Source organism: Plecotus auritus, assembly GCF_963455305.1.
Source record: "Plecotus auritus genome assembly, chromosome: 6".
NCBI lineage: Eukaryota > Metazoa > Chordata > Mammalia > Chiroptera > Vespertilionidae > Plecotus > Plecotus auritus.
The window spans coordinates 6,805,034-7,377,689 of NC_137773.1; the positions used below are offsets into that span (position 1 = coordinate 6,805,034).

The following is a 572,656-nucleotide window of genomic DNA, read 5'->3' on the forward strand; positions in this document are numbered from 1 at the left end:
ACAAACACTCCATCCATGCTTTTGTTCCGGCCCTCCGGTCCAGTTTAAGAACCCATTGTGGCCCTCGAGTCAAAAAGTTTGCCCACCCCTGGGCTGGTGGGTGGGAGATGAGGGCTGATGGAGGTAACGCACAGGGACGGGATCTGCACGCCGCTCTTGGAAACCACAGGGCTGTGGGAACCTCACCTCTGCCTCTCACCAGCCATGTGAGCTGGGTAAGCCACTTTCCCTCTGTGGACCCCCGTTTCCTCGTCCTGAAATGAGGTCATGATAGTTCCTACCTTTTAGGTTGTTGTGAGGATTGAAGGAGCTTACATAAGAAGCTTTTACCACAGGGTTTGGCAGAGCATAATAAGAGTTATGTCAGTCTTGGCTGCTATGATTATAATGTGTTTTTAAATTTTAAATGAAGGAGGCACAATTGGCCCCCTTGACTCTGATCTCTACTCCCTTTCCTCCAGCTTCTATGCTGCTCCTGGTCACTCTCTAAAACCTAAATCATGCCCAGCCAGCATGGCTCAGTGGATGAGTGTCGACCTATGAACCAGGCGGCCAGGGTTCGATTCCCGGTCAGGGCTCATGCCCGGGTTGCAGGCTCCATCCCCAGTGTGGGGTGTGCAGGAGGCAGCCAATCAATGGTTCTTTCTCATCATTGATGTTTCTCTCTCTCTCTCCCTCTCCCTTCCTTTCTGAAATAAAAATATATATATATATTTTAAAAATAAAATAAATAAATAAAACCGATATCATGTTACTTTCCTACTTAAAAACCTTCAGGCTTGAAAAAAGAATCTTGACTTGAGCTTAGCTTGTCACACGTGTCGTGGGTGACTGTCACGGTCCAGGCCCTGGAACAGAAGATGTGCAAAGATAAACCACGGAAGGGCATTCTACTGATGTGCTCACATGGTTTCCCAAAGTGTGGTCCACAGACCGCCCGCAGTATTTCTGGTGCCGAACGGAACTGCGCTAAACCGGATGCATCAGTGCTCCGAGGAGAGTGAGGGCAAGAAGTCTAGGGCTTGACGCTGTCACCAGGGCATGGCAGAAGTTGTGGAAAAGGGCAGATAGGAAGTGAGCCGCCGGGAGCTCCAGTGTTCTTCCTAAAGAATAGATCCCATCTTTTCTACCACCCAGGAGAGAGCTGCTGAGCCTGCAGGAGGCCTAAGCTCTTGGCCAAAGGAAATGGGTGAAGAAATCAGACCCCACCAAGCCTCCCTACTTGGACCATCCTCCACCAAGCCAACGTGGCATCTGAGAATTGGCCTGCAGAGCAAAAGCCCGTTTAACGTGTGAGCTCTGGACACAGCGTCACTCTGTGGCAGCTCTGATACTGGCAGAAGGAGCTGTAGCTCTGTCCTGTTTATAGAACAGCAGCTGATAGATAGTGACTTCATAGTTGGATATTTATGAGAGGTTTCATTTCAAATAATATAGTTTTGGCCTGTGGCAATGTGAAGGCTCTTCCCCATTATTACCGATAAGTTAAATCTTTGGGATATTGTAGCTGTAACTGCAGGGTCTGTGTGATGTACCCGGAAGGACTGGCGAAGTTAATATTTCTCAAAGCAATGAAAGCTTTATTATAAAGTCTCATTAGGAAGTTATCTGTCCCTAAAACATATAGGCTATCGGAAGGTCAGGCATAAAAAATAGCAACTTCCCATACTTTTCTTTCCCCTGATGACTTCGATCACATGACAAGGTAGTTAGAAAGGGAAAAAGTCTCCTGCTTTCCATCTCAGAAACCAAACACTGCCATGCCTTCCAGCCAGGTCCCAGCTTGAGGTGACTGAGTCTGGAAGGCATAGCCATTCTTCTTTCGGTGTTTGAGGACAATGGCCTTAGCTGTGCCAGGTAATGAGGCCTCTGCTAACTTAGTGCGGCTTGCAGATCTGTGAACTGTCACCAGATCCTGAGTGTCCTGTGTCCCAGTGGTAAAGGAAGACTACGCCCCTTTAACACCACCTGGGCGTATCTTTGAGGTTTTAAATCCCTGTAATGTTCTGGGAGACCCCTGGCAGCTAAGGAAGTTACTGGGTATAGAGGTGGGTGGGAAAGGAGGTACAAAGACCCTTAAAGGGTGGGTGCAGGGAATCAGCAGGGAAACACCATGTCACTGCGGCTCTTCTTAAAGGGATGCTGGATGGCACCTGAGTCACAGAGGCTCTCTGGGTTTGGGGAAGACAGCATCAAAGCTAAAGTGTTTGGAAAAAAACTGGGCAAGAAGCAAGCGTGAGCCCTGGCTGGTTTGGTTCAGTGGATAGAGCATTGGCCTGCGGACCAAAGGGTCCCCGGTTCGATTCCGGTCAAGGGCACATGCCCAGGGTTGTGGGCTCGATCCCCAGTGGGGGCCATGCAGGAGGCAGCCAATCAATGATTCTCTCTCATTATTGATGTTTCTATCTCTCTCTTCCTCTCTGAAATCAATAAAAATATATTTTTTTTTTAAAAAAAGAAGCGTGATAGATAACTTAGCAGAGGGCTTCAGTGTGTGTGTGTGTGTGTGTGTGTGTGTGTGTGTGTGTGTGATGCAGAAAATTGAGCAGGACCCATGGTAACTTCTCACATTTTTCAGGAGGCCAGTGAGAAGTTATACCTGGTGATACAGGATGAATTGAGTCATCCCTTATCTCTGCCTAAAATGCGTATGTTGAAGTCCTAACCCCCAGAACCTCAGAGTGGGAGTGTATTTGGAGATAGGGTCTTTAGATAGAGGTGATTAAGTTAAAATGAGGTCATTGGGATGGGTTCTAATGCAGTGACTGGTGTCCTTACATGAAGAGGAGATGAGGACACAGACAGGTCCAGAGGGAAGTCTGTGTGAGGACAGTGAAGACAGCTATCTCTCAGCCAAGGACAGAGAACTCAAGAAACTAATCCTGCGGTCCCCTTCCTCTTGAGCATCCAGCCTCCACAATTATAGAAAAAGAAGTTTCTGTTGTTTCAGCCACTCCGCCTGTGACACTCTGAAGGGCAGACTCTAATGCATAACTGCACATCACCATACACAACGTATTTCTTTTCAAAGCCTGAACCCTGGCGTGGGGAGCACGACCTTGACCTGGGCCTGGACTCTCCTACAAGCTGCATCAGCTGTCGGGCAGGGTCTGCTCTCAGATGCTCCAGGTCTCTCTGACCTTGGCCCAGGTAAAATGCTGGGCTCTAAAAGCTTAAGGCTCCATCTTTTCCCCATGCATTTCATCTCAATAATTAGATCTTTAAAAAGTTACTTTCTTATTATAGTCCGTATTTCTTCAATACCTATATTTATGGGAAATATTTAGTCTCAAATTCTGTTTCTTGCCAAAACCGGTTTGGCTCAGTGGATAGAGCGTCAGCCTGCGGACTGAAGGGTCCCAGGTTCGATTCCGGTCAAGGGCACGTAACTTGGTTGCGGGCACATCCCCAGTAGGAGGTGTGCAGGAGGCAGCTGATCGATGTTTCTCTCTCATCGATGTTTCTAACTCTCTATCCTTCTCCCTTCCTCTCTGTAAAAAATCAATAAAATATATTAAAAAAAAAATTCTGTTTCTTACTATTTTTCTACTAGAGAATCTGATATAGTATTTCCCAAAGTGTGTTCCAGAGAATATCCATGAGATACTCTAATATATTTTACTCACAAAAAAGATTTCTATCATCAAATACATTTTTTAAAAAATATATTTATTTTATTGATATTTTACAGAGAGGAAGGGAGAGGGATAGAGAGCTAGAAACATCGATGGGAGAGAAACATCGATCAGCTGCCTCCTGCACACCTCCCACTGGGGATGTGCACGCAACCAAGGTACATGCCCTTGACCGGAATCAAACCCGGGACCCTTCAGTCCGCAGGCCGACGCTCTATCCACTGAGACAAACCGGTTTCGGCTATCATCAAATACATTTGAGAAACACTGTATATCAGGCTTCCCTCTTAGACCTTTGTAACATACATCAGTATTTTAAAAGCTCTGAGAAGTCCTGCATCAAAAAAGCCCTTCAACTTTATTTAATCCAGTATCTTACAAAGTTATTTGATCAAAATGCCTTTTTTAAAAATTCCCAAGTCTTCTAGCCAAAGTGGTGTTTCAAGAACTATAATGCCAGTAGGTTATATCTCGCTAGGCATTATGTGCAGGGTACTATAGATATTTTAATTCATTTCGTCTTGATAACAAGATAAGGGGACGTCTACATTTTCTCTCGGATTAAGCCATAAGTGGCAAGACTGAATGAAAGTCTGGTAGAGAGGGTTTCTTGGGCAGGAGACCTATTGGGAGATGGTCCCCATTTCAGCTCTGCGTGGGGCCAGGCTGCTGCTTTATTTTCAGTAACCCTATAAAGCACATTTTTTTAAAAAAAAGAGTTTGGGAATGGTGGAAATGAGAGCTATACTTTTATTATGTAAAAATAAGAAAAGATGGGATGTGAGGTTTGGGGACTGACATCAATTAGAAATTCTAGACACTCTAACCTCACACTCTCAGCAGCACTGGCCTACTTAATCAGGCAGGAGAAATCCAGTGGGTTCTACATGGGACCATCTGATTAGACTTCAGTGTTAGCTAAGCCCCAACAGGAACACCTGTTCTGGAAAGTAGAAACCCAGTGCTTGATAGCCACTCTATGTTTTTAAGGTCCTCTTACATCAAGAGGTGTAGAGCCATTAGGTGCCAATAAAAACCAGTTAAACCACAAACTGTGATTTTTTTTTCTTTTTACCGATAGTGTCCTTTATTTTCATACAGCAACCTAACAGCAAACGTTCCAATAAAAATAGCTCTTGTTGAACATGCGGCAATATGCCAGGTGTTACATAGACTGCACACTTTGTATTATTCGAGCCTATAAGGATGTTTTCCTATTTGTCCGTGAAGGATATAAAGGCTTAAAGAGGTTAAGTGGGGTCACACAACTAACTAGTAACAGGTAGAGACAGGGCTCCAACCCAAGGTGACTGAGGTCAGAGCCATAGCTCTTAACCTCTCCAGGGTACAGCTTGGATTTCTCACAGGGTCTCTTTGCTTCTTCTCATCTCCTTGTGAGTTAGTGGCTTTGGAGATGGAAAGTTCAGTGGATATTTCCAAGGTAGAAAGGTGACATGGTCTTATTACTGTTTGCATTTGCTTCACTCCTATTATTGACTAACTCACATCCAGGTTCTGGAGACTTCTAACTGCTTGTTATAAGAGGGAGGCAGATGGAAGGAAATTTGTCTTTAGGTGGTGACACACTACAATATACAGATGATGTATTATAGAATCGTGCACCTGAAACCTATATAATTGTATTGATCAATGTCACCCCCATTAATTCATTTTAAGAAATAGAATAAGAAGAGGGAATCAGAATGGGTGTTGAGACCAAATAGATCTGGGTTCAAACCTCAGCTTTGCCACTTACTAACTGTATAACCTGAGCCAGGCAATCTCCCTGTATCATTGTTATCTTAACTGCAAAATGGGTTAACAGCATCTACCTTATTGTTGTCAGATGAAAGGCGGGGTAGGCTAGAGGCTTGGCACATAATTGGCACTTAATAAACTGTGGCTATAGATTAGCATTTAAACACCGTGAACTAATGTCCTTTTATGTGACTCATAACATCAAGTCTACATAAAATAGCTGGGAAGAAGCAAAATGAGAAAACCACTGATGGACTGCAATGTGGTGATTATCCTATCCTATATAATAAAACCCTAATATGCAAATCGACCAAACGGCAGAACCACCAGTCGCTATGACGCGCACTGACCACCAGGGGGCAGACGCTCAATGCAGGAGCTGCCCCCTGGTGGTCAGAGCACTCCCACAGGGAGAGTGCTGCTCAGCCAGAAGCTGGGCTCATGGCTGGCCAGCATAGCAGTGGTGGCGGGAGCCTCTACTGCCTCTGTGGCAGCGCTAAGGACCCTTCGAGTGGTCCCGGACTGCAAGAGGGTGCGGGCTGGGCTGAGGGGAACTGCCCCTCCCCCCGCCAGTGCACGAATGTCATGCACTGGGCCTCTAGTTTTTAATATTTCAGAAGACTGAATACGGGTTATTTTATGCCTGTTCTATTTGGCAAACATTGTAAGACTCCGAGCAGACAACAGTGCCACGACAGCAGTGCTTATGAAAGCACTATATGCTTCTCTGATAAAGACATGACTTGATTGCCCTGAATGCACTCTCTTGGTTAATACACCAAGCAACTGGGAGATCATCTGAAATACCTTGCCTATCATTTATAGTGTCAGAACATACAACTCACCTTTAAAAAATGCAAAAGATTCATTGCAAGGGAAGGCTGTGCTTATACATACAAATGCATTTTTTTTTTAAAGCAACTCACCTGTGTAGTGCTGTGAAGATTCATGATCTGAGATCCTTCACCTTTGCAGAAATGAAGTAGGATTTTCTTGCTTGCTGTGTTCCAGGAGCAGCTGGCGAGGTCAGAGGTCGTTCTGGCGGCAGGATGCCAGCGTTGGTGAACTCTGCAAGGGCTGTTAGAAGGAACTGCTGCAAGGCTGGGCCCTGTATGCTTATCGATGACTCCAAAAAGTCCTTTCTGGGGAAGAGTGATCTGCGTTGGTAGCAAGGAAGCCAGCGATACCTCTGCCTTGAACTTCTGGGGTTATTAGAGTCCTGGAGGATTGAGAGGGATCTTCAAGCCAGAGGCCACAGATAATGCCATTACGTCTTGATGGGGCTGTGGCTTGTGTCAACCTGTAGGTGCTGTCATCTTGCAGGGCTGCTGTTGCACAGGCGGAGCAGGGTCGTTTGAGGAGGTAACGGAATCAGCAAAAAGAATGCTGGCTTAGGCCCTAACCGGTTTGGGTCAGTGGATAGAGTGTTGGCCTGTGGACTAAAGGGTCACAGGTTCGATTCTGGTCAAGGGCACGTACCTTGGTTGCGGGCACATCCCCAGTAGGGGATGTGCAGGAGGCAGCTGATCGATGTTTCTCTCTCATTGATGTTTCTAACTCTCTATCCCTCTCCCTTCCTCTCTGTAAAAAAAATCAATAAAATATATTTTAAAAAAGGAAAAAAAGAATGCTGGCTTAGGAGACATGGCTTCCAGTCTTGGTCATGTCCTGTGTTTGATCTCGGATGCACCCGGCAATGCTCTGATCCTTCAATGAGACAAAGATGTCCCTAGGCTGGTGGGACTTCCTGATACCCTAGCAACATCCACATTCTCATTGTCTAGGCCAGTGGTCGGCAAACTCATTAGTCGACAGAGCCAAATATCAACAGTACAACGATTGAAATTTCTTTTGAGAGCCAAATTTTTTAAACTTAAACTTCTAACGCCACTTCTTCAAAATAGACTCGCCCAGGCCATGGTATTTTGTGGAAGAGCCACACTCAAAAAGCCGCATGTGGCTCGCGAGCCGCAGTTTGCCGACCACGGGTCTAGGGGATGTAATATGTGCATCATCATGTATCAAATGAATTAGGTCCTGCTCCTATCACACATTTCCAAACTACTTTCACATTTACCATCTCTCTTTGAACCCTGTCACAAACCGGCGAGATAGGAAGGGCAAATATTTTTGTTTCGTTTAACTTATTAATAACAGGCACATGGAGATGAAGTGAATGGCAGAGCGCAGATCTCTGGACTCCCATTCCTGAGCTTGCACACCAAATTAACCCAGAGTAGCCTTGTGGGATATGTGTGAAAGGATATGCAATTGGATTCTTTGTGGGAAACGAAACTAGGTAAGTTACATTAAATTACAACAAAAGTATGTAAAATACAGTTCTACTTCCCTCACTGAGAGTTTACATTTGAATCCCCCTGTGAGATGGATTAGAATGTTTTGTTAGGATTTAAGATATATACAGACCCAGAAAAGGTACACCTCATATTCTTTTTACTAGTAATGGATAATTTCTCCTGGGACTTCTTTACATTTGGAAAATTCACTTTCTTATTACGTTCTAAGGTTTGTGGCTTTAAATGCTACGGCATCTTGAGTCTAACTTTTATTGGTAATATTTGTGGTTATCATTTTCCACTGTCATCTTCTCCCTTTTCCTTTGTTTTGACCTATAGATACAATTTGATTTATGAATGAAGGCTTTTTGACCCTTCAAGATGCATTTTGGTGAATTGGTTCAATAACGTACTATTGAAAAGCAAAATCCATCAGGGACATACTTTCCTACTTCCCCTAAAAAAGAAATCTCATCAAAATCAACTTTATTCATTATCAAGCCATGTTTCTGAATGTAATGAGGATGACATAGCCACATTTTTTGTTTGTTAAATATGTCCATATAAGTATTCAATCTAAAAAGTCAGCTTCATGACTGCTTCTAAAATTTGGAAATTAAATGAGTATTCTAATCCATCCTATATAATAAAAGGCTAATAAGCAAATTGACTAAATGGCAGAACCACTGGTCGCTATGACGTGCACTGTCCACCAGGGGGCAGATACTCAATGCAGGAGCTGCCCCCTGGTGGTCAGTGCACTCCCACAGGGGGAGCACCGCTCAGCCAGAAGCCGGGCTCATAGCTGGTGAGCGCAGCGGTGGTGGCGGGAGCCTCTCCCACCTCTGTGGCAGCGCTAAGGATGTCCAACTGACGGCAGTCAGACATCTCCTGAGGGCTCCTGGACTGCGAAAGGGTGCAGGCCAGGCTGAGGGATCCGCTGAGTGCACAAATTTTGTGCACCGGGCCTCTAGTAGATAATAAACATGATGTAATTCACATTGTGGCTAAACCTTCCAGGCTTCATTGGGGGACTTTTTGTTATGCTGTGGCCATATCGGAAACAGGACCTGTCCTATTCCTTCTCGGCCCTAACATGAAAGGTTCAGTGAGACAAAGGAAAAGCTTTGCTTTCTGTCTGCTGTCTGCATTATTCAGACCTAATAGTCATATCACATTGATTTGGACTATTTCCTTCCATGTGGCAGACATACTCTATTATTTTCTTTCTAGAAAATATAGCTTTCTTGCACCTGTTGTCTTTCACTAAGGCATTTGCCATCTGGCTTCCCATCTGATTTCATATCACAAACATCTGGAGAGCTTTGAAAAACACAGATCTTGAGTCCATAGGTCTGGGGCGAGACTCTCGAATCTGTTGTTTGTAAAGCTCCCCCAGTGAATCTTGTGCTCAGCCAGGTTGAGGAATCCCTGGTCCAAAGATGTGTGTCAGAAGTCCTCAAGACCATCCACGGGTTCAGTGCGTCTCTAGGAGGACTCAGAACTCAGCATACAGAGGCGGCCATGGCTGTGATACATTACAGCAAATATACAACATATAGTCAGCACGTGGAGTCAAGTCCAGAGGAAACCAGGCATCAGCTTCCAAGAGTCTTCTCCTCACCTAGTCACCAGGATGTGCTTAATTTCTCTCCCATACCGAATTGTGACAACATGTGTCAGTGTTAACTACCAGTAAGTTCATCAGAGACTCAGTTTCCGAGATTCATATAGGCTCCCTCTGCTTAGCATGAGCCAGAATTCCAGACTCCCAGAAGAGAAGCAGGTGCTCAGCATAACCCACATGTTTTGTACAAACAGTTGAGGCTCAGGGCGCCACGCTTACAAATTAGGGAATAATGAGAACTCTCCCCAAATTCTAATTCTCAGATGCCAGCAACAGTCATCTTGCAAACAGAATTTTTAAGGATAGTAGACTCAGGCCTATTATGTTAACCTTTTTCTACATAGTATGTTAACCACGTTTCTGAATTGGTTGAAAATTGGTTGAATCCCCAGATGAAAATGGAGCTCCAGGTGATGAAGTCTGAGATCCTCTCCCGTGAGGACTGTAATACAATTCATGCCTTGTCCTAAATAGGAAGCAGGCCAGGAATGTGGGGTATGGACCACCCGCCCCTCCAAGACCATTTAGGTCCTGGCTCTAGTCGGGGCTTCGAGAAGAGATAAGTGGCTTGTAGATGCAGATGTCCTCAAAGATCACAGCTAACTCACTTTTTACATCCTGTTCCCCTCTCCAGTTTTCCAGATGGGGGTGTGTCTTCTCTGATTTCTGGAAAGGCACAATTGTAAGTGATGAGATGGCATGCTCAAAGCCTATTTCACACCCAAGTCACTGAAAGCGGTGAGTCACGTGACTCCCCTTCAAATCCCCCCAAAAGGCATAATTATGGAACGCCACCCTGTGGGCCACCAGGAATATCAGTAGGCATCCATTTCTCTGTTAGCAGTACTTGGAATGACACTTTCATTTTCTGCAGCCAGAGGGGTCTCCCTGCATCTACGCCTCCCAAGGTTGCCTGGCAGAATAGAGCCATCTGCTTTCAGGCATGTGGATGGCGAAATCAAGGGGAGACTCGATTGTGTATCCTTGTGGGGAATTTCCAGATGGAGACTCGAAGTTTATCTGAGCAGTTCATTATTCAACTGCATTTCGTTATTCAACTTGCACATTTTCTTCCTTCTAAACAACGAGACTTGCACTGAGTTCATTTGTCTGTTTCCTTTTATTCAGTTCACTTATTCAAGTGAAGAGAAGAACAGCATGTCCCTTGTACAGAACCCTTCTGCAACCTTTTAATGGTAGTCATTATCATTTAGCCTTGCTTTTCAGGGGACAAAATCTTCTTATTGGACCTGTTTTCCATTATTTTAATCGCTTCTGTAATTTTTCTTGGACTCTTTTCCCATTTTTGCACATCCTTCTTAAAAGTATGATGGTCAAAATTGGACACAAGGTTTTTCAATCCAAATAAACTGCAATATGACATATATGTATAAATTTTCTACAAAAGCTGCTAAAAATGATGTGCATTATATATATATGTATATATATATATATATATATATATATATATATATATGTATATATATATTTTTTAATTATTCAGAAACCTGAGACATGTATTCAAATGTTCTTTTGTTCTTTAAGGTCATTGGTATAACACATACATTACACTGACTATATATCTATAATAATAAGAGTGTAATATGCTAATTAGACCAGACATCCTTCCGGACCTCCTTCTGGACGACCTTCCAGACGAAGCCAGGGCTGCAGCCGCCCTGGCTGCAAGGGAGGGATCCAGGCAGCCGCTGCGGCTGCGAAGGCCTATACTTGCATGAATTTCATGCATCGGGCCTCTAGTTGAAGTATAATTCCCTGTCTGTTAAGACTCAATTTTATTTTTTTAAGTTTATTTATTCTTTAAGACTCAATTTTAAAAATGTATATTAAGAAGCAAAGATATTTGGCAGTAAATGTATTATGGACTGATCAAAATGGACTATGGGCCAGCAGCCGAGAAGAACTGCTCTTTATGTATAAGAGTATGCACACCATTGAAGAAGGAACATGTCTCAATCCTGGTTGTTACACTCGCCCTGACTACGATTGTCTGGCACTGAAGGCCCACACTGTACTTTTTCTCCTAGTGGTACTCCCCTGTGTCACCTACTCATTTTCAGCTGGTGGTCTACTGTAATTGCTAGCTCTTTTCTGATCTGCCCATTTCTCCATTTCCCCTGCCTTTCACTTAAAATTTACTTGTCACTTGCTTGTTATTGAATGTCTTCCTACTTATATACAACTTTCTATATTGAGAATATTGACATTTTCAATATCAAGGTAATTAAAAATGATAGTTCCATGCCTTAGAATATCTCCAACCCTTCCTGGTTTCATGATTTTGGGAAGTCCCATTGTATCAAGAGGTTAGCTTAATATTTTTTACCCTAGAAATAAGTATTTTGAATAAAGCGAGTCCTGGGACTGACTGTGTAGGTAGGATACATGGGACAGATGTAGAATATTAGGAATTTTTACTGGGAACTCCAATATCACAGCCCACATCAAGTTCAGAGAGATGCAAAATCCAATAATATCCCCCCCCCCCACCAAAGTATATTCTCAAACTATAAAAATCTCATTTAACAAAAATAGAAGATAATTTCAAAACAATAAAGAAGGCTTGGGAGGAAATCTGTGAAATTTCTGAGAATTTGATCTTTCAATATCACGGGGCCCAGTTGCCTAATTGCAAGGCAAGTGATACAGTGCAGGGAGGTCGAGAAGGGCATTGACTGTCTGTCGCCAGTGGTTATTTTCCTTGGCAGAAGATAGTGTGTGTGTGTGTGTGTGTGTGTGTGTGTGTGTGTGTGTGTACTGTCTGGGGTGGGGAACATGAGGATAGAAGAGTATGAGCCACTGAGTTTGTACTACAATTTATACCTTTTCCAAATAGGATCTTACAATAAATGAAGATCAATCTATAGATGACCACTTGCTTTGGTGGGTAGCTAATGTGCTATATTTATTTCACAGTTTCACATATTTATAGTTTTCTTCATATAATGTTTAAATGGGGTTTCAAAGAAGATATTTCCTTTTAAACCTTTTTTAAAAAAATCACAAATATAATTGAACCATACCACTACATTCCATCCATGTCAGTGACCCCATTCCTTTTAGAAACATTTTGTTAAAAGTTCAGGCGATCAAGCCCATAGGAACGAAATTGTGAGAAAAGCATCATAGTGGGGAAAAGGATGAGAGCCTGTGGTATAGGGGCTTAGAGAGGCAAGATGAGCTTCCAAAGCTATGGTTTATTTCCGAAAGGAGGGGCAAAGGCACCCATTCGTTAGAAAAGGGAGCTAAAGAACTAAAGATGGCAAGATTCTTTAACACGACTGAGACTGAACGGGAAGCCTTTATCACGGCACACTTGCACATTGCCACTTACACTGTTGGCTGAACTTGGCCATGGACAGGAAGAGACGCACGCTGTGCTTCTCATTTTAGGGTGAGAGTGGCTGGACTTGGAAAAGACGGCTCACCTGCAGCCTGAACACAGGTTCTGTAAGAAGGTCCACTGTTCCTCAGAAAGTTCAGGACCCAGGGCCAACATTCTCCTGCTCTTGCAGTTCAGCTAGAAGGCTCAGGGAAATGAGCATGGCCACGCTGGCTAGTGCTAACTCACGTGTTTCTGGGAAATGCAGTTCAGTATTGAGTAAGCATCATTCCTGGTCATTAGAACCTGGGGATGCAAGCTTCTCCTGGAAGGACGCAGGGGTCTGCTGCTGGGAATGAGTAGCAGATAGAAATGGACTCAACAACGCAAGTCTTCACGGCAACAGTCCACACTAAGACTCCCAGAATAACTAAAAAAACACAACAAAACCGAACAACCTCCATTTCCATCCCTGATGTGGGGAAAGAGCTCCAGCAATATTGAGGGTTGGCGTGTGTATAATGATAAAGGGATAAGACGTGTCAAATGGGGAATAAAGCCCCAGAGCCCTTCTAGTTTGGGGAAGCCACTGTATCTTAGAAATAAGGGGTTTATGTGTGAGATTATTGATCCACTAAATTTTTCTTCTCTTACATCTGACTTTTCAGTGGTAGGACTTATTGGAATTTGGGGACAATTCTGTTGTGGTATTAAATACAGTATTAAAAACTCATCTTGGTGTTGAGTTAATACAGTGACTTTCTGTAAATTGACTTAGGCCCACATTGCCTTTGAATCAAAAACAAAAAACTAGAAAAATGTTGCTCCCTAAATAGGCAACAATGCGTTTTATAAGCACTACGTAGATTTAATAAATGGCATGTATGATTAATTCAGAAATAACCCCTGCCACTTGCGGGTTACTCAGTACATGGAATGGCCTCCCTCTCATATTTTTTATGTGAGGTAAATGCAGACAGGGAGCCACTGAGCAGGCAGCCAACCCTGAGTACTGTTTGTAATCCTGGCTCCATGGGGATGTCTTTGGTAAAGATAAAAAAGGAATGGATTGATGTTCCTGTTACAAGACTTTGTAATGCTGGGACGTCTACAAGCTTAAATAATGGTTGTGGGGGAGGGGGTCCATTCTTTGATAATAAATGCTAAATTGTTACTTTAGTTATTTGTAGCACCATTGGGTTAGGGTGCACACTTGGCTTAGAATACCATTTACGTCATTATTTCCTTCTATTGAAGTCCTATGGCATGCAAATTTTTAATGTCCACTTAAAAATACATATAATATGCCCAGTAAAATACATTGGCCAGCATAAAAACCAAAGGAAACAGTAGTTTGGAATATCGATCAACATTACTGGGGTTTTGAATTGTGAAATAGTCAACAATCCTTCCCATCTTATCTCGGAAGACAAACTTGAACTTGTCACTGGTTTTCATAGTCAAGTTGCTGTAGTCAACGTTATCACCAGAAATTTCAATGGTGGCAAAGCTGATCTTCCGTTTAAAGCTGGAGATGGAGCTGTTGATGATGTTAGTAATATTGACTTCTTCCACCTCCTTCGGCATCCCCTAGTTCATAGACAATGCAGTTAGCTGGAAGGCTTGAGTCAGCAAAATAAAGAAGTGGGTATTTATATACTTGGAGGCCTAAGTATTGCATAATTAGGTTTAATAGAGCGTGACATTGAGTGCATCGGAAATTGGCTGGTAAACCAGGCTTAGCAGTCATCTTATCCTGCTTGTAGGCACTGATCCCTTCTCTTTAGCTTGTGTGATGGGAAGAATGACCATTGTTCACTCTAGCTATGCAGAGCTGTGTACTAAATGCTAAATTCACAGCTTTGACGTTAGCTGGCCTGGGTTCAAATTCCATCCTGTCTCTCACTCTTGTGAAATTTTAGTCACCACAATCCCTTTGACATTTTATTTCCTTGCCTGCAAAAATGGTGATGATATTAATACCTACCTCATGAGTCTGATGGGAAGATTAAGTGGTATAAATTATGTAAAACATTTAGTAGGTGTTCGAGGGATTTCATTCTGTTTCAGGGAGGGGGGAGTAATTGATTATGAGAAATAATAGAAATCAGCAGTGTCTTGAGGTCTCGTCACAAACAGAAATAGTGGTGCTCCTTGACATTCCAGGGAATTGCCATTCGCCAACAGGTTGGGGTGACATAGGATGTGAGGAGCGTAGTGACGTCAGAGAGAACCGAGTATGGATCCTTGGCCAGGCCACTTACTAGATGTGGAGTCTTAGATGAGTTATCTCATTTCTCTGAGTGGTAGGTTCCTAAACAGTAAAATCGGGATAATGATGGTACCCATCTGATGGGTTGTTGGGTGGACTATGCGAGGTTGATAAGTTGACTGGCACACAGCAAGTACTCTGGAGTGAAGTTACTATTACACACATGGCAAAATAAGGGCTTTCTGGGTCTTCAGTGATGGATCTCAGTCTTTCTCTAATTCCCTTTTTGGCAATCTACCAAATTCAGATTTTTTTGGTAATTAACCACTGTCTCCTTAAGGAAGAAAACAAGGGAAATCCATGTCTACCTTGGCTGGCACACATGATCATATTTGCCTTTGTCGCTTGGCTAGCATGACTGTGTGAAACACTGTTCACAATAGGCGAACACCAGGGAAAAGACACCTGGTTCTTCGGGCTCCTCCAATTCTTCATTCCCTCATCATTAGACCCTGTGTAGTCCTGGCACTCTGCTAAAGGTGGCACTTCTTCTGTACTGGATCTCTATCCCTTAAATTTTTTTTTTTTTTTTTTGCTTTTTAGCATGAGCTTTCATATGCCAATGTCTATCAACTTGGGCTTCCAAAGAACCCCAGGGTTCCATGGGCCTGGAGAGCATGGTTATTAAGAGCATGGCCTGTTGCCCACTGCAAGTGGGAATAACAGGTAAGTATCAGCCTTGGGAGCCAAGGAGAATTGGGTTCACATCCACGCTCTATATCTTCCTATCTGTGTCCCCTGGGAAAAGCCCCTTCCCCGTCCCCTACCTCAGACTCCACAGGTATAAACATGAAAAGGGCCTTACTGGGTTGCTATGAGCATTTTAAAGGATATAATATTTGCAAAGGGCTTGGTGCTGTGCCTGGCACATGTAAGTGCTCCATAGATAACAGCCATCATTGTTCTGAGAGCTGGGCCACATTTCCAATTAGCAGAAAAATATGCTAATCAAGAAATTTACCACAATTTGATTTTTTCATACTTTTTTTTCCCAGTAAACCATTATTTGTATAATTTAAGAAAAGAAGAATGCACCAAAAAATTAAATAGTAAATACAGATTAATCTGAAACTTGTAAGTAGCTGATCACATTTGGTTTAATATTGGTTTTTTGTTGTGTTTTTTTTTTTGTGGATGCTTGTCCTTGTAGGTGTGATTTTATGTTGCATACAGATAACAGTTATTTTCTGCTGGAAAATGAAACGTATTACTATCTCACTGCATTTGGTGAAAAGAACAATCATTTTCAAAAGGCATCATGCCTTCCAGAAGCTCCTACCTGAACAAGATGAGAGTCACTGGAGCAAAGTGAGTTATGGGGGATAGGTGAGGGGTGGGGTGGCGAGGAGGGTATGGAGGGAGTAACCAGGTCCAGGCCATCTCTACCGACCAGCACATGGCACAAGCGGTGAATCATATATAGGGCCCTCAAAATTCTTACCCTATCTTTGGCCGCCATCTGCTGTAAGGAGCTGTAGTGGGCGACTGCGTATTCCAGGAGGGCCCCAAACACGAAGCTAAAGCAGATCCCCAGGTACACGTCGATGGCCTTTATGAAGCAGTTGGTATTGGGAAGAGAAGTGCGGGACCCGATCATCAGTGTGGTCATTGACAATACGGTGGTCACTCCTGGGAAAACAGGCAGGCAATGTTCCCCCGCCAGTGGCCAGGGAACCTTCCACCGTTACCTGGGAGACCGTCTCCATTCAGGACGTGGCAAGGTGGGGACAGGACTCAGAAATGGAACAGCGCTCATTTTGGAGAATCTGTGGCCTTCTGGAACGGGACTGAATTGTCCGTTTTGTACAGATATGAGCCATAGGGTTTTTAAAATGTTTCACCTCTGACTTCTCATTAGAGGGGGTTGGTCAGTATGCAAAATAATTGGCAACAGACCATCTAATCACAACAGTCCCTTACCTGTCACTATAAAATGAAGTTTAAAAATGTACTACTAGAGTAGTGTCTCTCTTTTTTTTCCTCTCTTATTTCGCTCAAAAACCAGCCCCTGGCACTGCCCTGTGACTATCCATGAAAACAGTGGCAGGAGAAAGGAGGAGGGGTCGGACCTGGTAACCCAGCTCTTAGAAACCTCAGGTTGGAGCTGCTCACCGATGCAGGTTCTTGCAGGAACGGAATCGAGGGAGATCCAAAACGAAACCCAGGACAACACCACGAGGAAAGTGGAAGGAACATAGGTCTCCAAGATGAAGTACAGGACATTCCTCCGGAGCTCAAACTGCAGGACCAATCGCGTGTAATTTCCTGAGCGGGGAAGTAAGGGGTAGGAGCTCATGTCTGCTCTCAGGGCGGTGGCTTCCCCGCGGGATGTTTAACTTCGCTGCTTGTACAGTAAGCCCTCTGTTACCCACCCCGCCTAGGAGTCAGGCATGAAAGGAAATGCTGTTGTGCCAGTGGGATTTATAGCGGTGCTGATTACCACCCCACCCCATGATCCTCTTCCTGTGCCTTTCTCTGTCATATCATCCCCGCAGCACATAACTGCTGGTGACTTCTCACCTACCTTGCCAGACTGTGAGCCCCTTGGGGGCCGTTTCAGTTCTGGGTGTGGCGCAGGTAAAAGTATCCATTCTAAGCCCCGCGGCCCCGCCACACTACAGAGGGGCTCCTAGGCCCCGAAAGGACAAAGCGGAGAAGAGATCCTAGTTCGGACTCAGTTATTTTGCTTTCGTGCAATTTATCCCAGGAGTTTACCCGTCTCCTGCTGCGACCTGGTGACCAGGGTGAAGTACCGCTGGATGGTGTACTGCGCCAGCCGCAGGTTCTCCAGGCCCCGCACCGAGTCGTTCCCGCGCAGCCAGCTGAACTCCACGTCGCTGCCATCGTAGCCCCCTGGCAAGGAGCAGAGGCCTGGTCAGTGCCGGGAGGTGGCAACTGAACTGGTCCCGGCAACGCTACGCTACGGAGACCGCAGGAGCTCGTCGGGATGGTGCCAAGTCCAAGGATGAGTCCGGGTGACACGTGGCACCGTTTCTCACCTGTCACGGCAGCGTCTACTCGGGATGGGATGACCTGCGAGCACCCTGTGCCTGCCCTTGAGCGCCAGGTCAGTGCTAAGTACGGACCCAGCAGACGTGATCTCTCTCATTATTTAAATATTTATTGGACACGTGTGAACACACGAGGTCTGTGCGGGTAGTGCCTTCCAGGACAGTCTGACACCCCCACAGTGTTCCTGGGGACCTGGAAATCAGGCTGTTCCTATTTCCGTGTGGGCAAACAATGCAGCACACTAAAACTCTGCTGCGGGCCACTTTATTGATGTCAATAAACACAGGCATTTGAGAAATCTCCAAGCAGTTTGACTAATTGAGTTGATAATAGTAATAGCTGCCTTTTGTTAAACATGTATGTTCTGACAAACTTGCATGGTAGATATTTCTATTTTTCTTCATTTTTTTCAGATTAATTAAAAAAAATTTCAATTACAGTTGACATTCAGTGGCATATTAGTTTCTGGTGTATGGCATAGTGGTTAGCTATTTCTATAACTTACAAAGTGATCCCCCCAATAAGTTTAGTACCTGCTCGGCACTATATGTAGTTTTTACAATATTATTGACTATTCCCTATGCTATACTTTTTACATTTTCTGAGATTGGGATGGATCGTATAGTTGAGATATATATATTATACTAGAGGCCCGATGCACGAAATCTATGCAAGGGCCTTGGTCCTCGCAGCCCCAGCTGCCTCAGCCCTTGCAGCCCCAGCTTCGTCCGGAAGGTCGTCCGGCCGGACGTTCTGCTGTTCGGTCTAATTAGCATATTAACTCTTTATTACATAGGATAGGATTACATGGATTTTGCCATTTGACCTAGTATTCACTCCTAAGTATCTGCCAAGAGAAGCCAAGTCATGTCCACAAAACAACTGTCCACAGCAGCATTACTCATCACAGCTAGCGGGTGGGAACAGGCCAGAGGGCCTCCCACGGCTTGTATGCGTTTGTATGGAATGTCGAGGAATAACGCAGTGGAAGGGATGCAGTACTGATTCACACGCTGACACCTCAGAAACATTATGCTAAGTGAAAGGAGCCAGATGCAAAAGACCACATAGTGTGGTGATCCAATTTATGTGAAATATCCCTAACAGGCAAATTCAGAGACAGAAAGGAGGTTAGTGGTAGCCTGGGGGCTGGTGGTGGCAATGAAAGTGATGGTACATGGGCACAAGAGGTCTCTGTAGGTGACAGAAATGTTCTCACAACAAAACGTTGCAGTGGTCGCACAACTTGGCCAACTTACCACACATCTTCGAATTGCACACTTAAAATGAGTGCATCGTATGGTCTGTAAATCTACCCCAATTAAGCTGTTAACAAATAGCTCTTGGAGTCAGATACTATTATGTTTCCCAGTTCACTCATGAGGAAACCGAGGTCCAGAGATGTCGTTCTACTTACCCAAAGGCACACAGCGAGTGATGGGAAAAGCCCAGAGATTCTGGTCTTTCCCCCAGGCCTCCGTTTTCCCAGGCTACTGGGAAGGGGATGCCAGGGCTGGAGCTAGCATTCTGGGGACTCTTAGCTACGGCATCCACTGTTTAGAACAGCCGTGGGCAAACTACGGCCTGCGGGCCGGATCCGGCCCGTTCGGCTGTTCTATCCGGCCCGCAGAGCCGAAAGAGCGGAGGGTTCTCTTGCTCTCCCCTCCGCTCCTTTACTTTGAATTTATATTAGTTCACACAAACACTCCATCCATCCTTCTGTTCCGGCCCTCCGGTCCAGTTTAAGAACCCATTGTGGCCCTCGAGTCAAAAAGTTTGTCCACCCCTAGGTTAGAAGCAACTGGCTCCCCTCCAAGGGCAAGGAAGAAGTCATGAGCTCTTAGAGGGTTTCCAGATAGAAACTATCTGTGGACTTTCCTTTAGAAACATCTCCACATTTACTGAAGGGAGCTGACCAAATAGGCCTAGGATCCCAAAGAAATAAAAAGAAAATGAACTAAAAAAGTGAGTCCTACCAACTTGGACAGTTTGCTTTGTGGGATGGTATCAATTCTTTTTTAGGGATGGCCCTAAACAAGGACAAAACCCTGGGAGAGGTTTCTGTACCCGAATAACTGCTAATAAACACTCAACGAAAGCTCCCTCTGCTCATGGGGACGCAGAGAGCTGGGCAAGCGGAGGGCTGAAGTTTCCCGGAGACTCTCACTGCTGGGATGTGAGACAAGAACAGCCACACACGGAGGGCCATTACTTTTGCCATGGAGGGCGGCAAAGGGGTTCTTGGCTTGATAACCTCACGTTGTAGTCTGCCCCCCAAACAGCTGTTTGTTCCAAGAAGGCTATGCACACCTTTAATCAATACGGTAATGGATCTGCCGGTCTGAGTCTTGGATTAAATGCCTGCCTCTGAAAAATGACTGTTGCCTTCCAATGGCTGTGTTCTTAGATGTTGGCCACTTGTGCCCTCATGTAGGAAGTGCCTGCTGGTCTCCAGCGTGACCAGGGTTTTTCCTCCTCAGACAAGCCACGCCTTGAGGCCTTAATGAGTCCTTAGCTGTGGCACTGTTTTCCCAGGACACCTATCACAGGTAGCACTCCCCAGGGTTGGTGGGCATTTCAGAGAAGTCCACTAGGGAACAATGGCGATTACCCATCAACACCATTTGAGGCACATCCGCGCCGAGTAGCTGCTCGTTCTTCATCATGAGCAGGTCCCTGGCCTGCAGTTTAGATAGATGCTCACCTACCGGCATCACTGCATTAAGCTTTATGTATGTCAAACAATTGCTTTTGGAAGTTGAAAGAAGTTGTATGATAAATGTCCAGGGTTGCTTTGTGTACTTGTCATTTCTAATCTCTGCTGTGCCCTTTCCGGCGTCCATGCCTTCGCTGATTCTGAGTCCCCTTCCTAGTCCTAGACAGTTGTGGACAGTTGTTTTGTGGACCCCCATTTCCTTGGCTGTCTTGTCCACTCTTAGGGGGAACTATTCTATTTCAATGCACAGTGGTCCTCCCCAAAATATGTAATTTTGGGAAGTTTGGCTTTGAGCAGTCTCCAAGTCTCTCTGGACGTACAGTCAGAAGGGTCAAATCTGGTGTAATCAACATCAAGAAAAGAAAGGCCACTGTGTACAGCACACTCGTGGTGAACACACAGATCTGAGTCACTGAGGAAAACCAGCTCCGGGGCCTGCGGGACATGTACTCACAGCTTTCCAGTTGCAACTGGCATGTCTGTGTGTCCATGGGGTATTTAGACAGGTCCATGTTACATGCCACAGTCGTTGTAATTCTAGAAAAGGAAGAACAGGTTCAAAACAGTGTTATGAGGATGCTATAGAACGTATGCATTCCTTCTAAGGGCGCGCCCTGAAGACTTTCGCGTTGAGTCTACAGTGAGTGTGTGACTTGGAACCCGCATTCGAAGCAGTTCTCTGTGCTAAGCAACACCTGTGAGGCGCGGTGAACGCCGGGGTCCAGAAGGAAGGAAGAAGTTGGAATGTTGGCAATCCAAAAGCAAACTTGCAACAACGTTGCAGAACAGAATCACGCATTGGCTGGTTTGAGATGCTTTTGCATCCAGTTATTAAATTTCACCTTCATGACAAAGCGGGAGAAGCTAGACCAGAGATCACTGTCACTGCCGTCACCATTGGACAACAGACTCAGGGGCTCGCTCAGGCGCACACAGCTCTTGGAGGCAGAGCTGGGGCTGGAGCCCGCTCAGGAGGCTGTACGGTGCTCGAGGTCCCTCCCTCCTGGAGGGATCAGCATGCAGAGGAAGTGAAGGCTTGGAAGGGCACCAGGCACTGTGGCTCTTAAGGACCGACAAACAGAAACGTGCGACGAAACATCGCTAAGCCCTCCCAGTGGAGAGTGCATGGGCAGACCTTTCCCTTCCTTTTTCTTCAGTGTCACACGATTTTATTAAGCACCTTTATTTATTAAGCGCTGTGCTGGGTGCTGGGGAAAGTGGAAATGATTACCGCATGGTGCCCGCTCCATTAAGGGAGAGAGACTCGCAACAGCTGCAATTTACCGACCACGAGTCAGTCCCTGGGCTCCCTGCTTTGTGAGCGTCATCTCTTTGCATTTCTACAGCGGCTTTATGAAGCTGGAGCGATGATAATTTCTCTCCTGCTGCTGAGAAAACTGAGGCTCAAAGAGTCACCTTAAGGTTCCAGGGCAGGACAGATTTCCCCCAAATCTGTCTGACTCTACAGCAGCCGTGGGCAAACTACGGCCCGCGGGCCGGATTTGGCCCGTTCGGCTGTTCTATCCGGCCCGCGGAGCCGAAAGAGTGGAGGGTTCTCTTGCTCTCCCCTCCGCTCCTTTACTTTGAATTTATATTAGTTCAGACAAACACTCCATCCATGCTTTTGTTCCGGCCCTCCGGTCCAGTTTAAGAACCCATTGTGGCCCTCGAGTCAAAAAGTTTGCCCACCCCTGCTCTACAGCCAGGCTATTAACCATCACCCATTATTTGTAATCCTGTACATGACAGATGTGTTATGTGCTATGATACAGACACATGTACACACTTGCACGTGCACACACATCTATGGGAACACAGGGATGGGGGACATCAATAGGCATTAATGTTGATTAAGTTGGTTGGAGTTGGGGGTCAAAGGTGAGGTCTCATTAGGTTTCTTTTTTAAAATTTTCTTATTGATTTAAAAAATATATATTTTTATTAATTTCAGAGAGGAAGGGAGAGGGAGAGAGAGATAGAAACATCAATGTGAGAGAGAATCATTGATTGGCTGCCTCCTGCACACCCCACACTGGGATTGAGCCTGCAATCTGGGCATGTGCCCTGACTGGGAATTGAACGGTAACTTCCTGGTTCATAAGTCTAGAGTCAACCACTGAGCTATGCCAGCCTGGCTTTCTTGTTGATTTTTAGAGAGACAGAGGAAGGGGGAGAGAGAGAAACATCGATTCGCTGTTCTTAATTATGCATTCATTGGTTGATGGGGATTGAACCCACAACCGTGGCATATTGGGGATGATGCTCTAACCAACTGAGCCACCTGGCCAGGGCTCATTAGGGTTCTTGAAAGAGGAGTTGGGGTTTTGGCTGGGTTTTTGGCAAAAGTCAGTGCAGCCGAGGAGGATCAGATGAATAATGCAGAAATTCATTTTGTTGGTTAGCTCAGTCTTTGTTTTACAGCTCCGGCCTCTTATTTGGGAGTGTTTGGTTCCTGGCCTTCTCCCCAAGGCCTCTGGGAGTATTCAGTTTGCATGAGCAGTGATGAGTCACCACCCTTCACCCCCGCTGCCCCCATTGATTACCTCGTGTAGCACCACAGAGCACCTTTGTGGTTTAGCCAACTAGTGTCTTCATGAGCAATTGGTGGGGAGAATCTTTTGGCCTCAGGGATTGGGGAAGGGCCAAAGGGAAGCCCGTGGCCACCGTGGCAGAGGCCTCGGGGCCCCGCACCTGGACTCTCTGTACAAAGACGACTGGGACACGTGGAGACACATTCTGGAGCTACCCCATCCCCAGGGCCCCGTGAAAGGAAAGGCCTTGGTATGGCCGTCCCGCGACCTCCTTCCCTTGCTAACTTCCTTCTGCTCTTTAGGACTCGGCTCAGAGTACTGTGAACGCATCCTCTCACATCACCCCAAACCACGCACCTACTCCCAGCCTGGGCCCCCGCACCCTGGACTCGCTCTGCTCCTGTGTCGGTGTGGGGACAATGCCTGCCTCCCCCTGTCTCTTCAGAGTCCAGCCTGGGGCCTGGCACAGAGCAGCCGGTCAGCAGATGCTGTGGAACCACACTGAATGGTGGGAGGCCCTTCTGGCTTCGGGGCAAGGATGGACGAGGGCAGGAGCGTGGGAAGGGGCCTCGGAAGGGGCCTCGGCATGGCTGTTTGAGGGCCGGTCCCAGCTACTCAAGATGAACCTGTGCCCTTTCTTGCACCAGTCCCCCCTCCCAGCCCAAGGTCGCAGGTGGCCACTCACCTGAGGGCATACAGGACTGTGCCATTGGAGAAGAGGCGGATGAGCCTGTTTCCCACGGTGACCTCATGGAGGAAAGACTTCTTGGACTCCACAATGTAAGTGTCTGGCACCCAGAGGAACTCCACGAGGCGTGCGTCCAGAGTGACGCTCTTGTTGCCTTCGAACACCAGCCGCTGGTCCGTCCAGCGCTGTCTGAGGTAGATGGTGGCCGTGTAGTCCTGGGGGCGGGGGGTGGGGTGGGGTGGGGGGCAGTGGTGGTAGAAATGGGTGACGAGAGAAAGATTCCGAAATCGGAAGGGGTCAAGTCTTACTCCCCTCCCCACTTCCCTGGGGTCAAGTACACAGGTCTACTGTGGTAGACACTGGTGAGTAGTTTGCTTGGGGCCGTGGCCTGTAGCCGTAAGAGAATGAAGCACCTTATTCTAGATGGTAACTCTAGAATGGGAACCCCGATTCTTATCCCGCACTACATGTACCCACTCCACTCCCTCGATTCTCCCCTCCTGGCCTTTGAGTCCACTTTCCTCCAGGTACTCGGTAGATCTGTTTCACAAGAATCTTCCAGAGTCTGAGTTTCGGGGTCGGCCCCCACCTATGTAAGTCTGTTCTGTTTTCACATCCCCCCTTAAACACAAGGAGGGGGACCCTTCGGTGGCAGACGGCGGGGCTTCACTTACCATGTTACTCTCTGAAATACTGTAAATACTAGCGATGTCCAGAGTCAGGGCTATCTGAACGGGCTCTCCTAAGATTGAAGAGAAAGCCAGAAAGACTTACATAGGAACACTGACAGAAGGCTTCTAACACTACATCAGCATATGTGTATATATTTTGTTAATCCTCCCCCAAGCATGTTTTCCACCAATCTTTAGGGAGAGTGGAAGGGAGAGGGGGAGACAGAAAGAAACATGGGTGTGAGAGAGACACATTGGTTGCCTGCCACACTCACCCCGACCAGTAACCGAGGTATATGCCCTTGACTGGAATTGAGCCTGTAACTGAGGAATTGAGCCTGTAACCGACGTATGCGCCCTTGACTGGAACTGAATCCGGGACCCTTGTAGTCCACAGGCCGACGCTTTCTCCACTACGCCAAACTGGCCAGGACTATTTTTTAAATTAGAAAGTTCCAAAAGTAACACTTGACTGTTGGGAAATCTGAAATGCTTTAGAACAGTGATTTTCGACTGGTGTGCCGCAACAAGTTTTAAAACATGTAATACCTGACTATTCAGTTAGGGGCACTGACCTCTTTTCCCTTAGATTGTCAAAAAAAAAAAAATCCAAAACAAAACAATAGCCAACACAACAATAGTCATCTGGTGTGAACATATCAAAATTATACCTATTTTTTTTGTTGTTATTTTGGAAAAAAATACATTTTTGGTGTGCCACAGAATTTTATTATTAGTTTATAGGTGCCATGAGAGGAAAAAGGTTGCAAGTCGCTGCTCTAGAAGTAGATAAAATACAAGTTAATTTCTACGCTCCCCCCTCAGGAGAAAACTTCCGTAGACTGTGCCTCCCTCTGTATGAGAGAAATGCACAAATATATAGTTCGCTTAATGTAAGGGAGACCACACTGTATCAGTGCGTATTTTAAAGGCGACAGTGGTGCTTGCTGTTTTGTATGTGGAGGACTTTTCCTGTGGTGCTTGCAAAGGACTAATTACTTAGAAAAGTAATTGAGATTTGGTGCACAGATATCTTCCCCCCCTTCAACTAAGTAAATCTACCACAAGATGGCATTCAAGACTGCTCATGCGTGAGCTCTCAAGCACCTATGGTACTTTCCCCCCTCTGCCCCCTTCCTTTTCTCCTCAGGAACCCTAAACTAGTCAGAATCCCAGAACCTTCCCCACTTGGGCCAAACCCCCGAGAGGGCCAGGCCCAGCTCCGGAGCCCGAGGCCAGGCCAGGCCAGGCCGGGGGGGTTTCCTCCTCAGCTTGGGGTGTGCGAGGAAGGCCCAGGAGTCAGAAAGAGGTGAGTTTGGCCTCAGCTTGGTGACCTGGGAAAAGTTACCAAATCTGTCAGAACTGTACTTTTCTCACCTGTAAGCGGGGGTAACACCAAGAGCACCATAGGGTCATGAAAAGGGCTGACTGAGATGAAGCCTGTGATGGCTTCTTTGCAAGGTGGGGATAAGAGGGACTATACCTCAAACGCATGCCCAGCTGGGCGTGCCGATGGGGCTCAAAGATAGTTATCTGCTCAGGCTCCCAGCATAGTGTCTGTCACGTAATAACAGGCGCCCAGTCAATGGCACCCCTCCCCCCATAATCCCAGCTAATTCTGGAAAAGGAACAAGTGTACTGACCAGGTTAATAGGTGCACTAATATTTCCTTGCAATAAATGATGGGGGTGAGTCCGGGGACTGGGACAATGCAGTGACCAGGAGAAGGAGAGGCAGAATTCCAGGGACACTTTAAAAACAACTGATCAGTGGGAATCCCACAAAGCGACCAAATTATTCATCAAAGGAACCCGAGCCATAGAATGCAGGTAGGAATTTGGAAATGGAGTTTTAGAGCCGATGCAATTAAAAATAATGTAGTAATACTTGTTCTTAATACTTGCTAGAAAAGGGGAGATCTTTGGGGACAGACCCTGGAAGGGGCTGAAGGAGTGTGACACTAGGTGGCTTTCTACCCAAGGCAAAATGGTGCAGCGCCAGGAAGAGAAACTCGGAGTCAGAGTGTTTGGATCCCATGCCGGCCACTTCATAGCTGTGTGACCTTGAGCAAATTGCTAAACCTCTCTGTGCTACATACAGTTTCTCACCTATAAAATAGAGCTACTCATGCCCACCAGCAAGGGTTGGGCTGGGAAGGTTACGGATCTATTTGAAGTGCCTGGAACCCAGTGGCCGGTTGGGTCAGTGTGAGTTGCCTTCCCCGAGGCACGTGGAAAACGGGAAAACACACAAGAGCTCCAGCCCCACTGCGGTTTTTATTTAGTTTGTTTCCAGATGGTCTCGTCCAGGCCCGGCCTCAGCTGGTGCTCCCGTGGGCCAGCGCTTGCTCTTCCTTTCCCTTGTCTTACAAAGCAAGCTGTGCCACCAGAGGGCAGCTTTCTCCTAGGAAAGAGGTCAGAGCCAATTCCTGGGCAGTGCTCACGAGGGCCTGCTTGCAAACCGGTGCTCTGTCCAGCTCAGTCCCGGAAAAATCCTCTGCAGGTCTGTGTCATAAAGACCTGGGGATTTTAGAACCTGGATGGACAGACATTACAGAGAACAACGACCCCTCCCGGGGCCTCCAGGCTGCCATGGGAATGTAGGTTCCTTAAGGAGCCAAAGTGCCACAGGCACAGAAAAGGGGCCGGGGGTGTGCTTTTTGGCTGAGCATTTTCACCCGAGGAGGACCTGGGCCTCATGTGCCCTGGGTCAAGGTTCAGAATGGGCACCTTACCCAAGGACCCGACATCTTTCTGGCCGGTGAGCGGACAACAGGAAGAGCAGTGGCCTGGCCGGATGGATCCGGGAGGCAGAGACATGGAGGGGAGGATGTCAGATTCACCTGCTTATTGTTAGGGTTCAGCTGGGCCTGGAAAACCCAGAGGAGGTTGGAGCCCCCTGGGTCCCTTAACATAAGGACCTCAGGTCCTGACTGTGTGGCCATGAACATGGGTCTCAGATCTCTTACCGACGGGGTGTAATTCACCCAGGGCCAGCTGCTGTGCTCTGAAGTCTGTGATGGCATTTGCTCCGAGGCCACCCTTCCCTTGACGCACCAGGGACTGAGTGCATCAAGGGGACTAAGGCGGACCTCTCCTGGAAGGCACAGGGATGGGAGACTCCTCTGATGGGAACTTCGGCTCATGGACTTGCTGGTGGCCTTTCCAAGCACATTGGGAAGTCCGCTGCTAAGATACCTCCTCCTCCCTGCTTCTCTTCCCTCCCTCCGTCCCCCAGAGTCAGACCTGTATTGCAATCTGATGACGCTCCAGCTTCCCCCTTTTCCCACCCTATAGTCCTTCATAGGTATTGCCCAAATAGTGTCTTATACAGCTGGCCGCCTCTCAGTCTCTGCTTCAGAGAGGACCCGGACTAACCCACTCATCCTAGACCTGCCCAGAGAATGTTATCGGCTGACGGGAGGAGCAGGAAGCAACGGGGATTAAAATAGACGGCGCCCCGATGACTGGCAGGTACCGTGCTTCGTGTGTATACCCTTCCCTTCATTCAATCCTCCCTGACAGGTGCATGGCATGTCCCCAGGTTGCAGAAAGGAAAACGGAGGCTCAGGAAGCGAAGGTGCTTGCCACACAGTAGAGCCAGGAGCCAGCCCCAGGCTTGTTCAAACCCAAGGCTCTCTCTACTACTTTCCGCTCTGTGTGGCGTGGCAAGAGGCCACCTTAGTTCAGTGTCCCATTTTATAAATAGAGACTGAGACCTGCGCAGAGCTGTATAGTGGGTCTCGTTACCCCCCTGCCACCGCATTCTTTCAGCAAATATTAACAGCGTCCTCTATGTCAAGTCCTGAGCTGCTGCTGGGGTTAGTGAGGTTAAATAAAGCAAGACACTCCCAGGGGCTGCAGCCCAGAGCTGAGACAGGCATAAAATCAGCGACAGTGACAGCATCACCAGGTGATGGCTATGATTTGGAGTTATGTTCAAAATAAAGTGTGAAGAATGGCGCCTGGCGGAATCCAGGAAGGCTTCTCAGAGGAGGAGGCCTTTGATCTGAGACTTGAAAGAAAATTGCCATTTTACCAGGGAGTTGGGTTGGAGGAAGCCGCTCTTGGCAGATAAATGGCTTCAGCAAAGGCATGGAGTCCAGGGAGGCCTCGGAGGTCAGGGAGCATTTGGGGCACACCTGTGCGGAGGGCACAGGGGGTGGAATTGGAGGTGCTAAGACCGGCAGACAGATCGAGGCTGGGCTGGCAAGGGCCTGTTGTGCCATGCCAAGGGTTTTGGGCTTAATGGTGACGAGCGGAGGGTGGCCCTGAGGGGCAGGCGGAAGGCGGGAAGACCAGGTAGACTAGTCCTGGTGAGACGTGGCCGATGCCTTGAATAATGACACCGGAAGTGGGGGCAGAAGGCAGACAGGGAGAGGTTGTCTATAACCTCCCTAGCGAAGAGGAATATTTCTTTAAGCTGCAGGTGGGGAGACCAAGTGCGTTCTCCACGGTCGCGGGAAAACTCATTGCGGCTGCGCTCATCCATCACTGCCAACCTCCCCGGCTGCAGGTCGGCACACAGAGTCAGCCACCCCTCCTGAACCTCCTCGGCTCCTGTCCTTCGAATTGATGTCCTAGACAAAAAGGATGACTTACCGCCAAAATTGGGCCTGAGAAACTTGTTATAGCCAACAGTGAGGTTCTCAAAGCCGGGCAGGGAGAGCTTGTCGCTTCTGCTGACCTCCCTGGGGAGCCGGCTCCCCTGCACACGCATCCTGGAAAAGAAAGCAGGGTTCGTGCACACGCCTGTTTACAGGTGGATACTGTGTATGCAAACCTGAGCTGTGTCTGCGTGTACATGTCTGGACCCGTGTACCAGCTGTGACTTTCCCGAGGAGAAATCTCTACCTTTCAGCTGCCGACTGGACATGGCCCTACCCCACTCCATTTGATTGCCCACTTGCCCTGCTGTGGTGATTTGGGGACCCTCCAAGGGTCTTCCCAATAATCACCAGGGCGCTGTCCATGTAGGACCACTTTGGAAGCCCGCGTTCTCCAGGGAGAATAAAGGGCAGGCAGGCCTGTGGGCCAGGGAGCCGCCGCCTCTCCCACCGCGGGCACAGACAGAGCAGTTCAGGCCAAGGCCACTGTGGGGAAGCAGAGCTCACCTTCCGGCCAAGAGACTCAGGCACAGCAAGGCCAAGCAGAGACTCTGTCTCATGTTGGGGAGCCGCTGGTGCAGAGAGGAGCCCAAGGAGGAATCACCTAGGGAAAGAGGGGGGCAGGTGGGAGGCAGACAGTGCAAAAGGCTCACCCCCTCTCAGTGCAGCCTCTCACCCCGTCTCAGCCCAGCCTCCCACCCCCTCTCAGCCCGGCCTCTCACCCCGTCTCAGCCCAGCCTCCCACCCCCTCTCAGCCCGGCCTCCCACCCCCCCTCAGCCCGGCCTCCCACCCCCCCTCAGCCCGGCCTCCCACCCCCTCTCAGCCCGGCCTCCCACCCCCCCCCTCAGCCCGGCCTCCCACCCCCCCTCAGCCCGGCCTCCCACCCCCCTCAGCCCGGCCTCCCACCCCCCCTCAGCCCGGCCTCCCACCCCCCTCAGCCCGGCCTCCCACCCCCCCTCAGCCCAGCCTCCCACCCCCTCTCAGCCCGGCCTCCCACCCCCCCTCAGCCCGGCCTCTCACCCCCTCTCAGCCCGGCCTCCCACTCCCCCTCAGCCCGGCCTCCCACCCCCTCTCAGCCCGGCCTCTCACCCCCTCTCAGCCCGGCCTCCCACCCCCTCTCAGCCCGGCCTCTCACCCCTCTCAACCCAGCCTCTCACCCCCCTCAGCCCAGCTTCTCTGCCTGGGCATCGCCAGTGACAGCATTTCCCACCAGGTGTGGGGAGCAGCCTCGCTCACACCTTTGGTTACATTTCCTGCTTCCCTCGTGCCCCTGAATGACTTCCTGTAGGAGGATCGCAGTTTAAATCCCACCCAACGAACGGCCGAGCCCTTGCTCAGAGGGTGGCTCACGGCACCAGAAAGGCAGCCGGCCCAGCCTGTCCTGAGCCCGAGACCGTCCTACCCCGGCCTTGTCCTGACTCTGCCGGGAAGGATACCCCAACTATGCACAACCGATCATGCCAGGTGCCCCCTTATTTACCTGAGGGTCTAGGCCTGTTAGGCAGGTCACGGACACAGGAAATGAAACCTCCCGAGGGCCCCCCATGTGCCAGAGAATGAGTGGGGTGCTTCCCACAGACTGTCTCCCCCGGTCCTCACACGGCCTGGTGAGCTGGGCGGATCCCCCCTGTACAGACCCCCTCATGTGGTTGTGCTTCATAGAAGTTCCACCAGGAAAACACTTCTGACTCACTTTACTGCAATCCTAGCACTAATGAGCAGTCTGAACCCCAACTCTTAGTATCTCCGAGGCGTGCCTGCCCTGCCGTGAGCAAAGTGCTGGGGGGACGGTCACCCACTAGTGAATGTCGGGGGGAGCTCTGAGGCCAGGGCTGGCTGCCTCCTTTGTGGAGCCAGGACGCTGGCTGCCCCTGGACCTGCTCCTGGGCTGCCCTGAGGCCACTGGGGGGAGGGGGGCCGAGCACCGTGCATGGCCGAGCACCGTGCATGGCCGAGCACCGTGCATGGCCGGGACTGACCGGTAGGCCTGGCCCCGGCCTGGCCTCCTTTGGAAGCTGCTGTCAGATTCCCGGTGAGAGAGCAGCAGGCAGCCTGCCGGTCGCCAGCCGGTGGTGAGGCAGCAGCGAGGGGTTTGAGGCGGGGCTCAGGCCCGGTCCCCACAGGCCCAGGGTAGACCCGCCCTCCTCGGCGGTGACCTCTGTGAACCCAACCACTTCCTACAATCGGCCGTTCTAGGGCTTATAGGGGTGGGCAAACTTTTTGACTCGAGGGCCACAATGGGTTCTTAAACTGGACCGGAGGGCCGGAACAAAAGCATGGATGGAGTGTTTGTGTGAACTAATATAAATTCAAAGTAAAGGAGCGGAGGGGAGAGCAAGAGAACCGGATAGAACAGCCGGATCCGGCCCGCGGGCCGTAGTTTGCCCACAGCTGATAGGGTGTGACTCAGCCACTAACTAAGGAATATTATTTTACTTCCAGAACAATGCATGATCATTGCAGAAATGAAACCCAGAGATGATGAAGTTAACAGTATAAGTCTCCGTGCGTCCATGTGCGTTCATGGATTTAACAAATGACAGTGAGGAAGGCTGGGCCATGGAGGCTCAATATCGCTGTGAACCTACAACTTCTCTAAAAGTTAAAGTCTGTTAAACACCGTTAAGTCCTTCCCTCACTTCTCTCTAGTCTCACTCCTCCAGGAGAACCAGGTAGCGGGTATTTATTTCATCTATGCATCCCCATGGGTATTTATATACACGTATATTTTTGCATAAAGAAAAAATTAAAAAGTAAAAGAGAGGTGATAGCATGCATTTTTTGCTATTTACTTTTTTCACTTAATAATAACAGCAAACATTAAAAAATACTTTAACGCGTGCTTGCCCTGTGCTAAGAACCTCTCGCATCCTCACAACAAATCTTTTGAGCAGTTACTGCCACTCTCTTCATTTTCAAGTGAAAAGACTGAGGCTGCAAGAGGGTTACACACAGTCCCCGGGGTGCACAGGAGGTGAGAGGCCACTGAGTCCCAGCAAGCTGACCCCAGCACTTTAACCCCTGAACCACAACACATGCCCCCCCCCCCCAATGCCAGCCACATGGTCCCATGTCGTACCTAGAGGTCTGCCTCTCTTTGTCATAGATGGCTGCAAGGTATTTCAGGAGATCAGTATCCCAACATTTATACAGCACATGTCCTAGTTACGAATATTTTCAAATATTTTTATTGTTACAAAACCCCATATGTCAGCTCCGATAACTCTGCACTCCGTCATATTTCTCTCCCTCAGCCCTCTCCTTCTCGCTCATCAAAAATACCAGCTCCGGACAAAACATGATCAACCCATCAATGGTCATATTCCAACCTTCTCCCTTCGGCCCATGGCCCACTCCCTGGCTATCCTGTCCCAGCACTGCGTTAAAGAGCGAGTGACTCCCGTGCCTTCCTCCGTCCCTTCATTCCATTGACCAGAGGCTTAAGGAGCTCCTCCTGGGAATGAGACGTCACCGGAACGGCTTTGGATTTCACAGGCTCCCAGGGGGCTGACGGCACCTTTCTCTGGACTGGCTCTGAGAAGCAGAGGTCACTCCAGTGTGTGGGGCTCCACTCCCGTTCCCAGAATCTCCCTCCCATGAATGCTGCGAACCCCAAACGTCTCCCTACTCAGGCACTGTTCCCATCATCCGTCAGCACGGACAGAAGCTGTCGGGAAGCAGGAGGGACGCCCACGTGAGGCTGGGGTGAGGGAGGCATGTCACCACAGGTCCTCCTTGAGAAAATCACACGGTCACCTTGTGCGGTGCGGGCCCCGGTGGGCAGCACGGGCAGGAACGCACCTGCGGCTCAAGTGCCAGAGCAGGAGCTGGGACCTAGGCTCTGCCGTCTGCTCGGAGACCGTGTCACTTCTCCCTGAGGGTTAATTGTCCCCAGTGTAAAATGGGGTAATAATCAGTAGTTCTTGAGACAACGGGGAGACCTGATATTGGGTGGGTGCTCTGCAAATTCCAGGCCCTGTGCCCTCCCCTCAGCCGCAGCAGGGCTTGTATTTGGATCTCCTCCCCCCTCCTCCCTCCAAGCACCAAGAGGGCCCAGCCCTTACCAGACAGCTGCTGAGGCTGTGTTAGGGCAGGTCCTTCGGGCCTTCAGGCCGGGCTTTCAGGCAGGGCATGGTCTTCTGGGTCCCCGAGGTGCTCCCCATCCTCAGCCCTGACCTCTTGGATGCCCACACACAGACGCTCTCTGATGGAGTGGCTCTCTGTGGGAAATGGAGCTGCAGGACCAGCTAGGGCTAGGGTTAGGCAGATAGGTGGGCGGGGCCTCCCACAGCCCCTCCCCTGGGTGGGGCTTTGAGCCAGTCCTAGGTGTCTGTGGGAATTGCCCAGCTCCTGTTATGACTGCTGGCTGCCAGGGGGTTGTGTCTCAGCTATGTTCCCAGGCCATAGAAGAAATTCTTGAGATCAAAGACCCATGAAAGTCAAATAAAGTGCGTGATCCCACCCGCCACGCCTGGAAGATGAGTCGCAGGTTGTCTGAATTTGGAGGACACCCCTCTATCCTGATACAATGGAATGGGCGTTAGCAGTATACATATATGATCTTGGGCAAGCCTAGTCACCTTTCTGGTCCCCAGCTTCCCGTCTCTGAGACAGAACTTGACCATTTCTAGAGTTCTGATTCCCGGTTGTGCATTGTAAGAGCATGTTGGGGATGCACAGAAAGCAATGTCTATATGAAAGGCGGCTTGCAGATCCCTGGAGTACGTGCTTTCCAGGCTGGAAGTTTCAACAAGAGCCATAGGGGCCAAGAGAATGGAGGAGAGAGGCTGAGCAGCCAACCAGGACCAGGGGGGAGAGCCTTTGGGAGCAATTTGGTAGATTTCTGCATCTCCTCTTCCTCATCCCTATCCCTCCCACAGAGGACTCTTGAATTCCCTGGAAAGTCCTTTAGAGCATCCTTCCTCCACAGCCAGTCAAACCTCCTAACAGTCCTGCTTCAACAGTGCCCGTCAGCAGTGCCTGCTGAGCCCTAGTCCTCCTGTCACCACAGCCAACCCCACCCCTCCCCAAACTTCAAACTCACTTTTGGCTCCAGCCCCATGGGAAGGCACAGGGATTCCCCGGAGGCCAGAGCTGGGAGCTGGGGAGGGAGTCCAGAGGCGGGGCCCAGGAGAGAGCTGAGGCCGTGGCAAGATGTCCCCAGGCGTCTCCTACCGGCCTGACATCACATCCAAGCTCCTGCCCAGACCCCCGTCCTCACAGGTCTTGGAGGTGCCAAAGTGGAAAGACAGGGAGAGAAGTGGAGGGAGAGAATGGAGCTGCAGAAAGTAAAAGGAGGGAGGAGGAGGGCTGGGCCTCCTGCACAACACTCCAGAGACGCCTTTGGCCCAAACCAGTTTCTGCAGTGTGCCCTGGAGCCGGGCCAGCCTCGCAAGCATTTCTGTGCGGGCTGGTGGGGAGCTGGCTCTGCAGAGAAAGCTCTTTGATGCCTCCGGAGAGCCTCACCGTCACCCGGGCACCAGGAAGGCAAGGCGGCTGGAACGGGCCGGCTAAGGAGCCGTTTCAGGTTCTCAGTGAATGGAAAGCGGTTTGGGGTTTTCCTCAGAATTTCCAAGATGTTCTGACATGAAACAAAGGCTCAAAAGAAACAAATACAGTTCAGAGCTGGGAGGTAGGAGTGGGAGGAGCTGGGGGGGCTCCTTCTGACTCAGGAACAGTGAGACTTAGAAGAAAGAACAAGGGCCAGCCAGCTGGATGGCTTTGGGCAAGTTACTTAACCTCTCTGGACCCCGGGTTCCTTATCTGACAAATGGGGCGAAGGCAAGGATTCAGGAATGACAGGTGCGATAGCATATCTGAAACTACCATGGCACATTGCACATGCTCAATAGATTGGTCTTTTTATCCTCATGTTAGTATCTTCTCATGTTTGTACTTATCTATCCAAGTATCTATCATCTATCATTAATCTCTAGCTCCACCACTAATCTATGTAGCTATGCATCTATGTATCTATGCATTTATCTATCAATCTATTATCTATCATCTATCTATCTATCTATCTATCTATCTATCTATCTATCTTGTCTATCCATCTATCATGCATTCACCCTGTATTTAATCTTCCCAGTCTGATTGTTAGTACTTTAATTGTTCGGGTTTGTATTGATTCTATGTCGACATTCAGTAAATATATTAATAGACTGATTATACCTGGGGGTCAGGGCAAGCCAGAACTCAAGTTCATAAACTAGGTATAATAGAGGGTCTTATCTCTCATTTTCAAACAAAGCTTCAATTTAGTGCCAGCTTCTTAGATTTCTTCCAGACCAACTGAAGAAAGAGCTGGAGTGGGGAGTTTCCAGGGGGAGCCAGGGTCTTCTCCTGTGGTCTCCGGCTGCCTGAGGTCAGTGGCATTTCAGGATGCCCAGCTCTGCAGACATGCTGCCCACGGGCTCCCCATTTCGGTGTCCACCTCTTAAGGCACATGGCCACACCCCTTCCTAGAGTGTCCCAGAAAAACAAAGGCCAGAGTGGTCACCATGCACACAGGATACTAATAAGTCATCCCAACGCTGCCCATGGATGCAGTGCGTTGAAGTTTTCAGAGCCTTTTACATGACTGGAAGTTATTGTATCTGAGCCACATTGTTCCTTTATTCTCATTTTTGTAGATGAGGAAGCTGTGGCCAGAGCCACACATTACTAAATGATATGGCCAGTGCGAACTGGAACCCAGGGTCTTGGGATTCTCAGTCAGCTGCCTGCCTCACATGTCCATTCATTTGGGGGGTGGGGGGTATATGAAGGCACAGAGCTCAAGGGCACCAGGGGAGAGACAGCCTTGGGATCTGCCCTGGCCGGGAGGCTATGGGGCGGGGGTGGGGGTGGGGGTGGGGGGGGTGGGGGGGGGGAAGGCTGCCCAGTGCCTGCTCTCTCCAGGGAATCCTCCCTGCAGACTAGATACCCCATGGACCTGCCTTCCTAGCTGGAAATGAAATAATTTGTCCTGGTTATTTCTGAACTGCAAGAGAATAAGACAAACTAGAAGGGACAAAGAAAGTTGTAAAAAGCTTATGAAATGAAATTTTATGTGGGATCAAGCTAAGAGAGGAATGAATTTAATTCAGTGAATCTAAATATCAAAAGCTGATGCCAGATGAATGTTCGATTGTCTCTCTGTTGAAAAGACACAGTTTTCTTGCACTGCTGGTCAGCTCCTGATAAGATATTGTGCAACGTGGTCTTCTTAGAAAGCAAAGATTTTGGTGTCGTATCAAAACAATTTTACGTGTTTTTTAGGGTGTCTAAACCAGGTTTCTGATTACTTAAGAAAATGGAATCTTCTCAGTAGGAAGAGCTAATCTGTGTTTGAAATGCCCTCGCCAACTTCCATGCAAAGGCAGCAGAAATAACAAAGTCTGTAAAGATTATGGCCCATGTGGGCCCGACTCAAGAGTCCACCCAGCAACGTCTCTGAGCTCCCTTCAGTTGCAATGTGTAGTCAGCTATGAGGCTTATAACCAATCCAGGCTTTGTTTTACTTCTGCAAATACTCCTGTATTTCTCTTGCACCTTTTTGTCTTACTGTATGAATTCTTATAGGTGGACACAACTCTCTTTTGGTGTGAAGGGAGATATAACAAGCAAATACATCATTTGACTATTAGGCATGTGATGGTGCAACATATCCAGTTAAACAGAGACATAGAAGAATCGAACACATTGTCAAGCCACAGAGGGAAGGTGGGGAGAGGGGGGAGGTGAGAGTGAGGTAAGAGATCAACCAAAGGACTTGCATGCATGCATATAAGCATAACCAATGGACACAGACAGTAGCGGGGTGAGGGCATGAGCTGGGGGGTAAGAGTGGCTAGGGAGAGGTCCATGGGGGGAAAAGGAGACATATGTAATACTTTAAACAATAAAGAATTTAAATAAAAAAAAAACTCACAATAAAAAAAGACTAGTTTTCCCCAGGTGAAATGAGGTGAGGGAGGAACGATGCAATATAGGATAGAATGTGCCATGACTGAAGATTCTGGGACCCCCTGAGTTGCAGAGTTAGCTCTTCAGTTGGCTCATGAATGTCCCTTTCTCTCAGCCGTGTTAAAAATGGGCCCCAAAGCCTTTCCATTAAGTAGCTGTTCACTGCCAGCTCCCCTTGGCAAGAGGCCAACCAGCTAAGCTTTCTGCACAGAAGGGGAGTGGTAGTTTGCAATTGCAAGTGCAAATGGAGCAGGTACACTCTTGTTTTCACCTTATACGTGGTGTGTAGTGTGTGGTGAGGCTGTCCACAGGGGTTCTTGTGTTGGCTGACGGTCACCACTCTCCATTCTGAAGACTGTGTTTGCCATGTGGACACTGAGCCAAAGGCATGCCCAGAGTGGCATTTCAGGTCCTTCTCTTTTTGGTTATATTTTTGAATCCTGGTGCTCAAGTGGCTGACTTAAACTGATTTAATTTCAAGAGTGGCTCATTCATTCATTAAGTAAATATTAACAGAGCACCTGCTCTGTGTCCCCTTTCAGCCCAACAGGAACGAATCTGAGAAACAAACACCCCGTGTGTTGGTTCTGAGGTGACCAGCAATGTGTGGCTTGGTGGCCTGGACCTATGTCTTGTGTGCAGTAGGCCTACGGGTCATCATTGGTCATGAAGATGGGAATGGAGCTGAGGATTAGACAAAGCTGGGAGGGCAGGCAGGGCTGATCTTAGGATGTCCAGACCTGGGCAAGGATCCAGGATCCCCCAACATTCAAACCCACAGCCCAAAGATGGAGTATTCATATCTCACTGTCTGCGTCAGATGGTTTTAGCCAGGCAAGTAGCTGGCAAGGTAAGTGGGTGAAATATTGGATATGGTGTCAGGAGCTGGGAAAGTCATAGGAATTGGGGGGCCGGGGGGGCGGGGAGGGGAGCAGGGTCGAGTAGGGCTACCAGGATGACAGGTAAGAAACACCCCTTCATCCCTCCACTTATTCATTCACTCATCCATTCATTCAGCAAACATTTATTCATACCTAATCTGTGAAATACAAAGATAAAACATGCTGACTACTATTAAGAATCTTTGCCAAAACCGGTTTGGCTCAGTGGATAGAGTGCTGGCCTGCGGACTGAAGGGTCCCGGGTTCGATTCCGGTCAAGGGCATGTGCCTTGGTTGTGGGCACGTCCCCGGTGGGGGGTGTGCAGGAGGCAACTGATCGATGTTTCTCTCTCATCGATGTTTCTAACTCTCTATCCCTCTTCCTTCCTCTCTGTAAAAAAATAAATAAAATATATTAAAAAAAAAAAGAATCTTAGAGCCTTGTGGGAAAGGAAAGTAATAATGATTAGAAATACTAACTGAGCCTTGCTATGTGCTATACCTTTTGTGCCCACCTCTAATTTCCTCAGAGGGCCAGCTGTGGATTGCATTACAGGAGAGGAAACCTGAGTTTAGGGAACCCGAATCTTTTGTAGTGGACAGTAAGCCTACCTGCCTTCTGCTTTGGAGGGAGACGAGATCTATCCATCTCCTGAGGCCAACTGCTATCCAGGCATTCTTGGAAAGATAGTCTATAACCAAGGCATTGCCCCTGCTTGCACAAGGTAAAGAAACATGCGAGACTCTTGGAAAAATGCTTCCCCAAAATGATCAGTTTCAGTTTTACAGAATGACAGCTTTTATGGAAACAGTGAGAAGGCAACACTGAGGGAAGTCCTCAGCCTCACTATCAAAGCTGACTGACCTTGACCCTCCCTGCCGGCAGGATTCAATCCTGGGGTACAGCCAGGCTAGTGAAACAGGTAAACAAAGTCACCAGCAGGAGTGGGAAGAATCTGACATTCTCTCTGACTAGCATTGGCCAACGGTGAAGGCTTTGCTTTATGAAAAACATGTGGCTTCATCCTATCAGCATCTCAGAGCAGAGCTCTGGACAGAAAGGCAATCCGCCTGGGTAGGCACGGGACAGTGTGTTGTGTACAGTTCAATGTGATGTCCTGAAGGAAGGGAGGGAATGAGAGTCTGCTGATACCCTGCAGTATACCAGGATCTGTGGTCAACATTTCTACAAGTTTCATTTCACTTCATCTCATTAGAATCTCTTTTTCTTTTTATTATGGTAAAATACACCTAATATACAATTTACCATTGCAACAGCTGCTTAAAAGTGTGCAATTCAGTGGCTTTACGTTCATTCGTAAGGTTGTGCAACCAACACCACTATCTAGTTCCAGAACACTTTCATCACCCACACAGAAACCCAGACCCACAAAGCAGCCACGCCCCATTCCTCCCTCCCCAAGCTCTGGCAACCCCTAATCTGCTCTCTGTCTCCATGGTGTTGCCTTTTCTGTATACCTGTAACAAGCTCCCGACCTAAGTAGTGTTATTCCCATTTCACAGGTGAGGAAACTGTAGCTCAGAGAAGCTTGTATCTTGTCCAAGGTCACAGAGCTGGTAGGGGACGGATGTGATGGGTTCTGTACTGAGCTCCCAGGTAGAGGACGAAGCCCAGTGACTCATGTGGCCCTTGGACTTGGCTTAGAAAGGCCTCTAAGGAGCATGTGTGTGTCCAGGGTGTAGAACAGGGCAGAGAGGGCGAGGAGGGATCCTGGTGAATGAGAAGGAAGGAAGGAAGGAAGGAAGGAAGGAAGGAAGGAAGGAAGGAAGGAAGGAAGGAAGGAGAGGCGTTCCAGGTGGAGGGAAGGTCCAGGTGTGGACATGGGGCGGAGGGGCAGCCAGCCAGAAACACCAGGACCCCTGTGGGCAGTTCTCTCTTGCTAAGAGGCTGAGGCAGCACCCAGCCCAGCGCTGGGCACGTCACACCTAACAGCTCTGTTCATTCTGCTGAGACCGCCAGGAAGCCAGCTCACTCAGGTTTCTTTTTCTCCAGGGAAACACAGGCCCGTCTTTGGGTGAAAGTCTCCCTTGTCAGCTGCCAGCACCCCAGGCTGTCTCGGGGGGCAGAGTGACTTTGTGAATGGCCTCGGTCAGAGGCAGCTGTGTGAGCCTTTGTTGGTCTCCTGGGAACCCCACCCACTGCTGTCTGCACCTCCTCTTTCAGCCTTAGGGGGTCACTTTCTGGGCCTTCACCCAAGCCACTGGGACTCAGGAGCCCCTTTGCTTGCTTGGGGGTGTATGGTGGGTGTCTGAGTGTGTTTCTTTGTTCCTTCCAAAACTCAAGAGGTTCATGGCCTCTCCCTCTGGGGAATGTTGACCTTCCACCTCCCCAGCGCTTGTCACTTGTCACCCTGGGCACAGAAGCAGGTTCCTCTTGGAGCCTGACTTATCCTCTCTGGGTGTCTCTCTCACGGTGTGTGGCATCCCTCCGCCCGGAGGTCCTCAGAGGGGTTAAGCATTCAGCAGAGCGAGCGCTCCAGGCGGGCTGCCTGCAGCAGGTGGCATGAGGGCTGCCTCCGCCCGTCCCCTGGGGCCTCTGGGACACAGTCCTGACTGCATCTGGCTGTGTCTCACTCCAATCCGATGAGCTGGGAGGCGAGGCATGTGGCTTTCTCCTGGCAATGAGCTGTCTGTCTGTGAACGTGACCCCGCAGCTGTCCACCTATCTGCCTCCCTCACACTGCGCCTTGCGCCTCGCTCTCAGGAATTTCCGACTGTAACCTGAGCCCATGGGCCAGCCTGCTCCTTGGGGTCCGGATGGTGAGCCTGCAGGGCCTGGTTGGGGAGAGTGGGAATGAAGGGGGAGGGTGGGTGCAGGAGACGTCTGGTTGCCCGAGAGAATGGATTTGGGGCAAGCGCCCTCTTCTTTCTCGGCATTGCAGGCATGAAGGCAGAACCCACCTGGCCCACCGGCTCTGGCCAGGTGAACGGGGCCAATTGCTTGCCTCAGCGAGTTTCCACCTGGTCGAGTTGCTGTGAGGCCGACATGAGAAAATGCATGCGCAGGACCCAGCAGGTGGCAACAAATGCGCGTCTCTCACAGTAGTTGTTTTAGTCTCTGACCCTTCCATTGAGCATGAATGTCCCCTAAAAGAATGAGTGGATCTGCTCAGGGAGAGCCCTGGGCCTGTCCCCGCCTTTATGGGGACCTTTGTCTGGCCAGCTCACCGCGCGAGGGAGTTTCAGGGAGAGAATGCCACAGAAGTCTCTCTGCCTGATGCAAATCAGGGAGCGGACGGCTGTGGTGGTGGCAACGGTGATGGTGAGAGCTAGCACGCAATAAGCCGCTTACGCGGGGTCACGCGTCAGCCCCTCACAACACCCTGGGAAGCAGGTGCTGCTGCTGTGCCAGGTGGGGTCCTTCAAGACGCAGAGGCCTACACGGGCCTTCACCCAAGCCACGGGGACTCGGGAAGCTCTGTTTGCTTGGGGGTGTACGGTAGGTGTTTGAGTGGCAGAGATTTCCAGGGCGAGTGTCTGTGAAGGATGAAGGGGGGCCGCTGTAGGTCTAACAGCCGGAAAAAGGAGAGAGGCAGGACAGATTGGGTGGGAAGAGCCTCAGACAGCAGGCTGTGCAGGTCTGAGGACCCTCGGCCAGGCTGACGGAGGCTCTGGCTAAAGGCTCTCCATAGAAGGATCAGGTGTCCTGCAGGAATGGGCTGGACTGATATGCCCTCCAGCTCAGTCACTGCTGGGCACAGCCTGGCGGAACACGTGGCCCTGGCCAGCCTGCCACCAGGCTTCGGTCACGCACATGGGCGCAGGAGGAAGCAGGTCTTTGAAAAAACACCGATGTGGGAGAGACACATGGGTTGGTTGCCTCCTGCATGCGCCCCGACCGGGCCCAGGATCCAGCATACAACTGAGGTCTGTGCCCTTGACCAGGAATTGAACCCATAGCCCTTTAGTACATGGGCCATTGCTCTAACCACTGAGCCAAACTGGCAGGGCTACATGGGGTCCTGAAGGTTGGAGTGAGGTTTGCCCATGGACTCGGTGGAAGAACATTCTAGGAGAAGGGACAGCGTGTGCCATACCATGAATGCAGGAAACACCACAAGGGAGCTGGGAGAGACTCCTGGGAAGAAGTGCCAGGAGGTGGAGGGGCAGAGGTGGAGGGGCAGGAAGTGGAGGGGCAGGAGGCGGAGGGGCAGGAGGTGGGGAACGGGCCACGAGGCCTTGCAGGCCTGGCCAAACAGGTGAGATTTTATTACATCGATCGCACCGGAGCCTTTTCATGGAGCGCACACAATAGCATCAACAGCACGGTAGTAATGACTATGCTATAGAGACATTAAGTGTTATAATCATGACTCAGCTTTTTCTAGCCAAGTGCAGGCACTTTTTCTGGGCCTTCAACCAACCCAGCACTTCACACTGTGACAGGGGTTCCTTTACCGGTGAGGCCACTCAGGCCCAGGAACCCAGCAAGGGGCTGCGAACCCCGCTGCCTGGCCCCAGGGAACCTGTTTGTCACTGAGAAGGAAAGTGACCGCTCATCTCAGCAACTCATACGTCCTGTCCCTTGCCTCTGAGGTTGGTGTTCACTCAGCGCGTTGGTGTCAGGCTGAGCGTTTCAAAGGTTCTGAGATCCAGCAATGGAAGGGGTCCGCCTCTGTGATCCCCATTTGGAACAGTTCAGAGTCTTTTCATTGTCCATGTTGCCTGGTTAACGTCTCTGAGTGTCACTCTCTCTTACCCTGAGAGGCGGGGCCGCCGCAGGAATGCGGCAGGAATGCTCTGAGCCAGTTCCCCGGGGCTCAGGCAGGTGGCTGCTGGGCTGGGGCAGGCACCGGGTGCTGGGGTGGCCTCTGAGTGACATGCAGCCGACACCCTCCCCCCCATCCTGCCTCCTTCTCTCCTGGGGAGATGAACATGATTGATGCCATAGCTATTATCTCAATCTGTACAACAATTTAGGCAGGAGGTCTTAACAGCCCACTTTTCAGATGAGAAAACGGAGGCGAAAAGCTGGAATCTGGACCCAGTCCACCCAACTGCAAACCTCACTCACCTTCCCCCACTCTATTCCAATCTTGTCAGTATTATCATCCCTGCGTTATCAATGAGGAAACAGGCTCATAGAGGTGGTGCCACTTACCTGAGGTCACACAGCAGGTGCGTGGCAGCAGTGGGTTGCATCCCAGGCCTGCCTGACTTCAGAGGCTCTGGGACAACCTTTCCTCCTGGCTCAGCCTGGACTTGGAAGAGGGCACAGGATCTGGAACCAGAGGAATCTTTGTTTTCCGTCTCCCAGGCCCCAACCCCACCGCCCACTCCTAGTTTTGTGGGTGTGGCAGATGGAGAAACAAGGAAGGTTGTTCTGTTTTTTCTGCTCTCCCTCCCATGGGATCCCTGACTCTGCAGTACTGGGGAGAGACCTGCATCAAAAATTAGAAGACTGGGTCAAGTCCTTGTGTCACCCTCTTGACCTTGGACACGTCACTCATGTGTAAGTTGGGACAACGGGTTGATTCCCTGCTGGCTTCTCAAGGGAGCTGGGAGGAGGGTCAAGCAATGAGAAGGCCCAGAAAAGGCTCTGAACCAGCCCTGGGTTGGAGGACCACAAGGGGGCAGTCTGAGTATTATCATTCTCTTGTTTCCCCCATTGCCCGTGGCCTAGCCCCTCCCCCCAGCTTTCCCGCCGCCTCTATGCTGTGCAGGCCCCTCTCCAGACCCACAGGCCCTGGCTCCCTGGGTGGCTGGTCTGGCCTGTTGGACCACATTTCTCACAGGTTTCCTCTCTTGGGGACCTCCCTCCCACCCCCGTTCCCTAAGGGGCAGATACCAGAGAGGATAACCCAGCTGTCTTTGTGACAAAAACCAAAAGTAAACAAAGGCATATTTACCCAGTACCTGTGACTCGCCTGGCACTTGAAGTATTTAAGCAACCCTGAGAATTTCCCCCTTTAGTTCTGATGAAAGCGAGGCTCCGGGGGCCCCTCCGCTGAGAGACGTGTAGCTGGAAAGGGCGTGGTGGTGGTGGGGGGGAAGGGGGGCAGGATTCCAGCTCTGGGCTGTCTCACTCCCTGGGAAGCCAGACCCTTTGCTCCCTCCCATTCTGCACACCCCACTGACCTGCACGTCGTTCCGGTGACCCAAGTCCGCTGCTGGCTGGCTGTCCAGGAAGAAGCCGGGTTTAACAACGTGGGCTGGGCTGGCTGCCTCTTCCCCCAGGCTCCATAGGACTTTTCAACCCCCATAAGAAATGGAGCCTGGGAACAGCTCTGGCCCTGGGGCCCTTTATCCCAGCCCCACCCCAGGCCTGAAGGAGCTGCCTGCTGGGGGGGAGTGGGGGGGGGGGCAGAGGCCTTCATCTGGGCCTGTGCAGGGCCGGGGCTGCGTGGACAGCCTCTGGTGTGGGTGGGAAGGGATCCTGCACTTGGCGTCATAGATGCCACGTCCAGAGGGCTCCATCAGCAACCAGCGTGTGATCTTGGACAGGTCTCAACACCTCTCGGAGCCTCGGTTTCTTGGTCTATAAAATGGGACCATATCCTCACCTCATTGGGATGAATGAGTCACGGCGAGCAAGTCTTTAAACGGAAAATGTAGGTTCCCTGTTCACAGGTTATTAAGAATTTCAAGGCAGTGGTACCAGAGCAGACACTAGACACCGGGCCTTTGGAAGTGCGGGACTTGGGCGTGCACAGGTGGCCGGAAGCCAGCCCCCGTGGTTAGGAGCAGCGAGGCGAGTCCCTCCCAGACAGCTCACCCCCTGGGCTCGCGCGCAGTCTGGAGTCCCCAGATGCAGGGCCCACGCCTTATTCGGCGGGGCGCCTGCGCCATCTAGCGGCTCATTGGCGAGCAGCAGCCACCGCTCACACCCAGCTGGTGTAGCCTTGGTGGGCGTTGGGATGCTTAAGAGGCACACCTGCCGCATCGTTTTAACCCTTCGCCCCCCCTCAGTCACCACAATAGCCTGTCTTTCTCCACGTCTCTCCAAGCAGTCACCTGTTCTGTGTCAGCATGCTCAGTGAGGGGCTTTGACCCCTTGGACCGGGCAGGCAGTGGGGGGCGCAGTGGTGGGAGGATTGGTGACTCTTCCAACCCCTTGCCACAAAAATCCTTGCCCCGTTCCAGCTGTTCCCATGAATGTGATTCAGTGGAGGGAGAGGTGGAGCAGGACTGGGGGGTTTCTATTGCTAGCTCCCACTAGACCGGATGAGGGAGCCTTGACTGGGCTTTGAGACAAAGCGGGGGGGGGGGGGGGGGGGGGAAGGGGCGGGAGGGGAAGAGGAGGGGGAGGCGGGGAGAGGAGGGCCGGAGGTGGCAGGCTTCCTGGTGGGAGTAGAGTGATGTGATGTAGCTGGAGAAACTTGGCGGGGAATGAACGGGCCTGGGGCGGTTAGATGATGAGGCTTGTTGATGTGAAGTGCTTCTGGAGGGGCGGGTGTGGGGGTAGGCCCCAGAGCAGCAGGCAGTGCACCAAGGCTATTGGTGTTGTGCCTTGGGATCCAGACCCAATTTTTTAACAGCAGGGGTTAGGGGAAGGGCTCCTACTACGCGTGGCATTCTCAGCACTGGGTTTGGTCACTTCCTCATCTTACCTCTGGATGCACCTTACAATCAGCTCTTAGCTCTTAAAGCAGCCTGCTGCCTGGCCCCACCCTCAGAGAGTCTACGTCAATTGGCCTGGGGGAGCGGGCGAGGCAGGTGTTAGCACTTTTCACGCCCCAGGCGATGGTGATGTGCAGCCAGGGCAGAGAGCCACAGCCTAGACCAGCCGTGGGCAAACTACAGCCCTCGGGCCAGATCCGGCCCGTTCGGCTGTTCTATCCAGCCTGCGGAGCCGAAAGAGCGGAGGGTTCTCTTGCTCTCCCCTCCGCTCCTTTACTTTGAATTTATATTAGTTCACACAAACACTCCATCCATGCTATTGTTCCGGCCCTCCGGTCCAGTTTAAGAACCCATTGTGGCCCTCGAGTCAAAAAGTTTGCCCACCCCTGGCCTAGACCAGTGGTCGGCAAACTGTGGCTCGCCAGCCACATGCGGCTTGGGAGCCGCGGTTTGCCGCTCTGTTGACTAATGAGTTTGCCCACCACTGGCCTAGACCTTCCTGATGCAGGTCCAGAGCCCACGTGGGAAGGGCCCAAGGACAGACCCTCTGCTTGGGCCTATGTGTGCGCCTTGCTGGAGGCAGCCACGTGTCCAGCAGCCTTAGATGACCACATGGCAGCACGTGGGAAGTGCAAAGAGGGAAGCAGAGCTGCAGCCCCTCCATGTTCCAACCAGGAGAGGCCGCGGGGCACAGCAATCAGATTGGAATACCTCCCGCCCGCTGAGATGGGGTGGCCTTCTCTTGCACCTGAGCCTCTCCCCTGCTCCGCATGTTTCCTCCTCTGCTATTTGGAGTCAGAGAATCCCTGTGCCCCTGAACTGACCACAGGTGCATGAGATTTGTTTGAGGTATGTATGCTCAGTTCCCCTCATAGGAAGGAAGACCGGGAGAGTTGACTCTCTCTATAGAGCTGTGTGCTACCTTAGGCCGTCTCCTTATCTCTCTGAGCTTCAGTGTCTTCACCGGTAATAACCAGGACTCTGCCTTCCAGAAGGTTCCACAGTGAGCACGACATAAGTTAATGTCTATGAAGCTCCTGGGGCAACAACCCCTGGCACATAAGAGAGGCTCTGTAAATTGCTTTCCCTACAAGAATGCCACTCTCAGATCCTCGTCTGTTAAATGTGATGTCAAACGGGGAGACCAAAACCCAAGGTGTTCACCCATAGTCATCATTTGCTGCTTAGAGGCTGAAGTCCTTTGCTCAGCCTCTGGACTCCAGGCGCCTCAGCAGGAGGTGCTGGCCGCCTCTTTATCTCTCTGTCCTCAGCCACACCCGCGAGGTTCCCGACCTTCCACAGGAGATGGTCTTGGGAGTGGGGGTGAGCTTGTTGGAAGGGGGGTGTTGAGAAGAGTTTCCTCTTCAGGATGCGTTTGCATGTGGCCCCGGTATTTGCATCTGAATTGGATGTTTGCTTGGGACCTAGTAAGTACTAATAATTAGGTGCCAATGAATGGACTGGCCTTGCTTTTCACAACTCACCTCTCCTGCCCAAAGGACTCAGGGAAGACGTGACGATTAAGAGTGTAAGAAATAATTCTGTTTATTGGTTAGAAGATGGTATAAAATTACAGCAATTTGCAGGCTTTCTGGAAGGGACATGCAGTGCTGGGCTCTAGCAGGAGATGGAGTGGAGACATGGACCACTGGGCGTCGGCTCCCTTCTGGGCTGTTAAGGGATTGGTCCTACCAGCACAGGTGCTAGTGAGAGAGAATTACTGGTCCTTGCCTCCAGGAACAAAAGGAATGGGCAGTTTGGGTCGTCAGACAATGCCATGCTCAACAACTCAGTCCTGTCCTATGTCGGTCAGGTGCTGGCTCTCCCACGCTAGTCATGGTAGATTCACATGGTTCCGAAGAACGCTCGTTCTTCCCACCGAAGGAAGGGAAACAGGCACATTGGTTTGGGAGGCCATCAGAGGATGGAGTGCATTTGGCTCAGGTCATCTTGCTTCCAGACACACCGAGGTCTGCTGCACTGTAAGCAGAGGGCTGGGGCGCGCAAGCAGACACGTGTGTGCACTACTGTCTAAGCTCAGGCAGAGGGACCTTCCCTGGGGCTGCAGTGTGACGAGATGAGCATGCTTCCAATTTCATCTTGTCTCTCTCAGGAAGAGGGAGGAGGAAGAGCTGGCAATCAGAGACCGGGCCACGGGATGCTGGGCTCCTTAGAAAGTCTTCGGCAGAGAATTCTTCCCAAGCACAGCAGGTGTTTCTGTCCCAGAGTCAGTGTGAAGTCAGGAGGGCAGATCAAGGTGTTAGGTTGGTGGTTTGGTACAATGTCTCTGAGAGCCGGATGGCTGTGTCCGTAGTTACATGACGTTTTGGAACAGCTGGAGGGACCTCATGATGTTGTCATCCTGGGGAGGGGTGAGGGGAGAGAATGGTTAGAATTCCTGAGAAGCTCTGTACCTGGGGATCCAACCTCCAGCATGGGTTTCCTGGGCAGAAAGACTCCTGCAAGTGTTAAGGCAGAAATAGAATATCGGGGACTAGCTATAGTTATAAGAAATATTAACCATGATCTATTAACCATGATGGCCTCGTTCTGATTAAAGGAAGGACATTCTAACCTGGCTGGGAGTTGTACAGCCTCAGGACCTGGGAGTCAACCTTGGACTGGGGAGTCAACTTTGGAATGAGATCCATTTTCATTCAAGAACTGCCTAATATAATGAAAAGATGAACAACCTTGTTGCCCAATGGAGTCCCACCCCAGCCCTCACTGACTACTTCCCCACGCCTGTTATTCCTAAACTCAGGCTTAGGAATTACATGTAATCTTTGTCCTATCCAATATCAGCAGCTGGCTTATGGGTGTTTGCAGAGCAGATTTTTGTGGATGACCTGCTGCTCTCCCGTACTGCTGGAATTATTGGAATAAATGCTCATATACAATTCAACCCTGTCTTTACTTGATTGGCTCAGGTAGTGATAGATAGCCCAGACCCATTGGTTGTGTGGTTTCAAAAGGGCGTGAGAAACGAGGAGTGAGGGCTGGGACCCAGAAAACAGGCCACTCAAGGCAAGGAGTGCCTTCTCTGGCCTTAAGAAATTTGGAAGGAACCAGTTATCCAGTGAACTAGAGAGTATTGCTTCTTTTAAGAAGCTCTGGGCAATTGCATTTTATCAAATGACTAGAGGCCTGGTGCATGAAAATTCATGCACTGGAGGGAGGGTCCCTCAGCCTGGCCTGCCCCCCTCACAGTCCGGGAACCCTCAGGGGCAGGAGGCGACCTGGTGATCAGGGGAAGGCAACGCCTCCATCATACCTCTGCTGCTGCCACTGCTGGCAGCGCAAGCCTCGGCTGGCCCTGGTTACCTGAGCCTTGGGCAGCCACCATCCGAGGCTTGCCTGTGCCTCAGGCCAGCCCTAGGCAGCTGGGCAGCTGATATCCAAGGCTTGCCTGCGCCTTGGGCCAGCCCTGGGCGGCTGGGGGGCTGAGGGCAGATCCGGCTGTACCACGCGCCTGCCACCTACCCCGGTGGGGCTGAAAGGAATGGAGAACTCCTGAGGGGACTGGGCACCGCCATCTTGTGGCTATGGGTGCCGCCATCTTGTGATGGTGTGATGGTCAATTTGCATATTCCTTCTTTATTAGATAGGATTTTTCTACATTTACTGAGATGATCGCATGTTTTTTTTTCTTTTTTATTCTATGATGTTATTAATTACACCGATTAATTCTTGAACGCTAAACCAACCTAACATTTCTGTAACAAATCCCATTTGTTCATTATGCATTATGCTCTTTACATATTACTGGACTTGATATTTTGCATCTAAGCCCAGAAGGAATATATTAGCTTGAATGTTTTTTATTTTTTTATTTTGTAATGGCCTTGTCAAATTTTGATATTTATTAGGGTCATGAGAGCCTCATCAATCAAGTTGAGAAGTTTTTCCTATTTCTCTATTCTTTGAGTTTGTTTAAAATTGGTATCATTTCTTCCTTAAATGTTTGAAAAAAAATTTACCAGTGGAGGCATTTGAGCCTGCCACTTTCTCTGTGGAAAACTTTTAAATTACAGACTCAATTTATTTAACAGGCATAGGGTTACTCACATTTTCAATTTTTTTCTTGTTAGTTTTGATGTTGTATTTCACGGGTCAGAGAAGAAAATATTTTGAATTAAAATATAATAAAAATATGGCAATGAAACTTGGGGGATCTGGCCCTGGCCGGTGTGGCTCAGTTGGTTGGGCATTATCCCGTGTACAGAAAGGTTGCCGGTTCGATTCCCGGTCAGGGCACATGTCTGGGTTCCAGGCTTGATAGGAGGTGTGCAGGAGGCAGCAATCAATGTTTCACTCTCACATTGATGTTTCTCTCTCTCCCTTCCTTTTTCTCCCTCCAAAAATCAATAAAAATATTTTTCAAAAAAACCTGGTGGTGGGGGGGGCAGGCGGGTGGGGCGGGGCAGTGATCTGAAGCAGTACTCAGCTAAAGCAGTACTCAAAGGAAAACTTCTCTCTCTGTAAATGCATATAATAGAAGACAAGGGATGAAAATTAGTGATCCAAACCTCCACCTCAATAGCTAGAAGAAAACCTCGAAAATCGAATTAAAATAAAAAAGCAGAGGGAAGGAAATAATTTAGGGCCCAAAGTAGTGAAATAAAAAGCAGACCTATAAAGCTAGAAGAAAACCTCGAAAATCGAATTAAAATAAAAAAGCAGAGGGAAGGAAATAATTTAGGGCCCAAAGTAGTGAAATAAAAAGCAGACCTATAACAGAGAAAATCAACAAAGACAAAAGTTGATTCTGGGTAGGTGAGATCTTTCGAAAATTTCTGGAGCGGGCAGGTATTATTGCCTGCAGTGGTCGGCAAACTCATTCGTCAGCAGAGCCCAATATCAACCGTACGATTGAAATTTCTTTGGAGAGCCACATTTTTTAAACTTAAACTTCTTCTAACGCCAATTCTTCAAAATAGACTCGCCCAGGCCGTGGTATTTTGTGGAAGAGCCACACTCAAGGGGCCAAAGAGCCGCATGTGGCTCGCGAGCCGCCGTTTGCCGACCACTGGCCTAGTGGTTAGGGATGGGTTCTCGAGTCAAGCTGCCTGACTCTGCCAATTACTATCTGTGACCTCAGGCAAGCTGCTTAATCTTTCCATGCCTCAATTTCTTCACCTGTAAAGTGGTACCAATCATAATATCTATTTATACAATAGGCCATTAAGCCAATGAGTTCATTCATGAATAGCTACAGAAGTTGCTAATGTGAGAAACTACAGTAGGGCCTGGCATTTAAAGTTAGAATGATGGAGTTCAACTTCCATCTCTGACTTATTGTGCCCTGGCCACACCTCTTAACCCTGCAATGCCTCTGTTTTCTCTTCTTTAAAGTGGGTATGATAAATACAGCTGTGTAGCCATTTCATCATGATTAAAATGTTGACATTCACCTGTTGGTGAGTAGCTGCTGACCTGAGCCTCCCCCTACCCCAACATCTTCCCCTCTGGCTACCTGGTAACTGGCTCAGGACCCTTGGCCCACCCAAAGATCCATCAACTAGCAGGCTAATGCCGAATTTAGCCAGGGTCCTCTAGGGCACTGCTCCAGGGCGGTGGGCCAAGGTCGGTGAAGAGTGGTCAGTCCCCGCCCATCCTAGTTATGAAAGCGTTAGCATGTCACCCAGATAGAGCGCCTCTCCCTCTCAGGGTTGCTGTGAGGTTCATGCAATACACTGTGGCAGGTGCTCAGCGTGTGTTAATAACTCCCCCCCAGCTTTCTGGTCTTTGCAGTTCTTATGAGTGGAGCTAAGAGTGACTGTGCACCTTTCTGAAATAAGGTGGGGGTATGAATGCATCTTCCTAAAGTAGATGAAAGCCATCACTTCCAGGTCCGAGTCCTGCAGACTCCAGGGGTGAGTCTATCCTAGAGTTTAACAATGAAAATGTGGTCCAAGCCCCAGCGGGAGCAGCGCCACCTGGGGGAGTGTTCGCAAAGTAGCAGCAAGAGCCGCAGTCCGACAGATTGCATGAGGATCTGTGTGAACAAGCCCTTCAGTGAGGCTGGTTTGCACATTATGGTTTTGGAAGCATTGAGCCAGGGCATTTGTGTTAAAAATGAAGATTTCTAGCCCTAGCTGGTTTGGTTCCGTGGATAGAGTGTCGGCCTGTGGACTGGGGGGTTCCGGGTTCAATTCTGGTCAAGGGCACATGCCCGGGTTGCGGGCTCCATCTCCAGTTGGGCGTGTGCAGGAGGCAGCCAATCAATGATTCTCTCTCATCATTGATGTTTTTCTCTCTCTCTCCCTCTCCCTTCCTCTTTGAAGTCAATAAAAATGTATTAAAAATAAATGAAGATTTCTAGACCTCCCAACCCTACATATGGAGTCTCTGGGGTGGAACCTGGAGATGCACATTTTTTAGAATCATCCTGGCCAGCTCTCAGGCACACTGTGGCTTGAGAATCTCAGCTTTAGTTATTTTTCCAGCGATTCCCCTGTGGTCTGGGTAGTGGGTCATCACGCCAGAGGCAGGTAAAAAAATGATGGTGTTGCGCACGTGGCAAGCCTGTCATCTCACAGAGACCCCTCTGGGCTTTCCCATACCCCCCTGCCCTTCTCAGGCTGCCTGGCTCAGCCCGCTTGGCCGAGACCAACCGCAGATCATTCCGGGGAGTGGCGATGGTTGGAATTCTGACTTGCTGCCGCTGGTATCAGTGTCTCTGACTTGAGGGGTCACAGTTTGTCATTCTCTTCCTCCCGCAGGTCGCCAAACCCCGGCTTTCCTTCCCCGATTTAGAGACGTGGCCTGAGATCTCTCCTCACCTCCTGACAGGATTCGAGAAATTCATCTAACGTCACGATCCCGTCTTTATTTTTGTCCATTTTCTGAAAGACACGAGAGGAAGCGCTTTAGAGAACCTGGCATTCTGCATTCCAAAAGCTGCCCTTTATTAACCAACGTTGCCCCGAGAAGGAGGGTGGTTTTTCACTGGCCAGGGAACTCCACCGGGCCCTGGTGACAGCACCTGACCCCATGAGCATCCTTAAAACGAAAAGACACGCTCCGGACTCTCATCATTTCATCACTGGACCCGCCTGCTGACAGCCTCCCGTGTCTCCTGAGATGCTTCCAGCCTGGACATGAGAGCTTCTACTCCTGTCGCTGTCACTGTCACTGATGGCCCTGAGTGAGTCTCTAAGCCTCTGTGAGCCTGATTTTCCCATGTGCAAAGTGAGAGGATTCGACTACCGTGAGCCCTGGTGTTCTTTGACCCTCCATCACTAGGTGCATTTTTTACTAAAATGCCACTGGGACCTGGCCACCCTTCTACTCACGGATTCACAAGGACGAAGTCTCCCACCTAAAGACCTCACAATCCATCCACCACAGTTCCCACGCCCATTTCCCTCACTCTCTAGACACCAGGGCTTACCACCTGCACACCTGTGCTTAATGACGTCTTCCCTGTGGACTCGGATCCCCCAAGAATCTTACGGAACTTAGAGGGTGCACTGTACCACGTATACGCCCCTGTGTTCTTCTGTAGTGTCTACCCGCCTGCTTCAGAGATCACTCATTCCGGGAGCGCAGTCCCTTTTCATTCTTTCTGTCCCCGACACGGTGCGGGACAGGGGTGGACACCAGCCACTGCTCCGATGCTGTGGGCTGACTGGCCTCCGTGGAGCTCGAGCTCCCGCCCAGGTGTGTACACTCACCTGGAAGAAGACGTCCACGTGCTGCCTGGGGGTGTCCTCCTTGAGCACAGGATACGTGTACTTGCCCATCATGTCGTAGATGGCCTTGACGATGTCCATCATCTCCTGCACAGGGACATGGAAGCACAGTGCGAAACCGTGAGGTCAAGCTCTTCTAGGTGATGGCTGGGGGCTCCTCATCCCCCTTAGGAATGAAAGCGATGACAAGGACCTTCTTTAGCTGGTGAGAGGGCGTCAGGAAGCAGACTAGCGGGGCGCCTTCTCCCAAAGAGGACCGTGGGGAATTCTCTTTGCCTCCGGAAGCTCTTGGGTAGTTACCTTTTCTTGAGCATTCCCCTCTGTGAGGGTTCATGTTGGGATTGGGGTGGACCTGTTTATGTACCGGTCAGCCCACACTCCCTTTCTGGAAGACCCTCTCCCCACTCTTTAATTCCTGGGCGGCTGGATTCGTACCCGGTGACCTGTGTCTGTGGCCACAAGTGCCACTGACCACAGCTGACTGCAGCAAAGGTGGACAGCTGCCTGAAATTGAGCTACTCTGGATAGGGTTCTATACAGGCTGCTTTATAAAGCGACTTTTCCAATGCAACGCAGCATACACGCTTTCTTTCTTGTTACTCTTGCGTGATGTTAGCTGGCCACCTGGATTTCCATTGTATGTATTCGCTGGAATTCGGGTAACACATTTGCTCTAGGGGATATTAGGGTTTTCATATTGTTGGGGTTGTTTACCAATTTATCTTCAGCATCTGGAACACCTAAGAAGCCCTCAGATGTGTGTTGGGCAAATACATGACCGAATGAATGAGGAATAAAACACTGGAGAGAACCTTGCAGGGCTGAGGTGAGGATTGGCGCTCAGGAAGCGGATGTTATGGAGGCTACATCCAAGCTTCAACCAAGATGCTGGACACAGTAGGTACCCAAGTGCGTTTTGAGGTGGACCTGGGGGCCTTTCACTGACTAGACACCACATGGACTCCGAGGCTCCAAACGTGTCAAGCAGTGAAGGTTCAGACCATTTCTTTAGAAATGGCTGCACCCACCCTCACCCCTTTCTGCGGGTTTATTGCAAAATAGGTTGTGGCCCATATGATCCAAATGTGGTCTCCTCTTCGCCCCAAATCTCCCTTTTCTCTTCAAGGAGATAACTGCAAAACGATTCCAACTTTTGGCTCTCACTGTGGCTGTTAGCCTGTTAAAATGCAAGTTCCCCCGGGAAGAGGAACTCTACGCTGACATAAACCACTTATACCCACCGAGAAATCCGCATTGAATGTGTGTGAGCCAGTGAGGATGAATGGATCTGTTTGACCCTTTCTTAGTGCCTGGGAAAGGGGCGGCATAGGGCAATGGGGAGGGCAAAGGTGAACTTCTTCATTTTGCCGGACACCAGCTCTGTTCGCCCCAAAGCAGATCCCTCCTCCCTGGGACAACTTCCTCATCACGACTGAGCTGTTTCCTATTTCATGAGCTGCCTTCCTGTGGCCCCTCATGCCCTTGGCCTCAGCCCACTCACCTCTTTGTTTATGTAGCCATCCTTATTGATGTCATACAAGTTAAATGTCCACCTTAGTTTCTCATGGACGGTTCCTCTCAGTAGAATCGACAGAGCGGTTACAAAGTCCTGAGAAGTGGAAGAGGCATGAATGACAGTAACTCCAAGCCGTCGGCTGGGGTGAAGCTCTGTCTGTGGGTCCGACGCTGTGACTGATTTGACACAATCGTGTCTCCCATGGCCTCTGTCCCAGGAAGGATATGGCCAAGCTCAGTGAAGAGCAGCGCCCCCCCTTTATTTCCCGCCCTGCCCCACTTTTGGGGAAGGAGCCCCCCTGAGGAGGAATGGAGCTCTGTGTGTGCGGATACCTCCAGACACAGGTAACAGCCTCCCTGGTACTGCCTGGTCCCACGGCTGCAGTTATTGTGTGGGTGGTGGCAGAGTCTAGTGGCTAAGAGCGTGGACTCAGGGAACATCCCACTTGCGTTCAAATGACCTTGGGGAAGGCACGCGACCTCTCTTTGCTTCCCTCTTCTGCAACTGGTAATACCTGATAGCTCCCTACTCTAGGGTTATCGTGAGGGTTCAGGGAACTGGTACACGTGAAGCACGTAGCACAGGGCTTGCGTGTGCTCACTGTGTGCACGGGGGCTGCCAGGCTGTCACCATTGGTCCCTGGAGGCCCCGAGCTCCGGAGGCAGGGCGGGTGCAGCTTCTCTCTCTATCCAGGAAATGCTTGTTAAACGGATGAAGGTTTTTTTGTCTTCACGGAGGGCATCTGATGATCCAACCCTTTCCCCAACAGCCCATGATTTAGAGGCAGAGGAGCCGGGGACCTGGGGAGTCCCAGAGACACACGCACCTCGAACTTCACGGAGCCGGTCTGGGTGGTGTCGAAGGCGTGGAAGAGGTAATGGGCATATGTGCTGGCATCTGCAAGGCAGAGAAGGAGAGGCAGGTGAAGGGGGCAGGGCGCTGAGAGCGGGCTGAGAGCACTTAGGACAGCAAGGAAGAGAAGAGGGTGATGCTGGGGGATGCAAAGGAGCCACTGTGGAGTGGCAAACCCACGGGGATGAACCCGGATCCCTCTGGCTCTCCTGGGGCGCAGGTGGGAAGTTCCTGTGAGAGCTGAGACAGGGCCTTGCCCTGCTCCTAGGCACCCCCAGAGAAAGGCCCCCTGCCTGGCTGTGTGGTTCTGGGTGGACGAATGACAGTGACTGGATGGAGACGCTCTTCTGCGGGGCGGCGCTCACTGGCTGTGTGGTCCCGAGCGAGGCGTAGCCTCCCTGGGCCGCATCCTGCATCGGGAGGAGCACCTGCTTTCTAGAGCTGTGCCGGGCCCTCATGAGGTGGCTCTGTCGCCCCCTCCTCGCCCGCAGAGGGACCCTTTTCAGGGCTCTTTCCTGCTAACGCTTTCGTGAGCTCCACATCATGTAAGCAGGGGTCCTCAAACTTTATAAACAGGGGGCCAGTTCACTGCCCCTCAGACCGTTGGAGGGCCGGACTATAGTTTTAAAAAAAAACTATGAACAAATTCCTATGCGCACTGCGGGCCCGGGACGAGTCGGCTGCTAAGCAGGACAGGCAGCGGCACCCGGCGGGCCGGATAAATGTCCTCGGTGGGCCCCATGTGGCCCGCGGGCTGTAGTTTGAGGACCCCTGGAAGGGAAGCATCTTGCTCTGAGTTCTCCCTGGTGCTGAGGAGGCAGGTCCAAGGGGCATGAACTTGGAGAAAGGAAGGCTGCTTCTCAAAAAGGGAGCTGAGCCCGGCCGGCGTGGCTCAGTGGTAGAGCATCGACCTATGAACCAGGAGGTCACGGTTGAATTCCTGGTCCAGGCATATGCCCGGGTTGCAGGCTTGATCCCCAGTGGGGGGCGTGCAGGAAGCAGCAGATCAATGATATTCTCTCTCATCATTGATGTTGCTGTCTCTCTCTCCCTCTCTGAAATCAATAAAAATATATTAAAAAGAAAAGAAAAGGGAGCTGGGCAGGGTCTTTGCCAAGGTCGGACTCACCTCCGTGAGGGAAGAACTGTGCGTAGATCTGCTTGAATGTTTCTTCATTGACCACACCACTCGGGCACTCCTGCCGGAAGGAGACAGTCAGCGGGGGTGTCTGAGGGCTGCCCCCAGAGCAGTATACTGGGCCCAGCCTTGAGGTCTAGGCTTCCTTATCTCTAGATCACAAGGGGCAGGGAGGGGCTGGGGTGGGGGCAGCCCCACCTTAGGACCAAAGCCGCTCTGCAAAATGATGAGACTTCCTCAGAGAACGGGGCTGGGAGGAGGACGAGTTTGGACTCGGATGAGAAGGACGGTTCCTGGCTCAGCCCCTTCTAAGCTTTGTGACTTTGAGTCAGTCTCTGAGCCTCAGTGTCCTGAGCTGTAAAATGGGTCTAACAGGATCTTCCCAACAAGGCTATCATGAGGTTCAATGCCGGAAACCAATCATTGTCTCACTAATAGAAAGAGGCTGGTCAACCTTGAAGCTCTGAAAGGTCAGAGCCAACCATTCCCTATCTAATTGAGACAATGGTAACTGAGGCAACTTCTCCATCTTGTAACCATGTAAATCCTTACTGATATGGTAATCCGCTTATTACCTGCTTAAGGGCTATGGGTGTTTCCCAAAGCTGCTTGGGGGTAATGGGTGTATCCCACAGCCTCAATAAAAGGGATAGCAAGGCCAGAGCCTGGCGGTAGTTTTCCCACTAGAGGTTGACTCCCGCCTGGCCCCCCATTTTCCCAAATTAACTCTTTTCTAGTCTCTCTCTTCATTTTAGTGTGTGGCCTCCTCCAGAAACCGGACCCTGAGTGGGCCCTGAACCACGCAGGTCGTGTTAAGGGATCCCACAGTTCAATACATGAAATGAGTGGTAAATGAACACGCCGGCTTTCAGGCTTCGGTACCAGTGTCCGTCAGCTTGGTTAGCAGCTGTCTAAACCCCCTTGTTTCTGAGGCTCCAACCATACAGAGTGTGAACGGGTTATGCTCAGGCTGGAACCCATCTGGCCTGGAGTCCTCCTTTCTAGCCAGGCAGCCTTGCCTCATGTCCCCTTTATAGAACCGACCTTCCTCCTTGTATAGGGACTCCGCCGGGAGAGCTCCGGACAGGCCCCCGGGCGTCTGGGAGAGCTCAGCCCCAGGGGAGCCCGGCGGGGCCTCCAGGGGCCGAGGGTCTTACGTTTTTGAAGCCTCGATAAAGGACTTGCAGCTCCCTCTTGGTGAAGTTCGTCTGGGCCTCCAGCTGCTCCAGGCCCTCAGGCCGGTGGCAAACCATGGTCATCTCCAGCTCGTCTTCAATCTTATCTGGAACCAGAGGAGATGGCATTGGGATGCTGACTGGGAGTCACTGTCAGACCAGTCAGGGCTGTCTCAAGGGTCGTGATCTGGGACACAGGGTTGCGGGTCGGGACCACCCTGCAGAGGACCTTCCTGCCTGGAGCCATGCCCGGTCCCTGTCTGTCTCGCCACCAGTCCACCTTCTCTAGGTCAGACACCAGGTGAGGAGCTCGGTGCTGGAGAGAAACACGGTCCCAGTGAGGCTGAGAGCGGGGGTGTTAAAAATAAGCCCGCATGAAAACATTTCCCTTTCTTTTGAAATAATTTCTTTGCATATTCAATGTGCTGCTCACTGAACGTCTGAATATTCTAGACACAGGTAAGGGAGCAGATTGAGCCACACCCTCCAAATAGCAAAGGGAAACTAGGCTATCAAAAAGGCATAGATTAGCCCGGCTGGCGTGGCTCAGGGGTTGAGCATCGACCTATGAACCAGGATTCAATTCCCGGTCAGGGCACAGGCCCAGGTTGTGGGCTGGATCCCCAGTGTGGGGCGTGCAGGAGGCGGCCGATCAATGATTCTCTCTCATCATTGATGTTCCTATCTCTCTCCTTCTTCCTTCCTCTACGAAATCAATTAAAAATATATATATAAAGGCATGGAGTAAACTCTCACCATTTGGGTCAACTAGAGAAAGGCTAGCACAATCTACCAACAAATTCAAATTATAGCATGAATATAAATTTAAAAATAGGAATGTGTTTTACAGTATCGTTTTGTAATATTGACTAGCTAGACTGACATGATGGGAACAGGACTGAAATGGGAGCTACTTTATATAAATGAAAGCTTCTAACACATCGAAGGGCTCTCAAAATCGCTGTTTTAAGTGGCAGTTTAACCACAATGCAATCTCACTTTGCGCGCGTGATGTAGAAGGTGTCCGTCAGTTAAAGCGAGAACTCTGCCCGCCTCCTATTGAAGGATCACAAAACCCCAACAGGCGGAACTTTCATCGTCCTACCATCCCAGACGGGTGAGGGAGTGTTTTCCGCCGGGCCCTGCCACAATGCTTTCTGTGAATTTTCTCCAATCAAGAATCAATTACCATCTAACCTCTCCTGCCCATTGTTGTCAGCAGACGTTACCAAATCCATAAATCGAACGGCTGCACATCTGGGCTGGCGAGAATAGTGACGAGGTGGGCAGGCTGCAGGGAACGGACACCGACCCCTGTCACACCCCGCGGCCGTGGAGGGTGAGGAGGGCGGGGCTTCCACCTGAGGAACCGGTGAGCGGCGTGTTCCTCTGCAGGCATCGCTCTAGTCAGTGTCTGCCTCTTTGCACCACTTTTCCTTTTGATGCTTGGATTTCAAGAGGGAAGGCAGCCATCAAAGTGAGTTTGAATCTTGCACCATCCCCCAAAGGAATGGGCGTTTGGCTGGGGTTTCAAGGGAGAGGCCGAGGAATTGGGTAACAATTCCTTGTCATCATCTTTCTTAGGTGCTGGGCAATACAGATCAGCTTATCCTGCTTGGGAGCAGGACAGATTAATCAACATAAATAAGATCCTCTGTGTAGACAACATAGCCGCAGTGGCCAATTTCCTTGTAACTCTTACAGGGCCTTTAATTGTTATTATGTTTGTAGCTAACAAGTAGCAATTACAAACAAACACCAACCCCCCCATAAATCTAATTAGAATGCTCATATTTTCTTTACCTCATTTTAAAATACAAATCAAATTGTTGGTTTAAATCACCTGGCATTAGATTCAATTGCAATTTTATTTAAAAACGTACAGAGAACCCTGGACGGTGTGGCTCAGTTTTTGGAGCGTCCTCCTGAAAGCTTTGATTCCTGGTCAGGGCTCATGCCCGGGTTGCAGGCTTGATCCCCAGGAGGGGGATGCAGGAGGCAGCCAATCGATGTTTGGATCTCACCTCTCTCTCTTTCTCTCTCCATTCCCCTGTCTCTAAAAATCAATGATAAAATGCCCAGATATTTAGCATTGAAAAGAGGTAAAAGTTACGTTAAAATGTAAGTAAGGAAGATACAAATGTATTTTTTGGAAGAAATGGTGTATTTTTGAAGGTGTCTAGGACACCTTTCCCCGTTTATCTTACCTAGAAGCTTAAAAGATATTTTTCACAAGACTGCCTTCTTTCTATTGAGCTCCTGACGGAATTCCTCCCGAGTCAGAGAACTCCCTTTGCGGGAGTCTGAGAGAGTCTGATTCAGAAACTGCACTTGCTTGCCATCTCTTTGATTAAAAATGCACCAAGTAATTATTGAAATATCAAATATGAAACCCATTAAGGTAGAACTGGACTTTGTTAACAAACGATTAGTCGGCTGCCTGGGCAGCGGGATTGACGTCCATATCAAACGGGTTCTGTAACACCTTAATGTTTGGGAAGTGGCTGCCTGCCCAGCTTCTGTTTTGTTTTCCGTCCCCCCCCCCCCCCACCCTCTGCTGGTCAGGCTGTGTGACAGCTGCCATGGACGGAAATCCGTGTCTCTGGACTCGAGATGCTGGGAAGCAGCCTGCACATGGGCATGCGGGGCTTAAACCCGCGGCTCTCAGGTTTCTTATTGTTAATTAGTAAGAACTCGAGTCTACACAGCAATCCAGTCAGCATACACACACACAGAAGTCTGTGCCATGACATGCAAATGGAAACGACTAATTTGCCTGCACTTGAGGCAACCTTGGAGCGGGGGAGGCATTCCCGTGTCTCATCCAGCTCTCTCCTCCCTTTCCGTGGATGCCTCCTTATGGATCCTCTGCAGAAACTTGGGAAGGGGCCTCAGAGGTTTTTGCACCCCTCCTGTTGGCCCCCGGAGAGTCCCTGGGTGGAGGAAGAGGAAACGGCATTAATAGGTGGGGAGCCTGCTTGATGGTTTCTTCGGAGGTTTGTTAAGAGTCTCCGAGGCCAAACTTTGCTTGTTGTTATTATTTTTGTCATTAAAAATAATGATGAGCCAGTTCCCAAGTCAGATTGAGCTTGGATGGTAGAAAATTAACCCAGAGACTTCATACTTATGATTGCTACATAACAACAATGAATTAGAAAACCTTCTGTTTGTCAAGTACTGTTAATTTGTAAAATGTTTTCATGCCCGTTAGTCACTAAACCCTGTGTGTGGTGGGGACCATTACCCTCTCCATGGGAATATTAGGGAGACGGCTGTCCTAACACATAAAGAGTTCTCTAAGTAGGAGCACCTTCTGAAGCGATGCACCATCTCTCACTGGGGGTAGTGGAAACGAGATCGAATAACCAACTGCAGAAGATGCAGAAGGAGAGGCTGGAGAGGATGATGCAGAATAAGTGGTCCTTCAATTTTGGGGGTCACAGCTCTTCTGAGTGTGGGATGAAAGCTTCGGACCCTCAGAAAAGAGAATGCACTGCCTCAGTGAGTCCCGGTATCTATCATCCACACGGAGCCCAGGTGAAGGGCGGGCACAGGTGACCTCTGCCAGGCTCTGCCATGAAATGGCTTCTCCTGAGTCCCAGGTCTGCTGTCATAGACAGCTGGTGACAGACCTGGACCGAGTCCCGCCGGCCAGGCCTCTTGTATAGATCTCGCTTCCACGTGCCCCTGCAACGGCTTCTGCTTCCCTTGAGCACAAGTTGCAAATGGGCTTGTAGCCGGCCTTACAGTGGCTCTGCCCCCAGCAAGCTCTGGCCTGCATACAAGTCAGACCCTTAGACTATGAGGAGCAGGAGGACCCACGCCTTTGGTCTTCTCCCTGGTGAGGCGCCTCCTCTGTCAGGCCCATGACCATGGCCATGACCATCTCCTCTCTGGACTGAAAAATAGTTTCTCTATCCTGCGATCTCCGGGCCGGACTTCATACCCACCCATGCAGTTTTGAGGTTACAAAATGGTGTCCCTTGGCATGAACACAGCCCAAAGAGAGGTCTTGTTTGGCCTATAACATGTGCTTTAATTTTTTGGGGAGAACAAATTGCCAAGATTTAAAGATGAGGGATTCATGTACACATTTGGGTTTCTGATTTTCCTTGGGAAGTGGGATTATCTGAAGATTCGGTCTTGAGTTGTCACAAGGCAATCGTTTACTGGAGCTGAGCAGCGGCTGTCCCCTCCAGGGCTCCCTCCGTCCCTTCTGGTTCACTTACGTCAGCTATGCCGCCTTCCTGGTCCCAGAGGCATTTCAGCTTTTGGCTCCTGATCTGTGGTACATACCCTCACCCCTGCCTACCTTTCTCCTACCTCACCCCACTCCGTCTACCGAACCTTCTCTCTCCCTCACTATTTGCTTAACACATTCCGCTTTGTTTCACAAAGGGATTGAAGCAATTATATGAAATACATATAATACAATAAGAAGAGGTAAAGTAATAAGGAAAACAGCCTCAGAAAATGTGGATTCGATTAGGAGGTCAAGACCACAGGGACAAAGAGAACACAGAAATTCAGGTCATTTGTTCTACGCAGTTACTACACTGGAGCCACAAATTGGCGCTGAGCTCTTATATATATTTTATTGCCCAGGAGAGGAAAACATATCCGATGCTTCGGGAGTACAGCTTCCCTCATAACTTGTCTCTAAAAGGACGCTTCCAACGGGGTCCGTGCAGGTGGGGTGCGTGAACACGGGGCGCAGAGTCAGTGAGCGAGAAGACTCACGACAAAATCTGAATACTCGGTTACAGAGCTCTTCCTTTGAAAGTAATGTGACCAAGGAGTCAAGTGAGTTTAAACTTTTTTTTACCTCTCTGATACTGGTAATACCACCAGGCGATGTCTAGGAAAAAGTAAGAAAACATTTTACCAAATCCATTCATCACAAAAACAAAACACACTCTTATTTTCCAGGGAGAGTCCGCTCTGAGGGAGTCCAGGTCACGGCCCCGCTCGACCTGGGTGAAGAGGTGATGCAGCGGAGCTGGGCTGACCTCTCCCTGACCTTTCCCCACCGTGAGAACAGGCAAGAGCGATGGGCCAGCTTGCAGTGCCCACGGCTCCCAGCAGGGGGCTCACTGAGCATGCCCGCAGCCATGCAGCCATGCAGCCAGAAGAGAGATGGGATGGCATGGGGCAGAGGATGCACGGATGTGGATGGGCCTCGGAAATACCTGCGCGTTTGCTTGAAGAGTGTCTCAGAGATGCCCTCCGCTGTGGAGGCCCCATTGCCCCTCTCCGCTACTTGGTGATTTGAAGCCGATTCTTTAACCACCATCAATGAAGTATCTACTCTACATACAGGGTGGGGCAAAAGTAGGTTTACAGTTGCCCCACCCTATATATCAGTGAACGAAATAACTCTGTCTTCTGCTTTCATGGAGCGTACCGTCTACAGATCTCGCCCCTTCTCAGGCTGATAAGTAACAAAGATACAGAAAAGGAAAAGGGCCCTTTAAAAACCCAATTAGCACATTAGGACACGTGAGCAGAGTGGAGGCGGGTTCCCCGTGATGCCGAGTATAAAACAAGACAAAACATCAGCCCTAGAAAATCCTCATGGCAGCGTGGAGTGGGGGGGCCCAGATCCCAGAGAGTGGGACACAAGGGCTCTATTCGCTGCTCCCCCACTGGGAGCCTATTTGGGAATCAGCCTGGTTTCCCTCTGTAGGCAATTACTTGAACTTCCTCTCGTCCTTCCAGTACCCTGAACAAGAGTCACCACCTTAAGTGTGTTTTAAGCACTCCCACCTACCACCCCACCCCAACAGGAGGGGCTTCGTTTCCTGCTGCCTCACCAAATGGTGCTGTAGGTGGGCATCCAGGCGTAAGTGTGTCTGCTCTTGTCTGCCGACCTGAATTTCATAGGAGAGACTTATTTTGCTGGATTTAGTCGCCCTCTTTTCTCACTCTGAATAAGTAGCACTTGTATTTATTTATTGTTTTCGAATAGACTTTCTTTTGAGAGCAGTTTTAGGTTTACAGAAAATGGGGAGAGTTCCCACACGCCCAGCCTCACAGTGTGCCCTATTATTAACATCTTGCTTTGGTCAGACATATTTGTTACAACTGACGAAACAAGATGAGTAGATGGTTTTTACCTGAGGTCCATAGTTTACATTAGCTTTCACGCTTCCCACGGTACAGTTCTATGGGTTTTGACGAAAGTACAATGCCCTGTACCCTGCAGAACAGAGTCACTGCCCTAAAAACGTGTCAGTAGCGTTTTCATTTGGGTTGGCCTTCTCTGGCAGGCCAGGGAGAGAGGAAGGACGTCCTGTCTGTTCATATGGCGTTCTCACAGACTGGTACGCACGTAGACCAGGGATTACCAACTCAGACGTAAGGATGTGAGCACGACCTGCAGCAGTCTGGGAAAATAAAAATTGGGCAGTGCTACTGAGACATTCAGGAACTGAGGGGCCACGCCTGGAGGGGCCACGGCTGCTTCTTCCCTAGGCATTTGCTAATTCTTAACGGACAGGCCAAGAGAAACTAGGCCAAGGCCATAAGGTTGCAGAGCCAAGCAGAGTTTTCCACAGGCTCGCCAAGGCAAATGGAAAACCTTCCATACAAGACAGCAACCTCCCAGTAAAAGCCAAACCCTAACTAGGTGCTACTGGCAAGCATAAGGGCACAGGAAAGGTCAAAGTGAAAGGATGGAAAAGGATACAGGATGCAAACCCAAATCCCCAAAAGCCTGCGTGGCTACTGTAACACCGGACATCAGAGACTTTCAGGCAAGACGCTTTGCTAGAGAGGAAGAGAGCGCTTTCGGAAGATGAAACGATTCTAAATTAGTGTGCACTAGTAATACAGCTTCAAAATACGCATAAGGGCTGACAAAACTAAACTGAGAAATAGCAAATTCACAACCAGAAGTGGAGATTTAAAAGCACCTCTCCAATAACTAAAAAAACAAACAAATTCAGTAAGGGACAGGAGATATGAGCAACGCAGTGAACAAACTTGGCCTCATTGACACACATAGGGCTCAGCACAGGATGCCACACGTCCTTTTCAAGGGCACATAGAACATTTACCGAAACTGACCCTTCCCGGGGCATAAAGCCAACCTCGACAAAGTGCCAAGAATTGCTCAGGGTGCTTTCTGTCCAGAGCGGAATTAAGCAAGAAATCACGAGAAGAAGAGTCCTGGCTGGCATGGCTCAGTTGGTTGAGCATCCACCCACGCACCAAAAGGTCGAGGTGCGCTTCCCAGACACCCCACATCCCAGGGTGTGTGTTTGAATCCCCGGTTTGGGTGTGTGCAGGAGGCAACCAATCCATGTTTCCCTCTCACATCGATGCTTCTCTCTCCCTCTCCCTTCTCCTCTCCCTAAAATCAATAAAAATATATTGAAAAAAGAGAGTACAACAGCAAAATGAGGAAATCTCAGAATGTTTGGAAATCAAGCAGCATGGTTCGAACTCCTCAGTTACCCATGTATCCAAAAAGAAAGTTCATGGAAATTAGAATGTGTTTTGAACGAAATGATAATGAAAATAGGGCCCGTCGAAACGGTGGGGTGCTACGGAAACTCTACCTGGAAGGGAGTTTAAAAGCTCATGTTATACTTGAGCTACCAATAACTTAGGTGAGCGTGTGCATGCAACTGAATGCTGTGCTTCCTGGTGACACCACGTTTCTTGTAGAGCGCCGTCTGGGAAGGCACATGGATACTTTTTTAATTCTTATCAGCTGAGCCCAAGGGCACTGGCAGAATCCTGTTATCAGTACCCATGTACTTGGAATGAGGAACAGAAAGGACCTTGACCCACCCAAAATAAGGAGCTTACTCAGATCCTGATGAATAGGATTTGGGCACACCCGAAACTCCTTTTGATCATAAAATCCCTTTTGGAAACCAATAAATATGCTGTGTTGGACAGGAAGCCACCCGGCACCCAGCTTGAATCTATTTCTGTCTCTTGTCTCTTTCTTTTTCTAATTTCTTAACCCCCAGCTCCTCCCCTCAGGAACCTGTCTTTCTCCCTTTCCGTGCGGGACGCGGAAAAGGAAGAAATACCACACCACAGTTTCTAGTGTCTCCAGTGGTTCTTTTCAGTGTTGCCCAAGCTATGTTGCTTACATTGGAGACGACATCAGTGATGGCAAGCTGGCATCTGAAATGTCACCTTTGCTCTCCCCTTAAAGATGGTTGATTGGCCCTAACAGGTTTGGCTCTGTGGATAGAGCATTGGCCTGCGGACTGAAGGGTCCCAGGTTCGATTCCGGTCAAGGGCATGTACCTTGGTTGCGAGCACATCCCCAGTGGGGGGTGTGCAGGAGGCGGCTGATGGATGTTTCTCTCTCATCGATGTTTCTAACTCTCTATCCCTCTCCCTTCCTCTCTGTAAAAAATCAATAAAATATATTTTTTTAAAAAGGTGGTTGATTGGTTTGTTCTGGAAGTGTTTAGCACCATCTTTCGGATACCCTAATATAACTGGGGGCGAAGATCTTTGTTGGTGCCTATGTGGAGCAGAGACGGAAAGGAATTCTGTTTGGTCCGGAAGGGTAACCTGGAGGCGGTGGCTCCGACGGCCCACACAGCACACACGGTTCCTCAGCGCTGAATGTTATAAACTAACAACAGGTCCCCGGAGTGCTGAGCCGAGCCTTGATAAAGATTTTCTCAGTGTTCCAGACATTTTTTTTTTTTTTTTTAGTCTTCTTGGTTCAATAAAACGCAACTCATTTTTGCTCCAAGCATTTGTTCTCTTTATCTTGAAACCCTCCTGCCTCTTCTAAGCAAAATTAAATTTATACATTCCTCATTCATTCACACCTTGGTCCTCAAAATGCTCTAATAAAATAAAGTCCTACCAAAAAAAAAAAAAATCTGTGAGTACTGCTACTTCCATCAGATGGGAGGTTTTCAAGGTCAAATGACTTGAAAATTTTCCATACACAGTGCATTTCAGTCCTTTGACCGTTCTCCATACATGAGGGTGTGTGGAAAGGGATGTTGGATGCACCTTGCCACTTCTTGGGAGGGTAGTGATGGAAATGTAATGAAATTATTAAAAGCCCACAAAGTCACTACCCAGATTGTGACAGCAATCACAATTCTGCTGGCTGTGCGACAGTGTAACAGTCACACATTTTCCACCAAGACTGAGAACACAGAGACACTCCTGGTAAAGAAGGGAGGCAATCAAACGCCAGGGCCGGCAGAGAGCAGCCCCACGTGTTGTTGCAGGAGGAAGAGGAGGAGGAGGAAGGCCACTACATGAGGGACCCTCACCTCCAACGCAATGCTTTAGGCCAGCTAAGACCCTGGCCAGACTGCAAAACAGAAATGTCAGGTTCACGGTGGCATCTCCCACGGGCAGAAATCTCTAGGCAACGTTTCAAGTGATGGGCCTCTTTGTCTGGATGACACTTCTGAAGATTTACTGAGGCAGCTCTGGCCGGGACCCCAGCTCCAGGGGGCAATTAGTCAAATGAGGCCCAAATCCCGCCACCACAGCATTCAGGCCGCACTGGGGACACCTCCTGCCGTTTCTCCTTTGGTCTCAGCTGGACACTGCCCTGAAGTTCCAGCACATGCTGCTGGCCAGTTAATGAGCGCGGTCGCTGTGTGGGGACAGAGGGCGTGTGGGTCTGGAAGACTTCGGCAGGAAATAAGAGGATTACATGGGTGGGATTTTGTTGCTCCTTTTGAATGGGAAGCAAAACATGACAATTCATCGCAAATGGGGGTGGGAGGAGTAGTGTCCAGGGACAAGGGCACTGGTCGTGTTAAGATGGAAACATGAAGATGCAGAGAGAGCTCGAAGGAATTTCTCAAAGGAAAAGTAAAATTGCCACGTGACTAGGACTTATCTCAGGTTGGCTTAGAGTTTTCTCATCCGTGGAAACTCACAAGATCAAGGTCAGGCTAAGGTGTGCACGCCTGTCTTTCAGCCCAGCTAGCTTCATGACTTGCCAGGTGGTGGTACCTCTACAGAGGGCTCGTGTTGGTGGGCTGTGAAGGGCCTGAACACTGGCTCCTGGGACTGGGGAGAGCGGGGGTAGGAGAGCCTGATTGACAGCATTTTCTGATCCCCTGATATGAATAATCTCACCAGGGCCTAGTTCAGGATCAGCATGAAGTACTGGATACGGATTTGGGAGGGGAGTGCATGACCCGCAGCCTGACCCAGCTCCCTCACACACTCCTGCTGTCTTAGGAGAGTGGGAACATGTTCAACACTCCCAAATCCTTGTGCTCAGGGTCCTCAAACCAACTTCATAGAGTAGGTTCAGCCCCTGAAACCCAACCAAATAAACCTTTTCTTCGTTGTTAGTGTGAAAAGAAACTTCTGTACACTATCTATACTAGAATATATAAAAGCCTAAGTGACTGTGGTCCCTGGCCCCCCCCCCTCCCCCCCCCCCCCGCCGGCCAGACCCAATGGCCCCAATCACCAGCCAGGCTGAGGGACCCCACCTGTGCATGAATTTGTGCACCGGGCCTCTAGTACATAATAATCACAGGCGGGGAAATACTGGAGATTGGCTAGGTGAGCGTTGGCCGGAATTCAGTACTAATGTACCCTTGGATTGAGTGCCTATGTTGGGGAGTGCAGAGAGCACGGTAATAATTTCACAATTGATCTTATCATCTCACTGTCCCTAGGAGAGATATGGTGATTAGACTAATCATGCCCTCCTTCAATCTAAATGAGGTATGTCAAGTGCTCTAGGCCAGTGGTCGGCAAACTCATTAGTCAACAGAGCCAAATATCAACAGTACAACGATGGAAATTTCTTTTGAGAGCCACATTTTTTAAACTTAAACTTCTTCTAACGCCACTTCTTCAAAATAGACTCGCCCAGGCCATGGTATTTTGTGGAAGAGCCACACTCAAGGGGCCAAAGAGCCGCATGTGGCTCGCGAGCCGCAGTTTGCCGACCACTGCTCTAGGCCAATGGTCGGCAAACCACGGCTCGTGAGCCACATGCGGCTCTTTGGCCCCTTGAGTGTTCTAAGCCACTTCTCCAAAATAGACTCGCCCAGGCTGAAAACCGACTTCTGCGCATGGGCCACGAAGTTTCAATCGCGCTGTACATGTGTGCCCGCACGTGGTATTTTGTGGAAGAGCCACACTCAGGGACCAAAGAGCCGCATGTGGCTCGCCAGTCGCCGTTTGCCGACCACTGCTCTAGGCACATAGTAGGTACTCCAAAAAATGTTAGGACACATACTATGACTATGATTTTCAAGGGTCATTCTCCACCGTAGAATCCAATATTCACATCTGTTATCTAGTTTCTAGGTCAAGATTATGCCTTTTCTGATGGATCTAGGTAATGAAACGTGCTTCTCTTTAATACAGGAAGATTTTCTCGTTCTGGAATTCACTCTGTCAGAGTCACCCAATTGCCAGTTCAGTTGGACATGAAGTGACTTACGTGAGCATTGCCAATTTCTATCAACTGCAGCAGACGCGAGCAAACACAAGACTCCGGATGAAAGAGCACCGAGCACCTCGGTCCGCAGGTGCTGTGGACCAGTGCAGAGCACTGTGGGTGGGGGACACTAGAAACACGGCCTGGAGCATGAGCACGTGGGCGTAACCACAGACGGTCACCACGGACGGTCCTTGAGAAAGTGCCCTGCCTCTTCTCCCCGAGTTACTACATGGCTCCAGTCGTCTGCCCTTAATAATCCAGGCAGTCAGTGGGTGATTGCTTTGGTCCATTTCTTAGCTGGAGAAGGAAGCGGGACCTCACCCCCAACTGGCGCCTAACAGCCCAGTTCCAGGCCTGCAGCCAGTTGGTGGGAGAGCGGATGTCTCAGAGGCAGGGAGGAGATGGCGAGGTGTCATCTCCAGGACTCGCTCGGCAGCCTCTTAACTGTGCGCTGAATAAATGAAGCCTGGGCAGACACACCTTGAATTATTAATGAGGTTATTCAGCCCTGATTGCTTCCTTCTTTTGGGGAAAGGTTACTCACTCCAATGCCTTTGATGAGACTACCCAATACATCACAATTGGGCCTATTTTATGTGCAACTTTATGGTGATAATAGTTCTGTCTCATTTAGAAGCAAATCAGACATTATGAACTTCGTGATTTATTAATGTATTGATTTCTATAAATGTCAGCGCAGCTCACAGCCAGTCAGAGAGCCCGGGAGCAATCAGTGAAGGGCCAATAAAAATGGAAAATGAAACCATCATTAAAAAAAAAAAAAAAAAAAAAAAGGAAATACTGCCTACTTAAAAGGCCTGCCGCCTCTTGGAATTGTTTCAAGGCCCAGATCATTACATGAAGGCACCCTCCACGCCGAGGCGGCAGCCTGCGCCGGCTGTCTGGGGAAGCTCTGTCTGCGGCTGGCTGTTCTGTTTGGTCGGAAATAAACAAGAGGTGGGAGTCAGACCCGGAGGAAGCCTGGGGCCCAAGCCCAGACACCTCACCCTGGAGCAAGTAGGAGGACAGGGGTGCCCTTCCATCAATTTGCCCCTCTACAAACCACCACCTCCCTGCTGAGACATCTTCAGGATAAAGGCCCGGACTCCCCAGCGGGCATGGAAGGGACCACTCTGGGGCCCAGGTTACCTTTCTCGCACAGTTCCCCACAATTGCCCCGCGTGGGTTTTCTGCGCAGCCACGGTCTGCTGGCATCTGGACCCCCGTCTCTGCCAGAGCGTGGGATCAGCTGACCCCAACCCCAGCCGCTCTCTAAACCTGGCTTGAGAGCCATCTCCTCTGGCACTCTCACAGAATGCCACGCAGAAAGCTCTCTTTCTGTCAAAGTCCAGAAGCACTTAGCATCTTCAATAATCACCGGCTGATACCAGATCTACCTTTGGGGGTTTGGAGCTTTCATTTGCCGGAGTGGGGTGGGGTGGGCTGGGGAGATGGTGCCTTGTTCCTGCTTGGTTGGTTTTTATTTTTGGTATGTCGCCCCCCACCCCCACGTGATGTCCAGTGTCCGCTTTGTGCTTAGTAGGTGCTTAGTAAGTGCTTATTGTTTGCTAAGAGCGTGTAGAGCTACAAGGAGCTAATTAGGACATACATGAAGAGCCTCGAGACAGCAGCCAAGAGGATATCTGGAAAGGATTTGGCTAATCAGCGGCTAATTCCGTCGTTGGACAGCTTAGCTCGGAAATCCTAGTCTGGCAGCCCTCAGGGAACAGCTGTTGTCTCCCTTCTTTTAACTGTGGATGTTGCCAACATTTATTTCACATAAAAGATGATCTGTAGCTTCTCTGTAGAATCTGCAGCGATAGCTGTGCAGGCCTGCATTGTCGCACGGCAGCAGCTGGCTGGAGCTGAGGAGCAGTGGCTCGCTTTAGACAGGCACGTGCTTCCTGGTAAACCGCAGTCCCCACTCCTCCCTATTACCTCTCCACACGAAGACCAACGGACAGTTGTTATCCATCATCACTAACCTATATGACCTGCCTGAGTCTGCAACCCCTGTTTAACAGCCCTCTCTCCTACTCCTTACCACGTTTTTCCAGGTGACGCTCGTGTGTGTCCTGTGACTATCTGACAGTGTGACAGAATTTCATGTTTTGGATCCTGGGCAACATGGAGAAAAAAGGGCGTCCTGTGATCAGAGAGGGCCTCTACCGATTCGGGCTGTGCCAGGTGTTTGTTTCTGTGCTGCTAACATCACACGTTAAGAATGGGATAGACCAGTGGTCGGCAAACTCAACAGAGCCCGATATCAGCAGGACAACGATGGAAATTTCTTTTGAGAGCCAAAAACCGACTTCTGCGCATGGGCCACGAAGTTTCAATCGCACTGTACGTGTGCACCTGCACGTGGTATTTTGTGGAAGAGCCACACTCAAGGGGCCAAAGAGCCGCATGTGGCTCACGAGCCGCAGTTTGCCGACCACTGGGATAGACTGTTTTATTAAGAGAGATGGAATCAGAGATCTTATGAGGTATCCCTGAGGTCACAAATTCAGCGAACAGAAGAGCAAAGACTAACCTCGTCCTCTGATTGACAGTCAGATGCTTTCTGACATCAGGGACCCGCTCATGTGTCTTTGTGGTTCTCTGTCCCAGCAAGTCGGGGACCAGCTTCCTCTATCCACGCTTTTCACATTTTCAGCGCCTGAGAATTTGCAGGCCCAGTCTTAGGTGGCAGAAAGGGAGACGCCCAATAGTTTTAGGGGTCCCTGCCTCCCCTGCCTCAAGCTGCCTATCTATCTATCTCCCTCTAGAATATCATATCTATCTATCTATCTATCTCCCTCCCTCTAGAATATCATACATAAAAATCTTAGCAGTGATTATCTATGAGAGTTCGGATTTTGAATGGATGTTACATTCTTCTTCTTCTTCTTCTTTTTTTTTTAATGTGGAACGCTTCACGAATTTGCGTGTCATCCTTGTGCAGGGGCCATGCTAGCCTTCTCTGCATCGTTCCAATTTTAGTATATGTGCTGCCGAAGTGAGCACACATTCTTTTGAGACTGAAGTGAGCTAACGAGTGCAGGTGTAACTGGCATGCAGTATACGCTGAATAGATGCTAACAGCCCCCACCTAACTTGTCCCGAACCTGGAAAGAAGAGGAAAAAAGAAAAACACAGCTGGTGAGAGGCAGTAGGTTGATGCTCTCCATTCTGGAAGAGGCATTTCTGAGACACTGGGGGCGGGTGTGTGTGTGTATGAGTGTGTGTGTGTGTGTGTGTGTGTGTGCCTTCCATTGACCAGAACAGCAGCTGACATTTCAGAAGCGTTTCCTAGGTACCAAGCCTGCATCTAGAGCAGCCTTGGGCAAACTACGGCCCGCGGGCCGGATCCGGCTGTTCTATCCAGTTCTCTTGCTCTCCCCTCCGCTCCTTTACTTTGAATTTATATTAGTTCACACAAACACTCCATCCGTGCTTTTGTTCCGGCCCTCCGGTCCAGTTTAAGAACCCATTGTGAAAAAAAAAAAAAAAAAAAAAAAAAAAGAACCCATTGTGGCCCTCGAGTCAGAAAGTTTGCCCCCCCCCCCCCCCCCCGATAGAGTCTCATGTGCATTATCTCCTGTAACCTCTCCGTAACCTGTGAGCTCCACACCGCTACCCTCTTAAAGACAGAGGACCTGAGACTTTCAGGGGTAAGGTGACCTGCCCAAGTCCGCACAGTTTGACACGGCGGACCTGGGACTCGAATCCAGGTCTGCGTGACGACACAACCGGTGTTCTTAACGTCACACCACGTGTGTGCGCTTTATAACCACATCGCACTGGGTGAAAATTCCAACGTTGCCGCTTGGATGCGATCCTACCCACGTTCCCCGGTCCTGTGAGGACCAAGTGTGACAAGGCACGCGAGACCTGTGCCTGGCACCCCGCAGTGCTGGCGCGTGCTGTCCCATGCTCCCTCATTGGGGTCCCCAGGGGACACGTCCATGGCACCTGGGTCTTCTGAGGAAGTGTCCCAGAGCTCCGCTGCTGAAAAAGCATTTTTTTTTTGGTTGCTGTAGCTGTGCAGCCAGATCTTTAATATTTAATTAGGGAGACCTTCCGCTTGGAGAGAGGGCAGGACTTGTTATTAAATCCCCGCTGCTTGGGCTCCCTCCCTTGCCCGTGGGATTATTCATTCATTTCCAGTCACACAATTTAATATTGCAACAGCTAATGGGGAGATGTTGATAATTTGTAAAGCTGGTTGGTCCCGAGGCCATTGCAGGAAGCTCTGTGCCTGGGCCTGACGCGGGGCTCAGGCAGATTCCCGGGAGGAGAGGGCTCCCCAGCGCCTCCTTCTCATTATCGGCAAACATCCCCGATGCTCCCGAGATGCCAGTGCGGAGCCAGGGCAAACACCCCCGATGCCCCTGAGATGCCAGTGGGGAGCCAGGAGGATCGGAAGGACATTCAGTGCACAGTCACAGCCTCTAGGAGTCAGGACTCTGGGACACCTGGGTACATTAAAGGGTTCGAGTGTTAAACCTTGCGCCCAGGGTTTGTGGTGTTCAGGTGCAGTAAGGCATGGGAATGACCGTCATGGATAAAGAAGTTTACACTCACAGGTCCCTAACAACAGGCAGCACGCACGCCATGCAGAGCCACACAGGGAAGCACCAGGGCTGGTCGGGAGGGAACACGGCCCACAGCTGTTATTGGGGATTTCCTGGGAAGGAACTGGTGAGGCGGCTCAGGTATGCCGAGTAAGTTTAGGATGAGAAAGTTTGAAGAATTTTGGCAGCCTCTGAGCTGGGGGAGGGCTGCCTATTTGTACCTGGCCCTGGGTGACTTAGGGCAGAGGGAACGTTGGCCTGGTGGGTGCGAGATAGGTAAAGGAGGTAGCTGGGGGAGGGGCCGGATGGCTGGTTTGCCTATCGAAGGCACACTTGCAGGGGAGTGAGTCACTGGCTAGTCCCAGGAATAGCGGCTCTGGGAGGGGCCGTCTCTCCAGGATCAAGGCCCCAAATGCAGGAGCATCAAGAATACAGAAAATAAGAAAATACAGTCACTGGACTTTGGTTCTGCAGTCAGACAGATGTGGGGCCAAAATGCCTCCTTTGGCATGTCCTTGCTGGGGTGTTGGGGGTGACCATCCCTGAGATCAATTTGATGTACTCAGCACCTCCCCCGCCCCCCCCAACCAACACTACACCGTCTACAGCAAAGCTCTGGCCTGTAGGCTCAGCCCTCGCAGCGGGTTCTCTGCAGGAACTGGCAGAAGGGCCTTTGTCAAACAGCCATCCAGAGGGCACAGCACCATGGAGTGCCTAGTACGTGCCAGGCACGGGGGCGGCAGTGGGACTGCGATGGTGAGCAAGGACAGGTGTGGTTCTTGTCCCCAGTGAAGTCACAGTTTGGTGCGAGAGGGACTTCACCTAAGAACCACACACACACACACACACACACACACACACTCACACGTATAAATTGTCACTGTGAGACGCGCTGCAAGGGGGCGCTATTGGGTGCTACGGGAGGGAGTGGCAGGGGGCTCGGGGGTAGTGTGGGCCGTCAGGGAAGGCTTCCCCGAGGGAGTGATGGCGGCCTGAGATCTGAAGGGGTGGGAGCTTACTAGACGGGAAGGAAGTGTGTGTGTGTGTGTGTGTGTGTGTGTGTGTGACATTCTAAGTGGGAGGGAAGATGAGATGGAGCTTCGCAGGACCCTCCTGTGTAGAGGCTCTGGGGGAGGAGAAAACAAGGTTCAAAGGAAGTACATCTGAATGTGCCCCTTGCTTTAAAGCCTTCTGCGGCTCCCCACTGCCTGCGGGAGAAAGGCCACGCTCCGTAATGAGGCAGGCCAGGCCTTTCATGATCTGCGCCCTGCTTAGCTTTCAGGTTTAGATAAACATGGTCTCTCACCGACCCGCTGTCCCCCTGCTGCCCACGCTTACTCTCTCCGGGCCTTGCTGTTCCGCCAACATGACTTCCTGGATGATGCTTCCATGATGCTTCCATGCCTTTGCACGTGCTCTTGCGTCTACCCGCTGCCTGATTTCCTTCCCTGTCTGCTGGGTTCCTTCCCGGCCTCCTTCAGATCGATCCCCTTGCACGGCACACCTCCAGGGGGCACTGTTTAGACGACAGTGTGAGTGGATTCTGCTGGGCTTGTGCAGCCCCCATAAAACGTCACCTCGAGGGCCACTTCCTCAGACACGGACGCTCTCCTGTCCGCCCCAGGCAGCATCGGCACAGGGTATGGTTGACAGAGAGAGGCTTTTCTGTCCCCCTGACCAGGGGCTCCTCGAAGCTGTGGCAGGTTAAGTCACTCATTTAACCAATAGGTGCTGAGCTCCTATTCGGTGCCAGGTACTATTCTAAGTGCCAGCAACGTGGTCACAGAGAAGTCAGGCAGGTGCTCAGTTCAGCAGGACTGGCACGTTAAACACATAATCACATACATGAATATGCAATTATGATGGTCTTAAGTGCTGTGAGGGAAGAGTGGGAGTGGTGTGGGAAAGAAAACCCAGCAAGAATCTGATTTGAGTTAGAAGGAAGGAGAGTCTTCCCTGCTCAGTGGTTGAGTGTTGACCTATGCCCCAAGAGGTCACTGGTTTGATTCCCGGTCAGGGCACATGCCCAGGTTGCAGGCTCAATCTCTGGAGGGGACTGTGCAGGAGGTAGCCGATGTTTCTCTCTCATCGATGTTTCTATCTCTCTCTCTCCCTCTCCCTTCCTGTCTCTCTAAAAATCAATAAAAACACATTAAAAAAGAATAAAGAAGGAAGAATAGTCTGCAGACATACGACCTGAAGTGTGAGGGTGAGAGAGTGGTAGGAAAAGAGTCTCCGAGAAAGGGATCAGCATGTGCAAGGGTGATGAGTTGAGGAGGAGCACGTCCTTTTGAGGAACTAACTGGAGGCCAAGTGGTGGAGCAGAATGACCGAGGGATGAAGTGGGGTCTGGTAACTGGTCAGATCCATCAACTTTAGGGTTTCACCTTTAAAGCAATGGGAAGCAGAAATATCACATTTATAATTGCCTCAAACTGGAAATACACCTAAGTGTCCATCAACAGTAAAATAAACACACATTCTTAGCATATTCACACAATGAAATGCTACGCAGTGATGTGAATGAATTAACTGCAGCAGCATCCAATAATATGGATGACCATGGAGAGTGCAAGTAAAATAAATGGATCTGTGCTGTTAGAAGTCAGGATAGTGGTTATCCTTGGAAGTAGCGATTGGAAGGGAGCAAATAGAGAGCCTCTAGGATGGTGGTCACCTGTCCCCTCCTCCTCCGTTTTAAATCTGGGTATCCGTTACATGGGTTTTGGTACACATTATCTATATATATAAAAGGTTAATATGCTAAGTGTCTGACCATCCAGGTAATGACATCACGTAGCAACGCCTGGCTTCCTCTCCTTAGCGACTAGCCTCCTTGCAGTTTCTTCAGCCCAGGAACACGACCTGCTTTACAGCCAGGTGGAAACATTTCACACTTTAACCAAATGTCTGTGAAACGTTTTCCCGTGCCTCATCTCATTTGATCCTCTCAGAAGTCCTGGAGTAGGTAGATAGGAGACTGGGTGGAATCCTATTTTCTTTTCATTAGAAACTTGATCCGAATGAAAAGAAGTAAGAAACTGTAGACTTTGAAAATGACTTCAGGTTTTTCTCACTGTGCAGAATATAGTCAAACACTGCTGCAGTTAAATATTTTACCCTTTGTTCTCCCTGCGTGATCTACAATAATCATCTGCTTTGTGTTGATATTTACTGCTGTGCTGCTGACAATTACCTGAAAGAGAAGTTGGGGTGCTTCACTGGGCTGGAAAAAGTTTAGCTACATCAGAAAGCAGGCCTAATTAAGCAAGTTTATCTATCTATCTATCTATCTATCTATCTATATATATATATATATAAAAGGCTAAGTTGACTCACACATGCACGATACATATAAAGCTCTCACTGGTGCCAATCACACGCGTGTGTTTTGATCTGTCATTGGCCATCATGAATTTGGTTGACACTTCTATTATAAAGGGTGAATAGCGATTTTAAAGTATTTCTTCTAATTAATTTCCTTTCAATGTGCATGAATCTGTGCACTGGCCACTAGTATTTCAATAAGATGCAGAAAGGCCTGCTAGGAGAGTGTTGCACCTGCCTGAGAGATGACGTGAACTCTGAAGGAGACCAGTAAGAGGTAGATTTTGCATCTCTCTGGCAGAGAGAGTCCACCAGGCTTGGGGTTGTATGGGGGAAGGGCGGTGTGAGGGGAAGGGACCAAGAGGTGACAAGGATGACTTTCCAGTCTTGAGCAATTGGGTGGAGGGTGGAAGTGTGTTGTGCAGCGGGGAAGGCTGGGAGAGAGCTGTGTCACCTCTCTGTACCGCGGGCCCTAGCAGTGGGGCTGGTACAGAGAATGGGTGTGGTTAATGCTGACTTATCTTTGGCTATTTTAAGTCAATAACCTGGAAATCAGTGCTGGGAGAACAGCTAGTTACCACCCTGTGTTCTACACATTTCATCTTCTTAGGATAGTTCAGAATCATTTGTTCTCCAAACAGCAGCTTCTTGTAGGAGGGTTCATGGATGCCTGTCAAGTGGACAGAACACACGTGTTCCCCTTGCAGGTATAATGCCAGGTTGTGTGCACGGGCGCCAGTGGGAACAGCTGCGGATGCTCCTCATGGTCCTAGGTGTGGAGAGGAGAGGGAGGGACATCTCGGGAGAGCCTCTCGGTGAAGCTGTTGTGTCCAATGCACGTCACAGCCTGCGTTACATTCTCCTTCAGTAACCGCACGAGGGTTACTTATAAGCACCTATTTCTAGGTCATTAGGGCTTGGTTACTAGTCATCAAGGGGCAAAGTTGCAATCTAAACTGCCTTTTTCTTTGCCACACTGCCCCTGTCTGGGCGGGATGAAGGTCTGAGAGGGTGGAGGAGGAGGTCACCTCATCTCAGTCTCCACCTCGGTCCCCACGATGACAGGACGAAGCCCTGATGCTCAGAAAGTGCTTGGAGATCGCCCAAAAAAGAGCATCTCTAAGGTTCTGTTTTGCCATAAAAAAACAACAACATTTACCCATAATGTCTCTTTATAGGATAATAAAAATGAACCATCTGTGGTTCATTGGGAACCATCCCAGGCTTATTAAAAATATATGAATTTTTACTTTAAGAATGAGATGGCCGTATTATTCAAAATTGCAAGCTAAAATGTATTATCCATTATTAATTTATACTTAATAGACATCTTTCTTATAGATTAGCATTCTAATTACTTCTGAAAAAGTGGGCAGCAGCGAGGCGAGGTTTCCAATTAAAATTGTCCCGAAGATAAATTGAGGTCTTTGGCTGAGAGCACTTCAGCCATTCCCCCATCTGGGATTGATGGCATTTGTCATCCTGGAGGGGCCAGGCCAGGATTCTCATTTGTGCTAGATCTGCCCCCAGAGTTTGAGGTTCTCTGGGGTGCTTCCCACCACGGTTCCTGCAAAGGCGCCGCCTGAGAGCCACACCGGTGAGCGAGCCGGCTGGGTGAAGCTGCCTCCAGCCTGCCTCTTGCTGCCTTCCCTCCTGTCGGCTGCCTGGCCGTCCTAAGGGCCCTACCCTTCTGCTTGCTAATCCTCCCCCGAGCTCAGCCAAAAAGTCCCTATATGACAGGAGAATTCACAAACACTTTATACAATTGAAAAGCCTCAGCATTTATTGTTTGATCGGGCCTCATTCATGTCAATTCAAATCAGGCCATGTTGACGGAGAGCCTTCGGCAGTCAGAGGCTTGCATCTGTGAAGTTGGAGAAGTGGAAGGAGTTGGACGCGGTACCCAGAGAGTTTGGCTTGAATTCCATACAATTCTGTCGCCTGCTCAATTGAGTTGTCTCGTATTGGATGACACTTTCTTGTCAGGGTCTTCCCGAGGGTTAGGTTACCCAGGAGCCAGCACATAGTAGGTGTGCAGCAGATGGGGCTCCTTCCCCTCCTCTTCCTGTCTACTCTTGTGTGAGGAGGGTGGTGGTGAACTGAGTTCTGGGTTACCTTGCTTGGGTGTCAATCTGGCACCGTCTTTTTAAAAAAGTATTTTTACTGATTTCAGAGAGGAAGAGAGAGGGAGAGAGAGACAGAAACGTCAATGATGAGAGAGAATCACTGATTGGCTGCCTCCTGCATGCACCACACTGGGGCCCGAACCTGGGCATATGCTCTGACCAGGAATGGAGCCATGACCTCCTGGTTTGTAGGTAAATGCTCAACCACTGAGCAATACCAGCTGGGCATTCCGGTGCCATCTTTAAGTGACAATGTGTGGGAGGCTGGCCTGCCCCCAGAGAGGCCAGCACAAGGCAAAGAACACAGAACCATATCCTGAAACCCCTGGTTTCCATTCTCTGAGCTTTGATTCCTTCTGCAGTAAAAAGGTGGTGGTGGTGGTGGTGGGTCGGGGGGTGGAGGATAAGGCACTGGATTTCTACTTTCCTAGCCTTGGGACGTTCTCAAGAGAACTTTAGTTTATTAATCAATTATGAACCGAGTCTCCAGAAACTTCTCTAAAGTCACCTTGAACCTAGGCTATTTTCAACTTATATTAATCCCTTCTTGAGATACCAAGTTTCATTAAGTTTATTAGTTTTGGGTAAGTCAAACTTCTTTTAATCGGTCCTAGTGTACCTCTTTTAATTTAATTTTAGTATGTTTAGGATCTGCTCAACACTCATTTATTTGTTTAACAAGCATAGAAGCACGTCCACGCTCTCCGTATTAAGATTTTAGGAAAGAGGGGATTTGTGTAAAAGAAGTTTAATGAATTCCTGTGTCAAGACATGCCAAGTGCTCTCACAGCTGTTCATTTTTTTATCTTCCCAGCAATCCTGGGAGGTGAATTAGTGTCCCCAGTTTGCCACCTGACAAGCTAAGGCTCAGACAGCTTAAGGGACTCCCCCCGGGTCCCATGGAGTAAGTGTCTGTCCTGGGATCTCTCTGTAGAGCAACGCTGCTCCTACAATGTCGCAAGAGTGTTGCCATGTGATAACCTGCGCCCAGCTTCTTCCCGCCGCCTCCTCCTCCTCTTTCCACACCAAGATGGAATCGATTATTCCTGGAGGTACGCCACGTTGGTTCTTTGCTTCTCCTGACCTGGAGGATTTTTAAAATTTATTCATTTTTTATTTTTTTAATTTATTAAATCTTTATTGTTGAAAGTATTACATATGCCCTCTTTTTCCTCCCACTGACCCCTTCTAGCCCGCTGCTGCCCCCTGCCCCAGGCCTCCACCACCCTATTGTCTGTGTGCATGGGTTATGCACAAGTTCTTTGGTTGATGTCTTCTCAGCCACCCCTGCCTTCCCTCTGAGATTCCACAGTCTGTTTCATGCTTCTTTGTCTCTCGCTTGCCTTGTCCAACATGGCTTGGAGCAGAGACCCGAGAGGAGGGGTCCTTTGGGGCTCCCATCTAGCAGCCTGCTTCTTCCCCGTTGCACTTGGCCATGGTGGGATCTGAGGATAAAGTGCAGGGACAGCTGCAGCGTAATGCAGACCTGGCTGCGCCGGAGCCCATCCATTTCACACCGCGCATGTTTCATTGCATCTGGCCAGTGCGTGTGCGGCATGCTTGGGGATCTTTGCTGGGGTGGTTCTTGGGGAAATTGAGGGCATGTATATCAAGCAGTTTTTGAATTATGTCTCTATTAGCCTCTGTGAATGTCTCTCTGAGGAGGCCAGGAGAGCTCTATTAGTGGAGCAGTTTAAAACAGGATTGGAGGAAGCAGTGGGGGATATCCCGCAGGGAACAATCATTATAAACAGCACTTCCATGTAAACAGGCCTTAATGTGTTTTCTATATTGAATTCCTGAGAGTGAGACTCTCGGGTGTCTCAGCGCCTGCTCCAGGGCCGTACCCCTGAAGTGTGGGGACCTGAGGCAGAGGCTCAGTGGGCCCTGCTGCCTCCCTGGGCACCACGAGCCTCTTAGACCATGGCATTGCTGAGCTTTGGGCAACATGATGATAATGGTATTGTTGTGTGACCTTGGGCAAATCACTTCCTCCCTTGGGCCCCTCGTAGAATATTTATTGTGTTAGCACTGAGCCAAATGTTCTCACACAATCCTCCCAGCATCCTGCAAGTTGAGGTATACTACTGCATTTCACAGATTAGGAAACTAAGTTTCATGGAAATTAAGTACTGTGCCCAAAGTTATAAGTCAACACATGGCAGAGCTGGGGTTTAAATTCTTGCCTCTGACTCCAATTCCAGGGTTATTTCCATGACTCCCGATCACTTCCATGCTCTTCAGGGTCTGGTCCAGCTAAATTCTATGACACATTCCTTTTCGTGGCCAGAAGCTTGGTGCTCTCATCTTTCCTTTTGCAACACTCCCTCAACTTATTTCAACTCTAGCAGCCATGGGAATGGAAACATCGCCCATTAGTTCTGTTTTATGGCTGCTGATAGTTCAAGCCCAGTGCACACATAAGGCGTCCTAACGGATGGGTGGTTGTCATGGTGAAGGTGCTGTAGGAATGCTGTGGCCCTGCATTCCTACAAGATCTCTTTTGTCTTCCATGGAGGCAAGTATATCATGGGTCTTCTTACATGGCGTGGAATCATGGGACTATGAAAACTTCAAGGTTAGACAGACCTTAGCTGGTATTCAGTGGTTTTCAAACACCTATAAAGGCAAGGAATTCTTTAACCAAAGGAAATTTTGCATGGAGGCTAACTGAGTAGGTAAAATGGGTGAAAGCTGTCAGATGCTGGGTTAGAGTGGGAGATCAATGTTGCTGTCCTTCCCAAAATCCCATAAGGTGATTTTGCAGATCACCATTTGGAAATCACTAATCTAATTCACATTGATCATTTCACAGGTGACAGTGTGAGCGCAGAGAGGGACATTCGTGTTGCCTGAGGGATAGGATTGAGTGTGGAGCCGAGGTCTACTGATGCCACCCTGGGCTCTATTCTGAATCATGTAGAAATGGCATTGAGGGTGTCCCAGGGCTTGAAAGGGTTCTCAGGTCCTTTGCTATGAACAGGATGGTCACTAATTTGTGCATGAATGAATCCATTTATTCACTGGCTTTTACTGAGAATCCATTTAACAAGTAGGAAAACTTCTCTATTCTTGGACTTATTCTCTGCAATATCAGGCGATTACCCCAGGGCAGGCCAGAGGGGAATATTTAGCATGTGCATGAAGAAGGGAAAAGAGAGGGCTGGAGAAGGAGTCTGGCTCTGGAGGAAAACAGAAGCCCACCGGAGAGGAGCAAGAAGTAACTCTGCGTATGGTGTGCGATGTGGAGTCTTTGCTGGGAGGTTGGAAGCCTTTGTCTTGGGCTCCAGTGCATTTCATGGTGTGAGAAAAAAAATCCCGCGCCCGTCATCCGGTAGTTATCTGTTCATTCATTCAACACTTCCTGAACATCTACTATGAGTTGGGCACTGTGCTGGGCAGAAGGAATATGTGGTGAGCAGGGCAGTCATAATCATTGTCTTCATGAGTTAGCCCCTCCCCAAGTCTCCCCTTTGTCTGCAGGATAAAGACATTGATTCATCCATTCAACAAATGTTTGTTCTTGGTGCCAGAACCAACTTTCCTCTTCAAGTCAATTCCCCCAGGAGGCACTGTTTAGGTAACTCCTGAAGAGACAGGTCACCTCAACCATCTCCCCTCTAGCTTTTAAATTAAGCAAACATGAAAACAGCTGACAGTCTGAAGCCAGAACACTACGTCAGCACCATCATTAAAGAACAATGTTTTACTCAGGCTCTTCAGAGACAAATTCACTGGCAAAATGATTGCCTGTGCAGGGATCTGCTTTTCAAGAGGATTTCTGCATCAGTGAGCGTGCAGGAGGAATGGGACACAGACTGGGTGGGTTTTGATGGAAATGGACAAAAGCAGGGAAGTCGGGCAGAGAATGAATGGAAAGACCAGCCCCACTGGGCATCACAGTAGGAGGCTCTGAGGAGCATGAGAGAGGTTTGGGGCCTTGGGGCTGGATAGAGAGAAGACAAGGGGACACAGAGAGGGCAGGTGAAGGCAGAGAGGAGCAATCTGTGGGTGGCTTTGACATTTTAATCTTTGGGTACTGCCTTGAAGGAAATAAAGGAACAATACTGCAGCGCTTACTCATTTCAAGGGCATTGGATCAATGGAGTGCTGCACTGAATATAATAAACAAATGACTGTGTGCAACACTGATGTCTATTTCAGAAAACCTCCAATGCCCAGTCCAAGAGATGGCAGGAGAAGTAACTAGACAGACTATTTTGTACAGCCAAGTTTGTGGAAACCAGAGACAAAGGCAGGGTTTCTCCCTGGGGCTGGCTTTGTCTGGGGTGTGGTGTTCTGGCCATAGCTCAAGTGCAAGGTGGGCTGCTGTGACTTTTTCTGCAGTGTAGTCTTTAGAGATTGAAGCCCAAAGAGCAGCTGATAAACCGTTAATTAGCCAGAAGACTCTAAAGGCCAGTGGTGATAGGATGTAACCTACTGGACACCCCAGTGAACCACAGAGGATGGAGGGCTTGCCTCAGACCTGGCTAAAACTCCATCCTGTTATTGCCTCCCCATGCCCGTCCCTTCCTCTCTCCCTATTCTTTACCTCTTTCTTCCCTGCCATTCTGACCACTTCTCTCTTCTCTCCTCTCTTTTCCTCTACCTTTCACTTTCCTCTCCTATTTCTCCTCGACTCCTTTCTCTTTGGTTTTGTCTGTAGTTGAAAATATTATGGACTGTCCAAGCAAGTTTATTTTATTCCTTAAATAGATTTTATATTCCTTATAAGGTGACATCTACAGATCCCAGGGATTAGGACCTAAAGTCTCTGGGTGGCCATGATTCAGCTCACCATAACCCAACTGAATTAGGTGATGAGTATTTTACCAAGTAGAAGCTAGAGAAGAAAAGGGACTCGCCCAAGGTCACACAACTAATAAATGGCACATTCAGGATAGGAACCCAGCTCTTTTGACTTTGGGCCCAATATCTATACAACTTCAACGTTACTACTGAAAAATAAAGTAAGATTAAGATCAAGAGCCTAAGAAAGACAACTGAAGGGTTTTCAAAGATGTTCCACAACTCTCTGTAGTATGACTGCATTGTGTTGGTACCAGTGTATTTAGTAGGAGGTGGTCTTCTCCTCTTAGTATGCAAATGAGTGAACAGAGTTTCCCACATCACCATATGGTGAAGGCTCTGGCATAAAAGCCTCTGTGTGTAGACATGAGGACACACCACATCTGGAACTGGCTTACTTGTTGAGGTACTTGGTGTCCAGGAAGGAGGGTAAAACGTTAGAGACAATACTTCCTTATTGCTATCCCTGTATCTTTGGAAATTTTTTTGTAGCTTCTCTAAACCTTTCTTCTTCCCTATATAAAAGGAACAATGCTATCTACTTTGCAGTGTTTTTAATTTTTTTCCTTAGTGTTATTTTGAGGATTATGTTAGCTTATTCTATCTAATAAAAGAGAAACATGCAAATTGACCATACCTCTGCTACGCCCACAAGCCATGCCCACCAGCCAATCAGGAGCGAGTATGCAAATTAACCCAACCAAGATGGCAGCAGCCATGGAGCTGGAGCAAGCAGGAGGCTTGGGTTGCCACCGGTGATGGAGGAAGCCAAGCTTCCCGCTCGCCCTGGCCTGCCTTGGCTTCTGCTCAAGGCTACAAAGTTTCAATTATAGAAGATAAATAAATCCCAACAAAGATGGCCACGGCCATGGAGCTGGAGCCAGCTGGAGGCTTGGGTTGCCCCCAGCAATGGAGGAAGCCTAGCTTCCCGCTGCTCTGGCCTGCCCTGGCCTCCGCTCAAGGCTACAAAGTTTCAATTATAGAAGATAAATAAATCCCAGATACCAGGGCCTCCGCTTGGGTTGCCGGGGGGCGTGACCGGCCTGCAAACCACCACAGGCCCCTCGCCCAGGCCACCCCACACCCCAAGGGAACCCCCACCCTGATCTGGGACACCCTTCAGGGCAGCCCCCACCCGTGCACCTATCCTATATAATAAAAGAGTAATATGCAAATTGACTGTCACTCCAACACACAAGATGGCTGCCCCCATGTGGACACATGATGGCTGCCACAAGATGGCCAGCAGGGGAGGGCAGTTGGGAGGGACCAGGCCTGCAAAGGAGGGCAGTTGTGGGTGATCAGGCTAGCAGGGGAGGGCAGTTGGGGGGACCAGGCCTGCAGGGTAGGGCAGTTGGGGGCGACCAGGCCAGCAGGGGAGGGCAGTTAGGGGTGACCAGGCTGGCAAGGGAGGGCAGTTAGGGGTAACCAGGCCTGCAGGGAAGGGCAGTTAGAGGTGACCAGGCCAGCAGGGGAGGGCAGTTAGGGGCAATTGGGCTGGCAGGGGAGCACTTAGGCATCAATCAGGCTGGCAGGGGAGTGGTTAGGGGTTGATCAGCCTGGCAGGCAGAATCGGTTAGAGGCAATCAGGAAGGCAGGCAGGTGAGCAGTTGGGAGCCAGCAGTCCTGGACTGTGAGAGGGCAGTCAGACATTCCTCGAGGGGTCCCAGATTGGAGAGGGTGCAGGCTGGGCTGAAGGACACAACTCCTCATACACAAATTTTGTGCACTGGGCCTCTAGTGTATATATAAAAGTACCTGGCTCTATACCTGGGCCATTATAGGTGCTGAATAAATGTTAACCCCTTTGATCATCTAGGGTGCCAGGGGGCAGTCTTACATACACATTCTCTACATTTCACCCCAATCCCCTCATTACTAATAACATTAAATGAATAACTGATATCTTCTGTGGTAATAAAACAAAAAAAATGTAATTTTGAGATGCTAAAGTAAGGGAAGGGGGATGGATACCTCTGAATAGGGAAAGGAAGAGCAGGGTAATAGTTCCATTGCACCTTCAGCCTTATAAAGAAGTAAGAAGCTCTTGCATCAATTTGTAATCTCAGTGGGTATCTGCTCTGAAGGTCTTTACAGGGTGGAACAACATGTTCTCTTGGGATCTGGTGGGGAACAGCGACTTTGCTCAATTGTTGTGGACTGGCAAGCTGAGTTTGGAGTTTTACAAGGTCCAGAAAGAGTCTCTCTGTGCACACAGAACTATTCTTACAGATTCTTAGATTTCAGGTGGGTTTTAAGAAAGATTTATGAATGTGCTTCAGCTTTCAAAATCTCAGGAAAACACAACCATAGACTCATAGAATCATGGACTCACAAAATTTCAGCTAAAGCTTAAAGAGCTCTTACCTACAGGGCTAACATATAGAACAGGTAAAGTGGAGCTGGTCTTGAAGCAGAGATGAAGGGCTCAGAGCCTGGCTGACCAAACCAAATACAATGAAACCTCTGGGTCACTCCAGAATGTCATGAAGCAGAGATCAGAAATCATCAATATTCTCATGAGGAAACTGAGATCCAGATGACTTGACGAAGGTTAACCAGAGACAAATTATTGGTAGAAAGCTCGTCTGACTCCTAGTCCAGAGCTCAACCCACTGCAAACCCCTGCACTTCAGTTTCTGGAATACCTCAGCTTTGATTGGTACTTTAGCTAGTCCTTTGTCTACAAAGATATTTCATTATTATGTGTAGTTATGGCAGGTGATACCTCTTTGAAGAGAAATTCATGCTATGCTATGCTGTAACGTAAGAATATATATGGAATACACATTGTTTGTACATTGGATATACTTTGTTAGAGGCTGGTCTTGTTTAAAGCTTTGCTCACCAAAACTGGGATCTTTCCAGGAGCTTAATTTTATGTGATAAGAATCATATAGAAAAACCATGTTCTCATGAGGAGGAGGAAAACATTCTTCATTTTCCTCTACCTTTGGAAACCCAACCACTAACTTTCTAGTCATAAACTAGAACTTTTGAGTACATTCTCATTAAGGAAGAGAAGCTAAAGTCACAGCTGACGAGGTAGTTTTAGAATAAGGGTTCTTTTGAGGGTGAAGGTTAAGGCTGGAGAAAGAAACGAACATTTGTTAAATGTCTTCTAATTGTGAGGCACTGTGATTAGCATTTTACAAAAGTTTTACCATCATCACCTTCCCAGCTACTTCTTAAAGTCAATCAATATAATGACTTTTACAATTCATCAGTTTCTATGAACATAATAAATCGTTAACAGATACCTTGAGAGAGGATTGTGATGTTTTGTGCTAGTCTCTCACAGCCAGTACTCCACCAGGGCTCACATACACATAGGTCAGAAGAAAAGATGCTAACCCCACTTCAACTCCCTATCTGACTAGACAGGCGCGACATTTCAGCACCACGGACAGCGCATAAGTGGGGGCCCTACGAAGAAGGCGGGGATCAGTACCGTTCTGACTTAACCTGGCTGTTTTCAAATCTCTAGGGTCTCCTCGCTTCTTTCCGTGCATTTTCTAAACTACTCTCACGACAACCTAATCCAAAAACCACATCTATATAAAACGGGGAAGCTTGAAGGTTCGCTTACCATCTGACAAGTCAATCAGCCCGAGGTAGTGCAAAAGTTTCAGGGAGGAGCACACGACCACCACTATTCCCAATGTTTGCAGCCCCTCGGACTCGCCCTCCATCCACATCCTCTCAGAACACGGGCGCACCCGCCAGGCGCCAGGCAGGCATTAAAAGTCAGAAAACCAGGCTCCCAAGCCTCCCTTCCCGCTGTTCTCCTTAGTGCTTGGTTTATTTTCACCAGCCTTCTTCCTTGCACTCCCTCCTTCCCCCCTCCTTTCCACGCCTCCCAGTTCCCTCCACCTTTCCCCTCCCCCTAGCCGGCAATCTCTGAGTTGTTTTATAGTAATCTTTACTTTTATTTCCTCTTCTCCCAAGGCAATTTCCCCAACGGTTAAACCAAGCCCTAAACATCTACTCCCTGGGTGTAACAATAATTGGCAACGTCTCCTGACATATTCTCTTTGTGACTCATAGGGAATTGGCCTGAGTGTAGACTATTTGAGCCATAAAGGAAGCGGCTTCCTGCTTCCAATCTGAGATAGACTCAGAGGTGAAGGCTGTTTCTGAAACGGACAGTAATTTGTACTTCTCTGTGAAAAGCTAATCAAACTTATTCTGGAATATAGGTGGCCCCTGTTTGACATCACGAAGTGTCCCCGGAAACTGTGTCACCAAGGAAGTCATTTTAAACTGGGCTGAGTACACAGCTATACGTGTGTTTGGGCAGCTTTGCTATCAATAGTACAAATCACTGAAAGCAAATCTGAATGAGAAACACGGAAATAAAGCAAAAGCAAAAACAAGCAAAACAAAAACTCCAAAAGCAGAAGTGATGTTATTGGTGTGTCCCGAGCTTTTGGACTCCTCCTACACTGAATTGTCAGCAGTGCGCCTAGTAGGAAGGGTGGCTAGCATGGTGAAGAGGAAAGACTGAAGACTTAGACTCATAGAGACCCGTCCTACGGAAAGTTCCTTAATGTCCATGAGGCCCAGTTTCCTCTTCTGTGAATTACCCACCTCAACTAAGAGGACCTACACCAAATGTGAGAACAGCCCATGCACTTAAATACTGCTCTCAGATTCAGAGGATACACTCTGTTGGCAACAACGTGGGGAAAAGACACTCATGAATTGTGGGTGGGATGTAAATTAATATAACCTCTTGGGAGGAAAAAATGTATATATGCACCATTTGATCCTGAAATTTCATTTGTGGGAATGCTTACTCACGTGCATAAATATATATGTACTAGGATATTCATCACATCGTTTATTTATAATAGCAAAAGGATGAAAAAAACTTACATGCTCATCAGTGAGAAAACTATAGTGCATGCATGAAAGAAATACTATACAGCCATTAAAATTATACAACACACTATGTATCTTTCCCTGAAAGAATACTGAAAATATATTATTAAATGAAAAAGGTAAGTTGTTTAGTACATTAATATTTAATTTTGAAAAGGGACATACACTCACACACACACACACACACACACACACACACGATGGAATATACATAATATATTTCCAGAAGGATACAGTGATGATTGAGAATTTTAGTTTTCTCTGGAGAGGAACTGAGGGCCTGGGGTCAGAGGGAGACCATTGTTGAAATATTCTCCCATGTAAGTGTAATCAATTTTAAACAACTAAATGTGAATGCTGGTCTCTTCTTCCTTTCCTTCCTTGTGATAGAGGGAGACATATTCTACATATCTGAGGGAGACTTGGGAAACTTTGTCTTCTCTGCCTGCACCCCCAGGTTGGTTCTAAATATCAACCTCCAATCTCATTGGTGCCTGTGCAGTGGTGTCCTGGAGTCAGGCCATTCCAGCTTGTGAAAGCTGATTGTTACATTTTTACCAAATCAGCAAGGCAGTAACTAAACGTTTGGTGGCTTGCAATAAGACACAATAGGAGCATTTACACCATGGAGATTGGCAAACACCATACCTGAGTACTTCCTCTCCCTCCAAGGACACCACTCTGCCATTCCAGATCCCACCTGCCCAGGAGGACACCTGACACATTCACCTGCCCAGAGGTTTTCCTGACTTACTGGTTTCCTTTCCTCTGGGGCCCCAGCAAGGGTAATACATAACCCAATGGGCTTAGTGAGATTTTAGGCTTTAGCATCTCCAGACATGAAGTAAATTAGAGTGAATTAGAGAGCCTTCCAAGTTTCTGATAAGTCAATACTTTGTTCTCTTGGCTTCTCTAGTCTGCACCTCTCCTGGTTTCACCTGCTACTTCCTCTTTCTCTACTGCTTCCTTTCCAACAACTCTCTGCATTTTAAGACGTGGGCTGTCCCCAACTATTTCCTGCCTCCGTATTCTCCCCCTTTGCAAGCTTACACTGCTCCAGATGTCAGCTCTGGGAAGATGGCTCTGGTCTCAGCCACTTTTCTGTCCTACATTTCCATCTATTGCCCTGTTTTACCTCAACACAACAGTGAAGCTCCACCAACAGGGATCAGATGCAAGACCGGGTGTCAGGAACTAAACTGAGTCCCTTGCCACTTTCTGGAATTTCTAGGAATGAAGGGCACGAGAAGGAGGAGTCGTGGGCCCCCCTTCCTGCCTGTTGTCACCATGTAAAGATTTAAATTATCCCAAGAATTCTGGCCTCAAAGACAAGTCCCCTCCTGATTGTCTCCTAACCCTGAGCTTTAGGAACACCTGCCTCTCAGGTGAGTTACCTAAATGACAGACGTAACTATTATTTTTCTAGAAAGTGTAGGGTTCTTTACGCAGGCTCTTTCTCTGTATCCTCACAACATATCTTTGGGGGTATCGCCACTTTTCATCCCGAGGAGACCAGAGGCAAATTCAGGTCTCACAGGGCGTGGGTGTCTGAGTGTCAAACCCAGGTCTACCTGGCTCCAAAGTCCACGCTCTTCCTGCACAGCCAGGTGCATCTGTGGTTTGGTATTTGTGAGAAACACATAAACCGTTTATTAGAGAAACTGCCTTTTTCTCACATCACATTTCCATCCAGTGCCACGTGGTATCTGCACAAATCTTCCCTCTACATGTAACCTCCTTTTAAGTTTGTATTGAAATTCCATCTTTCACTTGATGAGAAAATTTTGCCCTAACTGGAGCACTTGTGGGGTCCACTTCACAAATTGCTTTTTCTTATTTCCATATAGATTGTAAGGTGAATTCGTCTGTGTCGTAGATATGACCCTGCACAGAACTGGACACCTCTCTCATGAATTTGTCCCAAATTACTATTTATTTGTTTGTTTTTGGCCAAGAATCATTACTTTGTTGGCTCTCTTCAATTCTTTACCAGCACTAGCAGGCATTTCCCATCCAGTCTGTTTGCCACAGAGAAACAAAGGTTTGGTCATTAATGAGACGTTCTCTCTAGGGGAGAATAGAGGAGGGTGGTGGTGGGGGGGGTGGGATGGGGATGGAGAAGGGAAGGTGAGTGGGTAGTGAACTGACCTCATGCACCAGATACCTGACTTTGGTTCTGACCCAGACATCACAAAAGACTGGATTCCAATTCATACCTTCACGTCCTGACAAATGAATACCAGCCGTGGTCTTCAAGGTCCCTTAGGAAACTTGGGAACCAAGATGGTCACACTCACAAATGTCACTAGTGCCATAGACTGGGTGGTTTAAACAGCAGACATTTATTTCTCACAGTTCTGGAATCTGGGAAGTCTGGAATCAGGGATCCAGCATGGTCAGGTTCTGGCGTGCAGATGGTTGGCTTCCTACTGTATCCTCGCATGGCGGAGAGAGAACTCTAGTCTTCGCCTCTCCTTATGAAAACACTGACCTCATCAAAAGGCTTCTACCCTCAGGACCTCAGCTAAACCTAACCACCTCCCCAAGGTCCCACCTCCAAATACCATCACCTCTGGAATTAGGGCTTCAACATATGAATCTGGGGGGGCGGGCATAGACCATGATAAAAATAGTGCATAGGACCTAGTTTCTGCCAAATAATCAAAGGTTCGCAGAATCTCTGGGTTTCAATTTTAGCTCTGCCACCTACTAGCTGTGTGACCTGGGACAAGTCATTTAAACTTTTGGAGTCAGTTTCTGCATCTGTAAAATGGGAATAATATTGGTACCCGTATCATAGGATTGTTTCAATAATTAAGTGAGATAATGCCATAAGCTCCTTAGCAGGGTCTCTGACACCCGAAGAATGGCAGCATGCAGGGGTCCTCAAACTTTTTAAACAGGGGGCCAGTTCACTGTCCCTCAGACCATTGGAGGGCTGGACTATAGTTTAAAAAAAACCCACTATGAACAAATTCCTATGCGCACTGCGGGCCCGGGACGAGTCGGCTGCTGAGCAGGACAGGCAGCGGCACCCAGCGGGCCGGATAAATGTCTTCGGCGGGCCGCATGTGGCCCGCGGGCCGTAGTTGAGGACCCCTGGTAGAGGTTCAGAGTGCAGCCCCTGGGGCCAGGCTGCCTGCACTGACTCTTAACTCTGCCTCCCACTTAGCTCTGTGACTACCGGTGAGTTATTTAACCTTTCTGTCCTGAGTTTCACACCTGTAAAACAGATATTCATAGTACCTGTTTCCGATAGTGATTGTGAAGACTGAAATAAATTAGTCATTATCCATGGAAAGAACTATGCTACTGTCATTATAATTATCATGACCATATGCTCGAGGAGTTAATCAGCTGGGCCTCATGGAGAAGGTATAGGTTGAATATAATAGTTCCATGAATATGTACAGTTTGAAGGTTTGCATCTCGGGAGAGGAAGGAATACTATCTCAGGTGGGGGAATCAAATCTCCTCTGGAAATTTCTGGGTGCTTGAAATTCAGTTCTTTAGTCATAAATCTTCCTCCTGAACAAATGGTTTCCTCTGAATACGACTTGTTGCTGCTTAAACTTGCTTGAGTGTCTGCCTCCAGCAGCAAGAAAATAAGATTCTGTTTTAGCCACGTCTGCTGCTCTCAGCTGCTCACTTCTGTGCAACCTGAAGTGAGCAGAGGTGGCCCGTGGTACAGTGTCCCCAGGATTGAGGAGCGCGTCACTTCGTTAACTGAAATCTACAATGCTATGTCCACCTGCGGCATATGGGTTTCTGAGTGGCCTTCCGGTAAAGTACTAAATCTCATTTGGATAAACTAATTTGGTCCCTCCCAACAGGGACCTGACTCTCTCTAGTCATTATTGACCATAATAGGATTTTTTTCTTTTCTTTATTGACTAAGGTATTACATATGTGTCCTTATCCCCCCTTTGCCCCCCCTCCCCCGCCGCTCATGCCCTCACCCCCCTGGTGTCTGTATCCATTGGTTAGGCTTATATGCATGCATACAAGTCCTTTGGTTGATCTCTCCCCCTTACCCCCACCCTCCCCTACCTTCCCTCTGAGGTTTGACAGTCTGATCAATGTTTTCTCTGTCTCTGGATCTGTTTTTGTTCATCAGTTTATGTTGTTCATTATATTCCACAAATGAGTGAGATCATGTGATATTTATCTTCTCTGACTGGCTTATTTCGCTTAGCATAATGCTCCTTAGCTCTATCCATGCTGTTGCAAATGGTAGGAGATCCTCCTTTTTACAGCAGCGTAGTATTCCATTGTGTAGATGTACCACAGTTTTTTAATCCACTCATCTGCTGATGGGCAGTTACCAGCACAATTTACAATAGCTAAGATTTGGAAACAGCCTGATAGGGTATTTACGGGATGGGGCAGACAAAGGCAAAACACTGCTATGCAAACGATACGGCTGTGATCATTCCTGAGCGTGTTCCCAAGAGTTCCGCTAGGGCAGTGGTTCAGCGGAGATTTTGCCCCCAGGGGACACTGGGCAATCTCTGGAGGCATCTTTGGTTGTCACAGTTGGGGGATGCTGCTGGCACCTAGTAGACAAAGGCCAGGGGATGCTGCTAAGTATCTTACACTGCACAGAACCTCCCAACCACAGCAAAGAAATCTCTGTCCCAAGTGCCAATAGTGTGGAGGAAGACAACCCTGCTGTAGGGTAGGAGCAGAATGGCTGAACCCCAGGATCTGGGCAGCTTCTGTATGTTGTTTTCCAAATCAGTTGCACCAATTCACACCCAAACCAACGGTCTGTGTCAGAGCGCCCACCCACTCCAATTTTAAAGATTAAAAATCTGAGGCCTGGGCGGGGTGTGGAGTGACAAGGACATTAAAACTATGACAAAGACAGAGATGTGATAGCTTCCCAGAAAGGACACAGAAAAGGAAGAAAACCCTAGTCCTTTCATCCAAGAGACATTTCTAGAGTGTCCATCATGAATCAGGAACTATACTTGACACAGGTTGTCGCCAATCTCCCAAACTGTCCAAGTCAGTATTGGAGCAAGCACAACAGGTTCTACAGCATGGGCCTTGAAGTCAGATAGACCTGGTGGTGGGTCCCAGAATGTTATTTACCAGCCCTGTGCTTTGGGGAAGTTACTCAATGGTTCTAAGCTTCAGTTTCCTCATCTGTAAGATGGGAATCATAACAGTACCTATATCATAGTGTTGTTGTGACAGAGATAATTCAACAGGTGACTCATAAATATTAGCTGTCATCATCACCATCATTATCATCATCATAAGTCTTATTTGATAGATCAGGGGTAGAGCCTCGGAGTTTCAGTAAGTTGCAAGAGGTGGAACAGCTAGTAAGTGGCAGAACTAGAATTTGAACTCAGGTCTGTCTGACTCCAAAGCCACCTCATTTACTAGGTGCACCGTTTAATAATGGAGGATTTTGTAATAAAAAAACACATGATAATTTCAAGAGAAACATTGAAAGTGCTTTATTCAAAGTAATGTCCATTGCTACTACACATTTCCCCATCTTTCAGGTAATTTGTGGATACCATTCCAATAGAACTTTTCTTGTTTTGAGGCAAACCATTCAGAGACCCAATTTTCCACTTCTTCGTAATGTTTTGAAGTGCTGCTCAGAAAGTGCGTGTGCCATCGATCAGACCAAGTGGTCATCTGAAGGAGCAAGGTCTGGTGAATATGGCAGGTGGGTTAATACTTCCCAGACAAGATATTTTAACGTGTCTTTAATTGTTTTTAAAGTGTGTGATGGTGTGTCATCATGAAGCAAACTTTCTTTCCATGTCTTCTGGCACATTCTGGTCGTTTCACGATCAAAGCATGGTTCAAATTGATTATTTGTTGTCGGTAGCAATCAGTATTAATGGTTTCACCTGGTTTTAGAAGCTCATAATACAATACCACACCTTCCTGATCCCACCAAACACAGAGCATTGTCTTCTTTCTGAAGTGATTTGGCCTTGCAGTTGATGTTGATGGTTGACCTGGATCAACCCATGATTTTGTGCGTTTGGGATTCTCAAAATAAATCCACTTTTCATCACCAGTCACAATATGATGCAAAAAAGACTTTCTTTCATGCCTTTGAAGCAACATTTTACTGATGACTTTTCGTTTTTCCATTTGTCTTTCGTTCAGTTGATGTGGCACCCATTTTCCTTCCTTTAAAATATTTCCCATTGCTTGTAAACTATCAGAAATTGTTTGCTGAGCAACATTTAATCTTTCTGCAAGTTGTTTTTGAGTTTGACATGCATCTTCATCCAATAATGCTTGTAATTGTTGGTCTTCCAACTTTTTTGGTTGACCTGGACATTCTTTGTCTTTCACATTGAAATCATCACTTTTAAAGCGTTTAAACCAGTGTTCACAATTATCTTAAGATGGAGCATGTTCACTATAAGCTTCCCGAAGTATACAATAACTTTTTCTTCAAAATAAAGTAATGAATTAAAACTTCCTGCAAATGCTGTGTTTTTTTTTGGCATGAAATTCGACATTTTTAAGCATAAATATATCTATGATGTTAACACCTTCAGCAAATTTGACATACGAAGTTTTGAAGCTTGTTGTCAATACAACAAAATAGCATACACATCAAATCGCATATATATCAACATATGTGTAACTCTATCTAGTGAAAAAAATCCGCATTATTAACCGGTACACCTAGTAAACTGTATGGTGATGCCTCTCAAAGAATGGAGGACACCTAACTCTATCTGGCAAATTTGGACTTTTTTTTTGGGGGGGGGGTGTTGGGGTGAGTGCAGTGCATAGGAATGGCTAAAAGTCATACTTCATCAAGTACTTTTAAATAACAAATGCTGTGAAGACACCAGTCTTTGGGGACCTCCTGTAATAGACGGGGATGATCTGTTACTAGAATATGGACTGCATGCAAATGGTGGTTCTACAGAGTATGAAAGCAACTTACTCTCTTACAGATTATGAATTCCTCCCTTAGCATGGGACCTGCCCCATCCCCGAAGACAAGCCAACTGAAACCCATCACCTCTGCAACGGGTCGCGGATTTCGAATTAGTGTTGTCAGGATGAGCGATGCGTGTCTTCCACCACCCTGTCGGCAATCCTGTCCTCCAATTTCTCCTCCGTGTCCCACCCCCTTCCCTCCTGGGAAGACATTTGTCTTCAGAGGCTGGCAATGAGACATTTGCCGTTACATACATCATGGCATGTTTTACATATGCTCCATGAAGCCGGGGCTAAATTATACTGGTGAGTTATTAAAAACAGCCCTCAATGCTATTATTATTTATTGCATTTCCAACTCTCTGCAGCAGCTGATTACACGGCTTAATCTTGTATTTTTTTAATTCCCCACCCTGAAATTAATTCTCTGAGCAATGAATAAGCAACGTCAGCCACACTGAGCACCTTTTGGAAAAGCAAGTTTGGATTCTGGAAAGGAGTTTGATGGACAGCCCTGGGACTGAGGCTCTGTTTCCCCGGAGGAGGAAGTCTCTCCCTTGAAATATGAGCGCCTCTTCTCAAAGCCCGTCCAGAGGGAGTTCCCCAAACCCCGGGTCTCACCACACCAGCCCCTTCCACTCAGGCTCTGCTGCCATCTCTGGCTACCATTGAAGGTCCTCAGTGATCTGGCCCCTTCCTGCCCCCAGCCTCACCTCTCACAGCCCTGCCTCTCCATCCAGGGCACAGTCATCACAGGGACCTGCCTTCCGAGCCTCCCTTTCACTGCAAACTCTGCCTCCACCCGATTTCCTTGGCCAACACCTTTTCCTTTCAGACTCAGCTTGGGAACTAGCTCCTCTGGGAAGCCTCTCCTTTGGGGAACAGGAGCACCTCTCCCCTGATCCCATGAAATGCCAGACGGACATGTACTGTAGCACCTGACCCACGGCATTGTCATTGTGCACTCTGATCTGCTCCTTGTTATATGGCGGACTGCTTGAGAGCAAGGGCAGACCTCAGCTGTTTAAGTGCCCAGTGTCAGGCCCAGCACAGGAGTGTTGGAAATGAAGAAATAAAAAAATAGACCATCACCCATCATCCATCTATCATCTGTCCATCCTTCCATCCATCCATCCACCCACCCATCCATCCATCATCTATCTATTCACCCTCTATCCAACAAATACTCACTGAAAAAATACTGGAGGAGGATCTGGATTGAACCTGGCCTCTTGATCCCCAAGACAGTATTTGTTCAGCCTGGCCCACATGGTCATTATGAGTGAGGGACTTTCAGCTATAGCCAAGGGGGTAGAGTGGGGCTCAGACACCATCACAGAATTTTGTTCTCTCAGTTCTTTGATTACTGAATTGGAGCCCCAGGCAAATCTTGTATTCTTCTCTCCTGATTTAATTGGCCCATTATTTCAAACTTTTGTAGATAAGGGAATAAAAAAGTCAGTGGAATATTGTATTCATCACATTCAAATTAATATGCTTCATTACCACAAAGACAAGGAGCATAGTTGCAATATTTTCTCAAAACTTTTAATTGAACAGAGCATGGGAGGTGGGGGGAGCGAAAATGGAAACCACCACGCTCAGATGTTGTTTTTCACTCTCTCCGAATGTGTGCTGCTTGTGATCCACTCATCTCATTAGTGTTAATTATGAACTAAAATAAAATGGCATTTAACACTGTGCTGAGACTTTAATTAAGGCCAAACTTCCATACCCAGATACTCTCTGAAGTCTAAAATGGCATGAACTTCTGCCGAGCCAGCGGTACCCCCACACCCACTCCATCCTCTGCTGGTGAGAGGCTCCTACTTCTGTAAACCACCTGTCCATCCGTCCATCCCTTCAACAAATAAACTTTAACTTCAATGTTTAAACTTCAGTGTTGTTCTGGGGGAAGAAAACGAGTATTTGTTGAGTACCACTATATTTATCACTTTAAATACATGATCCGAAGCATAATACAGCACCAGGAACAGAGGGAACATGTACGTAAGGGTACTTAGTAGTACGATATATATTCTCATGTAATCATCAAAACAGTCCCGGGAGGTGGGGGAAAATTATTATGATATCTATTTTACTAAGGATGTAAAACTGAAGTCCAGAGAGATTACGTGACTTGTCCAAAGTCATACTGACTCCATAGTTTTTGGCTGTACAATGCTGAGCTAGAAAGAGCATTCTGGATGATCTAAATTCATTCATTCATTCAACAAACATAGATCACCTACTGTGTGCCAGGATCTGTGCTGGGGACTGGTTCATTAGCAGACAGTGGACGGTGATGACAAGTCAGTGGGCTGAGTACTGAGAGACAGAAACAGAAGAACTGTGGGAGCATGATGCAGGGGCACCAAGCCCAGCCCAGAAGTGCAAGAAGAGTTCTCCACGGAAGTAAGACTAGTGGAACAATTCCATCCTAGAGACGCACTCAGTCAGGATGGCCTAATGACTCCTTCCAGAGCCCTGGCAACCCCAGGCCCAGCAGCAAATATGGCGCAGTGCCCATCCAGCCAGACTGCAAGTTGGCCTTTCCAAACCACCTGGAAACCACCCCACACAGCATGACAGTGACCGGCCAGAGACATCCGGGCTGCTGGCATTAGGCTCCATGGATGATGTTGAAACGTCAGTGCCTGGCACAGACTGGGCACTAATCAGTATTTGCATTCCCTTCCTCCCTCCCCTGCCATGATTCCACAACTCTGTCTGGTCCCCGTCCCAATGCCTTCACTGGCTCCTCCCCTCCATGCCCACAGTCTCTCTATCTGGAGGAACATCAACCCGAGAGAGCAATCACTGATAAGGTCAGGGATTCAGGGATTTCCAGGGCTGACCTGGTGTTAGGATGACCAACCTGCTCACTTCAAGGGAGGAGGTGGTGAAAGGCACCTGCTCTGTGTCATACAGCAGAACCAGGACTTGGACCCAGGACTCCTGACTTCAGTTGAGTGACATTTCTTAGCTCTAGAGCTCATGTTCTCGGCAACAATGCAATACTGCCCCCTCCAATGTATTCTTTTCAGTTAGACCCCAAGGACCCTCTTTTCCATTTTCTGGTCCTGTAGAGAGACAGTTCCTCACCCAGGCTTCCCAAATTCTTGGGACGACCCAGATCAATTTCATGAGGTCCCCATAGAGGTGGCAGTTTGCTTGTGCAAATACCTCTCTCCCAGAGGCCTGCCCACCATACTAAGCCTGCACTTTTATCATGAGAGGGTATGTTTTTTAATTATTAATAAGAACTGTAATTATAATAATAACAGCTTTTACTGGTTTAATGCTTGCTATGTGCCAGGCCCTCTGTTGAGCACTTCATACACATCATCTCATTTAATCCTCAGAAAAGAGGGAAGAGGGTAGGGGGTTGGGCAAAAGAAGAAGGGGAATAAGAAGTACAAACCTCCAGTTATAAATAAGTCATGGGAACAGAGTCAATAATAGCATACGAGCTCTTACAGTGACAGGTGGTCACCTGAATGACCGTGGTGATCACTTTCTAAGGTCTATAAATACTGAATTACTAGGTTGCACACCTGAAACTAACATTATCTTGTATATTGCATGTCAACTATAATGAACAATAACATTTAAAAAAGAAAGATAAGAAAGAAGAAGAAAGTCGAGTCAACTCTCCTGTCCAAGGTCACAGGACTAGGAAGTGTCCTCATCCTGAGAGTCTGCAGGAGGACTCACCTGCCTCCTGGCCCCTGGACTGTGCTCACCCAGAGGGCAGAGCGGGCAGGGGCCAGGGAGCAGACAGCCCAGGAAGGTCACAGTGACTCCTCTGCTCCAACCACAGCTGTGGGCAGGGAGGCAAACCAGTGCCTCCTCCTCCCCACCCCGTGATCCCCTTGGTCTGATGGAGGACATCAAGCGGGAACGTATAGAAAGGACTTCTCAAGAGCCAGCCAGCTGCAAAAAGGCCAGGCGGAGCCACCCCCAAAGGTTCACTGTGCTTTTCTCTGCTGTTGGGTGATTACAGGTACTTATCTTCATCCCTATTCCTTCATATAGGTGCTGAATTTTCCATAAGGAGCATGACTTACTTTTCAGCTCATAAAGAAAATGGAACAAAACGACGATCCATTATGAAAATGAACATAGGATTCTCTAATAAAAGGAGTCAGGGCTCTTGGAGAGCTGGCTGATTCTAGAGCTGGGACAAGAAATACACAAGATGGGCCTGGAGTTTCTTGTAGTCCCAGAAAGTAGGGGAGTGCTCAGAAAGCAAAGCCCCTACAGTGACAGGGGCGTGTCAGAGACCTAGGCGCCCACTCAAAGAGCTCCCAATGGCCAAGGCAGAACAATCGGAGCAACACAAAAAGTAAAATAATATAGGGTTATAGCCCAAAGCATAAACATACATATCCGCGAGTCGATCCCTCTGCAAGCAAATCTCTCATGCAGCATTCCTAATAATTGATGTAGACGCTCTGCCCACAAGGAGGGGGAGCATCACTTTCCCTCTGGGAGTGGCCTGTCCCACAGGGACTTCCTTCCCAAGAGGAAAAGGGGGTGGAGAGAAGCTTCGGAGAAGCTGAAACCTGGCAAACATGACCTCAGCCCGGTGGTCAAGGTCAATGTCACAGTGATAAGCCATGCTGATGACATGCCTCCTTGACGTGGATGGCACCTCACCTCTGTGGCCTTCCTCCCAGAACCTCAGTCTAATGATGAGAAAAACTTCAGCTAAAACCCAACTGAGGGACATTCTACAAAACACCTTCACGGTACCTCCTCCAAGCCATCGAGGTCATCGCCAGGACGGACAGCCTGAGAAACTGTCACACTGACAGCCGTCAGGGGGGACATGATGACTGAACATACGTGGCTTCCTAGATGGGGTCCTGAACAGAAAAGGGACATTAAGCTAAAGCTAAGGGAACATAAATTAAGTATGGACTTTAGTTAATAATGTAGCAATATGTGTCTATTAACTGTGACAATGCTAAGGCGAGATGTTAATAATAGGGGAAGCTGGGTGTGAGGTATATGGACACTGGACTATGTTTGCCATTTTTCTCTAAATCTAAAATTATTCTGAAATGAAAAGTTACTTTTAAAAAGTTTATTCCTTAGAATAATCTAGAAATCTGTAAAAAAAAAAAAAAAAATCTGTTTGCTGGCCTGGAAGCGAACAAGGTTATCGTATCAAACTGGCCTTCCACAAGTCCCAAAGGAGTCTCATGGCAGATTCATTAACTTGGTATTTTCTAATGATTAACACTGATCAATAATCCTCTGGGTCTGCTCCTTCAATCAATCGCCCCATTAATGAGGATGAAAGTAGCATTTTATTATCAAGCCCGGAACCTTTTGTAGAAAAGGCTTCTGGGATTGGGGCTTTGGTTCCCTCTGCTGCATTCTGGGTTAATTAAAACTCCCACCCAGGCCCTCCAAGCTTTATGCTCCTGACCCGGAACGAAATTAGCCGGCGGGAAAGGCTTCCAGGAAAATGGGTTAGAGGTGTTGGCTCGGTGAGACACTCAGCCGGTCAGGGAGTCAACTCCATTTGACGGAGGACGTACCAAGGGCTCCGGTCTCTGTTCCAATCCCCTCCTGAGAGAGACCGCCCCCTCCCACCTTTACCGCTGAATTTACAGCATCAGTGCCCACGTGCTCTCTGGCCTGCCGAGGGCGCTGACCTCCGGGGATGGCATTGCCCAGGTTCCTGTGACCCCTGGCTGCTAACTGGGTTCAGCTGGTGGGAAGCCTGGGCAGAGCTGAGAGGGTGAGGAGAGGTGAGGGGGGCTGTTGTATTCTTCTACTACAGCGTCCGGCTCTGGGGGCACCCTCTCCAACAGCCTGAGTTCTCTCTGGGGACTGGGCATCCTCCTTCAGGCCCAGGGACGGCAGTGGCTCGGCTGTTGTTACTCTGGGGGCACTTCAGCCTCCCTCAGAGCGTCTCTTACCCCTTCCTCACCTCGACAATCAGTGCCTTCCTAAAATTCCCTTCGATGGCCTTCTCCATCGCTTTCCTCGGGGGCCCTGCCAGCTGCGGCAACCATCATTTTTTCTACCTGCATTTTCCATCTCCACCTGCCCCACCTCAAACAGCTCTCCCGGTGGGCGTGTCAGGGCAGAGGGCACCGACCCCAGCAAGGTGGCCTGTGTGGGTACTCAGAGGCCCCGCAGCCCCAGACCTGGAGAAGGAAGGAGCAGGGCATCTCGGGCAGAGGCAGGGAGCAGCCAGGGTCTTGTCCCCCGTCCCTGACCAGGAGGGATCCCTGGGCTTAAGGCCGGGGAGAAGGAGAGAGAGGCTCCGTGGGCTCCCTGGACCCTTCAAGACAGTGGTTCTCAACCTTCCTAACGCCACGACCCTTTACTACAGCTCCTCATGTGGTGGGGACCCCCAACCACAACATTATTTTTGTTGCTACTTCATCACTGTGATTTTGCTGCTGTTATGAATCGTCATGTAAATGTCACCAGGACTCCACAGGGAAGTTGATTCTAGTCTATTTCTTGCGCTGCGGAGACTCATTCCTGCAAAACTCGGAGGAAGCTTTTCCCACGGCCTGGCCCACGCGTTCCAGAAATGAAAGCTGCTGCCCATTCCTAGGACGCGGTTCCCAGGCCCTGGAGAGGCGCAGAGGCCGCGCCCCCGGGCCACGCCCCTCGGAGCCGTGCCCTCTGGCTGCTCCGTGAGGCGGATGGTCAGAGGCCAGAGCTCGGAGCCCTGGGTGTGATGAAAGGGCGCACAGGCTCAGGGCCGGGCCTGCTCTGCACCCGTCCCCTCACCCAGCCCTTTGGCCCCAGGGCCTTTCCAGGGCCCTGTTCCACCCTCCCAGCAGCTTTCTCCCCATGCTCATGTTCTCTCATGTCCTGCCTGTGGCAGAGCCATCGCTCAAGGAGCAGGGTGACCATCGGACAGGGTGTCCCCCACAGCCGGAGCACCGTAATGAAACTTGCCTAAGGTCGAGAGAACCACGTTTCCCCAAGCAGAACGTCAATCCTCAGAGCACAGTGCAAATCAGAAGTGGAGTGGAAACAGGGCCGATGTCCCAGCCATGGCGTGTGCCTGGGCTGGTCACAGTGAAAGCCGCGTTTACCCCTCCTCTGGCTCACCAAGGCGGGGCAAGAGCAGCCTGGCCACCTGACACCGGGGAGAGGCAGCTCTGTAGGTCTGTGTTGCACCTTCAGCACATCCCAGACCTGGCTCGGAAGGTGGGCGTAGAGATTGTGGACGGTGTGTCTGGGTAGAGTCAACTCCCACCCTTTGGTTTTGGGGAGATGTATGAAACCTTAACTGGGTGGAGAGAAAATTTTTTTTTTTTAATGAGAGAAAGAAAGAGAGAAGAGGAGAGGGGAGGGGAAGAGAGGGGAGGAGGAGGGAAGGGAAGGGTAATGGGAGAGGTGAGGAGAGAAGAGGAGAGGAGAGGAGAGGTGAGGAGAGGAGAGGAGAGGAGAAAGATAGTGAAATGGGAATGGAGGAGAAACTCGGTCCTGCCATTTAAAGCAACACTCCACAGTGAGCTATGACCTGTGACCTCTCCTGGCCCTGGCTTCCCAGGGGTGCCTGTCCTAGAGAACGTCTCATTGGGTCGAGTGTGACCTACATGTTAACATGTGTAGTTTTCACACCGCGTGGCCCCCAGGACATGCCAGATTCTTCATCTAAGTCACAACTAAAGGGAGAGGAATCTCTTCTAATGATGGAGAAAAAAGGGGGTTTGTTGGATGTATTTTGAGTTGTTACAGTTTCATATATTATATTTTAAGGATGACTTGGGGAATTTCGAGGGTAATTCTGACTACATCCAATTGTTATATTTTTTGTTGACTCCAAAGCTAGAGAAGTAATTATTTCACAGTCTTCCACATGCAGTTAGTTCACCAGTCCTTGTTTTTATAAGTGGCATGCTCCGAAGTAATGGCTTTATGATACACATTAGAGAGAGTTCAGAACCAGGTAGTGTTAACAGCAGCTTACTGTATTTCAAAAAGCCATAAAGAAAATTGCTATTCGCACCATTAACCAGATAATGTTAATGCAAATCATGCACCTCAATGTGAAATTCCTGGCTCTGAGAATGCTCTGGAAATGAGTTAACATTGTAATTTTGGCCAACCAATGGCTGACCTAATTTAGCCACAGGTGGACGGAGCTGCACCCAGAGGCGTGACATCCAGGTAAATCAAGGGTAATATCCACGCTGGAAAGAGAGCTGAGCAGGCCCAACAACAGCCGGAATGCACACTTTGTTTTAAATGTTTTACCCTCATTAGATGCATTAATATTCATGAGTAAATGATTATCTATATGAATTTCCTATGGTAATGACCCAGATTCAGCAATCCTCCCCCTTTCTAAATGGAGACCCACATCAAAGTACAGCACGATTTTATTGTGACCAGGGTAGTATATCAATTTTAGGAATTTATTCCCCATTTGTGGGCATGACCGGAATGGGAGTTCACTTAAGGCTTCAGTGGCAATTTACCCTTTGGGGGGAGGGGTGTCCCCACAGCACATGGCACAGAGCCTGGCATGCGGGGGGCGCTCAGCAACATCTGATCAGTGGAAAAGCAGGTACCGGGCGAATGGCCTGGCTACTCCAGGGCAGGAGAGCACAGGACAAGGCAGGGACGGAGCTGAGCCCCCGAGGAGGGGAAGGCTGGAGTGGACGAAAGCGGTGCAGAGGGCATTGAGGAGTGAGAGGAAGGAGAAGCGGACAGAGGCGATGGCCTAGGAAAGTGATGAAGACGGAGGCGGACAGAGGCGATGGCCTAGGAAAGTGATGAAGACAGTGTGACTTTGTAGAAGGTGAATTGCTGGGTAAAGGGGTCACCTGTGGGCCTGTCACACCAGCACCCTCTTTCCTAGGAAATGTCCTCTCCCAACCACATGTTTGTAGTGACAATGGCGATATCCCTACTGTGTGAGCTGGCTCCCTGCCAGCGGCTGCATGATAGGTGGGATCCATCAGCCTTCTCCATGGAGGCTGGCCATGTGCACTGGAAATGGAAGGCAGAGGAGGAGAGAGAGAGAGAGAGAGAGAGAGAGAGAGAGAGAGAGAGAGAGAGAGAGAGAGAGGAGTTGCCTCGGACGCTGCGCATCCCAGGCCTGGTCCACGGAGGCCCAGGTGCTGCCCTCCACAGAAGGCCCCTGAGAAGGCCTCCCTTTGCCGTAAGAGAAAAGGAGCCGGTCTCTGAGACTTGGCACTAGATTAGAGCCTTTTGTGTGGCTGCACATGGGTCTGGATTAGGCGGAGAGGCCTCAGGACCCCATCCCAAAGCCAGGGGGCGTCTCCCAGATCCACATTTAGATGATGATGAACCGTGAGGAGGAGGAAGTAGAGGAGGAGATGCGTTCATTTCACTGCTTCCTGCTCTTGGCCAAGGTCACGGAGCGATCACATCTGGGCCATAAGAACACCCCCCCACTTCCCAGGTGCACACAAGACGTAAAACTCCCAGCGGCCTCACTCCCCACTCCTCCCCCTGGGGACGGGGGTTGCTCTGCACATCCCGGATGCAGGCCCAGACCTGCATCCTTCACCCCATCCAGTGCTTCCCTCCCAGACAAGCAAAACGGAGAATGAAAATCTGGGCCTATGAGCCACCATGCTGGCTGTAAAGCTTCCGGAAGGCAGGGGCTGTTCCTTAGTTTTTTTGTTTGTTTTGTGTGCGGGGTGAGGAGGGAGAAGGCGGAAGCACTGGGGCTTTGCTTAACCCCTCTGAGCTTCAGTTTCCCCATCTGTAAAGTGGGAAGGCAGTGACTTATCTTCCACAGGGATGTTTTCAGGATAAAAAGAGATGCTGGCCCTGGCCAGCGTTGCTAAGTGGTTAGAGCAGCCTTGGGCAAACTACGGCCCGCGGGCCGGATCCGGCTGTTCTATCCGGTTCTCTTGCTCTCCCCTCCACTCCTTTACTTTGAATTTATATTAGTTCACACAAACACTCCATCCATGCTTTTGTTCCGGCCCTCCGGTCCAGTTTAAGAACCCATTGTGGCCCTCGAGTCAAAAAGTTTGCCCACCCCTGGGTTAGAGTATCGGCCTATGCACTGCAGGGTCATGGCTTTGATTCCCAGCCAAGGGCACGTACCTGGGTTGCAGGTTCAACCCCAGTCAGGGTGAGTGTGGGAGGCAACCAATCGATGTGTCTTTCTCACATTGATGTTTCTCTCTCTCCCTCTCTCCCGTCCTCCCTCCTCCCTTCCACTCTCTCTAAAAATCAATGGAAACAAATATTGTAGGGTGAGGATCATGAGGACACGCATATATAAACAGTAGTCCCTCTGGGCCCCTGCAAGTCCCTGGAGTCTGACAGCAAGGTCACTCAGACAACCCCCCTAAAGACCTGCAGCTTTCAATGCAGCCTCTGTCTTTCACCCTATGTGGGCCATGCCCCTCTCCTGTGTGTCTGGTGACCTCAGAGGAGACCTAGTGACTTCACCCCTTCTCTTCGTAGCCCCTAGAAGTCCCCTTCCCTTGACACGACTACTGGGCAGCCAGGTGCTGCAGCCGACCCCCACTCTTTTGTCTTTCTTCTCAGCTCTTTCCAGCGCCCGCCACCCAGGCCTGCCTGCCCCCCTCGCTCACCCTGACAGCCTCCAAGGCCTATTTGCTTGCAGACTAACTTCCTGGTGGCTTACTATCCCCTTGAATTACTGTACAATCTCTCTCAAGTTATATTTGATTATTTTTCACATTTAAAAACATGAACACAATTACCCAACAATGGCACGTGCCGTTACAGTCAGAAATAAAATAGTGTGGCAATACCATCGATGCATCTTAGACAAGTAGTCAGGCCCTGGAAATTATGTCTCGGGCCTGGAGTGGGATCCCCAGTGATAGGGACCATATAAATGCATATGAGACAATAAATAGTTACAAAGGGAGAGGATGCTGAATAATTAATTCACCCGCCTTGCCAGGCACATTCTTTATAAATCTGTCCCCGAGGTTCATTTGTTGTTGTTTTTTAACAGAAGCAAATATTTTAAAATAACAAATAAGTTATATCCAAGAAGGAGAGACGTAAAAAGAAAGAATCAGTGGGAGGGAGACAGAAGATGACAGATGGTGAGGGCTCCAAGGTGGTTGTGACATTGGCCAGATGGCACTGGTTAAGGAGGAGGATGAGGGAAGGACAGGCGGACTGTTCCACAGGGAGACAGGGTGGGTGTGGGGCGCATCTTCTTACCTGGGCCCAAGCCCATGTATTTGTAGCTGGAAAAGGGAAAACCCGCAGGGGCACATTTAGAAAGTTCCAGAGCTCCCCTCTCTTCCCCTGGTACTACCGGATCCCCGAGGACCGCAGGGTAAGCAAAAGATTGTATAGACTTTGATGTACAACCACGGCAGAGGGGAACGTGTCACCTTTCCAGGCCCCGCCTTACCCCAGGTAGCCCTGGCTGTTGGAAAGTTCCCCCTGTGGCGTCCAGAGCTGTCCTGTGAGACCTGCATTCCCAGCTGTCCCCCTAAGAGCCGAGAAGAGCCCAAGCCCCTTTGCCCATGGCCCCTATTTATACAGTGTCCCGTAAAAATGTGTGCACACTTTACCAGCGGATCACTCACTTCATTTTCACCACTTTGCAGGTTTAACTGATTTGAAATAATGGGTGAAGCCAGGCTAAGCTGTGAACAAAGACAATTTATCCTCAGGTGCCATTAGACTTTTTTTGTGGGGTTACATAAGAGATAAAGTGAATGGTATAAAACTGGCAACAGTTGACGAATTGGGGCGCACGAATACCAAACGAAATGGTTCTCCACGTTCGCGATTCCATCGCTTTACGTTATCAGCAGCGCCTGGACCGGAGCGGTCATCAGTTTGAAAACAGGCATTGACCAAAAAAAGTACTCATTTCTGTAGATTCCTTTACATTTTGAAAATGTTTGTTAATGAACACAGACTTTATAATCATTCAAAGTCAGTGTACACTTTTTGGGGACACCCGGTATATTATACCCAGGGACCGAGTCTCACCCACCCCTTCTGGCTCCGGGGCCTAGAGCTCCCCTGATCTGAGACTCCTTTGGGTGCAGAAGCTCCCTTTCAAAATGTGCTCCTCGTACCGGTCATTCATTCCTTAGTGGGAGATATGCTTGTTATTCTCTTTGTGTATTTCAGATCCACCGCCTTTATCAGATGAAGGCTTTGCAAATATTTTCTTTCCCCTGTGGCTTGCCTGTTCTTTTTCTTAACACTGTCTTTTGGTGCAGAAGTTATACATGTTGATGAAATCCAACTTACTAATAGAGTGAGGGTAGAATGGAAAATGCCAAGTTGGCATTTTATTATTTAAAAGTTAAGCATTCACCTCTCATTTGATCCAATAATTCTACTCTCAGAATTTACCCAGAAGAAATGAAAGCATATGTCCACATAAAGACTTGTACCTGAATATTCTATCAGCTCCCTCAGTCTTTGGGGGGTGTGTATCTATGACACTAATGATAATGAATGTCAAGTTCCAGGCACCGTGTGCATACAGTCAGTGCTCAATACATGCAGACTGTGTGAGTACAGTCAGTGCTCAATACATGCAGTCTGTATGCATCCAGTCAGTGCTCAATATATGCAGACTGTGTGCATACAGTCAGCACTCAATACATGCACACTGTGTACATACTGTCGAGTGATAAATACATGCAGCCCCCACCCTTTGTCTTCTAGGCTCCTCTCTGCTGCTCAAGGGCAGTTCCCAGACTCTTGATGCCCCTTCCCTCCTTAGGTCTTGAAAGCTAACGGTGGTGGTGAAGGCATTAGCCAGGGGTCACCTGCAGCTCTGTTGCCTAATAGTGGAGTGATATGGGGCCATGACTTGGCTGTGCCTGGTCCCTAGTTTCCTCCCACACCTGACACGGAGAGGAACTGGGGACACTCCGCAGGGGGGCTGTGAGGACCAAGGGCAATGGGGCTGCTAGGCACCCCGGGCGGCAGCAGGGAGGAATGGTCCATCAACAGATGCTGCCTGCTCACATGCGGGTCTGGGGCTGAGCCTTCTCAGGGGCATTTGCATGCTATGGGGGAGTCAGGGAGGATGGTCTGGAGGAAGGGTCCTCACAGGATCTGGGACCCGTTGTCTGACATGAGGAGGACAATCATTTATCCCCACTTCACAGACTGAGGGGAGGTGCGGGCAGGCTGGAGCCAGCCGGGGTGGCGGGAATGGCTTGGAGTGAGGAGGCTCTGTGCACTGGCTTGTGGCTGGGTCCTGCAAAGAGCAGGACTCCCCACCCCGCAGACGCAGACGCAGACGCAGAAGCCAGGGTCTGGGCCCCGGTGGCCCAGCGGAGACCCACTGCTGTGGGGGCAGATTCTGGCTGCGGTTCGGGCAGTATCCTGAGGCCCAAACATCAGCCTGGCCTCAGGGACATATGCCTTACCTACCACAGCGGGTGGCCTGGTGCGGCCCTGAGGTGTGAAGGCATTTACCTGTCCCTTCATCCCATATTCCCAGTGACTAGAGAGCGCTGAGAGCAGCCGCCCCAGAGCACCCTGGGAGAAGTGACCCGCAGGCCCTTGGGGAGCACCTGGCCCTAGAGTGACTTGGGCAGCCATCTGCACACCCGCCAGGCCCTGCTCCCTTCACACCCGCAGAACACGAACTTGCGTAGACGTGGGAGGCGCTGCCCCGAATGCCCTGTCCAGGTGACGGCCTGCACGTAGGGTCCGAGGGCAGGGACTTCGAGGAGGTGAAGCAGCTGGAGGAGGGTTAGCACCGGTCCTGGGGCTGCACACGGGCGGGCACTCCCCGTGCTGCTGGCAGGGTCCTCACAGTCTTAGTGCCAGAGGTCAAATGTCACTTCAGACAAGGGGTTAACATCCAAACTATATAAAGACCTAGTACAACGCAACAGCAAAACCAACAGAAATAATCTGATCAAAAATAAGCAGAGGACCCGAGTGGACATCTCTCCCATGAGGACATACAGATGCCGACACACGTGTGAACAGGTGCCCAAGGTCACTAACCACCGGGGAAATGCAATCAAAACCGTGGGTCCCGCCTCACATCTGTTAGAATGACGATGACCAGAAAGACAAGAAATGAAAGCGGTGGAGAGGCTGTGGAGAAAAGGGACCCTCGTGCATGGTTGGTGAGAATGTAAATTGGTGCAGCCACCATGGGAAACCGTGCGGAGGGTCCTCAAAACATTCAGACTACAGCTACCATATATGACTCAGCTATCGCACTGCTGGGCGTTTACCAGAAAAAAATACAAAGCGGTAATTCACAGAGATACAAGCACCCCTATGTTCACTACAGCAGCATTGACAATTGCCAGGATGCGGAAGCAACCCAAGTGTCCACTGACAGATGAATAGGTAAAGAAGATGTGGTTCGTCTATGCAATGGAATATTACTCAGCCATAAAAAAGAATGAAACCTTGCCATTTGCAACATGGATGAATCCAGAGGCTGTTATGCTAAGTGCAGTAAGTCAGAGAGAGAGAAAGACAAATACCATATGATCTCACTTATCTGTGGAATTTCAAAAAAGCAAGAAAACAAACAAAACAAACAGAAACAGCCCCCTAGATACAGAGAACAATCTGATGGTTGCCAGGGGGCGGGGTGGGTAGATGGATGGAAAAGGTGAAGGGGAGTGACAGGCACACACTTCCAGTTGTAAAATAACTAGGTCGCGGGCTGACACCCATAGCACAGGGAGCAGTTTCAATAACATCGTAATAACTCTGTACGGTGACAGATGGTCCCCAGATCTACCTCGTGGCGATCACTTTGTCAGATACACAAATGTCTACTCACTATGCTGTACACTTGAAACTAATATACTAGGTGTACCGGTTAGCCGGTTAGTAATGGCGGATTTCGTAATCAAAGAAAACACGATAATTTCAAGAGAAACATCAAAAGTGCTTTACTTAAAGTAATGTCCATCGCTAGCTACAAATTTTCCCATCTTTCAGGTAATTTGTGGATACCATCCCAATAGAACTTTTCTTGTTTTGAGGCAAACCATTCAGAGGCCCAATTTTCCACTTCTTCGTACGTTTTGAAGTGCTGCTCAGAAAGTACATGTGCCATCGATCGGAACAAGTGGTAATCTGAAGGAGCAAGGTCTGGTGAATAGGGCGGGTGGGTTAATGCTTCCCAGGCAAGATATTTTAACGTGTCTAACTGGTTTTGAAGTGTGTGATGGTGCGTCATCATGAAGCAAACTTACTTTGCTGTGTCTTCTGGAACATACTGGTCGTTTCACGATCAAAGCATGGTTCAAATTGATTATTTGTTGTCGGTAGCGATCAGTATTAACGGTTTCACCTGGTTTTAGAAGCTCATGATACACTACACCTTCCTGATCCCACCAAACACAGAGCATTGTCTTCTTTCTGAAGCAATTTGGCCTTGCAATCGATGTTGATGGTTGACCTGGGTCAACCCAGGATTTTCTGTGTCTGGGATTCTCAAAATAAATCCGCTTTTCATCGCCAGTCACAATTCGATGCAAAAAAGACTTTCTTTTGTGCCGTTGAAGCAACATTTTACTGATGATTTTTCGGTTTTCCATTTGTCTTTCGTTCAGTTGATGTGGCACCCATTTTCCTTCCTTTAAAATCTTTCCCATTGCTTGTAAACCATCAGAAATTGTTTGCTGAGCAATGTTTAATCTTTCTGCAAGTTGTTTTTGAGTTTGACATGTATCTTCATCCAATAATGCTTGTAATTGTTGGTCTTCCAACTTTTTTGGTTGACCTGGACATTCTTTGTCTTTCACATAGAAATCATCACTTTTAAAGTGTTTAAATGAGCATTCACAAGTATCTTGAGATGGAGCATATTCCCCATAAGTTTCCTGAAATATATGATAACTTTCAGCAGCACTTTTCTTCAAAATAAAGTAATGAATTAAAACTTCCTGCAAATGCTCTTTTTTGGGGGGACGAAATTCTACATTTTTAAGCGCAAACATGTCTATGATGTTAACACCTTCAGCAAATTTGACATATGAAGTTTTGAAGCTTGCTGTCAATACAACAAAATAGCATACATATCAAATCGCATATAGATCAACAAATGTGTAACTCCATCTATTGAAAAAACCCTGCGTTATTAACCGGAACACATAGTAATACTGTAGGCCAACTATAATGAAACATTAAATGGGAAAACGGTCACTTTAGAAACCCTACCCTACAGAGACGTAGCAATCCAACCTCCCACACACGTGCAGGTAACTGGAGTCTAAAACGAGTCGCCACCGGCTGGAACCTTGACGTGAGGTGATGGGAGGGAGGCAGTGACAGCGAGACACAGAGCCAGGGTGGTGACATGGCTGGTGGGATGCCATGGGTTTGAAAACGGCCGAGGCTGCATGCCACGGAGGACGAGGGTCTCCGGGAGCCCCGGGTGGGATGGATGAGGCCCCGGAAAGCTGCCTGCGCCCTCCATCCCGTGCCCGTAGGTCTCAGCCATTAGAAGCTGCGGAAGAAGCTCTCAGAGCCAGTGTCACAGACCAGGGCATGTCACAGACCAGGGCATGCCACATGCACAGACCTCGGGGCCAGGTCCTGGCCTGGCAGACCCGAAGCCCCCGTCCCCTCTCCTTCCCCCAACCAAGGCTAGGGGCCCTCAGCGGGACCCCGAGGTTCGGATCCCCTTTCCGGACCCGGAGAAGTCTCCGCTGGGGCAGGAGAAGCCTGCCCCTGGGAGTCCCCCCAGCAGAGAATCGAGAGGCAATGAACCGGTCGTGTCTTACTGTGGCCGCTTTTGCTCCCACACTGCCAAGTGTGTCATCACACCGCCCTCCCGCGGCTCACGCCTGACTTACCTGCAAGAGAGAACACAGAGCGGATGACAGACATCTTCCCCTGGCGCCCGCACGGCCTCTGGACGGGGCTGGGCGTCCCTGGCCCCGAGGGAGAGCAGGCTTTCGAACGGCCTCCCCGGCAGGGCGGAGCCATCAGGGTACCCTGCACCTCTCTCTTGAGGCCTTGACCTTGACCAAGTCAACAGCCTGAGAGAAATGCGATGAGGCACAGACAGGCTTTGCAGGGACCCAGGTGCCGGGCAGGCCCTGCCCACAGCCCCCGTGAGCAGGAATGCAGCCCTGGGGCCACGTAAGAGGTGTTCGCTTCAGGGCTGAGAGGTGGGGAAGCCTCTGCTGGACTCTTTCTTTGGGGAGGGGGACAGCAGGCCACGATATGCTCCTTTTACTCCGGCACAGTGGTCGCGGAATGCTTTATTCCCTGCACAACTGCAAGCCAAAAGGAAGTAGCCAGCGTGGGGGGCGGGGGGCGGTTTGCATTCTCCTTTAGGGATGATGCTCCCCGGCCCGTGTCCGGAGGAAGCAGTCCCTTCTGTTCCACGCCAAGCCGCCTTTTACTGTGTATCTCCCCTGCGGGACATTCCCAAGCTCCTCCAGACTACGAGGCTCCTTCAACCCTGGCAATGACAGGATGGGCTGAGCGTTCTAATACCAAGGCTTCTCCCAATCTTCTATGTGAACCTGCCTGGCCCCGAGATTTCAGGGAGCACAGCTCCACTGCCGACGGGGTTTATACCCATGGATGTAAGTGGGGCAACGCCACCTTCTGTGGCCAGAGGCACCAACCACTCTGACTGCCCCCCCTGCCCCCCTTCCCAGGACTAATCGTACGCTTCCTCTGGGTATTGACCTGCAGTTGGAGACCATCAACCAGGGGCACACAGACCACAAATTCAAGGTGGCAGCTTCAGGTTTAAGCCAGGGGTGGGCAAACTTTTTGACTCGAGGGCCACAATGGGTTCTTAAACTGGACCGGAGGGCCGGAACAAAAGCATGGATGGAGTGTTTGTGTGAACTAATATAAATTCAAAGTAAAGGAGCGGAGGGGAGAGCAAGAGAACCGGATAGAACAGCCGGATCCGGCCCGCGGGCCGTAGTTTGCCCAAGGCTGGTTTAAGCTCACGGATTTAATCGACTTCCCCACCCCTGCTAATGCCCTTCCAGCACCAGGCCGGGTCGGGCAGCCTTCTCCCCTGCGCTTCCTCACGGTGTCGACATGCTGGTGTGCGCTGTGACTCTAGTGCCCGCCACCTCCCGGCCACGGCCCACTGGCCGCTCTCAGGAGATGGAAACATATCAGCCCCTCGGGAGTCACCCTGCTGGTCCCCATTTCCATGCTGAATCCACCACCAAGTCCTGCCGATTCTCCAAATCTCTCTGGAGTTCACCATCTTCGACCAGGCACCAACGTGGCTGGTGGAAGTGATGGCTGGTCCTCAGCAGCCCTCCTGGGCCATGAAGCAGCCACCACGGATTAATACGGGCAGAACAGGAGGATGGAAATGGCAAGTTCCTCAGTTTCCCGAAGCTGCCGGACCAGCCGCTACCAACCACCTCCCGCCTTCCTTTACGTGTGAGAGACGTACTGGTCTAACATCATGTTATTTTGGGGTGTGATCACACGCAGCTGAACCCGTCTCCTGGCTCAGTCACCGAGGCGGAGAGAGGGATCGGATCCGTGACCGGGTATATGTACACCAGGTGGAGCGTGCCTGACTCTTGAATTAGAAAGCGCTTGGTGGGGGAGACGGGCAGGAGGGGAAGGGTCCCCGGGGAAGAGGGGAGAAGGGGAGGAGGGGGGAGGGGGGGGGGAGGAGAGAGCGGGCCAGGGCACGCGTGAGGGAAGTTGTCACAAACACAGACGCGGGCGATCACTGAGCAGCCACTCCTCACAGCACGCACCCCGCGAGTTTGGCGCCGTTGTTATTTCCACGTCACGAAGGAGAAAAGTGAGTTTGGGGAGGTGAAGCAACCTGCCAGGGTCACCAGTTGGTGGTGGAGGCGGGAGCTAAGCCGGGAAGCCTCGGCCACGGACAAGGGACGTGTGTTTGTTTTACTGAAATAGCTCAGCATGGGTGTGCTATATGAAATATGCCCGTTTCCCCCACATGGTTGAACTACCAACAGAATTGAAAGAAACAGAAAGACCATCTAACGAGAAGGCATTATTATTATTGTTGTTGTTGCTATTATTCAGTAGCTGCAGCAGTAGTGATAGCAGCAGCCACAGAATTTCACGTGGAACCTTGGGGAGAAATAAAAGGTGGGCCACTCCAATGAGGCAGGTGTTCACCCAGAGAAACCTCGCTTGCTTTCTGTGCGTCCCTCTGTCCTGTGGAGGAAGCCGGTCCCCACCTGGACACACTAGTGCTCTTTCCACTGGATCCTAGGATCCGGCCTTCCCCAGGCGGCTGCTGCCCTCTGCTGGTCACAGCTGGAATTGGTGGACATCCCTAAGCTCCGGACTGGGGCGGGGGTGGGTGTGGGTGTGGGGGGGTGTGTCCTGCAGACACAGGCTCCACTCCCACTGTCTTGTCGTTGTGGGAGCAGCCACAGGACTTGTCAGTTCTGTGTCGGGAAGGGACCATTTTGTGCGGGGCCTGGCTGCCCCCAGGAACTACGCACAGGGCCGCTTTGGGCGCCGGGAGCAGGATGGAGAAAGGACACAGCCTGGAGTGGGGTGGGGGCCAGAAGGATGAGGAAGAAGAGGAAGGTCTAAGGGAGGGGCGAGGACAACCTCAGACTGGCTTTTAAGTGACACACCCACATCCCAAATACAGCAATTATCACTTATTTTCAGAAACTGCCACTCAGGATGGTAAAATAGTTTCTATTCCGTAGTCCTCAAGACCTTAGGCTTTGGGGTCAAACCGTCTGATTTTGGGTCTCAGAAACCCAGGATGCTGCAGGCTGAAGAGGGTAGCCGGGAGGAGCCAGGCGGTGGAGTGCTGGCACCCACGTCCAGTCCAACAGCGTGTCCTGCTGACCCTACCTTCAAAATATACCCGGAACTGGCCACTTCTCTCCACCTCCCATGTCTGAGGCACTGACACCCGGGGACCGCAGTGGCGTCCTAACCGGTCCCTCTGCCTCCCTTGTTCTATTCTCATCACCACACCTAGTGATCTTTTACAAATCAAGTCAGACTCATTTTATAAATTTTATAAATTTAAGCGCAGAAAGTTTCTGCTCAAACCCCTCCACTAGCTCCCAATCTCCCCTCAGAATTGAAGAGCGATCCCTGCAAAGACACTTGTCTTGACTGGAGACCAGACCCTGAACAAGGCAGAGACTGCGCCCGCCCCCTGGGAGCTCACAGTGTCGGGGAAGCAGACAGCAAGGGAATGAACAGCTGCGTGCTCAGATAGTCTTGAGATCCTGATGGTTCCTCAAAGACCCTGCTGACCTCAGAGAGGAATGCCTTGGCTGGGGGTCAGGTAAGGACTCTCTGAGAAGATGATAGTTAAGATATCAAAGAGACTTAGAGCTGAAAGGGACTCTTGAGACTTCTACTTTAATAGTCTTCCTGCCCCATTTATATATGGAGGAAAAAGGAGCCCAGAGAGGCGAAGTGACCTGCCCAAGGCCACACAGCATATTCCTTACAGAATGTGCTGGGATTCCAAAGCAGGCCTCCCGACAGCCTGCTCTGTGGCTGATGACTGCTGGCCTGAAGCCGTAATTCCTAACAGCTATGTCTGGGAATGCCATGAGACACTAAGCCAGCCGTGGGCAAACTACGGCCTGCGGGCCGGATCCGGCCCGTTCGGCTGTTCTATCCGGCCCGCGGAGCCAAAAGAGCGGAGGGTTCTCTTGCTCTCCCCTCCACTCCTTTACTTTGAATTTATATTAGTTCACACAAACACTCCATCCATGCTTTTGTTCCGGCCCTCTGGTCCAGTTTAAGAACCCATTGTGGCCCTCGAGTCAAAAAGTTTGCCCATCCCTGCACTACTAAGCTCTTCTTCATATATGCATAGATTATATTATTATTTATTTTTGCGTATTTTACATACTTATTTTCTTTTGAGCTTGTGACTTACTCAGATGCACCAGGGAACACTGTTATTGTTATTACCATCGAGAAGCGGTCAGTTCCTTAGAAAGATGATTGTTTCCTTAGGGCATTGACTTGTATTTTTTAAGGGGACGAGGCTCAGAGAACTTCTGACCCACATGAGGTCTTTTTTTTACTTGCGGACATACACAGGAACTAAACACGGGTGCAAAGATGAACAGTTTGCAGACCTGAGGGAAGAGCCCTACCCACTGAGCCGGAGAGGCTAGGGCGGCGTTAACAATTTCTGATATGTTCTTTAAACTATCTCAGCGTTCCCTGACGCTGTGGATACTCAGCTAATAGTGTAGGTCTTGAGTTTATTTGTGAAACAATCCGAAATTTTGCTGAGAATACGAAATAAAAAATATGTCCCTCATTTGTCAGTCTCTAGTTCCTTCATGCCGCTCTTTTCTTTTTATGCTTTTAAAAATTGACATGTAACATATTCACCTCAGGTAGGCAACATAAGGATTTGATATATGTACGTATTGCTAAATGATTACCAATATGTCTAGTTAACATTTATCACCATTTTTATTACATAAAATTTATGTAACTGTTTATTATATGAAAATCTTATATAATAAAAGCCTAATATGTAAATTGACCGAATGGCAGAACGACTGGTGGAATGACCGATTGCTATGATGTGCACTGACTACCAGGGGGCAGATGCTCAATGCAGGAGCTGCCCCCAGCCTGCAGGCCCCAGGCCAGCCAAAGTGGGTGCCAGCAGGGGCCCCCCCCGATTGCCCTGCTGGTCACCCCACAGATCGGCCCTAATTGCCAGCCAGGCCTGGAGATCCTACCCATGCACAAATTTCGTGCATCAGGCCTCTAGTATATAATAAAAGGAATGCATATAATATATAATAGAGCAAATAGGTTTAATATGTAATATAATTATAATGTATAATATATATGATATACAAGGTGGGGCAAGAGTAGGTTTACGTTGTGAGTACGATAAACACAGTTCATTCTTGCGTTATTGTTTATTAATTATTGGATTATTTTCCATACGAACACCTGCAGACCTTCTTTTGCCCCGCCCTGCATATAGATCTTCCATTTTCAAGGGAAAAAAGAACCACAAATACATCACAGAAACTACGTCCCCTGTGTGACTAGATCCGTCATGCTTGACTCCTCAGCACTTTTTGACCCCGCCCACCACTCCTCCTTCCTGAAGCCCGGGTTCGGCTGGCTCCCAGGACCCCTCAGCTGCCTGGTCTCCCTCCCTCCCCTGTTTTTCCCACCGCAGCCTTTGCTGATTCTTCCTCACCTCCCCAGCCTCCTACTCCAGGGAGCCCAGGGCTCAGACCTCCATCCTCTTCTCTCCCCTCTGCGCACACACTCCCTTGCAGATCATGGCCAGCCTTGTGGTTTTATGGGCCAACTAGAGGCCCAATGCACGAAATTCATGCAAGAGTAGGCCTTCCTTCCCCTGCTGCTGGCACGGGCTTCCTTCCGGCACCCAGGACCCGGATATCCCTCCAGCCGCCCGTAGGCACACGGGACCCGGGCTTCCCTCACAGCCCTGGCTTTGTCCGGAAGGACATCTGGAAGGATGTCTGGTCTAATTAGCATATTACGCTTTTATTATTATAGATGACGTCAAGGTCTTATCTCCTGCCAGGATCTCTGTCCTGGAAACCCGCATCGCCGACTTCAGTGCCACGCACAGTGTGGTCTGCAGTCTGGCAGCATCAGCACCACTTGAGAACTTGTTGGAAATGCAGACTCTTGGGCCCCAGCTCAGACCTACCGAATCAACACCTGCGTGGGGAGGGCTGGGGGTGCCAGCACCCGGTGAACACGCTCGTACGAGGCTCTGATGCACGCGGGAGCCATTTATTTGACTCCCTGATCCCTCCACCTGGATGTCTGATAGGCATCTCACACGTGACCCGTCCAAACCTGAGCTCCTGACGTTTCCTCCCGAGGACCTCCTCCACCAGCCTTCCTCGCCTAAGTCAATAGTGACTCCATCCTGGCGGGCTCAGACCAAAAGCTCCGCAGTCACTCTGGACTTCTCTTTGTCTCATCCGCACCTCTGGCCTGATGGCTCTGTATTCAGAATACATCCAGAATCCGACCCCCCTCACTGCCTTCTCTGCTCCCACCCTGGTTGGACCCACCATCGCCTCCTACTGGGTCCTGGCAGAAGCCTCCCAGTGCTCCCCAGCTCTGCGGAGACCCCAGCAGTCTATTCCCAGCACAGCAGCAAGAGCATCCTGTTGAAACGCCCTCAGACCTTGTCTCTTTTGTCCCCAACCCTCCTCCCCGACACACACATAGGCTCCCTTCCACGTGCACAGCCCTTCCCAGGACCTGCAGGCCACACGCCGCTGCCCTCTGGCCACCTCCCCTCGGTTCTCTGACCTTGGCACACTCCTGGCCTTGCACTGGCTGTTTCTTCTGCCGGAAAAGCTGTCCTCCCGGAAACCTGCATCCTGTCCCGAATTCTGCAGTCACCCGGACTCACTCTCAATGAGGCTTCCCTGACCACTCCAGCTAAAATTTCAGTTTGTTCTCTACATAACTTTTTCTTTGTTCTTTTGACTGGCTGTACTACTTGTTTTTTGTCTCTCTATATAGTAGGGTGTCACTTCTCCCCTAAATTGCCTGCCTTCCTGGACCATTCAGCCCAGATTCCCACTCGGGCCTGTCTTGCCTCTTGTAGACACTAGGTGGCGCTCCACACCGCTCCAAGCTCCTGACTCCCAGGGCTCTTGCTGAAGTGAGGGACCCTGTGAATCAGCCTTGGTGGGACCCAGAGTGAGCGCAGTGTTGTAGATTGCCTCCCCTCCTCAGCACACCCCCATTCAGAGGGACAGATCCCCGTCCTTACCTTGGGACAGGGCTGGGAGGGGTGAGGTTCATTTCCTTTTACAAAACCCATTACTTATGGGGAATCTTGCCTGTCTGGTTTTCCCTTTATCAGGTTCAGGTTTAATTCCTTTCACAAATACATTTGTTGCCCCCCTCCCCGCCCCCCCCCCCCCCCCCGTGTGCCTCTGCTGGGGACGTGGTAGGGCATGGGAGTAGGGGTGAGGGGCGGCGGTGGCAGCCCTGAATGCTGATGCAGTCCTGAAGGGGGAGGGACAGTGTTCCAGGGGAGGGCCAGCCAAATCCCCAAGGTGGGCTGAACCTGGCACAACAGGGGTGGCTGGGATGAGGGGTGCTGGAAAGGGTGGAGGGAGAGTGGAGGGGGGGCCAAGGCACCCAGCTGCCACCTCTGGGCTGCAGTGGCTTTGCAGCTGTAGGGCCTTCCTGAGCCGCCCCCTCCCCTTGCAGGCTTTGTGGGGGAGGGGGGGGGGACCATGGTCCCTGAGTTTCAGCCTTACCCATCTGTTCTCAGCTAGGAGGTCCCTGCATGGACAAGTGCCTGGTTTGGCACCCCGCCCCTACCCCCATGACTCCCCATGTCAGAATCCCAGGTCCGGCCTGCGCCCTGCCATTCCAGACCGGTGCCTGGTCAGGACCCAGTGTCTGCTTCCCGGGGCAGTGAGTGTAAGCAGCCAGGCAGCCTGAGATCGATGCATGTGTCAGGGGCGAAGAAGGGAACAGATGTTTCCTGAACAGCAAATCCATAGATGCAGGGGTGGGAGGGGAGGGGAAGGAGGGCCAAAATGATTGGCATTCTGCATCAGCCTGCGGTGGGATGGGTGGGAGTGCTCTGAGGGGCTGGGTGAGGGGAGCCTGTGGGAAGCAGGCCCTGGGCTCCGGTCCAGAGCTGCACTCAGCGCCCTGGGCTGCAGGCCTGGAGGAGAGGAGGTCGAGGGCAGATTTCCTGTCTGACCCGCAGCGCTCCCCATGGGGACTGCGGGCAGCCTGCTCCGCTCAGACGCTCCTCACACGAATGCTGCAAATTAACCTTGAGCTCCTCTCCAAGAGAAACTGCATGCCCAGGAATGCATGCACCGCACGATGTGTGTGTAAATATTCATGTATTGATATGTGTAAATATTCACATATTGATGTGTGTGTACATACTCATATATCGGCGGGTGTCTTAGCCAAACAGCCAGGCCTGGAGTGAGATCTAAGCAGAGAATACCCTCTGAGCGTTTTACGACCGTTACACAGAAACAAGTGCCTCTTCTTTATCCATTTCTTATTGGGCTTTATTTTTATTTATTTATTTATTTTTTACCAGTGTTCCTAGCAGTTTCCTCTTATGCTCTTGTGGGGGCATTGTGTCCCGGAAGAAAAAAACCCCAAAGCCTTTGGAGTCAGAGACTGGAGTTGAAATTCTAGTTCTAATGCATATCACTGCAATTCTGAGGCTCTCCACCTCCCCGAGCCTCAGTTTCCCCACTTGTCATCCTGGGGATATTCCTGTGCCTGTGCTGTTAGGAGGAAGTTCCGTGGCCCCTACACAGCGAGTGGGGCTCACAGGAGCCCTGGGGATGGCTGGGGTGACCTTCAGCTGGTGAAGGAGGCAGGGTGTGTGGGGAGGAGGGCGAGGGGAAGGCTGGCCCTGGGGCTGATTACTAGGCTGACCAGGAAGTCCATGGGCCCCAGAGATCCCCCATCGAGGCCCAGTGCCACCACAGAGACCCTTTGGGTTACATCTCTGCTGGGGGTGGTCCCAAAGGTAGGAAATCCAAGGTGCTTCTCCACAAAGGGGGCGAGGGAAGAAGGTGGGCCAGGCCACGATGCCCACCCCTGTGAGACTGGGGCCCAGGCCTGGAGCTCGGGATGAAGGCTTTTCCCATAAAAGCTCTGACATTTACTGGAGAGATGCCCCCTGACATTCTCGCACTTTCTCGCCGATGCTTCCTGGGGACCTGCGGGCTGTGGAGTCAGCCCCGTCCTCTGCAGGCTCCCATCTGGGCCTCAGTGCTGGGCAGGGCAGAGAGGGTGGGGGCGGGGGAGGGAAGAGGGGGGCTGCCACCTCGGCTCCAATAAGCCTCAGCCCTTTTGTGTGTCCCCTGGGGAGGGCTGAATGGCACAGGCTTTCAAACACCCTCCAAGGGCTGTCTTCAGGTCAAACCAGGGTGCTGGGCCATGAGCTGCCACCCATGGCCTGGGCACCCCTGGTCCCTGGGGTCCGCCCTGTTCTTAGGCAGTGGCAGGAGGGTCTGGCGCTTGGCTGCTTTCTGGATCCTTGGTGTGTGAGGGGGTGGAGAGGGGGGGAGGGTGGCAGCAGAGATCATTCTTATTCATGTGGCAGGCTGTGTGGCTCGGAGGGACCTGGTGCTAGCTCTGGTGGGAGGGCGGGCATTGATACCAGCAAAGGAGTGTGCTGGAAGGAGCTCAGCAGGCAGAGCGAGCTTGGGGCTCAGAGGACCCGGCCTCAGGCTGCTGAGGCAGAGAGAACCAGGCCTGGAGATGCATGGATTCTCTCCTAATTAAGAAATAGCATGCCCCCTTGTTGTTCAGGGCCAATGACAGCTCTGAACAAGTGGTGAGGGGGTTATGGGGAAATGCCAGGGACCCCGATCCTGTCCCTAATTCTTCTCTGTGAAGTCCAAGGACAAAAACAGACAGAGGGAGTGGGGGGAGAGGGGGTCGGCACAGCCCATATCGGTCCCCAGGGAGGACACTGCCCACAGCTCCTGCTGCAGCCACCAGGCTACCTTCACTCCTCAGGCTCCCAAGCCCACGGACCGAGGATGCCTGCTTGCACCCTAGCTGCAAGGGAGGCTGGGAAAGCGATTGCCTGGTCTTCTGGGCGTCTCAAGAGGGAGGTGTATCACCTCCACCCACCCTTTCTGCCAGAAGCCAGAAGGCCAGGAAGTGGAGGGAAATGTGGAAGCAGCCTGTGTCTCCCTCCCCGCCCGCCCCCCAGGCACTGCGTCACACAGGATTGAGGGCTGGGGCAGCCCAGAAATGTTAAATGGCATGTGAGACCGAAGTCCTAATCGGAAGGGACTTCCTGGCACTTGAAAACTAAAATGATTACAGCGACGAGAGCTGAAGTGATTGCAAAGCTAGGAGAACAGGCAGAGCTGTGGTAAGTGAGGATGGATACGAGCGAACAGAGGGTTGAAGACAGAGTTTGGAGGCAAAAAGGCTGTTCCTGGTTTGTGACCCTCATGCATTTAGCTCCACCAATGAATCTGCTGCCTTCTGGTGCCCTGATGTGTGAATCCATTTCACCCCACCGGAGGTTACTAGTAAACTCCACCAGATCAGGGATCTCGGCCAAAATCATTGCCGTATCCCCAGCACCTAGAACAGGGACTGGCACAGCGGATGCTCAATACCTGTGCTTCGAATGAGTGAAGAAACAATAAAGTGGCGACTCGGAGACGATTATTAATACTGGATGACCTGTTCTATTGGGTTGGTTGAATCGAATAGATTATTATTTGCTATTTGAGGGCTGAGTTTGGTCCTAGTTACAGCAGCCCAGAATCCCCGGGGCCCAGGGGCAGGTGGCCTCGGTCGGTGCACCACGCAGAGCGACTTTCTCCCAGACACCGGACCAGCCGCAGGAGGCAGGAGGCACAGGGCCCCGAGAGTCTGGGCTGTGAGTGAACCGGAGCCTCGGCTCCGGGGCACGGAGGCTGAGAAGCAGTTTTCACATCTGTTTGTTTAAGGGGAGAGCATGGGAGAGGAGGGTGTTTAGTTTCCTTGGATGGTGAAGCCTCCCACACTGGGCTGGCTTAAATAACAGGAATGGATTCTCTCCCAGTTCTGGAGGCCGGAAGTCTGAGATCAAGGTGTCAGCAGGGCCATACTCCCTCGGAGGCTCCAGGGATGAATCTCTGCAGACGCTTAGGCTCTGGCGGCCCCAGCCGTCCCCCTGGCCGCATCGCTCCCAGCTCTGCTTCCGTCTCACACGTGTCCTCTCTTCTTCCAAGGACAGCAGTCACTGCCCCACCCTGCATCCAGGGTGATTTCACCTCCAGACCCTGCACTCATTAAATCTGCAAAGACCCTATTTCCAAATAGGTCACATTTGAGTGTCCATGGGGTATGGGTTTTGGGGGATACTACTCAACCCAACACAAAGGGGATCAGGATTGAGGCCCTCCTTCGCTCCAGGGACTGAGCAAGCTACTTGCATCCTCTTCTTTTCATCATGTTCCAACAAACTGGGGGAGAAGCACCATGATTTCCATTTCTCTCCTCCTGGGCAGGACCCCGAGGCTCAGAGAGGCTCTGTGCCTCGCTGCAGGTCACTGGGAGGCTTAGCTGGAGAACCAGGATTTGAACTCAGGACCATCAGACTCCAAAGCTGTCTATGCCGGTTTCGGAGCAACTTGAGGACAGGGGTTTGATCTTACTCAACATTTCATTTCCCGCTCCCAGCATTTCTGGACCCAACACTTTGCACACTGATAGCTCTGAAAACTGATGAAAGATAGGGGACCACTGACCTCCAGAAAGACCCACACTGAGGTGGGTGCTGAGGATGTGGCTGACCACACTCCACAGACATACCCCAACCGATGCTCTGGGGTGACAAGTGGCAATGCCATCTCTTAATACCCAGCTGCTTCTGCTCCGCTGAGAAGTCCTACAGCCCCTAGCATCTTACGTCTACGCTGGCCCTGAAAGCCGCGGAGGCAACCACATGAAGATAAAAATCTAAACAGCTTCCGTGAATCAGAGGCTGCTGCCCCGCAGGCTTCCCGGCCAGGCATTTCATACATGTGATGTCTTGAAATCTTCACAACAGCCAGCAAGGGGGGCAGTATTATCCCCCTTTGCAGATGGGAAAGCGGAGGCTCAGAGAGGTGATGTGACTTCGGAAGCTTGGAAGAAATAGAGCCTCTGGAGCTGGTGTTCTTTCTGTGGCCCTGTCTTGCTTCTTTCCAGCTTCACTGCCACAGGGTCCCCCCCCCCCCCCCCCGCCACCCAGTGTGACCAGGAGACGGACACGTCTGTCCTCCAGCTTATTCCCTGGGCAAAGGGAGGAAATGGAGGGAAAGCAGTGGCCAGGTTGTCAGTCAAGAGGATACCTGGGCCCACGAGGACAGCCTCTATACTGCTCTGAGGTTTAAATGACTTGAGAGAAAGCAGAAACCATTCCCCGGAGAGCCAATTAATGCAGGTGAATTTGCATATGTAAATTAGTTCATTAAATTGTGACAAGCTCCCAGCGGATTTGGGGGTGGATTCAGGAGCCCTGAATTCTGAAGATTTTTGTATTAGTTAAAATGCTTTTTGTTTTATTTCTCCAATAGTTTAACTTGACCGGGCTTAAAAAATAACAGAGAGAACTCACTAGCTGGTGGATCTATGATGTTCAGATGCAGATGCAGCTTCAGGTACAGTTTGATCAGGGCTTCAGCATCATTCCCTGTCACCAAGTTAGTTTTGTTCTCATGGCTGGTTCCTTCATGGCAGCAAAACGGCTGTGGCAGCAGCAGCCCTCATTTTTGCACTAAATTCCTTCCAGACAGAGCTTCTATCTTTCTAATCAACAAACCAGATTTCTGAGCTTCAATCTTATTCAGGTCACATGCCTTCCCTGCACCAATGGTTAAGGCCAAGGGAACTGGTGAGATGAAACTGCTCAGTTCGAGCCCATCAGGGCCCAGTCTCAACCAGGAGGCGAATAACATTCCCAGGATTTGAACTTCCGTTTCCCACCCGCCTCGTCACTGCCCTGCACACGGATGAGATGGCAAAGGGAAAAAATGTCTGTATTCTTTCTTTCCCCTCCCCCTTCTCCTCTGGCATAAAAGCACAGAGGACGGTGCATTCCTAGGAGGCTCCCCGTTTAGAGTTGCAGTCTGGGGCCTCCATCTAGGCCTGGGGACCCCCTGAGCTCCCAGAACTCTGGAACCCAGGTCCTCGTGGGGAACCTGTCAGCACGGGAGCTGCCAGGCCCGGGTTAAATCGGGCGGCATTGAAACTGTCCCATTTTGTCTGTGATTGCGCCGGATGTTTCCATGGTTTGTAATGAGGCAACTTGGGACAAATTGCCAAGGACGCTTTTGTCAACGCCACCAACAGAAACGCTCCCCTCCCCGCGGTCCCGGGACGCTGCTCTCCCTCTCCCGTTCCTCTCTCCCCGGGGTGCTATGGGGAAGAGATGGTGCTTTATATTCCGAAACCTCCTCCCGGGCAGAAAGCACCTTCCCTGTGCAGCCGCTTCACATCTCGGACTGTTTCTCTCCCTCGTCTGCTTCCGCTCTCACCCAGTGTGGAGGGAAGCGAGGGGCCAGGACCACGATGCTGGGACACTCTCTGTGGCTCCTGCACAAGGAAGGGGTCGGAGCTGCCTTCCCTGGGGTCCCCCAGGAAAAAGGATTCCTGATTCAATCCAGGGAACAGGTCCACCAAAGTCCACCCGACGTCTCCCTGCAGGACATTGCAGAGCCGTTGATAAGTTCATGAGCGACGAGACTCTCCCAGAGCCGAGTGGCTCCCTGAGCCCCTTTGGGGGAGGCCTTTGACGGGATTGGTCACCAGCAGTCCTGGGAGCACAGGCTCAGAGGGTCCGCTAGGAGACAGCCCGGCTGGCAGCAGCCTGGACCCCTCCGGCCTGTTATAATTTCTGGCTTGCGATAACCCAGATTCAGGAAGGTGGGGTCCGGACCCTAGTGGGTAGCATGACTGGGGTATCCGGGAGCCAGATGGGACGGTGTGAGGCCTGCAGGGGCCTGAGGCTGACCCTGCACAGGCTTCCACTCCACTGAAGCTGCCGGTCACAGAGGATTGTGCTTTCTGCTCTCTGCCCTTTGCTCCTGCCGCAGTCTCTGACCTGAGCACCGTTTCCTCCTCCGCACACGCGGCACTGCTGACCTGTAGCTGCATCTCGTCTTCCTGTCCAGACCTGCGACCCTCAGGGCGGGAGCCCCGTGCTCTCTCTTGAGATCCTTCATGTCCAGCTCAGGACAAATGTTTATGATACCCTCAGCAGGTGATGCCAAGACAAATAAGACACGGACCCTGCCCACGTGCAGCTCCGTGGAGGCAGCAGACAAGAGGCCACGGTTAGAATCATTGTGATCCCTAGGTTGCTGGGGCAATCACAGGGCCGAGGCAGAGCAGAGGGACTCCGCGCAGCCTGGGGACACACAGGAAGTCTGGATTCCAGAGGACAAGCAGTGACCTTAGGGAGAAGCAGGAGCTAGCCAGGTAAAGACAGGTGTGTGGAAGCGTGTTCCGGGCCGATGGAACAGCCTGGGCGAAGACCCAGAGGCACAGGTTTAAGGAACTGGGTGAAGGTCCGTGTGGCTCCGGGGAGCATGAAAGATGCCGAGGTTTGAGGTGCCAGATTGGATGTCTGAGGAGGAGGAGCTGAAGAAGAGCACCAAACCCCACTTCTCACAGACAGAGGGAAGCGTGGGGGCAGAGGCAGCAGCGTTGGTTTCTTGTGTGTGTGTGTGTGTGTGTGTGTGTGTGTGTGTGTGTGTATGCGCGCACACAGATATGAAGACAGGCCCCACGCCCTTAGCCAGCTCCTGTCAGGGTACCAGGACCCTGTGAAGTATTCCCCTCAACCCTCCAATCTATTGGGCAGGAAATTATTTGAAATTACAAAAAATAAAAAATAAAAATTCAGTGGTGGAAGCGTGCTGTGGCCCCCCCCCCCCGCCCCCGAATCTTCCTTCCCTTGCTCACACGGCTTGCTCTCTCACGGTATTAAAGGTATTCAAACCTCTCTTTGGAGGCTCAGGCCTCACCTCTGGCAAGAGACCCTCTCTGAACACCATTCTAGAAGCATCCCAGCCCTCTCTCCCTCCCCACCCTGCCTGGGTGTCCATCGGCTGCATGTACTGCCACCCTCTGACGTCCTATTGTCCTCTGATCTGTCCACGGAGTCATCGTCCATCTGAACCGCTATCACACAGAGCTCCATGGAGACGGTCCCTTTGTGCCAAATCCCGTGCCTTGCTCGGCGCCTGGCCACAGGAGCTGTTCCATAAAGTTGTTGATGGAAAAAGTAAACTATAGGACAGTTAGGAGTGCCCGCTGCTTCCACATGCATCATCTCATCCAATTCTCAAAACTACCGAAAATACCGTCCTCATTTTGGGGGCGTGCTGAGGGCCCCCTAGTCAGCCACTCATGGAGGCGGGAGGGACCCAAATGTGCATATTTCCCCTCCTCCCAACTTAATAAGCCCTGTGAGGTAGACGCGATATTTCTCCAAAGGCTGCCACCCCTATACGGTAGCCTTTTCCCCTATAAAGTAGCCCCTTCCAGACACCCAGTTCTGCCCCTTCCAAGGCGATGCAGCTGCTCCCCGAACTTTCCGGGGGACACTAATAGAACCCCCACCAAAATTAAATAAATAACAGGCACTGTTTATTGAGCACTTACTATGTGCCAGGTGCTGGCACCAACTCAGTTATTCCTCACAACAACCTTATCAGTACTCTTTTCTCCCCATTTGACTGAAAGAGAAACTGAGGCAGTTTAAGGAGCTCCAGGCCCCAGCAGTAAGTGGTGAGGTCTGGCTTGGACCGTGGGCGGTGGGGCTCAGAGCCCGTCCTCCTCTGTTACCATGGCCACGAGGGATGCCAGGTGGCAGAGAATCCTCCCTCTGTCCTTCACCAACTTTGATCTGGTGGAAACCCCCCAGGCTGCTGGGATTCTCTCTGCCAGGTTCTAGGACAGACAATTAATTAATCAGGAGCATTAATGAAAATGCCAGCTCCATTAATGCAGAAACGTCAGTAATTTACGGGGAGTTGAACTCTGGCCAGTAAGATGTTATTACAGATGTGCCGTCTGTGCTCCGAGCGCTTCTGCCACGGAACCACGCCGCCTTAATGAAAGTGTTTGGTGCTCCTGGCTCAGAGCCGATGCCGCCTGGCTGTGCCGTGCCAGCGAGGGTGCCTCCCCACAGCTGCACGTGGCACTGGGGCCCCAGGTTCCTTTGGGCTGTAACCAGCTCTGAAGCTCCTGTTATGGGGCAGACACTGAGACAGGAAGTAAACAATAGGGACACAGGCCCTGCCTTCAAGGAGCGTGTAAACGCATGCGGGAAGGTGGCTATGTGAGCGCGCAGGAAAACAGCCCGGGCCGGGGCGTGAGAAAGACCAGTTCTGGCTCAAGGTGGATGGGGGGCTTCCTGGAAGAGGCGTCACTGTGTAAAAAAATAATTTCTTTCCTGGTGAGTTGCTTCTCTCTCACAAAATCTGATGGGACAGACTGCAGAAACTGGTGATCTGAAGGTTTAGTGCACAGCGTGCATTCGCCAGGGGGATGGTAGTGTCTCCATGGGGCGGGGTGGGGGTTGTTTTGTGTGTGTGCATGTGAAATCCTACTCCTTTTATGTTTAAAGCACAGATGTAGATACAGTACATACACAGGCATAGAGTATGTTTCTGGTATTAAAATTTCATAGTGGCCCAAGCTAGTTTGGCTCAGTGAACAGAGCGTTAGCCTGTGGACCAAAGGGTCCCGGGTTTGATTCCAGTCAAGGGCACGTATCTTGGTTGCGGGCTTCTCCCTGGCCCGGGCCCTGGTTGGGGTGCGTGTAAGAGGCAACAGTTGATGTGTTTCTCTCACATCGATGTTTCTCTCTGTCGTTCCCTCTCTCTTCCACTCTCTGTAGAGGATCAATGGAAGAATATCCTCGGGTGAGGATTCACAACAGGAAAATTCATAATGATCGACATTAATTTGGAAGGCGAGCAGGTGGGGGGTTAGAGTGAGAGTCAGAGGAAGCTGGACAGAGGAGGGCAGGTTGAAGCTGGGATTTCAGGGGAAAGCAGGTGACTGCCAGGTGGAAAGGCACTGAGGACGAAGGGATCATACGTCACAGTCATGGCAACGCGAGACATCGGCACAGGTGGGGGGTCAACGGGAGAGTCACGATCAAGTGTGAGTTCTAGAAAAATCTCTGCTGTCTGAAGAGTGGCTGGGACCAGGACTCAGTCCAGGACTGGGAGGGGCTGTGGCAACCATGTAGGGAGAGACAGGAGAGGAGAGATGAGGTGGAGGGGAGGAGCAGCAGGACTAAGATGGACTGGCCCTGGCGGTGGGCAGGAGTCAGCTGTAGGTCTCTACCCTGCCCAAGCTGGGCAGGGCAGGGCAGGGCACAGCCATGATCTGAAAGAGGACGCTCAGGGGTCAGATGGAGTCCCTGAATGATGCTGCCCACACTCCCTAAGAGCCAAACCTAACGTCGTTAGTCCCGGCAGGGCGATCCGTCTTTTCTCCTCCTGCCACCAGGACAACGAGACTGCACTCCATTAAGCCAATTTACCGACTCCTTAGACTCGGGGAAACGAGAGCCTCTCTGGAGAGGCGGTCTGATCCCTGACCTCCGGCTCACCCCGGGAAGCTGTGCGGTCAGCCCCACAGGCAGAAGGCCTGCTTGCTGCCACTCATCCGCACTGTCACTGAGGCTCCTGGGATGCTCCCTTCAACTGTGCGATCCTGCAGTCATCTCCTCCCCTCCCGCCATCCCCATTAGTCTCGGAGAGGGAGAGCCAGTGCCTGTTCCCGCGATGGCTTCGCTAATTGCACTTCGTTCCTCTGCACTGTGCCCAGTGGGGCCTGCGGGAGCCCCCATGCTGGGAAGCTGGGCTCGCAAAGGAGGCCCCTGGCTGGGAAGGAGGTCTGCAAAGGGGAGGGAGGCAGGTGGCCCAGGTGGGAGTGCGCTCTGTGGCAGGTGTTGTCTGGGGTTCACACACGCTTCCTGTCCCCTCGGTGTGGTCACTGGGTGTCTGCATGTCTGGTTTCCCCATGGGTGAGGAGCCTGCTGAGGGCGGAGATTCTGTCATGGACATTTTTACCCCCAGCGCCTGTCCTAACCTGGCATGGGGTGGCCACTGGGCAAATATCTGTGGATAAATCAGGGGGTTTATTCACTAGGCAGGCGTCCTCAAACTACGGCCCGCGGGCCACATGCGGCCCGCTGAGGACATTTATCCGGCCCGCTGGGTGCCGCTGCCTGTCCTGCTTAGCAGCCAACTTGTCCCGGGCCCGCAGTGCGCATAGGAATTTGTTCGTAGTTTTTTTTTTAAACTATAGTCCGGCCCTCCAACGGTCTGAGGGACAGTGAACTGGCCCCCTGTTTAAAAAGTTTGAGGACCCCTGCACTAGAGTATAAGCTCTGTGAAGGCAGGAATTTGTGTCTATTTTGTCTACTGCTGCATAGCAGCCCCTAGGCCTTGCCTGCAAGTGTTCAATAAATACACGGCGAATGAATGAATGAATGAATGAATGAGCAAATCCTCCCTCCGAGTCACCCTGCGTGGTGGGCATGGCAGGCTGCGCGGTTTGGTTGTAATTCTTCACTCCTTCCCTGCCCTTCCCAGTCCTGCTGGCTCTGGGCTTGGCTGTGTGACTCGTTTTGACAATATAATGAGAAGGGACCCGGAGTGTCTGCTGCTTAATATTCCTCTGCAAACCGTTAGGTCGGGAAAGGGTTTCACTGGCGGGGAGGGAGGTGGGTTTGGAAGGCGAAGGTGCCAGATTTCCAGAGGGCAGCCCTGGGCTGGGCCTGGACTCCAGAGAGAAGGGGGGCTGGACAGACAGACGCTCTCTCGGCCGCGGCCTCCCCACAGGGCTGTGTGGATGATTCCACATGTTCTGACTCTTCTTGCTTTGAGCAGCTGCCTCTGAACTCTGCCCTGCTCCCTGGGACTCCTGCCTCACGCTGCTGTGCGGTGCTTTCACGGACATTCGCCTCACCTTTCAAAGATGGCGTGGGCATGGGAGGGAGAACTGAGCCCCGGACACAGACGGTTAGAGTGCTGAGTGCTGCCGAACTCTCCCCAGGGGACTCGGGCCAGTGAAGCCCGTCATGGCCTTGAATTTCACAGCGATAGACCAGGGGCTGGGCTCGGATACGCTCACAGGATGGGCTCTGCTCCCGTTCTAAAAGCTGCCTCCCTCCCCCCAGCCCCAGCCGGGGCTGAGAACCACCCTCCCAGAACCAAAGGGACTAGAACTGTGACCTGAGGAAGCATCTCAGATCCTCAAGAAATGACTGGCACGTCTGAGTCAAAGCGGAAGACCTGGAATCCGATCCTAACGTTGGCACTTCTTACCTCTGGGACTTCGGAAAAGTCAGGTCATTTTGGGAACCTTGGCTTCCTGATGTAGAAAATGGGTAATAACAACAACAGGGCAGAGTTGTTGAAAAGATAAAAGGATGTAAAATATGAGAAAGACCTGCACCTAGTAGGTGCTCAGTGAGTTTGGGGTATGCATCTCTAGACTCATCTTCCAGGAGGGGAAGGGCATGCACCGCTATTGATGGCGCAGGAGACAGGGAGATGGGCTGGTGGCTGGCACCATCACCTACAGGAAACACACATTATTTATAATCACTGGGCCATTTATTAAGGGCGCATCAGTATATTACTGGCCATACTAAGCACATCACCCATTAGCCCATTGAATTTTTAGAGCAAGTCTATGCAATAGGTAGAATAGTTAACCTCATTTTACACCTGGGGAAACTGAGGCATAGCGAAGGAATGAAGGGAACTGGCTAAGGTCACTCAGGTAATGAAAGGCACAGCCATGATTCAGCTCTGGGCCAGCCGGGCTCCAGAGTCCTCGCTCCTAACAGTTACACAAGAATGTTCTCCAGGCTTCTCACTACTTGGAGGTGTGTGTGTGTGTGTGTGTGTGTGTGTGTGTGTGTGTGTGTGTGAAAACAGGCCATCGTGTGTGTCTGATGACACTGTTGGGCCCTCTGGAATTGCTTTCATTAAATAGAGCCCATGGGTCTGTGCTGGGGGGAAGTTGGGGAGCAGCCCTACGAAGTCCACGATGGTGTTCATAGGAAAGATTTGGCTAAAACAATAGCCCAATGCAGGTCTCAGAGGGCAAACTGCTCTCCGATACCAACGTTAGGAACTGGAGTTCTCGTTTTAAGGTTCTCGAACTTGAATGTGCATCATCACTACCAGTATTTGTTAAAGCTCAGAGAGCTGGGCCCACCCCCAATTCTGGGCTGGGCTTGAGAACTGACGTCTCCCACAAGTCCCCAGGTGGGACCACATGTGGAGCACACGGCTGTGGAGACTGTCACAGATCTTGTTTCCTTCTTTGCAGGGTCTGCTAGGAAGCTCAGAGACAGAGGAGCCACTCCAGCAAAGGTTCATGCGTTTCCCTCACATTCGGCTCAGCTTCCTTTTAGTTTTCTGACTTGCACTTTCCCATTTGCCACCATTTCCTCATTCACCTAAGTGAGCAAATGAGCACTTAAACATTTTTGCTTAGGCTGACGCGGGATCCAAATGACACCTCCTCACGCGGAGAATAACAACTGCTTCCTGAGCCCCTTGAAAAGATGGCACCAGACAATGCATGCAGCGAAGTGCTTAGCACGGTGCCTGACACACAGCTAGATCAGCGGGAGCCATTATTATAATTAAAATCTAGCAACAAAAGGAACAGCCCATGGCTGTCACGGCTCTCCATGGCCTCCCCCACGTGACGGAGCTGTCGCTCTTTGTGATCAGAAGCCGCCCTGGGGACACAGCTTTCTCTCCTCCGGTCCTTGCTGTGTGCAGTTCTGCAGGAGGCGCAGAGAACAACACTGACTGCCGTGCACAGCTGTACTGCCCAGAGCGGGACATTGTGGGGAGCACCGGGGGCCCCATTATATGGCTCTCACACGGGGGGAAGCAGACATCTCCCTGGAGGAGGGACGAACGGTAACGTGAAAGCACCAAGTCCAAGCAGACAGAGCCCGACTCCGAGCCAGAGCAGCCTCCCTTGCCTCCACCGGGATCATGCTTCCAACTAGGACCTTGACCCTGAGTTTTCACTCTTCCTCCCGCAGAGATTGTACAGGGCACAGAGGGAGCGGGGTGGCCCTGTGCTGTCTGTCCTTTCTCTGAGTGAAGTGCTTTCACAGACTAAGTTCACCTTCATTATGAGTCAGTCAGGTAGACACAGTTCTCCCCATTTGGTGGATGAGTAAGCTGAGGCTCAGAGAAGCACTGTGAAGTGCCGAGGTCACACAGTTGATGCCATCTGACTTCAGCAAGCGTTCTTATATGACGCCAACGTGAAACCCAACAGATTTGCCATCTCAGGGTTCAAAGCTCATTTCATGGGACCTGTGCACCCTACCTTTTTCCACTCGTCATTCTTCCCATTTATCACTGGCTCCTGTCAGCCTCGGGGTCTGCTGACCAACGCTGATAACGGCTGGTAGATAAATGGGGTCTCATCTGGAATGAATTTAAGGGGACCTCGGGGCCTGGGAGACAGCTGTGGGAGACCAGGGAAGGGGACAGGATATAGGGAGCGGCAAGAGAAGGAAGCAGCTGATGCCACGTTTATAGCTGAGCTTCTGCAAAGAGCAAGTGGGAATATGAGCCAGGGACTTCCGAGTTATGACCGGGAGTGTGGCCTCAGCGACACAGGCTGGTGAGGTAACAGTTACTAATGGTAATACGTGTTGTGATGAAGACTAAATGAGGTCATGCATGTGAACTAGACATGTCACATGGCATGCTATGCCCAGGTCCTCACACTGCCCAAGTCACAGCCCAGGAAGAAAGAAAAAATCCTGAGATGGCCAAGTTCAGGGTCACAGGACACTGGGCTCCTCTCACCCTCCTGTTCTCAGCAAACTGATTGGCTGCCGAAGGCTGCTAGCTCAAAGGCTGTGGAGAGATTGCTGTGTGGCAAGGGTTAAAAATTAAAGAGGATGGGCTTCATACCCACTAGGACGACCATAGCTTTGTTTTTTTAAATGAGAATAACAAGTGTTGGCAAGAATGTGGATGTTGGGGCCTTGGCACACTGCTGGTGGGCATGTAAAAGGGTACAGCTGCTGTGGAAAGCAGTTTGGCATTTCCTCAAAGAATGATGAGTTAGAATCATCACGTGACCCAGCAATTTCACTCCAAGGCACAGACCCAAACAAAAACTTGCAGGTGGAAGTTCATAGCAGCATATTCACAAAGGTCAGCAGGTAGAAAAGCCTCAAACGTCCACTGACAGATGAATGCATGAACACAGGTGACCTAGCCGGTCAATGGAACAGTCTTCAGCCTTGAAAAGGAATGAAGCATTGCCACATGCTACAGCATGGATGATCCCCGGAAACACGGATGATGCTCAGTGAAAGAAGTCACGCAAAGACCACATGTTGACTTACTCGACGAATGTGAAATATCCAGAGCAGGCAAGTCCACAGAGACAGAGGCAGACGGTGGTTGTCAGGGCTGTGGAGGGGGTGGGGAAGGGGGGAGAGTGGGGGGTGAGGGCCTGATGGGCCCCGGGCTTCCATCTGGGGTGATGACAACGTTTGGGCGCTCGGTGGTGATGGCTGCACAATTTTGTGAACTTAACATCACTGAAGTATACACCTTGAAATGGTTAAAATGGTGAAGTTTATGTTATGTGTATTTGCCACAATAAAAAAATAAACATAGGCTGAGTCTCTCCTCTCCCCCGCCTGTCACAGACATCGTAACTGGGAAATGCCAAGAAAATGAGGAAGCAGCCAGAGGCTAGGAGAGCTTGAGGAAGACTCCGGCCAGAGGGGCTCGTGGACCTGCTGACGTCACGAGGATGCAGGGACCAGGATGAGCGGTGACAAGGCAGAGAATAGCGGTGGGCCACAGGTGCAGAGGGCAGGGCAGAACATGGCAATGACCTGTGAGCCCCCACTGCTGAGGTAGCTTAGCTCCCTCCATTCCACAACAGGGGAACCTAGGCTCCCAGAGGCAAGCCCACCCATGCTGCCTGCTGCTGCAGAGCTGAAACCACACGTAGGTCTCTGACTGGGAGAGAAGGAGACCCATCTAATCAGAGAACAGAACCACTCAGGAAAGAGGACCCACAGGCAGCCTGATGCAGAGACCGCCCCGCCCTTGCCTCTGTGGTGGGTGTGGTCCCCACACCAGCCGATCTTCCCTGGGGGCTGAACCTGCCTCCGTGTGATTCTCAGTTCTGCAGCCAGATGAGACCCCGAGCCAGGGCGAGGGAGGGCAGACTGGACATCCTGAGCAGCTCTACTGGAAGGACCCGCCCTCAGCTCCTGCACGAGCACCTCCCACCTCCATTAAGTACTCGAATGAGTAGAGAACAGGTATTTCTATTTCTGTGGCTTCCTCTCCTCATCCTCCCATCTGCTGACCCCTCCTTCTCAGCGGTTCTCAGGAGCAAAACAGCCTACAGGGGCAGAAAGCCATGCCGTTCTCAGCTACCCTTTGCTTCTCCCCACAAGAGTGACATAAGCCACAGTGAAGGTCAAGATGGACTCGGGGCCAAGGATCCTAAATATCTGGCTCAGCCTCAGTGTGGCATCTGCTCCTTCTTCTGCTCCAGATCCCCTCCATTGAATCTACTTTGTCCAACTAAACTGCTGCCCCCACGGGCTTTAGCATTGGAGAGGGCCCCTGAGGCTCCATTGGCACCCTTACCCCACCTTCCCTAAGTGCCTTGACTCAGTATGCTCCCAAGCTCAGTCCCGCTGGGTTTCCATCACGGACAATCAAAAGAATCCAGAGGGACAGGACCCAAAGACATTTTCCTAACATTGGACCCATCCTTCTTTCCTCCCTCCCGCTCCATCTCGGTAAATGGCACCACCTCCTGGTCATGTTGGACACCAGCAAGGTCCCTACTGTCCCTCATCGCCCCACTAATCAGTGGCCATGCCTCGCTGAACTTGTCCCTCTCTCCCCACCTCAGTCCAGGCCTCACATCTCTTGCCTGTAGCAGTTTTCTTTGTCAGTTTCCTACTGACTTTGGTAGCCCCAGACTCTGCCCCCAGCTCCTGCTTCTCACTTAATCTACCCTCCCACAGGAAACCAGAATCATTTTCCTGAAATGCAAATCTCCTCCCCCGTCGCCCTTGTCAATAACACCACCGTCTCTATACAAAGTCCAGATGTGTTCGCTTCGCATTCAAGGCTCTGCCTGGGCTCCACTTACCCTGCGTCCCCAGCAGGAGCCCTCGCCCGACACTGACGCCAGCACAGGGCCTGCCACATAGTAGGGGCTTAGCATCAAGTCAGTAAACAAGTTAACGAAAAAGGATCACTGAGCCTGAGTTTAAGGCTCTGACCATCAGGCGAGGCAAGTGGGAGCTGTGCCGCCGGCCCCTCCTTCCCACCAAAGGTGCGATTTGGACCATTGTGGCTCCTCTGCACCGATTCGGCTCAGCGGAACCTCCAGCAGACACTCTGAATTCCTGTAAATTACTTTCCCCGCTATGGCTTGTAAGCCGGTTGCCAAGCAACAAGGGGATTTGGTCTTTATCAAAGGGCCTCATCTGCACACGAGGCACTGGAGAGATGTCCTGGAGCAGGTGGAGGGCGGGCAGAACCCACTCCCTCAGCCCCTCAGCCTGCTGGGTACCCCGCAGCAGCACGGTCTCACCCCTGCTCTGAAGGGGCTAGCCCTGCTGGGCGCTCCAGAGACATCGCTTTCCGAGATGCCAGCCCGACTGGCTCACTCGGATCAGGAGAGGAGTGCCAGCTCATGAGCCGTGGGAATGTGCAGAACCCCAAGACCACATGCTTTGGAGTCAGGAAGCTCCAGGTTTGCAGCCCAGGGTGGCACTCAGCCACGTGTGCCAGGGAGAGTCCTTGCTGAGCCCGGTTCGCTCCCCGGGCAGTGTCCGGGCTGTGGTGGCTTCAGGGAGGTGATGGGGTAAAAGTCAGCTGTGGCACGCAGCACCGCATGGTCCCGCCGAGGCTCTCCTGGGCTCCGGGAAGGCGCAGCAGCGGCTGCTCAGGCTCGGTGAGGGCCCTCTGCCAGACTCAGTGAGGGGCCGCGGAGGGGAAGGGCAGTTGAAGCTGCTGCGTGGCCCTTTGGGAGCATCTGTCACCTATCCCAAATGGCAGCTGGTGGGTGCTCCACCCCCAAACTTCCCTCCAACGCTGAGGGTTTTCTCCACTGCCCCGCACGCGGCCTGTGCTGTCACCAGGCAGTGAGCCAGGGCCCCCTCTCGTCCTCCCAAGCAGCCTGTGCTGAGGCTGCTACTGTCTCCCCCACGGGCACTGGGCTCAGCTGCGGGGTTCGAGTCCAGGCGAGTCTAGTCTGGAAGTCCCTGTGGCGGAGGCGCAGAGCGGGCGGGGTGAGTGGTGGAGAGGCGCGAGGTCGGGCGGAAGGGCCACGTCTGTGGGCCTGGACTGGTGCCAGGGTAGAGTGCTGTGGAAAGGATTTGTTGACTCACAGGCCTTAAAGGCAAAGAACCTGTCCGTGCATCGTGCAGGGCCTGATCTTATCCCCCCAGCGTCTGTGAATGGAGGCATCGGAGAAAGGCTTGTGTGCGGTGCAGGGTGAGGCCCCTGGGCGTCCAGGTCTCCCAGTCCCGCACGGAGGTAGCCGCCTGCCCACCCAAATGGTGGTGGTCCTGGGGGAGGTCATTTGATGCTGACCTCAGCTTGGTCCTCCTGACACCATCTAGTTTGGTGGCAGCCTCTGCCCGCTGTGGCCTGCTTCCCTGCCCTCTGCCAGGATCACGGCCCAGCTTAACTCCAGACAGGCTCCACCTGTTCAAGGACACGTCCTGGATGCCCGAAGGCTGGTGGTGGTCCCTTACTCCGCTGCGATGCTCCCCCTACAGGAAGCGCCCGTTCCCACCACCGGGCACAGGAGCAGGTCAGGTCCCTGTCCGGTCTGCAGCACCAGCATGGGGCTGGGAGCAGAGAGGTGTCTGCTGGAATGATCTAGAAGAATGAACGCAATCTTCTTGTCCTGCTTTCTCCACTGCGAATGTACTTATTGTTTCTGCCCCTACCTGCCCTCAGATTTCATGCCATCTCCTTCTTCCATCTCACATGACTTTTTAATACAACTTGTGTCTTTTTGGGATGGAAACTCAGAGAAGCCCAGACAGTTAAATTGCCTGACCCTGAGAGAGGGCAGTGGGGCCGCAGCGCTGCATTTTCAGGGCCGAGCCCGGGCCAGGCTGCAGTTTCACGGGATGTGCTCTGGTCCGGCTCCCAGGTAAGGGGCCACCTTCCGCCTTCATCTCCCGCTCTGTCTCTGGGGATGGCTGGCAGCTGATTGTGGTTCTGATCCATTGCTCCCATAATCATTTCCAAATGTTATTTTCATGAAGCCATATTCTCCTCCACACTGCTGTGACTCCTAGTCATCCTTGCCCCGTGTTCCATTAGCCCCAAACCCAGAGCTGGTGCATTTAAAGGGCACTGCAGCCCAGCCCACAGCCCTGACATACACACTGCTCTGGAGAGAGAGGGCAGAAACAGACAGGTATCAAACACAAGGTGACTCGGACTTGGCAATGGCAGGTGTGGTCTTTGCCAAGACCTGTGGTGTCGATAGTGCATTTGTTTTAAAGACTGTGGAGGCTGAGGTTCTGAGAAGGGGTGCAACCTTCCCAGGGTCACACGGCAGGTCCATGGTGGGACGTGGGCTTACACCAGGGCTCCCTGGTCCTGAGTCTGTGCTCCATTCCTTGCCCATATCCCCTCGGGCAAATGCCACAGGTGATCCTGGATCTCCTCTTGGGAAAGGTGAATGTATAAAACCAACAGGTCCAGGGAACACAGGCCCCTTCTTGTCCCATCAGCTCTGCCCCCTCCCTCCATCCTTACAAAGCCCCCTGCCCTGCAATTCCTGTCCCACCTGAGTCCTGGTTCTCTGCTTCTTCCTCTCATTGTTCCATGGGTTTGCTTTTATATGCACGCCGCTAGGTAACTTGTCTGGGCACATGGCTAGAAAATGGTGGTAAAAGAATTTAAACCCAGACACCAGGGCCAGATGTCCAGCGCAGGGCAGGCATTCACCAAATATGGAGCCGGATAACTCCCTCTGGCACCTGTCCGGCCGGTCACCTCCTTTCCGGCAGGTTCCTGCGAGTCTGGGCTCCCGCTGGCCATCTAGCAAGCAGCAGGGAGGGTTGGCAATTCCATCCTCCTCCCAGCTTCCCGGCTGCCAGAGAAGCAGGTGGCTTCCTCTCATCTCCCATTCACAGGGCGTCGAACTTGCAGAAGGCAGATGAATGAGCTGCTCAGCCAGGGAAGATTCTGTTGCTAAAATACACGGTCTGATTACGAGTGATTGAGGGCTGGAGAGAGAGACTGTAGTTGGCTGTGATTTGTCCTGATTTGCAGTCGTTCTAAGCAAGTCACCGGGAGGCAGGAGCGGGGGCCGCAGGGTTCAGCAGCACACGGCTTTGGCAATGGCAGGCTTCCTGTGGACGCCAGGCCTGTCCTGACAACTCTGGACAGGGTTTCCAAAGGGGCTTTGCAATCAGATTCGGTCCATTTAGCTTGTCTCCTTTCCATTTAGCATGAAAGCATCCCCATTTTGTCTCTCACTCTCTCTTCTTTTTATGTATGCTACACATATTTTTATTTAAATATATATACTATTTGTATATTTATGTTTAATATATGTATTTATTTAAACGTTTGTTTTACATGTATACTTATTTATTTTTGCTTTAATGAAATTTATTGATTATTTCTGTTTTAGATGTATATTTATTTAAATATATAGTTTAAAATTTTTACTTCCTTTTTCTCTCCAGCATCAGAAGTGAGCTGCAGATTAAGTGGCGTGGGCTTGGGCAAGCGAAACCCGCCTGGTGTGGACTAATGATGTTATCTGTGGCCCGAACTCCACTGGCACTGCCTCCCGCGTCTGTCTGACAAGGAGAACCTGCTTGAGGGAATTCATCCTGTCAGGACTGAAGGCAGTAATTGGGGCTGGTGATTCATGACCCTTTTATGGGCTCATGAATACATTCGTCTTCCAGATTTATCTCATTTAGAAAATCCACGATCGTCCGTTCCGGCAGGAGGCGGTGGGGGTCCGGGGGAGAAGCCGCTTTGCAAACAAAGATAAAGGGGGACACCGGCAGCCCCTCCGTGTGATGGGGAACGTGGCTCAGTGAGGAGGTTTCAATGAGACGGTCGCGAGATGACTGACGCAGCCCCGCAGCGGGCCTGACAGCTCTTCGCTCACCGGGAGGGGGCATGAAAGAGGCAGGCCTCCTGTTTGTCACTTCTGCCTGGCCTGAGGCGGAGGACTGCCACAGCCACGCTCTGGGCCTGAGCCTGTCCCTTACACGGGACCAAGCCCGGGGCCTCTCTGGGGCCCAGCACTTGTTCTGTGATGATGGCCCTGGACCAAGGCCATGAGAGGCAGGATAGGCCAGTGGTGAGGGGCTTAGGTGAGGAGCTTAGACGTTGGAGCCAGGTCAGCCTGGTGCAAACTTTTTAAAAAATATATGTTTTTATTGATTTTAGAGAGAAAAGAAGGGAGACGGTGAGAGAGCAACATCGATCGGCTGCCTCCTGCATGCCCTCTACTGGGGATGGAGCCTGCGACTTGGGCTTGTGCCCTGACCAAGAATTGAACCGGCAACCTCTCGGTGCACGGGATATGCTCAACCACTGCGCCACATCAGCCACATCAGGGCTGGTGCAAGCCTTTAGCGGCTGCTGCATGAGCTTAAATTCTCGGTGTCCCAGTTTCCCCACAAAGCTCACCTCTACCCTGACTGTGGGGCTGAAAGGAGTGAACGTGTGCTAACACGGAGCACTGCCTGGGACGCAGCGCGGGCTCAGTCAGTGTCGGCTAATAACACTCACTCTCCCCTGCTTCCCACAACTGCTTTCCAGAAGCTCTGACCCTTGACCCTAACATCGGCTTCCAGGGCCACTGTTTGGGGACCCTTGGGGTAATCCCCTTTGTTTTAGCATTTGCATTTCCTTATACCCTTTGTCCCTGAGCACAGCTCCAGCTCTGGGCCCCCCAAACCCTCCTGAGCAGGCCCCCAGCTGGAGGGGTGTTCAGACAGGATGAGAGCTTTGAGACTGTTGACCAGTGGCTGGAGGTCCAGACGGCTGAGGCCCAGAGGGAGGAAGGCACGGACCGGGGCCCATGCAGCCAGGGCCTAGCTGAGCTGGCACCTCTGGCTACATGTTCAGTGCTGTCTCCACTGTGGCACGCTGCCAGGATGGTGTTTTCTCTGCGTTCCACTTTTTTTCTCCTTGGCTGTGGCTCAGGCTGGAGCCCTGGTCCCCAGATCCGTGGCCTCGCAGCCAGCACCTAGGGTGTGACGGTGGGCAGAGCAATGGGCTGATTTACAAATGGACAGATGAGCCGGCTTGTGTGTAGGGGGGCTGGGAGACTCTAATCTTCTAGAACAAGTTGTCTGGATTACTGGCACTTCCTTGAGTACAAGAGAATGAACAAATCCTTTGCGTATTATTTCCTCTCTTTGCTTTCAGAGCCATGTTCTCCAAGCCTGGAAGCTGCTGGAACAATGTTTCGGGTCCCTGCGTCTCAGTGCTGAGAAGGGACGTCGAGTAGCTTGTATTTGCACGGCTGCCAGCCCAGCTCTCCAGGCAGGTTAGGAACACGCTTGCACACTTGCATGAAGTTCACTGCCTTCATCCCTGCGCATGCTCATCCCTTCACACGCTCATCCCTGCACACTGCCCCTTACACACTCCTTCCCGGAGGCCAGGAGAGAGCCCTGCAGGGCAGCCCCCTGATCTATATCCAGGCTGCAAACTGCACCAGGGGAAGGGATGAGCCTGGTTCTTGGAGTCAGAGCCCTGGGTTCTCATCCAGCCATTTGCTGGCAGTGTGACCTTAGCAGAAGTAACGGAGCTCCTTAAGTAAAATGGGATAAAAACACGTATCCTGCACATTCTCATGACAATCGGATGAGCTAATACAGGTGCTCAGTAGGCATTCATCCCTTCTCCTCTCCCCTTCCCCCCGCATTCTGAGAACTGAGCCCTCTAGCTCCTGGCAGACTGCACCCCAGAGAGTCAGTCCCGGACGGGCCTGCAGGCACACAAGCAGGAGCCCCTTCCTTCAGCATCTTGGGCTTTGCTATCAGAGCCTTTGCCGGGGAAGTGCTCGGTGCAAACACAATGCCCCTTGCTCAGGAGATCTGAGACTTTCCCTTGGGAAGAGCCGATGGTCCGAAATAGCTCTGGTGATGCCTGTGGAGGGTGGGCATACCCAGGGTTCTCTGCTTCTTCAGCCAGTCACACCTGCGTGTGAGTCATATTCACGGGCCCCCTACTGATGGACGGGGCTAGCGCTCTCTGACACAGCACTCTGACCTGACAACTGTGGGCCCTATTTCAGAGCAGACTTACAACTGGGTTTCACCACTGCCTCCCCTTTGCCTGCACTCCTCCCATCCCCTTCCCTACCTCCAGCCCCCTCCCCTCTATCCCCTGCACGCCACAACCAACAAACACCTGTCGCTTGGGACTCCTGGAAGGAGCGTGGCCTGGGGAACCGCTTGGCAGGAAGCTATAAAGGAGATGGCCTGAGGGACCTTTCTGAAGAAGGGGTGACCCAGTTGGATTGACACGATGCTCCCTCCCACCCAGCTGTGCGCAGAGCACTTAAAACCACATGGCCAAGTGGTACCTGCTACAGTTTCATGAGAAACCCAACATGAGCAGTGGCTGATGTTTACCAAATGTGGACACTGTGCCAGGCACTGCCCTACCTAACTCCCCGAGGGGACGACTGTCATTCCCAAGGGAGTGAGAAAAACGCTGAATGCAGTCAGACAGAGTCTACCACATGCCCAGCCCGCAGTGGGAGGCCTTGTCTTGGAACCCTGGCTTTCTGACTACCAAGGGCTGTGCTCTTCAGCAGGTAGCCAGGCCCCTCTCTGCGGGGAGCAGCCACATGCCGTCTCTTCCTACGCAAGGCCAGGGCTGTCCGCACCCTGTGGCTGGCTCTGTGCATCATATACACTGAGTGGCCAGATGATGATGATCTCTGAACGCATAATAATCTGGCCACTCAGTGTCTATCCTATAGAACAAAAGGCTAATATGCAAATTGTCTCCTCGACCAGGAGTTCGACCAGCAGGCAGGCCGGCCAACCGCCCATGTCCCCTCCCCCTGGCCAGGCTGGCCGGACCCCACCCATGCTCGAATTCATGCACCAGGCCTCTAATATATTATATGTATTGAGTGGCCAGATTATTATGCGTTCAGAGGTCATACTCATCTGGCCACTCAGTGTATAATCCCAGTGGGGGGGCCAGCAAAACAAAAGGGGAAGGCAGTGCATTCGCAGAGCTCCTACCGTGCGTTCACACCGTGCGGGGCGCTGCCGAGGATTCAGAGAGCCCTGCCCGGCCACGTGGAGCTGTGCCACCTGAGGGAAGCCACCCTTCTGGAGGGGTCTTCCACCCTGAAGATGCGGAGCTGCTCAATCAATGCCAAGTGACCCCTCACGGAGCAAGAATGGCATCTTGACTCAGTCTCCCAGGGGTGAGCTCGTGTTCTGTTACGCAGCAGAGGTCGGAAAGGTCCGTGCTCATGTCCTTACTGAAGTGAGAGCCAGGGTTCACCCTGCCTTTTGCACAGGAATGTCTGGGGCCCGGAGCGGGAAGGCCCCGACACAGGCTCCGCGCACCTGCCTCGGCGACCCCGCCATCTCCCTCTACCTGGCAGGAGTGACTGAGACACAGGGAATAGGGACCCCCGGCCTGGGATGATGTCTCACTTAGTGAGGGACCGTGGGAGGGTGGAAAACTCCCTCGATTTATCTTTGTTGCCTAAATACCCCTTAAATTCTCCCTTGAATACTTCTAATTCAGCGGCATGTGAACAATTATAGCGGGAAGCTATTCATAGGTGGAAGGGGGCTGATGGAATTATTTGTCAAAGTGACATTTTAATTACAGTGAAGAATGAGTTTGTTGTCACTGAGATGGAAGGCGGTGTTACCACACACCGGTCCTGAGTAAATGAAAACGCTCCCCTCTTCACGAGAACTCCATCAGGTGCTGGGGACGCGGGAAGCGGTTGGCGAGAGGAATCCCGCGAGGGCGTCTGCCTCACGTTGGGAGGAGTGGGGTCCTGGGGACACATGGGGTTGGCAGGTAGAAGCCACGTAGATTCAGAAGAGCCTCCTTCTGCTCTCAGGGGGCCCTCCCCCCGCCATGGTCCGGCCCACAGCATCTTGGTGTGCACACTGACTTCCAAGAGGTAGTACACGTGCGTGGCAAACCCCAACCACGCCAAAGCATCTGTGGGAAATACTAAGTCACGTGATATAAATGAGCCAATGTCCTTACCTCCCTGAGCCCTGCTCCGCCCCTCTGAGGGGCCAGGTGCCCAGAGTCTCCTGGACTGGCCCTGAGACAATCGACATACCATCACCTGCCATCTGTGCTGGCTTCAGTTTTCTCTCCCACGGAGGCGGGGGCGGGGGGGCCGGGGGAGGGGGACACGGGCAGCAGGCAGGGGCAGGAATGAGGATGTAGGTGTCTCTCGGAGTGGCCCGTAGCTCACATCACAGCAGTTAATAAAGTCTACCTTGTAGTCAGCACCTGTGACTCACCAGGCACAGAGTAGATGCTCAATAAATAGGTAAGTTAAGTAATGTGAGACTGAATACCCAATTACAGTAGTAATAACAAATGCCATTTATTGGGTACCTCTCGGTGTCTTGAACTGTGCTAGTGCTAATATGAAAGTATATCTCATTTTATAAAAGTGGTAGACACCTCTATACCCATTTTCTCAGATGAGGGGACTGAGGGTCAGGCAGGCCATCAGCACACGGCAGAGGAGGGCGAAGAGCTCAGGTCTGTCTAACTACCAGGCCTGGATAAGAGCCTCTGCTGTGTACACCCCCTCCCCTCGGGCTGGCCTTGCTCTCAGCCTGTGGCCATTTGCAGCCAGAATGAGTCAAGGGAGTGGCTGGATATGTCAAGACTTGGAACAGGGACAGTTTGCTTTGCAAAGCGTCCAGGCTCCTTGGGGGGTGTCTCATATTCCCCTCCCAGGGGAGCCGTGCAGAGCAGCCTTGCTCAGCACTCAGTACTCTGCACTGCATCCGGGGAGTGAAGACTTGGGGAGGAAGGGGGCTCTCCCTTGGTCCTGCTCTGGGGCTGCCTTTCCAGACTCCACCTTGGTAAACAATGACAGGACCCCCCCCACCCCCCAGTGAAGAGTGAATGACAAGCTGGACCACAAGCTGGTAATTGCTTTTTTAAATCCTGCAAGACTGCAAAGAATCCACCGAATCCAGCGGGGAACTAGGAAGGGCCCTTGAGGGTGAAGCCGGGCAGTCCTGGGAGTGCGTTTATTAAATGTGGGCACGGAAGTAGGAGCACTGGCCCGGCAGCCAGGCAGCTGGAGTCACCGCTTGGTGGATCTGCCACTCACCAGCTGTGTGGCCCCAGGTGAGTGCCTGCACCTCTCTGTGCCTCAGCCCCTCACCTGGGAACGGGAGACAACAGTGGCTGCTGGAAAGAGGACTGCGGGTTAGGCAGAGCATCCTGCTCGAGGGCTCAGTGCTTGACTTTCAGCTCCAGGCACCATGTTGGTAGCATGATGAGCCTGAAAGGCTTAACTCTCCGGTAGGTCTGACCCTGGATGCCCGAGGGTGCGTCTGAGAGTAAAGCAGCAGGTTCTCGGGGCGCCCAGGAGAGCCCAGTGTAGGTCTGGAGTGCTTAGGGCAGGCTAGCTTTGTCTCTCTCTCTCTCTCTCTGTCCTTTGTCCATTCATTCACTCACGCATTCATTCATTCGTTCACTCATTCATTTGTTCATTCTTTTATTCATTGCTTCTGCTGTGCCAAGCACTGACCCTGGTGATGGCAAGAACAGACCCACCTAAAGCAGGTTTTCCCAGGGTTAGGCTGGATAATGCCGCATGAGGATGTCCATGCCCTAATCTCTGGGACCTGTGCCTATGTTACCTTACATGGCAAAGGGGATCTTGCAAAGGTGATTAAATGAAGGGCTTTGCGAGGGGGAGGTTACCCAGGTGGGCCCCCTGTCCAAGAGTCCTATCAGAGGCGACAGTCCTATCAGAGGCGAGGGCGCAGTGTGCGAAAGGAGAGGTGATGACAGAGCGGAGGCTGTGAAGATGGAGGAAGGGGCCACGAGACAAGGAACGCAGGCAGCACAGTGGCTGGAAAGGCCAGGCCAGGACAGCCTCGCCTGGAGCCTCGGGAGGAACGCAGCCCTGCAACACCGATTTCAGCCCCTTTCGCTCACTGCTGGCTTCTGACCTCCAGGTCTCCAAGACAACAAAGTGGTGTCATTTTAAGCCGCTAAGTTTGTGATAATTGGTTACAGCAGCGATAGGAAACGAATGCTCCCACCCATCCCTGTGTCCTGCGACTTGCTGGCTTTCTTCAGAGCACACACCTCCACTTCTAATTACACACTTGTCGCTAGAGTGTCTTCTTCACTGCACCGTCCCCCGCTGCGTGGCCCGTGCCGAGGATGGTGCTGGGCACAGAGGGGCTGCTCCGTGGGTGGCTACTGGGTAAATGAATGGACGTCCCCCCGCGTAAGGAGCACATGTAAGCAGTGCACCCCCCTGCTCTCAGGGTTGTGCTGATTGTGGGCTGGGGAGACCAGAGAGGTACTGACAGAAGTAACAGCACTGTCCACTGTCTATGGAATGCGTGCGAGGCCAGATACGGTGCTAAGCACTGATGAACGTGGCTTCATTTACTCCTGCCCACAGCCCTACAGAAGACGAGGGACAGAGGCCCAGACTAAGAGAGATGAAGGAACTTGCCAGTCAGACGGATGGGTAATTAACTTAAGCACAACAGCCTGGCTCTAAAGTTCATTTAATTTCTATTGTGACAAATTGCTGCCCTGTGATTAGCAAGGCCCATAGGGCTTTTAGATTCTCACCTAGTCTCCTCCTCCCCACCAATATCATCATCTTAATCACAACATCGTACTACAGTACTTATACACACAAGGTACTATGAAGGCTACAAAGATGTACATTTTATTAAATTATTATTGTTATTGCCATCATTTGTTGATCCCCCACTATGTCTCAGGGATGGTCCCAAACTCTTCCAGACATGATCACATTTCATTCACAAGACCACCCATGGGGTAGGTCTTCATTATCCCCATTTTACAGATGGGGGCACTGAGACTCAGGGAGGTTGCCCAGCTTGCCCAGCAGTGAGGCGGAGAGTTGGGACTTGAAGGCAGATTCATTTGACATCAACGACTGTGTGATCAACCACTGAGCCCTCCAGCCTCCCTCACGCAGGGCCAAGACCCCGTACTTGTACGTGAGAGCTGCTATAGAAGACACGCAGGAACACCAGCTCCTCCCACGCGGGGCTCGGAGGCCAGGGTCCAGGGATGAAGCACTCTCAAGCATGACCGCTGAGAGGCGGAAGACACCCCTGCTCCCGAGCGGAGTGAAGGCGGTCCTGTGATTGGGCTTCACGGGAACATTGGTCACCAGCCACTCGGTGAATGGCCCTGTCTACCCCGGGAGGACTGCTCAGCTCTAGTTTCATCCCTTCACTGTGCGTTATGTGCCGGGTGCGAGATGTGCTGGGTGCAGTGACTGCTCCGGTGATAACAGAACCAGCTCTGCCATGGGGATGAGAGGTGGCTGACATACCCACAGGTACCGTGCGCCTGGCGATGGGCAGAAACGGTGTGCCTGGGAGACTGGCAGGCGGAGCTGAGTCCCTCTGAGCAAGGGGGTGGGGGGGTTACCGGGGCTCAGAGGCTAGAGAGCTGTTGTGAAACCAGTTCTTGTTAAGGCCTTGAGCAGCTGGGAGGTGTCAGGATGGTGGGAGGTGTGGGAGGGTGTCAACAAGCCACATGCTGTGGATTCACCCTCTCTTCCACTGTCGGGTCCGGCTCCCGCTCCTCCTCTAACTCACGGGCGATCGTAGACAGAACCTGTCCCTCTCTGGGTTTCGAATCCCCTCTAATGAGCGAGGGAGTCTTTGAATTAGATGTTCTCTAACGACACTTTGACCTTGAATTTCTATGGCTCAATCAAGCCAGAGGCAGAGTTAAGAGAGCAAACTTTAAACTCAGATTTTATTTTTAAAAGTGGTTTTGCTTCTGGATTTCCTGCTTATTAGCTGGGTGGCCTTAGGCAAGTTCCTTCGTCTTTCTGAATCTCAGTTTTCCTACCTGTAAAATATAGATACGAGCAGCTCCTTCCTACCTCATAGGGCTGTTGGGGGCTAAAGGGGCCAAAGCCTGCGAAGGGGAAAAACCTGAGCTGGAGACAGGGAGTGCCCAGTAAATGGCACCCCCTCCATCATGGCTGCAGGCCCCGGGCGGCTCTGCTCTGCGCTGCCAGCTTCTTCTCTCTGGGAGAATGGGGGCTGTTAGGCTCCGGGAAACGGTGAGGGGAATGTGGAGCGCGGGGAAGAAAGCACCTGGATTTCTCTATTACCACTGATTGGAGCTGAAAATAAAACCGAAATTCAGCTAGAAAGGCAGGAGCATGAGTCACGAGGGAGAAGAGCCCTCCGCCAGCCGCCGAGTCCCGCGAGTTGTCTCTCCTGTCCTTGTCAGGGTGACCTTCCTTTCCCGTGGGCTGGGCACTGCCCCTCACCTCCCACTGATTGCAAAGCTCTCCCCGTTGGTCCTCCAGTCTCCCCGGATCCTCGTGTTAAATGCAGCTTTTCCTACATCATTCCCCGGAGCCCAAACCTTTCAAGGCTCAATGATTTCCAAGGTTGACATTCCCAGCTTTCCCAACTTCACATCCTAATCTCTCCTGCTCCTCTAATAGCTCACCACTCAGCCTGGCCTCCCAAAGGGCCACAGGCGGCCTCTCTCACTTCCTGCCTCAAACCCCTCTCTAACCCTAATGAAATAGTTCTGCACTCAGCCATTTATCTAGCCAACAAAAGAAAATCAGAATTCCTGAGCAGCACAAAGTCTAGGGAGCATGGCATGGCACTGGTGCCCATGGGTGGCTGCTCCCTGGTCTGGTGCCCGTGACAGACCGTACTAACAGACCACCGCACTTTTGTATTCACCAAGTTCAGATGCAGCCTCAGAATTCTCCAAGTAGTTCCTCGGGCAGCCTCTACTCGAGCAGCCTCTACTCAGCCACTGTGGCGGCACAACCCATATTGCATCTTCAGGTGCTGGAGTCAGACAGATGGCGGCTCCAGCCCCATCTCTGCACCATCACTTACCCCTGCACGACCTCAGCCGGGGCACATGCCCATTCTGAGCATCTCCATCCTCAATGCTACAATAAGGACAATTCTTCTTACCTCCCAGGGTGACTGGGGATTCCAGATCAGGGATCCCACAGGGTAACGTTTGGGAGTTTTCCTGCGGCCCTTTCCCCCACGTGTCCAGCAGCCTCATCCCATCTCATAATCTCTTCTGCAACATTTGTGTCACTTCTAGAGAGCTCAGTTGGCACACCCAGAAAGTCATGGGATGGACCAGCTCAAGGATGCCGAATGTGTGGCACACAGGGCGTTGCTTCCCCACCTGTGCCCGAGGCAGCCGTCAGAAGTGATTCACAGACCTCATTTCCACTGAACCCAGGTGTGGCCCCAGAATCCTTTGGAAACAGCTCTTCAGGACACCTTGACCAATGAATTGGAAATTGGCACAGGCGAAAAAGGGGAAGGCTAGGAAGTACAAACTGCCAGTTAGAAACTTAGCCATGGGCATATAAAGTATAGCATAGGGCATCTATATATCTATCTATATATATATATATATATATATATATATATATATATATATATATATATGTAAAAGCCTAAGTGACTGTTACAGTGGAATAACCAGAACGACCGGGATGACCAGTTGCTATGACATGCACTGAGCAGGCAGGCAGGCGAATGGTTAGGAGCAAGCAGGCAGGCAGGCAGGTGAGCGGTTAGGGGCGAGCAGGTAGGCAAGCAGGGATCAGGCCTAAACAGGCAGTCGGACATCCCCTGAGGGGTCCCAGATTGCAAGAGGGATGTCTGACTGCAGGGATCGGGCCTAAACCAGCAGTCGGACATCCCCCGAGAGGTTCCGGATTGCAAGAGGGCACAGGCCAGGCTGAGGGATACACCCCCCCCTCAAGTGCACAAATTTTGTGCACTGGGCCTCTAGTATTGTAATAACTATGGATGGTGCCAGGTGGGGACTGGATTTATTATAGTGATCACTTTGTAAGGTCTATGAATGTCTGAGCACTATGTTGCATGCCTGAAACTAATATAATTCTGAATGTCAACTATAAATTTTTAGAAGTTTGGCATGGAAAATGAGTGCTGTCTGCCATGGCTGGATGATAAGACTGCCCAGGTCCTTCACGCTCAGACACTCCATGAGGCCGTGTGGTGTGGGAAGAGGAACTGCAGTGAGCTCTAGACTTGGGAGCCTGAGTCTAACCTGACCCAGCTGCTCACCAGCTCTTTGACCCTGGGCACGTCAGTCCTTGCCTCCTGGCCTCAGTTTCCTCATCTGAATCCTTTGGCTCCATGGTGCCATCTGGTTCCAAGAACCTGTGATTCATGACAGATCACTCGATGGGGAATGGATGTGAAGGATCTCACAGAGTCCGCCTCCTGGGCCAAGAAGATATCATCTGAGAGGAACAACATTGACCTTCTTAGGACGGTGTCTGTGCGAGGCATCTGAATGTCAACAGAAAGTGCTGCTGCAGATGGGGCTCCGGTGAATCACAACAGAACCCCATAAACTCAGGATCAAAGGGGCCACACAGGTTATTGGGGTCATCTGTACCTGACCCTTGAGACCTCTCTAAACTGTCTAGTGAGATGTTGCCACGTCTCTGCTTGTAGGTCTCTAGGGACAGACAGCTTCCTACTTCCCAAGGCAGCTGGCCCTGTGTAGACACATCTGAGTATTTGAAAGCTTTCCTTATGGGCTGGCATTCCTTTACCTCATGGGACCTGTGACTCCTGGTCCATCTAACCCTTTGCCTCTTGACAGATCTTCCAGTATTTGACGTTAGTTTTCAAGTCTCGTGCCTCCTTACCCCTGCTCATTCCCTGCCACGAGACTGCTTTGTCTCCAGCCTCCTCAAGTCCTGCCACTGTTCCTTATGCAAGCTGGTTCTGAGCATCCGTGCCCAGGACACGCCCAGGGCTGTCTGCGCCAACACCCATGAGTCTGAGCTTAGCCATGTAGGTGAGGCCTGCCCAGTGCAGTGTGAGGTGGGGGCTGTGAGGTGGCTGAGGGTTTGGGTCCTAAAATCAAAGGGCTGGGGTCTGGACCTCAACTTTATGTGGCCCTGCATCGGGGACTTCTCAGAACCCCAATTGCTTTCTCCGGAAATAAGAGTAATAACAGTACTTGCCTCATGAGATGGTTACAAAGCAGGAAGTTGGCTGCATGCTGAGTACGCACAGGAAATGCTTAGTTAATATTAGTTATTGCCACCCCGTCTTCCAGAGTGGGTGTTTCTGTCAGTATAAACGAAGGAAAGAGCCTTCCAGCAGTGTTCCTAAGAAAGATCCCTGGGAGTCATGTTTAGAGTGGGGTATGGACCAGTGTGTGATGGTGGAGGTGCTGGAGGAGGGGAGCACATCCAAGCAATGAATGGCCAGGGGACCAACAGCCCCCTCTCCTTAAAGACCCAGAGAATAAAATTAAGGGCCGAGGAGGCTGAACCCTGCCTGATAGGAAGGAAGCACCAGGCATATCTATGAACTTGAAAGAAACTCATGATTTGATTTTATTTTTTTTCTTTCCCGTTTAGAGCTGTTCATCCCAGGGCATTTAAGAGCTGATTCAGGGCAAAGTGAGCGAGCCGGTAATGAGCTTTCCTAATGCCGCCCCCTCTCAGGCAGGGATTGGAGAAGTGCAGGCTGTCTGCCGGAGAAAGCTGCTTTGAGTCCTTGTGAACCCCTCTAAGTCCTGGCCCAGCAGGACTTCCCACCTCCAAGCAAGAAGCCGAATCTGCCAAATCTGGCTCTGAGCAGGGATAAGAAGCCTTCAGATCCCAAGAAACCTCTGCAGGGTGGTGGTGGCGGGGCGGGGGTGTAGTACCTTCACTTTGTCCTGCCACAGAACCCAGCAGAGCTCAGCGGGGAACAGGGCCCAAGGGGAGGTTTCTGATACCCAGCAGGTGCATGAACTCCAGGGCTGGGCCAGCAGGATGGCATCACAGTGACCACATGTGCATGCTAAACATGCCCCAGCGTGCTCTGAGATACTTGGCGAAAAGTGGGGGTCAGGGCCAGTCTCTGAAGGTCAACAGGCAGGGCCATTTTTCCGGCCGGCCTGGGGCTGTCCTTGTACATTTTCCACTGTTGAGTCTCCTAGTGTGGTCTCTGGACCACTTTCATCGGAACTACTTGGAGTGATTTTGTAAAATGCAGATTCCTGGTTCGTTCCCCAGGCCTGCCAAGTCAGGCTTAGGTCCTTAACCAGCTCCATAGGTATTTGTTATGCCCACGTGTTAGGGTTCGAGAGCCATTGCATGTCGATGTAGGATGTGCTTATGTACTCACTCCATTCTGAGGCTGCTGACAGGCTGTACATACGAAGGTAGTGAATATGGCTGGAAAGAGAATAGAGTTGGGGCAGATTTATAGCTGGTTTCTAGTCTTGGCTGGTGGTATGCTGCTGAGTTTGGGGGTGGTCTGTTACACAGCATTATAGTGACAATGCTGACTGATACACTTACTCTGGCCATTTTCAAGTTAGCTTGGTAGGCTCCACTCGTGGCGTTGTTTCCGTTCCTGAAAGCCTGTTCCCACCTCAGGGCCTCTGCTCTTGCTGGTCCTTCTACCCGGAATCTCATTCCCCCTGCGTATTCATGACTATCCCTTTCTCAATATTAATATTTTAGCTCAAATATCCTCTCCTCAGAGAGATTCTCCTTAGCCAGTTTAAGTGGACCCCTTACCCGCAACCCTCCTGATTTTTCCCATGGCATTGATTGCGTCTGCAATGTATTGTTCATCTCCTGCTTTAAGGCACCTTATTGGTAATGTTCATTGCTGGGTCCTCACTGCCTGGAACATAGCCTGGCATACAGTAGGCATTCAACGAACATTTGGTGAATGAGTAAATGCACCAGTTTTCCCAGAGCCACATGGGTAACCACTGCTAGCTCTGGATCGATTCTCTCCATGTCTTCTGATCTGTGGCACTCAGAGATCTCTGTCTGGTTGCCCATAACTCTCAGCCCCATCCTTAGCATTCACTGCTGTCTGCCAGATTCCTCTAGTGTGCCCCCTCCCTTCTCACCCTGTTGGCTCCATGAAGGTGGGAATCACGGGGCCTCCAGTGTGTACAGCAGTGCCTGCCTAGTGCCTAGTGGGCATTCAACTGACTGAATGGATAACATAACATAACATAACATAACATAACATAACATAACAACATAACATACATTTTATCCTGACAATTCCACATCTAGCAATCTATCCTAAAGCGGTAATCACACCTGCACAAAGTTGTTCACGGAAACTTTTTTTTAGGATAACATAATATTGCAAATGAGTCTATTAAGAGGGGACAGATAGTAAATTGTGATGTGAAACAGCATGGAGTTTGCAGCCAGTGTAAACGAAGCTTTTGATTTATGTGCACTTAGATGACTTTCAACTTCTTTGGGCGAAGTCACACTGCATTGGACTTCCTTGTTCTTAAGTAAATGTGCGCATCTCTGGAATGTCCTTGGGACAGGTCCCTAGGATTTGAATTATTGGGTCATTTGGTGTGAACTCTTTAAAAAAAAAGTCCTACTTTTTCCAAATACACCAGGCAGTCTCAAAACATTAGTCCACAAAATTACTTAGAGCATCGGAGAGCTTGCTGTTCTTTGTTTCTTTAACCCTTTTAAATCAAATGAAAAGAGCATTGGCCCAGAGTCAGAAGTAACCAGCGAGACATTCCATCTGAAAAGATTCAGTTAGCATGAAGACAAAGGCATCGTATGAGCTCTGACATTCACACGCAACAGACACACAAATGGATTTCTCACTGCTTCAGCTTTTGACTCAATGTATCCTGGCAACAGAAGTCTGGCTTTAATAACAGATGTTCGCTGCATAGCACTCACCATATAATGCCAGGGTAGACTAAAACAGCATTTTATCAACCAATAAATGTGCTGTTCGCTTTATTTTACCATGTTGTTCTTTAGTTCCCTTCAAAACCGGGAGGACAGATTGAGTCACTCGGCATCTGCTGGGAGCAATATGCTTGGCTTCATTTAAAATGAAAAATCAGGGCTGTGTTTACATTTTTCACTAAAGCCTCGGATCTGATGTGCTAACATTCCCAACTGGGCTAGCCGGAAGGGCTTTCAGGAAAATCTCAGGGGAGAATCTCAGGGGAGCTGGGGCCGAAGCGGGGAGTCAGTCCCCCTTCTGGGAAAGACATATGGCGGCCCTGCCTTCAATCAGCCCCACAGAGGGAGGTCCGGATTCCCTCACCCATAGACCCAGGGTTGGCGGAAGGACCCTGCTGGGTCTCTCCCCATAGCCAGCAGCTTTGAAACAAGAGTCTACTTTGAAGAGGCCAATGTTTGAATAACAACCTATGTGTGTGCGTGACCTGTAAATTTATGACTACACACAGGATTTTCTGAGGGAAAAATACTGCCAAGGTGGGAGCCTAGAAGAATGCCACTTTGAGTCTGTCCAGGTTGACTGAGATGAAGTCGGGGCAGAGAGAAGGACACTGATATTTGTTAGACGTGCACTGTGTACCAGGTATCAGGCTAACTTTTTCTATGTTACCTCATTGAATAATCATAGCACTGGCCTGAGGAGACAGAAGTTTGGAGGGTTGAAGTCACCTGCCCAGGCACCTAAAAATGATGGGAAATGGCTACGCGATACAAGGTTGGTCTATGCCCGTGGTCGGCAAACTGTGGCTCGCAAGCCACATGCGGCTCTTTGGCCCCTTGAGTGTGGCTCTTCCACAAAATACCACGGCCTGGGCAAGTCTATTTTGAAGAAGTGGCGTTAGAAGAAGTTTAAGTTTAAAAAATTTGGCTCTCAAAAGAAATTTCAATCATTGTACTGTGGATATTTGGCTCTGTTGACTAATGAGTTTGCCGACCTCTGGTGTATGCTAACATTGAGTGTGACTGATTCTGTTTCCCAAAGATGCTTGCGACAACAGCTCCCACATGCTCGCTGAGAACCTGCCACTTCCCCATTGAGGTGTGGTCCATGGTCCCACCCATAAAACTGGGTGGGCTTCTGTGACAACACAAGCCAACAGGGTGAGAAGGAGGTGACACTGTGTGGCTTCTGAGGCTAGATCATAAAAGGTGATGCAACTCCTACCTGACTTGCTGGACTACATGGCCCTGAAGCCTTAGCTGCCATGTAGGCAGTCTGGCTGCTCTGAGGCACCATCTACTGTGAGGCCCAAACAAGAAGCCGATGGAGAAGCTTGTGTAGAGCGGAAACAGGCCCCTGCCTGAAGCTCTCAACTGACAGTCAGCACCACAGTGCCAGGCATGTGAGGGAGGCATCTTGAAGGTGGGTCCTTTCAGGCCCCAGCTGACTCCACCTGGAACAGAGACATGCCTTCCCTGCGAAGCCCTGCACAGATTGCAGACTAGTGGACAAAATAAATGATTTTTAAAAATTGTTTTAAGGTATTGCATTAGGAGTGATTTGTTACACAGCAATGCTAACTGATACACTGAAGAACTCAGAAGGCGATTAAAAGATTCCATTTCCATTCACTCTCTAATCTTTAGTGCCTGGGTAAAACTTTTCCATAAAATAAAAAAAATTTTTTCTATACAATAAAGTGAATCATTAAGAAGAAAGACTGTACAGAGCATGAGCAGAGTGGACTTTCTGAACACCTTTGACCATCCAATATGGAGCTGCTGTCAGCCATGACAGCTATGTCAAGTGCTATGTCAAGACTGAGGCAACGGGGTGTAAGGGAAACAGCCTCAGGAGGGACCTAGAATGCCCCAAACCACAAGTCTGGACACTTAATTAAGAACTCCATCTGGACACTGATACGAATGGCACCTTTGCCCATTGTGGGCTATAGAAACTCAGAGCTCTGACCACCCAGCACTCGAGCTTGGCAGTGTCATGGGTCACACTTGGACGCCTGTCCGATTTCCACTGCACTGGACATGTACTGCCACTGAGCCACCTGGCTTGAGACTGACGCCTCCCCCCCCGCCCCCCACTCCACCTGCAGATGCCGCCTGTGACTGGGACTTTGTGCCGGAGGCTTGCTTCCCTTGCGTAAGCTCCCACTCTCTGCGTATAACCTGCGTGTGACTCTATTGGCTGATTGGAGAGGTCTTCCCTAATAATCCCGGCATTGTGGGAAGACAGAAACACGTGTGCCTCTTTTTAGGAATGCTCCCTTGCTCAGGACAAAAGACCGGTTTCTGTTAGTGGCCCTCTCCCACTCCATCGCCCAACCCCACACGGGAAAGTCAAGCTGGCGTTACGCTTCAAAGGCCTTTGAGAAAAACTGTGCTCACTTTGTCCAGAGGAGAGAGGATGAAGGGAAAGAGGATGAAGGGGAAGCAAGTGAGGGACAATTTTGAGACACTTGCAGCAGCCGAGCCTAAGGGATGGACGGGGGATCAGCACACAGAAATGCAAGGAAGTCACAGGAGCAATATTAAAAACCCGGTTCCAGCTTCAGCTTGGGGCTCTTATTTAACAATCCACTCTCCCCTCAGACTGAGGTGGGAACCGCCCCAAATAACTGAGATTAAAATTTCCGCCAGGTGGCAGGTGGTGAACAAGGCAGATCACACTGATTTTAAGATATACTAAAATTGATTTTTCTTTTAAAAATAAAATGTTATTGATTTTTAGAGAGACAGGAAGGGAGAGGGAGAGAGAGAGAGAAACATCGATGTGAGAGCAAAACATCAATCTCCTGGCTCCTGCACGCCCCCTATTGGGGATAGAGCCCACAACCCTGGCATGTGCCCTGACAGGGAATTCAACCAGCAACCTTTCGGTGCAGGGGACAATGCCCAATCAACTGAGCCACACCGGCCAGGCTGTAATTGATTTTTCTTGCATCCATTCCTCCTCCTTAAACTTGAATAACATATGCCCTTTTAATAGGGAACAATTTCTGTAGGTGTTGACTGAAATTATTTTTATTATAATGTTACTTAATATATGCATACATAAAGCTAGGTATAAAATACTTATGCTTCTAGTTCTTATAGAGCTATTAAATAGAAAAAATTTCCAAATTAAACACAAATAAGACTGCAAATAAACTTGCAATTAACACCATCAGTTTAATGGGAAGTGGGGTGTTGGAAGTTGAATTGCTGCTTGTGGAGTGACTGGTGTGGTGCTGATGTCTCCACATTTCCCCTGACCCTGCCTGTCTACCTTACGCTGTGATGGCTCAGGTCTCTCTTGGCCTCTCTCTCCTGGAACTTCGAGAAAATTGTATTTGTTTACAGGCAGACGCTCTAGATACCGAAATCCCTCTTTACTTGTTTTCCCTCCTTGGCTCATAACCATAAAAGTAAAAGCCAAAACCAGAATCATCAGGATACCCGAGTCAGCCGGGAGCCCAAAGGCAAACATGGACACTGTGGATGAAAAAGGGGCCACAGACTAAACCTGACAAGTTCAGGGGGGTCTGCATGGGGGTCTTACCAACTCAGACCTAAAGCAACCACACAGGATGGTCTGAAATGAAAACTTTCTAACCTAAAGTGAGTCACGGGGGTAGTCACGACCTAGGTTGGTATCTTCCTTGACAAAGATCAAGCTTTATGTTAACCAAGTCTGTCTATTGTCCTTTTGCATCTGCAATAACATACCTTTGAAATGTCAGGGTAATCTCCTTTTCCCAGACCCCTTAGGGCACAATCTCATCAGAGCACATGACCATGGAACCCTCACTGTTATCTGATTCTCCCACATACCATTTCTATGTGCTGGAAATGTTCACTGTTAACTATTCTATACCCACCAATGTAAAAAACATACATGTCTACCTGTTGTACTCTATCCAATCCTAGAGATTTTCCCATGTTGCTTCCTCCCCCTCCCTAATCTACTACCCACGGATTTCATATAACCCCCTTATGTCTTTTCCTGTAATTCTGATGAATAAAATAAGTGGTAAAACTGCCATTTGCTCAATCCATTGAGATTTTGCTTCCCAGCAATGGTCAATTTGACTCAAATAAACTCAAAAACATTCTCTATAGGTTTGGGTGGGTCTTACGTCGACAGAACTACAGTCACATTGCATAGTTGAGGGGTCAGTGACCTTATTCTGTCCCAGAGAATAAGCACGCTCGGCTTGCTGGCCACGTGGCCGCTGATGCAACGACTCAACCCTGCTGTCTTATTTCAACAAATTAGCGCTGCTGTGGTTCCATAAAACTTTAGTGGACACTGAAATTGGAATTGCACAAAATTTTCATGTCATGAAATATTCTTCTTTTGCTCTTTCCCTCCAGCGACTTAAAAAAACTGTAAAGTTGTTCTTGGCTCATCAGCGACACAGAACAAGATTGGGCCCTGCTGTGGTCCCTGAGATGGGGTGTGGAGACGCCTGGCACAGATGGTGAGGAGGTGATTAAAACAGATGGTCTGGACTATTAAAACTGAGGTTTCCATTATTATTATTTAATGAAAAGTTTAAAATTTATGAAAGAAGTTACCCTGGAGAATGCATAGGCCCTGGAGAATACCTCCAAGGATCTGAGTTGGAGAGGCTGGGGCGTCCCCAGAGAGCAAGCTCCCAGCCTGTTCAACAGGAAGTGGGAAAATGCGAGAGCATCTCCCTCCCCACTGCAAGCACAGGCCAGCGGCGCAGTAGGCACATAATGAAAACGCCAGCAGTAGCCAGAGACCATCCACAGAAGCTGTGTAGGAACTGCAGTTTCTGCAGAAACTGTTCCTTGCCCAGCCAGCGTGGACGAGACCATGAAGGTCCCCGGGGCTGGTGTAAGAGAACCATGCCTGCGCTGAGGCTGGGCCTGACCTTGAGCTGACTTCTCTGCTCCACTGCTGGTTACCTCTGTGACCCTGGGCTCACCCTCTCTCTGCCTCATTGAATTCCTGTGCAGAATAGTCATGCTGCTGCCAAGGCTCCCTCTCCCTCTCCGAATACCTTAGAGGTGTTATGAGGTTTAAGTGAGATAGTATATGCAATGCACTTGGCACAGTACCTGGAGTACAGTAAGCCTTCAATAGTCACCATTAATAGTCAGAGTACTGATTGTTGTTGGACAGGGGAGCTTCCCTGAGCCCCAATGTAAGGGAGGGTACGAGGGTCTCACTTAGTCTCAGGGGTGGGGTGAATCAGCCAACAGAAAATGCTGTGTGGCACACACGGGGCAGGCCAGTTAGCAGCCCCTCCCCAGAGAGGCTGTTCCAGAGGCAAAGTCCCGAAATGACTATTTCTGTCCCAATCAATAACATTGTACAACTCCTGGTGGAAACTGAGTGGCAATTGATTAATCATTGAGACTGGAAGCATTTGATGCTACAGCGGCGAGGAAACAGAACAATGCGCCTTGATCTTTTAACTGCTGCCTGGTTGCATTACAGATATTTTTCCTTTGGTGCTGGGGTTTGCTGAAGCCTCAAGAAAGCACTGTGAGCATAAGAGGGGAGCCTTTGGGTGCACACCACCCTAGGCATTGGGTGGGTCCAGGGGTCGGGGGTCCCCTTTCGGGTCCATCTGCAAGGAGCTTTTCTCTCTTCAGCAGGGACATGTATGGCGAAGTTGCAATCGAAGAACCAAAACGTCTTAGCAGATGTTTCATTTGGCTTTTTATTTTGTTTTTATGTGTACAGGATGTGGGCATGCGTGTGTGCGTGTGCATGTGTGTGCGTGCATGTGTGTGTGTGTGTATGTGTGTGTGGTTGAGGCAAACTCAGAAAAATTTGGACATTGTGCTTACAGTCTATTTCCAGTTTCTTCTGAAAAGTCAGGAGATCTGGCCACATTCCTCGGGGCAACAGCAGCCCGGGGCGGAGAGGCAGCTGTCCCTTCAGACAGCCCCTGTGTGGCTCCATTCACCCCCTCCCCCACTCTTTCATCTTTCTGACAAGTAGGCTGCTTGGGCCACCATGTCATTTATTACTGTGCGTGAGGTGCTATTTGTCTTACAGTGGAAACGCAGTCCTCTGTAGTCACATCTCTAGTAAATGCGGGGAAATGAAAGATAGATAAAGGGGGAGGCATTTTTCAAGGAAAATGAAGGAAGACGTATTTTCTCATGACTCTGAAGAACAGCCCTCTGTATTTTGTATGCAAATGGCCAACTTTTCCCACTTGCAGGCTTCATCCTCTGGCCCAAAAGCTAAGGAGTGTGTCCTGTTCCCTAAGCCTCCGGAAATGCCCACCCTTAAGCATAGTCTACTCAGTTGCCTCGCTCAGCCAGTGTCTGCCACTGCTGCTCTCCACTGGCGCCATGCTGGTCCCGGGCTGCAGGGAGACTCAAGCTCTCTGCCCCCTCTCAGTCCAGCCAGCCAAAGGCATCCAAGCAATGCACACCAGCCATCCTAGCAATGCACACCAGCCATCCCAGCAATGCACACCAGCCATCCCAGCAAAGGGCTGCTGGCTGCACAGGAGGAAAGCCATAGCAGCAGCCACTGGGGGGGAAACACCTGGGAAGGAGCCAGCAATCTTTGCAGGACGAACTGAGGCTTCCGCAGAGACCTGGAGGGCGAGGCAGAGAGAGCTGTTCCAGGCCAGGGAACAGCACGTGCAAAGGCAAGAGGCAAGAGAGAAAGGTGTTTGAGAACAGGAGGGAGCTAAGTCTCGCTGGGGCGTGCACACGGAGGTGAATTGGTGGGTGGGGCATTGCCTGGAATGGGCGAGGTGAGTGGCAGCGGGCTGTAATGCATAGGAAGGGTTAGTGGTCCCGGGGGTCTGAAATGCATGGATAAATCCCAGGAGCCAGGAGAAGAGTCAGCCAGCGCGCATGAGACAACCCGATAGGGGAAGAGAGAGAGGTGAGCAGACTGGACAGACCGTGGGGCTGGTCAAGGGGGCCAGGGCATCTAGGGCGGCAGCCCCTTGGACATCTTTGCAGGAGCCTCTGAACCCAAGAGCGACGGAGGCCCAGAGGTGACAGTTGTGGGCTTCTGCGCTGGACAAAGCTGGGACGTTTTCTGAAGGGCCTTGGGACACTAACCCGTTTTCTCACGGATACGTCAGGACAATAACGAATCCCTCCCAGGTGCTGTGAGCGTTCAAGGCCGCTAACAGTGCTTGGCACTTAAGGAGAACGTAATGACAGTAAGTTGATTTTCAATTGATTTTGGTGTGCGTTTAAAACCTGATGCCTAACCTGGACGGACGTCGCTTATCCCTCCCCATGAGGCACCTCCTGCTCGGGGCCCCCGTCTGGGAAGGGCCCTCCCCGCGCCTGCCATCTGTCACCATGCTCCAGAGCTGACCCGGAGCCTGGCACGGGGCCGCAAGGATAATTACCACTTCTGAATCGATTCCTCCAAGCCCTTTTGAACAGGCTGAGAAATGCTGTGATTAAAATGATTAAAAACCTGCCTCCTATTTCACAGCTTTTAATATTTGATAAGATTTTGGAGAGAAGGATGAGAACAAGACATGAGATCTGGCAGTTTACAATCCCAGCTTCCAGCCTCCTAGGAACCTGTGGGGCATTGAAAATAGAGGGAGAAATTAGGAGGGAGGAAGGAAGGGAGGGAGAGAGGGAGGAAGGGAGAGAGAGAAAGAGAGAGAGAATATGAGATAGGGTAAACTGGCATGCATCCTTGAAGGGGGAAAAGCACAGAAATAAAAGATGAGATTCTCATTCTTCCATGGTTTTGAATGTCAATAATACTTAAGATTATGATCGTGCAAATAGTGATAAGAAGACTACAGTAGCTATTGTACCCACTATATGCAGGCATGGTGCAAGGGGTTTGTCTCCTTTAACTTCCCCAGTGATTTTACGAGGGAAGATAGACCCCATGGCCAGTGAAGTTGGGGTGACACAGGGAAGATACTTCCCTGCTAGTCAAACCTGGGGAGAGAGATGGTTAGCCAGAATGGCCATGGCCTTGCAAGCCTGCGGAAACTTGGGCACACATAATCCCCTTATCCAAAGAGCTCGCTCTCTTGCTGCTCTCTCTTGTTCCTGTTCCCTTGCATCTGCCTGTGTTTCCTCCATAGCCATGTGGCCCTGTGCCCCCCCCCCGCCCCCCCCACCCCCGCCGCCCGTGCAATGGACTGACCGACTGCGGTGGGGAACACCAGCCACGCTAGCCTGCTGCTGGACTGGACACTGCTCCAGCACGGGACGGAAACTCTGGACACCGGCTTTGATTCAAAGCCTACGAAAGCCCCAGCTCCACTTCCTCCCCGGTGGGTCCAACGGAAACGAGACCTTGGAAAACCAGGGTTTTGAATTCACGCAAATATAAACCACTTGTTCTCCCAGGAGAGTCTCAGACAACTCTGTTTCTTGGGATGCCCATTCCCATGAGCAACAGGTAGGTCGAGGATCTCTCCGCACCGGAAACAGCAGTGAAGCACCCAGACGCCGGGTCTTTGTCCAAAGTCCTGCCCAGAACTGTAGAGGGCTGCCTGGGAAGGCACATGGGCATTTCTTTAAATTGTTGTCAGCTGAGCCCGAGGTGACTGGCAGAGCCGGGTCTCGGTTACGCACTCCCCAAGAAGGCCGGGGTGTTATCAGTACTGACTTTTTACCTTTGTCCAGGTGCTGGGGAGTGGACTTTGATATGTAAATCCAGGCAAGCACCAGGAATACTAGGGCCTACTCAAGAATGCAAATAAGCTACTTTGATCCTAAGTTTTGGTGATACTTCCTGGTATTTGGGGGTATAAAATAAATGTGCTGCATGGGCTCCGGGGTCCCTGCCTCTCCATCAGAGAGGATGGCGTCCCAGCTTTGTTTCTATCTTTCTATCTGGACTCTTTCTTTCTTTTATTTCTTAATCCCCAGCTCCTCCACTCAGGAACCGGACCTGTTCCTTTTCCATGCTGGAGGTGGAAAAGAGAGAACACCTCTACACAGAACACCATCTTCACATCCATCTTGCTCGCTCCCCATCCAGACTCTGACAGGACCGCTCCTCACTGCCGGCCTTTCTCCCTGGCTCTGGCCTCGGCGGTCCTTCCCTGTTGCTCCTTGACTTTGTTTCTTCTTAGATCCTGGATGCACCTCTAATATGACTGATCACTTAAGCTCTTTTTGTCCGCCCCCTTTTTCTCTCCACTTCCCATCTGACGTTCAGTCTGACCTTCAACTTCCTCACCTCCTGTCCCATTTCTCACTCGTCCCTTAGACCACGGTGACACTTTGGGCCCTTGGGACCAGATAATTCTCTGCTGTGGGATGCTGGCCCGTGTACTGGTCTCTACTCTCCGGATACCAGAAGCACCTCCCCCTAAGCTGTGACAATCAAACAAGCCTCCAGATAATCTCGAACATTCTCAGGGCAATACCCGCCTCTGTGGAGAACCACCGCCTCTCACCTGTGTGGACCTGCCCCTGCGCCTCAGGCCCTGACCCCCGACCCATTCTGTGCAGTAACCGGGACCTGGGCATTTGTGTTTCCAGCTCTTCTAAGTCACAAGGACTCCTACCGCCCAAGCCCCAAGTCCCTGCCCTCCAGATTCCCGAATCAGACTCTTTTTCAGAAGATCCAGCGCTTGCCACAGCCTTCCTGTTGTCTGTACTCCATGCTGTGGCTTCCTTCCTCCTGATTCCTTGTTTGTTTCCCTGGTTTATGGATTTGCCTTTTAATAACCGCTTCAGTTTCTCAGGTGCTTTGGGTGGGTCATTCATTTCCTGGTGTTCCACTCTCTTTACCAGCTTTGATCAGGGACCTGAAACCTCCCTCTCCCTCTCCCCCTCCCTGCCTTGTTATTTGCTTTGATCCAAGCTTTCATCCCTGGCCCAGTCTCCTAGACATCAACACTGGTCCATGTATCAGTGGGGACTACGATGTCTCCGAACCATTGCAAACCTGCTTCCTGAGGGGCATGGGCCACAGGGTGTGTGTGTGGGGAGCATGGGTACTGAACACGTGCAGTGCCCAGCCCTGTCTTATGGCCTCTGGTCATTGTGTGACCTTGGGCCGGTTACGGACTCTCTCAGAGGTTCAGTTCAATACAATCTCTCCCTTTTCCTTTAAAAGCATAAATAAAAATACATAATAGTATGGATAGCTCAGGACTTAGAAGAGGCCCCGTTTCCTCCCATAATTGTCCTCTCAGTCTTCATCCGCATACACACATTGCTTTTCATTGTCCTAACATATATCCAGCATTTGTCTCATTTGCTTACATATCAGGCATCTTCACACTTTGCCGTGTCATGTGGCGACGAGGCCCTTGGATGTATACATTATCCAATCACTCCTCCCACCAATCCTAGGAGACAGATAGCAATTCCTCCCGTTTCGTGGATGGAGAACTTGAGGTCACAAGGTCTCACAGGGACAAAGTGGCAGGGCCAGGATGACAAGCCTAGGCTTGGCTTCTTAAACACATGCTTTGGAACAAATAGCATATTATTTCTCATATATAAGGAATAGACTTGAAGGGGACAATGTATATAAAGTGCTTAGCAGTGCCTGGCTCATAAGAGGTACTTAGCAAAGGCTAATTCCTGTCCTTACCTACTTTTTTGGGGTAATACATACAAGCTGTGTTTCAGAGAGAGCAGAGGCCTCTGTAAGTTCTCTGCTCCCTGGCCACAGGCTCCGCTGGGCTCTGGGCTCTTTCAGGCAGAGGTGGTATGTGTCCCTGAGCTTCCTGCAGCTCCTCGGACAGGCTTAATAAGTAGGTATTGATTAACTCAGTACTGGGGGTGCTAAGTCAGCTCCCTGGGGGTTCTGGGGGGTGCACTGGCCCCGGCTGCTCTCAGAAAGGGCATCTGCCTAAGTGGAACGTGCTGTCCCCATCTCTAATAAAGATCCAAACGTCACTAATTGGCAGGCAGAGGCTGTTCTCTCTCTGGGGATCAGAAGGGACAGAATGTACCCTGAATGTTAATTTCCTCTGCAGCCTGCACGTGGGGGCAGGGGCGGGAAAGGGAGAGGAAGAAGGGGGCACAATGCACCCCACACACAGAGCTCTCGTCTCCTTGCTGGTTCATTAAATAGTAAAATGAAAAGGGCACAGGATTTGGAGCTGGGTAACTTGGGTTGAGTTCCAGGATCTACTTCTGACAAGCGAAGTGAGACACAAATCTCTCATTCCTCTGGGCCTCGGTTTCTGTATCTGCCGAATGACAATAAAATGGTGATAAGAGGAACTGGTGACAACATTTATTGAATGAATGACTGAATGAAACCTGATGCTTTTTCTAGGGAACGAGACATCAGCAATCTCTATATAAAAGCCTAAGCGACAGAACGACCGAACGACCAGAATGACTGGTTGCTATGACATGCATGGACCACCAGGGGGCAGACGCTCAATGCAGGAGCTGCCCGCTGGTGGTCAGTGCGCTCCCACAGCGGGAGTGCTGCTCAGCTGAGACCTGTCCTGGTGGCCCACCAACCCGGTGGCAGCCACTCACTCCCTCAGTAGTCCTGCAGGTCCAATCTCCAGAGAATGGGCCAGGCACAATCCCGAGAGCATTGACAGCCTCCTCCTGGAAGTCAGCCTTGAGCACCGTGGCTGCTTCCCCTCCCTAGATGCTCCGCAAAGAAGAAACAATATAAAAGTGGCCGCCAGGTGGCTCCCAACAACAGGTGTGAATGTTGGCATGATGGATCCAGATCCTGGGCCAGCAAGGGCGTCCCACCGCCTGCCTGGAGGGCCAATTGCATCCTGGCGCGCCCACCCCCCCCCCTTTTCGGGGGACCCTACCTGTGCATGAATTTGTGCACTGGGCCTCTAGTATAAATACAAATGGCCTGTTTGCTCTGCAGGAGCATAAACAGAAAAAAATCTCATAAAAATAGAAGATAATGACAAACCACATGCAGGTGAGGTTGGACAGGTGGCCCTGCCTCCCAGGGTGAGGAGCAACATGATGTCCTGGCTCAGTGGTGCTCATGCCTGGGTTGGGCAGCTGTTAAGGTGCTTTTAAAGATACAGATTCACAGGCCACATCTCTGAAGAGAGTGTGGATCAATAGGTTGAGGGGTGGAGGGGTGGGTTAGAAAGAACCCAGGAATCAGACTTTTTCTCCGTGCCCCCAGCAATTCATCCTGGAGACAGCTGGTTCAGGACCACGGTCAGCGCCACCCCACAGTGCTTTCTCCTGCTACAACACAATCTCTGGAAAGACCAAATGAGCTATCTGAGGAAAGATGCTGTTCAGATAAATGTCGCTGCCCCCAATTTTCTCTCCAGGACCCTTAGGGACATGCCGCGGACAGCTGAGCAGGGATGGGATAATAAGAAAAGATGGAGCAACAACATTTGAACACCCCCAGAACACGAATATAGTTCGTAATGTATTCTTAGCTTTGGCTTCTGTGTAAACATACAATGTGTCTTATAAAACATACCCAATTGTAAAAGTTAAAATGATAAAAATTAAAAAAAAACATTATGCGTAGAGGCCAGATGGTTTCTTCCTGCACCTGTGATGACCACTTGTGCGCCGTGGGGTGTGGGCTACCAGTGTTGACAACCCCTGTCGAAGACCAGCAGGCCTTTGTCCTGCCCCCACTCCTGATGGGATGTGCTCACAGTGTGACATGGCTGTGGAGGGATGGGGAGGAGCATGGTTGGGGACCGTGTGTGTGTGTGTGTGTGTGTGTGTTTAAGAATAGTGTTTGTGGGCAGGAATGTGTTAGGATGGGAATCTTCTATCCCAAATCATAAAAAGCCCTCTTCTAAGCTGTGTGCACATTGCCTCCCCATTCCTCTGAGACAATATATACAAGAGGGTGACAAAGGGAAATGTTCACTGCATCACTTACGCCTATCAACAGTCCCCTGCGCTCCGGGGACTTCTCACCAAGCGTGGGGGTGAGATTGGTGGACAGGATGGGGAAGCTCTGGGTTTCTTAGATTCTCCGGACAAGTCTCCAGCAGTGTCTAAGTCTGGGGGGTGCAGAAGGGTGTGGGTGGGTGAGAAATGCCTCTGGACACCAAACAGATAGTCTAGAAACTTGGTGCCCGGGCCTTGGGCTCCTTCCAGAGTGGAGAGGATGAACACCTGTGCAGGGGCTGGGTCCGTGGGGAGTCACAGGACCAGACCCGGTCCCAGGTGCTACTCCAGGGCGTCAACCCACTCTGGGCCGACCTCCCACTTCCCTGTGTCGTTCTCCAGCTGCAGCTGAGAGCCCTGGGCTCGGGGAGACAGATTTCTCTGTCCTACAATTCCAGGAAACTGTAAATGCAAACTTGTGCTTGTTGCGAGGTCTTTTTGAGAAAATGGAGTGTGTCGTTCTCAGACGCGGGAGCTCAGGGGCTGGGAGGTGACATGAGGGACTTGGGTGCCCAGTGGGATGCCAGGCTTTGAGAAGGGCTCTTGCAAAATAGATGCACTTTCAGGGACCCACTGGGCTTTGGGAAATGGATGGGGAAGGGAGGCCAGAGAAGAGAACATTTATTTAGTCATCACACAAATGTTTATCCAGGGCCTGCCACGCATCGTGCTCTTCCTGCCCCTGGGAACACAGTAATGAACAAGACAGATGAGGTTCCGGCACCACAGAGTTCGTGCCCTGGTGGCAGAGCCCCAGGTAGCCCCGTGGTCCCTGGGGATGAATTTCATAATGCATCTGTGTGTCCACGCCTTCATCCCTAGTCCCTGAGCACTCCACGGCTCGCCCCTTCTTGTGCTGGGCCCTCTGCCTCAAGTTCCCTCTGCTCCCATCTGCCTTGCAAACACCTATTTCTTCGTTGGGTTTCAGCTTTATGTTACCCCAGGAAGCCCGCCCTGTGATCCCCTCTGAGCCAGCTGCCTCTCCTCTGCTTCCATCTCCCCTAGCATTTGCCTTTTTCCATTTATCTTTGAAAACATAATCTACTCCTTGGGGTCAGAGCAGAGTCCTAATCACCTTTGGCCCCAGTTCCCAGGACCTGTCCTGCCACACAGCGGGAACTTAGTGAACAAGCATTGCATCGAACTGAATGGCCCACTCTTGTGTCCCAACTGTGTGCCAGGCACTGGGCACCTCAGCCTCGTGGGCAGTGGAGAGATGAATCAGACATGGACTCCGGCCTCAAAAGCTCCCGGGCTGAGTGCACAGGCGAGCTGTGGGCAATGCCCTGGAGGGAATGGAGCAAGAGGGGAAGGAGGAGAACATTGCCTTTATCTAGTCTTTGCCTCCCATGAGCCCCCTGCATACACAGGCTGCGGCCAACTCCCTGCCCATCCCTGCTCCCGGCCTGGCCCCACCCTGCTGTCCTCACTGCCTGGAATGCCTCGAAGCCACCTCCACCCATTCAGACCCTGCCCCTCCCAATTGTGGCTGCCTTGTCGTGTGTGTGCCTGCTAATAGCCCCCAGTGGGGTTGGCCAGACGGCAGGAGGGCAGCGTGCATCTGAGGATAGAGGGGCCAGCCAAGCAGAACGGGACTTGTTAATTGACATTTAAAGGCCAGTGCTCAGCACTGAATGTTACGGGTGTTTTATCGCGGCCCTTGAGGAGCATAAACACCTCTCCGGCTCCTTAACCACTGCCCGCATTCATTACAGGTGCCCCTTGGGCGCGGGAACAAACCCACTGCAGAGGCCACACTCCAGCCAGCAGGCTGGGCTCCTGTCCACGGGACTGCAGGGATGTCCATCACCTACAGGGGGCGTGGCCTGGCCACTGGGTCCCAGAGGAGACCTCCTCTGGTGAGAAGGATGGACCGTTAGAGAGAGGCATGCAGAGGGGGAGAAGCAGGGAGAGGGAGGGAGAGGAAGGGAGAGAGGTGAGAGGGAGGAGGTGGAGAGGAAGAAACACAGAGCGAAATAGTGAGAGAAAGCATTGGGGACCAGGGACACGGGACGAGGCAGAGAGAGCTACGGGAAGGGCTGAGGAGGAGGCCCTGCTGGTAGGTAATCTGACATTTACCCAAATAACGGGGGGTTTATTGTGATAGCTTAACTACGAGTGACATAAACAATGTTTTGGGACTGTAGCTGAATTTTGAAAATAATGCATTCCTCTCTACCTCTGACAAATCTGTAAAAGGAGCTTAGGTGGTAAGAGAGGAAGTAATCCCGTTTAGACGGACGGCGGATGCTGCCTTGAGGAGCGGTGAGTAAGCGGGGACCAGGAAGAGGATTCCCGAGAGATGGGACAAGGGGCCAAATGAAGACACCGCGCAGCCGGGTAGATGCGCACCAAGACACACTCAGAAGCAAAGCCTGTCTGGCGTGCAAGAGCACATCGGCGTCGCTGTCTTTTTTTAATCCTCACGCTTTACCGATGGCAAAACTGAGGTCCTGGGAGGAGACGAGACCTGTTTAAGGCCACTCAGCCTCTAGGGGGCTAACAAGACACAGCTCTATACGTTGATCTACAATTTCTGGGTTTTAAACAGCTCCCGGATTTATAGGCGCTTGGTTTTATCAGACTGGTGATGCCCTAAAGGATCTCTGTTTGTGCTTTTCCAGCTCATTAACACATAATGATGGACTTGGGGACCATCAGGGCTTCAGTTCCCTGAGTCAGCACTCGGCTGTCTCGTCCGGGGAAACGCTCAGGTGGCTTGGATGGCAGCCCCCGGGGTCGCTCCTAGCTGGTCCCAGGGCCTGCACAGGTGCTGAGATGGCACCGACAGGGTCGCCCTGAGAGATCTCCTGAGACCCGAGTGGAGACGCCTGTCCACTCTCACCCCGCTCTGCCCTTTTCCTGCAGGAGAGCGCGGGGTCTCACCTGTCCAGCGATGCAGCTGGAGACCGTTTTTCCCGAGGTCCCAGCCAGCTTGAACTTTCTGATCCCAGATGCCAGGGGCAGTTTATATAATGAGCACGGCACTTTGAAGTTCATTGTCACAGTCACAGCCACCTGGGACATGGCGATACAGCCACTTTATACAAACTCAGGGAAGGGAGGGGTTTGGCTAAGACATACAGCCAGGGAGGGCAGAACTCAGGCCCTGTACCTCCAAGTACAGTGCTCGCCCCCAAACCAGGATGCCTATAATTTGCTAGTAGACAAGAGACAGCTTCTTACTGAATGTGCAAAGACCAGGAGTAGCCACAATAACGGCTAACAATTTTGCCAGATGCTTTTCCAAGTACTTTACTGTGTCCTCTCACTGAACCTGCATAACAGCTTTATGCTGGAAAACTCAGATGAAGCCCACATTTCTCACTGAGACTGCAACCCATTTCTCCACCCCTGGATGCGACCCCTGGCTACTTCTCCAACTTTATTTCTATCCATTTTTTTCTCCCTCACTCTAATCCAGGCACCGTGACCTCCTTCCTGTTCCCCAAACATGTTCCCACCGCAGGGCCTTTGCACAAGCTGCTCCCTCTGCCTGACCCTATGGCTCAAATACTACATGCCCAGGAAGGTCTTCCCTGACCGCCCCCCCCCTCCCCACCCGCCGCCAGCACATCTCACAATCTGTAATCGCTTGTCCCCGAGAGGACAGGACCCACATCGTTCACTGCCGGGTGCCTAACCCCAGGCACAAAGCTTGGCACACAACAGGGGCCTCAGTAAATGCTCACAGCCTGGCCCCCACGGAGAAGGCTTGGGGCAGACAGGACAGGAGGGGGTGAGGGAAAGAAGGCGTGAGGTACCAGCACCCCTGCCTGTCGTCACTCCTCCAGGTCACACCTCGTTGGAGGCTTTACAGCGGACACATCTTCGGGAGAGAAAACCGTTGACTGAAGTTTACCCGTTCTCATCCCACACAGTACTCGCCGCGCCCTAAGAGGGGTTAATGCAGCCGTGGGCAAACTACGGCCCGCGGGCCGGATCCGGCCCGTTCGGCTGTTCTCTCCGGCCCGCGGAGCCGAAAGAGCGGAGCGTTCTCTTACTCTCCCCCTCCGCTCCTTTACTTTGAATTTATATTAGTTCACACAAACACTCCATCCATGCTTTTGTTCCGGCCCTCCGGTCCAGTTTAAGAACCCATTGTGGCCCTCGAGTCAAAAAGTTTGCCCACCCCTGGGTTAACGTGTTCAAGCACCTACTTCGTGCCACGTCTTCCAGTGCATGAACTTGCTCCCTCTTGTGACAGCCCCGAGGTGGGTGCCGGGGGAACCCTACTTCACGGCTCAGGAGAGCGGCCCAGAGGTGTTGAGTCACGTGGCCAAGGTGTCACAGCAAGCCCGGGGACTGCGCACAGAGCTGGGACGGAGCCCGGCAGGCTTGCTCGGAGTCCGTGCACTGCCCTCCCACGCTCGGCTGCCTCTCAGGGGAGGCGGAGGGACGCGTTCACGGTCACACAGCTGGTTTATGGGAACGCTGGAATATACCTGGGTGTGTCCAACTCCTGAGGCAAGAAGACTGGGCCATTTTACCGGGAGCCTCAGCAGTGGGAACCCAGGCTGCCGATGGGCAAGAACTCCCCACTGGCAGCTGGAGCCGCCTGCAAGACGCGGGACTAAATACTCTGCTGCAGTGAGGGCTGGGGTCCCCCAAGTGCCCCTGCCTTTCCTGGTTACAGCTCGGGTTCTGGAACAAAACGCCCAGGGCGTCCCTCACAAAATGAGCCGCGCAGATGGGGCTGAATGGAGACAATCGGAAGAGACGCTTCAAATCGTCAGAGCTGGGCAGCTGGCTGCGGCTGCTTCCGGGCCCATCTGCCACACGCCCGCCCCTCCCTCCTGTCCCTCTCTCCCTCTTCCCTGCTGACACAGCCCCCGCCCCCACCCCTGTCCTTGCCTCCACGGGGAGCAATTCCCTGAGCAGCAACAGGAAGGGAGGTGTCGACAGCCCCTGCAAGTGCTCAGAAGGGCACCAGCTGGCAGTGATGCCCGAGCCTGGTGACAGATGGCCCGCGCGCAGGACTCCAGGAATCCCCGGCCTGCAGCTCAGAGGCATTCTCCCCACCTCACCCCCAAACTCCTTCCTGCAGCTCATGCAAGGAGAGCCCGAGCGTGGGGGCCACTGGCACACAGTGGTGTGGAGGGCGGTTCACAGCCAGCGGTTCAGACAAGCCGCCAGGCTGCCGGAGCTGCACCTCAGGTGCCGTGTGGCCTGGGGGAAGTGGTATGACACGCCTCACTTTGCTAATCCACCCAATAGCAGCGCCTGCGAATGATGCGCACCGATGTTCCGTGCTGTGTGCAGTATGCACTTGGTGCTCAATAAAGAGTCAAATGGGTGCTACTGTCATGGTTGGGTGGGTCCAAGGCTCCCAGCAGGCTGGTCCACACTGGCCCAGCCTTGCCCTGTGTGGGGGCCGGAGTACAGGTCACGGGGTACCTGGAAGGCAGGCTGTGTCTCCACCCCCTTAGCCTTTCCTCAGCACCTTCTTTCCCTGCCCTGGGTTCCGGTGGCCCCGAATGATGGGACAGTCTCCATCGCTTGATTCCTCAGCACTCCTAAGGCCGTCCCAGTTCCCCCAAGACCCTCACGGATGCCATCAAGTTCATGTGGTGAAGGTTCTGAGAGCCTGGCCGGCAGATGGGCACAGCCGCACTGCAGGACCACACGCAGCGTGCCTTGGGGGTGGCATTTGCTCCCGACCGGCCAGGACTTCCAGCACCTGCCCAAGGATCCTTGCGGGCAGAGTCTGGATGGGGTGGGGGGCAGGGGCAGGGGGTGGCATCCCTGGGACACAACGCCATAAAGTAGGAGCAGAAGCTGTGGGTCAGCTGGCCCTTGAGTGGAGACCTGACTCCACTGCTGAGGACTGTGTGGCGTTCCCTCCCAGAGCCTCAGTTTCCCCATCCTATATAATAAAAGCATAGTATGCAAATTGTCCCCTCGTCTGGGAGTTCATCTGGGAGTTCGACCAGGGGGCAGGTCTGGCCGGGGGAAGGGAGGGAGGCCCCGGCAGCAGCAGGTGGCAGGGGGAAGGGAGGGAAGCTGCAGCCAGCAGCTGCTAGGGACCCTACCAGTGCACGAATTTCATGCAATGGGCCTCTAGCCTATAATATGGGATGATAATACTGACAGGCCCCGAAGCAGGCCCCAAAGTCAGCACCGGCAGGGCTGTTGGGAAGGTTAGACACCAGACAGGCACGCCCCTGGCAGCTCCTCTTGGGAGCGGTTTCCCTGGTGCCCAGAGCAGGCCCCGAAGTCAGCATCGGCCGCTGTTGATGACCACGGCTGCCATAGCCCAAGCAATGACTGGCCTCAGTCTCGGCCTAACTGGGGACCGAGGCGGGCAGGGGGTTTACTGGCAGAGCCGTGAGGACCTGCGTGCTCTTGTTCTAAGAAGATGTGGCCGAGGAAAGCGATCTGCCTCTGCCACGTGGAGACAGAGCCGTCCCGCCAGCCGGCTTCTCAGATCCCCCGGGGATCCCTGGCTTCGTGAAGTACCGGGTGCAAATGCTGGGTGCTGGGTGTCGGCAACACGCCTGGATTACATGTCCACCCCACACGGAGCCAGGAGCGCATCCTCCCCCTCCTCACAGAGCAGCGGTTCTCAACCTTTCTAATGCCGCGACCCACAGGTTGAGAACCGCTGCTGTAGAGCCTAAGACCATCGGAAAACACAGATATTTACATTACGATTCACAACAGTAGCAAAATGACAGTTATGAAGTAGCAACAAAAATAATTTTATGGTTGGGGGTCACCACAACATGAGGAACTGTATTAAAGGGTTGCGGCATTAGAAAGGTTGAGTACCACTGTCGTAGAGGAAGTGGGTGGGGGACAAGAAAGAGAAGAGAGTGGGAGGAAGAGTGTATGGCAAACACAGGAAAGGCACCAGCAGACCGAGCCAGGGAAGCTCTGCTGCCCCAGAAGGGATTCCATGGAACAGGAGAATCCCAGCTGGGAAGCGTGCCCGCAGAGAAATGTTCTCTCTGGCTTAAGAAAATGAAACGCACATCCTCGAGTTTGGGTGCTGCATCCCACTGGGGAAGGGAAGCTGGGTGTCAGCCCCAACCCTGGCCTCTCAGACGTGTGCAGCTCTGTGAGACGCATCCTCTCATTCCGCCGGCGTCCACCGTTCCTCTGGCCCTCTCGTTACCATCCTGGCCTTGCGCACAAGACAGCCCGTTAATCCCTCTACAGAAGGGCTGAGCTTGGCTGCAACATTCGACAAGACTTAACTGAAATCCTGAGATGACAGCCGGAAAATGAACACTGATCATGCCTTGAACCTGGATAAGCTGCAATCAACGTGTAAGTTCCACTCCAAGGTGCCCCGGACCCTCGCATCCTTCTTAGATCCCCAGCCCACAACCCATTCTGGCCCAGCTCCTACCCATTCTAGACTGGGGGTATGTGTGTGTGGGGGCTCAAACCAGTGGCCCCGGGGGCTTGATCTAGATAACACTCAGGAATATTTTCTTTGGGACACACAGCTTTTAAAAGAACCAGCTAAGTTTGCATGGCATCTGTGCACCCAGGTTCTCATGAAAAATTGGAAGACCTACATAAACAAATAAACAAAAAACAATGAAGAAGAAGGAGGAGGAGGAGGATGAGAAAGAGGAGGAGAAGGAGGAAGAGGAAGAGGAGGAGGAGGAGGAAGAGGAGGAAGAGGAGGAACAGGAGGAGGAAGAGGAGGAGGAAAAGGAGGAGGAGGAAGAGGAGGAGGAGGAGGAGGGGGGGAGGAGGAAGAGGAAGAGGAGGAGAAGGAGGAAGAGGAGAAGGAGGAAGAGGAGGAGGAGGAGGAGGAGGAGGAAGAGAAGGAAGAGGAGGAAGAGGAGGAGGGGGGAAGAGGAGGAAGAAGAGGAGGAAGAGGAGGAGGAGGAGGAGGAGGAGGAAGAGGAGGAGATTGGAAGACCTGGCCACACAGGGCCCCATTCCCACAGGATTCTGAAGGATCAGTGAACTCCCATTAGGCTATACCTTTGCAAGTGCTTGACACTGTCACACTGGTCTAGACCCAGGAGTGTCAGGGCAAGAGCCAAAAGACTGCCTGCCTGCACGGCCTGCCTGCACTGTACCAGATACTGGGCCAGTGTCCACGTCTCCTCACAGACTTTCCAACGGGAAGGGTCAGCCCTATTTGCTGACGCACCTTTCTATCCCCTCACTCAGCAAGTGTTCTGAGCACTTCCCCTTCCCAGGTACCTAGGCCTGGAGACAGAGGGTTACACAAGACAGTCATACATCAACCTTCTCATTCCGGGGTCCTGTCTGAGGCCCTCTCCTTCCTTGTAAGGAACTGTCACTGGAAATGATCTGCCCTCAAGCCTAGACAGCCTTCCTATGAGGTGTCCTTACTGTCACATTCCCCAGGATGATCATTGTAGCAACACCGCCAGGTGCTATATAAGACACGTGTTCGTCTGCTGGGGTTGGGTGGGGGAGACCTTCCTATTGTTTTAGCTCGTAGATGATAGAGGGGAGATGGCACCGTGTAGAATTAAAAAGAATGTGCTCTGGGCCAGCCAGCCTGGATTTAAATCCTGGCTCAGTGCTACCTTAGGCAACTTACTTAGCCTCTCTGGGTCTCGGTTTTCCTTACCAGTCACATGGGAACAATGCCAGTTCCTACTTCATGGAGTGGTTATGAGAATGGATGTTTATAAAGTGATTGGGACACAGTAAGAGTTCTATTTAAGGACATGACTAGTAGGTAAGTGAGAAACAGAGATACACGCAAGTTCTGAGACATGAGTGTGGCCATGTGATTTCTAGGCGTCCTTCCCTGTTCAGGATTTTAGGGTTCACCTGCAAAACATGGGTACCCCTCCTGGGGCTGCAGTGAGTATCATCCAGAAAGTGCCCCTGGTGTTCCACCCAGTAGGAGGTGCTCATGGGCCATAGAAGGTGCTCATGGGGTTAAGGCTCTTGCATCCTCAGGCACTTGGCTGGCAGACTGATGCTGGTGTGTGTCCTCAGCACACCATTGGGAGGAGTTCCCTGCATCTCCTGCAGCCCAGAGCTGAGGATGATGTCATTCACTGGGAGCCCTCCAGGGCCAGCTGGGTTCCCAAGAGAGGGGAGGAACGTGGGGAGAGCTGGCCCTTGCAACTTGTCAGCACCAGCCCTGGAATGGACAGCTCCTGACTGCCTCTCTGGTCCACACTACCTCTCTACAATTCTGTCCCCATCCCTAAGCTTTGAAAAGTGTCCGTGGGAACTTGTCATTCCCACTCGAAACCTTCCAGAGCCCTCCCTCCCACTGTACTAGCGTGGCCCTTGCTCGCCTCTTAACTGCCTCTTCAACCACTATGCCCCTCATTTACTGTGGCCCAACCATGGCTGCCTTCCTTCTCCTGTCCCCACCTAGCCTAGAGTGGCCTTCCATCTTCCCCCAGATGTTTATATATCCGGCCCCTTCCTGTTATTGAAAAGTCACAGCTCTTTGTCTGCCCCCTCACATTATTCCCCTCATATCCCGTTTATTTCCTTTGTAGCCCTTATCATGGGTCGGTTTCCTTGATTGTTGTCCACCTCCACCTCCACTAGTAGATCATAAATCCCATGAAAACAAGCACTTGGTTCTGCACTTTATTGTTCAACTCTGTCTGCCTACCCTCCAGCATGGTGCCTTGTGTAGAGCAGACTCTCAATAAATATTAGGGAAATCAATGTGTGAATGAATGGATTCATTCCTTTCAGAGGCCAAGAGATGTATTCTGGTCCCTCCCGGGGCTGATGCTGCACGGAGACCTCCTATGACAAATAGTTATAATTTTAATAATTTCCTGAAGGTTGGAAGAATGTACTGTCCTTGATCTATGAAGCAGAAGACTGGTTTTCCCTCCAGCCCATCCATGATTGCACACACACACACACACACACACACACACGTACACACACACACACACACACACACACACACACACACACACCCCTCTGGGAGAACTACTGATGATGATGATGTGGCCCTGACTACCAAACCTGGTGAAGCTCTGACCCAGGACCGTTGGGAGAAAAAGTGTAGGTAGCACAGAACCTGTGAGGAGCAAGGATCTGGTGCTGCAGAGTTGTCACTGCATGGGGGTACATTTACTCTGCAGTTTTGAGGTGACTACCCAAGTGTCTTTGGTATTCTACACTGTGAGGGGGCTGGAATGTCCTGGGAATCTGATGTGGTATGTGCCCTCAAGGAGTACCTCTCAGGGTGGACACAGACAATAACATGACCCTGAATGCGGTGAAAGGCCATACAGATAAATGCAGAAAGCATTGCCAGAGGCCAGGCAAAGGCACATTACAATCGGTTCCAGGGTGGAGATCAGCCAAAACCCAGAGAGGCTCTGACTGTTGAGCTGACCTTGAAGGATGAGTTTGTGTTTTACTAAAAGTCAAGAAGGAGAAATGAGAAGTAAGGGGAGGAGCATGAGAAAGGCATGAAAGTGTTAACATGGATGGTGTGACTGGGGTAATGTGGCTGAGCACAGCATATATGGCGAGAAGGAAAGAGAAAAGGCTGGCAAGGGAAGCCATGGGGTGTCTTTAAATCCATGCTAAAGCACCCAGCGTGCCTTGGGGAAACTTTGGAGGCTGCTTGGCAAGGGACAGTTGTGGTCAGACTTTAACTTTAGGAAGATTACAATGGTATAGGGTGGGGCATGGACTGGAAGAATGGAAGTTAGAGGCAGGAAAATGAGATATGGGGGCAGTTGAGAAAGAATCAAGGCCTGTTCCAAGGGTTACTTAAGAAGTAGACTCACAGTTTTTGGTGACCAACTGAAACTCATATGGAGTGAAAGGAAGGAGTTGAAGTTTACTACTACTACTACCATCATCATCAACACCATCATCATCATTATTGTATCACTATCATCATCAAATCATAATTAGCATCATCATCGTTATCACCATCACCATCATTATCATCATAATCGTCATCAACACCATCATGACCATCATCATAATCATCACCATCTTCATCATTCCGGATAATATTTACTTGACCCAGACTATGGATCAGACACTATTACAGGTCTGATTTTGAATCCTCAGAGTCATCAGAGATTCTGTAAGCCTTATAAACCACTTACTTGCTCACCTATCTTTCCTGAACTTCCTTTCCTCAATAAACTCTTTCTTCTGTTCCAGAACCAAGTATGTTTGTGTTTATGGTTCTCTTGAATGGCACATTTTGTCAGTAAGTTTTGCAGCCTCTAGGCCAGATGCAATAGCCAAATGCTCAGGCAGCTCCAAGCTCACAGGCCTATTCCATGGCTATGGTCTAATAAGAATCAATGGGTTCTAACCACTTGATATTTCTTTCTTAATGTTTCCCAGGACTGCCTAGTGCTCTTACAAGCTTCACAAAACAGAAACCATATCTGTTTTATCCACCAATGTATGCCCACATAGTGGGCATTCAACAATATTTGTTGAGTAAATGTTACTTATAGCTCTATAACCTACTTTTCAATATTAATTGAAGGCATATACATTTCTGTGACAAAAGTGAATTCTATAAAAAAAATGAATCACCACTGTTCCAAGTTCCTTATATTTTTGTGGTTAAATATTTTCAAATATAATTTGAAAGCATCAAATCAAACAGATTTTTAAATTGTAGGACTTCTCAGAGCCTTTAATGTTCTAATGTATGCTAGGAATCTCCAAGAGAATGTTCAAGTATATAACATTTCTTAAGCTCACTTAAACATAGAGGCCCTTTTCATGGTCTAACGTTTCAAGGAACATACTTTTAGAAATGCCAGAGTTAAATCAAGTGTTCAGCAGCAAGCCAGCTTTCATTATCCCAGATTTCCTTAATTATACTCTTCGTATGGCTAAGAGACAGATAACCGATGTTACCAATTAGTTGCATGAATGCTGGTTCCTTAAATCGGAACAGATTTTCTTAGCCAAGAACAACATCATGGTCAAAGGTTGGTACTACAACCTTTTTATTTTAAAAAGAAGCCAGGAATTCAGTCTTTGAAATTATGGATGAAAATGTAGATGAACCAAAGCTGACACACAGCATATACTTTTCAGCCCGGGTGACATTTCTTTCCAGTAGAGTGAATACAGCTTCTGATGACAGGGCCCCGGCTCTGGTGGACTTGGGGTCAAGACCAAAGGGCTTACCTCTGAGTGTGCAGAAGCCATGCAGGGACCCCTGTCCTTCAGAGCTCCCTAGTGCTCTGCCTGGCTTTTCGAGCTCTAGTCCCCATGATAGAGGTCCAGCATCGGATTCTCTCATCTGAAGAGGAACAGGATGGCTTAGTCTGGGGCAACTAAAAATTAGTATCTTTGAAAGCAGATCTGCTGCTTTTTAAATAATGAGCCATAAAATAATTAGTTATGCCCTCACTGGCCACTCCTAGCCTTGGAGGTTGACTACAAACCTTGCTTGGAAACTAGTAGCTAAAAACTAGGCTCTACCAAGTGGATAGAGATGCCCACATAAAATTTGAACCTCAAAGGGCTAGACCTTTAATATAAAGAAGAATGAGAAGTTGTATCTTTAATATTAAGGTGAATGAGAAAGGAATTAACCCAGAAAGCCTGCTTGTCCTGACTTTGGGGGTGAAGAAAGGAAGAAAGAGGATTAGTTTTCCCTGAGAACTTATAACCATATGCTAGTCCTCATTTGGGTTTGTGGTCTGAAACACCTCAATTAGAAAATTTAATTTAAAATGATCTTAGGATTGATAGTTATCCTGGGAGAAGCAAATATAGTCCTTTCTGGAGAAGTGGAACTTTAACCCAGTCCTCAAATCATTCTCAAAGACTAAGTCCCAAGGAACGTTCACTGTCAAAAAGTGTAAAGCACACAAGGAAACTGGGCACTATGAGAGAGAGGCGGCGGAAAAAATAAGAAGCAAAATCAGATCAGCAAAGCTTCAGATGTTAGAATTTCATTAGACCGAAAATATAAGATGGCAATGTTTACACGTTTAAAGAAATAAAAGAGAGGCTAAAAAATATGAGCCAGTAATAAGGTACTATAAAAAATGTCTCAGCATTTTTATTATTACAGTGTGGCTCAGTTGGTTAGAGTGCTGTCCCATGGGGCAACTAAAAATTAGTATCTTTGAAAGCAGATCTACTACTGTTTAAATCATGAGCCCTAAAATAATTAGTTATGCCCTCACTGGCCACTCCTAGCCTTGGAGGTTGACTACAAACCTTGCTTGGAAACTAGTCTCGGATTTGATTCCCGCTCAGGGCACATACACAGGCTGTGGGTTCAGTCCTCAGTTGGGGTGTGTATGAGAGGCAGTCAATTGATGTTTGTCTCTCACATGGATGTTTCTCTTTCTCTCTCTCTCTCTCTCTCTCCTCCTCTAGCTCTAGAATCAAGGAAAAAAAAAAAGAATAGAAAACATTTAAAAAATGTCTTAGCAGAATAGAAAAAGGATTATATAAAACCTATAGAAATGAAAAACATATAATTAAAAATTTAAAAAGTCTCAAGAAAAGGTATGGATTGGTTAAAGGACAAATTGGATATAAATTAAAGGCAGAATAAACAATTGGATAGATAGAAATAAAATGTTTGCGGAAGGCAGGCTATAAAAGGAAAGATGGTGAAAGGACATGGAGGACAGAGGGAGATGGTCTGACTCAGGGCCACTGCCTGCGTTTATTCAGACAGTATGCAGCACAATTCTCAAAGGTGAAGGTACCATCACAATCGAGGACAGAGAAATATTAAAAGCTGTTAAAGGGAGAAGTCAGATCATCTACAAATTAGCAGCAATTAGGCTTACAGCTGTCTTCCCAACAATAGCAATGGCAGCCAGAATGCAGTGGAATGATATTTTCAGTGTGTCAATAGGCAATAATTGACTGCCGGCAAATGTGTACCCAGAGAAATTATATTTCAGGAACGAGAGCAAACTACAGACATTTTAGGACAAATAATAATGAAGAGTTTATCACCAACATATCCTGACCAAAGGCAATTCTAGAAGACAGCGCTTAGTCAGAAGCAAGGTTAACCCAGTAGAAGGTCTGAGATTCTAAAAGGAATACTAAGCAATTATGTGATAAATGCAAGGGTAAATCTAAACTAATATTACTGTATAGATAAAAGATAATGTTTAATTTGTTCACTTGCAAATAAGATAAAGTACTGCTTTCAGGTAAGATGTAGTAGATTGTGGCAGGCCCCTCCCCCGCTGAAATAATTATAAAGAAAGTAAAGCAGTAAAATACAAATTTTGAAGACATTGAAGAGCTGCAGAAATGAGGATGAAATGGGCCAAAATGGCAGAAAGGGAAGAGCCCTTCCTAGGTCCGCTGATAACTCCTGGCGGCTTTCTTTCCTCAGGGTATTTGGGATTCCAGACATGGGTTGAGGCTTGGCCTTGACCCATGCTGAGATGTCTGCTGGAGAAAGGGAGACTCAAGAGCTTTGGGCTGGCAGGATGGACTGAAAACGAGAGGAGCCATAAATATAAGGCCAGTTTCCCCCCGGGACGCTGCTGAGTGCTGAGGCAGCACAAGGAACATGGAAGCTAAGATGACAGATTGGAATAAATTTCCTGGAATCTCCTGGGACTTAGGAGACAGAGTTCCATTAGAGGGAAAGGGCCTGACATTAATGCCTGACAGTTTTCCCATTTTAGGGATGAGGAGATAGAGACCAGCTGGCTCTCATTCAACAACCTTGAAAGACCACACTCATGGTCAGGGGCAAGCCAGAGGTAGTGAACTCAGTTAAAATCTGCAACCCATCAATGCCCCACCTCAATCCCTGACCAGACGGGGATAATCAGCCTCTCACTCTGGGGGATTTCTCTTCTAGACTGTATCAGCTGGACCCCCTCCCCCGGCACCCCCCTCCAGTTTTTAATACACATGTCCATGATGCAGTCAAAATGATGAGGCATGTGAAGAGGAAGGAAGAGGAAGAGAAAAGAAGCAAACAACACAAAAGGATCCACAGAAGATCCAGATATTGTAGGCATGAGACAAGGAAGTTCACTCTGATTACTACGGGGGGAGGAGGGGGGAATTAGAGGAAATGATAAAGGAAATGGATGAAAATAGGTAGGCTTCTCAAGTCTGTCATCTTTCAACCATTATGTTGAGTCAATAAAAAAAGTACAAACTTACTGGATGGGTTTAAAGAACTATAATAGACTAGAGGCCTGGTGCACGAAATTCATGCACGGGGGGAGGGTGTGTCCCTCAGCCCAGCCTGCACCCTCTCCAATCTGGGACACCCCTCTCACAATCCAGGACTGCTGGCTCCCAACTGCTCACCTGCCTGCCTTCCTGATTGCCCCTAACTGCTTCTGCCTGCCAGCCTGATCACCCCCTAACCACTCCCCTGCCAGCCTGATCACCTCCTAACCACTCCCCTGCCAGCCTGATTGATGCCTAACTGCTCCCCTGCCAGCCTGTTTGCCCCTAACTGCCCTCCCCTGCAGGCCTGGTCACCCCTAACTGCCCTCCCCTGCAGGCCTGGTCACCCCTAACTGCCCTCCCCTGCAGGCCTGGGTCCCCCCCAACTGCCCTTCCCTGTAGGCCCAGTCGCCCCCAACTTCCCTCCTCTGCCAGCCTGGTTAACCCTAACTGCCCTCTCCTGCAGGCTTGATCGCCCCCAACTGCCCTCCCTTGCAGGCCTGGTCCCTTCCAACTACCCTCTCCTGCTGGCCATCTTGTGGCGGCCATCTTGTGTCCACATGGGGGCAGCCATCTTTGACCACATGGGGGCAGCCATCTGGGATATTAGAGTGATGGTCAATTTGCATATTACTCTTTTATTAGATAGGATGATAGGACCAGGGATTTAAAGATGGAACAATAAGTAACAGTAAAACTAAAAGCAGAGAGGAAAAATAAATAAATAAATAAAAGCAGAGAGAAAAAAAAAGAAATGTTTAAAAAAAAACAAAAACCCAAAACAAAACAGAGTATATGGCCCAACTGATATTGCTCAGTGGTTGAGCATTGAGCTATGAACCAGAAGGTCGCAGTTCAATTTCCGCACATGCCCAGGTTGTGGGCTCGGTCCCCTGTGGTGGGGGCATGCAAGAGGCAGCCAATCAATGATTCTCTCTCATCATTGATGTTTCTCTCTCTCTCTCCCTTCCTCTCTGGAATCAATAAAAATAAATTAAAAACAAACAAACAAAAAAACACAATAGAGTATAAGTATCATGCAGGCCATTGTCAAAGGTCTAACATACATATAATTGGAGTTCCAGAAGCAAGGAGAGAAATTAGACAGAAGCATATTTGGAAAGTTAATAGTCAAGAGTTTTCATGATGATGAAAGAAACCAACTTACATATTCATGAAGCCCTGTGAACCCCCCAAAAGATATAAATAAAACCATACCTACACACTTCACCATAAAACTGCTGAAAACCAAAGGCAAAGAGAAGTTCTCAAAAGCAGTCACAGAGGAAAAGAAGACAAATTATCTTCAAAGAAACACTAGAAGTCTGTTACTTGACTTTCAATAAAAACGAACTCTAGAAAACATCTTAAAAAGGCTAAAATTGAAAAAAATAACAAAATTGCCACCCTAGCAAAAAGAAGCCCTGTAAAAACTGAAACAAAATAAAGATCTTTTTAGATAAATGGAAGCTAAAAATCAGCAAAAATTAATGCCATCAGACTGGTGCTAGAAGATATACTAAATAAAGAAAGTTCCTCAGACTGAAGAAAAAGGATTCTAGCCAGAATACAAAATTGTAAGAAAGAATAAAGAACACCACAGAGGAAGTATTTGGCAAGAACATTGGCTGTTTAAAATTACAACATTAATAGTGCCTTGTGGGGTTGATAACATGTAGAAGTCAAAGGTTTAACAACAATGTCACAAAGAGCAAGAAGGGAGGAATAAAATACAGCTATTGTAAGTTCTTGTGGTGTTCAGGAAGTAGTGAAAGTCTTAAAAATAAACTGTCAGGCAGGCCAGCGTGGCTCAGTAGTTGAGCATCGACCCATGAACCAGGAGGTAACGATTCAATTCCTGGTCAGGGCACATGCCCAGGTTGCGGGCTCGATCTATGATTTTCTCTCATCACTGATGTTTCTATTTCTCTCTCTCTCCCTATCTCCCTACCTGATTGATGAAATCAATAAAAATATATTTAAAAAAATAAACTGTCAGAAGCTAAGGATGTATATTAAAACTTCTAGGGTAACCACTGAAAAATAATTCAGGAATGTTAAACAAAAAGCCAATATAAGAAAATAAATAGAATAATAATAGTATTTGTTTAATTCCCCCCCCCCCCCAAAAAAAAAAGACAGGACAGAAGAAATAAAGGAAGAAAGAAGAGAAAGGACAAGTAGAAAACAAATGGTGAGGTGGTGGAATTAAACCCCACTATATGGGTAAGTATATTAAACGTAAATGGAGTGAAAATAAGAAGACAGAACTAAAATAAGAAATCACAGCACATAGGTTGGGAAGGAGGTAACCAGAGTCCAAACACTGTGAAGCTATCCTTGTTCAGAAGGAGGGCTAAGATATCAATTAGATTTAGAATTTGTTAAGTGTGCATGTTAAAACATCTGACTTCCGGTTTGGGCTTGGGCGAGCCACTGCCACCCTCTGGGCTTCAGAGTTCGATGGTGTTGTTTTTATTAAGCACCTACTATGTGGGAAACGCTGGATCCTTCAGGATACAAACAAAATCCCGCCTATGGAGCTTATATTCCGGAGGAGACTGTCAGCTGGACCCTCGTGGGCATCACTGCCAATCCCCCCGACAACCACCTGAGGCAGTTATTATTAACCGAAGACGGGTGTTATTAAGGCCATTTCACCGATGAGGAGACTGCGTTTCGTCTCTAAACGGATGGGACCGGGAGAGACGGTTCCTCAGCTGATTGCTTGGCACCTTGGTGTTCCTCTGGCAGAGGGGTGGAAGCAGGGCACGGGGTGCCACAGGCCTTGGAGACTTGAAATTTTATTGATTTGGTCTGGGCGATGAGCAATCCCAATCTTTCCTTTTCAAAAGTAGATTTACCTTCTTCATTATGTTTGAGTAAGGTTTTCGATGATATTAATTCCCACTCCCTGAATAAACATGGAAAGCCAGTGTTTGCTTAGGGAAAGGCCTCTACAAATGTGAGATGGGCGGGGTGCACAGGGATTCTGAAATTTCCTGTGTTCAGAGGATGATCATCACACAGGAGAGGAACCGGGGGAGGAGGGGGTAGATTTATAACAAATTTGGGGCTAAGTAAGAGAAAGCCTCTGAGGATTGTCTGCTCCCATTTTTTCTCTGATTCTTTATCCACAGGAGCTGGTATTCATTGTGCACCGACTGGATGTTGGGGAAGCAAGGAGCTGTGCAATGCCCAGGCCCCTGTTGCCATGGTCTGAACGCTTGTATTCCCACCCTCCCAGTTCGTCTGTTGAAACCTCGTCCACAGTGTGATGGCTTTAGGAGGTAGGGCCTTTGGGAGGTGCATAGCCCATGAGGGTGTGCCCCTCATGCATGGGATTAGTGCCCTGAGGGAAGAGGCCTCAGAGCTCCCTCGCCCCTTCCACCACAAGAGGACACGGCGGGAAGACAGCCTTCTACGAACCAAGAAGTGGGCTTGCACCAGAGGCCAAATCTGCTGGAGACTTGATCTGGAACTTCCCAGCCTCCAAAATCGGAGAAGTAAATGTTTGCTGTTTATAAGTCGCTCCATCTATGGCATTTTGTTATAGCAGCTGAAACGAACTAACACTTGTCTTTTGGCTTTTCCCATCCCACCAAAGCTGCTGGCCTTTCCTTGTGGCCTCCAGCTCAGAGTAAGGACATGAAAGAGAGCTCACAGCTTTCTTTCCTTCACCCATGGGCATCCCGCCATGATCCACGGAGGTATGAGGTCAGAGAGCAAGGAGAACTTCTGCCCCTGAGTCCAAGTGGGGAGCAGAGGACACGACCTCCCCTCCTCCAGTCACCAAGGACAGGACCTAACCTAAGCCACATCCTCTGAGACAGCCCGGCAGGCACCACCGACGCTCCCTGCAGGCCAGGGCCCCCTTCTCCCCTGTCCCTGCGCAGTTCCCACAGCCCCCCGCTGGCTGAGTCAGGCACAACAGGTTTGCGGCCACAGGGACGATTTAGCAGCTAATGAAAAATGAGAAATGCGAGAACGAACAAATGAAGCAGCTACTGCAGTGGGGAAAAGACATTCATCAAATTCTTTGTCTCTGAGAAACCGAGGCAGCCAGCACAGGCCCCTGCACGGGACGAGGCTTCTGCTTCTAAAGAAACGTCCTGGCATTAGAGGTAGGAGGTGCCGCCTTTCCGCGCTCTGGGCCTGGGCGGAGTCTGTGGTCCCCTTCCTGGTATTCTTAACGCCCGGAGACCCCTCCCCAATCCAGGGCGGGAATGTTCCCCGCTGACCGCCTCCAGAAAGCAGAGAACAAAGAGGCACTTCTTGACTTCGAGCCTCTAAACCAGTGGTTCTCAACCTTTCTAATGCCGCGGCCCTTTAATACAGCTCCTCATGTTGTGGTGACCCCCAACCATACAATTATTTTCGTTGCTACTTCATAACTGTAATTTTGCAACTGTTAATGAATCGTAATGTAAATATCTGTGTTTTCCGATGGTCTTAGGCTCTACAGCAGCGGTTCTCAACCTGTGGGTCGCCTAAGACCATCGGAAAACACATATTTACATTACAATTCATAACAGTAGCAAAATTACAGTTATGAAGTAGCAACGAAAATAATGTTATGGTTGGGGGTCACCACAACATGAGGAGCTGTATTAAAGGGTCGCGGCATTAGGAAGGTTGAGAACCACTGCTCTAAACAGACTGGACCACTGCGGGCACAGACCTGCAGCTGAGAGGGAACAGGCTCTGATGTCTGGATGTCAGAGCGTGGAAGGCCCCCTGGGGAAGCAGCGGATCCGGAAGCCTGTGTGCTGGGTCAGAGAAACCCCTGCCTCCCCACCCTCCCCTGCCCTGGACTGGGGTGAGGGGGAGAAGGAGAACTGAAGGGGAGGAACATGAAGTGTATGTTGGCCGTCATGTAAAAAGGGACTGTGACCCTCCCCTCCCGCTGAGTCACTCCCTAAGGCAGCAGGAGACGGTGGGTCTGAGAGCAGCCACACAGCCTTGTGGCCGTGATCCGGGCACCAAGAAGGTGTCCATGCAACGGGGCTGAGGAGGTGTCAGAGGACCTCACCCCAGAAAGCCCAGTACATCTTTTGTCAGAGAGAGTAGGTGGGCGGGAGGGAGGGAGAGAGGGAATTGGACTCAACAGGCCTCAAGGCCCAGATGAGGAGAATGGACCAGGGCTCCGCATGGACCTGAGATCTGAGGTGAGGGTCAAGGGCCGCTGGGTGGGGGCCAGTCCAGACAGAAGACTGAGAACCCTGCTCAGTTCTTCGGCACCCCTGCCTGAGATATAAACTGTCTGACGTGGAAATACAACTCTGGAGAAGGGGGTGGGGAACCTAAGTTAAACTATACACACACACACACACACACACACACACACACACACACACATATATCTCTTTTTTTTTCACTTGGCAGAATGGGGGCTGAAGTTCAAGTTGAGTTTGGTTACTAAACAATAAAGAAAGCAACATTTCTTGCATACCCAACTGTGTGGTCTGAGTTTCTTGCTGCCTATAAACTGAGAAAAAGTTGTAAAATGAAGTACTAATCTCTAGAGTTTAGGTCAGACTGAGGAGTAGAAAGAAGGAGGGTCAAGGAAGACTTCCTGGAGGAGGTGACCCAGGAAATGGGTTTTGAAGGTCAAGGAAGAGTTGGCTAGATGGATAAGGGTGATAGTAGGGAGGGCGTTTCACACCTGGGAGCTGCCTGTGGAAAGGCTTGGCAGAGAGAGAGGGGGGGGGCAGTTCTGTGTAGGGGAGTTGAGAGTGACCAGAGGCCACGTGACCACGGAAAATAGTGTGAGTTGAGTCTGAAAAGAGACAGGGCCAGGACTGGGATGTTTGTAAGTGGTGAAGATTTCAAAGGCCATGCTGGCTGTTTCAAAGGACTGCACCCCTGGGTTGGGGTGCTGGGGGTCCTGCAGTGGCTCACACATGCCGCCTCTCCCTGAGATGAGTTAGAGGTAGAAACAGCAAACCACATCGCTTCCACGCTATTGTGAGGCAAAGGAACCAAGCCCGTGTCTTGAACAAAGCAAATTGTGAAAAATGTCCTCATTAGGAGCAGAAGCAGCATGACAAAGCATGTTAATTATGATCTCGAAGCTCCTGGAGCCTCCGTACTGATATGACCAAAGCGGGCCGTCGCTGTTGGCGGCGGACTTGCCGGGGGAGGGTTTGATCTCATTATTTCATGAAGCTGAAGTGGGCGCTCATGTGACATGCAACATTTTGCCTGAGGCCCAAGGGTCACAGGAACCTCATCCCCTCCCTGGTGGACTCTGGACTACAAACCGGGCGGGCCTGGGTGTGGAGGCTGCATTGGAAACACAAGGTCCTCGGATGCAGCCCAGCCCTCCTGAATCAGGACTGCATGCTAACAACATCCCTGGGTTGTCTGTGTGCACAGCAGCTTGACAGGACTGGTGCAGAAGGCAAAGGCTTCGGAGAGCCTTCGCATGGTAACTGTCCTCTCTAATTCCCCGAGGGCCTCCTGGGGTGGCCTCCTCACCTGGCTGTATGGACAGTCCTGAGCTCGCACAGCCTCCCCGCAGGCCTGTCTGAAGCCCCCGTGCTCCACAGCTCCACTGTCCGTGGGCGGGTCTATCAGGCAGGGTCCTTGGTTGCAAACTACAGCATCCACTCTAGTTGGGTTATGCAGGGAAGGGATTCATTCAATGGTATCTGGTAATTCAGGGAATCGCAAGAGGGTCAAGGTGTGAGGTTTGGCGGCCACCCTGCCAGAAATAATATCCAAGCCCCACCGTGGGGGTCACTGCAGGGAAGACCCCACCTGCTACCTGCGCTGCTTAACGTAGGGCCATGGCCACACGCAGAGGGAGACACCACAACTTCCTCTCCCCTGCCTCCCCCACAATGTTTGCTTTTGCTGCCACCCTGGCTCAAAATGGATTCCATACTTCACCCACTTTTTCAGGTGGATGTCTGAGCCCTCCATGCAAGGGTGGCCGATGTCTGAGTTTGAGCTCTCACCTTGGGGACGGAGAATTTCTAATGCTGGCAATTCTCCAAACACAGAGAAATGGTCGAATAGATTCTGGGAAGCCACAGGCTGCCTAAGGGCCGGCCTTGTGGGCAGCTCCTGGGCAGGAGAGGCAGAAGTGTGTGAGGGAGCCAGGCGGCCCACCCTTATCCTTGCCTATGGGCTATGCTAGACTTTGAGCATGTCGTCTCACCTTGAGCCCCAGTTTCTTCACCTACAACACGAGAAGAACAGCGTCAGCACCATGATATTGCTGGGAGGACTAAGAGGAACCGTTTGCAAAGCCCCTGAGGTGATACCTGTCACACTGGGCATTATAATACTCATGAGCTATGAGCTCATCACCAACAGTCATACTCCTAGCCCGAAGTCCCCGCAACCGTCTCCGCTTTGATTTTATTTGCGTAGTCATCATAGCCGTCGCCAAACCCTCGATGAGCACTGAACACCTGCTATGTGCCAGGCACCGTCCTAGGTGCTGGAATGGTAAATGAGAGATACAGTCTCTGCCCTTGAAGAGCTGGCCACCTACGGGAAAACAAAGGCACCCACCATGTTCTGCAATGAGCTGGTGAGCGTGGCGGTGGCGGAGGAGAAAAGGTCTCTCCCAGCATGAGTCCTGGAGGCAACTGTTCAGAGGAGAGAGCATTCGAGGGCGACTTTGGCAAGTGAGCAAGGCATGGGGAGGGGGTGCTGAAAGCCTAGAGACCAGCAAAAACAAAGGCATGGAAGGGCAGAGCTCTGAGGCACAGTGGGGGAAGGCTCCACGACCTGGTGACATTCTGGAATCAGACTGCCTCACCTGGGCTCCAGTCCCAACCCTGCCATTTATAAGCTCTAACCCTGGGCAACTTGTTCATTCTACCTCGAAAGTCTTGGTTTGTCCTCTGTCGATGGGAATAATGGTAACAGAACCAATCTCAGAGACTCACAAGAAGATGCATTTTCAACAGCAGGCACAGCTCTTGACATGAAGCAGCTGCCTGGCAAAGTAAGCGAAGATGACTTAGGATCATTCCTGCTGAAGGTTAGGGCGAGTAGTGCTTCAGTGTGAGATTAGGCTTTACGGGAACTTGCACCATTTAACGAGGCGGCGATGTCTATGACTTTTGCCAGCCCAGCAGCCATGCCCCTTCTTCTAGGAAGAGCTCCTTGGTTTTCCCACCCCTCTCCCAAGTGTTGGCCACTTGGCAGTTAAGACAGAATTCTCCTTCCTCCCAGATCTTGGCCAATCAGAGTGCAGCACATGGCCGATCTGGCCAATGAAAGCCAGCCTTGGAACATTCTTTTTGGAACTAGTGAAGAGAAGCCCTTTCCCATTGAGGCTGCTGAGCTGGAGGGTATAAACTGGGGGCTACTGGTAGCTACTCCCGGCACCCCAAAGTTAGAGCTCTCCTGAGAATGAAGCCAAAGGAGACGAGAGCAGAACGGAGAAAAGGAAATCAACAGATTCTTGTTGATATCTTCTTTGAACAGCTGCATGCAACTGTCACTGAAGTTAACACTTATTACATGAAGCAAGCAATCCTTTTCTTCCACTTAAACACTAAGAGCTGGCTTTCTGTTGTTTGAACTGGGAAAGTCCTGACGAATGCAGCGGGATGCTCCCTCAGCCTTCATCCCACAAAGGGGCCATGGGCCCGTCTCTGAAGCTAACACTTCCTACTCAGCGAGCCTGCCGGCTCACTTGAAGAGCCTAGTGGGCTCCATGCTCAAATTCAGAGCATTACGCAGTCTGCAATGACATTCCCACATGCATTCAGAGATGGTACTCGTGCAAGTTCCCGAGAGACATCTCCTTCCAAATGAAAAGTGGCCGGAAGCCCTTTAGACCCCTGGCTTTCTGACTGGGGTCTGTGACCCTGTCACATCTCGAGGTCCCAGATTTCCTGCCTATAAGCAGAGAAAGGGGAGTGGAGGGTCATGGGCCCCATTAATGCCGACATTCCACAAAGCCCTCACTTCACCAGCTCTGCCCGGCACAGGCCCCAACAGCATCATGTCCTTGGACGTTTGTTTCCAATCATCTTCCAGACACCTCGGGAGGATGAATACGTTTTCTGGAGCTCCCGCTGTGGCCCAGACACCAGACACAGCACATCTAACTTATTCCACACCAGCCACGCAGGGTGGCCCATTGTACAGGTACGAACAGTCACCCAGCTAGCAAATACCACCACAGACCTACAGCCCGGCCTGCAGCTCTTGGCATTAGCTCAGATGGAGTTGGGGGTAGTGGGGGGAGGGGGAGGAACAGCTATCCAGATAACCCAGACATTGGCCTATCTCCTGAAAAAGGAGCCTGCTGACTAGGGGCAAGGTCCTGGGAGAGGGGACGAGCGGGGGCGGGGCAGGCAGCCCACAGCAGCTGGGGTCCTGAGCCAGAGCAGCTTGGGTGGGATTGGCTGCTAAGCTACCATTCCCTCCAGGGCAGGCCCCAGGCAGAGTTCCTACTGCAGTCGATGCTGGAGGCTAGGAGGAAAGCTCCGGAAGCCTTCCCAAATCCTCCAGCTCACAAATACCACCACCGCCTGCCGGCTACCACGTGTGCAGGAAAGGAGAACCAGAAAAAAAAAAAAAAAGACCATTTAGTACTGCTGTGCTTCTATAGCTACAGGACAGTGATCCTGGTTGAGACCACTGAAATAAACTCTGCCCCCAAAGGAATGCTAGAGGCATCAGATGACATGATCCCTCTCAAACAAAGGTGTTTTCTTTTGTCATTTGAGTACCTTGGCTATTACTCAGCACCCAAGGATGGACAGAAGAACACGCAGTTGTTTTGAGATGTGAGTGCTGGGGGTGGGCATGTGAGTGTGCCAACCTCCAGGCCTCCAGGGAGCACACATCAAGTTTGTATTTTTTGCAAAATAATAGTGACCACCTGTGATGGGTCTTTGGATCGTTTCTGAATAGTTTGAGGCCAAAGTCAAACTGAACTGCCCGGCTGCCTTCCTTACACCGGGTCCTCGCAACATTCATGGCCCCATTTGATGGGTGAGCTAACTGGGGCTCCAGGAAGTAAAACGCCTTTTCCAAGGTTCTCCAGAAGCCACAGGGCCAGGGTCCGACTTTCTCACCCAGGGCTTCCTGATGCCATGCCCAGGTAGTTTCTCCTGGGCCAGCACCCCGGCCTCAGTCTAATTCAGCTTTGCAAACATTCATTCATTCACTTGCCTCCAATCTCATTTGCAGTGAGGCAGACTCTTAGCCAGTAAGTTAGCAAATACGTAGCTTTCTTGAACTCCTGCCATATGTCAGGCACTGTAAGCTGTAGGCTTGCTCTCTGACCTTAAAGCATCATGGCCTGGAGCTCCATGCTGGGCTTGTGGTGAGCAATGGTGTCCTGGAGCAAGAGAAGGGTCACCTGAGCCAGCCTTGGGAGGGAGGAGAAATACAGGAAGGCTTCCTGGAGGAGGGGATGCCTTATCACGTTCCAGAGGACAGGAAGGAGTTAGTCAGATGAAGGGTGTGGATACGAGGCTGTGCAGAGGTGTCCCAAACAGTGGGGACAGAATGAAAGCAGCTGACAGGCTCTCAGTTTCCCCCCCCCCCCCCCCCCCCGCCCCAGATGTCACTACTTGGGTTTCACTGGTGACTCTCCAAGACCAGCAAAGCTGCAAGGCCCAGAAGGACAGATCTCCATTAAAGGGGGGCAAGCTCTGGGTGCTGGACATATGTGATCTGCAGGAGGATGAATGGACCCCTCCAGTGACAGCTCCAACACAGCCCGGGAAGAGCAGAAAAACGTAGGACTTGGAACTCAGCAGGCCTGTGTTTGAACCTCGCCAAGCATGTCCCTTGACTTCCCGGCCTCGCTTTGTTCATCGGCAGAAAGGGGCTGAGCAGGTCGAGGTGGTGATGCTAACAGCGGACTTTTATTAGCATGTAGTCCAGTCCAGGCACTGTTCTAGGCACTGCAGACTCGGTTCTCCCTTCGCAGTCACCACATATCAACTGACTTCTACAAGGGAGGGAGCCCCGTCCCCAGGAAGGTGACCTGCCCATGGCAGGGTCACACAGCTGGCAAGTAGAGGAGCCAGGTTTGAGCCCAGATGTAGGTGAACGTGTCTAACCAACCTGGGCCTGGGGTGGGAGCAGGAATGTGAGACGCTGGTAGAAATTCCCAGGTGGTCGTAAGAGGGAATTACGCGGAGCATGGAGACGTGTCGCCCCAGGAGCGCAGCCTGGCAGGCCTGGCATTCTCCGCAGCCCCGTTTCCCTGGTGACTCTGACAGCCCTGTGCAGGGGTGAGGCTTCCGAGCGTGGGATGCAGGCTGGGTGGCTCGGCCCACGCACCCGAACTGACATCCTCACCCCTTACTGCGGGAACGGCAGAGACAATTACTGAATGACTCCCTTCTACCAGGGGGATGCTGGGGTGTCAGACGGCACACCCCACCCACCCCCACTCCCACCCCAGGAGAAGCTTCCAGAACACTCCTGCCCCTCGGTTGCCTAGGAAAGGGGCTTGTCGCCACATTTGGCGGGCACTGCGACACTGCAGTCTGAGTCAGAGACACAGGCAGAAAAGGTCAAGGCTCCTGAATTAACTCGAGGAAAAACTGCCAGTCGGCAGAGATCTGTGTGAGGTTTTCATGAGGGCTCCCCTCCCCCGCACCCGCGGCGGGAACACGGGCTGTGTGCAGAAAGGGGCTCTGCAGACCTGGGCAGCCCCATGGCAGGGGTGCGGAGCCTTCGCTGCATCGCAGGCGCGAGGGGCCTGTAGGCAGCTGATTTCCTTTATCGTCATGGCAACCCTGTGAGGCAGGTGGGATTATGATCCCCCATTGTACAGAAGGGCAAACTGAGGTGTCTGAGATCGCCCAGCTGGTAAGTGCTTGAGTTGGGGTTTGGACCCAGGCAGTTTTCAGAGTCCAGGCTCAGCCCCTCGGACAGGCCCCTCGGAGGCCAGAGATGGGGACCCACCCCGTTGCTGCCCCAGCAGGGCCTGCCCACCTCCTCCCACTGATCCTGGTCCACAGTGGGGACACAATAAACGGGGAACCTCAGTTGCACATTTTCCCTCCCCAGCCCCAACCCACCTCTCGGACACAGGGGTTTCGTAGGGGAGGAATCCCTCTCACGCCTGGTGAGCCCTCGGAGAATTCAGAGAACTTGACCGACTGTCCAGAGGGAGCTGTGGGGATCCATCCCAGGTGGGCTGGGCCCCAGGCCAGTGCGCTCCGGGCTGGGGTTAGGAGTCAGGCCCTGGGGTGGCTGGGCGGAGGGTCCTTTCCCTCTCAGGACCTTAGTTTTTCCCTCTGTACAATGAAAGCATGGACTGGCTGGACTATTTTTCTTTTTCTTTCTGGATTTGACGTTTTGTTAGTATCCACCTTGGGACATGCAGCAAACATTTGATAAAATATCGACCACGCACTGATTATGCTTGAGTGCTTTCCGTGAACTATTCACATGAATACCGACTCCTCCCAACCGGCCCGGGGGACAGGTTCTTTTGTTACTGTTATTTCCATGTTATAAATGGGGGAAAAGAGGAACAGAGGGGTTGAGTGACTTGCCCAAGGTCACACAGCTAACAAGTGAAGGAACTAAGATTCAAACCCAGAATCTGGCATCAGAGCCTGGAACTTTCCCCTTCCCTTCTTCCATTCCACACTTACATTTTCAGGCCTGGCTAAGCCACGACTGGGGAACGGGGACGTGTACAGTGTCATCACTAGGGTTGGCGTGAGTGTGGCAGTGACTGGAAACCACAGAAGGGCTGTGGCATGGCAAGATACCACCGGATTTACATTAGGAAAGATGGATCTGGAGGCGGTGGGGAGGGGGGTCTCAAAGGGGTGAGGGTGGAGGTAGAGAGGCCAGTGAGGAGGCCACACAGAAAGTCGGAGATGACCCCGGAGCCTGGGCCTAGGCCGTGCAAGGGGGACGCGAGGGGAGCAGAATGCAAGAGACACGTGTGCCGTAGAACTGACGAGACTTGGCCTCAGATGACGTGCAGATGGAGGAGTAGAAGAAGGCCAGAAGGACTCTGGGATTTCTAGCTGAGGGTCTGGTTTGGGGGGGGGTGGGGTGCAGCTGGCTGGGAGGTCAGAGGAGTGGAGCTCAGCTTGGGGCATGACGTGCTGCAGGAGGCATCAGAAGCAGGCGCCCATGGCTGCAGCTCAGAGGGCCACGACTTTACGTTGGTGCTGGAGGGCTCAGCATCATCAGCACAGAGGTGCCAGGGGAGGGGTGGGCTGTCCCAGGGAGGGGGTGTGCAGAGGAAGGGCACAGAGGGCTCCAGCTAGAGGGCTCAGGCTAGAGGGCTCCGATTAGAGGGCTCAGACTAGAGGGCTCAGGTTAGAGGGCTCAGGATAGAGGGCTCAGGCTAGAGATTCTCAGGTTAGAGGGCTCAGGCTAGAGGGCTCAGGTTAGAGGGCTCAGGCTAGAGGGCTCAGGTTAGAGGGCTCAGGCTAGAGGGCTCAGGTTAGAGGTTCTCAGGTTAGAGGGCTCAGGCTAGAGGGCTCAGGTTAGAGGGCTCAGGTTAGAGGGCTCAGGCTGGAGGGCTCAGGCTGGAGGGCTCAGGCTAGAGGGCTCTGGTTAGAGGGCTCAGGCTAGAGGGCTCAGGTTAGAGAGCTCAGGCTAGAGGTTCTCAGGTTAGAGGGCTCAGGCTAGAGGGCTCAGGTTAGAGGGCTCAGGCTAGAGGGCTCAGGTTAGAGGTTCTCAGGTTAGATGGCTCAGGTTAGAGGGCTCCAGTTAGAGGGCTCAGGCTAGAGGTTCTCAGGTTAGAGGGCTCAGGTTAGAGGGCTCCAGTTAGAGGGCTCAGGTTAGAGGTTCTCAGGTTAGAGGGCTCAGGTTAGAGGGCTCCAGTTAGAGGGCTCAGGTTAGAGGGCTCCAGTTAGAGGGCTCAGGTTAGAGGGCTCCAGTTAGAGGGCTCAGGTTAGAGGGCTCAGGTTAGAGGGCTCCAGTTAGAGGGCTCAGGTTAGAGGGCTCCAGTTAGAGGGCTCAGGTTAGAGGGCTCCAGTTAGAGGGCTCAGGTTAGAGGGCTCAGGTTAGAGGGCTCAGGCTAGAGGGCTACAGTTAGAGGGCTCAGGTTAGAGGGCTCAGGCTAGAGGGCTACAGTTAGAGGGCTCAGGTTAGAGGTTCTCAGGTTAGAGGGCTCAGGTTAGAGGGCTCAGGTTAGAGGGCGCAGGCTAGAGGGCTCTGGTTAGAGGGCTCAGGCTAGAGGGCTCAGGTTAGAGGGCGCAGGCTAGAGGGCTCAGGTTAGAGGGCTCAGGCTAGAGGGCTCCGGTTAGAGGGCGCAGGCTAGAGGGCTCAGGTTAGAGGGCTCAGGCTAGAGGGCTCCGGTTAGAGGGCTCAGGTTAGAGGGCTCAGGTTAGAGGGCTCAGGTTAGAGGGCTCAGGCTAGAGGGCTCCAGTTAGAGGGCTCAGGCTAGAGGGCTCAGGCTAGAGGTTCTCAGGTTAGAGGGCTCAGGTTAGAGGGCTCAGGCTAGAGGGCTCTGGTTAGAGGGCTCAGGCTAGAGGGCTCAGGCTAGAGGTTCTCAGGTTAGAGGGCTCAGGTTAGAGGGCTCAGGCTAGAGGGCTCCAGTTAGAGGGCTCAGGCTAGAGGGCTCAGGCTAGAGGTTCTCAGGTTAGAGGGCTCAGGTTAGAGGGCTCAGGCTAGAGGGCTCTGGTTAGAGGGCTCAGGCTAGAGGGCTCAGGTTAGAGGGCGCAGGCTAGAGGGCTCAGGCTAGAGGGCTCAGGTTAGAGGGCTCAGGCTGGAGGGCTCAGGTTAGAGGGCTCTGGTTAGAGGTTCTCAGGTTAGAGGGCTCAGGCTGGAGGGCTCAGGTTAGAGGGCTCAGGTTAGAGGGCGCAGGCTAGAGGGCTCAGGTTAGAGGGCTCAGGCTAGAGGGCTCCGGTTAGAGGGCGCAGGCTAGAGGGCTCAGGTTAGAGGGCTCAGGCTAGAGGGCTCCGGTTAGAGGGCTCAGGTTAGAGGGCTCAGGTTAGAGGGCTCAGGTTAGAGGGCTCAGGCTAGAGGGCTCCAGTTAGAGGGCTCAGGCTAGAGGGCTCAGGCTAGAGGTTCTCAGGTTAGAGGGCTCAGGTTAGAGGGCTCAGGCTAGAGGGCTCTGGTTAGAGGGCTCAGGCTAGAGGGCTCAGGCTAGAGGTTCTCAGGTTAGAGGGCTCAGGTTAGAGGGCTCAGGCTAGAGGGCTCCAGTTAGAGGGCTCAGGCTAGAGGGCTCAGGCTAGAGGTTCTCAGGTTAGAGGGCTCAGGTTAGAGGGCTACAGTTAGAGGGCTCAGGTTAGAGGGCTCAGGCTAGAGGGCTCCAGTTAGAGGGCTCAGGCTAGAGGGCTCAGGCTAGAGGTTCTCAGGTTAGAGGGCTCAGGTTAGAGGGCTCAGGCTAGAGGGCTCTGGTTAGAGGGCTCAGGCTAGAGGGCTCAGGTTAGAGGGCGCAGGCTAGAGGGCTCAGGCTAGAGGGCTCAGGTTAGAGGGCTCAGGCTGGAGGGCTCAGGTTAGAGGGCTCTGGTTAGAGGTTCTCAGGTTAGAGGGCTCAGGCTGGAGGGCTCAGGTTAGAGGGCTCTGGTTAGAGGGCTCTGGTTAGAGGGCTCAGGCTAGAGGGCTCAGGCTAGAGGGCTCTGGTTAGAGGGCTCAGGCTAGAGGTTCTCAGGCTAGAGGGCTCAGGCTAGAGGGCTCAGGTTAGAGGGCTCAGGCTAGAGGGCTCAGGTTAGAGGGCTCAGGTTAGAGGGCTCAGGCTAGAGGGCTCAGGTTAGAGGGCTCAGGTTAGAGGGCTCAGGCTGGAGGGCTCAGGTTAGAGGGCTCAGGTTAGAACTCTGGGGACTCTTGGAAGAGGTGAGCAGAGGAAGAGAGAGCTCATCAGCTCCCTCCTCTCCCAGCTCTACGTCTGCCAAGTCCTGGCCCTGCCAGCTAGGCTTCTTAGGAAGGCGAATGTTTACCCTCTTTATCAAACTGGCTCTGAGAAGCAGGAGTGGCTGCAGTCCGGAACCCCGCCTCTCGGCTCTGGCACCGGCTCAGGGCTCTCCAGCGGGCTCTGAATTGTGTAATTATCCGTGCAATGATCACACCTGGCAGAAAGCTTTGGCGTCCTTGGGGGGCAGGGTGGAGGGGGGGACTTCCCAGAGCATCACCCAACAGCCCTGTCACATCAGCTCTGAGCACACTCACCGCAGCCCAAGCCAGCCCTGCCCGAGACTAGAGTGCAGTCAGCGTCCGAGGGAGCCGAGCATCCAGCCCGGCAGCAGGTGGGCCGCCGTCGGGCTGCTTCTCCGAAAGCCAGTCCGCGCCCTTCTGGCTGGCTCCCTGGATGTACACGGCCCCATCTGACGGTTGCCACCCAGCGAGCTTCCGCCGTCTCCCGCGGCTCTATTTATGACCCAGAGGGGGAACAAAAATCTATCAAGTCGGAGCAAGCAGCTAATCAGTTTACTCGGTTGCCTCGGGTCTTGCAATGTAATTATCATTCCTACCCAGGCCTGCTGAATGTCAGACTCATTCCAACGGCGGCCGCAGACACGATAATCAAAGCGCCAGGATTCCTTTGTTCCGAGCCCTGGACAGACGAGGCTCACAAGATGTGCTTTGGAGGGAAAACTAAGCATGCGATATATTTTTTCTCCGCTCCTCTCCTTCCTGCCTCCTTCCGTGGAGAGATCAGAGAGAAGCTGCCAGAATGTCCCACATGCAGCTGGAGACAGAGCCAGCGCTGAGCTGAGGGGCTGTGAATGTGGCTCCCGCAGGCTCACGGGCAGCCAGGGCCTCGCGAGGAGGTGTGTGATACTCAGAGGAGGCCGCTGGCTGCTTCCCAGGGACCTCACAGGGTGGTGTTTACCTTGGCGCATTCCCCAGCCTCTGGCCCCCAGCCTGGTTCAGGCAGGACTTCCTTGCACAGGTGTGGTGAGTCCTGCCAGCTGACCTCTGGCTCGAGCAGCCTTCTCCATGCCCACGATGAGCAACCGGCATCAGGACTCAGCCCCCTTCCCCAGGCAGGACCCCGACCAGGTGGTTTGGGGCCCACCCCTGAACTGCCATCTACAGCAGGCCCGGCTGTGGTTCTCTTGTGCTTCTCCAGGAGGATACAGTTGCCGGGCCCACCACAGTCCCCATTTCCTGCTTCCCACCTGCCTTTGCATTTGAGTGGGGTTAGGAACAAGTTCTCTCCAATGGAATTTGAGTGTAAGTGATGTTTGTCACTGCCGGGTCACAGTGGTTATGAAACAGGGTGGCATCTCTACCCGCTTCACCACGATGGAAAAGAGGCTCTAGGGGTTGGGGGAGTGACAAGATAGAAGGAAGCTGGATCCCTGGGTGACCACATGGAAGAAAGATACTTGCTCACAGAACACCCGCATTGGCCAGTTCTATGTATGATAAATAAAATTGTACGTGCTAAGCCCCTGAAATATTGGGGTCTATTTGTTACAGCAGCTAGCATTACCCTAAAAACTAAAATTGTTCTGTTCTAGGCCTACCTCTGTGAGATGATAGTCAGCATCCATGGAGTGTTCAATCTTCGGAGACTTCAAATTCATATTCAACCACCTTCTCTTGTGTCACTCCTAACCGTGAGTACTGTGCGTCAATTTTACTTTCCCACATTCTAACTTGCTTCCCTCCCCACTCCTCCCAGACTCGAGCTGATATTACTTGCAGGCCCCAAGGATCCACAGGCAGGGATTCTGAAAGCACGGAGATATATGTACAAATAAACCAACAACAAATGGCTGGAATGTTCTTTCAGGCTGGAACAGCAGTTTAAGCACACACACGCGCGCACACACACACACACACAGAGTGAGAGAGAGAGAAAGAGAGAGCGAGAGAGAGGGATGAACTCACAGAAGCAGACTGAAGACAAACCCTGAGCTATAAAGAGGGAGTGACAAACGTGAACTTGATCAGGACTGAGATGCAAATAAATTTCATCTATCTTCCATGCCAACTGTAATTAATTGGTAGTGACTGCCTGGAGCACTGTGTTAAGAAGGATCCTGAGGTCACATTCTAGCTCAGCAGAAAAGTGATGGATGACCAATGTTTGCCACGGGTAATGGATGAGGGAGTGGCAGCACATGCCAGGAATTGTCACACTGGGCGAGGGACTAGGATTGTGGTTACAGAAGAGCCTCTGTGTATCAGTGCTATAGCCTGAAGTTAACTCTTGTTAGTCCTCAAATGAGTACCTATTGTGGAGCAGGTATTTTGCACAAACATTTTCAATTAATCTTCAAAGCAACCCTCGCTATCATCCCTACTTTACAGAGGAAGGATCTGAGGCTCAGAGAGAGTAGGTGACTTACCCACGATCACACAAGAAGGGCAGAGCCCCCCGTTCCAGACCAGGCCTGCCTAGTTTCTGAGCCTTGCATTTCACCATGACATGGAGCACCTCTGAATTAATGGGGTCTGGGCGAGAGGCGTAATGTATGCCGCTCTTACCGTCTGGCTACTGCCCTTTGGCATATCAGAGCAGTGGTGGTGGTGGTGGTGGCGGGGGGGAGGGGTGGAGGCTTTGTCTCCCAGGCAGCTTAGATGGAAGTTGCGTAAAGACCAAATTGGTTTGGGGTTTGAGCTTCCTACAGCCTTTCTCTGACTCTTAAGTTTATTGCTCCCCCAAAATTTGGAAGACGGCCAAGAACGGCAGGAAGAGAAGGAGCAGGCCTAAGAGATGCTCGTGCTGTCAGCTGCAGTGATGTGCGAGCCGCTGGGGAGGGATCTCGGGGCTGGCAGCCAGGAGCGATGGGATTAGGCTTGTTTTGCTTCAAGCTGGCTGTGCAACTGTGGGAGGCAGCTTTCGTGAGCCTCGACTTCCCCAAATGACAAAGGCAGCTAATCCCAGGGAGTAGGTGTCAAGTCTCTGACGGATGGGTGGACAGGCCTGGGTTCAATACTGTTCCGGCCCTTATCAGCGAGGTGACCTTGGGCACGTCACTTCTCTGCTCTGAGCTTCGTCTTGCTCACCTCTAAAATAGAGATAATAACTGTATCTATCCATCGATTGTATGACCATTAAATGAGATAATGTAGGGGAACACATACAGCCTAGGTTCTGTCTGTTCCTCCATTCTCTTGCTCACCCTGTGTCCTTCCTACCCGGTCTTCCTCACACACTTTTTCACAGCAGTAACAATGGCAGCAACAGAAATGACAACCCCCCCCCCCCCACCCCGGCTTCTCCCAGTGTGGAGAGTTTGCCATGGACGGCAGCCTGCTCAGCAGTCCTCAGGTCACATTCTCTTGTGACCCCTCTCCCTCGCTTCCTTCATCCCCTTCCTCATTTTGTCCCAGGTCCTGGGGAACAATGAGTCAGCGACAGAGACAGACAAAGGCTGCAGGCAGCTCTAATCCCCAAACCACTTGGGTCATTCCACCATCTCGATCCTGGGCTTCCCGGGGGACAGAGCCCCCACTGCCCACCCCCAGCTCCATTTACACTTTAGTTTCCATGCTCTTCCCGGGAGCCCACATGCTCAGGATTGTTAACCTCACTGGGCACACACAGAAACGAAGGGTCTAGGCCTCGTAACTCACCAACAGCCAACGAGAGGCAAGTTTGGTTTAAATCTAAGACGATCTGGTCTCCAAATCTTACTCCTTATTTGATGGAACAGCATGGGGACCCAAAATGCCTACAGGTCATCGCCATCTTTCTCAACAAACCCACCCACAATGTGCCATCCATTCAGGGGACGCCCCTCAGGCTCAGAGCTCAAGACCAGGGGATTCCAGGTGACTCCAAGCCACACGGGTTCCACCAAAAAGTGACACCCCGAGGCTCAGGCTTATCATTATTTACCACTTACTATATGACTCTCCCCACCAGGGACAGAGAAGATAAATGCTACCAATATTAAGCACTGCCGTTTATGGAGCCCTTACTGTATGCCGCATCCCTAAAAGCCACGAGGACCCTGCAATGTCCCATGTGGTCATTCCTTTCCCATAAGGAACAGAGGCCCTAGAGGTCCCTCTAACTTGCCCAGGGTAGAAGTTGGGCTGTGGAGGACTGAACTGGAGGCCACGTCTATAACCTCTCCCAGGATCGGGCAGGGGAAGGACTTGTTGCCAAAAGAACAAAAGAACTTCTCCAGAGGCGGGCGTACCTCTCATTTGCGCTGCGCGGAGGGCGCTGAGGAGGGGGCACAGACCCCCAGCTGCCCCTGCGGGAGGTGCCCTTTTCTCCACTGTTGCCTGTGCTTGGTCAGCACAGAGTCGGGGCAGAACACGGTCCGGCGTGGCTGACACCCAGGCAGTCTTCCCTGCTGGCCAGGTAAGGGGGCGCCGCGCTGCCCACGCTGGCCCCAGTCCGAGTGCGGGCACCTTCTGATGTGGTGGGAAGCTGCCTGCAGACCGTGGGAGGTGGGACATGCAGCTCTGATGAGTTTAGCCAGGAGTATGGCCGGTGGCCTTCTGCAAGCTTATCCTGTCACCCCACACATATTTATCACAGTCTGGCTACGTACCGGGCGTGGCACTGTGCTATGTGCCGGGAACCCAGGTGTGAAGAAGGCGGCTGATGTAGAAATCATTCTGAACGCTCCACTCATGGGTAAGAGGAGAAGAAACCTGGAGGCCTGAGCTGATCTGTCTTATCTTCCCTGCCGGTGACAAATCCATCTGAGAACTCAAATGCCAGGGGTTGGCCATGCTGTGCAGCCTGGCCCGAGACGATAGACCAGACAAAGGGAACATTAGCCTCAAGTCCACCAGCGCCGCCACCGCCACTACCACAAACATCTCTTTATCGCCAGCACCATCATCGCCAACATCACCCCTACTGTTACCACCACCACCACTATGAGCACCCCTCACTGCGCTACCACCATCACACCCGCATCCCCACCACCACCCTAGCATCAATGTCATCCCTACAATAATAATCACATCGTCATGTCCAACACCACTGTGAACACCGCCTATCATCACCATTACCACCATCAACATCACTATTGTCCTCACTGTCACCATCACACTGCCATTATCCGCATTATCCCTACCATCACCACCAACACCATCTACCCTCATCCCCACCGTCATGGCTACCACCACCACCAGCAGCAGCACCTTCATCAATGGAAGCATCGTCGCCAACACTCGTCAAAATCATTCCTACCGTTAGGCTCATTATCATCATCTTCATATTGATACCCACCATTTGTGTACCGCCTTATAGTTTACTCAGCACTTACATTCACATTATCTCATTTACTCCCCATGGCCATCCAATGAGTTGTTAACATGATTGTTGCTATTTAAAGATGCAGAAACTGACATGCAGAGAGGGGTTAAACCAGCCTTGGGCAAACTACGGCCCGCGGGCCGGATCCGGCTGTTCTATCCGGTTCTCTTGCTCTCCCCTCCGCTCCTTTACTTTGAATTTATATTAGTTCATACAAACACTCCATCCATGCTTTTGTTCCGGCCCTCTGGTCCAGTTTAAGAACCCATTGTGGCCCTTGAGTCAAAAAGTTTGCCCACCCCTGGGTTAAACCATCTGCTTACACCACACAGCAAAAAGGGATAAGCTAGGACTGGCCTTCAGTTCTGTTTCACCCAACACCTCTCCATCAACTAACTCTAAGCTGTTATGCAACAGCCTCCAACACATTATGGTTTTGCACTAAACCACAACTTTTGATTTTCAGAACCTGTGGATATGCCGGGGAGGAGAGGGGAGGGGGAGGGTCAAACCTGTGCTCGAGTTTCTTTGCCACATTATTAATCCCAATTAGGGAGTCCCAAGCCCTCATGCATCTCTAAGGAATGTCCATTCAAGTCACCAAGTACCAAGCATGGGCCCAGGACTGCGCTGGGTTTCTTGCAGGAGCTCAGAAGAGCAGAAGAAAGTCCTGGTCTTTGAGGAAAGTGTTTCTGACCGGAGAGCCCGAGCATGTTTACAGGGAGCGGTTACGGAGCAATTCCAGGCAATCAGCTGCTAAACGAAGCAGGACACACAGCGAGTGCACTGGGAGGGAAGGAGAGCGAGCACACGTGGGCTGACCGGGTCACTGGGAGACTCTGGGGAGGCAGAGCAGGGGTGAAGGGATAGTCCTGACCCCCCATTACTCCATCCCTTCCTCATCCCTGTGCTCTCCCACCTTCCAGGGCCTTTCCCCACCTTCCTGAATGTGGGCACCTGACTTGTCCCTGCCTCCACTCTGTCCCCTCCCATTTCTAACAACACCCTTTCTATTAACGTTCTTCCAGTCACCAAAGCGGGAACCATCGCTGTCATTCCTCATGCCTTCTCCTTCCTCGCTGTCCACCTCCGTGCTGCTCATGCCGTTCCTCCTGCCTCGAACGTCACTCACCTACATTCCCGCATGGCCAAGCCCAGCTCTGTTCTCACACTCAAATGCCACCTCTTTCAGGCACCCTCTCAGATTGTCCAGGCCCTGCCCCTCGGGTAGCGATGCTCTCTCCTTGCCCTGAGCCCCCAGAGTGTAGCGCACTCTGCAGTTCAATAGAGTGAGATGCCAGATACAGTCCAGCCTGGTGACTGGAGTCAAACCATCCGGTCCAAATCCCAGCATTGACAGTGTCCTGCATCACCAATCTCCTTCTAGCAGCTTCCTCTTTGGGGGGATGCAGGTGGGAGCCTGACTTGGCTCCACTATGAGCTACGCAACGTGGACCGATGCACAGGATGGTCTGTCTGGAAGGTCAGGAAGAATCAGATGCGAGGATGGCAGCACAAGGTGAGGGCGGGTGTGATAGGGAATGCGAGTGACAGGGTGGCCCTGAAAAGTCAGGACAGATTTCAGTACTGAATCCCTAGCCCCAGGTCTTCCCACACCTCCTTAGAATGCACCCCGGGCCTGGCCGGCGTGGCTCAGTGGTTGAGCGTCGGCCTATGAACCAGGAGGTCATGGTTCAATTCCCAGTCAGGGCACATGCCTGGGTTGTGGGCTCGATACCCAGTAGGGGGTGTGCAGGAGGCAGCCAACTGATGTTTCTCTCTCATCATTGATGTTTCTATCTTTCTCTCCCTCTCCCTTCTTCTCTGAAATCAATAAAAACATATCAAATAATAGGGTGCACCAGCCATGGAGGGGGTGTGGGAGCTTTGGGGAAGTCACTTTCCCCCGAGCTTCAGTCCCCTCATCTAGAAAATGGGGGTATGAATGCATATTTCTCAGAGTATGAGGTTTCATCTGTTAGGTGGGGATGATCATGGTACCGACCTCATAGAGTTATTATAAGAAATTAGTTTAATGTATCAAGAACACTTAGAATAGTACTTGGCACAGAGTACTATACAGGGTGGGACAAAAGTAGGTTTACAGCTGCTCATGTGGAAAATAATATAATAATTAATAAATAATAATATAAGAATAAACCGTTTTGCGTCCTCACAACTATAAACCTATTTTTGCCCCACCCTGTATAAATGTCATTTCTTCTTACTATTCTTCTTTGTCTTATTATTATAAGAACTTTAATAATGTTTTGTGATTGTTGTTATATTTGTTGACACCTTGCTCGGTGCCTGGCACACAGCAGGTCCTCAATGCTGATCAGTTTTTCTTTTTCCTGTCTGATTCCAACTCTGATGCCGAGATACCCCAACAGGCGCATTCAAGAGATGCTTAAAGCACCCGCAAAGTAGAAGCATCAAAAATCATGAAAAAATATATTTTGGAAGTATATTATATTTCAAAAAAAAATCATCGAGGGGGAAATCCAAATTTTATTAGACTTCTTTAGACTTATTTTACTGTTACTGGTTTGAATTGGCTAAGTAGCAGCTGGTGGGGCCTGTGGAGGTGGGGGCATCATCGGTTCTGCCTTCAGGCCTTGGGGCCTTGGGGCCTTGGGGCCTTCGGGGCTGAGTCCTAGTGCAGCCCAGCACTGGCCTGGGTCTGTGCAGAGGAGGAAGGGAAGGAGCCCCCCACTGCCCTGCCTGCTGAGACCCCTGTTGAGCGTGCAATGTGACCACCTGCGAGAGTCCTATGCAGGTGAGGCCCAGGGGTGGGGAGGAAGTTCAGCCACACGTGGGTGCCCCTGCACTGACTTCCGGTGAGCTGGGTGCCGCATGGCCCAGCGCCCTCCATCGGCAGCCAGCGGAGCCCTCCTCTCCCTCTGGGCCCACAGCCGGTGTGAGTGGGGGCTGCCAGTGCCACGAGGAGGCCGGTGGCTACCATTGCAGCTCCCCGAGAGCTTGCAAGCGAGCTGCAGCTGACCGAGTTCCTCTCGGGATCAGAGGCCTGCTGTCCTGGACCTGCCCTCCGGCTGGGGTAGGAGGCCATGTGTGGGGGAGGTGGGGGTGGAATCAGACATGCTTCCATCCTTGCTCTTTAATCAGCAGACAGTCAAAGAACTTCCCGAGCCTCCGTTTCCCAATTTGCTAAGTAAGAGTAACAATACAGCCATCACAGGACTACCGGAAAAATGACAGGAGAGGACTGAGTATGCAGAAGGGTCTGGGTGGACATGGTAGGTCTTCCGAAAACTCAAAACCCTCCTCCTCCAGCAACGCTGCCCCAGCTCCAATTTCGACCCCAGACAAGCCTACCGAACCCTCACCGCGTCCTTGGACCCTCGCCTGCTAACTGCTCAGTGCAGGACACTTCCTACAAGAACCAGGGGCACTGCTCCTCGCCCATCAAAGCGCTTCTGCTGGGCCCCCTGGGAATGGCATCTGACTTTCACGCTGCGAACTCTTCCTTTGTCCATTAGACTCCGACTGACTTCTGTCAAATTTCTGGTTTCAGATCCCACACAAGGCTTCGCACATACGCCAGGCTGCCAGCCTGCTCTGCCATTCGGAGCACTGCCAACGCCATCCCTTGTGGAGAGAGGTCACTAGTCCGTGTGGCTCGGTCCTGCTCCCTGTCCTGGTCTGTGGCCCTAGAAGCAACGTAGATGAAGACCCAGAAGTCCTCCTTCAGATGGCAGAGAACTCGGAGGTATAGCTAAGGTGACAGCCGTAGAATCAAGATTTGGGATCTCACTTGGCTGGAATAACATTTAAAATTCACAAATTACAATGGTAGCGGGCATACGCAGTCCTGTACTTCTGGTTTTAAGAAAGAAAGAAAAAGAAAGCAAGAGAGAAGGAAGGAGGGAGGGAGGGAGGGAGGGAGGGAGGGAGGGAGGGTGGGAGGGAGGGAGGGAGGGAGGAAAGAAAGAAGGAAGAAGAGGGACAGGGAGAGAAAGATGGAGAGGAGAGGAGAGGAGAGGAGAGCAAAGCAAAGCTCAATGGCAGAAATGCCAGTCGGGGACTCTGACTTCATAGCAGTTCACATGAAGACAAGCAGGGCTGGGGACGCTGGGGGTTCAGATCCCAGGTCTGACACTCAAGCTGTGTGACTGTGGGCAAGCCACACGCTTTATCTGGACTGTTCTGTTATCATAAAATGAGACTTGAACTAGAAGGCTTTGAAGGTCCCTTCCAGGTTGATATATAACCTTGTAAATATTTATATCTCATAATTACATACATATACATGCAGCCGGAGACTGCATTTCTAACAAGCGTCCAGGCGATGCCGCGGCGGCTGGTCTGAGGACCACACTGAGCAAGCATGGCTCCAGATAGTGAGAACTCAGCCGTGTTGCATTCTCCCTATGTTCTGGCCACTGTATCTTACATGCATTATTGCATCGAACCCTCATCACAACCTTGGAGGAAATTCCTGTCAAAAGCTACTTTTTTAGATGTGGAGATGAAGACAGTATGTGGTATGTGGATGTGGGCATACACTCTTAGGCCTGATGTGAAATCCAGCTCTGCCCACATCCACATGCCACATACATGTGTGTAATACAAATGTAGGCCCACGTGTGGCTAAGGACAAAAGGAACTCATGAGAGAGCAGAAGGCAAATGCACCAGCAAGTGCCTGGGTTTGTCTCCTTTGCAATGATGGCACCTCACTGACCGCCTGACCCCGCCCCGCCCCTCTGGACCATGTGAAAACATTGACCGAATCTGGCGCCTGATTACGAAGGCTGAAAATTCTCACATACTTGGAGGTTTCTAAGCACTCGATCCTTCCCTGTCAGGCAATGATGACTGTACCAAAGTGAAAAGAATTTAGTTCCGATAAATGATTAGAGCAGAGGAGAGATGCTTAATCCTATTAGTGAATTTGCTCAGTGGCCCTCTGCCCCCTCTGTACAGTCATTTCATAGTCAGTCGTTTGCAGTGTCTGATTAAATGCAAACAGATCCAGGGGTGGTTCAAGACCGGGCTAAAAGCATTTTGCTCAAGGCCTGCAGGTGGCTCGGTTGTTCCATATGGCTAATGAGGAGCTTCCGTCTATCCCCGAATGCCTTCTCCTCAACCACCGCACTCCCCTTTTCGGCTCTTCTCCCTCCGGGGCGAGGCCAGGAGGCAGGAAGCTGGCATGGTGTGTAACTGCTCAGGCTCCGGGAGCAGCTCAACCCGGCACTGCTCCCCTGGCCAAGGCCCTTCCCTTATTAGAGCCTCAGTTTCCTCATCTGCAAAATGGGAACTGGAATAGCGTCAGTCCTCTAGGGCTGGGAGGAGGTTAATCAAATAATACAGGAGAAGGGCAGAGCCAGGTTCCTGGCACAGATCGACTTTAGTTGTTATTATTCTTATCATCATCATCATCATCATCATCATCGTTATTGGCAGATGATCCACATTTTCTATCTCACCACTGGAAATTTCTTTTGTCATCTAGAATTGACAGCATCCCATAGGAGTCCCCAGAGAAAGTGCTAGGGTTCTGGTGGCCGTGGTTGCTCTGGTGGCGCTGGGTCCCAGAGACATGGAACCAGAGGCCACAGCTTGAAGGCACAGGGATTGCCCAGGACTATGAGAGTCACTGTACAGATGGAGCAACAGAGGCGGCAGGGGCCATCCTGAGTTGGATAAGAGGCAGCAGCAGAGCCGGTATGACCCCAGGCTGCTGCAATCATCTCACCACAATGTGCTCACTACCTCCCTGAGCCCCATAAGGAGACACGGCCACTGTCCCCATTTTACAGAGGAGGGGACCGAGGCTCAGAGAGAGGTCCGGCGAAGTCGCAGAACCAGAGTTTGAACCCAGGTCTCTTACTTTATCTCAGTGGGTCTAACCATGATGCATGCAGTCCTGGCTCTAGTTCCCTGATTTGAGTGTGGTTCCCATTTCTTCCAGTGCCCCGGGCAGGCTTTCTGTCCGGCCTGGAATAACAAGACTTAACCCCAAAACCTGTTCCTGGGGCACGGGAAGCTAGCATATGCCAGCTGACCACAGCAACTCCCAGAAGGTGACCCATCTAAAATGCTACGTGGAGGGAGGGGAAGCATTTAAAGATAAGTCAAGTTTCTCTGACGGTTCCAGGATCCTCAGTATGCCTCCCTCTCCTGAGCACTGCCCCTTCTCTGCCTGATGAATGGGAACATCAGCTCCAGGGCCATTATGCAGAACTTTGCAGTTCCTCTCCCCATCAGCAGACCTACATTTCTCATCTGCGCTGCCGCATTCCCGCACTACTCGGAGCCAACAACCACACACACCCTGGTCCAGCCATCCTCACCTCCACACCGCCCGCAGCCATCAAGTCTGGATCCAGGATCAGGCCTCACAGATGCCCCTGAATACGGCTCATTCCCTGACAGCGAGTCAGAGAGGTAACTGTGCAAATCCACAATCACAGAATGTGCAAAGCTGTAGCAAGAGGAAGCAGCAACAGCTGCGGGGGAACACGGGAGGGAGAGAGGTGCTCTGACTGCAGGAGTCTGGGAGGTGATACTGAATGAGCTCTTGAAGGATGTGTAGGAGTTCGCCAGCTGAATAGGGAGGTAGAGGTGGAGGGAGAGCAGGGAAGCCGGAGTTGATCTGGAGCAGAGATAGTATCAGGGAAGCCACTAAGGAGTTGCTTATTGAACACAAAGGGCTAGTCACAAATACACGTTCTTGATCTCACCCAGATAAGGTCAAGGTGAACCTGAAATACAAGGGAGGCCTTCCTGGGTCAGTCCTTACTTTAGTTTTTTGAATGAATCAACACAAAAGTGGATGCTTCTATCTCTCTCTCCCTCTCCTTCCTCTCTGAAATCAATAAAAATATATCTATCTATATAAAAGCCTAAGCGACCATCGCAACCGAACAGACGACCAAACAGGCTGCGTGGGGCGACTAGGCAGGCAGGGGGGTTAGTGAGGGATGACCAAACAACTGAGTAGCATGCTGCATGGGGCAACCAGGCCAGCCGGGGGGGCAGTGAGGGGCAATCAAATGACTGAACAGCAGGCTGCATGGGGCAACCAGGCCGGTGGGGGGCAGTTGGTGGCCATCAGGCTGGCAGGCAGAGGCAGTTAGGAGTGATCAGGCCAGCAGGGGGGCAGTTAGGGGCAACCTGGCCGGCGGGAGGGGGGGCAGTAAGGGACAATCAGGCTGGCAGGCAGAGGCGGTTAGGGGTGATCAGGCTGGCAGGCAGAGGCGGTTAGGGGTGATCAGGCTGGCAGGGGGGTAGTTAGGGGCGTTCAGGCAGGCAGGTGAGCGGTTAGGAGCCAGCGGTCCAGGATTGTGAGAGGGATGTCAACTGTTGGTTTAGGCCCGATCCTGGGGTTCTGGATTGGAGAGGGTGCAGGCTGGGCTGAGGGGACCCTGCCCCCCACCCCCCCACCCCCCGTGCATGAATTTTGTGCACCAGGCCTCTAGTATTAAAATAAAAAGCAAAAGAGATACTTTCCCATCTTCCCACCTTCCCCAAAGAAACTACATATGCCCTGGTATCCAAAAAAAAGTACCAGGATGCTTCTTGACGGAATTTACACTTTCCAGCTTTCTAAGAAGCACTTGCTCTAAGTTTACTACTAGTGATCGGTACCAGGGCTTTCTCTACCACTGACTCCTTCCGAGTTTCATGGTAGGCGGGGGGCTTAGATCCAAGATTCAAGTAGCATGACAATCAATGCTCTTCATGCAAAGATAGTCTTTTATTATAGCCTTCCTAGATCTTCATTACCCATTAACTTATGCACATTCGTTCATTCATGCACTCATTTCCCCAATCATACATTTTTACTATTTTTTGATTATTTAAGAAAATACATTTTTATTGATTTCAAAAAGTAAGGAAGAGGGAGAAATAGAAACATCAATGATGAGAGAGAATCATTGATCTGCTGCCTCCTGCACGCCCCCACTGGGAATAGAGCCTGCAATCCGGGCATGTGCCCTGACTGGGAATCGAACCATGACCTCCTGGTTCATGGGTCAACGCTCAACCACTGAACCACACCAGCTGGGCGCTATCATACATTTTATACGATTTTTATTTACTTCCCCATTCACTCCATCATTCTTTTTCCCACTCACTTGTTCACTCACACATTTACGATGCATTTATTGAGCAAAGCCCTCCCAGGTGTACAAAGAGGTCCAGGACGTGGTCCCTTTCCAGGCACCGGGCTGAAATCTGCACTGCTTTCTCAGTCTCTCCCTCTCCCTCTTCCTGTTCACCTTGAGCTCCACTGAGTTTCTTCTGGGACGGAGGGACCAGAACTGTACCAGTCACTGGGTGTGGGCTCTCTATATACTTTTGTGACTAGCAGGGGGCTGGGGAGTGGAACCCCGTTATCAGCATTTCCCTGCTAAATGGTCAACAGATTCAGAACATTTCTTCGAAAAGCCAGCAGACCGAATAACAGAATTCTTTCCAGGCAGAGGGCTGGTAAGTGAAATTCCAGTGGGATGTTAACTTTTCCTGCAGGTCCTGCAATTCCAGGAAAGAACAGAGAGCAGCCAGCCATTCCATTATTTATAATTCCGCCCAGAAAAAATTTACTGAGTACCTACTATGTGCAAGGAGCCAAGCTGCAGACAGTGCAGAATGATTCAGACAAACGCCCCCAAGAAGCTGACATTCTGGGGTGGGCAGGGCGTTAAAACCACTATCCATCACCGAATTCCGAGCATGACCGGAGAGCCATGAGAATGTATACCTTAAAAGATTTAGGGATTTAGAGGGAAGAAATCACTTTTCTCTGGGGCTTGGGGGAAGCCTTCCAGAATGTGGAAACAGCTGCGTGAAGGCTTGGGATGCGGGTAGAATTTTAACTATTAGACAAGGAGGTGGGGGGAAGGGTGACACAGAGCTAAAAGGATGGACAAAGATGCAGAAACAGACAACACCCAAGGCACGAGTGCCTCCGGAACCAGTATTCCTCTTTCAGGCACCAGAAATCGGGCATTTCTAAGATGAGACGACTTGTCCTAGGTCCCCTAAGGCCAGGACCCTGTAACCACAGGGCTACGGCTTCTCTGTCTTTCTGCCTCTTGCTGGTCTCCCAGATCGCTCCTGGCTGAACACGCTGCCCCATCAATAAACCCCCAATCCAACCTCGCCAGGTGCTCACCGATCTAGGAGTCTGGGAACCAGTCCCATAGTTGTCTCTAGCTTGCCATGTGGGCCTCGAAGAAAGCATTTAATCGCTGTGGGATTCAGTCTGCTCATGGACTCAATGGGCATTCTGGAGATCCCAAGCTCAGTGCTTCCCGAAGGTTCTGAAAGCTTTCCCCAGCCGTGGAGGACGATAACCCAGCCACCTCTGCAACGTGGGATTAGTTACTTAGCGGCAAATCTCCATGGAGGGGGCCTTGTCTAGTGATGTTCTCCCTAAATTCTCTTGCCACCCCCCACCCCCACCCAGCTGCTACATCTGCATTTTCCTCCTCTGCTTACTCCCGACACCCCACCTCTTTCCACTTATCCACCCAGGCCCAGAGCAATGTCCTTGGTGGCTCAACACATGCAACACTATTGGTGTCAAAAATTCTACCTGGGACTGGGGTGCAGAAGCGGAATCCCCCAAAGCAGGGCTTCCACCTCTCTGAATTAAAGACAAACAAAGACCCCAAACAGAGACAGACCACATACCGGAATGCTTTTATTCGGTGGCATCATTCCTAAACTACTTTGGATTTCTGCTGCCTCCAGGAAGCTCTCCCTCAACACCCAGGGCGGGCAGGTCGCCCCTCTCCCTGCTCTAATCACGTAGAGCTTTTGCTCTCTTTTAAAAATGCGTGTGTGTGTGTTACAGAATTATAGTTTCAAAACATGCAGGGTCCTCACTGAGCAGGCTGTCTTGTTTGCAGGGCCAGCCACATGGCAGAGGTCAGTCGGGGCTGCAGCAACAGGACCCGCACCTGCGGGCCTGGGAGTTGGGTCCTCGTTACCCACACAGGGCAAGAAGAGGGCTCCGGAAATGAGCTGTTCGGGCTCCCCGGGGCACTGACTACTTCCGGGATGGCCTCACTCTAGGCATTTGGAAGCTCCAAACAGTAGAGCCATCAATTTCACAGCAGCTAAAATCTGCTGACCACTGACTATACAGCAGGGCTTGTGCTAAGCGTTTGTCATGCGTTATCCTCGAAATCCACACAACACACAGCTATTTTAGGATGGTAACTACTACTGTCCCTGTTTTATAGTCGAGGAAAATAAGGCTTAGTCATACAGCTAGGAAGTGAGGGAGCCTGGATTTGAACCCAGTGGGGGGACTGACTCCTGAGTCGCTAATCTCCTCCACTCTCTCTGACGATGTCTAATTAGATCTGAGCCTGATGCCTCGGAGATTACATAGCAGCTCTGGTAAGAACATCAGCAACGAAAGAATCTTCAAATTTGAGAAGGAGATGAAACCTGAGGGAATGTCTAAGGTTCCTACCTCCTTTTATAAAGGGACCCGGCCAGGAAATGATCCCTGAACACTAGCCTCCCAGCCACTTTGCAAGCCTCCTGTCTGCAGGAAGGGTCTTCTGCTGATTAACTTTCCAATGTGCAAGACAGTAAAATAAGACTTTGCTCTAGGGCAAATACATGCCCGGGGACTGTGGACAGCCGAGGCCTGGGCGATTCCAGCCAATGCCGTGGAGCTTGGTGCGAGAGGGGCTGACCGCTCAGGCCTCGGGCAGCTTGTCACGGCGGCCTACCCAACAGCTTATGAGAGTTAAATGGGAATGCACAGGTCGAGCACCCAGCAGGAGCTCACTGAATGCTGGTGCCCCCGTGCTCTTTCTGAGACTCCTGGGAGAGAGAAGCAAAGAGCTTTGGCCCCAGGGAATCCTGTAGGGACTCATCTGGGGTGACCTGGAGTTTTGTGTGGGAGAAGGGAATGGTAGACAGTATTGTCTGGGCCAGCCTTGGGCAAACTACGGCCCGCGGGCCGGATCCGGCTGTTCTATCCGGTTCTCTTGCTCTCCCCTCTGCTCCTTTACTTTGAATTTATATTAGTTCACACAAACACTCCATCCATGCTTTTGTTCCGGCCCTCCGGTCTAGTTTAAGAACCCATTTTGGCCCTCGAGTCAAAAAGTTTGCCCACCCCTGATCTGGGCTCTAAATCTTTGCCCAGCCCTGTGCACGGAGCTCCACATCCATCATTCATTTGATCTTCAGATCCTTTTAACAATATCTTCTAAGTCCCTGGTGGCTGCAGAGTAAGAGGAGGGCCCCTCCCTCCCTCCCTCCCTCTATCCACTTCCCACATACCCAGTCTCCTGCCCAGAGGTAGCATTCTCGCTCAATTTATGGATAAGGAAACTGAGGCTTAGCGAGGTGAAGGGACTTGCCTGAGGTCACAGAGGGAAGGATTCACAACTCAAACTCCACTGGACACCCAAGTGACTCCCACGAGTGCCACAGGCATAGAAAGTATTTGGAAACAAACCCCTGGGATCCTTGTCTCCACAGTCCCCTGGCCTCTGGGACCGCATGCTGGTCACATAGATGGGGGAGGAGATGGGGATTTGCCACTGAACTTAGCCCCCGGTCAGGCAGTATCTGAGAATCTGTGAAAAGCAGCCCTGAATGACAAGGCCCTGGGCCAAGGCTTACAGACCTGCCTGTCCTGCCTAGGGCCGCTGAAAGGGCAAGCAGTCCCTTCCCTGCCAGGAGGGTGTGCAACTTAGCTGGACAGATGGGCCAATGCCTCTTCCATGTTCCAGGCTGTAAACACCAATCCAGCTTCATCCGCTAAGATCTTTTCCTCAGTGTGCAGCCAGCCTGATGTCTCTGGGGCTGGGCCAGAGGCTCGGACCCCGCGACAGGTTACTCATGGGGAGCTCTGCGATGCAGACAGATGCAGACCCCCCTAATACATCAGGTGAGACCAACCAAAGTCCTAAGAACAGACTTTGAGGGTGCCCCTTGGGGTGCACCATTATCCTACTACAGATCTAATCACTGGCCAGCATAAGGGGTGAAGGAGAGGTCACAGAGCGAGGGACTCACACCGGAACCTGGCTTCAGTGGCAGAACTTGAAGGCTTCAGTGTGCGGTTCCTTAAAATCCTAACCACTCACGTAGTATTTCGGCATGAAACAGAACAAACCCGTCCTTTTCTCTTTCCTAAACCCATCCAGTCTCTTCCTTCTCACAACCCACTTTCCAACGGCGGGCTAGGAGGCCTGTCCAGTCCCTGCCAGTGCAACACATGTCCGCCCCAACTTCCCATGGACCTGCCCGACAAGGTCCTGCTGGCAAGACCCGCACGTCTCAGTGGGGAGAGGCTGCTATGGAACAGGGTGTGTGTGTGTGTGTGTGTGTGTGTGTGTGCAGGAGGAGGGACTCCGCGTATCATGCTTTCTAATCCTTGCTGGAAGCTCACCTCTCCACCACCCCCTGACAGTGCCCCCAGCTCCCAGCGGTTCCCAGAGCAGGGCCGCACCCCTGTGTGATGCCCTGTCTCCTACTGACTCCCCGAGCCACCAGGACACGAGCCCTGGGAGCCTTACACCTGGCAGCAGCTGGTTCCTTTTGGCTTGCAGAGGTTTTCCGGGGCGGCCAGACAGAGCGCCCTCTCCCTAGGAATGGACTCCCAGGTCTGCACCTGCATCGCAGTCCAAGGAGCATGGGGATGTGTGGGCACCCTCGCTGGGTGCCCGCCGTAGCACAGCCGCCCGCCTGCCGTCATGGGGACGGGAAGAGCTTCCCAACAGACAATTCCGTCACCCCGACCCGGGAGCTTGCCCTTCCCCGCTCCGAGGGATTTCCCCAGGAGGAGGGTCCAGGTGCCCATCACCCAGGGCGCAGGTACCCACCCGCTCTGGCTCCCTCCTCTGAGCCTTCCTGGCTGTCCACACCAATCCTCCTGCTAGCTTCTTTCTCCTTTGGATACAGGGACAGGAACCGGCTCCTCACAGAGAGGGAAGTCCAGGTCCCGGAGTCAGTGGGCACACCCCACTTCAGCTTCGGGCACCCCCAAACCCAGCCAGGGGGACAAAAGGAAGAAGAAGGTGGCTTACCTTTGGAGGTTCGCCTTTGTTTGGTTTGCAGAGATGAGAAGGTGCCCATGACGGCCCCCATGGCAGCCAAGACTTGAGTTGGGACCCGGGCCCTGCCCCTCCCCTCCCCTGGAGAGAAATCAGTGTGGATCCCCTACTCCGAACTGGCGGAGAAAGGAAGCAGCCGGCAGCTCGCTGGCAGCTTGGTATTCAGAGAGCGAACGCGGGGCCAGGCGCCGGGAGCCTTTTCTTTCAGCCCCGCACATGCACGGACTCACAGGGCCACTGGCTCCCGGCGAGCCCTCGGAACCCGCCCGGCTGCTTCCTTCGCTACAGCCGACCACGGTGGAGCCTGCCTGGCGCTGGACACAGGGCGGGCGCCCGCCTGCGAGGCTACCCAGCCAGCGCTGCGTGTGGTGCGGGAGCCGCGGTCCGCCCGCCCCTCCTGCCGCACGCTGGGCTCCCCTCCCGGCGCTCGGGCTGGGTCTCTGGGGGCCGCGTACTGATCATGAATGAACAGAGCCGGGACCGCGCTGCGAGCCGCGCGCCTGCTGCCTGCTGCCTGCTGCCTGCCCGCTGGAGGCGAGCCTGAGCCGCGCAGAGAGCACCCGGTGGGCGGGGAACCCCAGAGGGGCGGGGCGGGCCGGGCCCAGGGGGGCGCCTGGGACCCCGCTGCTGCCCGCGTCCCTGCAGGAGAGGAGTGTGCGGACTCCATTCCTGAGGCTGCGCTCCAGACCCCGGCGGGCACCTGGCTGATGGGTGGGGTGGGGTGGGGCGGGCAGCAGATTGCTTCTGGGATAATGTGTAAGTGTTGCATTATCTCATGCTACTCAAGGGGAATCTTTTTTTTTAATTCACCGCCTGAATTCATGGGGTGGGGGAGAAATCTGCCCTACCCAAGAAGGGGATGAAAACACACATCCGACAGGGTTGTCCTGGGGGGGGAGGGGCCCTCCTGGTCCTCCCAGGCCCGGGCCACCTGTCAATGACAGAGTTGAGGACAGCGAAAGAGCCCCAGCCCCTCGCTTTCTCCTTTTGCTGTTTCTTTCCTCACTCTCTCCCTCCTGTCTTCTCCTCCTCCCACCCAAATGAATGAGCCACCAGCTTTGGCACCCATCAGCCAGGTGCCCGCCGGGGTCTGGAGGCTGTGAGCTAGTGCTGGGTTTAGGAAGCTGTCAGCCTGATGTGAGTTCTCACTCCAGACGCCATAGACCACCACCTTTATTTCAGCTTCTCATGCAAAAGGACAAAGTTTGGGTGCTCCCCTACGGGTCAGCTCCCGGTGGTGCTGAAATGCAAGGCTTGCTCCCCGGAGGCCTGAGGAGGAGGGACCCCTCCCCAGCTGGGAGCTGCCTGGGTTCCCATGATACACCACGTTTTCAGGTCCAGGGTCCCGGAACATGTGGCCTCATGAGCACATACAAACACATGGTCACACAAACGTATGGGCAGGGGTCCTGCAAGCCCACACAGGCATTGCTGTGGTACACACAGACACACACAGACACAATGCAGCCACAGGTGCATCCACAGGACCCCACACAAGACAGCCACACAGGCATACAGTCATCCCCCGAGGGCACAGGCCCCCCCCCAGGAGCTGCTTCCCCTCATTCCAGCCCACCAGCCGCCTTTCAGGGACACAGGCGTCCTGCGACTTGGCCAGGGACCTGAGTAACTCTTTACCTGTCCGGCACGTAATGCCTTCTCAAAGCCAAACACGTGTCCTATGTGATGCAACAGGGAAGGTGCATTTCATAACATCCACCCTTTCGTTTGCAGTGCCCACTGCTGTGTAACCCACATGACCCCTTGCCCTACGAGTTAGGCAGGTCACGTCTAATCATCACCATAGAGAGACACTGAGGCTTACCGAGGGTCAGGCATTTACCTGAAGTGACCCAGCCAGGATGTGGGATGAGGACTTGGAGTCCAGGGCTCTGTCACCACCTCCTGTTGGGGGCCACAGAGTTGGGGAGAGCTCCTCTGGGCCCCACCAGATTCAAAGCCTCAGCTCTCTTAACTGCCAGGGCTTATCTGTCTAATCCACGAGGCCTGGAAGCCTGGATGATGGACCACTGGTAGGCCTGACCCCCGCCTCCCTCCTGTCCTCCCTGCTGGGGAAGAAGGGTGGGGTGGGGTGGAAGACACGGGGCACTTGAGAGGACCATCAAGATGGCCAGGAGTCAAGGAACAGAGAAGGGATCTTTGTGGGGAGAGGGTGGAACAGGCCCCGGTCTTCCAGATCACCGGCTGAGCACCAAGCTCTCGGGCCTCTGTAATCCCCGTGCCACCTGAAGACCAGGCCAGCACTTGGGAGTTTACCAAAGGCTAGGGTGCCACTCTCGCATTCCCTCCTCCCACCACCCTCTGAAGGAGGCACAGATGAACTGCTGCATTTTCCAGATCGGAAACAGTAAAGGGCCCGGAGGGGTTCACCGGCTGCCTCTGAGCAGTGGGAATAAAGCGAAGTCGTCCAGGTAAGGTCCCAGTTGCTTACACATACTCTACGGGGCCCTTTGGTGGCCTGGCTCCATCTACCAATCCCCTGCTCCCAGGTGCTCTCCTTGGGGTGCCAGCCACACAGACCTCCCTCTCCCCAAATGTGCCCTCCATGGCTGTGCTTCGGGCCTTTGCACATGCTGTTCTATCTGCCTTGAAGGCCCCTCACACCTTTTCCCATCTGGCGACCTGCTGCTCATCCTTGAAGATGGATGGACTTCAGATGTCATTTCCTCCAGGAACCCCTCCCTGACCCCCGAGTCAGTGCCCGCCTTGGGGTTCCTGCAGCACTTGGGGCTCTTCCCTCATCAGAACACTCACAGCCCCTTTCCTTGTCTCTCTCCCCCTGGACTGTGAGACCCTGAAGAGCAGGGACCATTACTGAATTATCTCTACACTGTCTGCTTAACCCCTGGTTTCTGAAAGAATGCAGCCAATCAGTGCTGAATGAGTGAATGAATGAATGAATGTTCTTTGCTCAGTGACTCAGTTAGTAAGGAAAAACTGGCGATTACCAGATCATCCTTGCTCTTCGAAGGAAGAAGCACATTCTCCCAACTAAAGATTCATTCATCCAACAAATATTTATTCACTCATATACCAACCACACACCAACTATTTACACGCACAACAGCTCATTCATTCCTGATGACGCCCTGAGTGGTAGGCATTATCTAGATAAATAGACACCTGCAATGCATGATGCAGTGCAGCTCACTAAGAGATGCTTGTCAAGAATGCACCTAAGGAGGAACCCATGCTGGCTGTGAGGGACAAGAGAGAACAAGGCAGCAGACCCACCCCTGCCTCTGGGGACTTGGAACAGAGAGCAGGGAACTGCCTGGGGAGACAGGGCGCCTCCCACAGTCACCTGGCTGCCGGGGCCATTTACCCTGCCGTCCCCAGCGTGGTGTGCTTGCTAAAGCCATCGCACCAGCCCCATCCTACCTGGGCATCAATGCCGGGGGCTCCTTCTAGTCTGCAGCCCCTCACCCACTCTGCTATAGACTGGATGTCTGTGCCCCCTCCCCAGTCCATACACTGAAGCCCTAACTCCCAGGGGGGATATATTTGGAGGTGGAGCCTCTAAAAACGTACTGAGGGTTCAGTGAGGTTGTTGGATACGGCCCTGATCCCACGGGATTAGTGTCCTTAACGTTCTCAGAAGGACAGATATCAGAGAAGCACCTGACTCCCTACATGTGACCCCGGGCAGCCTGTGAGCACACAGGAAGGAGGGGAGGGTGGCCATCTGCAACCCAAGGGCAGAGCCCTCCCCAGACACCAGCCCTGCTGGCTCCTTGATCTGACTTCCTGTCTCCAGAACCGTGAGAAATAACTCTCTGCTGTGGAAGTCACCCAGTCCGTGGTGCCCGAGCAGACTGACATATACCCCCAGCACCCACCCATGCCCTCAGAACCTCTGGAAGCAATGCCTTCCCTTCCCTCTGCTATGAGCGCCCATATAGGATGCCTTAGGGCGCCCCTGGGAGGCTGTTCAGGGAGGAAGGGGTGAGGCGTCAGAGACCTGCATGAGCCCGTGGCAGTCTGCAGGTGCTTGCCTGTGTTTGTGTGACACACAGCTGTGTCCACTCCCTCCGACCCTTCCTCCCACATCACCATTCCCTCAGCCATGTCTCTTCCCATCCTTGCAGGGAAGGGAAGCTCCCTGTGTCTCGTCTCACATGGAGGCAGCAGCATCGGATTAGGGCTAGATCTGGGTTCAAATCCTGATTTTTCCCCTTATTAGCTGTGTGATGTTGGGCCCGCCGAGTACTTTCTCTGAACCCCACCTTCACCTTCTGGGCACCGCCTCACGGTGAGGAGGGCGAGGTAAGGTGTGTGAGGCTCCAAGCAGGTGCCTGGCACATAACGTGGCCAGTTACGGAGGGGAAGCCGCCATCGTCCCGTAGCCGTGGGCCAGGCATCGCGCTGGGCTGCCGTGGAACGAAAGCGAGGGAGCCGCAGCTTCCCCTTCGCCTCCACCCTGGCTCTGCCTCTGCCGTATAGGGAGTCTATTCTCACGGTCCCCATCTGGTTTTAAAAGACCCAGATTCGTTAAGGGAATGTGGCTGCCACCTGATTATGTGCAGCTCAGCACTCTGCTAGCTGCTGTCTTGTACCATTTCCCAAATGTTCCGCGTGCATACGTCTGGCCTCCCCAAATAGACTCGGAGCTTTTCGAAAGCAAAGCAAGCACCGTCCCACCACCCCTGCCCGCACACACCGCGGCTCAGTCTGGCCCAGGACGTCCTCCGGCCTCCACAAACACTCACCCCGAGGCCACTCGGGGCAGGGGAAAGGGCACCATGGCTGAGCCTGGGACCAAGCCCCACTTCTCTTACTGAGCGTGACTCTGGGCCGGGGTGGCTTCATCTGTGAGCTGTGAGCAGGACCACGTCAAAGGCTGGTGTGAGCACGGCGGGGGGGGGGGGGGGGGGGGCGTGGGGGGTGGGGAGAGGGGGAGGATCAAGTAAAGGAAAGTGGCTTTGTCTCCCTATGAAGCACTCTGCAAATGTCCTTCATTATTATTTGCTCTGAGGCTCATCTGGTTATTCGCTCCTTCATTCAGCAAACATTTAGGAAGCACCATCTACCTGCCAGGCCCTATTCTAAGTATATGGACGGACCGGTCATGAACCAGGAGAGCAGGGGCGCTGCCTTCAGCAAGCTGCACATCAGCCCCTCTCACCCTTACACACTGCCGTCGGGCCGGGACAGGAAGCAGCGGGGAGGGAGTTTGGCGGAGGAAGCACAGGAAGCCAAGTAGGATAACCTTTGCAAAGTACCATGTGACGTCACAAGCACATGTAGATCCTCAGAGGGCAGGGCTGGGGATACAGTTTTCAAGTCAGGGAGATGGGGCTTCAAATGCACAGGGCAGGGGTGGGGGTGTTCATGACCTTGAGCAAGTTATTTGACCTTTAAAAGCCTCAATTTCCACAAGCAGAAGAAATACCACCAACGTAGGTTGCAGGGAGAGGCTGAAGGTGTTAGTGATTACAAGTCCCTGGGACTGGGTCCCCAGCTGGAACACAGTCCCGGCTCAGAAAATGCGAACTCCCGCATTCCTCAGTTTCCCCTTTCGGTCTCCTTTGCAAGCATCGCTTCCCCACCGCTGCAGTGGGAGAGGAGACCTTGGAATAGGACAGGGGCTTGGGCAGTGCCTGTCATGGGCCACCGCCTCATGCATGAAGCATGCCCTTCTCTGTCGAGGCTGATCACACGCCCCTGGAATCAGGACTAATGTGGCTGCAGGGGACGCGGGGAAGCCTTTCACATCCTGATGGCCTCACTGCCTAGGGTTCCCCTTCATGCTCCAGCGCTGAGCAGTCTCCCCCAGAGCTGAGATGAGTTCAGGCAGAGGGCAGCCATCCACATGACCTCGATGCTGGCAGCAAAGCTCTTCCGAGTTACCCAGACCCAGGGAGAGGGGGCACATTCCCGAGCATCTCAGCTTTCATGATCTGAAGCAACGTTATACGCGTGAGACCCGAGCAGTCCCGGTGCCAGCACTAGCCAGGCACAAGGCAGGTACTTCGAAACATTGATCGAATGGCTCTCTGGGAGTGGATGGGAGAATGGATGGAAGGAGGAAGGGTGGGGAGGTGGATGGATTCACACATGTTCAAATAAGCATTTAAGTACCTGATAGAACCTGTCAACCTTCTCCTCCAAAATAACCATGCCTACCTGCACACACACTCACACTCTGCATACACCTTTATGGCGGACACAACTTTCCCCCTGAAGCACGTCCATGCACACCTGGTTAAGAAACTCTGTCCTAAGGAGGAATGATCGTAGTAAGGGATTTGAACACGTCATTTCTTAGCAGGGTGACTTTAACTTCCCCGAGCCTTAGTTTCAACATCTGTAAAATGGGGGCAATGATTGTGTCTATTTCTTAAATGTGTGAGACTTAAATGAGAAGCAGCATTCATATGCTTTAGTGCAGTGCCTGGCATGTTCCCACGATCAGTGAAAGGCGCGGATCATTATTACCATGATCATTAACCTTCTGTCATTCATTCGTTAATTTAGTGAGTGCCTCCTGTTTATCACAACCTGAGTGGGTCTCAGGGTTGCAGCCCACTGGTTCGGGGAACTCATAGTCTAAGGGGCAAAGAGCAAGAAAGCCTGGCAGTGACCTCTCTAGCTCTGCCCCTGACTCAGCCCCACTCAAAGCCCTGGGGAGACACAGAAGTTTGGACTCAGCAAGGGGTGGGAGGGTAGGTCCGCTCAGAAGGGCAAAAGTCAGGGTAGAGGTAGGTGGAGAAGTCCAGGGTGGAGCCAGGTAGAAAGGGATGAGGCAGGATGGAGGGGAGGGGAGAGGCAGAGCAGGGCTGAGGTGGGTTGGGGGTGACCCTGGACAATTGCCATAATGGTCTGGCAGGGTGGACATATGAAACGGAAACGGCTGGGGCAGAAACCATGGGTAGAATTACATGTCTTTCCAGTGAGTGCAATATATGGACCCATGATTTCCTTGGGTAAATGGCCAGGAGTCACGCGTGTCACCCCCCCTCCTTGTTCTCCTTGGAATAGGTAACATTTTCATTCACAATGGTGGCCACTGTCTTGGAGTTCCTACCATGGGCCAGTCATGTGCCTGGTCCCTCTTAATCATTTCGATACCCCCGCAAGGTAGGTACCCTCATGACCCCCCATTTTATATAACAAACAACCAAAGTACAGAGAGGTTACGTGACCTGCCCAAAGTCACACAGCAAGTTGTGGAGCTGGCCTTGAACTCAGGTGCTCTGACTCCAGAGCCTGTACTCCCCGTGTAGCCGGAAGCCCTCCTGCTGCTGTGGAAACGGATTTCTTCTCAGGGGAGGTAGCAATTCACTGGGGACTCATAGCTACTGTGCAGCTTATTGGAGCCAAGAGGGAGAGATGGAGAGGAAGAGAGAGAGAGAGAGAGAGAGAGAGAGAGAGAGAGAGAGAGAGAGAGAGAGAGAGAGGCAGAGGGAGGTATACCAAGTCCTGGCCCTCTGACTGGCAGGTGCTGCCCCACCCATACCCGTAGTGCCCAGGGGCAGCGGCCATGCTCACCAGCCCGTGCAACACACTCAGGGTCTGTTTTCTCTCCATGGCTTCTACAGCCTGAAGACCCCAGAGGAAGTGAGCAGGGAGGGAGGAGGGAGCAGCGGCACACTGTGAGATGATTGGTAATAATGCCAGGGACAGCGCCTGGCCCTGCACGGCCCGCTGAACCTGTCAGCGCTGCCTCCCAGCCTCCCAGCCCTGCTGCTGTGGCAGCTGGAGCCTGAAGAGGGAAGAAACCCAGAGCAGGGCGGGAGGCAGGAAGGCATGCGGGGTGTGGGGGTGCAATTCGTGGTGGCCATCACGTTGAGGGTGGGAGGGGGCTGCAGAAATGCAGCAGCTTCAACAAGACTTCCTGTGGTCACGTACCCTGCCCCACACGGGAGGGAGACCTGTAGCATTCACCGCCTGGGGCAGGGATGACAGGAACAATGAGGCCACCTTCTTGGATTCTGACCTCTTACAAGGGCCCCAGCGTGAGATCCAGGCCTGAAAGAGCGGGGCTCCGTTAGAGCAGGAGGGGGCCTGGTCCTGCCCCTCCCCCAGCAGGGCCTAGCGAGTGGAAAGGGCCCTGGTCCCCTCCCAGCCCCGCGAGCCCCCTCTGGCAGGACTGTCACACACTCCACAAGTCTGCGCCTCTTTTCTCAGAGTGGGTTTGGGGTCCTGACCTCTCTCTCCTGGCCGAGTCTGGCAAGGAGAAGAATATTCCCCCTGCACCCAAGTGGGGTGTAGCCCAGACAGCCCCAGAGAGCCGGCAAACCACGGGTTTGGGATGGAGGCCCGGCTGTGACCTGGCTGGCCTGGTGACGCAGATGGCACAGGAACCAGGATGCCCTGGGCTGCTGCCTGGGAAGAGGAGGGGCTGCACCCCAGAGGTGGAGCCTGCCCCACACCCCCACGCTTCCCAGGCCCCCAGAAGGATGTGCAGGCAACACGGGGTGGGAGGGAGCATCGCGAGTGGACTGAGATTTCAGTTCTGCCCCCCAAGAAGAATAGAAACTTGGACTAGGAATGCGTTCAGCAATTTAAGAAATCAGCAAAGCAGCATTTCTGGCAGACCCGGGAAGGTGCCTGAAAGTCTTAGCTACTCGTAAAACCATGCTCACGCCCTTGCTGTCAGGCACTGCCCTCCTCTCCACTTTACAAAGGACTTTCAGAAAGGAGAAGCGGTTTGCCCAAGGCCAGGAAGCTGGAGTAACTGTGGGGTTGGGTTTGAAGCTGGGGTGAGCTGTGGGGTTGGGTTTGAAGCTGGGGTGAGGTGTGGAGTTGGGGTTTGAAGCTGGGGTGAGCTGTCGGATCGGGGTTTGAAGCTGGGGTGAGCTGTGGGGTCCGGGTTTGAAGCTGGGGTGAGCTGTGGGGTCCGGGTTTGAAGCTGGGGTGAGCTGTGGGGTTGGGTTTGAAGCTGGGGTGAGCTGTGGGGTCCGGCTTTGAAGCTGGGGTGAGCTGTCGGATTGGGGTTTGAAGCTGGGGTGAGCTGGCTTCAAAGCCCACGCTATTACCCACCAAGGAAAGAGCAAGGGAGCGAGGGAGAGGAGAGAAGAAGTGGGAGGACACAGAGTAGCACCAGGAAGAAGAGTGGGTGATGGGGAGCCTCCCAAGCGTCCCCCCAGGATCACGGCCCCAGGTGTGAGGAATGTGGCTCTGAGGGCCTTTGGCTCAGAGGCCCCCACGGACCCGGGTGGCCCAGCTCACAGGTGGAGAGGTGGGGAAGGGGAATACAGCACCCTTGCTCCCAGCACCCCGGGCGCCCCCTTCCTGCGAGGCCAGGCTGGCCCTCTCCTCTGCTCCCCCTGCAGGTAAGGAGGCTGCTTCCTGGGCCGCCACAGACCGCCTTGGCAGCAGCGGCCCTTCAAGATGCTGTCTGTTCTGTCCTCCCTTCTTGCACTGGCTGGCCCCCAGCCGGGGGGCGGGGGGTTGGGCACTCGGGCAGGTGCTGGGAGCTAATTGACAGTCCGGGGCTCGCTTTCCCCGGCCTGGCATCGGCATGGTGCATTAATATTGGCGCCCACAGCTCAGCGCTGAGCCTGGTGTGCGGTGCGGACTTCATGTGGTCAGCATGCTAAGAATCAAGGCTGAGGAGGAGGAGGAGAGGAGGAGGAGGGGGGGGGGTCCGAGGAAGGCTGCAGACGGAACCAGAGCTCCACACCTGCTTCCCACACTGCCCACCCAGAATCTGCTGCCTACGCTGTACGCTGTACGAGCTCGGGTCCCTCCAAGGACCCCGTCAGCAGCCCCCGCCCTTCCCCATCCGCCCTGTGATGGTACCAGAGATGCAGAGAGAGGTGAGGGGGGCCTGGTGGTGCCCTCCGGAGGCTTGCCATCCTGTGGGGATAGAGTGGCGTGCAATCCCTTTGAAGACGGGGCCAGGCCTTTGGCAAGCAGCTGCAAGGCCATGCTAGCTCAGAAGGGACATCTGGTTCACCTGGGGGAGAAGGAGGGTGGGGGAGGGCAGGCAGGCAGGGTTTTTCAAGAGGAGGTGCTGGAGCCCCACCTGGAAAGGCAATAGGACTTTGCCTCCAGCACCGCTGTACACAGGAGCCTTTATCGGGAGCCCTCCTCGAACAGGCCCCAAGAGCTGCAGTGCGCTCCACGCTCACCGCGGTCCCAGTGGGCAGAGCAGTGCTCGCTCACCCCACGTATGGACTCCCCAAACCCTGGACGGACGTTGGAGAAAGCAGGTCCGGCCACCATGGGTGACCTGACTTGATAAATCCTGTGACAGATGATTGAAGTGAGCGACTGAGTCATCTAGAAACAACCAGCGAATGATTCCTAGAGAGTTCAGGCGTCCTCAAACTACGGCCCGTGGGCCACATGCGGCCCGCCGAGGACATTTATCCGGCCCGCCGGGTGCCGCTGCCTGTCCTGCTTAGCAGTCGACTCGTCCCGGGCCCGCAGTGCACATAGGAATTTGTTCATAGTTTTTTTTTTTAAACTATAGTCCGGCCCTCCGACGGTCTGAGGGACAGGGACCTGGCCCCCTGTTTAAAAAGTTTGAGGACCCCTGCTAGAGATCTCCAGGATGGAACCTTTCTGGATTCCGCACGCAACCGGTCCAGCATGTTACCATGCCCAGAGCTCGGCCGCTACCATCTCACCAGAGTCTGCTAAGCTGAAGAGCATTTACTCTGAATACTCCGGGAAGCAGGGAAAGGAGTGCCGTGCCCAGGAACCCTTCCTGCAAGCTCCCGGAGCCACACAAAGACGAGTGTCCCAAGCGAAGACCCCCTGAGACATTCTATGGAGGAAACTGATTGGCTAGAGAGTGTGTGTGTTGGGGGGAGGGAGGGGCGGGGGGGGGGGGGAGGCGGCTAAGGGGTTGACTTGCAACCCAGGCACTGATTCTGAATGTGCACATAATCTCAAAACCTCAGAGATTCTCCCAGAACACAAGGCCTCTCTTAGAGTTACACTACTCAAGGCTAGAAAGGACTTTCTACGCCATATCGCTGGGCCCCTCGTCTTACAGATTCTTTCCCCCAGGGAGGGAAAGAATAGTCCCATTCCCCTGCACCCTATCACCATGGGGGTTTTTAAAAAATATTTTTGTTGATTTTTTACAGAGAGGAAGGTAGAGGGATAGAGAGTTAGAAATATCGATGAGAGAGAAACATCGATCAGCTGCCTCCTGCACACTCCCTACTGGGTATGTGCCCGCAACCAAGGTATATGCCCTTGACCGGAATCGAACCTGGGACCCTTGAGTCCACAGACCGATGATGCTCTATCCACTGAGCCAAACCGGTTAGGGCACCATGGGGGATTTTTAAGGAGGTGGGGCGGGGGGGACCTGAGAGCTGGGTCAAGGACAGGGTCTATCCAACTTCGAATGCCCTAGAGGCCTCTGAACAAAGCAGATGAATATAGAGTGCTTTGAATGCCTGCTCTTTGCACTTGAGGAGCAAGAACAGAAAGGTTAAGCAGCTCCAACAAGGTCACACAGCATTTCTCATGGCTTCCTTTCTGTTTCTATTGACATGATTCTAACAACCCTGCAGCGCGTGTTGTGTTGATCGCTAGGGACCATGTGTCCTAGAGAAGCGAGGCCAGGCCCCTGGGCCATGGAGCTGTGCGGAACCCCAGTCCTACCACTTCCGGGCTGTGTCCCTTAACCTCCTTGCATCTTCCCACCCCGGTGGGTGAAAAGGCCCAGCGCTACCACCAACAGTCATGATGAGGAATGGATTAGAAAACACGTGGGGAAGTGCCAAGCGTAAGGAGAATACATTTCTGCTCTCAACATGCCAGCTGTGACCCAAAAGCAGTGGAGAGAAACTGCTGTCCCCCGCGCACCCCCCCCACTCCCATCTGGGGAGGGGGGAGATGATCTCATTGGGATATTGGCGAATGCCCCTCAAATCCTATAGCTCAGCTCTTTCTGACAGCTGCCTGGCTTATAGGTCTCAGTTCATGAAGCCGTCAGGTGGCACATGTGCCAGGGCCCGCAAGGACGGCTGTGGGGTGATGGGGACCTGAGGGAGACCCCCAGCTCTCTGACTGCTCTGCTTGTGACCCAGGGGCAAAGTTCACTTCCTGAGGCTAGATGCTGTGTATTTTTTTGGGCCTCCATGTAGCTTCCAGCAATGATAAGGGGGGGGGGGGGGCACTTCCATCTGCATGCAACATCTCCATCTGTTTCTCAAGCGGTCCATGGGGAAGGAGTGGGATTGATTGTTACCTTTATTATTTAAAAAATTTTAATTGATTTCTTTTAGAGAGAGTGGAAAACAGAGGGATCGAGTGATAGAAACATCAATGAGAAAGAGAAACATTAATTGGCTGGCTCCTGCATGCCCCCTACTGGGCATGTGCCCTGACTGAGAATCGAACCAGTGACCTCTTGGTTCATGGGTTGACACTTAACCACTGAGTCACACTGGCCGGGCTGATGGTCACCTTTAAACTCCAAAACCAAGCACTGTCCTGGGCACAGAATGTCTGCCCCAAATAATGCCCGTTTTATATGGAGTGCTTTGCTCAGAGCTGACATGGCTGGGTTTGCATGTGTGCTTGGGAGGGAGGAGGGAAGAGGATAAAGAGAGGGGGTCCAGTGAGATGGGGAGAGGGGCCAGGGCAGCTCTGGGGCCTCCACATGGCACTGAGGGACACAGGAAGGGTCAGCCCTGCCCTGGGGCCCTCCTGCACGGCTGGCTGGCCGTCAGCCCAGGTTGGCATCCCCCATGTCTGCCCTGGCCCGGTGTGTCAGCCACCAGACAGTCTCATCCCTTCTCTGCCCACGACGGCGCAGTCTCGACTTCTTGCAGCCGGACTTCGCTTCCTCCAGAGGAACTCCTGCCTGCGGCCGGGTCAGCCGAACTCTGCCTCCCTCTTCCTGTAGTGCTACTGCGCCCGCCCCCGCCCCCCGCCCCCCCGCAGGCTACTCAATCACCACAAAGGGGCCCTGGGGTCAGCTCCCCGCCTGGCCGAACTCCTGCCCTCTGGCCTCCGGGGAAGCAGGGACATCTTTCCTCTCCAACACTAATGAAATCCTCCGTCTGTTCCATGCCCCGCTGGACGCTGGGTCAGCATTTTACCCACTCATCCCAGCCCTGGGCTCAGGTTCAGTAATTACACCCCACACCTCATCACAGACAGGCCCGGCTCAGCTCACAGGGCCGGCTTCTCTGCACGGTCACCTCCTGGAGGCTCAAACAGGGACTCCTGGTGGGACTTCTCCTCCTCCAGGTCCTGTGCCAGCCTGGCACGTGCTCACACCGTTGCCCCCCAACACACACACTCAGGACGCCCTTCCCAGGCACCTGTTCTGTCTGTCTGAATCCCATTCCTTGCTTTTGGCTTCCTTGATTTTTTAAAAAATATATTTTTATTGATTTCAGAGAGGAAGGGAGAGGGAGAGAGTGATAAAAAAAAAATCAATGATGAGAGAGAATCATTGATTGGCTGCCTCCTGCACACCCCCTACTGGGGATCGAGCGGCAACCTGGGCATGTGCCGTGACCGGGAATCGAACCTTGGCCTCCTGGTGCATAGGTCGATGCTCAACCACCGAGCCACACCAGCCTGATGAAACCTTCCCAGATTTACCGCATCACCTTCCTCTACATTCAGAGACCTCTGATACTCACAGTGACTGCTTGCTTCTCTGGGGGTTAAGGTTAGGGGTTAGGATGGGGTTAGGGCACTGGGTTTGGTTCCTCATAAGTGTGTGGATGGATGAATGAATGACTATGCGCTCTATGTTTATCTTCTTTCTCTGACTCTTAACCATAAGTTATTTGCTTTATAACAACTCAAGTTAAAACTTGAGTTGCCATCATATCTACTCTTCCCTGAGTCTGCAGCCTGCTGACCTTGCCTACAAACTTCAGACTGGTCAGCCCCGGCAGTGACGTGGGCCAATTCCTTACAATAAAACAACCTCTCTATCACCTGTCTGTCCGAGGCAGGCCATTGTATTCACCTTCTGGGCTTCTTAGGAGACTTCTGGGACAAAGCCTGGCCCAGGGTCTGGCATATTCCAAGGCTCTTAGGATGGTCTCCAGTCTTGACAATGATGCTGAGTCCAGAATAACCACATAGGGGACCTTGTCCAGTCAGTTTTCAGTTAAGTTGGGACCAGCCATGATCTGAGGCTGGGCCTGGGCCGAGGATGTGGGGCCAGGGGTAGGGCTCAGTTGTTCTAGCCTTGGATTCCCCACTTTCTCTTCCTTCATGTGCCTTCCTCTGAGCCTGTGTCCTCACTGGCCCACGAGGTGGAGGGTGGATCCCCTGGAGACTTGGACCTGCCCCAGCTCCTTCTCAGATTCCCAGATGTGTGTCCCCCAAATAGTCCCTGAAAATCCACATGACCCTGAAGGTGGGGTGTGAATGTGGGGGTGCTGTTGACCACAAGACTCAGCTCTAGGCTATCAGTCACTCTGGGTGCAGAGCTGTTATGGAGGAAGAGGTGGTGAGGGAGGGACAAAGCTACCAGCTGGAAGGAACATGGGGATCTACTCTAGGCCCAAGGTCAGAGGCCTCACCCTGGCCGGCAGGGGTGTGGAGACTCAGCTCTGACCCCCACTGAGTATGGCTGTAGATGGGTTAGGGGTTACAAATGGAAGAAGATATGGAGGAAGAAGGACAGAGAGCTGGAACCGGAGAGATGGACAGAAGATGAGATTGAGAGGAGAGAGGAACCGGACACAGAGGTGGGGAGATGGAGGAGGCAGCGAGGTAGAGAGAGGATCTCCACTGAGAGAGAGTTGAGAGAGGAGAAGGGGAGGAAAAGAGGGAGGAGAGAGAGGGGTGAGAAGAGACTCCGAGGAAAAGAATGGCAAGAGAAAGAGGAAGGAGAGATAGAAACAGGGAGAAACAGAACAGAGAGACGGAATGAAGAGAGGAGAGACAGAGAGAGGGGAAAGAAAATAAGGGAGAGGGGGAGAGAGGGAGAGGTAGTGGGGGAGGGAGAGAGAAAGAGAGAGAGAGCGAGCAAGCTCTAGCCTTGGAGGGAGAGACCCAGCAGGAGCGAGACCTGTGACTGCCTGGTTCTTGCCGTGGCAGAGGGTGTGCCGGCTGAGAATCACCAGCCAGGGCTCACGGAGGGTCCGTGTGCCTGGTGGGCGTGTTCTCGCCCCGTGATATATGACAGGCTCTAAATCAGTGGTTCTCAACCTTCCTAATGCCGCGACCCTTCAATACAGTTCCTCACGTTGTGGTGACCCCCAACCATGAAATTATGTTCGTTGCTACTTCGTAACTGTAATTTTGCTACTGCTAATGAATCGTAATGTAAATATCTGTGTTTTCCGATAGTCTTAGGCGACCCTGCTAGCGGTTCTCAACCTGTGGGTCTTGAAAACACAGATATTTACATTACGATTCATTAACAGTAGCAAAATTACAGTTACGAAGTAGCAACGAACATAATTTCATGGTTGGGGGTCACCACAACGTGAGGAACTGTATTGAAGGGTCGCGGCATTAGGAAGGTTGAGAACCACCGCTCTAAATGATCTATTAAAGCAGAGTGAGTTCTACAAATGCAGCTACCCATCGCCAGCCCTGGGGAAACAGTCTATATTTGTGAAGTGACTCATCTTGCTGCCACAAGCCCTGGGCAGAATGCTCGGCATGAGTTCACCTTTTAATGGCCACAGGGCCAGCAGGAACGGGCCTAGAGGGGTAAGTGTTTGTGGAAGGAGAGATCTGAATGAATGAGTTTGTCAATCCCGTCTGGGTGTGTTAATCCAATAACCAGCGGGGCAGTGGAGTGATGGCTGAATGTTCCTGGCAGGCGTGTGGATGGCTTGGAGTGATGGGGCGACATCTTCCCGATGGACCAGAGGACGTGTCTAAGAACTTCCCGTGTCTCTTGGAACAACGCTGATGAGGTGGAATATGGCTGCTCTTCCTTCCGGTCACACGTCAACTCCCTTTTCATGGTGTCTTAGTACCACCTGCCTCTATTTCACTGCATTGCCCGGAGTCATAAAATTATGTTTACAGGTGAGATGTTCTCATTCTCATTCCCATCTCCCATGCCCAATAGACCAACAAACAGCTCCCTGAGAGCAAGGAGGGTGATGAGCTCAGGGTCGTGTCCTTGGCATCATGGTAACCTCTCAAAACCATTTACGGAATGAATGAACCCAAAGGTGCCCGTTTGGAATTTTACAACGCTGAGATTTTATCCCAGGGAGGTATTATTTCAAATCCTTTGCAAAGAAGGAAGGTGGAGCTCAGGAACATTTAGCAACTGACTTGAGGAATGAAGCTAGAAAGATAAAGAGAGGGGCTTTAACCCAAGACGGTATGACTCCTGAGTCATCCTAACCATCGCTGTGAAACCTCGCAGCCTCGTGCAAGTCATCCGCCAGAGTTATACAGGAGTTTGTCCCCTCCACCTGCATGGTGACTGCATAAAGAAAGCGAAGCAAGAGAGCCTGTGGCAGGTAAGAGACTGTGGCAGCTGGTTAACGCGGAGAGGTTGGGTCAGCCCATTTTAAGGGGCTCAGAAGCTTGCCTTTGCAGACCTGAGCAATATCCAGGCAGACGGCCATCTGAGAGCATGACAGTTGCCTGGGGAGGGCATTCTGGCTTTCATCCTTTTGGTCAGAAGGCCCCCAGCCTTGGGTCACACCACCCGGGCAGCTCCCACCCCACAGTTCCCGGTAACTTCCAGGCCTGGGCAAGTGTAGCTTCAAATAAACACCCATCTCAGCCTGCAACGAGGGCTCCCACTACCCGCACTGTCCAGAATGAGAAACAAGACCTGCTTTGTACCCCTTTCATCCTCAGAACACAGCTAGAGTAGACAACAGTGAGGAAAGGCGATTTCTCCCATCTGGTATTTAAAATCTTGAATTCGGGCTTAAGTTTGTCAGGAGATAGGTGGAATCTAGTGGTGACCTCTTTCAAATCATGTAAGACCAGAGAAAACCTTTCCGGATAAAGGGACCAGGATGGCAGTGGCAAGACGCTTCTCTTCACAAGTATCCCGGACAGATGGCTGTGATTGTCAGCCCCCAGGGCTGTATCAGAGGAGGGAGGACTAGAATTTGTAGAAGAGGGCTTTGGAAGTTATTATAATGTTGGAGTTAATAAATTTCCCTCCCTCACCTCTTTCTCCCCCTTCTCCCTCCACAGGCTTCGTGTTGGACATTGCTTGACTCCCATAGAATGTTACTAGTAGATAGCATCTTTCATAATTCTGCCAGGATTCTGTGTCTTTAACATATCGCTGCCCGAGCCCCAGCAAAGACAAATCGCATCAGGATCTAGAGATTCTGACTTTTGGCAGGAGGTGTGGTTCCTCCAACACCAACATCAACTATGCCATCCGTCAACTGTGAGCCCTTGAGCACTTACTTCACTACCTGATTCTCGGTTTCTTCAAAGGTAACATGAAGCAAATAACGAAATAAATGTCACGGGACTGTTATGAAAATGTGATGATAGAATAGCTGTAGAACCTCATATTGTGCCTGGCACGCAGTAGGAATTCTAAAATCGGCCACTGTTGTAATTATTGTTGTTACTCCTCCTAACAATTATTGATGAAGCCCCGGCTAAAAGTCTACCCGTTTTTGAACCCGAGGGAAAGGAAATGAACTTGACCTGAAATGTCCAGAACTATGGTAGGCGGGACAATATTGGGGGAAGAGTAACGGCATAACGCAGGAAGCGACTGATGCTATTTAAATGGTAGATCTTTTCCCAGAGTGGGTTCTAAGCAGACAGTGTCTTTTCCTGCTGACATCTCTTTTAAAAGCATTACTATTTCCTGAGTTCTCAGCTGGCCTAATACAGCACTGCCAGAGGGAATGCTAATACCTCATGCTTGGCCGGAGACATAGATCGCAAAGCATCCGTAACCACAGCCAACACTCTGCTGACCACGTCGGAGGGAAGCCGGTGCTTTAGCCCCCGATAAAGGACTGGGGCTTCAAAACTCACTTGGAAGTAAGAGCTCAGCAACAGGACCTGGCATTGCACTTTAGCTATGACCATGTGGACCATTCAGGAAAGAACCACCCCTCCTCCCCCCGCCATGGATTAGGCCCTCTTTCCATGTAGAGGGCACTATTCATAGCTGCCATTGCAGGGTGGGGTGAGTCTCAACATTCCTTTCCGTCGTGGTAATAATTCCCAAACCAACAAGGCCTTGTAGACAGGGTTCAAGGTAAACCCTGACTTCTACAGTCTTCAATCAACTGAATACAGATTAGTGAGAAACATCAAGTATTTATAGATATCCTAAATAGAAAATAAAATAAAGGTGGGGCTAAACCAGGGGTGGGCAAACTTTTTGACTTGAGGGCCACAATGGGTTCTTAAACTGGACCAGAGGGCCGGAACAAAAGCATGGATGGAGTGTTTGTGTGAACTAATATAAATTCAAAGTAAAGGAGTGGAGGGGAGAGCAAGAGAACCCTCTGCTCTTTCGGCTCCGCGGGCCGGATAGAACAGCCGAACGGGCCGGATCCGGCCCGCGGGCCGTAGTTTGCCCACGGCTGGGCTAAACCGTTAAGCATGTCATAGAAAAAATAGATTTAATTTTTTTACATCAGAACAAGATATTCGAGCAACACTGAAATGAAGTTGGAAACACTAATGTGAATTCCTCAACTTAAAACAAACATTTTCCCACGTCTGTCACCCTGTGGCCACAGCAGCGGCAGCAGCAGCCCTTATACGCAAGCACCAGCTCTCACGTGTCCCCTCATCGCAGAAGAGACAGAAGTTCTTTGGAGCGTAGCCTGCGTAGGAGGGAAGTTCCCTTTGTGGTGAGAAAGCTAGGATGCTCCCTGGAGTGTCACAGGGTAGATACGGAAGGATCAAGGAGCTGGACTACAGAGGCCTCCACTGGTCAAGCTCTGACAATGGGAATATCAATGAGGTTAATAACCATAATTAATTAAAGCACAGGGAATCTGTGAAGGGCCATAAATTCCTAATGAAGCTCCAAAGAGAAAAGTTGATAGAGATTGTGCAAAAATGGCAAACATGATAGAATTTCATTGCATTTTATATTCTTGTTAATAGCTGCCGTGTATTCTATGCGGGGAATATTTCTTCTATTAAATATATGTTGGTTTATGAAGCACAGGAAGGCACTTTTCTCTATCCTTGTTAGGAGGGAAAGTGGATTTTAAATGCATCTGATAGTTTTGGGGGGAAATAGAAATTAGTCGTCATGTACAATAACCCAGAGGAAACCAGCGATGTGGCAGGAGACACTGCGTTGGCCAAACGCCTCCATGAAGACAGCAAGCTGCTGACTTTAGACTCCTGGTCTCCTAGGAGATGAAACACATCACTTTAGGAAACCCCTCTGGTCCCAGAGAGGAAGATCTAAGGAAAGGCATGGACTTGCACAGTCTTAGTGAGGCCACGTCTATCTTAAGTACAATAATGTTGGAAGATGCTTTATTGGCATCTCAAATAAGAATGAGCAACCCCCAAACTGGTGTGGCCTGAGATAATGTCTTTCTTTTGGTTCTGGTAGAAATCCTAAGAGAAATCATATCTTTTTTTTTTTTTAACCCTAATCCTAGGAAACTATCATATTTATTCTAAAAAAGGAACTCTGGGAAAATATAAGAATAAGTAAAAAAAAAAAAAAAATCAAAACTCTGATATATATCCATGATCTTTATACTTCTGAAACTAGTTTAAGGGCATGTGTAAGTATTATTTTTCAATCATTGATGTTTTGTGTGCATTTTGGCTGACTTTTTAGGTATCTGAAGCATTTTGGAGAGTCTGACATTAAACTTACGGTTTTAATTAAAAGTTGTGGGAGGTGTGGTTAAATAACATTGTAACCAATGTTTATAAGTTTGAGCAATTCTAATTGGTTCAAGTTTTAATAAGTTTTGATTCATCAATTATGCAAACAGTGTTTGAATGTTAAGAGGAATGCTGCTTAATGAATTCAGAAAGCTGGGAAGTTGAATATTAAACAAAGCATACATAGGCACGTGTGTTCTTCCCAGTGACAAGCATGCTGCAGGCATGAAAGGACCTATCGCTGCAGCACAGCCCAAATTCCAGAGCCCTGAGTGGGCCAGAAAGGCAAGGTGGTACCCTTATGAAACTGGACCAAGAACAGAAGACACTGACAATTGTTTGTGCCTTGGCATGTTCCATACTATGCCTTTTAATATGGAGATTCTTGTGATTGATATACACTGAGTGGCCAGATTATTATGATCTCTGAACGCATAATAATCTGGCCACTCAGTGTATATCTTACCTAATAATAGACAAACATGTAAATTGATTGTACCTCTGCTACGCCCATAGCCAATCAGAGTGAGTATGCAAGTTAACCCAACAAAGATGGCGGTTAATTTGCATACATAGGTGCCCAGCGCCTAGGTCCAGGGAACATCCTGGCACCCAGGTCACTCTGAGGTAAGCCCCATGTGGGCCCTGAGCAGCCTGGGAAGGGCCTGAGCTAGGGGGCTCCTGGGCAGGGCCAAGCCTGAGATCAGAGCCGAGGGGATAGGGGCGGAGCCAGAGATATGAGGGAGCTGGGGGTCCCCTGCCCAGGCGGAAAGCCTTAGCCAGAGGCTTTTGGCCTGGGCAGGCCTGGGCAGGGGCGGAGCCGGCGATCAGAGGAAGCTGGGGGTCCCCTACCCAGGCCGAAAGCTTCGGCCAGAGGGTTTAGGCCTGGGCCGGGCCCAGCTAGCGATTGGTGTGAACTACAGAGGAAACACCTTTTCTGACTGCTCATTGGCTAAGCTTCCTGTATGCCACTGGTAATATTCTTAGTAACTTGGGTATAAGAATCCAAAAAGGTGATCTAGGGTTTTTCCACCACACTTCTGGAGAAAAAAACGAAGGTCTGCTGCTGGAGGGCTAAGAAATGTCATATCCTGCCCTAGCCAGTTTGGCTCAATGGATAATGCCTTGGCCTGCCGACCACAGGGTCTGGGTTCAATTCTGATCAAGGACATGTACCTAGGTTGCAGGCTCCTCCCTGGCCGGGGCATAGGTCAGGGCTCATGCAGGAGGCAACCAATTAAAGTGTTCCTCTCACTTAGATGTTTCTCTCTGTCTTTCCCTTTCTCTTCCACATTCTCTAAAAGTCAATGGAAACATATCCTCAGGTGAGGATAAAAAAAAGGAATAAAGAAAGAAATGTCATATCCTATGAAAGACACATCTTGAAAATGCCTGAAGAAAGTTGTCATTTTTTCATGGTGAAGGGACTGGAGTCCGTGTTGATGAAAACACCTTGGTGGCTGTGGTGACTGGCAGTGGCTGCAGCAGTGGGGTGATGGGGCTGGTGCCTTCCCCTGATCAGCCCGGTCACCTCCCACAAAGGGAGGCCAGACTGGGGCTTAGGCCCGCTCCCCATGGATGCCGTCAGTAGGACATCCCTTGAGGGCTCCCAGTATGTGAGAGGGGGCAGGCTGGACTGAGGGACCCCCACCCCCAGTGCATGAATTTCATGCACCGGGCCCCAGTCCTATATAATAAAAGGCTACTATGCAAATTGTCCCCTCAACCAGGAGTTCGACCAGCAGGCAGGCCGGCCAACCACCCATGTCCCCTCCCCCTGGCCAGGCTGGCCGGACCCCACCCATGCACGAATTCATGCACCGGGGTCCTAATAATTATGTGGTTGCTTTTCGATCTATGTCTCCGGCCAAGCATGAGGTATTGGCATTCCCTCTGGCAGTGCTATATTAGGCCACCTGAGAACTCAGGAGATAGTAATGCTTTTAAAAGAGTTGTCAGCAGGAAAAGACACTGTCTGCTTGGAATCCACTCTGGGAAAAGATCTTCCAGGATATTTATTAGAGGATATACACACACATACACTGAGTGGCCAGATTATTATGCGTTCAGAGATCATAATAATCTGGCCACTCAGTGTATATATATTGATTTCAGAGAGGAAGGGAGAGGGAGAGATAGAAACATCAATGATGAGAGAGAATCATTGATCAGCTGCCTCCTGCACGCCCCACATTGGCGATCGAGCCCACAACCCTGGCATGTGCCCTGACTGGGAATTGAATCGTAACTTCCTGGTTCATAGGTTGATGCTCGACCACGGAGCCACGCCGGCCAGGCTGGGATTCTTAGGAATGGAGGAATCCACATGTCCCACAGGCATTGATCAAAGGGAGCTTTTCCAGGTCCTAGGCTGAAGCTGAGAGGGGTTTCGAGGCAGGGGTCCTAACCCCTCCCCTAACCGCTTCTACCCCTAGACCTGAAATTCACGTCTTCTTCAGTACTCTGGGATTATTTTATTATTATTTTTAAGCCAGAAAAGCAGGATTTGATCATCTAGGAAACAAACAATAGGCTATTCATTTCCTGCTCAGTGCCTCCAGCTGGTGACTTCTTCAAAATGCCCCAGGTGACAAACCCCCAGTCCCTTAGCAACCAAGAAGAGGGGTCCCCAAGGAAGGGATAGGCCTGCATCCTGCATGGCAACCCCACACATTTGCTGGTTCCTCTGTTCTGATTGATGCCTCGTTGACAGATGACTGTCAACCCCACTTTTCAAAGTCCAAAGAAAACAGGATCGCCTCAGTGGGGGCAAAATGCCCGGAAAATACTGCCGACCCCCTGTTTTCCTTCCCTTTTCATTAACTGCCTCTGGAGTCACGCCTGGAGCTCGGATCCATACCGCCGTTTCATTTGTAGAAGGTGTTCAGCTGTCTGTGTCATTTTTATTCACTCTGAGCACCCTGACAATCCCATGAGCAGTAATCTTGAAAGCATTACACCTTGCAAGAACCTTTTCCTTTTCACTTTTGAGCTTACAAGTGTGTCCTATTTAAAAGGAATCCAAGATACCAACATTCTCACATAGAAACCTAGGCATGCAGGCAGCTGTTCTGAAAATGGAAAACTGGGCTTGCTCGGGAGATGGCTCCCTGAGAAACGAGCTCTTGAAATTGACCTTGGAGGTGCAAGGCCTTGCAGTAAACCCTCAGGCCTGGGCGGAAGGTGGGGTCTCCAAGATCGTCAGATAACACACATCCCTTGGGAAAGGCAGAGGGAGCACCCCACAGGCCTGAAGGAGCCACACCCTCACCGGGACTCTCATTAGGACCAGGTGTCCCCATGGGACTTAAAGGCCAGGGGAGCTTTCTGCCCACCACGAGGGCTGTGGCATCCACGGGCCATTGAGAGACTCAAATGAGAGGAACGCCTCTCCTTTACCTAGGCCTGGGATCTCTTGCTGGCCATCACACCACCAAAGCTCACGACAATTATGTAACAACTAAGCAAGGAACTCACAGAATATATCATACACTGAGTGGCCAGATTATTATGGCCACCTGACGTTGGTAGGCAAATTAGCCGTACACTGCATCATATGGGATATAGAAGCCGAAGGCCTGTTCGAACACCTTTGCTGTCTGCAGTTACCAAGATAAAATGTCTCCAATTCGCACAGGAACACAAGGATTGGACAGTCGAGCATGGGAAAAAAGTCACGTGGTCCGATGAATCACGTTTCCAGTTGCATCATGCAGATGGCAGAGTGAGAATTTCGCGGAAATAGCATGAAAGCATGCACCCCACATGCATGAGTACAACCCTTCAAGCTGGTGGGGGCAGTGTTATGGTTTGGGGCGTGTTTTCCTGGCATGATTTGGACCCTTTAATTCGTGTGGAACAACGTCTGAATAGCACAACATACCTAAGTATCGTTGCTGATCAAGTTCATCCTGTCACGTTGATGGCGTATCCCCATAGAGATGGCTTCTTCCAACAAGACAATGCGTCATGCCACAGTGCTCGTATTGTGCAGGAGTGGTTTCCAGAACATGAGGGAGACTTTGCCTTGCTTAGGTGGACCCCCCAATCACCAGATCTCAATCCAATTGAGCATTTGTGGGACCAAGTTAAAAGAGCCATCAGGCAGCTGGTTCCACAACCATCAAATCTCACAGAACGGGACTGTGCTATTCATCAGGCATGGTGTCAGATTCCTCCCATCACCTTTCAACATCTCGTGGGGTCAATGCCAAGAAGAATCGTCACAGTATGAAGGCAAAAGGTGGCCCAACGAAGTAGTGATGGGGCGGTCATAGTAATCTGGCCACTCAGTGTATATGACTCCCACAAAGTCTATCTGAGTAAAGTCCCAATTGTTAGCTGGCCCATCGGGCTGGCCTTCCATCACCTCAGCCCTGAGGCCTTTCTAGCTACAGGTTGAGCAGCTCCCATAATGTGCCCTCTGCATTGAAGGATGCGGGTAGGCATCTTGGCTTCAACTTGCTGCTCCAAGCCTGTGGGAGGCAGGAAGAGCCCAGATCCACCTCTGTGACCCTTCTTCTCCGAAGCCCGCCCTGATTGCTCCCCACCACAAGTGTGCCCATTTGTCACTGCGATGCAAATATTAATTTACACGTCTCTGAAGATGTGACTCTGAGGACAGGGCCGTGTAGGACTCGTCTCTATCTCCCCGGTGGCCTGCAGAAGGCCTGCACACAGGAGCAGGCAAATGTGTGTGTTCAACGCACAACAGTGGCCAAAAGCCACGAATGACTCTGAACCAGGCCAGTAACTGAATAGCTAAGAGGCAAGCCATGAAATAAACATCTTTTGAAGGCGCTTCTATCTCAGACTTGGAAAAAGAAATATTTACTTTCTCACAGGCATTAAATCCAGCATGCATTTCCAGGCCCCCGGTAACATGCAGGAAACTTCTTTGTCTCTGGGCCCAAGGGATCTAAAATAGTTTGCATTTCAAAACTGTCTTTGTGCTTGAGGATTTATGATGCACCTTCCTCCCCGGACACCTTGAGAGTATTTCCATTTTCCCCGAATCTAAGGCCTTTGAGACTCTTTGCTACGCCATAGCAGGGAGTGATGAGCTAGCTGGCGGGGTAACAATGCTTTGCCCTGAGAACTGAGCTTCAAAGCAGAAGTCAGCAGAATCAGGTTCTTTTATTTACCAAGACTGACTTTCGATCGGACCTTCGGCTCCTCACCACTTCAGTGAGTCGCATCCCTGTCCCAGGGCTGTTTAGACACAAGCCATGACCGGAAGGTCAAAGTTCAAGACAAATGACAAGGACAATAAGCCCCTTTTTTAAACCTATCTTTACTCTCCATTCTGTTTATCAACAGTATGTTTACCTAATTAGCCACGAATGGGGAGCCAAACCCAGACTGGAAGAGCCGAGAAGTTTACCATCTACTGCAGGGCACGGAGACAGTTAAGTGAGCGCGCAGAAAGGCGGAGGCTGCCGGTGCCGTGGGACCTGAGCAGGAAGCTCGACACTGGGATAGGCCATCACCTGTCACTGTAATTAACCAGAGACGTGAGCATCTCTGCATTTGGAACTGCAAATTAGAAACAAGCTTAAACCAAAACCATCGCAATGATCATGAGATCACCTCCTTGACCCCAGCAAGTACATGCCACTTCTAATTGGATCAGTCAGGATTTCGCTCCGAGCGGGGTGTAGCTGTTAGCAAGGAAGAGGGGAAAGGGAAGGGGGAGGGAATGGAGGTGGGGCAGGGAATCTGTCTGCCCAGGCACTCTTTCAGGGCCCTTGAAACGGCAGGTAAGACCCCCTCCGCCCCCACCCTCACCCCCCCCCACACACACACACAAAAGGCACCCTAGGCCCAGCTGTGTTAGAAGTATCCAGAACAGAAAGATATGTTGAGACTTCTTCTAACTTAGTGTCTCTCTCCTTTTGTTTTATTATTTTCATCTCCACCATTTCCTTGTCTTACAGCAGTGAGAGCCCTTAACTTAGAAAACCTGAGAAAAGCCGCCTGCGTGTGTCTGGGATAGCCAGTGGCCTGGGAGACTGCCTCGCCTCTCCGGCTCAGGTGGCCACCGGAGGCCATTCTGCAGAGACCCTCCTGTTCCCGGCCAAAGTGAGCAGACCGGCTCGTGATGATGTGTCCACACTTCAGCCAGTGCCCGGCACACAGTAGGTGGTCAACGTGAGGCTGTGCAGAGATGGGCATGGACAGAGGGAAGCAAGGCAGTGGAGGAAAGGCTCTGAGGTCGGTCAGACCTGGCTGGACTGTCAGCATCGCTGCTACCAGGCTGTGTGACCTTGGGCAAGTCACTTCCACCCTCTGAGCCTCCGTCTCTTCCTCAACTAAATGGAGATAATACCACTGACCCCCAAGTAGTTGGTGAGAATCAGAAGTGACATTTGTAAAGCGTACAAGAGGACAGAGCTGGGCACTTAATAGGTGCTCAATAAATGGAAGCTGCCTTCTCTCCTTCCAGACCCATGTGCTGTAATTATTTTCAAAATCTAATAGGCCACTTACTAGCCCTGTACCAACATCACCCTGTCTCCTCGCTCAGCGCCTGACGTGGGGCTCAGAGCACAGTATCAGCAAAGATGCCTGGGCCGTGTTGCCAACCCGGGATTTGTGAATGAAGTGGCAAGAGGGGAACGCATGTCACCTGTAAGCAGCACAGGTGTGCCCGCATGCACCCTGAGCTGCCAGGGACCCTGGTGCTCAGCTACACCTCTGCTTTCTCCTCCACTTTGGGGGGAGGTCACCCGGATTATAAAAATTCCTGCCCCTCCCTGATTTCTCCAGGGCACTGACCTCGTGTCCAAGAAGGCTGGCTCGGGTTGGCTAGCGTTCAAACCTGGCTCCGCCATCAACTAGCTCTGTACCTTTGGACATGGTGCTTGAGCCTTTCTATGCCTCACTTTTCTCATCTGTGAAATAGGGATAATACTGGTATCAACCTCATAATACTAGGAACAATTAGGGTTGCTGTGAAAATTTAGCGAGCTTCTGCACGCAAGGCCTTTGGCACAGGGCCTGGATATACTCGGTAAATGTCAGCTGTCACTGTGGCCAGGGGGACCTGCAATTTCACCCATTTCTTACCCAGGCGAGCTGACCCACCGGCCCGTGGGTGCAGATGCCACCGCAGCCGGCTTCCACACCTACAGTGTTGCCCCCATCAGCCTGCTGGGGAGGCCTCTCATTCTGGGGTCCTGCTTCTGACTCTCACTATAGTTCTATCCGGTTGGGACTGAAACTATTCCCATTTTGCAGATGAGAAAACGGAGGCTCGGAGAGACTGTTTACCTTCCTGGACATGCGTTTGGCAGTTGGTGACAGAGGCAGGACCCACGCCTCCTGACTCCACATGTGATGCTTTTTCCACCTCACCCCTTGGGGAGGAAGAGTAAAGGGTCAGGGCTGCCCTCCCGCCCACCCCTCCCCCACCTCAGCTCCCATGGCCCAGAAAGGGCTCTGACACTCCTCCCACCTGCTGCCAGGAGGCCACCAATGGAGAAGGGAAAAATGAGCCGGTAAATGCATTATGAGTTCTGAGGCTGTCTTAGTGACTAAGGGTTATTAACATAAACACCGAGACATTTCCTGATACAGCCTGCCTGGCGGAGCCCATCAAAGGGGATAAATGAGTGGGTCCTGGGGATAGAGATTTGGAGGGGAAGCAGGGCCAGAGGAGAGGTCTAGGGTGGAGCAACGCAGGAGCCAGCAGGAGTGCTCAGGACTCAACAGTGCAGGGCCTGGCCTGCTGCCTCCCTGCTGCCCGATTACCGCCCACTCTGCGCATGGACTCAGCATGGCCTGGGCAGCAGAGTTGTTCATCGGAACAGACTGCAAATCCCAGCCGGGCCACTACCAACCCTGAGAACAGACTGCCAATCCCAGCCAGGCCACTACCAACCCTGAGAACAGACTGCAAATCCCAGCCGGGCCACTACCAACCCTGAGAACAGACTGCCAATCCCAGCCAGGCCACTACCAACCCTGAGAACAGACTGCCAATCCCAGCCAGGCCACTACTAACCATGAGAACAGACTGCAAATCCCAGCCAGGCCCCTACTAACCATGAGAACAGACTGTAAATCCCAGCCAGGCCACTACCAACCACGAGAACAGACTGCAAATCCCAGCCAGGCCGCTACCAACCACGAGAACAGACTGCAAATCCCAGCCAGGCCACTACTAACCACGAGAACAGACTGCAAATCCCAGCCAGGCCGCTACCAGCCACGAGAACAGACTGCCAATCCCAGCCAGGCCACTACTAACCCTGAGAACAGACTGCAAATCCCAGCCAGGCCACTACCAACCCTGAGAACAGACTGCAAATCCCAGCCAGGCCACTACCAACCCTGAGAACAGACTGCAAATCCCAGCCAGGCCACTACCAACCATGAGAACAGACTGCAAATCCCAGCCAGGCCACTACCAACCACGAGAACAGACTGCAAATCCCAGCCAGGCCACTACCAACCACGAGAACAGACTGCAAATCCCAGCCAGGCCACTACTAACCACGAGAACAGACTGCAAATCCCAGCCAGGCCACTACCAGCCACGAGAACAGATTGCAAATCCCAGCCAGGCCACTACCAACCATGAGAACAGACTGCAAATCCCAGCCAGGCCACTACCAACCCTGAGAACAGACTGCAAATCCCAGCCAGGCCACTACCAACCACGAGAACAGACTGCAAATCCCAGCCAGGCCACTACCAACCACGAGAACAGACTGCAAATCCCAGCCAGGCCACTACCAACCACGAGAACAGACTGCAAATCCCAGCCAGGCCACTACCAACCACGAGAACAGACTGCAAATCCCAGCCAGGCCACTACTAACCACGAGAACAGACTGCAAATCCCAGCCAGGCCACTACCAGCCACGAGAACAGATTGCAAATCCCAGCCAGGCCACTACCAACCCTGAGAACAGACTGTAAATCCCAGCCAGGCTACTACCAACCACGAGAACAGACTGCAAATCCCAGCCAGGCTACTACCAACCATGAGAACAGACTGCAAATCCCAGCCAGGCTACTACCAACCACGAGAACAGACTGCAAATCCCAGCCAGGCCACTACCAACCATGAGAACAGACTGCAAATCCGTGAGTGTAGAAGCGCCATAGAAATAAACTATTCTTTCTTTAAAGAGCGTTGGGCAGCCCTCCATCGTGGGAAAGTTGGCCATCCCTTCCTCAGACATTGACCAAGACGCTCACCAAGCGGTGGTTTCTTCTGGAAAAGGCACTGGGACTGGGATGGGGTTACTCGGAGCAATTCTGTTTTGCGGATCTTCTACGATAAGCATGTGCTGCATTTGGACAGAGAACCAGGAACACCACCCCACATTCATCCTGCAGAGCCGGGATGGGTCAGTGTGTGAACAAGGCTTATGGAGTCAAAGACCTGCCTCTCATCTGTAGGGAAGGGGTGCATCTGAGTTTCCCCATAAGACTGTCGATTCTACCGCCTCCCTGGCTGGTAACTCTGCCCTCAATCAATGGCCCCGAGGAATGGCCTTCTGGTTGTCACCAGAGAATACAGTCCTGAGCCTCTGTGATCCCCATCTCTTACTCAGAAAGAAAGAAAACAGCTCTGTGGAAGAGATTATTCTTTATGGCAGATTGAGTTGAGGCCATTCATTCCCTGGAAGAGTCTAGCTTATATCCTTGAATCAAGTCAGGCCATCAGGAAACTTGTACCGAAGGAAAGAGCGGTCAGTGGAACGGGATGGAAATGAAGCACGAGACAAATGGGAACTCGTGGTCAGATAGGGTGGCTTTGCAAGGCAGAGAGGAGAAGGTGCGCAGCCGGGGGACCGTTAGGTGGTCGACTAGGCGTTTTGGATAAAACAAAGCTGGGGTTTCATGCCTCCCCCCCAAACACTGATCAAACACTGACGGGTTTCAAACAAAGAGACTACCAACTACAGAAAGAAAACATGGATCATGTTTCTATAAAATCATTCTAAGAAGAACACCAATCTCAAAAGCTACAAAGGAAAAGATGGACCAATTTGAGTCCAAAAAGATAAAAAAATTCTAGATGCTGAAAATAACTTGCAAATGTCAAAAGGAAAATGACTGTGTGGGGAAGAGACTTTCGATGGGAAGCCACTGAAGATTTTTAGGCAAAGAACTGAGGGGTAGAGAGCGGAGCGGGACATGAGACGTCATAGTTACGTTTATATTTTGGAAAGAAGACTCTCCAGCCACAGTGGGGATCGTGGAGTGATATGGAGAGCAAGGCGGTGTGGGGATCCAAGAGAAAGCTGTGGCGCGAGGCTAGAGAAGAGAGGATGGCCACGCGGGGTCGGCCGGGGTCAGCCAGCAGCAGGAGCGGAAATCAAGCAGGGCTCGGTGCTGCCTGGATGACGGGGCGTGGAGGAGAGGGAATTTCAAGGCCGACTCCCAGTTTCAAGACTGGCATAGCTGGATGGTGGGGTGCCATCCACTGAGGCAGGAAGGAGAAGAAGGGATAGACCAGAGGGAGGAGGTATATGTGGTTTTAGACCTCCCTGGTGCATGACCTGGGCAGTCACATGGGGACCTACACATGGTTTAATGCTCCCGTCACACGTGGTTTAATGCTCCCGTCACACGTGGTTTAATGCTCCCGTCACACGTGGTTTAATGCTCCCGTCATACATTTTTAACAAAAGGACCTGCATGTCCATTTTGCACCGGGACCAACCCATTGTGTGCCCGGGCTGCCTCTGAGCGCCTGGACGCCGGCGCTGGTGAACGTGGAGCGGGCTTCTGGGCTGGGCATAGACGGCCGAGTGGGTTATACAGGTGGGAACAGATGCCCTGGGCAGGGAGGCGATCACTTCAGGACAGGCTTTAGGATGACAAGAGGGCACCTAAGGGCCAAGTGCTGAGGTGCTGGCCGCTGTCATGTGTGGGGAGGGAGGGGGTGTGAGAACAGAAGGGGGAGCAGAAGGAGACCCTGGGAAGCCCAGCATGGGACGAGAAGGGGAGAGCAAAGCCTTGAATGCTCAGACCAGGACGCAGGAGAACTGAGGCCTCTCTGCAGGGTTTGGCGACATGCAAGGCCCCGGTGCCCTGGGTGAGTGCCGCGTTGTGCACCCAGGGATTTGGGGAGGGAGACAGTGAGAGCTCCAGCTCCAGAGAGAAGTTTGGCCATGACCTGGAGGACAGGGGTGAGGCCATATCCTAATGGAGGCTGCGAGGTGAAGGCAGCAGTTCTTACCGTTATGTTTATGAGGGTCACAAACATGTTCCTAAGATATATTGTTAAGCAAGAAAACGGTACAGGGTAGTAGCCAGAATAAACCTCTTTGTGGAAAAACAGTGGGGTGTGGAGGGGGGTGATATGTGCGTGAGAAGAAAGGACACACAGAGACTGGTAATGAGAGCTACCTGGGGGAATGGGCTGGGGTCTTCACCTTGCCCCTTCTTCATTGGTTGAATTTTTAAAATCATATCCATATTTTTTAATAATAAAAAACTATTAATTTGATGCCCTCAAGGGAAGCTCTTGGGCACTAAAAGTTTACTCAAAGGTTTCCTTCGTTTTTAAAATTAACATTCAATTTATTAAAGTTACAAATCCCTACAGAAGCAAATTCTTTCATGAACTTTAAAGTTCTGTTTACAAATCTTATTATTTATTTAGAAGCCTAGCAACTTTTAACAATCACTTTTAAGGTACCTGTGAGAAATGTTTCTTCTCATTTACAAATGTGTTTAATTAAATTGCACTAAACATGGTCAAGCGCACTTATAAATTTCATATATTTGAATCTCTTTTTGTTTAACAAACCTTCTCAAGTATGGAAGTAACTATATAGATCTAATTCATTAAACTTATAAAAAGGACAAAGCTGATATTTTTTTATAGGTTCCAACACTTATTTAAATTCAGTAAGATTTCAACTTAAGTCTGAATTCTAACTCAATGGCTAAATTAAACATTACCCATTAAAATGGAAAAGTTAACTTATGGCTCTAAAAGGCCACATTTTCTTGAGCGTATAAACACAAGTTATTTCAAAGCACAACTATTTTAATGCAAAGGGTTTGATTCTTTTCTACATTTCTATACTTAATTCTAAATCTTCCCAGGGTTAAAAGATGCTCACCCACTGTGGGCTGAACTCCTAGATGACCACCAAACTTCCTCCAGGGTGTAAATATGAACTACATTTCCCAGCCTCCCTTGCAGGTAGGTATGACTGAGTTTTGCTATCAGGGTATTAAGTCTCTCTAGTATATTTTTCACTTGGTTATTCTGCTTTCAACTCCAGAATTTGTTGTTTTGTTTTTTTTTAATATATTTTATTGATTTTTTACAGAGAGGAAGGAAGAAGGATAGATAGTCAGAAACATCGATGAGAGAGAAACATCGATCAGCTGCCTCCTGCACATCTCCTACTGGGGATGTGCCCGCAACCAAGTTACATGCCCTTGACCGGAATCGAACCCGGGACCTTTCAGTCCGCAGGCTGACGCTCTATCCACTGAGCCAAACTGGTTTTGGCAGTTTTGTTTTGTTTTGTTCTGTAAGAAACAATTTCTCAATCTTTGTTGATACTGTGTATTTGTTGAGACAATGTCATCACACCTTCCTTTACTTCCTTAATCGTGGTCCCCTCCCCTTTTTTTTTAAACGTATTTATCATGGCGACTTTGAAGTCTTTGTCTGTTGAGTCTGGTTTCTGGGTCCTCTCAAAGACAGTTCCAGTTTCCCGCTTTAGGTTCCTGGGTAGGGGTCATACTTTTCTGTTTCTTGCAAATCTTACAATTTCTGTTGGAAACTGGACATTTTGGGGAATATATTGTAGCGACCCTGGATACTGGCCCCACCCCTGTGTCTTGCTGCTGTTGTTTGTTTGTTTTGTGACTTGGCTGGATTACTTTAGCGAAGTCTATCTCCTCTCCTCGCAGTGTGACATCTCTGATGTCACTCCTCGGAGGGCTAAGCAGTGGGTATGTACGGACACCGTCACCCTGGGATGGTAGTGGTTTCAGGGGGTGCCACCCTCCCTCTCTGACTGTCTCTTTCCCGATCTCTTTGTTAAACTGTTTGCCTTTGCTGATAAACTGTTAGGCTCCAGGAATTGCATATGGATTGCTCAATAATGGCCTGGGGCAGTGGTCTGCAAACCATGGCTCACGAGCCACAAAGCTCTGTTGACTAATGAGTTTGCCACCGACCACTGGCCTGGGGCATACATTTCTTCACATTCTGACCCAGTTAAACAGGCCCCTTGGTTCTAAGCTGTCCCCTTCCTGGTTATCTCTGGCAAACTGGGCAGCCTGCCGTTTAGCTTGTTGCTTTCATAAAGCTCCCACCTTCCTCGTCATTGCTCACCTCCACGTCTCCATTGTTCCCCAGAGTGACTGAGCTTGAATTTGCCCCTGCTCTGTCCTCAACAACTAAGTTCCTCCGAATTGTGCTGGGAGCTCCGTCCCTCAGACCGCTTCCCTCCCGGAGCAGACTCTCGAAGCTGGGACTGGGGAGCTCGGGGCCGGGGTGGGGACAGCGCCCGCTTCCTTAGAGTGACACCTGTCCTATTAGCAGAGTGCTTTACGGGGGCAGCGGGCTGTTCTTGGCCTGTGCCTCCCAGCATGAAACCTCCACCCAATGAGCGTGCTGGGGCAGGTGGTCAGGGCCCAGCATTCCTGGTCTGCTGCCCCCAGAATGAATAGCGCCTCCGCCCAGGGGCAGGGGCATGTGTAAGAAGGGAGCCCCTGACCTCATTCATACCTGCCTGGAACTCAGCCTCGGTAACACAGAGCGGGGAGGAGGAGAAATGCAGGTGGCCTGCCCCTCTGGGTGAGTCCCAGAGCCCGTGAGGTGCCACACCCTGTGAGGGAGACAGTGCCCTGCTCTTTTCTGTTTGTTTTGTTCTGTGAATCCTCACCCAAGGATATATTTTTATTCATTTCTAGAGAGAGAGGAAGAGTGGGGGCGGGGAGGAGAGAAACATTGATGTGAGAGAGACACATTGATTGGTTGCCTCCTGCACACGCCCCAGCCAGTGCTGGGGAACAAACCTGTAACCAAGGTATATGTCCTCGACCGGGAATCGAACCCGCGACCCTCGTTCTAACCACGTAGCCCCACCAGGGCGAGTTCCACGCTCTTGACCACACCACCTGGCGTGGAGCTTCCGCCACGCTCAGCAAGGGCAGGGAAGAGGGCGTGGGTCAGGTTCAAGGACCGGGGCTCTCACTGTTCTTACCTAGATTTAGACTTTTTCCTGAATAAGCATTTCTTCATCTCCTGCATGCCCTTAAGACATTTTTTTTTCCCGAAAGACTTCAATTTTTTAAAGAAATCATTCTCACCATTGATGATGGCTTTTCTGGCAGGGGTCTGCTAGCACCTCACGTGGTCTGAGGTGGATCTCTGTGGCAGCTAATGTTTCACAAACACGTGTCTGCTCCTGTGCCAGCGCTCTCCACGTCTCGCTTAACCGCCACACTCCCTCTACGAACATGCTCTACAGGATAACAACCGTGTTTAAAGATGAGCAAACCAAGGCTTAGAGGACCGCAGAGACTTGCCCGAGGTCCCACGGCGGGTAAGTGGCAGCGCTGAGAGAGATGAGGGCGGTGTGCCCTAAGGGAGCAAAGATGGGCGTGGCCTCCCAGGACCTGCCCTGGACGTGGTTCTCCTGGTGACACGGATGGAGCTCTGGCGTGAGATCCGGACTGAGGGGGTTGCAGAAGGTGGGGAGGGTGGCAGAGAGGAGCAGTTTTTGGGCCTCATTTTCGCCGGGCACATGCTGGCACGCCACAGACACGCATCTCAGGTCCCCACTGCAGCAACCCCACGGCACGTGCTATCTACTGGCAGAAATGAGGACACCAAGGCTCAGAGAAGTGAAATCATGTGCCCAAGGCCACACAGCTGACAGGAGGCTGGGCCAACTCCCGTTAAAGTGATTTCAAGAGATGGGGCCCAGTTTCCTTCTAGAATCCCGTAGAAAGCAAACAGGAACCAGGAATGTGGTTCCCTCCGTACCCGGTGCCGGGAAGCGTACCTGCCACCTGGGATGGTGCAGCGCCTGCGCAGACCTGCCCTGCCCCCCCACGCACTAACCCCGCACGTTGAAACACGCAACACAGCCCATTACATGGGAATAGGGACCGCATCTCCTTATGCGGTAACTTTCCTTTGAAGTTAAATCAAGAAAGCAAGTGACTGGCGATACCCTTTCAATAGCTGCTGAGAGCACATGAGCCCCCAGAAAAGATCATTTCTAACTTTGATCGCTTTCAACTTGTCGCTTTGCAGGGTGGAAGGGGGTGTGATGAGAAGACCAACATCACCGAGAAGTTTGAGACCAGCCAAGACGCTGACGGCCCAGATATGTAATTTAAACTGCCAAAGTGCTACTGCATTTTTTATGCCAGATCTACTCAATCAGTAATAACCCTGTCCCTCAAGAAGGCTGCTAATTTGCTTTATTGCCTTTTTAGATTTGTTCCCTTTCATTTGCTGAAATATAATCATAGTTCAGTGACTCCATCTGTGAGCGATCCGGCGACGGATTCCGGGTGGTAATGGTGTACCACCGGCGAATAACAATTCTTTAATCACACTGTTTCCTCGACTGTCGCCTCATTTGAATTCATGGTTTTCAGAAAATTCAATCAGATTTGCAATTTCATCCAGAAATGACTCAGATAAATAACGGGCAGAGTAACAGTTCACTTACGTGTCAGGAACAAAGCAGAAGGGAGAAGGGACCAATCTGATAAAAACCACCATAAAGAAGTTCCGCGTCCCCCAGAGGCCACGGGCAAGGGTGACAATTTAAAGCTGCCGCTGTCAGCTCGGCCCAGCCCGGGGATGGGGCGGGAGCCCTACACGACCCTTCCTCGTAGATCAGGCCTGGCGTTGCTGGCTCCTGCCGACATCGGTGGCACCTGGGCTCTCATTCCAGGTAGAAATTTATGACGGGACATTAGTGACCCCATTGCCACATTTATCACTCGAGTTTCATATTGGATTTCTGCCGCCACCCACTCTGAGCGATTTCTGGTTGCTGACGCGGGGGCCCTACCTTGACCTTAATCTTGCCCATCTAGACTCTCTGGGTTTCTAAGAAGAAAATTAATCTTCACCCATGCGGCAGGCTAATACCTGCTGGCCGTCTGCCTCTGTGAGGGTGACGGGACCCTTACCCATCCTCATTGCGACGATGCGATCCCCACAGTGCACGTCTCCCATCTGCGTGCAGAGCCCAAATCTGTTCTGTTCTCAGCCCCATCTGCTGCCAACCAAGCCTCTCTCGGGGTGTCTCCTTGGGGGGCAGGACTGGGGGATGGAAGTGAAGCCACAGGGGTGGCCACTGGGTGGCAGTGAGATCCCCAGGCCTGTTGGACGCTGGCCTTGCAGACAGGGAGCTACCCTGACCCCCAGCTCAGGCCTACGCCGGCCAGCTCCTGGGCCAGAAGCAAGGCGGCCCTGGGGAAGGCGTAACCATCTGACGACAACACTGTTTCCTCCAGAGGGTGTGTCCTTCCTGTAGAGACAGACCCTTCGCAGACACCCCGGAGGGGAGGCCGGCTCCCTTCCTTCTGCCCTCCGCGAACCACTCTCTGGAAAGCAGTATCGCGTTCAAGGCTCTCTGCTTTGGCGAGAGTCTCTGTCAGAAATATATTTCTCACCATCAATGAGTTTGCAGGTATTTTTAACTTAAGATGGGTGTTTTCATAAGAATTCAGGGTGACGTCAATGCATTTGAGTCAAAGGCCTCCAGGGATGCACTTATGTGAGCAGACTTGAGCTTCTTGGCTCACGCAGCAGGGCCGCGCCGGGAGCAGGCAGGTGTCTGAGCAGGAGGGAGCTGGAGAGAGTTATGAAAGGGCGCAGGCTCACGCTGAGTGAATTGAGGGAGGGCTGGGGGAGGGGGCCCTTCTCTGCATTGGAAACTGTTGGGCAGCCAGGGTAACTCGATCCTCGGGGGACTTTTATAAATCTCAGCTGTAAGGCGGAAGGAAAATACTGTCCTTGGAAAGTAAACAGCCAACCGTCACTCAGATTAGCCAGAAAAAGGGACCCTGGTCATTTCCGTGGTTCGGACAATGATCTGTTTTGGTCTGTGTGCAAACACGATTGCACGGTGGTCTTATTGGTGTCTTGCTGCATCCTGGTTGGCGCAGCCTCACCTGATGTCCACGTTCTGCGAAATCGTTGATGTTTAACAGGCGACCACCAGGCCCAGCCGTGAGTACCAGGCCAGCTCCCACCTGTCAGGCCGCTGGCCTCCTTCTCCGCGATGAGCCCCTTCCAGGGTGTGAACACGTGTTCTCAGGTCTATGTCCTCAGCAAGTCACACATCTTCTGAGTATCATCGAGCACCTCCTGCACTGCTGCCCGGACCACAGACGTGGAGGAGTCAGCCAGGCTCAGCCCTGCCCGCAGAGGGCACAGCCACAGGGGTGGGGAGGGGACAGCTCGGGATTCACAGGGACATTATCAGCTACAAAACAGCAGGCACCCGGCATGGCCAGAGGACGCTTCCTGCAAGAGCTGAGCCTTAGAGGAGCCTTAGAAACAAGTAGGAGTTGCCAGGGAAAGAGAAGGCAGAGTGTGCTTCCTGGGGAGAAGGGGGTAGGGGGAAGATGGGAGGGGGAAGGGGGACCAGCTGGGCCAGGGCTTAGATCCATGAAAAGTTCCCAGTGGGAGAGACGGGGTCCATTTGTTCTACACGAGGAGACGCTCATAGAAGAAAGGAAGACAGGCATCGGTGGCCAAACTGGGCATCTAGATTCAGGAGAAGAGTCCCCAGACCCCTTCCACCGGTGTCCTGTTATCGAGCAGGGGAAGGACTGCCTGGGAGGGGGGCCAGCAGGGAGAGCTGAGAGACGTGACCCGTGACCCAGCACCTGGCACCCCTGCAGCCTCTAATACGGGTTGATGTCCGTGCGGCCATCATAAACCCCACTGCCACTGTTCCAAGCCCGACCATGGATTATTTATTTCATCCTCACAATGACCCTATGGTGAAGCCCACAGTTACCGGTGAGGAAACTGAAGCACAGAGAGGTTAAGCGATTTGCTTGAGATCGTCCAGCAGCTAATGGAGTGGCCGAGGTCAGGCTGAGCAGCGTGTCAGGGTCTGTATTAATTTCCTCTGGGCTCGGCCGAGCCCTCCAAGGGCCTGGCTCCGCTCTGAGCTCTTTGCGCACTGCGGCCTCACAGAGCTGCAGACCGAGGGTGTGTGGAGCTCAGGTGGCAGAGTTGGGGCCCCAATGCAGTTGGGAAGGGCAGGCCACGTTAGGAGTGGGAAAATCGACTGGGAGCTCACCAATTACAGAGTAGCTTTTTATTTATTTACTAGAGGCCCGATGCACGAAATTCATGCAAGAGTAGGCCGTCACAGTGGTGGCTGCCTCGATCCCTCCCTCACAGCCAAGGCAGCTGCCTCAATCCTGCTGCTGCAGCCCCGGCTTCATTCCGGAAGGACTTCCGGAAGGACATCTGGTCTAATTAGCATATTATGCTTTTATTATTATAGATATTTTAACTTAGCAAGTGTGCCAACTTTGGGTCCAAAGAGTTCAGCATGGACGGACCTTGCTGGTTTGGCACTGGACGTGTGAAATTGTTACATATGAATGAATATAAATCGTTATACATGAATGTATGCATAAGTGAATGAAGAATAAAACACCGGACCGCCTGGCTTTGAAATAGATGGTAAGAGAACATGGCAGAGGTAACACAGGAGAGAAGTGGAGGCTCATTTCTGAGGAAGGTGCTTCAGACATGCTGTGACAATGTGGACGGCACGGGGAGAATTTGCTGCCTTGAACCAAGCAGGAACCGAAATGCTGCCTCTGCACTTCCCAGCTGTGCAGCCCTGGACAGTCACTGAAACGCTGTGGGCCTCGGTTTCCTCATCTGTAAAATGGGAACAATAACGTTCACTTTGCACAGTCGCTTCTAGGATTAGAAAGCACGTTCAGGTGTCCCTCAGGGTGTGTGGCACACAATGGGCGCTGGGTAAAGGACAGTTAGTATCCAAAACAGTCCCTTTCCAGCAGTGATGCTGCCCACGGAGAAGTGCGGCTTATTTCTCAGTGAAGGGACGGGAGGAGGAATGAGGAACAGACCGGCTCACGCACCATTATTTGTCTGAAATGTCTCTTCACTTGTGGCTTTATATCTGGCCCATTCTTGAAATCTGTTAAATAAATGGGTGCTGCTTTAGTAATTGTTCGGCACTCGGTGTCCCTCAAGCAGCTCTCACCATTAAAGAATCACTATGGCAACCTGACCACTTCAGAGGTCCGCGGCTGACCCATCCTCCAAGCGCCTGGGGTTCTACGACTGGGCGACTGGGCGGAGGAGAGAGAGTGGCAATGAAGTGCTTCCACCTGCAGGATCTGCAATGCGGGCGTAAGAGGGCCCGGCCCGCAGTAGACACGTAAGGCATGCTGCTGGGAGGACCAGGCACTCGGGGCTTCTGGAACAGGGAAACTGCCCCGAGTCCCAAAGCTGAAGATGCCCTAGGCTGCTAGGAAGTGATGGGGGGGCCTCCCCTGGGATTCTTCTGGCCTGGGATAGTGCCATGTGTTTACTAACTCATTCATTCATTCATTCATTCATTCATTCATTCATTCATTCATTCAATGATATTAATAGGCCAGCCACTAGTATACAATTAAATAGATGCAGTTTCATATAGCTCAGAGCAGTGGGCGTAGACACAGAAATAAACAGACAAAATGCAGTTGTGAGCGCCACCAGGAGGAGCATGCAGGGTCTGAGTACGCGTCACCCAGAACGCCAGGGGTGTGGATGACTGCTCCAGGTCCCGGAGATGACACGTGCAAAGCCTTGCGGGGAGAAACTCAAGAACCTCTGTCTCCATCGGGGGATCACTTATTTGTAAGCATCAAACCCTAAGCGAGGCTCAGCTAAGCAGAGAGGGGATTGACTAAATGAAATCAGTTGGCTGCCTGAATTTGGAGAGTCACTAAAATCAACTTGGGGGCTGTGAGCCAGGAGCAAGCCCTGAAATAACGTTAAAGAACTGGTCCTGTGAAGACACCCCACCCAGGCTACCCTGACGCAGTGGCCAGCATCGCGGAGGCTGAATTCTGGATGCTACCCCTGGAAACTCAACGTGCTGGCCCCCCTGCCACCCCCTGCCCAAACGTGTCCGGTGTGTTTCCTGATTCTTCAAGTCACAGCTTCCATTTCAAACCTTGGGGCAGGAGGGGTTTGGTTGACTGAGCCTAGGACATTTGGGTTCACCATAGCTGCAAGGGAGTCTGGGACAGATAGCGTTCGACATTCCCGGCTGCACGGTGGGAAGTGGGCTCTGCCTCATGGGTGGTGGTGGGGCGGGGGGGGGGGGGATGTTCCAAACTAGTGTGCAGGGATAAGCAGTGGCAGTGAACTAACAGGGAAAGCATCCTCAGGGAAGCATCATTGGGCCCACAGACCGTGAGTAAGACATGATAATTGCCTTCAAGCTAATGAAAGTGACAGCTGTCTCCATAAATTAACATAAGAGAATGGAGACGGTGTAGGTAGGGGAGCAGGGGAGATGGTGTAGGGAAGAAACAGAATGAGTCAACATCAAGGTTCCAAATTGGAATCTTGGGGTTGTGATGTGGTAGGAACCACGTGGACACCCCACACAAGTGACGGTGACCTTGAGCCAATCTGCCCCCCAGGTCTGAGTCAGGGGGACGAGGAGAACATAATGGCCCCCCAGAGATGAGACTGTCCTCCATACACCTGGTTCCCTTCACCAGCCCTCACTCTAACCCTTTCAGAAACACCTTCACTTTCCCGTGTGTAATGACATGCCGGATACTTCAACCAGCGGGGTTGCAACTTCACACCTGAGTTCCTCCCAAATCATCCCCTCAGCTCTTCCAAGCTGTAGCCCTAATGGAAGTAGCATCCCTCCCGAGAAGTCCTGACCGATGGGGAAGGCCTTCAACCCTCTAAGGAGAGGAGGGACTGCCGAGGGCGTCTGAGAAGGCAAACCTCACACCTCATCAGAACCGGGAAGCTGTCCCGGAGGCCCCACTTAGAGAACAAAGCATCGGGTTCCTCTCTCTTCGGACACGATTGCTGTTCTCTAGGACTGGACACACCTAATCCCTCTACGTCCCTTATCTCTTAAATAGGGCACACCTGTATTTCTTTTTGTCCTAGGATGCTTTCGCTTCACCTGTTAGATAGAATTTGTGTTATTATGTATGTGTGTGATTCTGCTGGTCAGGAGGAAGATGTTGAGAAAGTCCATGTTCACCTAGACCTCTCTCAGGGCTTGTGGTCAGTGGAATAAGGGCTACCCCAAATCTACCCCTCTCCTAAGCCCGGGAGCCGCTGAATGATTATGTTACGTGGCAAGGAGAAAGTAAGGCTGCCGACCAGCGGTCTTTAGCATAGGGGATTGTTCCGGATTATCTGGGTGGGCCTGATGTGGCCACCAGGTCCTTTAGATGTGGAAGAGGGAGCCAGAAGGTGAGACTCCAAAAGAGATGGGAGACCCTAGGCTGGCCCTGAATCCAAGGAAGGCAGGCAGTTTCTAGAAGATGGACAAGGCGGGAGAACAAGTCCGTTCTTAGAGCTTCCAGAGCGAGCCCAACCCCACTGCCATCTTCATCTGAGTCCCCGAAGGCCAGTGGTGGACTTGTGACCCCCAGGACGCTGAGGTAACACATTTGTGCTGCTCTGAGCCACCGTATGTGCAGTGGCAGCAGCGACAGGAAACCGTACAGCTTGTTGTCGGGGCCTCACGATCGGGGAAGAAGTGAGGACCGAGGCCCTTGAGGGCAGAGAGTTCTGAATAGGGAACAAATGCCCACTGGGCTGCCCCACTTGCCCGGACCTGGACCTCAGTAATTAGTTCAGGGGTGAGCTCACCACACAAGCTGTTGCATCAGCAAGAAGCCCAGGAGTCTGCAGAGGCTCCTGCCAGGGACCCCGGCCCTTGCCAGGGACGCAGGCCGGATGGGCTGCGAGGCTGGAGCGGAGAGGCCAGGCCGCCAGCTGGAGGGAGAGAGACTGGCTGCCCTCACCGTGTGAAAAAGCAGCCATTCAGGAAAGCAGAGGCAAGAAATGGAGAGAAGCTAGCCCTGCCCACGTCACCGGACCCCTGGATCCAGCAGCGCCTGAAGTCTTCTCTACCCGGCACTCGCTGATCATGTGAACCATGATCTCTGCGTTCCTCATGCCAATTGGAACTGGAGCCTCAGTCCCCTGAACAAAACAGAGCCCTCATGGAAACCACTGCGGCCTGTCCGCTCAGCATCCTCCTGTCCCCCCTCGCTGGGAGCGGTCCGAGAAGGCCTCGCCTGGAACTCGTCTGCTGTGGCTCCTCTTGGCCTCTGATTTGCTGTGTAACCTTGGGGGCCCCTTTCCCCAGGGGCCCCAGCTGGCTGATCTGTGAAGAAACAGCCCCTGTGCTGGGATCCGTGGCCCTGGGCTGCTGTTGCCAAGGCCTTGTTGTGATTTTCTGTGTAATTAGCTGAGCACCTCGGTTGTATGAGGGAAGGGATGGAGGGGCCCCTCCTCTGGGCTGAGTCCTCTCCGGTCTGCAGGCCTGTCTGCTCCCGGGAGCTCCTAGCTGCCTGCCCCGGTGCCTGAGCAGAAAGGGAGCCACACATGATGCTCCGTGACCGGGGGCCGAGGCCGTAAAGCTGCTGCTAGAATTCCTAAGGGTCCTGCGGTCTCAGCCTGGAACATTGAGGCAGACGCCCTCCCCCCCCCCCCCCCCCCCGCCCAGGCTAGCCCCGGAGGGCCCTGGAAGTGCACCCACCCCTGCTGCCCCCGCAAGCATCCAGCCTCCTTACTGAGAGGCAGCAGAAGTGACAGGGGACAGATGCCATGCGGAGCCCCTCCTCCTCCCATCAGCCAGCTCTCCTGACACATTGCAGGAATGAGCTGCCATGGCAGGTGGTGAGGAGACCTTCTTGGAAGGCGGCCCGGGGCCCTGGTGCTCAGCCGCTCCCTCCTCACCTGGCCTGCCAGTTCCCCTGCCGAGCTTTATAAATGCTGCAATTTGTGGAATTAAAATTCCTCTCTTATTTGCATCTGGCAGCAGGGAGCAGAGGAGAGGGGAGGTGGGGGCTGAAAGCTGTGGCTGGTTCCTGGGTCTATAGAGGAGATGCTGAATGCCATGGGCCCCCCCTGCCCCCCTGACTGCAGGGACGGAGCATCCGTGGGCCAGGAGGCTCTGCCAAGGGACGGAGGGAGGCAGGGGGTGGACACAGGTGAGGGAGGGGGGCTGAGGAGCACAGGTGCAGAGGGAGAGTGGCCGTGGAAGGAGGCCCAGCAGGACAGTCACCCTACAGCTACCTCCTCGTCGCCTCGCGGCTCGCTGCCTCCATCCGTCCTGACATGCGGGCCGGAGGCAGGCTCAGCTGTGACACCCCCTCTGTCTTACCCCAGGTTTCCAGAAACAGACACTGCGATGAAGATTTTTGTGCCAGAGATTTATGGAGGAAGCGTGTCAGGGAGAAGCCAGCAGAGAATGGGGGAGAGGGGAAAAAGCAAGAGGAGGGCGGGACCCCCAGGGAGGCTGCCGCTCGGGCCTGACTCTGTGGAGCCCCAGGAGGGCTGCCTGTGCTCTGGGCAAGGGAGCCGGGCCTTTCCCCTCCCAGCGGCCAAGGCCCTGGGAGCAGAATGGGCGAGAGCGAGACACAGACTCCCAGGCCGGCCAGGCCCTGGACGAGGGAGGCAGCCACTCCGGCACCTGGGGGACAGGACTGAAGGTGTGACCGCTACGGGCTTGGTGGGTGGGGCGAATCCTCCAGAATGGCAGGAGGGCAGCCTTGGTCTGACAGCAGAAGGCAGGCCCTGAATTTGAGCATAGAGTCGTGTCTCCCGTGGCCTGAGGGGCTGGAGGGAAGCATGGGTGTCCAAGGGAGGGGGCAGGGGCGATGGAAGAATAAACTGGCCAGCGGGGGTCTAGGGGAGCCCCAGGGCCCGGGGACCACCCAGCTGTGTCCCGTGTCCCGTGAGCCTTCGGAACCTCCTGGTGGAGCCCGTGCCCCAGATGTTCGGCCTTTCTCTGTCTCTGGCAACCTAGGGGCTGGTGCCAGGAAGGACAGCGGGGTTGCATGGGGGAGCCACACGGTACAGAATGAGTCACCTCAAGATGTGCCTCTGTGCGAGGCAGAAGGCTCTGAACGAAAGGCAGTGTTAGCTGCAGACTCAGGAGAAGCTTCTGCCCCTCCCTTAACTACCTAGCAGAACTCCACTCGGGGGCCTTGTCCACAGGGGATGTCAGCGGTAACCTTTCTGACCCACCCACGTGGTGGGATAACTGTTACTTACTGAACTGCTCTTCTTGTCATCCTGCAGTGACCCTGGGGCGACCCCAAGGAGCACGACCCCCACCCCCCGGCTCAGGAGGTCGAATATGCCTCAGTCCCCCTCTCTGAACGTCTCCTGTGTGGGGGTCTCTGGCTCTCGGATGAGGGGTTCCCACACCGATGGCTGTATTAAGCTGGGTTTTTTGCTCTTGCTGATCTGCCTGACGTCTATTTGATTGTCAGACCCTCCAGGAGAACCTTGAGGGTAGAGGAAGTTTGTCTGTTCCCACCCCCCCCCCCCCACACCTGGAATGGCACAGAGCCGACAATGACCTCAGGGAGCTGAGCAGCATAGGAACCCATTACACTGGCTCCGAAGGCTGTGCGAAGGCCTGGAGGGAGAAAAACCCACCTGGTTTGGATCATGTGGCTCTAAGAGGGGGCAGAGGGGAGGGGGAGCATGAGGGGCCTGCCTGCCTGCCTGCTGGGACCCTGTCCAGAGTGCTGCTCACAGCTCCCGCACAGCCGTGTGAGGGGAGGCTGGGTTCTGCTCATCTCCCCACACCCTCTCTCCAGCTTGCTCGTGACTCTTGTTCTGTGCTAGGCTCCACCCTTGTTCTTAAATGCCCAGGTCACATCTCGGCGTACTTCACCTCTCTGGTCTTTCAGGCAGAGGGCAGGTTTGTGTAGAGGACAGTGGCTGGTGGACAGAAAGCACACGGGTGCATGTGTAAGGCAGCCCAGCACCAGCAGGGGTGGCCTGGGAAGGGTGTGTGGGTCCCAAGGAGCTGGGCTGGCAGTTGCTATTCCTGGCCTGGCTTGGCCTCCGCGGCAAGACTGCAGAAAGCAGAAAACACACACACACACACACACACTCACACACACACACACACACACACACATACACACACACACACACACACACAAATGCAAATTCTCGGGCCCTACCCCAAACCTTCTGAATCAGAGGCTGTGGGCTGAGGCCCTGCCATCTGGGTCTCCATGAGACCTCCCAGGGGGGTTCCGATGGTCCCCCAAGATTGAGAGCCTCTAAGCAAGCCAGGTGGCCCTTCCAGGTTCTGGCCTCGGGCCTAGGGGCGGCTTCCCGTCACCCCGCCTGAGGCCTGCACCCTCTGAGGCGGCTGCGGAGACCTTTCTGTTGGTCAGGCCCAGCAGGGGAGACCTTTCTGTTGGTCAGGCCCAGCAGGAACTGGCCCCGTGCGGAGCGACCTTCTGACTCGCTGATCTGCTGCTGCATTCTTTACCGGGACCACACTCTCCTGGAGAGGAATGGCCTTGGATGGCCTCATATTTGCATAATGGCTCTCCTGTCCCCTTCCTCGCCTGAAGGAATGAACGGCTTTGGAATGTCATTTCCCAGGCTGGTGGCCAGGAGCAGCGGTGCTTTAACTCTTGTGGTCTCAGAACCACCTGGGCTGCTGTGAAAATGCAGATGTCCGACCTCCCCCTCCTAGTTCCCTGTAGCTGAGCGGGGGGCTGCATGTACACTGGACACACAATGGAGACAAGCAGGAGGGCCTTGGCCATGGAAGGGGGGTGTGGTGGGGGCCAGGGTAGGAGCAGGGTGTTGGTCCATGGAGGTGGAGGCAGCACCCTATAGCCACCTGCAGGTACTGGGGGCAGGTCGCGGGTGGGGGGGTGGCTCAGGTAGTGAGGGGCTCCCTGGGGGTGGAAACAGGAAGATGATGGCAGGAAGGGAGAGAAATCGTTCAGGTACTGGGGGTCTCTGCAGGACACACCGGAAGACTAGCTGTGTTCTTTCCTTCGCCCTGTGTGGGGCGCTGAGTGCACGGGTTCTCCTTTCGTTCTCCTGTATCCCACAGGTAGGGCGGGTGGGGATTTCCTCTCCGATGTCACCCAGGATTATGTGTAGCTCTGACCTTCAGCCCCACGCACCTTGCACTTCCTCCTCCTGGGGGAGAGTGTCAGGGACGGAGCTCAGTGCTGGGTGGGGAGGGGCACGGAGTGAATTGCAGAAATAGCCTAACAAAGACCCCTCCCGGCCCCACTTTACAGATGAGGAGCTGAGACTCAAGAGGAGTGAGCTGTGGACCCACAGACACTGGGACCCTCTGCTCTGAAACAGGAGTTCAAGTTTTGGCTCCGTTTTGCAGTGGAACTTCTAAGCAGGCTAAGGGAATCCAGACAGACTGGAACTTTGGGGATTGAGAAGAGGGAGGGAGGGCGCCCCCTGCCCGTGAGGAGCATCTAGAACTCCTCCAGCCTGCAGGGAAGACCAGTGAGAGGCTGAACTTCCTGGTCAAGTCTCACTTGGAAAAAGCTGGGCTGGTGGGTAGAAACCAGCCAGCTTGTGGCCTGTGCTGCCCTCTGCTGGTCCCTGGTGGTACTGGCAGCTGCTGGGCAGGGCACCGGGGGCAACTGTCTAAGACCGCGACTCTGGCCAGTTCCACTCCAGCTCAGGCCCACAGCAGCGGCATCCAAGGCCGGGAACTGAACACGCCCATCCTGTCCTCAGAGGAGGTATGACAGTCGTTTCAACTAACCCTCCTTGTCAATCCTGGTCCCTGCGCTGCTCCTCCTGTCCACAGAGGCAGGCAAACGCAGCAGCTTCCTGCCCGAGCATCCCTGGGGCACATCCTAGCCGGGCCGGAATTCCCGTGTCCTCCTAAAATGGCCCGTCCTGGTCTTCTGGGGCGGGGCTTGATAGCGCCCTATCCGGATGCAGGGATAACTGGATGATGTTAATAGTACCCACCATTAACTGGACACTGACTGCACCCGGGAGATGGATAGATAGATATCTGAGCAGAACAAAAAGGCAGAGGAAGGCAAATGTGCTGTTTGCTTGAGCTGAGACACCCACTTCCGCCCTGGGAGGTGGCGCTCCAGGTTCTTGGGCGGTCAGACTCCTCCTGGGACTCACACCACTGGCCCTGATTCTTAGGCCTCGGACCTGGACTGAATTACATCACTGGATTTCCTGAGTCTCCAGCCTGCAGAGGGCAGATTGAGGGCCTTCTCAGCCTCCATAGTCATGTGAGCCAATTCCTAAAATAAATTTCATACATATCTGTCTATCTATCTACCTACCTATCTACCTACACACACACACACACACACACACACAATCTCCCATTGGCTGCTTTTGTCTGAAACCCTGACCAATACCTAGGAGTTGTGGGAGCCTGGCTCTCCGTGAGTCAAGCCCAGCTTCAGCAGAGACTTGGCACCCCATGGACCCCAAATACCAGGGCCTGGGGCGGGGGGGCTTGGACAGCGGGGGTCTCAGCTGTGAGCCGACCTTTGGGATTGGAGCCCTTTCCAGTTTTCTCAGGTAGAGAAAGAGCAAGTACATAATCAGAAAAGAAATCGTACCTGGACCCAGAGTCTGATACTTGGGTTCAAGAACCAACAGCAAACAAGGGGATGGATGTCCCTCCCACGACTGAACTCGGGGAGTACAAGTCGCGCACGCGCCTCACTCGCTCTCCGAGCCGTTGTTGAGGAAATGGGGTCGCCTGCAGAGGCGACAGGCAGTGGCCCTGTGATGGCAGCGCTGCCTGGGAATTCGCGCGGCGAGGCCAGCTGGATTCTGTCGAGCTTGTAAACTTCACTGCTCTCTTCAATTCACAACCCAATTGCCTGCAAAATGAGGCCACTTCGGCAGGTCCCGTAATTGGAATTGGCTTCTCTAACTCCGAGGCGAGGACTGAACCTGCTTTGCCAGCATCTATTGACGGCAGGAGACGGGAGACGGCCCTGCGGGGGGGAGAGGGACCTGGAGCGCCAGCCCCTTTCCCCTCCTCCCACCAGGGGCCGGGGTCCTGCCTGGATGTCCTCAGCTGTGTGAGGAAGACGGACAGGGAGCGCTCTCTGGGGTGCGGGAGGCAGGCTGGCCCCTTCCCGTTGGGACCAGTGAAGATGCCAGCTAAAGGAAGGGCTGAGATCCAATAAGAACACATCAGTGGTAACGATAATCGCTACAGCGACCATTTCTGGGTCACGTCTTCTAAACCAGAAACTGCGCATCATCTCACATCACCCCCACATCAGACAGCTCTCCCAGCTCAGTCCTTCCCTGGTTCCTGACAGGGAGCCGGGCTCCCGAGGTGAGGCTTTGGTTTAGGCCAGCATTACAGAGAGCTTGCCTCAGCACAGGCTGCAGTGGTGCTTGCCTCCTAGGACTCTCCAGTCCTCAGGTGGAGATGAGGTTTTTGTAGTCACCAAACACCAAATAATAGTGTTGCATTGCCATACAGGATATGATAGGAGCTAAGGAAGCAACAATGTAATCCCCTTCAGGTGGAAGAGTTGTCCTGGAGGGGACAAATGAATTGGGCTTTGAAGGGTGTGTAGGAGTGTGCCAACTGGAGAAGGTGGAAGAGAATGCTGGGCAAACAGAACGACTTGAACAACACACTTCAGGGAGGGAAGAACAGGCACCGCAATGTGCTATTACCTAGGGCAGTGGTCGGCAAACTCATTAGTCAACAGAGCGGCAAACTGCGGCTCGCGAGCTGCATGTGGCTCGCGAGCCGCAGTTTGCCGACCACTGACCTAGGGGATAAGAACATAGGTGTTAGAAGAAGGAGGAGGAGGAGAGAGCAGGCTGGAGTCGGACTGCAGTCCATGAAGTAGGGTTCCTATGCTATGGACGCTGGGGACTCACTGAGGGTCTTAGCAGGGAGAGTGCCAGAGCCAGGCCAGTCCTGTGCTGAAACGTCCCCTCCAGGAGCAAGTGGGCTGCTGCAGGAGGACGCGTGTGGAGAGACTGGAGCAAGAAGTCGCCAGGACGTCACCTTGGGCTCAGTGGGAGGGACTTCCTAACGCTTCAAGCTGCACAGGATGGAGAGGGTGGTGTCCAGAAGTACCAGGTTCTCCGTCAGTGGAGGGACCCAAGCAGAGGGGCGGCCTCCTTCATTTCCTTCGCATCCTGAGACTCCCTAACCGCGTGGCCTGAGGAGGTGCCGGGGCTGGGGTCCAGGAGAGGAGGCGCTCCACGCACACTGCCCCACCCCTGCTTTGTCACAGAGGATGGCCGAGCCCCTGGGGCCGCCCTGCTGCAGGCTGCTCACTCAACAGCACCCCCCCCCCAACTTAAGGACAGTCCAGCTCTCGCGACAGAGAGGCCAACCCCAGATACCGACCTCCCCAGCCTCCCGGCAGCTGGGCCTGGACTACAAATCTGATCACGGGAAGTTCAGAAGGGGAAACGCTTTCCTCGCGTGTAAAGGTGGGAGGTGAGGGAGACCCACCTTCCTGCTGTCTCAGTTTGGATGGTGCTGGTCGGTGTGGCTGTGATGAATGCAGCAGACACAGCCATCCTGTGACTACGGACGGGGCAGCACGCGGGGTCACAGACGCCACCCCAGCACACGGGGTCACAGACGCCACCCCAGCACGCGGGGTCACAGACGCCACCCCAGCACGCGGGGTCACAGACGCCACCCCAGCACGCGGGGTCACAGACGCCACCCCAGCACGCGGGGTCACAGACGCCACCCCAGCACGCGGGGTCACAGACGCCACCCCAGCACGCGGGGTCACAGACGCCACCCCAGCACGCGGGGTCACAGACGCCACCCCAGCACGCGGGGTCACAGACGCCACCCCAGCACGCGGGGTCACAGACGCCACCCCAGCACACGGGGCCGCAGACGCCACCCCAGAGACTTGACATAATGAAGCTGCCGGATTAACTGCCCTAAAGGTGCCTACACCTGGATCCCTTGCTCCACAGACAGTAATACCAGGGCTTAGCCAATTCCAAGTCAGATACTATGCTCCTTGCTGCTAAACTCAGTCCGTCAGGAACACTGTTTTCATGACAAACAAGACAAAGGAAACGCACGTCTGGCTCTGAGAGCCCTGGCTAGGGACGCAGGCTGGGGCTTGTTTCCCGGGGAGACGGGAGAGGGCGCCGCATCCTCCATTCCCACGTGGGAAACCCTTTCCATGTGTGCCCTGCCCTCCAGGTCCGCGGCTGCCGCACCCCTCCCGGCCTCCTCCCAGTTCTAGATTCCCTTTCCATTCTCCTTTCTTTTGTGGAGCAAATTACACCCCCTCAGCTTCCTCACCGAGGAGAACAGGGCTGGGGACTGAGTCCAGAATTCAATTCCCAATTTCTGGAAGCTGTTGAGGATGAGCCCCGTCTGGAGGCAGGGGAAATGGCTGTGCCAAGCTAATTTATCTATTCCGTTCATGTTCCCTGGCGCCTGCTAGGTCCGAGACACCATTCTCGGGCTGGGAAACAGCGGTGAAGAGCCCAGATGTCTCTCAGGACGCTTACGTTCTAGCGAAGCAGACAAGAACCAGCAAGCTCCGAAACGGAGGTGGGGAGGGTGCTGCCAAGTGAATGAACCAGAGCGAGGTAATGAAGGGTGTCTAGGGGAGGACAGCTGTCCATGGAGGGCACAGGGAGGCCTTCCTGGGGAGGGGGCTTTGAGCGGAGGTCTGAATGACAGGTTGGAGTCTGCCATGAGATCTGGGGGTGGGGGTGGGGGGTGGGGAGGGGAGGAGGGTTCTAGCATGTGCAAAGGTCCTGAGGCAGGTGTGAGCTTGAGGATCCGAAGAAAGTCAGGGTGTCCCTGAATTTATTGGGTCTCCCCACAAAGGAGAGAGGCAGGGAAGAAGAAGCAAATGCCGGCACAGGTCATATGACACAGGCCATGAAAGGAGGTTGGGCTTGTGCAAAGAGCGAGGCTTTTAGACGGGAGAATGGCATGATCTGACTTTCACTTTTACAAGATGACTCAGGCGACGGAGTGCATGCTGGACGGAAGCGGGCAGGCATGGAGGCAGGGAGGCCAGACCGGGGAGAGATGACAAAGGTTTGCCTGGCTCCCCGCATCCTGCTCTGGCCTCCAGGGGTCACATCCTTGCCACAAGGTCTGAGGTATGTGGAGTTGGGAGAGCGATGTCTTGTCTTCTCAGACAGCCTGTGTGACGTGCTGAGGCTCAGACAGATCGGGGTTCACCTACAGGCCCTGCTGCTTCCTATGGAACCTTGGGCAGGTGACTTCCTTTCCATAGGCCTCAGTGTCCCCCTCTATAAAAGAGGAACAGCAGCGCCACCTTGTGGTGAAGATGAAATATGAGGCAAGCCCAACGGTACGCCCAACAGGCAAGGCAGGCCCTGACACATAGATATTGGCTTCATGCCTGCCTTTCCTTCCACATCACGCTCCTGCTGCCCCGCACGAGGGTAAAAAGGGGGGAACCCAAGTGGCCTGTCTGAGAAGTCCCCTCGTAATGAAAATGTCAGCAGCAGGAGAAAAGGAGCCGAGTGTTGCTCTGTCAGCGGTGATGGCAATGAATGATTTATGTCCAGGGTAATGGCAACATAAGCAGCTGTTACATTTTAAAAGCATCATGCAAACAATATGAAACATTTATTTAAGTGGCTGTACACTATGGGGAATTTGATTTAATCAGCCTTTATTTCCGTTCTCATTAGAATGAAGTCTGGCAGCCCTAGTAGACAGCCCTACCTCCGATCAGTAGCTCCCAGCTACTGAAAGCAAATATTTTTACTATTCCGCAATTAAACATTTATGCACACCCGGCTCCCCATCTGGCCCGTGGACGGGAGGGGTGGTGCAGTGATTTATGCTGTGGAAGTCTGGCACAGAATGAAGCAAGAAACACCCCCACGTCTAACAGAATTAATAAGCCATACGCAGGGCCCACTTGTGAGTGGAAGAGTTCACCGAATCCTAAGGTTCCTCTGACTCCTTGGGAGCTGCAGGCAGGTTATCTGAGGACCCTCGAGGTGGGCTTTTCATCTTTGCTCTTCTGGGCCAAGTGGATAGTTTATTTTTGTTTTTAATTCTAAGACCATCACAACTCACAAACCTTGGGTGATGCTAAGAGCATACTCTTAAATGATGGGGTTTATTGGAAATTCCATCAGATTTTCCATAAATTACGTTGCTAAATTTAGCATAGGGGTTCCTCTGGGCGGGGCGGGGGGGGGGGGGCAATGGAAGGGGCACACCAGGGGGGTTTTACAGTCCTGGCAATGCTTTATTTCTTAAGCCAGGTGGTGGCACCTGGATATCTGTATAATTTTGTAGATATTTTTGTATTTCTTAAATGGTGTATACTATGAATGGGAAAATAAAGGAAATTTGCTGGGTATTGGAGTAAAAAACACCCCTGAAATTCCAGCCTTAGCTATGTCACGTCTCTGTGAACCTCAGATCTGCCTCATGCCTTTTCTGGGCCTAATTTCCCTACCTATCTATCTATCTATCTATCTATCATCTGTCTAAAAGCAGAGTTGGACTACAGCAGTGTTTCTCAAACTGGGTCCCCTGGAACACTTCCCAAGTGATGTCCCTTTAAAATACAGCGTTCCATCGTTAAGTAAATCTGGAAAATTCTGCGTACTCCTACCCTCTGAAAATCATAGAATATGAAAAGTTCCGAAAGGTCCTATGGCTAAGAAGTCTGTTTTGGTCAATACCTATAACATCATGAGGTACCAGCATTCTGCAAAATGGCCTCTGAGAACTGTTATTCTGGATCATCTCAAAGGATTCCCGACTCCTGAAGTGAACAGGCTAGGCCGGCTTCCTGCCTCTGCACAGCACAAACTCTAAGCATCCCTGGAGGAAAGCAAGCAGACATCCCAGCCGCCACTGCCCTCTGGGTGAGCCAGCTGAGCACCCTTCCTCCCTGCTCCAAGCCTCCTCTTCCTGCACCTGGGCTCCTGCCTCCCCCCTCACCCCCCCCCCCCCCCCCACTGCTGAGCCAATCACAGGGACTCCTGGAGGCGACCTTTCCCTTCTCCTTGGCTCCCTGCCCTAGAGGTATACATTGTTGGGGCTTTCCATTGCTTAGTAGGAGATGATAAAGCTGGGGACCCAGTGCTCCAGATGTTGAAGCCATGAGTCCAGAACAAACGAGGGAGCCACAGCTCAAGCCAGGTGGCCACCCACCACAGCCCCGTGCTCTCCACTCTGCACCGGACTTCCCTGCCTGGGGCTGTCCATCAGCCCACCACCCTTTTCCCACCGGCTTTGTCCTCTCTTCTCTGACCAACAGAAATATAGTTCCAGATATGCAACTGAACAATTTCTAGTAATCATATTAAACAATAAATGGAAACAAGTGAAACAGTTTTAATATGATATTTAAGCCGATATATTCAAAATGGTACTATTCAACATATAATCAATAGAAAACAATTTACTCATGAGATATTGTAGATTTTTTTCCCTTGCTGTTAAGTCTTTGAAATTGGTGGCTGTGGCTCCCTCGTTTGTTCTGGACTCACGGCTTAAACTTTTGAGGACTGGGTTCCCCAGCTTTATCATCTCCTGCTGATGACTAAGACATGGTCAGGCTGGATGACTAAGACATGGTCAGGCTGGATGACTAAGACATGGTCACACAGCCAGGGGGTGACAGACAGGCTGAAACTGGAACCAAGTTCCCATCTCTCTCTCCCCCTCTCTCTCCTTTGCTTTAGACCTAGTGTACATTCCACCCGAGCTGCAATTTCCGCACGTCTATCCTTGCACACCCTCTCGGTGCTGTTTGTTTTCCTCATTATTGTTTATTGAGGGTAGTTTTGCATGTCTCCCTCGAGAAGACTATGTCTCCTTAAAGGCAGAAGCCACGTCTCTGTCTGCACGAAACCCAGCAGGATCTCCAGCACAGCGCCGGGCACCCTCTCAGCGCTAAGGCAGCCAGGCCCGCCTGCCAGGCCACTGGGCTCCAGCACAGGCGCCTGCCTCGAGTGATGGGTTACATCATCTCATCCACACGCAGCGTGTTCAAAGTCCCCCTCAGCCGTGGGGTAATGCAGAAGTCTAGAATCACATCGGCCCTCATGACGGATTCTCAATCAATGATTCACTTTGGGAAAAAACTTGGTTAACTAGAATCCTCGAATAGCCACAGCCAGCTTGAATGAGAAAGGTACAGCTCGGAAGAAACCAAGTTTTTACCAAGGTTTAAAAGAGAAGCCCTTCACACCATCACCACCCAGCAAAACTGGTGTGAGAGAGCGGAGACCTGCCGTCTTGAAAGATGGTTTTAAACATGCATTCAGACAAAAAACAGCATCATTTTCTGCTGAGTCTTTTTTTTTAAAATATATTTTATTGATTTTTTACAGAGAGGAAGGGAGAGGGATAGAGAGTTAGAAACATCGATGAGAGAGGAACATCGATCAGCTGCCTCCTGCACGCCCCCCACTGGGGATGTGCCCGCAACCAAGGTACATGCCCTTGACCGGAATCGAACCTGGGACCTTTCAGTCCGCAGGCCGACGCTCTATCCACTGAGCCAAACCGGCCAGGGCCATTTTCTGCTGAGTCTTTATGTGATCAGGAAACAAGAATGAACCATGATTGAGGTTCGCTAATAGCGTGACTTGAGTTTGCTCTGTGGGGACCAACTCAGCAACAAAAGCCCCTCCCAACAAGTTCTCCCTTTTGGGGAGCTAATCCCTAAACTGTGCCGTTTCTCTGGATGCAGTTTTATTGGAGGTGATTGTCCAAGGAACTTCCGTCCACTAGATGGCAGTGTGCTCGCGACCTGCTCTCACAGGACCTGCCCCTCAGACTTGGCTGCACTTGTCCAAAAGCAGTGCCAACTTGCCACATGTGGCTATTGAGCCCCAGAAGGTGGCTCGTCCAAAGGGAGATGTGCTGTAGGGGTAAAACGGCCACCAATTTCAAAGACTTAACATCAAGGGAAAACATCTACAATATCTCATGAGTAATTGTTTTCTATCGGTTACATGTTGAATAGTACCATTTTGGGTCTATTGGCTTAAATATCATATGAAAACTGTTTCACTTGTTTCTGTTTATTGTTCAATGAGATTACTAGAAATTTTAAAATTGCATATCTGGAATTATATTTCTGTTGGTCAGAGAAGAGAGGACAAAGCCGGTGGGAAAAGGGTGGTGGGCTGATGGACAGCCCCAGGCAGGGAAGTCCGGTGCAGAGTGGAGAGCACGGGGCTGTGGCGGGTGGCCACCTGGCTTGAGCTGTGGCTCCCTCGTTTGTTCTGGACTCATGGCTTCAACATCTGGAGCACTGGGTTCCCTATCTTACATGGGCACACACATGTTACCGTCTCATGTGGACGCCGGGAGGGTTAGCTATAGGATAGCCATACGCTGTGCTCACTCAGGCCTACATCCTGATGCAGTTATGAACAGCACCCCCTCCAGTCTCGGAACTGTCCCAGTTAGAGCAATAAATTCTACGGTCTCCCTGGTTCCGTGAGATCACGCATACTGTACTGAGCACTGGTGTGTGCACAACTTCATATGTGAAAAGATCACACAGCTCAGATATGTGAGATAGTGACTTCCCCTTCTAGAACATCGTGTCATTTCCCCCTCCGAGCTTGAAGCAGAAAAACCCAGTCATCTTCAGGTAAGTTCATCAGCTATTTCAGAATTCTATGCAAATCCATAGCTCCATCTACCTGTCACCTTCCTCCTTCCAGGAGGAGCATCTAAGTTGGGGGTGGTCAGGCAGGTCGACGGCACTGGGCGGGGAGGGGCACTGCTATTTACATTATTCCCCCCCACCCCCTGACTACGTTCCTCCGCCTTCCTGGGCACTGCCCCCATGGCTGACCTCGGGTCCCGCCATGGTCCGCACTCGTCCTCCGCTGGGGAACCTCACACGTCTCTGGTCTCTGCCTCACAGCCTCCTGGGGCCTGGCCGTGGTTTGCCTTTGCAGAGGTCAGCACTGGAGCTGGGTCTGCTGGGCCCCCTTCCTCCCAGTCACTCGGACCATGACCACTTTGGACCACGCCGCAGAGCCAGACCACCCATCCATTCACTGACCACGTGGATTTGTACCTGCCCTGGCCCGGACCTCTGGCTGAGCTCATGGGCACAGAGACACATCAGGCCACTGGGCTCAAAGACAGCACAGCCTTAACCAAAACCCCCCCGCCCTCCAAATAAGGAGTGGAAAATGACCCCTTCCAGGAAAGGCATGCAGGGAAAGGCTATGGGATGGGGGAGGAGGAACTGGTCCCTGTGGGATGGAAGCCAGGGAGGGGACCACGTGGGGATGAGATGATGCTGCACGTCCTGGGGGCACACCTGGGGAGGTGGAGAAACCACGATCCACAGCGGACCCAGCACGAGCAAAGGCCTGGGGACAGGACGGCCTTTTTGTATAAAGACTCCGTGGTCTATGCACAGAGTTGGTGTGGAGAGAAGGTTATAAATGTGAGTGGGGTGGTGAGAAATGAGGCTGAGAAGCATTGTGGAAGGTGCTGGATGAAAGGCTGGGGACTCTGGGCTTGGTCCCAGGGGCACTGGTTTTGGAACAGGGGGCAGATGGCGTCAGGACTCTACTGCAAAGAAGTCACACATAACACGGACAGCGGGGGGGGGCGGGCTGATGGGCGGGGGAGAGGAGGCACTGGGTGAGGGAGGTGTTGGAGCGATGGTGGGAAGGGGGTGTTCGGAAAAGACATCGCTGGGGTTGATGCCACAGGCTTTGCGCACCCATGGGATGTGAAACGTGAAAGGAGGGGAGAGAGAGATGACTGCGCCGTTGGGAGCTGGTGTGGGGGGGGTGTGCCTGTGGGAAAGGGGAGGGAATTGAGTGTGGGAATAAACTTAGACATCCCGTCACGGGCAAGGGTAGTTTTATGAGTTTCCTGCTCGTCCAAACGGAGGTGTCCAGCAGGCAAGACCAGGTATCGGGATACAAGGTCAGGTTGGGCAGGTCAGTTTGGGAATCATTCTATTTTAAAGAATTAGGACTGAAGAAAATCGGGTGAATGTATCTGACAGATTCGCAGCCGGAAGCGGACGCCACAGGACTTCTGGGTGATTTGGGGACGGCTGACTCACCAACAGACTGATGGTGGCGCTGCCAGCGGGTGTCGAGAAAACACCAGCGAGGTCAGGGCTGAGGGCTGGGGGCTGGGGCGGGGCGGGGAGGGGGCAGAACCCTCACTCTCCCTGCATTGGGACGGGGAGATCACCAGAAGCCAGACAACAACAGGATGCGGAGAGCCAGACATCCTGACAGTGACCCCCTGCCCCGGGCGACCGGAGAGGGAGCCAGGCGAACGGGACACCCTCACCTCGTGCTCCCCCCATGGGCTGCGAGTGGGTCCTGGGAGAGGGAGGGAGGTCCTGGCTGAGCCGCCACAGCCCACTAACTCCTCAGGAGAGAATAATTTACGGCTGTTTATTCTTTTATTCAATAACTTTTATTGAGTTTCTTTCTTATTACAAATGTAGTACATGTTCATTGTAGGGCAATTGGAGACTATAGACCAGCAAAAAGAAGCAATGGAAAATCACCAGGAACCCCACTGTTCAGACAGAATCGCTGTTGACAAACAGGCAATGCTCCTGGGCTTTTTCGTTACCGTGTACAGGGTAGGTGTCTTCCTAGGCTGACGCATACGGCCCGGTGTCATTCTGAACAGCTTGTTTCACATGGAGGCACCGCATCTATGTAATTAACGCCTCTACGTGGAGATGCGGGTTGTGTCCTACATTCTGATCAAGACCTCATCTCTGTCGCCCCATATTATACCCCGTGGGCTCAGTTCCTAGAAGTGGCATTGCTGAGGCAAAAGGTATATTCATGTGAAAAGATGTTGTGGCTCACTCTGGCGTGAGTTCAGAAAAAAGGAAGAATATAATCTAAGGATGTCCATGTGGACTTCTTGGCCAAACCTGGTTGAGAACCCTTAGTGCATCTGGATAAATTACCTAACCTCTCTGGCCTCAGTTTCCTCATCTGTAAAATGGGGGCGATGGTGACAGTGCCCTTCTCACCGGGGAGTCCTTCAGCCTAAGGCCCTGGGAAAGTCACAGCCAATTAGCAGCATCTCCTCACTGGCCATTGTCCCCTCGGGGTCTGGGGCACAGAAGATACTTAGTAAACGTTCACGGGGTGTGTGGCCACACACATTTGCCTTGAGAGAAAGTCTGGTAAATATAATGATCTGCCATCCCAGGAAAACAGCACTAGAAGTCCCCTCAGAGGGCATGGGCGGGAGTAATGAAGGCCCAGCTCCGGAGAGGTCACGCCTGGGTGTGGGCCCTGATCCTCAACCCTCCCAGGCGTCTCTGCAGCAATGCCCAGCCAGCCTCAGCGTCCGTTCTACCGATTCACTGCGGTCCATTCAACGTCCGCGGAGTTCTGCCTTTTCACCCTTCCTCGTGTGTCCTCCCAGCATAATTTAATTCTCTGCCTTCCTCCAAAACCAGAGCACTCTGCCCACAGAGACACGGGCCACAGTGTGCATTTATAGCATCCTTATTAATCCCGCCCTGACCTCTGCGCCCGGTGCTCAGTCTAGGGAAACAACTTCAGTTCCCTTTCCACGGGGCCCATTAAAATACCGTTCTTTTCATTGGTCCAAAACAGAAGATGAGCTAAAACACACACACACACACACACACACACACACACACACACACACACACACAAACAACAACCACAAAACCCCACACCTGCCAGCCTTCCTCTTCCATTGGAGGGTGTAGGAAGGACACGCAGACGGGCCGTGTTGCGTCTGCAATGCCCTGTGTGGAGCCGGGGACCTGCACGGGGCACGCTGGCCAGGCAGGAGGCTGGCGGAGGCTCCTGGGCCCTCTGATGGCTTTTCCCAGCCTTCTGATGGTTACACTGGAGCTTAGAGCAAAAACTGCAAAACTGGATCATGCTCTGGATTCAAATTTGGCCATCAGCCAAGCTGGCCTTGGAAAACGCTGGTCAGATACTGTAGCTAACCTTTCAGATCCTCACCCTGAGCTTTTGAGTATTCACCTCTCAAACCCTCACAACAATACATATGAGAAATGTATCATTTTTTCCATTTTTTAGGTGGCAACTCTGCCGAATTATCTAGGTGCAGGCAGCATACGGCGTGGCTAATGCATGAGGATCCTTATGGAACTGGCTAAGACCCCCGTTCTCTGGGCGGAGGCCCAGGGACCACGACGTGATGATGGGAGCACTGGGTGCCAGGCCCCCTGGCCCTCTTGGCCAGGAGCCCTGGTACAGGGCATCACCCACCCGCCCTCCATGGTGGCCCTGGTGGCAGAGGTGGGACCTGAACCCAGACGGGCCTGGATCTGGAGCCTGTGCATAACTCCTGCACAGCCCACCTCTGCGGGGCGTTCTCCTGGGACTCTCTGTCCCTGAGTTACTACTGGAACTGAGACCAAAGGTGGGGGGCGGGGGAGACGTAGCTCAGTCTTGTTGGTTTGCTAAGAGCAAAGGGCAAGTTCACAAACACACCGAGATCCCTGAGGGCAACCCTTCGGGGTCTTAAGACGTTGAAGGGAACACGGGGTGGGGGTGGGGGCAATCTAGTGTCCGTCTGAGCATGAGCCCAACCTTGGAGCTGCCTATCATGTGGGGTTTCCATGCAGGTCACTTGGAATCGAAGGAAAAAAAATCCCGGAAGGAGAGATTCCATATACAAATAGTGGATTTGCCAGATATTGGGGTTACAAATGATTTAAAAAATATATTCATTTCAAAAACGTAAGACTAGGATTAAGCTATGTACAATGAAAAAAAAAAATCAATGCACACTTTACCAAGTGGAAATCCGAGCTGAATGTTCCTCTCTGGAGAGCGGGCATTCAAACCTCTCTGGCATGTCTGCGTTTGGAGTGGGGACCTCATCATCCGTCCCCTGCCTCCGGCAGATGCAGGAGGAGACTTAAGGGGTGTCCTCCGTGGCAGAACCAGGACGGTGGGCTCCTGTGGGCTGTCCCAGGCCCTGTCCTCTGCAGTGAGAGGCCTGGGAACAGCTCTCTGGTGTTTCAGAGCCGGGCGAAGCTCCCCTCTCCGAATCCCTCTGGCACGCATGGCCCACGCCACACAGGCGTCCCGCACACCAGCGCCCTCTGCTGCCCCACTGCCGGAGGAGAGCTCGGGTCGCAGAGCCAGCACAGCAGGCGGAGCCTGGCGTTCCCAGGGCAAAGGCCGGGACCCAAACTACAGCTCTGCCTTTTCTGGTTCCTGCATCTGCTCCTTGGCACCTGCTGTGTGCCAGGGCCTGAGCCAGGCCTGGCATCCAGAGGTGAACTGGCCACCATCTCCAGCCTAGGGGAGCACCTGGCCTGTGGATGGACCTACACACTTGAAGCCAGTGTCTTCCAAAGTTAAGGTGACCACATAAAACCGGGACACTGTGGGGAGGGACAGGGGCTGACTGGAGTGCACACAGCTGTTTTGGGCTAAGGGGGCCTGTGGTCACTCCACCACAGCGCAGTCTCTCTGTGTGGAATTGCGGTCACAAAGTGCAGTTTAAATGAAAGGAATTTAAACAACTTAAAAAGAAAGTCACCACGTTCCTTCAAGCACATGAAAGTAGACAACATTCATAATTCAGTCATGCTACTTACTACTTCTCCTCTAGTCCTGGATGTTTCCTGACTGTGGCTGCTCCAAAACCCCTCACATGTCAAAATGGAAAATGCCGCCTAGGATGCCTGACTCACATGGAGTTTTGGTCACCTCCTCCCTCTCCAACTCTTAGCTCTATGTTACCTCTGCCCCAGCCTCTGTGACAGCAGCTCTCGCTCCTCGATCTCCAGAGGGACAGTGGGACCAAGGGAAGGAGAATCGGAGCATCTAGGACAAAGGACGAAGTATTTGGGGGTAGGGAAGGCACATGTAGATAAATCTCATCAACCTTGTTCCCGACCCACACAAGGATAGATAACACCTAGGGAGCTAAGTTCCATGATAGAACACGCCCACATGAAGGAGGGGCACTTAATCCAGCTGGCCCTTAATACAGAGTTATTGAATTATGATTTAAATGCTCTGAGACTTCAGTCAAATCACTTAAGTCTTCTGAGCTTCAAATACCTCTTTCTGAAAAATAAGTAAAGAGTCAAGTGTATGAATGAAGAATAAATAAATGAATGATACTGTGACAGTCATGGCCTGCTGACCAACCAAGTTTGATGCCTCTTAGAGCCCACAGTGCTGTATTCAGGCTGAGAAGCAGCTGCTTATCCAGGACTACATTTCCCAGGATCCCTTGCAGCTGGGCGGGACCATGTGACCGGTCCTCACAAATGAAACTTGAGAATAAGTCATGCATTGTCACTTCCAGGCCAAGTGGTTAAGTATCAGGCATTTCATCATCCACATTCTCTCTCTGCACTCACTTCTTCCCTGTAGTCTAGTGGCTGGATAATGCCCGGGTGACCTCAGGGCCATAAGACAGAGGAGCCACATGATAAAAGGAGCCTGATTCCCCTAGAAACCATCCATCCAAAAGCATACACACCGGACTTTCCAAGAGCGACAACTGCCCTGTTATTGAGTAAAGCCATTAAAATCTTGAGGTTGTTGCAACAGTTAAACCATCTGGGCGAATTCACCTCCTTCTTGGGGTTATTACGAAGATTAAATGAGATGAGTGTAGTAGCTTGGATGGTTGCACTGCTTCCCCTACTCCCCCCTATATATGTCCATGCCCGAATTCCAGGAACCTATGAATGTGGCCTCGTGTGGACAAAGGGCTTTTGCAGATGTAAGTAAGTTAAGGATCTTGCGATCACCCTGGGTGGAGCCTAAGTCCAATGATACCTGTCCTTATAAGACAGTTGGCTGCTACATCGCTGGCTGCAGCTGCCTAAAGTGATGATGCAGAAGAGGAGAAGGATGTGAAGACAGAGGAAGAGGTTGGAGCAGGGGTCCTCAAACTACGGCCCGCGGGCCACATGCGGCCCGCCGAGGACATTTATCCGGCCCGCCGGGTGCCGCTGCCTGTCCTGCTTAGCAGCCGACTCGTCCCGGGCCCACAGTGCGCATAGGAATTTGTTCATAGTTTTTTTTTTAAACTATAGTCCGGCCCTCCAACGGTCTGAGGGACAGTGAACTGGCCCCCTGTGTAAAAAGCTTGAGGACCCCTGGGTTGGAGTGTAGTAGCCACCATCCAAGGAACACCTGGGGACACCAAAGCTGGGAGAGACCAGGAGGGACCCTCCTCTGGAGCCTCTGTAGGGACATCACCCTGCTGACCCCTTGGTGTTGGACTTCCGGCCTCCAGGACTGGGAGAGAATACATTTTGTTGCTCTGAGCCGCCCAGTTCATAGCGATTTGTCACAGCAGCCCTAGAGCCCAACACAGTGAGGAATGCACAGGGACCAGCACCCTTTCTGGCATGAAGAAAACTCTCAATAAATGGTGATTTTTTTAAAAATCAGCTCTTGAATGCCTCCACGGCTCCCTCCTAGAGACAGGGTCTCCTGGGAGAGGATGTCCTCCGAGACCAGGCACAGATCAAACCTGTGCTGTGAACGCCCAGACAACATTCTAGCGAAGCTTGCCGCAGTGTTCGCACCGAGAGTAAATGCAGGCCCTGAGCTTTGAGGGAGCGATCTCATTATTTACGGATGACTGACAGCGTTTTCACTGATGTGTGACAAGAGGGATTAAAAAGACCTCTCTCGGTAGCACCTCTTTTTAAGCATCTGCAGGAGTAGCTGCTGGGACTGCTCGCCCAGGGCAGCCCAATACCAGCCTCAGGTGGAAGGGATGGCTTCCCTCTGGGGTCCTGGCTCCGAGTGTGTCACGGGCTGGGGCTTGGCCAGGAGCGTCAGGAAGGCCACTCGGAGTCCGTCCCCAGGCGGAGGGGCAGAGGGTGCTGGGAGCGTCTCCCAGGACCTGCTTGAGACCGGCTGCGAGGTAGCAAACAGGAAGGCAGGGCCGGCCAGTGGGGTGGCCAGCAGCTCACGGCTCTGGAGATGTCTGTCCAATAAGGTAGCCACCAGTCACACGTGACTACTTAACTTTAAATTAATTAAAATTAGATAAAAATTAAAAATTTAGTTCTCCATTCACTCTAGTCACCTTTCAAGCGCTCAATAGTCATATGCTATTCGTGGTTACTGTATTGAATGACTCAAGTTTGTAGAACTGGACACAACTGCTTTCCCTCATCCCTCAGCCCCACGTGGCCAGCCCGCCGGGTACAGTATTCCGTGCGCTTCCCACCCCCTCCCTGTCCACACCTTTGTCAGTGGTTCCTAAAACCTCTTCAGATTCCAATTTCTGTGTGTCTTCCGAACTCCTGTGCTGGAAAACCGGCTCTCCAGGAAAAAGCCCTGATATACAGGGTGTGTAGATTTGCCCAGTATAAATACTCCCGCCATGGCCCGCTTCCAGCTCCCAGTGGCTGAACAACTGGCTGCAGGCTCTCAGGGAGCGGGAATGAGCCAGCCCCGGCGCACCCCGCCCTGCCTCTCCCGCGGGACCCTGACTGGGACAGGGTGTCGGGCTGCTGCCTCTGCTGGCTGCAGCTGCGTAAGGTGATGGTGCAGACTCCCCTTCTCGGGGGGCCACTGCCCGGGGCCACAGTGTCACTATGAGCCCCCAGTTCTCATCACCCCAGAGCCAGGTTAAGCGGAAGTGGGAGAACCACTTTGTCATCTGGGCCCCAAGGGGGCACAGCTTACGTTCTGAGTCCCTCAAGCTACCCCGTGAAGGAGTTCCCGCAGCCTCCACCTACCATTCTCTCTGTGTCTGTGTCTCTCTCTTTCCAAGGATCAAATCAGGCCCGGTGAAGGCAAACAACAACAACAAACACCTGCTAACGTCTTCCAGTTCTAGGGTCTTCTCCTCTCTCTGTACAGGATCTGGTCCCCAGAGTGCATCCTTATAGACCCACTGTCCCTCCCACCTGTCAGCTCATGGGGTGCGAGTGACGGTGAGGGTGGAACAGACCCAGTGACCAGCACAGGGCGACTGAGTTCCACTACACAAGCCCCACTGCTAAGCAGCCAACAACACAGCTTCGATGAAATGTGTCATGGTTTCCCCAGATGATGGGATACAGCACAGCCCCTGCGAAGAGGCTCCATGGTATGGGAAAAGGAGTGCGGTTTCCTGTCACATTCAAAAGCGAGAGATTTCTTTCGGGTCGCACGTCGCAGCATCAATGAGTCTCAGGGGCGTTATGCCAAGTGCAATAAGCCAGACACGAAAGGGCAAATACCGTTCGATTCCCTGTCTATGAGGCATCTAACATAGACTCACAGAAACGGGAAACACAATGGTGGTTGCCCGGGCTGGGAGGAGGGAGCAAGGGGGCGCTGTTCAGTGGGGAGAGAGTTGCAGTTGTGCCGTTTGAAAAGTTCTAGAGCGCTGCTGAGCTGCAGCATGAATCCAGTTAACACTGCTGAACTGTCCACTCAGAAATGTAAACAAAAATTTTAATTTTTTCCCCCCAAACCAACAAAAGACAACTGTAAAAACCAAGATCCTCTGTTTCTTCTTTCAGGGCCAGCGATGCGACATTGAACCGTTCTTGCCCCAGATCTTGGGCAGCGCCGGCGCCCGTGGGGAGCCCGGTTAACGGAGAAGGCCCGTGAACCCAGAGGAACTGCCGGGAGGAGCGCGCACTGTGCTCTGAGCGTGTTACCTCCAGGCACTGACCTGGCCCAGCAGGCAGGGAGAGTGGCCAAGGGGACAGGAGGTGAGGCGGGGCCCCAGGCGGAGTCCCTCGGAGGGGAGAGCTCCCCAGCAGGTGGAGGGAGAGACACCTGCATCCTTCTGTGAGTGTGGGAAGGACACGCGCCCTCCCGTTCCGTTCCCAGCAGTTCTCCGAGGGACGGGCTTATCCCTGTGCCTTGCCGCTATCGCCAGTCTCCACGGCGAGCTTGGAGCTCGGACGGGCTCGCAGGAGGAGACCACATGCAGCATCGACCGCACTGCGCAGAGGGACAGCAGTGCTCTATTTATTTATGTTCCTCCTTGTTTCAAGGAGAATTTCAAGCTGCTTACAGTGATGTTAGTTAGCAATGGGGCGGGCTAAAATGCCTTGTCACTAGGTCCGAAAGATGAGGTGAGGGGAGATATAGCTCAGGGTGGCAGGAGCAAGGGACAAGGTGTCCCTTTATTCACAGGGTGCAGCCTTGCCGCGTTCCTCATCCAGTCCCGTCCGGCCTTTAATCCGTATATTGACATTTAATAGTCCCCTTCTTAAACTCTGTCTTCTCAGATCTGTGAACAATCTGTCATTGTGATTTCCTATGCCCTTTATTACTCTCTCTCCCTTAAGTATATCCTTTTATGTTTTCCATTCTGTCTTTTTTTGCAGTTTAAAAAGATCCATCTCCCTCCACCCCCCTAGGAAAGGGGCCAGGCCTGGCCCACCTCAGCACAGTGACGCCTCCAGAGCCTCACACAGTAGGTCCTCACGTGTTTGTGACTGACTGAGGGCCTCGCACAGTAGGTCCTCACGTGTTTGTGACTGACGGAGGGCCACTCGCGCCCGCTCCCGTGACACTCAGCCAGTGACACCCTCCGCAGGGCTCAGGACAGTTGCCAAGTTGATTTATGGGACTTATTATCCCAAGTGGCGGCAGAGAATAGATATTGATTCAAAAGGGTTTAAATAAGTAAGTGGATGCACAAGCCAGGAGAGGGCTGTGGACCGAGGAGAGGGGCTTGTCAAGCAGCTGAAGCAGATGTCATAAGGAACACGGGTCCTCGGGAACCGAGGGAGGGGACTCAGGGGGGACACAGGGATGGGCGGCGGAGGCAGCAAGCACAGGCTCACAGCCAGGCTGCGTCACCTCACATGCCGGGGAGTGACCTTGGGCGGAGAACGGAAACAAGACCACCTCCTGTGAGGATGGCAAAAAGAAAGACCGTGCATGATCTCCATCCTAGAGGTGGGCAAACCGAGGCTCCGAGAGGCAAAGTCACCTGCCTTGGGCAATTTCATTAACCTCTGTGAGCTTCAGTTACCCACTCTATAAAATGGGTAGACAAAGCTCTTCCTGAACGGATGGCTGTGATCGAATGGGGTTGTTGGAAGACTGAAGGCAGGGAAGGCATTTTGTGAACTCTAACACCCCATGTTAATGCAAAGCTCCAATCTTTATTGTGGTAGCATCATCGTTTCCTTGCCCTCCACCTACAACCACCTGTCACACACAACCCCAAAGCCAGCCAGGGACCCGGGTTTTTGTCCAAAGCAAGGCTTGTCGAAGCATTTGGCTCGGGCTCAACTTCTTTGCAGCAAGGAGCTCGCCTCTCCCGCCCCCCTTCCCTGCCTGTCCCCATCTTCTGAGAGGAAAAGTACCTTGGGAAGAATGCTAATGTTGGTTTATAAATTCCAAACGTGGAACCCTTGAGAACTCATTTAGTTGATTACATGCAAGCAGCCCTTTGGTCATTCTTAAAAAGGGCCTGCTGCTGCCCTGTGCCTCTCCCCCAGGGAGCGGGAGGAAGACTGGCATTCGTGCATCAGTTCATGGGCCCAGGAGGACTCTTCCGGCTCCTGAGTGGACCAAGAACCATCCCTGGAAACCACTCCTCTGGGGATTCATTCCAGGCCCCGTGTCCCTCATGCCAGCCCACCTGTGAGGTCTAAGGCCTGAACAGACCTCCTTTGCTGTGATGTCCATGAAACAGACAATTTACTCTCTTGTTAATATGATTCAATTAGTAAAGGGGGAAAGGGACTTCCTGCTGGAGTGTCATTCCACGGCCCGCTGGGCTGGCTGCCTCGCGGTGGCCGAGGTGGAGTGAGGGGGGTGGCAGACTCATTCAACAGGCATGCTGGGCTGCACCGGCCTCCCTGGGGACCGGCTCAGGTGGCAGGTGACTGTATAATGCAGGTGAGCATTCATGTCTTAGCACAGGACCAGGATGAGCAGGAGCTTGGCTTTGCAAGCTGGAAGGGCTGACTTCAAATCTGGCTCTGGCCCTTAGAGCAGGCTCACCGTGGACCCGGTACGTAAGCCCCCGAGGCTCAGCTTCGACTTCTTTACCTCATTGTTGGGTAAAGCAAGGGCTAGAGATATGCCTGACAGTCAGGAGGGGCCCAAAACATTGGGCTCATTTTCCCCTGATTTTTAATCCTTACAACAACCACTTCACAGACGAGGAGACTGGGAGAAATCTGGGAACGTGTGTGGCCTGCAAACGCTGATGCCCTCTTGCCTTAGTGAGGGGAACGAATCTCTGGCATGACCCCCAACCACACTTAGTCTCTGGGAGGCCACCTGACACAGCAGGCTGTCCCCGCCCATGGCTGGTGAGAGGAGCGGGAGCTGTGATGGTCCCTGCTTCGGCCTGGCTGGTCTTTAAAATGTAAGTTCTGACCTGACCGGTTTGGCTCAGTGGATAGAGGGTCGGCCTATGGACTGAAGGGTCCCAGGTTCGATTCCGGTCAAGGGCATGTACCTTGGTTGCAGGCACATCCCCAGTAGGGGGCGTGCAGGAGGCAGCTGATCGATGTTTCTAACTCTCTATCCCTCTCCCTTCTTCTCTGTAAAAAATCAATAAAAATATAAAAAATAAAATAAAATGGAAGTTCTTTTTCTCTGCCATAAAGGTCCACCATCTCTAGTCCTCATCACTACCCTGAACAAAGCGAGTTTAAAAAACCCCAACAGCGCAGATGAGAAACGGGCGCAGAGAGGTGCCACGACTTGCCCAGGGCCACACAGCATGCACATGCCAAAGGAAGGAGGGCTTGGCTGGTCCAGCCGGATATGCCAGCCCCTCAGTGGCTGACAAGCCCCGCCCCACTCCAGCTTCAACGCCTCCTCCCTCCCCCACGTCAACTAAAGGAAAACCATGTCCCATTCGGGGCTTGTCAGCCACTCCACCAGCTCAGAGAGACCGAGGGAAGAAGTGTTTTCCAAACACACCAGGACAGTCTTTCCCGGCTTGCTCTGTGCTGTTGTTAATACCCGCTTCCCAGGGGACTCTGGGAAATGCAGGTGCGGGGGCCTGGGTAGCAGCTGCCACCCTCCGTCCTCCTCCGGGCTGGTACCTGCTCTGAGTGTGTGTCCCGGGCTGTGCGCTCAGACTTGACCATGTTTGGGCATGGAGGCGAATCCCAGATGGGGACCAAAGGCCGCTTCCCTGGAAACAGAGACCGCTGGCAGCCCCAGCTTCCTGCTGGAGCTCAGGCGGCCGCTTTTTGGGGTGGGGGCTGGGGCCGGGCAGATCGAAAGTGCCTGCCTGCTGAAGACTCAGGGGCGCCGGGGAGACTGTGAGTACTGCGTGCCCGGAGCACTTGGGGCGAGTTTCTCCAAAGCTCAGGCTGGAGGGGCGGGGAGAGCTTTGGAGGGAGCAGCAGTGGGAACGCCCTTCTTCAGGAGCTGTGTACCGGGGTTCGGGGTTCAGAGGGGCTGACGCTGGTGTCACTGGGGACCAGAATTACTGGCATCTGAACGGCAGCTGGGAGGTGGGGAGCAGAGCCCTGGCCCTCAGGTCCCAGCTGCCAGTGCAGCCAGAGGGCTGCAGCCCAGAGGTCAGCCCAGGAAAACGTACTCCCTGTGACACTGTAACGTCTCTGTTAGCATGTAGAGGAACCCCACTTCTCAGTGCCCCAAATGAGGGAGGAAAACTTGCCATTGGGTGTCATCCCTGCCAGTCATCTTGGAGGCAGTGACAAAGTTATATCCTTGGTGCTGGATCCCAGGATCTTCTCTTTAGGACAGTGGGGGAGGAGTGGGGCGGGGGTGGGGGGGGGGTAGGGAGAAGGGGACACTTGAAACAGTCAATACTTAGGAGGGAAACCTAAGTGGAAAATGAAGTGCTTTGCTGAAAATCCCTTTGGACCAATGTCTCTCTCCTGGACACTCACTAATTTATAAAAAAAAACAACAACCAAAAACCTGTTTATTCCTTTAGGGACCTGGCAGGGAAAATACAGTTCTTCCTGATATCTGGCTAAAATTTTCCTCAAAGCAGGGGATTACAGAGAGAAGGCCCCATGGCCCTGGTATCTTTGGTAGAAACGAACTATGGTTACCCTAAACCAGTGGTCGGCAAACTCATTAGTCACCAGAGCCAAATATCAACAGTACAACGATTGAAATTTCTTTTGAGAGCCAAATTTTTTTAAACTTAAACTTCTTCTAATGCCACTTCTTCAAAATAGACTCGCCCAGGCCGTGGTATTTCGTGGAAGAGCCACACTCAAGGGGCCAAAGAGCCGCATGTGGCTCGCGAGCCGCAGTTTGCCGACCACTGCCCTAAACAAACAAAACAACAAAGAAATGGACCCAAAGGCTAATGGGGCAACTCACAGAACAGATGGGAACCCCATAAGGGACAGAAGCTGGCAGCTGTCAGGCGCCAGGTGACTTACAGGTGACCAGTCACACCCTGGAGAGTGTTCAGTGGCTGGGGGGGGGGGGGGGGGAGAGTGTTCAGTGGCTGGCGGGGGGGGGGTGCGGGGAAGGGGGGGGGCGGTGCTCTGCTTGCACCGGGTGAGGCAGATGCCCAGAAGGAAAGTGAGGAGGAAAAGAGGAGAGGTGCCAGCTACTCCCCACATTCTGCTTCGGCCCGGGTGGCTCAAGCCCCCAGAGGAGAGAGCAGTTGCTGCAGCCACTGAAGGCCTCTGCCCTCGCTTGAAGAGGGAGGTGGCCCTCACAAGACCCTGACTGCGGAAACCTCAAGCCGCCCCCAGTGCCTGTGGCTCCTGCTGGGTCCTCGGCCTGCTGCCCCGGCTGGGCCCTGCTGTGGGGCTGGCGGGCAGAACGGTGGAATGTCCCGGGTTTCTCGGAGACAGTGTCCTAGGATGTTCTGCCTCCGCTGCTCGAGGAATCAGTGTATGTCCCATGTCAGTTTCCTATTGCTGCCTTCACAAACGACCCAGAAATCTACTTGCACAAAGTTCTGGAGGCCAGAAGCCCCAAATTGGCAAGATGCTGGCAAGGCTGTGATCCTGGTGTCACCAGCGCTGCAATCCCTCCAGAGGTGGGAGGGGATGGCCCGGGGGCTGCCCGCAATCCCGGGCATGTGTGGCATCCCTCCAGTCTCTGCTTCTCTGGTCATATGACCTTCTCCTCTTCTGTGCCTATCTCCGCCTGCCTCCTCCTGTAAGGACCTTAGGGTCTACATGGATAACCGGTGTAGATTATCTCAAGCTCCTTAAAGTCTTTGCCATGTTAAGTAACAGTCAGAGACTCCAGGGCTGAGAACATGGGCTTCTTGGGGTCACTATTGAGCCTGTCACACACTGTGACCCTGGGCAGGTCACTTTACCTCTCTGAGCCACAGGTCGTTCATCTGTAGAAGGGGGTTAATAACACTCGCCTCTCAGAGCTGGTGGCAGGCTTACTGGCGTCCAAAAAAGCCCTCTGAAGTTGCAAAGCTCCACATAAAAATAGGGGCAATATTAACATGGAAGCCCCCTTCCCTCTCACCTGTCTTCCCTTCCGTGGATTAATCGTCACCTGTGCTGCTCTCACGTCTATGTGTCTCTGTGGCCTTAGCAATGACTGCTGTCCCCCGTGGACATGGGGAAGAAGCTGGTGATGGCCCAGAAGCGGGGAGAGACTCGAGCCCTTTGCCTGGGTGTGGCCATGGTGGTGTGCGCCGTCATCGCCTACTATATCCTGGGCACGACCATGCTGCCCCTCTACCAGAAAAGGTATGCACCCCCTGGCCTGTCCCCATCCTCCAGCCTCTCCCCTAAGGTCTGGTCTGTGAGGAACCCCAGACTTCTTCCTACCCGTCCCCGTGACCCTCATGCCAGGCAGGAATCCTCATTCTTAGGGTCAAGGATTCAAATGCAGGGAGGGTGGAGGGAAGGCTGGACTGGTCCCTGCTGGTCTGGAATCCTGGGACTTGGAGGTAACACACAGGAGGCCTTTCCACAGGAAACGTCAAAGGGTCAGAACAAATGCTCCAGTGAGTTTCATCCCAGGAGGTAGCAGTCACAGAATCGTGTACCCCATGTGCACAGTGTGACTCCCCCTCTGAAACCTCCCGGTCAGTGGGTATCTAGCCTCCTGTGGAATATCTCAAGTGACGGGGAGCTCACTACCTCGCCGTGCATACCTACTTTCTGATAAGTAGGACCTGTCTACGTTGAGCCAAAATCCGCTTCCCCCGAGCTCTGCTTTGGAATCTGGGAGAATGTTCCATGCCCTTGCTCTCTGACATGTCAACCACTTGAGCTTTTGAAGGGAGAGCTGTGAAGTTCCTGATCCTGCTCTATCTGGAACAAACACACTCAGCTCTCCCGGCCTGTTCTTAGGCCAAGTCTCAGCCCCTCGCCTCGGGAACACGCCAGTCCAGCTCCTGCCAGCCCCTCGCCTGATGAATGGGGGACGAGTCACAGTTGATCTGCTGCTGATGTGTTAATGAGTCTGTTAGCCTCTCTGGGGTCTGCTCCTTTCTCCCTTTTTACCCCCTGGAGATATTCCCGGCTGGAACCTGACCGCTCAGAGCAGCCGTGCACCTCTGACACGGCACCTCCAAGTTAAGCTCAATCCCCACCACCCTCCCCACCTGGCACAGATCAACCCTCCTTCATCTCCGCTTTTTAGGGGAAAGGGCACAGACTCTGAAGCCACCCAGGCCCGACTTCAGGTCCTTGCGGCCTCGGAAAAGTCACTTGACCTTTCTGAGCTTCTCTTCCATCTCTGAGGATGAAGAAGATGTGGCTGCCTTTTTAAAAACAACCAGGGCCTGGGCCTCATCCACCTGTTCTGGGGTGTGGCTTGGATGTGGGAATCTTCATAAAAGTTCCGCCGGGTTTTGAGGACCATTATGTGGGTGATGTCCAAGAGGCCATCGGCACTGCCATTTGGATTCTGTTTCCTCCCCTGGGCCCAGGGACCCTGGGTCACGCTCCTTCAGTGCTGAATGCTGATGCAAGTCCCGGCCCTGGGTCTCTCCGAGGGGTTCAGACAGGGGGCTCTGTGCCACGCAGGTTCTGAAATGTGTACGTGTGTGTGATCTCTCCAGCGTGTGGACCCAGGAATCCACGTGCCACCTGATTGAGACCAACATCAGGGACCAGGAGGAGCTGGAGGGCAAGAAAGTGGCCCAGTACCCGTGCCTGTGGGTCAACGTGTCCGCCGTGGGCCACTGGGCCGTGCTGTACCACACGGAGGACACTTGGGACCAGAACCAGCAGGTACTAACTGGGGGGATGGGTACGTGTCCCTGTACCCCTGACAGGTGTGAGGGCCTGTCCCTAACTGGCTCCCTAGCTCCTCTCTGCAGAGTGGGGGCTGAGAAAGATGACCCCCCTTGGCCAGGGACCGTAGCTGGCATGAGGTCCAGCCAGACCTTGCTCTTCTGGGTTAGAGTCACACAGACCTCGGTGTGAATCCCTGCTATGCCACTAACTGACTGTGTGACCCGGGGCAGCTGACTTAGCCCCTCTGTGCCTCAGTTCCCACCTTTGCTCAATTGCTCTTGTGCAAAGAGCACTGGATATAATGTGCCAATCTCCATGTTGGATGCATAGCACGCACTCATAAAGAAGTGGCCGCTGGTGTTAGTACCTCATTCTGTAAGTCAAATGAAAGGCCCGGCCCAGAGCTGATCCCCTGAGGCAGTGGTCGGCAAACTCATTAGTCAACAGATCCAAATATCAACAGTACAACGACTGAAATTTCTTTTGAGAGCCAAATTTTTTAAACTTAAACTATATAGGTAGGTACATTGTTATTAACTTAATTAGGGTACTCCTAAACTGGCCTTTGCTAAAAACCCAAGGGCCCAAAGAGCTGCATGTGGCTCGCGAGCCGCAGTTTGCCGACCACTGCCCTGAGGGAACCCCATATGCATCCTCCACCCTAGGAAGCTGGGCTGGGGCTGGAGCAAAGCAACACTTGGGATATTTTCTCATCACTGCCTCCCAACATCCCTCCCACCCCCAAATCCACATGGTAGCCCTCCTTAAAGGAAGTACAAGTCACCCATATTCATTTGCTCATTCGCTCCCTCTTTTATTCAACCGTCATTGGGCACATCCTGGGTGAGGGGCTTAGGACTCAAGAGGAGAAGGCTCAGGCAGGAAAGAATACCTAGTGGGGAGGCAGCCGTGCCATAGAGAGGAAGGGAGAACATTGTGGGGTTAAAGGAGGGAGGGAATGCTTTCCAGCCACCAGTGAGGCAGGTGAGGGTGGCAGGCATTTGGGTTAGGCATTGACATATCAGGCAGGCATGAGGGCCACAGAAACATGGAGGGCATACAGGTCAAGGGCAGGACACAGGGAAGGCTGGAAGGGTGGGCAGCAAAACCAGCCTCCCACTCCTGACCAACGGATGCAGCGTCTGGGCTCTCCAGGTGGTTCAAAGGTAGAGAATTCCTGTTGTGAGCAACCTGGAGTCTTTACAAGGCTTGGGGTCCAGGGAGCGCGATCAGAGAGTCAGAGAGGAGCAGAGGAGTGTGCCAGTCAGTGACTGGGCAGAGGGGCGGGGCCACAGCAAACACCCGGGAGGAGATTGGTCCTGAAGCAGGGTGGGTGCTGACAGTCAGACTTTGGTGGCTGATAGGATGGGAAGGGGCAGAGTGTCTGGGGGGACAGTGGGATTACTAACAGTGCTGGGGCTTGGGGGTCATGGAGAAGTGGGTGTGGACAGTGCAAGGTGGCCTGACTGTTCTGCCATCACTACAGTGCACCACTCCAGCCGTGGGCAAACTACGGCCCGCGGGCCGGATCCGGCTGTTCCATCCGGTTCTCTCGCTCTCCCCTCCGCTCCTTTACTTTGAATTTATATTAGTTCACACAAACACTCCATCCATGCTTTTGTTCCGGCCCTCCGGTCCAGTTTAAGAACCCATTGTGGCCCTCGAGTCAAAAAGTTTGCCCACCCCCTGACTCAGCCCCATTAGATGGAGGAAGAGCCCCCGAACCGGCTCTCACCGGGACACCTGCCTCTCCTGGCATTCAGTGGCCCCTGACTTGTCCCAAGGAGCAAGCAGCACAGTTTCAAAGGCAGGCAGACATGATCATGGTGTGACAGGGATTGGGTGCAGGCTGGCTTGCAGGCCGCCTCCCTGATGCTACGGTTGTCAGCTCAGAGGGACAGGAGGCCAGACTGTCCCCTGAGATGAGCTGCCAGCGGCATGTCTGGCCCTGGACGGCAGCCACCGGCTGTTCTGTCTTCTTTTTCACCGTACCCAGGCATGACCAGGAGCAGTTCTAATGGCAGGCTGCTAGCATGTGGGGCAGGGGAAGTACCTTCATGTTTTTGCCACTCAGCTGGGTCAAAGGGCCAGCTGCCCCTCTGCCTCATTCAGCTCTGGGGTGCAGGGGGCTGGTGCAGCAGGCCAGCTGGGTGCTGTGTGAAAGGCCGCTCTCTAAGAAGGGAAAGGAGGAGCTATCTTTGCAATATCATAGTTAAGTCCCAATATCATTATCCTATATAATAAAGAGGTAATAGGCAAATGGTCATCACGCAGTGATGCATAACGACCGATCAGCAGGAGGGCGGGGCAGCGAGTTACAAGCAGCGGAGAGCTACAGGAGGGTGGGGTAGCGAGCTACATGCGACGGAGAGCTACCAGTGGCAGTGGGCAGGGCGGCCAGCTGAGGCAAGTGGCAGTGAGCTACTCGCTCACTGATTCATGCTCAGGGCCACTAGTTAATAAGAACAGCATCTCCCATTTATTGAGCACTTACTATGTGCTCAGCTTTGTGTGAAGTGTTTATATGCATCCTCTCTTCTAATCCCCACAAGTCAACTAGGCAGGTGCCCTCACAAACCCATTTTACAAGGCTCAGAGAAGTTATGGCACTTGCCGAGGTCACGCAATTTGGAATTGGTAGTTGAACCCAAGCCTGTCTAGCTCCATAGCCACATGTCACTCAGTGAGTTAGGTGACCCAACGTCACAGTCAGAGGCATTGGGGAGACTTGAGCTAGGCCCTCTCAGCTCAGGATTTTGAATCCATCTCTTACTGGGACCCTGAGGTGCCCAACAACTCTGCATGCCAGATTCCCCAGGAGCCAGCTTCTCCCCAGCCTCAGCTGCTCCCTGGCTGGCTGGCTGGTGACCTACTTCTGGATGCAGCTCCCCCACTTCCCAGGCTCTGCCGGAACTCTGATGCAACCATCCTTTGTTCTGCTGGACTGAGCACTGTCAGGGCCAACAGCTTTGAGGTTGGGGCTTCATTCAAATCCAGGGAGTAACTGAGGCTGGGGAGAAGCTGGCTCAGTAATTTACACATTGTTGATCTTGGACACAATTCCTCTAGTCCAGTGGTCTCAAACTTTTGAATATGAAGGAATCACTTGATTCCTGGGCCCCACCCTTGGTGATCCAGAGGGCCAGCCCTCCAGGTGGCTCAACCAGAAATGGAGGGGGGACAGGGAATGGCGAGCTGTGAGTGGCTGGCCTGTGGAAGGCCCTCTGCCTTCCCACTCTCCCTCCCAATCCAACCCATTTCTGCTGGAGGGGCTGGTGTTGGCAGGGGGCACCCTCACTTGCAGAACATCTCCCACAGGTTCCCATAAACAATATTCAGACCTCCCGGCACAGAGCAGAGCTAGAACCAGGGTCCCCGCCTTGCACCTCCTCTGCAGAGCTTTCTAGCTGCACCTCATCTGACCAGGCCAGAGGCTCCTCAGAGCAACAGTCAGTGTCAGAATTGAGTGTGTGCCACGCTCCGTGTGCACAACGCTCCTCTGGATGCACCCTCCCTCCCCTTTGCATCCCAGCATCTAATACTGGCTGGCCAGCACCTTCTGTTTGGCTCACACAGGGCGAGACCACAGAGGGTTTTCAATGTGAACCTTTGCCAATATTTGTAGGATGTGAGAGTTCACATTCAACTCTGGTTTTCTGGCTTCTCGTGACGTGTCGGAGGCCTGGCTACAATAGGTCTTCTGGATCCCATGGTGAGCCCTGTCCAGATGGAGTGATGACTGCCAGTCTGGGTGCATCTGGCTGTCTCCTGTCACCAGGCCCCACCACTCCCTGACAGTTCTCTATGGCATGAAGGCAAGCTGGCACCTGCCTTCTTATTCTCTCAACCTGCGTCACTCGTGGGCATTCCCTGCGTGAGCTCTGCAGGTACCTGAGCATGTGACCTCTGGCCTGAATCCAAATGCAGAGCCCACTGGGCCTGTGTCACTCACTGCCTCTCATGGTCTCCTTAGTGAAGCTTGAAGTCCTTCTTTAATAACATCATTGGAAAAGATATTGCTTTTAACCCGTTTAAGAGATGAAGCTATCAAGGCTCAGAAAGGGTGAGTGATTCGTCTAAAGCTCTACAGCAATGGAAGCAGAGCCAGGTCTCTAGCTGGGCCCTGAGCAGCCACAGGGCCACCGTGCTCACAGAGGACACTGTGAGGGCACCCTGTAGCCTTAAATAGTTCTGGCTCCCCCCACCCCAAGCCCCCTCCCACCCAGGGGCCTGACTCCAAAGCTGGCATTGATCTTCACTCCTGGCCAGCCACTCATCTCTAGGTGCTAAGAGATGGGGACTCCCACCCCAAGGGAACTCCTGCTTCTCCCCACAGTGTTCCTACATCCCAGGCAGCCTGGACAACTACCAGCTGGCCCGGGCCGACGTGGAGAAAGTCAGAGACAATTTCCACGAGCACCGGGTTTTCTACTGCTTCTCGACCACGCGGGAGAATGAGACCAGGGTCCTGTACCGGCGCCTCTACGGGCCCCAGACCCTCCTGTTCTCTCTCTTCTGGCCCACCTTCCTGCTGACCGGAGGCCTCCTCATCATCGTCATGGTGAAGATCAACCAGTCCCTCTCCATCCTGGCGGCTCAGAAGTAGACCTGTGCACGTCACAACACTGCTCAGGTCGCAGGGGGCTGGGGGGACCCTGGGCTGTACCCCGTTTGTGTATCCATGCCTCTTCCCTCTGCCTTCCCACTCTCCCTCCCAATCCACCCACTCAGTCTTCCACAGCAAGCGTGGCCTCGGTTAAGTCCTTTCCTGCTCAAGAATGGACAATGGCTCCCCAGTGCCATGGGGAGCACAGGCCAGCCACTCACAGCTCGCCATTCCCTGTCCCCCCTCCACGGACTCCAACCCATTTCTGGCTGAGCCACCCGCCACCCCACAGATGACAATGGTTCTGACCTCTGCGCTGTGTTCTCACCACTGACTCAAAGGCCTGTCCGTGCTGTCCAAAATGCTGTCCTCAGCAAACCCCAGCTCCTTGGTGAATTTCATAATGAAAACAGCGGCGCGTGCAGAGAGCACAGTTAGAGCCTCTCTTGTTTTTAGGACACTCAGTGCCTTACACGTTTTTACTCTCAAGTTAACAAGTATACAAAAATAACGGGACCACAAGGAAATATACGAAAATGCATCAAAATACTAACCGTGAGGTGGTGGTTAATGTTAACTTTCTTCCTTTGTCCCCCTTATTTATTTTTGGAACTTTTCTAAATTTTCGGCAATAGGAAGGTTTGCTTTTGTTGTCTGTTTTTAACCAGAAAAGCAACAGTACGTGTTACTTGGGGGAAAGTTGGAGCCCCCATCACCAAGCGGGTGAAGTGGGCCGAGGTGGGGGTTGGGCCCCCATCAGAGGAGGCTTTCGAGAACAGGTGAGCGTAAGGACCCTCTACAGAGGGGAGGTACCCGCCCAGATGGGGGTTTACCCTGCGGGGAAAGCAAGGGCACCGGTCCTGCTGGGGAAACCCTTCTCGGTTGCAAAGGGCAACATTGGAGGCAGCCACCATCTCCACCATTACTCCTGCATCAGGCTTTCCGCGCGAGGGCAGTGGGCCTCGAAGTCAGCCCCCGGACCACGGTGCCAGCATTCTGGGCAGACTCTCGAGAAATGCACAGCCTCAGCCCCCCATCCTGTCAGAACCCCCAAGGGGTGTGGTGTGCTGGCATCCGTGGGGTCAGAGCTGGGGCTGCTGGGGGTTCTGACATGTGCTTATGGGTGGGAACCAGGCCCCCATCCCTGTGCTATTGGGAATGGGTAAATGAGTCCTGGGCAGGGCAAGCCCTGAGCAGAGTGCAAGGTCAGGCCGTCGGTGCCCTTGAAGTTGCTCCTGGAGCTGTGAGTCCAGACGCAGCCTCGGGTGAGTCATATCTCTGCCAGGCTTCACCTCTCCGATGCTCGGCTGCTCTGTCTGTAACAGACAGACTCCTCCCTCGGGGAAACTGAGAGGGCTGAGTAAGGGTCTGGCGCATAGTAGGTGGCCAGGAAGGAGGCTATTGCTAATAACAATAAGTGATAAATACTCAGAAACTTCCAGAAGGAATTATACCAACAATAATGTCAACTAGCATTTTGGGTGCTTCTCTATGACATGCCAGGCACTGTGCCAAGCAGTGTGCCTTGTACGAATTCAGCGAGGTGCTGCTGAACCCATTGGAGAGGAGGAGAAATACGGGACAGTGGTTTTGTACGAGGACCTGCGAAGTGAAGGCCTGCGTTCAAATGCCCAACCCTGCCATTCGCTAGCTGGGTGACTCAGGGAAAATAACTTTGCTTCTCTGTATCTCCATTTTCTCATTTTCAAAATGGGAACTAATAATAATATCTCCTTTTAGGACTGTTGGTATTAAATGACTTATTATATAATGTTCCTAGAAGAGTGACTGACACATGGTGTGTGCTATATAAGATACTAGAGGCCTGAAATTCGTGCACGGGGGAGGGATGTCCCTCAGCCCAGCCTGCACCCTTTCCAATCTGGGATCCCTAGAGGGATGTCCGACTGCGTTTAGGCCCGATCCTACCTGGTAGGATCGGGCCTAAACGCAGTCGGACATCCCTGTCACAATCCAGGACTGCTAGCTCCCAACTGCTCACCTGCCTGCCTTCCTGATTGCCCCTAACCACTTCTGCCCGCCAGCCTGATCACCCCCTAACCACTCCCCTGCCAACCTGATTGCCCCTAACTGCCCTCCCCTGCAGGTCTGGTCACCCCTAACTGCCCTCCCCTGCAGGCCTGGGTCCCTCCCAACTGCCCTTCCCTGCAGGCCTGGGTCCCTCCCAACTGCCCTTCCCTGCAGGCCTGGGTTCCCTCCCCCAACTGCCCTTCCCTGCAGGCCCGGTCGCCCCCAACTTCCCTCCTCTGCTGGCCTGGTCACCCCTAACTGCCCTCCCCTGCAGGCTTGATTGCCCCCAACTGCCCTCCCTTGCAGGCCTGGTCCTTCCCATCTGCCCTCCCCTGCTGGCCTGATCACCCACAACTGCCCTCCCTTGCAGGCCTGGTCCCTCCCAACTGCCCTCCCCTGCTGGCCGTCTTGTGGTGGCCATCTTGTGTCCACATGGGGGCAGCCATCTTTGACCACGTGGGGGCAGCCATCTTGGGTGTTGGAGTGATGGTCAATTTGCATATTACTCTTTTATTAGATAGGATTATGCAAAACGAAGGCTCTAGGAGGTCACTGGCCACGTAGCAAGTGTAGCTATCCATACAGCAAGTGGGGAGTTGGAAATTAAGCCCTGAACTCGCTGATTCCAGCCCATGGCCTCTCTCCTGAAGGGCTCAGGGAGGCTGGCCCCGCAGCCCCCGCACCCAGGTCTGGAACAGTGTGCAACCCTGCAACCCAGCGGGCCCTCCTGCGGGTCAGGGATCTGAGAGGTGGGCATCCATAATCTGCACCAACACCTGCCACTTCCAGGCAGGGGGCCCTGACCCATCTCCATGGTCTTATCCGCAGACACCCTCCCAAGGGGGGCAGCACCCCAATCCCAGGCTCTTCCATCGGGCTCAGGGCAGTCTCAAGCTCCTCCCACTCTTTTAACGAAGTCCCAGTTGTGCTGCCGTATTAGCTTTCTGCACGATGTTGCCATCGGGGAAATTAGGTAAAGCGTACATAGCATCTCTTGGTGTTATTTCTTACAGCCCCATGTGAACCTGCAATTACCTCAAAAATGTAAGTTTAATTTTAACAAAGAAACAAGAAAACGAAGTCCCCATACATGAGTCTCACATGGGACTCCTTTGCACGTGGGTTCCATGCACCTGCATGTGGGGCTACAATACACAGAAACTCAGTATATCCAAGCAGCCCCTGAGGGGAAAGGCCACACCCTCTAGAAAACGTAGTGCCTGCCCAGGCCCCACTGTCCCTGCACTAAGAACCGTAACCGTCATTCCCTCGAGACAAATGCCCTGTCCTGTCAACAGCGATTGGCCCACTGCTATCAAATCCACACCTGCCTGCTGCTCGCGGAACATCACGAGCAGGACCGGCGTGAAATAACGGGCGTTTGAGCGGGATGGAGTCACACACCGAGGAGAACGTTTGGGGGAATAACGGCTGCCTGGGAGCAGAGAGCGCTCGCTGGTTCTTAATAAATCACCCTGCTAATGAGGATCTCCTGCTTGCACCGTTTTTGCATTTCCTCTGGTGGGCCAGTGGCTCACACCTGGAGAGGTGTGCCTGGCCCACACTCCCAGGCCCCTCCCCTGGAACTCAGGCACCTGCTGGGGGTCAGAGGCAAGGGGATGGGGAGGGGCAGAGAGGACGGAGTCACTGCCTGTCTTCAGGGAGCATTCCATCTTCCTGCCTCTCTCCCTCCCGACCGTTCTTCAGGTCTTCCTTCCTCACAGTGAAGAGCCTGCTCCATGCAAATTTACGTTCATAAAACCTTCATCCTTGTGACTTACTGAAATGATGCCCTCCTCTCCCCAAATCCACTTTCTAATCTGGTGCCTGAACCCTCCCTACGACATTCCCCTGCAGTGACAACCTGTATTAACATCCCTTTAGATGAATGGCTCCCTGTGCTGGGAGGTAGTCACTTCCATTTGGGGATGTGTTTAGCGAATCGCTCCCTGTACAAGCATCGGTCATCTCTAATAGTAACGAGAGTTAACGTTTTCTTGGCCCCTGTAGGCCAGAATCTGGGCTACACTTTTACTCAGGCAGCATGATATCTTTTGGGTTGCAATTACTATCTCCCCTTTACAGATGAGGCAAGGGGCACAGGAGGGATTTAACTTGCGGCAGGGATTTAACTTGCCCCTTCCTGGAAGTTAGTAAATAGCAGGATCCATACCTGGATAGCGTAGCTTCAGACTCTACTCTCTAACCACTGTGCTTCCCACCCTTGTCTCTGCCCCACATCAAACATGGAAGATGCCAAGCGGGGCGAGGTTAGTGCTGAGAGCCCGTTGCACGCCTCCATGTACCTTCCCACAGGGCCCAGGCTCCCAGGTGGCTCCCTCTGAAGAGTCAGCAGATGTGGGTGAAGCCCAAACATACGTGTCCGCAAAAGCCCTGTGAAGGTTCTAATCTGGGCACTGCCAAGGCAGACAGGGACACGCGCCAGCTCCGTGTGCCTGACTCCATGATCACGCAGCCCACAGCCACGGAACACCCACGGGAACTCAGGCACGCCACGGCCACGGCCACGGCAGTCCCCGAAATGGTCCCTATTAAAAAGCAGGACAGAACAGAGCTGGTCTGACATGCCTTTCCTCAGGGGCCCCGGCTTGCTTTTCCAAGTGCTCCCAACCCCCTGGTTTAACAGCTCTAGAATTTGTCCAGGCGTTGACGGCAAGCTCATTTATACGCAGCTTTGGGATGGTCTCACACTCTCATTAATAAAAACTGGGCCAGGTGACACCTTCTTGATCTCTAATTTTTCTATGACTCTGTTGACCGCACAAGTCCTATTTCTGACAACATCTATATCCATGTGTCTTTAACCACCGTGTTGTAGGCCCTCGGTTGTTTCTTTCCAACCCCTGGGGTTGAAATTCCCTGAGGCCAGAGCTCATCGATCGGGAGCGGCCAGAGCTCCCTGAGGGGCTTCTGACCCCCTTGAGCCTCTCAGCCGCGCTGGGCCATGATGCCCAGTTCTCAGCTGCCACTGCTGCGTGAGCCCAGACAGAAACCCACAGAAGCGGGATTTGGTCGTCCCGCCATCGGACCATTTGCCCCACACTGACTCAGCCATCAGTGACTGTCATTCCCAGGACATGTTTTAGATGCTTTTTTCTTGTTCTTGCATGTTTGGGGAGGTAAGTTTCAGCTGAGTATGACCTTATACTTATGACCCTAAACCAGCGGTCGGCAAACTCATTAGTCAACAGAGCCAAATATCAACAGTACAATGATTGAAATTTCTTTTGAGAGCCAAAGTTTTTAAACGTGAACTTCTTCTAACGCCACTTCTTCAAAATAGACTTGCCCAGGCCGTGGTATTTTGTGGAAGAGCCACACTCAAGGGGCCAAAGAGCCGCATGTGGCTCGCGAGCCGCAGTTTGCCGACTACTGCTATAAGGCATGTGAAGCAAGCAGCTCAGTGTCTGGTACTTAAAGATGCACCCCGAATGTTCGTTCTTCCTGAGCAAACGTGTCTCCTTCCTCGGATCATCCCGATTCTTCCCCGTTTGGGCTCAGACAACGTCCTACCGCCCCTTTTTCTCTCTAGCAACTTCCCACTTCTCTTTCTTGTGAGCCTCACTGACCATCTGGCCTCTCTCCCTCTCAATCCATTTTTAGCTGGATTCCCTCTCAAACAATTCCTGCCGCAGACAGACGGTTAGACTTCGATGTGAACTTTCTCGAATCTACTTGGGTAAACTTAGTTGCTGAGGGAAAGCAGGAGCTGCCACAGGGGCCACATCCCCAACTGGCTGAACCAGCCAAGGGTCAAAGGACCAGTTTCCTTCAGAGTGCCCTTCCTAGGAGAACCATCGTCAGGGACAATAGGTCTGTCTGGTCGGAATGACCCTCCCAGCATGAGGCAGGCAGGTCCCTCGGCCCAGAAATCAGGCTTGATTGGAAATTAAATTGCATGTCAATGCCGACTGCAGGATGCCTTTATCCACCGCTAATCCATCAAGGTGATGCCTCATCTCAGGAAGCCCATGGAACAGAGTGGCTGCATCAGCAAAATTATGAGCTTGTCTCTGATGAGAACTTCCTTCTTATTTTTAATCCTCACCCAAGGATATTGTTCCATTGATTTTTAGAGAGTGGAGGAGAAAGGGAAAGACAGAGAGAAACATCCATGTGAGAGAAACACATCGATTGGTTGCCGCCTGCACAAGCCCCGGCCAGGGCCCAGGCCAGGGAGGAGCCTGCAACCGAGGTACGTGCCCTTGAACAGAATCAAATCTGGGACCCTTCGGCTTGCAGGCCGACGCTCTATCCACTGAGCCAAACTCGCTAGGGCTGATGAGAACTTTCTTTAAAGCTCCCCTTGAACCCTTTAAGTTTCTCATTTTGGGTTTTGTGTGCTTACTGGTTGCCTTCTCTGTGCTAGGCCCTGGAGACATGGACGCTGGTGGGACCCGGCACTGCACTCTGGCTGCTCCCAGGCCAGTGGCAGAGAGAATAAGTGAGCAAAAGCTCCCCGTGTCACAGCACTCTACTCAGTCATCCAGGGCTGAGTAGCTTAGGGGGTGGAGCCTAGTATAAGTAACCTCATGGCTAAGAATTGGATTTTCCTGTTTCACACTAACTATGTTGATAGATCACAGTGATCGCAGGTGTGCCAGACTCTTCACCAAGCCCTTCACACACATTCATTTCACCCTCCAGACAGCTGCAGGGAAGAAATACATTATGATTTTCCTTATCCCATTTTATTGATGAAAAAGCTGAGACCAAGAAGGTAAGCAATTTGTCCAAGGTCATTAGTGCCCAATTCATAGGCTGTAGAACTGGCATTTGAACTAAGGTCATTTCATAGCACAGCCTATGCCTGTGCATGTGTGTGCATGCAGGTGTGCATACATGAGTGCATGTGTGTGTGCATGTGTGTGCGTGTGTATGTTTCTGAACCACTGGAGGGTTAGGTTCAGGGACTTCAAACACGAGGCTGGATTAGAAGCCACGTGGACACCAGTTTGGCTGGTGGAGAGTGTGCACGCAGGCGGGGGAGACAGGCAGGACCTGGGCTGGGACTGTGGGTGGCAGGCGGCGAGAACCAGGCCTAGCAGTCCGGGTGTGCACTGACACGGAAAGGACAGGCTGTGATATAGTGACAGGGAAAGCACAGCTCTTACTGACAGCACTGAGAAGAATTAAACCACTGACGCTGCGAATTCAGTGAATGACGAACTATACATGGTTAGTGCAGTCCATGCAGACAAAAAATAACCCTTAACCTCAAAACCATGCTTTTATATATACATATATTTTTATTAAGGTATTATATGTGTACATATCTTACCTTTGCCCCCCCCCACCCCACTCCCATACATGCCCTCACCCCCCAGTGTTTTGCATCTGTTGGTTACTCTTATATGCATGTATATAAGTCCTTTGGGTTGATCTCTTATTTCCCCCACCTCTCCCTAACCTTCCCGCAGTAATTTGACAGTCTGTTTGATGCTTTACTGCCTCTGTATCTATCTTTTTGTTCATCAGTTTATAATGTTTTTTATTATCCACAAATGAGTGAGATCATGTGGTATTTTTCTTTCATTGACTGGCTTATTTCACTTAGCATAATGTTCTCTAATTCCATCCAGGTGCCTACAAATGGTAATAATTCCTTCTTTTTTATGGCAGCATAGTATTCCATTGTGTAGATGTACCATAGTTTTCTAATCCAGTCATCTGCTGACGGGCACCTAGGCTGTTTCCAAGTCTTAGCTATTGCAAATTGTGCTGCTATGAACATAGGGGTACATATATCCTTTCTGATTGGTGTTTCTAGTTTCTTGGGATATATTCCTAGAAGTGGGATTACTGGGTCAAATGGGAGTTCCATTTTTAGTTTTTTGAGGAAACTTCACACTGTTCTCCAGAGTGGCTACACCAGTCTGCATTCCCACCAGCAGTGCACGAGGGTTCCTTTTTCTCCGCATCCTCGCCAGCACTTGTCGTCTGATTTGTTGATGGTTGCCATTCTGACAGGTGTGAGATGGTACCACATTGTCATTTTGATTTGCATCTCTCAGATAATTAGTGACTTTATGTTTTCATGTGTCTCTTGGCCTTCCTTCTGTCTTCTTTTGAAAAGATTCTATTTAGGTCCGTTGCCCATTTTTTTATTGGATTATTTATCTTCCTTTTATTAAGTTGTATAAGCTGCCTGTTGGTGTTGGAGATTAAACCTTTATCAGTGATAACATTTGCAAATATGTTCTCCCATACAGTGGGGTTTCTTGTTGTTTTGTTGATGGTTTCTTTTGCTGTGCAAAAGCTTTTTATTTTGATGTAGTCCCATTTGTTTATTTTCTCTTTGGCTTCCATTGTCCTAGGGGCAGTATCAGTGAAGAAGTTCTTTTGGCATATGTCTGAGATTTTGCTGCCTGTGGATTCCTCTAGTATTTTTATGGTTTCCCGTCTTATGTTTAAGTCCTGTATCCATTTTGAGTTTATTTTTGTGTATGGTGTAAGTTGGTGATCTAGTTTCATTTTTTTGCATGTATCTGTCCAATTTTCCCAACACCATTTATTGAAGAGACTGTCTTGACTCCATGCTAATATTTCAGTTTATTTCTTTTCTATTTTGCTTTTCTATGCACACACCTACTCACAGGTGGGAACCTCATTGTTACAAACACTTGTTTCCTGCTTTTCCACCTACTGTTCTGTCAGTAGTATTTCTGCATGCCATTAAGCTGTCCTCAGAATCATTTTTAAAAGCTTTAATACTATTCCTCGGTTAGGTGAACCAAAGTTTATTCATCTGCTATGTTCCCACTGACGTTTAGAGACAGTCTCCAGTTTTTCATTATTGTAACGAAAGTCCATGACGGACACCCATGAATAAAAGTCTTTGTGTGCATGCTGGTGATCTGCTTAGATTTCTGCGGGGTCGATTACTTTCCTAGGGCTGCCATGACAAAATACCCCAGACCGGTGACTTAAAACAACATACATTTATTTTCTCATGATTCGAGGGCTGTAAGTCCAAGGTCAAGGTGCTGGCAGAGTCGGTTTCTGGTCAGGCCTCTCTCTTCTTGCCGTGTCCCCACTTGGCCTTTTCTCCGTGTGTGTGCTCTCCTGGTGTCCCTTCCTCTTCTTCCTCTTCTTTTTTGTTTTGTTAATTCTCACTTGAGGATATTTTTCCATTGACTTTAAGAGAGTGAAAGGGAGGGAGAGAGACACATCGATTGGTTGCCTCTCACATGCACCCTGACTGGGCTGGGGATTGAGCCTGCAACCGAGGTACATGCCCTTGACCTTGACCAGAATCAAACCTGAGACTCTTCAGTCCAAGGGCTGGCGCTCTATCCTTTGAGCCAAACTGACCAAGGCCCTTCCTCTTCCTCTAAGGACACCGGTCCCATGGGATCTGTGCCCTACTCTATGACCTCACTTAACCTTAATCACCTCTTTAAGGTCTTATCTCCAAATACAGTCACATCAGGGGTGAGTTGGGGGACAGGGGACAGAATTCAGTCCATAACAGATGTTGATGGTCCTGTGGGATTTGACTGTGAGAATGTTCCTTGACTTTGTGACCTCGGGCTAGTTATTCAACCTCTCCTGGCCTCAGGGTAGGAATCGTAAGAGTAGGCAACTCATAGGGCAAGGGCTGGATTGCAGGTCGGGATCCTTGCAAAGCCCCAGCAAATCAATAGCCCTCAATGAATATTGGCAACTATTATTCGTCCTACGGTTCCTGTTCATTATGGAACAGCAGGCCGCGTTTCTGGACTGGCGCGGCACGGGAAGGGTTAGTCAGCACCAGGATGCCAGGAGCATTCTGCAGTCCAATATGCCTCGTAGCTTAGGAGCGTCCCAACTCCAAGTGACAGCAGGCTCCCAGCTGACGTTTGCAGATAGCGAGCAGCAAGCCTGGGCTTGGCGCTGCCTGCCAAGTGCAGATGGTTTCAAAAATGCCACCCAAACTGGCCCAGGGTTAATCAAAAGATTACAGACAGAAAATTGGAGTAGGCTAACCTCAGCCTCTCAGACACGGCCTCCAATTCACATCGTCCTCCCTGATTCCTGCCCAGTCCTAGCAAGAAGTGAGAATTGGCCAGCCTGACATCACACTGGGCACGCCGCCGGTGCGTCTTTTCCTTCCCTCCTGCACTCCTGGCTGGCGGGCCAGTTCTCCATATGTTTTGTTTGACTGGAAAGGGTGACCTGTGGAGAATGGATTGGGGCGTAGACTCAGGGTGGGGGGGCGTGCACTCAGGTCTCAGGGGAATTCTCCAGAATTGTGCTGCTTCAGGCGGAACGGAGACCTGGATTTCTGAAACCAGCATGTCGCCTTTTAACCAAAAGGGGAAAGAATCCGTTGGTCTTCATGGCTTACTATCCTGGATCTGAGTTTCAGAAATGGAGAGAGTAATGGGGAGGGTAAAGCTGGAACTTGCAGACTGACAGCCCGGCTCCCAGTTCTGGTCTGTCCCTTGCTGGCTGTGTGGCTCGGGGCCAGGCCCATCCCTTTGGGAGGCTCAGGTTTTCCCACCTGTCAATGGGGTTAACGAGAGCTCTCCGCCTTCCAGGGTCCCTGTGCGCATTCAATGGCCGCACGGGCACAGTGCTTGGAGCAATGAGCGGAGCCATGAGCTGGGGCTGTGGGTAGTGTTGCAATGATTGTTACTGCATGTTATAATCCCGATGCTGGAAGGGAACTCTGAAATCAGCAACTCCCTCATTTAAGAGATGAAGAAACTGAGGCCCAAAGAAGAAAGCCACTTGCTCCGTGAGCAGATGTGAGGACTTGGAGTTCAACTCGGGCCCCGGTTCTAAAGCTGCTGCTTTCGTAGCACGAAGAACATGAAATGGAAATGGGATGGCTCCGCCCAGAGAGGACCAGGGCTGGCTTTGTGCTCATGGCCCTGCCACCTTCACCCCAATGGAAAGAAAGCCTTCTTCTGCCTCCAGACTGGGGATCTGTGAGGAGGGGGGTGGTCACTGGTGGTGGTGACCCCCTTCCCTCACGTCTTTTCCTGGAGTCCTGGCTTCCCTTTCTAACCACCTGACCCAGGAAGCCTGTGCAGTTACTGAATCTCTGCTTTGTCTCCCCAAAAGATCCTCTCCCCAGCTCTCTGTCCTTCTGGGGGGACCCAGAGCCTGCATGCTCCCCCGTCCTTCAGGCTGGGGTGCAGATGGCCACTGGCCACTGTAGTGGATGGGCAGGTGGGCCTGCTACCCATGGAGAGCAAGAGGAACAAGCCCTTGTTTTATTTTGTTTTGTGTTTTAATTAAATCATACATATTGATTTTAAAGGAAGGGAGACAGAGAGAAACATTGATCGGTTGCCTCCCATACACTTCCTAACTGGTGATCAAACCCGCAACCTAAGTATGTGCCCTGACAGATCACTGGACCCATAACATTTTTGGTGTACAGGACGGAGCTCAACCAACCGAGCTGCCCAGGGGGGCAGGCCCTTGGTCTTGTTTGCACTGATCACCCGTCTCATCAAGGTCATGCCGGCTGGTCGCTTCTGTCCAACTCCAGCACAGAACTTCAGAACAGGGAAATGGGGAGTGGGAGGCCTCCGAACTAGCTTGGCAAAGACCAGGCCTCAAAAAGGGATTCCAGTCACATGACCAGATGGTGCTGGGCAGGCAGAGCCTCCAGTCGTCATTTATTCAACACCCATTGGGTGCTGGAGGCACCAAAACCAAGCCCCACGCAACGAGTGCTTATGCAGAGCTCACGTTCTCATGGGGGTTGGAGGATGGCCAATAAACACACAAACCACGAAACATAAAGGGTGGTCCCTGCAGTTGCCAAGGCCTCAGTTTCAGGACTTGTAGCTGAGAGTGACTGAGGTGGGGAAACTGGAGGAATGGGGCTTCCAGAGAAGGGCTGGGAGGGGGCTTGACCCAGAGCCTGCTTCCTCAGCTCTGCCTGCTTCCTCCTGGTGGCCAGTCCAAGGTTCAGGCATGTGAGAAGACGAGAAGGGTGGGAACTTGATTTCGATGGGGAGTTGGTATGTGTGGGGCACTGTGAGTGTCACAGGCACCGTCTCCCTCAGTCTGCTGGTGGCCCTGTGTGGTGGGAATTACTGGCCCCGTTTTCCAGAAGGGGCCACAGACACAAGGTGGGACATGGTTTGTCCCAGGTGATCCTGCCGGCACGTGGCAGGATTCGAACCCAGGGCTGTCTGGCTCCCTGTGTCTTTATCTGCTGCCTTCCCTGCCTACTTCACACAACCACCTCCACACTCAGGAATCAACAGCTCTCAGGGACGCGGGACCTTGTAAGAGGGGTGACCGAGGCAAGGTTCTGTCCCTCTTAGGATTCTGAGGGTCACACTGGCATGGTCAGGCGCCTCCGGGCCTCTGAAGGCTGACTAAGACCTGGCGTGGTCCACTCCACCCCGTGTCTCGGTGCCGCAGTCCACGGTGCCCTCCCTCCTGCCAGAGGAGCCCATTTCCAGCCTTTTAATTTGGGACACACTCGCCGCTCCCCCGTGGTCCTGAAGTTAATAGGATGTCTGCGCAGCGCTGCCGGATAAGCAGCCCTGAACAAATTATTCCTGCCTGGTATCGGGGTCATCTGGAGGAGAGGCCCAGTGGCCCCAGGGAGGACAGCCTGGGCAGGTGGGGGAGGTCTCACCTTCCTCCGTCCTCTTGGCCATGGGACTACGGGGGCCCTAGAGAGCTGGGGTGCAGACGGAATGGGTGAGGGAGCGATGGGCCTGCTACAGAGGCTCCAGGATAAGAGACCTGCAGGCCGGAATCAGGGCTGCTCGGCACTGAGAGCCAACAAGCACGCTCCCTGGCGGCGCTGGCGTTGGATGCAGAGGCAGGCGTGGACCGGCCGCGGTGATGGAGATTTCTGCCTACGATAAGGCAGGAGCACGCAGACGTCCAGGCAGCCACCAGGCACTGGGGCTGTCCTAACGTGACCCCGGGGCTCGCCTGCACTGCCAGGACAGCGAGCCAGCCGTGACCTGCGATGGTGGAGACTCTCGCCTCTCCCTCCAGAGGAAAGTGCACCCTTCTCCTGGGACGGGTGGCATTCTCCTAAGGTGGGGGCACTGTCCCAGTTCACAGGTCCCCGGGTCCCCAGTGACAGGGCCGTTGCTTTGCCAGAGAATTCTAATAAACAGTCAGTTCACTCCCAGGCTTCCTGGCACCCAGAACCTTGTGTATTTGTTTCCCCACTGACAAAACCCCTTCTCACACTTTCCCTATTAGAAGGGGGTGGGAGGAGAGGGTCCCTCGTGGGTGCAGAACACACTCAGCATCCGGCAGGTGCCCGGCCGGGCGCACCTATGTGAGCTGGAAGAGCAAGCACGTGGCTGTCTTAAAAAGGAAAGTTTATTCCTTTCCCCAGGCCACACCACATTATGGAATTTGCCCCAGCCCCTCGCAGGACAGGTGGCTGCCCTGAAGTGACTCAGCTGATGCAACAGCTCTTGACAAACCCCCCTACAAAGTGAGGGGGAAACTGGAGCAGTCTCTGCTGGTGCCGAGGCGGGGAGCAGCGCCTGCAGGGCCATCTCCACAGCCCCGTGGCGTGCGGAGGCGTGCACCTGGTCTCAGCCACGGCAGGACTTGCTGGGTCCCCTGGCTTAACTAAAGCTCAGCTCCCTCCTCTGTTAATACGGTGATTACAGTGCCTACTTCCAGGGTCAGGACTGGGGTGAGAGGAGAGAGGTGATGAGGGCACAATGTTTAAGGCGGGCCTCACCCTCAGCTCCTTGCCAAGTGCAAGGTCACCAGATGGCTGCCAGCCTGTTCCCTGTATTATCCTCATTAAAGTAAAAACAACCTCGTGCAGTTGGTAATATTATTATCTCCAATTAAAAGCGAGGAACCCTGGCTTGAGGAGATTGTGTAACTTCCCCAAGCTCACACAGCTGGGAGACACCAGGCAGAGTTGGGACTCAGCCCAACCTGCCCAAAGGCAGAGCCCGTCCCCAAGTTCAAAGTCAGTTTCTTGAGGATCCTGAAGAGCAGCTGAGGAGGAAGCAAGAGGAATAGCATGTCTCAGATGGGTCTGAAGCCGAGATCCTGACTCACACAGAGAGAAACAACCGGGGCCTGGGTGGGAGGGGAGAGTGGGGCTCCAGGGCATTGTCCTGGAGATAAATCTCATAAGGCTGGCTCCCACACCACCTCCCCACGCTGCAGCCACGTGGGTGGCCAGGATGATGCTACAAGCTCTCCTGGACTGGATTCCTCCTTCCTTGTTTTGGCTCCGCCAACTCTGCCAGGGGTGACGGATGGGTTTCCAAAGTGCAGAAGGATATGGGCAGGAATCTGCCTGGCCGGAATACAGGCCGCACACCCCACAGCCCTGGGGGCTCTGTGACGGGGGGGATAGGAGGAGAGCTGGTTGCACAAGAAGAGGCGCGTTTCCCAGACCTTAGTTTAACTGCGCATCCAAGTCAGGAGCTGGGCTTTGGCTACGCTGGGGGTGGGGTGGGGAGCCAGGTGTGGGGAATGGTGCAAATGTCATCTCAGCACTGGGTAGGGCCTTAGGAAAGCAAGTGCAGGAGAGGGGAAGCAGGGAATGTTCTAGAAACTAGAGACGCCTCTCGGAGTCTGTGCCCGGTGCTGGAGAAAACAGCAGTGAGTGAGGAACCCAGGCCCACGGCGCTCACAGCCCTGAGAGGATCAGCTATTAACTGCAGCACCAAAGAACATCTGCCGAGCACTGGCCATGCAGGGAGCCGCGTTAACCCTGTAGGAGGGCGTTGCGATTCCACGTGATAGTGCGGACAGGCAAGGGGCCCAGCACGAGGCGTCCCAGCCACTGTGCCGGCACCAATTGTCCTTGCCCCTGCATTGCTGGTTTGCAAACTTTTTTTTTTTTTAATGCAAGAGAAACTCCTTCTTTAAATTTGGAGACGTCCAGCATGCAAGACAAATCAGCGGAGAGCTGAAGGGGCAGAGTGGGGGTGCCGGGAAGCACACTCAGGCACACTTCTGAATGAATGGTCCGGCGGAGGCTCACCCTCGGGCTGCACGTGGCCAGACGCAGAGCACGTTTGCTGAGCTGCTGGGACAGGGGCCTGCATGGCGTGTCCTAGAAAGCTCCGACTTCAAGCTCATCTCAGGGCCCTGGCTGGCATCTGTGCCAGGCGGTGCTGCTCTGTTCATTCTACGTGGCTGCTGAAGCGCCCACTCTGGGCCGGGCACTAGACGGGAAATTCTGGCTACAGTGGTGTGCAAAGCGCATGCAGCGCTAAGTCCAGTGGGGAAGACGGCCTTTCCCAACCATGTTCCTAAAGGAAAAGGTCAAGGTCAAGGGTGGGGGTGTGAGCAGAAGAGCCTGATCAGTTCATCTTTGAAAAGGGCACCGATGAGGATCCTGGGCCAGCAGCTTGGACCAACAGGAAAGGGGATTGCTGGCATCAAGTGGGGGAAGCCAATTTCAGGGACAGGAAGGGCAGGGAAGGGGTTTTGGGCTCCCCCTGCTCCCCAGGTGTTCCTAAGGCAGCTAAGAAACAATACGTGGTCCCGAGACCACCAGGAGGCACCTGGTCCTATAGTACCTTTATGCTCCTCAATCCTGAGAGGGACAAAGAAACTCCTTCTAAGGACTGGATTACTGCAATTGTAGGACTCAGTGCAATGAATAATGAATAAGCAAAAACACAATTGAATCCCCAAATCATTAAGCAAATGTAATATGCCCACACAGGGCCTAACCTAAATCCACCGAGGGCTGGTCTATACGTTAGACAGATCTTTTCCCCCTCACCTGCTCCAGGCCTGGCCCTGCTCCCACAGCCATTTATTTAGCAAATATTTAGCAAACACCTGGGTTGGGCAGTACACCAGCTCCCAGGGCATGCCTGGCACACAGCCAGGCTGTGTAAACTCTTGGTGCTCTGCGTGGGGCTAGGAGACACGATCCTGTCCTGGCACCTGCCGTGGGCCACTTCCCCGAGCCTCAGCCACAGGAAACTCAGGACTGAGGCAGGTCAGGGAAAGGCCACGTCCCCAGCGCAAGTTCCCATGGAGAACTTTCCATACGACACGGATCGTAGTGTCTGGGATTCCGAGAGGAGAGAGGGGCTGTCCTGACCTGCTGGCTGGTTTCTCTGCGGAGGCCGACAGTCCTTCCATCTGCCCAGCCCTGCCCCCTGCTCATCTCAGCTCTGCCCCAGGCTGCTCTTCCCTGGCCCCGTGGCCCCCAGGCCTCCATCAGCATCATGTCCAGGTGGTATCTGTGTCCTCCGACAGTGCCCCCACCTGAATACCCATTTCTTGATGGAGGGCTTGCATCCTTTTTGTGTGTTTGTTTGTTAATCCTCTTCTGAAGGTATTTTTAGAGAGAGTGGAAGGAAGGGGGAGAGATAGAGAAACATCTAAATGAGAGACTGGCTGCCTCCTACACGGGGCTGGGAATTGACCCTGCAACGGAGGTACGTGCCCTTGACTGGAATTGTACCCGAATTCCTTCAGTCTGTGGGCTGATGCTCTATCCACTGAGATAAACCGACCAGGGCAAGGGCTTGCATCTTATTCATCCATAGTGACGAGTGTGCAACGGAGTAGGTAATAAATAAACACCGAGCCAATGATGGCAGGCAGAAGATAGCACCTTCATGCTCTTGAATTCAGATAGCCATCCATCCTCTCTCCATCTCTAGTCCCCTCTTTCTCAGACACACACTCAACACACTCACACACTCACACACTCTCACACACACACACACACACACACACACACACACACACACACCCAGGCCCCTTTGCAAGCACTCTCTCTGATGGACTCACTTTCTCACACTCACCCCTCCTGCTGCAGAACGTCCCTCTGTGATCTTTCCCCCTCTGCCGCTGCCTGGAGTGTGCAGACCCACCTGCAGCTAAATTAAGGAGCTTCTGACCTTGGCCCTGTGGCGGGGGATGGCATGGGGCACCCTCCCCAGACCCAGGCCCATCTCAGTCCCTGACCACACCCTGATATGTGGTCACTGCAACACACTCTGTAAAGGAACCCCCGTCTCATCTTCCTGGATCCTCACCAGGGGTGCTCAAACTTTTTAAACAGGGGGCCAGTTCACTGTCCCTCAGACCGTTGGAGGGCCGGACTATATATTTTTTTAAAAAACTATGAACAAATTCCTATGCGCACTGCGGGCCTGGGACGAGTCGGCTGCTAAGCAGGACAGGCAGCGGCACCCGGCGGGCCGGATAAATGTCCTCGGTGGGCCGCATGTGGCCCGTGGGCCGTAGTTTGAGGACCCCTGCAAGACAGTGCTGGGAGTAGACAGGCTGAAGGTAATGACACATCTTACACACCAGGAAGCAGGCTCACAGAGGCTGGGGCTTGCCCAGGGAGCATAGTCAGCATTGAGAGCTAGGTTTTTAAACTCCGACCCAAGCTCTTTCTGCTGCACTTCTGGGAAGCAAAGACTGCCATAAGATGCGCCCGTCACCCCACACTCCTGAGATCCTGATACCAGAGATGCGGGGCGGGGTGGTGGACCCTCAGTTTGTCTCAGAGGATTGATTGGCGGGACTTTGTGCAATCTCCCAGGCCCTCTGCACCCTCCTCCTCACTTCAGTCCATCCCACTCCGGCCTCAGCCTGGGGAGTGCAGTCCACCTGGGCCCCTGGAGGAGTGCAGTGGGGACAGAACAGGAGCGATGAAAGGGCCTGAGAAAGTAGATAGCAAAATCTCCCCATCTCTCCCTACCACACACACACACCCGCCTCTCAATTTGCAGCAGGCCAGACGCACGAGGCAGCTGGGGACCGGAGCCATGTCATTATTAGAGCTGCCACACACGGCCTGTTTTAAAACCTTCAAGTTTAAAAATCCTGATCAAGTTTTAAAATCCCTGAATCTCCTGCCTACTGCTTCCAATGCATCTCCCCCAAAACCTCATCTCCTGAATCAGGTGTAAATATTTAAAGACATTTTTTTTTCACCCAGCAAAGCCACATCATGCTGCTGCTGTCCCTTTAAATATTCTCTCCAGAAAGTTTGCCAGAGTGTCCCCGAGTGCCTCACCCTCCCTGGTCAGGGTGTCAGATGGGGCTCCAGAAGCAGGGACGGCCCCTGAGAAGACAGCCTCCCCTCTGCCTCGGGGGCTGAGTCACAGACACACAGTCCTGGCTTTAGGCCCCGACCACCCTTTCTGGGCTGCCGGGGAGGTAAACCTGGGGACTGGCTGCCACCCCAGTTCTTAGAGAAGCAGAGAGGACAGACATCCACGCAGGCGGTGATGCGGAGGGACAGGGGTCCAAGAGGGCAGACGGATGACCAAAGGCCCCGAAATGCAGCACACTGGAACCCCGTGCGAGAAAGCTCAGTACATCAAGCCCAGAGCCATGGATCCCTCCCACCAGGGCACGGAGGACGGTGCCCAGTGCTGCCTCCTGCTGGCCCTCCAGCATCTCCGTTCTCAGTTACAGCCCACCGCACCAGTCTCTCTTATCAACAAGACACAACACTCTGCAGATAACTTCTTGAAACTCTAGTCACGCTAAGCAGTTTCCAGGGCTCCGGGAAGGGCTCACTCCCTCTGCCCGACTGTAACCAATTAGCCACACACCACCAAACCTATTTCCAAAGTTCCAGACAATTAGAGCCAGCTGAGCTCCCTGGCGGGGTGCCCGCCTGCCCAGGCCAGGACCCAGGCTGTCAGCAACCCCAAATCCCAGCCAACGGTTCCTCTCAGCCTCCTCGGGACCCAAGCACACCAGAACGGCCACACCGGCCACACCGAGGCACCCCAAGCAGCCAGGTCCCATCGAGACAGAAAAGGAGGGTCCAGGCCAGGCTTCCTACCTTTGCTGAGGGTCCCGGTGATGAGCTTCAAGATGGTCTGGGCAAATTTCACGAACCCAAGCTTGCATCTTTTGGAGCAGCCGCTCATGGTGGCAGCAGGAAGGCAGGCTCTGCTGTCAATGCCCAGAAGGGAAGGCTTCCGCTCTGCGTGCCCCTGGCACCTGGAGCCTGCCTGGGCGAGCCCTGAGAGAGGGAGGCACCCCGGGAGCTCCTCGAACAGCACAGCTGCCTCTGCAGGGAGCCCGGCTTCTGCATCCAGAGAGCCTGCAGGGCACGCCGTCTGCTCCCTTCCGCTGTCCTTCCCTCCACTCAAGTCCTACCCACAGGAGGACCTGGGGATGCCAGGGCTGGGCCAGCGCTGCCAGGGCACAGGGCGCTCCCAGGGAACCGAGGAGGAGCGTGCAACGGAGCGGAGCTGGGAGGGGAGCTGGAGCTCTCCCAGGCGTTGCTGGCTGTCTTTCTTACAGGCAGTGGCAATGTAGCAATTAATACTCCAGTCAGAAGGGAGGGGACTGCTAATCCAAAACACGCCGTTCCGCAGCTTCCCGGCTGGCTCTCCTGCCTTCTCCTTCCTGCTCAATCTAATAGACCAATTTTTGTGTGCCTTGGTCGGGAGCTGGGGGAACTAACTGCCCACGGGAGCAGGAAGCCGCTGCTGGGCACCGAGGGGAGAGTTTGCAGGCAGCCTCTCAGTGACCTGGCGCATCACGGACAAGTCGGGCGGAGTTGGCAGCGCGCGCGGCCGGGCTCTCTCCTGCCTCTGGCTGCCTCCTGCTCCAGGTGCCCCCACTGGAGTCAGCTGCTCCGTATCAGCTTCCACCCTGCAGAGCAGGTGAGAGCCTGTGCGCTCCGATCAGGATAGGGGAGGAGTGTGAGGAGTGCCCTTCTTCATGAAGGAAGTAGTCCTCAGAGATGCCATAAAGGAATGTCCACAATCCACACAATTTGACCGCAGTACCTCTTAGAAGCAAAACTGCAAGGCAGAATGCACACGCGAAGTCCAACTGTCGCTTGATAAAAAGTCCTGCTGCCGTTCTGTGTCATAGGCTGTGAGCTGCAAGGAGCCTGCGGGGACATCTCCCCCCACCCTGCACACAGGGCGTGACTTTCCCTGGGGTTTCAGAAAGTCTTCCTGGGCTATCGCCCTAGGCACCGGGGGCCACGGCACTGTGGCTACATGTGAATGGCAGGTAAGAAGTCCACCTGCAGCTGAACTGAGCCAGGCCCTGGGAAGGTCTTTTTCTTCCTCCCCATCAGCTGTCTCCCTGGTACCTGCTCCATTTGCAGGGGTCCTCAAACTACGGCCCGTGGGCCACATGCGGCCCGCCGAGGACATTGATCCGGACCACTGGGTGCTGCTGCCTGTCCTGCTTAGCAGCCGACTCGTCCCGGGCCCGCAGTGCGCATAGGAATTTGTTCATAGTTTTTTTTTAAACTATAGTCCGGCCCTCTAACGGTCTGAGGGACAGTGAACTGGCCCCTGTTTAAAAAGTTTGAGGACCCCTGCTAGAGGAAGAGAATGAAGACTAGCAGCTGAGAAAATGCCAAATGAGCTGGAACTCATGCTCTACGTGTGGTTTCTTTGGGGGTGGGGGGTGGGTGTCTGCATTTGAACTCCAGCTCAGGAATCTGGAATCCCAACATCTGAATGGCCTCCTGGGGGAAAAGAAACAGTGGCACCTGTTGTTCGAAGGGCCTGGCTAATGCTGGTTAAGAGCATGGGCCTTGGCCCCAGGTGCTTAGCCGCTCACGTGTTCAGTCTGCGCCTGTGAAGTACGGATACACATGCCATCGCCTTGGCCTCTGCTCCAGGCACCGAGTGTATGGTGGTGGACAAAGCAACGTCCCTGGGCTCATGGCGCTCAGATTCACGTGGTGGAAGGACAGGTAAGTCAACACCTGTGTCTATATACAGGACTGTGCTTTGGAGAAAAAGAAAGCCACGTAGGAAGGAGAGTGACAGGAGCTCCTATTTCACAGGGTCATCGAGGAAGGCTTCTCTCTATAAAAATGACCTTTAAGCAGAGAGCCCCAAACCGGCCATGCAGCTCTCTGGGGTGATCACTGTTAGGGCCCAGGGAACCACACGTGCAAAGGCCAAAGACAGACCTGGGATTCTAAGGTCTGCAACGTAGCAGCTGTTGAGCAAGCAGGTGAGCCTCAGTTTTTTCTTCTGGAAAATGGGGATAGTGATCTCACCTCACAGGATTTGGGGAGGTTTAAATGAGGTCCATGTGCTTAACATCGGTTCTGCTGGAATAAGCCATTTTGTCAGTGGCAAAGGTCGTGACTGCTGCTCCTACTGCTGCCACTGCTGGTGGCGCTGCCACTCCTGCCTCTGGGCCCTGAGACAATTCTACAGGGGAGCAGAGGCCGTGCAGATAAAGCTTGGTGATCACTGCAAGTCAGGGCGCCAGGCTCCAGATTACAACCTCCCTTAGTAGTAACTCAAAACACTGAGCATTTCAGAGTCTCCTCTGATCCCAGCGAGGCATCAAGTATTAGAACTCAGTCTTAGGTAAACAGCTCAGGCCCAGAAAGGGTCAGCAGCATCCACAGCATCACACAGCAAAATCCCCAGAAATGTGGGCAAGGTGTTGAGTGTGCCAAGAACATTCTCAGCAAAGGAAGGCAAGCTGTGCCCGAGTGAAATTCACAACAGGAGAGAATTGTTTTCTGCTCAAGGAACATGTGACTGCAGATCAAGAGAGGCCACGTGCTCCTGGAATAGCCAGGTGGCACTAGGGAAATCAGGCCATTAGCAGGGTTGTAATTGGCCTTCCTGACACAGATGTGCATCAGTCATTGGGACTTGGGAAGGCCGAGCTATCTCTCCACCTGGAACCAGCTATAGGCATCTACCGGCCATGCCAGTTCCAGGGGGAAGGAGAGGCAGGTGGGGGCTCCAGGCGGCATCTGGGCCCAGTAGAGTGCGCCCACCGCCCTAGCACAAGGCTCAGAGAGGACAGGCATGCTGTCCTTCAGCAGGTTGAGAGGCCATCCTCACAATGATAACAGTGACAGCAGAAGCCAGTGAGTGCCTTCCAGGTGCCGGTGATTGGTCTAAGTACCTACTTTCCCCATTTCTAATCCTTATGTAAGCCTGAAAGAGCAGGTACCGTTATGTTACCCATTCCACAGATGAGGAAACAGGCCCAGAGGTAGCCACACGGCTGAGGATGAATTTAAATCCAAGACCATTTGATATTGGAAACTTATTTCATATTGCGGAGGGTTCGAAATTCAAGTGACTGGCAGCGTGAGAGAGAAAGAGTTTGCCTTAACATGCAAGAAACAAGCAGATGTCCATTTTGATCCTAAACCAGCCATGGGCAAACTATGGCCTGCAGGCCGGATCCAGCCCGTTCAGCTGTTCTATCTGGCCCGCAGAGCCGAAAGAGTGGAGGGTTCTCTTGCTCTCCCCTCCGCTCATTTACTTTGAATTTATATTAGTTCACACAAACACTCCATCCATGCTTTTGTTCCGGCCCTCTGGTCCAGTTTAAGAACCCATTGTGGCCCTCGAGTCAAAAAGTTTGCCCACCCCTGTCTAAACCCTTGTCTCCTGAAGCATCATGGAGAGAGAATGGAGACATCCATCCTCGAAGGAGTGCCCTCTGTGGCCTTGGCTGTGGGCTGGGAGGCAGGGTGGAGAGGGGCATGGCCAGGCACAGGTTCAGTCACAGTGTTGCTGTGCAGCCGGGAGACACAGCCCATGGCCATTTAACAGTGAGAATCCTATATAATAAACGGCTAATATGCAAATTGTCCCCTCCACTGGGAATTCAGCCTGGGGTTCGACCAGGGGCCGGGGCCAGCCCACCAACTGCCTGAGGCCCCTCCCCCTGGCTGGCTTGGCCCGACTGCCTCCATTGGAGCAGGCTGGCTGGACCCCACTGGTGCAGGAATTCATGCACCAGGCCTCTAGTTACATATAAAGACTTGTCCAACAGGTATGGAAGATCAAAAAGGCTAAAAGGGGGCACCGAGGACTCCTGGGGGTGACTGCAGGAGCAGCTCCAGTGCTTGGGGATGGGGGACGGGGGGCGGGGAGACGAAGGAAAGAGCTGGGATCCTCAGAACCTTCAATCCTGCAGCAGGGAGCCTATGAGGCTAAGACCCAGACTCTGAGGAGCGGGTATCTGCTGGCTTGTGCTGGTATCTCTCAGAGGGAGTCATGATGCTGATTCTGGGCATTCAAAAAATACATATCAGAACCTGGCAGCAACTGCCAACAGGGAACCTACAGCCAGGGGCAGAGGAAAGAGCTGTGGGGTGGGGTCCGCAGAAGCAGAAGCTGCCTGGAACAAGGGCCCCTCCCCAGCCTGTAGCCTCCCTCTCTCCTGCTGGCAACGCAGGAAGGTGGCTTGCAGAGTCCCAACCCAACATTCCGAACAGGGCAGAGCAGGGCACCTCTGAAGCTGGGGGTCAGGAGCCTAATTACCAGCCCAGCCTAGGTGTCTTCCTTCCTGAAATTCTAGAATGCCACTGTATGCCAGGCACTGGGGGAGGCCAGTAAATCGGACAAAATCCCGTTCCTTGTGGAAATTGCATTTTAGAGGTAGATTGGAGGAGGGGTGCTCAGACCATCAACAAGCAAACACGTTCATAAGGTAGAGAATTTCAGAGCATGAAAACCAGTCAGTGTTTTCTAATCAGCAGGATAGAGCCCCCTCAGAGCTCACTGAACAGCTCATAATAGAACAACCACTAAGAGGAAAAGGGCAGATTCCATGGGGGGCGTGGGGGGGGGGGGTCATGATCGCTATAAAAATAATCACCATGATCTGTTACTCTGTTACCAGATGCTGTGCTGGGGGCTGTATGTGGATTATCCTGGTCTTATAACAAACTCATGGGTTGGTATTATTATACCCATTTTACAGAAGAGGAAGGGAGGCTCAGTCAGATGTGGTGATTCCCCCCAGGGGAGGAGGTTGAATTAAAGGGACTGGGGACTGATCTGAGGAGCGTCTGGGGCCTGGGAGTCAAAAGCCAGCAGCAGTCCTAAAAAAAAAAAAAAAACACAGGACAGGTATACAGAGGGTCGAAGGTGGGGAGGGAGACGGTTACAGATGCCCTATGTCTTGGGGAGAGAAACATCCAGCTGGTAGATGAAAATGAAAGTGAGGCTTCAGGAGCGAGGGCAGGAGCTGGAATTCTCATAAATAAATGATTTTTGTGGCTGCACAGGAAGAAAATAAATGTGGCGTCCCGGCAGGCCAAAAATATTAGCATTTAAATACAGGCTTACACAGGTGGGTAAAAAGGCAATTTCCTAAAAATTAAATCAGATTTTATCTTTCCTCTACGTCTTGGAAAAAATTGTGCTGCTCTAGCGTAGTCCTCAAGGGAGGATTCGCCTTGGGGCTCCGGCATGGGGCTCTGAGTTCTTTCTCAGTGGGGCTCCCTGTCTTCTCCCCACTATAATTATGAGAAAATGGTGCCCAAGAGGCAAAAGAAATTCATCAGCACTGTTGGCTGGAGGTGCTCAGACTCATCTGTGTGGAGGGCAGGGCACCTGGTGTTGGGGTCTCAATGCCCTCTGCACGCAACTGTGCCAGCGGGTCTGCAGTGTCGGCTGGGGGCTGGAAGGACCAGTTCCATAGCTGGTTTTGCTACAGAACTGGTGGGTGGGTTGGGAGTGCACCTGCAGGTGCTTCCAGAGAAAACATGGCAAGAGACCAAGTTGGTCCTTGAAGCCACCTCTTCTCCATCATCGCTCCCCCCTGATGTGTCCTGCCCCATGCTATCTTCTCCTGCCCCATTGCACAGCATGCTCAGACCTGGACTCAGTTCTGGAGCCCACAGGGCCCCTTTTATTGTGTAATCATGGAACAAGAAGAACCAGTTTAAACTGGACACCAAAGGCCATAGGTAGGCTGCTGGCTGGCCAACAGAAAGCCCTGTATGACAGACTAGTGTATGTCTCATGGCTGCCTCCCCCTCTTCCTCCCACAGCCACTGAAAGCAGAACACAACCCTGCAAAAGACAGAGATTAGGGCTGAAGTCCTGATTCCTAGATTCAATTGACTCTGGGTGCCTTTTTTTTTTCTTCTTCCTCGTACTTGCCCATCAAAATATAACTGACCTGGATCCTGGGTCCTGGGTCCTGGGTCCTCAGGGCCCTGCTCTCTACAAATGGCCCAGCTGGCTTCTTCCACGTTCTCTAGCTCAACAAACCACATCATGAGCCTCCCAGGACACCCTGGTCACAACACTGGGAGTCATTCTTGACTCCTTCCTCATCCTCTTCCCCTCCGTATTAGTTTCCTGTGGCTGCTGTAACAAATTCCCTCAAACTAGGTAGCTTAAAGATCAAAACGTCAGTCTCTCACAGTTTGGAGACCACAAGTGTGAGGTCAAAGTATTGATAGAGTTGGGTCCTCCCAGAGGCTCTGGGGAGAATGTGTCCCACATCTGTCTCCTAGCCTCCCATGGTTGCCTACATCCCTTGGCGTATAGACACATCGGCCCAACCTCTGCCTGAATCTTCACGTGGTCTTCTTCCTGAGTCCGTGTTTCTGCCTTCTCTTCTCATAAGGACAACAGTGTTTAGAATAGGCCCACTCTAATCCAGCATGACCTCAGCTTAATTTTATCTAATTCCCAAATAAGGTCACATTCTGTGGTCTTGGTGGACATGAATTTTGGGGAGCAACTATTCACCCAAGTTTCCCCTCTATCCAAGTGATTCCAGCTCCTGTCATTTCTACTTCCTCCCTAGGTCCCAGATCGACCCATTTCTCTCAGTAAACCTGCCTGTCACCCCCTCAAAATAATGCCCAAGCTGCGTGGCAGAGCTTCTGAGGCTCTTTGTGACACCACCCCAGTTTCTCTCTCCCAGCTCATCTCACATAGGATACACAATTGTGTTGATTCTCACATAAATGGAGACTCCTTTGTGTGTCTGTCTGTTTAATGTTGCCTCTCCCCCAGGATAGAAGGTACCCAAGAGAGCAGAACTAGGAGAGCTTATCTTTTGTTCACTCTTCTATCCCCAGGCCTGGCATGCGCAGAACAGTGAATGAACTCCTCCCTCAGGTCCCAGCACAGTGCTGGCTGCGCTGGTTGAGAACCTTGATGATGGGACAAAACGCCTCTGACCCTGGAGGGATGCTGAAACATAGCGGAAGGGAGACCAAGGTTTTGGAGCCCATGGACTTGAACCACTCATTAGGTGTGGGCACATAAGCCAGTTATTCCAAGTCCTCGAGCCTCTATTTCCTTATCTCTGAAATGAGAATAAGACCATCCCGCTATCACAACCAATGCCGGCATTCAGCAGGCAGGTGACCAACTGTCCTGGTTTCCCAGGCCTGGGGGCATTCCAGAACACTCTCAGTGCTAACATCAGAGCAACGCCCGGTCACTCTCTGGGGACAGCACAGACAGAGCCCCTCACGGACCAGCTGCCTTGCCAACAATGATGATGAGAGTGGAGAGCCTGCATTTTTAACCTACATTCTACACTCCCTTCAGATTCTGGGTCACTTGCATTTAGTATTTTCCTATGTATACTTTCACAAATGACCCCCAATCCTTTGTGGCACCAGGCGGGTGTCAGAAATAGTAAAGGAGTCATTAGTCACGGGAGCCCAGTCCCTTTTGCTTCTGTGGTTCCTTCTCCCTCTCCCACCAGCCAGGGACTTGCCTCCCCAACATCTGGTCATGGGGGGCCTGACTCTATGTCCACAGCCAGGCTAGACTGACCCGTCCCCTCTATCTTTAAGGCCACCCACCAAGAAAAGGGGGAGAATGGTCACATGACCAAGGGCAAACCACAGGCAGCTCTGGGTCTGAGTCAGAACAATTGTTCTCGAAATCCAGCCAGAGACAGTGATGGAGGAAACTTGGAGAGGAAGCGTTTACCAGTTAAATAAGAGTCCCTTTAAATATTTATCCTCATGCTGGATACACCAGTGCCCAAGGAGGGGGTAGAATCTGGGGCGGCTGATGGGCAGGCGGGAGACAGTGGGGTGTTTGCATCGGGTCCGTAGTGGGGTGCTGAACAGGGGCTGTTTCCCATACTCTGCTGAAATGCTCACTGCAGATCCAAGAAAAGGGCCCTTGTCACAGTGCCCAGCGCCTTCGATGGTGAAACCAGTTCACTCTTAGGGAAAATTGAAGCCCAGTGCCAAGCTGGCTTGTTCCAGGAAGAATGAGAGGCAATAGGCATGCCAGAGGGGACCCTGTGGCTTTTGGGGTAGGTTGTGCTATTTTTCTCCATCTAAGCTTGCTTATGACAGGAATGGCATATACACCCCCTGCCCTCGCCCCTCCCCAGGGGATCTTTCTGCTCCAGGGTGGCAATACCTTTTTCTTCTGCGTCACCCTAATATCCCCATCACCTGTCTAAGCCTCGGTTTCCTCGTCTGTGATATGGTTGTAAAACAGCTTCCAGGTGAGGCATACCCATGTGAGGCTTAAATAATACATGAGAACTTGAATCCTAAATTGCAAATGGCACGCTTGCGCTGGGTGGTCCATTGGTTAAGAGGCAGTGCCATGTGGTGGCTTAAAGCCCGGTTCCTACACCTCCTAGCGATGTGACTTTAGACAAAGCAAACCTCCTGAGCCTCAGGTTCCCCATTTATAAAATGAGGGTAATGATAGCACATACATCATACGGTCATTATTTTCGGTGAAAAATGCATGTAAGGGCCTGGCATAGAACAAGGGCTCAACTAATGGCAGCTATTATTATTTACATGGCTATTGTTGTGATTGTATTGTGTTGACCACAGAGCTCATTATACAGATGAAGAACCCAAGACCCAGGACTGGCCCCTCCAGGATGTTCTGATCCCACATAGAATTATCTAGAGCCTGGAATTACTGGGAGACTCGCCTCCTTACCCACAAGCTCCATTTATATCTCTGGTCTCTGTCTCTGGCCAAAAGTCTGGGAGCTGGATGTCCTTGGACTTTAGAGGTTCCAGGGCTCCCTTGCTTCTGTGGCTTCAGCTTAGGTTGGAAAGGGTATGTGTCCTGTGTCCCAAAAGTATCCATGAACTGTGTCATCACAGGACAACCTTCATTGAGTCCCTGCCACGTGGGTGGGAAAATGCTTGAGTTTGATCCCATGACTTCTGGTCGGGGAGCTAAGATACCTCCAAAAATAGCTATGTGGAGAACCATGAGAGGCACTGGACCCCCTTTCTGCTGCCTTCCACATCGTCCCCTACAGCCACATCCCTTCAGCCCTCATTCTTTCCTATCTCTTCCCATGTCCATGGGGAGTCCATAGATACGTAAAAGTGTAGTGGGAGAAGGAAGCTCTTCTCCCATCAGCTGACACCTAAGTCCCTCTTAGGGAAGGGACTGTCTTGGTTGGGGTATGGGTCCTGAATGCCACCTTGATAGCTGTGGATGACAGAAGACACAGAAAGAACCATCTAAACTTCTCCATTGTAGGAACAAGCAGGAATTGGAGATCGGAGACTGCTGATGAGGGCTTAGGAGGGAGAGAGAGGCTGGCCTCGAGGTGTCGCAAAGAGGCTAAGGACTTAGGAGGATGCATGCCTAATATTCACGTGGGTTGACTGTGTGGCTATGAAGTAAAATCCTGTTCCTCTAATCTCCCACAAAGTTGGCTACACATAAGAGACTTGTCAGATTTAAACAAATGAAAATTAAAAGAAGGGATTGAATTACAAATTAAAATGGTTTCAATGAGAATAGGACCAGGGCACACAGGAAACCAAGCAGGTCCCTACACAGGCCTAAGTCAGTATAAGCAGGTGCTCAGAGATCAGGTGACTGGGCAAAACCCCACTTTCCCTACACCCCTCCCCACAACATCTACGTGACAGCAGAGAGACTGAGGGAGGAAGGGCCATTCCACTACTTGGTGGGGGACATTCTGGCAAAATGCCTTCAAAGGATGAGGCCTCTTGGCTGGCTTCTGGGTTTCAAACACAATGAAAAGACTGTACAGCATGTGCCCTCTACTTTCCAAAGTGCTTCCCACCTTCTGTCTCTTTTAACCTCAGCATTTTGTTTCAATTTTCAGTCAAGGAGACTGCAGCCCTGAGAGGTCATTCGATTGGTTCTGAGTGACACCCGCCAGGGTCTGCTCCCCGGTGCTGTCTGGACGTCTGCTGACTCAGCAGAGCTCAGGCATCTGGTCGCAATAGGATGTTAAGTGGCCCCCAAAATACTATGGAATTTTCCCACTCCCCAACCTGCTCTCCCATCTCAGCCAGTCACACCAAGTACAGAGTCCCAGGAACACGGACACAGGGACAAGAGATGGCAGAGGCCCACCTGTGTCCTTGACAATAAGACCCATCATCTGTCAAGGAGGCAGGCGCTCAGACCTGCGGGCTCTGGAGGCAGACGATTTGGTTTCCAAATCTCCCCCAAGCAACCTGATGGCCAGGAGCCCAGGAATCTCGTCTGTCTTGTGTACCACAACCCCCCCACCCCAATGCCCAGAATAGCGCCTGGCACCAGTGAGCAGTCGATATTTTATGAGAAAACCAGTGCCTCCAACCTTACTGCCTCTTTAACCTTGCGCCAGGTCCTTCCCCTGAGTCTCAGGTCCCTCTTCTGGAAACAAATGGGACAAGAGCTTCCTCACCAGACAGGACGGTGGTGAGGACCCAATGAGGAAGCAGGGATGGCGCTCAGCACTGCGCGTGGTGGAGAGATGTCCTTCAACCACCGCAGCTCCCTAGCAGCTCCTGGCCGGGCACTCTGAGAGGGACTCTGTGTCCCCGCGCATGCGTATGTTTGCGTAGGTGCTCGTTTGCGTGTGCACGTGTGCATATGCGTGGGCGAGTGTGTGCCTGCGTGCGCATGTACTCGCACATGCATATGTATGAGTGTGTGCGCGCGCCCGTGCTTACACATCATCTCAGGTTATCCTCCCGGGACGAAGCTCCCTTGTCTTTATTTTACGGTTGGGGACACTGAGGCACAGAGGGGCGCTGCAGTGCGCCCAAAGTATTTCGCTAGTAAGCGGCGGCAGAACCAGACTTTGAAGCTCCGACAGGCTGACTCTGCCGCTTTGCTCTTAAAGCTCAGAAATTGCTTGCTCAGAGTCCCTCTGCCAACAACAATGTGCTGTCCTGGGTCGTTTGGTGCAGAGGACAAGGCAAGTGTCCAGGAATCCTTTCCTGCATCTGATTCTCACTTGCAAAGCCCATGCCCCCGGGCACCCAAGTGGTGATGAACTGAGTCGCCCAGGGAGGCAGTGATCCATCCCCGAGAGGGGGCCCTGGGGCCAGCCTTGTGTCTTGCTGCCTGAGGAAACGGGATGGGCCCAGGAGTTTCCAGCCCACCTCAACCTTCTGTCCCTCAGGACCCTCCAGACCCCTAGCCTGCAGGTGACAGCGCCCGCCCCGGCAGCAGATGCGGGTTCCGTAGGTCTGCGGTGAGGCTTTGGCACCCGTACCTTTGACCCTGGGTAATTATGTACAAGTGTTCTTTCTACTTTTGGAAATTTGTGGAAGAAGAAAAAAAAAAAGATCTACCAAATAGTTATGTTCCCTGGGGTTATCTGTTCATCAGGAGGGGAGGGGAAAGCAGGCTGTTTTGGCTCTTCAAGAAAGAGGGAAATGCCAAAGAGTTGTCAGTCTCAGGGTAAGTCCCCGCACCCACCCACTGCCAGGTCCTCACCCCCAGCGCCCCTCCACTGCCATCCTGGGGCACACCCACCAAGCAAGTGCTGAGTTGCTCTGAGGCAGCCACCCAAGCCTGTGGGGCCCAGAACATAAAGGAGAGGAGTCAGGAATCTGAGCTCCCCCCCCCCCCCGTGTCCAGCTACGCCACCCCCTGTGCTTCCACTGGAAAAGAGACAATTGCCAACTAATTGCTCCTTGACAACCCCTGCTGGTCCTAGTCATTTCTTTCTTGCTGAGATTATAATTGGGGGATCAGTGCATTTTAATAGAAAAGCCATGAGCAGCACAGAGCCGTCACTTTTCAAACACTGTTTCGTGCACCCTGCCAGTGCCACCCCATTCGGTTGGAGCAGAGGTGGCAGGTGAGGGCCCCGGTCAGATGGGGACGGCACTCCTGGCTCTTTTGCGCAGGCGCCCGACGTAGCGGCAGCGTGGACGCGTGTTTGCTGTGCCCTGGACGCAGGATGAGGAGCTTTCTAAGTCTTATTCCATCCACCCTGGTTTTATTCCCATTTTACAGACAGAGAAATGAGGACTTGGGCGGGGGGGACACACACTGGCTTGCCCAAGGTCATGCTTCCATGACAGGAAAGGGGTTGAAAGTCCCATGAGCTGAGCCCTCAACCTATGCACTTCATCCTGACAGTTGCCTGCTCTCCCAGTGGAGTGGGGACCTATGTCCCAGATCTGAGAAAATTCCAGGTCGTGTGGTCCCTCTTCTTCCCCCACCAAGGTTAGGATGCAAGATAGCCAGGCCTGTCTTCTCTCCACAGGTCCAGGTTCAGCTCCAGCTGGGGCTGGGAGAGAGGAAGGAATGCGGGCATCCTTTGAGCTGTGGCTTCTCTCTGGACTAATGAGATTGCCTCCCCTCCCTGCATCCTCGCAACAGCCTCCTGTCAGGCAGGAGCACCCAGAGTATCAGCTCTGTCTCCCTCAGAGACAAGGAATTAGGAGCCCCGGAGAGATAAGATGGCTTTGCTCAAGATGCTTCAGCCAGCTCTTGGCACATGGCATTGGGACTCAGGTGCCTCCCACCTCCTGGCCGGGGCCGGGCTGCTCCTCCGGGCTCTGTCGCTCTGCGGGGCTGGGTTCCGCCTAGAGGAATGGGCCCATCCAAACTGAATATCAACATGTGGGCAGCGGGGGAAGAGAGGAAATTCATGTTTCTTGGCCATCCTCTGTGATCTGTTGGCTGCTAACAGGAAAGGACTTTGGGGCCACCCTCTCAGCAGTGATTTCAGCTTTGCCTTCCTAAGGTCAGCTACAAAAAAGTGTGGGTGCTGGTGACCCTCACCTGGTACAGGTGATAGGAGGACCAGCTGGGATCAGGGATGTGAAACACCGGCCAGGGCAGTGTTCAATATGTGTCAGCTATGAGTAGCAACCATGATTTGTTTCCCTGTTTGATAGTATCCTAATGTCATTAACAATGCTTATAATAATTCTGTGAGATTTTGATGTCTCCATTGTCCAGGTGGGAAGACTGAGGCTCTGAGAGATTAGGAAACTTGGTTCAAACATACATTGCATAAGCAGGAGACCCTGGTTTCTGGCTGGGGGCTGTATGGCCCTGGGCCCACACTCCCCCCCATTAACATGCCATCTCCAGCTCGGGGACAGCGGGAGGACAGATCTCCAGGGGCCAGGGGGACATGAGGCATCCCAGACAGATCAACCCATGCCCTGGGACTCCAGCACAAGCGTCAGTGTTTGGGCTACGGTACCCCCCAGTGACCCTGTGCAGAAGATACAAGATGTCCTTCAGGTCAGGAACGAAGGCCGGGTCCTCGCTGCTTAGCTGGCCCTGGTTCTCACAGAGCCTTCCCTGGTGGCCAGCCACCTGCTGCAGGGGCCTTTCACTTAGTAGTAAATAAGGAAAAACTCCTCAAAAATTGCAATGAAAAAAATCTCAAGCCCCCCCTTCAAATCTTGTTTGTGATTTTGCGAAATAGTTGAGAACTGTCCCACTTTCTCCTTTCCCTTTATTGTTAAGTTTTTAGTCTCTCTCCTCTCTTATCTCTCTGTGTCTTGTTCTTGCCTCTCTCTTTCCCTCTGTGATTCTGCCTCTGTTTCTTTTTCTTTTTTAAAAAAATATATTTTATTGATTTTTTACAGAGAGGAAGGGAGAGGGATAGAGAGTTAGAAACATCGATGGGAGAGAAACATCGATCAGCTGCCTCCTGTACACCCCCTACTTGGGATGCGCCCGCAACCAAGGTACATGCTCTTGACCGGAATCGAACCTGGGACCCTTCAGTCCTCAGGCCGATGCTCTATCCACTGAGCCAAACCGGTTAGGGCTGCCTCTGATTCTTAGCTTGGGAACATCTGAGTAGGTAAATCCCAGAAGTCAGGAGGAACCTTAGACCCCCTCCTTCCCTACACTCCCCCCAGAGCCCCTTCCTTCAGAGCTGCACGCCGCCTGCGCCCGGCACCAGCCCAGCACCTGGGAGAGGGCAGCGCTTTTACGTATCACTGTACTGTCCCGGCCTCAGAGACTCACGGCTAAGCCTCTCCCCACGGGTCCCTAAATGTAAGTAAACATCACCCCCAGCTGGTAAGGGCAGGGTCACAAATTGGCTGTGTTTCTGCAAAACAAAACTCTTTAACCAGAAAGAGGTGCACACCTCGTCTTCCCGCCTAGAGTGGGGAGAGACATGAAAGGGGACAGAGGACAGGGAGAGCAGGAGGAAAAGATCCAGAACAAGCTGAAGGCAGGGGAGAGGGAGAGGGTGATGGGCGGGGGGAGAGGCGGCGGAAAGGCCCACAGAGTCACACCCCTCTTTGCTGCTATAGGCAACGAGTTTAAAATTAGGTTTTCCATTTTACTGACAGGTAAACTGAGGCTGCAGCAAACTCAAGGGCGATAGGAGAGGGCTGTTTCCTCCACAGTTAACACGGTGCAGCAAGGGCACGGAGAGAGGCTTCGGAGCTCCCCGAGCCCCACGAACTGGAAAACCACATCCCGCCTCACGTTTCCGCCCCAGACAGAACTGACCTGGCCTCCGTGCGGACCTGCTGTTCTGCGGATGTAGCTTCGTGTGGCAGTGCTGGGGCGGCCGCAGAATCCCGGGAAGGCAGCCTGGCTCCTGGGATGTAGACACCATGACTTGGTCCTGGTCCTTTTCAGTTTTGGAGTCTGCCCCATGAACAACCCCTGCACCCTGCGTTGCTCATGGAGGAAAGGATGTGCCGGGTTGCAGTGATCTCAGCAGGGGACGGGGGTGCTGCTTACAGGGTTTAGGAGAAGCTCCGACCCCTTCCCCAGCCTCACCATGTAAGGGGTGGGGGGACGGGGGTGAAGGGGACTCAGGCCCGTGCACACTGCCTGCATCTCCTGGCACAACCCGCAGCGCAGGTGCTCCAAGTGGTAACATCAGGACCTTCTCCAACACCTGGGCTGCCCAGGGCTCAGAAGCGAGCCAGCTCCCAGCTCCGCCTCCCCCGGAGAAAAGCCCCAGTATCGCTGAGGAGCATCTTCTGGAGCCTGGATCTGGAGCAGAAAGGGAGGGGAGAGAGCGATGCTGCTGCCCTCTACCGGGCAAACAGTCAAATCTCAGTTCCCAAGGGCGGAGCAGGCCTCTGCTTCCCAGGCTCAGGTTACCTGAGCAGAAGCCCTGGTTGGTGCCAGGCCTTGGGAGTGGGGGGAACTTTCTGAGGTGGAGCCTGGCGGGTAGAGCTGGGAAGCCAGTGACCAGGACTCGGGGTCAGAATGGCCCGGACGTGTGCCCACCCAGGAGGCATGCCCTAGATGTGTCCTTTTTTGTTGTTGTTGATCCTCATCAGAGGATATTTTTTCCATTGCTTTCCAGAGATAATGGGAGGGAGGAAGGGACGTTGATGTGAGAGAGACACATAAACTGGTTGCCTCCCAACCAGCAAACCCGCAAGTCAGGCACATGCATTTAACCGGGAATTAAACCTGTGACCCTTCTGTGCGTGGGCTGAACCATACTGGCCAGGGCAGATGTGTCCTTTTCTGAGAGTATCTGGTGTCATATTCCCTCTTCTCCTAAAAGGCCGGTGTCGGTAGGCATCTGTCTCATCCCTGGGGTCAGTGAAATGCCTTCTGTTTCCTGATTGAGCCATCACTGGAGTTTCTCCTGGCTGGGGTGGCCTGTGTCATTCTTGGGTGACCTGTTAGTTGGGATTGATACTCGTCCACCTACCCCTCCTGGGTGTGTGGCCGATAGAAGCACTCTGTGTCTGAGATGGGTGCTGGGCCCCTTGGGGTGTTGGGCAGGCCCCTGTGGTCATCAGATGGCCCTGTGGGAGCCTCCACGTGCCCAGGAAGGAAGCTGGCCCCATGGCCGAGCTCACAGTGGGAGCTGTAACTGCTGTAGAGCCATTGGCTTTGCTTGGTGTGTCTCTCTCCTCCCTGTCCCTCTCTCCGCTCAGCCTGCAGGCAGGTCACAAGGACAGGCCAGCATGGTTTCCACCGCGCAAGGAGAGCGTGGGGGATGCCTGACCCCAGCCTTCCTGGAGACTCCTCTTCCCCATCCTCCCAGGAGCCTTGGGAACACCCCTCGAGGATCCTGGGGAGCCCCCGCCCAGCAGGCCCCTCCCTGCTACCCTGATGCTCCATGGACAGAGGACCTCTCCCCTGCCTCTCCACTTAGTCTGAGCTGACTTGAGGGAAAAGGACAACATGTGGGAGCAACAGACCTCACCACCGTCCCCCAGGGACCTAGAGGGCTAGGCAGAGGGGATGGCGGCAGCGCTGGGGACATGCGTGGAGCTCTCCTTTGTTTTCTCCCCAACTCAGAAGCTCGGGGAAGAAGTTTGAAAGTGCCAGTCACCAGCTGTGGTGCCAAACATTAATGGCCTCAGTTTCCCTTCCCATCCCTTCCCTCACTTGTGAGTACACACACACACACTTCCCTCCCCACTCACTCTGCAACCCTGGGTAGACTGCTCTGAGGAACCCACACAATTCGTGTGAGCCCTCCTTTCCTGCATCCTCCCCCATCACCCCCATGCCACAGGGCACCAGCCCCACCGGGAACATGGGCTTCACAGGAACAAGGGCCTCCGGGCCCGTCCACTGTTGACTGTGCTCTGCCCCAGCCACAGGGCAGACGTGGGACTTTCCCTTGGGGCCAGGCCCACATCTCCTTCTCTGCAACCCCCTTAGGTTCCAAGAGCGAGAGGGAGCTCTTGCGCCCCAAAATAAAACAGGCTTGCCTGTGACTCATACTGGGCCCTGCAAGTTAGGAAATCTACTTCCTGGGGGTGGGGGTGCGGGTGGACTTCGGAACTGGGGCCAGGGGATGTGTGTATGCATGATTGCAGTGTGTGCCCATGCAAAAGTGTGTGTGTGTGTGTGTGTGTGTGTGTGTGTGTGTTCCTAGCTGGCTTCCTAGTAAAACACAGTACCTTTCTGAGCTGAGTTTTCCCAGGACCAGACACTTTCAGAAAATCTACTCCCAAACCATCAATCCCCCTTCGCGGATTGTCCCAGAGTCTGTTAGGACATTCTTTAAAGGAGAAGAAAAAAACAACTAAATGACAACCAGAAATAAGAGAGCTAGTGAGACCCAATTATCCGCTCCCACTGGGAGCCGGGAGAGGAAAGGGGATAAGAGAGGCCCGTCAAGGGGCCCTGGGGAGCTGTCTACCGCCATTGCCCCACTTCGCAGCCCTCCACTCCTGGTTTCCAATGCCTTGACGAGGCCACAGCGCCTGCGCCAGCATTTGCTTCCATGCAGTTCTGTCGGGGGTTAGGAGTGGGGTTGTCAGCGGATCTCAACGAAACCAGAAGTGCATCAGTTTCGATTTTTGTTTGGCATTTTTCGTGTTACTGTCACAAACGGGACATGTCAACTTGGATCTAAACAAAAGGGGGAACCGAGACTACCACAGGATCTTTGCCCTTTTCTCACTTTGGTAGAACAGGAGCCGAGAGCAAGCTGCTTTCTCATGGTACGACTTAACTGCTAGGCAACAAGGTCACTGTTCGTTTAATGCGAGAAAAGGAGCACAAGTAAGGTTTGTGGAAACTTACTATGTCACCAATCTGTCTTATTCAGTCTTCCCCAAAAACTTAACGACATTGGTACTTGTGTCCACATGATGTGGTGGGGAAACTGAGGTGCAGTGACTTGTCCGAGGTCATACATGTAGAGACGAATGCTAGAGAAAGGATTCAAAATCTGACCTGGTGCCAAGCGCCCGTGTTTTCCAAGTTCTCACACTGCCCCCGTTCTCTCACCCTCACCCTCACCCCTTTCCATGACCTCGCTCTTCACCCAGGATCCCGGAGGCCCTGCGAGAGCATTGGTCCTGGGCCAGGAGGGAGGGGCTAGCCCTGGACTGTTTCCGGGCCAGTCTGCTGTCTTTCCCTTTCCCCTGATTCTGAGGCAGGGACTGGGGCCCAGGTGGTCACCTCGGTTTGTCCACTAACAATGCACTGGAAGCTCGGAATAAAAGTCGTCTTACCTGACGCCAGGTGGTCAGAGGAGAGGACCAGGTAAAGCGGTGCTGAGGGCTCAATGCCGAGACATGCCATAGGCAAACTAAATTCACAGCAGCGCACACATGTCATGTCTATGCGTTCACCCTCCCCTTCGTTCACTAGACAATTACTTATGCCTGTAATTCACTTCGAATGATATCCAGACTCCTTCCCATGGCCTCCGGGAGGCTGCCTACTCCCATCTGTGGGCCTCTCCACCCTCACCTGCCAGCTTACTCTGATCGTCTCTGTTTCGTAAACACACAAAGCCCGTTCCCACACCGGGAGCTTTGGCTCCTCTGGGTTTGGCTGTTCCTTTCTTACCATGTGGTCTCATCACAAATGCCACCTTCTTAAAAAAGTGACCTGGCCATTCCTTCTAAAACGCACCCTGTGACATCACTCTGGTTAATTTACTTCACTTCTCACTCACCTAGCTTGCTTATTTGCTTCTTTTATTTCTATTTTTAATTCCCGCCCCCACCCCCGAGAATATAGCATTAGTGAGAACAGGGCCCTCACCTGTCTTACTCTTCTCTGTCTCCACAGAACCTAGAAAAATGGCTGGCACACTGAGGACATTCGAAAATGTACATTGGATGGAGGACGGGATAGATGGGTGGATGGATGGATGGGTGGGTGGATGGTGGATGGATGGATGGACGGGTGGGTGGACGGATGGGTGGATGGATGCACAGATGGATAGATGGATGGATGGATGTAGATGGTATCTGCTATGTACCAGGTCCCAATTGGAGATATAGAGATGAATAAAAAGCTGTCTCTTTGCTCAAAGAGTTCGCTGTGAAGTAAGGGAGATCTCATAGTCAGGTAGAGTATATGTTCTGGGAGAAGAAAGAAGCACATCTGGGGTAGGCAAGAGGAAGGGATCCATTTTTGCTGGTGGCTATAATCTGGAAATGTTCTGCAAGGAGGTGACACTTTGAGCCATGAAGGATAAATGGTGAATATTCAGGTGATCAATGAATTTAAGAGCCTTCCCGGGAGCCCAGGAAAATACAAAGAGGCCGAACACAGTCTTACATAGTCTGGCAACTGCAAGCTGTTGGGTGTGGTGGGACATGGGTCTGAAAGGTCTTGTGTTGTTTGCTGTGATAGATCCACCAGTGTTTTACATCTAGTTACCCTATCACCTGTACGGAGTAGCAGTGCTCAAGAATTGTTTGTCTAGGGAAGAAACAAGAGGAGAGCAGGGTGAGAAGCCTGGCAAGGCTGACCAGAGTTGGGTAATGCTAGGCCAGTGGTCGGCAAACTCATGAGTCCACAGAACCAAATATCAACAGTACAATGATTGAAATTTCTTCTGAGAGCCAAATTTTTTAAACTTAAACTTCTTCTAACGCCACTTCTTCAAAATAGACTCGCCCAGGCTGTGGTATTTTGTGGAAGAGCCACACTCAAGGGGCCAAAGAGCCTCATGTGGCTTGCGAGCTGCAGTTGGCCGACCACTGTGCTAGGCTAAGGAATTTAGACCTTAGCCAGAGGACAACGGGAAGTCATGGAAGGTGGTGCTTCTCCTAGTCCCCTGCTGCAGCACAGAAAACGTGTCGGGAAAAGTCCAGGCTGAAGCAGGAAGGGGGAGACAGGCAGAGGTTCAGATGAGGGATGTCGAGGGCCTGAGCCACGTGAAGATGGTTGATAGGAGAGACCCCAGAGATTTGAGGAAGAGATGCCAGAGGCATCCTTGACTCCCTATGGATGAGCAAGGGAAGGAGGGAATGGAAGGAGAGGAAGGCTCTCAGGCCTCCATCTAGAGTTCCTAGATGCTAGTCACTGAAATACACAATGTATAGGTAGGGGTGGTAGTGGGGTTCGCCATGAAGCTAATGCAGTTTATGTCCCAGGACCCATCACTTTTGTGGGCCACTTTTAAGACTCTAAACCTGATTTTGGATTCACTGTTTTATTTTTGTTAAAGAGCCCCTTTTGCCTAATTATAGAAGCTCCAGGCTCCACCAAGCCTGGATCCTCTTCTGGTAATATAGGGGAACATTGGGGAGGGGTGTTGTAAGTTTCATTTGGGGTGTGTCAAGTTGGAGGTGGATGAAGAGCCTCCAGGTGCAGATGTTCTGCAAGGAGCATGATGTGGCGATTAGAGCGGGGTCAAGGTTTGAATCCTGGCCTCAAGCTGTGTGAACTTGGGCATGATGTCTGATCTCTCTGCACTCAGTAAAATGGGGTGATCATAATAGTGCCACTCTCTTAGGGTTGTTGTAAAGATCAGATGAGACGATGAATATAAAGTGCTCAAACGGTGCCTAATGCTTAGTAGGTCCTCAAAACAAGTTACATGTCAGCTCTTGGCGTTATGTGGGAAAGCGTAGATCTGGGAGTCTTCCGAGCGATGAATGCCTGGGGAGGAGTTGGATCATGCAGGAAGTGTGTGTCAGGGCATGATAAGCAAGTCAAGGACAGAGCTCTGATATTTGTTGGGGCGACCAGAGAAAGAGGAACCAGCGAGGGAGACCGACAAGGATCAGCTAAATGGGGGAGGAGAGGCTACTGGAAGCCAGAGGAGGAGAGAATGTCCAACAGGCACGTGGTCATGGGTGTCACCTGCTGCTGAAAGTCCAGGCTGCTGCTGTGGACCCTGGGGAAATCACCAGTGAGCTCCTCAGAGGGCTTCACACAGCGTGGGGCACTGAGGAATGGCTGAGCATGCAGAGGGCAAGGGTAGGGTGCCCTCCAGGGAACTCTGGCCACGGGAAGAAGAGGACAGAGGCACAGAGAAAGGACTTGGTGGCAGCTGGTTTGGTTTGCTTTCGGAGGATGCAGTGCATTGCTGAAAGATGAAATTCACATGCTTTGGTGGCTGTGAAGAAGAATTAGTGGAGAAAATCTGAAGATTCGGGGAAGCAAGGAAGTAGTTGATAAAAAAACATGAACGTCCTGGAAGAATTAGGAAGGGGAGAAGGAAGGGCAGGATGAGGAGTCAACCCTAAATTGGCATCTGAGTCTGGAAGAAAGGGGTGAGTGTGGGAAGGTTATAAATAAGTTTGTAGGTAGGAGGACAGGAAGTGGGGGAGTTATGCCCCTGACAACCTCAGTTGTTTTTTTTTCAGTGAAGTAGGATAGTCGGTCGTCTGTGGAAATATGTAAATATATGGCATCTGTCCTACGGTGGGGAATCTAGGAGAAACTGTGATCAGATTAAGAAACTTAAAATCTCAAGGGAGAAACCAGCATGGCGGGAACCAAAGTTGATGGTGAAGTCATTAATATCCTTATACATTATGTTATAGTGACAGTCACCATTTCAATGTCACCCACCCACCTCTGCAACCACTATTCTAGTCTCTTTTTATAAGTAGGATTTTTTAGATTCTGTATACAAGTGAGATAATATAGTATTTATCTTTCTGTGTCTGATTTATCCCACTTAGCATACTGCCCTCAAGGGCCATCCATGTTGTCACAAATGGCAAGGCTTTCTTCTTTTTTGTGGCTGAATAATATTCCACTGCGTATATATGCTGCATCTTCTTTATCTACTCACCCACAGAGAGTCGGTTACAGGTGTGTCCATATCTTGTCTATTGTGAACATGATGATTTTCTATGGTTAGACAGGGGCCATAGGATTTTGTGAGAAAGACCACAGAGGTAAATGCCATTCATATCACGTCACTTCAGGGACACTGTCAACGTCGTCTATGGATGTTCGTTTCCATCGCCTGGCTGAGGTGTGCTTGTCAGGTTTCTCCTCTGTAAGGTTACTTTCTTTTCCCCCTTCCTACAGGTGCTCATTGAAAGCAAACCCCTTTGCTCAGCCCTCATGGGAAGAATGGGAGTTAACTTCACCTCCTTGAGGACATGCTTCACCTGGAAACATACTTTTGCCCATGCCCTTGGGTTACCACCAGCCAGAACTCTTGATGTCTTGACTCATGGGCTTCCCAGAACATCCCCCTATATAATCAGATAAACCTCAACTTGCCCCTATCACTGGCTCCTTAGCCAGTGGGCCAGAGGAGTCTATCTCTCTCACCCAGGCTTGGTTCGGCTGAGACTTGCAGATAAAGGAGAGATAAATAGCAACCGGAAGCTTAATGATCACCCATCTCAACCAAAGAGTTGGTACCAAGAAGACCGTCCCCTTGGGTTGACATAGTGGGGACCAGACTGTGGCCTGAGAATCTTCCCCAGGTCCTACCCCCTGTGCTGGAGTTTTTGTCTTAAGATTAACAGCAGTTACTTCTATTTATTTGCTATTTTATTTCAATTGAATTATTTTTTTTCCTCTTTCTGAGCAATATCACATGGATTTCATGCATTAGATGAGCCAATTGTGTTTTTCTAACACAGAGCAGTATGTGTGTGTGCACGCATGCACAATACTTATATTCTTAGAAAGTGTGCATCCGTCTGTGTTCTGACTCAGTTTTGCCACACTTGGTGAAAGGCTATGTAATGCCGAGCTGCCATTCTGTGTGGACCTGGACTTGGCCATGCTAAATGCACACCGCAGAAAATACTGGTGTGCAGGCCCCAGTGGGGAAACCAAACCAAGATTACATACTGGTTTTAGGTACCAGAGCTACAGATCCAACTTAGCCAAGCCCAGACAGGTATTTCTTCATGCACGAATTCTCTCAGAGGGGAGCTTTTGCTTAAGAATTCTAACCCAGAGTTCACCTTCTTTACCTGTAAAGAAGTAACCTGGGGTTACTAATTCCTAGAGGTTAGATTAGGTTCTTGGTTATAAGCAGCAGAAACTGACTCTGTGTTAAACAGCAAATGGCATGAGTCGAACAGCTCCAGGGGCTCAGAGGATTGATGGAGATGCAAACAGGCTTGGAAGATGGACAGGCTTGCAAAGGGGCCGCAGCCCCGGGATCTCAGAGGGCCAGGCTGCAGGACCCACACAGCAGGCCCCACATCTTTCTTTGCATCACGTGTTCAAACTGCTACAGAGTGTCTGATGGGCCAAGTCAACAGGGGAAAGCGAGAGAGGGAAATCAACCACGTAGGGTCTCCAGTATAACACCCACTCCTTCCACGGTGACTGTGCCGAGGGGAGCGCCCCCCAAGGGAAGGAGGGGGTGACACAGGACAGCCAAAAGGGGCAACCGGCCCCTACATGGACCTTTTCATCAGTTTTGAGAATTTGAAAGAATTTGTACAAAGTGCCCGATAGAGTGCCTGGTGCCCAAATAATTAATTCTGTCACCTGAATGAATTATCAGAGATATGGGCCCTTTAAGGAGAGGGGAAACGAGGAAGTCTACCTTAAAATAAAATAAAATGAAATGACTTACCCTCCAGGGAGCACTGGAAGGCGCCGACCTGGAGCTCCACATGAAGTGCTCCCTCCTGTCCAGATCAAGCTGCCAGCCATGGTTTCTAACACCTGGCTTCTGTGGACGGAGCCACTGCCAAGGGAAAGCTAAGTGGGATACAGCACCCCGGAACAACCGTGTCCTTGGGAGGAAGTGGAGCTCGGCCGCGCTGGCCGGCCAACACCGGAACCAGAAAGCCCTCTTCGCGGGCCCAGGATGGAGGGAAAAATAGAACATCACAGGTTTAAACGAAGTGTTAACCTTGTCAAGCCCCAAGACCATGTTCCCTCTGGATAGAGTGGAAATGTTACTTCGGTTAGTGTTTTGAACAGAATGGGAGGAAATTGACATATTTTTTCCTGGAAATCCCCAACTATCCAGGATATGGTTACCTTCTGGCATTTCCAAAGCTAGTTTGCAGCCTGGGGCCAGCCAGCTAGAAGAATTACCTGGGAGTTTGCTGATGGGACAGGCCCCTAGGACCCACCTGGAGGTCTGAGGCGGGCGGTAGTGATGAGACCCAAGTGTCTTCATTTCCCCCGGAACTCCCAGCCAGGGAGCCTCTGACCTGGGGGCCTTGGAGAAGCTTGCGAGGCTAAGCTTTGTAAAAACGGGGCCTGTTAGGCTAAATGCCACGGGGAAGGCTGAGGAACACTGGATTATGAAACATAAAATAGAGTAAATCTTCCAGGAAATTAACTCCAGTGAGCCCCTCTTCCCATGAGAATAGCTGTTAGAAATCATTCTTAGCAGTTTAGCAGGCCTCTGAAGGACCTCAGCTTCACAAACACCTTGTTGTATTGGCTCAAAGTTTGGTGCCTATTTACTAACAATTCTAGCCACTCTGAACGAAGGCCCCGTTGTTACCCCTGCATTTTATACACCTGAGTACATTTGATTCCCAATAAACCCCCTTGGGATGTGATATTATGATTCCATTTCACAGCTGAGAAAACTGAGGCTCAGCAAGGACTTGCCAAGTCCAGGGCAGGATTCAAACGCAAGTCTTTGTGACCCCAGAGTGAGTCACCTCCATGCTGTGTTTGATAGGACCACCGTCGCCTTTCTCGAACCCTTTCTTGTTCCAAGTGTGCACACCCATGTTCTCACTGGCATGAGCCACATTGATTGAGTTGTGTCTGGGGCTTTCCCAAGTAGGTACTGGAGCCAACTGCACGGCCCGCCATCCACCACCCCAGGGAACACGGGTTATGTGAACACCAAGGACAGCCTTGGCAGGAGGATTGCCACGGAATGACAGTGCCCACCCTTGGGCCCTGCTGGCAGGAGCCACAGCTAAGGCTCTCTTAGTTGAGGGCAGTGGGATGAGATGTAGCAAAATTATTCAAGTTCATATCCTTGACCTAGCAAGTCTACATCTTAGCGTACAGCAGTTTAGCTCTAAAAACAACAATAAAACAAAACAAAACAAAAAAGCTCATTTCTGAGTTGTTCATAACAGTGAAATCTGGAGCCAAGAATCCAGACATAGGGACTTATTGGAATAAATTCTAGTACCTTCATATCACAGGATACTCACTGTCATTTTTAAAAACTGCATCAGGATAGCATTCAGCCACGTGGAAAGCTGTTCACAATAGGTTGCCTATAAAATAAAAAGAAGTTGTAAAGAATGGTATGAAGAGTGTGACCCCATTTTGACAGTGATAAAGACTTTTTTTAAAAAAGAAGAAATAAATTTTTAAGTGTTTAATTTTTATTGTCTTGTATTTGTTTCTTGCTTGTATTTTATTAATGTTCCCACAGTGACTGTGTTTTACCTTTATGGATAGAAAAAAAATCATAGCTTTGTTCAAACAAGACAAAATAGGAGGGGGACAGACAACCTGAAAGGATTGTGGGGGGTGGGGTGTGTGTGTGTGTGCAGGAAGCCACCGTCCGGCTGCCCTCACCTCCCTGCCCTCTGATTGGCTCAGCGCCCTGCACAGTGCCAGGGATTCACCACCTTCTAAGCAGGGGCTCTAGGAGTTGTCCGCAGCGATGCACAGACCCTTACATGCTGTTTTGGTTACATCATAGGCTGTCTGGTCTCCCTGCTCGCAATCAGAGGGTGCTCTCCACACATGTGCATCAGGCCCTCCAGCCCCAGCTGAGCTAACAGATCACCGGAAGTGCTTTTTAGGAGAAACCAGAGGGGAAGCTGAAGGACTCCCACAGGCTAGACAGACATGGAAATGAGCGCATGCTGTTTCCCAGGGTTCAGACAGCAGGGCTGCAGGAGCCTTGAACTTGGGCCAGTAGGGCTCCTGAGGGTCATTCATTCCTCCGTGCCATGCACCCTGTCACTCCTGCCCTCAAGGAGACTCCTTCTGGTGGGAGAGATGAGAGGTCAGGTGGCCACTCCTGGTTGGTGCTACATGGGAGGTAGGCACAGCACCCCAGGATGCACTTGGGAAGGACCCCAACCCCCATTTGGAGGTGCAGGAAGGTGATGCTCAGCTCTGATGGGAGGAGAGTGGGAGGGGCTGTCCACATTCTCAGAGCAGAGACAGGATAATGTCCTTAGTCTGCATCTGGGGCCGTGTGAAGGAATTCTGCAGTCACTTTCCAGGTAAGAGGGCCTGGGGCTCTGTGTCTGGTCGCAGGGCCCTAGGGCCCTTGTCAGGTGACCAGGCAAGAGCTGAGAAGAGCCAGGAGGGGTCAGTTCCTAAGCCCAGGGTCGGGCAAGGCCACCAAAGTCAATGCCAGGCATTGGGTCTGACCAAGTATCCTGTCGGAGGGTCTGGGCAGAGGGGGAGAGAGGAGGTATGTGTGCAGCTGTGGACAGAGATGGGGAACATGCGGAGTGGGGAACCAGCTTCCCCAGAGAAGTGGAGGGGGTGAGGGGTGCTGCTGGGAGATAGCTGTTCCAGCTGCTGCTACCCCCCCCTGTGATTGTGGCTTTAGGTTCCTCAGCCTGTGGTGTGGTAGGAGAAAAACCTCTAGGGGCCCAACCAGGCACAATGAGAAAAAAAGGAACAAGAATAAGGACAGGGATGAGATAGGAGCTGTTTGACATTAAACCTAACAGGGGAGATGGGATATTACCACTTAATAAACAAGGGCTGGTGACGAGGACCTGAGATGCCCGCACCACCCTATGACTTCCCCAAGGATGCAGCTCCCCACCCTACTGACAGCCGGCCTCAGTCCCCGGACTGGACTCCCACCTCCCAGGGAGTGTTTCCTTCCAGCTGTACTTGACTTCTACAGCACAAAGCAACCTCCAGCCACCCAGTAGAGAAAACCACCCGCCCCCCTGCACTCACTCGCTGGCTGGGTCCCTTGTGTTCACAGCAGCTAACCCCACTGCAAAGACCTCGGGGCATTCATTCTCCTTTATTGTCTTCTCTCCTGCTGCTCTCTAAGAGCAGGACGTGGTCTGTCTTGCTCATCTTGTTCACCCAGTACTTAGAACCGTGTCTGGCACATAGTATGGCTTTGATTAAAAATAAAAATTACTGAATGAATGAACAAATGATGAATGAATGAATGAATGAATGGTGATTGTGTCTGGAGAAAAAAACAAGCTCCAGAATCAGACCCAGGGAGACCTTAGGATTGAGCCCAACTCCATCACTTACCCACGGGGTAACCTTTGAGCCCAGTGCCCTGATTTGTAAAATGGGTTATGCAAGGATTGCAGATGTGCAAAGTGCCTAATATAGAATATGCTCTAAAACGTAGCTTTAAAATATTATTATGATAAAGAATATGGAGGAGACTGTAATGATTAAGAGTCTGTAGGCGAGCTGGAGAAGCACCCTCCCTCCCTCATCCCCTCCGACCTGGATCAGCGAGGGGAGGTGGGAAAGGGGCGACAAGAAGGGGCTCTCTGCTCACAAGAGCAGATGGAGTGAGGTTCTTCAGGGCAGTCCCTGGCAGGTAGCAGAGCAAACTGCATGACCCCCATCGTTGCTCAGTAACGTGCATGTTTGGGAGAGGATGCTTAGCTCACTTCCTCATCCCCCAGCCCGGGCAGCACCTTTGCGTCTCACTGCACAGACTGCCCTCTTAGAGAAACCAGGCTGGGCATCGTGGCTTCCTGTTCCATTTCTTTCACATGGTGCAGACGACGCTCCGGATATTGCAGTTGAGCTGAGCCTGCAGAAAAGGGAGAGTTCAGCCAAACAGAAGAGGGCATTCTGGAGAAAATGGGGAAGAGAGTAAAGATGCAGCTGGGTCCAGGGAAAAGCGATGGGTGAGCACCAGGAGCTCCGGTGTTCATATGGGACAGGCCCCTAGAACCCACCTGGAGGTCTGAGGCGAGGGGCGGGGGGGCTGGTGATGAGACCCAAGGGGACTCTTCCATGAGGTGGTGGGGAGCACAGGACCATGGTCGGGAGGCTCTGCCACTCACTGCTGTGTGGCTTTAGGCCAATGACTTCCCCCCTCTGGGCTTCAGTGTTCTCAAGGTTCAGCTGTTCTTCTTCCTTCTCTATATCATTTTCTCATTGATTCAAAAGTAGTTCTCAGGCCCCTGGTTTGTGCTGGGGATTCAGGACTCAGTGCTTGTTCATTGCGCCTTGTTCATTGGACTCAGTGCACCTTCATTGCCATTACCAGCATCATTCTGAGGCGCCATAAGACGAGGCGCTTTATCTGTTGTTCACTGGTGAATCCCCATGACCTGTAACATTCTTGGCTCATAGTAGGTACTCCATATCTAGTTGTTGGATAAATGAATCAGCGAGTAGAGTTGAATGTGGGACTTGGATAAGGCTCAGTTGTCACAAACTCAAACTCTTTTGCGGGCTTGGCTTAAATATAAATGAGTGGAGGCGGTGGTGTAAGATAGTGGGAAGGAACAGGCACTATGGCAAACTGAAGAGAACACACCTGAGGTCAGGGCTTCCCGTCATTTCCTGGAGGTGAGGTTGGTGGAGAGGAGCACTGTGGTCCACACGGCACAGCCTACAGCTCATGGACATCACGAGTGGCCCCTTTGGGGGGGACTTGATCACCCCGTAGTTACAAGTCGCTGGTTCCAGTTCCCAAGGGTTCAAGTCTCAATCTGTACCGTCTCAATAGCCCTTCCTGTGCCAAGTGCTGCAGGACCAGGGCTCCGAAAACTATGCCGGCGACGGTGCTGGATGAAGACATGTCTGTTCACGTTCGCACTCCTGGCAAGTCTCTCTGGGGGAACAGGACAGAGCCTCAGAAATTACATGCACACACACACACACACGAAATAAACAGAAACGAAAGAAATAAAGTGTGACTAGCTTGAGAAACAGGAACATCAGTCTGGGAAGTGGCCAGCCAAGTTAACTGCCGTGACAGAGAAAGGGCTGAGCACGATGCCTTACATCTACAAGGAAGTCCGTTCCTGCGCGGGGTTTGCGTTCTGAAGACAGCACCTGCAATTGGCCTTCTTGAGCTCACCCGGGCATCTTTTTTGTTGTTGTTTGTTTTGTTTTGTTTTTTTTAGTTAGAACAGTAGGCAAAATGGTCCCCACCACTTAAATGGCTGTACCTTTCTCTCCTCCAGGCCCTGTACGGTGTGTTTCTGTAAGGCATAAGTGCTTATCATGGGAATGTCACACTGACAGAGACCTACCCAACATTAGCTCACCTGCATTTGCCTTCTGCGGATGCTCAGACAGTGGCATGAGTCCTGTTCTCGGAATCGAAGTGTCTGGTGTGAGTCACACCTATGCGATTGTGGTCACCTCCCAGCCACTGATTAGGCCATGGAAATCCTTCCAACTTAAAGAATCGTGTCATTCAGTGATTCTACATCGGAAGCGGCTCATAGGTACTCCCCACAGCCAACACGTGGTTTGTTCGGCTCACCTGGCTTTTTGTAAAATGTAGTCAATACCTTTGTTTTCTGCTGCTGCTGTAACAAATTACCATAAACTAGGGATGCAAAACAGCACGGATTCATCCTCTTACACTTCTAGAGGTCGAAAACCTGACCCAGGCCTCACGATGCTAAATTAGAGGCTGCGTTCTTTCCTGAAGGGTCCATGGGAGAATCTGGGTCCCCGCCTTTCCCAGCTCCCGGAGGCCTCTCACATTCCTTGGCTTGTGGCCTCCTTCTTTTTTTTTTTTTTTTTTTTTTTTTTTTTTTTTTTTTTTTTACGGTCTTTTTTTTTTTATTTCAATAGTTTTATTCATTTCAAACATTTTAACAAGAAGAATGTAAACACTAATTATTATAATTTGAAACTTCAAAAAATGGAGGAATCATAGCACAATAACATACCTTATATTGAAGATGGCAAAGGCAAAATAAAATTGCCTAACAAAGGAAAGGTACAAAAGCCTTTCAAATTAAACTTAAATATAATAAAATAATTTAAAACTAAAACAAATAGAAAAGAACAAAATGTGTAAACAGTAAATTAAACATTTTCTTTAGTGCAACTTCCAAATTATGCCCGGGACGTAGATGTAGATGGCAATGTAGACTGGGTTGAAAGGTTTTTTTTTTTTTCAAATTTTTATTAAGGTATTACATGTGTACATATCTTATCATTGCCCCCGACCCCCACCCCACTCCCATATATGCCCTCACCCCCCAATGTTTTGCATCCGTTGGTTACTCTTATATACATGCATATAAGTCCTTCAGTTGATCTCTTATTTCCCCCACCTCTCCCTAACCTTACCACTGTAATTTGACAGTCTGTTTGATGCTTTACTGCCTCTGTAACTATCTTTTTGTTCATCAGTTTATAATGTTTTTCATTATCCCCAAATGAGTGGGATCATGTGGTATTTTTCTTTCATTGACTGGCTTATTTCACTTAGCATAATGTTCTCTAATTCCATCCAAGTGCCTACAAATGGTAGTAATTCCTTCTTTTTTACGGCAGCATAGTATTCCATTGTGTAGATGTACCATAGTTTTCTGATCCAGTCATCTGCTGATGGGCATTTAGGCTGTTTCCAAATCTTAGCTATTGTAAATTGTGCTGCTATGAACATAGGGGTGCATATATCCTTTCTGATTGGTGTTTCTGGTTTCTTAGGATATATTCCTAGGAGTGGGATTACTGGGTCAAATGGGAGTTCCATTTTCAGTTTTTTGAGGAAACTCCATACTGTTCTCCACAGTGGCTGCACCAGTCTGCATTCCCACCAGCAGTGCACAAGGGTTCCTTTTTCTCCGCATCCTCGCCAACACTTGTCGTTTGTTGATTTGTTGATGATAGCCATTCTGACAGGTGTGAGATGGTATCGCATTGTTGTTTTGATTTGCATCTCTCGGATAATTAGTGACTTTGAGCATGTTTTCATGTGTCTCTTGGCCTTCCTTCTGTCTTCTTTCGAAAAGCTTCTATTTAGGTCCGTTGCCCATTTTTTTATTGGATCATTTATCTTCCTTTTATTAAGTTGTATAAGCTGCCTGTAGATGTTGGAAATTAAACCTTTATCAGTGATACCATTTGCAAATATGTTCTCCCATACAGTGGGGTTTCTTGTTGTTTTGTTGATGGTTTCTTTTGCTGTGCAAAAGCTTTTTATTTTGATGTAGTCCCATTTGTTTATTTTCTGTTTGGCTTCCATTACCCTAGGGGCAGTATCACTGAAAAAGTTCTTTTGGCATATGTCTGAGATTTTGCTGCCTGTGGATTCCTCTAGTATTTTTATGGTTTCCCGTCTTATATTTAAGTCCTGTACCCATTTTGAGTTTATTTTTGTGTATGGTGTAAGTTGGTGATCTAGTTTCATTTTTTTGCATGTATCTGTCCAATTTTCCCAACACCATTTATTAAAGAGACTGTCTTGACTCCATTGTATGCTCATGCCTCCTTTGTCAAATATTAAATGCGCATATTGGTTTGGGTCGATATCTGGATTCTCTATTCTGTTCCATTGATCTATATGTCTGTTCTTGTGCCAGTACCAGGCTGTTTTGAGGACAGTGGCTTTGTAATACAGCTTGAAATCTGGTATTGAGATCCCTCCTACTTTATTCTTCTTTCTCAAGATTGCTGTGGCTATTCGGGGTCTTTTTTTATTCCAGATGAATTTTTGGAGAGTTCTTTCTAGGTCTGTGAAATACGCCGTTGGTATTTTAATGGGGAGTGCATTGAATCTATAGATTGCTTTGGGTAGTATGGACATTTTAATGATGTTGATTCTACCAATCCATGAACATGGTATGTTCTTCCATCTGTTTACATCTTCCTCTATCTCTTTTTTCAGTGTCCTGTAGTTTTCCGCATATAGGTCTTTTACCTCCTTGGTTAGGTTTATTCCTAAGTATCTTAATTTTTTTGGTGCGATGGAAAATGGGATTGCTTTTTTAGTCTCTCTTTCTGTAAGTTCATTGTTGGTGTATAGAAATGCCATAGATTTCTTGGTGTTAATTTTGTATCCTGCTACATTGCCGAATTCATTTATTAAGTCTGTTAGTTTTTTGATGGAGTCTTTCGGGTTTTTTATGTACAATATCATGTCATCTGCAAATAAGGACAGCTTTACTTCTTCTTTTCCAATTTGGATGCCTTTTATTTCTTCTTCTTGTCTAATTGCAGTGGCTAATACTTCCAGTACTATGTCAAACAGGAGTGGTGAGAGTGGGCATCCCTGTCTTGTTCCTGTTCTTAGGGGAAATGGTTTTAGTTTTTGCCCATTGAGTATGATGTTAGCTGTGGGTTTATCATATATAGCTTTTATGATGTTGAGGTATGATCCTTCTATTCCCACCTTGTTGAGAGTTTTTATCAAGAAAGGGTGTTGGATTTTGTCAAATGCTTTTTCTGCATCAATTGATATGACTATGTGATTTTTATCTCTCAATTTGTTTATGTGATGTATCACATTTATTGATTTGCGGATATTGAACCATCCTTGCATTCCTGGGATAAATCCTACTTGGTCATGGTGTATGATCTTTCTGATGTACTGCTGGATCCTATTTGCTAGAATTTTATTGAGGATTTTGGCATCTACATTCATGAGAGATATTGGCCTGTAATTCTCCTTCATTGTGTTGTCTTTATCTGGTTTTTGTATTAGGGTGATGCTGGCTTCATAGAAGGAGCTGGGAAGTGTTCCTTCCTCTTGAATTTTTTGGAATAGTCTGAGGAGGATAGGTTTTAGTTCTTCCTTGAATGTTTGGTAGAACTCTCCTGTGAAGCCGTCTGGCCCCGGGCTTTTGTTTGCCGGAAGCTCTTTGATGACTGCTTCAATTTCTTCCATAGTTACTGGCATGTTGAGCTGTTTAGATTCTTCCTGATTGAGTTTTGGAAGGTTATATTTTTCTAGGAATATGTCCATTTCCTCCAGGTTGTCCAGTTTGTTGGAATAGAGTTGTTCGTAGTAATTTTTAACAATCCTTTGTATTTCGGCGGGATCTGTTGTTATTTCACCTCTTTCATTTCTGATCTTGTTTATTTGGGTCCTCTCCCTTTGCTTCTTGGTGAGCCTGGCTAGAGGTTCATCAATCTTGTTTATCCTTTCAAAGAACCAGCTCTTGGTTTTGTTGATCTTTTGTATTGTTTCTTTGGTCTCTATGTCGTTTATCTGTGCTCTGATCTTTATTATTTCCTTCCTTCTACTTACACTGGGCTTTTCTTGTTGCTCTTTTTCTAACTCTTTGAGTTGTTGGGTTAGGTAATTTATTACCCCTGTTTCTTGTTTTTTGCAGTAGGCTTGTAGAGCTATGAACTTCCCTCTCAAGACTGCTTTCGCTGTGTCCCATAGATTTTGGATTGTAGTGTTTTCATTGTCATTTGTTGTCATGATGTTTTTTATTTCTTCTTTGATCTCTCTGGTAACCCAGTCATGGTTTAATAGCATGCTGTTTAGTCTCCATGTGTTTGATTTCTTTGGGTTGTTTTTATTGTAGTTGATTTCCAGTTTTATGCCACTGTGGTCTGAGAAGATGCTTGATATGATTTCTATCTTCTTGAATTTGAAGAGACTTTGCCTATGTCCCAACATATGGTCTATCTTTGAAAATGACCCATGTGCACTTGAGAAGAATGTATATTCTGTGGCTTTGGGGTGAAATGTTCTGAAGATGTCAATTAATTCCATCTGGTCTAGTGAGTCATTTAGGATTGATGTTTCTTTGCTGATGTTTTGTTTAGAGGATTTGTCCAATGGTGATAGTGGGGTATTAAAGTCTCCTACTATGATTGTATTGCTGTCAATGTCTCCCTTAATATCCTCCAGGAGTTTTTTTATGTATTTGGGTGCTCCTGTATTGGGTGCATATATGTTTACCAGAGTTATTTCTTCTTGTTGGATTGCTCCCTTTAGTATTATGAAATGGCCTTCCTTATCTCTTGTTATGTCCTTCAGTTTGAGATCTAATTTGTCAGAAATAAGTATTGCTACCCCAGCTTTTTTTTCAGTTCCATTTGCCTGGAAAACCTTTTTCCATCCCTTCACCCTCAGTCTGTGTGCGTCTTTTTTTCTGAGGTGGGTTTCTTGTAGACAGCAGATATATGGGTCGTGTTTTCTTATCCAATCTGTTACCCTATGTCTTTTGATTGGGGCGTTTAATCCATTTACATTTAAAGTTATTATTGATAGGTACTTATTTGTCGCCATTCCTATTCTTTACCCCTGTGTTACTTCTTCGCTTCCTGTTTCTTTCTTTCTTTCTTTTTTTTTTACAGTAGACCCTTTAGCATTTCTTGCATTGCTGGTTTGGTGGTAATAAATTCCCTTAGTCCTTTTTTGTCTGTGAAGCTCCTGATTTCACCTTCAATTTTGATTGACAGCCTTGCTGGGTACAGTATTCTTGGATTCAGCCCCTTCCTTTGCATGACTTTGTATATTTCATTCCATTCCCTTCTGGCCTGATGAGTTTCTGTTGAGAAATCAGTTGCTAGTCTGATGGGGGTTCCTTTGTATGTAACTTTCTGTCTCTCTCTTGCTGCTTTTAAGATTCTTACTTTGTCGTTGGTGTTTGCCAATTTAATTATAATGTGCCTTGGCGTCGGTCTTTTGGGGTTCATTTTGCTTGGGACTCTGTGAGCTTCTTGGATTTGTGTGGGTTTTTTCTTCCCTATATCTGGGAAATTTTCTGTCATTATTTCTTCAAAGAGGTTTTCTATTCCTTGCTCAGCTTCCTTTCCTTCTGGAACCCCTATTATGCGGATGTTGTTTTGTTTCGTGTTGTCCCAAAGTTCCCTTAGACTCTCCTCCTGCCTTTTAATTTTTTTTTCTAGAAGTTGCTTTTCTTGGGTATTTTTTTCCATCTTGTCTTCTAGCTCACTGATGCGGTCCTCTGCTTCTTCTAGTCTACTCTTGATGCTTTCTATTGAGTTCTTTACAGCAGCGATGTCATTTTTCATTTCTTCTTGGTTCTTCTTCATTTCCTCTTGGTTCTTGCTCATATTGTCGAATTTGTCTTCCATTCTTTTCAGCCACCTTATGACCATTTCTCTGAATTCTTTTTCTGGAAGGTTGCTTGCCTCCATTTCGTTTACTTCCTTTTCTGGTGATGCCTGCTTTTCTTTCATATGCGGGCTGCTTCTTTGTCTCCCCATGGTCTCTCTTCTCTGGGTGTCTGGTTATGTAGTTCTCTCTCTCCTGGGTTGATTTAAAGGCACAAAATACAGCACTACCAGGTACAACTCACAAGGCACTGAACAGAAATGTATTCACGATATTAATAACCTCCAATAAAGGTGACCACCAGAGAAAGGCAAATTAGGTGATAGGAGAGAAAGAAGAAGAGGAAAAAAGAAAGAAAGAAAGAAAAAAAGAAAAAAGGAGTGTGAAAATGAAATTGGGAAAAGGGAAAGTAAAGAGAAAAAAAAAAAGTAAGAGAGACAAGAAAGTGACTAAGAGAGAAAGGGGAACAGACTATATATATTGGGGATAAAACTCCAATAGAACAATCACTAATCCCGGCAAATGCCAGCAACAAGTGCCTGGGGATTAATACAAACTACAACACCAACTAATATGGATTGAGGCAAGGGAAAGCTGAAGCACAAAACAAACAAAAAAATAAACAAAAGAAGAATAAGCAAAACAATCTCACAAAAACAGCATAAAAATTGGATATAATCTACATTCAAGCAAACAACAACAAAAGGACAGAGAGAAGGACAAGTTTATGGATAGCTCAGACAGCGAAGGGAGAGGTGTATGTGGACTTGGAGCAGGGGATTAGAGATTAGATATGTAAGTAGGGTGAAATTTTAACAAGGGGTAAACAGAAAGAATAGGGAAAATCTAAAGCAGTAAAAGGGTAAGACAAACAGGACACTGAAAAGGGGGAGGTTAGGAAGAGAGTGATGGCCTAAAGGTAGAGTTGAGATAGAGTAAAACGATGCTAAAGGAAAGATAAAAAATAGAATGTAGAACCCTAATCCCAAAATAAAATGAAGAGAAAATAAAATGACACTTTAAAAAAAAAAGATAAAATAGCAGTAGTAATAATACGGATTGAAAATAAAAATGTAATCATTAAAAAGGTAAAATCAAGTGATGAAAAAAGAAAAAAAAGTTTCTTGATTAAAGGATGCAAAAAATGAAAATAAAAAAAAATAAAAAAATAAAAAAATAAAAGGTAAAAATAAAATGTGAAGTAGTGAAGGTCATTCACTTCCTCTGTTTTTCTGTTTGGCACGCCTGTTTCTCAGTCCAGACAGTATTGCAGTTCCCTGCGATCCACTGCTCTTCGGTGTTGTAAGCCAGTCCTGATTTTAAGCAGGCGGTGTGTCTTAATTTCTCGTATTCCTTTATTTTTGATTACGCAAGAGTCAATTTGTGATTCAGCCCCTGGGTGGCAGTGTTTCTGGATTGACTTCCGGGTCTATCTATGGCCTCTCTAGGCAGTGTTAGAGCCTTTTTTCTCTGTGGCACTGCCACCGGCCTGTGGGCGTGGTCTGCCTCAGAGCTGACTCTCTGATGGTCACTCCCCGCTCCGATCCCCAGGTTCCAGAAAAACAACTTTCCCCTGCAGTCTCCCAGGGTGTCCCCAACTGGGTGATCCTATGTATTGGGCTTAGTAATCAGAAGCAAGGATTTGAAGAGGAAAAAGCCCAAGTGTGCGAACTCCAGGACTGCGAGTAAACCCAGGCACAAAGGGAGCGCACGGGCTGCGCGTAAGTCTGGACAGCCTGAAATTCTTAGGGTGTCCCTGCACTTCAGATCAAAATGGGTTGCTTTTTAGAGTGCCCTTCTCTTAGCAGCTCTGAGGACCCCTTTCCACAATCACAGATCACGCCAGCCCCTACAGCCACGGATTTTTCTAGGCACAGACTTCCCTGGTCCTCCAGCTCCCGCAAAACGCGCGTTCCTCTCTCCCGCCGGGACCAGAGACCTCACCTTATCCCAGGCGAAATCTGACCTTTCCGTGGTGGAGTGTAGAGCTCCTCTGAACCCGTGTGCTTGCGCCAGTTGGGGAGCGTTGTTCTGGGGCTCGCAGCTGTTCCTGGGGTGCCGCAGTTGTGGATTCTCAGGCTTCAGATAAGCTCCACTTTCCGGATCAAGATGGCGCAGACTCCGCGTCCAAGCCCGCAGCTCCGGGAGGGGACCCAGCCGCAGTTGGTGCTGCCAGGTCAGGGGAACCCCGTTCAGCAGTCCCCCACCTCCTTCTGGAATTCAGCTGTCTCCCAACCAGCCAACAAACACTCCTTGTGCGTCCCTCAGCTGTTCTTTCTTTCTGCTCCGGGACAAGGCTCGGAACACGTCTGTCTATTCCGCCGCCATTATTCCCTCCGTGGCCTCCTTCTTCAAACCAGCAACGGTGCGCCTCTCTGAGCCTTTCTTCCATATCCGCGTCTCCTATTGACTCTCTGCCTCCCTCTCCCATGGAGAAGGACCCTGGTGGTTCTATTGGGCCCACTCAGACATTGCAGGATCATCTCCCCGTTTTAAGGCCAGCATGATAGGAACCTCAATTCCCCTTTGCCATGTCACCAAACATATTCACAGATTTTGGCTACAACATTGATGGCATTTCCTGTGGGGGTGTGTGTGTGTGTGTGTGTGTGTGTGTGTGTGTGTGTTTAAACATAAAATCTAGCTTTTTAGCTACTTATAAGCAAAGATCTGGCACCACTGGGCCCCTTTCTTGCACCAGCAGCCCTCATTATAATATGGCAACAGTCAGCTGGAACTGCTCCCTGTTTGCCCCAGTCCCCCCACCGCTTTATCGTCTTCCTGATTGATGCCCATAAGTTGCCATCTGTCATCATCCTAGATTGTTTTTCCTACCAGGCTTGCTTCCCTCGCTTGCATTTGCCCCTGGCTTATGAGCCCGTGAGGTCGCAGTGTCTCTTCTTAATTCTTAGGGAGGCTCAGCTCTACCACTTTTGCTGCATGTCTACATGAGAAACGTTACAGAGGGGTGTAGGCCATTGATTCCCTACCACATGTGATACGGAAAAGGGGAGCGTGGTGTTATATGCCACCCAGGGAGCCCACAGCAATGAAGAACTAACTGCTCATCTGGGCTAGTCCCTGGGGAAGCATGAACAAGGCAGGTATGTTCACAAGAGTGAAAAACGCCAGAAAGGATCCCTTTCTATGGCGTGGCTTCGTGCTTGCAATTTTATCTCATGGAATCCTCACAGCTGCTCAATGAGGTGGATGCCATTTAACCTGCCTCACCCCCCGCTGGAAACCGTGACAGAGGGAAGTCAACCAAGCTGCCCCAGGTCACACAGCGGAAGTGTAACCGAGTTGGGATCGGTACATGTGATTCTGACTCCAGAGTCTGAGCCTCGACTCCTATAGGTTCTATCTTTAGGAAGAGAGAGTTGTCTGCGGTTTGGAGCTTCTGAGGAGTTGCGCTTGGGAAGAGAAGCTGGACCAGAAGGACCATTCCAGCGGGTCTCCAGAATGACCCTGAGTCCCTCTGAGTTCCCAGGTTCACACAGGAGGCCACTGACACGGGAACAAAGGGCCTGTGGCAGAGGATGCCGCAGCTCAGGGGATTGCTGGTCTTGCAGTCACCCACATGAGAGGTCCTAAGTCATCACCCTGGCAATTGGGGGTGTAGATGCTTGCAAGAAGGCCTGAAACTCAATAACAGACAGCAAGGAACAACAGTGGAGGTGAGGAGGAGGGAGAGAGGCCGGTTGTGAGAATCGGGCATTTCTCTTGGCTTTTTAAATATGTATTTTTTTTTATTGATTTTGAAAAGAGGAAGAGAGGTAGAAACATTAATAATGAGAGAACAACATTGATCAGCTACCTTCTGCACGCCTGCCACTGGGGATCAAGCCCACAACCCAGGCATGTGCCCTGACCTGGAATTGAACAGTGACCTCCTGGTTCATGGATTGACACTCAACCACTGAGCCACACCAGCTGGGCCTCTTGGCTTTTCACACATTAAATTTAGAGCTGTGAACCTGTGAGCCTCTCTGGTTCAAGGAAAAGCAGGCCCTCCAGTTCCAGTAAGGGCCGGATATGGCACTGCTCAGAGGAAACCCATCACGTAGCGGGGAATCAGCAGCCGCTGGGCTGGTGTCTATGTGCTCAAATGTGCCCCCTCCTGAGTTACATTTGGGGCTTCTGCCTCTGGCAAATGGGATTCTGATTTTTTGGTAAATGCAAATAGAGTCACCATGTGCCAGGATGGGTGAGGATGGGGAATTCTGCATCAGTGGGCAGATGAGACCTCGCAGGGGAAGACTGGCCACAGCCCCAGGATAATTCTGGTGAGAACTGTGTGATTCAGGTGCCTGTATGTCCCCATTGGCTAGGAATGGCCCCAGACTATGCCTGCTGACCTGGCACATCATTAATAGGGCACCTTCCACTTTCAAAAAGTCCCAGCTTGGCTGATAACATAAACAATCACCAGAACACGACCATGTTGGCAGCCTGATCTTGAGCTTCCAGCTTCCAGAACTGGGAGAAATAAATGTCTGCTGTTTATCAGCTGCCTGGCCTGTGGTATTTTGTTATAGCATCCCGGACAGACTCAGACAGGTTGCAAGTGACAGAACCTAACTCTGCCAGCTGAGTCATAAGGTCACTTATTAGAAGGATACAGGGGTATTCCCACACCACAGAGATGGTTTTAATTAGCCAGACAACTCTAGGGGTCCCCACAGCAGAGCAAACAGGCTTCCTCAGGGACCCAGACTGGAAGGAATGAGGGCTGGCCTTTCTCCCCCCTCGTATGACTCTCCTCCCCACCCTGGCCTCCCATCCCCACTCAGCCTGACCCAGCTGAGCCATCCCCCAGAGTGGGTGGCTCCCTACTTGCAGTGTACATTTGAGGGTTTCAACTCAATGAGCCTGCACCACTAATCCTGCACTGGAATTGCTACACTGGCTTTTTAAAAGATCTTTTTAAAAAATAGCCTATCTAATAAAGAGGTAATATGCTAATTGACCATCATGCCTTCACAAAGATGGCGGCACCCACAGCCAATAAGGAGAGAATATGCTAATTGACTGCCACACCCTCAAAGATAGTGGTGCCCACAGCCACAAGATGGTGGTGCCCAGTCCCCTTAGCCCAGTTGGGGCGGTAGGTGCGGGGCATGGCCGGGCCTGCCCCCAGGCGGGTCTAGCCGCTCTGCGCACCTGCCTCTGGAGTCTCCCAGTCCTCTCAGCCCTCCAGCCACCCAGGGCCGGCCCAAGGCACAGGCAAGCCTCGGATGTCAGCTGCCCAGCTGCCTAGGGCCAGCCCGAGGCTCAGGTAACTAGGGCCGGCTGAGGCTTGCGCTGCCAGCAGTGGCAGCAGCAGAGGTGTGATGGGGGCATCACCTTTCCCTGATCACCAGGTTGCCTCTTGCCCCTAAGAGCTCCTGGACTGTGAGAGGGGGCAGGCCAGGCTGAGGGAACCCCCCCTCCATGCACCGGGCCTCTAGTATATATATATTTTTTTATTATTTCAGAGAGAAAGGGAGAGATAGAGGGAGATAGAAACACCAATGATGAGAGAGAATCATTGATTGGCTGCCTCCTGCACACCCCCTACTGGAGATCGAGCCAGCAACCTGGGCATGTGTCCTTAACCAGAATTGAACCTGGGACTCTTCAGTCCACAGGTCGACACTCTATCCACTGAGACAAACTTTTAGGGCTTAAAAGCTCTTTTTAAATGTGCTTTTCAAATTGATTTTAGAGAGAGAAACATTGATTGGTTGCCTCCCCCATGCACCCAGACTGGGGATCCAACCCTCAACCTGGGCATGGGCCCTGATCGGGAGTCAAACCAGAGACCTTTCAGTGCCTGGGATGGCACTCAGCTGAGAGCCACACAGGCCAGGACCTGTTTTTATTTTTAATTTTTAATTAGAGAAAAAACAAGAATCGTTATTTTACGAAAACTCAAAGGCAAAATATCCCTTCTTTTACAGCCTAGTAAGTATGGCACGGCCTGTTCTAGGTAGACACTGAGTGAAATTTCCTCCTTGGAAACTGCCTCTCTCAGTGGAAAGCATCTCAGCGTCAGACAGGTCTGGTTTCACAGCGTGCATTCCGCCCCTGATCTGTGGGCCCTTGGACGAGCATTTTTTCCTCCCAAGCTTCTCTCTGTGATCTGTGACATGGGGATGCATGCTTCCACCTCCCCTTCACAGAGCACTCAGAAGGATTACAGGATGTAACGGGTATGAGAATCTAGCATTCATTTTCCCCAAACCCTTGAGGCCTCCTTGAAGGGTTGGGTAGACAAATGACGTGTTTTCTAGATGCATCCTCTTCTCCCCAAGCCCCTAGCCCACTCCTTCTAGGGGACTCACTGTCTTTGTCCCCCATTCCCTCCACACTGCCAGCAACACACTCACGGGAAAGCCCTGATGCTCACGGACTGTGAGCCCTAAGGAGCTGGTGAGACCAGCAAGGGCCCCTCCTGGGACAGTGTATTGGGAGATGCACTCTGTCCGGGTCAAAAGTCCACAAGGTCAGATGAACACTGGTGGGCAGGGCACGCTTATTCTCAAGGCAGGGAATGCAGCCCACAGCAGGAGCTCCACGGCCACAGGGGCACGGGCCACAGCACCAGGCAACAGGTGAGGCAGGAAAGTCCAGACCCAAAGTCATCCGCTCGGTGACAAGCCAAGAGGAAGGGACAAGTCATACAAGTAGAACAGATGGAAAGCCCCCGGTCATGAGTGGCATCCTTCCCTGCACCTCTGAGCTGCGGGAACTCGGGCAAGTGAATTATGTCTCGGCGTCTGTAAGCCTGGAGCACTGCTGTCTGCACGCAGGCCCACCTGCAGGGCTTTGGTGAGGATCAATCGTAAGAGGCGGGAAGAGCTGGACCCACGCTGGACTGTTGGGCTCGTTGGTCAAACCTCAGCCTCATCTCAGGGGTGCACACGCGCTTTGGGGCCCACTTGGAGGTGCAGCCAGAGGAGGCCACAGTCGCCCCTCTGGGCTGCAGGTAACATTGTGTTTGCTCTGCTTGCATCCACCCTCCCCTCCCACCCCGCTGCCCTCTCCAGCTGGCCCGGAGGAGGAGGGGACAAGCCTTTTCCTCTTCTATCAACTGAGAAGCCTGTCTCCCCCTCCGCTGCCCCCTGCCCACACCCCAACCACCCTCTCGGGCCTGGGGGTTTCCCTGGGAGCAGAGGCCTCTGAGGATCGGCTGCCCAAGTCAAAAACAGGGCAGGCGAGGGAGGGAGGCTTGGCAGGAAGTCCAAATAAGCACTTCCTCCCACCCACCCTGAGCTTCGGCGGTGCCTCAGCTCAAACAGAAAAGAGAGAGAGGGGATGAAAAACATATGTTTTTTGAGAAGATTGAAATTGTTAACTCTGAGGAAGTGGAAAATATTGCTCCTCGAAGTCTGGCCTGTGGCAACTGGTTCATCCTCTGTCATGCTTATCCCAGGACGGGGGAGGGGATGGGAAGGGAGGACTGTCCAGTCTGGGAGGGAGGAGGGTCTTGGTGGCTGACAGAAGACAGGGCAGTGTGGCTGGCACGAGGCCCTCGCCCACCTGCCACCCCACAGCCTCCAGGCGCGCCGGTGAGGACAGGGATGCCGCATGGCAGGCCCATCCCTCGGGGCACACCGCTCTGAGGCCGACACCCAATTCTGTGCCTTCCTGTGTGGCCGCTGGTGTGTGGAGCTGCCCTGCCAGGGCGCAGCCGGGACCCCCTTTTCCCTGGTGGGTGCAGCTTTGCCATCCAGAGGATTCCACCGGGTAGATGGTGCTTCCATTGCCAGCCTCAGAGAATGGGGGAGAAAACAGTCCCCTCTCTGTGAAGGTGACCGTCCTCGTCCCCGCTGCAGGCAAACCCACACAGGCCCAGAGAAAGTTCCAACAGCAACAGGAGAGGCTGGGGTGAGCCCACGGGGACGCGTTCTCTGCGGTCCCCCACGGGCCACGTGCCGCTGCCTTCTCCTCCGTCCTCCAGCCAACACCCTCTTTCAAACCAAATGCAAAGTAGCACATCCTCCCACCTACCTCCTAACTTCGTAGGTACCTTTCCCAAGAAGGTCGACACATGGTCCCCTCCAAGGTCTTTACTTTCCATTCTCTCCTGGTCCCTGAGTGATACTTCCTTCCCCCCCACCCCCCCACCCACCCACACACACACAGAGGCCGAGGCTCCCAGCTCTCTTTTAATGAACTGTTCTTTCTCTCACCTTTAAAATTAGCTGAAGAAGGCAGTTATCCCCCACCCCGCCACGCATTCTGCTGTGGGTTAGCGGGAGCCAGAGGGACCCTCAAGTCTGGACAGGGTGTGGTGGGGCAGGGAGGATATTGGGGTGATGCCCCTCTGGGTTGCAGTGTGCTGCACCTACATCTATTTTTGACCCTAATATTGAAATCTCCAACTTATCACTCCCTGCAAGTATTGCGTTTTTGTCCACAGGCCCTGATGCATTTCTAAGGTGCCTGTCCCGTGCACCCCGTCCCTGTGACCTTGCACGATGCTGCTGTTACTGTGCTCAGCGTCTATTGGACCCTGCGCTAACCCTGAGCTGCAGAGTCCAAAGCCTAAGAAGGCCTCTCCTAACCTATCAGTTTGCTTCTTTATGAGTCTGGGGCTTCTTTTCCTGGCTGGGAGAGAGAGGGATAGGGGAGGGTCCCCCACCCCACCCCAGGCCACAGCTGCTCCCTGCTCTGCTCTGCTTCATGTGTGAGGCCAAGACTGATGCTCTTTGGAGGATGGATGTGAGTTGGCCCGGCCTTCCCGCTGCAGCATCCCATCTGCCGCGGGCTGTGTGCAGAGGCTGCAATTGTTCCTGCCCATTTTACAGATGTGAAGCCTGAGCCTGGGCCAACGAGCCAGCCTGCACAGGGTCACGTGGTCCTCCTGACCCTCTTCCCCCCCCATCCCCCCAGGACTAACTGGCCCTGCCCCTGGGCTTTCTAGAACCCTCTGGCCAGAGACAGGAGATGTGAAACTTGTGAGCATTGGGAAATCCCCGAGGAGAGGGAAGAGGAGAGGCTCCAGGCCGGAAGCAAGCAGCTTCCCCTGTGTCACCTGCTCCCGCCTGCCCAGCTGCCCTTCCTGAGAGGTGGGCATGGGGCCCTCTGGGGAGGGGTACCAGAGGCCTGCCTCGTGGAGAGGGCTGTATCCTCTCTTAGCTTGTCACTATTGACAACCTACATTGCTCTCCATGGAGGCAGGCAGGTAGAGCGGAAACCGCGCAGGCTCCTGAGACGGAGTTGGGTTTGGATCCCTCCTCCACTTGGACAGTTTACATAACATCCCGGAGCCTACGTGGCACGGAGGTAAAGGAAGGTGGACTCAGAGGGGTCGGTGGCAAGTAGCTTTAGCCCTCAGAGCCTTAGTTTCCCTTCTGCAAAGGAGGCATAATTGCGCCAACAATTCGATAAGAGAATCAGCGCCAAGTCCTCAGCCCTCCCGGCACCTAGGAGGGGCTGGCTCCTGGTGGTTCTTAGCGCCATCACCACTGTCACCAGCTTTCCCGATTGCTGTGTCCCTCTTCTGCATGGGCTCCTTGGATCGTCCATCTTGGCCACATTTATTGGACAATTCTTCCCCCGAAGCCTAATATTTAGCTATATCTTCGATCTAACATTTGCAGATTTTTATTTTCCTGAATGGGGGATGAACATCATTAAAAATAGTGCTTCTACTTTTAAGGATGATCTTGAATGTTCCTTTCCCCAGGTACGGAGTGTTTTATTTGCTCATGAAGTACACCCCAACACACACATACACACACACACACACACAGAATGCCCTCCCTCTATTCCACCTTCCAAGGCCCTGTGTAAATCGCAGCTCATTCCACGGCATCTTCTTTGATCACTCTACTTGGAAGTGATCTCTCTCCCTCTTTTCAAATGGCTGCTCTTTCGGGGATTTGAAAAGCGAGGCGACCTCTCCCACTGTGGCTTTTGCAGAGCACGGCCAGTGACTGCGAGCTCTGAGCTCCAGGCCCTGAGAGGAGCGCTCGGCCTGGGCTGCCTCGATGGATGCCCCCGCTCCCTGTGAGGCGAGGATGATGCCAGCTCAGGTGCGTGGGCCACTTACATTAAGGTGCCAGGCCTGGGAGGAAATGCAGATGTCACCGAAGCTCAACGTGACCTGCGAGGCTGGTGCATCACAGGGACGGCGGGGCCCTTGGCATCTACATGGGATGGAAGCGGTGCATGGCCACAGCTCCCCCTGGAAAAGCTGGGGGAAGGCATCGCCTCGGGGACAGTGTGGTGTCACTTGGGAAGTGCAACAGAGCTGTTTCTCTCCTCCTCATCGGAGCTGATGGCCGTGTGTGTGTGTGTGTGTGTGTGTGTGTGTGTGTGTACACGCGCGCGCGTGCGTAGGGAGTAGATGAAGCCATAAACTTGTGTTTAGAGGCTGCGATGTAGCATAAATACATTTGCCAACAAAGCTCTCAGACTGTGGGAAAGCACAGAGTCTGAAAACATCTACAGAAACAGCAGAGTCCCCTCCCTGTCTCGAGGCCACTCTAGGGAATGTGTCCTTTGGATGGAATATACGGAGGAAGAAATAGTGAATAGAATATATGGCAGCATCAATATCAATCTTTTTTTTCTTTTAATTTTTTTTTCCTTTAAGTGAGTCTAGTTCAGCCGTGGGCAAACTATGGCCCGCGGGCCGGATCCGGCCCATTCGGCTGTTCTATCCGGCCCACGGAGCCGAAAGAGCGGAGGGTTCTCTTGCTCTCCCCTCCGCTCCTTTACTTTGAATGTATATTAGTTCACACAAACACTCCATCCATGCTTTTGTTCCGGCCCTCCGGTCCAGTTTAAGAACCCATTGTGGCCCTCGAGTCAAAAAGTTTGCCCACCCCTGGAAATGCATGTAAGTTCCATGTGTTCGTGAAGCAATGCCTCTGTTTTCCTGTTTTACAGACATGGACACTGAGATTCCAAGGTCTTAAGTCCTCACCCACGTTGCACGGCATGGAAACTATCACACGAGCCTAGTCTGCCCCGTGCAGCCCCTTTCTCAGCGCTGGGTCCCGACTCTCCCACTCACTCACAGAGAACCCTCTGGCAGTAACTCTAAGGGGGCAGCTGAAGAAATCTCAACTTTATCCTTGCAGGGGTGGGGAACCTTTCTTTCTGCTGAGGGCCATTTGGATATTTATACCATCATTCATGGACCATACCAAAGTATCAACTTAAAGACCAGCCTGCTATATTTGGTCAAACATTTAATTCGCTCACCCCTAATGCCTTGGCGGGGTCAGACCAAATGATTTCTCCGGCCTTATATGGCCCGCGGGCCGGACATTCCCCACCCCTGCTAGAGAGAATGAGGAGGGGTGGTTGGAAAACACGAAAAGGCCCTGCTGCTTCCCCTGGCAGTTCACTGATGTGGGAGATTGTCTATATTTTAGGTCAACTGTCAAAATAGATTTTCATCTGCAAAGACCCAGGCAGGCGGGAATGTGGTGTAGACAGATGAGCCGGGAGTTTGAACAGAAACGTACTTGGACTCACACTGGGGTCCAAGTCCCCTTCATGCCACTCCCACGGGGCTGTGGGGAATTACCACCCGTGGCTCGCGGGGCCTCTCCAGCGGGGAGCCGGCTTCCTTGTTTACTTATTTGGTGCCCAGCAGAGGAAGTGGTAAAGGAAACTTGCTGAGTCGTTTTCTGAGAAGAGACCATATTTGTTCGCGGAGGAAGCGTTGCTTTCTGGGATCTGGCTGCGGCAGAAAAGACGTTGGCTCCGACAAGGCTGCTCCAGAGGGTAACTGGGCGTGGGAAGAGCCAAGGACACCCCCACGCTCTGGACTGGGGTGCTCCGTCCATGGGTGCGGCACCCAGGCTCAGCTTGTGAGCGTCCTCCCCGGAGCGCAGCCATGGCCTTGAGAAACGTGCCCTTCCGCTCTGAGGTCCTGGCCTGGGACCCCGACAGCCTCGCAGACTATTTCAGGAAGGTGAGCCTTGCTCTTTGGTGGTGGGGGGTGGGGAGCTGGCAGTGCCCTCGGGGGGCGGGGAGGGCTGGACAGAGGCTTGAAGGTGGAGTCCAGGCAGAATGCAAAAGGCATGAAAGATAGCAGCGAACTTCCAGCCTCGCGGTCACCTCACCAGTTGAGCAAGTACCGTTAGATATGCCTACACCACCGAGTGTTCCCGCAATAAGATCAGGGGAGAAGGGAGGTCCTCTAATGAATGTGTACCTACTATGTGCCAGGGCTTGAGTGTGTGCTCTCCAGGCACTGTCTCATTTCACACTCCCCAGGACTGTTTAACAGCATCTGTCCCCTGGCTCAGCTGCAAAATTAGCTCCGGGAGGTTAAATGGCCCAAAGCCCCAGGGACTACATGTGACAGAGGCAGGATTCCAGTCTGTTGCCTGCCTGGTTTCAAAGTCCAAGCTCTGAGATATAGAACTGCTCTAACCCCTAGTGAGAGCGAGGCTCCTTATTAGAAAGGGAGAAGTGCCCTGGGCAGGGGGAGGGGAAGGCCGTGATGAGCAGTGCCCGAGGTGGCAGTCCTTGTTCATCGCCCTGAAGGAGGGTTCCTCGAGCGCTTATGTGGGACAGCATCTCCTTGGAGCTTTATGAGAGTCTTGACAGGCAGCTTAGAAAACTGATATGATCCCAGGTTACAGCCTGAGGCTCCGGCAGAGGAAGAGGCTCAGCCAGAAGGGTCAGAAGTGAGCTATGGCAGAGCTGAGACCAGAATGTTGTTGTCCTGCTTTAGCACAGGAGATGCTCGAAGATCCCCATGCTTCGTCATCTGCTGGTGGGACCACAGGTCACATAGAGGCTTGGGCAGATCCCAAGCCATGTGACTCAGTTAGGGACATTCTCTCCCTGTCCAAGGGATACGGTGTCTTGTGAGGGACATTTGACCTTTTGGCACCTGCACCTGAGGAGGCTGGCCTCACATTCAGTTGACACTCCAGACCAGTGGTCGGCAAACTCATTAGTCAGCAGAGCCAAATATCAACAGTACAACGATTGAAATTTCTTTGGAGAGCCAAATTTTTTAAGCTTAAACTTCTTCTAACGCCACTTCTTCAAAAGAGACTCGCCCAGGCCGTGGTATTTTGTGGAAGAGCCACACTCAAGGGGCCAAAGAGCCGCGTGTGGCTCGCGAGTCGCAGTTTGCCGACCATGGCTCCGGACCGTCATACAGATGAGACTTTAAAGCCGAGGCCTTAGAGGTCATCTAAGTCCCACTCTGTTTTTCCTGGGGTAGCACAAGCTCCCGAGGTCACACAGCCAAACTGGGGTCTTTACTGTCACTGTTCTTCCCTGACCTCAGGAAGAACAGTCTGAAAATGTTGAATCAGGTGTGGCATGATGGAGACACAGCCCGTGAGGCCTGCTGTTGCTGCTTTTGGTGCATCTCCTTTCTGTTCTTTTTCCCTCCAAAAGGTCATCTCACCTTAGGTTTCAGCATTGTGGTTGCAAAGACGGTTGGGAAAACTGACTTCTGAAGGCTATTTCTAAATATTTTTTCTTAAACGTAGACCAAATGAAACAGGGCACCCGGAGAAATTTGCCAAGGTTTCTGTCAAGCAGCATGTTGGCTCAATAACGAAAGGAGAGAAGGATTGAGAATTAGGGAGGGAAACCAGGGCAGGCTGGGAGGCACAGATAGACGCCATCTCCAATATGAGAAGAAGAATGCACAACCCGGTCCAGCCACAGAAGAATCCATGGTCAAGTCCCCCTGGCACAGGGAGATGGACCCCAGGCCAGGGGTGATTCAGGGAGAGGTCTCTGCCTGAGCTGGGGAGAGGGAGAGCTTTCTTCTCGGAAATCCCACACCCCGGGTCAAGTCCACAGCACCAGCACAAAAGGACCAAAGTGGGGAATGAGGAAACTGTGGGGCCTGGAAGTCCCCCCAGAGACACAGATAAACACCCTTCAGTCCCCCCGAGAGAAAATACCAAATGGGGATGGATCTTAACCGTCAAATCTCCTATTTAAAACCCTGACTGGCAGGCACAATTTCTAATGAAGCAGTGATATCAGGCCCCCCTTAGAGACACATCCCCAGCCAGCTCTGGAGTCAGACATACCTCGGTTTGAATCCTGATTGTGCCACTTGCTAGCTGGGTGACCTTGCCTTCGTTACTTGACCTCTCTGTGCCTCAGTTTCCTCATCAGTATAATAGAGATTGTAACAGTAACTAACCTCGTGGGATTGTTGGGAGAATGAAAGGAAGGAAGGTGTGTGAGAGGGGGCAATTGATGATCAGCAGAGAGGGAGCAATTGATGATCGAGCTTCCATTTTTCCTGCTCTCGTTGTTGGTCCCCAGCTGGGTGCCCAGGCCCAGGCAGACTGGCAGGTTCTTGTGTCTTATTGTCTCAGGTGCAACGTAGCTCATCCTCTGTCTGGAATGTAAGCCCCCAAGGAGGATGTAGGCCATGGTTTGTACTTCATGAACCCCTCCAGGTCCTTTTGACTCAGGCCATGCCGTAGAGAAGGCACTGGCTCAGAGCCATGAGTTCCGGTCCCAGCTGTGTCCCCAGCTCACTGTGCGATGTTAGGCCCCAGACTCAGGCCTTTCTGAGCCTTGGTTGTCCCGTCTGCCACACCAGGTACCTGCTCTAGCTCAGTGCCAGCTAACACTGCGTGCTCATAAAAGCCATCTAAGTATTTGCTACAAATATAGATTCTAGCCCCCAAGTCCGGATATTGTTAGATCAGAATCAAACTCCCAGGCAGGCCCCAGTCTGCAAGGCTGTCTGTCTATCTAGAGGTGAGGTCAGCATTTTGCCAAATCTGAGAGGTTCATCTGACAACGATGACAGTGAAAATGATGAATTAAAGGCAGCTGACTCTTCTAAGAACCACTTACAGCTCGGAGCACGTAGATAAGAGGGATGCTCAGGGCTCCTCGGATGCTGCGTGCTTTCCACGCTGACCTCTAAATCAGCTTTTTCTGAGCTTTCTAACATTCATCCTACCCTTCCAAGCCAAGAGGTTACAACAAGTGTGCTTACTTCTTAGTCTTGTTGGCCATAAGAAAAGGTCACAGTGTTAAACCTGTGCCCAAGAAGGCTGCCACAAACTGTGCCACACTTGTAAGGAGAACCAAAGATTCTAAAGGACAAATATTTCACCTTAAATACTCCATCCCTACACATCAGATTAGAGAAATTCCCAATGCAAATTCATATGCTATTGCAGACAAGGTAACAGAGACACCTGATAGGATTGTTGATGGATGTGACTCTTTAGGAAAGCAACTGAGACCCTCAAAATGATCATCTCTTGTTAATCCTGTAACTCTATTCTGAGAATCTAACTTAAACAGTTTCTCTTAACACATTGCACACCAGTGGTTTTATTGCTAGCTTTACCCAGTGGCCAGATAAGTTTCTATTGAACGAGTGCAAAAAACATTTTACAAAGTACCATACTTTAAAAAGTTATTAGCTTGTAAGAAATGTAATAAGTAACTTCAAAATGCAATGGGTATTTAATTTTAAGGCGTGCCTTTAACATTTATGTAAAACACTGTGTAATAGGAAAACACGAGAATGCTCGTGATCCGCCCACAATGTGTTAAGTAGAAGAAAACAAAAATGGATGCTAAAGAATGGCCTTGATGTCCTCTGATATGATCATTAAATGACTAAGATTGGTTTAATACTAAACAATGCCTGCCATAGAGCAAGCGTTGGATAATTTTCAGCAGTTCCTCTTATTATTGGAACAGCAGTTTGGTAAACAATCTAGATGTTTAGCAACAAGAGGTCAATGAAACTAATGTTTAAAATAAATTTGCAATAACATGAGGCAGTGCTTATATCGCCTGAGGGTAATTTTGAGAAAAAGTCAGGCTCACAAGATTGAATATAAATTATAACCTCGGTTATGTTTATTTTATTTATTTATTTATTTTTAATATATTTTATTGATATTTTACAGAGAGGAAGGGAGAGGGATAGAGAGCTAGAAACATTGATGAGAGAGAAACATCGATCAGCTGCCTCCTGCACACCTCCCACCAGGGATGTGCCCGCAACCAATGTACATGCCCTTGACCGGAATCGAACCCGGGACCCTTGAGTCCGCAGGCCGATGCTCTATCCACTGAGCCAAACCGGTTTTGGCACCTCGGTTATGTTTAGAAGTGTGCTCAGAGTGAAAGCCTGGAAGGAAACACACGGCCATGTCCACCGAGCTTGTCTTTGGGTGGCGAGGCAATGAGTGCTATTTATTTCCTTCTTCCTGATCCTCTCCACTTGCCTGAGCAGCAGAGAAACCTTGAAGGCACTCTCTTTCTGAGGGGTTGGCCCCAGAGCTTTAGACCGAGGCAAGTTCTCCATTTCACAGAGTCCCACGGGATTAGTGAAAGCAGGGGTGAGGTGGGGACGGGCCCTCTCTTAGACAGGGGAGGGAGCGGGGAGTCTGGCTAGCCACAAGTACCACAAATTGCTGAGCTTCTGGGCCAGGCAAGGGAGGGGAACCAATGGCATGATCCTGCCACTGACAGCACCTTCCTCTCCTCTTCGCAGCTGAACTACAGGGACTGTGAAAAGGCCGTGAAGAAGCATCACATCGATGGGCCACGGTTTTTGGTAAGTGCTGCTGGTCCGACACATGGAGGCCGGAGCTGTTCTGTACTTTAAACGATGGCTGCAGGGTCAACTGGTCTACCTGTCCTTGAGGGTGCCCAGGATCAGTGCCTGTCTGCAGGATCCCCACACAACCTTTGCCTTCTTCAGAGGTTTTGTATGAACCCCTCTCTCATCACCGCTCAGGATCCTCCTATGCAGGGTACCTCCCATATCTTTCACTGATACCAAGGTACATTCCAAAGTCAAAGTATAAAGAAGAAACCCAATATAGTTAAAACCACACACACACACACACACACACACACACACACACACACCTTGAAAATCTATTCAAATACCACCCATACTTTGAGAAATCCAAGTCCAAGGGAGAAAAGGCCATCTGGGAGAACAGAGGGAGTCTTTTTTTCCCATCTCTCATTCTGGGGTACATGCTCCTGGAGTGGGATAAAGAGTGGGATCGCCCTCATTATTTCAATTACATCTCTATTTCTTGCTACTAAATTCACAGTTTTATGCCAATTAAACACATGGGATATGGCTCTCTCCACTCCATTATGTTGCAAACCACTTCAAGTGGAGACTAAGATGCATCTGTATATTAAGGACTAAGCCTTTGAATGGAAGGGATGCAGATCTAATGGTGGGGACAGAGGCATTGGGTGCTGGTTGGGGGTGTGGTCTGAGCATTTCCCCTGAAATGACACCTTTGCCATTTCCCCTGAAATGACACCTTTGCCATGGGTAAGAGAGACCCTGACTACACAAATGCATCCCCAATCTTCTTGAATCCGTTCAGTGATGGTGAGCTCGCTGCTACCTATAGTCATTGGCCCCTTTCTGGGCAGCATTGAAGTCTCATGCTGAGACCAGACCGCTGTCCCTATGGGTCTGAGTTTTGCTTTCGGTGTCATGTAGGACGTGTTTATTCACATCTGACAAGTATTTCCCTGAGTTCTTCTTACACACCAGACCATTCCCTGTGCTGGGAATACAGGGATGGTTAAGATGTGACTTCTGCCTTCCAAGGGCTAGTTTTAGCGCAGAAAGGGATCTTGAGGCGGGCTCCCACCACCTCGTTTGCAATTGAGGAATAATGCACAGGGGTGTGATGGGATTTGTGTGAATGCACACACTTAGCAATTGGACTCAAGTGCACATTTTAATGCAGCCTAATACTGCATGAGTTTTTAACAATGCTATTTCTCCATATTGAGCTTTCCCCTAATAGAACTCCTGGAGTTTTGTTGTTATTGCTGTTCTTGCAAATTACTGCTAAACCCAAATGTTCCCTTCTGGCGCCTTTAGCACTGAGAACAGAGACCTTTTGGGGCTGAGTGGGAAAGGGGTAAGATAGCCGTGAGGATAGTCCTGATGGCCTAGCTCACCTTGAATAAACACGTGCCCGCTGACTCCCTCCTCTGTTAACGAGCACGTTGGACGGGGTGATGGTCCTTCCAGCCTGTGGGTCTCCCAACACTCCCCGTGGGAGTTTCAGGCCTGTTAGGACCGGTTGTTTCCTGGGTCAAGAAGTGGTATCTGAGCCACTTTGTCACCTCTGCTCCAATATCTGGGACCTGCAGACCCGCTGCATATTCTGATGATTCTATAAATAGCGAAGGGGAAGGAGGGTGCTCAGAGCCAGGAGAGCAGGGAGCAGAACCCAGTGGCAGCCCCAGCAGCCGGGGTACTGAAAGGCAGCTTCTGCTTAAATCCGCCCTCCACCCCAGGCGCTCTGGATACAATGTGGGTTCTGATCTGAGCTCTAATCTCTTGTCTATCACTCCTTCCAGCTTTAGAGTATCCAGGACCATTCTCCATTGAAGGCAGAGTGAAAGGCCCATGTGTTTTTCCCTCCCTCCCTCCCTCCCTTCCTTCCTTCCTTCCTTCCTTCCTTCCTTCCTTCCTTCCTTCCTTCCTTCCTTCCTTCCTTTCTTTTCTCCATTCTTCCTTCTTTCCTTTATTCTTCTACAACATAGGAGGTACCATGTTTCTCAGGTCTGTTCTGCTACCATTTTGTTTCCTTGTGAGAAGGGTGAGACCTTGTCTTTCCTCCCAGTTCCCGGCCCTGTTCTGAAGGGCTCCCTCTTCCCTAACAGTTGCTGCTCTGTCTCCAGCCACGCTCACCTCCACCTTCTCCTTCCAGAAGGTTGATGAAAAGGAAGACGTGTGTTTAGGGAGGTGTGTGGTTGCATGTAACAGGAACATAATCACAGTGGCTCAGACACATCAGGGTTTATCTTTCTCACATGGTAAAACCTTTAGAGGTGGGCACTCGTGGCTGGTGAGCTGCCGAAGGAAGTCATTGAGAACCCAGGCCCCATCCCGCTTATGGGAAAAGCCTGTGGCTTCTGTCCTAATGGCTGCAAGATGGCTACTCCGTCTCCAGGCATCACATCTGCATTCCAGGCAGGAGGAAGGGGGGGAGGGGCAAAGAGTAAAAGGTGCTAAAGTGCATGGGGAATGCATCCTCCTTGTTTGCAGGAAAGCAGTAACTTCTAGAAGCTCCATCCAGTAGACCTCAATTATCTCTCTGGCCATACTGAGTCCTGTGACCTCAGCCATCTGCAAGAGTGTCTAGGGTATTATGTATTTTGAACAGGACACCTTTGTTACCCTGAACAAAATGCAGGTCCTGTCAGTAAGGAAGAGAGAATGGGCATGGGGCAGATAAGCATGGGCCATGTCATCCCTCCATGTGGGGCCATTCTGCAGCTTTCCTCTCTCTCCTGCCCCTCTTGAGGATACACTCAGCATAGAGTCATATTGCCCAAAGCCATAAGTCTAACGCTGAGTCATCCTACAAGTAGCCCAGAGTTTGCGGGAGGCGTTTGAAGGAGGTGGGGGAGGGGATTACATCACATAGCAAAACTGCCCAGTAAACCCCTCTCATCTTTCCTCCCAGCTCCTGGCCCTATTCTGAAGGGCTCGCTCTTCCCTAACATCTGCTGCTCTGTCTCCAGCCACGCTCACCTCCACCTCCTCCTTCACTCTCTTCCCGGAGTTCCCGCAGCATCCGACCCCGGCTTAGCAAACCCGAAGGGGGTGGCCAGCCGCCTGGTACTCGGCCCCCGGGAGGCCCTCCCCTCTTCATACCACACTCTGGACATGAGGCCTAGTACATCCCTGGGAGGGTGGGGTTTGGCAGAGTTGGCGCCACTGCTCAGTGATATTGACGGAGATGAAGATGAAGAAGAGAAGTTAAGAAGCTTAATGGAAAGCCTGATTTTTCTCAAGAATCTTGGCAGATGGCTGTCCCAGCACTGATGCACGTCTGAGGAGGGGCCTGCCTGACCCCAGAGCTCCCGCCCAGGCTCTGGCCTCAGTTAGAATGCCAGTGCGGCCTTTGGGCTCAGCATTGGTTCTACAGAAAGTGTGCCTACCCTCTTCTTTTCTGTTCCCAATATTGCACCCCTGCCTCTCCTCCGCCCTTTCAGCCACCTTCTCTCACCCTCCTCCCCTCCAACACAGGCTCCTGGACCCTCAAAGGGCTCGGACATGGGAGGAGGGAAGCTGATAGGAAGAACGTTGACTACAGATGCTCTATCACCCACAAGCTGAAATTCCCTTAACCCCCCGCAAGCCTCAGTTCCTCATCTACAAAATGGGGACATTGGCAGTTCCCACAATACAGGGTGGATGTCAAGGTTAATCAAGGTGCTATAAGGCAGAGCTCCGGTTCATCACAAATATTATTTCTTCCTTCTTCCCTTCTCCGTTCCCTCAGGAAAGCCTCATTGTTGCATTCTCACATCTAGAGAATTCTGTCAATAAGCCTGGTGAAAGAGGCTTTTGGGGTGCAAGGGTGGTATGAGGCCCAGATTCCTTCTCCAAGTCGGCTTCTCACAGCTGCTCAGCTCATACACAGATTGAGGGGCCCTGAAGTCTGGGGTAAGGGCCTTAGACGGGAAGAGGTCATAGCATGACAGATTCGGCCCACCAAACAAATTCTGTTTGGTCCACAACTCAGCTTTCATTGTGCTTGTTTAAGTCAAGATTATTTGTCAATAGAACTCAGGAAATGGTGTTCCCTTTGAACAAGGTAGATCCAGCAACACCAGGCCCACAGGCCCTTATGCAGCATCTAGAAGTTGCCCACTTCGAGCGGGTGGGCGGTGTACTCTTCAGTGTGCCGCAGTCCCCACCACTCCCTATTGCCTCACACCTGACTCTACTCACCTGGCCCAGAGCCCCGCCAGGGGGTTGTAACCGACCTGTGTCTTCATTTCAGAACCTGACAGAAAATGACATTCAGAAGTTCCCTAAGCTCCGGGTGCCGTAAGTATTCCCCCTGATTCGTTGGGTGGTTTGGGGAATAGAGGGTGGAATGGGGAGTAATTCAGGGGGAGCTGAGTCAGTGATCGCTCACTGTTGGTTTGAAACAGGGAAGGGAGTGAAGGCAAGGGCAGGGTGTGGGGAGGAGAAGTTACAGGGTGCGTTGGGAAAAGGAAGTAGCAGGCGCAGCCCAGCTGGCACGCTGTCTGCTGTTGCCAAAGACAAGCCCACCCTGCGCCATGTCTTCATTTCCTCTCTTCCCAACGGGCGGCTTGGGCCTGTGGAAATACTGCCAGTCAAGTGATCCGAGGTTTCACTGTGGCGTCATCACAGACTCCGTGATTGCTTAAGTTTTCTGGACCTTGGTTTTGAGCTCAGTCAAAGGAGAGAATGAGCTCAGCATGAAGAATGGCGAAGAGCATCCTTTTGTCTGTCAGTGCTGACTGCTTGCGAACGGTGGCAGCGAGGGGCACTGTGTTGAGAAGAGTCCCTGGGGAAGGGCCACATGATCCATTACTGAAGTCTGACACGGGTGCTGAAATGAGAAGCCCAGCGTGCCTAGTGCACCGTGTGTGCGTTCCATCCCTCTAGTAAAGGTCCCACAGCCTCTGATGCTTCCAGGAGCCAGGCAGCTGATATAAATGTGTAAAATGACCAGGTTGAAAAATGCAAAGCCCTATTAATTTTTTTTTTCATTTTAACACCTTTGTGTGTGTTTTTTAATATTGATTTCAGAGAGAAAGGGAGAGGGGGAGAGAGAGAGAAATATCCATGATGAGAGAGAATCATTGATCAGCTAGCTGCCTCCTATATACCGCCCCCCCCCCCACTGGGGATGGAGCCCAAAACCCAGCCATGTGCCCTGACCAGGAATCCAACCATGACCTCCTGGTTCATAGGTCTATGTTCAACCACTGAGCCACGCCAGCCAGGATCATTTTACCACCTATGAATAAGACATGGGTATGGAGACATATTTCTTCTCTATAAGAAAAATAATAGCACAATTATGATGACAAATGAGGTAATTGACACAAAGCCTCATTGGTGGTGAACAGTAGGGAGTGGTGGAGATTGTGGCAAATCAGAATTATATTCTCCACCCACAGAGAGCAGCAACTACTCAGCTCCAGTCAATGTGGACCCAAGAATGCTCAATCTCTGAATTTACCAAAAGTAGCTAGATAGCTTGGCTTTATTTGATTTATCTCAATTTTTAAATGTTGGCTCAGATATTGTTAAATATTGTGAAAGTCTAAGTAAATATATCTCTGAGCTAGATTTCATCTGGGGGACACAAGTTTGAGACCAGTATTCTTGACATTCTCTGAGGTCCTTTCTCTTGTTCCAAGGGTCTCAGAGCTCATACTAATAAAAGGGAAGTAGGGCAATGGAGTGGGAGGCCGGGAGGTCTCTAGTAAGTATGACTGCTAGAGAAGGTCAATTAAAGGAAACAGGACCCTCAGGTTTCCTTCATTGGAAAGGGTGAAGGAAAAAAGAGATAAAGATTTGCTTTCGGCACTACCTATCTCCACAGCCAAGTGTTGTTGAAGAATGCTAATTCTTCCCAAGGGTTTTCTCTAACTACATATAGCAGCTCTATAAATGTAAATGAAATGGAAAATTCAGTTCCTCAGATACTAGCCACATTTTGGTGGCTGATAGCCACATGGAACAGGTGACTACTGTGCTGGAGGGTGCAGACAGAATATTTCTATGCTTATGGAAATAAAATGCTATAGAAAAAATACCATGGTTCGATATAAAGAAGAGAATTTAACACATAGGCGTCAGAATTGGTGGCTGGTCAGCCAGAGCTAGCCTGCAGGCAAGGTAGGTTTGATCTACACGGGGTTTTAAAATCAAAGTATGTTTCATAAAATCTGGCTTCTTTAGAAACAGACAGAAGCTTCGGTAACCCTGGGCTCATGTTATAATGTGGGAGCAGTCAGCTGGATCTGAGTGTCGACTGCCCTGTTTAGATAGGGGGTGTGCTCCCCAGTTCACTACGTTCCCCACCACCCCCTAAGGTGCTCTAGTCATTTCTAGCGTATGAATGGAAACTTTTGCTTTCTGACCAACAAGAAGTGATGAGACCAGATTTACACTCCCACCTGAAATAACCAAAATAACTAGACAAAATATATGAAACAGTAGTTTTTAAGACATGGGATATCAGACAATGAGAGGTGGAAAGCGAATGTGGTGGTGGTGGTTGCTCCCTGCTTTGAGGGAGTCTCCAGGCCGTGGCAGGGGACACAGGTGGAGTCTGCTGAACTCCTTGAGTTGAGGGGACAGGGCTGAGGGTCCAGAAGGCGAGAGTTCACTGAATGCCGATCAGAGAAGAGAGAGCTGCCCCGAGGAAATGCCCTGGAGGACTGCAGGGGTCCCTCTGCAGCAGAGCTCCCAGTGGAGCGGGCCGTACGGAGACGTCCTGAAAAGAACCACCCAACATTAGAGGGAATAGCGTCCAGCCATGGGGCTGGACATGGTGCCTGTTCTACCGGCCAGACTGGAGAAACCTCCGATTCATAGTCACTGGGGAGAGGGAGTTTTTAACAATAGAAGGCCTTGCCTCAGTCGTGGGGGATGATTAGCCCCAGTCTAAAAAATGTCTGTCCCTACCTAGCGAGTCTTAACAGCAAGACTGGAAAAGCAAAACGAAACAAAACACACCCACAAAGCTCGGAAATACTTATCAGAATACAAAAACATCCATCACCCAACAAAGCACAGTTCACAATGTCAAGCATCAAATCAGAGATGAATGGGTACACAAATCAGCAGGAAAGTCTGACCTATAATGAGGAGAAAAACAATGCATCGAGACTGACCCATAACCGATACGGATAGTAGACTTAGCAGACAAGGGCAATATAACTGTGGTCCATATGTTCAGAAAGTTAAGTTGAGGCTTGAGAAATACAAAAGGACCCAAAGAGAACCTTCTAGAGATAAAAATGACAATGTCTGGGATGAGACATGCATTGCTTGGGATTAACAGCAGATTAGACACTGCAGAAGAAATATTAGTAAACGTGAAGAATCAGCAATGGAAACTACCCAAAATGAAACACATTGCTTTATTAAAATAAAACAATAAAGAGTACCAAGGAACTGTAGGAAACTTCCAGTAGCTTAATAGATGTGGAATTAAAGTCCAAAGGAGAGGAAAGTGTAGAGAGAACCTACCTCAAAGGGTCAGTAGGAACGTTAGAGGAAATAATGGGGAGATAATAAAATGCATGGAAGAAGGGTCGGCTGTTCTTATTATTCCATGCAAAATCCCCATGAGCACTATATTAAAGTTTCACTAATTATCCTATCCTGGTAAGGGTGTGTGTGTGTGTGTGTGTGTGTGTGTGTGTGTGTGTGTGTGTGTGTGAAGAATAGAAAGGCGTGGACTTTGGAGCCAGGGAGAGCCAGGTTTGAAAGCCAGCTCTGCCTCCTCCAAGCTGGGGCAGTCACTTCAACACTCTGGCCTCGGCTTCCTCATCTACAGAGAGGGAAAGAGCCAACCCTTGGGAGCAGTGGATTTTCAGGGAGGCAGCCCGCGTAAGGGGCCTTGACACATATCGATAGTCACCCCTTACTCATTCCCATCCCTTGCCTGTAGGTCCATTTGCCCTGATCGTTACCCGAAAGATCTGTGAAGGAGAATTTGTTTATGTGCAACAGACCAAAACCCGATTGCGCTCCTCTGAATCTACTTCCTTCCCCCTGATTAAAGTCAGTATTAAGCAGGGTTTTTGTCACAACACGCATGCTGGTGAGAAGGGCTTTCTCTGTCTGCAGATGTTGTTGGTCTCTCATAACACAGTGTCTCCCAGAGACACCCCAAATTCTGCAATGGGGGACAGGTTTCAAATAGGAAAATGGAGCCTCCTTATAGAGGGCCTAGTCCAGCCGTGGGCAAACTACGGCCCGCGGGCCGGATCCGGCCCGTTCGGCTGTTCTATCCGGCCCACGGAGCCGAAAGAGCGGAGGGTTCTCTTGCTCTCCCCTCCGCTCCTTTACTTTGAATTTATATTCGTTCACACAAACACTCCATCCATGCTTTTGTTCCGGCCCTCCGGTCCAGTTTAAGAACCCATTGTGGCCCTCGAGTCAAAAAGTTTGCCCACCCCTGGCCTAGTCCAAAATCAACACACAGCTAGCTGAGCAGGAGCTGGGTAAGCCGGTAAAATGCATGATAAAGTCTGCTGGGAGGTTATTTTAAAACCCATCTTGTAAGTTTTATATTTAAACCCACAGGGAGGGCCAACGCCTTGCCTGAGGTCACAGGGTGGGCCCTGCCCATGGACAGGACGCCGCCGTCAGACTCTGGGTCTAATGTGACGAGGAGATGCCAGACGGGCCCCTGCCACGCAGCGAGCAGGGGTGCAACTGGGCTGGAGCAGGTCACGGCAGGGTGTCACCTGCTGCAATGGCCTAGCTTCCTATTGGAAGGTTCAGCCCCTCTTCCTCAGCCAGTGAACCCCTAAAAATGAGACAAAGAAGAGAACTATGTCTACCAGCTGCCCAGCCCCCTCCGCCTGGCTCCCTGGCTCTGAGTGAGGCGTGAGGTTTGTGGGAAGGAGGGGGAATGAGTCACCTCCGGCCACTCACTGTCACTTGGTCCTCTGGGGGGTGTGGGAGTGGAGGCCAACTTACAAAGTTTGCACACAGAGGAAGCCACTGCCTTCCTGCCCTGTCCCCCCCCCTCCGCAGCGTGGTCCCAGCTGGCTGGGAAGGTGTCCTCTGAGGCCCTCCAAGGGAGGAGGACCCCAGAGCCCAGGTTTTGCTGCAAACCAGAAGGGCGGGCCCTGCTCCGCTCTCTCAGCTCTTCGCTTCTCTTCTGCTGGGGCCTGTGGTTTGGCATTTCCTTCCTTAGCCTCCAGCCTGGCTGCTGAGGACACTGGTGAGAAGCGACACCTCCACCTCGCAGGGCAGGCGGTCCTTCTAGGATCAAAGCAGCCCCGTGAGTCAGAGCCCAGCCAGGCTCTGCAGGGCCAGGTGGGGGCGGTGAGGTGGGCCGCCCCACCTTCCTCAGGTCACGGCTGAAATGTCATCTCAGCAGGAGGCCTGCTCCTTCCCAGCTGCACTGCACCCTCCCCTGCACCCTGTCCCCGCCCTGTCCCACCACGGGCATGTTTGTATACACAGGTCTCACCTAGTGTTTCACTTCCCCTTAAATGTTCATTGTGCATTGTCTTCTCTCTGAATTAGCATGGAACCTCCTTGATGGCAGGGAGCTTTGTTTGTGCACTGAGGTGCCTTGAGCCGTTCCTGGCACATTGTTGAATGGAGGGGGGACCTCTAACCTGGCCACAGGCCGGACACCACCAGGCCTCCCTGCCTGGATTCCCTCTGTGGAATCCTTCCATCCCCCAAGTCAGAGGGAGGAGAGGGGCCCTTAGCCTCTCACAACAATCACTTCAAGGAAACAAAGGAACCATGCCCAGGTGACACATGTCCCCCGTGATAGCCAGAAGGCCACTGGGAAGCCCCAGGTGTTTTAGAGTTCTTCCCCTCTGGGCAGCCAGTGAAGTGTGAAATCCCAACAGGGACATTGTGGCCCAGGATTAAGCACGGCCCTCCCCTTCTGTCCTCTGCAGTCCCCATTGCCTTGATCACGATTAGTTTAGCTGTCAATCTAATGAGGGAGGAGGGTTTGGGCAGTAGTCCTGGGAGCCTGGAGAAGCGTGGGTCTGGGGCAGGGGTGGGCAAACTTTTTGACTCGAGGGCCACAATGGGTTCTTAAACTGGACCGGAGGGCCGGAACAAAAGCATGGATGGAGTGTTTGTGTGAACTAACATAAATTCAAAGTAAAGGAGCGGAGGGGAGAGCAAGAGAACCGGATAGAACAGCCGGATCAGGCCCGCGGGCCGTAGTTTGCCCACGGCTGGTCTGGGGTCTGGAGGGTGCTGGTCAGGAGGGAAGCAGGAAGTGGAGGGTGCTGAGCACGGCCTTTCTAACATAGGTATTTTGTTCTGGGCCAGGCTTGTTACCTGGAGACAGTCACTTCGCAGAAGGCACGTAGCTCCTGGGTCATTCTCAGATGGGCACGAACACAGGAAGTGGTGTGTGGGGGGTGCTGGCCTGGAAACGGGGGAGCCCGGCCTCTGTGTTGTGGAGAGAGGGGTGGCCTTCGTCACTAACCCACAGGTGGCCTGTCCCTGCCTTTGTCGGGGCCGTCTGTAAAATGGCATTAGACCAGGTCATCTCCCAGGCTCCTCCCAGCTGCCCCGAGTCCCTAGAAAACTCTGAGCCTGTTCACTCCCGTGGGCTCAGCAGCGGGTATGAAGGGAGGCTGGAGTCCCTTGTCCTGGGGGTTTGCTAGAGCCCAGGGAACGGACGCCTATGGCCAGGGCCTGCTTGTGTGCGGTCCCGCCGGAGAAGGCCCTCCCTGTCTCGGTGTTTGGGGAATTTCTGGTTCACAGCCCCCAGGATCTAGGAGTATCTCCAAGGGTCCTGGCCACAGTTAGCTTCAGGGCATGGGTGATGGAGGGAGTCTTCCACTCCCACTCCCACTCCACATGCTGTTCCTGGACTGGGAATACTTCTCTGAGATTAGAACCCACGTCACTGAGTGGGGAGGCAGGCAGAGGAGAATGAAGGAGATCTGGGCTAATGAACAGCCCCTGTCAAGCGCTATACAATCATCTCCGAGATGACTCAGGCTTCCTAGAAGCCAGACATCACCGCAAGGCACCAGGAGTCAGAGCACCTCAGCCAGGAAGGCTCACGCGATAGCATCCACTACACGGCGAGCACCTCCATGTCATATGGCTGAGGACTCCAGAGAAGGGGGCCAGGTGTGAGCTGACCCGTCTTCACGGAGGGCTCGGGGCTGGACTGAGGAGGCTGAGCCAGACACAGAGGGCTTACCGGGCAGGAGAGGGCTGGCAGGGCATGCAGGCGACCAGCTCGGGGGGGGGGGGGGGGAAGTGAGGAGAGGAGCCTCCTAGGGACTGGCTGGAGGCAGAGGAGGAGGCTGGGGGAAGCTGGTCCAGGCGTGAGGTCGGACGGGTCGAGGAGCATCCGGTCTCAGTGGGAAGGCTGGGGGCAGATGGTGCTGTCACCTTATCTGTCCCTTTATCTTGCAGGATCCTCAGTAAGTTAAGTCAAGAAATCAACAAGAATGAGGAGAGGAGGAGCATCTTCGCACCACGCAAGTGAGTGGGCCCCGCGTACTGGAGGGGGGGCAAGGATTTTCATACCCAAGTTGGGCCTTAAATGGGAGGCGCAGAACTGGTTCAGCCCAGTGGTTGATCAGTGTCCCTTCAGTCCCGGGGTCTTGAAGCTGGTTCCTGGGAGGGGTGGGGGTGGTCTCGCTCCCTACCCTGCACCCTGGGTCTGGGATGTCAGCAGAACTTCTCCAAGACAGGCAGGCAGTCACGAGCTGCCCGTGGCCCCACCCATGTGGCTTTGGTGGTTTTTAGAATTTGGGGCCGTCCGGCTCTGGTTGCCAAGCAACAAGGACATCAGTCCTGGGTGGTGAGATATACTCTCCACTGGGGGATCCTCCTGCAGGGCCGGATAGAGGACAGGGGGAGCCTCCTGAAGTCAGTAAGGCCATTAACGCAACGCTGTTTGCCTTTGCAGACCCCAAGTCCATCGGTTTCCTGAGGAAATAGGTAAAGGTCTCGGGGTGAGAGAGATGGCTTCAGGGGGCGGGGGGAGGGGGAACAGGCGCTTCAGTCTGTCTGCTGGTTCCTAGGGCTCCTGGGTGGCTCCAGAAAAGGGTTTGGGTCCCGATTGAGGGCAGGAGAGATGTCACTATACAAGGCACTTGGCTTATGGCCCTGCTCAGCGGGCACCCTCTGCAGAGATACAGTGAGGAACGCGGGGCCCGGGGCGGGGGTACGGGAGAACACAGGCTTTGGCTGGGCACCTGCATGGAGCCAGCCCCCTGCTTCTGAGCCTCTAACGCAGTCTCCCAGCGGTTACATCGGCGACTTGAAAGCACTCTCGGTGGCTGACACACAGGAGGTTGAGAGCCTGCTGCCCTCTGGGAGAATGAGCCCCTCAGGCAGGCGGGCTAGCACTCAGGGGGGTGTCAGGTGGGACGGAGGCCGGGATGGGGCACTGATGGGGGAGGCACCTGAAGGGAGAGCTGCTTTCACTTTCTTTCTAGCGCCTTCTTTGGTACTAACGTAGCCCTGTCTCCTTCCACAGAAAGCCACGAGGAGGAGAATGGGGGCTGGTCGTCCTTTGTGAGTATGGCTGGCTGCTCTGCCAGCAGTTGCCAGAGCGTCTTTGTAGGGAGGAGCAGGCCTCTCACAGATGCCAGTGTACCTGCCACGGTCAGGGAATGCGCGAAGGCTGGAGAGTAACTCTTCTTGGCGTTGCCAACCACGTGGCAGCACGCCAGCTTCTCTTACAAACCCAGACGCTGGGCCGAACTTGGCCCGTGCAGTGCAGCAGTGCAGCCCACACTGTCACCCACCATTCCCACCCACGGCAGGGCCACCCCCAACCCCTCCCCTGCTTTAGAGCAGCGTGGATGTAGCTTTTCTCGTGCACATAAGTCCCCCCTGGTGAAGCAATAGGAAGGGGATTTCAGAATCAACCTTTAGCCCTGAGAAGACCTCAGGGAAAGTTCCAGCCAGTTGGTTTTATAGCTGAGGAATCACAGTGGTCCCTTTGAGGTTCTAATGAGCTCTGCACACCCTCACTCCTAATATCCAATATACACTGAGTGGCCAGATCAGTATGATCTCTGAACGCATAATAATCTGGCCACTCAGTATATATATTAGAGGCCCGGTGCATGAATTCGTGCATGGGTGGGGTCCGGCCAGCCTGGCCAGGGGGAGGGGACATGGGCAGTTGGCTGGCCTGCCTGCTGGTCGAACTCCTGGTCGAGGGGACAATTTGCATATTAGCCTTTTATTATATAGGATATATACCGAGTGGCCAGATTATTATGTGTTCAGAGACCATCATCATCATCTGGCCACTCAGTGTATAGTCCCTGCGCACGAGGCTAGGCCCAGGCGAAGGCTCCATGGGGATCGGAGCCCATCTGTGGATTTTACGGATGAAGCTGCTGAGCCCAGTGGGAGCCTGACTTCTGAGAGCCACTCAGCTAGTTAGAGACCGCCGAGGACCAGGCGGCCCGCGCAGGACCAGACGGCCCGCCCCTGGGCCACGGGTCTTCCGGGAGGTGCTGCCTCCAGTGCAGTGGCTCCCAAGCTTTTTGGCCTTGCCCCACCCAAGCATCTCTAAAATCCGGATGCCCCCCTGTGACATAGAATTCTTATTATTCAAAAAGTGAGCTCCTAGTCACAGGGAGGAAGCCTAAAAGGCCATTCACTTGGTCTAAACAAGCTTCCAAAGAACGTGGCATCCGTGAAAGAGAAAAATAAAAGAATGAAAGGACAGTTGAAGTCCTGAGGAAGAAGTCACTAAGAAATTGTTAAAAAAAAAAACAAAAACGAAGTGATATGAAAAAATAGCAAATAGTTTCCAAACATATAATAAGAAAACTGAAATGCATAAATATGTCACAATATATATTTATATACTGTATATGAGGCCCTAGAACAGCCGTGGGCAAACTACGGCCTGCGGGCCGGATCCGGCCGGATCCAGCTGTTCTATCCGGTTCTCTTGCTCTCCCCTCCGCTCCTTTACTTTGAATTTATATTAGTTCACACAAACACTCCATCCATGCTTTTGTTCCGGCCCTCCGGTCCAGTTTAAGAACCCATTGTGGCTCTCGAGTCAAAAAGTTTGCCCACCCCTGCCCTAGAACCATAAGAAATGTGAAAAATTCACTGTTAGTAACTCATTCTCGAATTGCCCCCCTTAAAAATCAAATTGCCCGCCCCCGCCCCCCGTGGGGTGTGTGCCCCACGTTGGGAAGCACTGATCTAGTGCCTTTAGGAATAGGCCCCACACATTCCTTGTCCTATTCACTGGGATTCAGGCAAAAGGGAGCACTGAATTTGAAAAAGAAGCCAGCTACGTCTGTGCTTTGTGCCTGAACACGAAGGAATAGGACGGATTTATCTTGTATGAAGGGAAGACAGACCAGAGCGCCCCCAAAGGTTTACCCATCGGCACAGAAGCAACATCCTGGCAGGTGCTGGCATGCAGTGCCTTCTGTGCAGGCTCAGCCCGAGAAGGGCCTCCCCACTCCCGTCTATAAACACAGGGTTTTCATTCGCTGCGGACTGCACCGCTCGGGGCCTTCACGTCGTGCCAGCACCACATGGGCACTGGGGGGCGGGGTGGGGATAAAGAACCCGAATGTGTGAGCATTTCGCAGCGCAGGGCATGCACAGGGTAACACACGCACGGGGCAGAGTATGATCAGGAACAAAAACACACACGCAAATCACTGGGAGACATAATCGTCCTAGAGGCGGAGAGGAAGAGTCTACCACTGCAGAGGCCTATGGGAGAGGCCTGGTAGGAAGTCAGGAGCAAGGGGCCCGGGAGGGCAGGCTGAGAGAATTGAGGGTCACCCCACGAGGCCAGGGCACAGTCCGCCTGGGCTGGAGAGGGCTGACACCATCGTTCTGAAGTCCTGATTGTCACAGGTTTGTCCCGCCCCCCACTTGGCTCTTAAGATAAAGAAACACTAATGACAGGACAGGCCGTTTTTGGAGTTCAGGAAGCCACTCAGTCCTCACTTTGCCTTCCACATATATTTTTAAATGCTCCTCAAGTCGAAAATTAACACAACCATCTTTCAGTTGAACAATTTGGTCTTCCTCACGCCACCCAGCAAAGCAGTCAGGATTTCTAGATTTTCACTCCGTAGCTTTCCTCACCGAGCTGCAACCTCCCGTTGCTTCTTTGCCCTGAACTCGAGAGAAATGCCCTGGGCGCGTTGACTGCCCTCGACTTTGGCAGGAGAGTGACCAGCCAGTCCGCTGGGCGGCTGATGGCAGCCCCTCTTCTTGGGACGTCATTCCTGTGACTGTCCAGGTCCAGGGATTGCTTCACAGGCACCCACCCCACCCCTAGGGCTGGCTTTCCTGACACACACAAAGCAGCACACGTGAAACGCAATACGATACAAAACGTAGAGCTTAGAGCAGGGGTGGGCAAACTTTTTGACTCGAGGGCCACAATGGGTTCTTAAACTGGACCGGAGGGCCGGAACAAAAGCATGGATGGAGTGTCTGTGTGAACTAATATAAATTCAAAGTAAAGGAGCTGAGGGGAGAGCAAGAGAACCCTCCGCTCTTTCGGCTCCGCGGGCCGGATAGAACAGCCGAACGGGCCGAATCCGGCCCGCGGGCCGTAGTTTGCCCACGGCTGGCTTAGAGTCCTCCCAATAGAGCAGCTTCCAACTCGGTGTCACGCGTCATGCGTGGTGACCTGTTTCTATATGTGCAGTCCTCAGCCAACACGAATAGCGCAGTGTGGCTGTCCCCTAAACATCCTCAGACACAGCACAACCTGCTTTCTGACTCTCAGGCGTGGCTCTCTGCCTTCCCATTAGCGTGGCCTTCCGCGCTCACTGGGGTGTAATGAGAAGACATTTTTTGGGCACAGCACCCACCATCAATGAACAGAATCGACATGAACCTGGGGCTTCACAGATGGTCCAGGCATCTAGTCTTCCTCTTGGTGATGCCTGGAGTCAAAACTCTTTACCCAAACGGAGCCAGGTCTCCGGCCCCTCCATTCCAGCATCTTCCTTGTTTCTTCTGCTTCTCTCGGTTGGGCAAAACGGTGCAGAGGAAAATGCACTGCCCTCATGGCCTGAAGACCTTGACGGAGGTCCCAAGGCCACGGCTTGCTGGCCCTGTCAGACTGTCCTCCCCACCTAGGTGCTCTCATCTGTAAAATGGGAGTAACCGTCCTGGTGCTGCCTCCCCTCGCGAGTACCACGGGGAGGCTTGGCAGAGAGAGTAGACACGGGCGTGTTGAGTGCCCAGGAGCCTCTACAGCCTGCACTGTCCCCGTCACTGTGGGCAGGAAGATGACTACGAGAGTCCCAATGACGACCAGGATGCGGAGGATGATGGCGACTACGAGTCCCCCAACGAGGAGGACCAGGCGCCCGTGGAAGACGACGCCGACTACGAGCCGCCACCCTCCAATGATGAGGAAGCCCTGCAGAACTCCATCCTGCCTGCCAAGCCGTTCTCCAACTCCAACTCCATGTACATCGGTAAGGGCCCTGCAGCCCGCCCCCGGCCCCCGGCCCCCGGCCCCTGGCCCCCACCGATGGACGGGAGGTGGGCGCCCACGCAGCAGAAAGCTGTATGTGCTGATGCCAGCTTTGGGCAAGTGACTCCATCCCTCTGGGCCTCGGTTTCTCATCTGTGAGACAGGATAATAATAACACATCCACGTGGGTTTGCTGTGAGGACTGTTGATAGTGCAGAGCAATCATTGCCTATGGTGGCTGACACCCGCATGGAACGGCCACTTGAGGGTACGTGGCAGGAACAACTCGTTGTGTCCTGTTTCTCCATATTTTTTGACCGACTCATAGTTATGTGACACAACTACCCACAGGCTGGCAGAATAAACTAACCTTATTGAGTGGGGTTTGAGCATAACTTCAGATGTTTTAAGATTTTCACTGTCTGTTTCTGTCAGCCCATTTCTCGTCCATTCCTTCACGCATTCATTCAATGAAAATCACTGACCTCCTACTATGATCCAGGCACCATTCTAAATGCTGAACGTCAGCATTATCAGGGAAGAAGACATAGCCCTTGCCTCGCAGGGATATGGTGGAGCAGAGACGGTGACAGAAAATAAGCACGTAGAATAGAATCTCAAGGAGTAAGCCAGAAAGTTGATGGTCAGTATCACAAAAAATTAATACCACCAATTCTTTAGCTATATCACACTTGGCAATTTTAAAGCCCTTTCATAAACGCGATGTCAACATTTTATTTTGTCTTTTTAAGCACTCTTCGTGATAAGGGCAACAATTATCAACCTTTTTTTTATATATAGGGAAACAGGCCCAGCGAAGAAACAGATAACTAACTTGTTGAGTACCTCGTATGTGTCAGTTATGAAGATACAGAGTGAACAAGACAGTCCTCACCCTAAAGAATTCATAGTCCAGTGGCTGAGGCAACATCAAATGAATGAGTCACAAAATGGTTTAATTAAAACGTGATATATACTCAGAAGACAAGTGTGGGAGATGAGGTTGGCGTATATGCCTAGTCTGGGTTTGATTCCCTGAGGATGTGATAGTTAAGCTGAAAGTTAAAGGATGAGTAGGGGTGAGGCTAAGTGAGGGTAGTTGTGGGAAAGGAAGAGCATGCTAGGCAGTAGAAATGGCCGTGCAAAGGTCCTGGGGTCAGTAGGAGCGTGGCATCTCAGAGGAGCTGAGAGATGGCCAGTGTGGGTGGAGTGGCATGAGCTCGGACCTGGCTTGCCTACTTTCTAAGCCCCATTCTCCATGGACAGGTAATGCCTCTCAAGGGGAGGGGCGAGGGTGAGACAAGAGAGGCACCCAGGGCCCGAAGTGTAAGGAGGCCGGCACTGGCAGTCCTGGCCTGGCCTTTCCCTGTTGAAGGGGTGGGGACATTGTCAGCCTGCAAGCCTGGCTCAGGGATACTTCTGCAGTGACCAGAAAGATGTGAGTTGCTCTCCAGGGCAAGTCCTGACCAGTTAAGAATCTGTGATTGGGTAACAGGAGCTGAAGACCAGCTCCTCCCTTTAAGGGAAGAGATAAGCCAAAGGAGGAAGTAGGAGGGGACCGAAGAGCCCAGAGCATTTGTGAGGGGAAGGAGGGGAACCCAGACAGGATCTCCATGAGCCGTGAGTGCCAATTGAACCCTGCCCAGGCAACTGGGTGTGCCTCTGTGTACCAGCATGTGTGTCAGATTCTCCACCGCTTGTAACCCAGGTATGGACACATCCCTGCCTCGGCCTGCGCTGGCGGAAGTGTGTGGGACCTAGGGCTCCTGGAGCCCCGAGATGCGCAGAACTGGGTGTGGGGTCTGTTTCTGGGAACCCCTGAGCGTGGCCCACACTCACCTTGCTTTAGCATTTCTCCTTTCGTTGTACTGTGCTTGCGTTTCCCAGACCGGCCCCTCTCCGGGAAATCCCCACAGCAGCCGCCCGTGCCGCCCCAGAGACCGATGGCTGTCCTCCCGCCCCCACCAGCCGGCCGGAGCCACCCGGTAGGCCTCCTCGCTCTTCCCTGGCACTTTCTGTCCCTTCCAAAGATCTCCTCTGCCAGAGAGAAAAGAAGCCGATAAACATCTTCATCTACTTCTCACCAGTAAGACAGGATTATATGTAGGCTGGGAAAATGCATACCCACGGACTCACAGCGTTGTGTATATGTGTGTGTTTTTTTTGGGGGGGGGAGTGAAATACTAGTGATTTTTATTCATGTTATAATGCTTATTGGTATTTTATTTTTATCATAAACAATTTAAACTAATTGTATAATAAAAAGTCTCTCACTTTTGAAATAAGTGAAAACTGTAAAATATACTCTAAGTCAATGACACCTACTGGTATTCCAAGAGTTCCAGGTCCCCTTTTCTCTCTTGCAAAAAAGATGTGCGCCACCTGCTGGCCAATGCCGGAAATTCCACGGGCAAATGCCTGGGCCTACAAGGTTTATGATGTAGTGAACCAGATCGAAAGAGAGAGAGGCAGCAACTCCCTTTCCTCTTTCTCCAAACTTACAGTCTCAGGTCCTGGGGGCCTATCTGAGTTCCCAGAGGGACCCCGAGAGACCCCGAGAAGTTCGGGATAATGAGTCAATATCTAGAAATGTGTTCTCTGCATGAGGGATCTGAGCACTCTTAACAGCTATGGCAAGTGCCAAAGTGTGAGGGCTAGAGGGAGGGAGAGGACATATTGGCCCCAAAGCTCAAAATCAAGAGCACACCACAGTCAGGACCTCCCATCTAAGAATGGTCGGCTCCCTCCTGCTTGTGCAGTTTTCTTGCGAATAGGGCTCACAGACCGGAATTGATCTACAAATGCATTTTACTTTTGAAATCTGAAGGCTGTGAACTCCGCTATTGGGATGCAGAATTCCCTCATTCAATTAACAGCTATTTATTGAGCAGCTACTGTGTGCCCAGCAGCATTCTAGCTGCTGGGAAGAGAGTGAGCATGAATAAGACAAATAAGGTCCCTGCTTTTGTGAAGTTTTGATTTGGTCAGGGGGGGTACAAATAATAAAAAATTAAATAGAAGTATAAACAAGACCATTGGAGTAGTTGGAGGTGACACTGAGCTGGATCCACTTGCAGGCTTATCAGGGAGTAACTCATTCACTCCGCTGCCATGCAGGAATCGCTTTGGGGGAGAGAGGGAAGAGCAGGGGGCTCCCATAGCAGGCTACTGTTCAGTCAGCGATCAGAGGTTAAGATTGAGGGTGGAACTTGGAAATGGGGAAAAAGCGAACAGATTCGGACATATAAAGCCACCAGGAACGGCTAATGTGTTGCAAATACTTCCTAACATTTGTGTTTTTTTTTTTTTTTCCAAACAGCCACTCCCCACACCCCAGCCCAACCACGAAGAGCCTAGCAGAAGTAGAACCCCCAAAACAGCAAAGAGTGAGTACCACCCTCTCTGGCCCGCCATGCTCCACCCCCAGCCAACCATTCTTCTTGTAACTGACTTCCTTCTTTTCCCTTCCAGTCCCGGCTCCTTCGATAGACAGAAGCACCAAGCCTACCCTCGATCGTTCGCTAGCTCCATTGGACAGAGAGCCCCTCACACTAGGTCGGTATCATTCGTACTGAACGCATAAAAATGATGGCCAGCCTTCAGAGAGTGCTTACTGCATGCCTTTCACACACACCCTCATTTAACTACCACCACGACACTATGAAGTGGGGGCTATTAGAAACATCCTCGTTTTACAGATGAGGAAACCGAGGCACAAAGAGGCAACTTCCCAGGATCACTCAGCTACCAGCTAGAGACCCAAACCCAGATCGGCCTGAAGCAGAGCTCCTGCCCTTTGCCCTGTGCTGGGCCTGCTTCTCCCCGCGGCCATCTGTGTACACTCATCTCCTTGTCCCCCCGAAGGCGATGCAGGGGGCACTGTGGTGCACTGGGCTGAGAGACCTGTCATCAGCCACCTTGGTTGCTATTTAGCAGCTCCCTGGCCACAGGGACCTAACCTTTTCATAGTTACCTCCTTATTGGCAAGGTGTGTGTTCTATTCGGAGAAAATGCCTTATAAAACTCTAACTATTTAGGTGCTATTTTAATGGCAGGGTGACTTTTTTTGTTGTGTGCAGTTGACCAAACTGTGGGTATACGACAGTCCTTTCCCCCCAGAACTGACCCAGGGTGGTTTTGGACTGCAGCTACCTCCACAGGAAGCTATTTTCAACTCAATTCTAAAACGTAGCTACCATTTACTGAGCACCTACTATAGGCCCAGTGCTTTACCTACCGTAATCTTTTACCTACATTATCTCTGATTCTCAAACCAGCCCAACAAAGGGGGTGCATTATTCCCCCCCCCGCCCCCGTGTCCATGCAGATGATGAAACTGAGGCTTGGAGAGGTTGAATAACAACATCCTTAAATGTGTATAACTAGGTACAGGATTTGAACCCACGTCTTTCTGACTTCAAAGTGGTGCTCTCTTCCACCACCTCCTCCTGCCATGGAAGATGCGGGCTTTTTCTCCTGTGGACCAGAGAGTCCCGGGCAAGGAAGGAGCCGCGGGCTTGGAGGGATAAGGAGCCTGGAGGCCAGGCCCCACCCGGGCCCTTCCTCCCTTCCTTCGCTGCACTCGGAGCAAGGCGTTCGCCTTCTGGGGCCTCAGCCTCCTCTCCCGTTGGCAAAGTGACTGTCAGTTCCTGGCCTCGAGGCTGCTGCTTGCTGCTGTTTTTCTTAAAGGGCTCCAGGCTCTGCTGGCTCATGCCGGACTGGGTGCTGCCCCAAAGCTTCACAAAGTGGCATACTGCCATCAAGGCTCAGTCACCTCTGAGCTAACCCAGCCTTTTAAAAGATTTCCTTTTCCTTTTGGCAGGGACCTTGTCTTGACAATACCAGCTCTGCCCTCGGAGTGACTCACTTGTCCGTGATGTTTTGGGAGAACTAACCTCTTACAAAGCTCACACTCTTCACAGGAGATTCCCAAAATGCCCAGAGAATATGCATAAATAAGTGATTTTTTTTAAAAAATATATTTTATTGATTTTTTACAGAGAGGAAGGGAGAGGGATAGAGAGTTAGAAACATCGATGAGAGAGAAACATAGATCAGCTGCCTCCTGCACACCTCCCACTGGGGATGTGCCCGCAACCAAGGTACATGCCCTTGACCGGAATCGAACCCGGGACCCTTCAGTCCGCAGGCCGACGCTCTATCCACTGAGCCAAACCAGCCAGGGCAAGTGATTTTTTTTAAAGAGAAAATCTATTCAGGCCTAAAGATATAAGTTTTCTGGTTATCCCTCCAGAGTAGAGTTTTCACCTCCAACGAGTTTTATGAATGACAAACTTATTCTTATACCACCGAAACGCTCCCCCACTAGGCAGGGAGTCCTTCACAGTGAGACAAGATCCTTAGCCCTGCCGTGGGCCTGGCCGTACTCAGCATCTAGAAAGTAAAGCATGTAAAAATACAACTCCTGGTAGACCATTTCACTGTCTACCTCAGGGTGGTCGCTGCGCAGGACGGTGGGAGGGAGGGAGGGAGCTCAGCTAACAGGGACCAAGTGCCTGGCCCTGCATACAGTGTCCCCTGACCCCCGGAGCAAACCTGTGCACTTTCACCCACAAGCCCATTTTACAGGTGAGGAAATTGAGACGCAAAGACCTTAAATAACTTGTTCAAGGTCAGGCGGGATTTACTTCTAGACCTGCTTGAATCCAGCTGAGTAAGACTCGTATTACATTGAAGACATAGGGCACTTCAGACAGAATAAAGAAGCAATCGCCGGGAATAACTGTGCAATTGCAGAGTTCTCATTTCCTCAGGGAGCCTGCGGGTTATCTGCTCCATGAGAAAAGTGAAAGAAAAAGAAAGGAAGAAAGAAAGAGAAAAAGAAAGGGAGAAAGGCCAGCCAACCGAAACCGAAACCAAATGATTTGCAGCCCACCAGGAGCATCTTCAGAAACCCTCTTCCCCAAGTTAAAAATCTCCTCAGAAACTACATATAATTAATATTTTATATAATGTCAACGGTGCCAAAGGGTTAGAGGAAGATTAACCTCTTCATGGCAAATGGCTTTATTTCAGATACAAACATAAACGGAGGCTTTATACCAGAACCTCTTGACCAATGAAGGAGGGATAAAACCCCGAAAGACATTCGATCCTTTTTCACCCGTTACCTAAAATAAACTGTGGACGAGATGCACAGAACCCAGAATACTGTTTGCATGTCCGCAGTGCTGTGTGACCCTGGGCAAGTCACTTAATTTCTCTGAGTCTGTAAAATCAGGTCTAAGGTCTATGGTTCTTCACGACTCGACCCCAAGCAGCTCCTTCCCTCCCCCCGCCCCCCCCCCCCCGCCCCCCATGGGACTCAGTTCAATTTCATCAAACTATCTTTCAATGCCTGATGCTTAGCTGGTAAAGGCCAGAACTCAAGGCCCGTCTGCTCTTTGTCATTTACAGGAAAGAAACCAGTGTTTTCTGACAAGGTGAGCTGTTTTCCTGCTTGGTTGTGTTGTTTTCCTTTTTATGGCATCTTGTATCTTGTCTTTATTCTTTGAAAAGTGCTGAGGCCACTCACGTGTCTTCCCTCCTGTCTTGCAGCCCTCGACCCCAGCAGGAAGGTGAGTGCCCTGTCGTGTCTGCGGGAGGGAACTGGTCTACCCGGGGACTCTGGTTTGTGTCTCACACATCCTTTCTCTCAACTCCGCAGGCCTCTCGGGGACCCTTTACCCAAGATACCAAAGCCTCCTTTACCACCGACCACGGAAAGACACGACAGGAGTAGCCCCTTGCCCGGGAAGAAGCCACCGGTGCCCAAGTAACTGTCCTCTGTTGCTTGAGCTTGTCATTCGCTGCGGGTGCCCCGCCCCCTGCCTAGTGGTAGCTGTGCTGGGGACCCGCATCCGTTTGCTGCTATGGCTGAGGGAATGCTAGGGCTGCTCAGGCTGGATGCAAAGTCCCAGGGTCCCTTTGAAGAAAACGGCAGTCCAGCCAAGAAAGGGGTGGAGAGATGCTTAATCGGGGGTGTGGGGGTGGCTGCTGTTTATGGAGACCTGGTCCTCAACCAGTCACATGTGTGGCTGCATGTTGCTTCCACCACAGGGCATGGGAACTGGACCTGCCTGGCGTTGCAGTTTTCTGTACAGACAGCAAGAGGAGATAATTGGGGTGGGGGGGTGGGGGGGAGAAGGGGTGTTGGCCACTGAAAGTGTCTTCCTTGTTCTGTAACAGCAGAATCCTGTGGTCTGGTCTAACATTGCTCACTTTGCTAGAAAGTTCTGGGGGCCTAGTTACCAAAGGGTCGGGCCCAACCTCACCCCTTACTAAGGACAAAGCCAAGGCCTCCGTTTATCTGAATAATAGCTGTAACTCTGACCCTGGCGCGGCCAGTGTGAGGATTCAATCGGGCCCAGGGCTGGGGGACACCCCCAAACCTCAGTGATCAAGTTAACATTTTAATGGAATATTTAAAAAAATCAAAATGAATGGGAAAAAATATCATAATGAACAAAACAGCAGCATTTTAAACACACACAGGGAGACGTGGCAATGCCACCCCCTGCCCCCGCGTCCCTCTGGAGGAAGAGCGGATGCTGACGGGGATGCGGGCCCAGGCGCACAGCTGCCTGCCACCGCTCCACGGCAGCTGCCACCAAGCCTGCTGGACCAGCTGTGCCTCTGGGCAAAGCCCCGGAGCAGCAGCGTTTTCCAACTGTCTTCTCTTCCCCCGAAGGGTGGGCCCGGGCTGGCCGTTTACCACCACCAGCAAAGGGGAATATGAGCTCCAATGGCTCTCATTTGCTTGGTAAAACATCTATCCAATGAAATTTAATAGCTACTAAAGGGTTAGTTTGCTGGCTAAACCCTTTTTTCATTTGTAATCATTTGCCGCAGGAGCTGAACAGAATAAAGGGTTGCCTAGCTCAGCTGGCAACATGACAGAGCTCAGTCACCAGACCTCCCCGCAAGGCCTCTCCCGCTTTTCTGCTGGGTGTTGGGAGTGCTTTGCTTCCCATTTTGTCACAGCTCAATGGGCGTGGTTTCTCATTATTACGTCAAGTGAAACGATCTATGTTCTGAGGCCGGGTCTTGGAAACTTCATGCTCAGGTCTCTTTCTTTGCCCCAATTCATTTCAGGCATGCCTGGGCACCAGACAGAAGGGAGAATGTAAGTACACAATGTCATTCGGTGAACGCCTGGCATGGGGGAAACTAGTGCGGGCTCTGTGGAGGTGGGGGTCCCTCTGTCCCTGCCTTCACTGAAGCCCATCCCAGCGATGAGCCTACACAGTGGGCTCCAGAGTCCTGTGCCCGTTGGGGCCTCCTCCTGTCCCACCTGCCCGCTGCCAGGCTGCACTGCAGTAGCTCAGGCTCCTGTCAGAGCTGCCAGGGCAGCTGGGTGAACAGCAGCCCCAACCCGGGTGGCTAATAGCAAGGGGAAGGGCAGTGGGCGGAAGGGAGAATGAAGGGAGGGATGGCCGAGAGGCTGGGCCTTGCCGCAGAGTTTCTAAGTCCTCTCTCTTCCTTTTAATTCCTGCACAACCTTCAAAGGAGGGGAAGCAACATTTATTGAATGCCTACTGTGTGCATGTTAGCAAGTTAGCTACATTTGGTGGACCAGCTGGGTGCCCGGTACTTGCCCAGAATTAGCAATGGAAGTCTCATGTCCCAGGAATTTCATCAGTTCCAGGCAAGCCAGGAAAGTTGGTCACCCAGATGAACACATGCTTTGCATTTACTGACCCCGTGAGGAATCACGGTTTCTCTTATAAGAGGAAACTGAAGCTCAGAGCGGGTGACACGCTCATTGCAAGTTGTACAGCGAGTAAGTAGGCAGGATCTGAGTCCTCTGGTCTATAAGCACACTGCAGGCTATCATACACCTGCCCTAGCCTTCATTCTTACAAAATACCACGCCCAGGAGCTTGCTGAGCAGAGCAGACTTGGACAGAAGGTTTGGGCTAATGGGTGGGGGCATGGCCGCCCAGCATGGACAGATGGCATTTGGGGTCCCCAGCATCCCTTTCCGGCTGCTGCAGCGTCGCCTGGTCTCTGTTCCTCACCCGCCCACCCTCTCCTTGTCCACTGTGCCTGCTGTTTTGAAGCTCTGTGCCAGATGGTGTGCTTGTTCAGATGAAGTGGTAAGACGTGATGGAGGCAGGCAAACCCACAGCCAACATGCTAGATAGTGTATGATCATGGAATGAGCTACAGAGGTGAAGGGAAGAAAGTGACCCATGGGGGTCGAGGAGCCAGGGGTGACTTCTTAGAGGTGACATTTGTGATGGCCATTGAATGCTGGGGAGGGCACAGAATAAAGTCACCCTAAGAGAAATGGGTTTGCAGCCCAGCCTCAGGAACGTCCTGAGCAAAGGCAGGTGGGTGGCAGTGCCCATGGAGCCCAGGAGCTGGCGAGAATGGCAGCTTGGCTGCCGAGCCAGAGGGGCACGCGGAGGGAAGGTTGAAAGTGAGGGTGACATCACATTCCTGAGGTTCACAGGCTCTGGAAGGGTAGATGCTCATGTCATGAGAACCTGGGACTGGATAGGGTTGCAGCCGTGTTGCAGAGAGCTTTCATTGTGGGGATTCGCTGAGCCCATGTGCGTTAGCTCTGCAGCCCTGTGTGGGGACTCCCAGTTGGCCACGTGGGGATGAGTGATTCTGGCTATGATCCTTCTTGCCTCGTCTCAGTGGTAGACTAGTGACAGCTGACTTTTATTGAGCACTCCATATATACGAGGCCCAAGTAATAACTAATGTAATTCTCACAACACTTTCAAACAAAACAAGTCCAAGTTGCCAGTTTCAGTCTAGTCGGTGGCAACATGGCTGTTGCCTGTCCCATCATTTCTCATCTGAGGAGCAGAGCAACTGTGTCCCCCCTTGCTCGTTTCACAAGGCTGCCCTGCAGGTCAATGTGCTGAGCGATGTGGACGCACCTGGTAGGCCGCATCCTAAATAAGATGCAGTTGCTCTTAACGGGAGTGGCCACTGCACAGTAAAGCCCAAAAGAAGGCTGAGCTTGGGCTTCCAGCCGTGGGCAAACTACGGCCCGCGGGCCGGATCCGGCTGTTCTATCCGGTTCTCTTGCTCTCCCCTCCGCTCCTTTACTTTGAATTTATATTAGTTCACACAAACACTCCATCCATGCTTTTGTTCCGGCCCTCCGGTCCAGTTTAAGAACCCATTGTGGCCCTCGAGTCAAAAAGTTTGCCCACCCCTGGCTTAGACACATGTAGGGTTGAATCCAGTTCTGTAACAATTCCTTGGCAAGTTAGGAGGCCCGCCGGAGCGGCTGGTTTCCAATTGTACATGGGGATGTTAAATCCTTGATGGGTCGCTAAGGAGGTTGGATGAAAGATCATGTATGAATCATTGGGGGTATGTAGTAGATAGTGTCATTACTGTATCTTTGGGCCCTTTTAGGCACCTCAGGACCTATTTGATGCTAAGTATATAGGGAGAGGCTCCGGGTGGAGTGTCCTTCGATGCCAGTTTGTATTAAGGAAGCATAAACCACTTAACTAGTTCTGTTCCCTACAATATATTCATTACAGAGTCGCACACTGCTAATGTGAAATAGAGCCATTTATGTGATCGAGGAATCGTCTTGATGATAGACTAATATATATTTTTTCTTCCCTTTACCAGGATGAAGATGATGGTATGTTCATCTTACAACTTATAACTCATCCCTTCCTTTTTCTGCTCAGGCATTCAAATGAAATTATTTAGTACAGAAACACCATCAAGTCAATTACATTTGTTAGATTAGTATTAAATGGACATATATCATGTGGTACACTGCATGGATATAATAAAATGGAATAGTTTGGCTGGATTACCAAAGAGAACTATTAAGTTCATGCGTATCGGTGCAAATTACTTCACAGTACAGAGAGTGAAAAATGGCAGGTATGGTTTGATGGAAACATTTCTATTGTGCCCTCGCATGCATATGGGTAAAGGATCACCAACTGCAGAAGGATAAGACAGCATGAAATCTGGCTTTCATAAAACAGAACAAAACTTGAGAATCATTTCTAAAATGCATATGGTTTCCGATTGATAATTTTCTGCCAACTTAGCATTTCAAAAAAGAAAGAAAAGAAAAATGGGTATTACCGAGAATGATATAGAATGGCAGCATTTTAAAATGCATGCTAAGGTGAAAAGTCTCTAGAAAGTCCTTGGGAGGTGGGGTTCCATCCTACCAACCACTTCCTAATTACATTTCATCTTTCTTGGATTTTTGTATCTCTTTGGACTAGTTGTTTCTAATGGGGGCGCAGTTCCGGAATGTTCTATGACACTTGGATCCTGATAATCAGCTTTACTTCTTTCTTCTTTCCCACAGTGCACCAAAGACCTCTTCCCCAGCCAACTCTGCTCCCCATGAGCTCCAACACTTACCCTTCAAGATCCCACAAGCCATCGCCCAAGCACTCCCTCCCGTCGGCACACACGTTCGGAGCGTTCTCAGAGAGGTTTGTGCAATGCCCTTAAGATCTAACTTAGCCTCTGGGTCCACTGAGACCGAGCGAATGGGAGGTAAGTTGAATGAGCCAGTGTATAGCAGGGTCAGAACAGTTTGGGTCTTAAGAACCAAAACCAAGCTAATCACAAAGAGCCACACATCTTAACCCACTGGTGTCCTCTGAGTCTGGGCTCAGGGTCCGAGAGGTACAGATTAGAATGCCTTCTGGTCATCCCAAAGAATGGACTCTTGGGCAGGAAATGGGGAATATTTTCCCTTTGTGAGTTAAAACAAACACACGACCACTCCAGAAACCCAGTTATGTGAGTACCTGGAGTTCACCCTGCACCTTGGATGGCAGATGGAGAAAGCCTACCATGTACTTGGCAGGTGCGAAGAGTTCACTGTGCAGGCTCCTCCCCGCAGGTCCTCTCTCCCAGCAGCAGTGGCTTATCTCAGGGCCCGCAGCAAGGCCGGCCACAGGCATGAACAGGAAAAAGACGCGGTTGTTTCTCCCTCAGCAAGCCCACAGGATGCCTCTTGGTGTCCCCCAAGACCTCTGGCCCTTGGGGCTCACTCTCTCCTTTAATATCCAAAGGGAGAGGCCCAGTCCCACTCTAAATACGGGAGAAAACTCAACCATCAGCATGCCTCCCCACTTCCCCCGCCAAATATCTGGAAGGATTCTCATTGTTTTAAATCTCCCTTGGGTGCCTCTTGCTCTGATTTGCTGCTGCTTCTCCCCCTTCCAGCTATGCCTCTTCCTCTGCCACGCCTGCCATTTCCACACTGTCCGCCCCACACCGGGCCCCTGCCCTAGCCTTCATTCTGACAAAACACCACGCCCAGGAGCTTGCTGAGCAGAGCAGACTTGGACAGAAGGTTTGGGCTAATGGGTGGGGGCATGGCCGCCCAGCATGGACAGATGGCATTTAGGGTCCCCAGAATCCCTTTCCGGCTGCTGCAGCATCACCTGGTCTCTGTTCCTCACCCGCCCACTCTCTCATTGTCTACTGTTAGGCCCCGGGGGTCCCCTGTTCCCCAACTCCATGCCCATTACTGTATTTCCCTAACCATGACCGGGCCTCTCCCCAGAGGACTCTGTCATTCCCCAAACTCAAAAGCCCCAAACTGCAGCCACTTGTAAATATGGAGTCACTTGTAAATGCCCTTACTTACAGTTTTCTTGGTTTTGTTCGGTGGCCTGTGAAGCTTGCTAGACTTTGGACGGTGGTGAGATGCGTGCGCCCCGTTCCTTCTCGGCCCGGCTCCCGCGGTTTCAGGGCTGGGTGGGAAGTGATCACAAAGGAAGGAGCGTTTCAGGCCTGTCTCCCTCAGGCAGCCTCCAACTGGCTCCTTGTCCCCCAGCTGAGAGTGTGTTCTTTTCTCCGTAGCAGCAGCAGCAGCTTCCCGCAGAGCGCCTCCCTGCCGCCTTACTTCTCTCAAGGTTTGTGGTCTGGGACCCAGGGGCCTACTCCAGGCAACACGCCTTCACGACAGGGTTGCCAGCCCGTGCCAAAGCCTCTTGGTGTTGTTGGTTCCTAAAGGCATCTGACGTCCTCACCCAGCACTTAAGTCGGTGTCTGCAGTGCGCCCAGGGCTGCTGGACACACACACCTCCTCCGGAAGGCGGCCTTGGCCTTTAACCTTCCCAAGTAGACCCCCCAGGCCTGCTGTTTCCATCCAGGGCATAGTACTTGGCTTTCTCTGTAGTTTGTTTCCACAATGAATCTACCTACACTTGACTTCTAAATTGAGAAACATGTTTAAAACACAGATTAAGAGAACCCAATCCCCAAATTCCATTTCGGAAAGTCTGGGTGAAGCTGTGCCCTTTTTTTAAAAATATATTTTTATTGATTCAGAGAGAAAGGAAGAGGAAGAGAGAGATAGAAACATCAATGATGAGAATCACCTATCGGCTGCCTCCTGCATACCCCCTACTGCAACTGGGCATGTGCCCTTGACTGGAATCGAACCCGGAATCCTTTGGTCTGCAGGCTGACACTCTAGCCACTGAGCCAAACCAGCTAGGGCGAGGCTATGCCTTTTAAGTAATATCTCCTCCAGGTGTTCAAAGCGAGTGAGCAGCAGGGAGCAAACTCTGGTTCTAAAAGCTAACAATATTCTCAAGGTAATTTCACCTTGTCTTGGGCAACTGACATTTCTCTTTGTGAACATGTGAGAACATAACTATCTTCATTCCTGCCTTGTCACCACCTGGTGGTCGGGAATCCATTCTGGGCGGTGGGGGGTCGGGGGGGGGCGGCAGCTGGAGAGTCTATGAAAGTTCTGCCTCTTGAATATTCTTTCTGGTGATCACATTGGGATGATGGTGACTTTTTCACCAATGGAGCTAGTCACTTCATGTTATGTAACACACACATTTGAGAAGTCATGCGAATCGGTGGTACTATGAAATTCCAGTGCCCCGGCCACAGAACGATGCAAGCAGCACTTGTGGTTTAGAGCAGGTGGAAATTATTGTTGAACTAGGCTTCCTGAAATGTTAGTTGCTGGAAACAACTGCAAGAACATTTTTGGGGGGAGGGGTGTTATGACAGAAGTGAAAAAGGGTTTACAGTAAATTAACTTCCAAATGCTGTGCTTTTGAAGGTCCTGGCAACAGACCGCCGCTCAGGTCAGAAGGCAGGAACTTTTCCTTGCCAGTTCCAACCAAACCCCGGCCACCGTCCCCTGGGGAACAAGAGGTAAAGACACACATACGTTTTCATTGCGTTTTCATTTCCCCCAGCAAATGAATCACCATAAACTCCCACTGAATGTTCTTTTGTATTTTTATCTTCTTGACCTTAATTATATATACATATATAGATTGATATGTATATGTATATATGTATATTGATTTCAGAGAGGAAGGGAGAGGGAAGAGAGATGGAAATATCAATGATGAGAGAGAATCATTGATCAGCTGCCTTCTGCCTGCCCCACACTGGGGATCGAGCTTGCAACCCAGACATGTGCCCTGACCAGCCATCGAACCCAGACTTCCTGGTTCATAGGTCCATGCTTAACCACTGAGCCATGCCACAGCTGGGCATGGCCTTAATTTGTTTCTAAGTGAAAATAATTAAAAGGGAGGATCCAGGTGAAAAATATATTCCTTTTTCTTGGTGTTCTTAAAGACTTTTCCAATGGCAAATGTGTTTTGCATGTAACAATGAGTACCATAATCCTATTTTTCATCTGTTTCCTAGTTTATGACCTTGAATAAGTCGCTTAAATGCTTGTTAATTCATTTTTTTCATTAAGTCTATTATTCTATTAAACTGAAGAAATTATTACATCTATATTTTTCCTGATTAGAGATTCCATTATCTAATATAAGGAATACTTATTTGCAGATACCTTTGAAACTAGCATCATGATAAAAAGCAGTTTGCAGGAAATATCTTCTATTTAGCCTTACCTGAATGATTCTATATTAAATTAAGAAAACAAACGTTTCAAACCTCATGGAATGGAGGTGGTGATTTATGAAAATTATTACTTGGAGGCCTTTCTTTTTACTTACTTATGTAACTGCACAATTTATTCTGTATGTTAAAAATTTACATTTCCAGAATTCATTAAGTGAGGAGTGGTACGTTTCATATATTACCCGACCGGAGGCAGAAGCTGCTCTTAGAAGGATAAACCAGGTACTGTGCTAAAGTTTATTTTTAAGTATAAATATTAATGGCAGGAGAAGAAGGCTTTTACTGAGTACCACTTACGGGCTAAGGATTCTGCTAGATCCACGCTGTTACACCAGGGGGACCTGTTAGTGCTGGCTTCACACCTCCCAGCAGCCGTCCCAGTGATCCCTAGGGCCCCGGGAAAAATCTCAATGAAGGCTACACTGGGCTGGCAGAATCGCAGATTTTATCATCAAAAAGGCCCAACTTGTCATAGGAATCATACAGTGTCCAAAGAAGACTCTCCCGCTAAGTTCCAACATCTTACTGGTTCAGGCTTCCTCTTCATACTCAGTAGCCATTCATATGGACGGGAAGAGGTCATATCCAGGCGGACAGCCAGTCACAGCCAGGCCCTTTCCTCTGGAAGTGTCTAGCTGCCCTTTAATGTTGTCAGGTCTTAACCAGATGTCTTGTCATCCGGTGCTGAACTTAACCTTAAACCTACACGAATCAGAGAGGAGAAAGCGAAGACCCTGCATCTTTCACATCTCGAGTCCACAACAAGGGTTCTCAACCTTAACTGCACCTGCAAATCGCCTGGGGGAGCTTTTTAAAATCCTGCTTTCTGGGTCTCACCTGGAGAGGTTCTGACTGAATTAGTCAGGGGCGCTGTGTGCGCACGGGGGGGTCTTCAAAACTCTCCAGGTGATTCTAAAGTGAAGTCAAGCCTCTAAATCACTGATCCAAGGCTATATTTTTTCAAAGGAGATGTTCTGACCGAAATTTACTCATTAACTTGGAATGAAAAGCACGAGGGAAAGTCATTAATGCAGATCGATGGCTCTATAAAGCCATCCTGATTCAATACACGAAGAGAAAGTAGCTTAAGTGCGTTCTTGCTAATTAATTCTAATTTAATATCATTATCTTTACAGTATTCAGATTAGATAGCAATAATTTATGGAATAAAAATTTAAAGTACAGGACAAATCACAACACTATTTTAGGAAATAGAAAAAAATAAAAGCACAAAGACAGTCCACATGCAGTTTTGTTCAGGGACGAAACACTCCCCCTGGAGGTCAGGAGGTTTAAAAAAGTGCGTGAATTTCAAGGCGTTTGGGTGTTTTCTGACTTTGGCTGAGGGAAGAAGGGCAAGAAAATTAGCTCCCAGGAGTAGGGAGCTATATCCTTAGTTGACCAATCAAGTCCTTATCTCACCTGGCCCTGGAGCCACTCAGCCGCCTATGTGTTTTATTCCTGAGAGGGCATTCCTTTCCATCAGAGACTGCAGAGGTTGAGTCTTAGGCCTTTCTCTGCTGTCCTTCCCCATAACCACTCCTGGGATTTTAGCAGTTTGGGCCCTGAATGTTCACCGGCTTGGCCTGACCCACTGTTGACTTACCGTTCCCATCCCCACACGAATGTTTCCTTTTAGGATGGCACTTTTCTGGTTAGAGACAGCTCGAAGAAAACAGCGAGCAATCCGTACGTCCTCATGGTGTTATACAAAGATAAGGTCTACAACGTCCAGATCCGTTACATGGAGGAAAGCCACGTTTATATGCTGGGAACTGGGCTCCGAGGGAAGGAGGTAAGGACCTCAGTTGCAAAATGTACCCCAATTCTCTTGTTATGCCTCCCTGCATACCTACCGAATGGAACTTCACTGTAACATTCTTTGCAGGTCCATGCTGTATGGCAGCTTTAGTTAAATCATGTTTGTGAAGCCCTTCACTTACTGAAAGGAAATAAAACAAAATACTAACAGTAGCCACACCTCTACCACAGGAATCTTTCCTTTACCTTTTATTCCAAACTAGAGGCCCAGTGCACAAAATTTGTGCACGGTGGGTGGGGGGAGGGTGTGTCCCTCAGCCCAGCCTGCACCCTCTCCAATATGGGACCCCTACCGGGATCGGGCCTAAATGGGCAGTCGGACATCCCTCTCACAATCCAGGACTGCTGGCTCCCAACTGCTCGCCTGCCTACCTTCCTGATTGCCCCTAACCACTTCTGCCTGCCAGCCTGATCAGGGGTGGGCAAACTTTTTGACTCGAGGGCCACAATGGGTTCTTAAACTGGACCGGAGGGCCGGAACAAAAGCATGGATGGAGTGTTTGTGTGAACTAATATAAATTCAAAGTAAAGGAGCGGAGGGGAGAGCAAGAGAACTGGATAGAACAGCCGGATCTGGCCCGCGGGCCGTAGTTTGCCCAAGGCTTCCCTAACCACTCCCCTGACAGCTTGATTGATGCCTAACTGCTCCCCTGCCAGCCTGATTGCCCCCAACTGCCCTCCCTTGCAGGCCTGGTCCCTCCCAACTGCCCTCCCCTGCTGGCCTAATCGCCCACAACTGCCCTCCCTTGCAGGCCTGGTCCCTCCCAGCTGCCCTCCCCTGCTGGCCATCTTGTGGTGGCCATCTTGTGTCTACATGGGGGCAGGATTTTTGACCACATAGGGGCAGCCATCTTGTGTGTTGGAGTGATGGTCAATTTGCATATTACTCTTTTATTAGATAGGATAATCTAAAGTCACGTGTGCAACTTTTGAAATCAGAAAATATATGTAAACATTTAAATTTTTCAAAAGAGATTGAGTTGGATGGTGTCAAAGGCAAGTCCTTTCTCAGTCATCTTTTGCCACTTAATTTCCATGTAAGATCGCAGGGTATTTATAAGGCTGTACTTTAAATCAACAAACGGAAAAGGGAAAAATAGAATTTTTGTTGTGATTATTTAGATACTTGGTTCATTTCCTACTAAAACTGGAGGTTTGGCCAATGAAGGTGGCCAAATTGGCAAAGACATCTTCCTCCGTTCAGCCGAGGTTTATACCAGTCACTTTTTGGGTGGTAATCAGGTTATATGAGGAAAGCCTTTCAGGGCTGCTTTTTGCAAAGGAAACTAACAGCTGAATTTACTGCTCCAAACATGTTCTTTAAGTTCAAAGTTCCAGGAGGGAGGATCAGCCAAACCAAACATTCCCAGACTGAGAAACAGCCCACCATAACTTCCATTTCACTCCAAATATGTTTAAGTTACAATCATGTAAATGAGTAGGAAAAAAACGCCACATGATTCTGGTCAAGTGTTTGAATCACAGCTGCCCCGAGTGAGGTGCCTAGCAGAGTGCTCTTAGAGGAAATGCATGGTCCTGTCAGGATACCTAGGTGATTTCTGACCCACCTAGAAGGATGGATGGAGTTTTCCCAGCCTGGCCATTGGGGATAGGGTGATCCAGGCACTGAATGCAAAGACTCGGCTACAGAGCCCTGGTGAGTGCGGGGGTGGCAGTGGGCAGGCAGCAGAGAGATTGTGAAGGAACTATTATGCCATGTTGCAGATGTCCCTCCAGACACCAGGGACAGTGGGCTTCTGATTCTACACCTCCTCACATATTAATGATTGAGATATGTGACTCAGAAACCAAAATCAAAAACACCAAGAGAAGCAAAGGCAAAGGCATCATAATTAGACCCCTCTATATATGATCCCCTGTATGAAGTTACAAAAATCAGTCATATATATACATATATGTACATATACACTGAGTGGCCAGATTATTATGATCTCTGAACGCATAATAATTTGGCCACTCAATAGAGGCCTGGTGCATGAATTCGTGCATGGGTGGGGTCCAGCCAGCCTGGCCAGGGGGAGGGGACATGGGCAGTTGGCCGGCCTGCCTGCTGGTCAAACTCCAGGTTGAGGGGACAATTTGCATATTAGCCTTTTATTATATAGGATTATTGTATAGGATATACACTGAGTGGCCAGATTATTATGTGTTCAGAGATCATAATAATCTGGCCACTCAGTGTATACATAGTCTTTTATCCATAGTATAGTGGATGTTGGTGAGGAATCACTTTTTCAAAGTCCTACAGCAGAAATCATTAAAACATTTGTCAAATTTTACATTAAAAAAATAAAAATCCTCCTAACTTCAAGAGTAGGATATTATGCAGATTGAAAAACTGAGGGTGAAATTCATGCTACCTGCTCCAGTGTTGATTTATCTCCCTGTTTCAAATCTTTCAGGACTTTTTGTCTGTGTCAGATATTATTGACTACTTCCGGAAAATGCCACTCCTGCTCATCGATGGGAAAAACCGAGGTTCCAGATACCAGTGCACGTTAACCCATTCGGCGGGTTGCCCGTAGCACGTTAGCCGAGCAGGCGAACCTTCCCTGACCGTTGCCAGTGCGGACGATCAGCCTACCTTGGTGGCTGGACAAACACTTAGGACTGAATCGAACCCCTCAGCATGAACACGAGGGTTTGGTCCTTTCGCTTAACAAAGTGTTTGAAATGAAGACTGTCACGTGTCCCATAATTTATTTATTCTTCTTCAGTGTTTGTGAAGTGCATGAGTGATAATGTGCACACTTGCACTGTAGACGTGCACTGTAATGATTTGTACAAATAATGTGCATTTTTGATACCTGTTTCAAAGTACAGTAGTTTCCACAGCTACAAAAATAACTTGGGGCAAGTTTCAAAACATTTAAACAATAATAGCTTTTGTTATCACATAAAACTGATTTTTTGGTAGCCAAACCTTGTCAGTGGCAACCATGAGTTTTTATATGTATAATAGTAATTTGAAAATTACTAAAATTAACTTTCTTAGCAGCAATAATTTAAAAGCCTTCAAAAATATTTCATCCTTTCTTATTTGGTGTTTTTTTTTTTGTTGTTGGGGGGATTTTTGTATACTTTTTTATGAAAAGATAATGCATGTTGGAATAACTTCATGGGATTAAAATTAATTTGCCTTTTGCTTTACTTTTGGGTTTCTAAAACAACTTTATTGACTTTACTGTTGGGTCCGCACTATTATATTTTTGTTTTAAAGCAAACTTAAGCTACAAATACAAAAAGAAAACATTTTAAATCAAATACACTTGGATTTAAGTATAAAGAAGCATGTATTGGGTCATGTGACTTGGAAGTCCATGGTAGGAGTAGATGTCAAGGATTTGGTTGTAGATTTTACCAAAGTCTTCCTGGGAAGATGAAAAAGCAATGAATATACAGAAAAATTTCTGGCCAGATAACCTTTCTTCCACCTCTTTTTATCCCCCTGACAACTGTCGTAAAGACCTTTTCCTCGTCCTTCCCATAAGAGCTTTACAAATGCTGCAAAGCAATGCAGCACTTTCCTTTGCCAACATATCTCACTTAACAAGCAGTAGGCATTTTGCAAAACAAAAACCTGGCATTCAGTGATTCTTCAAGTTTTCCCTTTTGGACCCTTGGTTATTCTTCCACAACTTTTACTAAGGAAAATTGTTTGCTTCTCTGCTTAATCTACATGTTTTCTGAGTGGCAAAGAATATCTTGCAACTTCATTTCATGAGCTAATAGAACATGGAAGGGATTAAGAGTGTCACCGGGTTAAAACTGACAATTTGCTATGATGAGTGTGTGGATACTTTTAACCAATGATGATAAAAATGATGTTTCACAAAACATCATCCTTACAAGCCAAAGTTCTCAATTTAGGGTCCAGAACTAGGGAGTTCTAAAGCTGAAAAACCTGCACTTATTTACATGTTTATTCAATAGGATATTCAACAAGCATTTATTCAGTGCCTGTTCTGTGTTATACTGAGCTTGGTGCTGGGTAGTGAGTCTAGCAACCATTATAAGTTCTATTATGGAGTGAGCTTTGTGTCTTGCTTCATACTATTCTATCCTTTATATTAAAAAACTAGAGGCCTGGTGCATGAATTCATGCACGGGTGGGGTGGGGTGTGGTGGGGTTCGGGGGGCCAATTGGGGGCAGGGCAGGCTGGGAGGAGTTATTATTGTCAAAGACCTTTGCAGGGTGTATACACGTTTGCTATTGGCTTTCGGATGAATTGAAGTTTCAAAGGCACTTTAGTGTCAGGGACACTTACAGCTTCTGTTTCTAAGCCTCACCCTAGACAGGTAACGCAGTCCCTGCTGACAAACCCTCTAATGAGAGGCCATGGTGTGATGTGGCTGCCCTCTTTAGTAGTAAGCAGTGGAGAGAGAACGCAGGAAGATGGTGGTTGTGCTGGGCACCTCTCCTGGACACCTGTCTGATGGTCCAGACTATGAGCAGTTTTCCACCCAATCACTCATCATTCAGGTTCCTGGTCTATGAAGGCTGGAGAGCATTTACTTACTTAGAATCACTGAAGGTCACACTTCGGTGATCAGGTTGGGGGGGGGGGCCATCAGGAGTGGAGCCAGCAGGGGGAGGGGCTGTGGGTGGTTGGCTGGCCAGCCCCGCCCCTGATTGGGCCAGTTGGCCACTGTAGTGCACATCATAGCCACCGGTCGTTCTGGTCATTTCGCCATTTGGCTTATATATATATATATATATGTATATATATATATATATATACATATATATATATATATATATATATAGAGAGAGAGAGAGAGAGAGAGAGAGAGATAGAGAGAGAGAGATAGATATATAGATATATAGATATAGATATAGATATCTATATATAATATATAAAAGCCAAGTGACCAGAATGCCAGAAAGACTGGAATGACCGGAACGACAGGTCACTATGACGCATATTGTGGCAGCCAACTGCCCCAATTGGGGCCCTGATCAGTGCCCCCCAACCTCCCATGGCCCCTCCCCAGCTGGCCCCGCCCCTGATCGGCCCCCCATCCCGATCGAGGACAGGGCCAGCCAGCCAACTGCCTGCAGCCCCTCCCCTCCAGCCAGCCCCGCCCCCAATTGGCCCCCCTATTTGGGGAGGGGCCAGCCGACCGACCTCCTGCGTCCCCTCCCCTTCACTGCCCACCCCCCCTGTCCGGCCCCTATCAGCCCCCATCAGGGCAGGCCAGCTGGACCCCACCTGTGTATGAATTCGTGCACCAGGCCTCTAGTCTAAAATGAAGGACATGGTAGATTTTAAAGCAACTGTTTGGTAGTGAATCATGTTTACATGATAAACCAAAACCTATTATTTTAAGACTTCTTTGGTGGAAAGGGACAAAAATAAAAAAGTTTAGGGTAAAGATATTGTAAAACTAAAAGCTATCCCATGGCCATGACTGAACTCAGTGGTGAGTACCTGATGCTTTCATGACTAGCATTCTTCCTCCCCTTCTTCAAGCAATGGCAACTCCATCGTTCTGGTAGGGCCTCTCCTCCTTTGGCCACAGACCTGGCATATGACCCAGCCTCACCAATCACAGTTGCTTAGGACCCTGCTCAGGAATAAGAATCTTAACCAAAGCTGGCATCCTTCCCTGGAATGCTATACACAAAGGCTGAATTAGAGGGTCTCTCTCCTCTAGGGATCTGCACACCTTGGAGTGGTCTGCACACCTGAAGTGGTCTGCACACCTGGAGTGGTCTGCACACCTGGAGTGGTCTGCTGCCATGCCTCTATCCTCCTTTGTCTTGTGGAGGAAACCAGTCCATAACAGGAGAGGATGAGACCAATGCACAGAAACAGAACCAGGACAGAGTCATCTGGTCAATTAGCAGAGTCCTTGACATCTCCTCCCACCATGGATTTCCAAGTCACGTGATCCAAGACATGCTTCAGTTAGCTTGAGTTGTTTGGGGCACATGCTACCAGGAGACATCTTATTAACATAAACTCATACCATCCATTCATAATTTAGTGACTCTCCTTCAGCCTGAGCCAAAATCAAGCATAAGGTAAATGATAAACAGTGTCACGTGGCCAATTTCCTATGTCATACCCTTGCCATTAGTGAAACAGATTAGCCATTCTTTGAAATATTAAAACAATAATACAACAGCCTTCAGGAACATAAAATGATTATTTATAACTCAGTTTATTTTATTATATTAAATATATTAGTAAACTCAGTTCTCCAAGATACTTGTTAATTCAACAATACATACAGTTATAAATTCACAACAGATAAGTAAGAAATTAGGAAGAAAAACGGTTAGAAGCAAGGGATACATCTGATAGTTTAAACTCTTCAAGTTTAAACTCTTCAAAGAGGGGCTTGTTTCTTTCTGTTTCCTTGGAGTCATCTGTCTTCACGGGGTGATTAAAATGTAGAGTAAGGTCACAAAGCAGTAACTGGGAGCGCTCTGTGTAAAACAGTAACAGAAGGGATCATATTGTAGCACACATGTCCTAGACAACTATTGTTGCTTTCAGTAGCTATTGCCTAATTCTTGATTTATAAGTGATTATTGATCAAACCACAATTGAGGTGTGCTATTGTAACTTCAAGTCAAATGTATGTACTATAAAATAAGCATGACAAAAATTTACTAGAAGGGTTCTTTAGCCCAGCTTGTCAGCTATCTTACTAAACGGCAACTTGATTTACGCAAATTTTCTTTACACTTTTTAAACTTACCACTTTTGTGTGTTCTACATGCACATAGTGTAAAGGATCAAATAGGTCTATGAGGCATGTTACAAAACTAGCATTTTACCTCCCAAAAGCAACCACTTCTAATTTTTGGAGCTCATTTTGTTTTTATTGCTTTTGTTGTTTTGTGTCTAGAGTTTTTATCTTCTTTTCTTTCTTTTGAGGTGGGGGCTGGAATTACCTCCATATTTCTAAATAACAAGCATATTTTTAAAAAATTCAATACTAAAAAATTTAGTATTACCTATCTGCTTCTGATTACAGAAGATTAAGATATAACTCTTTTTACTCATGCCCATCCCCAATATACTTGAATACAATTTTTGCTAGCTCAGTATTTAATGCTTAAAATTTTTCATTATATAAGTATTCTTCACAGCTGAGTCTTACGACATTTCCCTTCCTTTAAGCTACCACCCAGGCACAGTTAATTTCTTTTTTCATTGCTTAATCACATGAACATATCTCAAATGCCCTCCAGTTGGGTAAATCTCCTCTCCTAGTACAAATGCTACAGTTGAAAGTCTCTCCTCTCCAGAGCCTTCTGACCTGCTCTAGACTGGACCAAAGCCCTCCAGGACCCTCCAGGACCACTGCACAGCTCGCATCCTGGAAGCTACTTTTACCATTATCCTAGGGACTCCCGTCACCCTCCCTCGTGTGGAGCATCCTTTTTCCAGAATCTCACATCTTTCTCTTTTTGGTCTGCATCCTTGTTGGGCAACCTTAGTAACTTCCTGAGGGGGAAAACTATATGTCTGAGAAGTTCTCTCTCTACACCAATGCTTAATGGATTCACTGAATATAGAAATCTAGGTTGGAAATCATGTTTCTTCAGATGTCCAAGGGTGCTGTGCATTTTCTTCCAGCTCCCAGTGTCGTTATTGAGAATTTTCAAGCTTCTCTTGTTTCTCTTTAGAAGCTTCGAGGATCTTTTGTTCTCCCAGTGTTCTGAAGCCTCACAGTACTGTATTTTGGTGTGCATTGATTTTCACCCATTGTGTTGGGCTGTTTCACTGTAAAAACTCATACCCTTCAACTCTGGAACCAGAGTTCCTCAGATTATTTCTTTAATGAATTTCTCCTCGTCCACTGTCTATGTTCTAACACTCCTGTTTACTGGATATTGGACTTCATTTTGTCTGGTTTGTCATTTCCCCCCTATTTTTTTTTTTGCTTTATACTGTAGGGTATTTTCTTCATTTTTACCTCTAACCCTCTATAGAGTCTATTTCTATTATCGCATTTTTAATTTCCAAGAGCTCCCTCTGTTCTCTGAATATTTTTTTGTAGTTTCATGTTCCTTTTCATAGACATAGCATCTCCTCTGTGGATATTAGAGTTTCTTGGAGTTCTCATTTCCCTTCATAATTTGTCTTTCTTCCTCCTTGATTGAATCTATTTATTGTCTCTGCTTTTCATAGTAGATGCTTTCCTCAAATGTCTGTGCCACAGCTGTTTTCTCATGTTTGAGGCCGTGGCACTATAAAGAGAAGAGAAGCTCTCTGCCATGGTAGGCGGTATTGTAGGCTGGTCTGACTGGGTGGCTCGTGGGGAACCTGTGTTATCAGCCTTTTTAAGTCTTTTCTCTTAGGCTGGTCATATTCCTGAAAGAAAAATCTGCTTGAGGGTATAAATCAGGCTTCTGGTGTTTTATAGGCAAGTGGGAAGAGAAAGCTAGAGGTCAATTTGGTCTTAATACCCTCATTTTTAGCACAGTACTCTCCCCCTCGGCTTGTGACCAATGGCTGCAGGCCAGGGATCCCTGGTTTTACCCTCTCATGGAATAAACCTCGCGTCACTGTCACAGAGAAACAGCTGCCCAGTTCTGTAGAGGAGAAAGAGACCTTAGGGGCCTATAACTTCTTAAACATTTAACCAGTCCTCCTGTTCTTAGCTCCACCTCCCCCACTACTACAAAAAAATATTTAGAGAACAGCGGGAGCTCTTGGAAATTAAAAATGCGATAATAGAAATAGACTCTGTAGAGGGTTAAAGATAAAAATGAAGAAAATACCCTACAGTATAAAGCAAAAAAAAAAAAAAAAATAGTTTTAGGGGGGAAATGACAAACCAGAGGATTCTGGTACAACCTTGTGTTGAGTCTTTGGGCTATTTCTTTGCTTTACCCAGCCAGTTCACAGTTTAGATGTTTGGACTTTAGGGTTTAAACTTCTCTGCTTGTTCCCATTTGCTTTCTGTTTTGTAGTTAACACTTTTTGAGAGCTCTTTGCCTTATGAATTTTTGTCTGTTTGACATCACTTTAACTCTCAGGTCTACCAATGATTAGATATCTGTCCTCGGGAAAGTTAGTTAACGTCTCCATGTCTATTTCTGTACCTATAAATGCCAATGGTAATATTTCCTATCACACAGGGCTGTTATGACAACCGAGTCCACTTATATGAAGCTTTTAGAAGGATATCTGGATTATGGTAAATGTTATGATTTATTGACATTATTATTTTGGGGGAGAGTGGGGTAAACAGAGTGTTCATTTAATCTTCGATGTTTACTAGAAATCTACTGTCCTACATGTCTACAAAAGCCCCTCCTATCCTAGCTGCCGGACCTACCCCCAACTTCTCAGGACATGTATATCACATTTATTATTTCTAATTTACTTCATGAAAGGATTATCTAGAACAGTTAGATAATCAAGTTTGGGAGGAATTTTTTAAAAGTACAAGCATCCAGAACCAATTATTCATTAAGTGAACATTTTCCAAGAACCCATTATATCAAGGCACTGTTAACCGCTAGGAATACTTTAGAAGCTTCCAGTTGAGCAGGGACAGGGAAAGGAAGTAAACATGCAATTACAACACAGTGTGATAGGTGGTATGAAAAGGTAGAAGAGGTAACACGCTAGCTTAAAGGACGTTTTCCAACCTACCTAGCCTTGACTAACACAGTGTAGTAAGTAGCAGCTAACCTGGTGGGGTGGAGGTCGGGGGGCAGCAGTGGGCATTTCAGAAGGAGATGCATGTGTTAAAACACAGATTCAAAAAAAAACAACTGTGTAGAGATGCACACAGTTCAGCATGGTAGGAGCACAGCACATGCAGGGGGGAAATAACGAGACGAGAGATTGGATGGGCTGGGGCCTGGTCTCAAAAGGTCTTAAGAGTCCATTCAAGGAGGACAACAGTGAACCAATGGGAGTTTTCAGCATATTTACATGTTAGAAGATAATCCTCGCTGTAAGTTGAGATTGGTTTTAGAATGAATTAAGCAAAGCTAACCAGATTTCTTTACATCGGACTCCTCGGTGCCTTTGCTAATGTGTACTGTAAATCTGTGAGAGAAATACAGAGCATTATGCACTTCCCAAACTTAAGTCCCAGGAGAATGTGGAATCCACTGTTACTCCCCCATCTATTAACATCTCTTAGGACAGCAGGGTTCACAGAGCAAAGTCTGGGAAATGCTGCTCCGGGAGGAACAGGTGGAAATAGCGTAACAGCACTCACTATCTGGTCTAACTAACAGCCACCTTCCTCTTCTTCTTGGTGGCACACTCTGCCTCCACGTGTGGTGATCCTCTCCTCCTGAGCCTCAGCAGCAAGTTCTGACTGGTCCACACTGGTCTTGGCAGTCCCCTTCCCCTTGGCAGCAGCTGCTGCTGACAGTTGCCTTTGATGCATATCTGGTCAATGACAGAAAAGGGGAAATGTGCTGGAGGGATCTGGGAAAGGCTTATGTAAAGAGAAGAGGTAGAGGTAGTGTCTGGCCAAGTCTGCAGGTAATGACCATGAGGAGTGATGAACAGAGTGAATATAACAGAGAAAAAACAGAGAAAGAACCCAGTATCCGATGAAGTTTCTAAAACTCTGAATCCACTGTAGGCTGCCCCACCTTGGATCTTCTTGCTCTTTTCCTTACTTATAAGCATGATAAGTTGGTATTTTTTTACATGTAGCTGAAGGCCTCATAACTGACACAAAGGCTTTCCAAGAGTTGTCAAAAGAACTACATAATCTATGTAGTTTCATGGTTAGAGGTAGGACCAGCAGGTGAAAGGGATGGGGAACAGATTGCAGCTAGTCCATAAGGAGCAGCAATCTTAAAATGGAACAGGGTGACTGGTGGGATAGAGAGTTCCCTGACACGGGGAAAGTTTGGTCAGGGATAGATTACCCCTAGAAATGTTCAGTCATGGGAATTTCCCATGCCTGGGGTAAAACAGAATATGTCTGTGAGCTGAGTGCCCGAACATCGTGCCCTATGAGGTCTAATCCAACTCTATGAGTCTGTTTAAAATGAAGAGCCCTTAACTCACAGAATCAAACAAACTTCTAATTTTTAATTTGTAAGGAACCTTAGGGGCTTAGTAAGGATTAATGGATAAAGACACTGAGTTTTGTAGAATGTGACATTGTCATGTAATAGTTTGTTGAAAGGAAGAAAGGGCAGTAATTTAGAGAGGTTAGACAATATCATAAGCTTGTTAGTGTAAAGGATGGGAATTCAAGCCGGCTAACTCCTAGATCAATGCTTAAACATAATTCATCTTTAGAGATCTAGTTCACACTATACTGTAAGCATTTCTTAAGAAACAGAAAAGTCCTAAATAGTGGGCAAAATTCACTAACACCCCAGCAGAAGCAAAAATGGCTCTACTATTTATTTTATAACAATGACATGTAAACATTTTAGTTTAGTGATTCCATACTTACCTTTCATCTTCTTCAACTCCAAAGAAATTGTATTAATATTTTTAATTATGGCTTCCACATTTAGCCTGTGGTCAGAAACATCACTGTTCAACATCTGATTTTAAAAGAGAAACAAAAACAGTGTAAAATCAGAAGCATTATGTGTTATTAAAATACTTAAAATTTCAATACTTCTAAAAGGAAAACCTATTATTTCAGAACAAATAATTGTGAAATGGTAGTCTTTATAAATAGTTAGAATTCTAACACAAAAAGGTATCAACTTATTATGTTAATACTAGAGGCCCAGTGCATGAAATTTGTGCAGGGGAGGGGGGGGGCGTCTGCACCCTCTTGCAATCAGGGACCCCTAGGGGGATGTCTGTCTGCCAGTTTAGGTTCGATCCTGCAAGGTTCCCTGCGATCCAGAACCGCTGGCTCCTAACCGCTTGCCTGCCTGCCTGATCACCCCTAACCCCTCTGCCTGCCTGCCTGATCACCCCTAACCACTTGCCTGCCTGCCTGATTGCCCCTAACCACTCTGTCTGCCTGGCCTGATCGCCCCTAACCGCCTCTGCCTCCGCCCCCGCTGCTGCGGTTTCATCTGGAAGGACATCCCGAATGACATCCATTAGGTTGTTGGACTGTCTGGTCTAATTAGCATATTATGCTTTTATTATTATAGATTTTCTCAACTCAAAACACCTCCAACTGGAAATCTTAGGACAAAGTTTCTTCTTTAATCAAACCATTTCCACAAGATGGGGCCCTTAAAGGGGAGATGCAGACATCCCCTTCTCAGCAAGCCTCCGCACTCATAAACTCCCTGACACCTGAGCCATCATTGTTTACATGGAAGTCACTGTCTTTTTCTAACTTATTCTTTGTTTTTTCTAACTTATTCTTGAGTGACAGGGTCCCCGTAAAAATTTTTTTAAAGAGATAGTAAAATTCAAAATAAGATTCAATTTTAATTCATTGACCAAGAGGATAGCAAAATGATCACTTCTATTTTAGCGAAGGAAATTAGGACAACCCAATTCCACCTCTGAATTTTGGTTGAGAGAAATCCGTAAATCAACATGTTACTCTGTTATGTATACAGCACATATATTTAAAAAATTGCGTCAGAAACAAAAACGTAGGTGGATCACTGGAAACCAAACTAACCTGAGCCATTCAAAACACTTGAAAAATAAGCCGCAGTCAGCAGTCAGCACACCCCACTCCAGCAATGTGCAAGGTGGGCGGTTAGAGGCCGTTACGGGGCTTGTCCAAAATAATGAAAACAATTCTTTCCTTGCCTCCGCCTTTCCCTGAGTCAGAGGGATTTATCCGATTCCTCAAGCTCACTGCAGAGCCACTGCAAAGGAAGTAACATTTTCGTTTTAAGACAATGAATAAAACACACTTGGCATCCACCCACAAGCCCCTGGGTGCCACCGCGGGAATGGCAAACCGAAGGATTCAGGTACGAGGGGGAGAGATTATAGGGGGCGGGTGGGGATAGTGAAATTAACTTTAAAAATGAGGAATGAGTGTAAATTTAAAAAAAAAAAAAAAAAAAGGAAAGAGAACAAGGAGGAAGTAGATTTCACTAACTGGACAGTGAAATGCCCAAGAAAGTTGGCCCTCCCACTCAGGGTCTGGTTGCCGAGGGCTCTTAAGCACCCATGGGTGGGTGGGTGGGGTCAGCGGGCAGAACTGCGACAAGACCCCACTTCACTGGACAGAGGCGGGGCTGCCTCAGCCTCCCCAGGGAGCTTGGTCAAGCCATTCCTCAGTCAGGAGGGTCTCCCAGGGGATGGGAGGTGGAGACCAGGCTCGGGCAGAGGGAAGCGTGGGGCGAGGCCAGACACCCACACGCAGGCACCAACCCCGTAGCCGGAGGCAGACGCACCCAGGCCCGCACCCGCGTTCTAACTGCCACCCCCTCCTCCTCGGCCCAACTGACACCCGCGAGGAGCCCCGGGCCTTTGGGTGCCCGACCAACCCTCCTGGGGGTCTGAAAACGAGCCCTAGGCAAATCGATGGGGACAACAGGGACCACGTGAACCGCCTTCATGTGACCCTGCAATCTCCGGCCCTGCTGGACTGGCCGGCCAACCACCCCACCCCACGCAACCACCCACCAGGGGCTCCGGCCGCGATGCCCCACTAGTTCCGGCACTGAAGATGGACCCTAGGGTAGCCTGGACATTTCAACAGTCTCCACTGTCCCGTCCCCCGGCCCCAAACCGGATTAGGATGACCTAAAACCCAGAAACCCTGGCCTGCCCACAACCTGGCGCACCTCACAACCCACCAGGCCCAGGGTCACTGCAGCTCTGACCTCTAGAGGGGTGGGGCGAGCAACCGTAAAAGGGAGAGGGCTTCCTGATTGGCCAGCTTCTCTGCCTGATGCATTCTGGGAGTTGTAGTCCCGGGCAAGAAGTAGTAACGTTTTCCGTTGCCTTCAGGTCCGAGGGGGAAAGGAGAGATTATACAAAAATAGAGGGGGCGGGTGGGGATAGTGAAATTAAACTTTAAAAATGAGGAATGAATGTAAATTTTAAAAAAAGAAGTCTGGGCCTCACCCCACGCTTCCCTCCGCCGGAGCCTGGTCTCCACCTCCCATCTCCTGGGAGACTCTCCTGTCTGAGGAATGGCCTGACCATGGAGCAAGTTCTAGATGCCAGGCTGAAAGTGGCCGGCACTGTGGTGCGCACAGAAAAGGCGGGCAGGAAGGTGCTGACAACCCCTCCCTTCTGTGTGCCCTGCACTGTGCTAGGTGCTTTACAGGCCTCATCTGCATTTAATATTCACAGCGTAGGAGGGTGGTTAAGGCCAGACTCTGGACTGAAAGTGCTGGGGTTTGAATCCCACTCCATCACTTGTTTAGCTATAAAGAGGCTGGGAAACACTTTAATCATTCAGGGTCCAAATGTCCTCATCTGTCATATGCAGATAGTAACTGCTTTCTAGTGGTCTTTTGAGGGTTAAGAGAGATAATGCATCATCTGGGGCTTGGCAGATGATGTGCCCAATAAATGTGCGCTATCATCATTCCTATAAATTTTTATGGATGAGGAAGGAACACAGATGAGCTGAGAGATGTTCACTGGTTTCTTGCCAAATAGAGACCTGGGGATTCCGGCCATCTTTGCTAGATTCCAAGAGGAGTCTCTGCCACCACCACCTTTGGGGCTGACTCCGAGACTTTGCTTGGTGCCCACAGGACATGCCTTCGACTTGATGAGGAGCTCAGACCAGCAGTATCGGCTTCTATACATGTCTTTGTCTTCTCTAAGCCTCAGTATCACACACACACCAGCCTCACTAACCAGTCCCTTCCTCATAGCCCACAGCACACAGTCTGTTATTTAATTTGTATCCCGTTGCCTTCGATTTAACACAGAATTTGTTGTCTGATAGGTGAGGAGGGGTACAAGAGAACTGAGCTTCAGTCTCAGGTCAGCCAGCTCTGTAATCTTGGAAAGGAGGACCTTCGTTTCTCTGAGCCCCAGTTTCCTCATCTTCTTTCTCCAGAAAGGGATGTGCTAGATCAGTGTTTCCTAAATGTCACTAGTTATAGGGCCGCTATGTCCCAGCTATTTCATTATTACCTTCATATTTTAAATTTGCTTCCTTTTAAAATTTAAGTCTACTTGAAAAGCTTGATGTCACCAATGTAAATGGAAGAAAATATAAATAGAAGGTAATAGGAAAAATAAAGACAATGAGAAGGAAACATTATTCTTAATCATCTAGCTATTCTTGCCTTCTGATGGCTATGTTCCTGCAGCCTGACTTTCTTTGTTAAAATAGGTTTGTATTGCGTGTTATAGAAATCTTAAAGGTAGTCTGGCACAATAGAGACTTTCTTCTTAATGTTTCAGGATGATAAGACTTGGACGGGGAATAACTCTCCTTGCGTAGTAACATGATTTTTAGTGCCTGTGTATCATATACATCCCTTAGATCCCTGGTGGGATAGGTCCCAGACTTTGCAGAACCTAAGATCAGACGCTCTTCAGTATCCCATCCCTTCCAAAGACTCCTTCATTCTCCATGTGCTATGGATGCCTTTCAAAGCTTACCTTAGTCCTAGAGGGAGTCTTTTTGAACCAACCCTACCCAGTTCTGCAGTTTCAAGCCAGGCTATCTGCCAATGCTTCCCTCCCTTAACATTCTACCTGTGGACACTTGCTCGTGTCAGACTCTTGCATTTTCTTATTTCTGACATGCACACGGAGCGCTTTTCATCTAATCTTCAGGTGCTAAGTAAGGGAGAAAAAAGAGGCACAGGAGGCCAGAAAACACGCATTGTTTGAGCACTCACTGTGTATCCTGCTTTATGCTAGAAGATTTCATCTTCTGACCGCTCTCTGAGGTGGCTGTTATCACCCCAGTTACCTGAAAAGGAAGCCGAAGCGCAGAGAGCTTAGTGCCTGCCCAGGGCCACAAGAATCAGATCCTGTCTGTGCGACTCCAAAGCCTTCTTTTCTCTGCGCCAGGCTGTCTCCCGGAACAGGATACTGACAGTCAACAACTACATCATGGCTCCGCAGTGTTTGGGGCCTCACTGGTCACTGGACTTGAACACACAGGTACTGATGTGCACTCAACACACAAACACGGCGTGACCAACCTTGGGGGAGCAACATTTATTTTCTGAACTAGAGACATTAACGAAACAAACATAACTGCCATCACTCTTTCCTAAAAGCAGGGATAATTTAGCATCAAAAAGGAAGGAAGAAGGAAAAGGAAGGAAGGTCATAATAATTTCGAAATAAGACAAGTTTAACAGAAATCTTATTGGATGTGTCATTTTTTAATTCCCCTTATACTGATGCAGACTAGTTAAAACTTCACCTCAGATCTGCAGGATTCTAGATGTGCTGTGGGCAATGCCCCATGGATAAGAGCAGAAGAAAATAAGGCCTTTAAGAGAGCTAGGGTGAACAAAAGCAGGTAGATGCAGATAGCATTAAGACTGAGAATCCTGCCCTAACTGGTTTGGCTCAGTGGATAGAGCATCGGCCTGCGGACTCAAGGGTCCTAGGTTCGAGCCCAGTCAAGGGCATGTACCTTGGTTGCAGGCACATCCAAGGGGGTGTGCAGGAGGCAGCTGATTGATGTTTCCCTCTTATCGATGTTTCTAACTCTCTCTCTCCCTCTCCCTTCCTCTCTGTAAAAAGTCAATAAAATATATTTTTTTAAAGAAAGACTGAGAATCCTGAAAATCAGGGATGAGGGGGGCTGGGCTGAGTAGAAGGTGCTGTCTCTGGAGCCCCATCTTCCCCATCACCTTGAACCTACTCACAAGTGTTTGCCAGGCCTGCTTGGGTTCAACCACCTGCCTTCCAGCTTCTGTTCACAGGACTTGAGATAGAACCTGAAGACCTGTCACACATCCAGAGTGCTGATTGCTTCTTATGAGTAGATTCAAACCACTGTAATTTGGGAAAAATCATCATTAAACTATTTTTAAAAGAAGGATAAACATTGTGTTTATTTTGAATAAACGTTATAAATGGGGGAAAAGAGATCTGAACTCAGAAAAACATAGATTGTAATAATGTACAATGTTTTCCTTCATAAAAATGTCTTGGAGCCATGATGACTACTTATTGTGGTGTCCATCCTCCGTAAGTAATTATAGATTCCCCTTTTTTCCTCCATAAGAAAACTTTAAAAGCATGATCTGCTACTTAAGGCTTGAGACTGTTACAGATGAGGCCCTTAAAACAATTTTATCTCTTTTAATACGTTTGCAAATACAACATTTTGCTGGAGCCCAACACAGGTTGTAGCTGTGGATTCTAATGTTAATCAAATAAAGGAAATTAAAAAGCCGATAAGTTCCCCCATTAAGAGAAAAGCTGTTACAGAACAACAAGGTGATTAAGCATTTTATGGAACCAGGTGTGAATGCCTCAGTTAGTTTTATTACTAATTCTGGACATAAAGCCTTCATTTCCAGAAAAACCAATTGGGTAAATTATCTCACTCCTCCACTCGCTCTCAGAGCTCCCATTCCCCTCCTCTCCCTGTTCCTTACCAAGTGACAGTGCCTGGGGACTGGCTTTCTGCTGGAGCATCTGAATATTGCTTTGTACAACCCTTTGTACCCAGACCTGGCAGGCAAGGAGCATGTGCTTGGATCATTACTTAAAGAGCATGGCCGGTGTTGGAAAGATCCAGGAAATTCCCATGTGTCAGAGCAATGCTTCCCCCCAGCCAGTCAATCATGCACAGGAAGCAAGAAGACACGTGACTTCTGCCATTGAAAGTTGGGTCCCCTGCCCCCTGTCTTCTGCAAATAGCTGATGTTACACTGGGCAGAGTCATTTTCTTTTTTCTCCAGAAGGAACACTTCTGAACTATAGGAAGATGTTATTAATGAAAACCCAAATTGCTCGCTGTGTTAACAAAAATGTTTTCACTTCTCATTAAGAGACTACACAAAAGAAGAAAATCCTGCCATTTGCGACCTTGAAGGCATTGTGTTAAGTGACACAGTCAGAGAAAGACAAATACTGTATGACCTCACTTATATGTGAAATCTAAAAACATTGAACTCATAGAAACATAGAGTGCGAGGAAATGGGGAGATGTTGGTCAGGGAGTACAAACTTTCAATGATCCGATGAGCACGTTCCAGAGTCTATTATACTGCATGGTGACTAGAGCTAATACTGTATCGTATACATATGTGAACGTTACTGGGAGAGCAGAGCTTAATGTTCTCTCCATAACAATGACAACAACAAGATGGTAACAGTGTGAAGTCAAGGATGTGTTAACTAACCCTATTGCGGTTAACATTTCACAACATATACGCATATCACATCATCATGCCGTACACCTTAAACTTACCCAACCTTATAAGTCAATTATATCTCAATAAAGCTGGGGGAGGGGGAAGAAATTACAGCTCTGTACCAATAAATTAGGACGCTACCAGGTAGAATTGCCAGATAAAACACAGGACATCCAGTTCAATCTGAATTTCAGGTAAACAACAGCTTCCCTCTAAACTAGGAAGCTACCCGGTAGAGTTGCCAGATAAAACACAAGACATCCAGTTCAATCTGAATTTCAGGTAAACAACAGGTATTTTTTTTTTTACTATAAGTATGTCCTCAATATTGTATGGTGCATACCTATATTAAAAATTTATCTGTCTACGATTTCAATTTAACCTGGAATCCTGTTGTACTTCGACTTGCTAAATCTGGCAACGCTATTACCAAAACACTTCGACTATGAAAAGACACGCAAACAGTCCGAAGGCTTGTAGATTCAGGAGGTACGGAAGCCAAGAGAATATTGATGCTTTCCAATTTGATGTCCAAAATAATAAAATACACACACTTACTGTGCCAGAATGCGGCTCCCTTCTTCCTCGGCGTCCCTGGAATGCAGGAAAGAAGTGATGTCTTTGAGAAGACAGATGGACGAAAGCTGACAATATTCAGAACGGTGCTGCTTTGCACAATGGCTTGCTATGTTTGTCTGAAAACTGTTCGCACCTGGCCTTGTAGAATATGCCTTCAGCCAGCCAGGCCTGTGCATGACACAATGGTGTTTATTGCCAGAGATCCACCAATCGGAGAACACCTTCTGTCCCCAAATAAAATATGTTTCTAATTCTAACATGTCAGCCCTCCACCCCCCAACACTACTTCCCCTGTTTATTAAAGACATGGATCCTGAGCAGACGTTTCTCCCTCTGGACATTGCCCCTCATTTCCATGCCTCACCCTCATCAGCCAGCCACGCAATGAAAAATGAGCATCTTTAGGAAAAAACATAGTATGTGCGTGAAGTTAATCACAATAGAATATAAGCGTGTGCTCACCTTATGTGGTGAAAACACACACGCACATGTTTGCGTGTACAAAAGCAAGTTTGGGAAAACATTCACCAAAATGTTAGCAATGACTCTATCTCTGGGTAGCGAGATGGATGGGTGATTTCGTTTCTTTGCGTTTATTTATTTAGCCTAGCTGTATGTAACTTTAGTCCCGACCCTCTTCTATTTTAATCTCTAGGCGAGGTGGGGAGGGGGGCATTTCTCAGGGTGGTGCAACATCCATCGCTTTAAATCAGAGATTCTCAAACTTTGCAGTGCACAATTTCTTAGGAGTTTGGGGAAATGCAGATCCTGGGGCCCAGTGCGATGACTCTGATTTAGTGCATCTAAGGTGCAGCTCTTTGAATCCGCATTTTAAATTCCTCCTCCTTCCCTTTTACCCTCCACGGACTGCGGGCCATCCTCTGAGGAAAGCAGTACTGACTTACAACTTCTACAGGTCTCAACTGCGTGACTGTAGTGGAAACTTATCTAAACGGCTACTGATGTCAGAATTTGGTCATTTAAAGTATATACATATATAATATACGTGTTGTATATAATATACTGTATATATTTTCAAGCATAGATCAGATTCACTTACTGTTCATTTAAGAGAGGAAAGTACCTCCCCACTCCAAACTGCCCCCCCGCAAATGCAGCAGCAAACACACTTAATGTCCGCTTGATTCTTGGAAGTGGGAGGAAGGAGATGGACATTCCAGCGTCAAGTTCTTCCTAATTTAGGTCTTTATGTCTTCTGTTTCCTAGCCTTTTCATTTGCGCATAGTATGTGCTCACTAAGTCTTACGAATGGATGCGTTGGCCTGTTATGGTGGCATCCTGGAGAGTCACAAGAACCGAGGTGTGTATGAGCACCTGCCACTCTTCTGGGATCTCAGCAAAGCCCTGACCGCAGAAGCAACACCTTCCTGGCTTCTAAGCCCCTGAAGGAGGGACCGCCCGCCCCGTGCTGTCTAAGCAGGAGGCAGACTTACAGCTGTTCTAGAAGCCGCTACAAGCTTGCAGGCTTCAAAGCAGCCTGTGCCTTGTGGGCAAGATTAGGAACTCTGGTCCCTGATTTAAAAAAAAAAAAAAAAAAAGGATCATCATTTGAATAAAAATCAAATGACTCAGGATCTGTCCAAAATGAAGGATGTTTTAATATTTTGTGTGTAAAAACACGGATATTTTGCTGCTTTTTTATTGAACAGATTTTATTATTTTTCAGAATCTTGTCAGCATAATCACTTTACGGGTGGATGGAATATTCGGCCCTGCCCCTGCAGGAGTTCTTTCACAGCAATTACCTCGTGGCACTTTCTCTGTAATTAGGTTTCCACCAAGGACTTTTCCCCGGGTCTGTGTAATAAGTGAAATATGACCAGAATTTAAATTTGTCAATTACAAGCAAGCGTAAACACGAGACAGAGCCATGAATTCCAAACCACAGGCTTGGAATTGCTGAGGGGCAGATGCTCTGAAATTAAAATGAAAATAAAACTACTGACTGGCAAGTGGAAAGTGGCCCCCAAAGAACACAGATCTCCCCCAACACTATGCATGATTCTCCCCAACAGTGCGAGCTCTTGATTACAAATTCTTCAGCGTAAAACGGATGAATCAAGGAGCAAGCAGTGGGTTTGTGGTAAAGTGATCTACGCAGGGCCCCTGAGCTCCTGCCCTGTGAATTCCTGTGCCTGGCGGGCCAGGGCCTCGCTGCATTATGCAGTCTGCTGGCAGCATTCTCTCTGAGTGGCTCAGAGACAGACAGATGTGGGGACCGGCCTGAGGTCTCCAAGCAGCTCCCATTTTTTGCTGACCTGACTTCAATAATTGCTCTTGGGGGGCCCTCTGCCGGCCGTTTCTCATATAGGGCAAGCTTCTAAAAGTCTGCACCATTGAGGACCCTGACAAATCATTTATTTCGTTGAAACAACCACAAAACAAAAGCAAATTTCTTGAGCTTTGTATTTATACAAAGTCATTTGTATAAGAAGCCCCAGGCAAAGGAAATGGAACTCACAGCTGTGCATGCATTTATTCACGCAACAAATCTTTCTGGATTTTCCCTTCTGTCAGTCACTGTGTTTTAGGCAGATAGTGGGGAGCCCATCTGACGGGCCTCTCACTATCAGGAAGTTCACCGCCTGGGGGAGGAGGTGGACTGGAGCCCTTAAAGGGCACACATACAGGTTAAGTGACAGATTAATGAGGCAGTGTCCAGGAAGGAGATATGCCACAGCGGGGCATGTGACTTGGCAGGACAACTTTTAGGGAGGGCTTCCCTGAGGAAGGGACTTCCGGTCGAGATCAGGAGAGAAGAGCCTTCCAGGCAGAGAAAACAGCGTGTTCAAAGGCCCTGTGTCAGGGACAGCCTGGCAGGCGGGATGGCTTGAAAGGATGTCCAGCCAGGCTGGAGTGCAGGGCGCGAGGGGGAGCCCAGGGCATGAGGAGGCTGCAGAGGGGGCATGCCAGGGCGAGGGAGCCCGTGTTGAGGCTGCTGGTGTCTCCTGACACCTGTGGGAAGCCACTAGCGGCTCTTAAGCAGGTGGGCGATGGGAATGCTGGTGGTTGTTGGGGCCTGGGCTGTATCTCCCCTGTTGTCTATACTTAGTCGGGAGCCAGCTCAGAGTGGGAGCCAGGGAACGTGTGCTCAGTGAATGAGAAACTTCCCCAGTCTTCTACAGCAGGAGCTGGCTGCAGGGCAGTCTGTGTTCAACAACAATCTCACTGGCCTCACTCTCCCTTGCCCCAGGACCACAGTTTTGGAATTTTTGCTAGAATGCTTTCCAAAAGGATCAAGAAGTTTCTAGTAGTTACAGGCTTTGGAATCCCGTGGCTCTGGATTTAAATCATAGAGGTACCTATTCTCTCTGAGTAGCCAGTGCCCTCACGTGTAAAATGAAGATAATTTACATGTTTACCCAATAGGGCTGACGTGGAGGTTCCATCTGATTATCTGTGCAAAGGGCCTGGAACATTCATCTATCAGTTCCCTGTTTGGGTAGAAAAGGGGGTCGATGATACGGGGCTAGCCAAGGCTGTGGATGGGGTGGGAATTTCTTGGTGGCCTCAAAGTTCCTGTCACTTACAGCTCCTCCTCCTGTGGTTTATTTATTTTTTATTTTTTTTGTTTTAAATATATTTTATTGATTTTTGACAGAGAGGAAGGGAGAGAGATAGAGTTAGAAACATCGATGAGAGAGAAACATCCATCAGCTGTCTCCTGCACACCTCCTACTGGGGATGTGCCCGCAACCAAGGTACATGCCCTTGACTGGAATCGAACCTGGGACCTTTCAGTTCGCAGGCCGATGCTCTATCCACTGAGCCAAACCAGTCAGGGCCTGTGGTTTATTTTGGAGAAAGAAAAGAGGAAGTTGTCTCTCTGGGGGTCCCGAGGAGCTGACAGATGTTCCCTATGGCAGCTTTCAACAGAGTTTTTTATTATTATTATTATTATTATTATTATTATTATTATTATTTGTGATTGACAGTGTGGCCTCCACGCTTCTGGGCAGGGTCACGGAGTAGGAATGGAATTAATAAATGGGATCTGCCTCCTGCTACATTCATGGCTCCGACAAAATTAAAGACGGAGACAGGGAGGAGGCCCTCAGCAAACAGTGTCCCGAAGCCTGGGTTCTGGGGCGCAGGAGCTGTGGGGAGAACTCTGCATAGTCTGAACCGCAGCCGAGCCAGACAGATGCCCAGACAGAGTAGAGGTGCCCGAGGACACCCCACAAAACACCAAGTCCTTCCATTCCAGTCCATCTGTTTGAAGTAAGGAGCCCAGGACTCGGGGATCACATGTGCATGGACGGCACTGCTTGCTTTGATTAGCACATGGCTCACGGGCACACAGCTGGTTGTTTGCAGAACTGGATTCAGATGCAAATCTGAACGGGGCCTGTGGTTCTTAGCCACTAGAGGAGGGGAAACATAATTGCCCCTCTGTTCTTCTAAATGATTGGCTGAGATCCCGGTGACCAGAGACAGATAACAGAAGAAAAACCAGAAGTCTATTAGCGTTGTTAAGAAATAAAACTGAATACATTTTAGAGATTTTGTTGGCTGTATTCAATGATTCATGAGTTGGCAGCACGCAATCTAGCAGACTAGAAGGAGCTCTGAGGAGCTGTGCAAAGTGAAAGACTCACAGGCAGAAGGTGGGAACCAGGAAGCCGTGCCGGGAGCGGGGGAGTGGGCTGGCTATTGCAAAGTTACTTTCGGGGTTGGCGGGGGTCTACCAGGCAGATCACCCAACTAGTGCTGACCAGGATCAGGTGATTCCTGACTGGTTTAAGATTCTACTTCCGGGATAGCCAAACTGTAAGTCTTGATTTGGTGACATAAGGCTTAGCATAAGTGGCTCCATTTTGGGCCTGTTGTCTTGTTTTTAACAACATGCATACCTCATGTATACATGGGAGATAGCCAAGAAACTGAGTCATCCCCCAAGATGGCCCAAGCCACCTGCTTAAATACCACCTTCCGCTAAACGAAGGGCCAAAGAAAGATGTTGGGGAGTTGAGGTGAGAGGAGGCCAGTTAAGGGGGTGACAGGAAAGCACAGTGAACAAGGACAAGGTTTGCTGTGCAGATTGAAGGCAGTGCCTCTTCCGGGTAGAGACGGAGATGCTTACAAATGGAGACTTCCGTTATGTGTGTCAATGTCCCTACCAAAGGGTAGCCTTCACTCTGCTGTCATGGCTTCTCCTGTGTCTGCAGCTGCTCAAAAAATCATCAGCTCAAAATGGTTCTTGGGCCAAAAGGCATATTTTCGGATGGTACATTCTGTTCCCCTTCACCATTATATTGTTTATGAACATAGTATGGCATATTATAGTTGCTTAACACATTGCGCACCAGTAGTTTTATTGCTAGCTTTACCCAGTGGCCAGATAAGTTTCTATTGAACAAGTACAAAAAAACGTTTTACAAAGTATCATACTTTAAAAAGATATTAGCTTGTATGAACATGTAATAAATAACTTCAAAATGCAAGGGGTATTTAATTTTAAGGTGTGCCTTTAACACTTATGTAAAACACTGTGTAATATGAAAACACGAGAATGCTCGTGATCCGCCTGCAATGTGTTAAATATTTACTGCACAACTATGAGATCCTTAAAACAAATGCCTAGTATACAGAGGAGCTCAATAAGATGCATGCTGACAAATATACAGATCACTGGAAAAAACATCTTAGAGAAATAGATCCTAAGACTGTCACCGGACAATCAATGGGTCTGCGCTGCCTGTCACTCCTTGGGCCAATTAATCAGAGTCAGAATCATATAAGCATCTATTCCAATATTGCCGGCAGTGTGGGAGAGCAGCAGGTCATCCACAAAAATCTGCTCTGCCCTCCCCCATAAGCCAGGTGCTTATATTGGGTAGAAGGACAAAGATTACTTGGGGGAGGTAGGCAAAAGGTAGACCAAATGGGCACTTTACAGGTAATGCAGGCTGGAGATTTGCAATGGCCTGTGGATATGCAAAGAGGGGCCTTCAAAGGGCTGGTGGCTCTAGTTTTTGCAACAAGGCTGTTAATCTTTCCATGCTGATAGGCAGCTCCTGGATGGGGAGGAGGGGCTGCATTTCCAGATGAGCTCTCAGGTCCCATGTGCAACTCCCAGCCAGGCTAGAATGTGCCTTCTTTAATCAGAACAACACAATCACAGTTAACAGAGTGGGATTAATATTTCTTACAATGATAACATTCTATTTCTGCCCCTATCGAGACCTTCATGAATGATCAAATTCAGGATATAAAAACAAATATTTGCACAGCATGGGGCCATCTCTCAAATCTTATTGCCTCCAAAGTCATGAGCTCCCTGGGAGAAACCCTCACGTCCCACGTTAACCACTTGTTCTGTGGTTGCCGATGGCTGCTTTCCATGGAGAAGCCTGGTTTTGCGTTTAGGAGACTTGTCCCAGATGTGCTGCAGAGTGGCGTGGAGATGAGATGAGGGAGTAGGCAGCGGCGGGGCGCCCTGATCTCATCCCCAGGACAGAGCAGGTTCAGATGCTCCCCTCAGCCAGATGGCAACCAGCCAGGCGTCACTCACTAACCCTGGGGTGCTTGCCGATCGTCAAAGCCAGAAAATGCCAGGGACAGCCGTGTTGCAAAGCCCCGATGGGTCATTCCTTCACCAGGCCCAGGCCCAACCTTCTTGGAGGCCGCAAACGCCCTCTTCAGTGTTGATCTTGCACTTTCTAACATTTCCAGGCTTAAATATTATCATATTCGATTTATTATTTCTAACAAAATTTTCCTAGTTACAAAGCCAAAACCACCATGGAAGACTCAAGAAAAGCACCAAAAAAGAACAACAACAACAACAAATAATCACCTGTGACTTCCTGTAATATAACATTTATGCACGAAGCTCTCCTCTCTCTCCCCCAACCACCATTACACAGCTTTTGACAAAGGATTGTTCCTTCAAATATCCTTACACTTAAGAAAAGGGGAGAAAAGAGTTCTTTTGTGAACCCTTCCAGCAAGTACCCAAGTCATCCCTGTTATGTAAACTCAAGCAGTCTGTTCTAAGTCATTTGTTGCTATAGCAATGCTTGGCCCCAGAGCACCACAAACAATCATCCCCACTCCAGCCTCTAAACGGGAGCCTTCATTATCTCTCTCAGAGCGCTTCAGGGGCCATCTTCTGCCAAAGCTATTCATTTAAATTAGCAGCTCCCTTCCAATTTCTTGTGCTTCATACCAAGACTCACCAGGGGCTGAAAAAGCAGTTAGGGCAATAAATTGACCTGCTAAGGGCTGGGGGCAGCACTGCTCCCTGTCTGTGCTGGGCACACAGGCTACCATCTTGGGTGCCAGTCACCCAGGGCAATGCAAGGCTAGTTTTCAGGCTCAATGGGTCCAATCCTATCAGAGTGACAATTCTGATACCACCATATTGAACCAACCCCATGGAACTTTTTTGAGCTAAGAATACGGAGAAAAATCTCATAGAGAACATTCTGGAAAGCTGTGTAATGCTATGGACAGCTGCAGCATATTATAGCTGAAGGGCTGAGGGTTGGGGTGTGGGAAGACATTCGAAGTACTTAATATGCGTTATTTCACTGGAGTCTGACAGCAATCCTATAGGGACAGGCAGCATTTTTCCTTCCTTTCTGGTTGTATAGATGAGCACGTGGAAGCTTGGAGATTGAGTGATTCGCCCAAGTCCCTGAGCAGAAAGCAGTACAGCTGGTTTCATGTTCACAGGCTCTGTCTACCTCAGAGACTATTCTCTGGACCCTTATCCTATAACTAGAGGCCTAGTGCATGACATTTGTGCACTTGGGGGCAGAAGGGGGGCGGTCTGTCAGCTGGCCTGCACCCTCTCGCAGTCCTGGAGCCCTCGGGGGATGTCTGACTGACTGCTGTGGGCCTAAGCCGTCAGTCAGACATGCTTAGCCCTGCCACGGAGGTGGGAGAAGCTCCCGCCACCGCCGCTGCGCTCTCCAGCCATGAACCTGGCTTCTGGCTGAGCGGTGCTCCCCCTGTGGGAGTGCACTGACCACCAGGGGACAACTCCTGCATCGAGCATCTGCCCCCTGGTGGTCAGTGTGTGTCATAGCGACCATTCGTTCCACATTTTGGTTGATTTGCATATTAGCCTTTATTATATAGGATAGAGGCCCAATGTACGAAAATGCATGCAAGAGTAGGCCTTCCTTCCCCCGGTTGCCGGCACCAGCTTCCCTCCTGCACCCGGGACCTGGGCTGTTTCCCTCCTCCGGCTGCCTACAGGCACCCGGGACCCCAGCTGGCTTCCCTCGGGCTGCCCCCAGGCACAGGGAACCAGGCTGGCTTCCCTCCAGCCCCGGCTTCTTCAGGAAGGATGCCCAGAATGACGTCCGGAAGACATCTGGTCTAATTAGCATATTACACTTTTATTATTATAGATGCCTTGAAGGACAGGAGCAGGTATATATGGAGCACAGAGTGCTAGAAATTACATACATTGCTTAAATGTCATGATTGGCCTGGGTAGAGTGTATCATCCCCATTTGCCAGATAGGGAAGCTGAGAGCAGAGATGTGGTGGGCCAAGGTCATGGAGGCAGCTGCAGTTCAGTGGGACTGGCGCTCACAGCTGCTTGGCTGTGACACCTGTGGCTGCTTCTACACAGTGGTGCCTGGTGCCTAAACCCCACGAAGCGCAATGCCCTCCTTTTAGGAGGGAGGAGACAGAAGCCTAGAGACACGGAGTGTCTTGCCAAGGGTCATCTCTCAGGGTCCAGAGAACACCTCGCTCCAGCCTGACAGGGAGACGGGAGAGAGTTTGTTTGCTCTGAGCTGGTCTGGCATCACCAATGGCCCCTCCTCACGGGGTGAGTCCTGGCTGCCTGCAAAGCAGCTTAATTGGGGGCGACAGTGGAGACCTGAGCCACCCTGCTCTGTTGCAGGCCACCTCCTCTCCCTAACTTGGCCTTGTCAAGCTTCATATCCGGGGAACTTCACCTGGAAGAAGCCTCAAAGGGCTTCCTCAGAGAGACATTTCTGATGTTAGGGCCTGTTTATACCTGCTCCCCCGCACTGGGTGCCTGAGCTTGGCGGTATCTCCTCCAGAGCCACAGCCTCTCCAACGACCTCTTGCTCCAGGTTCTATCGACTGCTCTGTCTCCTGGCCCCAGAAGACTAGGGCTAGAAAGGGTGACCCATTGCTCTCGGCCAGGGGTGGGGGTGGGGGGTGGTAACTTTCTTTTCCATCCAATCTTGCCCACAGCTTTGTACACTGTCTCTTTAACAAGCCCTCCTCAAATTACCCACTTAGATTGTTTTCTGTTTGTACTGTAACCAAACATTTACGAGACTTGTTTGTCATTGCTTTTGGATCCCCTGGAGGACTAGCCAGGGACACTTTGTGAGTGAGATGAAATAATTCCCCACCAGGCCTCCCAGTCTTGCCTGGGGCTCTCTAACCACCCACCTCTCCCACCGGGTCCCTGGTCTCCAGGACACCAGCGGGCAGTGTGGCTGGAGCTGGGGGGGTGTGAGTTAGTGGACAGAGGTTCAGGCTCTGGGCCCGGACAGGTCTGGGTTGGAATCCAGCACCTGCTTCCTTGGGGTGTGAATTCAGGTGCCCTGTAACTGCCCTGAGCCTCAGTTTCCTCATTTGCGAATAGCTTGTGAGAAACATGTGGACCCAGGGCTGGGAAATGAAGGCATTTCTATTTCACTTAGGGTTTTAGTCTTTACCCCGGAGGAGCACCTACTAAGCTCGGGATGATACAAGGCATATTTCATTTTTTAAAAAAAATACATTTTATTGATTTTTTACAGAGAGGAAGGGGGAGGGACAGAGAGTTAGAAACATTGATGAGAGAGAAACATCGATCAGCTGCCTCCTGCACACCTCCTACTGGGATGTGACCGCAACCAAGGTACATGCCCTTGACCGGAATTGAACCTGAGACCTTTCAGTCCGCAGGCCGACGCTCTATCCACTGAGCCAAACCGGTTAGGGCACTGGTCAGCAAACTCATTAGTCAACAGAGCCAAATATCAACAGTACAATGATTGAAATTTCTTTTGAGAGCCAAATTTTTTAAACTTAAACTTCTTCTAACGCCACTTCTTCAAAATAGACTCGCCCAGGCCGTGGTATTTTCTGGAAGAGCCACACTCAAGGGGCCAAAGAGCTGCATGTGGCTCGTGAGCTGCGGTTTGCCGACCACTGGGTTAGAGCAAAGCATATTTCTTAAATACTTGCGTTTGAGTCTAACAGTTACTAACAAGTGTAGGGCACACCTACTGATTAAAGAACTTCGGTGATTGAATTTCTGCGCTTTCTAATCCAATTATAGGCGGCTGCCTTTAACTTAAGTATTGATCTAATCAAAAGCTGGTTTCTTTTTTTTTTTTTTTTTTTGGAAGAGACTATGCTGAGGCTGGCAATTAAATGAGGGAAAAAGGACAGGACAATTCATGCGGTGGAACTGGCCCGAGCTGCTTGCTGTTCTCAGAAGGAAGCAATGACCCTGGCAATGCCTGTGCAACGCTGTGCAGTTCCTGTAGCTCAGTTCTCGGTTCATCGTAGCTGAGCAAGCCCTCCAACCTGAGCCCTGGGCCAGGCCCACCTCTCACCTCTCCAGCCCATCTACCCACTAACCTGCCCTTCCCCACACCTCAGGCTGCTCTGTGTGGCTCTGCCTGCCCTCCAGGTCTCCTCTCCCATTTTCTCCGCGTCCCCTGGCTGGATGCAGGGACAACGGCTCCCTGGGGCGCTAGGCAGTGCTTTCGAAGGGTGGGCCTTGGCAGGTGCCAGTTTGCAAACTGTTACAGGTCCTCCATGACATAAGCAAAAACAGCAATTCGACAGAGGAATTTATGTCTGTTGAGTCTTGTAATAAGTTTGTGTTATTATTTTGTATAACTTTGCTTTTTAATTTTCATTCTCATTGCATTTTACAGAAGCGTTGGTGGTGAGGGAACAGAGAAACAAAACCAGGGTTATGCTTCCCGCAGTGGGTTTGAAAAGCACTGCTTGGCTGAAGTTCCCAACCCTTCCCTTGGCTTGATCTCCTGGGACCCCTCCACAGCCTTGCCCTCCTCCTCCCCAGCCTCCCCTTCCTCCCAGCCTCCCCCTCCTCCCCCTCCTCTCCAGCCTCCTCCTCCTCCCCAGGCTCACCCTCCTCACCAGCCACACCCTTCCTCCCAGCCTCCCCCTCCTCCCAGCCTCCCCCTCCTCCCCAGGCTCACTCTCCAAGCCTCACCCTCCTCCCCAGCCTCTCCTTCCTCCCATCTCTCCTTTACACAACACTCCTGCTCCCACCTGCTTCCTACCTCGAACCTTCAGATATGTTCTTCCTCGTCCCTCATGCCTCTTTCCACCCTCTCCATTCGACCCTCCACTCTCCAGCTACCTACGGTGGCTCAAACATGACTTCCTCAGCCAGCCGTCCCAGCATGCCTCAGTCTTAGGGCACTGCTGGGATTCCCGAAACACCTGTTCCTCTTTCTTCCTAGCACCTGAGCCCTATTGGAGAGTTTACTGGGCGTTCCATTGTTTAATGCTAGACATCCCTGCTCCCCCCAACTATAAGCTCCACGAAGGCAGGTATCATACTGGCCGGTCCACCACTATCGCCCTGGTTTCCAGTGAGATGCCTAACACATAGTAGGTGCTCAATAAACTTTTTTTCTTTGGATAACTGAGGAAATAAATGATGAATACAATGCAAAGATCACCAACTGTTTTAGCAAACTATCTGCCCTACCTTGGATAGAGTTGCTCATTCCATCTTCCTGATCCCCTCCTAGGCCTTAATAAACTTTTTTTTTTTTTAAATAGCATTTCTGCCACTATAAACTCTCAAAAAGTAGGGCGTTGGCATCAGGGAGACCCGAGTTTCAACCCCAGCTCCTCCACCAACCAGCTGTGCTACCTTAGGCAAGTAATTTGAAGTCTCTAAGACTACGTCTCTCTCACATGAAGTGGATACATAAACACCTTCCTCACCGGGTTCGTGGAGGGTTAGGCAAGACTGCAATTTAAAACACGAAGCAGAGTGGCACAGAATAGATGCTCCGTTAATATTAGTTCTTTCCTCTTCTTGTTCCCCCTCCTTACTCTGCGCAACTAACTTCCTGAAGGCAAAGGCCTTACTCTCCACGATGCCTCTGGAGCCTGAGACTCAGCAGGTGCTAAAGACGAGTGTGCTGAGTGAATGAATAAGTCATTATTAAATTGTGATTATTAAATTGTTAAAAAACTAATTATACCAAGGGATCAGGGCTTTTGGTTTTTTAATCTACAAAATGGGGACAATAACCTTCTCCAAATAATGCATGTAAGTGCTTAACAAGAAAGTGTTCAATAATTAGTCCTTGTTATTATTATAATTAATAATAGTGATAAGCCAGATGGTATGCCCAAATCCTCAGCACCAATTCATTTCAGATAAGCCACTCAAGCGACCTCGTGAAGACAGTGAACAGTGGTTGACTGGACCCCTTTCCCCAGCGCAGTGAGGGCTGTAAGTGAAGTCTCCCGCCTCTCCAGGCGCAGCTGGGCTCCTAAGCCCTAAAGCAAGTCCGCCTGTTGTCAGGAGTGACAGCAGGGGGCGCTGTTTCCTTAATTGACTGCAGAACTTGAGCACGTAGTTTAGTTAGGGGTTCGAGCATCAGTCAGTTTCTTGGAGTAGGAACTATAAAGGTTCTGAACAGAAATCTGTTGACTGACACTCCCAAGACCAGGGCCCTGAATATCAGCCTCTTTTTTGTCTTTGGCTGTCTTTGCAACAGTGAGTCAGTCTCTCTCTCTCTCTCTCTCTCTCTCTCTCTCTCTCTCTCTCTCTTCTCTTTTTCTCTCTCTTGTATCCTCAATGTAAAAGGAGACCGTCCATATGCGTGGATGAAGGAGGGAGAGAAGCCTCATGGGCCCTCACATCTCATGGTCCCTTCCAGCTGTATCTGGGTCATGCTTCCCCCACCAAACCATACTGGGGGCAGGTGCAGAGGGGGAGGCGCTGAGGCTGCTGAGGCTGCTGAGGCTGCTGAGGCTGCTGAGGTTGCCTTCCTCTAATTCTCACCGCAAAAGGCCCCCATGAGCCAGCAGCAGCCTTTTAGAGCACCTGGGTATCAAGGTGATCTCCCCCCACAGATGGAAATGGTTCCCGTTTGTGACAGGCTTAGCTTTGGCCCTGTCTCCGTGTTGATTAACAACCCGGAGGCAGACATAAAAGTCTCACCATGCACCAGGCCCAATGATGCACAATATCTGGTCATCTTCTCTGGTCTGAACGCCTGTGTCACCTCCTCCAGAAGCCTTCCCTGGCCCTGTGGCCTGGTTTAGGTGCCCCACTGTGTGCTCAGCGCTGACATTCTCTACCATCACACTCAGCCCATTGAGTTGTCGTCGGCTGCTTACCTGCCTGTTTCCTCCTTGGGACTATGACATTGATTCTCAAGGGCAGAGACAGGTCGTTCATTTCTGTGTCTTCAGCACGGGCTCGACACAGAATAGGTGCTCTGGGAATATTTGATTAGTGAATGAATGAATGAAAACAAGGCTTGAGAAAATAGCTAATATGCTAAATAATAAATAAGGATTTAAAAGGTAATGATAGTCAACGGCTGGAGTTGCTAAAAGAAACAAGATAAAGTTCTTTCAGATTAAGTGTAAAGCCTGCACCCAGTCTAAGACATCAACTGCACGAGGGCAGGATGGGTCAGTGCTAGCTTGACAGAGCCCTTGTGCGTATGTGGCGGGGGCACTGGGGTGGAGTCAGACCCAGGATGGAGAGGGGAGGTGTTAGGAGACTAGAAGTAGGAAATCTGACTGAATTAGCAAGAGTACAGCATCCAGAGCGTGGAAGATGGCAGCCCTTTCTATAGTCCATTCTGGTTTCACCTCTGGAGTCCAGGGATGTGAAAGAGGGAGATACCTTACTGGGCAGGGGCCAGGGTAAGGCAAATGAGATGCTCAGGGTGCAAAATAGAAAGAAGCCCTCATCCCCAGGCGCCTGCAAGTGCAGGGTGGACACCTGAGACCTAGGGCTTCTTCACTGTTGCCACCTGGGTGTCTCTCCTCTTCCCCCTGGCCGTGGCCCTGTGTCCTTAGAGAAGTGAGGAGGGTTGACTGTGTGAGGGATGTTTGCCTTAGAGATGAGAAAACTCCAGATGCTCACTCCTCCCAAATATTTCAATCTTTTTACCTCCCTAAGGCTCTGCTTCGACCACCCTTCCTGCTCCAATCTGCTTAACAAAATGATACTCATCCATCACGGCTCAATCAAACGTGGCCATCCTTCCCCTTCTGGAAGAATCGCTTTAACAGGCTCACCTGCCATATTCCTTTCACCCAGGTCTGATGTTGCTGGCTTTGGAGGATGAGGAACATGACCTCCTGGGACTGTTCTGTAGCCTGTCTCATTTGCCCCTTGCCTTTTCTGTGATCTGATCATTGGATCTAGAGGCTCCATAAAGCTTTGTGTCTTGCTGTTTTGTTCTGTTGTTGTTCTTTGAAGGGGCAAGATTACCTCACAGGCACATGACATGTGATTGTCTGTCTTTGGTGACATGAGTGACCAGCAGGGATCATTGACTAGATCTGCTCATTCATTAGGAGCACAGCCGCTGGTGATATGCACCATTCCTTCTGCATCTACTCGCTGGAATCCTCCTGGACAAATAATCTTCTCTGAGTGAACTATTTGATTATGTAGCAGTTCATATAGGAAAAGCAGGACATGCTTGATTTTCTTCCCTTTATTAAGCAGTTTTGAGCCTATATGAGTTGTCTCTCTTAGAATCTTCCAAAAGTGATCACTTTTGCAATATCATTTATAAACCCATGGACGTGAGCACAGTTGATGTTTTCAATGCTTTGCAGTTACTTATCGATGCTCATGTTGTCCCATTTTGGCCAGTGGGAACCTTTGCAAGCTGTCTTGTGAGACCTTTTGTCACAACCTGGGTTTTCTTTGGTGGCTCCCTTACCGACAAGATGTTCCAAGCTTATCTTGTACGGTTCCTGCCCTAGATCTGGAATCAGCCATTTTCCCCACAAAGACTGACCCTTTTAAAAACATAATCCTGTTATCATGATCAGACCTGGAAATTTAACAATCATCCCTTAACATATAAACCCCATTTAAAATGATACCCTGTATGTGAATTTTCAAGGCATTTTTATTTAACTTGACTTTCACATTCTATTCTCATAATATATCTTCAAAATCTATTGTATGAGGCAATAATAGGAAGGTAAGGAATATTATTCCCATTTAAAGACAGGAAAACTGAGGCCTAGAAACATGAAATCACTTGCTGATGAATTGAAGTTCATACAAAATAATGGCAGCTAATTAATCCTGGACCCTGAGCCCATTGTTCTGTGGTACACAAGAATGGAGCACACGTGGACAGCAATGAGTTATGCGAATATGTTTTGAAATTTTTACAGTGCCTTTTAATTGCCCGGTATTTGGCACTGCTTATTATGATTAGTTCTATCTTATTCTATATTTGAACAACCCCTCATAAAATAAGTTACCTTTGAGTTGGCTATAACTGGTCTATCGTTAAAAGCAGCCTTGCTATTGGAAATAAGATTTCACCTGCTAGCTTAGAGAAAAGCCTGTGTTTATTTTTGTCTTCTTCATACAGGACTTGAAAGTCAAGGACCTTAGTGGAATCAATTTTAGGGATTTGCCAGAGAGAGTTGCAAACCATTTATCAAATTCTCTGATTTCTCCCCCATGGGAATTGTCAACTACAGAGACAGAACAAAAAGGATTTTCTTTCTGCCTCCCTCCTGCCCTCCTGCCCTCCTGAACAGATTATCTTGGAAACAAAAATGCAGAAATAAACACACACGTTTATGGACCTCAAGGCTCTGATGTTCAATCTATAATCTTCTCTTTTGTTTGAGTTAACCACAAATACTGCCATTTAACTTTATTTAATAAACAGTATGAGGCACTGTCCGGGGAATTTTACAAATACCTACTCATGTAATCCTCATGTACATCTCTGAGGTAGATACTTTTATTAGCCCCATTTTACAGAGGACAAAACTGAGGCACAAAAAATTTGCCCAAGGTTATGGGGCTATGCGGCTGGATCTGAAGGCTGTGTGCCTAACCACTACAACATTCATGCCCACAGAACTGAAGACTGTAGGTGGTAGCCCATTTTCTATTGGGAAACTTACCTGGAAAAAGTACTTTGAAGCCCAAAGAACTGTCTTGCCTGACTCCAGGTTTCAGACCAGATTTAGCAGAACACAGCTGTCTTGGTTCTGGATACCAGGGGCCAGGAATTTGAAATGATATGCTTTACTTTCCCCTAATCAAGTTTGAGTTTGACAAAGGAAACACAAATCTAGTTTGCAGCGCTAGATTCTACTTGAGGCAAGATCCCCAGATGCTGTGGTACATCCAATATCTGGATGAAGGGTCAATCACACTTCCAGGTGTTTAGTTGGGTTTCCATGGCAGCAGCCGGCTGAATGTTTACATAGGGTTCCTTTCCTTTTACTATGCTTTAACAATAATGATCATGAGAATAATTATAATAACATAACAAATTACAATCATAATGGCCATCATTTGTCCAGTGTTTGCCAGAGTCTGGGACGGTGCTAAGAACTAATGTCATAGAAGTATTAGTCAGAGGCCATGTTTACCTGCATTTTACAGATGGGAAAACTGAAGTGCAGAGAAGTTAGGCAGCTGGCTTAAAGTCACAGAGAGTTGCACATCTCAGATTCAAAACCAGGTCTAGCTCTAGCTGGTTGCTCAGTGGTTAGAGCATTAGCCCTTAGACTGAAGAGTCAGTGGTTTGATTCCTGGTCAAGGGCATGTACCTCCATTGCAGGCTCAATCCCCCAGCCTCTGTCAGGACACATGTGGGAGGCAACCAATTGATGAGTCTCTAAAAATTGATCTCTCTCTCTCTCTCTCTCATTCCCCCTTCTCCCTCCCTTCTACTTTCTCTAAAAATCAATGGAAAAATATCCTTGGGTGAGAATTTGAAAAAACAAAACAACAACCCAGGTCTGTTTGACCAGGGCCTGGTTTTCCAAACATCTCCTCTCACATTATGGAATCATGGGCTTTACTCAAAGCCCCCACCACTCACATGGATATTCAGTTTAAGACTGCTCTTTAGTTCTTCCTGTATTTATTCATGGACCAAATATTTCCCAAGCCATTATTCTGTACTAGGCTATGGCCAGTAAATACGGAACAAAACACAGTCCGTGCTCCATGGGCCTAAAAAGAGACTATAAAGGGAGAGAGATAGGTCTTTACAAAGAAGTTAAGAGAGAACAAAGCAAAGCTAATACCTTGGTGCCTGGAGACCCCATAGAAGGGGTACCTACTCTAGTCTAGGATTCCTGGAAGGCTTCCTGGAGGAAGTGACACCTAGACTGTGACAAAAAGAACAAACCAGAGTTTAGCAGGAAATGTTGGAGTTAGGACAAGGGGCATTCTGGGCAGAGGGAAGAGCACTTGCCCAGATCGGAGACAAAATCAGACACGTTCAGGGAAATGCAAAATCAGATGAGCTGTGAGCCACAGAGAGCAGCCTTCCAACACACTTCGGAAGAGCTGCAGTCTGACCGTGGGCTGGCCTTTGACAGGAGGCCACCCTGGGAAAGTCAGAATGCCCGGTGATGGTAAGGACAGCGATTCCTAAATTCCCCACGGGTGCTCAGAAGCCAGCTGGGGTCCAAGGCAGGACATCATTCATGATGCCTTCGTAAAGATGCTTCTGGAGTGAATGGTTACTGTCCCAGCACACGAGAGTGGTGCCTGGGACACTGAGTAGAGACGAGGAAGTCGGGCATGCCTCTTGGGGAGAATGCAAGCTGGTATATTCATGGGTCATTAGTGCATTCTTTTCCTGGGAGAGAAAACTGTTTACTTGTTTAAAATACTGCACCATTACAGTCAATTAGTATTTGACAAAGAGGCAAGAATATACAATGGGGTAAAGACAGTCTCTTCAACAAACGGTGGTGGGAAAATTGGACAGGCACATGCAAAAAAATGAAACTAGACCACCAACTTACACCATACACAAGAGTAAACTCCAAATGGACAAAAGACTTAAATGTAAGGCACGGAATCATAAAAATCTTGGAAGAAAACATAGGCAGTAACATCTCTGACATCTCACGCAGCAGAATTTTTGCCAATACATCTCCTAGGGCAAAGGAAACTACGGAGAAAATGAACAAGCGGGACTCCATCAAAATAAAAAGCTTCTGCACAGCAAAAGAAACCGCCATCAAAATGAAAAGGGAGCCCACTGTACGGCACAACATATTTGCCAATGATACATCTGGTAGGGAGTTAATATCCAAAATATATGGAGCACTCATACAACTGAACAAAAGGAAGACAAAAAATCCAATTAAAAACTGGGCAGAAGGCCTGGATAGACATTTCTCCAAAGAGGACATACAGATGGCCAAGATACATATGAAAAAAAATGCTCAAAGTCAGTAATCACCAGAGAGATGCAAATTAAAACCACAAAGAGATATCACCTCACACCTGTCAGAATGGCTATCATAAAAAAAATCAACAAACCACAAGTGCTGGCGAGGATGCGGAAAAAAGGGAACCCTAGTACACCGCTGGTGAGAATGCAGATTGGTGCAGCCTCTGTGGAAAAAAGTATGGAGTTTCTTCAAAAAATAAAAAATGGAACTTATTTTGACCCAGTAATCCCATTTCTGGGAATAGATCCTAAAAACCCCAAAACACCAATCAGAAATAATATATGCACCCCTATGTTCACAGCAGCATTATTTACAATAGCTTAGATTTAGAAATAGCCCAAGTGCCGGTCAGTAGAAGAAGGGATAAAAGAGCTGTGGGACATTTACACCATGGAATACTATGCAGCAGTAAAAAAAAAAAAAAAGAGGGATCTCTTACCCTTTGGGACAGCATGGATGGACCTGGAAAATAGTACGCTAAGTGAAATAAGCCAAACTGAGAGAGACAAATATTACATGATCTCACTTATTTGTGGAATCTAATGAACAAAATGAATTGACCGACAAAATAAGACTTGAAGCATGAAGGCATGGGACGGACGGACATACCTCGATGGGGGTCGGGGATGAGAAGAGGTAAACCAAAGATGTTATATACTTACTAGAGGCCCTATGCACGAAATTTGTGCAAGGGGGTTGGCCTCCACTGCTGTGGCCCCTGCCCACCACCATGGCTGCCTCTGCCTCGGCCCCCACTTGCTGTGTCTTCGTCCAAAAGGTTGTCCAGTCTAATTAGCATATTACACTTTTATTATTATAGATATGCATAGCCCATGGACAGGGGCAATAGGGTGGTGAAGACCTGGGAGGATGGATAGGCCTGGGAGGAGGGGGGTAAATGGGAGACATCTGTAATACTATCAACAATAAAAAATATACATGTTAAAAAATAAAATACTGCATCTTTATAGACGTGAAGAGTTTGGGCTTCGGACTCAGACACTTGTCAGTTCAAACCCGGGCTTTGTTCCTTATTTGCTGAGGGACGTGGGGCCAGTCAGGACACTCTCTGCGCCCAGGTTTCTAGGTCTCTATGAGAATAGTAAGAGTACCTCGATTTTATGACATTTAGGGTTATTAGGTTGATGAACTGAGTCAATGCAGAGAAAGTGCTTGCCACCATGCCTGGCACGGAACACTCAATAAATGATGGCGAGTATTCACATTTCACGCTCAGTCTCCTGGAGATCTGAGTGACAAATCACTCTCAAAGGTATAGGCACTTGAAAACTGGACATAAAGCTGCAGGAATGAATTAGTAATGGTGGAACTGCAGAGGGAAAGAATTAGGACACAGTAAGGGTGGAACTATCCTTGGAGGGGGACTCGGGAAGTAAAGGTCATTATATGACATCTGGCAATCCCTTTCTCTCTTCCTCTCTCTTGTAACTTTTTATTTGGAAATGATTTTAAACTTACCTAAAAGTTAATCTACCCATTAGACTCATATATTGTCAATATCTTGCCTCATTTGCCTCTCTCTCTCTCTCTCTCTCTCTTTCTCTCTCTCTCTCTCTCTCACCACACACACACACACACACACACACACACACACACACACACACACACATACACGCGCACACACACTTTTTTTTTCTCTGAACCACAGGGAGATGTTCCATATATCATGGCCTTTTTCCTCTAAGTACTTGACTGTGTGTTTTCCAAAGATGAAGATATTCTCTTACATAATCATAATCATAAAATCAAGATGACACAACACTTTTATCTAATCTACCATCCACATTCCAGCACTGTCAGGTGGCCATGCAAGGCCTCACCCAGCACTTTCCCATTCAGCACAGTTCCAGCATCAGGCCTGGCATTTCCTTGTCCTACCTCCTCAGTCTCTTTTAAGATGGAGCATCTCCATCTTTTCCTCTGTTGGCACCAGCCTCTCTTTCTGGAAAAACAAAACAAAGAAGAGGGCGTCAGATTGATCTGGGTTTGAATCCTGTCCTTATCCCTTAGGAGCTGAGTGCCCGGGACAAGCTACTTCTCTTCCCTGAGTCTCAGTGTTCTCATCTGCTAGATGGGAATAGTAACAATATATGGTGAGAATTCAATGAAGTCATGTGTGACCCTAAAGCATCGAACAGGGAGACTAGTAAATGATCAATACATGTGGTTAATGTAATTACCAATGTGTCAGTGGTTAATCTATACTAATAATAGAGGAATATGCAAATTGGCCGGATTCTGTCACATAACGACCAATCAGGACGGGGGCGGGGCCATGGAGGAGAGCTCTCAGCACATCTGCACTGGGGGTCTGAAGGGCGCGGAGAGGAAGGGAGAGCAGATAGGCAGTTAGGGCGATCAGGCCAGGAGGGGAGCACAGATAGGCTGTCAAGTGAATCAGGCCAGGAGGGGAGCACAGATAGGCAGTTAGGGCGATCAGGCCAGGAGGGGAGAGCAGATAGGCAGTTAGGGGGATCAGGCCAGGATGGGAGAGTGGATAGGCAGTTAGAGGGATCAGGCTGGCAGGGGAGAGCAGATAGGCAGTTAGGGGGATCAGGCCAGGATGGGAGAGTGGATAGGCAGTTAGAGGGATCAGGCTGGCAGGGGAGAGCAGTTAGGCAGTTAGAGGGATCAGGCTGGCAGGGGAGAGCAGTTAGGCAGTTAGGGGGATCAGGCCAGGAGGGGAGAGCAGTTAGGCAGTTAAGGGATCAGGCCAGGAGGGGAGAGCAGATAGGCAGTTAGGGGAATCAGGCCAGCAGGGGAGCAGTTAGGGACATCAGGCAGGCAGGCAGGTGAGCGGTTGGGAGCCAGTGGTTCCGGATTGCAAGAGGGATCCCAGATTGGAGAGGGTGCAGGCTGGGCTGAGGGACCACCCCCCTTATCCCCCCGCATGAATTTTATGCACCGGGCCTCTGTTATAATATTAGTTCTGGCTCTGCCAATTCCTTGCTGTGTTACCTTAAAGAAGTTGCTTTGCCTCTCAGAGACCCAATGTCATGGGGCTGTAAAGATGGGGCTTTTAAGACCTTCCTCCTGGGATTGAAGGAGACAACGCAGGTGAAGCGTCCAGTTAAACGCTGGTGCGTAGAGGGGTTTCGTTAACACCAGTTCCCTTTCCCCGTGTGAATGCCCACTAGCTCCATCAGCAATAGAGCCTCCTGCCTCCACTTCTCCTATCAGCTCCCCTTTCGTGCAGAATTTTCCAGAGGCAGGTGCAGACTTTGCGGAAATGCACTCCAGGGACAAAGCCCTCCCAGCAGGCCCTACCCTGTGGGAGTTCTGAGTCCCAGAGATGACCGCTGTTGGAAGGAACAACTGGAGACCTGCCCCTCCCCCGGCGGTTTCTTGCCAAGAGTATTTTGGAAAAAATCTTCTCTCTGTTGGTCAAACAAACGGTCATCGTGGGTGTGGTGGGTGTGGTGGGGGTTGGGCCTGGGGTGGTGGCACTTGCAGAGTGATTCATTTGTGATTGAAATTAGAGTCTGATCTCTGGGACCTTCAGGGACACTGATGTGGTGACTGCCCCAAGCAGAGCCCTCCTGGTCCTCCTAGGGCCGGCCTCTTCCCAGCAGCCAGGTCTCAGCTCAGCACCACCTCCTCTGAGAAGCCTTCCCTGGCCTCTGCTTCTAATGTTACCCTCTCCCACGCCCATGATCACGCTCCTGTTTTATTGTTTTCTTAACACTGAGCACTGGCTGAGAGCTGGTCTCACCCGATTCTTGTCTGTGTCCCCACTGGGATATACGCCCCAGTTATCGGGGACCCAGGGACTGGGAAGTGTTCCTCTCTGTCCCTCTCCAGCCCATGGCACGGTAGCCTGGCCATGATTTGCAGGCACACATAGGAGGTCAAGAGGGGATCTGGGATGGATGGACAGGTTGGGACTGAGTTAGGAGGATCCTGACAGTTGGCCCCTGGGAGCAGGGATGAAATGTCCTCTTTTCCTTCCTTAATCAAAGTTGGTTGTCATGACCCCTCCAGCCCACCTGGATGAGAAAGCCCTGGGACTGCTCCTTGCTCAACCATCTTCTCAGACACTGATGGCATTCCTTGCCCAAATGAGCTGCAAAAAAAAAAAAAAATAAAAATTAAATAAATAAATAAATAAATAAAAGGATTTGTGGATGCGAAATGAAGTTACTGATTTGGTTGTTAAAACTCAAGAAACTCACTCCAGGTGTAGGACTGACGTGAGCTAGTCTGGGAAGGGCATTACTGCTCCATCCTCAGACTCTCATCTCACACCCCACAGGGCGTGGATCAGGACTTGGGGGCCGAATCCCAGTCGAGCGACATAACATCTGTGTGACTTTGGGCCAATGCTGTCTACTCTCTCGTTCATCAGGCTCTTCATCTGTGAGTCAGGCCACCGCGCCTTCCTCATGGGTGAGGACGGAGTGATCTACCCTCACCGGGGCCCCAAGCACAGGCACGGAGGGCTTCCCTGATGGGCTCGGGCAGGTTAGGGGAGAGTTCAGGTTCGAGGCCTCTGGGGTCAGACAGACCTGAATTTGTATCTCGACTCTCCTTCTTACAAGCCAGTGCCTGTGGACAATGCACTTCACTCTGTCAAGCCTCTGTTTTCTCATCTGTGAAATGGCTATATTCATACTTGCGGGGACCACCAGCTAAAATATACTAAATTTTTACACAAAATATCATTCAGGTAACTGTTACTGTTTAAAGCAGCGGTGAGGAACCTTTATTCTGCCAAGGGCCATTTGGATATTTATGAGATCATTCGTGGACCATACACAATTATCACCTTAACAATTAGCCTGCTCTATTTGGTCAAATATTTAATGAACTCACCCCGAATGGCTTGGCAGGGCCAGACCAAGTGATTTCGTGGGCCTTATAGGGTCTGCGGGCCGGACATCCCCCACCCCTGGTTTAAAGCCTCATAAATTTAGAACCTTCTCAGACAGAAATAAAACTATCACGGTGACCAAATCCCTAAATAAAATCACAGATTTATTACTCAACCACCTCCGTGAAAATAATCGGCATCGTTCATTGCCAGGATCCTGTTAAACCGAAGAGCCGATGAGTAACCTTTACCACGTGGCCACGCAGGGCGCAGGGCCAATGCTGCAGTGACAGAGAGAAGGTGGGTGCCACTGCTCCCCAGATTTCCTCTGCTGTCTTTCCCCCTCACAGCCTCCCTCTGCCCAGAGCAGTGGTCGGCAAACTGCGGCTTGCGAGCCACATGCGGCTCTTTGGCCCTTTGAGTGTGGCTCTTCCACAAAATACCACGGCCTGGGCGAGTCTATTTTGAAGAAGCAGCGTTAGAAGAAGTTTAAGTTTAAAAAATTTGGCTCTCCAAAGAAATTTCAATCGTCGTCCTGTTGATATTTGGCTCTGTGGACGAATGAGTTTGCCGACCACTGGCCCAGAGCAACGTGCTTCAGCCACCTACTCAACCTCGCCCGCATCTGCCCTTAGGAAGAGCATCGGCCCCACCCGAGACTCCTGGTCCTGAGAGGCGCTGGTCAGGGGAGGGCCTCAGAGGCCTGTCCCCCCAAACGCACCCCTGCCGTCTGGTGTGTCTGTGGACAGAGGAGGGTGGCCTGTGGCTGAGGGCGGCGGCTGGAAGTGACCTTCCTCACGCGCCGCCACGCGTCTGTTTGCGAGAACACAGACCCACCAGTGGCCTCCGACAATATGTGTTCCGACATCATGGAAGGGACGTATTTTGCTCAGAAACATGCCCTGTTAGTTGTTGAAACCTCTTTTGCGTTCCCCGAAACAAATGACGGTGCTGTATTTTCTTTTGGGGGGCAGTAAATACAAGTCTTTCATGTTGACAATGATAATATTATATTCTACGATCTATTTGCATTTCTCTCTTTTGCGGGTTTCATGGCTTGGTATAAATCCCCAGGCTGAAGCGAATTAAGCTTCACTCGGGGAGAGGCAGTGCGTCTCAGCATAGCGCTGGGCGGCTCCCGCACAAGGTGTCACCCACGGGGTTGGCTTTTGCCAAGATGCACAGGTAGGAAGATGTGAGTGCCCGTTCGGCGTGTGCACACGAAGCCTGGAAGGATTTCCTGTGGATCCACAAACTGGATTTCCAGGAGGAGCCGCTCTGAGCACACGCCCCCTCCATGTGCTACGCGTGGCCCATCCCGCCAGGAGGTCCTGAGGGGAGGGTCGCAGCTGCTTGAGCTCTGCCCGGAGCTCTCGGGCCGGGCCGTGTGCTGGGCAGAAAGCTGAACCGAGGCTGAGGCAGAGAAGCATCTAGAGACGTGTAGAGGAGCGGCCTTTCTCCACCCTCCTGGGGGTCCTCTGGATATTTCTGAGCGTAAGAGTGTCTTCTCCCAACGGGCAAGTCAGTAAGTTTCTGGGCGAAATGAGGACACAGCCTCAGCAGGGTTAATAGTTACCAGCCGTCCACGGAGCACTGGCTTTGGGCTATGCTTAGCACTAAGCACTCTCTCATTTAATCCTCACCACAGTCTTAGGAGGCAGGTGCTGCTTTATCCCCATGGTACAGATGGGGAAACTGAGGCCCCGGGTTCCACAGCTGGTAACGTGCAGAGTAGAAATTCAACCCCTGGGCAACCTGGGAGTTATCTGTGGGAGGAGGGAATATGCCATCTCCACCTGTTGGGAGAAGCCATGGGCGATGTTTACGAGTTCACTCCTGTGCCATGAATAAAAATTCAAGAAAGAATGAATGAGTGGCTTTAATGGGGGTCGTTCTATCTGTTGGGGTGTCCGGCATATGTCAATGTCCATAATGTCTTTCTATTTCAGCAGCCAAGGCTGTCTGCCCTCCTTCTTGTCTAGTGGAGTTTGCTAGGTGTAGAAGCTTCCTCGGAGCAGTTGTGAGCAGGTATGTCTATGAGTGGTTGGCTCTGTTCATTTCATCCCCAATCCCTTGGTAAAGCGCAGAGTCCCTGCTTCAGCTGCATTGGGAAGGGCCGGGAAGCTCAGTTTGTTAGAGCATCCGCCTGATATGCCAAGGCTGCGGGTTGGATCCCCAGTCAGGGCACATACAAGAAGCAACCAAGGAATGCATCAATAAATGGAACAGCGGGTGAATGTGTCTCTCTCACTCACCCTCTTCCTTTCTCTCTTTCTCTAAAAAATCAATTTAAAACACTTGAGGACACCTGAGTTACTAGACTGGTTAGGTTAAGGAAAAGGGTCTTCTAAGTATCCAACCTGTGTTTTCCTTTGTATCGAGTTTATTGGGGTGACACTGGTTAACAAAACTGTACAGGTTTCAGGTGCACAATTCCACAACACACCGTCTGGACACTGTATTGTGTGTTCACACCCCAAGTCAAGTCTCAGGCCATCACTTCTAATGGAAAAGTTCTGTGGTTTGGATTATTAAAGTCATAAGTGCTTATTTAATTGTATTTAAAGCCCATTTATCTTTAAAGGAAGATTCACTCAGTCAGAAAGGGTGGAATTAATAAATGATTCCCTTTTTAACTCAGCCTGGGCCTCATTCGAACGCCCGTTTTCAACTTGAGCTTTTAAGTATGGCACTTGTGAGTGAAATTGCCCTTTTAGATTCAAGGTAATTGAATCCCATTTTTTTGCTTTCCATTTCCCTCTAGAAAAATAAAAATGTTTACAGAGTTTAGCTTCTCAGTGGGGGATTTTCTAATGTGGGAACTTTAGTAGCATAAGAGAGGCCGGTGTGGCCGTGACACTAGGACGGGCTGTCAGGCCTGTGCTTGGCCCATGGACTGGCCACCCCAGGCAGCCTCGAAGAGCAGATGGATTTCTCTGTTTTCACTGGAAACACCAAAGGAATGTCCACACCCTGTCCTTGTACCAGGGCTGGGGGATGAGGAAAGCTAGAATTCTGGCCAGATTTTTGTCATCCATGGAGTGGCTCGGGGCAGTACTTACTGATCAGAGGCAAACCATGTCCTGAATCAGCTTGGATCAGGGTCTCCGAAAATGTTGGACAAATGAAAGTTGACTTTAGGTGGCACTTGGATAACGCTGAGTCACATAGTGACATGCGATTATCTTTCCAACTGTCTTTCAATCCTGATTCTATCAAGGACACAGTCTCTGTATGATGCTTGATCTTTAACATTATTCTTATCTATTCTTTTAAAAATAAAGGCAGACCGGGCCTGAATGCGGGCCAAAAGAAGCTTATGGCTTCTGGTTTGGATTTAATAACACGGCTTTCTTTTTCATTCGTTTGTTTGTACGATGACCTTTGATTGCTGGCAGTTTTGAAGGGAAATATGTGAAGTTTCATTGTAAGGCAGATGGGTTGGAGATTTTGTTTACTGTTAAGAAAATGACCGTGTTTGAGGGTGTCAGAACTCACCTGCATGTCACGTGGGCCCTCCCATTTGGGATGCATTCATCTCAGTGGCCCGGCGGGAGGTGAAAGGGGCTGGGAAGGTGAGATGTGGTTCGCGCCCCTGCACCCTGGTGAAGAAATATATTCCTGGGGCCAAGAAAACCAGGCAGACCCATCTGGCCGGGATGGCCCAGCAGCATGAAGGTCAGAGTTTTTTGCTCTAAGCTCCTTCCCCTTCTCAGGCTGCAAATCTTTGGCAAGGGAAGGCAGGTTCTGAATTAAGCTTAATTAAAATTCACTTTAATTGGGGCCATTACTTCAAATCAACTCTACGTAATGAAGCTGTGTAATCATAATTAAGCTCCAGAAATAGAATTAGGAAGCCAAGCACGGATGGGCCCAGTGCCAGGGGTGACAGGGAGGGGACTTCTGGAATCACCGAGGTTTCCGATAGTCAAGGCCGGTGAGTGCGGTGAGGGGAAGAACCTCAACGGCCCAACCATCAGGACAAGGAACTCACCAGAAAGAGGGTTTGGGATACATGGAACCCCGAGAGGCAAAGCTTGAGTGGCACTAGGCGGAGGGGCCCAAGTGGTGATGAGAACAGGGTGCCCTCGGGAGGAGGCCCAGACTGTGCTCCTAACTTTTGGGTTAGACAAGGGCAAGTGTGCTCTCCAGAAACTGTGTCCCCAGCTGGGGAATCATGGTCAAGGGCAGCTGTTTCCCAAACAAGGAAGTCTCTCTCCCAATTCATTCAGGGCTCTCCTCAGGGGGTTTCCTGGCAGGCACATCAGGGGCAGTGCCTCTGCTTGCATTACCCTCTGCTTGAGGGCACACGAGGCATTTACCTTTGCAGTTATTGGCATCGCCATTTTGGTGGTAGCTGTTTCTTTTTATGTGGGAGAGTTACCCGCTCCCACACTGGTAAGCATATGAAGACTGGGAGCGTGGATTTTGGAGTGAGGTGATCAGAGGTTGAACTCTGGATGTGCCAATGACTGGCCAAGTGTCTAGGGCAGTATTTACCCCACTCGCAGTCTCTCCATCTGTCATGAGAGAATTATAATAGAAGATGGCTCAAAGGCTGTTCTCACAGTGATATATATACCCAAAGCACTTCGAACACCATGCCAGACGCATGACAACACTAATGGTATATGGAGGACTTGCTATGTAGCCAGCGGCGTCCTGCTTCTTACACGTGCTCCAAAGTTATTGTCACAGTCACCCTGTGGATAGGTACCATTATTTCCTCTGACTTAAGGACAAGGAGTCTAAAGCTCAGAGAGGTGAAGTAACTTGCCCAAGGTCACACAGTAAGTAAGTGGCAATTAGTAAGTATTATAATCAAGCTGTCTATGTGTTTGATCTGCTGGTCAGAATTAGTTAGACCTACAGACCACACATGCCCAGAAGTTCTACATAGGTCCCAAGGGAAGTCTCTCAGCCACGCTTGTCCCCAGATCCCAAGTCTGTGACTCTAACTCAGCAACTCTAACTCAGCCAAGAGGAGGCCAGGCATTTGGGTTCTGAGAGGATGGAGCTGTGGGTGCTGATTCCAGAGCTGTGGAGGTGGAGGGAAAGAGACAGCAAGAGAGAGCGTCGCTGAGTATCTGTTTTTTTTGTTTTTGTTTTTTTTTTTTACTTGGCATGTCAGTTGTCCTAGCTCAGGAGACCTTGGGAATTACCCTCAGGAGTGGTGAGGGGAAGTCTAGGCACCTGAGCCGAGGAAGAGCCGTGTCCCCTCTTGAACCCCCAGTTGTCCAGAGCATGCCTCATACTTCTTACGCCACCTTCATGAATGCCAACTGGATGCCTGGAATAGAGCTGGGCCACAGTTTGCATCAAAGGCCCACGAGTCAGAAATGACCACTCCCACGCTGCAGATGGGGAAACTGAGACTCACAGAAGCAAAGCAATTGGCCCACTGGCCAATGCGAAATGCACTCTTTGAACCTCCATTTGGGTTTTTAATTCATTTTACCAACCCCATCCTGTCCCAGAGACACTGCCCAGCTGGAGTGCCTCCCAGACTCTTTCCCTGCTCACCACCGAGCCAGGCCAGTGGGAAGGACCTCTCCCCTCAGACTTAGAACCAAATAGGCCTTTGGTGCCAGGACGGTCCTCAAGTTCACGTTTCCTAAACAGCCTCAGGCATTCATTCTGCTTGCATGCCTCCAGTGATGGGGACCTCACTACTTACTGAGTTAAATCCTTCACTTCGGATTCGAGCAGGAGGGAAATTTGGCCTCGGCCTAATATTCATGAAGGCCCTCCAATTCAGACTTTGGATGTCACCTCTACATGAGTTCTATACTAGTTACTGTATGGAAAGTGTTCATCTGTTACATGTAAATGGTTCAATCATATTTATCACTTTTTTTTTTTTTTGCAAAGCTGTGTTACGATTTCCTCCTCTTATATTATTATTTTTTTTATGTACCGGGAACCTGAATCAAGGAAGAAAACATGAGTTGCCCGGTCCACTCTCCATGTCTAGGAGACCCCGAGAATTAGCAAGGACATGCTTGTTGGGCCCTAATCTGTGTATTGGCAATGTTTCTGCTCCCTGGAGAGGGCCTCTTGTGCCCCTGCTGTGGTGTGGGAAATGGAGGGAGGTCTTGGTCTGGTAGAGAAAGGTTCAAGTTCACGGCCCAGGACCAGCTTTGGGCAGCCAGGAATCCTGCTGTTTTGGAGAGGAGGGTAAGTGGTGGGGGGAGGGAGGCTGGTGGCCAACTCCGTTGCTCAGGATCTTGTGAGGAACGGTAGCAACTTCCTGGTGCCCGTGCCAGGCTGCCCACATCACAGTTCCGGGGGCACCCTTCCCGGGGTAATCGATGTGAATGCCTCCCTATGGAGTTGGGCTACATGGAGACCCCGATGCCAACCCCAAACCCAGAGAGCACCACAGAGTGAGCTAATGCCACCTCAGGGGACTGAACCCCAAATTGCAACGGTGTCACAGACACTGGCTCAGGAGGAGGCCATGTCCCTCTCCCAGCTGTGACCTCTTTGTCCTCTACCCCGAGAGCCTTGGCCTCTATTTACACTAAATAGACGCAGCGCCATTTGCCGGTTGCTGTATTTTGGGCAAGCCCAGCTGGAGGCCCCCGCAGCCAGTCTGAGCAGGTAGCCGGCCGGGCGGAGGTCACGAGGAAGGGCCTGCTCTTCCAACCGAGTTTAGCAAACACCTTATCTCCCCAGAGCAGGTGAGGTAATGTTTATGAAAGATCACTCTGTCCCCTTCCACCGGGCGGGGGTGCAGCTGTGACCAACTCATGCCCCATGGCCTCCCCTCAGCTCCCCTGCCTCCCCTGTGCAATCCCACAGAGCCTCAGTGTCCTCGCCTGTAAATGGGACCCAAGTCACACGGTCGCCCTGGCGAAGAAACGAAGCCTGCACATAGGGCTGAGCATGGCGCTCTGCAAACAGGCCACCCTCAGCATCCATCACCATGGTCACCATCCCGGCTCCAGTGCGCCAGGCCTGCTGTTTGGGAGCCAAGCTCTCACAGATGTGGCACAGCTGGGCTCTGAACACACTCGTCCAGTCTCAAAGCCAGTGACCTCACCCCGACCAGCCTCTGCGTGTTCCCTCAAAACAACCTGAATTTCCTCTCAACCTCCCCCTGTGGTCTTGCCAAGAAGAAAATCTAGTTTTTCATGAACACCAACGAGAAATGAACCCGTTTCAAAGAATCTCAGAGGAGGATGGGTGTGTCTTTCATGCAGGGTCTTCAACTTCAGCCACCATTTGTCTCTCGTGGTGTGGGGAATTCCTCCCACAGCCTGTGACCTCTAGCAGACTCAAGGGCAAAGCTCAAAACAGCCGCTGTGCCCCACACCCTCACTTCGGCATTAAGACCCAAGGACTTCAGAGCAGCAATTTTCATTTTACCATCAAAGACACCGTTTATCATTTGGCCCCAAACACATTCTATGTTGAAAAGTCTTGGCTAGCTATTATTTTATCGGTGTCAATCAATGGCAAATTATGTTTCCCAGTCTATCTCCAATGAAGACGTCGGATTGGTGTGGGATGACCAGTGCACTGGCAGTGATTGGGTGCCCATCACCTGCCAGAGGGTCTGCTGGACAAGCACATGATGGTCTTAGCTCATCGAATCCTCCCACCAACCCTCAGAGGTCACTGCCTTCATTATCCCCATGACACAAGTGCAGGGACCAGTGTTCAGGAAGGCCACCGTGCTGGGAAGGACAGAGCTGGGAAATCAGAGCTGGGCTGGGGAGGACCCTCCACTAGTCTGTGCAACAGACTGAGGCCAGCAGGGCAAGCATCCAGGCATGTTGCACCTGGAGCCGTTGAATGCCTCTGAGGGCCCTGCCAGAGTGGGCCTCCTCCATGCGATGTCTCCCAGGGTTTAGGTGGCTGAGGAGCTGTGGAGGGTTAAGGTAAGACCCAGGAGGACCCCCCAGTTATCCTGGGAAGCCTGGACTGGTGCAAATAGGACTTCTCAGCACTGCACATGGTGACTGCTCACCCAGCAGGGGTCCTCAAACTACGGCCCGCGGGCCACATGCGGCCCGCTGAGGACATTTATCCGGCCCGCCGGGTGCCGCTGCCTGTCCTGCTTAGCAGCCGACTTGTCCCAGGCCCGCAGTGCACATAGGAATTTGTTCATAGTTTTTTTTTAAACTATAGTCCGGCCCTCCAACCATCTGAGGGACAGTGAACTGGCCCCTGTTTAAAAAGTTTGAGGACCCCTGGGACACAGGCTTCCCCTAGGTGGGCAGGTTGGATCAGATGACCCATGAGGCAAGAGAGTAGAGTGATCAGCACAGGGGTTTGCAAACGAGGCAGGCAGGGACTCTTCCATCTAATTCTAATAGGTCAGTGAACTTGAGCGAGGCTTCCATGACTTGGTTTTATCACCTGTAAAATGGGTCAGTACAACCTACCTCAGGGTTGCTTCAGATGATTTGGTGAGAGAAGACATTACATGATGCCTGGAAGACAGTCGGTGCTTATTAATTGAGAGTTACCATTCTCACTACTGGGTGGGTGATGCTCTAAGAGTTTCCCTTGGTCATAAACTTGAAATATTAATTTCTGCCTCATCCAGAGGCTGGGGCACAGTAAGGCAGGGCTGTGGCTCAAGCCCTGGTCATCTCCAGCTCCAGCTCCAGAGAAGCCCTCCCTGGGTCATCACTCCCACTTCAGAGTCTGGGAGCGGTGTGCCTCCTCTGTGCCAGAACAATGTGCTGGACAATGTACCTGGAGAGTTGAAAAGCCAACCAACTCAAGGTAAGAGAGAACAAAGAAAGGATGGAAGGAAAGGGCGGGGAGAGAGATGGGAGAGAGATGCAGAGATGATACTGGGAGGTGGGGTGTTGTGGCTGGTGAGGAACACAGGGTCTGGCATCACATAGGCCTGGGCTAGATGCCTGGCTCTACCCTCCACCATGTGTAACTTTGGGCAAATCACCAACTCTCTCTATGCCTCAGTTTTCTCATTTGTAAAATAGGGTTCCTAATGGTTCCTCCTTCAGAAGTTTGTCTTTAGAGAAGCTATCATGAAATAACATATGTAAAGCACCGTGCCTGGCTCATAGTGCTCAATAAAACTGAGCCATAGCATCGTAGTAATTAGCTCCTAGGTCAAGTGATCCTCGAGTTCTCACAAAGACCCATTTTACAGATAGGAAAGTCAAGGGGAGGAGCAGAACCACGCCAATGTGTGGATCCTTTCAGTTGCACCCTGTTGCCACCTGTCTGGGCTGACTCCTGGCCTCCTGACCTTCCTCACCCCTGGGGCTGTCTGTCCCACAAAGAGACTTCCCAGCCTCTTCCAAGCTTAGACAGTGCTCAGCAGCAAAAGCTGCAGGAGCTGGCCTCCAGGGGGCAGCAGGAGCCTTGGAAACCAGGCTGGCTGCAAGACTGGGCTGAGCTTGCAGTGAGCTTCAGTCACACAAGAGGCAATGGGGGACCCTGGGGAGGAGGCTGACCAGCTGAAGCCAGTCTGCCTGCCCTGGGAGCTGGAGCCAGGGCTAGGGCTGCGAGAGAGGGGGAAGCAGAGGGGCACTGAATGAGTGAGGATGCCGGCCACCTCTGCAGCCCTCTCTCCCAGCCAAACATGCCCGGTCCCTGCACTCATCCCTGTGCCATGGGCATTATATGTGACACAATCCAGCCCTCTAGGCAGAGAGAAGCCAGTGAAGCCTGGGGAGTGGCAGGCCAGGGAGTGGGGGTGGCTGGGGGTGCGTCATGCTGGAGTGATCAGAGAAAGCATGTTCCAAGCCACAAGGACCACGCAGAGCCCAGGGCATTCCTGGAATTGCTTGTGGACCCCTCGGGCCTCCACCTGCAGAACTGGCCCACCCGTGTGTGTGGCTCTAGGGTCCTGTAGAGCCTGCCCCAGGCCTCTGTGTCCGAAGGCCTGTTGTTTTGGCCAGTGGGCCAGGGGATCTTCATGCAGGCTCACATCTGGCCGCCTCTGCTCGGTGCTGGCAGCAGAACTACCTCCCAGAAGGGCCACAGAAGTGACAAATACCGCCGCTCATTGCTCACCCGTGCCAGGTTCTGAGCTAAGGGTTCTGTGGGTATTGGTCTATGCTTCCCCCCTTTCACAACAGTCCTTCATCTGTTCTTTACAGATGATGACCTGAACTGAGGCTCGGAGAGGTGGAGTGACGTGCCCGTGGGCACACAGCAGTCAGTACCTGAGGCAGCATCAGAATCCAGGGCTTTCTAGCTCCAAAGCAGGGATGCTTTCACTCTCAGGGCACCTGAGTGAGGGGTTGCAGAAGCAGCCATAGCTGTGCCCAGCCCGGTGCCAAGGAAAGGAGTCAGCATGCCCCTGGCCCTGCAGAGGGGTGCCCGCCTCGGACCCTGAACCACGGGCCTGGCAAATATCAAACACTGAAACAATTGTACTTAAAAAAAAAATTTGCTGATACAGGAGAGCTAAACCGTCTGTTCTTTCCTCCACATAGGCCTCTGTCCTCCTGAAAAACCAGAGTCCTTGTGGCTCTGGGCTCGAACTCTGTACATTTTGGCAGGAAGGGGGCTGGGAGGAGGAGGGAAGTGTCTAGGTCTAAGACTCTCTGGGGATCTGTCTGCAGACCCCCGCTCCCGGAAGCTGGGTTTTCCAGCTCTGCTTCCCGTGGCCCTTGGTTTTCAACCTCAGTTTCCCCATATGAACATGGATCTCCTTCCTGCCTCTGGCCTTGCTGGCAATTTGCAAGGGTTCCGTAAGGTCTGTGCAGTGCAAATGTCAGTCATTACTTCGGACAACGGCTCTGTGCTAACTTGCTTTGGGATCAGAAATTGGGATCAGTGCAGGGCGATCCCCTGATAACACTGTCTCTCTCCACCCCACTAGTCAAATGAGATTCAAATAGGCCATTTGAATGGCTCTGTGATGACCCTGTAAATGTCAGGTAACTCAGATGGTCTCTCTCTCATTCCTATCTCCTCGACCTATTCCATCTCTAATCTCTCCATCTCAGTTTCTTCTCTATTCAAATTAGTTATTTGAATGACTAGAAGCCAGCATTTTCTTTCTAGGCTCCCTGGCCCAGAACTTGCTGAGGAATTCTCCTCCGGGGTGTCTTTGATTGAGAGATGCCGGGGTTCCGCTGTGCACAGGCCACCTAGATGCCTGCCAGCTCAGCCTGGTGGGCCCATGGGTCCTCACAAAGCATCCTCTTCCTCCCCTGCCTGAAGTGATCAGAGAAGGACTAGAGGCAGGTGAACATCCTTTGGCCTTCTAGACAGGAGAATCCCTTCTGTCTTCGGTCAAAGATGGCACTTAGCCAGGATGTTGCTGGTTCAGTAACACAGAGAACAGACAGCAACATTCATACTATTGATCGCTCCTGAGCAGAGAGAGGGCCCTCGGAGCTTCCCCAGCTGCCCCGCCACCACACACCTCTCACTGTTGGAATCTTTCTGATCCTCCTGCACCTGACATCTGCTCATGGCTCAACCCACGGTGGCAACCAGGAGGTGGTGACAGCTCTTTGGCCCCTTGGAGTTGGGTTGAGGTCTCAGAGTCCCCCAATTTGGGCAAGTGCTTCCCGCTCTCTGAGCCTCCATTTCCACATCTGTCTAGTGGGTCACCCCCTCTCTATGCTCCCCCAATCTAGGATTGATGGGGCTGGATGAGATCATTTACAGAGGTGAGGGCTTAGCACGTTGTAGATGTAGACCTCACCTCCTGCCAAATCTCCGGGGTTTCTTGAATGTTATTGTTTTGTAATCAACAAATCTCTGACTCATCAAGTGAGGGTACAAGAAGTACTTTCGATTTGGCTACAAATTGCGCTCTCAAGCACTCTAACCCACACAGGGGCACATGAACATGGACAACTTTTGCTACGATAATTGCATTTGTCGAGGGGTAACCTGAAGAACCGTACAAAATCCATACACATCAGTCGGGGAGAGGCTGAAGAAACTGTGGCGCATTCACAGTATTAGACTAAGAGGCATGAACAATAATAATTTTTTTTCTCTTTCTACTGATCTGGAGAGATGGCCATGATGCATTCAGCGAAGAATGTCTACAGAAAAATGTGTATAGTATGATTTTCCCTCTATTCTATGGGAGGACATGTATGTTGTTCTGAACCTACTAAGAGATATGCGAAGACCCACACCTGTGGCCAACATTGCTTACCTACAGGGGGCGCACAGAAGGGAGATGCCAGGGGAGAAAGGAGATTTAAGAGTCTATTACATTTATTTCTATTCACCTCTGAATTGCTTGCTTTTTTCCAAACATGTTTATCATTTCTTTTTGAAATGAAATGATAGTGTCAGAAGGCCACGGCACACAGGAAGTCCACGGTTAATGAAATGAGGAGATGAATGAAGTCTAATAATCCTACCACTTCACTCCTTTGAAACGGGAAATGTTTTCCAGTTTTAGATTCTCTACCCACATGCAAATGCCTCTCATGGGGGCTGATAAACCGACCCTGTCACTGATCACCAACTGGAGCTTGTCAGCCTCCGGCCAAGATCAAAACAAGTGAGTGTGTGAGTATGTGTGCGTGCGTGCGCGCGCTCTCATGTGTGTGTTTGGAGGGAGGAGGTGAGAAAAGTGTCATCCGTCCGATGCCTTCTGTGCCTAGAAGCAGGCTAGGTGTCTTCACACACCCACCTGGTTTATTGAATGCAGACACATCCTGCAGGGTAGCCATCAGCCTCACTTTATGAACACAGAAACTAAGGCTGAAAGGGGTTGTGATTTGGATGCAAACACAGGCTATCTTAGTCCAAGGCCAAGGCCCAATTCTCAGAAACGTCTGCTTTAAAACAATACTAATGATAAGAGTAGAAGTACACTCATAGAGCCCTAGCTCCATTTAACAGATGAGGAATCTGAGCTGCCATGGGGGATTGTGGAAGGACACAAACTCAGCAAGCGGAGAGAAGAAACTTGAACCCAGGCAGTGTGACTGCAGAGCCTGCCCCTTCGACCCCAGGGGGGGACCCAGCAAGTCAACGCCGCAGGCCTGGCCCTAGAACTCCCCGTCCACCACTCTTCCCACTACGCTAGGCTGGTGCCTCTCACAAACGTGAACCCAGGTGGAGGGAGGCTGGGAGGCTTGCCTAGCTCTGGTTTTCCCCCGGCTTGTTTGACAGGTTCCAGGGGTAACGGTGGCCTTCTCAGGGTCAGCTCAGAGCGTCTGGTTCCAACATTGTCCTGGGCTTCCTGCTGCCAGGACCGGCCGCTTGCTGCCCAGGCCTTGGTACATGGCCCACGGCGGCCAGGCAGCTCCCCAGGGCTTTGCCAGGAGGCAATCCTCATTTATCAAAGGCAGTGTGTGCCAGAATTTATCCGTTTTCTTCCCGCTGGACCTATTTGCGCCATTTCTGCCAACCTCCCCAAACATTACTTATTTACTATTTAAATGTAAATCATCCTACTGTTTAAACTAAAAAAGAAAAAAAAGCCCACAAACTCCCCAAAACAAAAAATAAACTTTATTTATTTATTTTTGTTGTTGTTAATCCTCACCCGATGATATTTTTCCATTGATTTTTAGAGAGAGTCGAAGGGATGGAGAGACACACACAGAGAGAGAGACATCAATGTGAGAGACACACATCGATTGGTTGCCTCCCACCTGACCAGAGCTGGGGATCCAGTCTGCAACCGGTCATGCCCTTGACCGGAATTGCAGACACTCTATCCACTGAGCCAAACCAGCTGGGGCTACAGTTTACTTTTAAGAGGAAATCTCTCATTGCTCTAAATGGAAAAGCAGCCTGGCTTACCATAAGCAGAAGGTTCCTATAAAACCAAGGGGACAAAAGCAGAACCACGCCATCCAATCCCAGAGACACTCACCTCGGGGAAGCGCCTGTCCTCTGCTTGTTCAAACAAGGCCATGAGCTGGAGAGGTCAAGCCCCACCAGCCCCTACGGACACTTTCTCCTTGACACCACCCAAGGGCCTGGGAGGGAACCACCCATGTGACACCACCCACGTGCCTGGCATGCTCTGGGCCCCAGGGAAATGCTCTTGGCCAGAGGCCATCTTACACCGTGACGGCCAGGTGGCACCCTGTTCCTCAGACCACCCAGGGCCCTTGGCCAGCTCCTGGGGCTCCTTGGAGAGCCTCCCCAGGAAAAGGTTGGTCCCAAGGAGGCGACATTACCTTCAATGGTCAGGTAGCCCCTGAGCAGGAGCGTGGAATTAGGAGAGACAAACTCTATACTAGTATCTTTTCTGTCATCTAATTATCTTTCTAATATCGAGAAAATATTTATAGATTAGTAATAATAATGATAATAATGATAATGAAGAATTGTTTGGGACTGTCTGGCATCCCAGTGGACTGTGCACCCGGGGACTGTGTCCTGCCGGGGCTGTGGGAGGCAGCTCAGGTGAGCGGGTGTGAGCAGTGGCTGCTGCTCCTCCGTGTGACAGGGCTGGTCTCCTTCAGCAGCATGAGCCTCGGGGGGCAGGGCCACGGCTGGGGTTCCAGTCCTCCCAGAGCTAGGGAGGCAGCGCAGCTCATCCTAGATGTCTAATCCAGGCTGGGCACTTGCCAAGGGGGTGCTCTTTGGAAGCTGCTCGCCCCTGTGGGCTTTCTGGAGCACAGACAACCTACTTTAAAGAGTTGCTGTGAAGCTTACAAGAGAGGCCACCGTGGTGCCTGGTCCACACTGTGACTTTAGCGACTCGGCGGTCCGTTGCCTGTGCAAGGCTGGGCACCTCGCATTCCCTCCTCCCTGGACTTCAGTCCCCCCAGAGCAAGTCTAGAACTAGCCAATCCGAGGTCCCCAGCTCGGCGCTCGGGCCAAGCCCTTCTACGGACACGGTTCTGGAGGTTCCACAGGGTTTTCTGATCAGCTGCCAACATGTGAAAACCAGGGGCCCACAGCGGAACCTGGGTCTCGCACATCTCTGGAAACATGCAGAGCTGGCCGCATTGGGCCCACGGGGTACGTTCGCTGGGTGCTGGGCAGGGTTGTCTCCTGAGTCAGGACCACCTACACAGGCTTCTTAGCCATTAAGTTATTGGGTGTTTAATATTCACAACAGCTGTGTTTTAGAGATGAGGAAACGGAGGCATGCAGAGGTTAAACAGCTGGCCCTCTGTTACACGGAAGTGCATGAGAGAGCTCCCTCTCAGGCAGAGAGCCAGGGCTGTACCAGATGCTGGGGAGACAGGTGTGGCAATGTGACACCCAGGGCTCCCCCTGCAGGCTCTCTTACTCCTTGCTTTGCTGGGGAAGCAAGGGTTAACCCTGCCCTGCTCATCTCGCCTGGCTAGAGGCTGCCAGGAGGGAGTCACTGGAGGTGGACAAAACCAAGCGCCCCTGCCCCCAACCCCTCCAAAGGTAACTGGTGCTGGCTCTGACAGCAGTCCCGGACCCAGCTGGCCCTGGGGTGGGCGGACCCTGGGGTGCAGGGGAGCCCTGTACTCCTTCTCTGTTTATGCTTGGCAGGGTGCATACCTGCCTCCACAGTGGCTCCAGCCCTCCTGTTTACCCTGCAAACAGCCAACTGCCCCACACCATCACTTAGAGGCCAGGGGGCGGCTGCCCGGGGCACTGGGCAGCCCAGGCCTGTTTGAGCTGTCCTGGGACCTGCGCCTGCACGTGCCAAGAGCCCATTTGCCTAGGAATTAATGGGCACCCACACCCCTGCTAGATGCAGGCACGAGCCGGGGAGGCAGCCAGGGAGGCAGCCAGGGAAAGCGGAGGGGAGGGGGTGTGAGGTTGCTGCTGGGCTCAGCCTGACTCAGCTCCTCATGGGTCCTGTGACCTTGAGCCACTGGAGCCTGGGGCCTCAGTTTCCCCATCAGTATCTGCCCTTGCAGAACTCCAGAAAGCAGCAAAGTCATGGGCTTGGGAGATTCCAGGGATGCCTCTACGGTGGGCATGGCAGGGGGACAGTGATAGCAACATTTAACTTTCATGGTGGAGTTAGAGGCTTCAGCTCCAGGCATTTAACTCAATCTCTGAGAGCTGGTCACTGAAGTACAACCTGCTTTCAGAAACGTGTACATATTATAAACGTTTTCCTGCCTGGATGAGTTGAACATACCCACGCAATTAGCACCCAGATCAAGAAGCAGAGTATTCCCTGCAATTCCAGAAAATTCCCTCACCACCCTCACCACAGTTGCAGGCAGTGCAAGGCAGGAGATCCTCATTTTATAGATGAAGGAACAGGGGCTCAGTGGTTGATCACACCAGCGGGGGACGGAGCTCACATTTGAACCCAGGCCCTTCATCTCGGAGCCCATGCATTAACCACTGTGCTGGGGAAAGGGTGGGCACGGGCTGAGGGACAGATCGGCCCTGGGACCTACCATCCTTGTCTTCCGGGCACTTCCCGTCCTGGGATGCCAAGGTAGAAAGCCAACCACTGCCTGAAGGTGTAAATGTTGTGTCATTTCTCATCTGCCCCCTCCCACCCCCAGGGCCATAGGGACAGAGACTGTATCTTGTGTGTCATGCAAAGCCCTGCCTTATACCTGGTAGACAGTAGGTGCTCAATAAATATGTGTCCAGTGACGGATGAATGAATGAGTGAGTGAAGGAGGGAATGAATGGAAAGGGAGGGAGGGAGGAATTCGAGCAGAAGGGAGAGCGAGAGGGAGGGAGAAAGAGCAAACAAGCTCCCATCCCAAAGTCTGGGCCTTTCTGTCTGGCCAGCCTCCCCCTGCTTCTCTCTCTTCACTAGAACAGAACGTTTGCTCCAGATCTGCTTTCCAAAATATCTCCTCAGATCAGCCCCAGGTCTCCCTGATGCCACAGTGACTATCAGAAACGTGGAAATGCTGCCTCGACTTACCTGAGGGTGGGCCCAGGCCAGAGAAACAAGAGAGGCAAGCTCACCTCTGCTGGCCCCTGGACCCAGCCCCACTCACCTCCCAGATGAGCCCCACCCCCTTCCTGCTCTCCCCTTATTACACTCAGAGCTTCCACCACCCTGGCCTTTGCTTGCTCTGCTTCTTCTGCCCAGAGGCGCCTTCCCTTGGTCAACCCACCCGGCAGGAATGTCTACTCACTGACCCTCTGGGACTCAGCTCAAGGGTCAGGCCCTGTCTCCTTGGCGATTTCCTTTCCTGATTTTCCTTTCCCAGAGGGAGAGAGCCTTGCTCCAGCATTTTCTTCATCCAGTGCAGTGGTCGGCAAACTCCTTAGTCAACAGAGCCAAATATCAACAGTACTACGATTGAAATTTCTTTTGAGAGCCACATTTTTTAAACTTAAACTTCTTCTAACGCCACTTCTTCAAAATAGGCTCGTCCAGGCCGTGGTATTTTGTGGAAGAGCCACATTCAAGGGGCCAAAGAGCCGCATGTGGCTTGCGAGCCGCAGTTTGCCGACCGCGGCTCCAGTGCGTTCAACCGGGCTCCACAGTCATTCACACCTAGTGAGTCCTAGTGAGTCCAATGGCTATTGGCAGGGCACCTGCCTCAACGGGCACAGGTGAATCTATTACCCACGAGCCGTAGTGCCCTGCAGCTGCCTCCCATGCAGGATGTGGATGGATGCCTCAGCAGTGACCAGCCTCTCCCCTTCCTCCTCCTCCCTGACGGCACTTCATCCAGGGTCCTCCCCTGTGTGAGGACGGGGGGGAGGGGGGGGTGTAAGCATGGGAACCCTGTCGCCTTGCACATGCACAACATGCCAGGTTCTGTGCTGAGCGCCTCCTCTTTTGTTTCCTTTGTCCCCACGACAATTCCCATTTTACAGATGAGGAGGTTGAGGCTCAGAGAGATGAAGGGGCTTGCCCAAGGTCACACAGAGGGTACGGGGAAAAGCTGGAGTTGAAGCCCGGTTCCCTTTGACTCTACACCTGCCTCCTAGAAGCTGTTATTAAATTGCCCCGATTGAAAGGCTCTGGGCTGCAATTCTACGGCCTGAGTGAGAGCCCCAATTTGGATTCTGTCAGCATCTTCCTGGCTTAAGGCCAAGCAGGAAGCGGCCCCTTCTCTCACCTGGCCTGGCCTCAGCTGACCCCTCGTCTAGGTCCGTCTCCTGGCTGGCTCCTTTGCTCCTACGTGTGTGTGTGTGTGTGTGTGTGTGTGTGTGTGTGTGTGTGTGTTGGGGCGGGGGGTGGTTTGGAGAAAGTACCTCCTTCAGGCAGCTCAGCCCCACAGTTACTCCAAACCCCCTGCCCTACCCCCACAGTCCTCTGAAGGCACGTGGACAATCAGCCCCAATCTGAGAATTGCCCACGTGGAAAATCCAGGGGAACAAATTCTGTTGGCTCTCGGCAGGGGCAGCTGTCACTGTCCCTAGCCCCGAGTTCTGGCTGGCTGGCCCCCTCCCTCAGGCAGGAGAAGGAGGGAGCAGGGTGCCCTGTGGGCTCACACGGACATGCCCATGCCAGCCCCAGCAGCCCCTCTGCTAGAACAAACCTGTTCCCCACTCTGGCAAGAGCATCCACTGGGCAGTGTGAGTCCGCGGCTGCCAAATAGACCCAGTGTAGCTTTCTGTGCATTTTCCCCCAAATAAAGGCCATCAGATGCCCCAGATCCCCAGGTCCAGGCTCCTTGGCAGTGACCTCCTGCTCTAAGGGGTCCCTGTGAGAAAGTTCCGGCTCCGGGGAGAGCTGTCAGTCACAGCAAGCACCTGCTCCCTCTTGTTCCTCTCCCTCCAAGTCCCCTCTCTGGATCTGAAACCCCTCAGAAGATGGACATAGAGTCCTCCCTGAGGCAGGAAGCTGGCCAACCACAGACACTTCTGGAGTGCCTGCCGTGGGCTCAGGCTGCCCTCCCCAGCTTGGAGCCCGGCACACACCTCGACCACAACCCAGCCACCTGTCTATTCACTCACAGTCTACCCAACAAGCATTTGCTGGGTGCCACGCGGAGGACCAGGGTGTGAGAGGTCCTGCCTGTGCAGAACTCATGTGTGGCGGAAGAGAGACAGGTCACTCGTGACCACAGTGCAGGAGCCATGTGCCTGGATGGGCTCAATCCCTTTAAGGGGGCTTTGCCATCTACCAGCTCTTTCAGGAGCAGAGGGTGCTCTCAGGGAACACCCAAGGCAGGGAGGGATCAGATTTGTGTTTTCAGAAGATCATCGTGGACTGGAGAGTGTGAGATCGGTGGCAGACATGGGCTGGGAGGCCCACCCACAGGTGGGCGGATGGCGGCCGGAACCTAGGCAGCTGAGGAGGGAGGGAATGGAGAAGAGGAAGAAGGGAATGGATGGGGATGGATTTGAACACTAATTGGGAGGTGGTGCCAATAGGACTGGTGAGATATAAGATGGGGTGATGAGGGAGGGGAGGGCCAAGGGTGACGCCCACATTTCTGTGTTGGGCGATTAAGTGGATGTTGGGGGTCATAGCTAATGAGCAAATGAATGCTGAGAGTGGGAGCTGACCCACCAGCTCACTCCCAAGTCAGAGGAACTGGAACAGCGCTCAGACTTCCTGTCAAGGCACTCCTGTCCCCGGAGACCATGGCCTTGTAGTGCCTGTGGGGAGGGGACTGCCATTGGCTTAGGAGAGGGGAAAGGTGCTGTCCCTTCAGAGTGGTGATTCTCAAACCCGGGACATTTGTCAATATCTGGAGACATTTTAGGTTGTCACACGTTGGGAGAGGGGTGATGGCATCTAGTGGGTAGAGGCAAGAATGCTGCTAAAGGTGCATCCTCTGACACAGAGGACAGCCCCCACAACAAAGAACAATCTGGGCCCAAATAGTGTTGAGGTCGTTAAACCCCACCTTGGAGAAGCCGAATACTGAAGTTCAATTACAGTGGCTGTGGAGTCAGAGCTCAGGTTCAAATCTCAGCTCTACTACCTAGCACTTGTCCAGTCATGGGCAAGTTACTTAGGTGCTCTGTGCCTCACGTTCAAGGAGCTAACGCTTGTCGAGCATTTAGCGTGGTGCCTAGGAGATAAGCACTGAGTAAAAGGTGAGCTATCTCCAAGCTTGTTCACCAATCCACTCAAATGGCACACCCTGGGAGAGAGAGGAAGCTGACCTTCACCTGCAGCACCTGCTCAGCCCTGGACACTGGAGGTGACACCGTCATGCCAGTTGGTTATGACCATCGTTGTCATCATTGCAGTGTGCTGGGCACCGTGCAAAGTGTTTTACATGCATTAGCCCATGTTACCCTCACAAACCCTGTCAAGTAGGAATTTGATTCCCATTTTATGGGTAAGAAAACGGAGACTCAGAGAGGTTATGTGCTAGGCACCAGGAATACATAGAGGAAGGGTATCTGTGATCTCTAGGACCTCAATCTAGTTAGAGAGACAGGAATAGAAATCGACACAATAACATAACAGAAAGTGTAATTTCCACTCTGCCTTGTCTGACATGTACTCAACAAGTAATCGATGAGCATCTACTATGGGCCAGGCGCTGTCTCAGTTGCCTGGGTTCCTGCCCCCGGCAGCTCACAGTCTAGTGGGCAAGACTGATTACAAGATAATACAAGCGATGCTTATCCGCCAGCGTCCGTAGCACTTGGCATTTCCCCAGTGCCCGGTACTAACATGCTTTGGATCATTTAACCTTGAAATTTGTCATGACAAGGTATTATTGTTATCCTCATTTTACAGGTTGGGGAATGAGGTTTTGAAATATTAACGACTTCGCCCAAAGTATTACAGTTGGTCTGTGGTGGAGCCAGGTGGTGGAACCGTGGTCTTTCAGACCCCAGAGCTCAAGATCTTAACCACTCACATGGATCCCGCCCTGTTTCAAGTACCTTCTGCTCATGCCTGGTACCTGGTTCCCACCACCTGTCTGTTTGCCCCAGAAATCCCACTGAACCTCACCCTTGGGAAGTGTTCAACTTGCTCCACAAGCGGGAGAGAAGCCTTTCACGGTTCCAAGCTGGCGGGATCCTGGAAGACAGTGGGATCCTGGGAGGTGGAGGAATCCTGGGAGAAGGTGGGATGCTGGGAGAAGGTGGGATGCTGGGAGATGGAGGGATCCTGGGAGGTGGAGGGATCCTGGGAGATGGAGGGATCCTGGGAGATGGCGGAATCCTGGGAGATGGAGAGATCCTGGGAGATAGAGGGATCCTGGGAGATGGAGGGATACTGGAAGACAGTGAGATCCTGGGAGATGGAGGTATCCTGGGAGATGGAGGGATGCTGGGAGATGGAGGGATGCTGGGAGATGGAGGAATCCTGGGAGATGGAGGGATCCTGGAAGACAGTGACATCCTGGAAGACAGTGTGATCCTGGGAGATGGAGGGATCCTGGGAGAAGGTGGGATGCTGGGAGATGGAGGGATCCTGGGAGATGGCGGAATCCTGGGAAATGGAGGAATCCTGGAAGACAGTGAGATTCTGGGAGATGGTGGAATCCTAGGAGATGGCGGAATCCTGGGAGATGGAGAGATGCTGGGAGATGGCGGGATGTTGAGAATGGGAGCCGGAAGCTTGTTCCTATGGAGCCCAGATGAGCAATCGACAAAGGGGGGCTTCCTGGGGCATCACCCCAGGCCCCAGACAGCCTCCTGACGGCACTTCTTACTTACAAGACAGGATCTCCATGCAAGGATGTAGCCAGGAAAATACAGGTTCCCCCCGTTCTCTGAAAGAGTCTGTGGGCAGGTGCGTATCAAAGGAAGAAGCAGCCTGAAAGGACGTCTGTGAAAAGTGCTCCCTGCAGAAACCCAGGGGGGTTTATTCGCCTTCCTTAGTTTCCTCCTCTCCCAGGGGTTCGGGCAGGGCTTGCTCTGTCCCTGACACTCAGACTCTTCAGCCCTCAGTCCACCCATTCATTCCTGACCTTCTGGGCATCCAGGAGTCCTGGATCCAGCCCCACCTGAAAGCTCTCCCTGGTTGTATGAGCCTATGGTTTTCTGGTTTGTCCTTTTATTTACTAGTATTTCCCCCTAAAGTTAGTTTGCCTGGGGTATCCATCACTTGTAACTAAGACTCCTGACTAATACGGAGGGGGAAGAAGTCAAGTGGGCAGAGCAGAGGGTATTAGGGTCAGAGGAGGCTGCAGGTGCTGGGGAGGTGGGCGGCCTGCAGGCCTGGGAGGTGTGGAGCCAGGATTAGTGGAGGTCTGAGCAGCAGCCCCTGGTGTTTACAGCAAACAGAGCAGGGGTGGCCCAACCTCCCCCTAGCCCTCAGCAGGCACGGGAAGGGCTGATGGAGAACTCCCTCCAACCCCTCTGGTTTATTAAACAGGGTGAGGAGTGGGGAGGCATGTAGGTCCCAGGTTTTTAGCCCCTCCTCCCTGTAAACTTGGCTTCATTCACACTTAGGTTCCCCTTGCCCCCTACATCCCAGCAGACTCTGTTCTGAGCTCACCCCTGCCCGCTTTCCCACCGATATTCAAAGGTCTAGATCAAGGTTGGGCCTGAGATCAGGATTTTATCCAACTTGCCAGGTGATTCTCAGGACCTTCCAGGTTGGAAACCGTGGACTCAATTCAAAACTCAGTCTTAGGGATGGGAAACAGAGGACCCAGAAGAAAGAGGCTGCTCGTCACCACACGGAAAATCCCTGGCTGAGCTCATGGCTCAGGACTGCCCTCCCAGCAGGGCCTGGGTGCTGGGGGAGGAGGCTCAGGGCATGGACTGCGCTCCCAGCAGGGCCTGGGTGCTGGGGGAGGAGGCTCAGGGCATGGACTGCCCTCCCAGCAGGGCCTGGGTGCTGGTGGAAGAGGCATGGACTGTGCTCCCAGCAGGGCCTGGGTGCTGGTGGAAGAGGCATGGCCTGTGCTCCCAGCAGGGCCTGGGTGCTGGGGGAGGAGGCTCAGGGCATGGCCTGTGCTCCCAGCAGGGCCTGGGTGCTGGGGGAGGAGGCTCAGGGCATGGACTGTGCTCCCAGCAGGGCCTGGGTGCTGGGGGAGGAGGCTCAGGGCATGGACTGCGCTCCCAGCAGGGCCTGGGTGCTGGGGGAGGAGGCTCAGGGCATGGCCTGTGCTCCCAGCAGGGCCTGGTGCTGGGGGAGGAGGCTCAGGGCATGGCCTGTGCTCCCAGCAGGGCCTGGTGCTGGGGGAGGAGGCTCAGGGCATGGACTGTGCTCCCAGCAGGGCCTGGTGCTGGGGGAGGAGGCTCAGGGCATGGCCTGTGCTCCCAGCAGGGCCTGGGTGCTGGGGGAGGAGGCTCAGGGCATGGACTGTGCTCCCAGCAGGGCCTGGGTGCTGGGGGAGGAAGCATGGACTGTGCTCCCAGCAGGGCCTGGGTGCTGGGGGAGGAAGCATGCACTGTGCTCCCAGCAGGGCCTGGGTGCTGGGGGAGGAAGCATGGACTGTGCTCCCAGCAGGGCCTGGTGCTGGGGGAGGAGGCTCAGGGCATGGACTGTGCTCCCAGCAGGGCCTGGTGCTGGGGGAGGAGGGAAAGAACACAGGCCTCCCAGGGCCGTTTTACCTTCTCGGACCTTGAGGAGCAGGAAAAGGGCTAGAGCCAGCCCTCTGCGCTATGACCTGGTACTGGTTGTGTGTTAACTAAGAGCCACCTGGCTCTGAGTGAGTCCCACTCAACAAGTGCAGGGGCCAATGACAGCCACAGAGTGATGGTCAGCTTGGCTCCCTCCTGCTTTTCAGGTTCTAGGGAAGCCTGACCTCCAAACAAGACAGTTTCTGTGTTTGCATTTCTGGCTGCTCCAAGCAGGGCCCCGGACGAGTGGCATGCAGAGAGCAGGATCTCCTTGCCCCCTCCACCCCCCAACACCTAAGAACCAGGGTCCCTCCTTTAACCTGGGGATGAGTCTTCACACAGTGAGGTTTGAGATGCACCTCACACCCGCAGGTGTTTATCACGTAGCATGGAAGGAGCACGAATGATTCTGCAGCCACGCAAATTGGCCTCGATTACGTACTTGGATGGTTGTGAAATATTTGGTGTCAAATGCATCTTTGCAAATCAGGTCTTGTTGGAAACCCACCAAAGGAATTAGCGAGTGAAAACAAAACAGGAGCAGCAGCCAGGATAAGCAGGGAAGCCTGGCTTTAAAACATGGGGCTTCACAGCTTCCCTTAGGATTGGCTTTATCGCATTAAATGCACTTGAACTGGAGCATGACTGCCCGTCCAACATGCTCACGCCTGTTAAAGGTTGTGTCGGGAGCTGTGTTGAGCACCTTACGCACTTGACCTTATGGGATCCTCACTTTTGAGGGGGGTGTTACTCCTGTTCCCATTTAGCCAGGGAGAAATGAAGGAACGCACAGGTAAAGACGCCGCTCTGTGCATTTCATCTCGGCTTTTACTCCTGTGGTAACCCTTTCCCTGCCATCTCCCACACCCCTGCTCCAACCGTGTTTTCATATGTTCTGGAGATCTACTTGGCACCCTCTCTGCAAATGTCAACTTTGTTTACGGTGACATTCTAATGTGGATATGGACAGAGATTAACGAGCATATTTGCTGTTGTGATGGAACTGCAGGCCTGTTGTTGAGATTTAAATTATGTCAATGTTGCAAAATCTGTTGTATTTTTCATCAAAACAGTCCCTTTCTTTCCCCTCCTCCCTCTCTTCTTTCCTTCCTTCCTTCCTTCTTTCCTTTCTTCTTATTCCACAGGAGCAAAGCCCTAAAGTCTGCTCTGAAATGGTGCTGATGGCCTGCCTGGGGGCAAGGGACAGATCAAATCACCCTTCAGAGCCTGGGGCTGTTTCTGGAAGTGCTTGGTCCTCAGACCTTTTCAACCAAGAAAATGAGAGCTGTTGTCCAGGAGGAAAGAGGCCCGACAATCTAAGTCCAGGCAGCCCAGAGGTCGCAGGCCATGCTCCCGGTCCTCCCGCACTCAGTGTCACCGGGGGTTCCTGTCTGCGGGCTCTGCATTCTGGCCAAGGGAGAGCTGGACGAATTGTCCGATGCAATCGTTGGAGGCTCATAGGGCTGGGAAGTCCAGTCTGATTCAGGTGGCAGCCACGAGGAGGCCAAGGCTCACGGCGCTTAGGTGACTTGTCCCTAATCACAGGGCCAGGTAGGTGGCAGTACCCGCCCAGCATTATAGCAGGACCTAGTGGGTAACATGCGTGACGTAAGCAAACCTGGTAAAGAGCACGTGTCTGTCTCCAGGGAGAGCTGTTATTCAGGGGCTCAAAATGCCCCCTAGTGTTTCTATATCTTCCAGACCTTTTCCCAATAGAAGCAGGAAATATGCATCGTCTGTGAAATTCCTCCAGTTTTGAATGATGGCAATTCATTCAAATGCAGTCACATGGGTCCAATGCAGTCTGGGGGTCGCCCCCACGCCCCCGTGTGCCTTCTTCTGAAGGCGAGGACCGAGTTTTGAACTGTGCTGGCCAGATACAGGAAGGCTTTTGAGGGGGATAGTGATCCCCGAACTGAAGGGCTCTCGAACCAAAGCACGCAATGCCTTTTCCTTCTCTCAAACTAATATTTGGAGACTGGTTGAGCAACCCCAGGTCCGCCTGACATCTTTCAAATCCAGGCTACGCACCGTGCTTTGATCTCCACGTAAAAGGCAGAGCTTGGGGGAGACAGTCAAGAGCAAGCCAGCAGGGTTGGACTGAAGCCAGAAAGGAAAGGATATATTCTGAGTCGTTTCCTCTCAGACCAAAGCAAAAGAGGTGAAAAATCACCATCAGAGGCAAGCCCATTTCTGGAAAATGCTGAGTAATGCCGAATCTATAGAAACAAGCCTATCAAAGCACTTTGGAAATTAAGAGGAGACACGGAATGCCTTCTCTAGTTCAGCCAGAAAACTCCTGCAAAGCTGTCAGGTCAACACATCATGGCTGGCAGGGGACCTGGGTCCAAATCTCAGCCTCCCTCCTGCTAGCTGCTGCAGTCTACGGCAGGCTGGCAACGGCTCCAAGCTCGGGGCTCTCGTAGATAAAATGGGAAATAAAATACCCAGTGAGGTGGCTGTTATGAGAAAGAAGAGAGTGGAACGTAACAGCTCTTAATATCTGAACACTTGCCCCATGTCAGGCATCGATCATCCCACTTAACCTCATTACTTCCACATTCTCACCTCAGCGTTGTTGTCAACACGCATGTACGCCCCTGGTAAGTGTAATAGCGCCACTTAGATCATTGTTATCATTTTTATTACAGGAGGCGTGCACGTCTCAGGGCCCAGGGCGGGAGGCAGCTCCCTGAGTCATGTTAGTGACACCGGGGAACCTTCCCTAACCACACAAGAACCCCAAACACTCCTACCCCCTCGAGAATTCCTCCTCTAGAACATCCACAGGCTTCCTTGTCCGTGTGCCCTGAGCCTTGAATGTATCAAGCAGTTTGAAATGAAAATAGATGGCCTTTTTTGTAAGTAGATTTGAAGATTTTCTTCTTTTACATCTATTACTCCCCCTGTGACATAATGCTTGCCCAATACTGGGTATGTAATACTCCTAAATAAACTTTGTAAAAAGTAAGTTTATTGTTTTCCCCTGCAACAGAAGCAGTTTAAGCTTGCTATGATAAACTTGGGAACTATAAGTAGGCTGGGTGAAGTAAGCTCTGAAGGGCAGAGGGTAATGAGACGGGGTCTTTGGAAAGGAAAATGCAAATTCCCACCTGGAAACTGGAGGGTTGGAGGGTGGCTATTTCCTTGGCCAAACCCGAGCAAGCTCCCAAGCTTACCTTCCTCATCTCAGCCTGCCCGGGGCCTAGCACAGTGCCTGGCAGGAGGGAGATGCTTGGGAAAGTTGTGAGCGTGGTACTGCCAATGTCCCTTGCCCAAGGTGGGTGCAGAAATATTGGGGTTGGGCAGGGGAGCTTCTGGCTGTCAGAATGGGACATGGCAAGTCATGGGCGGGAGCTAAGGATGTGAGGGACAGTCCTAACTGGGGGCAAGGCACACCCAATGAATGTCAGGGACACGGAGTACCATGTGCACGGATGGGGGGAGTGAGCTAATGGTGGTGACCCTCTGGGCAGCCAAATGATGGAAGCTTTAGAGATGCATTCTTTCATCTGCTCTTTCAGATCTGTATTTTAATTATTTTCCTGCAAAGAACCTATGTGCTGCATATGATGTGATCCATGAAAAAACTCATGTATTTCCTTCCATGTTGTTTCCCCCAAAGGTAAGTATTACTTGTAACCACAGCAGACAGATTCACAGACTGGAGGTCGAAATGGCTGAATGGAGAAATTCACATTTCATAAAGCAATGGCTCGACCATGGACACCCTCTTTAGGGGCAGGTGTACCCTCTCACTGCGCCTCACGCGTGACCTCATGGAACCATGAGGGACATAAAGAGCCCTTTACCTTTGTCCCAGGTCCTACCACGAGCAGGTGACTGTTAACACCCGAGGGGCCGGTGAAATGGAGAAGGCCGCTTATCAGCTGGGGCCTGGCAGATAGTATCTCTGAGGCCCAGACCCACACAAGGGCCTCAGCCCCAACTTGTGTTTCTAGCCTGTTCCCCCAAGATGCCCCAGATAACCATCTGATAAGATGCGTTTAGCTATCTAATTTGCATGATCCTGACAATTTTCATTCAAAACATATGCAAATACTGAGGGCAGGTTTCTGGGGACAGAGGTTGCCGTGGAATGCTTCTAAACTTTTAACCAAATGACTCCATTAACCTCCAGAAGAGAAGCTTTTGATTTTGGCCTCTATTTGCATCCAAAGGACAGTTGGACCCTGTTCATTCCTTATCTCATCTCTGGGAGGGCGTAATTGGCAATGTGACCTGGTGACTTTTCCAGAGTCGCTGGGATCCTGGGTCCCTCTCCAGCTGGGCCTGGGCAGGCTCCGGGCACGGTCCCAAGCCACTGGGCAGTGTTTGGAGCCAGCACTTACCAGAAACAGGCTTTCGGGTCCTCCGGGGCACCTGCCTGGTGTGTTTGTACAGCGGCGGGTCGGCAGGTTGAGGAGTTAGCGCGCAAAGAGACAAGGGCTGCACAAAGAGACAAGCGCTGATTAACGAATGGCCCGAAAGCTGTGCATCTGGAGGGGTAACCTGATCTCCTGCAAGGGAAGGGCTAATCTCCAGCGAGGCTGACGTTTTGCAGAGGCCTTTTCTGCTTCCTCCGCCAGGCCTGGTGGGCTCAGGCGATCACCTCCTAACTCCCAGGCAGGACGGCTGTCAGACCAGGGGCCTTGGGCAGCGCCTCCCTCAGTGGCCCTCAGCTGTGCAGGTTGTAGGGCCTGTGCTTAGGCCTCGTTTAATGCTCCGCTGTCACTGCCTGCGGATTCTCTTTTTTTTTTTTTTTAAATACATTTTATTGATTGTTTACAGAGAGGAAGGGAGAGGGATAGAGAGTAAGAAACATCGATGAGAGAGAAACATGGATCAGCTGCCTCCTGCACACCTCCTACGGGGATGTGCCCGCAACCCAGGTACATGCCCTTGACCGGAATTGAACCTGGGACCTTTCAATCCGCAGGCCGACGCGCTATCCACTGAGCCAAACCGGTTAGGGCTGCCTGGGGATTCTTAATCATTTTTAAGCAGGGGGCCCCCAGGTTTAGTTTGCATTGGGCCCCACAAACTATGGAGCTGGTCCTGGGTCTGGGTCCTAGCATGGGCCCCTGGGGATTGCCAAGGGCAACTGCAGCTCCTGCGCCTGGCATTCACTTCAGTGTCCTTTCCACTTCAGTGTCCTGACACCTTTTCAAGCATCCTTGCACTCCTCGGTCTCAGCCGGAGACTCTGCCACACACCTTCCCGCCTCTGCACTTTGCGTTTATCAGGCCTGGTAAGCCTTTTCCCCTCCGCATCTCCCGGCAACTCCTATTTGTGCAGCAAGACCCCGCAGAAGAAGTTTTCCCTTCCTGAAGATTTCTTTGAAGTCCTGCGGGCAGAGTCAGTGGCTCCCTGAATACCAGTGCAGCACTTAGCGATTTGCAGCATGAGGGCGTATCTGTCTCGAGGGATATTTAAAAATATTTAAGGACTGGTGCGGCAGGGGTCCCACCAATCAGGAGGCCAGCACAGCCAGGAGCAGGACCCCTGGAGGCTGCTGCAGGGCCTGGGGTTAACCGGTCACTTCCTGGATGGTGGGAATCGGGGCTTTGGGGGGCCCAGGCCAGTGTCTGTTTACCAGCCGTTAAGGAGTAATTCAACCCTTTAAGAGCAGGAACTGCAGGCCTGACTCATCCTGGTTGACCAGCAGCCCTAGAGCTCCCTACTGGAACAGAAGCTGTCAGGGGCCGTGTGTGGCTCATCTCTCCGTTCAGGTGTCCAGGACATGGCTTAGCTGGAGTCAGTGCTCAGAGAAGGAGCATGGAAGGGTGTGGGAAAAGGTAAGAAGGCCTATGGTGACCTGGGTTCCTGCACGCTTCTCAGGGGAGGGAGATCCGCTCTGAGATCCGGAGACCCACCTCTCCAGTTTTCCTTCCCCAGGGCACCCTCTGCAGCTAAGGAGCCCAGCATAACGCAAAGTGTCCTACAGGGGCTGGGGAAAAACATAAGAAAAAGGAGGCAGTCTCAGGCTTCATGCATCCACATAAGACAGGGAACATACACTCACACCCCAACATACATGCAAGCATGCCCAGTACACGTGCCAACCTATACATACACCTCACTCACACACCCCACCTACTCTGAGATACGCCACACCCGCTAAAGCCAGGCGCCACCCATAGAAGCCAGCATGTGGCCACATCAGGCATCTCTGCTGGGCTGGGAGGGGGTCACAGGTGGGGGCTGCCGGTGCTATTGAGGGAGAGTCGCCTGGGTCCGTGGTCGGCAAACTGCGGCTCGCGAGCCACATGCGGCTCTTTGGTCCCTTGAGTGTGGCTCTTCCACAAAATACCATGGCCTGGACGAGTCTATTTTGAAGAAGTGGCGTTAGAAGAAGTTTAAAAAATTTGGCTCTCAAAAGAAATTTCAATCGTTGTACTGTTGATGTTTGGCTCTGTTGCCTAATGAGTTTGCCGACCACTGGCCTGGGTGCAGGAAGGGTTTGCAGAGGCAGAAAGAGGTGGAAGCACCCAGGGGGGCTGGAGTAGAGGATGAGACTTAGGAGGTCATGGGGGAGGAGAAGGCTGTGGAAAGAGGGGTGGGGCGGTAGAGGAGGCGCGCCTGTGCGGGGAACCTTCCATGCATCAGGTGTGCGCCAGGCACTTTGCAGAAGCCATCACTATACTTACACCCTCCCTGGGAGGTGGGAACCACGATCTCATTTCACAGGCTCAGCCCCATGAAACGGCCTGCCTAGGGCTCCCCAGCCCAAGAGTGGAACGCACCTGTTGATCCATGTCTGCTGGATTCCGTACCCCTGTCTGTCATTCCCACCTTGCACCACTGGGGTAAGGAGCCATGTATAGGGACCTTTATTCCCCAAGTCTCCCCTCCCTAAAGGACACAGGCTGGGTGACTGCCCCCTTTACCCTGTTATAGTTTCATGAATTCCAACTGGGAGAATGGGTACAAGCTATCGGCAAGGGATTTAGGCCAGAGCCAGGGTTTACATCCTTGACACTGGTCATTTGGGGCTGCACCATTCTTCGTTGTGGAAGGCTGTCCCGTGCTTTAAGGTGTTTAAAAGCCTCTTTGGCCAGTACATCCATTCCTTCCTCTCTACCCCAAGTTGTGATGAATGTTCCATGGGTGGGCAGTGGGGGGCGGGGGAGAGAGAATCACCCTGTAGCTGAGAACCTAAGGGTTGGATAGATGGGTAGCTTGTGAGGGTCCAGGGCAGTTCACAAATTTCCTAGGCCCTTCTGTTCAGACTTCTCAGCACTCAGACACCTGTCCCTCTGGCCTCGGTGCTGATGATGCCAGGCGAGTGGCCGGGGAATGGACAACAGGACCTTGGAGCGCCTTGTGGGCTGCCCTGCAGATCTGGGCGGGTGCTGGCCCGCCTTCCCCCATGGGCGACTGGACTCCCATAGAGACACTTTGTCCAGCGCCTTCCTTCTGCCTGTACCCCCAGGATGGCCAGACCCAACGGCCAATTATGAAAATGAAAAATCCAGGCCTCAGCCTCAAATGAGTGTTTTCCTCTGGTGCTTTGATTCTCCTGTAATAAGTGCCTGGTCACCAAAGCATCTCAGGAATGTGGCCTTGATAATGAAAATAGGCACCTGGCCCAGAGGGGCCCACGCACTGACTGGCACAGAGGCCTCCACATCTTGAGCTGCCCCTCCCCCACCGGGCAGGGTGCTTGCTGGAATTGCCGTCCCCTTCTCGGCCCTGGGTCTGTTTCCACATCCCTGGCTTCAGCCACATCTGAGGAAAGCAAGGCTCTTTATGAATGTTTGGCTTCACATCAGGAAACCCAAAACAAAACACAGCCCCACCTCCGACCTAGCATCTTCTGATTGATACAGTGATTATTCCCATTTTACAGGTGAAGACACTGAGGCTAAGCCCTTTGCCCCAGGGCTCAGAGCTGGCAAGTAGAGTTGCTGGGATGTGAACTCAGGCAGCTGTTTCCAGAGCTGCTGCTCTAAAGATTTGAGCCCCTCCACCGCACAGGGACCAGTTGTCTGGGGCTCCTGGGGTGGCAATCTGGGTACAGGAGGCCTTGGCTCTGAGTGTGCCCTGGCTGGCCGGGATGGTGAGGGGCTTGGCAAGGAGGCTGTGGGAACTCCTGGTCAACCCATCTCCCTGGCTCCAGGAATCTCACTGCATCTAAACGACAGTAGAGGGGATGGCAGGGAAGAAGGTCTGCCCACCTTCCATGGGGGGCCTCCTGAGACCCTAATTTTCTGATGCTGCACCCCAGAAGAGCATGCTCCCCAATCAGGACACCATTCAATGGAATTTTCCCAGGAATCAGCATAGAGAGGGTTCAGGCACAGGCTTGGATCCCCAGGGCTCGGGCTGCAGAGCCATCTCTGCACCTGACAATGTGCTCCCATTACTACACTCCTGGCTTCCTCATCTGCAGGCAGGAGAACAAAGCTGACTCCACACACTGGTGCCCCTAGTGAGAGGGGGGATGTGAAGCCCACTCACCAGGCTGTCTGGGTGCCTGGTTACTGTTTCGGTGGAGGATGGGGAGGGGGTGTCACCTAAGGCCTGGGGATTCAGTTGGCTCACCTGCATATGGGAAATGATTGATAAAATCCCATTTCAGGGCCCACGGCCCTCGGCGGACGCACTGGGAGCGTCGGGTGGTGCGGACGGCACATGCCATGGCTCAGAGGTGGAACGGTGCGGGCTGGGTCAGGATTCCAGGTAGCTGTGGCTGCTCAGACAGGGACACGGGGAATAGTCTCGAGGGAGGAGTGGCTGGTTTTGAGAGTGAAATTCTCTCCTGGCTTCTGAAGACTTGGGGGTAGAAGAGACGGCGACAAAACTGAAATGGTTGCTGACTGTGACCCCTTGTTCCCAGCACCCCTGGGGCCCAGAGAAGTGAAGTGCTGAGTGTGAAGGAAGCAGCTCAGTAGGGCTGGGAAGGAGGAGAATTCCAGGACATAGGCCTCGGAGGCAGGTCCCTCCCCCGACACACACCATATGTGGGGCTCACACGGGGCTGATTGTGGGCACAGAGGACCCGGGGCAGGGGCTGGGCCGGAGCACAAGGCTGCTAATAAAGCCACAGTCTCGAAAGGGCTTGCTGCTCGCCAGATGGGGTGCCAGAAGCTCCCCAGCCACGATCTCCTTTACTCCTTCCCAGGGCTCTGTGGTACAGGGGTTATGCTCCCTGCTTCCGGAGGGAGCTAAGGTTCAGAGAGGTGAGGGCTGAGCGCAAGGTCACACAGCTGGCAGGCAGCGAGCCAGGGTTCAGCCGCACGTGATCCAGTCCTTTGGCCTTAACTAGGCCACTCGGCCTCCCTTTCAAACAGGTGCTGAAGGTCAGGTGGGTACCCCCCAACCTCCTTGACAAGTTCCTTCAAGATCTCATCCCGTTGCATCTCAAGTCGAGTCAGTTCCGCGCGTAGCGAGGGACTCCTGAGGCAGCTCTTCGACTTTAAGATGCGCACTGGCTTCGTGCTGAGGTTCAGAACGGACGTGCACAGGAAGAGCTCGTTCCTGCCGAGTCCCCAGAGCACCCCTGTCTGTCTCTGAAGTCCTACTCGAGGAGGCGCTGTGCTTGAGCGTGAGGTCCTCAGTGCCTGCACACAGTAGGTGCTGAGGAGTGACTGAATGGATTCCCATCTCACGGGTACCTCTTACTACCACCCTGCCCCCTATCCAAAGCTGGCCCCAGCATTTCCTTTCTGGACCCACTGAGCACTGCACATGCCCACCCACCCCAGGTGTACAGCAAAACACTTACAGGCCATGGGGTTTGGGGTCAAATCCTGGCTTTGGCGCCGAGTTGCTGTGTGACCTTGGGCAAGGTAGTTAACCTCTCTGAGACTCGGCCTTATAGTACCTAATTCCCAGGGTGGTGAAGAAGCAGTAAATCAATTCGCACTTCCTGACCCCTAGTGAGCCGTTCACAGGAAAGGTAGGTGCCAGGGGCTGGAGGCCTTCCCTGCCCAGTGTTGGTCCGCTGCCTCTGGCACCCGCCACAGGCTGTGGGGTTTGGCATCTGGGGTCTCCCCCTCTTGTGTCCAGTACTGCAGGTTGGTGTTTTTCCAAAGCTGGGATTGATCAGGAAGCCAACCCAAGAGAGGGTGTGTGCTCCTGGAGATTTCCAACCCACCTCCGTCTGTGCGCACGCTCCACGGGGCTGGTTTAAGGCAGTGGTCGGCAAACTCATTAGTCAACAGAGCCAAATATCAACAGTACAATGATTGAAATTTCTTTTGAGAGCCAAATTTTTTAAGCTTAAACTTCTTCTAATGCCACTTCTTCAAAATAGACTCGCCCAGGCCGTGGTATTTTGTGGAAGAAAGAGCCGCATGTGGCTCGCGAGCCGCCGCAGTTTTCAGACCACTGGTTTAAGGCCACGTTCCTTTTAGTGGCCACACCTGGCTCCGGCGGGGAGCAGAGGCGCCTCAGGGGGGATCAGCTGCACCTTGTTAGTATCCCAGTTTCACAGATCAGCACGCTGGGGCCTCCAAGGTGAAAGGGTGAATATAAGGTCATCTAGCTAAGGGAGAGAAAGTGCTAGAATGTGAGCCGGTCCTCTTCCTAAGCCTGGGCGCCTACCACTACACCGCACGGCCGCTCTTCTACGGATGCCAGCGGGCAAGCGTCCTCATGGCCGCGAGACTCCAAAGCGAAAGGCTTTTTTGGGGCCGCATGTTGCATGAGTTCTCCAGTGGGGTGCGACCCAATACCCTGCCTGGGGTGAGATCGGGGTCCCCTCTATGCCCCGCAGGAAGCCTGTAGCCCCGGGTCGTGGTGAGAGGCCGGGCTTCAGTGGGACGGGGGTTTCCCTCTGGCAGTCACCAGCCGCCATGCTCCCCAACAGCACAGCGCCCAAAGCAGGGCCTGCACGGGTCCCGGCCGAGCCCTGGGTGACGTCACCGTGTTTTACTTTTTCACAATCACCGCCAGTGGGAGGCCGTCTGGTGTCGAGGCTGTGGTTGGGGTTCCGGGTTGGCCGAGATACCCAGAAAAAACCGCAATTGCTCAGGGCCTTCCACCTACAGGAACCAAGGAGGCCATGCCAAGCAGCTCTGCCAAGCCTGGCTCCACCTCTGCCCAGGGAGGGACTGGCTTCAACTTGGCTCCCTCTGCCTGCTCCTGAGTCCGGACACTCGTGCCCAGGGACCTCAGGCTGAATCCAGAGGGCCCAGGCCCAGGCCCTCCTGGCATCTGTGTCCTAGAAAGTTCTAGAAGATCTGCTCGGCAGTGGGTGGAGGAACTGTAGGGATGTAGAGAGGGGGGTCTGTTCTGAGAGTCTTGGGCTCTAGTCCTCAGAGTATCTCCTCACTGCTCAGGCTGGATAAAGACTAGGGCACCGGGAGAGGAGGGGAGAGAAAGTCCCAGGGATTGGGGAAACTGAGGCTGGGAAGTCATCTGGAAGGATTTGGATTTTATCCCAAGAGTATGACGAATTAAAGGTAGATTTAAGAAGGAGTGAGACACCATCCAAAGATCTCTGGAGCAATGATACCAAAATAGATATCAGTCAGGGTTCTCCAGTGAAATAGAACCAATTGGAGATAGATAATCTATCTATCTATCTATCTATCTATCTATCTATCTATCTATTTACCTATCATCTATCTACCTACTATCTATCATCTATCTATCTGCCTACTTATCATCTACCTACTTATCAATCCATCTATTATCTAATTATTTATCTACCTATCTACTTACTTACCTATCACCTATCTATCTACCTACCTATCATCTATCTATTTATCAATCCATCTATCTATTACCCATCTATCTCTCATGATCTTAAGGAACTGGCTCATGTGACTGTGGAGACTCACCAGTCTGAACTGTGCAGAGCAGCCCAGAGGCTGGGAAGTCAGGCAGGACTGGATGCTGCAGTCTCGAGCAGGGAGACATCACCCATATGTTGATGTGCACTCAGAGGCCTCTGGGTCTAGAGGAGGTCATGTCCCTAGCTGACCAAAGCTGACCTTGGGCTTATCTTCTCCTACATCCAAACTACCCTGCCTCCCCCTCCCTGCACCCACAGCACAAGCGTCCAGCTGGAATTGTGAGCTACTTGAGGGCAGAGCCGTGTCTTATTTCAGGCTCCACTGCATCAATACAGTGCCCGTGGCATAGAAGCTGCTCAATAAACATGAAAAAATGAATGCCTTTCTGTCCAGAAGCCATCCCTGCATCACGTGTATCTCTCATCATCCCCAGCCGCCTCCTGCCCTCTGGACCTATGGACACTCCAGCAGCCCACACAGCCCTGCAGAACACAAGTGCTCACAGGCGTGGGGTTGGGGATGAAGCAGGCCTGGGGCTGAAGTGGGGTTTTGATATTTACATGCAACCTGTCTACAAATAAATTTTGATTGATCGATTCATTCGCTCTTTTTATTTAATTTTTTTAATGTCACATCCCTATTCATTAACTTGAACCTGGTGCCTATGTAAGTCACTCCGGTGCTGGATTCACACAGCAGAGTCGGGGCTATGATCCCTGACCTTACCAAGGTCACCACCATCTGGGCAGGGGGGGATCCATCGAGAAAATAACCAAACAATACATCTTGAGGATCTTGAGAGTAGAGATAAGCACAGGGTAGTAAAGGAACATGGGAGGGGCCAGTTGAGCTCAGCCTGAACAGCATGTGAGAGACACTCGGAGAGCAAGTGGGAGCCGGCCGGGAGAGAGCAGCCGGGGAGAGGGTCCGTCTGCCACGGCCAGGGTAGCCCTGGAGCGAGTGTAGGGCAGAGGAGAGATTTCCCAATACAGCAATGCTTTGGCACGCCTGCTGGGAATTCTCTCTCTCTTCCGGCTTCTCAGCATCCAGGCCACCAACTCATCTGGTTCTTGCCCTAAAGAATTCACCTGGTGCCAAGCTGAAATGAGGCCTCCCTCCCCACCTCCCTCTGGTCTTCCCCTTCAGGGAGCCTGAGCCAGTGGGGAGGGCGTGAAGGTGGGGGCCAATGGAGGAAGGACAGTGGGGACAACCTCAGCAAGCTGGCTGTCGGCAGATGCCAGGTTCTCCACATCCACAGATATCCACACCTGTCTGTCAAGTGCAGGCTTAGATGTTCAGCCTTGCTCTTTCCATCTGTGAAATGGGAATAGGCAATCGCATTTCAATTAAACGAGGCTCATCGGCCATTTCTATCGCCTTAGCCCGGCACAGAAGAGACCAGGAGTAGCAGCTAAAACATACGTGTTGGATAAATCAGAGGATTGGGGAAGGCAGATGTTACACATGGGATTACACGTGGGAGGAGTGTAACTCCCCGGGGGCTGCCTCCCTTTAGGGTGTCTGAGGTTCGATGCCTACCGGATGTCTGAGGTTCGATGCCTACCGGTGCTTTTGCTAGTTTATCCTTTAGGGCAGGGGTTAGATCTTATAGGACCCAGCAATGTGCCTGGAAGAGCCAGTGAGCCCTAACTAAATGCCACCACATGCCAGATACTGTTGAGGCCCTTCCTGGCAGGTCATCTCTCAGTGTTCACCAGGGCCCCGTGCACAGGGAGGGCGCCGTGGCTCTTACATAACTAGTGCTCCATGAACGTTTATAGATCCAATCACGGGCCTTGATCCACACCAGAGATTAGATTTATTTCATGGGCCAGCCTCTGCTTGCGTGGGTCCCTTCATTTGGACCTTACGCTGAGGAAGATTCTGTGGTTGCAGAGGGCTGAACGGGAACGCTGCCCCCCAAAGATAGGACCACATCTTAACTACAGCCCTACAGCGCCCAGCATTCAGTAGGCATAGCGGCTATTTGCTGGGTAGGTAATGACTCAGTGCTTTTCTCAGCGGGTTCAAAGTTATTAAAAGTTGCAAAGCTAACTTCACATTGTGGGGACCACAGTGGGGCCGAATGGAACCAGCCAAAAGCAGGGTTTGGTTAGATCTGGTCCTTCCATTGGAGGGGTGCTTACATATTCGCCCGCTGCTGCCGAGAAAGGGTTAAACCTCGGCCAGCCTGGCCTGGGTGCTCTCCAGCCTGCCCTGCCCCATTACCCTGCCTCCAGCTGAGATTAGGCCATTAGTTTACTCATAAACAGGTGGCACACTCCACCTGAGCAGCAGAGATAAAGGCCATTTCCAAGCTGCAGCCCCGCGTCTGTTCTCTGCACCCCAGCCCACCTACCGCCTTGGCCTCAGCTGCCCGGGGCTTGTCCTTCAGGCAGCTGCTCTGTCCTTCGGAAACCCCTATGTTTTTATTAAGACTTTGGGGGTCCTGGCCAGCTGGCTCAGTTGGTTGGAACATCATCCTGTGTACCAAAGGGTTTGGGGTTCAATTTCTGATCAAGGCACATACCTGGGTTGCAGGTTTGATCGCCAGTCAGGATGCATATGGGAGGCAGCCAATTGATGTCTCTCTCTCTCTCTCTCTCTCTCTCTCTCTCTCTCTCTCTCTCTCTCTCTCCCCCTCTCTCTATCTCAGTCTGCATTTCCTCACCTGCAGAAGATGGGCTCAAGTGGAGTTCCCTGCAGGTGAAGACTGGCACGGAGGCACATCTGCGGGGACAGCACCGAGTGTTGCCAATGCCCCCCCCCTCCCAAGCAGTAAAACCCAGTCCTGTAGGTTTTCCCATCCCCAGTCTCGGACAAAATGTCTCTAAGTGTTTGCGGCCCATCCCCCCTTCCTTCCCCCTCACTCGTCAACCACATGCCCCCAAGGGATTCTGGAGCAGGCTCATCTCCCACAGCCCCGGCTCAGCCAAGCCCAATTTCTTCATCCAGGATCAATGATTTCTTCTTCTCCTTGCCTTAAAGAACAATAATGAATCACACGGTCAGCCACAGTCCTTTCTATTATTCCCTGCCTGCCTTTGGATTTCCTCTTTGGTTGTGTAATTTGGCCTTTACAGTATCCTTTCCGTGCTAACAGAAATGAAGCCCTGGGGAGGAGGAGCTGGAGGACGGCTGGCCTCCTGGGCCAGGAGTTTGGGGAGTCCTTGACTCCTACCGATCCCTCACTGCCACCCCCACTCCTGGCAGCTTCAGTCACCAAGTCCTGCTGCCCTTTTCTCTTAAGAATGTCATATATTTTCCATGTATGTTCTGCTTTGAGGCATACTCCCCTGCCCCCTCCCCATAGAACTTGGACATTTAGTCTCTGTGATCTAGGGCTGGAGGCTTGAAGGCAGGTGGTTTGAGGATGAGTGTGTAAACCAGTGGTTTGGAGACCTCTTTGCACTAGTTGACTTCTACTGTCCTTTGGCTCCAGCCTCACCTCCTCCAGGCAGCCTCCCTGGGCTCCCAGCACACAGGAAGCCCTCTTCTTCGACCTTTTATTGGTGTTGGGGACCATGTCTTCAGTGCAATGCCAAACTGCAGGAGCAGATAAATGCAATGTCCACCCACAGAACAGTACATGGACCTGACCTCTCAGTGGGTGGGTACCCAGACCTCTCGCCTCCATACCTTCCCCCCTCCATCCTCTTTCTCCTTCCCTCTCTCTCATTTTCCCTCAGAGGAAGAGAAGCCACAAGGGGGGCCAGAGCCAGCCGGTGGAAGCGGACCAGGGAGACCCCCTTCTTAAGCTGGGCCCCGCCCTCCAGCAGCGTGACCAGGCGCCTCTCGCACCGCCCTTTCCGGGAGCTCCTGGCCCTGCTACCAGGAACTGCCCGAGCATCACAGACAGGAGTTGGCAGGGTCTCTGTGTTGTCAGGAAGCAGACATTCCTTTCACAGCTATGCCCAAGGCATTCTGGGCTGAAGACGATTGGAGGCTGGAGAGGAGTGGACCTTGGTTCTAAATGGCCACCTTCTCCCAGGAGGCTGGTCTCTCTTCGGGACCCTCACACCCAGACCCTGCCCAGGGACCCGCACCCGCCAGGCCTCCTGTGACAAAGGAGGGCCTTCAGGAGCAGGCAGTGACGTTGTCATTGGAGACGGTGGGATTGCAGAGTCGATTCGGACAAATTTGGTAGCAATGGGGTCAAGTGTGATAAAAACCCTGGTCCGGCCCTGACCGGTTTGGCTCAGTGGATAGAGCGTCGGCCTGCGGACTCAAGAGTCCCAGGTTCGATTCCGGTCAAGGGCATGTACCTTGGTTGCGGGCACATCCCCAGTAGGGAGTGTGCAGGAGGCAGCTGATCGATGTTTCTCTCTCATTGATGTTTCTAACTCTCTATCCCTCTCCCTTTCTCTCTGTAAAAAATCAATAAAAACAAACAAACAAAACAAAACAAAACAAAACAAAAACCCTGGTCTGGCTTCAGGGACCTGCGTTTGAGCTCTGTCTATGACCTCATCTCCCTGGTGACATTTGTGGAGTCCCCTCCGCCCCCAGACTCAGGCTTTCCTTCTGTGCAGCAAGGCATCAGCTTATTCCAAGTTCTCTAAGGCCTTCCGGTCTGACACTGTGGCCCTCCTCCTCCCTTCCCTCCCTCAGCCACCCCACACCCACCTCCATGGCCCGGAGAATCCGGCTCCGTGGGAAAGGGACTCCCCAGGAAAGAATCTGAGGCGGTTCCAGGGACCCCCTCGTTTCCTCTTCCCAGGTTCCCTGATTTGGTCTCCGGTGATCCGTCCTGGTCTCCTGGGTGCTCGGTGCAGCGCATGAGAGTTTCGGCCTTGGCATCCACGAATCTGCGTTTGAATCCTGGCTGTGTCCCTTCATCAAGTTACAGAATCTCTCTCCAGGCCTCAGTTTTCTCTCCTCTAAAATGGACACAACAGTATTGCTTGCATTGGATGGTTTTGAGGATTAGATGCCATCGGGCAGGTCAAGTCCTACCTAACACAGTGTCTGGCACACGGTAAACCCGCAGTGGGTGCTGCTGTCATCATCATTAACGTCATCGTTATCAGCTCCCCTCTGCTACTTCCCGGAGAGCCCTCCTGGGCCTGAGGGAGCAGCGTGGGCGGCCTGTGCAGGAGACCAGGGGCCCTGGCATGAGCCTTCTGTGTGCACATCCGAGGAGGGGACTCTAACTAGAAGACCTCTGGTTTCCACGCATGACTCCCAGCATGCACTGTGCCAGGCACCCCTGCAAATCGCCCGTGCACACACTCGTGTGCTGTTGTGAGGACAAAAGCGCTCCCTCTGCCTGGCACTGGGCCCAGTGCCTGCCCGCAGCCCTCGGCGACCTGGAGCCACGGTACTGCTGTCCCCGCCACCAGCGTTAGTCACGTCAGAGGCTGCACTGCGGCGTGAGGCGGTGCGAGCGTCAGAAGACCTGGGTAGAAGCAGTCTGGGGACTTCAGGCAGCTTGCTCAACCTCCCTGACCCTCAGTTTTTCGTCTGTTAATGGGCAGGCCCACCCTTCAGGGGTCGCGAGGAGGATTAAATGATCCAAGCGCAGTTATGAGGACCATGTGAGCTGTCAAGATTGGGCGAGGCCCAGCCCAGAGTTTGTGTCAGGATAGATGGGCTCCTTCCACGCACCTACCCCACCCCTGCAAGCTCCCCTCTTTCCCTTGGGGCCTTTGCCCTGTCTGCACACCGGTGTGAGGAGGGAGGGCGCGACACCCATCCTCTCTCACCTGCGGTCCCTGAAGCCTCAGCTGCAGGCTGCCCTTGGCCCCCAGTTGAGTCGACCAGCAGCCCAGGGACAGGGAAACTCACAAGCAAGGGACGCACACGGTTTTCTGTTGGTTTGTTTTAATAAAAAAGAAAATAAGAAAACATAAAAACACTTCCCAGGGTGCGCTGTGAGGAAGGATCGCAGGTGTGTAAAGTACATACGGAAGCGTGTAAAGTACATACGGAAGCAAGAGCAGGCCCAGGAGCTGCTCTCGGACCCTGGGTGGAAGCAGGCCCCTCCGGGAGGCCTGTTCTCAGACGCGCACTTCTCGGGCCGGGAGAAAGGAAGCGGGTCTCCAGCCTTGTTCCTCTTGGAAGGCTCAGCCGCTGCCCGCTCACTGGTCCATGACGTGCACACAAGAAGCTGGTCTTTGCGAGGGTTTGCGGGTGGGGAGCGCCGGGTGGGGGGCTTGGGGTGCACCACTCCTGTCCCTGCCCTGCTGGAGGTCTCCGGGTCTGGGACAAGGGGGCCCCTCTGCGGGGGCATGGCCTGGGCTTCCCGCCTCCAGTGGCAGAGGAAGGAGTGCTGCGGAGAAGCTGGGGCCACAGCGGGACTTGGACCAGGATGGCGTGTGCCGGGGCTGGCGCTGAGTTCTGATGGGCGGCCAGAGGCAGTGCTAATCACAATCAGCTTCCACACAGACTTGGACCTTCCTTCCTTCGCTGCTCAATCCCTCCACCCCTCCGTCCATTGGCCCCCAAAGTGGGGTCCCCCAGGACCTGAGTCCAGGCTCTGTTTGTATGACCCAGTTTTCTCATCTGTTAAATGAGGACCTTCATAGGACCCCCACAAGGTAGCTAGATAGTAAGTGTGGATAGGGGTCCCGAGCCTAGTACGGCTCCAGGCACATAGTAAGTGCTCAACAAGGGCCGCCTCGGTGACCGTCATTCAGGCACCAGCATTTCCAGTGCAAAGTTGTGGGGGGGGTGGTGTCCAGGTATGGGTGACACGGAAGGTTTACACCGATTGCTCTGAGCCTCCTGTGTCTGTCTGGGCAGCCAGGGGGACCTCGGGCCTGTCCCTGTGGCTCGGGAACTGTGCAGTCTAGACCTCGGTGCCCTCCCGGGGGTAGAGGACGCTGTTCGTGTTGATGCTGTTGTAGAAGTGGGGGCTGAACTGGTTGAGGACAGAGCCTCCGTAGCCCAGCGCGTTGGTGGGCATGGGGTTGGCCCATTCGCCCCCGGCCCCGTGGCCGCCGAGGTTGGTGAGTGGGGCGTAGGAGTTGAAGTTCGCCAAGTTCTGCCCCATCTTGTCAGTGGGCTCAGGACTCAGCCCTGGCGTGGCCACGGGGCGGCTGGCGGGGCTGGCCCCGCTCACGTAGGATGTCATGGAGGAGAGGAAGCTGTTGAGGCACGGGGTGCCCGGGGGCCCCGGGGATGGTCGCTGCTCGGGGGAGCCGGCGGAGCCCGGGGAGGTGCTTTCCAAGATGTCCTGGGCGTCTGCGCTCTTGGGGCTGCCCGCCAGGAGCCCGCTCTCCGTCTTCTCCCCGGTGCCCGAGGAAGCGTCCGACTTCCTCTTCCTCTTCCTGCGGAAGTTCCCGTTGTCGAACATCTTCTCACAGTTGGGGTCCAGGGTCCAGTAGTTGCCTTTGCCTGTGCGAAAGCGGGGGAGGTGAGTAGAGACAGACACCGTGCTTTGCGCTTATTCCTCCCGAGTCAAATCTAAACACTGGGAACACCCCGGAGAGATCGAGACTGAGAGTGGAGAAATTCCAACCCCTCGCTGCTAGGTGTGCTCACAGACAGACAGGCCAGGGCTGTGACCTTGTTCACAGCGGAGTCTCAGAAGTTCAAGTACTGAGGGTGGAGAGGGCGGGGGGTGCTTCCATTGCGGATGAGGAAGAACACTTAGGAGAAAATGCAGGGCTCCCCAAAAAGCCCCGGGCATGGAGTCCAAAGATGGACTTGAGTCTCCACTCTGCTCCTCACTGACTGAGGGACTCTGGGCGAGCCTCAGTTTCCTAGTCTGAGAAGTGGGCCCGTTGCACCTGCCCTTCGTCCTCCGGCGGCGTGGAAAGGAAAGTGCTAGGTGTGTGATTGGGAAGTCCCGGGGCCTGAGGTTGGGGCTGGGCTCTGCCTGCCTGCCTGCCTGTCTCTGGGCCCCAGGCTAGACCGGCTACTGAAGGGCCAAACACTGCCCCTTGCTAGCCTCCAGGTGGGTGGAGCTGGTCCCCCCCCTCCACCCTACACACACACACACACACACTATCTCCTGGCTTCCTGTGATGGGGCCAGAGCGGACTGTCATTCTGGACGTGGAGACGTGAGTATTTAGTACAGTACGCTCCGGACGTCCCGCGTTGTAGAAATTCACCATTAGAAAGGACAGGTCCACAGTCTGGTGGCAGAGAGGCCTGCGTTCAGGTCACATTCCAGCCAATCCCTCCATCCTGCCCAGCGAGGCGGGCGTCTCCCGCCTGCTATTTGCCTTATCGGTTTCCCGAAAGCCGCCCTGCAGCGGTGGATGAAAGGGGGTGATGTAACCGGGGCGGCAGCCGAATGTGGCTTTTGGTGGCTGTTCAACAAACGTCCCATCTCTTCCCAGCAGCCCCGGGACCCCCTGCGTCTCCATTTCAGCCTCTCACCCCCCAGGACTCGCTAGGAGCTGCTGCTGGGGGTCCAGGCCCATCAGCCACCGCTGCAGACCGCGGGGCACCCCCGGGCACCACAGCCTGGCGTGCATGACCCCGTGCCCCGGCTCCAAGCCTTCGGGGGAGGCACGGTTACCATCCCTGTTTTTCAGGTGGGGAAACTGAGGCTCAGGGATCTAACCAGTCCGAGGTCATGGACTGGGCAGTGGCCCAGCCAGGATGGAAACCCCAATCTGCCTCCAGGGCCCATGGTCTCCTTCACTGCTGACTCCCCTCAGCACCCCCAGTGTTGGGGGGGCACGGTCAGATTTAGAACTTTCTAGAATGGGATGTTAGGAAGGCAGCGAGCCTTCCCGGGGGCACCAGGGTCTTGTGGATGCAGCGGCCCCCGTGCCTCCCGTTACCTGGGTCATCCTCGTCCCGGGGCACCTTCTTGAAGCAGTCGTTGAGCGACAGGTTGTGGCGGATGGAGTTCTGCCAGCCGGCCTTGCTCTTGTTGTAGAAGGGGAAGTGGTCGGCCACGTACTGGTAGATCTGGCTGAGGGTGAGGCGCTTGTCGGGAGCCCCGTGGATGGCCATGGCGATGAGCGCCGAGTACGAGTAGGGGGGCCGCACCAGCTTCATCAGCTCCTCCTGCGACGGGATGGGCAGCCAGCCCAGGTCGCCGCCCCCGACGCCGGACATGCCGGGCAGTAGCTGCCGCTGCACCCCGTAGGCCTGGGGCAGGAAGGGGCTGGCGTTGGGGCCCGGCAGGTAGGGCTGCGGGGTCATGGCCTGCCCGTTGAGCCAGAGGTAGGGGTTGGGGGTGGCCCCGTACTCGCCACCCCCCTCGAAGGAGGGGGGCCGCTGCGGGCTGGGCAGGCCCTGCGGGTGGAAGAAGTTCTCGTAGTACAGGTTGACCTCGGGGGGCTCCTGGCCGATGCTGGGGAACTGGGGGCTGCAGTGAGGGGGCGAGGGCACCGGGAGGTCGAAGGAGCTCATGCTGGGGCTGGGCTCCGGGAGCACCTGCTGCCACCTGCACAGGGAGCTGTCCCTGCAGGTGCTCCGCCGCCCCAGCTCCCACTTATACCCCGAGGGCTTGGCCGCCGGCCCCACCCAGGGGCGGCCACCCGTGCAGACCCGCCCCTGGGCCAGCAGCCGCCCTGCCCACAGCCCGGCCCTGGGCCACACCAGTCCCGCTAACGCTAACCACCTGCCCAGACCTGCCAGACGCTTCCTCTGTCCTCTCCGTCCTTCCCTCTGGCCCCACCGCTCTCCTTTCTCACCCTATTTGCCCCTCTCCCTCCTTCCTTCGTCTCATTGTTCTCTTTCCTCTTCTCTCCTTCTCCTATTTCTCTCCCCTTTGCGCCCTCCCTCTCTCCTGCCGTCCTCTGCGCATCTGTCTTTCCTTCTTCCTTTCCGTTCTCTGCCTCTCAGGATGTCTTTCTCCTTCTCCCCCTTCCCCCCTCCCCGGCCCTGCCTGTCCCGTCTTCTCCTCATGCTCCCTCTCCTCATCTATCTGTAACTTCTGTCTGGGCTCCTCTCCTCCCTTCTCTCTCTCTCTCTCTCTCTCTCTCTCTCTCTCTCTCTCTCTCTCTCTCTCGTTTCCTCTGCATTTCTTTCCCCATCCCTCTGTCCTGCTTTCCCACAGACCCCCCATTCTCTGCCCCTCGCCAGACCGGGGGAAGCACTGTGTCAGAGCCACATTTGGGGCTTGAAGTGAAGACACACTTTGTGGAGGAAGGAACCTGGTTCTGGGAATCAGGAGAGCAGAGGGGAAGGGCCGTTTGTTTATCCCATCACACGCATATGCATGCATTCATACATGTAGATGCACAAACACACATGCACATTGCACCTATACACATGCATGCATTCTTACACACAGATGCACACACACTCATACACACATATACACGGAGGCACACGCACACGCACATACACACTGCAGCAGGCAGAGAACGGCTGTGGACAGGTCTGGGGTTACTTTGCAGGAGCAGCTGGGCTCATAACGTGAAGATAGGAAGCGCGTGTGAGCTGGCCTTAGGGACAAATGAGCGTGGACCTGCACTGTCCCAGCTCCTTCCTGGCTGCAGGGACCAGGCAGGCTGGCAGTCCCTTATCTGATCGAAGCCCTTTCATGTTTCAGCTTGCAGAGGCCCGGGAGGGGGAGGGAGCCGGGCCAGGGAGAGCCCTCCACCCCTCAGCACCGCCCAGCCCATCTCCGCCTCAGGCTCCAGATGCAGGACTCCAGCCCCCCCCTCCCCCCCACCCTCCCCCACCTCCAGGCTTTACCGGCCAGGCCCTCCCTCTGGGGGCTCCAGCCTCTATCCGCAGCTGGGACCTGGCTTGTTCCAGCCTCCCGCTCACCCAGGGCAGGCCCCCAGCTTGGTGAGTGGGCGGTGGTCCCCTGAACAGACTTCCCTCTGGGGTCAGCAGATGGGAAAGTTCCAGCCAGCCTCTCTGGTCACCACCTCCCACCTGCACTCACGCCTCTGCTTCCTCCTCACATTCAACTTCCTCTCACTTCCTCCAGGCCCCATAGGCCTTTGAGACCAAAGAAGGAGGCCACCTCCTCCCCCATCAGGAGGTGCTTCCCGGATGCTCCCTGCGGGTCCCTCTGTTCCCCACTCCTGTGTGGAGACACGTGGAAAGTGGAATGTCATGGATGGGTCTCGTTGGTCGCATCTTGGTCCCTACAGGATGATGGGGTGACTGGGTGGGAGGGGTCCTCCCAGGCCCTGAGGAACCCCCTGTCCCCACCATGGAACAGCACGTGAAGCGTGGCTCAGAAGGGGCCTGACTGCACATTCGTTCCAAAGAGTAAAGCTAAGAGGCCACACTTTTGGATCGAGGGTCTCCACGAGGCCTGGCTGCTGTCTTTTTAAAGAACAGTCACCGTGGGACCCACCAATGCAGACCAAAGCCTCCCCCTCCACCTGTCATTGTCCATCCCCCCGTTCACCAGAGCAGGAATCAGCTACAGGGCTGCCCACCCCAATGCTGCCGATGGCCAGAGCCACACCAAACTGTAACTAACCTGAATGTCCAGCAATAGGGGACAGGTCAAATGAATTTCTCACCATCCAAATGATGAAAGAGATTGTAGCATATGTTGGAGAGATGCGCATGTTCTAGTAACATTACGATATTATTGAAATACCGTAAGTGGCAGGAGGTGGGAAAAAGCATGAATTCATTCATGTGTATGAAATATATAAATAAAAGTACCGAACTGTCAACTACGATTTCTGCATGGAAAATCGGATGTGATTGTAGTTCCTGTTGTTTTTCTATAATTTCTGATTTAAGTGGTTACACAAAAGCAGGTAATTTGCTTTGGGGGTTCCATGTAAAAGGCCAGCAAGAGGCAATGTAGTCAAGACAGAGGACATGGGGCTTCTGAGGTAGGGGCACCTGGGTTCAAACCCCAGCTTTGTTGCTGAGCAACTGTGCAAACTTGTGAGCATCCACGGAGGGAACCAACGTCACCGTGTAGAGTAGACCATTTCCCACGGAGCACAGAGGCGCGCAGTAACCTGGTGACTGTGGCGTAGTCAGGGCACGTTTCACAGGTGTAATCACCCTCGGGTTTGCGATGCTCACTGTTCCCTTCCAGCAGCCTGCAGGCAGGGAGGGGTGGCAGGTGGGGTGGCCACGAAGGACGGCAGGGCGGGACACCAGTGCAGACTCCGACTGGACAGCCAGACCCTGCCATCTGTAGCTGACGGTCAGAGGGGCCCGGAGTCACATGACAAGTTCTCGGCTGTTCTGGGTCAGCACCTGTCCACCCCCCTGTTCCACGCTTGCCTATAGCTGGGGTGTCCTTCCTTAGAAGCATTTTTGGGGGAATGCTCACCTGAGTGTCCCTGTCACACCTGGGCCCTGGTTCTTCCCCCCGGAGCCCAGTGGCTGGGACACTGCCTCTCCTGCCCTCCCTGCCCTCGCCACAGGGTCAGGCCTTCAGGCCAGAGCGCCCCAAGCCTCCCCAGAGGCCCCCATTCCCAATTCCCTGACACGGCACAGCCCTTGGGGTGGGGAACAGTGCGGCCTGTCCTGACCCCAGGGGAGGTCGGCGAGTTGCAGGCCCTAGAGCCCCATGGACCTCTGGGAAAAAGCAAATATCTCTATGAACGGGGGTCCTTTTGTGGAATTCTCTTAGGCTTTTGAAATTTTCCAGAAGTGGAAATCACAGTCGGAGAAGATGGGCCCTGATCAACGTCAGGGGGAAAAAAACGAACACAAAAAGTTGGGCAGAGGGTCCTGAGCCAGCCTAGGGACAGCTGGGGCCACAGCTACAGTCAGAGTGAAAAAGATCGTATATTCTGAACCTCAAATTGGGACATTTGTGACAAGGCTCTAGAACATCAGAACGTGGGCTCTGGGTGGGCAAAGCTGGGCCCCAACCCCTGCTTTGCTCTTTGGCAGCCGTGTTTCTTATCTCAAAAGGCCTCCGTTTGCTCATCTATTAAATGGAGCTGCAAATGAAACCTGTCTCGTGGATTTTGCTGGGAAAAGTGATGGGATGTGGGAAGTGCAGAGCCGAGGACCCGGCAGCAACTGATGGTGAGGGTGAGGAGGAGGATGCTGGGTGCCAGGGGTCAGGGACTGGCAGGGAGGTGGCTCAGGGCAGGTGTCCTCCTCCAGCCAGCATTCTGCCATTTGCTCTGACTTGGGGCAATTCCTTCCATTTGGGGCGATGCCTGGGGAAAGAGGGAAGGCCTGCCACTCCCTGGGTGCCCAGCAGTCAGCCTGGTGTACTGCTGGGTCCTGGAGCCCACGCTGGGGTGAATGCCCAGGCCCCCACCTAGATGGTGGCCAGCCAGGGCCACTACCGCGGGCTTTGACTTTCAGGGGTGCAGGATTGTGTGGCGAAGCAGGCAGGGCGAGGATGAAGACCCAGAGACGGAGGAGGCAGGCGGCATCTGCACCGGCTACCGCTGCCCCACCCACCAGGCATGCAGGGAGCAGACAGCGTGGCTCTGAGGCCAAAGCTGCTGATTCTCCATCCCGACTCTACTCCTGAATGTGGCACTAGCGTGCCTCAGAGAACAGCCGATTGTCTGGACCTCAGTTTCCTCATCTGTAAAATGGGGAAGCCCAATTCCCTCCCAAAGTTGCTTTGAGGACTGATACCAGGCGCTCGCAGGTGCTCAGTGAATGGGAGCTCCCGTGAGGGAACTCGGGAGCCGAGAATGAGGGGAGGCCTCCCCTGCCTTCCCACATGCCTCTTTAACAAGGGCATGGCGTCTCGGGTTCTTCTCCTTTCTCCACAGAAAACACCAATTCTGTGTGAGTTCCAGGGTTCCTGGGAGCCTGGCAGGGTGGAGATAGGCTGGGGTGGGGAATCAGGGGACTGGGGCCGAGCTGGCTTCTAGCTTAACCTCTTTGTGCCACCATTTCCTTACCTGTAAAATAGGGATAAGAACTCAGGTTTTCTACCTACTCCCTACAGGTATGTCTCTGTGAGCGGCAGCTAGCCTCCCGTCCTGCCCGGACAGTGTTCGGGAGGGCTGTCTCAGTGCTCCGCGCTGGCCTCCCGGCCGGTGTGGGCCTCCGGGAAGCCTGGCCCAGCTGTCTGTCAGGCCGCAACCCATATTGGTGCCATCTCCCCTACTTTTCAGCCTCTGGTGGAGTTGGCAGCTGGAGAAACATAGGCCGATGGCGCCCTCTGGCGGCCATCTCTTTGAGAGCAGGGAGCAGAGTGCAGAGACTGGGTGACATTCAGGGCAGGCCAAGGGGGTCAGAGCCCCTATAAGGGGCACGTTCCTAGGAGGAACTGCAGCGTGGGGAGGAAAGGCACCCCTGGAGGGAAACACTTGAGCTCCGCTGGGTTGGCAACGAGGCAAAATGTCTTAGAAGGCAGCCAAGGGGAGCAGCGGGCCTGGTCTGGATTCGAACGCGACTCCTCCAGTTATATTTCCCGAGTGCCTCGAGGTTGCTTAATCCTGAGCCTCGGTTTGCTTAGCTGTAAAACGAGGATAAAACCAGGGTCACATCCTCCAAAGGGCTGTCGCAAAGACCGAAAGAGGCAAAATAGGAAACACCTCGGGAGTGAGGCTTGGCAGTAGTCCATTCCTTTGTTTATTCAGCAGAGGAATGGCTGCCTTCACAGTGGCAGCTCCAGGTGTGCAGGGCCCTGTACTAGTCAGTGCGGAGGCTCACACCTTGCGATTTTGCCATGTTTGTGCTGTGCCTGCAGCCTGACTTACTCATCCATTTTTAACTGGCACTCACTTCTGCACAGCCACCCCTGCCCCCCAAAAGCATGGGCATTCAGTCATTGCCTGAGGGGCTGTTTCCCTGGAAACCGGAGGCAGAGGCACCCAGGGTTCAGCAGGAGCAGCAAACAGGTTAGGCTGTCTGGAGGGAGAGAGCAGCCTGGGTGTCGACGCTAGGAGGGACCTTTGTTTCTCTCAACTTCTCTGCTCCTTAAACCTGAAGACTGGAAGGAAGGAAGGAAGGAAGGAAGGAAGGAAGGAAGGAAGGAAGGAAGGAAGGAAGGAAGGAAGCGTCCACTCCACACTAGAGATGAGGCTCGGAGAGGAAGCTTGGTTCCCTAAATCACACTAAAGTGTGAATGACAGATACGAGCTCTGTCTCAGAGGCAGAGGAAGGGCAAGCAAAAGGCAAGGGGATGCTGGGTGCTTAACGACGGAGTGAGGGAGCCCCCAAGGGGCCATCACCTGGAAGACACCCAGGCTAAGAGGCAGGCAGGTCTGAGTCCAGATCGGGCCCTGCTGATCACAGCTGTGTGGCCTTGGGTGAGTCTTTCAGCACTGGAGAACGAGAGGACTGGAGGGAGCGGTCTCTAAGGGTCCCTGAAACTCTACAGAAAAAGGACAGAAAAAGATACGCCAGGTAGATCCTTCCTCTCACCCCAGTCCCCCGCCCCATTGCCCTCCCTGGGAGCTCTGACGGCAAACGACACCCTTCCTCGTCACCGCTAGCTGGTTGTGGACAGACCCTGCTCACAATAAGGGAACCTCCCCAGGGGCACAGCAGGGCCCTGCTGCACACACATAGGCCCCCACCCCCCGCTTTACCTGGGGGCCGGCATTGGCATGGCCCGGGAGACTCTCAAATGGGCATGGAATATATGGAATATGCAGTCTGAGCTTGAGCCGTGGGCAAAGGTGGGAAGTGAGCGTGTGGATTAAGGTCGTGTGGCTGGAAGTGGACAGAGCTGGCCCCTTCCCAGCCTGGCGACAAGGGACCGTCACCAACTCCCCAAGCCTGGGGTCCACATGCGTGTGGCTGGGACCTCCTGGGCTGGTTTGAGGATGCGAGGGAAGGAAGCAGGGAGTGATGGCAGCTATGTTAGTACTGCTGTTCGTTACTGTGATTACTGCTGGCATAGCTGTTGCTGCCACGTGACCGAATGCCCCAGGCCCCTTAATACAGACTTCACACAGAACTCACAGATACTAATAATTTTTAGGAAAAAAACAAAACAACCACCTCACAAATATTATTGCCACACACTGTTGAGTGAGGAGAGGAGAGCTGGGGAATTTTAGAGGTTAAAGTAGAGGTCTCAGGACTGTCTCCGAATCTGGGTGTTTTCGCCGGGCTGGGGGAGGGGTGGGCGCCACCCAGGGGCTCAGCTACTTGGGGACACTCCCCTGCCCACGCCCACTTTCCTTGTCCCTTTGACAAGTGAATTCAGCAGATTCCAAGCCTCTGGGAGCTACCGCCTCACCTTAGGGAACCCACTGTGCAGCCCAAACCCCAACCACCACCCCAACCACCCCCCCCAACCACCCCCCAACCACCACTCCAACCACCACCCCAACCACCACTCCAACCACCACCCCAACCACCACCCCAACCACCCCCCCAACCACCACCCCCAACCACACCCCCAACCACCCCCCAACCACCACCCCCAACCACACCCCAACCACCACCCCCAACCACCACCCCAACCACCACCCCAACCACCACCCCCAACCACCACCCCCAACCACCCCCCCAACCACCACCCCCAACCACCCCCCCAACCACCCCCCAACCACCACCCCCAACCACACCCCAACCACCACCCCCAACCACACCCCAACCACCACCCCCAACCACACCCCAACCACCACCCCCAACCACCACCCCAACCACCCCCCCCAACCACCCCCCAACCACCACTCCAACCACCACCCCAACCACCACTCCAACCACCACCCCCAACCACCACCCCAACCACCACCCCAACCACCCCCCCAACCACCACCCCCAACCACCCCCCCAACCACCCCCCCCAACCACCACCCCCAACCACCACCCCAACCACCACCCCAACCACCACCCCAACCACCACCCCCAACCACACCCCCAACCACCACCCCAACCACACCCCAACCACCACACCCCAACCACCACCCCCAACCACACCCCCAACCACCACCCCAACCACACCCCAACCACCACCCCCAACCACCACCCCCAACCACCACCCCAACCACCCCCCCAACCACCACCCCCAACCACCACCCCAAACACCACCCCCAACCACCACCCCAAACACCACTCCAACCACCACCCCAACCACCACCCCCAACCACCACCCCCAACCACCACCCCAACTACCACCCCAACCACCACCCCCAACCAACACCCCCAACCACCACCCCAACCACCACCCCCAGCCACCACCCCCAACCACCCCCAACCACCACCCCCAACCACCCCCAACCACCACCCCAACCACCACCCCAACCACCACCCCCAACCACCACCCCCAACCACCACCCCAACTACCACCCCAACCACCACCCCCAACCACCACCCCCAACCACCACCCCCAACACCACCCCCAACCACCACCCCCAACCACCACCCCCAACCACCACCCCAACCACCACCCCAACCACCCCCCCAACCACCACCACCAACCACCCCCCCAACCACCACCCCAACCACCACCCCAACCACCCCCCCAACCACCACCACCAACCACCACCCCAACCACCACCCCCAACCACCACCCCAACCACCACCCCAACCACCACCCCCAACCACCACTCCAACCACCACCCCAACCACCACCCCCAACCACCACCCCAACCACCACCCCAACCACCACCCCCAACCACCACTCCAACCACCACCCCCAACCACCCTCCCAACCACCACCCCCAACCACCACCCCAACCACCCCCCCAACCACCCCCAACCACCCCCCAACCATCACCCCCAACCACCACCCCAACCACCACCCCAACCACCACCCCAACCACCACCCCCAACCACCACCCTAACCACCACCCCAACCACCACCCCCAACCACCCCCCCAACCACCACCCCCAACCACCCCCCCAACCACCACCCCCAACCACCACCCCAACCACCACCCCCAACCACCCTCAACCACCACCCCAACCACCCCAAACCACCCTCCCAACCACCCTCCCAACCACCCTCCCAACCACCCTCCCAACCACCACCCCCAACCACCACCCCAACCACCACCCCCAACCACCACCCCCAACCACCCCCCCAACCACCACCCCAACCACCACCCTAACCACCACCCCAACCACCACCCCAACCACCACCCCAACCACCCTCTCAACCACCACCCTAACCACCACCCCCAACTACCACCCCCAACCACCACCCCCAACCACCACCCCCAATCACCACCCCCAACCACCACCCCAACCACCACCCCACCACCCCCCAACCACCACCCCCAACCACCACCCCAACTACCACCCCAACCACCACCCCCAACCACCACCCCAACCACCACCCCCAACCACCACCCCAACCACCACCCCCAACCACCACCCCCAACCACCCCCCCAACCACCCTCTCAACCACCACCCTAACCACCACCCCCAACCACCACCCCAACCACCACCCCAACCACCACCCCCAATCACCACCCCAACCACCACCCCAACCACCACCCCCAACCACCACCCCCAACTACCACCCCAACCACCACCCCCAACCATACCCCAACCACCACCCCCAACTACCACCCCAACCACCACCCCAACCACCACCCCCAATCACCACCCCAACCACCACCCCAACCACCACCCCCAACCACCACCCCCAACTACCACCCCAACCACCACCCCCAACCATACCCCAACCACCACCCCCAACTACCACCCCAACCACCACCTTAAGAGGCCTCAGCCTGTTGAGGAAATTGGAGGCTGGACCAGCACTGGGTCTGGGGCTGGGGGAGGGGACGGGGATAAGGAGGCCACCAGGAAGAGGCTGGGAGAACAGAGGCTACAGGGACGCAGAGGTCCTGCACCCCAAGGTGTCCGAGGGACAGTGGGGGTGGGCAGTGGAGAAAAGCCACCTTCCGTCTGGATGCCCAGGTTCGAATCCTAGCCTTTCCACTTACCGAGCTTGAGATCTAGTCACCTTCTGCCTCTGGTAACAGACCCACCGCCTAGGGCTGCTGTCAGGATTTAGGAAGTTAACTCTTGCCGTGCGCATACTCTGAGCCGGGGCAGTCAGAGCAGAATGCACCTGAGCTGTTGTCAGGATGCTCTCCCCTCACCATCATCAGGATGCTCCCCCCTCACCATCATCAGGATGCTCTCCCCTCACCATCGTCAGGATGCTCCCCCCTCACCATCATCAGGATGCTCTCCCCCCTCACCATCATCAGGATGCTCTCCCCTCACCATCGTCAGGATGCTCTCCCCTCACCATCATCAGGATGCTCTCCCCTCACCATCGTCAGGATGCTCTCCCCTCACCATCATCAGGATGCTCTCCCCTCACCATCGTCAGGATGCTCTCCCCTCACCATCGTCAGGATGCTCCCCCCTCACCATCATCAGGATGCTCTCCCCCCTCACCATCATCAGGATGCTCTCCCCTCACCATCGTCAGGATGCTCCCCCCTCACCATCATCAGGATGCTCTCCCCCCTCACCATCATCAGGATGCTCTCCCCTCACCATCGTCAGGATGCTCTCCCCTCACCATCGTCAGGATGCTTCCCCCTCACCATCATCAGGATGCTCTCCCCTCACCATCATCAGGATGCTCTCCCCCTCACCATCATCAGGATGCTCTCCCCCTCACCATCGTCAGGATGCTCTCCCCTCACCATCATCAGGATGCTCTCCCCTCACCATCATCAGGATGCTCCCCCCTCACCATCGTCAGGATGCTCTCCCCTCACCATCATCAGGATGCTCCCCCCTCACCATCATCAGGATGCTCTCCCCTCACCATCGTCAGGATGCTCTCCCCTCACCATCATCAGGATGCTCCCCCCTCACCATCATCAGGATGCTCTCCCCTCACCATCGTCAGGATGCTCCCCCCTCACCATCGTCAGGATGCTCTCCCCTCACCATCATCAGGATGCTCCCCCCTCACCATCGTCAGGATGCTCTCCCCTCACCATCATCAGGATGCTCTCCCCTCACCATCATCAGGATGCTCCCCCCTCACCATCATCAGGATGCTCTCCCCTCACCATCGTCAGGATGCTCCCCCCTCACCATCATCAGGATGCTCCCCCCTCACCATCGTCAGGATGCTCTCCCCTCACCATCATCAGGATGCTCCCCCCTCACCATCGTCAGGATGCCCTCCCCTCACCATCATCAGGATTCTCCCCCTTCACCATCGTCAGGATGCTCTCCCCTCACCATCATCAGGATGCTCCCCCCTCACCATTGTCATCATGCTCTCCCCTCACCATCGTCAGGATGCTCCCCCCTCACCATCATCAGGATGCTCCCCCCTCACCATCGTCAGGATGCTCTCCCCTCACCATCGTCAGGATGCTCCCCCCTCACCATCATCAGGATGCTCCCCCCTCACCATTGTCATCATGCTCTCCCCTCACCATCGTCAGGATGCTCCCCCCTCACCATCATCAGGATGCTCCCCCCTCACCATCGTCAGGATGCTCTCCCCTCACCATCATCAGGATGCTCTCCCCTCACCATTGTCAGGATGCTCTCCCCTCACCATCATCAGGATGCTCTCCCCTCACCATCATCAGGATGCTCTCCCCTCACCATCATCAGGATTCTCCCCCTTCACCATCGTCAGGATGCTCTCCCCTCACCATCGTCAGGATGCTCTCCCCTCACCATCGTCAGGATGCTCTCCCCTCACCATCGTCAGGATGCTCTCCCCTCACCATCGTCAGGATGCTCTCCCCTCACCATCGTCAGGATGCTCTCCCCTCACCATCGTCAGGATGCTCTCCCCTCACCATCATCAGGATGCTCCCCCCTCACCATCGTCAGGATGCTCCCCCCTCACCATTGTCATCATGCTCTCCCCCTCACCATCGTCAGGATGCTCCCCCCTCACCATCATCAGGATGCTCCCCCCTCACCATCGTCAGGATGCTCTCCCCTCACCATCATCAGGATGCTCTCCCCTCACCATCGTCAGGATGCTCTCCCCTCACCATCATCAGGATGCTCTCCCCTCACCATCATCAGGATGCTCTCCCCTCACCATCATCAGGATGCTCTCCCCTCACCATCGTCAGGATGCTCCCCCCTCACCATCATCAGGATGCTCCCCCCTCACCATTGTCATCATGCTCTCCCCTCACCATCGTCAGGATGCTCCCCCCTCACCATCATCAGGATGCTCCCCCCTCACCATCGTCAGGATGCTCTCCCCTCACCATCGTCAGGATGCTCCCCCCTCACCATCATCAGGATGCTCCCCCCTCACCATCATCAGGATGCTCCCCCCTCACCATCGTCAGGATGCTCCCCCCTCACCATCATCAGGATGCTCCCCCCTCACCATCGTCAGGATGCTCTCCCCTCACCATCGTCAGGATGCTCCCCCCTCACCATCATCAGGATGCTCCCCCCTCACCATCGTCAGGATGCTCTCCCCTCACCATCATCAGGATGCTCCCCCCTCACCATCATCAGGATGCTCCCCCCTCACCATCGTCAGGATGCTCCCCCCTCACCATCGTCAGGATGCTCCCCCCTCACCATCATCAGGATGCTCTCCCCTCACCATCATCAGGATGCTCTCCCCTCACCATCGTCAGGATGCTCCCCCCTCACCATCATCAGGATGCTCCCCCCTCACCATCGTCAGGATGCTCTCCCCTCACCATCATCAGGATGCTCCCCCCTCACCATCATCAGGATGCTCTCCCCTCACCATCATCAGGATTCTCCCCCTTCACCATCGTCAGGATGCTCTCCCCTCACCATCGTCAGGATGCTCTCCCCTCACCATCGTCAGGATGCTCTCCCCTCACCATCGTCAGGATGCTCTCCCCTCACCATCGTCAGGATGCTCTCCCCTCACCATCGTCAGGATGCTCTCCCCTCACCATCGTCAGGATGCTCTCCCCTCACCATCGTCAGGATGCTCTCCCCTCACCATCGTCAGGATGCTCTCCCCTGACCATCATCAGGATGCTCCCCCCTCACCATCGTCAGGATGCTCTCCCCTCACCATCATCAGGATGCTCCCCCCTCACCATTGTCAGGATGCTCTCCCCTCACCATCATCAGGATGCTCTCCCCTCACCATTGTCATCATGCTCCCCCCTCACCATCATCAGGATGCTCCCCCCTCACCATCATCAGGATGCTCCCCCCTCACCATCATCAGGATGCTCTCCCCTCACCATCGTCAGGATGCTCTCCCCTCACCATCGTCAGGATGCTCTCCCCTCACCATCATCAGGATGCTCTCCCACTCACCATCCCCAGGGACTCGGGCTCTTAGAGGGGAGCATCCACCCCAGGTCTCTCGATGGCTTGAGCTCTGAACCCCACATTGCCATGCACCCAAGATCCACCCAGTATTAGTTTTCTTCCCAAGTGAGCCCTCAGCCTCCCGAGCCATCCCTGCAGGCCCCAGCAGGCGTGGAGGTGGCCCCCCGTCCCCTCCTCCCTCCCTGGAGGAGCCCCTCACTTCCCTGGGGCCTCACCTCGGGAGCCTGGGGTCCCTGCAAGGAAAGCCACCACCTCTGACCTGGTGGTGGGGCCCTCCAAAGGCGGGGCCCTCCATCCAGGGGACCTCAGCCCCCTCTTTCCCTAACGCTCATGCATTTGGTCGGGTGGTGTTGCCATCTCTTTCCAGAAGGGAGAAAGGCATGTGAAACTATCCACGGTGCAGAACACATGAGGAATGTTCTGGAAGACTATTCTGGTGTCCCGGCACCCCAGCATTCAGCGCCTAAGGTCCCGGAGGAGAAGATTCTTGGGGGGTGGGGGGGTGAGGAATGAGGTGGGCAACTTTGCCTCTAGGCTTGGCCGGGACTGGGCCCCTTCACATGGCGGCAGGCCCTGGCCTTCCCGCCTTCCCACAGCCTCCAGGAGCCACCGGCCCGTGCTGGGCACAGGGATGCAGCCGGATTCAGAAGTATGCAACCGAACCACTTTTATTGCCAGAAAGAAACAGCAACACTTTGGAGATGATCAGCTGGAAAAAAGACTGGGTGTTGTCATTAAAAAATGTAAAGTACAAAACTGTTAACCAGAAATAAAATAAAAGCGCATTTAAAAGGCTTTTCTATTAAGGACGAGGGCTTAGAAAGGAGCCAGAACCACAGCTCCCACACCTGGGAGCCGGGCTGTGAAAAGATGTGCCCAGGATGCTGGACAGCGCACCGGACAGACGGCCGGGACCCGTGGGTGTCCTCACTCCCTCCGGCGACTGTCACCGTGAAGCTCTGGGCCAGGTCAGCCGCTCCTTCTGTCTGAGTGGAGGCCCATCGGAGGGCCCCCTGCTCCCGAGGCATCCGTGCCCGAGCTCACTTCTTCTGGAAGCTCCTCTCCTGGCCCCAGCACAGCCCGGGCGGGCGGCCACGTCTCACAGGTCGCAGGGCAGGTCGGCGGTCTGCTTGCTGTCCTCGGAGGACTTGCTGGCCAGCTGTGTGGGCGAAGAAACAGCACCCCCCCCAAGATGGGATCTCACGGGCGCCAAAGTGGGGCTCCCCAGTCCCAATCCTGAGGGCCCCTAAGCAGACCCCTGCCCAGAGCCTAGGGTGCGTGGGCCCCCGACCCTGCGTGTGGCCACACAGTGGTGAGAGCACAGGCTTTGCGGCTTCACGGACAGAGAGCTGGCGGGGCCTGTGAACCGCCCCACGAGAGGGGAAGGGGGTCGGCAGGGGCCTGCTCGCTGCATGCAGTGAACTTGACATTGCTACAGAAGCAGAGTTCCCGTTTAAAGTGCCAGTGGCTCCTTCTTTATCCTGAGCGAAGGCCGCTGAGGAACAGCAGCAGATGTACTTGAATAGTTGGGGCTCGGAAACTAACTTCTAATTACTAGGATTTTGTAATATAAGCTGAATAGAAAACTTCCCCCAAACTCTTCCAAAGCCAGCTGCCTGATGTGGCCTGACGGGCACACCGAAGGGCGGTCTGGGCGAAGGACATATGGGTTCTGAGACCTGGGGGCCTGCACACCGTTGGCACAATCCGCAGCCCAGCTGGGGTCAGTGCTGCTCAGGGTCCTTGGAGCCTGACCCTGCCTCCCTGGTGACCACAAACACATGCGCACAAACACATACACACTCACACACACACACATGCACTCACACACACACACTCACACACACATGCGCACACACACACACTCACACACACGTGTGCACACACATGCATACACATAAACACTCACACACGCACACACACTCACACATGCACACACGTACACTCTCACACGCACACACATGCACAGACACTAACACATGCACAGACACATGTACACACACGCACACACACTCACATACACACACATGCACACATATAAACTCACACACACACATGCACACATACACACACCATTTCTCCTCTCTGTTGCCTCTTCCCTCTCTGCCTCTCTGCCCCCCCACACTTCCATCGTCTGTGTCCTCACCATCGTCTTGAAGAACTGGTTTACTTTCTTCCGTTTGAGCGTCTTCTTGTCGTTCTTGTCGCCTTCCGAGAAAGGGAGGAAGGTCTGGCTGAGGCGGGGGGACGGGCTGCCATCCTCCGTCCCGGGCAGAGCTGCCACGGAGAGTGTGAAGGCTGGAGGGAGAGGGAGAGCAGGCGTGAGTGGCAGGTGGGAGGTGCGACCCAGGGGCAGGGCGAGCGATGAGGAGACAGGCGGGAGGCAGGCAGGGCACAGAATCCGGGGAGGACAGGGCACAGCCGGGCAGGAGCGGTGGCCGTGTCCTCTGCGTGAGGCTGCCCAGCCCCTGGACAGCGAAGGGCCTGCCTCCAGACCCCACGGACCCTCCTCCCAGGGCCTCTGGGCTGGCCGAGGGGGGCTCCGGCAGGGAGAGCCCCGACTTCCTCCGGGGACATGCCCTTCCCCTTCCAACACCCGGACCCTGGCTCTCTCTTTCCCTCCGGAGGCAGGGCCAGTGAGACAGCCGGTGTGACACCCGCTCAGAGTCACACAGACCCGAGCAATCAGCTACCTCTGACCCTCGGTTTTGCCATGAGCCAAATGGGGGTAAGAGCACAGACCCCAGAGTGCTGTGCAGCCCAGGGCTGGTGCCGGGCAGACGCCTCCCTGTAGGGCTCTCCTGCGGTCGGCAGGCAGTGTTGGGGCAGCCCCGGGGCACAGGCCTGAGTCTGAACCTGGCCTCTGCATGACCAGCCCGTGACAGGCAGGGCGCTGGCGTTCTCAGTGCCTCCTTCCTCATCCACACGGTGGGGCTACTGACACCAGGCCCTCCATGGGTGGGCACGGAGGCGGACATGAAATAGTGGGAGAGGCAGTGAGCATGGGGCCTGGTCAGCACTGGGGGAACAGCAGGCGTCTTGGCTGAGGCCCCCTGCCGTGTCTGGGGGCGGCGCCGGCCTGTCTTGCTCCTCTCTGCCCTAGCCCCTGGCATAGACAGCCTGGCACAGAGTGGCAGACGCTAGAGACTGCCGCGTGCCAGATGGCGTGCTCTTAGGCTTGCCACATGACCAGCGCGGGCCTCAGGGTCCCCCCTATGAACCAGGAAGGGTCGTCTGTGTGCTGCTAACCTCGCCGGACAGTGAATGGGTGACGGGGAAGTACGCAGCATCCACGCATCAAACACTCGGCACCTGTAAGATGCTGTGGTGAGTTCCAGGTCTCCAAAGAGAACACGGAGCTCAGGGACCCGCATCTGGCCCCTGGGGAGGCCTGGCTCGCTGAGAAAGCAGGGCCACCTGGTGTGATGAACGCTTTTCCAGTGAATCCTGAGGCCCGAGTTTCCGCAGGCCTCCACCCGGAGCCTGGTAGAGCTTGCGGGGTGGGGAACAGCTCAGAGGACAGGGCGCTGGGCCCACTTGGCTGTCTGGACACCCATCCTCCACCCCCAGGCTGGTGGCCCGGACCATCTCTACCCGCCCGAGCTGGTGGTGCCAGGGTGCTTACCTGGGATGATGGGCATGGACTGGCTGGCGAAACTCATCTGAGAGAGGACGGATGCCCTGGCGGGGACGGCCGCATGCTCCGAGAGGTTGGTGTCACTCATGAACTCGTGCTTCCTGGAGAGCTGAACACACACACACACACACACACACACACACACACACACATCACAGAGACTCAGCATGAGGCAGCTCTGGGCCGGAAAAGTTAATGACGAGGGCTCGGCCAGGCTTCTGTGGCCCCGCTCCAGGTCATTTATTCTGTTTTGCATCGTTCCATGCCTGCGTGTAGTGCGCACAGGCCGCCCACTATACAGCTCCCCGGGCGGGGGTGGGGGTGGCGTGTGGCATTCATTTAGAGCAGTGGTTCTCAACCTTTCTAATGCCGCGACCCTTTAATACAGTTCCTCATGTTGTGGTGACCCCCAACCATACAATTATTTTCGTTGCTACTTCATAACTGTAATTTTGGCTACTGTTATGAATCGTAATGTAAATATCTGTGTTTTCCGATGGTCTTAGGCTCTACAGCAGCGGTTCTCAACCTGTGGGTCACCTAAGACCATCGGAAAACACAGATATTTACATTACAATTCATAACAGTAGCAAAATGACAGTTATGAAGTAGCAACGAAAATAATTTTATGGTTGGGGGTCACCACAACATGAGGAGCTGTATTAAAGGGTCGCGGCATTAGGAAGGTTGAGAACCACTGATTTAGACTATCATGTGAATGACTGCCCCTGGAACTGTGAAACACGGGAATCTTATTGCCACCTCTCCGGGCAGGAGCCACCTCTGGCTGGGCTCCCGCTGCCCTGGAGGAACCCAGCGGGGTCAGTGGTTAGCGTGGCCCGGGGACCAGGGCCAGCGGGCAGGAGAGGTAGAAGCACCTGGCCCAGCACGGGAGGGCCGCTCTCCCTTCAGTGGGTGAAGCAGGCGCTCCTCCCGGCCTCACAGAGCCGCTTGTGATGGCAGAAAAGACACCCAGGCCGGAGCCCGGTGGCCTGGGTTCAAGTCCCAGCTCCGCGGTGTCCAGGCTGCATGGCCCGGCCTGCGCTTCACCTCCCTGTCCTCAGACGCCGCCTGCGTCACACCCACCTCACGGCAAAGGCGAAGCTTGAGTGGGGCCATGTCTGGGAGCCCCGGGGACTGTGCCGGCACACAGTAGGTTTGCTAAGGGTGGTGCTGAGGCAGCCTGTCTCGATGCTCACCCTCTTGAGGTCCGACTCGGCCGCTGCCTTCTCATCGGCGAACACCACGCTGCTCCGCTTGGCCCGCTTCTTGGACCTGCGCAGCTTGACCTCTGGCAGCGTGCTCCCCGGAGGGGAGATGGGCTCCACCGGCTCCGCTTTCTGCGCCCTGGGGGGTGCCAGTTCAAGGTCGAAGCTGAAGGGCGAGAGGGACAGAGTGGCCCTGCAGTTAGAGCCCCCGTGGGACCGCCTCGCAGGGACCCAGGCTGACTGGGCTGTCGCCACGGGCCGGGAGGGGGAGACGGCTGACCTGGCAGAGTTTGGGGAGCCACTTGCCCAAGTGGCAAACATTCAAAACACAAAGCAAGTCTGGTGGTGAGAAGAGGAAATCGATGAAAGATATGGATCGGGATTCAAATTCAGGCACTGCCACGTTTTAGCTGAAGGACCTTGGGCAAAGCACGCAACCTCTCTGAGCCATTATTCCTTTGCAGGAAACGGGGGTGTTGGCGGTAACCTTGTGAGAGGCGGCGATGAGGTCTGAGGAGTGCTGATGGTGGCAGGGTGCAGTACACACAGGTGTACTGGTGGTGGCAGGTGCACACCTGAGATGATGGCGAAACTCATCCGAGAGAGGACGGATGCCCTGTGTGTACGACCCTTAGCACACCCTTGGCCCGTGGAGAGTGCTGGACTCACAGTGTCTATCATCAGAGTCACTGAGTAGGGCCTGGGGAGCAGAAGGCCCAGGACGTGGAGGGGAGGGGCTGACAGAGGTAAGGGGGAGTGCAGGGGGAGGCCTCTGTGATGGGGAGCTGGGAGACGATTCCAGACCCAGGCGGGCTCTGCAGGTTGCTCTGTGGGCTGTGGGCAAGCGGGTCCTGCCGGATCCTCAGAAACAGCCCCCTTGCCATTCGGGCCTCGAATGCCCCTCTGATGGCGGCAGTAGGATGGCAGCCTCACAGGGTGGGAAAGGCTTTCGGAGGGAAGGGCAGGAAGGTGGGGGAAGGGCGGCGCTGGGGCAGGAGGAGGAGCTTGATGCGGGCTGGGCTGGGCCGGGCACAGGGGGCCCAGGGGGCCGTGTGGGGCAGGCACTGACCTCTCCGGGGTGGTCTTGCTGGGGGTGCTGCAGTCAGAGTTCATGGAAGCCATGGAGATGATGGACATCTGCCGGTAGGAGCGCAGCATGGACCGGGGGCGGCCTACTCGCCTGTCCTCAAAGTCAGGCTGTCCGGGAGAAAGGACGGTGAAAGCCTGGCCCCACAAGCAGCTGGGAGCTGTGGTACCTGCCCCCCTTTTTGCTGCCCATCCTCCAGCTGGGCGGGGCAGCTGTGGGGCAGAGCAGGGCGGAACAACTCCCTGGCTGGCGGGGCCGAGGGGCTGGTTGGATAAGGAATTGGCCAGGTGATCCTAAGTCCTTGCAATTTCCCCAGTGACAGCAGTGCCTTTGTTATTTATGGTGGCCCTTCATGCTAATGAGAAGATTCTGGAAGGGGCCCGGCCAGGCCAGAAAGACCAAGGATGTGATGATAGGGCTGGGCTTTGAGCCAGGTAAGCCCAGCTCAGAGTCCCTGGAGGGATGGGGGCTGGAGATGGATTCCAATCATGTGACCAGCGATTCACCCAATCATGTCTGTGTAATGAACCGGCAATAAAAACTCAGGCCACTTAGGCTCAGGTGAGCTTTCTTGGAAGGCCACCCTGCATCCAGGGGCCAGCCGAGTAGGCAGTGTGCGTGGGACCTTCCCAGACCTCACCCTGTGAGTCTCTTCGCTGGGCTGTCCTGATTTGGGAGGGGCGTCTTGTGGACGTCACCCCGGACCTGAGAAAGCGGACCTGCTCTGACAGCTTCAGCACTGCACTGACTCAGGGAGCCACGCTCGCACCAGGAGACAGGAGACCCGAGGTCCCCTCGGCGCTGCTCCGGCCACTCCCTGCCCCCTCCGGGCCTCAGCTTCCCCATCTGGGTTGATGTCTTATGATCCCACTTTCTGGGGAAGAGGATAAAGATGCTCATGTGCGTACCAGGCCAACGGCCTCTTTAGTCCATGGAGCTTACGAGTGGCCGGCAGCACTGGCCTTGGAGGCCAATGGAGCCAGGTGTGAATTCTGACCTGCACTCACTCGCTAGGTAGCCTCTGGCAAGTTCCTACCACCCCTGACCCTCCAGAAGGGATACAGGGGTTAAAAGCACTCCTGCCTCACAGACACGCAATGAGGACTACATGACCTAGCGGATGTCACATGCTTAGATCAGACAAGGCACATAGTAGGTGCTTCATCTGTGTAGCTTTTATTACTAGCACAGTCCCTTCCGTTCCCAGGGCCCAGTTTATAACTGGTGCTTGTCTGGGGGTGACTTCTGAGGGGTCCAGTTCACAGGGAGGTTCTCCTGGATCATCAGCTCAGGCATCAGGGCCCGCGGGTCCTTCTCCTTCGGTCCCATCATCCTCCCCACTCCCTACCTCACCCCTCCACCCTAGGAACCTCCGTACCATCTCTCGGACACCATACTCCTTCTCCACCTTCACTTTCAGGTTCTTGAAACACTCCTCCATCCGGTCGTGGAAGGGCCGCAGATTCTCGGACACCCGCTTCTCATGGATCTTAATCCCAGCTCCCAGGAAGGGGATCTGGAGAGGAGGGTGGTGGCCAGTGAGCTGGGTGCCGGGCCTCAGCGTGGGTCCAGGCACAGAGGGGCTGAAGGCCTCGCCCTGCTGAGAATATGTCCGGGGTGTTCCGGTCCCCTGAGACCTTCTCACGGGGTCACGGGCCTTGGCAAACAGAAAGCTGCAGCCTTGGGGTTTGCTCTGGACAGGGAGGGAGAGCTGCAGCGGCCTTGCCCAAAGGGAGGGCTGGAGCACCCCCTCCAGGCGGGATGTTTGGAAAGTCTCTGCATGTGGCGTCAGGGCTGGGGAGTGTGGGGCCAGAGGAGAGGAAACCATTGCTTTGACTCAACGCCTCGTCCAAGAAGTTCCGGTCGATGCCGATAGATAGAGATAGCGGGTTTAAAGAAGTGATGGAGGAGGCGAGGGCGGAGATGGCAGATGTGGGATGTGAGGGAGTTAAGTTCCGACTGATCAACAAGGCGAGTCACTGGGTCCTGTCTAGGGGGAGAGGTAAAGACAGCAGCCAGGACACATGGGCCCCTGTGAGGAGGAAGAGCCGAGAAACTATCCTGGCCTCGGGGCAGCAAAAAAACGAGGGCGTGAAAAGGCAGAATATAGGTTAATTTGAAGAAAAAAAGGACACGTTTCCATGACTGGTGACGTAAAGACATTTCTGCCTCTTTCTCTCGGACGTCTCCCCGAAACCAGGAGGCAAAGGGGAAATGAAACCCCTGGAGCAGGGGAGGGAGCTGTGACTGAAGGAGCCATCTCCCCTTGGGAAGCCAGGAGGGGCTCAGGAATTGGAGGCGCTGGTACCCCAGAAAAGCGAAGGGGCCGAGAGGCCGAGCACAGGGGTGGGGTGGAAAGGCTGAGGCAGAGCAGTGAGAGCGGACAGTCTCCCATCAGGAGGGCCAGCGCTGTTTCTGTGGCCCGGCACACAGCAGGGACTCGATGATATAAACTGAGAGGGATGGGAACGAATGGGCGAGGGGGACTCCTTTGCTGTGTGTAATAATGCCAAAGGGCTGCCTCCCCCCGAGGGTAGGTGCCATGGTCAGGGTGCCTGGACTCTGGGTGGGAGGGACGTGGCTGAGTGGGTCTCTGTAACATAGTGACCAGGTGAGTGGGGGACCAGCTGGGGAGAGGGTGGCCACTAGGGGGCGCTGTATGAAGAGGCCTAGCTAACAGCTTTTTTTCTTTTTCTTTTTCTTTTTCCCCCCAGCTAAGGGCTTTTAGAAGCCATCTACTAGATGCTTTCAAAGTCTCCTTTGTAGTGCCTCTCCATTAGCTGAAATTTCCTTCTGTGCCGTGCGTCTGAGCTCCAGGCTTTGGGTGGTGGGCACAGCACTGAGAATCCATTACCAGGTGATGAATGGTGCCCACTGGAGAGACACCGGGCAGTGATATGGATTGAGGATGACCCCAACCACCAAACAGGTTTGTGTGACATGTTAGCCCGTTCTGGGGCACCCCAGAATGATCAGAGGAAGGAAACCAAATCAAAGCCTGGCCTTCCTGCTTCCCATGTTGCCTGCGGGTGGGGGCGGGGAGGAGATAGGAGGAAATGGTTATGTGAATAAAAAAGGCATGAGGCCTCGGAAGGCTGGGGCCTGGGGGGCGTTGGGGTTCACAAGGCACAGGTAAGAATGGAGAGAAAATTCCAGACACACACATGCATTCCAGGGAGCACGTCTGTGCAGCGCCGGGGTTCGCCCCTTTCCAAGCCTCACTTTGCATAGTCGGAGAGGCAGAGAAGGACCGGAATTAGGAATCCTTATTTTAAGAAAAGAGGCTGCACCCAGTGCTCCGCACTCCCTGATTTCCCTGGAGTAGCAAGCGCTCCCCTCCCCACCCCCGGCACAACAGCTCCTTTTGTTTGCCTGGAGATGGGCCAGGAGGGAGGGAGGGAGGACTGGCAGCTGCAGCCTCTGCCCTGCCCTGCCCCTGGGCTCCGGTCCTCCAGCTCCTGCCCTGGAGCACAGCCCCCTCAACAGTGTGCCTGGTGGTGGGTGGGTGGCCCCTAAGAGCACACGTGTTTGTGGGGCCCTGCATCAGGCCTGGAGGAGCCTGGTCCTTTAAAGAGTGTGTTGGGGGAGTGTCTGGTGGATTGTTCCTTCTCTAGGCAGGGAGAGAAAAGGGGGGGAGGGAGAAGGGGGGGAAAACCCAGGAGAGAGAAGCAGAGAGAGGAGTAAGATGGGGGTGCAGAGAGAGGAGTAAGATGGGGTGCAGAGAGAGGAGTAAGATGGGGGTGCAGAGAGAGGAGTAAGATGGGGGTGCAGAGAGAGGAGTAAGATGGGGGTGCAGAGAGAGGAGTAAGATGGGGTGCAGAGAGAGCAGTAAGATGGGGGTGCAGAGAGAGGAGTAAGATGGGGTGCAGAGAGAGCAGTAAGATGGGGGTGCAGAGAGAGGAGTAAGATGGGGTGCAGAGAGAGCAGTAAGATGGGGGTGCAGAGAGAGGAGTAAGATGGGGTGCAGAGAGAGGAGTAAGATGGGGGTGCAGAGAGAGGTAAAAGACCGAGTGGAGAAGGACATAAGCACAGAACCTCTGAGAGAGGGAGAAAGAGTCAGCAGGAGGCAGAGTGTGGAGGAAGATACAGGTGCCAGGCGGAAGGGATGTAGAGGGGATGAGGGGACCGAGGGCGGGCAGGTCAGTGGGATGGACGCGCCTTCCAAGTCCTCTGGCTGGGCTCTGGAGGGCTAAGCAGCTTGTGCAGAATGAAGGCCCTTTGACAAAGACCAACCAAAGGCTTCAGTTATTCCCCAAACCTGATGTCCACCTGAGCATTATCTGCAACAGACTGGGTCACCTCAGAAGGGGGTGTGGGGCTGGAGCCTTCTTTTATCTGATTGCCATGGGCCAGGTATGGGGGAAGGTGGTGGTGGGTGTGGGGGGCCTGGCTTTATTTCAGTCCGCTGGGAGGTGCTACCCCTGAATTCAACAGCCCATAAAGCAGTCTTAGCGACAGGCAACATGAAGTCCTTGCCTGGTCCCTGTGCAGCACCCCAGGGGTGCGGTGGCCCAAATCCAGGTTCCGAGTCGGCCAGCTAGGTAAGATATAGCGTCAGAAGAAGGGCTGAAAGCCGAAGGCCAGGAGGACACGTGCAGCTGGGCCAGGGCAGCGGCTGGCTGAGGGCACCTGTACCGGGAGGGGTTGGGGAGGGCAGAGGCAGGGCGGATCCCCATCAGCTCTGCTTTACCTGCCACGCAATGAGGTCCTTGAGGCGGCTCAGCTTGTCCTGGTCCTCGGGGTGGTCCCTGGTGTAGTCCTCCGTGAAGAAGGCCTAGGGAGGACAGATGGGAGTTTGGGGGTTTCTGTTCATTTGGTGTGGGCCCCCTGACCCATCTCCCTGGCGCCGAGAGAGGGTTCTACTGGAGAGGGCCAGCAGCGAGGCCACAAGTATTGATGGGGCAGAGACCTATAGGGACCTACACTGTTTTCTCCTCTTGGAGGCTCAGGTCAGCACCCACTGGGAATGGGCCACAAACCCCAGGAGAGTGTTTCTGCAGCAGCAAATCACCCATCACCTGGGAACTTGTCAGAGATGCAATTATTGGGCCCCACCCAGACCTACTGAATCAGAACCTGGGGCGGTGGTGGGGGGCAGGGGGGCAACCCAGGTTAGTTACAAAGCTCTGCGAGGATCTGACTCACATTTACGTTCGAGCGCAGCTCACCCACCACCTCCCTCCTGGTGTGTGAACCTGGCACCCCCAGCTCTCTCCGGGCTCATGTCCTCCATGTGTGCACACACATATGCACACACAGCAGCCCTCCAGGCTGAGCGAAGGCATGCCAGCGGGGACTCCATGGGGGTCTGAGGGTGGCTGGAAGGACTGTTGGGTTAGCAACTGGAATTACTCTGAATTAAATGACTGTGTTGCATTCTTAGTCTCCACCAGCGAATGGCATGGAAAACATACTAGGGAGTCCACTGTGAGGGTCACTAGAAGGAGGAGGCCATTGCCCCCCAGTGTCTCCTACAGTGTAAGGTGTGAAAATCCATTCCATTTCATTGCCAGGAAAAGCTATGTCCCCCTCCTGAGAAGTTGGTATTTTCCCCAGTGAATACTGAGACTCATATATCTGATGGCTTTTCCCTTTTTGCTCTGGACACCAGGAAGCTCAGAAAAAAAATCTGTGGCTCCCATGGGTGGGGATTTCTGGAGAGACCTTGGACCTGGCTATCTATCTAAGTTGTAATTCTCCTTCTGGAATTGACCTTCCATCCCATCTGTACTGTCACAGATTCTGGGTTTCATTTCTTCCTCTTTCAGAAGATATTTCTAGTCCCGGACTTGGATTCATGGTTTCTCCACTTCAGTGGCCTGGCTGACAGTCACCTGGCCCTCCCAGAGCCTTTCCTTGGCAGAGGCGCCTGGATGTGGCCACTGGGATAAGGGGCTCTGTGAGCCCTGGCCCTCCGGCCACAGCCCAGGGCGGCACTGAGGGTGGGAAGGAGATGAGAGGGAGGCTGTGGAGCCTCTGGGAGGCGAATGGGTTCCCACCAGGCTGAGGGGGTCCCTCTAGGGGCAAACAGCTACAGTAAGTTGAGCGACATGCAGCTGTGTCTGCCCCCAGGCCCCCAGCGACTGCTCTGACCCCCACGGGGGCCGGGACAGCAGAGCCCTCACCTTCTCGTACTTGGCGAACCCTCCCATGACGGCGGGGTCCACGATCCCGTTGAGGAGCATGGACAGCGGGTTAATGGGGAGGCTCTCGTCACTCTGGTACTGGTTGATCATCATCAGGATCTTCTCGTTGGCTGTGGACATGGTTTCGATGGCGTTCTCCAGGGGGCTGATTGTGGTCTGTTGCAAATGAGATCGGTAGAAAGAGGGGGACTTAGCAGGGCCTTTAAAAACAGATATCGACCTATGGACCAGCAGGCCAGGGTTCTATTCCTGGTCAGGGCACATGCCAGGGGTGTGGGCTTGATCCCCAGTGTGGGGCGTGCAGGAGGCCCGTCAATGATTCTCCCTCATCATTGATGTTTTTCTCTCTCTCTCCCCCTCTCCCTTCCCCTCTCTGAAATCAATAATAAAATGAAATAAATTAAAAAACAAAAAAAGACAAAGAAAAACAGACACACTCGCAGGGATTGATTTTACTGGGGGCTGGAATTCAAATGAGGCGATGCTCCCCGAGGGGCTGAGGCGCCCTGTCATTAGTGGCTCTGGGCCGTCTGCGTCGGGAGAGACAGCTTCCTTCCTGTGCTGTGAGAAGGGATTTCTCCGGGGAGCTGAGGTGACTCCAGGCCTTTGCTGGCGTTTCAGAGGCTGGATGTGTTCCGGGGAGGCCCTTCCTTCTTATTACCTGTGAGAACCACTCTGTAATCCAACCCATCCGGCACTGCTTATGCACCTACTGTGTGAGAGCTGTCAGCAGGCAGATCACAGCAGCTGGAGACCTGATGCCCCAGCGTGGCCCAGCCTCAGTCCTAAAACCGGTTGTTGTATGAGGGGTCACTCTTCCCAGGTGGATTCGGTTTAATTGGGAAGATAAAACCCATCGCCTCTCCAACACCCCTTAGAAAGCGATAGAAACAAGACGCCCATCACATGCTCACTGTATAGTCAGGGTTCTCCAGAGCACGGAGTCTGGAGTGAAAAACCGAGCAAGGGGCTGCAAACCTTTTCCACAAAAGACCCAGACATCTGCACGCCAGACGTTCTCTGCTGCAACCAGTCGACTCGGTTACTGTAGCAAAAGGCAGCTCCAGGCAACAGGAAAATTAATGCGCTGGTTGTCCCAATAAAACAACTCACAACAACAGGTGGCGGGCGGGATCTCCCACAGGCCCTGGTGCGCTCACCCTGGACTACACCGAGAGCAGCCCTCGGCTCTGCTGGCTGTTTTCTAGCTGTGTGGCCCTGAGGGAGCTTCCTGGCCTTTCTGAGCCTTGGTGGACTCGTTGGTAAAATGAGGCTGATGAAACCTGCTTGGAGGATAGCTGGCAGGTGGGGTGCCTCCCTGAGTCTGGAGCAAAGACCAGTGGAGATAATAGGACCCTTGATTCAGCAGAATTCTTTCAAAAAATGTCGCTGCTGGATATTATGACCATGGGGCATGTGGGAAGGGCAGAACCAACCTCTAGAGCCGTCTTGGACATCTTTTTAAAGCATTTCCTTAAATCTCCGTGAATCCCAGCCTCCCACACCTTTCTTCGTTTGTTGTCGTTTTTAAAGATGGTGTTGTCTGCAGCAAGGCGGCCCTGCGACCAGGCTCTGTCACTGTCACTGCCGCTTTCTGTCACACACACGTGAGCTGGAGCAGGAGGCTCTGTGCCCGCTCGGCGAGGCTGCACCCCTGCAGGGGCTGTGGAAGCCCCATCCAGACTGGGCTCTAGGGAAAATCTGTCACAACCACGCAGGGAGGGCCCAGCTCCGCACCCCGATCTCACAATAGCCTGGCACATCTGAGAGACGTAGACGTGAGGGAGAGTTGCTAAACGTGGGAAGTCCTGTTGATTCGCTTTCCTCCCCATTTCTCAAGCGACTTCTGAATCCCCCCCCCCCCCACTGCCCCATCTTCAACCTCATTACAGCCTGGGGAGCCGGGAGTGAGGGTGACTGACAGTGCCTCTGGCTTCTCACCCCCACCCCCACCCACCCCCCCCCCCACCCCCGCCTCGGCATCTGTGTGACCGAGTATGCAGTGCTCAGAGTAGTGCCACTACATGCAACCTTGCCCCGCTGCTGGAGGGGAAACTGAACTATCAGAGGGAAACGCTTTGAAAACAGTTTTAGACCTGGGAGGTGGGAGCATCAGCCAAAGGACGAAGGGACACGAATTCCCTGTCATCAGGGGTGTTTCGTATTCTTCAGAGGCGTGTCACCCACACCCCCTTCTTAAATCAGATCCTCTTAGGACCCCAGGCGCTGCATGAGACAGGCAGTGCCATTGTGTCCTACTTCTGCCCCTGATCACTCGGCAGTTCAAGTCCCACCTTTGAGCCTCAGTTTCCTCCTGTGTAAAACAGTGGGATGGACAAGAACCAGGGTCTGCAGGCCAGGCTGGGTCTGGCGAGGTTCTTGCAGACGGCACGTGAGGTCTAATTGCAAAACTGACTTCAACTGGAGAGGGTCTGCCGCCGCATCACCAGCCCCTGTTGTGGGAATGAGATTATCCCACCTATTTGCATTTTTCTCCTGGGCCCAGAAGGTTTTTGAACTTGCAGCTCGTGACTGAATGACCCCGAGGGTGGCTTTCCGCTCTGACATTCCATAGTTTTTCAGTCTCCATTTTACAGACGATGGAAACTAAGGCCCCCGAGACACACCGTGTTTGTCCAAAAACATGCAGCTCGTTAACGACCTGTGTTGCCTTTGTGTTCCTGACCCCAGATCAAGGCTTGCTATGAAGGTCACGTTCTCGGGGCCGAGAGCAAGAAAGAACCCTCCGTCAGCAGAACCCACACTCGAATCCCATCAGAGAACACCTCTCTGTTCACACAGTCCTGTCGTCATGACGATTCACGGAAGAAACAGCCGACAAGACATCAATTCAGGGAATGCAAAGGCCAGTGCAGGGACACGCACGCACTCAGCAGGCAGGAAGCTGGCGTCTGAGACATGCTGACATTCGGGGTAACTCAGCCGGGAGGCTGCTACAGATAAATCCACTCCGGTCAACGTTTTGGAAGTTTTCCCAAACCTTCCCATCAGAAGCCATCAGGATAAAAGGAGCGAAACAAAAATGTTGACCAATTCTTTCCTGACTCCTGAGTCCGTAAGACAAGGAAACAGGTTCAGACGTGACGGCGTCTGCATGTTGACTGATGGGTATAGGTTTTCTAAACCAAGATTCTTGAGTAGCAGTTACAGGCCTGGGACTAGTCTTTGCACTCAGCGATATGGCAGGGAATAAAATAGACCAAAATCTGGCTTCCCGGAGCTTATGTTATTGTAGTGCTTAAGTGCTTATACCCTAATAGGTTATATTATATGTAATATTCTAGATATTAAAATCAACATGCAGCCACATTAGATGGTCTGTTAGGAGGCAGCAGGTGCTTTGAGGAGAAAGTCAGTGGCGGAGGGGAATGGGGGTGCAGCAGGGCTCCCTCCGTTGCCCACAATCTCATGGGGTCACTGAAGGACAGGGGCGCCTTGCTGAGCACCACTGGAGGGAAAGGCACAGCAGGGCCATTGGGTGGCAGCTAAGATTGGTAGAAAGTTTCACATTCTTCACTCCAGATATGGGGTTAATAATAGTATGTACCTCACAGGGTTTTGTATTCATGGGATAAAGCCTGACATGGGACCTGGGACACTTGTCAAGCTTCACCTGTGGCAGTCCGTCCCACGAGGAAGAGCACAGATGGTTTCTGTTTTTCCAGGGCTCTGCTTATTGCCGGGGTGGTATGGGACTCGATGAGGAAGGAGGAGAGAGTGAGTCCAGCCCAGGAACCTGAGGTTAAAGTCAAACCCTGCCTTATTTGCTAACCTTGAACAACACACTCGCTCACTCCACACCTCAGTTTCTTCATCTGTAAAATGGGAGGAACGGTAACATTTATCTCTCAGTGTTGTTGAGGGGTTAAATGAGATCATGCGTGTGAACAGTTTAGCGCATCCTCAATGAGTGTTTGCCCATATCATCATCATTCTATTTCCCCCAAGGTCCAGGCTAGGCCTGTGAAAGGAGACTGGAGGGCCACTGGGCTGCTGGGGTTGGGTGGTCCTAATGCTGATAATACAAGTAGTTGGAAAACACCAATCAGATCTCGTCCCTCCTCTGCTCACGGTTCCAGGTCATTCAGTAGGAAAGCCAAAGTCCTTGTGGGGGCCTGTAAAGTCCTACCTGATCAGGTACCTGCCTCCTTCTCCTCAGCACGCACTGGTGCTGACCCAGACTACAAGCATGCACTGGCCCCAGGGCCTTTGCCCTGCCGTTCCCTCTGCCTCCTCTTCGTATCTGCATGGGCCACTCCCTGACTCCCTCCAGGCTTTCTCTGGCCACCCGGTTTAAATAGCAATCCCTCCATCATCTCTCTCTTCCACGTGTCTCCATAATGGCTATCACCATGTGACACAGGATATATTGACTTTGATGTTTTAGTCCGTCTCCCGCACTAAAACGTAAGCTTCGTGGCAAAGTCTTCAGGTCAGGTCAACAGTGCCCGGCATGTGTTAGGTACATTATCAAAAATTTGTTGAATGAATAAAACAGCCTAAATATGTGCCTACATTTCAGGTTTCCTCACCACCACTCTGACCCCCTGAGGCAGCGGAAAGATTCTTAGCTGAGGATGTGAAGAGCCTGAAGTGCACTGAGAAGTAAAATACATGCAATTTGCAGAAGGGAGTTCAGAGATTTGCATTCTAGTCAGAGCCTGGCGCCTGTGGGATTTCTTCTCTGAGCCTCATTGTGTCCAGCTGTAAAATGGGTTCATAGTGGGATTCTGCACATGCACCCTCAGGGGCTGCTGGGACAAGGAGGATATGAGGGGTGGTTGAGTGGCAAGAGTTCCAGGCCTCTACCTCCCCCTGCATCCCCCATAGGAGTTCCCCATTCACCAGCTTCCATTGCAGCAGGTTTCATTTGTGAGGAGAGAAAGTCACCTGCTGCTTTAAAAAAGATCTGAAAGCAGCTAATTTGGATGCTGCCTCAGGTCCCTTCCTGCACTGGAATTTCAGGACTCCCACGGTGGCTTCAGACCAGAGCTCCTGGGCTGGGAGAGGTGCACTCCGAAGGCCCGGAGACTCACCTGGGACATGTGGACCACTTCAAACCAGCGCAGGATCCCCGGAAGCTTGTACGCGGTCACGAAGGAGGTTCTCTCGATCCACATGGACTGTGCCGGGGCAGAGGGTGACGAGGGAAGGAAAGCACCACTTAGGAAACCTGGGTACCAGACATGCTTTCCCGGACCCCTCCAGACCCCCCAGCTTCCCATCCACCCAAGATCAGAATAGGTATTGCAAGACCCAGAAACACACTCTCACCTTACTCTTAGGAATCCTTTACCAGCGTGAAGTTTAAGTTTTCCCTGGATTTAGGCCCAGTCAGTTTGAACTAGGGTGTCTAAAGGGTTTGGATTTTAAGGTAGTACTGAGTGCATCCACCTGCATTTCCTGGGGAAGGGCCACCGTGTGCATTCAATTCTCAAAGGGGCAGTAACTCCCCAGATATGAAAAGTCACAGCCCGAGGCAAAGAGCTGGAGGAGATCTGAGGCCACCTCCTCATGCGGCCTTGGCCCTGGGGAATAGAAGGCAGGCCCCAGCGGGGGGACACACAGGGGACAGCCGGGACTCACACCTCTGTGGTTTATAATTGGTGTTTGCTGGAGGGTTTGGCTTCAATGCCCCTGCCTAGCCTGAGGACCCTCCCTTCCGGAAATGCCCCAGTGCCCTTGGTTGGAAGGCGCATATCACACAAGGCCTGGGTCGGTATCTTGAAAGTGAAAAGACTAACAATCCCAATGGAAGGACCAGGGATGGGGTCGCTGCCTCGGTGGATGCTGGCTTTACTTCCTTGGCTGTGGATCAAATCCCCTCCCAGTCGGAGGCTGGCAGATGCATGCCCTGCTTGCCCAGGGGGTCCAGGGAATGGTCAGGGCTGTTGTGGGGGAGGGGAGATACTCACGGCAAACTCGTTCTCGGGGTCCACCGTCCCCCTGCGCACCGGCCTGGAGTAGTGGAACCTTTGCACGTAGTTGGATTTATAAAAGCTGCAAGACAGGAAGAGGCTGAGGCTCCCAGCAGCACGCCAGCCGCTTGACGCAGAGCCTGCCCTGAGCCTGCCCAGTGCGGTCCCTGACAGCAAGCTCGGGCCTGGCAGAGTCCTCGCTGCAACGCTTAAAACCAGGCTTTCCTGGCGAGGTGATTAGAAGGTAGACTGGTGTTCCGCCTTCACGAGGACAGGGGTACCCCAGGAGTTGGAATTCTTGCATGAATGCACACAGAGTCGCCTGGGTCACCATTTCCTGGGACTGCTGTGAAGGGCTACACACACCTAGCCAACGTCCTAGGGGGGTCTTCCAAGGATTTCTTTAGGGATCCCAGCCATCTCCCCTAATCACTTTTCCTGACTCTCTAGTGAGGTTCTGCCATCGGGGCCAGCAGGGCACAGGGCTAGCTGTATAGCTGTGGTCCCCGCCCACGGGTGCCTGACTGCGGGGGAAGGAGGCTGAGGTCCTGCTCAGCCGTGTGAAGGCCATGGGCCCTTCTTCCTACAAGCACCTGCTTCCCACTGGTCCAGAGGGGAGGCCTTTTACTGAAGCACTGGGGATGCTATATTGGGCCCCTGGGTCTAAGGGGGTCAGCTGGACAGCTGGAAGGGGTGCAGCCTTGTGCTCCACAGGTTTAGCAGAGCCTGTGCCTCATGGCTCATCACTGACCTTGCCCTCTAGTATTGAACAGATTGACACCTGTCTTCATGGTATTCTCTGGGATGTCCCTTTCCCATAGCCTGAACATGCCCACTGTCAACATACAACCTCAGCACATGCTGAAAGATGTCCCCTTGGGGGAAAGTGCCCAGCTTGAGCACGCCTTCCCTGGACCCCTCCTTCACACACACACACACACACACACACACACACACACACACTCACACACACACACTCACACATTCACACACACACTAACACTCACACACTCACACACACACTCACACACACACACACACTCACACATTCACACACACACTAACACTCACACATTCACACACATACACACTCAAACACACACACATTCACACACACTAACACTCACACACACACACTCACACACATACACACACACTCACACACACACACACACTCACTCACACTCACATACACTCACACACATACACACATACTCAAACACACACACTCACACTCACACACTCACACACACACTCTCACACACACACATTCACACATACTAACACACACACACACATACTCACACACTCACACACACACTCACACACACTAACACACACTCACACACACACTCACACACACTCACACACTCTCACACACTCACACACACACTAACGCACACTCACACACACTCACACACACACTCACACACATACACACTCTCACACACACACACTCTCACACACACTCACACTCACACATACACACACACACTCACACACACACTCACACGCACACTCTCTCTCGCTCACACACACAAACACACACACACACACACTGTGGGATCCACCTGAGCGACAGGTTCCACGTCCAGTTCAGTGAATCTCATCACTGCTTCCTGATCTGCCTCGAGGCGAACCACATCCTCATTCCTGTCCTTCATCTCTGGCTTCAGCCTTTTCAGCGGCGGGGCCCAGATGGCTAATTGGGGGGAGGGGTGTGTGTTTCTCCTCCCAAGAGGAAGGGGAACAGGCTGCTAAGACCGGGAAGGACGCAGAAGGGCCCTGGGGAGAAATCGCTGCCTCCAGCTCAGTTTGGGATTTCTTTCCCATTCCCGCCTTCCAGGGAGCTGCGGGTCTTACTTTATAATCTGGTCAGGCACCGGCTTATTCTTGAACCTGGGGTGTTCATCCAAGACGGGCTGGACGGTGAAACACTGGATGTCTGGGGTCCCCGAGTTAAGGTTCACAACATGTCCCCGGCCAGAGGGACAGTTCCAAGCAGAGTGGGTCCCTCTGAGACCTTCCTTCCAGACCAGCCTTCTGGGGTCCAGTTTTCACTGAAGGACCAACCTCAGGTTGCTGGCTGCCAACTAGGTCCTGTTGACCAGTTAGCAGGCAGAGCTGCTGTCACTTGCAACCCTGTCCCAGGGCTCCGCCCCTGCTGATGGTAGGTTAGTAGTGCTTGGTCACCATTTTCATTGCTGTGTTATCATTAGCAACAACACCATCTAATGCATTATGGCTCTTAATCAATTGCAGAGCACATCTCCCCATGGACTCCTTTCCTCCCTCCCATTCCACAGAGCAGCGGTATTAATGTACTTGTCCCATTTCCTAGCTGAGGACATCAAGGTCAAAGAAGCTAGACAACTTGCGGACACTCACACACTTGTGAGAACAAAGCAGGGGTTTGTACTTACATCTTTAATCCTAAACTCGGGCTCTTTGACTCTTGACTGCTACCCAGTGTGGCTCTTGGACCAGCAACATGGGTATCACCTGAGAGCATGTTAGAAATGGTGATTCTCAGGCCCCGCCTCAGACCTGCTCAATCTGACTCTGATTTTTAATAAGATCCTGATATGCAAGCACACATTTGAGAAGCACAGCTTCAGAGCATGCAAATACATGCCGTTTTACACTCCAACTCTGAGAGTTTGAGAGTAGCTGCCTGCAACAAGATTGGAAGGCCACGACCAGGCTCGGTGGGAAAGAGTTCCACGGTCGATTAGTGATGCCTACCATGGGCACAGATACAAGGAGAGGACAGATCTCTGTCACCCTCATTCTAGACCTTTATTCACTTTAAGCGAATGATACTGCAAACTGGATGAACAAAGTCAGCCATCACTGGGCCCATCCCTGCGCCCTGCTCCATGGCGTCTCCACCCATCTCTCCTCTTGGACGATCGTGTTCTCTCATCGCTCTGCTCTGCCAGATGACTGCCATGACCCCGGAATTCCTCTTCCTGGGCCTGGCACTTCTGCCAACCAAGGGATCACAAACTCCTCGTGTTGGCATTCTCGTATGCCAACGTTAAATATGGAGTATTCAAATACTCCACTAGGCTCCCGACCTATATCCCACCATTACGTCTGTGTGTCCAACAGATTCCACTTGTAGAGAGTGCCTGGGAAGACACATGAGCATTTTTTTTTAATTATTGTCAGGTGAATCCAGTGGTTGGCAAAACTACATCCTGGAAACAAGCTTTGCCAGAGGCAGGAGTGTTATCAGCTTGACCTTCAGCCCAGGTGCCAGGAGATGGGTTTTGTTATTTAAATCCAGCCAAGCACCAGGAATGAATAGGACTCGGGCCCACCCAAGAATGCGCATAATTTCCTTTGTCTTGACCTTTAGTAAAACTTCCTGGTTTTCGCTGTATAAAATAAACACGCTGTATTGGCTCTAGGTCCCTGTCTCTCCATCAGAGGACAGTGGTCCCACCAGGCCCCAGCTTTTCCTTCTATCTCTGTGTCTGTCTCTTTCTTTCATTTTCTCAACCCCCAGCCACCCCTACTCAGGAACCAGACTGCTCTCTAGCCACGCTGGACGCGGGAAAGAGAGAAATATTTACATCCACTACTGTTCCCTCTGCTTGGAAGGCTTCCCCACACCTCCAGCACCTCCACCAGCCTTCGGCTTGTCCTCAGCCAGGTCTCCTTTTCCTTCCTTCTCCACAGCTTGGGGGCCCCTCAAGTGCTTTGTCTGGACCTGGCTCTTATCTTTGAGCGCCCTGTCTCCCCCCGACCCCCTCCCCACCAGGTCGTGAGCTTTCTGATAGCGGAGGCAATGATTCTTTCACACGTAGGAAATGGCCAAGACATCATTCCAAGTTTAACTCAACTGGCCCCCTCCCCATGAACTCACTCCATACCGATGTTGGGCTTGTCGGGTATTTTCAAGCATCTCAGCTGTCAACATCTTGGCTTCAAGCATTTTTGCTGTAAAAGATAAAATAGCTGCTTGACAGTTTGGTCCCATTTCTCCATTGACAAATCAATTTAAAAACATTAAATACTTAATGTATTTACGCTGGCTGTCATGACAGCTTGGTTTTATTTCATTTCTCCATTGACAGATCTCACGGTAATCCCATCTTCACATTATATAAATCTTAGCCCTCATAACAGTCTACACAGTGATATGTAGATGGGGTGGTCTGAATAGTGGATGATAACAAGTGCATATATTTACTTGATAGAAAATATGGGCCGGATTGCATACTATACTAGAAAATGATCACACAGCAGTTTGCGAAGCCTTAGATGATATTGTATGTATTGCATCCAACAGCATTTCCCATGGAGCTTTGGAACCTCTAGCAATGGACATGCGACCATATGCGAATATAAATCGACATTTAAAAAAATGTATAGCAGCAACGTCTTTTTAATTTTGTTATTCACTTTGTCCTGTTTTATTATGTCCTTTTACGGCAAAATCGCCTTACTGTGAATTAATTCTGCAGTGAAAATATTTGTGGTGCAAATGCTTAAAGCCAAGATGTTTAGTGGGGAAATGCCTAGAACCTTGATAATCCATCCATGTATTATCCATGGATGCCCGCCCCCCCACCACTATTGCAGCAGAGTTGAGTTGTTGTGACAGAGACCACATGGCCCAGAAAGATGGAAATATTTCCTATCTGGTCCTTTATAGAGAAGTTTGCCAACTCCTGTTTTAAAGAAGGTTCTAGGTCATGTCTACTGACCTTAGCATCTGGCCTTGGTCCAAGAGGGTCATCCAACCCTGACCCAATGGAGCCAGTGACACAAGAGGATGTGTGGCTAGACTCTAACCAGGTGCTGAGGCTATGCATAGAAGTGTGGCCCCGAGGTCTGGGCAGAGAGGATGGTAGGGGCAGGAGACACCCAGCTAAGCGACCTTTGCTTTTAAATGTCTTCCCCCACTTGATACCTAAGTGAAAAGACAGAAGACCTGTCACCTTTCCAAACTGCCCATCAGCTTTTCAAGAGAGCTCAGGTTTTGGTAAAAAGCAGACCCAAGTTCAAATCCTAGTTCCATCACTTCCAGGCGTCTTGTGCAGATGCTTACAGTTTTTGAGCCTCTGTTTTCTTATTTGTAAAGTCCAGAGAGTAATACTTCCCATCTCAGGGGATTATTAGGAGGCCAGAAGGGAATAATGCATACAAATGCCTAGTACACGAACAATTAGTTAATAAAGAACATTCTGTTCATCAGTCTTAAACAAAATGCTGGCATTATAGAAAGAATACAGACTTTGAGACACATAGAACCTGGAGTTCAAATCTCAATTCCATCACCAACTAGCTTTGTAACCTTACCTCCCTGCCTCCCACATTCCTTCTCTATGAAATAAGGAAAATTAATACTAACCAATTAATACTAACCTTACAAATTGTTATGGGGATTAAAGGAATGATGGCACTAAAGCACTCACTCCCTGCATAGCAAGAAGAGGACATTTAACAAATGACAGACCTGGATCCGGACACTGGATCAGGCCTCCATATGATTACATGGCCGGGAGCTCATGCCCCCTCCACCTGCCCGAGTTAACGGCCACGGGGCTGCTCAACTCCACGTGTCCATCCCGGCTCTCATCTGTACCCCAGCTCGCATCTGTAACTAGCCAGCCCCACCACCATTACATTTCCTGCTGCAAACGACCGTGGTAGAGCAGGCACGAAGGGCAGGCAAGCATAATGAAAAGGTTACAGGTGAATATGCATCACCCAAGGGAAATATATTTGGATTACAGTTCGGCAGACCGGCCATGTATCCTGTCAACCCCACTTTAAAGGCTATAACTTAATTTGTGTTCAAGGGTGCAAAGCGGGGAGCCAGGCTGGTTTGACGCACCTCCGCTAGGTTGTCTGCCTTTTCCTCAGGAGTCCGCCTCCTGCCCAGAGTCGCGTGAACACCCCACTCTGCCCCACCTCATGGCGTCATCTCATGCCACCTCTGTCCTCTGTGCGCCAGTGAGCTGGCTCCCTCTCCCTCCCTTTCTGGGTCCATCTCCCTCTTCCTTTCCTCTTGTTTTCTTTGTCTTCTTATTAATCAGCATGTATTTCCCAAGAGTCAGCTTTGTACAGGGCACCGGATGATGTAGGAGTTATTGTGATGTTCAAGTCCTTGCCCTCACAGAGCTTAGCGTCTAACTTACACGCACCTTTAAAAAGCACAAAGATAACAACAGACTGAGACCAATTCTCTAAGGAAAACACACAGAGGCTGAGATAAGAGCCCTGAAGAGTTCAGAGAAGGCCACTTCAGGTGACCAGGGACGGCCACTTCCAGGTGGTGCCGCCAAGTTAGGATCTGATGGGGGAAGGGCATGCCAAGCAGAGGGAACAGAGCACACGGAGGCCCAGAGGTGGGAACAAGCTTCACGTGTTTAAGGAACAAAAAAGAGGGAAGAAAGAGTCAGGGCCATGGTGATGGAGAGGCAGGCAGGAGTCAGAGGATGGACAGCCTGGAGGCCTTTCTTGAGAGTTTTGATTTTCCTAGAAGAGCGTTGTGGCCCCATTTCAGTTCTTAGAACCTCCTCTGCTTCTTCCCACTCAGGCCTTTGCACGTGATGGGCCGTCCAGCTGTCTAGGACATTCTTCTCAGCTCCCACTAACGTTTGGCTGGTGACTCACCTTACACATCACCTTCCCCAAGGAGGCCTTCCCTGCCCTCCCCATCGAAGGACCTGCATAGCCTCCTCTTGGCAGGGATCGCATTTTTATCAACACACATTTAATGGTGCTGCTGTTCAATGTCTCTTAGTTACTGAACTATATGCTCCCTGAGGTAGAACCACGTTATGAGTGTAGTCTCCGGCAGGTTGCATAATGCTTGGCGCAGAGTGGGAGCTCGATAGCATTCTTTACAAGAATGAATGAGTGAGTGAGTAATTAACCAATGAATTCAACATCTAGAGTCTCCCCAGGTGGGTTCATTGTATCCCACCACACTGGACACTGAAATTGGCACCCCATCAATGATGCTGGTGCAGCTCTGAGCTCTAAGATGGGGCTCTGTGGGCTACAGTCCCAACGGGGCTACCCATGTCGGGCCCCTGGGCTGGGGCCTCTCCAAGGATACACTGGCCTGGGGCGTTCTTCACATCGTCCCCGGGGGCAGAGGTTGTGTTCATCTTCTCTGCATTGGGGAACTGGCTCATGAGCTGCATCTGGAAGTCTTCCCTCCGCTCGTACTCCTTCCCTCGGTAGATGAACACTTTGTTCTGTAGAGAAATGACAGCCATCAGGGATCTCAGGGCCCAGGATTGGAGGGTGTGGTCCAAGCAAAGCTGGGAGGCTGTGACATGAGCATGGGGCCATGGTGGCTTCCTATAGATCTTTCTCTACTTCCCCACTGAGGAAAGGAGAAGCTCAGCTCACTGACCTTCTAGCCAGGCACAGCACTTCTTAAGAAAGGTTGGGTCTAGAGCAGCCGTGGGCAAACTATGGCCCGCGGGCCAGATCCGGCCCGTTCGGCTGTTCTATCCGGCCCGCGGAGCCAAAAGAGTGGAGGGTTCTCTTGCTCTCCCCTCCGCTCCTTTACTTTGAATTTATATTAGTTCACACAAACACTCCATCCATGCTTTTGTTCCGGCCCTCCAGTCCAGTTAAGAACCCATTGTGGCCCTCAAGTCAAAAAGTTTGCCCACCCCTGGTCTAGAGGGAGAGAAGATCGTGGATGCTGAAAGCTTCTCCTTCAAAGTGTCCTATGTAGAGCTTTCAGAATAATTCCTCCCTCGATGTTCACTGTGTCACTCCTACTCTCCTGTTTATATGACCACAAGTTTTATGTCTGGCCTTTAATGGGCCCTGTGGGCAGGGAGGGACCAGCATTTGGGTCTCCCATCATTTGGCTCCTGGTCCTATTTCCATGGAGACACACTCTTTACCCTTCCTTGACCACATTAGTCTCTTCTAGACCAGTAAGTTTCAAACAGAGGGTGTTTTTGCCTCCATGGGAACTGGTAATGTCTGGAACCATTGCTAGTTGTCACTTGGGGGCAGGGGGAGGAGTACTGGAATCTGGTGGGCAGAGGCCTGGGATGCTGCTAAACATCCTTTCATGCACAAGATCAATGACCTAGTTTAAAATGTCAACAGAGCCGAGTTGAGAATCCCTGCTCTAGACCAGATCTGGGCAGCCTCTGAGGGCCCTAAGTTCTTCTGTCTAAACCCATGTCTGTCACCTCCATAAATCGGTGGCTTCTGAATCTGGGAGACCATCCAAGGAGCCTGGGAGACTTTAGAAGTTCGGATTTTCAGGCCTCACTCCAGACCTGCTGAGACGGAACCTATGTGGTAGGGCCCAGGATGTCATTTCTATCAAGTTCCCCAGGGGGTTCCGATGCTTGATCAGGTTTGGGAAGGCACCTCCCTCCCATCAAGGAAACTCTCAGCATGTCCCCTCCTGCAGGCAGCTCATGCCCACTGTGACTTCCACATCGACTGGTAACAGTGAGTGATTTGTCTCCTGACGGAACTGTCAATCAAGAGGAGTCAGACACCAGGTTTACTGTTCTTGTTGAATCTCCCTGAGCTCAGACTTGAATCCTAGACTCCCAGATCAGAAGGAAGGCTGTAGTTGACCCAATTCAACTCTCTACATAATGAATGAATGAATAATCCACAAAAGCAGTGGTTCAGAAACTGTGCTCCAGGGGTCCCTAAGACCCTTTCTGGGCCACAAAGGATCTAAGCTCTTTTTATAATAACAGTAATCTGTCTTTTGCCCTCATCACTCTCAATCTCTCGTGAGTATGTAGCCATTTTCCAGAGGCTGCGTGATGTGTGGAATCACAGCCGACTGAATGCAGAGCAGGTGTAAGCATCTCGCTGTCTTCTCTCAATCAGACATTTAGGAGGTTTGCAGGAATAGGAAACAATTCACTGTTCGTACTAGTTTTAAATTAGAAAATATAGTTAATTTTTCATAAAGATGAAGTTTATATTGACAAATGATGGCTTTATTTTAAATAAGTTGATAAGTATTTTTAATTTTCTTAGTTTTAATTTTGAATGTGGTATATATAGTCTATAAGTACAGAGGTTCTTTGGGGACCTCAATAATTTTTAAGAGAGAAAAGGGGCCGAAACCGGTTTGGCTCAGTGGATAGAGTGTCGGCCTGCGGACTGAAGGGTCCCAGGTTCGATTCCGGTCAAGGGCACATACCTTGGTTGCGGGCACATCCCCAGTGGGAGGTGTGCAGGAGGCAGCTGATCGATGTTTCTCTCTCATCGATGTTTCTAACTCTCTATCCCTCTCCCTTCCTCTCTGTAAAAGAATCAATAAAATATATTTAATAAAAAAAAAAACAAGAGAGAAAAGGGGTCCTGAGTCTAAAAGGTCTGAGAGCCGGTGCTCTCTGGGGCTGCTGGGTAGCAGAGATGCTTGCTGCAGGGATGGGGAACTCACTGCCTCTGGAAGCAGCTCTGTGGATGGGGAGTGAGCAGGAGTCAGGCAGTGCTGGAAGGGAGGAGAGTGTGTGGTGTCTGAGCGCACCCAGTCCTCCTGGCAGAGGGACAGCTGAGGTGCATAAACTGGGCCTGGCCTGGGACAAGTCACCGCAAACTCACCCGCAGGAAGGTGGGGAAGCCCTGGCCATAGTACCCGACGGCAAAGTAGTCTGGCTTGGGTCTGAGGATTTTCATGATGTTTTCATAGAACTTCGCCTGCTGGACCTGAAAGAGGAAAACTCACAGCTCATAACAACTCAGATGTGTATTGAAGGCACACTCAGCTCAGGGAGGCCGCAGTGCAGACACACTCCTTACACCAGCACCCGCGTGCCTGGGGCGCACATCTGCACATCAGTGGAAGTGTCTGCAATTGTAACAGTACAGCAGGCTCTGTATCTGCAATTTTAATGTCCACCAAACAGCAGATTTCAAATATTAGAAAACAAGTCCCCCAACGTGTCCCCCCCCCAAAAAAAAACCCCTCGAATTTGACACATGCCCAGCATTACACTGAATCCATGCAAATGAATTGGTGTGCAGGCAGACCCTGCTGTAGCCTATATGCAAATAGAGGTTCTGTGCCATTTTACATAGGGGACTTGAGCATCTGCAGATTTTGTCAGTTGGAACCAGTGTCCCCTGGATGCTAAGGGACACCTGCGGTAGCTCTATCTAGCGCATACCATGTCCCAGGTAAATGGCTCTACCCGTACGAGCTCATTTACTTGCATCACCCTCATAACAACCCCACGAGTACTGCATCTCCATTTTGCAGATAAAGAAATGTTATCTCATAGTGCAGCCCGTGGGTAAGGAAGCGAAGCCGGCCAGCTGTCACCGGCCTGTGTTCGTGCGGGTGTGTGGATGGATGTGTGTCTGCATATCGACGTCTTGCTGTGCATGCACAGGGCATATATCATCACCTCTAAGAGGTGTGTGTTTTCCATATTTTAGCATCTCTGGTACAGTCTGCATCTTACTTCACTCCTGATGGCTTCTTATGGTGGATATAAGCCAGAAAGACATCACTAGCCAGACATGGCACATAGAAAAGGACAAACTGTGACATCTTAAATCTGATACAAATGGAAGATGTGTGTGCATGGACCCAGGCATGAGCCTGTGATGTGGGCTTGGTACCCAGCTGTGTGTGCATGTCAGCATGTGTGTGAATATGTACTGCGTGTGTGTGCATGCATAAATGTGTCCTGAGCATGTGTGTGTGGGCCTTTGGGCCCCCCTATCTGCAAACGTCTGTGTGGATGCACTCATGGGGCAGATGTAAGTGTTTTCTCTTCAAGCACATCTCTTAGAACACTACTCCATAACCAACTCCCCACCAAAATAAATCCTATAAACGCTCTCCCAATACGCGGACTCTCATTAGAGCTGGACTGGCCTCTAAAAGGGGCTACGATGGGGCCCTGGGGTCTGGCTCTCAGATCACCAGGAAGTAGGTGGGGGATGGGGGGGGCAACCTAAAAGTTCTCCACGTCTTACCTGCAGAGGCGGCCGCCCCGCCAAGCTCGGCCTCTGCAGCACAAGCAGCATAGCTGCTCCCCCACTTCTACTCCCTCCACCTAATCACAAGCACCCAGGAGCTAATGGGGAACGGCCAGATGGGGAGCACTTTAATGTGATTTATCTGTTCATCAGAAAGCACAAATCTGCGTTTTTATTTAATTGGCTCCGTGATTTGTGGGAATTGGACTGCAAACGGAGCACAGCGCTGATTGGGTGAGCAGCAGCAGCAGCGCCCAGTGCCAAGCAGGTACTTAACACCCATCCCAGTGGCTGTCTGATGAGTTTTCCCAGAATTCCTCCCTTTGGAAATATTCCCAATGGGGAGGGAGCTGCTCAGCAGGGTCAGGCCCTCCCTCCATTCTTTCTCTGTGTCCCACCTGTCTGGCCTCCCGCCCCCTCGTCCACCTCTGTGGTGAGCCAGGTCCCGAGCACCAGCCTCCAGAATAATCAGCTCTGAGGTGGCACCTTACCAGGTTCTGGCTGAGCAGCTCGTAGTCAAAGATCTCCATCTCGTACTGCTCCGCTAGCTCCTTGCACAGGCTGATGGCCTCCTCCCACATCTGCAGAAAGGGCGCAGAGACAGAGGTTAGGGGCGCCTCCAGGGGGGCAGGGCCTTTGCAGAGGAAGGGACCTGGCAGCTGTGTTTCCTGGGACTCAGTGGCAAGCCTGGCCCAGCCCCAGCCCCATGCACAGGGAGCCCCAGCCCACCACAGGAAGCTGGGTGCTTCCCAGGAGCCCTTCCTCTGCCTCTCAGCCCAGTTTCTTCACAAATAACGGAGCAGCTGCAGACTAGGCTGAACGCGGTCCTCACGGGCTCTCAGGACCACAACCCCTCTGAGAGGTGACTGGCGGCTTCTGTGCTCCCCAGGTGAGAAGCAGAGGTTCATGGGCAGAGGAGTGGCCCAGCTCAGGTGCCCAACCCAAAGCAGGGCCAGGATGCCCACCTGGGGGTGCCCCGGGGCCTTGCTTCACTCCTGCCTCAGAAGTAAATGAACTCCCTCAGCTGCCCTGTGCAGGTGGGGCAGGGAGGGGTAGCCCTGTTTTCCAAAGAGAAATGGTTCACAGAGAAGCAAGCAGGTGCCCGGGCTCAGAGTTCCTGGAGCTAGAGATGGGACAGACCCACTTCTGGTGCTCATGCCAGGGTCCTTCCCCTCTGCCAGCCTGACACCGACCCTCTGGCCATCTCCCCGCCCTCCCTCTTCCCTCCTTCTTCCCTCCCTCCCTTCCTATGCCTCTTTTTCTGGTCTGTGTATGTGGTAAGGACACGAGATCTACCCTGTAAACAGAATTTTTTAAAAACCTAGTTAGCTGTTGGTAATTGGTTGTTGTTCTTTTTAATATATATTTCTAGAATATATATTGGCAACCTCTCCTCAATATATATGTATGTGTGTGTGTGTATATATATATATATATATATATATATATATATATATACACACACACATATATATATTTTATTTTATTATTATTATTATTATTATTATTATTATTGATTTCAGAGGGAAATGGAGAGGGAGAGAGAGATAGAAACATCAATGATGAGAGAGAATCATAGATTGGCTGCCTCCTGCATACCCCACACTAGGAATCGAGCCCACAACCTGGGCATGTGCCCTGACTGGAAATTGAACTGTGACCTCCTGGTTCATAGGTTGACGCTCAACCACTGAGCCACACCAGCCGGGCGACCCTCTAAACAGAATTTTAAGTTCACGATGGGACCCAGTATTGCTAAGAAAGGCCAATGCTGCACAGAGCGCTCTAGAGCCAGTCACCTGTGTAACTGAAATGACGCAGTCCCTTCTCAGTGGGGTTATTTGGGGGCGGGGGGGGGGGTGCAGGGGCAGCACAGAGGCGGCGGTAGGAGTGGTAATCCTATATAATAAAAGGCCAACGACTGATCGCTGTGACGTGCACTGACCACCAGGGGGCAGACGCTCAACGCAGGAGCTGCCCCCTGATGGTCAATGCACTCCCACAGGGGAAAGCGCCATTCAGCCAGAAGCCGGCTCACAGCTGGCAAAAGCCTCTCCCGCCTCCACGGCAGTGCTAAGGACCCCTTGGGGGATGTCTGCCTGCCAGCTTAGGCGGGGAGTGGGCCTAAGCCGGCAGTCAGACATCCCCTGAGGGGTCCTGGACTGTGAGAGGGCACAGGCAGGGCTGAGGGACCCCCTCCTCAGTGCACAAATGTTGTGCACCAGGCCTCTAGTAGAGTAATAAAAGGAGTGATTGAGACATTTAAAAAGATAGGTCTTTTCCATATTTAAAACCAACTCTGAAAACAATCCCTGGGCATAGGTGGCCCTTTCCCTCTGCTTTGTCTGAGGCTGGAGCTGACAGATCACCCCTCCATCTGCGACCACAGGGGTGGGGACCCCAGTAGAGAGGCTGGGGAATGCACGGTGGGCAGAGGTATGGCAATCTCAAGGGACATCCATTATATTTCACATTTGGTTTAAAACAGAAAAATGCACCTAAATGGAGAAGTTGGGGGATGTGGGGGAGGAGAGAGGAGAGGTTGCCAAAATGCAGTGTGTGCTTTGTAGCAAAAGTGTTCTCTCTGCATGCAAGCATAAAAATAAATAGAAGCGAGTGCGGAGTGCAGGAGCCGTGGCTTAAACCCATGGACAGCGTGCGGAGCAGTGTAAAAACGCTTTATGTGCCAGAAGGAACCAAGTCCATGGCCAAGCCGGCTGGTGCTTCCTCTTCAGCCAGAACAAGGGGTGGTGGTGACACCCTGAGCTGGCCAGGGGACCGTTTGGCTCAAGTGGAGGTCTTTGCCAACTTCATACCATAATATGCCAGAAATGCTCTTCCCGTGTGTCAGAGACCACGAAGGGACCAGGAAGGAGGCCAGGCAGGAGTTAGAGACCTGGGATTTCCCCCCATGTCTGCCCCTGTGGTCACTGGGACCTCTGACAGTCACGGGTCCCTGAGCCTAATACATTCCAGGGCCTGCTGGCTTCCAGGCGTGGCATGGTATACAGTGGTGGAGCAGATATAAATGTGGAACATAAGCAAACAAAGCACACAGAAAAATAGATGTAATTTGGGTTCTGAGGGATGTAGAGGAGTCTACCAGGTGGTGACAGATGGGCTTACGGGGTACAAAGCCATGGTGTGTGCCTAGAGCAATGAGTTTCCATGAGGGGAGGTGTGGGGGGAAAAAGAAGTTGAAAGGGTGCTAAGGAATATGTGTTTCATTCTAGAAATTTCCACAGCAGTGGCTTTCAGAGTGAGCTGTACCCATCTGCTCCCTCCTCTCTGCTCCCAAAGTACTTTGTCACCACCCTGTCCCACCCCTCCCCCATAATTGCACAACACCGAAGGGTAATGTACAAAAAACATCATGATTGGCATGTCCATCTTGCCAACTGGACGGTAAAGTCTTTGAGATTGGGGATTCTGCCTTTTCCTATCTGCTCGGCACAGGGTGGGTCGAACTGGATACCTTGCAGAGAACAAAGCTCAGCATGCACTTTTGGGGCTCCTCCCCCCATACCCCACTGTGACAACTTAGCCAGCTGGTAAACCAACAGTACGCTGACTGGATGTCCCGCAGGGCAGGAGGTTCCAGAGATGGCAGAGACTCTGCCCTCAAGAGGCTTATAATTGTAAATTATAAAAACAGTGTTGTTCAACCACTCAACTCCTGGGAATTTATAAGCCCTTCCCAGACATTACCTCATTTTGTCTTTCCAGGGAAGGTGGGGAGATCAGACTAAGACAGATGCGAGGAACTGCAGTGATGGGACAGACCAAATTCAGTGCTAAACTGTGTCCTGAGGAACACCAGGGCCTTGCGATTCAGAGAGAGGCAAGAGGTAAATTGGGGGGCTCGAGAAAGGCTTGACGGAGGAAATGGCCTTCAACTCGGGCCTTGAAGGTGGAGTCGGTGATGATGGTGACAGTCACAACTCAGCAAGATGTCACTATGTACCAGGTCCTGTGCTAGATGTTCCACATGCAGCTCCTCACCTAATTTTTCCAGTATCACTAGGAAGTGGGGACGATTCGTATCTCACTATTATGGGTAGGAAACTGGCATCTCCTAGAGGCTGAGGGCACTGTGGGTAGAGGACCAAGTTGTGAAGCCCAGGCCACCTGAGTGTCCAGGTGTGTAAATACTGGTGCCATGAACAAAGGCAGTAGGACTAGAGATGGAGAGAAGTGGTCAGACTTAGGACTGGGATGGAGATACGTAGATGGATTGGGATGGAGTACAGGAGAGAGCCACCCTTCCCGGTAGCAGGGTCCCCACAGAGAGGAAAGGTGGGGACAAATTACCTTTCCTTTGTCAAAGTAGCCTATGATGATCTCATACAGCGTCTCCTTCAGCTGGCGGTGGGTCTGGGGGTACTGCTGGCCTGTCTGCATGACCTGTGAGGCGCACTGCTCATCTGACCACTGTGGAGAGAGGACATGCGGGATCACCTGGGGCTGAGGGGCCACCGAGGGCGGGTGTCTCCCCCATGGATGAGGAGCTGCCTCCCTGCCACCCTGGGTGTCAGCGGCCAGTCAAAGAGGTACTGGTTGGCAGGCTCCACTTGGGAAGTACTTCCTGATTTTTGCTGAGTCACACTTGACTCTCTACTGGCTCATATATGTGGTGGGTAGGGACTTTCTCTGAACCCCTAGAAGACATGGTCCCAGCTCTTCAAAAACCAGAGGAAATCCCTCAGACTTTGTCCAGCTCTAGCAGCACTTTCAATTGCAGGAAAATGGCTCAAGTGGAGGTCTGGGTGTGCTAATGATTTACAGTTGATGTCTGGATGTTATAAGAAACAGTTGGATGTTATATAAAACCATAAGACATATCTCGAGGGGTTACTGTTGCGGCTAAATGTGAAGGTCACAGAGACCTTAAGTGCCCAGGAGAAGCAGTGCAGAAAAGTAACCTGCCAGATCAAGAGTTTTTGGACTCAGAGCAACACAAAATTTATTTGGCTAATTCTTTTTTCTTTTCTTTCTTTTCTTTTTAACTCTCCCACTTGCTGTGAGGCCTAAGAAGATCCCCCCATGAATCCACTTCATGGGAAGGGCAGTACCTTGAGAAGCCAAGTGTGGAGAAGGAGCGTGTAGGCAGCCTCCGTGTAGTTGTCACAGTCCAGGTGAAGATCGCGAAGTTTGTATAGGTACCTGTTTGGGGAAACATGCTGAGTTATAAGGTGATAAGGAGCCAGGTGGTAGGACCAGGTAGAAGCCAGACAGAGCAACTGAGTACCTCTGGGGAGTTCTCTCTCCCTAACAGCCAGCGCCCCTGCGTAGTCACAATGACAGCACTTGGCATCTGTGGGGCACTCGGTGTATGGCAGGTACTATGCTAAGTCTTTTAAATGCCTCAAATCATTTAATCCTCATGACGACCCTGTAAAATGGGTCTGATGAGGATACCCCTTTTCAGATGAGAAAACTATGGCCTGGAAAAGTCAGGCATGCTTCCAGCCAGTACTATTCAACTTCATACTGAAGACTCCAGCCAATGCAATATGACAAGGGAAATCAGGGAAGGAGAACTGCGTAACTCGTCAGAAGTCACATGCTAATAAACAGAAGAGCTGAAACGTGATTCCAGGCTAACTGCCCTTAGAGTCCATGCTCTGGTCATTGTTTTATTCCAGAGCATGAACAAGCCACAACACTGCAAAGGGGCAGATCCTACCTGCTCTTCAGTGTTCTCTGGGGATAAAGGAAGTACATTTAAGCAAGGAAGTGGACCAGGGGCTGGAGATTGGATATTCACTTCCAGACCTGGAGCTGTCAGCAGGGAGAATCTACTATTCAACAATAATCACATCCCCACCTCCCGTCCATTTACAATGTGATGCTCCAATTCTGATCCCCGGGATGACTGTATGGATGAGTTATGTTGAGGACAGGACAGGAACAAGGGAAGGGAGCTCTGGTCAATTCTTAATTTGATACATAATCGGTATTAAGGGGCAGGGAATTAATTTTCGGTGCCTTCCTTTGCTCATCAGTAAGATGGCAATGCTCACAGAACCCACCTATGGGCATATAAAGAGCCAAGTGGACCGTGTCGGAAGGCTCAGAAAGTGACGGCTAGCATTGCAGCTGATAAATGCAAGTTTGCACTGGAAGTGATTAGCCCGGAGCCAGCAATGAGCTATAATGGTTCTTATCTATTTTCATTGTGAATTCCGTTCTTCTACAAAGAAGAACCTGCCACTGTTGGAAACAGATTCAGAGCCAGAGCACCACTGCTTTGGCGACTTGCATGTCCTCGGGAGCAGGCAACGCGTAGTGCTTGAAGGAAGGGGCGATGCTGTGATGCAAGCCCTGGTCCCTTCCTCTGAGAGGGAAGGCGGTGTCCGCCAACATTCTGCCCTGACTGTCTAACCACAGGGAACAAAGGGCCTCTGAAGCAGCGGCACTCAAAGCAGAGCTCAGTGCTCAGGTTTAGGCTCCTGTTAGAAGAAACCTGTCTGCACAGAATGTCACCAGAGGAGAAGTTGGCCACATGAAACATGGCCAGTGGACCAGATGCAGGCTGCCTGACCTCAGGGTAGGGGCGGGCAAAGATTTTTGAGGAGAAAAAGTCAGCTAGTGATTTTTGATAACTAATGAGCCAGGACATCCTAGTGACCTTCCTCTCATTTCTTGATTCAACCAGCCAAGTTGTACTGAGCCCATGGCTGTACCAGGCACTAGAGATAGTGGGGACAAAAGCAGACACCGTTCTCAGGACTTGGGCATTTATAGTCTAGGGGAAGGGGGCAGATGTCAATCAAATCATCAAATAAATAACTGCCAAAAGATAGCTGTGATGAATGTCATGAAGGAGGATCTATGGTACTATGACAGCAGGATTCATCCAGGTGGGTTTCCAGCAAGGTTTCCATAGTGTGTCAGTTGGACTGGCATCTGCAGGTAAGAGGATGAATGAATGATCAAATGATCTCATTCATTCATTCACTTATCAAATGGTGCTTTATATATTATATCCATTCATTCTCCCTACGATCCTTTCATAGATAAGAAAACTGAGACCTGTGTTGAAGTAGGCAGAGCTAGAAACAGGTAAAAGCAGGTTTTGAAACCAGCTATTTCTGCCTCTACAATCATGGCCTTTCCACCCTCAACCCGTTAACTTTCTGCTGATCAATCAGAGTTACCAGTGAAATTGCACGTGGCCTGCACATAGGGAGTGTTGAGCCTGTGGACCACCTTCAGAAACCCCTCCATCCATGGCTGAACCCGCCTTATCCCAGCCTGCCTGTCCTTGGCCCTTGGATCTCTGATGGCTGGATCCACAGCACAGTCAGAGGGAGGACCTTCCTGCTGCTTTCAACCCCTTAATTCGCCAGCGCACCCTCTCCTCTCCTTCGTCAACTCCAGGGGGTGGTGATCAACCGCAGAGCCCACAGCAACACACCCTGACGGGCCCAACCCGGGTTCAAACTCCAACACCTACCGGTGCCAGCTGGGCAGTGAGTGAGATGCCCCCGAAGCTCAACAGTGAGCAGAGACAGTGCTGTGCCCAGAGCTCCCCTACCCTGCCCCAAGGAGCCCCACCACCGGTCTAGGCGACAGTTGTCAGGACAGGATAAGGGCCCAGTGCCGACCTTCTCAGTTTTTCAGGAGAAGTGGGAAATTTTGATTTTGGGGGTAAAATCTCTAGATTTAAAAAAAAAAATTGGCAATTAAAAGTGTCTTTAAATATTATGTCTGCCAAATAAAACGACTTTTAGGCTATATCTTAGTCTACAACATCTGGTTTTTGGCAAATGTGGTTTTCCTAGATGACTCTATAGACCTCAAATCTCCAAAGCTTATGGAGATCTGGGAGCCGCCATCTGTGTTTCTGAAGAGGGAAGGAGAGAAGAGAGGTTGGAGGGAGGGCAGCGTGTGCTGTGCTGGGCACTTCACCTGTAGCATCTCTTGTAACCCTCAGAACACAAGGTAACATGAAGACATCCTGCAGGGGGAATCGCAGCCCAGAGGGGCTGAGGGATACAACAGGGTCACAGAGAAACAAGGGGAGACCCCAGGCCTCTGGAACCCTACAGCTTTGAGCTACTACAATAAGCCATGTCTAGTGATGCTATAAATACTCTCAAGCTCAGGACAACCTATGGAATTATACTTTTTTCCAAGTGATAGTTCCTGTTTCTGGAATAATGCTGAACTACATTAGCGGGTAGAAATAGCCGCAGTGCTAGCCGAGTGAGTTCAGACTTCGAGTCAGAGCCTGAAGGAGCCATGCTCCTTAAGCCACGGGCAACTGCACTTCGCAGGTCCTGGCAACATAAAGGTGTGCGTGAGGATATGGGCCCAAGAATTTCATCACTGTGCTGTGCTGTGTATGACGGAAAAGATCTGGAAACCCCTACGTATTCAACAAGATTGGATTGGCTGTATAAATTACAGCATATTCTGGAAAGAGAATTTCATAGTTTCATTAAAAATGACGTCGAAAGAAAGAAAAAGATGTTGAAATATATCTGTTGACATGGAATTCTTGTCAAGCAAAGGATATGAACAATATGATCCCATTTTTGCAAAAAATATGCATGCATAGAATTCAATTTATATATAAATAGGAAAGAGTCTGGGAATATGCATGGATTATTGGAATTTATTTCATTTTTTGTTTTGCATGTCTGTATTTTATGAGTATTTTCTTGTTTTGGTAATTAATATGTGCTTTTTCTGCAACAAGTAAAAATAATTTCTTGCAGAAATAACACATATTAATTACCAAAAACTTTGAAGAAAAAAATATGAGATTCTGAAAAAAACTTTGAAGAAAAAAATATGAGATTCTGAGGAAAAATTGGCAAGGGAGTTCTTTGCTCCAGGCTAATGTCCCAAAAAACCCTTCATTACATGCTCAAATAGCTGCCTTTCAAATGCCTACAAGAAAGCGCCATCATACATCATAGCATTTTTTCCCTTTGAAACTGGGCTGCCCAGGACCTGACTACATGCCTTATACACCCAGGACTTGGCCTTCACGTGCCAGCCTTGCACCGAATGCAAGTGTGATGCCCCAGCTCGAGCCACAAGGCGGCTGCAGGAAAGTTTGAGCTGTGAATATTGCAAAACAACATGGCAGGTCAGAGAACTCCCAGTGGGCTTGGGGTCTGATGACAGGGAATGAAAGGAGCTGAATCTGGGGAGATTGACAGGAACCGGAGGGCCTGAGTACCAAGAAGATGAGTTTAAACTCTAGCCTGAAGACAATAGGGAGCCATCGATGAGTATTGAGCGGGAGAGTGACACAGCAGGACTGGGTTTCAGAAAACAAAAATCTTACCTTATGTACATCTCTTCCCGATTGTTATCTTTGTAGAAATTCTAGGTGGGAAGGAAAACAGCGGTAAGTGTTTTTCTTTGCAGAGTGGCAGGGGTGGAGGGTACAGTGACAGAGATGAGAAGGAAGATTGCTGTTTACTATCTGGGCGCCCTGAGATGGGTGCAAGAAATTGACTTTCCTGAATGCATCAAATAGCCTCATTAGGAGATTCTGCCTTGGGAGTCACTCCCCTGATCCTTAGGCTATGGAGGGATGAAGGAAGTACCAGCCATCACGTATCAGGGGCTGCAGGGGAGCCACTGGCTGCGCTGAGAGGTGGACTGCCGAGGCCGAGGCCACCTACGCTGACAGAGTCCACTATGAGGGCAGCCAGGCTTGATCTTCACAGGTGCAGACCCTGCACACTGGTGGGGCTGAGTTGGCATCAGAGTAACAGCAATAATTAGAGTAATAGTCATAGAAACCATAACAGATCCCAGTGATCATAAATCCTGACCATGTAGAACTATCAGGGGTTACAATGAAATTCCACAGCCAAGGACATTTAAACCTGGAAATACCTATTTGAGCTCAGGGGCCATTCAGACCAGTGGTCATCTGGGCTCCACCCAGGGATCCTGTCCCATGTATTTTAAAAGAAGTCCTTACAGATGTTGAGCCAGAAGGTCATGATGGGATCTGTGGGCCACACCTGGAGAAAGCCCGACTGACTCCAAGGCAGCCAGAGAGGGGCAGGGGATGTATTCCAGGCAGAGGCAGTGGGTGGCAGAGCCGTACAAGACCTCAGCTCTCCCGACACCCCTACCACCACCCCGTCCTCCGCCCTGATCCAACGCTGACAGCCAAAACTAGCAGGGTCTACTTGCTTCTAGAGCGGTCTGTCCAAAGCTTTCTCCCAGGTGAGTCTGAAGGTCAATTTCTTCTACCAACTTCTGTGTCTTCACAGAGACAAACTGCTAAACTCCAGGAAAACCCCGCTTCATGCTCTGTATGTAAACTGGGCCTGGTGGAGTGATTAGCAATGAATTCCTTTCTGCTATAATCAGGACTTGGAAACTCCCCTTAGCATTTAGGGAAATCAATTGGCAATATCGAGGCTGTTAAAAAGGGGAATGGAGGCCACACCACAGGACTTTGGGGACAGGGCTTGAACAGTGTTTCTAGACACTGGAAATGGCAGGGGCTCATTGTGATGGATGCCACGTGGTCTTTGGTCAACGTTACTCATTGTAACTACTTAGGGTGGGCAGGCATGGTGGGTGTGAGGCACTGTGGCTGCCACAATCTGTCTCATGACCACATCACAGGACATGGGAAGAGAGACATTTGGGAGTTGCCCGTGGCAGGTCCTGTGTACAGAGGTGAAGAGCCCGGCTATGGGATTAGCTGCCCTGATTAGCCTGTGCCCCATAGTCATTTTCTAGAAATTCTAGTTATTAGTATTACTTCATTCTGTAAGAGAGGAAACTACCACACAGGGAGCTTTAACCACAGGCCAGGGCTGCACAGCCTATGAAATGGGTACTATTCTCTTCTCCACGGAACAGCTAAGCACACTGAACCGACAGAAAGCCTCCTTGGCTGTCTATTCTACTAATTATCTGAGGGAGCACGAGAACCCACGGGCTGTGTGTCTCCAAAGCTCACCCCTTAACCACTTCCTGCTGCCGCCTTCCTTCCACCGGATGTGTTAGGACGGTGCTAACGGCAATACTCATTCCCATTTCAGATCTAAGGAAACTGAGGCACAGAAAGGTGATGTGATTGCCTTAGACCCAGAGCCAGCAGATGGCAGAGCAGGAGTTCAATCCCACATCTGTCTGATTCCCAAAGCCCTAAGTGCTGCCTTCGGATCAAGAACAGTAGTGAACCCCAAAGCCAGGCCTGTCCCCGGACTCTGGTCTGCCTCGGGCCGTGGGGATCACCGCCCGCCCTGCCTACCAGCAGGTTCACGGTGCAGCTCATGCGGTTGTCTTTGCTCTCGTCCGTCATCACGCCCCGGTAGTCCAGCAGTTTCTCCAGGAGGCCTTTGACCAGGTTCACGAAGTTCGCCACGGACTTGGCAATGGTCGAGTGCTCGGCGGCACACTCCATCAGGCTGTGGGCAGACGGGAGGGCAGTGAGCTGGGCCGGGAGGAAGGTGTGCTGGGTGAGGGGTGCGGTGGGGTGGGATGGAGCACAAGCCAAATAATCTAGGGAATTCAAGTTGCCCTGGTTCATTGGCTCATTTTGTGCATTTTTTCGACCACTTATTTATTATACACTTATTTGCACGTATGCAGCAGTTCAGTGGATCACAGTTCAATGAATCCTCACAATCCAAACTCATGGCATTTGAGGGTCAACTGTGATTTTTCCCCCCACCATCAAAATGGGAAAAAATAAAAATACATTTCCAGTGTGGGCAATGTTTCAGGAAAATGGTCACCTTTATACACCCACATTGGGAGTAAATCAGTACGACTATTTTTTGGGGGGGTGGGTAGCAATTTTCACAATCAAAATCGCAAATGTGCATATCCTTTGACCCAATAATTCTATTTCGGGGAATCTATTCTACAGAAATGTTCTCAGAAGTATGCAAGGATATATTTATAATATTTATGTCTAATAGTGAAATAGTTGGAACTATTTTAAATTTCCATCAGTAGGCAGATGGTTAAGTAAATTAAAGCATATTCACAAACTGTAATTCCATTAAGAAGTATGAGAGATCAATATGTTTTAATACAGAGAGATCTACAAAATATATAGTTGAGAAAATATTTGTTTGTTATTTAACCTACTCACATAGAGCCTACCATGTCCCAGGCATTATTCTAACCATCTCACAAATTTTAACTCATTTAACCTCCCATCACAGTCTTATGAGATGGGATGTTTGCAAATCGGGAAACTAAGTCACAGAGAGGTCAACTAAGCTGTCCAAGGTCACACAGGCGATAGATGCCAACAGTCTGGCTTTAGCATCTGCACTCTCAACCAGCAAGCACTGTGTGTAAGCGGAAATGCGTATGCGTGTTGTGTGTCCATGTGTTTATAAATCTGAAGGATAAACCCCGGAGTCTTCAGAGTGGTTGCTTCTGATGAGGGGTCTAGGTAGGGAAATAGAGGAAGACAATGCTCACTGTTCAATTTAAATGTGCATCTATTATTTGAAAATGTAATATTTGTTGTAATATTAATATTCTACATTTTAAAAACAAAATATGCCGCAACAGATCATAGCATTTCTTAAGCACCTGTGGGTTGCTAGGTACTATGCTAGGCATTGCTTGGGGCAGGGATGGAAGAAAGAGATAAAATAAAAAAAAGAAATATAAAAAAGAATCATATCTGCCCTCAGTCAGCCACAGGCTAGGTAGGAAGAGATGGATGGATTAAAATTTCGATTAATGACTACTTATTTGTTAATCACTTACCCTGTCGCAATCACTTTTTCTTATAAAACCATCACGGTAATTCTGATAAGTAAGAAATATTCCCCTTGCTTTACAACTGAGGAAACCAAGGCTCAGAAAGGTTAGATGACCTTCCCAATATCACTCAGGTAGTACACGGTGACCTTGGGAACCAAGACAATCACTGCTCACTATTTCCCCGGGAGAAGCATTGCAGCGTGTTCTCAGGCATCGGTGTAGCCATGGACAAGCATTACCCAGGGCATTTGTTTCTGCCTACTCTCCTGAGGAAGTTTAAGTCTCAAGAGCTCCTAGGAGGGGACAGGTAAGAAAGACAAGGATTTGGGGGTAGAGGGAGGCGGGGGGGGGGGGGGGTCATTTCCTCCCAGAAGCCAAACCAGGCTGCAAGGAGGCGACGTTGCAAACTGTGGCTGTGATCAGACAAATCCATCATCTCAGTGGGAGAAGCACCTGCCTCCTGGCTCTCAAAGAGAGATGCAAATTGCCCTTTGATGTAGGCCTGTCAGGCCCCGTCACAGCTGTGCCTGCCTCCTTCTGGGACGGCCATGCCCAGCCTGCTTCCCACCCTAAACACAACGCAATCCGGTGTCGAGGGTGTGATTCCTCACAGCCTCGGAGCAGGTAGCCTCTGAGAGCCTGAGCACAGCCAGACCGGCGGTCCTCTGCCCTGGCCACGTGGTGGCCACCAGGGGCCTTTTACGAAGCTCAGCGCCCACCCCGGGGAAGTGACATCGCATCTTCAGGGGTGGAAGCCAGGCAGCAGCATTTCGCTGCTTAAGTTCGCCAGGTGACTGATGCGCAGCCAACGTTAAGGACCACTGGCGGAGTCCCCTGCTTTGCAAACTTCAGTATGTGTGGGAACACCGGGGCACTGTGCTGATCGATTCTGACTCCACAGATCTGGCTGGGGCTCGAGAGTCTGCGTTTCTAACAGGCTCCCAGGAGAGGCGGATGCTGCTGGTACTCTGAGAAGCAAAGGTTCAGGAGAACAAAGTCTTGGCTTTCTTCGTTTCTCTATTCTTTAGGCCAGAGGTAAGAAAGCTGCTCGTAGAGTCTAGGAATTTGAGATGAATGGGCAGACTGGTTTGAAATCATCCATCCATTCACCATCCATCCATCCACCAGGCATCCATCCACTACATGTGTACTGTGCTAGAAACTCTGTAGTCACTGACCCCTGGGATATCTAGCAAAGGAAGCAGATACAGAAATAAAAATGTACCATAATATATAATGGCACTACCATGTACTGAGTACTTCCTGTGTTTCGGAGGCTGTGCTAAGCCTGTTTTATTGATTCCCTTGTTTAATACTCACAAAATCTCCTTGGGTAGGCATTATGAAAGCCCTGAATTTACAGACGAGGCCCCTGGGGCTGGGCTCGGATCCTGGCCCTGCCAAGGTTCCTCAGCTGTTCCTCCCCTTTGAGGCCCACAGGGGAGAAAAGTGACGGTGAGAAAGCTGTGGAGATCTCCAGGAGGCGCAAGCAATTCCTCACTCTGTGGAAGGAGGGTGGTGGTGCCTCTGCCTGCCTTGGGGGGCTGGCGGGGGAGCTGCACTTCGAATTGGTTATCATTCCCCATGGAGGGCCCTCAGAAGCAGGAACCCGGCCCATGCCCTTCATCTGCACTGACAGAGCCGACCGTCACTGCTCCTTTCAAGACTATGGGGGGAAGTAGTTGGGTGGGCCCCAGGCCCCAGAAAACACATTTTCTGTCCCCTTTGGCCTTCCGGGCCTCCCTTCTTCTAGAAATATTCCCAAACAGATGGAATACAGGAGAGCAGAGAACATCTCACTTCTCCCTTTAATGTGGGACTGTCACTTTAAGACAGATGTGCACGGGCTGGGGGAAGTGAGGATGGCTAGCCTGGAGGAGAAAGACAGGTGGGCTCGTGACTTCAAATGACCCCATCACTATCCACCTGGAGATTACTAATAATGACAGTTAATATTTCTGGACTATCTATGAGCTAAGCATTTTCCATGACTTTTCCTGGTTATCTCAACAAAAACTCTAAGATCACTCTGGACAGTGATTTTATCCCCACTGTGCAGGTAAGGACACTGAGGCTGAGAGAGTTCAAAGGAAGAAGCGGGGACTGGGCCGCTGGATGTGCCCTGGGGTCCCGGCTCCTCAGGCTTGATTGGTTTTGTAAAAATCATTCACACCTCTGTCTTAGGAGAAAAATAATGAGCTGCTTCTCATTTCCTTGGCTTCTGAGGGTTCCTTTTATAAATATTCACTCAGGAAGGATTTGAAAATCCCGCTGATCATCTGAAGACTGCCACAGGGCCCCATCCGCTCATAAAAATGGAAATTGCCAGCAGTATATGTGCTTTCACTTCTGGTCAATATTTAGATTTTCCTTTTTAGAACTTTAAAGAAAACATTGACTCAGGCAAAATGTCATCCCTCCCCCCCCAACCCCCCCCAGAGAATCAGCCTCAATACCCACTGAGGAGCAGGTGGTAGACAACTCCTTGGACAGAGCGGCTTTTGTGCTCTAGGTGTTTAGTGAGGGCTGTGCAGGGCCAGGAGGGGGTGGGGCCCGCTGGGATGCTGCTTCCTGGGGCTCCATTCTGCCTGCTTGGTGGGGCCAGGAGGGTCCTTGTGAGGGCTAAAGCAAGGCCTTCAGTTTGCTTTTGTTGTTAAAGTTAAAATACTCAAAGAAGATTGGAGGAAGCATCCAAAATTAGAGTTATACCAGAAGATAATTATACAAATCAAAGAATCTACCATTAGGAGGACATTTGGGATGCCTGAGCCACATTCCTGAACCAGGGGCGAGGTCTTGGGGGTGGGAGATAGGAAGGCAGCAACTATTCTGACAGAAACTGAGAGTCCTTTATTGAGCTTTCTACCTGTTGTGTGCCAGGTGCTTTAGAGTTATTCTGTCTTCAAAATGACCACAGGAGGCTTATTCTCCCCATTGCACACGTGGGGAAAACAAGCCAAAGATGTTGCAGGAAGGGCCTGATGCCCTGCAGCTGCTAAGGGGTGGAACCAGGGATAAACCCAGCGTCTTTCTCCAAAGATACGCAAATGGACAGTATGCACATGAAAGGATGCCCCATGGCCTCAGCCATCAAGGAAATGCAAATCAGCACCTCCCCCCTGCCAGGACTGCTGAAGTCAGCCAGGTGCACATTAACAAGTGTTGAGGAGGTTGCAGAGAAATGGGACCCTCGTGCACTGCTGGTGGGAAAGTGAGTGGTGCAGCCACTGGGGAACAGAGCCTGATGGTTCCTCAAAAGGTTACATGCCGATTCCCACACGACCCAGCAATTCCACTCCTAGGCGTCCTCCCCAGAGACCGGCAAACATATGTCTCCATAAAACCTATGCATGAATGCTCATAGAGGCATCATTCCTAAGAGCCAAGAAGTAGAAATGAATGAATGTCCATCGACACATGACACATGAATGAATAAACAAAATGGGTATAGCCAAACAGTGGAATATTATTTGGCAAAAAAAAAAAAAAAAAAAAGAAGAAGTGAATTACTGACACATGCTATAGCACAGATGAACCTTGAAAACATGCTGTGTGAAAGAAGCCAGTCAAAAGGCTCACCTATTGCATAACTCCACTTACATGAAATGGCCAGAATAGACAGATCTACAGAGGCAGAAAGTAGGCCTATGGGAGGGAGATGATGGCTAAGGGGTAAGTGGTAAGGGTTTCTTTCAGGAGGTAACAAAAAGTTCTAAAATTGATTGTGGCCAAGGTTGCACAGCTCTGTGAATATACTAAAAGCCACTGAATTGTACACTTTAAGTGACTTGTATCCTATCTAATAAAAGAGTAATATGCAAATTGACCATCACTCCAAGACACAAGATGGCCACTCCCATGTGGTCAGAGATGGCTGCCCCCATGTGGACACGAGATGGCCTACAGGGGAGGGCATTTGTGGGCAGTTAGGGGTGACCAGGCCAGCAGAGGAGGGCAGTTGTGGGTGACCAGACCGGCAGAGGAGGGCAGTTGGGGGAGACCAGGCCTGCAGGGGAGAGCACTTGGGGGTGGGGGGAACCAGGACTGCAGGGGAGGGAAGTTAGGGGGGGACCCAGGCCTGCAGGGGAGGGCAGTTGGGGGGGACCAGGCCTGCAGGGGAGGACAGTTGGGGGCAACCAGGCCTGCAGGAGAGGACAGTTAGGGCCAATCGGGCCGGCCAGGGAGCAGTTAGGGGTGATCAGGCTGGCAGGTAGAAGCAGTTAGGGGCAATCAGGCAGAGGCAGGCGAGCGGTTGGGAGCCAGCAGTCCTGAATTGTGAAAGGGATGTCCAACTGCCTAAACGGGCAGTCGGACATCCCTCATGGGGTCCCAGATTGGAGAGGGTGCAGGCTGGGCTGAGGGACAACCCCCTCTGTGCATGAATTTTGTGCACCGGGCCTCTAGTGGTATTATAAGCTGTTAAAACAAAACAAAACAACCCCTGGTCTCCAAGTCCAGTGCTCCTGGGTGCTGTGCACTGTCTGTGGCTGGGTCAGGCAGAGCCAGGCTGGGGTCCCAGCTTGTCCACTCACTAACTTGTCCTCGTTTCCTTGGACAAGAGACTTCCTGAGCCTCAGGCCCGCCTCTGTGAAATAGGGACCAAAGAGTAAACTCCACTAAACGAGCCAATGCAGGTAGGGCACTGAGCATGGCATCCGAGCACTGCATGTGTGCGGACATGATGCTCGTGATCAATATCTGTCATCGATTGAAAAAGAAGACAGGAAAACACAGCGAGAATCATTCTGCAGCTAAGATCATCAAAGTGAACGTTTGGGTAGACTATTTCCCTCTTCCCAACAGCAAAGTTCCTTTCTATTGCTCCCATTCGATCCCCATCAAAGCAACAGCCACTCTAGAGAGGGATGTGAGGTTTCTCCCACACTAGAGTTCCCTCCATGTCCTGGAGCCTCCAGGCTGGTCTCCGGGGGAGGACTGCGCCCTGCCGCGCTGGGTGCTGAACTCACATGGACTCCAGCAGCTGCATGTACTGCTCGTCCCCTCGGCCGCCTTCCACCTCGTGGTCCAGCTTGAGGATGATTTCGTTTTCAAACTGAAGAAGGCAGAGATGAAAATCAACAGTCACAACATTAGGAGGATGGATGTTGAAATTAGCTCATTATTTTAACCAGAACATTAGGGAGGACCCATCACCTCCGAGGTTGAGTGCTGGGACTGGGAATGCAGAATGAAACAGGATATCATGTGTGCCTTTTAGGGGTTCCCAGAGAGTGAAGAGAGAAAGTAGGTGGTAAGGGGTGCAGCACAGAGAGAGCATGAGAGAGAGGGAGAGAAAGGGAAAGGCAGAGAGAGAACAGAGTCAGGGCCGGGCCCTCCTGATTAGAGACATCAACTGTGCTGAGCCTGGGGCAGGACGAAATACAGCCAAGGGACCTAAGAGTGGGCTCTGAGGTCAGGCCGTCTGGCTTTGTCTCCTCCCTTTCCTCCACCACTGGAGGAAAACGAGTAGATCTTTCTAACCCTCAGTCATAGTTTGTACCAGGCCTCAGCAAACATTCTCTACAAAGCGCCGGAGAGTAAATATTTTAGGCTTTGCTGGTTGGCCCGCCCCAACTATTCACCTCAGCCTTAAATGGTCCGTAGCAGATAGGGATGGCTGGATTCCATAAACCAAGGTTTAGAAAGAGGCGGCAGGACAGATCTGCCCTGCGGGGCCACAGGGTGTCATCCCCTCTAAATACAATTGGGGCACTACTGCCCGGGGGGCTAGGGGGTAGGGGAGATGGCATGTGCAAAGCCTCAGGAGGGCAGGGCCGGGTGTGCACCGGGCGGCCTCTGTCCTCTGGCAATGAGGGCTGAGGTGATTGTTACGCCTGCTGAGTGATCCTGGAAAGCAGCTTTGGGGAGAGAAGCGGCATTTTTTCTTGTCTGAGTTGCTCAGTGGTGGGTGCTGGCGCGATTCCTGGGGAGATGAACTCTCCTTTGGAGCAGAGATGCAGATGGGGTAAATAAGCACTTGACTCAGGGTCACAAAAGCACCTGCCAGGAGGGAAATTACAGGGTGTCGGGGGGTGCAGAGCCGGGCGACGAGGCCGTCTGGATTTCAGACCCCAGTTCTGGGGTTCATCCTGGATCCAGCCGTCTTGGGGGAGGCCTTGCCTCTGACCTTTCCTGGGCCACTTCCTCTGAATCAAACAGCCATGCCAGGGGCTGCTCATCCCACAGCTGAGCAACCACCCAGCGCAGCCGCTGCTGTCCACCGGGAAGCTGCCCCATTAGTCAGCCTGATTGTCCTGTCTCTTTTGATAAGAGAGGAATGAAGAGAAGCAATTGGGGGACATGCTTAGAATGAGCACACGCCCGGAATGAGGAGCCCACGGCTGACCCCGTTCATGGAAAACGGGGTGGGGGGGGCACATCACGGGGCTGTCACAGTAAGGAAGGCCTTTAGGGCAGGGAAATCACATTGCAGGCCAGCCTCTGAGGACACGAGGCCCCCGAGCACCTGTCCGGGCCTAACCCCCAAAGGCCTGGAGCTCGCCCCTCTTTAGGACCATCGCACACCTGTCCCAGGCCACCTCCTGAGCCAGCTGGTGCCCACACCTTTGAGGGAACGTGTGACGGGCACAGGACATGAGGAAAGGCTGGAGAGTTTGACTGATCGAGCAAGGAGGCCCCTGAATGGAGGCTGAGGGTTAGAGAACCAATGAGCCAGGGAGGGGTCAGATGCCTGAGGAATTTTAGGAAAAACTAAACTTTGGAATCTGCTGTCCTTTAAGTACCCGTTTTAAGAAAAATTATCTGGGGGCCGGACATGGTATAGAATGAGGCAGAAACGCTGGGGAGGACGGGAGGAGCCCAGTTGGGGGTAAACGCAGGAGAGAAGGTGGGGCAGGGAGGACAGGAGGCAAGACCTGGGGGGACCACCGAGGCAGCCTTGAGAGGCCTGAGGGGCCAGCCTTCCTACACTGGGTGAACCTCCTGTGGAAGTGGGTGCTTATCCCACTGTCAGAAGCTTCTAGAGGGGCTAGGCCCAGAACATGATCCTCGTCCTTCAAGTTTGGCAGGATTGTCACTGAAAATACCGGCCCAGTGACCCTGGCCTTACACAGCTGCTCACTCCCTGCTTGCTGGGGAAGGCCCCCCTATTCCCATGGCGGGTCCACAGGTGCCCCCCGAGCGACAGGCCTCTGAGCCATTTGCCGTTGCCTTTGGTGCATGGCAGAGGGCGACACCTGGCAGGGTCTCTCTTTCTAGAATCCAGACAATACAGATCTTCTGAGTCATGCTGGAAGAGGAAGTGCCAGACAGAGGCAGGCAGGTGTGAGACGGGCAGGGGGAGGGGAGCCTTTGGGTACACCTTGGGGAACACTTCGTCAGGGAAGCAGGATTCGCACACGATTGAGAAAGGGACCCAGCAGATGCACAGCAAGAAAGCACATTTTAATCTTGGCCTCGGGCAGGGGAGTGTGATAAAATACAGACCAAATCCGATCTGCCAGCTCATTCCGGGCGAGGAGTGCTGTCCCCATCCCGCCTCCCATCAGGCCTCGGAGGGAGCCCGGCAGATGGAGGGAGGGAGCATTATGAGGAAATGCGCGGGGGATTAGGGATGCTGGCTGCTTTTCCAGCCTCGTTTTTTACCTTTTTGAAATCCCCACTCTTTTGATATTCACACAGCATCATGTCGAAGAAGATGGGGATGGTGGCTTTCCGGAGCTCGGCCTCGGGGATGAGTGTCATCTCTAATATAGGGCCAACCATGCCCGGGATGAAGCAGACCTTGTTCTGGCCTGGAAGAGAAGAGGGGCAGGGCACGTCAAAAGGCCTCATGATGGGCATCCTCTTTCAGGCCACGCCTGGGGGAACGATAAAGCGAAGGTGCACACTAAAAACAATACTTTACGCTTGTAGCATTGTTTCCCCAGAGCCAGGCACCGTTCTGAACACTTTGCATACGTTAACTCCTGCAGGAGACGCATGCATCACCCACACGAGCTCGTTATTAAGGGCGATAACAGCTGGGTGTAAAGCATGCCACTGTTTACAAGGGTTTTCACCTGTGTTCATCTCCTTTGCAAACAGGGCCCGGACGGAGCATGTTAGCGACGGTAAATCACAGGGGTATGGAAATTATGCCTGTCTGCAACAAGCCGTGTTTCTGAGATTTGGAAAACATGCTTTTATCAAGTGGTTCGTGAAACAAGGAAAAATTGATGCTAAGAACCGGCTATCATAGTGCAGTCGGTGGAAGAGTCTGGGTTAAAATGTCACTTTAGGGCCAGATGAACCACAGCTTCTCATTTCTGCCTCATTGCTGGGCACTCCTGAGCCCATCCCCTCACCCTTGGCATCCTAGCCACGCTGACCTATTGCGGTACCACAAACTCACCTCGCTTCCTCCACTGCCAGGCCTGTGCACACCTGCTCCTTGGTTGATAATATTTTTCCTGCTGCACCCCAACACCCCACCTTGTTACCACCTGGCTTCCCCTGGGTGGGTCACACTGGATGGATGTGCTGAGCACAGCCCCCGCCACATGCCCAGCCCACCTCTGGCTGGTCAGACACCACGCACTGGCTCCTTGTGTTCTGTCTTCTCACCCAAGTTTGCAAGGATGTCTTTTCTTTGTGGAATCATTTTTTAAATATATATTTATTGATTTCAGAGAGGAAGGAAGAGAAAGATAAAGATAGAAACATCAATGATGAGAATCATTGATTGGCTGCTTCCTGCATGCCCCACACTGGGGATCGAGCCTGCAACCTGGGCATGTGCCCTGACTGAGAATTGAACTGTGAATTCCTGGTTCATAGGTTGATGCTCAGCCACTAAGCCATGCCAGCTGGGCTATGGAATCCTTTCACAAACGTCTGCCTCCCCCACTGAGAGCTTTGTGACAGTAGCAACAGGTCTGTTCTCACCACTATATCATTGGCACTGAGCACAAGACATCTATAATAATAAAAGCATAATATGCTAATTAGACCAGACGTCCTTCCGGATGTCCATCCGGGAATGTCCTTCTGGATGAAGCCAGGGCCGCAGCCGTGGGATGGAGGTAGCCACCGCCGCTTCGAGGGACGAATCCAGGCAGCTGCCGCGGCTGTCAAGGCCTACTCTTGCATGAATTTCATGCACTGGGCCTCTAGTCTATAATAATAAAAGCGTAATATGCTAATTAGACCGGATGTCCTTCGGACGTCCTTCCAGATGACCTTCCGGATGAAGCCGAGGCTGCGAGGAAAGCCCAGGTCCCGGGTGCCAGAGGGAAGCCAGTGCCGGCAGCTGGGGGAAGGAAGGCCTACTCTTGCATGAATTTTGTGCATTGGGCCTCTAGTAGTAGATATTCAATTAATGCCCATTGAAGAAGGAAATACATTTGTCGAACTCCTGCACTCACTAGCTCTGTGATTTGGATATGCATCTTATAAAAATACAATAGCAATGCCCCCCCTGTAGAGAAGACCGTGTGAAAATATGTGTGTGTGTGTGTGTGTGTACTCAGCACAGCACCCGGAAAAGTCAGTGCCCAGTGCCCAGGCAGTGTGGCCCAGTGGCTAAGGCAGCCTTGGGCAAACTACGGCCCGCGGGCTGGATCCGGCTGTTCTGTCCGGTTCTCTTGCTCTTCCATCCGCTCCTTTACTTTGAATTTATATTAGTTCACACAAACACTCCATCCATGCTTTTGTTCCGGCCCTCCGGTCCAGTTTAAGAACCCATTGTGGCCCTCGAGTCAAAAGTTTGCCCACCCCTGGGCTAAGGGCACTGCTTCCGTAGCTAGGTTGCCTGACTCTGTAAACTGACTCCACCATCAACCAGCTATGTGACGTTGGCCAAGTTATGTCACCACTTGGGGCCTCGGTGTCCTCCTCTGTGACATGGGAGAAGAGTAGTAGTTATTGCATAGGGTTGTTGTTAAGAGTAAATGAATTATTAGTTGTCAAATGTCCAGGACAGTGTTGGCACGTGGCACACTTTATATAGTGTTAGCTGCTGTGGTAATGTCTGCCCAAAATGAACTACAAAGGGCAGCCTTGCTGAGCAGAACTGAGCCCAGTCCTCAGCACACACATCAGACTGGCAGAGAGGGGGAGGCAGAGGGGCCCCAGGACATCCCAGGGAGAGAGGGAAAGCACATCCAAGCCAGCCTATTGCTGACACTGACACCCCGAGTTTCATCATGAGCTGCCTCTTTCTCCTCTAAGGTTCAGAGCCAAGAGCCATTCTCCCCACTGTCAGGACTAACACAGGTGGTCTCCGCCTGGGGCAGAGAACTCCCAGACGCAGAGGCTCCGGTAGTATGGCATGGAGCCTGGAGCTGTGGCTTTCAATTAAAGCTGAGAAAAGGAGACAAGAGGGAAGGCAGCAAAAAAAAGCATTTCCATTCCGCCTAAATGAGGCTTAATGCCGGAGTATTTCCCCAGAATTCAGATAAAGAAGCATCATCCTAGGGATATATCCGGTTAGTGAGAATGAAATGGTGAAGTCAGGCAGAGAGTGAGTGAAAGATAAAAACACTTTCCCAAGATATCAGCTTCATTATATGATGCATTTGGATTACACTTGAGCCTCAAGTCCTTGCTTTGGCCAAAATAGGAAAAAAAAAAAAAATCTTACTTTCTTGCAACTTTATAGTAATTGCTAATCTAGGTTTCTGATTTCGTCCTTCAAGATCCTTTAAACCCACAGTGAGGTTTTAAAATTCAAAGTCGAGTGCGGTAATAAGTAGAAGGTAAATGGGAAACTGTCAGATAAGCCACCACGGAATAGAGAAATTGCTTATGCAACGAAGGCCTTAGAATACGGGAGGGCACGGGGTATGAGAAGGATATATTTAAGGGGGTTTAAAATAAAGAGCAGGCGTGCCACGGGCCAGGGATTTCTTAGAGCTGCATTCTTTGCAGTCAGTTGATATTTAGAAGAATAGGAAGAAAGGAGAGAGGGAGATGCTGATCTCTAAATACGGTGTGATCTCAGTGGCCCCTACAATGCCCCATCGAGAAATTTTATTCGATTACATCAGAAATGGAATTTTAGCACAACAGATTTTGTGTTTAGGCAATCCAACTATGTGCGTGTCTTCATATACATAGATGCACAGGTGTGTGTGCGCGCACGCACACACACACACACAGAATATATTTGTGGCTAATGGAGTGCAAACTCATATTTTGGGGAAAAAAAAATCCTCATTCAACAGACACCTGCTGCTATATTTGAAAAAGAAGGAGAGGAAGGGAATTGGTGAGAGGGTCTTGTTCATATAATGGAAGCGGAATCTCACTGGGAACAGATGCCAATTAGAAAAGGCTTTTTAAAATGCCAATAAGCCAGCAGGATAAATGCGAATGCCGAGCCGCACAGGCTGGGGAGAGATGCGGTGATGAAGCACAGGAGCTTGGGGCGGGGGTGTGGAAGGCAGTCCTGTGTCCTCAGGCCTCGGGATAATCTCTAAGGTGGCCTCCTCTATCACCCCTCTCGGGAGGAGACTGTGAGAATGAATGCCAAGGGTCTGAGGGCACTCAGATGATCTTGCAAAATAGGAAGAAAGAAGGAAGGCTAAATGAAAGGGAGGGGAGGAGGGAGGAAGGAGATGATCAGGACCTCGTGAGAATGGGGTTGGGCAAGTCACCGACCGCGTGAGGGATGGGACAGAAGGGACACTCCAGCTGAGAGTATAGGGCTCTCTGGTCCTTGCACAGCCTCGGAAATGGGCAGGAAGGAGGGCAACTTAGGACCCCTGGCTTTCCCAGTCCTGCCAGCCAGCCTCCTGAGGACTCTGAAATAAAGCAGGGCTCGTCAGCAAAGGTCACTCATTCAGTTCATACAGGGAGGGAAGAACCCAGATCCCTGGTCCCTCAGCACTGCTTAGAGATGGGCAGTCAGCTCCCTCTCATCGCCCAGAATGTGCCCTGCCCTAAGCCCTGCGGAAGCTGAGACCCACAACCTGGGTCAGGTTCCGCTCCTGCCTCTCTATAGCTATGTGGGTCCCGTGGCTGTGCGGGTTTCGTGGCTGTGTGGGCTCTCTGACTCTGTGGGCTCCGTGGCTGTGTGGGCTCCATGGCTATGTGGGCTCCCTGGCTGTGTGGGTCCCGTGGCTGTGTGGGTCCCGTGGCTGTGTGGGCTCTCTGACTCTGTGAGCTCCGTGGCTGTGTGGGCCCCGTGGCTATGTGGGTCCCGTGGCTATATGAGCTCCGTGACTGTGTGGGTTCCATGGCTGTGTGAGCTCCGTGGCTGTGTGGGTTCCATGGCTGTGTGGGCTCTGTGGCTGTGTGGGCTCCGTGGCTGTGTGAGCTCTGTGGCTGTGTGGGTCCCGTGGCTGTGTGGCATGTCTGTGGGTTACCTTCCCCAAACCTCTGTTATCTCATCTGTGAAATGCAGGTACTAAAGTTCCCTGCCTGATAGAACTGTTGAGAAGCTTAAAAGACTTAATATAAACAAGGGCTTTGCATGGAGCCTGCTCATTAGAGAGGCTCCGTAGTGTCCACACTGGCTGTGGTGATGATCTTGGTGACTATCAGTGCCGTGAGCTCAGCCTGTGTTGGGTTCTGGGAAAAATATGAAAGACACGCACCAGCCTCATGGAGCCGGCTGCGGCTTTTCATGAACTTCCAGGCCAGTCCGTTTCTTTGTTCCCCTCTGGGGTGAAGAGCTGGCCTGGGGAGAGGTTCAGGATAGATGTATCTTGCCTCCCATAGCTGACATTCACAACCTTGCAACCCTTCTCTATCCATCTAAATACTTTATAATCTGTCCTGAAAGGCAGGTGCAAAGCCTCAATCTGTCATGTTGACCCACAGTTTACACCTTCCATGGTCTGCTGCTCTCAGGATGGGCCCTGCAGGCAATGCTCCCTCTCCATAGCCTATCTCGTTCTCTCCCCCCCACTGCCCTCCCTCCATTGACTCTCACTCCTCTGGCATGCACACACACCCTCCTCTGCCCACCATGCTCTTCCCTCCCTTTCCCTGACCCCTTCCCCACTGGGAACCTACCCCCTACATGCCCCCTCCCCACAGGTAAATCCTACTATTGTACAAGGTTGTTCTAGTCCATACAGAAGCCACCAGCCACATGTGTACTTTGAGTCCAAGTTGAGATGTGCTATAAGTATATAAAACAGACTAGATTTCAAAGAACTAGTACTGGGGGGTGGAAAAGGTAACATCTCAGTAATGTCTGTGATGATTTTATGTTAAAATAATATCACTTTGGGAAATGGGGTTAAATAAAATATATTATTAATATTAATTTCACTCTTGTTTACTTTTTAAAAATGTGGACACTAGAGCATTTAAATTTAGATGGTGGCTCACATTCCAGTTCCATGGGGTGGTGCTAGTCTAGAGCGCAGGGCTCGCCTCTTCCTCAGGGAGGCCATCTTCGGCTCACTGTCTGTGGGGGGGTGGTCCTTTATAGACTCTCTGGGTGTCCCACACTTCTGCTCTACAGTTATTTCCCATTTGCAACCATCATTCAGTAGCTCTGCAATGAGCGTGTCACTATTCAGTGCAACCATCATGAGTCCCTGAACTTCTCACCCATTTTCAGTAGTAGCTCACGCCACTGGCACAGTGCCTGGCATTTAGAGGCATGTGTGTTAGTGTCCTGTTGCTGCTGCCTTGAATCAGCACAGACTTAGTGACTTAACACAACACAAATTTGTTACCCTACTAGAGGCCCGGTGCATGAAATCCGTATATGGGTAGGGTCCCTAGACCTTGTCGGCGATCAGGGTTGATTGGGGCCTTCCAGCTGCCAGCTGGGGCCTTCCTTCTTTCTATGCCATCCCCTGGTGGTCAGCACATGTCATAGCGAGTGATTGAACTCCCGGTCTCTCGGTTGAGCTCCCAAGGGGACACTTTGCATATTAGGCTTTTATATATATAGAATACTTCTGGAGGTCAGAAGTCATAAATGAGTTTCACTAGGCTGAAATTAAAGTGCAATCAGGGCTGAGTTCCTTCTGGAGGGTCTAAGGAAGAACTGGTTTCCTTCTGTTTTCCAGCTTCAGAGGCCACCTACATTCCGTGGCTTATGGCCCCTTCCTCCCTCTTCAAAGCTGGCAATGTAGCTTCTTAAAACCTCTCCTGCCTCCCCTGCCTCCCTTTTTCACTTATAAGAACTCTGTAATTGCATTGGCTATACCTTGATAGTCCAGGATACTCTCATCACCGGCAAGAACCTTAACCTCATCAGGCCTGAAAAATCCACTTTGCCACGTAAGGTAATATATGCACAGCTTCTGGAGATTAGGGTGTGGACCTCTTTGGGGAGCTATTATTCTACATGCCACAGTGCTCAGCTTTTGTTCATAAGTGAAAAAATGAATGAATGGATAGATGGATGGATAGATAGATAGATGCTTCTCTAATCCCATTTCCTATTTCTTCTCAGCAGCTTCTTCCCAACCCCGGGAAGCCATGCTTGCTTAGGCTGTTGCTCTCCTGAAATGCCTGCCCTTTCCCCCTTTCTTTTGGTACTGACATGTGCCACTTAGGGGTCTAACTCAAGAGTCCTTTATCCTGATAGAGTCCTCATCCCTCCTTATTGTCCTGACGTATCTCCCATTTGCCTGAACTCCCGAGCTCTGACCACATATTTCACCTTCAAGAACATACTCTTAGTTTGACCTTTAATTCTTAGTTTGTTCTACTTGTAAATCTAGATGGTGGCTCTTCCTGGTGGGACAGGAACTGCACCTCATACTTCTCCAACTCTCCCGCCCTACCCTGGAGTTTAGTGCCACCCTGGGTGCTCTGTAGATGCTTAGAAAGTAATGACCCAGTTTCTCTCATAGCTCTGCCAGGAGTGACCTCCCTACAAGTGAGGCCATGACACCAGCTGCTAGAGTTTGTTAACACAGTTGCTGGATCTTAATGTGGGGTGTTCAAGTGCAAAGGCATTTTGACAAAATGTGCATTGCTTTACCCCAAGCAGAAACAAATGTTAGGATGCTACACTCTCAGGGAAAGTACATTGCATTTGGCATCTTCCCAGGACCCAAAACCACAAATGTCATTAAACCTTTAGCGCAGGGTCCCGGAGCAACATGTGGTCCTTCTCCCCGTCAAGACTTCCCCGCATCTACCCTGTCTCACAAAAGTGTGTGCGCGCGCACGCACACACACACACACACACTCACACACACACACACTTAGTCTAGACTTTCCCCTGAAGAATGTTAAATAATCTTCAAGCCTGAGATTATCGTTGCAATTAGCTATCTCATAATCACAGGGTTGCTCAAATCTTTCCTGATGAGAAGAAGAAGAGGATGATACTGATGATCATGGTGATGATGCCCTGATTGCTTTGGATATTAAAACAAAATTGAAAACTTAACATGCATTATGATCTACTCATTATCAGGAATCTTTGAAAAACATAGTAAGTTTGCTATTTCACAGCCTTTGAAAATAATATGCATATTCTGAAATAAAATTCTTGTCAGAACATTGGACTTGGGGTCAAGGTTCTTTTTGCTCGGCTGAGTCAGTGATTTGTTGATGACCTTGGGAATGTCCTTGTGCCTCTCTGGGCCTCAGTGGCTCCCCTGGAAAATCAGGGGTTGAATGAGAGGATGTGGCAGTGACGCATGAACGGACGTCTGAGTACCATGGCTAAATTGATGAGCGCTGCTCTGGTGCTTCCTCTGGAGCTTCTCCTCCATCTTTATCACGTGACCTTGTCTTGGGGCTCTAAGGGGACACTGCACATTCAGGTGTCTTTGGGCAAAAGAATATGTTGTGCTCATTGAATTTGTCCCACTCCCTTTTGTCTTAACTGGAAGAAAATGTCTTCCTGAAGCCCCAGCAGGTGTGTTTCTGCTGATTCTCATCAGCCAGAGCTGGGTCACACAGCGTCGCCTGCTAGAGGACATCGTTAACCCCAGCAAATTGTGATCGTGAAAGACTGGGGCTCAGGTAGCCACGGAGAAGGGAGAAAGGCTATGGTGTGGGCACTGTGTTGGCCACAGACAGCTTCTGAGCTCCACCCTGTCTGGGCTACTCCGGAATTGCACTTGAAAACCCGTCATTACCCAATGCAGTGTTCTCCCTGCACCCGCCCCCAGTGCACACAGGGATTCGTCCTGGTTTGGATTAGCAGGTTCAGCTCATTAGCATGCCGGGAGGAAGATGCTAATGCCAGGGTGGGTGTGGGGAGCCATCCATTCACTTGGCCTTTCTGTTCTCTTGTCCCTGAGGGAAACAGGCTGGGAGGAGCAGCCAGGTAACTAATGAGCAACAAGCAAACCCCTTCAGGCTGATCATGTATTTTCCTCTTCCTGGGAGGCCTGGCCAGGAGGTAAGGTGGGTGGCCCTGTCTGCAAAAGCAGCCTTTGCTCATATCTTCTGCAGTGGACAGCGGCGGCTTTGACCTCTCATATACGGGTAAATGTTTTATTTTGGGAAACTCTGCATCCCTCGATGGATGTAGGTTTGGTGGGAACAGCCATGGAGAGGCCAGCCAAGGAATGGAGTCCCCTGGAGACTGGATCCTTGGCAGAGGGATGCAGGAATGAAACATCCTGAAGGCAGTCACCACCTGCCCTGGCCTTCGTCGCCTGGTTCTCCTCATCCTTCCCATAAGTAAGGATCCAGGCAGCCTCAGCCAGTGTCTGGTTCTTGCAAGCCCTGAGCCCTGACAAGTATGTCTTTTCATTGCATTATTCATCCTGCAGGGGTTCGCAAGCATCAAGGAGTCTGTGATACTTCAGGACAAACACTCGGGCCAGCGTGCTTGTCCGCATCTCCTCTAACCCGCTCTGTCACCTTGTCTGCACCTCTCTCTCCCTCTGAGCCTCCACTTCCTCACTGGGAAAATGCTGGGTTAGATCACAACTGTGGCTTCAAACTATTATCTGAAGTGCTTCGGGATTTGTCCCCAGAAAATCCTCAGGGGGCCATGTGGGGGGGCTCAGGAGCCGCCTATTATAGCAGCTGTGGGGCCGGACCCCACTTCAATTACAATAGCTCAGCTTTCATCCAATTTACATACTGAGCAAGAAATATTTTTTATTGGTCCTAGGCTAAAAATAAACGTTTGAAAAATGCTGGACAATATGATCTCTACAGGGCCCTTCCAGCTCTGATATTCTGTGATTCTAAGCAGGTGAAATATTTGGTAACATCTTTTCATTCATCAGCATAATTGGGAGCGCAGGAAAGCCTGCCAAAACACCCCCTATATCTAAATAAAATCTTGTGTGTGCAAAACAACGACAATGAAGGACATTCAGGGAAGAGCAGGCGGTGTAGAGAGCTGCAGACGAACAAAGCGCAGGTCTGGGCTTTGCTGTCCTGGCAACGCCAGGGGTGTGGAGCTGGGGAACGAAGCCCACCCGGGCTTTACCTGGCCTTTGCTGCTGTAGCAAAAAATGCAACTCATATGCAAACCAAATCTGGGCCCCGTGTTTTGCTGGGCACATTCAAGGTTTTAAAGACTTTCAGTTAGTTATCAATATTCATACATTGGAAAATACATTTTAAAATCCTGTTCCCTGGCTTCTTTTGACAAACTAGAAGCTGTGACAACATCAGCCTGGCATTCTAATGGGACAGCAATCAGCCAGAGCCCGGCAGCGACTGCCCCTTCCAGCTGGTACAGCTGCTTCACTCTGCTCTCTGCCCAGCTACGCCTTCCCATGGCCCTGACCCTGAGCCCAGGTGCTGGCCACCAGGTAGGCCTGCACTTGCATTATGCTTTTTTTGTGTGTGTTTTTTCCTAATGCAGAATAATGGTAAATAAAACACAAAATAGTTCTTATATCCTTGTCCTTATCCAACATGGAGAAACAAAAGATAAATTGAGAAAAGCATGCTTTTCTAGAAAAATAGGGCAGCGATGGTATTTCTTTATGACAGTGGTTTTCAAATAGGAGGAGTTTTGTGTGCGTGCACATGCACACAGACACCCCCCCCACACACACACACACAGCCTACCCCTCTCCCCGGGGAAATCTGGCAATGTCCAGAGACTGTTGTGATTGTCACAACGAGGGTAAATGCTGTTGGGATCTAGTGGGTAGAGGTCAGGGATGCTATTGCATATCCTACAATGCACAGGGCAGCCCCTACAACAAGGGTTTCTCCAACCACAAATGCTGACAGCACCTTGTTTTGTGGATCCCTGATGGTTTACATCCCCTGCCCCTTCACTCTTTTACATCACCTGCCAGGGCCCTGCCCTTTGGGTCCCGGTGACACAGGCCTGGCACTGATGATTAAGGAGCCAGAACTGGAAAATCATTTCTGTCCTGATGGGGCAAGAGTGAAAATAATGATGAACATTCTGACATAGGTGTGGCCTCCATGAGTTCATTCTCTCCATTCTTGCTCTTAGGAGTCTCAGATGCATCCTGGGAGGAGGAGCCGTTCCCCCAGCTCAGGCCCAGGGTCACTCAGTCCCCTTGTTTTGGGCCCCATAGCTTGTAAATGACAGGGCAAGGCCCAAGGCAGATATGTGACCGTCTGTTCTGGGCCCGGTTCCCAGCTCTCCCTTTCATCTTATGAGCCGATCCGCAGCCCTCCTGTTCTCAGTATGTGCTCTCAGCCCGAGTCCAATGCTGCCAGCACCGAACCCAGCCTGATGGTCTGTCCCCTGTGCTTTCCCTGCAAAACTGGAACTTGCTGGAAAGGGCAAGAAACTGCTGTTCAGGAAGCAGACGGGGACTGGAAGACACTAAGATGTCTGGGGAAGCAAGAAGCAAGGTCAGGGAGGTAACTTAAGTTAAACCCAAGAGATGGACACGTCCCTGCCAGTGTCTCAAGTGAAGAGGGTCATCAGCCAAGCCTCAGGCAGAGCAATGCAGCAGTGGAGAGTGAAGTACTCCAAACATCAGGGGCGGAAATGCCTCAGTGCTCATTACTATTCATCCATCCCTCCATCCCTCCCTCCCGCCATCCCTCCCTTCGCTCTCTCAGCACATACTGATGGAGCTCAGGCCTCGAGCAAGGTTTGTGGCCCCATCCCCGTGGAAGCAAAACCAAGCTCTGGGATTTGCAGCTGTTTGATGTCAAGCGTGTTACTACCCACTCCGAGTTTCCTGATCAATACAAGGAGGGAGACGTTTTCCATCTTGCAGGAGGCAATGTGAGGATTAAAAAAGATCACCTTAGCACAGGACTGCCTCAAGTAAATGTCTCCCCGAGTCATTGCCCTCCTTCCTCCCACGGGTACCACTCAGCTCATACATGGTTCCTGTAGCTCAGTGAGGCAAGGACAGCCTCTGGAGCCACCTTCCAGCTCTAGTCGCATCACAAAAGACCCTGCTCTCCCACAGAACCAATTCTCCCCCATGAGGTGGGGGGTCTTTTGTAGACCAGAACATCGCATTAAGAAGTGGGATGCAGGACGGCCCAATCAGCAGGAAGCCCTCATGTGATGCACAGGGACCCGAGTTCCCACAGCAGTCCTGCCCTGCCTCTTTTTCATAAATCCAAATTTGACACCCTAACCCCTGAGGGGTGCCAAGCAGAAGCAGGTCCACAGCTGTTTGGGTGGGAGGTGGGGACGGGGACCCTCTCTCATCAGACACTCATGGAGGACCTGGGGTTACGTACAGCGATAAAGTGTTATTTCAAGATCCCACTGCTGACACCCTGCAGCCCTCTAGCAGATGGCCGTCAAGAAGGCGCGCTGCAGGTGCAGATGTGTCTGTCTGGATGTGTGGGCTACTCACCAAGCTTGTACCACATATCACGGATGGAGAAGCCAATTAGCCGTCGCATGTCCCCATACCTAGGAGGAACCAAAAGAGTCTGCTTCAGGCTCTGTCTCAGAGATTCCCATGAAACTCCCCGCTTTGGGAGATCCAAACATGCAACCTACTTATTCAGGATTTTGTTGTACTTGGCGTGTGAGAACTGCTCCAGCTGCAGGGAATCCTGGGTGATAAAAGCCACCGCCAGATGAAAATAGTTATTCCACAGCTGCAAATGAAAGAGGAGAGAGCTGTCATGGAGGGGGTCTGAAGTGGGAAGGCAGATTCAGTGCTGGGCGATGTGAATAATTTATAAGGATGGCGGAAGACAGAAGCAGAACCAGTTTAATTCTGTGCACTGCAATTTGCTAACTGGCACTGACTCTGAAATTTGCTAACTGGCACTGACTCTGAAATTAACATCCTGGCCAAAGCGAGGACAATGGATGGACATCTCTAGGTGCTGACCACATCCCCTCGTTGGCAATAGGATTTGGGCAAGGAGAAGGATTTTAGGGATGCTTTTGGTTTTGCTTCATTCTGTTTTTTGGGGGGTACAAATAGCTGGCCCCAGCTGGGTTTCTTAGTGAGCTGGCTGCTCTGCCTTTGTATTATAGGGTAGTGAGGGATACATATCTCAGGGACGCCCAGCCTCTCTGGAAGTCCTCCCAAAATTAATCAGACAGCTCCCAGGACCAGCCAGCAACCCATTCTGTCTTAGAATATTTTGTCTTCTCCTTATGCTTAGTTCAATGTTTTCAAAATGTGGCCCCAGACGAGCAGCATCACCTGGAAACTTGCTAGAAATGCAGACTCTCTGGCCCCACCCAGGCCCCCTGAATCAGACCCCTGAACACTGTGTTTACAAGCACTCTGGGCGAGTCTGATGCTCCTTTGGGTTCAACAACCACCAAGGACCCAGCTTAGATATAGGCTTGTCATAATTTTAACCTTCACACAATGTGCTGGTGGTAAATGCAAGGGCTAACACTAGCTCCTGGTGAAACAGAGACAACCAAGGGTTCAATGCATGGCACGTGCTCCAACACCACAGTGGCAGAGTCATTGACACAGGCCACAGAACCCGAGAGATGGAGACCCAAACAAAGGCGTTGCTGAGCCTCAGTGAGCGCCACTACGGAGGGCTGCAGTCAAGACCACACGAGATGATGTGTTTAAAAGGCATGAGTATAAGAAAAGGGCTCAAAAGCACTTGTTAGCCTTATTATTCTTTTCATTATTCTAGTGATTCCTTTGGTACCTAAGCACATAGCACAGCCTGGCTCCTGAGGTATTCAAGGGCAATTATTACAGACTAGAGGCCCAGTGCACAAAATTCGTGCATGGGGGGGGGTCCCCCTCAGCCTTTCCTGCACCCTCTCCAATCCAGGACCCCTCGGGGGATGTACGACTGCTGGTTTAGGCCAGATCCAGGGATCGTGCCGGCAGTCGGACATCCCTCTCACAATCCGAGACCACTGGCTCCTAACTGCTTACCTGCCTGCCTGCCTGATCACTCCTAACTGCCCCCACTGATGGCCTGGTCACCCCCAACTGCCCCCCCCCCCCGCCAGCCTGGTCACCTCTCACTGCCCGCCCCCCCTCCCCCGCTGGCCTGGTCATCCCTAACTGTCCCCCCTGCCGGCCTGGTCGCCCCACACAGCCTGTTCAGTCATCTGTTCAGTTGTTTTGGTTGCAACAGTCACTTAGGCATATATATATATATATATATATTAAGGCCCTGCATGGAACAGGTGGAGGACAGCTTTGCTGGACAAAGCCCACCCACTTTCAGCTCCGTCAACACTGCACAGCAAGAGAACAATGACTGGCTAGAGAAATCACCTGCCATTAAGACCTTCATCCTTAATTCAAAGAGGTTCATTGGAGCTTTCAGATGCTAAGACTAAGTAAAAGGCACCTCTACTCTTGAAAACAGCCGTATTGCTGCCCAGGGTGTTGCTTTCAAATGGGCATGTGGTTCCAGTTTCAGACAGAAGCACGACAACACTCCATTTTTACCATGGGCCAGGCCCTTTCCCATGCCCCCTCCTTCCAGCTCTCAATAATGGCTGTTATTAGTCCCATTTTACAGATGAGGAGATTGAGGCAAAGCCAGGATTTGAACCTAGGCTTTCTGATTGACATCCATGGCTCTCTCCACAACCTCACAGTCAGTCAAAAAATAACATATTTATTGATACCAATGTGCCAGATGTTATCATCACAGGAGGGTAGGGCAGGGGTCACACAGACTGCGGACCCTGCCCGCATGCTGCTCAGATTCTGTTGAGGGGATGTGCTTTCTTTATAGAAACCTTACCTCCCAGAGTTCAAAAGACCAAGCCACTCCTGGGGTGCAGTGAGGTGACCTGCTGACGTGTGGCTCCCATAAAATCAACTTTCCACAGAGAGGCCAGAGGACCTTTTAAAAGAAGTTGGATCCTACCACTCCCTTCCTCCAAGTCCTGAACATGCTTCCCTATAACCCTTAGAAGCAGATCCCACGCCCTGTGTTTCCACAGTAACCCCGCTTATCCAAACTCGCAGTGCAGGTCGGGTCTCCAGGGACTCCTCACTGTCTTTCCTCCCAGCACCCCGTGATTTGCAGGTTTTGAAAATGTGCTGATTTGGTCTGCTGAGCCCGGAGCTCACACTTCCTCCCATTTAAGACCAGGATGTGAAACAGAAAGCCAGGAAAAGGACAACCTGGTCACAGGATGTGGAAAGGGTCACTGTGAGGTGAGAAATTTCTGACGTTAGGGTATTGCATCGGAATAATCAGAAGAGAATAGGAAGCTGATAGATGACAAAGTAAGTTGAATTGCTATTGCTTTTGAGAGTGATTACAGAAATGTCCCCCCAACATATTTGGCAACACAAGACATGTTAGATCTGGTTGCGTCTCTTGCTCCCTTGTCTTCCACTGACTTAGTCCTTCAGAAATGCTTTCTGTCACCCCACTCCTGCTTTATAATTCACGTATGATAATATTCACTTTTCAAAGTGTATAATTTAGTGGGTTTTAGTTTATTCACAAGATAGTACAACTGTCATCTCCATCTAATTTTAGAACATTTTCATCAGCCCAAAAAGATACCTCCTACCTACCAGCGGTCACTCCCCATTGCTCCCTCCCCCTCAGGCCTGGAGACCAGGGACTACTTTCCTTCTCTGCTTAGTCCAATATTTCATAGATGCATAGCTCTTCACTCAGCCTGATGTTTCCAAGGTTCATCCACGTGGTCCCATGTGTCTGTACTTCATTTCTTTTTGTTGCTGAAACTCTTCTGTCACCCGGATGCACCATGTTTTTGTGTATCCGTTCATCCACTGGCGGTCATTGGGCTGTTTCCACCTCGTGGCTATTATGAATAGTACAGCTATGAGCATCTACATTTAAGTTTCTGCGGAGAGGTGGGTACATCCTTAGGAGTGGACCTCACTTTCTTCTGCTTTCCTCCTGGAAGATCTTTGTGGACCATGAGACCCTAGATCCAGAGCCTCCTGTTTTTAGTGGATCAGAAAAGGTGCCCTGGGCACCTCACCACAGCCCCTGCCAGAGGGCTCTGTGGGACCGACTTTGGAACTGAGGAAGGGGGTCATGGCCAGTGGCTCTGGGCAAGGCCCTGAGTGGTGAGCAGCGGCCACGACTAGATGGTGCTTGGCACTCAGCCCCGAACTTTTCCCGACTTTGCTCCAGAAGAACAGGACCAAGTCAGTGCACTGACCTGGATTTTTGGGCCCCACTCATTTCCCAGTATTTCTGCCCCCAACAAACTGCCTTTTTCCAAGGCTGGTCTGCTCAGACCCCACGGACTCCTTGGCTTTGCTCACTGTGGTGCTCAGACCCACAGCATCCAAGTACTATTCTTTCTTCAAATCCCAGTTCAAGACCCACTTCCTTCAGATGACTGTGGCATGTCTGCGTGCCCAGTCCCTGCTGAACTGAGTAGCACTCAGCGTCTGCAACCGCAGAGCGGGGGCCCTCTGTTCCGCACCTGGCCTGAGGCTCCCCTCCCTTCCCCTGAGGGGAGGAGCACAAGCATCAGCACCTCATGGACAAGGGCTGGGTGGGCATAGTTGTGCTGGACCTTTCTGAGCCTCGCTTTCCTTACCTATGAAATGGGAGCAGAATGGGATCTACCTTACCTGGTTGGTAAAGGACTGTTCTAAGTGCTGGTGAGATAACATGAGCCTGAAGGCATTTCAGCACAGCCTTGGCGCCTGGCAAACGCTCAGTGAATGGGATGGTGGCATTGGCGGGGGCGCTGATTGAAAAGTATGTATATCTGTGGCCCTGACTTTTCTAACCAAAGGCTCTATAAGTACCAAGAGTCCTTCCATTTATTTGTATCCCTTATGACATATTCAGCACAACAGTTTGAATACAGCTGGGTTCCAGAAAATATGTATTTATTGATCATTGTATTGTTAGAGAAATTCTCCAGTCATTTCAAAAGGTCTCAGATTTTTCTCTCCTCCTCGCCTCAAGCCGCCTGGTGGCATTTCTACCAAGTACCCAGCCCGGCTGGTTCAGAGAAGCCAGAGGGGCTTTTGCAAAACACACGGCTCCCTTCTCCCAGGGGAGGAGGTTTTTGATTAGGAATTAAATATTTTGAAATCATAAGACAACAGAAGCATAGAGCTGGAATAAATGTAAGGGTTCTCCGATCCAAGGCCCTTATTTCACAGATGTAAAATAGTAAAACCCAGCCAAAATCATACTGTAACCTGAATTTAGCTATTTTTAATTAACTCTTAAAATTATAGAAGTAATACCCACATCGTAAAAAAATATTAAATGGTAGAAAATATTAAATAATAAGGTATGTCCATCCTACCATGCTTGGACCCTTGTCTAATTTCCCAGAAGAAAATCTTAACAATTTCCTGGCTACCCTTCCAAAAATTATTTATATATAAACAATGTATGTATAGACATCTTTTCTAATATCTGTGGTGCTCTGCTAGTTTCTCATAAATCTACCTTGCAGATGTTTGCATATTAGCATATTCAGATCTGCTCCGTTCTGGTTTATTGCTGCATGGCGTTCTGCTTCAGGGTGTACTTCCATTTTAACCAACTCCTTCACCTGTAGATATTTAGCTCGACTCCACCTTTTCTCCCTTTAGCATCGGAGCTGTAGCCGACATCCTTGTTTCTGCATCTCTGTGCAGGAGGGGCTGTAATGCCGCCTCCATGGCTAGAGCTGCGAGTGTGAAGACACGGGACCTCTGTGTTGCTTTTTGCTGCTTTTATCATTTCTTTTCACAGAGCCTCTCAGGCAATTGCCAGCTCCATTGTCACCGGCAAGTTTCCTTACGGCTCGGAGCCTCGGTTTCCTCACCTGGAACGTGAGGCTAATCGTACTTACAGAGGGTGGTTATAGGGACTAAACGAGGAAGGCTCTGCCTGGCAAACTCCTACTCCGTCTTGCAGTCTCAGTTCAACATCCCTTCCTGGAGCCTCCAAGGCTCTCCCAGGCTAAAGGAGAGCCACCCACCATTCACCCTCATCACGCCCTGTTCACAGGGTTTCTGACATGTCCTGTCTCCTCAGCTGGATGCAAGCACCACACAGGCAAGAACCTCATCTTTCTATTCACTCTTCTATTTCCAGCGTCTGGTATTGTGTCTAACCCAGCGTGTGCTCAGGGAACATAGGGTGTCCCCTCCCCACTCTTCACATGTATGCATGCACTTGAATAATTATAATGGCACTCTTTATTAAAATACATTTCATTTCAAAATTGAGCTATCAGCTGTTAAAGTGTGTGTACACTTTGGGGGGACACTTGTGTTTGTTGGATGAGTTCATTAATGAGCCTCACTCTGCAGGCATTGTTGTTAAGTCCTCCCGAGAAACTCTGAGATTTGTTTTGCTATTCCCCCGTTTTAGAGAGCAGGGACACACGGCTGCAGAATGGTGAAGCTGGCATCTGAGTCCACGCTTGTCTCACTCCAGAACGTAATTCTTTAACCACTCTGCTCCGCTAAAAGCACTGTTCTCCTCCCTTTGTTGTTGGTTAAGGTTTTTCCTGTTCATCTGGAATTTCACAGCCTTTACAGCAGAGAGGGCAAGGATTTTTGATCCTATAAGATTCTTTCTAATGACCTTGAATTATTCTTTACCCCAAATTCCAATTGGGGGCGGGGAGGGGGCGGGGGGAAGTGTCCAGCACATGCTGCTGTTGAAATGCAATGGGCGTGCCTTCCTCTGAGCTGTAAAGGCGCAGCTGCCTGGACCATTCTGGGGGTACTGTGGACTCTGGGAGTGGAAGTTTCCAGACATGGAGTCAGGCTAGGGACATGGGGCCAGAGGCTCTCTGGGGCCCTCAAGAGAAAGCAGGCAGGGCTGAAGAAGCCATCTCCAGCCTGTGACCATCTTTCTGTCTGGTGGAGCTGTAACCTCGTCCCACCGTGCGCCTCTAGGCAGGCGACACTTTGGGCCTCTTCTAAGCTTCTGTGAGTGCTCCCTCTATGTGTGTGCTCTCTCTTGCACTTTTTTTTTTTTTTATATACCATTACTGGTTACATTTTTATTATAAAGACCAAGCCTGCCCTCATTCCTCCTCTAATGGCTGGGAATACCACAGAAGTTTCATTTCACGGCTTCTCTGTACGGCTTCAAAAATGATCCCAAGGTGGTCCGGTGCCCAGAGCTAATCCAGAAATGCCTCAAGGCCAAGGCTGGAATTGCCAAACTCAGAGCCAATTAGAGCTTCCCCAGGAGAGAGAGGGATCTTAGTGGCATTCAGACAGCTGCCTAAGGCAGCAGCAATTTTCCTGGGACCAAAGAGCACATTCAAGGTGTAACCACGGATTCCTGGGCCAATCAGAGTTTCCTACATGGAGGGTCTAGTCCTACAGCCAGTCATCATACAGCGGCCTGTCCCTGGGCCAGCGAGCGCTAACCAGGGCAGACAGTGTTTCTGGAGCTAAATAGAGCTGTCTGGTAGAGGCAAAGGTACCTGCTCCTAAGAGTGCAGAGAGTGAAAGGGCTGGGCTTTACAGAGAGGCCTGACTCCCAGCCACTGCACTGAGTGGTCGGATGACCTTTAACAGAAAAGCCAACCACTTTTCTGAAACTCAGTTTATTCACCAAGAAAATGGGTGTATCTCAACCTAATGGGGTTATAATGAGCATCAAAATGCCCGAAATAGGTGCCTAGTAAAAGTTAGTCACCTCTTTCAAAGGCTTGGCTGCTACAAGAGGGATTTACAGCCTCCTATCAAGACTCCACAATCCTGGAGGGCAAGGCGATGCTCTGCTTTGCTTTTGAATTCCTCAAAGCAATAGCTTAGACCAGCCTTGGGCAAACTGCGGCCCGCGGGCGGATCCGGCTGTTCTATCCGGTTCTCCTGCTCTCCCCTCTGCTCCTTTACTTTGAATTTATATTAGTTCACACAAACACCCCATCCATGCTTTTGTTCCGGCCCTCCAGTCCAGTTTAAGAACCCATTGTGGCCCTCGAGTCAAAAAGTTTGTCCACCCCTGGCTTAGACCCACGACTATTACTCCTAAACAAAAATCCCAGCGAGTTTAGTTAGAAATCCTCTCTTGGTCTTCCCTGGCCACGCAAATCGATGGGAATGCCAGGGCCCAGCATCCTGAACAGGGCCTAGAGCTGCAAATTACTTTAGCCCCAGCAGAAGACATCATTTTGGTAATTCTCTTGTCTTGTCACCTACAGAGTGGCCCCACAGAGCTTTTTGCTTTTTGCCCCTTGAATCAGAAAGCCACAGTTCTGGAAAGGACACTAGGGGCCATCTCATTGCACCTGCCCCTCCTCTGGACAGCGGCTGCCAGGGCTGGCAGGGCCCAGTGATGGATGCTGTTCCTGCCGATATTAAATGCATAATTAATGAAACCAGAAGAAGGAGACAAGGTGTGTTCCAGGCAGGGTACAGAGAACAAATTCGCTCGCACAGGAGGTGAGGAGAACATGGGCTGAGCAGGACAAAGATAAGGTTGAAAAATGGTCCTGTTCTTGAGTACTTATCAATAAATATCTACAAAGTCTCATTAGAAAAAAGAGACATTTCATTTTGTAGTGCGGGCCACTTTCGAGTGCTACAAAATCTTGTGGGGTTGACCGCCCTAGGCAATGCTGTGGTGACCAGAAAGACGCCTCCCTACAGTCCTGATTACTGAGAACTGACATATGAGTTCCCAGACCTGACACGTTTAGAGCTATCATCACCATCTCCATCAAAGTGATACCAGTGAATATAATTATAATGACCGAACATAATGTTCCTGGCACTGTTTTAAGAACTTTAAGTAACTTAATTCACGTAATCCTCTCCACACTCCAATGAGGTAGCTACGATTAGCGTCATAATTTGATGCTGAGGCAACTGGGTCACAGAGAGGTCAAGTCATTTGCCTAAAGTCACACAGCTCATAATCTCAAACAATCCATGTATGAAACCCCCACTTCTCTGGGCATCTCTCGCATCTCCAGCCAGAGGTAGCAACGTGGACTTTTCCACACGCTTTGAAGAGTTGGTCCTTCTTGCCTGCGTTTTGAGGAGATATCATTGTGCTAGACCCAGGGACATGCTCTAAGGGGCTATGTCTCACGGAGGCCCCAGGTCCTATCTGAGCACAAGTGACTTCTGGAGGAATCAGGAGTCACAGAGATGAACTGAGAGCTTCATTTTTCAGTGTCTATGAGTGAATAGACAAGTAAGAAAACATGATCCATCTTTAGAAGGTGGTGCCCACTCTGACAAATGAAGCAGTGCAAGTCTCCTTAACACAAGATCCATTATGCAGTCACATTTGCATAAGCTGCTCAGCTATTGACTATTTAATCAGGGGCCTGATTCCAAACCCTGAGTACTTCCCTCCCTGCCCACACCCCTTGGAGGCAGCCCCAGAGACATGGCATACCCGTGTGTGTACTGGGATGTGTCTGATGGAGCATCCAGCCCAAGATGCCCACTCAGGTGCTTCCTACTCACCTGGAACTCAAAGTTCGTGTGTTCCAGGAACTTCTGGTTCATGATTTCTGCAAACTTGTTGATAGCTCTCAGGAAGACCCTGGAGGAAGAGAGAAGGTCACCAGGCCATCTGAGCCCTCTATCTCAGGCAACCCTCCCCTCCCCCAAAGATCCTTCAGAGAGCACCTCGAAAACCCAAAAAAGAGGTCAGCCGACCCACTTACCACCTGCTCTTACTGTAGACCTAGGGGCCACGTTTGCCTGGCAAGAACTCAAAGACCATCTGTTTGACTTTCGTTAGTAAATGTGTACTAGTATTGCCTTTTGTTTAAACTTCTACATGCTTAGGGCAGAAAATTCATGCCATCCAGAAAGATAGGGAGAGAAATGGCCCCCTCCCTAAACAAACAGAAACACACCACCGAGTCCTATCTATCATCTAAAGTAAACCATCGTTGGCGTTTTGATGAATGCAATCTCAGAGGTCTCCCCAGACTCTATGCACCACTGATATTTTACAGATACCGTGTTGATGAATGGGGTTAAACGAAAATGCTGTTTCACAGCCTGTCTTTTTCACTCAGCAATACATTGTGTGTTCCTTTCATGCCCGTGAACTCAGATATATATCACCCCTTTTAATCACCGCAAAGCATTCTGTGGTGTGGCTGTGTCGCCCTTTATTGAATCAGTCATTTACTGTGGGACCTTCATGTGGTTTCACAGCCTTTTCTGTTCCAAGCAGTATGTCAGTGACCCTCCTCTGCACACCTTCACCTCCCATCTCCACACCTCTTCTCCAGTCTTCCCCTCAGAGTGGAAATACTAACCACAGGCTATGCACACTTAACATTTTGATGCCTGTTGTCAAATTGTGTTTCTTCTTTTAAATATTTTTTAAAAATATATATATTTTTATTATTTTTATTGATTTCAGAGAGGAAGGGAGAGGGAGAGAGATATGGAAACATCAGTGATGAGTATCATTGCCTGGTTGCCTCCTGCATGCCCCCCACTGGGATGGAACCCACAACCCAGGCATGTGCCCTTGACCTGAATTGAACCCGGGACCCTTCAGTCTGCGGTCTGACACTCTATCCACTGAGCCAAACTGGCTAGGGCAAATTGTGTTTCTGCTTAAATGTCTTCCTGTCCGTCCCTCCCTCTCCTGCCAAGCCCCACTAATTGGTCCTGCAGCCTCCTGTCTCTTGCCCCTTCCGCCTCAAGAGCCCCTCCCCTACCAGTCAGCTCCAATCACGCCAATCCCCCCCTCCATGGCCCCTGCTGCCCGCAGGGTAAGTCCAAGCTTTTCCTCTCAAAGTCAGTGGCCTCCAGGATTGGACCCCAGCCTTCCTTTCTTCTAGACTCGTTCCTCACCATTCCCTGCACTTCTTGTTGTTTTCTGAATTCCCAGACATGCTCCACCTCTGTATAGAACACCCTCCCTGTCTAATCTCCGTGGAGCAGGTTCTGCTGCATCCTGTGTCCCCGAAGGATACTCACTGCCACTTCCTTACCCAGTATTCATCATGGTCTGGGGTCTGGGGTCTGGGGTGGTTATTTGTGTGGCTCAGTCATGTGCCTCCTCCGCTGTACTTTCTTTGAAATCAGAGTCTCCCTCCATGAGCTCATCTACTCTCCAATCTACATGCCTTTGACTCGCAAACATCTCCAGGGGTCCTCAAACTTCTTAAACAGGGGGCCAGTTCACTGTCCCTCAGACCGTTGGTGGGCCAGACTATAGTCTAAAAAAAAAAACTATGAACAAATTCCTATGCGCACTGCGGGCCCAGGACGAGTCGGCTGCTAAGCAGGACAGGCAGCGGCACCTGGCGGGCTGTATAAATGTCCTCCATGGCCCGCATGTGGCCCGCGGGCCGTAGTTTGAGGACGCCTGATCTATACCGTCACCCCTGGCCTCTCCCTGACTCCAGCTTACACCCCAGTTCTCCGCTCTCTGTCGTCACTTGGATGACTAAAAGGCACCTCAAACACACATGTCAAAAACCAGCTCCTGTAACCTGCGCTCTTTCTGTAGTCTTCTATCCCAGCTAAGGACAAGCCCATGCTTCTGATTGCTCAAGGGGGGAGAAATGCCTTTGGGAGTATCATTAACTGTTCTCTTTCTGTCATGTCCTACACTTGGCCTGTCAGCAAAATCTCTTAACATTATTTTCAAAATATGTCCAGAATTTGACTACTGCTCATGACCCCGCTGCCACTGACGTGACCAAGCCACCATCATGTCTCTGCTGGACCTGTGCAGCCGCCTCCCAACAGCAACATGCCTGGCTCTGGCCAAGTCTCCACTGTGTGTGGACGTGCTTGTAAAATCTTAGGGGCAGCGGCCAGATCTCACCTGTACTATTGCCTGTAATTTTTGATTGACAGTGGACAATCAACAATTTCTCTGTGGAGTGGCTGATCCAGGGAAAACGCCTATTTGGCCTCCCTGAGACGCAGTGGGAAGCCAGTGGAGGAAGTAGTTATTTGAAGGTTATTGCTGTGCATAATGACTGAAACTCCATGCTGCGTAGGAACCTCGGGGAGAATGTACAGAACCCACCTGCACATAGATGTGTCCCCTCCCAGGGGTCAGGGGGGGCGGGGTCATGTGTCCACTAATGCCAGCCCCTCACAGATGGAAAGTTGCTCTCGCGGATGTTAAGTCCCTAGCACTTCCGGCCTCCCTGCAGGCTGCCGAACACTCTCCTGCCGCCAGAGGAAGCCCAGAGAATGAAAGAAGTAGGGAGCTCTCAGGATGTACGGGGAATGTCTACCAAAGGGGCAGGTGTTTTGGGCCAAGAGTGCGGGCAGGGCACCTACAGCAACTGCTGGATCACTCGTTGCTCGTCAGGAACCCTCAGCTTGGGGAACACTCAAATGTTTGTTGAACAACGAGAGCAATGCATCAGGATCACAAGATTTGTACAGACACACATGACTGGCTATGATTTCTGGCTTGGCCACTTCCCCTCTGTGTGGGTTTGGGACATGTTCGTGCCACCTTTGATGGCTCAGTTTCCTTGCTTGTGACACAGCAGTGCTGTAACCCCTTCCACAGGTCGCTGTGTGGTAAGTGCTGAGCATAGAGCCTGTTATGTTACACAGCGCCTGAGGAAGCTGTGGCCACTTCAGGACCCTCTGGTCGCTGCCTTCTTCTCCTACAGGCAGGGGGTGACAGCAAAACCACAGACAGAGGACGAGGAGCAGCTGGCCACTGGTTCTGAGGCAGGCGGGACCATGCAGCGACAGGAGCCAACAGTCCCACCAACTCTCCCGTCCCGGCAGGCTGCCAAAACATGACATTTCTTTGGTTCCGCTCTTGTGTCATTTCCTAATATGCCTTCCAAGAAATATCTATATTTTCTCCTTATAGATTAGAATCTGATTCCCCAGGGAACTGCACTCAGTGGCTGTCATATTACGTAGAAACCTTTCAGGCTCACTAATACGATGCCGACATGAGGAGTTTGACTCGTCGGCGGCAGCAACGAAGTTAACAGCAGTTTCGGTGACAGTCTTTCGTTGGGTTGTTGTCTTAAACCTGTCCCCAGCTCTCAAAGGCCCGTGCTGATGGTGGGGACTGGTGGCAGAGAGGGTCTGGGGGACAGCAAACAAAGTTTCCTCTCTCCAGATTCTTCTGCAGCCACTCTGTGGAAATCAGAGTATCCCCCAACTTTGGCTTCCCATGTTTGGGTTTGGAAAAGTCGTTCTTTTTGTCTCCTTCTCCTTCTTCCTCTTGTTCTTCATCTTCTTCCACCACCTCCTCCTCTCCTCCTCCTACTCTCTTCCTCCTCCTTCTTTCTCTTGTTTTTTTCTCTCCTCTTCCTCCTCCTCCTCCTCGTCCTCGTCCTCCTCCTCCTCCTCCTCCTCCTCCTCTTTCCTGTTCTTCTTCATATTTTTCCTCCTCCTCCTCCTTCTCTTCCTCCTTCTATAATTTCACTTAAAGCCTCAGCACTAATATGGTGAAGTGGTTTAGAATGAAAGCATATTCAACTCTTTCTGTGGCTTTCAACAGTGAACTTGACTTGTTGAAAGCAAAGGTCATGATCAGTTCTCAGCCCAGCCCCTCCTGCATCTCGGCTATGATGTGTAGCAGCTCTACGAGATCAATAACCGTCCCAGCCACAGCTGCCGAGGAGGACACACACTGTGCTCAGTTCTTCGCATGGGTTCTTTCTTTCTTTTTAATTCTCAAGTGACTTCCTGAGCTGAACACTGTTTCCGCTTTAGAGATGGGAGTTTAGGTAACTTTCCCAATAAGCCAATCAGTACACCGTGGAACCAGGGTTTAAACGAAGGCATGCTGCCTCCAGCACCTCACTATTTAACTCCAGGCTCTTCTGTCCGCAAGGAAATCTCTGTAATTCTGTTCAACCCACGTTGTGCGCTCTCTTCGTTAACAACATCAGCGATGGGAGTACCATCGCCACCCTTCACAGACCCTGTGCCAGGTGCTCTGCAGACAATATTTCATTACATTTCATTTAGTTCTACAGACGGAGACAGATGCTGTTATTACAGCCACTTAACAGAAGAGGAAACTGAGCATCAGAAAGATCAAATAACCTCCCCACATTCACACAGCCAAGAAGCAGCGGAGTTCAGTTCCAGTCTCGGGTTTCTCCTTCTCCAGAGCCTGTGCAATTAACCTGGAAGATGCCCCGGCTCCCTGGAGGCAGCCTGCATGGTCTCCTTCTCACGCTGCCACACACAGGGCCCTGCACGCGGTGCCCCGGGCAGCCTGCTGCTCCGCCCGAGATGGATGGGCACAGGGCCGATGTGACTCAGGCAGTTTCCCTGTGTGGCCAGCAGCCTATGAGTGATCTTTGGGTACCCAGTGCGGGTACCCAGGCCTGAAGAGTAGTAAATCTGACCTTTTTAGACAGTCCAAAAGCAGGACAATCGGGGAGAATGCAGGGAACTTGGGCCCTGAGTGGGAGCCAAGAGCAGATGATTCCGTGAGGAAGCAGAAGCCACGTGCAAGGGAAGCCAGCTGCTGGAGCAGGAAGAACTGGCGGAAAGAGGGGCCAGCCCCAAGGTTGGCGTCCGGGAAAGCGCTTGCCAGGAAGCCTCACTGCAGCGCTGGACTTCCTCCTCCTCCTCCTCCTCCTCCTCCTCCTCCTCCTCCTCCTCCTCCTCCTCCTCCTCCTCCTCCCAGGCAGCACAGATCCTTGTGACTGGAGGCTGCCAGGAGTCCCAGTGTCCGCTCCTGAGTGTCCCATGCACAGTCCTCAGGCAGGACGTAGGGAGGGAAGGTGCACACAGATGCTCTGGCCTAGAGCTGGCTGCCTGACCTCTGGAACCTCAACTGCCCCTAAGTAAGATGAGCGGGTGTGAAGATGAAAGGAGAGGCAGTCTATGAAGCTGATGGCCACTACCTCGGCACGTGGGAGTCCTCGAGACAAGCCAGGGGTCGTTGCCCTTAACTACCCGGCACCTTGCTGCTCTGAGGCAGGAGGACCGGAGGCTCACCCCGAGTGCCCGGGCACTTCCATGATTTAGGATTCCAGCGAGGGACACAGCCGGCTCCTGGAACCTGGCGTGCCGTGGCCAGCCACGCGTCGGTTCAGGTAGACTGTGCTGGCTAACGAACCCGTGAAGATCTCCTTCTGGGGGACCATGGGTTGAGGGGGGTGGGGCCTACAAAAGGAGGGGCACATAAACTAATGTGTGTAGGAAGAAGGGAAATGGGCGCCCGTGATTTGTCAGACGACTGATGGAGCCTGCACAGGACTGCTGGGCACTGCCCTACTCAACCGCCTACAGCCAACTCCTGGGACCCTACTATGGGCCTATTATGTGCTTGAGACGATGTTAGACCTTGAACTACATCCCTGATAAAGGCAGATAAGACCCACCCCAGATTTGCCTTTTCTGTGAAATATTTTGGGTATCCCCAGATCCCTGGAATGTGAAAAGTAAAAATAACAGATAACACTTAGGAAATGCTTGCCATGTGTCAAACACTGTTCTAACTACTTTATATGTATTATTTCCTTCCATTTTGGTCCCCACAAAACTCCTCTGTGATGGGTATGTTATTAGGCCCGTGTAAGAGTGAGAAAAGCTGAGTCACCATAACTAAGTAATTAAATGGTGGAGGCAGGCCTTGAACCCTGGCAGTCTAAAATCCTATCCTATCTTCTCCGGTCACTCTCTGTGCTCTGAGCGCCTACAGTGACTGCAGCACTTGGTCACCATTCCCCTGGGCATATCACGGTCTCACCAACTAGGATGCAAGCCCCTCCCTCCTGGGACCAAAGCATACATGGGTCCCTCCACTCCCTAGACCCCTGGATGTCAGGACACTCGGTGAATACGTGTGGATGATTCCATTTAGAGCAACTCTAGGGATGGGTATCCTCAAGCCTCCTCCAAATGCTGGATTTCCCAACTGAGGTGCCAATGGAAGAGGAGAAAGGAGGTTCCTAGGCAGAATTTTGTTAATTGACAGTATTATAAAGAACTCAGTCATTTAAAAATTAAACATGTCCCATAAATCAGATCTTTCTGAATGCTGCCTCTTACCAAAGTGAAAAATGCTCTACAGGCGGCCGTTCTCACAGTAGACACGAGACTATGTCTGCATACACAAACAGCGCACAGCCATGGGGACCTCAAATCTGGAAAGTGCCATTTCCTCCCCCAGCAAGCAGATACATTTTGTATGACTCATGTATATATAGTATAGATCATAAGTGGTAATAGAGAAGTTATAAAAACAGGTACCTTATAACAAATATACATGGAAGGAAGGAAGGAAGGAAGGAAGGAAGGAAGGAAGGAAGGAAGGAAGGAAGGAAGGAAGGAAGGGAGAGAGGGCCGATGTGACTCAGGCCGATGTGACTCAGAGAGGGAAGGAGGAAGGAAATTGCAATGTACAGACTGACCAACACATGGAAGTTTGCCTCGGCTGCATGAATGAATGGAGCTTTGGCTGCCATTATTTTTGAAAGCGGTGCCCTGGGGAATACTGATCTGGGACATGATTTTTGTTTGTTTGTTCAGTTTACGTTGAACTTTTCACTAACTAGTTGCATGACCTCGGGCAATTTACCTTTACGGCTGGCATGTGCGTGCAATGCATGCGGTGGTCCCAG

General features: G+C 51.4%; 6 protein-coding genes across 12 annotated transcripts in view; 2 read left to right on the plus strand and 4 right to left on the minus strand.

The window, feature by feature from the left end:
- Nucleotides 1-12,220: 12,220 nt before the first annotated feature.
- On the minus strand, nucleotides 12,221-33,392 carry GABRP (gamma-aminobutyric acid type A receptor subunit pi). 2 transcript variants are annotated; one of them, XM_080676674.1, is made up of 11 exons: nucleotides 33,222-33,391; nucleotides 32,237-32,267; nucleotides 29,664-29,760; nucleotides 29,152-29,270; nucleotides 24,554-24,621; nucleotides 23,877-24,094; nucleotides 21,115-21,197; nucleotides 17,648-17,785; nucleotides 17,045-17,197; nucleotides 16,374-16,561; nucleotides 13,825-14,250 (listed from the first exon to the last, which is right to left on the minus strand). In XM_080676674.1, exons 2-11 carry the CDS (start codon nucleotides 32,259-32,261, stop codon nucleotides 13,948-13,950), a joined length of 1,392 nt encoding a protein of 463 aa, XP_080532800.1. In that variant the 5' UTR covers nucleotides 32,262-32,267; nucleotides 33,222-33,391; the 3' UTR covers nucleotides 13,825-13,947. The 2 variants fall into 2 exon arrangements, with proteins under 2 accessions (XP_080532801.1, XP_080532800.1); XM_080676675.1 differs by lacking the exon at nucleotides 32,237-32,267 and having other exon boundaries at nucleotides 12,221-14,250; nucleotides 33,222-33,392.
- A 13,704-nt stretch (nucleotides 33,393-47,096) lies between these two features.
- KCNIP1 (potassium voltage-gated channel interacting protein 1) lies at nucleotides 47,097-312,680 on the minus strand. 6 transcript variants are annotated; one of them, XM_080673173.1, is made up of 9 exons: nucleotides 216,520-217,048; nucleotides 62,773-62,805; nucleotides 57,930-58,054; nucleotides 56,764-56,833; nucleotides 55,609-55,679; nucleotides 54,768-54,875; nucleotides 53,249-53,353; nucleotides 52,355-52,417; nucleotides 47,097-47,931 (listed from the first exon to the last, which is right to left on the minus strand). In XM_080673173.1, the coding sequence occupies exons 1-9, from the start codon at nucleotides 216,578-216,580 to the stop codon at nucleotides 47,884-47,886; spliced, it is 684 nt and encodes a 227-aa protein (XP_080529299.1). In that variant the 5' UTR covers nucleotides 216,581-217,048; the 3' UTR covers nucleotides 47,097-47,883. The 6 variants fall into 6 exon arrangements, with proteins under 6 accessions (XP_080529299.1, XP_080529298.1, XP_080529303.1 ...); XM_080673172.1 differs by lacking the exons at nucleotides 62,773-62,805; nucleotides 216,520-217,048 and adding an exon at nucleotides 311,808-312,680; XM_080673177.1 differs by lacking the exons at nucleotides 62,773-62,805; nucleotides 216,520-217,048 and adding an exon at nucleotides 276,085-276,352.
- On the plus strand, nucleotides 284,384-293,563 carry KCNMB1 (potassium calcium-activated channel subfamily M regulatory beta subunit 1). The gene is made up of 4 exons (XM_080672694.1): nucleotides 284,384-284,523; nucleotides 286,757-286,914; nucleotides 288,237-288,408; nucleotides 292,751-293,563. Exons 2-4 carry the CDS (start codon nucleotides 286,781-286,783, stop codon nucleotides 293,018-293,020), a joined length of 576 nt encoding a protein of 191 aa, XP_080528820.1. The 5' UTR covers nucleotides 284,384-284,523; nucleotides 286,757-286,780; the 3' UTR covers nucleotides 293,021-293,563.
- A 45,479-nt stretch (nucleotides 312,681-358,159) lies between the features above and the next one.
- LCP2 (lymphocyte cytosolic protein 2) lies at nucleotides 358,160-399,290 on the plus strand. Its single transcript, XM_080676662.1, has 20 exons — nucleotides 358,160-358,421; nucleotides 362,970-363,032; nucleotides 367,264-367,310; nucleotides 374,397-374,465; nucleotides 374,896-374,927; nucleotides 375,469-375,506; nucleotides 379,231-379,426; nucleotides 381,313-381,410; nucleotides 382,745-382,811; nucleotides 382,897-382,980; nucleotides 385,843-385,868; nucleotides 385,984-386,003; nucleotides 386,093-386,200; nucleotides 387,520-387,554; nucleotides 390,740-390,869; nucleotides 392,254-392,306; nucleotides 393,476-393,570; nucleotides 394,444-394,521; nucleotides 395,939-396,094; nucleotides 398,544-399,290. Exons 1-20 carry the CDS (start codon nucleotides 358,344-358,346, stop codon nucleotides 398,664-398,666), a joined length of 1,596 nt encoding a protein of 531 aa, XP_080532788.1. The 5' UTR covers nucleotides 358,160-358,343; the 3' UTR covers nucleotides 398,667-399,290.
- A 79,750-nt stretch (nucleotides 399,291-479,040) lies between these two features.
- Nucleotides 479,041-482,580, minus strand: FOXI1 (forkhead box I1). Its single transcript, XM_080677088.1, has 2 exons — nucleotides 481,956-482,580; nucleotides 479,041-480,553 (listed from the first exon to the last, which is right to left on the minus strand). The coding sequence occupies exons 1-2, from the start codon at nucleotides 482,530-482,532 to the stop codon at nucleotides 480,006-480,008; spliced, it is 1,125 nt and encodes a 374-aa protein (XP_080533214.1). The 5' UTR covers nucleotides 482,533-482,580; the 3' UTR covers nucleotides 479,041-480,005.
- A 13,300-nt stretch (nucleotides 482,581-495,880) lies between these two features.
- DOCK2 (dedicator of cytokinesis 2) overlaps nucleotides 495,881-572,656 on the minus strand; it is a 373,091-nt gene continuing 296,315 nt past the window's right edge. The window contains exons 30-52 of the mRNA XM_080676536.1: nucleotides 565,572-565,650; nucleotides 556,727-556,827; nucleotides 556,578-556,636; nucleotides 544,534-544,682; nucleotides 541,896-541,981; nucleotides 535,451-535,607; nucleotides 533,510-533,550; nucleotides 529,278-529,368; nucleotides 528,517-528,636; nucleotides 524,697-524,786; nucleotides 522,820-522,924; nucleotides 520,328-520,469; nucleotides 515,110-515,191; nucleotides 513,244-513,328; nucleotides 512,365-512,451; nucleotides 507,287-507,463; nucleotides 505,852-505,935; nucleotides 502,540-502,677; nucleotides 501,144-501,271; nucleotides 500,066-500,240; nucleotides 498,855-498,975; nucleotides 497,376-497,527; nucleotides 495,881-496,388 (exon numbers count right to left, since the gene is read on the minus strand). Of these exons, the coding sequence (XP_080532662.1) occupies nucleotides 496,329-496,388; nucleotides 497,376-497,527; nucleotides 498,855-498,975; nucleotides 500,066-500,240; nucleotides 501,144-501,271; nucleotides 502,540-502,677; nucleotides 505,852-505,935; nucleotides 507,287-507,463; nucleotides 512,365-512,451; nucleotides 513,244-513,328; nucleotides 515,110-515,191; nucleotides 520,328-520,469; nucleotides 522,820-522,924; nucleotides 524,697-524,786; nucleotides 528,517-528,636; nucleotides 529,278-529,368; nucleotides 533,510-533,550; nucleotides 535,451-535,607; nucleotides 541,896-541,981; nucleotides 544,534-544,682; nucleotides 556,578-556,636; nucleotides 556,727-556,827; nucleotides 565,572-565,650 (2,509 nt within the window). The 3' untranslated portion in view covers nucleotides 495,881-496,328. The remainder of the gene's footprint in view (nucleotides 496,389-497,375; nucleotides 497,528-498,854; nucleotides 498,976-500,065; nucleotides 500,241-501,143; nucleotides 501,272-502,539; nucleotides 502,678-505,851; nucleotides 505,936-507,286; nucleotides 507,464-512,364; nucleotides 512,452-513,243; nucleotides 513,329-515,109; nucleotides 515,192-520,327; nucleotides 520,470-522,819; nucleotides 522,925-524,696; nucleotides 524,787-528,516; nucleotides 528,637-529,277; nucleotides 529,369-533,509; nucleotides 533,551-535,450; nucleotides 535,608-541,895; nucleotides 541,982-544,533; nucleotides 544,683-556,577; nucleotides 556,637-556,726; nucleotides 556,828-565,571; nucleotides 565,651-572,656) is intronic.

What these genes read in the sequence shown, in the direction of transcription:
- LCP2 (XM_080676662.1), top strand. Translation starts at nt 358,344, where the DNA reads ATGGCCTTGAGAAACGTGCCCTTCCGCTCTGAGGTCCTGGCCTGGGAC. An exon ending in ATGGGGGCTGGTCGTCCTTT is followed by an intron (nt 375,507 to 379,230) that starts GTGAGTATGGCT and finishes CACTGTGGGCAG; the next exon opens with GAAGATGACTACGAGAGTCC. An exon ending in AACCAGTGTTTTCTGACAAG is followed by an intron (nt 385,869 to 385,983) that starts GTGAGCTGTTTT and finishes CCTGTCTTGCAG; the next exon opens with CCCTCGACCCCAGCAGGAAG.
- KCNIP1 (XM_080673173.1), bottom strand. Translation starts at nt 216,580, where the DNA reads ATGGGGGCCGTCATGGGCACCTTCTCATCTCTGCAAACCAAACAAAGG. An exon ending in GTATTACCAGTATCAGAGAG is followed by an intron (nt 58,055 to 62,772) that starts GTAAAAAAAAGT and finishes CTCTGGTTCCAG; the next exon opens with ATAAGATTGAAGACGAGCTG. An exon ending in ATGGCTACATAAACAAAGAG is followed by an intron (nt 53,354 to 54,767) that starts GTGAGTGGGCTG and finishes GTCCCTGTGCAG; the next exon opens with GAGATGATGGACATCGTCAA.
- FOXI1 (XM_080677088.1), bottom strand. Translation starts at nt 482,532, where the DNA reads ATGAGCTCCTTCGACCTCCCGGTGCCCTCGCCCCCTCACTGCAGCCCC. An exon ending in CCGGGACGAGGATGACCCAG is followed by an intron (nt 480,554 to 481,955) that starts GTAACGGGAGGC and finishes GCTTTCGCACAG; the next exon opens with GCAAAGGCAACTACTGGACC.
- KCNMB1 (XM_080672694.1), top strand. Translation starts at nt 286,781, where the DNA reads ATGGGGAAGAAGCTGGTGATGGCCCAGAAGCGGGGAGAGACTCGAGCC. An exon ending in CTGCCCCTCTACCAGAAAAG is followed by an intron (nt 286,915 to 288,236) that starts GTATGCACCCCC and finishes TGATCTCTCCAG; the next exon opens with CGTGTGGACCCAGGAATCCA. An exon ending in CTTGGGACCAGAACCAGCAG is followed by an intron (nt 288,409 to 292,750) that starts GTACTAACTGGG and finishes TTCTCCCCACAG; the next exon opens with TGTTCCTACATCCCAGGCAG.
- GABRP (XM_080676674.1), bottom strand. Translation starts at nt 32,261, where the DNA reads ATGACAAAGAGAGGCAGACCTCTAG. An exon ending in AAAGAGAGGCAGACCTCTAG is followed by an intron (nt 29,761 to 32,236) that starts GTACGACATGGG and finishes CTCTTTCCCTAG; the next exon opens with GTGATTCCTCCTTGGGCTCC. An exon ending in TCTCAGGCCCAATTTTGGCG is followed by an intron (nt 24,622 to 29,151) that starts GTAAGTCATCCT and finishes CTTCAATCTTAG; the next exon opens with GAGAGCCCGTTCAGATAGCC.